Raw genomic sequence first — 475,276 nt, forward strand, 5'->3', positions numbered from 1 at the left:
TCAGTTGGGTGCTGGGGAAGGACAGCCCAGCACCTGATCTAGTTGAAGATGTCCCTGCTCATCGCAGGGGTTTGGACTAGATGACCTCTGAAGTTCCCTTCCAACCCAAACTATTGTATGATATTATTAGCACCGCATTTTCAACAGGGACAACCAGCCCACGGTGGCACAGCATGGCAAAGCAGAACAAGAGTTTCAAGAGCAGAGATGAGCAGCCCTGGAAACAGTACCATAAATGTCAAGGTCAGAATCCTCTGTACTAGAAAAACCCATAAACAGCACAGACATGCCCCGAGCACACAGTGGTGCTGGAGCCTGAGTCAGGGAGGGGGCAGCCTCAGGCTCTGCCACAGCAGCCAGGGCAGGGAGAGATGCAAGAAACAGCTTTCCCACAGGTTTGCATGAAGCCCCATCACTTATCCCCCACTATAGAGGTGAGAAGGCTTATCCCAGATTCCCATGGCAGGGCAAAAGGGGAGGGCAGGGTGCCTTGCTCAGCCACCACTGTCACACGAGCCAGTTATTTTCCACTGGCAGCATGCAGCTATGAAGCATCCTGCTTGGCAAGAAGGTGCCCTGGAAGCTCCCATGCTGTTTGCTTTGTTCCTCGGCAGAGGGATTGAGCTGTGATGAAGACCCCTTTGCCCAGAGGCTGCTGGGGACACAGGAGCCCTGGGAAGCCTGCCCTTCTCTGGGGCAGTGTAACCCCAATAATACAGCAACAGCAGGAAGCTCTGGCATCAGCCAGCCTGGCCCAGGTCACCTCAGGAGTCACAGCTGCAGTGGAGGAAGCACGCACATCATTAGGAGAAAATTAATTAGCCAGTTACCTTAATAACAGCCTCATGTCAGCAGGAAGCCTGATCTCCAGTGCAGTGTGGCATGAGCTGGGGGAGAGTCGCAACATCAAGAAGCCTGCTCAGCCCAGAGCAGGACCTTCCAGCTGTGAGGCAGCTGGTTTCATGGGCTGTGGGGCTTGGAGGATGCATCCTGCCCTGAGCAGCAGCAGTTTGGGTCATGCAGGGCAAGCACATGCCGTGGCCCTACCCTGAGTAGCCCTACAGGGCTTGGGACATGGCCCCAGACCTGAGCAGTGCTGAACCTTATGAGAGCTGCCCCATAGAGTGCGGTGGGGATGAAGGCAGCCAGAGGCTCCGCAAGGCTGCCCCAGGGAAACCCCTGCAACAAGAACTGTGTCTGCCCACCCAGAGGGTCTTGGTTGAAAGGAAGGAAGGAGAGGGGCCTCTGTGCTTTGGATCCTCCTGGCTCTCCTTTGCCCAGAGGAATGAAGCCAAGCAGTCAGGCCATGGAAGGGCAGCAGGGAGCCAAGATGCACTCTGCACCTGGAGCTGGGGGAAGAGCACATGCAGAAATGGCATTGAAGACTGATGGCATGACGTGATGGGGCTGGGCAGGGAGTGCAGGTTTGGGGCGACCCCACACAGACAGAGGTACTGCCCTGAGGAGAGAAGCGAACTGTGGCTCAGTTCTGGGTGCAGAAGATTTGGAGCTGCCCCAGCCAGGTGGGGTTGGGTCTCATAGAATCCCAGACTGGTTTGGGTTGGAAGGGACCTCAAAGCTCACCCAGCTCCAACCCCTGCCATGGGCAGGGACACCTCCCACTAGAGCAGGTTGCTCCAAGCCCTGTCCAACCTGGCCTTGAGCACTGCCAGGGATGGGGCAGCCACAGCTTCTCTGGGCACCCTGTGCCAGCGCCTCAACACCCTCACAGTGAAGAACTTTTTCTTACTATCTAATCTAAATCTCCCCTCTTTCAGTTTACGGCCATTCTCCCTTGTCCATCCACTCCCCTTGCCCTGGGCAAAAAAGGGGAACAAAAATCATTGCAAATCTGTTGCAGGGACGCAGACACTGCCTGCCTGTGTGAGCAGCCCCGACAGACAGGGCTTTATGTGCTCATGCCGCCCCTGGCCCCATGCCGTCCCCTCTGCTTGTGAGGCAGCTTGACACGGGAGGGGAGGCAGCAAAATACCCAGGACAGAGTTACTTGGGGTTTTATTTGTACGGCTGACGGTACTGGAGGAAGTGGATTTCCGCAGGCAGCAAAGAAAGGCTGCATTGAGAAGCTGAGGTGGGCAGAGCAGAAGGAATGGCAGCCCGAGCCCCTCTGCGGCCCCGCTGCAAACCTGGCTGGGGAGCGGAAGCAGGGACTGCTGGACCAAGATACAAAGAGGATCTGCATCAGGAGCAGGGCAGAGACCAGTTCATGGAGCTGGGATGAGCCTGATTGTGGATGGGTTTGTCCAGGGACTGTTGGCACTGGGGCCAACCTCCAGGTGAACCTTTCTTTCCCTTCCTCCATCACTGTCCTGCTGGATTCTCTGGTGTCTCAATATAACAGTTGGGGTTGCCATGGGGCATTTTTTATTGGTGGCATCTCTTCCATGTCATCTGTTTTCACAAAACATTTGCTCTCTAAACTGTGGGTGGGATTAGCTACAGGATCCAAAAGCCGTGAGGACAAGGGGCAGGCCAGCTGCATAGGTGCCATTTCCTGTGGCTGTGAGGGACTTTGGGATTGGGACACTAAGTGTGAAAGATTCCAGGAAAAACTCAGCACAATCTTAATTCTGTTACGTTCCAGCAGTTTTGTGTCTTGGACTTCGCAGTGAGACAGCTCCAAGGAGCCAGCTGGGGCAAGGGGCTCCCTGGGGGTACCCCAGTGTGCCAGGGGCAGAAACGCTGCTGACACAGCCAGCGCAGCCCTGGCCTCCTCCTCTTGAGGACAGAAACCCCAAGTTGTCATTCCTCTGCCAGCAAGTCATTCCTTTGCCAGTGGCTGCTCACGTCCCTGCACCCCATCACAGCACACCCATACACAGCAAACACAGCACTACCCGAGGCTTTGCCCACATAAACGGGGCTGGTTTGGAACTGTTTCCCTGTGCTCAAACCCAGCCAAACTGCATTCAGCATCAAAACCCGAATGTGTGCATGAGCACTGCTCTCACTGCTGGAGCTCGGCCCCGCAGGCACCTACACCGGGGTTTTACCAACACAGTTAATTATTAGAGACCAAAGTTTCTGTGTGTCACAGTTTCTGTGTGCCCCCCCCGTCTCTACTTACATCACCCTGCCAAAGTTTGGCTAAAGAGTTTTTTCTCAGCCGCAAAGAAGAGGAAGCACGTTTGCTTCCCGAGCCCCGGGCAAGCCCCTAGATGCCAGCCCAGACTCTTGTTACTGCTGGGGTCTGGTAGTGGGGCTGCCGGCAGCCCGGCTCGGGCCCGCTCCCAGCCATGCGGCAGGGCCCGGCGCCGTGCCGGTGAACGGGGCTGTCAGCGCCACGCTGCAGACTGCGCCTGCCCACGTGGGGACATGTTGCTCATGGCATGCTGCCGAAACACAGCGTGGGAAACGCTGCCCGGGCCGGGGGCCGGCTCCTGCTCCATCCCGGACACCGACATCGCTCTCCCGCAGCACGGCGGGGCGAGCGTCCGGTGCCTGCGGGGAGGCGGCAGCGCTCGGGCTTTGTCCGGGGTCCCCTCGATGGGAGCTCGGCAACTGCTTGTGGGGACCCATGAGCTGCAGGGCGGGACAGAGCGGGCTCGTAGGGATGGGGTCCGGTAGGAGAGTCCCTCCGGGATCGCCGCTCCCCACCCCGAGCATCCCTTCGGTTCCTCGCCGCGCCGAGGAGGTGATCGCGGGCCGGCCCCGCTGGCCCCCGGCGGAGCCGCGCTGCCGTGTACGGGCAGGGCCGGCCGGGCGGCCTCGCGTGGGGCTCGCCGGGCTCCCGGCCAGGCATCTCCGGGCCACCCTCCCTGCGCGCCGGCCGGAGCCGGGGCACTCGGGCCGAGTTTCGGGGCGCTGCTCCCCGGAGGTTCTCGTCCCCGAGGAGGGATCCCCAGACCCGTTTCCCGCCGCCCCACCGGCGGGCGGAGGAGCCCGGGGCCCGGCGCTGCCCCGACGGCTGCTCCCGGCGGCGCGCTCCCCGCCGCGGCGAGACTGGCGGGACCCCCCCGAGCCACCTCCCCGCGTCGCGGTACCCCCCGGGCTGCCGTCCGCAGTACCTGGCAGGGCGCAGAGCAGGCAGCAAGCAGCGGCGAGGCGGAGCAGGGCGCGCCGCGTCCCCTCCATGCTGGGCCGATCCGCGCTGGCTCCGCCGGCGGCACCGGGGCGGTGCCGAGGCGGGGCGGGGCGGGCGGCACGTGGTGCAGCCCCCGGCCCTGGAGGCGCGGGGCGGGGGCCGCCGCCGCCGCCCCCCGCACTCCCGGCCGGCCGGGGCCCGGCATCCCCGGGCCGGTTCCCTGCGTCTGTGTTTCGGGCAGAGCGCTCCGGGCCGGTCCCGGTTCGCTCCCTGGCACCCGCGGCCAGGTTTGGCACCGCCATCGGCATCTCCGGCCGGTCCCCGGCACCGCCGGTTCGGGCTGGGCGCTCTTGGTCCAGTCCCGCACTGGCTCCTGCATCCTCGGAGCAGTAACCCCTGGTTCGGGGAGCGCAGCCCCGGTCCCGTCCTTCCCTGTGCTGTGCATCCTTGGTCTGATTCTGAACCACCTCATCACTCCGTACTGGTTAAAGTAATTCGGGTCCATGCCCTCAACACCCCACAATCTGCCCCTGGCACCCCCAGTTGAGCCTGGCACCTCACTTCTGCTCCATACAGGGATGGTGACAGCATCCAAGCCCAACACAGGACATTGCCCTGGGGCCTCTGCACTGGTTTTGGGTATCCATGTACCCAAACAGCTGGGTGTAGCACTGCTCCAAGCACCCCTGGGTGCTGTCCTGATCATGGCTGAGCTGGGTGCCCAGCCAGGCACCCTGTGTTCTCTGGAAGGACCAAAAACCTCTTCGCAAATATCTTGTCATGGTGCTTCCTCCCCAGCCCAGCCTCATGTGGTGCAGATGGAGCAAGCCCTCCTGTCCCATCAACTCTCACAGAAACACACAGAGATTTGGGGCCCCTCTGACCTGCGAAGGTGCCCTTTGCCTTGAAGGTACAAAGAACACGGGGCCTTGGAGGCACCTATGGTTCTTGCTGCTTTGGCAGAGGTGGGTCTGTGGCTCCCCTTATCCATCCCAATACCCGTGTCTGCAGCACCACAGGACAGGGGAGGAAGATGGAAACATTTTTGTTCCTGCAGAAGTGTTGCCTTCCTTCTTCAATGTGCAATCTTCAGTAGCTCCTGCCCTCAGTTCAGGGGCAGCGAGGAGAACAGGGTTAACCTGATGCAGAACTGATCTCATCTTTTACCAGCTCATAAAAAACCCCAAGCATTAAATCTCTGCCCCTCATTGGAAATGTATTTCTAGCTGCTTGCTACTTACCACCACCAAAACTACATGTACCATTTTCTGGCATCCCATTAAGGCAGAAGTAATTGGGCTTGTACAAATTTCCCAGTTCTAAGGGGAATTATTTTAAGCGTATTTACAACTTCTTGGTAAGTTTTAAGTCTTCTGCTTCCCATAGTCACCACAGGGCTGCCCTGCAGAGCAAAAACCCCTTTGCGCCAGACAAGCTTGGGCTCTTGGTGCTGCAGTGTGCACCCCTAACCTAGCACCTCAGGGTGGTGGGAAGTGTGCCACGTGTCCCCTGCAAGGGACCAGGGTATTTCCAGACACCCATCCCTGGGGAGGACATGAGCCCCAGGGATGTTAGCACTGCTGGTTGTGACCACAGCTCATGAGCATGTCCAACGCCTGCAAGCTTCTGACTCACATCTCTTGTCTGGTCTCTCTCTGGAGACGCCAGAACCATATCCATCTCCTCTGGCTTACAGATAGTGGCTCTCAGTCGTCAAGGTTACCGGTCCGTCTGCTTTAATTAAGCATATAGACATGGCACGGGTGTCTTCAGCAGCTGGGGGACAAGGAGAGCAATGGGCTGGCATTTCCCCAAGGGTCTTGTGAGCAGCACGATAAACCTGAGCAGATGAGCCCCCCTGCAGGTCACTGCTATTACTTTAGCTGATCCCTGCGCTCATTAGGATTGCCGCTAACACACTAATGAGGAATCTCCCGCTCCCCATAGCACGGAGGGGGCGGTTGGAAGCAAGAGAAGTGACTGCATCAGCATGACAGTGTTTTTGTGGTGACACTGCTGCTCTGCCACCCTGGAGAAAGGAGCAGAACTAAGGGGCACTTTAACATCCCCCCTGTTGGTGCACAGCCTCTTTCTCATGGAACAGCAAAAATGCTCCCCTTAGACACCAGGCAGCAGCCCCCTGTGTCTGTGTGGGTTATGTAGGTGCTCTGACATGCTCAGGGGGTAGGTGCCCTGAGCTGTCCTTGAGGATGACTGAAAACACCCCTGGCAAACCCATGCAGTGCCTAGGCCAGACAGGTCTGGGTAGCAGCAAGAGTTGAAGACTTAGAGTAACTTCTGAAAGAAAGTTTTGTGCTCAAAACCATCGACTTCTGCCAGTCTCCACGCTCTTTTGCAGTGGGTTTATTTAGTTCCTGTCCTTTTATTTCTGGCCGGTGGCCAAAGCACACAGCAGGCCAGAGATGATAATGTTGATTGCGTTAATTTAATAGGAAGAAGCAGATCATAGAAAATAAATGAGTGGAAAATAGTGGCAGCAAAAGGGCTGAGGGGAAGTCAGGGTATAGGTAGGAGGGAGGGAAATCTTGGTCCTGGGAGAGATGTGTAAGCTCAATGCTCGGGCTGTGCCCCCAGCCCCCATAGTGAGCAGAGCAGTGGTGAGGCTTTGGTCCCATTGCCACTGTCACCTAGCACGGCCCCACACAACCTGAAGAGTGATCACCTCCTTTTTGCAGCATGGAGGTGAGTGGTGGCGGCAGCAGGAGCCCTCTGGTGAATCATCCCATTTCTTGTGCTTCAGCCCCTCTCTCCTCTGCCCTTTGCCATGGGGCACTAGGAGCAGCACTGTTACACATACAATCCTAGGATGGTTTGGACTGGGAGGGACCCTAAAGCTCATTTAGTTCTAAGCCCCTGCCATGGGCAGGAACACCTTCCACTAGAGCAGGTTGCTCAAAGCCCCATCCAACCTGGCTTTGAACACTGCCAAGGATGGGGTATCTTGGTCTGGCCTTACAAAGAGCTCAGTGGATCCTAGCCTGCCCCATGCCGCCCTGCAAACCTGCTTTTTTCAGGAGGTCTGGGCATGATTAGGGTTGGTATTGGGTTACATGGGCCAGTATATCACCCCTAGATGGCTGCTCTCATGCTCATGAAGCACTTTACTGCAGGACAGGGAGAGGGGCTGCTCTCAAAGGGAGACAACTCAGAACTCAGGGATTTTCAGTTCCCAAGGGAGCTGGTTGCCAACGGAGTGGAGCAGAAGAGCTGATCCAGAGTGAGTCATTCCCCCCTCCCCAAGGTTGAAACATTAAAAGTTTTTTTATGGGAAGCAAATTAAATCCCACAAGTCAGAGCCATGAAAAAAAGGAACTTATCACAGAGCAGGAGATGCTATGGGTGACTTGCAGGCAGGCAGAGGGAGCATTTGCCCAGCAGCCTGGGATATTACATCTCCTCTGTCTCTCCTCCAATGCAAAGAGCACTGCCATTCATCTATTTTTAATAACAATGACGCAGGCAGTAAACCTGACTTCAAGGCAGGGAGCTTGTCTTCTTCCCCCTGCGTATCTGTCCTGACTCATCTTCCGCTCCAAGAGCTCTTCACAGCTTTGTAACACAGCGAAGGAAGAAAGCAAGAACAAAACTGAAGGAGAAAAGGAGATCAGGCAGCAAAGCATTAGAGGCAGAGAACTGTTCTTGGAGAGGAACAACAAACACTGTGACTTCGCTGGCTCAGGGAGCCAGGGAAAATTAAGCGTCTGGGATACCTGAATGTATCAGGGGGCATGCTGATCCGAGAGCGGGGTCTCTCAGCTGAGCAGGGATCTGGTAGCAGCTGGATGCTTGTAGGTCTTGGAGCTCTGCAGAAAGCGCTCGAGGAAGCCGGGGGAGAGCTAAGGTGCTGGGATGGCCAAGCTGAAGAGCTCTGCTGTGGCAGAGGTCTCTGATTTCAGTGCTGTGAAAGGAATGGGTCTCTGCACCATTGTAGTTGCAGAGATAAGGGCAGCAAGTGTGAGGAATGTAACCAGAGAAGGGGAGGCTGCTGTGCTTTCATCCCAGACAGGAGCTGGGTTATGTGGGGAGCGAGGATGGTGCACCAGGCAAAGAAAGAACACTTTTGGGCCTTGCCATGGGGCAGGAGAGGTGGGACTGATGGTCGTTTGGGCTGATGGCCTCAATGTTTAATAGGACTGTGGTCTCTTTGGGTGTCCACCACAGTCCAGGCTAGTGCAAGTCTGTATTTCTGCACTCTGGTGAGTGTGATGCGGATATACCTTTGTCAGATGTTGAAGGTTTTCCCCTACAGAATTGGTATTTTGGATTCAGACAACCCCAAACCTGTGGGGCTGCTGAGAGGAGCCGTTCCCCAGGCCTGCCCTGAGCAGTGGGATCTCACCCTTTCCCCTCAGCTCTTGAGGGCTTGAGCATTGTCTGACGGGCTCTGCCAAGGCTGACACCACTCAGGCACAGTGACACGGCATCAGTCCTGGCTCACCATCCCAGTGCTTGCACAGCCTCATAGCTGGGAGCACCACAACATCTGTGCTGCTCCATGCCCATGGTGCCACCAGGAACCTGGCTATAGCCACGCCACAGCACCATTGCAGTGTGGACAGGCTCCAGACAGAAGCCAAGACAGCAGATGGCCATGGTGAGCAGGGAGGGGAGCACACTGGTGACAGCATGGCAGCTGCCAAGTTGGGAACTTCCATCTGCCCAGCACAAGCCCTCTCTGATTCATGAGGCAGGGTGCCTGGTGCTTGTCAGCCTCCTGCCTGGGCTCTGCCCAGCCTCCTGGAAGAGCAATGTGGAAGATGCTCTGGCAATCCCATGGTTGCCAGGTTCCATGCAGAGGCTCATGGTGCTGGGTTTGGGCTGACACAGCAGCATGGCTTTGTGCATGAGGGCATGCTGATTGCCTTGTCTACTTTGGTGGTGAGACAGAATTGAGTCCTCATCCAGAGCCCTCCTTGCTGTCAGGAGGATGGTCATGACATGACAAGGAGCACACAGTCCAAGGGCAGCCCCAGTTCTGCTTTCCCTGCTCAAAGTGGTGGGAAATGCCCTCTCGCCCATGAACAAAGCTCACATTGGTCTGCAGAGCGCACCTGCAAGTCTGGCTGAGGGAGGTGCAGCAGGAGGATGCACCTTCAGGGAGCCTGTGAAGATGCTTTCTGAAATCTAGGTTTGGTGTGTGACTGGAAGCCTAAAGGGATCATTTTCCATGGACAGGGGCTAGGAAAGGGACAATGTTGGCATTAGACAAGAGCAAATTCCAGGCATTCCCTCTGGGACTCACTCTTCCAGCTCCAGTGGCATGACTCCAGATCCCTGCTGGTGTGAATCAGGGCCGGATTTGACCAATCCTATCTAAAGAAGATGTTTTTCCTTGATGTGTTTCATTACATGAAGTGTGTAATGGGTTAAATTACTAAAATGCCCAGTCTCATCACAGTGCTGTGAAGTGAAACCACTCTCTTGGTCCCTTGGGAGGGGAGAGAGACAGTGCCCTTTGCCTGACATTAGTTTAATTTTGGAGCCCACAGAACCTCCCTGTTGAGGCAACACCTGCTCTGCTACAGGGGAGGCAAATCTGCGTGGCCACATTGCAGCAGATTCCCCCTTCCCAAGGAGAAGCCTTCCAGACTTGTCTCCTCTGGGGCATTTCCAAAGCCCAGAGGAAGGGAATTCCCCCCTCCTTCCTGCTCTCACCCAACTTGTCTCATGTCTATTTTTATCACCACCCTGTGAATTAACCCTTGGCTGCTCTTTTGCCAAACCGGTTACATTTGAAAGCCAAAATGGTCTGTCTGTGGAGGAGAGTCAGCCTGAGAGCAGCAAACCGCAAAGCCACGGAGCTGCTGTTTGGAGTGGCTGAGCTTTGCACGGGGCAGCCAGCCTGGGGGCAGCTGGGGAAGGGGAATACCCGCGGGGAGCAGAGCTCCCTGCAGTGTTTACAGGCAGTCTGACCCTTCTGGGATGCAAGAGAGAGATGGTTAGAGCAAAGTACACTGTGACATCTGCAAGACTTTGCCTTTAATGAGTCTCTTTGATGAGTCTTCATGAGGACGCATAGTTAATTTTCCTCTCTCCGGGAAGGCTCCAAAAGTCTTCTGCAGATTTCAAGGCCACAGATTTGCTGGGGTGCTTCTGCCGGCTGCCAGGAGGGACGTGGGACTTCCTGAGACAAAGGTTCTGCTCCTGAGGCACAAACACACATGGTCACCAGCAAACCCCATGTTTTTCTGCTTTCAAAACATAGGCCTTCGAGATAAAGCTGTAGGAGGGGTCATAAGACTATCTTATTTCCTTCTCAAAGCAGGGATCATCACTGACATACATCATGTGGTGTTGTATAAAATACAGTGAGAGTGTTTCCAACTGAGGTTTAACTTTACTGAATCATTCTGGCATGTTTTAACGATGTTCTTTTGTGTGAGCCCATGGGATAAATGCTTATTCATGGATATCACCAGTAAGACATCTGCAGGCCAAAAGCTGAGACAACATATATCTTGTTTGGGAAGCAGAGAAGAAGTGAAATATATGATGGGCAACCGGGGAAAGATAATTCATTTGTTTGAGTGCTGGGATTAGCTCCCAGCAAAAGAAGTAATAAAAACCTACCACCAGATGTCATCTTGAAGCTAGCGAATAACTTCCAAACCGGCAGGGACTAGGGATACGGGGGAATACAAGATGCAAGGACAAGGCACTGGGGTTTCTTTAAGGGGTACGAGGCCACAGGGATCACTGCACCCTGGCACAGAGAATGGGGACGGAGACGTTCCAGAGTTGGCTTTGCAAAGTCTTTCCAACTTGTTTAGATAAATCCCAGCAAAACATAAATGTAACTCTAAAAGGTAAGTTCTAAAAGATCAGTCTTGCTGACAAGCCCCATTCTGGAGCTCCAACCTGCTTGAGTGCCCAAGAGCAGAACACACTGGACCTGAATAGTTCCATCTGCTTCGTCACTGATTAAAATATGACAGCCATGATAATAATTTTTTAATGGCTTAATTACAGAAGCTTCACTGCACCCTGTGTTTAAGCCGTCATTAGAATAGATGTTTACATGTGGCTGGTGTTTAACATTTGGGAGTGTGGGAAAATTTCCTGTGAAGGAAATCCAGGCGGAAAATGAAGAAACCAGGACGATTCTTTTCCCCACACCAAGTACTTTTAATCTGTTACCTGTGCAGAAATGCTTACGTGTTTTGCAGTTAAATACACAGAGAAAGTTTCACTGTAGACCTGGGTGAAATTCTGAGACTAAATTCAATCAATAAACTGGAGAGTAGAGATTTTAATCCAGCCGTAAGGATTAGTACTCTATTCGGTACTATTTGCACAGTTGGTGCCAATGTTTCCAACATGAAACTCCCTCAAGTGAATTTTGGATTGAGCTGAAAAGATTATATGTAAACTTAATGGCAAAGGATAATGAGAAAACATATTACTAATGCTTTCTAATTACTCTTTTCTATTAGTAATGGCAAGGCTGGGTAATGCGTTCTTCCTGTCTGAGACCCTTTTGAGTTAACCACTCTGCGAGTTTTAACTGTTTGGGATTTGGTTATTCAATACAGGACTCTACAGCAAACGAACTTTGTTTTTTTGAAGGGTTTCAGTAAAAATAGCTCAGCTGTTGCCAAAGATGAGGTCAGGGAAAAAGATCAGTCCCTTGTCAATGTAAAACAAAACCAGTCCCCCCTCAGAACCATTTAATGAGATGTTCTAGTCCTGCCACGTGTTGGAATGGATACTTGAAGTTTGGCAGCGCGTCCTACCGGGAAGAAAGGTATCGTTTTCTATACCTGTTACAGGCTGCCTGCATGTGGGTAAGTTCTAATTTGACGAAGAACAGTTTGTCTGTGAAAAATCACAGACTTATTACAGCTTGGCAGCCAAAACCTCCGAATATTTGGGATGCATTAAGCAGGCTACAGGCAGGGACTCGCGGGGCTGAACAGGATGCTCTGTGCTCTGACTGACACCACGGCTGGGCTGCGGGCAGCTGGAAAAAAAAGGGAAAAGTTCCACTGCTGAACCTGGAGGGAGGAAGAGCCCGGAACAAGGGATGGATCCTGTGGGAAACATAGTCGGAGGCAGGTAATTAGGGGTAATAATAACCTCAGGGATGCCGTCACGGAGCCCAATTACGGTCACTATGTCTGTGTGGCTGTCGGATGCGGGACGAGGACTGGTGCCGGGGCTGCCCGGGTCTAAGGCGCTCCGCCGCCGGCTCCCCTCAGCGCCCCTGCCAGCCGTCGCCATGGCACCCGCGCGCGGCCTGTCGGGGCTCCGCACGCCCGTTGCGGTACCCGTCCCGCTGACAGCTTCGAGCCCACCGCTGCCTATAAACATACGGTGATTGGCTCTTCCGCCCGTCCGTCACTAGCGCACCGCACTCCTATTGGCTAAATCTCTTATTTATAACCCGCCCTCAAAAGCTGGCCAGTGAAACCGAGGCGCCCCTAGCAACGCCCCCCTCTCTTTCCTGCCACTGGCTCCGTCCCTTCTCTCGGGAGTTGTTGTTTCTCGTTTGATTGGTCAAACCGCCTGCCTCTCAAGTGGCTGTGACCAATTAGAAAAGGACGCTCATATTGGACTACCTGTGAGTTCCTCCTCCTAGCTTCCCTTTCTCCATTGGTCGAGCGACACTATCCATCTGGCTTCTCTGGGCGCCGATTGGCTGCTAGGGAGGGGCGGCTCCCGGGCGAGTGCCGCCCGGTGCTGTGGGCGGTTCGGCGGTGGTGCTCGGCGGGGGGGGAGGAGGCGGGGGCCGCGGCCGTAGGAGGGGGAGGAGCCGCGGCGATCGCGGCCCCGGTTGCCGCAGCTGGGCTCCCTCCTCACATGGGGCCCCCGCGCTTGCCGCAGCGGCGCGGCAGACCCTTGCCGGGCTGTTGAAGGGCCGGGAATTGGCTGCGGCTTGGGCCATGAGAGCCCCTGTCGCCCGCAGGCCGTGCTGGCGCCGCTGCTCAGGTAACGGCCGGCGCGCGGCCGCTGTGGTAGCGCGCGGCGAGTGTGTGTCCGTCCGTCCGTCCGTCCGTCTGTCTGTCTGTCTGTCCGCGTTCCGCCGGGGTCCCCGCTGAGGGGAAGGACCTCACGGGTTGGAGACACCCCCGGCGGAGGTGAGGGTCCGCTCCGGGTAACGGCAGCTTCCAGCGGAGGGGCCGGGGCAGCCGGTGGGGTCCCGCCGCCACCCGCCCCGGGCGCTGTGGTGAGGGGAGAGATGCGTTGCGGTGGGCAAGTGCGTGGGGCGGCCGCGTTCCCCCCCCGGGATGAGGGGGAGCGGGTCAGGCTCAGCGGGACTCCTGAGCTGCCGGCGCAGCAACCCGTGCCCTGATCCGGGGGCAAGGGTCTCTCTGCCTTAGCTTCGCCCAGCCGCAGGAGATGGTCATTTTGCCAAGAGGTGTGAAAGCTTGGCTCCTGTTTTGCTGTTTCAAGCTCTGCCCTGTAAGAAAGAGTACGTGAATCATGACTTAATGACAGGCTCTACTGTTCAGGTGTATGTGCATATATGTTTGCTTGATGGCCTTCAAATGAAAAGTGCTGTATAAATGCAGATGATCGCTTTTCATGTTGTATTCCTTTGAGGGTGGCAAATGCATTTGCTTTAAGTACGGAGGACTTTCCACTTAGGTATTCTGATAGGTGGTACCTTGATAGTTGAAAGCTGAAATTTCAAGAGTACTAATTTTATGTAAGTTTACACATTTCTGTTTGTTCCCCTAAAAAAGTCTTGCAGCTGATATGTAGGCTAATTTATGAGAAGCCTTTCTGCTTCAACTGAAATGATATATTTTTCAGCAGAGATCAGAGTTCTAGCCTGTTTTATTGTCTGCAGAATCAACAGGCTTTTACAGTTCCATGGACTTAATTAGGCAGTGGAATTTACAACCTAAGATAAGATTTTTTTATGAGAACCTCCACTATGCCCAGTGGACTAGTTATAAACCTTTCCATTTAGTCATCATCTTTGGAAATTATTGTTGCATACCGTATCCTGATAGGCCAATAAAAATGTCATTTTCTGACTCTTGCAGAAGTATACTGTACAGCTGTGTGATTCCATTGTCCATTTTTGTTTCTTCTCCTGTAAAACTTGCAGGTAGAACACAAATAGCTTGAACTGAAGGCAGAGGGATGTGTTCACTGTACCTGGTGGTGTGTGTGTGCTATCTCCTGTGTTTTCACTTGGAATTGTGCTGTTTCACTGGGGTGAGCAGCCGGCAACTGGAGCAGAGCAGGAGACAGGGATGGAGCAATCCTCACTTCACTTCTTAATATTTTAGGGTGGTGAGGCGCTGGAACAGGCTGTCCGGAGAAGTGATAAATGCTCCATCCCTGGCAGTGTTCAAGGCCAGGCTGGACAGAGCCTTGGGCGACACAGTCTAGTGCAAGGTGTCCCTGCCCTTGGCAGGGGATTGGAACTGGATGATCTTAAGGTCCTTTCCAACCCAAACCATTCTATGAGTCTATGATATTTTTGTGACTGTGGAAGCAGAAAGTTGATCCAGATGCTGTGTTGTGGTGGTATAGGCCTCCCATAACCTCATTGTACCCATCAGCTCTCTACACTTGCTTCTGCCATTAGAATTCTTTATGCAAATGATTTCACAGATTCATGAAAGAAATGCAGGGTTAAAGGAGAAGACTGTTGCTCAGTGTCTGCTGCAGAAAGGAATGAAGCCTGTGGTTCACTTGCATCATAGGTTCCCTTTCTGTATTCTTCCTGTAGCCGAGAACCATGCATTTGCACAATGGCAAAGCTTTTTATTGTATCCTTGCAGCATGGTATCTTGCAGCCTGGCACAACAATAAGAGCTCTTCTAGGCAAGCTCTAAAAGGGAAAATGTTCATAGTTTTTCTTTTTTAAAACCCTTTTCCTGCTTATTCCTTCATGTCTTCTCTTGAAGTTGTGTATTTATCCATAAGTACATCTAATAATTGGCAGCTCTATCACCCTGGCTCCATCTGTTGTCTGTTGCCCAGTCCTCTTTTTGACTTAGATAGTAAGCTGCTTTTCATATGGTCCTGTCACTTTTTCTTAAGTTGAGCACATTTCTGGTAGTGGCTAAGCTACTTTTTGATATGATTATCTGTCCCATTGCCTGCCCTGGGAACTGCGGTAGCTCTTGCAACCAGGAATGTAGTTGAGATGTACTTTTGAAGGCTGACTTTGTACACAAACTGAGTTCTATGTTTCCCCTTGTTACCCAGGGTGTTTCAGATTGATACATAAATAGCAGCAGACTTAAATGTCCCCACTACCTTAACAACAACAACAGATTTAGGAAGCCCTCTGCTCACTTCAAAAATTCACAAGTCAAGACTGTGGTTGGTTTGTGCAGCCAGTACCTGAAGTAAACCTGGTGTTTCACTGTAATGCAAAGCCAGTAGCATGGAGTGGTGTTGCAGGTGTATTTTAAGGGTAGGTTACAGAATGTGCTTTAAATATTTGTGGAGATGATGCTTTTAGCTGGAAAATACAGATATTGACTGCCTCGTGTGATGGTGTATAAATATAAGATTGTATCCAAGAGAGGTGAGTCAGGTATGAAATGCAGCCTGGTGGCTTCATCTCTCTTACAAGTGTTCTGGTTCTCTTTTCTTGCCTGTGCTGTGCTGGATTGTCTCACTGGCTGCATCAAAACAACTGAAAGTTGTTTCCTGTCTCTTGTGAAGCCTGCCCTGCTAATAGAGCTGTCAGCCCTCAGTCATAAACCTGGCAGAGAGGCTGAGGGGGAAATTCCTTGATTATTGAGATGTTACAATGCCTGGTGGTACTGGAAGGCTTTCATTCGCCTTGTTTTTCTCAAGAGCTAAGTAAACGTCAGCTTGTTGACACCTGGAAGGCATAAGCTGCTTCTCAGTGTCTTTACTGAGCTCTGTTTTGTTAGGCAAACATAATATATTTAAATTATCCATTTGAAGCAGCAGCTGTGTATTGTACATGATCTACTTGAGTGATTATCTAACTCTAGTGATGCTCTGTAACTAGGCTGGAGTCTGTCTGCACTGTGGCTTGGAGTGACTAAACCCAGGCCAGGAGAGGAAGGGATTTTTGCAAGGTCTTCTGTGGAGGTGTAGTTTTGTGTTATAATTGGACCCTGGCAACTGTTGGCAATTATACTGTGGGCATAAGGGTCAAGTGGGTTTCTGTTTGTGGGTTTTTAATATTCCTCCCCTCTTAGCTCCCCCAGTTATATTTGGTTTCTAAATACATGTCACAATTTATGCCTGTGCTTAATGCAAATGTTTTTAAACGTACAACCTTGGCCCTGAATCCTGAGCTCTACAGTAAGTTAATAGCTAGTCTCTCGTACTGGTTTCAAGCTTGGCTACAGTCACAAAATAAATGAACTGTTTGTTTCAGCTTAGCCTCTCCTGGAGGTTTGTTTGCATTATAAAACCACAGTGCAGTTCAGCAGACTTCTAGTTTCTGGAGTGGTGTAGTAGGGTTAATGCAGGTCTCTTCTGGGGAATGTCAGCCCTGGTTGTGGGAAGCTTGTTCTCTGACAGTACTGGCTAGAGCTAGGAATTATCTCCTACAGGGGAGACGAAATTAAAGCAAAATGTTACCTAAATGAAAATAGAAAATGTTGGGATTTTCATGTTCAAGCACAGTGTGGTAACTGAAGCTATAAACTGCACTTGAGACTTGTCCTGTAAAAGCAGTCAAAAAAACTTCAGCTTCAGGATGAGCTCGGCCAAACACAGTGCAAGCTCCGGTACTTATAGCTACCTTGTCTGTAAATATTTGGTACTATCTTTCTCCCATAGTCAAGTTACGGACAAACCAGGGAACTTCCCTCTGTTAGGAAAGGGGATGACAGCAGATGAGAATAAACTTGTGGAATGCCTGGTCTTTGTTACCTGTTTAGTTTGAGTTCTCGTGTTTCGTTCCCATTTTTTTTCTTTTTCCTGCAGGCAAATGACTTCAAAGTGAATTCAGTCTTTGGAAGATTTTGTTCTTTACATTCCCTTTAAGCTTTTCTAAAATTTGCACATTACTACAGTGAATTTTTCTCCCTCACCCCCCAAGCTGTTATTTTGTTGAGTGACACTTGCCAGCATAATTCCTTCCTGTTTCTGTAGTGCTGGGTTTTGAAGCTACAGCAGACTGTGAGCTTAAATAGTTAACTCTTGGCAAATTACTTATGTCAAAGCTTTGGCATCTTGTTCTTCAGAAAACCTTTTCAAATTAATACCATGCATCCACCAGATTTATGGCTTTCCAGGCTGAATGCCTAGCGACAGTCTTCTGTCTAAAAATGGTTGTTGTTGTTAAGGCCATCTTTTAGGAAATTGTGAGCTTGACATTTGAGTGCAAATATGCACGTATTTATAAAGATACTGGGGACAGAAAACGTCTTAGTAATGAATTGAAATGTTTATTTTGGAAAGATCTTGTCTTATGCCCTGAGTTATAAAGGGATGCTGCTAAAGTTGACAAGCCTTGTCCCTTTTTATGTCTATAAAATAGAAAATGTTAAGTACTGGCTAATATATGTCACCTGTTAGTTTTACGTTGTTACTGAGGGGTATAACTTGATGTGCTATTGTGGGGTTTCCATCTTCAAATGAAGTCTTATGCATTGGTTTTGAAAGCCAAACCTCTACATAGCCAAAGAAATGCTGACAGTATTTGTATTTATAGCACTTTCCATGATTAAAAAGTCAAGGCTTTCTTTTAGTGGAGAAACTGATCTTCATATAATGCTAACATGGATTTTTTTTTTCTTCAATTTCATTTACCAATAAATGAAAATGTGGTAGGGTATGCAATGTGCTGCAGTTGTGCTTTTCAGTAATGTAATAAATGGATGAGTAGGGCAGGTATGCATTTTAAGAGGTGTATTTCTAAGTTATTTCTGTCTTGGCGGGGTGGGGAGCATTTTTCTTGTATAAAGATGTCAGAAAAATTGTTCTGAAAGCTGAGAATTTATTGGGGGGTGGTTTTTTTTAAAGTGTTCAGTGTCTTTTTTTTTTTTTACCTGGCCTTTGAGCACAGCTGTGGAATTTTGAAGCTGAAGAAAACCCATCCAACAACCTCTTAGTTGGTTACAGGATTTGCAGAATAGTCTTGGATTCTGTTCAGAGCACTTTAATTAACCATACAAGGTAGTAAATTAAAGTACCTCAGACTGACTTGAAAGTCGATTAAACCTTGCTTGATTTCATGGAGAATGTGACCATTAGTTTAATTGGCCAGAATGACAGGAGCCCACTTGGAATGGTGCCCACTTAAATTCTTCCTCTCATTCTGTGTATGCAATCCTGGGCAGAATACTAGACAAATGGAGCTTTATCCTAGTAATTTCCAAGGATTTGTTGTAGCTGTCTGGAAAGACGGCAAGCTAGCAGGCAAAAATGAAGGAATGGGTTACTTGGGAATCCAGATGGCAAAACCTTTTGGGGTTTATGTTGTGCGAAGTACTTTGAATCTCTTCTTTCATTGTGGGATTTGTGCAGAGTTTTGCAAAGTTCACCATGTGATTTCAATCAACAGGATGTGTATGTGTGAGGGGGATTTTTTGTTTTGTTTTTGTTAAATAGATTCAGAGACTATGTTGAGAGCTGATCTTTTGTTAATGGTGTCTGGATGCTTAAGACAGACCTAGGCTTTTCCTCCTGTTTAAGATAACTTACCTAACTTGCTATCTTCCTCTGGTTAAGGCAGCAGCAGTCTTCCCTAATTTGTTTTTGCATATCTCTTGCTTGAACTTAAGAGTCCTGATTTACAAGTTGGTTTAGTTTGCTGGGCTGCAGTGTGGATGTGTTTCACTGGATTTAGCAGGGGTGTCTCCAAGCTCCAGGGGCCACATCATATGGCATTACTGTGGTACTGGAATGTCAGATTGCGCATTTCTGGGGCAAGTGCTTGCTCCCTTCCTTGGAAAGTGTCTAGCACATGGGGGTACTCTGGTGCAAATAAGTTCTAAAAAACTGTTTCTTTAATTACAGCAGCTTTTCTGGTCAGTCTCTGAAGATACTTCCGTCTCTTCTTCCAGAAAATGAATTATTAACACCAAGGTTTCCCATCAGTCCTCCTTCCATAGGCAGTTCTCTCTTTATCTCCTTGAAAAGTAGCCAAATTATAGTTTGGTCCTTTCAGATCAAAAGGAATTATTTAAGTGTGCCTTGGAAATTCCTGGGCATCTTCTCTGCAGTTGAGGAGGTTCTCCGAGCTATTTTTCTCATCTGGGGATATATAACAGGCTCTATCTTCCCATGGTGCTTCTGTACCATTTCCAGACCCTCAAGGCTCATGGGTTAAGAACATGAGGTCAGAAATTGGATCCTGATGATCTGTGTGGCAGTCGGCCACACCATAACATTAGGCTGTGTAGTACTATCATCTGAAACGTGCAGTAAGCTCACGCATGTGGGAGGCTGCACATAAAACTCTGTAGGAATACCATTATGTGGGGTTTGAGAGAGATTAAATTTTCTCAATCAGGTGCTGGTAAGGATCTCTTATACCCACTGACTCCTTTTTAGAGAGGTAAGTGTTAAGATGTTTGAAATAAACACCCTTGAAAAATACAGCTTTTTAGTGGTGGTGTTTTTTTTTCTTGGAGAGGACAAGCTCAAATTCCATGCAGTTCACCAGAGCTTATTTCTGAAGGCAGGGAAGGACTACGTGTTGTTCTGATGTGTTGGCACAGGGCATCTCTGAAAGATACGCAGCATACAACATGTGGGTATAGCAGTGCTGTTATATATTCAGAGGACAGCTGGTGTCCTTCTGGTTTTGAAATGCTCTTCAAATTTAGTATATTGTTCAGGTTCTGTACATCTGTGTAAACAGTAGAATCCCCTGCTCCCTGCTTTGTGATTATGTTGTCCACCATTTTTGTTCTAGATTTTATGGTTTCCTTCCCCTCCCTCCAGTTTTTCATTCCCTCTCAGAGGTAGGGAGGGGATAGAGAAATCTGGTTTCTGCTCACTTTGCTCAGGTTTTATAAGGGGCTCACCAGATTGCTGTAAATGAACAGCTAAGTGTGGAAAAGATGAATAACCTCCTAAGTATAAAGTTAATAATAATAGTAATAACAATAATGAAAGTAGGCTACCTGTAAAGTTTGCCAGTCCAGGCTGAATCGAATGGGCTCCAGAGTCGTACAGAGTACTTCATCAGTCTCTTAAAATGAAAAACAAAAAATTTCCTTACTTGTTGGGGTGGGCTTTTTACTTGGGATTTTTTTTTTTCCTTTCTTTCCTTTTTCTTCTCTCTTCTCCTGCTTGCCAAGTGTGGCTTGTTTCCTGTGTCTTGAGTTGAACTGAAATGAATATAGCTTTAAAATGGGTGGTTGTGGGGACAGTAGTTCTGGTAGTTTCTTATAAGAATACTTCGGGTTTGTAGCAGGATTGTTGATGTTTTTATAAATATGAGGGCTAGATCTTTAGTGGATGTAAACTTATGTTCATACCAGTTAAGAAATTAATCTTGGAACACTTACAGGTAGGAGCTTTAAAAACAAAGGTTTTAATGCTCCAGCTACTGTTATTAATAGCTAATAATTTTCCTTATGTTAACCGAAAGTTGATCTATTTTTTGTATAGTTAGGGATCACTTGTGCAGTCCCTAGTCATAAAATCATAGAACAGTTAGGGTTGGAAAGGACCTTAAGATCATCTGCTTCCAACCCTCCTGCCATGGGCAGGGACACCTTGGACTAAACCATGTCACTGAAGACTCCATCCAACCTGGCCTTGAGTACTGCCAGGGCTTCCTCGGGCAACCCTTTCCAATGCCTCATCACCCTCACAGTAAAGAACTTCTTCCTTACATCTAACCTGAACTTCCCCTGTTTAAGTTTGAGCCCAGTGTGAAACGCTTTCTTGGAATAGCGGTTGGTTGGTCACGAGCTGCTACTGAAGTAAATAGAACATTACATTTTGTGGGTTTCCTTCTGCTTAGTTACTTGCTTTAGCAACCAGAACTTAAGTAAAAAAGAAATGGGCAGGGGAAGGGAATGAAAGTTGTTAATTACCAGTGAAATTGTGAATTCCAGACCTATTCATCTTGTAGTAGGCAGAGCATAGGGTATTTCTGTGAATCTAAATGAAAATTGAATTGATTGTCTGTTTTTACTGATGATGCTTTGTGATTGGTTGTGGTGTTGTGGTTTCCTATCAAACTTGTTAGATAAGTTTACAATGACGGCAATCTCAATTTCTTGTATTTTAGGATCCAACAAGAGTAGAGGAGACAGCAAGTCACCTAAGATGTGAGAAGTCCTCCCTTAGCAAAATAAAACCTTGTTTTCAAAATGGACCGAAGTAAGCGGAATTCAATAGCAGGATTTCCACCACGCCTGGAGCGCACTGAAGACTTGGATGGTGGCACTGGAGGAGAAGGGACTGCATCCCAGATAGGAAGAGTTTGTACCTCTTCATACAGAGCCCTGATAAGTGCCTTTTCCAGACTTACGCGTCTTGATGACTTCACATGTGAGAAAATTGGCTCTGGTTTCTTCTCTGAGGTGTTCAAGGTATGTGTTTAGTTCTTTCCTCTTCATGTTGCTCAGTGTTTGGTGCTGAGAATGTCTGACAGTATCAGTGAAGTTCTTTTAATGGAAGACAACAATATTTGTGCTGCTGGGGATGAGTGATGAAGACCTTGCAGGCCTCAGATATTTTCTCTGTCACTCCTCCAGCTGTTTTTTATCACTTGTAATTTATTTGCAGAGTTGTAGGGGCTCTTTGGGAGAAACAGAAAAAGCTGAAAAAATTGATCCATCTTTTGGACTCTGCTATGTATTTTTGCCATCATGTAGTGTATTAAACACCAATGGCTACTGGTTCTCTCATATATAAGTATGAACGTCTTTAATGTAGTTAGTTTATTAGTTTTGTGGGATTGCACTTATTCCTTTGGCAGTCTTTGCCTCCCAGCACTAGATACATGTGTTAGGAGATCTACACCAAAATTGAAACAAACAAAAAAATGATTGCACAGAAATTACCATACAGCTCTTCTGTTTCCTTTGGTACTTGTCATTCCATGCTTCTAACTCAGTCAGAGATCGGTTTGAAGTTAAGTGGTCTGAATGAGAAAATCTGATGTTGTCAGTGACTTGCTGCTATGAATCTGGGAAGTGGGTAAGATCTCTGTGAAACGATACAGGTAACCCCAGTTTTGTAGTGCTGCTGCTATTTCTGTTGTTTTGACTGTTCTTGTAAGCTTTATAGTAGAGGAATAGGACATTGAGTTGACTTCCAGGCTTTCAGGCACTGCAAAAGTATTTTTTTTCTTGTTCTAGTTCCTGACTTTAAACAAAGTCACCTTCCAAATAGTTTCCATTTTCAAGAAATGCCAGAAAACTTTATCTCACAATATATTATGCCCATTCCATGCATTTCATGCGGTCTTTAAGCAGTTAAACAAAAGAAACCTCTTATTTCAGCTTTATTGCTGTGAATAGATGTGTGAATTAGAAAATGAAAGTTAATTTTATGTTGCTTTAATACTCATTAAAGTAATTTATATCTCCATATATGTAATGTTTTTTCTTATTTACCTGTTTGGAAAACTTTCTGTAATGCATTTTCTAGCAACTGATTTTGTTTCTAGACATTTCTTAATATTCTGTGTGTGACTGGAACTCATCTTTACAGCTTTTATGGTGAAGCTGCTGTGAAGTGTATAAAGGTACAAATAGAGTTAGGTAATCTTTAAGTAACTGGGGAGTAACAGACTTTGGTTTGTCTGTGTAAATTTTATAATTTGTATTTTGAAGTAGTTTTGTCTCAGGTTTCTATCAGTGTTGCAGATTAGACTTTGTCTTTCCCTGTTCTGTAAATCTGGGATTTAACCCTCTTTAATACCTGTATTTTGCAGTGCTTAGGTTATGAATTTATCATACAGTGGTATTGACAATCATGTTGGGACTTCAAAGAGTTTTGTAGTTGAGTAGCTACATACTTTGTGAACAGACAGAACAGGTGAATTAACTGTAATAATCTACCACACACTGGTGAGTAACATCATGGAGAAGTGCTCTGAGACAAGGTGCTTGCATATCTGGCAGAAAAGTATGGTATTAGTGATTGCTATGAAACAAAAATAGATGAGGGAAAAAGTGGCTAAAAGTAAAGGTAAATTTCCCAAATTCACAGTGATCTGTTAAGAATATCTTACTTTAAGAAAGGACTTGGTTTTGTCAGGTGGTGGCATACAGTGGTAAACAGCTGTTTGAGAACTTACATTGATTGAGAGGGATCCCTGATGCCTAGTTTATCTGTAAATCGATGGGTCCGGATGGAATGCACCCACGGGTGCTGAGGGAGCTGGCGGAGGTCATTGCTAGGCCACTTTCCATCATTTTTGGTAAGTCGTGGGAAATGGGCGAGGTGCCTGAGGATTGGCGGATGGCAAAGGTCACACCAATCTATAAGAAGGGCAAGAAGGAGGACCCGGGTAATTATAGACCGGTCAGCCTTACCTCCATCCCTGGAAAGATGATGGAACAACTTATTCTTGACTCCATCACTAGGCATATCAAGGATGAGGGGGTCATTAAGAACAGCCAACATGGTTTTATGAGGGGGAAGTCATGTATGACCAACCTTATAGCCTTCTATGAGGAAGTGACTAGGTGGAGGGATGATGGTAGAGCGGTAGATGTGGTTTTTCTTGATTTCAGTAAGGCATTTGATACTGTCTCCCACAGCATCCTCATAGATAAGCTGAGGAAGTGTGGGCTTGACGATCAAGTCGTGAGGTGGATCGAGAACTGGTTGAAAGGAAGAAGGCAGAGAGTTGTGGTCAATGGCGCAGAATCTAGCTGGAGGTCTGTGACTAGTGGAGTTCCTCAGGGGTCGGTGCTGGGACCGGTGCTGTTTAATATTTTCATCAATGACCTGGATGAGGGAACTGAGTGCACCCTCAGCAAGTTTGCTGATGACACAAAACTGGGAGGAGTGGCTGACACACCAGAGGACTGTGCTGCCATTCAGCGAGACCTGGACAGGCTGGAGAGTTGGGCGGGGAGAAACTTGATGAAATTTAACAAGGGCAAGTGTAGAGTCTTGCATCTGGGGAAGAACAACCCCATGTACCAGTACAGGTTGGGGGTTGACCTGCTGGAAAGTAGTGAAGGGGAAAGGGACCTGGGGGTCCTGGTGGATAGGAGGATGACCATGAGCCAGCAATGTGCTCTTGTGGCCAAGAAGGCAAATGGCATCTTAGGGTGCATTAGAAAGGGAGTGGTTAGTAGGTCAAGAGAGGTTCTCCTCCCCCTCTACTCAGCCTTGGTGAGGCCGCATCTGGAATATTGCGTCCAGTTCTGGGCCCCTCTGTTCAAGAAGGACAGGGAATTGCTTGAAGGAGTCCAGCGCAGAGCCACAAAGATGATTAAGGGAGTGGAACATCTCCCTTATGAGGAGAGGCTGAGGGAGCTGGGTCTCTTTAGCTTGGAGAAGAGGAGACTGAGGGGTGACCTCATCAATGTTTACAAATATGTGAAGGGTGGGTGTCAGGATGATGGAGCTAGGCTTTTTTCAGTGATATCCAGTGATAGGACAAGGGGCAATGGGTGTAAACTGGAGCATAGGAAGTTCCACGTTAACATCAGGAAGAACTTCTTTACTGTAAGAGTGACAGAGCACTGGAACAGGCTGCCCAGGGGGGTTGTGGAGTCTCCTACACTGGAGATATTCAAGGCCCGCCTGGACAAGTTCCTGTGTGATGTACTGTAGGTTACCCTGCTCTTGCAGGGGGGTTGGACTAGATGATCTTTTTAGGTCCCTTCCAACCCTTGGGATTCTGTGATTCTGTGATTCTTGTGCATACGTAAGTCTTCCAACTCTTTAAAAACCTTCCCCTGCTATTCCCCCATTCAGTCAGCTAAACTAGACATCACGTGGTGTCAGTCTCAGTCGGTGGCATTACTCTTAAGAGATGGTGGTAGTCTGAGTATCTAGTGTCTGTTTTCCCAGCAACAACCACAGACCTCCTGCAGGGAGACAATGAGTGATAAAGCCTTTTCTTTCACATCAGTTTCAAACAAGGTCTGGCTTCAGCTTTGGTGCAAAGGGTCGAGAATGCATTACGACCTTATCTTAGGTGCAGTTCCATACTCGTTTAATCAGGTTTCTGTTCTGCTAGTTTATCAGCCTGACCACCTCTGTCATTAATCCTACTGTGCTGATGATCAGATTTCTTGCAGGCACCTTGATGTGCTTCCAGGAAGGAGAGCCTCATGGTCTGACACAGGTAAAGTTCAGTTTGATCTGCAAGCTCCCAGCTAAATGATTGAACTTGGGAAAAAATCCAGAATAGTTTTAGACTTGCTGTGTAAGTAACTCTACAAAAGCAGTAAAGACTTCCCTTTAAATTAACAAAGGTGTGTTTAAAAAAATCCCCATGTCACCAGAGCGTTTTCAATCATGTATTTGTCTATTGTTTCAGAGTATCATACATTGGGTTTACTCAAGGGATTTAGCAAGAATGCTTGGTCTGTTTTGAGGGTTTGGGATTTTTGTTTTGCTATGTAACAGGCAATTGTTTTCAGTGATTTCTTCCCCTCCATCCTTTCTGTGGAAACTCCTTTTTAAATACGGTCTAGTACAGTGGGTAGAGGTTGATTCTCTTAACTTGGGAATAGGGATACGTAACAGCTTGGATGTGTCCCTCATAATACATATGATCATTAATATATACATCACTGCTGTTGTAATGGTGTCGTAATGATGGGGGAGATTAACTGTTGAAAGCTTCCCCATCCCCAGTAGCTAGATTGTTGAATTATGTGTACCAGAGAAGAATAACTTCTGTTTCTCAGGGACTATGCTCTGACAAAACTACCTAAAGCTAGTGCAGCCTTATAGAGATGATCTTTGGGACAGGCAGAGAACAGATTTGAAGACAGAATTCAAGTCAACAAGGCCACAGTCTTGACCACCTCTAACTATGCTTTTAACCTTGAAGGAGTCAAGAGTTCTATTATTCAGAATCAGTCATCAGGGGAAGAAGATCCATTTTTTGAAATACTCTACGCAGTGTGTCAGTATGGTTTGTGTCTCAAGCATACACCTGGGAAGGTTATTCATGTGAGCAGTGAGAAAGGTGTGTAATACCTTAAAAAAAATTGGTTAATGAAATAGTTGTTTTATGGTGGATGGGCAAAGATGAGCCTATGAATATAAGATGTATGTGGCATAATACAAAATACACTACCTTTTAGAGCTGAAATGCTAAGCAACTGAGCATGGGTGCCTCCAAAGAAAATGTTGAGATGGAAGTCAGCCGTCTCATTCCAGAATTACAGCTTACTGACAGCCCCGAGTGCTAAGCACTTAGTTTATGATCCCCTGTAACTTGAGATCCTTCCTGCAAGATTTCTGGCAACACAGTTTTCCTGGTTTCACAGCAGATTTTACATAGTAATCCCTAGTAGGTTGAATAATGCTGCTTTTCTCTTGCGTGTGTATATTGCCCCCTTCAAGAAGTTCAAAATCACTTTGAATTCTAATCCTGTCTCAGAAGTTCTTGTCCCTCCTTTACTCCCTGGTTTGATGTCAGGTAGGTTCCTCCAGAGTCCTGCTTGATAATCTCACCGGTTTACCTGTGAACCACTAGTTACTCTTTTGATTATGGAACTACTACACTATAGTAGCTCCTTCTATATCACATTTGTCAGGCTTATTTACGAAGATGTCTTGTAAAATGCATCAAAGCCATCTGAAAAACAAGATACAATGGGCTGATATCACATGGATACCCTTGAGAAGCAAATGCTGGAAATATGTCAGTGTACTCTCTAATGTATGGACTCCACAAACTACAAAACTAGTGCTACCCAGCTGCAAGGCTAAGTCTGAATACAAAGTGAGGTGGTGGTTCCAAAGATCCAGTATCCTCAGGATATTCACTCTGTATGTGTTTATGCGGTCAGGCCTGCTACTTGAATACCCTGGAATGATGGTACTCAGTCAATTAGTTTTTAGTCTTTATTTTGTATGGTCAAATTCATGTGCTCCAAATTTCAAAAGTGCTGGCTGATCAGGGAATGTGGCCTGTCTAAATACATACACTGTGCCTGGGGCTAGGATCCTGTTTCTTGTATTTATTTCACGTCTTCAAGGTGCCTTAAAGATAAGCAGCATCGTGCTGTCAAATGTGAAATGAGAAACAGGGCTGATGTGGAGTGGTGCTTAGGGGCAGAGTGAAGAGCACACATATAATTCTTTCTTGTTAAATACTTGTACCTAGGATAAAACTGGTAGTTCTGTACATCTGACTTACACTATCTACTGTAATTTATGGTTTGTGTCATGTATGACACCGTGTCTCTCAGGCACATTGTCATGCTGGTGGGCTTGATCTCTGAAACATCTGGCTTGTAGATCTGACAGGTAGTGCTGATCTGCCTTTCTCAAAGTGACTCATTGAGAGCTTTTTTTTCCTGTACTTTTTGACTTTATTACCACTCTGCTTGATTAACAGCTGGCTCTGTGTTTGTCTGTAATTTTGCAGACCTTGATGAGTCCAGTGCAGAAATGTTTGATGTCACCTTTTTCTTTTGGCCTCTGACCTAGGTTTGCGAGAACTTGCTAACTAAAATAAACAGTGTAGAGTGAGAACTGTACAAGAGTGAGGGACTAACTCATAGGATTTCAGACACAAAAATTATGACAATAGACAGGTCACTTGCCCCCCCCCCAAAAAAAAAAAAAAGTATCTGTCTCTGTTGGCATGAATATCTGTTTTCATGCTATACTTTGCCCCTTATGTCTCATGGGTAAACTGTATGTTTAGAAATAAAGGTATTATGGACTTCTTGAACAGTTAAGGCTTGGAAGAGTTGTTGAGTCATCTGCACAGACACCGGCACATATTCAAAGGTCATTATATTTTACTAGTAACTAGTATTTTGTCTACAGCATGCATTGCCACCACGTATAACACAAATATACCTCTCACCCACCCTGTAACAACAGGTTTTAATTCAGTTCTGAAGACCTCAAAGATAGTGTCATGGGTTCCAGTGCTCGGTGTGTGATCTCACTGTTGTATATTTGGACTTAACCTGAAGGACCTGCTGGTCTGCTCAGTTGTTCTCTGGATTGTTTTGGCTGGGGCAGCATCTTTTTAATGCCTCTTTCCTCCTTATAAAACTTGATGTATATTATCAAGTTAGGTTTTGAGCCTTTTGGTGTGTTAAATAGTCCCAATTTCTGTCTCTTTCCTGTTCCACCCCCACTTTGAGAATGACGTAGTTCTTGCAATATGTGTTTAAGTCTTCCCGGCATCATCTCCAACATCTTTCTCTTTTTAAAGTGGACATCTTAACTTGGAATGCCCTAGTTTTCTTCTTACAATGACATGTAAAAACTCTCCTTTTGCTTTGTGTCACACTCTAACACATACCACTTGTTATCATAGCACATTAGTACCATATGTTTAATGGGTGTGGATCTCCTGTAGCCTTCAGTCCTTATTTATGAATAAGTTTTTAATTTGGCTATATTAATTTTTGCTCAGATGGACCTAAGATATAAAGTGGCCTTCACTACTTAGTGAAATAACATGAAGAGGGTAATGCTACAAACTCAGAAGTTTCAAATTTTTCTGAGTGGCAACTTCCATCAGTGAGCTGGAATTGGATACAGAATATTGAGTAACAGGAGCCCTCAGTTCCTCTGGTAGAACTGTATCTTGAACTATCATTAGCCAGTCTTTAATCTACTTATAGTGGGTTGTGGCATGAAGTCAGATGTCTTATAAATGTCTGTGTTCATGTATGTGTATAGCTATTATAAAAAATCTACACAATTAAATATATAATTAAAAATTAATGTAAAGCTAGAAAGGGATGTTATAAAAACTACTCCAGTATCCTTAGCTGAGCCAGGCTCAAGTATGTGTGATTTCTTCTTGGAAGCTATTTTCAGCCTGTCTTTTAAACTTCCATTATAGGAGATTCTGCAACCTCCTTTGGTGTATTCAGACCGTATTTTATTATTTTTTAAATTATCCTTTTATAGCTAGAACTTCCCAGTTTGAGATGTTTCTACAGCTGGTTCTGTCTATTTGCTTATTGACTCTACTCTAGCAACTCATTACTGACAGCGGGTTCGGTTTTCCTGTGGCATTTAGTGATATATCATATCAACGGAGGCCTTCTTCCCTCCTTCCACACATTTGCAGATATTTTACTCTTGGAAGAAGATATTTGAGTAGTTTTATAAGTGAGCTTGCAGAGAAAGGAATGCCAGTTCAGATTAAAGGGAGAGGATGACTGCAAAAAGGACATGGAAAAGGTGCAGAAAAAGGGGTAAGAGAATCTGAATTCAAGGCAAGGGAGCTGCTTCCCCTACTCAGCAAAATCCCACTGGAGAAGGTGTTGGAAACCAGTGGATTAGAGTTTGCAGACAGTGCTTGCCAGGACTGGAATCTTTATTAACTTGGCTTTCGACAGATAAGCAGGCACTGCATTATTTGACCCGTCAATGTGTTTTAAATCTAAACATGATTCTGTGCATTATCACTAGTATTTGCAGGATGGCCAAGAATAAAACTGGTACAGAGCTTCGTCATGCAGGACAAGGCCCCAGCACACATCCAGGACTCTGCAAGCAAGTTCTCGTTTCCTCAGTGTCCACCTGTTTGCTGCATAAATGAGATGTCAGTCTTCAGAACTGTCAAACCAGTGTTTTCCCTCCCTGAATTCTTTTAAGGAAGAATGGATTAAATGTCAGCATAAATCAAGGAGATCCTGAGCATTCCAACTAGAGACAAACTTTTCTTAATCCTAATATACCCTTTCGATTATTATTTCAAAACTCTCAACATGGACTTTTTCCTATTTTCAGTGTTTGTTTCTTTGTTAATACGAAACTGAGAGATGAATTTGTCTCAGTACAACTCTGGCTTTAGCTTTTGAACAGCTTCATTACTTTGTCACCAGAGTGTAGGCCAACATTACATTCTTCAAGGTGACAGTAGTATCTCCATAAAATCACTTAATTGGGCAGAATGCTTGTGTGTTTAAGTAGAGGAAGATGGGAAGACTAATTGTGTTCAGGTGTTTTTCTCTGATAGCTGTTGTATATGAGATTTAGTGTTGCTGGAACCATAGCTTGGTTCTGGTGTGCATGTGAACTTTTATCATGTCTCCAGACTTACAATGTGGTAACAAGAGTTTTCCTCTTGTCATTAATGTACTGGAGATAATTGTGCTTATTTCCTCAAAACTGAATCTTTCCCATTAGGCATAATTGCTTTCTGCAAGCTTTGCTTGTGTTAAGCTTTGCCATTTTTCTTGCTGTTTAGGCCTTCCCACTACATTGTACATATTTGTGTTTTTCTTTGGTTTTGACTCCACAAATTTATAAAGCATAAGGTTGGAAAAGACTTCATGTTATCTTGCTCTTCGTTCTTTTGTCCCGGTGCAGAGATGTTCTTCATGGACATCTCCTTAACTTACTCTTTAAAGCTGATAGTAGAGACTACTGCAGTGGAAGATTACTCCCAGGTAGGTATGGAAGGTATTACTCCCAGGTATCTCAGAAGAGTCAGGTTTCTTGAGCAAGAGGGGAGTGGTTGCACCATAAACCACACTGGACTGAAAAACCTCGAGCAGTAGATTAGGCTGCTCTCACTTCCTGTGAAGATGACGTGCATGAACAGTCCCTCCATCTGGTTGAGCTGGGAGGGCAGAAGCACAGACCTCTTGGCAGAGGGATGGTAAAAATCTACCAAGGAAGTGAGAGAGCATGGAAGATTTGCTTTTCATCATCTATATATGCTTCAGTCATGCCTTCTCTACTTGGGATGATTGTCACTTTGTCTTGAGGAATGAAGTATTAACACTATTGATTCAGAAGTACAACAAAAATATCTTCTGCATAACTCATAAGGAAGTATTTCTGGTATTCAGGTTAAAAATATTCTGAAAGCAGCACTCAAGTAGAGGTCAGTTGATAATGTGAAAATTCACAGGAAACCTCAAATCTATCTCATGCTTTGTCTTCACTGTTTCACTTTCAGAGTTCTGTCATTTTCTAATGTGTGTAGTGTAAGGCTTGCTTTAGGAAAGGATTCTTCTTGATTGCTTCAGGAATAGGCAGCCTGATCAGGGGCCTGAACAAAAGTCGGTGTTCCTCAAACACTTTGTAAAACATTAGAGGTGAGATCACACAGTATCCTTGATACATGTGGGACTATTTGATAGGCTTAAAAGGTGTTGCCCTATGAAGTATTTGTAGCAAACTATCTAGATGTATGTATTAAATACTCTTTCAACATTAGGTATTTAACTTTTCTAATGCTGGAGAACTGTAACAATTGGTGTCAACATATGGAAAAAATAAGCTGTAAAAGTTAATTTAATAACTAGAAAAGTGATTCAGTGAATGACTTCAGTCTTAATGTGTGTGTAAAAAAAAAAAAAAAAAGTCATTGCAGTGCAGAAACAGGTTAACAGTGAGGAAACAGTTGTTCAAAGGGACCCTTCAACGTAATGAAAAAAAGGCAAAATAAGGCCCAATGGCAGAATCTGTAGTAAGAATTGTGCTTACTTTTAAGAATGAAATGGCTGTGGGAGCAGCCTCACCAACCAGAACTTATCTTCTCTCGCTCCTGTTGATTCATTGATGATATTTGTAGCCATCCTGGCTTTTTAGAGTGTTCCCGATTAAGCTTGGCAGGGTATTGCAAAACTACCAATAGTTGAAGGCCACCAATTTTGGAAACTAATGGTGTCTAGACAATTGGATTTTTAAACTTTTAATTCTCTCTCTTTTTTTTTTTTTTTTTTTACACTGAAGTGCTTAAGTTTTCTCTTTGAGATTGGTGTTACTACATCAGGCAAAATGAGTATTTCAGGCTCTGCTTGTGACATATAGTGGCAGAAGTCCTTATAGGTTGGAAAATGAGCAGGGAATGAGTAAGTGGATTATTCTACATATTGGTTCTGCAGATCTAGTATTTAGTCTTGTAGTCATGGGGCATACACCTCGTGAGTGAGAAAGGACACCCATTTGAGCAGTGCATGTCTTTCCTCACCCAGGTGTGGTGTGTTCCTGTTTCTCTTGGAGTGGAATAGAGCATGGCAGTTGTTACTGCCCTCCCTGTGCGATAATGATGCCTGTTAGAGATACAGACAGCAAATCTTGTCCACATGTGCCTTTTGGTCTCATTTCAGTAGGGTTCAGTTTTAAGCTGATAATCTTCCCCTTTTGACTAGTGGAGGAAACTTTCACCTCACAGAAGGAAGATATTTGAGGCTTAATGTCTCTTATGTGAAATTTTGGTTTTGAAACATGCTGCTAATTGTTTGTGTGTTAATACAGTCACTCTGTGCTTCATATAAACTGGCCAAGAAGGCTATAATGACTTAGAAATTTCATTTCAAACTCTTGAGTTTTATCAGCCTGATCCTTCTAATCAGTCTCTCTACTCCGATAATTGCCAGGGGTAGAAAGAAGCACCATTCTGGAACTGAGATGAGGCATAAATCCTGAGGATGCTGGTGCAGGTCAAAGTTAGAAGTCATGTAAGTCTGATTTGTCTCACACTGATGTGTGAAGTCTCAGGCTTTTGGAACCCTTCTACCAGCTTGCTAAGATGATTTGTATGGTAACCACTAAACCAGACATTTGTCTTCCTCTTGCTAATGACTTTCTGGTTATTGAGGTGTCAAGTCACTGTCATCCTACTCCTTGTTACTTAATTAGTGAATGTTTTTCTGGGACATAGGCTGTGGGGGGAAGTAGTAATAAATAGGCCTTACTTCAACAATCATTAAAACAGAAATTAAAAATGTCATCTGCGATGTTATTCCTTGTGGATTGCGTAACCAGGGCAAAATACTTCATCCCCACTTGTGTGAGTATCATTAGAATTCAGAATTACCTGTCCAACTTGCAGGGCAGTGTTAGTCTTACCTTTAGCAGAATTGAGAAGGCTTTGAAATACAAGGCAGCTTGCAGGGGTTATCCGAAATCAGTCCTGATTTTTGTTTTATCTATTTTCTGGTTAGAATTTGTAAGATGCGCATGTTATGATCACCTTACAACATCAGCTGAGGGAACACTGGGCGGGACTCAAAAGCTGTCACCAGGTAGCAGATGCAATGAAAGCCTTTTGCAGTGGTGCTGAAAAATTCTAAGAAATTCTTCAAAATCCTATTTCTGTAATCCTTTTCCTCCAGTCCTACTTGGCATCACTACAGCTACAAGCCTAAAACTGTACTGAGTAAAGCATATTACAAAATGGGACAGTTTTGCTTACACTTCATTTCTTATTTATGCTTTGGTCATCCAGCTTCTCTGCTGAAGAAGGAGGTCTTTGGAAAATACGGCAGAACTGTCATTATGCCCTGGAAGTGAAGGATTTGTTTCTTTAGTAAAAAGCCAGAACATAAATCACTGAAATAAACTTGATGTTAAAAGAATACTTGAAAATGACTGTAAATTAAAGTTGTCCATTTTGAAATGTATTTATTATCTATTTGGGAACTTGACCTCTTTAACTCTTGTTGAACAGCTGATACATTGAGTGTCTGAGGCAAGTCTTTGTTGTCCTCACAGCTAGAGAGAATGCTCACAAATTCTGTCAGCAGTAGGAAAGGCACTCTGATGCTGTAACAAGCGGGGCCTTGCAATAGGAGATAACCCACGGCTGGATTTTATGTTCAGAACAGTGACCGCTGTAGTTTTGGAGTCCTTTGGGCCTTTCGTTTTCCTCAGGAAGAAAAGTGCCAATCTGAGCATCATGGGGCAGTTTCCCAGGGGCAAAGCGAGTGGCGAGATTCACTTGGCACAGAAATGTTTGGGTGCTTTTTCTCTTGTTTTCCATAATAGTTTCTCAAGCACAGTTGAACGATCTGTTTAGTTTTCTGTTCTGGATGGAGATGTGCTGGGTTGGCAGCTCTGGGATTTTCTGTGTTTTGCCAGCTGGCAAACATGCACATTTGTGTAAGCTCATTCATAGCTGATACTGAGAGACAGGTGCTGATTTACTGTTCTTCAAATAACTGTGCTGGCATATGTCCAGTATTAACGTGACTGTGCCTAGAGAATAAGAGTGCATCACTTAGCATCATTGTGACAAATCAATCTCTCTGAACACTTATTTACTGATATTGGGAGGGGAAGTTAAATGTATTTCAGTGATGGATTTCATTGCCTGTGTTGGGAGAATATGTGTGTGATGGTAATACACATGTATGCATTGCTGACCAATATGAAATCTAGAAGTAAAAATTGCAAATCATTATTGATGGCAATAACAGGAAAGGGATGTTGTTTGCAGTCTCAGATTTATAAGGAATGCCTCATCATAGCCCCTTAATAACCATTGGTCATGATTGGAGAAAGGAACTCCAACACCTGTATGATAGGGCTTCTGCTAGTCTTTACTGCTGCAGCTGTTGGGAATTCTGTAATGCAAGTCATCCAAAACATCCTGCTCCCAGTAGCTGCTGTAGTCATATCCAAGTTGTAGGGACTCCCTTCTCCTGTTCACGTGAGCTTCCTGCGGCTGGGAGTCACTACAGTTGTTGACCTGTGATCTTGCTGTGCATGTCAGAGCCTGAGCATGCTTCTGGGCGGCAGCATGGCCCTTTGAGCTGGGCAGCAGCAGCAGGCACTGCCCTGCATGGGTGAGGCCTTCTGCTTGATGGCCTTGTTGAATTAGAAGCTGGGGAGAGGACAAAGCTATGACACGTCCGCTGGAGTAGTCGATACTGAGACAGCATTGCTTTTTTAACTAATCCGTAGCTGACAGTATGTCTGTCACTGACTTACTAATGACAGTGTGTAGCTTTCACATCAGCTGCCTGCAGCTGAGATCTGCAAAGCCAATTTTTGTGCTTCCTGGCCTTTACTGACAGTGAGGAACATGAGGATTTGCATGGTGTGTTTAATTAGTTACTTTTTTTTTTTGTTGGGAGAACTTAATTCCCAAGAAGAGAAGTTCTGTAAAGGCTTGGATAACAAGAAACTACTTGGAACTTTTGTTCTGGGCTATAGCCTGAAAGTTATTAAATGTAGCAGTTTATAAAAGCTTAAGTATCCTCAAGTAAGCAAAATGTAGTTCCTTCATACTCCCTGCACTCTTATTTGTGGTTGTGCTGTAACGGTGATTATATTGGCAATAGTTGTATGCCAGCAGGCTCTGTTCTGAAGCAGTGTGACTTCCTTACTCATGTATGGAAACATTTACTTGAAAAATTTTTAAAGGAAATGAAAGGAAATTATTTCTGCCCAAAATAAAGGTTTGGTAAATAGCAATGACGACATCACTGGTTCAGTGGGGGGACTGCATGCTCAGTACCAAACAGTTAATAAACTGTAAAAGACTGAAGGTGCAATTATATGTCAGGAAAACTCAGCCTGGAGGTTTTTTTGCTTCAAACGCATCTGCAGATTATGTAAATACCATCATCTCTTGTGCAAGATAAACCCACGGTCACACGGGAAATATTTAACCATAAGTATTAAAAATTAAACAGGAAAATAAGGACATAGATACAGTATCTGATTATGTATTATCTTTGGATGTTACACTAGTCATTTGCAGATGTCAAACTTCCAGTTTCCCTGGCAGGTAGATAGCAGTATCACCTCCATTTTATAGATAGAGTTAAAGAGGGAATGAAAGTAAGCGAAATAACATGCCCTGGGCTGTTAAGTGAACTGATGATAGCTCATGATGATAGCTAACATGAAAAAGGAAGAGTAAGCTCCCAGTTCTGTACTTCAAACTCAGTATTTCTTTTTCTTTCCTGACTACGGCAGGTGTAAAGTACGTAGAATCATAGAATAGTTAGGGTTGGAAAGGACCTCAAGATCATCTAGTTCCAACCCCCCTGCCATGGGCAGGGACACCTCACACTAAACCATGCCACCCAAGGCTTCATCCAACCTGGCCTTGAACACCGCCAGGGATGGAGCACTCACAACCTCCCTGGGCAACCCATTCCAGTGCCTCACCACCCTAACAGGAAAGAATTTCCTCTTTATATCCAATTTAAACTTCCCCTGTTTAAGTTTGAACCCGTTACCCCTTGTCCTGTCACTACAGTCCCTGCCGAAGAGTCCCTCCCCAGCATCCCTATAGGCCCCCTTCAGATACTGGAAGGCTGCTATTAGGTCCCCACGCAGCCTTCTCTTCTCCAGGCTGAACAGCCCCAACTTCCTCAGCCTGTCTTCATACGGGAGGTGCTCCAGTCCCCTGATCATCCTCGTGGTCCTCCTCTGGACTTGTTCCAACAGTTCCATGTCCTTTTTATGTTGAGGACACCAGAACTGCACACAATACTCCAGGTGAGGTCTCACAAGAGCAGAGTAGAGGGGCAGGATCACCTCCTTCGACCTGCTGGTCATGCTCCTTTTGATGCAGCCCAGGATACGGTTGGCTTTCTGGGCTGCGAGCGCACACTGAAGCCGGCCCATGTTCATTTTCTCATCGACCAGCACCCCCAAGTCCTTCTCTGCAGGGCTGCTCTGAATCTCTTCTTTGCCCAACCTGTAGCTGTGCCTGGGATTGCCCCGACCCAGGTGAGCTATGTACTGAGGTTGTGGTATAAAAATGCTCTTCTGCATTTTCTTCATAGTACTTAGGAGGTGGGTCCATGTTCCTTGTCCTGGATGGCAAAAGGAAATTTATATGGTTGCATTCTGCTGAACTGGCTACAAAATCAGTCAACTTCCCCACCCGGGCTGTGCATGTTTATATCTCATCTCAAACTGTGGAACAATAGTTCTCTGATTAATTTGTGCTTTCTCTCAAAATATGACTGTAGTCTCTTTTTGCCTTTATGATTTGATTGAGATCAAGTTAACAGCAGAGAGATATGCACAAATTCCTATCAATAACTGGTTTGTTTAGAATAAATGAATGCTGTATTTTGGGCCCTGCTTCTACATTACAGTGGCCAATGAAGAAAAACAAAGTACAAAAGAAAAATTGAGTGTTTTTTTGGCACACACAAATGGATTTACAAGGTATCAATGGTGCTGCTGTCTCAGTAATCATAAATTCACTTCAGTTTGGCAAAACAATTGGAGAACTTGTTTGGCTGTAGGTACAGAATATGCTGTAGTGATTGATCTTGTTGCTTTGCTGAGCTGATGATCCTGGAAGTTACTAGTTATCGAAGTAGCATCTTTGCTTGAGGACCAATACCAAGCCTTTGTACTAAAGGGAAAACAGCAAAGGCTCCAACTTTTTCTGTGCATTTCTCACAGCTGCTTTTAGTAACAGAAATTAGTGGTGTCACAATCACTGTCAGGCTTTTAAAAGGTTTTGGGTTTTGTTTTGTGCCTAGTTTCTGTGCATGTTCTGAACCTGTGCTAGAGCTCTTGTAACACACACTGACTAGTTTTGTTTGGCAAAGTTTTGTTACACTTGGCAGGCTTCTCTCTTGCTGCAAGAAGTTAGAATATAGCGACAGTATGTACTACTATGAAAACATCCAGAACCCAGTCTGACTCCTTAGCATCAACATAGCAGCTTAATATTATCTAGACTGTTGTATTTCTTTAAGCTTCTATATGTCACTGTAAATTTCCCTAGTGACACGAGATTTTTGACTTGATACACATAATCATGGTAGTGATATCTGTATCTGACTGGGTGCGTTTTAATGTTTAGAAAAACATTTGAGATTCCAGTTTTGCAGGCCGTACGAGCTGAGCTGAAGAACGGGTTTGTCTTCTCAGTTAAAGGGAGCTTTCTTCAATCAGACATACAGTTTAGGCATTCTAGTACATTCATCCTCAAGGCATCAATATATGTCCATATGAATGTGATGACTTGATGGCTTCACTGTGAGAGCTGGATAAAATACAGCTGACCCTACCATTTTTTCTAAGATTCCTTCTGCTGTCACAGCAAGGAAGGAGGCTGGGTTTGAGAGAGGTCTTGCATCAGGGCCAAATGCTGGTCCACTTCAGGACTTCTTCCCCATGATTTAGTAGGGGTCCTGTATGCAGTCTTTTCTCTTTAATAAATACTGGTTTTATAATCTCATGTGTCTATCTAGCTTTATGGTCAACTTGGTCAATCAAAGTTATACTATATAGCATAATTGGTGCAAATGGCCTAGAAAGGTAACTAAGGTAATGTTTTCATCTTTTGTCTTGCAAATCAGGTGAGAACTCAGACTATTATAGAAAATAGGTTGGTAGAAGTTGGCATAAGTAAGCAGTCATTTGATTCCTGTGTATGTCACTAGTATGAGTGCTGTAGGCTGAATGTGGAGGAAATAGTTGAATTGGTAAGGCTGGCAAAACAGTGTAAGTAAAAATCTATGCAGCATTTTTGTGGCTAATACAACGTGCTTAGAAATGGTCAGGGAAGGTCATATATTTGGACTAGCAAGGGATGCTTTTAAAATGGTTCTTTGGACACACGGCAGGAAAGATGAAGGTGAAATGGCCAGATGAAGACTGAGGTGTTTAAAATGATGCAGAGGTAGAGGAGCAGCATGATTTTATGGAGTAGGCTGTATAAGTAAAGATCTATAATTAAATATAATTATAAATTATATTTTATAATATTATAAATATAAATATTTAATAATAATAATAAAAGTAAGTAATTTAAATTAAATTAAATAATTTAAATAATTAAGTATTTAATATTTATAATATTATAAATAGAAATATAAATATATAAAATAAATATATTTATTTTATAATAAATATATTTATAAATAAATATAAAGATTTATTTATAAATTTATTATATATTTATTATATTTATAAATATAAATAAAATTATAATTATATAATATATTATATAAGTAAATATAATTAAGCAGTGAGGCTGGATACCAGAAGAGGGGAAGGTAAAAAATAAAAGTCGAAAGCAATTAATGCAGTTTTGGAAGACAATAGTGACAAAATACTTCCATCTATATAATGATGACTTGGAAAATAATGCCAATGAACTGAAAAGTTAGGAGCAAAGTTGAAAGCTGTATTGGTAGATTTATAACATCAATATTATACATCAGATGCTTATTCCAAGGCCACCTGGAAAGGTACAGTTAATCCAGGCAAAAAGTAGAAATAATGCAAATGTTTGGATTTTCAGAAAGCTCTGATATATTTATATGACTTAAATATTATTTAGATAATTATTTATTATTAAAACACCACCTAATAAATAAATCTGTTGCGAAGTAGCAAGTTAAAAATGAAATCCACCAATTTTTGCAGGGTATTCCTCGTGAACTTGTATAGCATTACTGTAGCAACTAGTTCTTCTGAATGTGAGCCCTGCTCAATCACTATTATGAGATTTACTTCAAATATATTCCTATTTCTGTACCTGGATCATGACTTCCTCTACGTCTCACTTGTTTCTAAAGGAAGGAGTAAGGTCTAGGATCAGCACATGATTTGGAGAGACAGCGCACAGGCAGGCCATGCAGCTTGCCACAGCCTGCCCAAAGTACTTACAAAGGACTTTGATCCTAGAAGAATCAGAATAAAAAGGGACAGTTTAACTGCCTGTCAGCAATAAAAGAGAGAGGCAATATCTGGTTACTGTGACCTCTTAGATGGAGACACACAGGTAAGCAGACTGAGAAGTCAGAAGTGTGGGGAAAGCAGCTGTAGATTGTCAGAGTATTTCTTTGCAGAGACATGATCATTCAGCTATCACTGAAAGGGTACTTGCTCTGATATGCGAAGAACCCTAATTAGTAATAATGTCAACAGCTTTAAAAGCTTTACAGCAATCTGCAAGTTGCATCACTGAAAGGTTTGAATTGCATGAGTGAATCCCTGTTTATGGTAGGCTATACAAGCATAGGCGTGAGGCAGACTGTCTTGTAAACAGATGTTAAACTGGATCAGCAATATTTCCAAAATATTTACTAGCTTTCTTTTTGGAGTGGTCAGGTTGTTGAAAAATCCCCTTCCTGCTTTCCTCCCACAGAGGTGGCCTGAAAGGAGAGCAAGGATTAAGACTGAAGTTTGGCAGAGTTTTGGCAAGGGGTTCCAAAATAGACCCAAATTTGCTAGGGTATGACTGACAGGTAAGTAGGCACAGAGGGTGGTGTAACTGATAGCTCCTTCTATCTTGTCTGTCTTGGAGCTTGTCCCAGACCTTAAAGATAGGACCTGTCTGTTCCCTGTTGGCAGCCTGTTCTTACCGCGCAAATATAGTTTGCCAGCAATGCTTCAGAGGAGAGAACACAATTGGCTTTATGTATACTGCAAGTGATTAGCAATGTTCCATAGTATATAAACTGGTATTTCATTTTTATTTGTAATACTGGGTTTTGTCCACTATGTTGTCCCACCTCCAATTCTGTTTATTCTTCCTCGCTTAAAGGGTAGCTAGCAAGAGAGGAAGAGTCCCTGTTTTCCCGCCTCTCCTTTGGTTTGATTAGGTAACTTTTCTGTCAGACTTGTCAGGAACATCCTGTAGTACATTAGAACAGTATACGGAAGTTCAGATAAAATTGCTGGTGTTACCTTACAGTGTCACTTTAAGTGAAACAAAGCATAGCGAGTATTGGGTGTTGTTTAGAGACTAGTTGTATGGCCAGAATATGCTATATGTGCTAGAAATCTGAGCTATTTCCAAGCATGGGAAAAATGATTTTATAAAACTTAACAACCCCCTCCGCAGATCTCGCCACAGAACCTTGTTCAGTCTGACAAGACTGAAAAGACTGCAGGATATCCTTCTGAAATTAAGGGTGAAAATTCTTGTCTTTGCAGAAATGGCTCAGTTTTCTCTGGACATAGAGTTAGTACAGTGGACAGTCGACCTTTGAGAAGCAGTTGCTAACCTCTTCCTCTTGCACATCAGACCTGAAAAACCAGGAAGCATGCAGAACACAGTGTCCCAAAACCTACCCACCCTCTTTTCTGAGGTTTCCACAGCAGAACAAGAGCAGTCGGAACAAGGAAAAGGCAAAGAGCCGGGAAGAACCTCTTATGATACAGATTCTACTGTTAGCTCAGAGTTGAGGCCATGATATTTTGGCATGGAACTGAGTGAATTACAGAAATGGGCATGAAATTGAGAGGTAGCTGGCAGTTAATGAGAAGGCAAATACTGTTTAAGACCACACTCCATCTGAGTTCCTGCTCACCTTCTACCACTATTCATTCCCTGTTGGCAGACCTTGAAGCTTCTGTGTTAGTGGAAGGCTGATTTCTGAGGAAGTTCTGTTGACAGCATCTCTCTGCCTGTAGGAGTTAAGTTTGTTCGAATTCTTTCCCATTCCCTGCAAAGCCCAAATTTCGTCACCACAAAATGCAAGATTCCTAAACCTTGTCCCAGAGTCAGTTTGCTGATTTAGCTGCCGTATATAGATTAAAGCTTTTAAATTTTTCTTTTTCTTTAACCTAAATTTGCATTGTTGGAAAAAACCTCCCTTTCATAGGTCTATGAAAGCATTTTTATTCTTTTTTCCTCCACCACAGCATTACTTCTGATAAAAGTAATGTATAACTAAAATAGGTTTTAAAAGCCTGTAAATAGCCATTGGCCTGTCCAACAGCTCCTTCATTCAAATTGGCTGGGTATGCAAAAGCTGCATAAAATAAAAAATTAATGAAGTGCACAGTAGAAACAAGAGACCTGACAAGTAACAATAAACCTCATCAACTTAACATGCACATCCTGCTTAAAACCAATAAGCATGCCAAGCAGGCTGGACAGGTTGTGTGCAGGAGGATTCTGGATTATCTTGTTATAATGGACTACATTGAACTGTAGTTCAACCAGTTTTATTTTGAAGCCAGTATTGCCACTGAAAGGAGTTGTCCCATGCTTATGAATTTGCTGTTTGTTTCTGCTTTCTGTTCCGCTTTCTATGTCCTTCTCCACCTCTTTTCTCTGATCCTTTCTTGCACTGGGATTATTGGGTGACTCTGGGTGAAGCATCTGAGGAACTCATGTGCATAGGCAGGGGGAGAAGCAGAAGGAAAACCATCTGTGGGCTATTATCCTACTTGCTCAGTCCCTCGATGTTGTTTACTACACTTAACTGCAATGTTTCCAGTGCTACCCTATACTTCAAACTAGGACAGAATAGGCAACTCAGAGACATTAAGCCAGGCACACATTTGAAACATGACACTCTTTCCGCCCAGTACATCCCTGAATTCCCTGTGCTTTGTCTCTAGGTGAGAACGTTTAGCCGAAATATACCCCTATTGCACGCATATGATGTGCATTCATAGCAACCCCTGCTGCAAAGCAGGGAGGTTACTAGGAGCAGTGTCCCCTAATCTAGGTTGTTAGTAAGACTCACCTCCAAAAAACATACCCAGCTTTCTTCTTGCACCTGCTTATCATGAGTTCAGCTGTTCTTTCTGTAGCACACATATCGCAGCTGAAGAAGCTTTTTATTGGAAAAGCAGAGTCTCCTGGAATAGAAGGAGGCAGGCTGCCATTGCTCAAAGTGTAGGTAGTTTATATGTACCTACAGCATAATGGAGATTTCTGTTTCAAATCAGAAAGCTAATGAGAGTCTCAAATTTTTGCATCACAGACTTTTCTAAACTAATATCCGTAAATATAAATGAATTCGCCATGGTGGCAGTTCAGTGCTTTGAGAAGTACACAGATAGGACCTGCTGCTACCAATGTAGGAAGAAAATAATGGGAGCACAATTTCCATGAATGCTACCAATATGCATGTGGGAATGCCCATCTGCAAGGAGGTTCAAATGACTGGCAAGTCTTAAACTACAGTGACAACTCCTTTCTAATTGTAGCACACATCTACACGATACTGGTCTGTTTGCTGATGACAGATGGATTAGTTTGAGCATATCAGGTTAGAGTGGCCACAATCATGTATTTCTGACTGGGAAAGGTAACTGAATGATGTGCTGGTTCTGTGCAGTTGCTACAGGAAATCCTGTTTTTTGTGCCAACACTGCAACCACTACTAACATCCTAGACTAGGTGATACTGTTTCTAGTAAACTCCCTGCTTTGCAGCAGGGGCTGCTATGAATGCTTTTTGTCCGCTGAATGTATCATCTGGTCCATCGTCTTCATTCAGAAATGAACACTGAACATCTCTAAAATATGCCCCTGTAGCTGCAACTGGCAGGTAGTCTCATAACATGATCTGTGGAACAATGACACCAAACGCTGCAGGGGGAAAGAAGAGGGGTATAGGTGGAATGAAGGTGAGTTTCATAGGTCTTGGAGTAGGAAACTTTCTCTCTCTGGACAGGTAAATGTCTTCCTTCACTTCTAGTAAGAGCTGTTTGTTGTGTTGTGTGTAGGTTTTGGTTTTTTCCTTCCCTCCACCTTCTCAAGCTTTCTGTCTTCACTGGTTGCAAGAGAAGAATAAAATACCTTTTTCCCACTTGGAGAGTATCCTTATAGAAAGTCATCTGTGTGATAAAGACTACAGAAATCAATATAAATCAAGTCATTTGTCATGAAGGATCTCTTAAGTTGTACTACAAAATTACTGTTTTTTCAATCTCATATTTCATATCCTTACCATTGTTTGTTTGCATCCCATAGGTAAGGCACAGAACTTCAGACCAGGTAATGGCTTTGAAGATGAATACACTGAACAGCAACAGGGCAAACATGCTGAAAGAGGTTCAACTTATGAATAGACTCTCACATCCGAACATCTTAAGGTACACTGGCTTTTTTTCTGAATCATGTAGAGATAGACTGTCTTTAAAGCTGTCCTATTTTGCATTCTTTCTTACTTATTTTTATTATGGCTGTATTTTTTGTGAATGTGTTAAGATCAGCTTCTAATTTAATAGAAGAAAGGGAGCAAGAAGAAAAGAGCAAATTGAAAATCCACATGATTTTGGTATCTGGAGTTTACCAGTAATGAGTAACCTATTTCAGAGAAAAACAAGTTTTCATGTTATGAATTTTTGATGAATCATTTCAATATAAGGAGTAAAATTTGGCTTCTCTTCTTGAATTTAAATGATTGCAAATTTAACACTACACAAATAATCTGTGTTTACTGATCTTGCAGATTAACAATGCAAAGTGCCATAGCTTCCTCATATCTCTTAAGTCTGTTTTCTAGTTTATAGCATTTTCTTATTATAGTATTGCAAGGTGTGGGATAAGAGGGACTCGAGAAGGTAGAGGTGAACTAACTTGATTTATCTGCTCTTGAAAGGAAAAAAGGTAGTTTTTGTTTGTCAGTAGATTACTGGATGCAAATCCAAATGTTTCAATTTGTATTTTATTATTCCTTTAATCTTTTCAGTCTTGGTTGCTTTCTTATTATCATGTGTCAAGCAATGAACTTCATTAGCTGAAGCCATAACATTAAGAAGTTAAGATGTGATGACAGTGCAGCAAATAACCGGCTCCATATTGATAGTCTCAGGCAGTACAGCTCTTTCGGAGAAGTTTTGGGGACACAGTGAACTTAAGTAACTGAATTTCTTCACCAGACTGTTAAATAGCACGGACATAGTACCGATTCCTGAAATCCTTTATAAACAACTTTTCTGATCCTTGAAATCTTGTCTCAGTCTTTGTTAGCTGATGTGTGACAATATTACCTTGTTTGTTTCCTGTAGTATTTATGAGGGGACCTATCAGAAGCATTTGGACGATTATCTGTAGGGAGCAATTCATCAACTCATGCCTATTTTCTTTTTTTTTTTTTTTCTTTTTTTTTCTCTTAAAGCCTGTGTATTTGGATAATTTTTACTCCTAGTAAACAGTATTAGTTTTAGAACAGTAAATTTATGCAAGTGTTGTAGTAGTCTGTCCCTAATCAAAATTCTTAGTCTCTTTTCTCCTTAACAAGGTGAGGTGAGATTCCCAGCAACTCCTCTGGCTCTTCAGATTGTTTTGGGTTTGCTGGTTTTGGTTGTTTTTTTTTTTTTTCCTAATGATGTCAGATATCTGGCATTTTAGGTTTCAGGATCGTCAATTGTTTCCTATAGCTATCCACTACTTCCTTTCTGTCAAGAATTCTTAGGTAAGCAGCATATGATCGTGGGGAACTGATACAGCCGCTTTTTTTAGTAAGGTCTGTGGAGAGAATAACTTCCGGGGACTGGCATTGTCAGAATCACGAAGTCAGTACATGACATCAGTTTCATTACCAACTTCGTGTGGTTTGTAAATCTTACTTAAAGAAAAACCATCTAGCTTTACAACTCTGTTCAAAGTAAAGTATTTCTTTTGGGCTGGGGTGAGGGAATATAGGAAAGGGATTGTTTGACAGGCAAAAGAATTCAGTCACAGCTTAATGTAACCCTGCCCTGCCTTGAATGGAGTTACACAGGTGTTGCTGAGAACAAAAGTTGTTGTGCTCAGTTCTGAGTTATTGCTGAAATTTAAATGTCTTATGATGTCCAAGAGATTATATCAATGATATACTGGCCCTCTCTGGCCTTCAAGTCTATGAATAATTTGAAGTCAGTGGTGTCGCACAGATGGTCCTGAAGAAAGAACAATAATGTGTTGATTTATGCAAGAAGCAAAAAAGGAATTCCATTTGGTTTCACAGTTATTACACAGGATTAATAGAGAAATCTTTTCTTTTCCCCCATGTGCTCAACTAAGCAGGTAAAAGTGAATACATAAGAAATAAACTACTTAAATAGAAATGGTTTATCTTCGCATAATTTGTTTTGAAGAATAAACTTGCTTTATGAGTTGTTTGATTTGAGGCCTCTTCAAAGAGAGTTGGTTCTCTGGTAAAAAGACTACTGCCTTTTTCTTATGTGTTAGGTAAGTACCCTTGCTGCAGGGAGCAAGGACATTCCTACAGAAAATGGAAATGAGAAAATCCTATTTAGTTTTAGTTTATTCTTTTACCAACTGATAATACACAGTAAAAACTATTATTTTTCTTCTGTAGCAGGTAACTTGGTGGTTTTGTGTGTTAGTTGTCCTTTTATTTCTTGTTTAAAATCACTCGGCTACAGTGTTCCTGGAAGAAGATTTTGCCCTTTTTAAATGCTACACACAGGCGAGTAACATTTAATATACAGGTGTATATACAGGTATATACATGTTATATGTGTGTGTATATATACTCCCCTGTTTATATATATGTGTGTGTGTATATATATACATCTGTGTACATGTGAATATATATATCTGTGTGTATATATACATGTATATCTCTGTGTTTGTATACATATACATACAAACATGCATACAAACCTCTATTTCTGTTTCAGAAGCCAGGTGCTTCTATTACTGTTGTAAGAGTTAGTTTAGGACTTATTTCCTATTTTAGAAAGACATTAAAAATAGTATTTGATAATAATTAGCTTTTATAGTATATTGGTGAGAGGTGAAAAAATCATGGTGTCAAATAAGAGCAGCTGCAGTAGTATTGCTGAAAGGAAAATGTTCTACCATAGCATGTCCCTGCTGAAACATTTTCTGGGATTATTTTTGAAAATTTTAAGCCTGTATTAGTATTTACAGGGAATGATCCTCTTCCAAGAAGTTTTAGCATGTAAGTTCTCCTTTCCAAGGACTATGAGCTACCTCAGTTGGCTGTTAAACGTTATCTTCTTCTCATTGTTTCTGTCCTTTGAAGTTCTTCCTCTATATTACCAAGCTGTTTTGTCACTAGCATCAAGATTATTTATCGATCAGTGGATCTCCTCCATGTGCCTTGAAAGTCTACTCTGATTTTATATAATATGTATGTATCTGTGCTTCTTCATCTTCTTGAAATTCTAGGACTAGCTACTGTTAACTTACACTGTGAACAAGTTCCTTTCCTTAGTACTGATCTGTTGTCTGCCGGATAGGATAGTACTGGATACTTAGGCTGAAATGTTGAGATCATGTTGTATAGTGGTTAATTGTAGCAGGTGCTCTGATACCGAATGGCTTGTAATTATTATGAAACTTCATAGGTACTGGCTTTATGGTACCCAAAATCTGCTCTTAACCTATTTCAACAAGTGCAGCTCAGTCAGTTAATGTTTTAGAAAGTGGATGTCAGATTCAGCAATGATGCTGAATTCTTTTAGTATACTAAAATCTTCCTTAATCTGTGTGTGTACTTATGTTTTTAAACATCCTGATGCTTTGGTACCTAAAATTTGCATTGAATCATTGGTTTTGTCCTAAAAGTCTGCCTTGGTTTATATGAGCTAAGTGATACGGAAGAGAGAAGAGATTCCTCTTCCTAGTAGTGTATTTGGGGGCCAAAGATCATCATCCTTTGGATGATTAAAAACCCCATCACTTTGCCAGTGCTCCAAAATACGTATCAACTTTTTGCAAGCTATCAATTCCAATGTACCCATGGTTAACTTCAGGATGTTATTGCAAAGGTTCTCACATCTTTGCCATTGATTGCACTGACTGAAAAAGAAATGTTGCTGACTATTTGAAACTGCTTTTGTTTCTCTGCCATCCATATCAACTCATTTTCACATTCAAATACAGGTGTCATTTGAGGTTTATATCCAGCCTGTAATCACCATTCCGGAACGTGAATTTGTCAGTAGCTACTGACTTTCTTCTGTTCTTTAGCTCAGTAGAGATTACCTAGAGGCAGGTCTGTTTTTTTCATGATACTTTTGTACTACTTTAGGTGATGGAGTTACGTCAAGGTGTTTCAGTTTCTCTGCTTCTAATGCTTGAAGTATCAATCTGGTTATTTAGGCTTTAAAATGACGTGTGTTTCTGGGTGTGGAGTGGAAATCTGACTTTAAATATCCCTACTCATTTCAGTGTTTCTGTGCTCAAGTTTTACTCTTGGCAGCTACATAGATCTGTCTTGATCAGAAGACTGATGTAAGTGAAGAGTTTAGTTTTCACTTGCCAAGTCCCCAGTAAGTATTCCATCCCCATACATCATAAGGATTCTAGTGGTCAAATATATGCATACATCTATTAAGAAAATAAGAAACTGCCCCTTATTAGAGGGATTATTTTAGTAAAAATGTGAAACCTCTATAGTCTCTTAAGTAGATGTTGGAACAGAAGATTCCAGCTCTTGCAGCTGCAATGGCATGATGGTAAATAGTAAGGGGATTTAGAGGTTTTTTGCTTGTCTTCCTCTGGTTCCTTTTTCAGTTAGCAGGTGTGATTCCAGAGGCAGAGTAGATGTTAACTGTAATGTAGTAACTTTTTGTTCAGTCTCTGTCTGATGATCGTAAGAAACTATGAAAGAGCTGGGTTTTTTTTTTGTTTTGTTTTGCTTTTTTTCCCAGGGACCAGCTTAGGGCTGTTTCAGGAATGAACAGGGCAAAATTGGATATAATTAGTTTGGATATAAGGAAGAAGTTCTTTACTGTAAGGGTGTGGTGAGGCACTGGAATGGGTTGCCCATGAAGTTGTGATTGCTCCATCCCTGGCAGTGTTCAAGGCCAGATTGGACAGAGCCTTGGGTGGCATGGTTTAGTGTGAGGTGTCCCTGCCCATGGCAGGGGGGTTGGAACTGGATGGGCTTAAGGTCCTTTCCAACCCTAACTATTCTATGATTCTAAAAGCAGACTAGTGGTGTTCCTGGAATGTTATGCTCCATTTCTACCATCAACTTCATCTCCTATCTCCATGTCACTCTGGCATACAAGCTAAACACGGAGAACTAGAAGGCTTTTCTCCCTCTGATCTACACTTCTCCTTGACCTGAGTGTGGGAGTGCTGGCTTTATCACGTCTCCCCTCAAAAAAGATGGTGAGGGCAGGAATGGAAAAGCAAGGTGGAGTTCTGGTTTGTGCCATGAGATGTTTACTGTAGCTGCTTTAGTACAGGTTGGGTGGTACAGGGCAAGACTGTAATTGCTGGGGTTAGGGAAAACAGGTTTGAAGCATTTCTTCACTTCCTTATTAGGTTAAGTCCCATTTAAAGTGCAGTGCTGTTCAAGGCTTGGGTTAGATCTAGTACCAGGGTTATGAAAGGTCTAGTGTATGCTTGTAACATTTACTGCTTTGCTGCTTGCCCGAACGTTGATGTGCTGCTGTAGTCACTGAATTTTACCCAAATCAAAGTAACAAAATGGGGCTGGAAAGGACTCAATAAATCTCTGTCCTTGTGTCCTAGGCTGGGAGCCTTAGGGCCGCAGTCTGGTAGACCTGATGCCTTTTCATTTGGGTAATGTCTTACAGGTGTGTTTTTCTCATTTTCACAGATTCTTCATCTCTTCTGCTGTCTCTTAAATTAGTGTATCTTTGATTTTGAGATAGAATTTCAGTCTTTAATATCACTACTGTTTGCATGAAAAAGTATTTCTTCATTTGATCTGTACCTTGGGGACTTCATTTAAAACATTCTGTACACAGAAAGCTTTAGCTCATGTCTTAAGTGCTCTCGTGGGAGCGCTTGGAGGTATCGCTGTGTGTTTGGCAGTGAGCGTGCAGGCAGATTGAGTCATGATTAAATCCACCTTCTTGTGTGCACACACACAAATAAGCAGTATTGCATGCACTTCTTTCAAGCAGAATTGGATTTCATCTCCTTTCAGACAAATTTGGCACCCTAGGAGCACAGTACTAGGTTGGTGGGTATTTTTGGTGCAGTTTTCTCCTTTTGAATCCTTTCTTTTTGTGAAATTACTTGTGATGGGCTTTGTTAGAATAGCTGGAAGGATGGCTTTTGTCTTTTTACATTCTTTGTCCTCTATTAAACAGTAATTTAACAAAAAAGAAAATTACTTTTAATTCTCTGTGTAGTGGGGTTCATCAAAAAGAAGTATTTTAGAAATGCTGTGCACAAGACAGCAGAAGAGAGGCTGTATGCGTTGTATGTGTTACAGAAAGGACAGATTAAACACTTGCCTAGCATCAAAACAGTAGAAAACTTAAAATCCATTTTTAATCTAGCATGGCGCCTAAAACATTGAGGGTCTTAGTGCAGACTTACTATTCTTACTCACCCTCATCCTTCTCTGTCAGTGCAGTGCCTTTTGACCTGCTCTTTGTGTTACTGAGCTCATTTGAGAGACTTTTGCATTGGTGTGTTTGGTTTGTTTCTTATGCTTAATCTTATAATCAAATTGCTGAATTTTCTCATACAAGCAGTAGATTTCAGAGGACCACAATTTATTATGTTTGACTGTAGCTGCCTCAGGTTTAGCCACGCAACAGGAACATGTCCCAGTGAAGTTCTTTTAATGGGAAGCATGTGTTCAATGTCTAGGTGTCCACAGTGGCTGTATAATCTGGATCTTTGATTTATCAAGGAGGCAAAGATTGCAGACTGAGGCTACAGCTCTTAGTCTCTCCTTTCCTGTCTAGAATTTTCTCCCTTGCAGTCTGACTGAAAAGCAGTTGGACTGAACTGAAAGCAGTTTGGGTAATTGCTGTTATGCACTAAGAAATATCCAGAGTACCTTCTCTAGCTCTTGTCTGGGAGGACAGGTATTCCAGACTGAAGAATAGCCTGGTTTATGGAAAGAGACTTCTAAACACCTGAACATTGCTGACATTACTTAGGAAGTATTTTGTGGTGGAAATGTGCTGCACTGTATTTACAAAGGTGGACTCAAATAACATCCTTCATATTTGCAGCTTCTGGGGAAGTCTTTCCAGCCACTAGTTATGATTTTTGGAAGTGCTTCAGCTTTCCTGATAAGGCCAGATATACTGTCTTGAAAATAAACTTCCTTAAATCTGCAAATGGTCTCCTGTTTTGTTGATGACTGGCTCACTGAAGCTTCTTCCAACTGGAAATGCTTATAGGAAGTGTAACCTTTGGCTGACAAGGCATTCTGCTGAAGTTCACCTACGAGCACATTTTGGCTCTGGAGTCAGTGTGTCTAGCCAACAGGAATCATCTCAGCTGTACTGGACCAGCAGGTCAGCTTCCTATCCACAGAACTTGGAATCTCATCTGGGGCAATCTCAGAAATTGAAATCTTATGTTAAAGTGTATTTCCTGGTAGCAGCTGTGTGTATTATCATTTAGTGGAAATGCTTTCCAACAGTGTTTTGCAGCAGTCCTTGGCTTAACCAGTGGCTTATTATTGCTTGATACAGCAGTGAGGTTTTCCAGGAATTTGGATCACTAGAGGTCTATTCTAGCAATCTATTTTCCAGAGTCTGAAAACTGAGATTCTTGACACAAAGTTTAAATTGTTTCAATATGTTGCTTGTAAACTCATTAATTCTGCCTTTATCAGTGTATCTGGTTTCTCTTTTCCTGGGTAATAACTTCTAAATATGTAGGGTTTCTAAATATATCTTTATGTCCAGCTTTTTTCCATGAGATCATGATATTGAGCTTTGTTTTTAATATCTGATTTAAAGTTAGAAGTGTATGTCTGCTTCCCTGTAGAAACCCTAAACCATTAAGAATTTTTGAACCCTTACTCTTGGTAACCTGAGCCAGTGTGTCTTTTCTGCCTGAAGCATAGGTAATTAATATGCTTCCATTGAGACTTCCCTTGACCAAAACAGGTTGACAGAAAAAGTTAAGTTCTAACCAATCTTTGAGTGACAGTGATGGTTTTCCATCTTGGTAAAAATGAGACATCAACATTTTGGCAAAATTAAATTTAAATTCATAATTGGATTAATATTTTAGAGTTAAGTCAAATACAGTGAATTCCTGATTTGAAAGTGATGTGATACATCTTTAAAAAGGGAGAGTTGATACAGAGATGAAAGCATTACTTTTAATTACTTAGCCTCAGTTTTTGCTTAATGAAAATACTGCAGTACTCGGTTAACCTTGTGCTTTAGCACGTTTCATAAAAGAGGAAATAATACTTTTTGAAAGCTAAGTGGAACTCGTATCTAAAGGAATAAAACCCCCTCTTTTTCCTCAGGCTTCCTTGTGAATAAAGCTATTAAGACCATGTGTGACCGCTCTGCAGACTTTTAGAATTCATTAGGGAAGGAACGGATTTCTGCTCTGGAGGAGTCTGGATTTCTTAGTCTTTGTCAACTTGTTTGCAGAATTGTTCATATGTGATTGCTGGATGAAGTGAAACTCGGAAACAGCAGTGTTTTGAGTAGATGTTATATCTAGAAAAATCTTTCTTCCCTTTTCCCTGGATACCTGGTCATGCCCTATTGCTCCTCATTAAACAAGAGGAATTGGGTTTTCACTGTCTCTCCAAGTAGTACTTGCGTATTTAATTTGGGGAATATTACTGGAGGTGAGAACAGGCAAGAGACGCTCAAGTACAAGTCCGGATTCTTTGGTTATAAAAACAGATTTCCACAGCTTGGCTTATGCAAAGGGCCTTACCTATGTTGTTGTTCTTTGGCTGCTTGTAATTTACCTGTCAGCCGTTAGACAAGAGAACAGTGAGGATCATTCATTTCTTCAAAAGCAGCTTAGCTGAACTAGTACTATATGTGTCTTGCATCAATTTGGGTTTAAATTCTGAAGTATTCAAGGATTTAAAAGGTCCTTTTCCTTCAAACTCTTCTCCACAAGATTCTCCTGTCACACTTAATGAAACCATTCATTTCTATCACTTGCTTGCAACATGGAAATCTGTGAACATTGTGGAAATGACAGTGTGGTTTTGCTTGAGACCAAAATCGAAATGATAAAACTGAGAATTGGTTCATCTGAAAAGACCCAATACTTGAACTGTGCTCTGAAGTGCGCAGAATTTTCAGTTTTACTGAAATCTTGCATGGGAGATGTTTACTGTTAATTTGCATTTTGTCACTGTTAAGGTCAGTTTATATGGTGGCAAAAATGAGCTTTCAGTTGTGCCTGAAATGAAATCAGATGTCTAGTGTGTTCTCCATCACTTTCCAGAAGCATCAAGGGTGGTAGTCATTGCTGTTAACAGCAGGAGTCTGAACCTTGTGTGGTGTAGGTAGCTTTTGTGGAGTGTGTGTATACTGGATACTGTTGAAACTGGCTTTGATTCCGATGTTGGAAATAAGGGGTTGGGGAGGGGAAGCATACTGCATGTATGTGCAATCATATTCTTGAGTGGTTAGGAATGGGTTGGGAAGAAACATATTTACGCTGAAGCAGCAAAATGCAAAGGGAAGTAATTTTCTATGCAGACCAACAGTGGATAACTTGTCTTAAACTTCCTTAAAACAGAACTCTGAGATTGTTCCTCTCTGTGTAAATCATCCTATGCTGGATTTTGCTTATCGTCAAATTAGTAACTTCCCTTCTTTAGTTTGAAATGTCTTCTGTCCTCTCTTGGAATTGCTAATTCAAATTATTTTGTAGTACAGACAAATGACTTGGTTTTGTGCTGGGATGTTTAAATAATCAGTCTTGAGGTATGCAGTATCTGTGGGGCTGATTTTAATTTTTCCTTCTTTCATGGCATATGCAGCACTACTTATTAGCTCAGTTTCTTTAAAGAAAAAACAAAGAGGGGGGGAAAAAAGCCCAAACCACTTTTCTTTTCTTGTTTCTTGTAGGTTTATGGGTGTCTGTGTGCATCAAGGACAGCTGCACGCACTTACTGAGGTAAGACTATTTCATGATATACTTTGAATATAAAACAGTTCTCAGGCTAGATTTTGCGACTGCTGTTCACCTTGAGTGATAGTTTCTGTTATGGTGACTTGTGAGTTAAGCACATGCTACTTGCTATGCAGTGGGAAGACTGCAGAATCAGGCCTCAGAACTGTACATTTGCTCATAGCCCTTGTATGTCTTGTCTCTTCAGAAGCACTTACTAGGGAAAAAAAAATCACATAGGAACATCAAATTTCACTGTTACTATTCTAAATGAGAGATCTGGATTACTGTTGAGCTGCCCCTAAACATGGTTGTTTCAGTGACATTGCATTGTATTTAAATCTTGTACTCCATTTGTGTGTATGTTTCACAGGTGAATCTGCAACATTTCAGCTGGGTGGTATTGGTGCATTCAATCCATACTACTTTCTTATTTGGAATAACATCAAGATTACAGCTTAATGTGCATCCCATAGAAAGGGATTATTTCATTGCCTATATATGCCGGCCAAGACCTGGGTATCAAATGAGAAACTAAAGTTTCTGTTCATGTGAATCTTCCCACCAAGTTTTACCGAGTTGTATGTTTAATCACCCTGTAAACTGCTCAGGAAAAAAAGAAGGAGTATGCTCTTGTTAGGAATAGCATTACTTGTTTTGAGTCAAAAATCAATAAAATGTTTTTTCTCCTGGTTTAGTTTGGGCACAGATTGAGGGGAAACTCACGGTTGGTAAAGTTAATGTTTCATTTTTACTTCTATTTTGTAGGAACTGATCAATTAAAAAATTAACCCTTTCCCACCCCCAAAGATAAGAATGTTATTAATTAGCAATTACAACAGGTTCCCAGTGTGCTTGCCAAAAACTACTATAAAATGAGAAGACTGGATAGTTTTATGCCAGTTAATCCGGATATGTGTGGCCATCACTTTCTGTAGCTCTCATATGCCACTCTGAGGCAAAGATGCACATATGTGGGTGGTGAAATTCTTCACCATCTGGGGTGCCAATTCTGCAGTTTTAGTTCTAGCTACTATTAGAGTGATGCACACTATTTCACAATGGCCATATTTCTAGTGTAAGAGCAAAAGTAAAGACTCTTTAGAAATTCCAAGTTACAGCACATATGAGGTATCCTTTGATACGAGAGGGACAGTTTATTCGATCCCCCTCCAGGCTCCCTCCCTGCTCCTGTGCTTGGGAGAGGGAATGATGAAGACATTCAGGCAGGCTTTGATAATGTTATTGCCTATTTCTTTTGGACCTCTGATCAGTTAAAGCAGGGAGGTTTCAGGCTTTTTCACTAAACATGTCCTGGAAGAGACATAACACGTCACTGTACGCAATCTTGGCAGATCTTCCTCAGCGTGGTTTTTGCGTTTGGTTTTTTGTTTGTTTGGTTGGGTGGGTGGTTTTTTTCTCCTTCATCCCAGTTTCTTGCCATTTTTTTTTTATGTCCCTCCCCACCCAGACAGCCAAGAAAACGAAACCAGCACAGATGCTTCCTTACGGAGAGCTAATTTTGTAGCTGCTTGCTTTGTTCAGCTATTTTTGAATTCTTGGCAAGAAAATAAGAAAGACTTCAAAGAATAACTTTTTATAGATATAATTCAGAGTAACAGAAGAGATTCCTGGAGCATCTTGAGACCAAAGAGGAAAAGCTTTAGAACGAAGAAGGTGGTTGCAAAATTTTGAGAAAGAGAATAGCTTTAATGGCATATTATAAAAGTGCATGTAGTGATCAGTGGACCAAGGCGGATATTTAATGCCTTCAATAGAAGAAAGCGTGACCAAAGGCCATCGTAAGTTGTTGTAAGGAATCCATACACCAGTTTGTGCAATACAGTGGTTGTTCTTTGATTTTACAGAGCTTTTCAAAGTTAAGAGCTGTGTATGTCCAAGTGGTGGAATTAGTTGTGTTTTCTGGCAACAGTAGTGGGATTTTTTTATCTTGAAGTGTGTGTAGAGTAATGGTTGAGTTCTGAAGACTTCTGGAGGTTGGAGAAGGGGGCTGAAATGGCTAGCTGAAGGAGTTAGTAAGACAGACATGGTGACTCACCAGTTCGAATATAGCCCAGGAGGATGAACAAATCAGCCACTGTCTCGTGGCTTTTTTCAGCTTGTGATCCAAAAAGTTGGTCTCCTAGCTTCAAGTGCTCAACATAACTGACACTATTAGACGCCAGAGAACTTCTGCTGGGATTTCACTTCTTTCGAGATGAAATTGGATTCAGAAGCCTCATTGCTCAATATGTGTCTGAGTCACTGCAACGAGATTCCTCTCTTGCGCTAGCCTGTGCTGGACCTGTTCTGTAAGGAGCTTAATTATCCCTTCTTGTGTTTTGAGAGTACAGTTGATGATATGCCAAAGTAAAAGGGATGTAGCATCACTTAGAGCTTATGTCTGAGGGTGCAGTAGAAAATCATGTTTATTTGTATGTCTTTGTTTCTGTGACAGAAGAATTTGAGAACTTGTGGCAAACGTTTGGTCAATTAAATGAGATGGCTTGTGCTATTAACAGGAGGGGCAACAATCACAAATGGTGTTAGAGGGGCCTTGAGGATTTTATAAGCCTGTTAAGGGGGCTGCGTTAGTAGTATACAGCACTTTGTTATTGGAAGACAGAGTCTGAAGTATTAGGGATTTCTTTTCTTGCATGTTTAAACGCACAGGAGGCTAAGCACAGATCATGCGGAACAGTTTTTTTTGCTTAAGGAAGGTGTTGATCATATGTAGGCCTTGGGTTTTTTCCTGTTGGCAGCATTTTACATGGGTTTAATTGTACTCTCTCAAGAGGCTTTTGTTTTTAAAGCTGTTTGGCAATAAGCAGTTTCCGTTTGTTTTGGTTTGGTGTTTTTTGAAAATAAGAATGGAATTGTTTCATTATGGACTGCACCAGGACTTTGGCCTTGTTCCGAGTCCACAGTCTTACCAGTTCTGAAAATCCAGTATTGTTTTTGAAGTTCTGCTCAAGCCAGAAGCTATGGCATCTGCCTTTTGAAGCTGGTCAGTATCTATCCTTAGAGTCACAGAATGGTTTAGGAGACAGGGACCTCTATCCTTGCAAGCACGTAGTTCAGAAACACTTAAGGAAAGTGAAGTAGATGCATTAATAGGTACCATTCAGATGATTTGGCAGTTATTAGTCTGCTTCACTAACTGAGCTGATGGGCACAGATTTGCTGTGGTCATTTTCTGTAAAACCAGGAACTGGGTATTCCTTTCCCAGTATTCAGCTCTAATCTGTAGCTGGTGGTTTGTTTCTGTAACTACAAGAAACTGTAGGGCTTTCTGCTGTACTTGCATGCCTCTCTAACCTAATTCCAGCCTCTCCTTCAAGCCTCTCTTTGTTTTCCAGCCACCTTCCTAATCTGACAACTCTCTATTCACTTTCATTTCTTAATTTCCTGGCACATAGCAGCATCCTCAGACTTAGAGAAACTTGCACAGTAGTACAGGCTCTGGTGTCAGGGTGAAATGCCGCTGAGCATTCAGAGACCACATCTAAGTTACTGCCAGGAGTTTAGCAGAGAGTATACACTCCAGGGGACATGAAGCTGTGAGCCAGTTAGCATGGGGCAGCTGTGGCTTAATAGCAATAGCATACAATCTTATCCCACACACACCACTGAATGGCTGCATGAGCAAATACCCATTTTAGATGGGAGGCAAACAGATTGATTTTTGTTGCAGGTTCTGCTGGCCTGTGCAATTACACTGAAGCAGATAATGTAGCATACAGTCTGGCATTTAAAAGCCATGTAATACCTTTTATTTGTTGAACTCCCTTAAGCAGGTTTATCTGAATTTCTAAGAGAGAGGTCAGACTAAAATCTTGTTAAAAGTAGATGTATCTATATGCACAGAACGAGTCATACAGTTGGGTAATTCCTCTTGAAGGAAATGAAACCCCTGACAGCTGTGTGTATAGGAGATGAAGATGGGAGAATTACTTGGTGTTGATTGGGATATCTTGAAATTGCAGTTGCTTCATAAACAATAGCTAATTATTACATCAAGTTTTATGGCTATTAATTCTTAGTGGATGATAGTAAAATAAGAGCACAAATGCTGCACTGTTACAGTCTGATTTACTTGCTCAGAGCAGGATCTGACATGCACTGAAATGTTCTCAGGCAGGGAGTAGGGTAGTGGCAGTACAATAGGAACACATGGCCTGTGATGGAGGGGTGGACAGTATTGATTTAGCCAGCAGCTGGATCTGCTTGACATGTCTCTCCTGCAGTCTTTCAGTCTTTCTTCTTGGTGTGTTCTACCTAGTCTATCTTTCTGATTGCATCCCAGCGGTGCAGTATTAGATATTTCATGGGTCTAAGAGCATATTTGGGCAGCCTTGGTTTTAAGATGCTGTATACATGGCATTGGAGAAATGGTGAGAGAACTCTAAGGGGTGAGCCAGCCTTTCTGTGCTCCTGGCTTCTCCAGGGGAGGAGGTGCATGCATCCCAAGCAGGGGCGAATGGAAGTGCATTGCAGTCTAAAATAGTGTGATGGTATATGCAGTAATGCATGGTGGCACTGTATAGTGAACACAGCAGAACCTAATGCAAAGGTATTAGGCACAAAGTGCTGTAAGAACAATCTTGACTGCTGCTTATTTTATTTTTTTCTTTTTAAGAATCCACAGAATTCCTTGAATTCCTGCATATTTTTAGTTCAATTACAATTTTTTTTTTTTTAATAGGTGTGTCATAAACCTCAGGAAAAAAATTACTATGGAAATCCTTCCAGACATGTTAATTTTTATCTTGGGCAAGATAATGGCTGTTGGATAATTTGGACATGTTGCACCATAATAGCTTACTGAATTGGACACTGCTGTTTTTACCAGTAACCACAATTCATTGTTTTGAGGCTAAAATGCTGTTATGTAGCAATTTGGAAAAGACTTTTCCCTCCACTTCTCCCCTTCTTATGCTTTCCCCTTCTTCCTTCTACTCCTGAAGCTCATCTTAATGAAAAGCCTGTGGCTTTTGAGGGGAGAGAGATTTCTTCAATAAGTTCCTCTGTGATAATGGAAAACTTTCTTTCTCTGCTGTTCCTCCCAAGAGTAACAATAAGGAAATTAACAGTATTACAGAAATTAAAGTAACAATTAAGGAAACTATAAATGCAGTTAGTGGAGTTTCAGCCCTTCAACATCCTTCCTTTTTAAGTAGGATTTAATTTTTTTTTTTTTTTTTAATTTGGAGATAGTACTGATTAGGAAGAAAAAATATTAAAAGCTTAAAATTATCAGAATTGTTACAGTTGTGCTGAAGGAAAAGTAAGTTCTTCAAGTGAGAAGGTCCTTCTGACATACAGCTTGCATAAGCAGAGCCTGTCATTTAATTAAAATACCTAAGTTTTATTTTATTTTCCTTCTTTCTCTTTTCCCTCCCCTCTGTTCTTAGGCACCTTTCTATGGAGGGCCTTTGACCCTAGAATGGAGAAAACCTGACAGACGTTGTTTAGACATCCTCTTCGAAATCTTTATGCTACAGCAAAACCTGTAGGCATACATTGCCTTCTAGATAGCAGTTGCACCCTTCTGAAAGTTTTAAAAAGCCTTGGAACATCATTCCTTCCTTGTTCCCTCCTCCTCCTATCTCCTGTAGTACTTGCTAATCCGTGCTGTTATTCTACCAGTGTGATTCATATTGTTTGAATAACTTCAGTTTTACTCATGTAGCACTGCAAATATTTAACTCTGCTTTGGTGATCACAATAGCCTGTCAACCCTAGGGAACTCTGTGTCCTTAGAGCTGTTGTTCCTATTATCAGTCATTCTGCAAATACTCCATACAGCAAAGGAATTGTTCCCAGTTAGGTACTGAGCAACCTTGTCTAGTGGAAGGTGTCCCTGCCTGTGCAGGGTGGCTGGAAATAGATGAGCATTAAGGTCCTTTCCAACCCAAGCTACTCAGTTATTACCTGTTTAACAGCTTGGGTTTAGCTCCTGGGTAAGATGGCTTAGGTGGTTGTCCCCCAAAAGAGTAGCTGCACTTGATTAAGCTATGCTTGGAGACAACTGAAGAGAAGATGAAAGTTGTATTAAAGGTGGCACCAAGTAAAAAATTAAAAGAAATAAAGGATCTCTCAACTTCATCCAGTTAGAAAGTGTTACTCATCTGCTGAATACTGCTGGCTTTCCAATTTCTGTGGGAAAAAAATATGGAGTTGTTAGGGAAGCCCTTTACTTCATGCAATATTAAAGGTTTAGGTACTACCTAATGTGTAAAGCCAAGCTGCACTGATTAGAGTCTTCTGCATCAGTTTGTATTCCGTATCTTGTACTGTTCGGTAGCTACCCTCATTGGAATCTTCCTTAGGCTCTTTGTACGGTGTTTGTGACTGCAGCACTGAGAAAAGAAAATCAAGAGGAGGAGCAAAAAATTGGAGGGGTGGGGAAATGTTTTAGAGATACATAGAGATGTTTCAGTCCTTTGTCTCTCCTCAGATTTGGTCTGTAATTCTGGTCCAATTTGGTCTCATTTGCGTACATAAAGTATCTTACTTGTGTGTATTAGATGTCTTGGGCAGTATGTCAAGTTATTTACTTTATGGACTTGCGGAACTGGCAACTGCTGTGACTTTCTGGGGGAATGAAGTGAGTGACTGAGCAAACCTGGATAGTTTTGTTGCAGCTTTGAGAATATTCCTGTTAGTTCTCCATGTCTTTGTTTTAGAGGAATAAGTCTTGATACAGAGCAGTGTAAAAAGATGGATTTTACTTTGAAGTAACTTTAAAAATAGATTAGCACCCTATGATGACAAAGGGTATCTTTCAGATTACTGTCAGCAGCCACCAGCTGGCATTTTCAAATGCCTCCTGGCTGTAGGATGCTGCAGAGGGCCTGCTGCTTAAACTCTGTAAGAACTCCAAGTATGTGTAAAATTCTGCAGATTAAATTGATCCTTATAATCTCTCAGCCAATGAATAGCATGACCTGTGGATTAATACTGTAATAAATCTCTACTTGTATGCTTTATTCTTTTTGTCCTTAGTTCAGATCTTTTTTGTAGCATTTGTTAGAGCTACAGCTTCATTTTGATATACCTCCCTGGCCATAGGAAGAAGAGTTCTTTCTATGGTGCTGTACTGATGCCAGTGCTGGAAAATGTAATGTGTAGAGGCAGTCTGGGCCTTTGCAGGTATAAACCCCAAGTATCAAAAGTATAAGTTCAGCCTTACCAAAAAGTATGTCAGGAGCCTCGGGTCCTCTACTAGACTGTGGTTACTTTATACCCCTTCTGGAATGGACTTGGGTATTAGAACTGAATATATTTCATTCCAGGTAGGTGTGCTTTGATGACAAGAATGGTGATATGGTATAAAGCTAGAGTACCTGTTGTTATTTGCTTGCCCAATTTTCTGCTTTTGTTGTAGGACTAGAAGTCCAGCCAGCACACATCTGTGTTATTTCCTCTGTTAATTTGGTTGTTTGGGTTCATTAGCTTTTCCCTTACAGGAGTCATTAAGAGTCAGGCCTTGCATATACTTGCTTTGGGATCAAGAGAAAACCATTTGTCTGGACCCCAGGGATTTGACCTCTAGAGAAGAGTTAATGGTCACCTTGTCTGATGCAGCAGTAGTTGCGCTCCCCCTTAATGACTAGGGACTGTGTGAGAAGTTTGCTGTAGGGCCTGAGCAGAAGAACAGGGGTCATGGAAACAGAAAGAGGGTTTAAAACAAAGGGAAATAACTCAGGTTTTAGGAAGACTAGGCTAGCCTGTAAAACAAAAGGTGAGAAATCATTCCATTTCATTGCAATAGTGTTTACCAGTACTAAAAGAGAATAAATGCATCACATGAGGTGTCTGTTAGGGCTGTTCACTGTTTGCATAGTGCTTTATGTTTCTGTTCTTGAAAAAAACACCACAGAAAAAATGCTGAGAGCTAATAATGCTTTGAAATATCTAGTTAATTCTATCATCCTTTTTTAAAATACATAAAACTGTGGAAGCTTTTTACTTTGGGGAATAGAGTTAAGGTGAACCTACAAGACGCAAAGCCTCTGTTACTGTGTGCCTGCTTTGGCGCATGTGAATATCAGCTCAATCTTTTGGGGTTAAAAACCCCGGCAAACTAAACATGTACAGAAAGACAAATCTGTTGTCTGAGCTTTCTACTTCATTGCGTGTGAACACAAGGGTTAAGTTGGGAAGAACTGAAAGTACCACCTTTGTTGTCACATACAACAGCTATTTTTCTGAAAGGAAATATAGGTAATAAGGACTTTTCTTAGAGCCAAAAAGTTATGAAGCTTCTGTTTATATTCTGAGATGAATGTGTTTGTAAGATGGCAAACCAAGTATCTAGCAATATCGTTTTGAAATTTTAAAGATCCTGAATCTATGAAATGAGAAGCCTCGGGATGTGCTTCAGCTTTCTTGTGTCAAAAGTATCATTTTTTAGCTTTTGCTTAAATTATTTCATATTTAAAAAAAGAAGTTACCTATAAATTTTACTATTAGGCACTTGTATGTGTCCATCTGAAATAAGTTATTTCAATGGTTTTGTCCAGGACCACATATAGAGCCTGTGCTTTTTCTTGTTCCTGTGTAGCTTGCAAAATGATTCCTAGTACATCTCTGATGGTTTTGAAATGCAGTTATAATTGTTTTTATAAGCTTGGTTCAGTGCAGACACTTCCCTTCATCTCTTCATTGTTCGTAATAGGATTTTAAAAATAGTTGTCAACACTTGGGCCATATTTGGGTTTAGTTTTGCTCTCTTCACGGCATATGGAGTGTTGGTTTCAGTTTTGCTGTAACAGTTTGCTCAGGTTCTCAATTTAATTTATAAAAAGTGGCTGAATGCACTCTCAGCAAATGTAGGTTGATGCTTGATGATCAGCTTTACCGCATCCTTTCTCTGTGCCATACAAGGCATCATGTTTCATCTTCAACTCTGTGTCCTTTTCTCTCGTGTATTCAGTCTCTTTAGAGGATTGCAGCATGTCTCTCTTCAACTTGAGAGATCCATGTATGAAAGGCTTAATATACCTGACATTACTCAGCCTGCAGAATTGAAGAGACCCATTCCTGTGCTATTGATCTGTGTCAAGAAGCATGGGTAGCTCTAGAAGCAACCATGTCCTGATGCAGTATTAACTGGAGAGTGCCAGACTAACCAACTGTATTGGTTTGAGATGAGGGGTGTCTGCTTAAAGGGAGAATGAAAAAGGGAGAGCCCCACATGGCAGGGGGGTTGGAACTAGATGATCTTGAGGTCCTCTCCAAACCTAACTATGCTATGATTCTATGATTCTAAAAACCTCAAACCAAACAAGCCATTTCCGGTAATGATTCAGTCTAGATTATCAACTGAGTGAGGGTCAGAAGAATGTGAGCACCGTCATGCTGTTTTATAAGCCAAATACATCCCATTTTTGTTGAAATAATGCTGTAGGCACTTGTAGTGAGCCTACATGGTTCATTATCCCAACAGCTGAAGACTTGAAGGCTCTGGTACCCGCCACTCTACCTTCGGTATCAGATACGAGTTAGGCTGATAAAAGGTAGAAGTAAACCTGTTTCATCTCTATGCAGCAGTGGATGCAACATTAAATCTAAACATGGTACATGTGAATTAGATTGCTCAAAGCAAGTGGCATTTAAAAAGCTTATAGAAAAGGGAGGGTCGTGATAGGATTTGGAAACTGTTACACTTGCTATAATTTTAAGCTTTCATTAATTATTTTGTAACAAGAAAGCAGTGTGTCTTAGTGAAGTTATTTCACAGAAGTTAAGACAAAGTACATACTATTTGCTTTGTTTATACTGTTTTCCTTGGGAACCAAATATTTTTGTAAATTAGTTAAAAGGAAAAAAGACTTTAGCCCCAAGCACAGCTTGATGTGCTGCACATACGAGAAAAAGTCCATTTAAAATCACACAAGGGGGCCTGGCTTTCAGTGTCAGGAGGCAGGAAATTTAGTGTTCTGGCTGAAATTCCATCTCCAGTTCATACTCTTGCAGGCTGATGTTGTGGCATATGTGGTGTGCTTGACCCTTTAGTTCTTTCTCCAGCAAAAATGATACAGGCCTCCGCAGGAGTCTGTCTGATTTGTAGCGTTGCAATTTTGAGTGCTTAAGTATCAAAAGTCAGGTTCTTGGAAAGCTTGTAAAGGACCTTATTTAAGTTAGGTGATCTTTCCATTATTTTTTTTTCCCCTACATCTGATGGCTATTTACTTTTTTACAAATGAAAGTGAACCATTCTTGTCTGAGTACAGTGATCAAAGACCTGGGGTTTCCCAGGAAAACATTAAACAATAGAGGATTTCTCTCTCTTTTTTTTTTTTTTAACTTAGTTTTTGGGTTGGTTATACCAAGTTAGCCCCATGGAATGCAGGGGCCCTTGTGGCATAGCTTCAGTTTGATAGGAAATTAAACGCTGCTGTACTTCATCCCGGCGCTTGTTCTGAGGACAGGAGGAAGCTTTAATGACAGAATTTGTGTGATTTCCTGTGGCTGTGTGCCTGATTCCCCCAAAATGCGTCTTCTTTTTTTAAGAGAGTGACTTCCTGTCGTGTATATTTGCAGAGATAGAATACTAAGTACAAGAGGTTCAAGTGGGTCCTTGAATTGATGGGATTTTAAACTTAACCCCAGGGGAAGTTCAGGTTAGATATAAGGAAGAAGTTCTTTACTGTGAGGGTGGTGAGGCACTGGAATGGGTTGCCCAGGGAAGTTGTGAATGCTCTATCCCTGGCGGTGTTCAAGGCCAGGTTGGACAGAGCCTTGGGTGACTTGGTCTAGGGTGAGATGTCCCTGCCTATGGCAGGGAGGTTGGAACTGGATGATCTTAAGGTCCTTTTCCATCCCAAACCATTCTGTGATTCTCAGAATGCTGTAGTAAAAAGTTCAGTTGTGGGAAAGAGAAAGCCAGCAAAAACTTTGGCTTATGGAGGATGCAAGTTGGCCTTACAGGTTCTCTTTCAGGAGAGAAGTACTGGCAGATCAGTTAAAGGAAAAACCTACTGTAGGCTGGTGGTGACCTGGTAAATTAAACACACTAGGGACAGTTCTACAGAGGAAGTCTCTCCTTATGCCAAAAGCAAGCAGGCAATGAGTGCATTGTGCAAGGAGTGCAGGCAATGAGAAGCAATGTGCAAGGAGTGCATTGTTCTGAAGGCACAGGGAAACTGCAAGATGCATTTGCAATATGTGGTTAGGGGAGGAGAGAAGGGCGAGTTCTCACAGAAAAGGAAGTTCAGATGTAGAAAGTACTATAATCGAGACCCTAAAGAAATACACATGTAAATAGAGAAGCTAAGGCTTTGAAAAGATGAGTCTAACTTCAGGCACACAGTCTATATTTATGCATACAGGTGCTAGATCAGAAGAGATGAGCAACCAGTTATTTCAGTGAGAACTTCTGAATGTTCAAGACTTTGACTTCTAGTCTGTTTTAAATGCCTATGTATGAACTGAAGAAGTCATGGCTAAACCTCTCTCTCTCTCCCCTCTTTGTCTTCCTCTCTATCCCCTCCCCTCTCTCTCTCCCTCCCCTCTCTCTCTCTCTCCCTCCCCTCTCTCTGTCTCTCTCTCCCTCCCCTCTCTCTCTCTCTCTCCCTCCCCTCTCTCTCTCTCTCTCTCCCTCCCCTCTCTCTCTCTCTCTCTCCCTCCCCTCTCTCTCTCTCTCCCTCCCCCTCTCTCTCTCTCCCTCCCCCTCTCTCTCTCTCCCTCCCCTCTCTCTCTCTCTCCCTCCCCCTCTCTCTCTCTCCCTCCCCTCTCTCTCTCTCTCCCTCCCCTCTCTCTCTCTCTCCCTCCCCTCTCTCTCTCTCTCCCTCCCCTCTCTCTCTCTCTCTCCCTCCCCTCTCTCTCTCTCTCCCTCCCCTCTCTCTCTCTCTCCCTCCCCTCTCTCTCTCTCTCCCTCCCCTCTCTCTCTCCCTCCCCTCTCTCTCTCCCTCCCCTCTCTCTTTCCCTCCCCTCTCTCTTTCCCTCCCCTCTCTCTTTCCCTCCCCTCTCTCTCTCTCTCCCTCCCCTCTCTCTCCCTCTCTCCCTCCCCTCTCTCTCCTCTCTCTTATCTACACAGGCTGTATGTTGTATTTAAGTTTTTCCTCCTCTTGTGGGAGGATGATTAACTTGTTTCACCACTTCAGAGCCTGTAATCGTGCACAGGGGACTTTTTTTATTATTTTAAATGAGCTGCATGTTGTGTTCTGAGGAAGGCTTGCTAAGTATCTTGCTGGTGGTAACCTCTTCCCCCTCCTTAGAATATCTCAAGGATAGAAGAAAGTAAGATAAGTGGCAGAGAAATGTTGACCTGCAAACAGCAAACACCATTGTCTCTTCCTTTCTCTCCCTCCTCTGCATGTGTGTGCCACACACATGCAGGTGGTGCCTATGTGTGTTGCATGGGGTTTTTTGGGGGTGGGATTTCTAGTGTCACTGTTCTGACACTCATTGTAAGCCAACTGGACCATTTGCCATTGTCTCAAGTGAAAAAGAAAAACGTTCTTGAACTGCAACCCCTGCAATTCTTGTGTGGTCGCTTTCTGATATCCTGGCAACATGTCTAGGTTAATAAGAGTGAGAAGATGCAAGCTTCTCAACTGTTTATGATGTGAGGGGGCGAGAGTGGAAGGAGAGACGACTACTGCCTGGAGGACTAGATTTTCTTGTTAGTTGTGTGTATGAAGAAATGCAGTCCAAATAAATACTGTGATGCTGGCCTGTTAGCTTTTTGTCTGGGATTTTTTTCATATATATTTTCCAGTCCATTCAGTTTGTAATGCTCTCGCTTCCCCTTCCCACTTCACCCCGGACCCCAGGAAACATACCTCTGAATTAACAAGTGGTTTGTAGTTTCACTTCCTCATTTCACTTTACTTGTCAGCCTTCCAAACCATTCAGAAACTGAGTTGTACAAGAAGATTGCTTTTATGTTTGCTTTTGTACACCACTATAAATAGGGGATCTTGGTGCATTCTGTAATGACCAATAAAGTGTTTGAGCACCCACAAATGTAAATGGACATTGCGGCCCAGCTGGAGTATTGAGGCTTGGAAAAGCACTCTGAAACAGCTCAAGCCCAGTATTCCTTGTGCAGAATTTAAGCCAAATTTGTACTACGAGAGGTGTTTTTGTGCTATAACTTTTGTGCTCAGGAGATCCTTGTGGCTCTTTTATGTCAAAAAAAGCAGCAAACGGGTTGTTTATCTGGAATTTTGCAGGCACATAATCTGTGGGCTGCTACTGCTGGTATCTTTGTGGGGAAGGTGAGAAAAGACCTTATTTAAATAAGAGGCTCCTGTCGGGGGCTAGAGCTAGCTTCTAGGCAGAATTGAGTGTATAGTATGTTTGAAATGCTGTCATTATGGGTAGAGCCGTCTGCTCTTAACAGAAGTGTTATTGTAGAGATGCTGTTTCTCATGCCTGTGTCAGCAACAAGGTACTTTCTCTTCTGTGCCTGTGTGCTAATTTATGCCGTTGCTAGCTTGCCATATCCCAGATTCTTATCTGCACTTAAACTGGGCTCTTATTTAGAATCCAAATGGTTATGACTTCAGATTATAAATGCAGGGGTTTTGTTAGGCCTTCTTTGCTTTCTGTTTTTTTCTACTAATATAATTACAGGAAAAAATGGTTATCAAGGTCAGTTTGTATAGATACATTGGGAGTGTTTTCCGGTTCTGACAAAATAAGCTTATTTCCTGAAATATTTCAAAGTTGAATGTGAGTGAGCATCCATAAACCTTACTTCATACATATGGGTTGCAATAGTGCATTGTTGCTAGGTGCCTGCAGTTGAAGCCTTCCTTCCAGTAATCTGTTTCTAGCAGCAGGCAAGCAAGCGAACATGAGATTTTTTTTGATTGAATGGAATGACAGGAAAGGGATAAATTCGTCATGCTGACCATAAGAGCTGTTGAATGTAGAGAACTAAAGGAAGACAGATCTTGCCATATTCTTTTCCATGCCAACACTTAAACGTTTGGAATGCAACAAATGGTTCTCATTACAGCTCCTTCCTGAGTTAGTGCATGTCAATTCTTGTTTGCCCTTATAAAATAAGCCATGCCTGTGCAGGCCTTTTTAGAAGGAGGAGCCAGTGAATCAATCAGTGCCACAACTGACATGGAAAAAGGAACAGAGGTAGATCTGTTGCGTTTCTTGGCATTTGATTCTGAGTTCTGATGAGTAACTAGGCTGTAACAATTGCATGAGGAAGCTTGCCCTCTCCTCTATGAATAGACGACACTTTGTAAAGATTATTTTAATCCTGTAATGGTTAACACCTTTAAAGAAAATACATCATTCTTTAGCAAAGAACTGAATAGTGTATACTGGTTGAGAAATTGACTTTAGGTTACAGAATTCCCCCGCCCTTTGGTTTTTATCAGCTGAGCAGCGGCCTTTAGAGGAAGACTTTTGGCTTTTCTTCTGTTCTTTCAATCAGACTGTTTTTCCCAGCCACTTGAGCCCTTCTGGTCCCTCATGGAAAAATCTGAGCTTTGTTCTGAAACGTGTCTGCTTCACCTGCATGTTCCGACTCTTTGGTGCTTGTGGGTTTTTCCTTGGCAACATTAGTTCACCTGCTGTTCAAAAGAATACTTGTGCAGCCCAAATTAAACATTCAACTTGTTCTGGTTTTAATGTTTTGATTTATTTAGTGCAATCACCGAGTTAGAAATGGAAGGTTACTGCTTAGAGATTCTTGGGTGAGGTAGGTTTGTGTGTTTTTAAACCATGGGAGGTTTTCTTTAACAAAGAGAAGTCTATGAAGTAGCTTAAAGTCCATTTAATCTGGTAGTCAGTCTTGGTGTATGAACATATACAGTATCTCATATTGTAGCTTTGAACATACTGATGCTCTCTTTCTTTTCCAGTTCCAAACAGTTGAAGCTAATGAAAAAAGTGAGGGAAATGAGGAAATTTCCAGTCCTCCCACTGTAGCTAATTATGTCACTTGTGGCAGAAGGGTACATCGCCTTGTTGTCTTGCAGCCAGAAGCCTTCAAAGTAGTTACTTAGTGCCGACTGTGACAGATGACTGTTGAACATATGAGAACTGAAGGGTGGGTTGTGTCCTCCTTGGAATGGGTGGTTTAAAACTTTTTTAACTTCTGCAGATAGCCGAGTGTAAAGATCTCAAGTTTATTCGGCATGAAAGTTACCTTCTTACTTCCAGCATTAGAAATGATACAAATATGCAAGCTCTATCTCTTTTGACACTGCTTCAATGCATGTTGCCAATGTCTGCAATGTTACTATTATTCTTTCCAAGTAGAGTCCAACTATGTATTCTGGCTTTTGTTCTGACATCTCTCTAACTTCTCCACATTGAAAGCACTACAGCCACAACTCTGGTTTCTTTTTTCTCCTGCTTCTCTGCCTGTTTTCTTCATTGGGCTTTTCCAGTATACTTGTTCGTTGCTATCTCAATGTTTGTCTTGTAGTGCTCTGGGTCCCCAGAGCTCTTTACTCACCTCATTTGGTCTCTCCACACCTACTTTTCTTAACCACTTAATGCATTGCCTTTGGCAACATTTGGGCAACTGTATAGGGGTGTCTTGTGGCTATTTGTTGCTTCTTAAATGGCAAACTGTGACATTTAAAGCTGAGAAAATAGTGGGCCAAGTTTTTTCTGGCTTTCCTGTGCAGTGGTGGCTTATTTATGTTAGACCTTCATATTGAAAGAGCATTTGTTTTCAAAATAGTATTGAAAACTCTTTGCAGTTCCTTTCAGTCTGCCCCCACAGAGTTGGCAATATTTGGAGTCTTTGTTGTTGAGCAATAACTGCTGGAATCACATCACGTGAATCTGATGAGCCTTTTCTTTAAAAGCTTCTAGTTCTCATATTAGTGTAATCAAACTTTTATTTTAAATTTGGAAGGCTAAAATGTGCCTGCTGAAGTTTAGTATTAATACCTTGAAATTAACCATATAATGCCATATGTAAGTACCATTATACCCTGAATTTCATTCCATTCCTCATTTCGTATGCTTGACTTTGATAACGTCTTGCAAGGAAGCAGTCCTATTGTGCTGTTCTTAGGTTAAAATTGCATTGTCCCCTGTGCCCTGACTCTTGTATGGGAAAGGGTTATATACTGCTGCTTTTGCGTTTTGTAGCATTAAGCTATTACATCAGAAGCCTCTTCAAGGCTCTTTGATCCAGAAAGCACCTACGCTTGGCTGAGCTTCTGGGTAACTTCTCCTTCAAAGAAGCTGCTGCCCTCTTGCCTTAGAAGGTTTGGGAGAGGTGTAAGAAGTAAGTTTGCTGATCTTTGCTTGTAGTAGCAAAAGCCTGAGCTCTTACCACAGATAAATTTTATAGGAGAGATTGTTTTTGTGGGCTAAAATACCAAGTCCTTTAAACCAGTGTCAAATTTACTGTGGTGAGTTGTAATAAATGCAAAAATCAACAACCTGAAGCGGTTACTTTCAGATTCTGGCAACCAGATAAACAGAGTGTGTTGGTGTCCTGTTACATGACAAAAAGCTAGCAGGAGGAATAATGGGTAGCTGTTTCACTGCAACCTGATGATACCGGGTTTGAAAAGGTCTGAACACTGCTCCATTTAGCTGTGAGGTCTCTTTATGAAATGTAGTGGCCTTTGCTTTCATTGTCATAGCCCGATCGGATCTCTGCTCCAATTGCTTGTACACTTATGCGATGGCTCTTGTAGCAGAATAATGCTTTGAGATGTGTCTGCTGCAGCCTTACGGTACCATCACTGAGATGCTTCAGGGACAAAACAAAATCCAGTATTCTCTTTGGGAGAGGTGCATGTACTATCCTTGAGGATATTCTTACCACACAGAGCTGGTTTGTGCTAGTAAGAGACTGAGAACAAGTATTTTTCTTTCAGTTGCACTGGCTGTTAGGAAATAATGTACGTGATTTTGTGTCTGTTGCAAAAAGGCATTGTTGAAGAACTCTGGAAAAAAAAATAGGCCATCGTGCTGTCTGTCTGCATTATCAGCCTGAATGACTGGAGGAACTGGATTATTTATGTGATACGAGGGAGCACTGAACTCTGTGTGCTTCTTGCCTTAGGAACAATTCAGTATTCTGCAGGCAAATACTAGCTGTTGGCCAGCTAAAGCCTGAGATCAATTGGAGTCTGAAAAGATGTCAGTAGGAAACTGTTCGTTCAGTTCTTCGCTTGGTGATTATCCTGCTGTGCTTCATAGAAATACACTAGAAATTAGAGCTAAAAACAGAACTCACATCTCCAACGAATGAGTCTGCTAGGTGGCAGTTTTGGATAGAAGGCAGTGTGTTTTGTGTTATGTGCTAGAGTCAGGTTTGAGCCTTGCCCTTGCAGCTCGTGCATGCTGTGTCCTACAGGTGTGTCAGTTTTCACCCAGCTCTTGCTAGAATCCAGTCCTTGCGGTCAAAATGTATGAGCCTACCCTGCAAGCCAATGTGACAGGAAGGGTGCTGAGGGAATAGATATATTAAATACACCTAACTAATATGGCAGCAGTGGATCAAATCAGTAGGCTGCTTTATTGAAAAGGAAAACAGAAGCTTAAAATAGTAGCTAGCTATTGTCATAGTTCAGTGTGTATGCCAATGCTGTCTTAGGGGTTGCTTGTTTTATTTATAAGCATTTCTGTAGCAATTACTGTCATGGTATGGCACAGTTTGACCCTAACCAAAGTGGAAAGCCAGGCCAGAAATTCCCTTCCCCCTTGCATTCTCTTGCCAATGAATTAAAGCTTGGTAGTGCGGTATGAATGGTCTGTTATTGCCCACTGAGAAAGGTGAAATGGTTTGAGATAATTGATGTGTCACTTTATAATCGGGTTATTGAGCTTTAGTGCCTTCTGTTCCAGGTTGGTCAATATTGTTCTGATTTGAACATAACTAGATGTAAAGTGCTGCTCGGTGTTCCAAGGAGGCTGAGAATATAGAAGTTATTGTAGAAATCTTATTCACCATTTTTTCCTTAGGCATGCTAGCATCGTGTGATTAAAAAAAAATAATTATATTGAGCAGTGTGTGTGAGGTCGAGTGCTCTATAAAGTCATGTAGCCCCCTTAGGGATTCAAATAAAAGCAAGGAGAGAGAAAGATCAAAGTTGGGAAAGCTCAAAGCAGCGTTGTTTCCAACCTTGAGTCACGTTGGCTGCAGCTCTGTCCAGTTGTTCTTGAAAATCTCCAAGGATGGAGATTGCATAAACTCAGAGTGACCTGTTCCGGAGCTGCTCTGCTCTCCTGACTCATGCTGCTAGCATAAGGGACAGGTTGTTGAGGAGAGAGAGAGAGAAAGGTCATGTCCTGGATTGCCACTGAAATGCACTGCTGTGCTTCAGCTGGGAAGAACCCAGCTCCCAAGGGATATGCCAAGTAGCTGAGGGGAGCAGTGAAGTCCCGCACCACTTTGTGGCAGTTAAACATTGGTTTGTGCCTCATTTCCCCAAACAACTTGGCCTCATTGCACAAGTTTCACAAGGAACTATTTATCTGCTGGAAAAGGTTTTCAAAATTAACAGGCGAGCTCAGAAAAAGATAGGGCCTATCTATATGTGCTCTCCTTACCATAGCATAGTCTGAGCACATCAGCTGCACCCATACTGTGTGTGGTTCATATTTGCTTGTGCTTCAGGCTCCGAGGCTCTGAGAAGCTCAACAAAATACAACAAAGTTCAAAGTTTCTGAGACACCAAGATCTGTAATTCTGATTTTTATTTTAATTTGATAATGGTGGCACGTGTTTTGTCTGGGTGAATGACACAGGAAAGCTCAAAGCCTCTAGAGAGAGAGAGTTGGGGAGCTGTCTGGCACAAAGGAGCACACTTGGCACAGCCTGCTGCGCTGTTTCATGCTTGGACCAGGCTTGGGACCAAATTATCCTGTCTGCTTTGCTGGGATTTTCTTGAGAGAAGTCACTGCATTGATGCCAGGTTTTCTTTCCAGAGTGAGCTTTTGCTTTGTTGCTGGTGGGGTATCAGGGAGTGAAACAAGAAGCTACTCAAGCACAGCGTAACTGCTCTTGTGATATGAAGGGTCTCTACATAAAGCGTAAGCCCTCTGTTGCTGTAATGATTATTTGAGCAGTGGAGCTGCTATGTCTTAAGCCTGGGTTATATTTCTTAGTATTATCTGGGTGCTGCTTTGTTGCACTGTCTTTTGTAAAATTTATCTCATACCTAATGTAGGTTCCTTTTCATGAGGACTACCATTTGATGGGGTTGATGCAGTGCTGAACACAGGGAATCAGGCTGCTGGTTAGGACTTGTAGATACAGCAGTGCAAAAATGTAATTTATTGCAACATGTGGCAGTGTTTTTCTTTGATGCTGCTTCCCTTTAGGGAATTGATATTTGGGAACTTGATCATGCTCTTACACCTGGATGCTTAGACCCTTCTTTGTTGACTCCTTCTGTATGAGAGTCAGCTCTTCATCCTTTTGACCTTATTTTACTCATGCTGAAATGAGAGGGTGATACTCTATTGTTGGTATTTGTGAAGGGTCCATATAAATACCAGTATTTAAATGCTGCAGAGCTAATGCAGTGGTGGCTGTGCATGCATCTTTAACATAAATGCTTTGGTACAGCCAGTGAAGGGAGACATTTTTAGACTCCCTTGACCTGCAGACTTTGTGCCTGCTTAGCCCTTGAGGAAAAAAAAAAGCTTTCAGTGTGTAGCTGATCTGAGGACACTTACGTAATGATGAATTTTACATTCCTGACAATATATGAAGTTAAATAATTACTAATGTTGCTTTGTCTTTTCAGTACATCAATTGTGGTAACCTGGAACAACTATTAGACAGTAACCAGCATCTGCCCTGGCCAATGAGGGTGAAACTGGCATATGACATTGCTATGGGAATCAGCTATCTTCACTATAAAGGCATTTTCCACCGAGACCTTACATCCAAGGTACTGTTTGTAAAATTAAGGGAACTTTTTAATGAAGTTATTAGAACTGGTTGTTTGGTTCTTTCTCTTGCAGTAGAGAACTGCAGTTTTATAAGGTGTGATCTAAGACATTTTGAGAAACAAATTGTCATAGAGTTTATAGGGTTCAAATTTTCCTCAAAGTGTGTTGATAGTTTGTGTGCAAACAACTATCCTGAAGGAAGGTCACTCTTTAAATGAGTTCAGATTAGGATTTCTCAGAAAGCAGCTGCAGAGTTTTTTAGTTCTGTATTATGGCTCAGTGAAGTATTTAAATCCCAGGATAATTAAGCATAACAATCTAACATTTGGAAAAGGTTAATCATACAAAGAACCCAAATTGAGGAGATTACCACAAATGCACTTTAAAATCTCCTTGTTGTTTTTGTTTCCTCATAAATTTCACAAATCATCTTCTGTAGGAAGAGGGACCTTTCATTTACTGATTCAGCATTGTGTTGCCCACAATCCTGGTTTAAATTTCCTTCTTTTTTTAAGTCAGTAAGATCAACACCATTTACCTGAAATTTTGAAAGTTCAAAATTTCCTTCAGAGTGTTTCAATGGCAGAGTTTTTAATGGACATAGATTTTTTTTTTTTTTTTGCACTGCTTTGGTGACAATTTGTCTGAATTTAGTTGGCTAAAGTAGCTCATTCAAGCTCAGCTAGAATATTGACAGAGGAGCACTAAGCTCCCGTGAACAAATTGCCCCAGTATTCACACTGGGTCTTGCCATCTGTTGCATCCTGAGCTGAGGGCTTTGCTGTCCTGTCTGTCCTGTTGTCTGGAGCTAATGAGCTAGCTTAAGCTCACTGGGGCCTTGTAGTGTGAAAGTACTCTAAAACTGTTCTTGGGAGAACTTCATAATGCCACTTCAGTCAATAGCATCTAGCAGAATGTTATCTTAGCCTAAAAGGAACTGTTTTTTAAGATTAGAAACAGCTTTTAAAAACAAAACCACAGCACCATGCTTTTGCAAATGTGACTACTAAACCTCCATCCAGTTTTAGGGGATTTTAAAGCTACCTCACTGCAGTGTTAAACAGATGAAGAATGTGCATTTAGCCAAGGGGAAAAATACCACAACTGGTAGGTCAAAGAAGTATTTCAGTGAAGTCATAAAATATTTCCTTGGGTTTCCTTTTTGAGTGAGAAATACTGAATTACTCAAGGAAAAATATCACATTTATGAAAAATGTCCAGACTTGAAGTCATGTCACTTTGACATGATACACTTAGAAAGCTCCATTTCAGTCACCTTGCAGCGTGCAGATAAGAGATGCGTAAAAATAACTGAAAAGGTAACTTGCTTTTCCCCTTCTTTTTACAGCTCAGAATGTATTTTAGCATAGAGTGAGGAAGTAGAGTTACTGCAGGGAACCAAAGTAACTAAGGAGAGCTCTGCCTGCAGCGTTTATTGTAACACGTGCTGTGGTGGCTAGTCATATGAAAATCAATTTCCTGAGGCCTCTGTGAATGCCTTTATTCAAAGCTCTACATAAATAATTTGTAATTCGCCGGAGCTGCCCTACCAATGCTTCAATATCTTCTATTGTTGAATGTCAGCTGTTTAGAAACGCACCCGCTGGAGGAGTGCCTGGTTTCACTGCAGTAGCAAACTCATCAGTGGCCACAGGAAGTAATAAGGATTATTTAAAACAACAAAGCAAACCCGAAGAATTTAGTAATGGCTATGTTATGTTTGCATGGTTCTTAGCACTAGAGGTATAGTATCTGCGTGGGATACATTGGAAGCTGTTGGGATAAAAGTTTAGGTCATCAGCTATAGTCTGCATTTTCCAGCTTCTCGGGCTGTATTTTTCAGTTTCTTTGGGATTTTTAGGGTTGGTTTGTTTTTTTGTTTTATTTTTTAAATCTTTTCAGGTGATGCATGCACTTGCTTGTTGTGTTTGGGAAGGGAAGTAGATGAAAAAGCCTGTCCTTAAACACCTGGGGACTTGTGAATTTTATTAGTATATTATTATACTGAGAAAATAGACTTTAAATCTGTTGGGCAAATGGCTCTTCTTTTGGGTAAATGTGTCCCCTGCTGGCTGGGTAAGTTTGCTTTGTTCCAAAGCAAGAAGATTAAGATAATAATCATAGCAAAAATCTGCCACCAAATCTTTTCAACTCTTGACTGTGGCTTTTGGCTACTGCCTGAGAAGATGGCTTGTGTTTAACCAGGTTTGTACTGGTGGTGGAATGAATTGTGTGAGAAAGCTGAAGGAAGATGTGATGAGCTCCTTCCTTGGGAGAGAACTTGTGATCTGGATTGAACTGTGTTATATTGTCCTTCTCTCTTTGGTAAACTTCAGTAATCGATGTGATGGCTTTATTAATCAAATGAAGGTGAAGACAAGGATTTAGTCTGCAAACATCAGAGCAGACACTGAGTTTGCAGGGTGAGAGAGTGAGGTATTTTTCTAGGAAACTTGTTGGCCCTGAATGAACTACAAACAGAATGAAACTGAGACTTTATGTGCAGGAATGTCTCCATTCTTTAACTATTACATTTATCACAATAACCCACTGCAAATTATCTCTTTAATATGAAATTTACTATAAAAATTATTTGGGATTCATTTAGACCTGTACTTCTGCCTTTTTGCTGTTTCTGATAATATCTAATTCCTGCAGCTTCTGGAGCAAGTGGCATGAATACATGAAGTTTATTCTGTCAGTTATGGCAGCAGAGTTGTTTTGCTCTGACAGTAACATTATATGTGTCTATGTACTGGATGTAGGAAATCTTAAAGGAGGAAAGATTCCTATCCACTGCGAATCTAAGAGTGAAAGATCTTAATGGTTTTGACAATTAGTATACAGTAGGGTGATCTCTCCTCCTAATTGCACTGTGTGAAGAGTAGCAAACCAGCACTGATACTGCGGAAAGCTACATGTGATAAGGGCAGAGAAGAGTAAATGTAGGTCATTATAGTCGATGTAGCAGCCCAGAGGGGATGTCGGCCCTGCCATCCCACTGGTGCCCTTCCTGCTGCCCTTCTGTCAAAAGGAGAGGCAGTGCTTGCTAGAAGAGAGTGTGCTGCCCAGACAGCCAGGACTTACCCATGTTGTGAGCAGCTCCATCCTTAGACTGCTGTAGCTGATGAGGCTGATCTGCTGTGATCAAGAGCAAAGCCTAACTTGAATCTGTCAGAAGGAAGAGCGGTCAGATTGGCTGTTTCCAGTCTGCTGATAGTAGGTGTGTGCGCAGGGTGACTTGTATGTTTTGTAAGCCAATAAATGTGTCCTCACTTTTGACTTGTTATAAAGAGGTTTACACAGCAATTAAGCCATAGATGGGTTGTGACAACCAGCCTCATTGGCTCATTCCCTGTTCTCTATCCATATCACTGCAAGCCTTGTGAATATTTTTTTTTATTTGGGGCTTGTTGTAATGTTCGCAAGGAGGATTTGCATCCTGGAATCATGAGTATTTTCTTCATCTTTCAGTGAGTCTCAAGGAGATCTGGTTATGAATTTTAACTCCAAAAGCCTTAGTCACAGAAGATGCAGTCATTAAAACAGAAATCATAATGTGAAGTGTTTGAAGTGTTTCAGCAGTAGCCTGTGGATTGTGATAAAGCTTTTCTTAATCTGACTTGTTTTGCAACTTTCTGCCTGTTGTTAGTGTTTGAGAAAGCACAGGGGAAAAGTGTCCTTGCAAAAAGAATAGAGCAAAATCCTTTTGTACTTCACCCCTCAAAGCAAGTATCTTACTACTACATGGCGAGGTCCTTCAACACCTTATTTACACTGTATTTGCATTGCATTCAAACCCTGCTCTAGAAGCAGTGTTGATTTCCTTGGCAGCTTACACTAGTGACTCTCGTAGTATCAGTTGATTTATTCTTACATTATCTCTGAAATAAGGGAGATGAATAAACTCAGCCTTATCAGAACAGATTAAAAGAAGAATACTGGTGAATATTTGGTATGTGTTTTAAGACTTTGTTTGGAGTATTTCATGTTTTACACATGTTTTAAGTTCAAGGCAATATGCTTACTGACCTCAGAGGCAGTTGGAAGCATTACAGCATTTATACAATAGTCAAGTTTGACCCCTGGAGGCAGAGAAAGCACAAGATTTGCAACAGTCTCGGGAAGATTTTGTTACTGACTTCCTTGTCACAGAATCCTCCTGTGATGCTGAGGAAGGCCAAAATCCAGATCCTGGGGCAACACTGCAATAACCTAAACCACAAGACAGAAGACCTTAATTTCCAGCCCAGGCTTTCTTCTTAATCTCTTCCCAGCCTTTCTGTCACCCTTCTGTTTCTGTGGTAAGAGTGGCTGGAGTCCTGACAATAGTGGTCCAAGGGTTTTATGTACACCCCCAATTCATTGTCAGTGTGAATGTGTGCACTAAAAGGCATAGCAGCCAGGTGAAAAACTATCTGTGTGATCATGTAATTAAGGACTTTAATATGTATGCATAAGGGGAAGAATGAAAGCTCTTACAGGAGGTTTTGTATACCACCTTTTATGCGGTATTTCTTTTTTGATGTAGTGTATGTTGTGCGCAACTTCCCACCAATTAAAAGTGATTCTGGAAAAAATGAATATCATTATGTACTTCATTTGCAGAGTTAGAAGCTTGAGATTCATGTCAGAGGTGTCTGCTGCTTTAGTTAATACAGTAACTACTACAGGAGGTGTTTTTAATTATTTTTTATTGCTACTTTTAATTACTACTAATAATCATCATGTGCTTTTGCTATGGAGCAGGAGTAAGGAGAGGAACAGGAGAGATGCCTTGGCAGTGAGAAGCAAACATCTAGGAGTCTGATCATATCCACTCTGTGACTATCTGATCCTTTCTGCTAGCATTCAATGCCAGCCTCTGCTCAGGCTTCTCATCCTTGTTCTAAGGCTTTTCTTTGCTCCCAGTTCCTCCTACCCCCAAACTTACTGTTCAGTCTCCTGGACTGGCTGACTGCAGTTACCCTCTTCCTATTGCTCTTGCTTGGAGCTTTATACAACCTGCCTTTCTGCATTCTGTTTTCTAATATGTTTAGTCATTTCTAGCTTTCTCTTTGTTCTGCTGCTCCAGGTTAGCTCTGTTTTACCACCACCACCTGTTTGCTATGCCTGTAGTTTTTACATCCTTGTAATACTCTTTGGGTTTTTTTTCCCCTTACCTCATGAACCTACCTCAAGACCCTGGTCTTGGCCCCTGCCAGCCCCTGGCTTGGACTCCTGCTCTGTCTGGTCACCTTACTCACTTTTCAAATTCCTCACACAGCATATGTCCTGTCTCAGTCTGCTTTTTGCAGAGGTGGCAAAAGTTTCATCTTATACAGAAGTTTAATCATGTTTTAAGTTGAGAACATGCCAAAGCTGGTATGACACTATAGGCTAATATGGGGGGGGGGGGTTGGCCTTTTTATTTTCATTATTTCAAAATTTGCTTGCAACACATACTCTGAGTTTGGTCTCCAGAGAGCTGAGTTGTCTTAACTGAATACCCCATTCCCTCAAAACCCGCTAGCAAAGCTATTGATTAAAAACAAATAGACAAACCCCCAAACAGATGCCTTTTAGTTTTGCAGAACCATGTACAACTGAAAGCAAGGTCTTGTGATGAATAGTTAGGTTGTTAACAGTTTTAGGGAACACTGAGAGCTCCATTGATGATAAAAATCTATGAAGAAATTCTAATCTTTGGGCATATATATATATTTGGCATATATATACACACACATGCATTCATGAATGTATTCCTGCCAACATCTGCTTTCACTTCACGGTAAATGTGTATTGTCTCACCCCTCTTTTCATTGAGAGAGGAGTAGTCTCAGTTACTAGGGGACAGTATCATGCATGTAAGCAATTAATGTGGATTAACTGATGTAACACAAATTCACTGCCTTTGGGCTTGAAAGTGACCTACCCTGACTACTTACCTAGTATGCTGTTTGCTTGTTTAATACAAAATAGAACAAAATAAACCCAAGCAGTGAACAGAACCCTTGTCTGATGAGTCTCAGACTTGCTGCTGTGGTTGTAAGGTCCCCTTTGTGCTAGAGTAAGCTCTCGTCTGGATATTTTGCACTGCAGGGGTGGGCTTGTGCTGAAAAAAAGTAGCTGTTACAGATGGTTATTTCTAATGATTGTCACAATACGAAACTTTTACTGGTACTTAGGGACCCAAATGGAGCCTGTCCCTTAAAACGGTTTTCATTTCAAAAGTGTATCTAGTATTGTAAACTTCCTGTTGTATACATTTAATTGTCAATAGTGTTTCTCCTAGGGGATAGCACTTTAAAACCAGCTGATACAACTCAATTGGCCTTTAAGTATTTTAATTCAGCAACACTCATCAGAGGGTTGCAAATGACAGTAGCATTCCTATATTTTCTGGAGTGCAATAAAATCTCTGAGGATTTTAGACTGGGTGTCATATTGTAAAATAAAACAATGGGGTTTCTTCATCTAAGCAACTTATTTTTAACTCCAAAAACTCTTGAGTCTATTTTCATTTTTGTTTATGTAAAAGGGAAAGTAGAATATTGCATTTGTCTTAGTAGGATTATGCTGTGCAAAGCAGATGTTAAGCTCCTGTAACACACAAAGGGGGCTTTATGTTCTTTCACATCTGTCTCTGCATAAACAGCTCTGTTAACTCTTTAGAGCTCATGTACAAAGCTCCTTGCTTCTATTAAGAGACTGCCTCAGGAAGGACTGATGGGTCCCCATTCCGGGGGGTAGGGTGGGGGTGGAAATTGTTGAGAACCCAACCGAATTCAAATACTCTTTGACTGTGGGAGCTGCCAAAAGAATGAATGTCCCTGTCTGTGGAGGTCCAAAGAGAAAGTTTGGGAAGGTTGTCATGTTTTATTGCCTTGCAGCTTATACAAATAGTGCAATAGTAAGTCGAAAGCATTTTCCTAAAGCCCATGCTGTAAAGCTGCTTGGCATTTCATCTCATAGGTAGTTCTCGAGAGGCTCTTTGCACCAGGTAGGAGTTTGAATTCTTGTGTCTCTGTGCCAAAATCCATCAATGAAACTTCTTCGTACCAAATTGATATATTTTCTTTTTTTTTTTTTTTGGTAGAAACTGGGAAGTATTGCTTTGGCAGAAGAAACAGTGCCGTATGCTCTATTGTACTTTTCCTACTAAGATATACACACCTTTACCTTCAATTTAAAAGCTCTTTTTTACTTTTAGTCACTAATGAAGCTTTGTCCCTTTTTCATCCTGATTTATCTTGTCAGTACAGTTTGGAGCTTAGGAATTGGAGAATCTCAGCACAGAATGAAGCATAGGTATCTGCAAAACTTTGTTCTGAATGAGCAATGCAGGCTTCAAAGGTGCCATCTGGCCACACTAGTATCCATAGAAGAGGTTTACTACAGATTTTGATAGGAATGGGCCTCCATCCTTTCTGGGTTCCAGGAAACTGGTGCTTAGTTGAATTAAATAAAACTTGTAAGAGCAAGTAGTGATAGGACAAGGGGCAATGGCTTTAAACTGACAAAGGGAAAATTAGATTAGATATAAGGAAGAAATTCTTTACTGTGAGGGTGGTGAGGCACTGGCACAGGTTGCCTAGACAAGCTGTGGCTGCCCCATCCCTGGCAGTGTTCAAGGCCAGGTTGGACGGAGCTTGGAGCAGCCTGCTCTAGTGGAAGGTGTCCCTGCCCATGGCAGGGGGGTTGAATGAACTTTAAGGTCCCTTCCAACCCAAACCAGTTCAGCTTTACTACAGTGAGTATATGTAGTGATACGGGCATTTTTTTGACTGGTGCATGTCACCTGCCTATGGCTGTTTTAAGTGTGAATAAAAAAGTCACTCTTGTATACATCCTAATGACTTTAATTCACACTCAGCACTTCTTCATGCACAGACAAAAGATAAGCTTCCACTAATGAGAGAGAATAGTTTAGCTTCCTTCTTCATGTTATTTAACATTGTGCAGCCCCCCATGGCAGAACAATTGATCAGTACTTTATAGCAGAAATGTTGTCCAATGTTTCCCCTATTTCCTTGTCATGGTGTGCCCTGCACCACCTCTGGACCCCACAGTGGTGGGGTGTCTACTCTGTTTGGTTTCTTGAATAGCCTACAACTGAAAGGGAGCCTAGCTTTGCTGCAGGCAGCTCCTGCTTATCCGAAAAGGAGCTCAGATCTGTCAGGTAGCATTACTTGGTAGCTAGATGGGATGTGCTATTGGTTTAATTTATGATTTATCCAGGAATAAGCTACTTGTATGATAGTTCAGTGCTGTACCTGAGAGCTGAGACTGCCTGGGGCTTGGTAGGGGGTGACATTGTTCATCTTCAATTAGTGATGTATTGCTCTCTAATGGGATGTGATTGTATAATGGTAAGAAGGTGAAGAAAAATTTGCTGTCAGGATGATGTTGTATTTAAGCTTCTTTTTGATGTCAAAGCAGACCATTAAATTATTGCAGATCTCAAGGTCAGTAGAAATATTTTGTTGAAAATGGTTCTTAGCCTGGATTTAAATGTTCCCCTGAAATTTGGACACCAGGGGTTGTTGGCAAATAAGCCTAATCCACAAACCCCAGAAGGTAGAATGAACTACTGCAGTCTTGCTGCTCAAAATGAACAAAATGTACATAGTTAAAGCTAACACAAGAGGGAAATCTAGATTATAAAGCTAGCTCTTTTATGAATCATAGAGGTTTACTTTAAAAAATGGTGAATTACAAATCATCTTTAACTCAAGAGAAATCTATGGCAGAAAACAACCAGGTAATTTGCTGCATAAAATAGTATCAGCATTCTTGTACACTGCAAAACCTCTGGTGTGGTCATGGACTTGTTTCTGTGTGGTACGCAGTGAAATTCCACTCATCTGAATCATTTGAGTAAGATTTTTTCAGAAAAGTTTTATCCTTCTCAGTTTTAAGTCCACTTACAGCAACAAAATGTTTAAACAGAGGCAAGCTGAATGAATGTGCTCTTTGATACAAGACAACAAAGCCCGTAACTGAGAAGCTTTGCTGCTCTTTGGGCAAGCCCAGTTGATTTAACTTGGTACATGCTTATGAATCCCCAAACTAACTGTACTTACTATACTTGAGTCATGATAAACAAATAAAACTTTGCTTCTGAGGAGCCTGGCATGTGTTTCAAGAGGCTGGCATGCATTTTCTATACATGATGGCAGGAATGGCTTGCTTAACCTTTTAATTGGCAGGAAGAAAACTCACTTCATGGCCTGAGCCACAATCATCTCTGAATAATGTAAACAGTGATGACCTGAACTTGATCTTTTAGACAAGGGACTCTCTTTTCTTGGTAGCTGCATTATGCAGACAAGCTAATGCTTTGGGGTCAGTGAGGGGCTTTTGTGTATCCAAGCACAATAAAGCTAGAAAGTGTTTCCTGCTGTTTAGCTAATTAATGCAGGGTACCACTCTGTAGGAGTCAGCAGTGGTTTTGCTGCCTGTCACTGCTATTGTACTGCCTGCAGAAGGATACAGAGCGAAGCATGTGGTAAGGGAATGAATTCTCTGTCCTGCTGCACCTATTGCAGGACAGAAAAAGAACTTGGGGAAGTCAGTTCACTGTTAACTTGGCTAGAAGGGAAAAAATGCAGTACTGGAATGGTCAAAGCATATTTCTCAGAGTTTAAAATAAGTAACAAAAATAAGTGGATAATACTCTGTGTGTGATGTGATGCTGCCAGAACAGAATTATATGTGTGTCCTTAAATTGCTCTCCTTCCTGACACTGGAGGGCACATCCGAATGGAAAAGATAGGCAGCTTTTCCCTACTAGACTTTTCCCCTAAATCATGTTTTATGATGTACCATAGAATAAAGGATTTTGAGACTTCAAATGCACGTATAATGTTGTCACATGTATTTTTCTGTTGAAAATCTACTGCAAAACAGTGAGTTCCTTTTCAGTAGCTAATGTAGAAAAATATACAAAGGCATTTAGAGCCTGCTCTGATCTTGTATTCTGGTCAGGTGAAGGCAAATTGTAAAGAGAAAATTGAAGGTGTCATAGTAAACTGCATGTATTGCATATTTGAGCAGTAAGAGAGCTAAATCATCTTAACTTTTGCTAGAACCTAACTGGGTACGTGCTGCCTGTGGCTGCCTGCTTTCTCAGCAAGTTTTTAAGTGGATTATTAACCAAGTGTAATGCTGTTTGCAGCATCTTAAGTTTGACAGACATGTGATTGTGCAGGGGGGAGGGTAGGGGAAAAGGGTGGTTGCTTTCAGACAAAAGCTTCTCATAGATGAATGTCTTCCAAACAATACCTTGCAGGTTTGTCCCAGATTAAAATAAATAAAACAAGTGGTATATGGGTTTCATGCCCAGACAATAACTCTTCTGGGTTTTTTTTTCCACAGAACTGCTTAATAAAACATGATGAGAATGGATACTCAGCAATAGTGGGAGACTTTGGTTTAGCAGAGAAAATTCCTGATCACAGGTACGTGAACAGTGAGATAAATGCAGTGAGAGTGGCAGTGTGATTGCAGGTCGGCAATGATAAGCTGGATTCCTGAGGCCATTATTGGATTGTGACGATTTTGTAATAAATGTTCATTCCAAACTACTTTAATTGGCTTCTTCCATTTTCATAAACAATATTCAGTGCCATTGCAATATTATTCTCTTTAACCTCTGGGTTAGTTGTTAAGATCTAGGTTTATAACAGAGATATTAAAATTACTGTCCAACAGCAGCTCACCATTTTGCTCTCCCTAGGATGAAATTATAATCTTACTCATGTGAGGAATGCACAGGTGACTGTCACAAGCTATTGTCACAATTGGAAATAGTCCTTTTGTCATCCCTCCATTAGGGAGATCAAGGACAAGGATTTCACTATTCTCTCTGTATATTGACTTGTGTATTTCAGGGTATTCTGGCTGTGAAATATGCTGTCAGATTTTCCCCAGTGTGTGCTTCTGTTTAAAATGAAAAGCCTTCTAGCTCTTTTGACTGCAAAGAAAACAATAAAAGTCAATCTCAGTTTTGCACTGTTTTTAAACTGCACATATCATCAAGCTGTGTCTTGGGAGGTCTGAGGGCTTGCGTTAACGTTGATGAAATACTGATCTAAAAGCTTAACAAAGTAGACATCTTAATTTCCAAACTACCGCTAAGTACAGCCAGTGTGTACCTTGTATACTCGTGTGGAATCTCTTCCCTTTAAAGTGCTGACAGCTTCAGTTGTATTTGTACAAATCCATCAGAAAATCAGGAAGGCACCCCAGGTACCTTAAGGTGTGTAACCAGTTTTGAGGTGCCCTGAAAACCAAGAGTACAGTACTAACTAGAGTTAAGGGAGCTTGAGACTAAAACAAATGACGTAATAGAATTGTTGTTAGCCACCACTTTGGTTTGATGTCAGTCTTACCTCTGTTTTCAAATGCAGTTTGTTGTTTCCAGTTTGCTGGCTAGCAAGCTGTGCTATTTTGAGGCCTTCAGAAGCCTTTCGTGTGGTTTTTAACTTCAGGGTCAGCTGGGTGGCAAGCTGGAGGCCTTTTTTAAGGCTATAGTATTAAGCCATACAGAAATACTGCAAATTTTTCAAATCTGCTCTATTCTGATTCCTTCTACTTCTTCCCTGTTAAAGGATTCATCTGGTCAATCTTCTTATAAAAAATACAGTTTGCAAGCAGGCTGTGCTGAATACTTTCAGAGCTGCTTATTGGTATACACGTAGGGATGTATACCTGCATGGCTTGCTGCATAAATGAAGAACTTGATATCTAGCCTGAAACTGGTTTCCACAAACCTTTCTATGTACAAATGAAGGAGCCATCTCTGCCAGGTGTTTGGAAACCAAGCTATTGAACAGCCATGACCTTAAAATAATTTGTTTTTTTAAAGTTGTTAGAAACTGAAAATGAAATATGAGCAACGGACTGAAGCTTTCTTTTTCTTTCACATATTCCTTCTGCTATTGCATGACTCCAGTAGGAAACCAGTGTACAGTATGTTGTAGAGCCCACTTGTACTGAATTCCCTCTAGTGAAAGCTTCTCAGATACTTGGAATTATGTGAAAGTTAGTAGCATACCTGAGCATTTAATTAATGGTGGTTCTCTGTCTCCTCCCTTTCTCCCCATCTATCCCATATTTATATAGTGAGAAGTTACCAGTGGTGGGTTCACCTTTCTGGATGGCACCAGAAGTTCTCAGAGATGAACCTTACAATGAAAAGGTAGGTACATGATATAAATGCACTTCAGTTGTCAGATGTTTCTCTTCAGTAGCCGTATACAAGATGTAAAGTTTCCATACTACTAAAATTATTTTAATTTGTGACATTTCTGTATTGAGGCCATTCAGACTAAGAGTGTAGTTGAATAGCTATTTTAAATTCATGGTGTGGATGCTTATATGGAAATAGAGTTACCTTTAGCATCATTCACTGTTACGCTACTTCTATTCTGAAACACCCCACATGTAGAAATATATGGTAATGGCTTGTTGACCTGACACAACAAGTCTTAATGAGAGATACAGTGAGGTTGCTTCCCTGACCATACATTAGTGAAATCTGGGTAGAAGTAAAAGGTCTGTGTGGAAACGTTTGTAATTATATTAATTAAAAAATAAATAAAAATTAATCAACCTTTCTCAAGGTAAGATACCTTTAAAAATGTTCTCCAAAGGTATTTCTAAATTTTCCTATTTGTGGCATTGGGAAATGGTTCTTTCAGAGGAGGATCAGATCACACTGGATTTTAGAAATAGCGTTTTCAATCAAGCTCTTCTTTACACAGGATTTTCTCACAGCTTATCTGTGTGAAAGCCCACATCCTGTACCTTTTTATAACTAGTACTCAATCTGTTTAATTGGTGGTACTTTTAATTTGCAGGAAAGCAGTGGCTAAATTAGTAATGAATGTAATAATTAGCATTTCAAAGCTTTTTTAACAGTTCCAGTTGACCTAAATTAATAATGTAGCACCCAAATCCATGGTGCCACATTCGTCACTAACCCTAGGGTGTGGAGGACTAAAGAGGAAGTGGGTCTCACACCTCATCAGCATAAAAGATGATACAAGCCTGCCTAATACATAAGGGATGAGGGATGTCTGCTTCTCCTCTGTAGACTTGTATTCCATGTTTTCTTGAATTTTATTACATGATAAATCAGGTGGATGGAAATCTGAGGAACTGTGCAGCTCCAAGGGTAGTCAGATAAGGGATTACTAAGCGTCATGGAAATTTCAATGGAAATTGATGCTGGTGTGCAGTGTTACTAGATATCTCAAGCTTTGGGGAAGACACTGTTTTGTCAGAGGTACTGAACTGTGAGAAGTTTTTCTTAAAACCAGCATTAATATTCTGGATAAGCTGTGATCCTGTGTATTCCAAACCCATCTTTCTAACCACAGTGATAAAGAGGCATGTCATGGTTTTGCTATGTTTTTAATTACTCCCATCTGTAAGACATGAAATGCGACTGCACTGTTCTTTATGCAAAGGATTATTTATGGTTTGGTGGGGTTTTTCCTTTTTCTTTTAATTTCTTGTAAGAGATATAACAGTTATTGCTGTTTGTGCAACAAGAATGCTTTACTATGAGCATGTGTTTCTTTGCATGGAAAATGTTCACTATAATGCAGTTACTTGGTGTTGTAAGGCTGTGGTGTTGGTTTAGTTGTTTCATGATAACCATTTGGGATAAAGAGAAATGCAGTGGCAGATAAGAATGCTGAGTATTCAGAGCTGAACCATGTGCCTATATTTTTTCCTCTCTCAGGCGGACGTGTTCTCCTATGGTATAATTCTGTGTGAGATTATAGCAAGAATACAGGCAGATCCAGACTATCTTCCTCGCACAGAGGTAAGTGGTTACGTTTATAACATCAGTGGGAGGTGGTAAGTATGCCATGATAATGGCTGGCCTTTAAAACTTCTGGCACTGCTGCCGAAGATACGATGAATAGGTGTTACATTAAAAATAGCCTATAAAAGGCTTTTGTTCTTCTGTGCTGTTATTGTAAGAAGCTTCAGTGAAGACACTCTCACAGAGACTTCGTCCAGCTGCAGTCCTCATGGGAAATCCTTTCTGTCCCTAACTGGCAGAACACTGAGAGCACTGCAGAGCAAACTCTTCCTTTTGTAGAGTGATAGCTCATGTAGACTTCTTGCCAGTTTTGGAGCAGAGCACTTCTGGCACACTGCATGCACTAAGCAGCCCCTCCTTGTGAAAGGGGCAGGAGCTGTGCTAGCAGCAGCTAAAATAAGCTCACCCTTATTTTTGCATAGACTGCTAAGCACCATGGATCTGAGCTAGAATCGACAAATCAGATGAGATATTTCTTACTTCACTTTTAGTTGAGTCCCATCTGCAGGGCAGCTTTTGGCCCTGTATGGGGGGGTCTTCCAAATTGTCTATCCCCCTCTGGTTCTGAAAATGCAAAATTGCTTAGGTCTTAAACTGCAGTAAATAACAGATCCTTTTGTTTCCCTGCCCTTCAGATTTTATCGTGCATTTAAGGAACTGGATAATTTGTATTACCAGTCTAACATCCACTGAAAAATTAACTATCTTAATTGATAAATTTTAATCATAGCAAAGCCTCTGGTTTTATAGCAGGCTTTTAATTTACATGGTGAAAGTCAGCAGGGTGAAACATCATAATGTCAAATGTTGCCAGTATGGATCTGGAAGCAGTATTTCAACTGCAATGGATTCGAGTTGAGTCCAGGAAGAAGAATGGGCTTTGAAGTCAGCTCATTCTCTAGCAGATACCTTGTATAATGTAATCCCCTTTGGGAATGCTGCAGTTTGGATTGTGCATGAAGTTTTCTCAAAATACTCTATATATGGCTGCTGAGAGATGGTGTTTGTGGTTATTCCTGATAACACTCTATATACGACCCACTGAAAAGAAGATGCTTTGGGCCAGATAGCAGACCTTATTTATACCTCTATGCTATGTTCTGGTTTATACAGAATTTTGGATTAGATTATGATGCCTTCCAGCACATGGTGGGAGACTGTCCTCCTGACTTCCTCCAGCTGGCCTTCAACTGCTGTAACGTGAGTATCTTCCTGGAAGGGGAGAGGCCAAAACTGCAGTTCTCTAAATCCCTCTGGTTTTTGAAGATAGAGCTTAAAGCATTTAGAAAAGAAACTTGAAGAGCCTACCTATAAAAGCAGCATACATAGTGATAACCCAGAAAGTCTCCTTCAGTTTTTATAACCCTTTCCTTGCAAAAAAGGTCTGTCTTGTGGTTTTGCAATTCTGTGTTCTGTCGTGCCAAACAAACAGGTCTGGCACACTGAACAGCTTCTTGCAGGCTGCTCAAGCTGATCATAACCAGTTGTGTGTTATTGACACTGGCTGGCCCTTGGGCTCACAAAAATCCATTTGTTATTGTGAACAGACCTATTGAGCCATGAAGAAAGAATTCTGAGTTGTTCTCACAAACAGAGGAGACAAATCACACACACAGGCACACAGACACACACACACACACACACACACAGACACACACACACACAGACACACAGAAGGTTGAGTTGGAAGGGACCTTAAAGATCATCTCATTCCAACCCCCCTGCTCTAGGCAGGGACACCTTCCACTAGACCGGGTTTCTCCAAGCCCTGTCCACCCTGGTCTTGAGCACTGTCAGGGATGGGGCAGCCACAGCCACTCTGGGCAGCAGGAGCCAGTGCATCACAGGGATCAAAGTCTTCCCAGTATCTAATCTAAATCTACCCTCTTTCAGTTTAAAGCCATTCATTCCCCTTTGTCCTATCCCTACATGCCCTTGCAAAAAAAGCCCTCTCCAGAATCAAGTCCAGGCACTAAATTACTTTTAAAGTCTATATGATGCCTTTTTGGAAAGTGTTCCGAAAAAGCAAACTTGGACCCAAATGACTGAATATCAGGAAGGCTATAGGCAATGTGCTGTATGGAGTAAATATTCTGCCCATTATTCAAGTAAAATTATGATATAGTGCACACCTTCATGGCTCCTCCTGTGAAAATTCCAAGGAGGTAGATCTCTTATGTATTATCACGTAACAGAGGTTGTTAATGCCTTTGTATAGTAAACCAGTTTCTATGAAGTAAGGGAACCTGAGCTTCCACCAGATTCAGCTGAGGGTGGGAATGTCCAGTTTGCACAACTCGAGGCAACTTCTAAAAATTTTACTGAACAAAACTATGACCAGGGCTCCGCAGTGAGGCCACACTGGAGCCAATACCTGCACTGTGTGCAAGTGTTTGTAAGAAAAGTCTCATCTCTCCATGCTCTTGATGCTTACTTTTGTCCTGAGCTCGCTCTTTACTTTGTATTAGTACAAATGCACATGCTCAGAGGAATGGTATAAAGGTAAGGATGTGAGCAGGTGGGGGTGCCTGCCACTCTTGACACAAGATAGCATAATTTAATTCTAAGAATATTTGTGGAACCTACTCTGGACAAACTACTTCACTCCTCTGATTTCACCTTCCTCACTCCTCCGATTTCACCTTAGTGCAGTGCAGCTTGCTTCACCGGGACAGTGGTACATGTGACTCATGTTTATGAAGTGTTTTGACTACGTAAGCACTAAAGGGTTTGGCTAGAAGTAGGATTTGACTTTGGAAATCTCAGCTCCCACCTGCAGAGTCCTGAAATCGTACTGCATCCATACACATGGTACATGATTCAAAGCAGATTTTCAGCACAGGTGAAATTCAGAGTAAATCTATTTATGAAGAAAGGCAAGTGACTGATCTTATATTCTCATGTAAGAATTTGGTGTGTTCAGAAAAAACATTTTTTTCTCTGACTGATTACTGTCAACTGCTGCTCCTGTATAATAAACATCCTTTCCCTGAACTGAAAGTGGAAATTACTGTCTTGTGATCAAGCCATTAATATGCTGATTTCAGTGTGGGGCATGCTATAACTCACTCACCGCTTACCTAGTAGGAAGAAAAAGGTAGTGAACTGATAAGGCTTTCTTATACCTGCCTAATTGTGCTTCAGTAATAGGTGATCTGTGTCATAATTTGCTTTTAGACATGGGTGTTTATATTGCTTTTTATTATTTAGGACAACAAAGTGTAAACGGTATAGCTCAGCTGATTAGCTGAACTAATGTACAAAGGGGTGGCCTAAGAAAACCAGTAAAAACTGACATGTACAAGTACTGGATTAAAATTTCTTCAGTTTACTGTTATAAAGTATTTGGGTGCATGCAGGGAAGTCTAAAACTTAAGGCTGCCAGTCAACTGTAAGCTTACTCGTGTGAACACGCATAAACTTGATAATGTAATATCCTGCAAAAAGCAGCATAAGCTGAGCTGTGGGCAGCTGCTGCCTTGAGGGAAAAACTTCTGTTCCATTTGAGCAGAATCTGGACTGCTCAGGGATGTAAGAGGCAAATGTTGCTTTAAGTTCCTTCTCCATTGCTTCTCTTGTCCTGGATCTTACCTAGACAAAAGAGCCAGAGAAGTCTTCTTACTTCCATAGCTTGCAACAGCTCCCTAAGCTTCCCAAATTAGTAAATTTGCCAGAGTACAGTGTGTGTGCTTTCATGTTGCCCCTGCCCTACTCTTTCAGTGAAATAAGGAAAGCAGAAAAAGATGGGGTTTTTTATGCCAGGAAATTCCAGCTGCTGCATTGAACAACTTTTTTGATGGTCCTGAGCTTTTCAAGTATGGTTTGTTTTTTATTACTGTGTATATGAATTCTTAGCCCTTTAGCCTGTGTTGCTAGAAGGTGTTCTGGCATTGCTGATCATACCACTTGTCTTCAGAAAGATCCATCTTTCTGATCCATGTAGGACTTGCAAAGCAGTATCAGGGAGGTCTTTAGGGTTTGCTGTGTACAAAGCACCACTGTTCCCTTTGTACCCGAGGTGAGATCTGTCTGGGCTTGTTTGCTCTGAAAAAGCTTTTGGAGGGCTGGAAACAGGAATCAGCTCATGCAGAATCTTTTTTAATAGTGTAATGACGTTAGCTTTCAGCTGCTGAATTACAAATTGCTACCTACAGTAGTTAAACCTGTAACATATATACAGGGTCAGTGTTCAAAATGAAGGACTACCTTCTAAGTTACTACTTACATTGAGCTGCTTGTCTTCTAGTATAATTTTAGGGTTGGATTAGTTTAGAGATCCATTCCTACTAGGCTGAATAAATAAATGAATACTGATAAATACAAATGGAATGCATATTGATGCTGGGGGGGGGTGGGGTGGGGTATTTTACTTTGGCAAAGATGGATTTTTTGCTATTGTATTACTTTCTGAAATGATATAAAGCAATCTTGCTCCCCACAAGACAGACCAGTACACCCAGTAAAGGTTCATTAACAGATGGAAAGATGCAACGTTTTAAACTTCAAAATCAGCAATGCTATTTAGGTAGGTTTTAATTAAAGCCACAAGGAGATGATGGAAGAATCACAAACTTTAATCCTTTTGATATAATGTTGATATATAATCTCTGACTGATAATTTGGGAGTCCAGAAAGAAATCCTTGAACTATGAAAGCTTTTTCAAACAAACAAACAAAACCCCCTTACAAGCCCTGAATCTAACAGCTTTTCACCTTTTCAGTTTAAAATGCATCTTCTTCATGGAGTGTTTACAACTTGATCACAAAATGACAGAGTTTAAACTAGGATAGAATACTACTTTCCCCCTGCTTTATTTATTTCTTTTGCAGTGACAATACACTTCTTAAAACAGTCTTGAATTTCCTCACTTCCTTCAGATTATCCCTCTGTCTGTCCCCTGTGTAAGTAAGAAGAGCTTGGACAAACCCACATGAACTCTCTTGATTTGTGTGCATTCACAGATGGATCCAAAGTTGCGTCCTTCATTCTCTGATATTGTCAAAACACTGGAGGGTATTTTAAACCGCCTGAGAAATGAGGACACGGAGAGAGAGAGAAAGTTTTTGAACCTTGACAACAGTGAAAGAAAACCCAAAGGTAAGTGTCTGTATTGTACAAACATTACTGCAGGCTGTGAACACTGGTTCATATTTGAAAACTGGGATTTCGGCTATATATGGCATTATTTACAGCTTGTGGATGATTTTACTCAAAGCCTGAAAATTATTCTGGAACAGTGCTATATTCTTTGCGCTGCAGAGTGTCTTTTAGGTAAAACAAACAGCTGTTTCTTAAAGTGCCTCAAAAGATTCTGCCCACAAGCTCTAGAGGGGAAGTTTAGAATTCATTTGGGAATGGTTTTGTAAGTTGGTAATAGTACATGAAAATTCATCAATTTTTGCTTTGCCCCTGCCATACTTAGTGCATATACATAATTTCTTTGGTGTATGTTGCATGTAATTCTTAGATGCTTCTTAACTTCAGGAGGAAAAGCAGAGAAGAGGCAAAGGTATTATAAAGTACCTAGACTGGGGAAAAGATGAATCCCAGATCTGCTTGGGAATTCTGGCCGTGAAGGGTTTTCTCTGAAGCTGCCTAGTGCCACCTGGTGCTGGGAGCAAACTGCAAGCAGTTCTTGGAGGCAGGCGCATGTTCTGACTTGGGCATCTTTTATGTTAGTAGACTTCTGGCACTGCAAATTTAGAGTACGATAAAAATAGTTTCTCATATTGTGTATGTATAAATATGCAATATATCTATACATAGCTGTCTATCTGTAATATGGTTATAGATTGAGGATAAGTTCTGTATTTCAGACTACATGGAGTGCATACATGTACTAATTCTCCCACACCTGGAAAGCATCTTAAAAAGGTGTGGGTTCAAAAGGAAATATTTTTCTTGTTGTTGTTGGGGTTTTTGGCTTGGGTTTTTTTTTTTTTCTTTTTCTTTTCCTGGCATTCTCCCTTTGTAATGCATGTTAAATGTGCATCATCTTGAAGAACTGTTACATGCTGTGCTTTGATTTACATAGTCTTTCCTAGGTGGAGTGAATACAGTCTAAACTGTGGCAGTATTTAAAGGGAAAAGTGAAAGTCTGTATGTGCTTATTCTGGAAATGGTAATCAAAAGGATATATCACTTCTTTCTATCAGCTTGTTATTGCTCTAGCACAGCTCTTTAAGAGACACTTGGAGAGCCAGTGGCAGATGCATGTTTCAAGAACCCAAGGAGTTAGCATCTTGTCCTAAACAATTACAGTTTTTCAATCCTATTTTAGTGACACATCATTTATTTTAGTCTCAGATTTTTCCCATCAGGGTGAAAAAGTCCCAGTTCCTTTGGCAACCGTGTTTTGTATTTGTTCTATTTCATGGTCAGTATCATTGACAGATCTTGGGCAACCTCTGCTGGAATCTGGGATGGTAAATCTAGAAACATGCAAGTTTTTCTTCTCCATGACCACCCTGTGCCGTCTGTGCTGTGTCAGTGTACTGGCAGCGAGGGGGTTTGAAGGGGCCCTGAAGTACAGGGTTTGGATAGAAGAGGGAAAGCCTTCCTCATTCCTACCAAACTTGTGTACAGTTTCCTTTTCTCTGTATTTTCTGAAGACGGTTATGTCTTGCCAAGTTAGTATTCCCCATAATGTGGGTAGCAGATTTGATCATAAAATGAAAAGAAGCAGTCCAGTTTTCAGCCAAGGTAAACAAGATGGCATTAAATGAATTTACATTTCCTCAAGTCTTCAAAATTACTTTTAATTAGCTTGATGCATGACTAAGGAGGAGAGAATATTTAAATGCAGTTTTGACTGCCTTGCATTTAAAAGCTATGGACAGGGCAAATCGCCATGTTTGAAACCAGTAATACATTGAGGAGGAGAGAATGTGCCTGTGTTTGTAAAGAATGAGCAGACGTGCTTATGGAAGATGCTTTGGAATATCAGAAATGCAGCTTCTTCTTTACAGCTGTCATGAAGGCTCTGTGAGGAAGCAGACATGCAGGTATATAGCTCCTTTAAGCTAAGAGTATTTCTCTTCTTCTACTCAGGGTCAATTGAGAAAGGATCAGGAGTAAAACGTTTGAGTTCCTTGGATGATAAGATCCCACCGAAGTCGCCCCGTCCACGTCGGAATATCTGGTTGTCACGCAGCCAGTCTGATATCTTCTCCCGCAAACCTTCCAGGAAGATCAATGTGCAGGACCCCTACTATACGCCTAACAAAGGGTTAGGCCGGAAAGTGAATCCCTTCAGTGCCCGGGAGGACCTCAAAGGGGGGAAGATCAAGTTCTTTGACATGCCAAGCAAGTCGGTGATTTCCCTTGTGTTTGACTTACATTCTCCAGAGGCAGGTGGGAGCTTGAAAGCCAGCCAGTCCCAGTTCCGGCAGGCCTATAGCACAGACTGGCAAGAAACCTCCCTTCTTCCTGGGAGGAGATGCAGATCACTTCCGCTCTCTCCTGAACTGCCACACAAGGAATATGGACTGTTTGGGGGACTGTCTTCAACCGTCAGCAGGTGTGACCCAATCCAGCTGGGTGCAGAGGTTCGGCAAAAACTCCTCAGCAGCAGTAAATACGGCGTGTCAGAGATTCCCCCCTTTCAAGCCAAGCCTCACAGGTCAGGATTTCTTCCTGTACCAGGACAAGACGAGGATATGGACTGTTCAGATGGGCCAGTGGCCCAGGAGGAAAATGGGTTTTGCCCTGTTGAGAACACATGTGGAGATCCAGCATGTAATCAGCCATTAGTGCTGGCCCAGCCTGAGCCGCTACCTTACAAAAAGCTCCCAATTGAGAATTCAGTGAACTCTGAGGGACGTGGCTCCTCACAAGTGTTTGCAGGTTGTGTCCCTTCTGAAGAGATGGAGGTTGAAGATGACCTGCTGAAAAATACTCTGCTAGAGACTACAAAGCCTCTCTTCAGTGTTAGTCCTACTGAACTGAAGAGAGAGGCATGGCCCTTCAGGGAGCAAGATGGGGACAGTCCTGCCCCATTGTCTCAGACGTCCTCCAACATCTCAGCAAGTGGCAGCACACAGTCAGCTTGTGATATATGAAGAGAGGGCTCAAACTGAACGTGTCCTTGAGGGAGCAGTTGTTCCCAGTCACTTAAACCTTTGTTTTTCTGTAGTGCTGGGCTTCACATTTGCAAGAGACTCAGCAGATGGTAGAAACTGGCTGTCAAACAGATAGCTGCAGATAGTGTCTGGAGAGACTGATTATTTTAACTTTATTTCAAATCGTGCTTATTCTCTTCCTTGATTTGCATTAGGAGGGAGAACTACTCCAGCCAGAATGGCCATGTGGGACCCACAGTCCTTCCAAGAGATAGCAGCCAGAGCAGGCACCATGTAAACAGTTTTACCTGAATTCCAGCATATGGAGCATTTCAAGGCCTTAAGCTCCATATTGGGTAGAAGTTTTTCCCTCTTCCTCTGACTGACCAGCTGCTCTTAGAGCAGATATCTGCCACTGCATACTTTGCATTAACATTCTGCAGCAGTGCATGTGAGTTGGAGCCTCTGTTTTAGAAACAGGCACAGATATCCTTAAGACCTATGCTGAGCAGATAAGGATGCTCTCTGGTCCCAGAGATGCTGTGAATGCTGTTGCAGTGTTAAACAAGCTCTTCTTTCAAAAGCAGCAAACCCAAAACCCCTCATGCTGGTTGCAGTCTGCAGGCTGAGTCACATAAGTACTTTGTGATCGATAAGAAGAATCTGTTCCCTGGCATTTCATTTTCCCTTGGGATTTGGTAGTGATGTGTATATGTCAGTGCAGGGAGGCAGGATGTGGTGAGCACCGCTGTCCTCCTTGTACAGCTCTTCACGTGCCTCAACCCAAATGTGGAGGAAGATTTGCCCAGGGCACAAGAGGAGAGCCATGTTCCAGGCATTGTCATTTCTGGCCTTCTGGGGAAACTGTCCCTGAAAGTAGCAGTTGTAAAGAGCTTTTGGGTGTGGGCTCTTGCCACTGAAGAGCTGAATGGACATCATGCTCTGTTTCTGCAGAATAGTTAAATAGAGTATCTGCATCACAGTTGACTTCTACCACTAAGCGGGAAGGGGTGCATTCACCTCCTTCTCTGGTATGACATCCCAACTCATTGATAACTATCACTGCAGTAATGAAGGCTCCTTATTTAAAACCAGACTTCTTGAAAGAGGACAGGAATCCCCTGCTCACAGGAAGCCAGCAGTGTTAACAGCTACACAAGTGCTCTTGGAGAGGATAGACAGTAAGCTCACAGGAGAGTTTTGAATTGTCAGACTGAAGAAAATTAGCTTGTCCCAACTGAACCTTTTTTAATCCTGCAGAAAGAAGCTGTTGTCTTCATTGGCTTCTCCTGACACTGAATAGGGTGATCTTTTTCTTTTCTAATTTTTTTCTTCTTCTCTCCACCAGCAGGTACATGTGAAAGAAGCAGCAGCACAAGCTTTAATGCTGCTTGCTGGAACCAGCATAAGCGATACCAGCTCTGAGACGCGATGTATGAGAAAGCTTGGTCTGTGATATTGTTTGTGCAGCATCCTGCCCTTTTATACTATCATTGTCCTAACAAGATGGGATTTGTAAATTATTATTTTTTTAACCTCTATTATTATCATTCCTAACTGAGGTATGCATTGCACGCCTGCTGAGCAGACGGTCATGCAGTGGAGCCCATAATTTCACCCAGGTAGCCTGTTACACTCTCTTCCTGCTCACTTGTAAGGATGGAAAATGTCAGCTAGCCTCTGATGGAAGCAAGACTCTACCTACTCTTCCTATCTTGAAGATGGAGAAAGCCTTAGTTCTTTATTGGCTGAGTTGCTTATCTTTCAGAGGTGCAAGTAACTATTCTGAGTTATGATTTCCTCTTGTGAAGTATGTGTTAACCTGAGCAGCAGTTATCCCTTGGCAGCAGCTGCGAAGAATTAAATGAGAACCAGTGTTGCAGAGTTACTCAGCACAGTCCATGCCAGATTAGGCAGCTGTGAGCAGTGTGAAGAAGAAAATGCCTGTGCTTTCCATCATCACCCCTTTTGGCCCACACCTCCCTGCCTCTTGAAGGTGCTCATCTGTAGAGTACTCTATCTTGTGTATCCTGTCTGCAGGGCTGGTGTCTGCAGAGTGCAGAACAGCTTGTATGGCTGGCACTGTGTGCATGTAACTTCCTTTGAGGATAGGGTCAGCAGAACTCAAATTGCCAGCTAGCAGCCTGCATGGTGCCTGCTTTTTATTTTAGTTTTTCTTTTTCCCCTCTATCTTTTATACAGTTGTAATCTTTCAGGAAGGAGACCATCAGCACCAGCTTCTGTTGTCACAAAATGCATTTTAGGTGTGTGACTTCAGACAAACAAGCAATAATAAGGAATAGTTTACTTCTGGATTACCAGGCTGCGAGGAAGCTGTCCAGCACGTTCCAACTGCCTGCGGCCTCATTGGAGAGCACACACACACTCCGGCTGCTCTGTGGCTTGTATTTGCCCTGGTTGTCAGCACTGACACCTCATCATGAAGCATGTTGCCCTCTCTGACACTGACTGCAAAGCCTATGCAGTCAGCCTTGGGGTACCTCTATGGCACCCATCACAGTGACCTCATCTCTTTTCTTACACCAGAGTCTCTTAAAATGTTTCTGGGCCCTGAACAGGTCTCTTACAAAGCAGCATGGCTAACACTTTATTTTCTTAAGTGTTCACTCTAAGTACAGCCAGCTGACATGTACAGGGCACATCTATCAACTTCTCTAGCTCTTTGTACTGAGGTGGCTGTCAGAAACACCACAGGATAGCAGCTCAGGCCTTTCCTGGATTCTTGGTCTGCATGGGGAAAGAGGCTTGTGTATGAAACTGGAGTAAAAGGCTATTTAGAACTAGCAAAGTGCTTGCTAAACCCCAGTGTTTCCAAGGGTCCGGATGCAGTTGGCACTCACTACATCTCACCCTTGGGTGGTATAAAGCTGAATCTAGGTTGCACCTAGTAACTACTTGTAAGTTTTCTGCCTGAGGGTGCTTTTCTACAGGGGGCCATTTTCTGACAGCTACTGCTGAACATGAATATAAACGTGGTCAGCAAACTGCTTGTTTTATAGTGATGTAACAAAGTTTTATTGTGATTGGATTTTATCATGATTTCTGACTTCCTTATGGGAGCAGTTCTTGCTCTTTTAAAACACTTTCTACACATTGCTAGGTTCCCTGAAGAGATCAAAGATGTTTTTAATTCACTTTAAATCTTTCTATGTTGAATTCATTTAAACGTCTGTTATAAGCTATTTTTGTGGTGGTTGCAGGTTGATCGAATGCAACTAAGAAAATGCATGTGAATTGCTGCCCCTCTAAAGCAGTGCAGACAAGGGGCTGTAGTAGACTTGTCGGAGAGGTATTGATGTATTATGTGTAACAGAACATTGGTATTTTTTGCCAGTACAACTAAAGAGACTTGAATAATTCCTGTTTGCACTTAATGCTATTGTTTATATTGCATGTCACTACATTTCTATGCAAAACAAATAACCTTTTTTTTTTGTTTTTGGGAGGAGGGGCAGCCAGATATTTGATTAAGTATAAAGACCTTTGCGAGATGATCTATTTTCGTATTTATGAAGGAGTTTTACGTCTTAATATTTTGCAGTCTGTAAATAGCTCAACTTGTAATTAAAGGCTTAGGAAGAAGTTTGTAGCCTGTGTATAATAGTAAGTTAACACTGCCAGAAAAAGAATCTTTGCAACACGACTTTTCTAATATTGCAGATATTTATGACTATGTAAAGAAAGCACGTCTTGTTTTTATGTTGATTGACCTTTTGACTTTTTGGAACTCTAGAAATGGTGTATGGTTCATTGGAACTGCAATAAGAAGTAACCAAAGATGAATCCAGTTAAATATTTTCGTAATTTTTTTCTTGGTCAGGTTTTGTAAACTTTCCCAACTTGCTTTCAAAATAAAAATGAAATCAAGGCCTGAGTCTTGTGATTGAGATGACAAGTCTAGGTTGAAGGAGCTGGTTTGAATACTTAAGCTATGAAGGACATTAATACCTGGCTTGAGATTGCATTTGCTATTGCTGAATTATAAAGGAAAACTCATCCTTAGTGTTGTTTCTCTCCTCCATCTTACTATAGTGTTACACTATTAAATCCATGAGACTCAAGGATTTCTTTTTTTCCTCTCCTCTGTGTCATAGCACTCCTCAGAGTGGGCCATAGCTTGTGACCTACAAGACAAGATGGATTTTGATAGCACTCAACCCGCAGGGAGCTTGCCATTGCTGCTGCTCTGTTCTAGCCCTAAATAGCTTCATCAGCACTGGTGAGCTGTGCCTTTTGTCCCACTGCATCTCCCCTTACTGAGAAGCTTGAAGACTGGCTGTGGCTTGGTTCTGCATGCAGTTACCCTGCACTAAAACTAGCTGGCCCATAGAAGCAAAGGTCTCATCTACATATGCTGTAACCAAGACTAAGGTGAAGTACAGCTATGAAGTAGAGTGGCTCTCCCAAGTGCATGTTCCAAACCAACCGTGTCTCTTTTTTTAAAAGACAACACTGCTTTTTCCTTCCTGAGTTGTGTAGAAGGATAGGAAATAATTACAAAGGCTATAGGGAGTTACCCTACCAGCAGTGACTGAAAGCAGTAACACCTGACTAAACACACATCTTTATGAATGCTCTGCCTGAAGAATGCCTGAAAAGCCTGCTTTCATCTGGCAGAAGCATCACATCTTTCTCCAGTGACTGTTTATAGCCTTTCTCACAAGCTGGTTGTATGAGTCAACAGCTGGGAGCTTTCAGCTGTGTTTTTGTAGGTAAGACTTTGACCTTTAGCACATGCTTATTTTGAAAAGGTCTATCCCACCCTAAGCCACTGGGTTAAGTGGCAGTGTGTATAAAGGGAGGAGGCTGGAGCTCTAACATGCCAAGTTTAAGTGGGAAGCTTTGGCCTCTGTCTCCTCTTGTTATCAAGTGATTACCCCCTTCATCTTCTGCAAGAAGTGAAACCCCTGGTAAGGTAGCTAGCAGATGGTCTTTCCAGAAGGGCAGCATTAGCTTGTTTTTACAAAACCCACTTTGAGTGCAGGACACTAAACTGAAACTCCCGGCCCTGGGTGCAGCTGAGGAGGTGTGCTTTTCCTCCTCCTCCTCATAGCCCAGCAGGCCACTAAGGAACAACAGGGGGAACTCCAAGTGAGAGCATTTTAATGGGTCAGAAGTTAAAACAAAAACAAGAGTAAGAAACTTGCTCCACTTCTTGATGAAACAAAGAACTTCAAAACTTGAAAGGGAGAAAAGCCCCCAGTTCAGTGAGGAGTCCTCTAGCTCTATCCACTGCCCCAGGCCACCTTCATCTTCTGGCTGTGAGCTTTGGAAGATTTGGAAAATGAGCTCTTCACTATTTGAAGGGGCACTGATTTCCCACTGAGGTACAGTTTATTGTGGCAGTCTGGCAACCAGGGCCCTGCACCAGTGTCTGTGTTTTTTTCTTTCTTGAGCATCCAGACATAAGCCATGATATAGCCAGTCATGAATGCATCGAAGCCAGCCCGGTGTGTGCCCCCCTGGGAAGGCAGACCATGGGTCTCCTTTTCCTTTTCTGCAGCACACGCTGCTTCGGTCTCAGGGATGTCAGAGTGATTCACTAAGCCAGTCCCAGTGGGAACGTCTGACTTCCCCTCCGCTTGGTCACTGTCAGAGGCATTTCCCTTGGCAGAAGGGCTCATAACAGCTGCTGCCTGGGCAGTAGTTCCTTCTGTGCTCTCCAGATCTTCTTCCCGTTGTGCACTGGTATCTGAGCTGACCTCCGCTTCCATGTCCGTGTTCTCCTCCAGTGGCCTGCCCTCGCAGTTGGGTGTGATCTCTGCCAGCCCTGTGGCAGCTGGAGGCTCACAGCAGCCCCGTTTTTGTGGTGGTCCCTCCTCCCCATTCTGAACTAGCTCCACGTCTTTCCCTGAGCTTTCCTGTTCCTTTGCAGGCTCTCCTATGTTCTTCCGACGCCTCCATTTCTGCTTCCGTTTCTTCCGCTTCTTCTCGCATATCTTGTCATCCTCATCAATTATGAGGTCTATGTTATGAGAATGTGGACACTTCACCCCTTTTGGACACCAGCCATAGGCCTAGGGAAAGAAAGAAAGAAGTCTGTAGCTACCAGTGTGCTAGTTAGAGCATCCTGTCACTGTAACATGGAGCAGAACTAACTATTCCCCTCTACTGAGGGCTTGTGAGGCTGTATCAGGAGTGCTGTGTTGTTACAGCTCCACAACACAAATGAAAGGCACTGACAAACTGCAGTGAGTGCAGCAGGCAGCTATCAACATGCAGCACATAATGTAGGCTAAGGAAAGTGGGTTTGTTCTACCTGGAGAAGACAAGAGTAAGGGAATGTGGATATCCAGCTATAGATGGAGGTTATAGAGAAGATGAAGCTAAACTCTTCGGAGAGGAGCACAGGGAGACCTGACACGGTAAGAGTCAGCGGAAATTCTGACTATGTATTTCAGTAAGTGGTCAAGCACTGGAACAGGGTCCTGGAGGGGGTTTGCATTCTCTGTCCTTAGACACTTTCAAAGTTCACTAAACAAAGCTCTGAGCAACATTAAGTTGGTGGTCAGGTAAGAAACTTCCAGAGATCTCCCCAACCTGTGGTGCTCTGTGACAGTAACATCTGGAAGAGCTCCTTTTCTCCTTGAAGCACCTGAAACCAGTTATGATCTGATCAGATGGGCTCTGTTTACTGCTGCAGCAGCACTAGGACTCAAGATGCTGTGGATAACACTGTGTCAGAAGCTGCACACAGGTAACCTTTTTTTTTATACCTAACTGGGGAGGGAAGAGATGGCATTTCTTTCTCAGAGGACAAACCGAACTAATTCAGAACTTACTGCCCTCCCAAGACAGCAATGGGTACCACTACTCATACCATCCCACTGTTTAGGGCCATATAATCTCTTTTCAATCTTTGTGTCTAATGCAGCCGTGTGGAATTCACTGCCTCTGAACAGAGCATGGTGTTGCCTTTTCCATCGTGAAGCCACCTGAAGCTTGCAAATCTTTCTTGTTCTGTGAAGCAAGAAGGGGAAGTTTGCAGGTGCCTTCCTGCCACTTCTTGCTCTTTCCCTGGACCCAGGAAAGAAGCAAGGATTCAAGTTACTTACTGAAAATTTCTCACAGACAGGCACCTTGTCTCCCCCTCCCACACTGTGGTTTTCTTCTTCCAGCGAGCAGTGGCGATAGTCAATGTAAATGGACATGTTGGCAGGGTAGTTGCAGAACTCAATGGTGAGGTACTGACTGCTGGAGTCCTTCAGCTTGCAGTTCTCTCGCTTGCTGCAACAAGAGTACACGGTTACTGCAGGTAACTCACTAAAAGTAGCTCAGTGTGGAGCTGGTGCAAACACCCTGCTTTCCATCAAATCTCAACTCCACCAGTTTTCTGCTCTTGAGCTCTAGCCCCAGCTTGACAGCTTGCTGGGAAGAAACACAGTCCTTGGCACACAGCTTTACTAAGTAGTTGTTTCCATACTTATTCAAGAGTTGGTTTCTCTTATGCCAATACACAGGCAGAGACACAGCATCTCTGGTGAAGCTATAGGAGGAGGACACACGGTTTGATTTTAAGTAGTAAGGACACTAAGATATGCATTAGTCTTCATAAACTTAATGGATAAAGAAAAAATGCCCCAAGCTGAAGTACCATGTAGAGCATCCAGGAGCCACCACCCAGAGAGGTCGAGCCTGAGCAATACAGACAAGAAGAAAACATTTTCCAGCTCATGAGAAAAAGAACTGTTTTTCTGTCCCAAGAGCTGGCTAAAAGGCACAAAAGGAAGGCTCCATGGAACCAGATCTGTGGGTTGAAATATTTAAGAGGTCAGTTTAAGAAGTATTTTTGTCTTGTCAAAACACAGCATTCTCATGTTTGAGAACAGCCATCTTGAATGTTTTCAGACCTGTCAAAGTGGCATTTCCTGACATAAAACAGTCACTAAAAATAGTATTCCTCCTCTACGGAGCGTGACTTCAGTTTAATGGAGATTCAAGGGGTTGTATTGCTGCCAGGGGCTTGTTTATATTGCATGGGGAGCACAAAATGAGGTATTAGACCAACACCTGAAGCAGAGAAACACGTGTACTGGAAAAAGAGAGCAACCCTCGCTTGGGAGGGAGATGACAGGGGTTGCAGATGGCTGCATGCAAGTGTGACATGCAGGAGGATATGTGACAGAGCAGGTCATCATCAGGAGGTACAAGGAGCACCTTTTAACAGCACCATCCCTTGCAAAACTGACTTACAGTTACCAGACCCTGCAGGCACAACCCTGTCTTCTCTTGCTCTCTAGCTGTGTTTCGAGGGTCTCTCTCCTGTATGTGTTCCTGCCACCGCTGGGCCAGAGCCGTGCAGTGAGTCAGTTAGTTTGCAGTTAGATCAGGGCACTGTGTGGTCAGTCTCCAGTTCTGAAATCCTCTTTCAGCAGCTACCCACTGAACAGACAAGGTGTATCACAAAAGGCACCCTTGTGCACTCAGCATCTGCCCTAGAAATGAGGAAAGCCCCTTTCTTCACACAATATAAAGACCCACCTCCCTTGCCTGGAAAAACTAAAAACCACACCAACTGTTGATGCTCCATTTGCCTTTCCTCACAACAAGCTTTAAATACCAGAGTCCCACTTACCACTTCTTGTAAGCATACTCCAAGTAGGATGCTACAAAGCGAGTCTCAAACTCTGAAGCGTATTTGGTGTCATATATTCCTGCTGGAAACATTTCTGAGAGGTCAGTGGTGAAGGTGCCGAGGCTGTCCGGGAGGTGAGCATAGAAGCACTGGTACAGGAACACCAGATCGATCAGGCCGTTATGGAGAACGAGAGGCTTCTTTGCTCGTATGAGCTCCAGGAAAAAAGTCCGAACGCTTTGGCTCTGGTTCTCATTGCCCTGCAAGAGCAAGGATTAGTCAATGAGCCTCGGAGCCTTGATTTGCCATTGCCCGGGGCAGTCCTCATCCTATTGCAACAGAGCCTACAGCCTTTGCTTGCTCTGACCAAACAGAGGCACAAATATTTGGAAGAGCAACTGCAGCAAGTGGCAGCCTGGATATAAACCAGCAGGGAGGTGAAGGGGACAATGGTGCACTCAGGACTCCAGCACAAGCCCATGTTCATTGGGCAGCTGTGTAAAGGAGATGCCAGCACCGGGGAATACCAGCGACCCCCCAAAAGACCGGCGCAAGCCAAGGCAGTGGAAGAGGAGTCACTTTGTACCTTGTCATTCCCCTTGTGGTAAGGGATCCCTTGGGAATACTGCTTGTTGAAGTCGAAGCCGTGCTGCACCAGGAACTGCACAGATTGCGGTTCCACGATGTAATCCTCCGTGCAGAGCAGCGTCAGGTTGTAGATCTGGCACAGATACGTGTTCTGGGGCTGCGGAGCAGAGCGTGCAAGGCCATGCAGGGCGACCCACCACAGCCAGCTGCCGAAGCGGCACTTCCGTGGAGCACGGGTAGGCAGAGCCCTGCCGCTCCCTCGGCGGGAGGGGACCGAGCACCTACCTTGTCCGGGAGCTGCTTGAAACACGCGACGCCGAGGGACAGGATGGAGCGTGTCCTGGCCGCGCTGCACACCGCCTTGTACCGCTCCTCGATGCACCTGGGCGGCAGGAGAGCGGGAGCTGCCGCCTCCGTCCCACCGCACACAGAAAAGCCCGCAAGGGGAAGGGAGCCGGGCAACCGGTGCCGGTAAGTCCGGCTGAGCCCCCCCCCCCCCAGCATGCCCGGTTACCCGGTTACTCACGGGTTCAGCAGCAACTTCCGGGCGCCGAGGCCGCTCAGCTCCTGCAGGGAGACAGCCGTCAGCGGCGCCGCCGCTCGCCCCCACCGCTACCGGCTACCGCGCCCCGCCTCACCGTGTCCACGGCCACGAAGGTGGCGGTGCGCAGCGCCAGCACCATGGAGGGCCACAGCTCCGTGAAGTTGTCGCTCTGCACGTCCACCACCGGCACCCGCCATCGCTGCGACATGGCCGCGCCCGGGACCTCCGCCGTGCGGCTGCCCGCGCCGCCGAGCTTGCCGCTCAGCGCCGTGCCCGGAGCTGCCTGCCCGGAGCTGCCTGCCCGCTTCTTGCCAGCCGCCAGAGCGGGGTTTTTGTCTCTTCTCCAAAACCCCTCTTCAGCCGAAATTTGCTGTTTAAGTGAACAGGCGTTTAGCTGCGGCAACCCCTTGGGGTCCTTCCCTGAGGCCGCTGGGACCGGCGAGAGAAGGAAGACGCCTCGTTTCTCCCCCGGAGCGCTGATTGGCTCCGGCGAGCGGGATGTCCCGCCCCTTCCCCCGGGCTGAGCGGGAGGGCGTGAATCAGCCCGCCCCGCGCTTCGCTCCTATTGGCTGAGGCGCGGAAAGTGGGCGGGGCGCTGGCAGGGAAACGTTTACCCGGGAAAGTCTCACGTGGCGCCGCCCGGGCTCCCGGTCCCGGCGGGCAGCGGCCGGACATGAGCCCGCTCCGGGCGGCGGCCGCTGCCGCCGGGGGGCTCCGGGGCAGCGGTCCGAGGGCGGCCCCGCCTGCGCGGAGGAGCAGGAAGGGCGCGGCACCGCGCAAAGGTGCCTGGTGGCGGGGGGGGCTCTGGGGGGACGCGGGGTGTCCTCAACGGGGAGCGGCGCCGCCCGCCCGGCAGCGGGTCCGTCGGGGTCCCGCAGCGGGCCCGGTGGTGCCGCAGTCGGGCCCCGCCGCCCTTCTGCATCCCCGCCCGAGCTTGACCCCGTGCCGCCCCCCGGCAGCGGCTCCAGCGGCCGCCCCGCCGGCCTCCCGGCATCTCTTCAGCGACCCGGCTGAGACTGAGACCCTGCGCAGGAATCTGCTGGCTTGGTACGACAGCTGCAAGCGGGACCTTCCCTGGAGGACACGGGTAAGGGGGGGCATCGGGAAACGGGGAGGTGTCGTGGGGAACCAGCTCCTCTGCCTTGAGGGGGTGTCGCTGAGGTGCCCACGGTGTAGCTCTGTGCAGTGCATCCTGAACTGCATGGAAGACGGTGCTGGAAATGAGATCATGCTCCCAGCTGGCCCCAGCAGTTCCGTAGCGGGTGGTTTGTAGCCAGACTCAGGATATAAAGAGTGAAGGAGGACACAGGGTGAGACCACAAGTCTCAAGCATAACCTGCAACCAGGAGTACTCTTCTGCAGTGACGTAGTCCAGTTGTCTTTCAGGCCCATGTTGTTCCTGCATCCATGGCACCTTGCTGCAAGGAAAAGGTTTTCCATGTATTTGCTGTCAGCCGGCCAATCATTCTTATTAGTGCTCAGCCTGGCACTGGTGGCTGGATGGTGATCAGGGTGCTGGGGGTGGGCATCAGCTCTACAGCAACATCTCTCTGGGGGTGCCAGGAACTGTGGGGCCCTTGTGTGGGATTTGCCTGTGACTGCTTCTGTGTAGAGGAGCTCGGATCTGGGACAGTTCCTCTGGTGGGGTTTTGAAGCTCTAAGATAAACTCTTGCTATGGAATCTTCCATGAGGGAGAAGATGCTTTGGCTGTCACTTGATCAGCCTGAGCTCAGAACCTCTGAGTGCCTGGGGGAGACGTTTCCTTGCAGATTCCCATGCGGTGTTCAAATGGCACCACAAGCAATTTCATTTTATACGCAGGTCCCCTCTGCAGTGGGACCCTGTGTCACCTTGTTTCTCATACTCTGTCTCCTTCCCCTTTCAGGCAGCAACTGAGCCAGATGCTGACAGACGGGCGTATGCAGGTGAGGAGCAGAGACTGCACCCTGGTGTGCGTGGGGTGCCCCGCTCCCTGTGGCCTCCTGACGTGGATGTGCAATGTGGCCTGGTGAGGAAATATGGCTTCAGTTCCCATCATTGGAACGAGCTGCCTGGAGTGGCCACAAGAGTCACTGACCCTCCTGGCAAGGTGCTGGAGGGTTGCAGAACCCACATGGGGCCTGAGGGAGCTCCTGTATGGCAGCCAGTGGGGAGGGTGAAGGGTGGGAAAGGGGCCCTGTGGGTTGGATGCTGGTGTAATGCTTGCAGTCAGTGCTAACATGGCAGTAGCAGATGTGTGTGGCATTGATGCCTCTGCTCTGATCCCTGCAGTGTGGGTGTCTGAGGTCATGCTCCAGCAGACGCAGGTGGCTACAGTGATCGACTACTACAACCGCTGGATGCAGGTAACTGCTCCCCTACAGAGTCCTGTGCCCGCAGGCTGCCCCTTTGTGCACTTACCCGCTTGCTGTGGCAGATCCCCGGCTGCAGAGCATGGCTCTGCTTGTCCCTGACTTGTCTCCCTATAATGCAGAAGTGGCCAACGCTGCAGGCTCTGGCGCAGGCATCCCTGGAGGTGAGCACTGCCAGGACCGGGTGTTCTCCATGCCCTTGTGGCTCTTCCTAACACTGCACTGTGTCTCCTGGAGCAGGAGGTGAACGAGCTGTGGGCTGGACTTGGCTACTACTCGAGAGGGAAGCGTCTGCAGGAGGCAGCGAGGAAGGTGCCCTGGTGCTGGGGTGGGGGGGGCATCTGTGGTCCCTGTATTGGTGCTGGCTCACAGCTGCCCTGTGTCACTGGGGCTGTGTGCGGCTGGCACAAGCCTACAGAGGCTGGGATCCTGTCTTACTGCAGGGAAAGGGGGTCGCACCCACACCCCCGGCTGCTCCCCTGACCTCGTGCCCTCTCTGCCAGGTGGTGTCTGAGCTGGCCGGTCGGATGCCCAGGACAGCTGAGGACCTGCAGAAGCTGCTGCCAGGAGTGGGCCGGTACACGGCAGCAGCCATCGCATCCATCTCGTACGGGCAGGTGAGAGCTGGACATCAGTGGACCCGTGTCCCCTCCCTGCCAGCCAGGCCCTGCTGCTGGGTCTCGCAAAGCAGGGGTTCCCCAGGGCCTTGTGTGCTCCCTCTGCCCCAGGAGCACCCCAGCTCCCTGCCTTGCCGGCATGGTAATCCCTGCTCATTGTCCCAGGCTGCTGGTGTTGTGGATGGGAACGTGATCCGGGTCCTGTGCAGGCTGCGGTGCATTGGTGCTGACTCCAGCAGCCCGGCTGTCATTGACCAGCTCTGGTAAGGGGAATGCTCCATCCCTGCTCCAAGCTTTGTCTGTGGTTGTTGGTGGCCGGGGGCAGGATCACTTGGGAGCCCTGGGCAGCTGAGCCTGCAAAGGGAGAGATCCATGGGGTGTGGGAGCTCTTGGGAAGCAGATGCTGCTGGGAATGGTGGAGAAAGGAGCTGTGTTGCTTGTGCCTGCCTGGGATAGAGCATCCCCCTGACAGGCAGGAGGCAGGCAAAGGTCTTGGGCCCTCTCCCTGCAGAGCCCCGCATTGCTCACTGCCGTTTCTTCCAGGGACATGGCCAATGCCCTGGTAGACAGGAGCCGCCCGGGGGATTTCAACCAAGCCCTGATGGAGCTGGGAGCAACTGTGTGTGTGCCCAGGGCCCCGCTGTGCGGGGAGTGCCCTGTGAAACAGCACTGCCGGGCACGGCTCAGGGCAAGTATGGCCGCAAAAGCAGGCCTTAAGGGGTCACCGTGCATGGGGACAGGGTGGGCTGGTGGACGAGCCTGTCCTTACCCCTGCCCCTTCCTCGCAGGTGGAGAAGGAGCTGGCCTCCGCCTCCCAGAAGCTGCTTGGAAAAGCCACCCCGGTGCCTGATGTTGAGGACTGTGGTAAGCGCCTGGGGAGACCCCTGATGTAGCTCCGGGGCTGAGCCCTGTGGCAAGCGTTACCTGCGTGTTTGCAGGTGCTGGGGGCTGCCCCCTGTGCCCCCCCGCCGCAGAGCCGTGGGACAGCAGCCTGGGGGTCACCAACTTCCCCCGGAAAGCAGCCAAGAAGCAGCCGCGGGTGGCGCGAGCGGCCACGTGCGTGCTGGAGCGGAGGGGCTGCCACGGGGCCCCCCAGTACCTCATCGTGCAGAGACCCAGCTCAGGTGAGGGGGCCGGGCGGCAGGGGGACGAAGGCCTCGCGCTGCCCCTTCCCACCTGCGTGGGGGGCAGAGCAGCCTGGGGGAGGGATGCACCAGTGACGTCCATGCTGCTGGGATGGGGAAAGGAGTCCCTGCAGGCTGTGCTGGGGCTCGGCGTCCCCACGTGTGCCCTTTGCCATCTCACATCCCTGCCGTGCACCCTCTGCAGGTCTCCTGGCCGGGCTGTGGGAGTTCCCAAGTCTCCCACTGGCTCAGGATCTGCGGGAGGAGAAGCAGAGGGAGGCACTGGCAGAGCACCTCCAGGCCTGGATAGGGCAGCCTGTGGTGGCTGGAGACCTGCAGCTCGTCGGAGAGGTGGGCCTGGAGCTGGATGGATGCAGTGCGAGTCCCCCGTGCTCAGCCGTGGGGGATTTAGCATGGGGGGGAGAGGGTCCCCCCCTTCCCTGTTGGCATTCCTCCTGAGTCCTGCCCCACTCCTCAGAGCCTTGGCAGACCTCGTGCACTTGTGGGGGAGCTGTGCAGTGCATCCTCTGCTGCCTGCTGCCCTTTGCGTACGTCTTCCCATCCCCTCACAGGTCGTCCACATCTTCTCTCACATCCACCAGACATACGTGGTCTACTCCTTGTCCCTGGATGGGGACGTGACCCTGGAGCCTGCCTCGTGCCCATCCCGCTGGGTGACAGAGGAGGAATTCCGTGCCTCAGCTGTCTCCACAGCTATGAAGAAGGTACTGGGGGTTCCCCGGGGCCTTTCCTCCCCTCCCTCAGCCTTCCTGTGCTCCTGGGAGAGCCTCTGGCATCCCCCCAGCCTCTGTGGGCAGCCTCAGCTCCAGGACCTGGCTGCTCGTCAGCTCTGGGCTCTCTTGTGCTTCCTTCAGGTCCTGAAAGCGTGTGAGAAGGGGAGCAGCCCCGGCCAGGTGAGCATTGCTGGAGGGTGCGGGGGGCCCCAGGAGCTGCTGTGGGTCAGGCTCTGCTGTGTGGTGCTGGGGTTTGTGCTGAGGCCGAGGAGCATCCCCATCCTGGGGCATTGCCCCGGGTGTCCCCAGTACCAGGGTCCCCTTGCTCCAGAGGGGATCCGTGGGGTTGGGTTGAGCCCTGCTGTGTTTCCACAGGGCTCCAAGCGGAAGCGAGGGGCAAAGGCACAGGGCACAGGCAGCCCCGGCCCTGGGACACAGCTCTCCCTCCGCGCCTTCCTCCGGCCACCAACTGCCCCGTGACGGCACCTTCAACATGAGAGCATGAGAGCCCCGTGCTGCCGTGAGCCCTGCCTGCGGTGTGGGGATGGCATTCCCGTGTTCCTGTGAGCCCAGTACCCAGCCCTGTCAGTGTCCTGTTCCATGCAGAATTCACCAGGCCCCCCTATGGGGAGTTGTGCCTTGATGTGGCCCCTATGGTCCTGGATGTGCCCGGAGCCCCGCTTGTCCCCCTGCTTTGGTTGGGGCCCTCCTGGGGTTATTTGGCTCCGTACAACCACTGCTCCAGCACTGTGGGCTCGTGGCAGCAGGGTTTCTCTCTGGCAGCAGGAAGGCTGTGGCCACATTGCTCCTGCAGCCCTGTCCCTGCCTGCACCTCACCCGCCAGGCAGGGGTTGTGGGTCCTGCTGTCCCCGGCCTCCCACAGCCCTTTTTATACGCTCGTTTTTACTGAACCTGAGCCGCAGGCTTTCTAATAATAAATCTAAAGCGTGTGTGGGTTTTGTAAGTGACTTTCTGCCTCTGTTGCGCTGTGCTAAGCTGAGGTGTGGGGCAGCCTGCGGTTGAGTGTGAGGATGGCCTGCAGGATCCCTGCATCTGGGCAGGGGACGGCAAGGGATTACTTCATTAATGCACCCACGAGTCCCTCAGCTGAGCATTAACTGCTGGTGACCCCAAATGCGGCACCCAGAGCACCTCTGCAGCGAGGGCAGGTGTCAGCCCTGGGCCCTGCACGGCTCCTGCCCTTCTCCATCAGGCTGTTCCTGTGCTCAGGCTGTGGCTTTTCTCTGTGATGCACAGGAGCATCCTTACAAGGGCACAAGCCTGGGGGGCTGGCAGGGATGGGCCTGTCCTGGGGGTGTCCAAGGGGCAAGTGGCCTTAATTTAGGGACTGCAGGACTGGGGAAAGCCTGATTTGGGGGGCACTCATCACATCTTAAATGGAAGGAGAGGAAAAACCAAAGCAGTGCTTACAAGTTAATTCTTTAATGGAGAGGAGCAAGAACCCATTGCTTGCCCTGTACAGGGGCTGGCCACGCTCTGGTGGCAACCACTGGTAAGTGGCAGTGTCCATGGCTCCTGCGTTATCTGCTCCCCTCTGGCAGCCCCTCATCCCCCTGTGGCAGGGGGAGCTGCTGTGCCAGCAGTGTTCACAGCCGTGCAGAACAAGGCTCATTAAGTTAACATGAAATGAAGGAAGAGCTCTTCACGTGAGGTCAATAAATCACTGGGAACCCAGGGAAGAGAGAACTCACCCTCCATCATGGGGGATGCTCAGAGTCCTGCTGGACATGGCCCTGAGCAATGTGCTCCCACATGGAGCTGGCTCTGGCTTGATCTGGAGCTGTCCCTTGGTCCCTGCCCCTGGTATCTCTACAGGGCTGTATTGCCCCAGGGTTGGACCAGAGAGGATGGGGAGCTGAGGGAGGAGGACCGCAGTGTTGCCACTACTGCTGCTGGTCCATATAGATCTGCACAGCTTTCCACAGTGCCCGTATATTGCCTTCCCCGAAGCCTGGTGCTCCCCGCCGGTCAATGAGCTCCAGGAAGAAAGTCTCTTCAGAGAAGATGGGATGGGTGAAGATCTGCATCAGATACTCCTGGGAAGGGCTCTCTGCAGCATCAGTGCCCTTGTCCCTGGGTGCTGTGGTGTCCAGCAGGATGCCCAGCTCTGACAGTGCGTGTGGGTCCTGCCCGGCCCCCTCGATCTCCTCTGCTTTGCCATCCTGGCTGTAGTAGGTGCCTGGGGGTGTGAAGAACCGCGCTCCCCGCTGCTGCAACGTCCTGGTCGTGGTAACAATATCAGTGGTGCGGAGGCCGACGTGCTGGATCCCGGCCCCACCGTGCTGCTCTAGGAAGGTGTCAACTTGGTTGGTGCCATCCTTGGAGAGGGACTCAGCGAGGACGAGCTTGCAGCTGTGTCCCGGGGTGCCCTGGGTGCTCTGCAGGGCAAGGAGCAGCATCCCTGTCCCCTGCCCCCCGAGCACATACCCCTTGTCCAGCCTCTCCTGCGGGTTCAGCAGGAAGCGCTGGAAGCCGAAGCAGCGCTGGTACCAGTCCAGAGCTGCTCGCGTACCGCCCCGCCGGCACACGTACGTGATGTGGTCGAAGTGGGTGATCTCGATCCCATCCCCTGTGGCTGAGGATGCTCCTCGGATGGGCTGGAAGCCGGGCAGGAAGGGTCCCCGGTAGCGGGATCGGTCCAGAAGGGTATGGCTGATGTTGCCCACAACGGACCTCACCACCCCATAGGTGACGGACCCGCCGTCATCCCTCACCTCGGTGGGAGGCACTGGCACAGAGCATCCCCGGCTCTGCAGCTGCCTGCAGAGCCCCGGCACATCGTCCACCTCGAAGCAGACATTGGAGGCTGTGCCCAAGGTGGGCCGGGGGTCCACGTCGTAAAGGAATTCAGTGGCAGGTGCTGGATTCAGGCGCTCATTGAGGAGGAAGACGGCGCATCCCCGGCACAGAGCCAGCTGCCGGACCCGCGGCGTCTCCCGCACGGCCACGGGCTGGAAGCGGAAGGTGTTGGCCAGGTCCTGGGCCCAGCCCTGCCTGTAGGGCACGTGGAGGGAGATGAAGAAGGGGCGGCTCAGCGAGGCTGCCATGGCTGGGCAGGCTGCAGGGAGGATGCATGGGGTCAGGGGGGTTTGTTGGTCATGGGAAGCAGCCATTCCCCACCTTGCACAGAGCCTGAATGCATCTGCATGCACCAATGCATGTAAATCCGCACCCCTTAAAGGAGTGTATTTTTAATAAGTGGGTCTCCCAAGCCAATGTGCACTGTGTAAGGGCACCCACCTTTAGACCAGCTGCAAAGAGCTGCCCAAAGATGCCAAACCATCCCACCACCCCTTTGCTATGCTGCCCCGTTGCACATCTGTGCCTGGATTCGCACAGGGGGAAAGCCCTGAGCCTTGGCTGCAGCCGTGCAGGTCCCTGCTGGAGCCCTTTGTCCCTCAAGGATGCTGCAAGGAGGCTGGGGGTAATCGGGGTGAAGGAGATGTGCTGCATGTGTAAGCAGGACTCCAGGGACACGGGTTGGGCAGGGAGAGAATGTTCTATTCCAGCAACAGCAACGTGGAGGATGGACTGGTAAACAGGGAGCTACACTCTGGTTACAGCCAAAGGGCCCTTGTGCCTGTAGTGCCCACAAATGGTGGGGGTGAGCAGCACTGATGTGCCCTCCCCTCCCCAACAAGGATAGTGTGGAGCTACTGTGCTTCCTGCAACAGGCTCGGGGCAGTGACCTCGCCTTAGGGTGCAGTGGGTGAAATAGGAGAGACGCTGCAGGAAGAGACCTCCCTCCCCACACACATACCCTTCACTGTGAAGAAGGGGAATGCTCTGTCCAAAACCCCACCCGGCATCACCTCCCTGCAGCATGCCACTGAGGCTTCCTCACCCCACCGAGGTGCGCTGGGGTGTATGGGGGGGGCGACTTAAATATCCCCTTCCACCGGCCCCCAAAGGCAGGGCACAGGGCTCTGCCACGCTGGGGCTGCAACCCTCAACTGCCACGGGGGAGGGGGGGCCAGCGGAGCCCCGGTGGGGTGCTCCACAGCACCACGGGGCGCAGGGTCCTTGCTGGGGCCGCTGCCCGGTGAGCACATGGCAGGGCCCGGACGGCGCTGCCTCCCTCCCGCTCTGCTCCCGCAACCACCGCCGCCTGCCCCGGCCCTTGCCCCGTCCCCCGCCACCCGCCCGCCCCGCGGGGCCCCGGCTCGCCCTCGGCCTGCGGCTCACCGGGGTCAAGGCTGCGGGCGAAGGGGATGCCGGGCAGCGCCGGCCGCGGGAGGCGGTTCAGTTCGCTCCTCCCCGGCATGCAACTGGCCGGGGGGGGACCGGGCAGGGAGCCGGCGGTGCCGGGGAGGGTGAAGGGGAACGGGCTCCCGGTGCAGGGAGGCGGCGGACGCGGTGTCGGCACGGCGTGGGCGCCGGGGGAGTGCGGCGGCGGGACATGAGGGTGCTGAGAGTGTGCGCAGCCTGCGTGCGGGGCAGGCACCAGGCTGATAACCACACGCACCGCGGCCACCGGCCCGGGGCTGAGCAAAGGGGGAGATGAGCCCCGTGGTGGCGTGGGGTCCCCTGGGACCGGAGCTGAAGTGGCTCATGGCTGTGCTGGGTCATTCCTGACAGCGGGAATCCTGCTGGGGCAGGACTTGCAGTGTGGGGTGTGTGCCCCTGCGCAGTGCTGGGGGCTTCACGGTGCGCAGGGCACCCGGCCTGGCCTCGGAGGAGCAGTGTGCGTGTGACGGGTGACAGGGTCTGACATCGCTCATGGGATGGGTCTGCTCCAGGTTGACCGTGCACCCTGAGCACTGCCCGTGGCCTCCTGTCCTTGCCGACATGCCTGAGCCCCTCCAGCCCCCGGCGGCAATTCCCTGCTGCTTATGGCTGTTTTCAGAAGGCTGTGTCCCCCCTCTATGTGTCTGGGCCGTGCTGCTGCCCCCGCTGTGTCTGCCGCTGTTCCGGCCTTATCGTGTTTTTGTGGAGAGCACAGGTACGATAAAACTGCTCAAATATTTGTGGAGACATCTGCGTGTGACCAGGGAGGAGAGCCCCTCCTGCTAGCCCGACGGGCAGGATCCACTGGTGCTGATTTCCCAAGGGAGTGCAGGCTTTTCACACCGCCGCAGCCCCCTCAGCCAGGGCTGGGCAGGAGGCATGAGCCTGGACGCTGGGGGCTTGCTGTGGGGCCAGGCACAGCGGGGTCTAAGCGCCGTTGTGGCACGGTGCAGCAGGACAGCATGGCCTTTGGGGGGGCACCCTGCATGGCAGGGAGCTGTGGCACCCCAGGGGTGCGGGTCCTGCAGCCCTTCACTGCAAGCGGTGCCCTTGGCAGTGCCCCCAGCGCTCCTGTGCCCGCGGGGGGGGGGTTCGAGTGGCCCTGACCATCTTTTCCCTGCGGCACTGCCTGGCACCCTCTGCTCCAGCCCAGCACCAGGCACCGCTTTGCCCCAGGGAGGCTGGGGCTGGCTGCAGCAGCAGGACCCCGAGGCTGCGTGGCACGGAGCGGGACAGTGCTCGCCTTGTTGCCGTCCCCCGAGGCAGGCGGCGGTGGCCGGGGCGCAGTCCCCGCTCCGGCCAAGCTCCTCTCCTCCCTCCTGGGCGGGGAGAGTGGACAAGAGATAAAAGGGAGACCAGGGCCGGGTGGGCATTGCCAGGAGCCGCTGGGGCCACCGGGAGGGAGGTCTGGCCGGAGGACAGCAGTGGGAAGTGCGGTACTGGGGGCTTGTTCTCATGGGGGAGAGGGCTGGGGGCTGGGGGTAGATGCATCCATCCATCCTGAGCAAACCCTGCAGCCCCCTGCTCCTGCTCCGGCCCCATGTCCTCCCCCTGCCCATTAAATGTGGATGCTGGAGGGATGCCCGTATTTCGGGGGGGGGGGGGGGGGGGCTGGGTTACGGGGGGCTGTGAGAGGAAGGGGCTTCAGGCAGATATTGGGGAGCAGGGGTTTAAAGGCTCTGTGCACCCCTCAAGTGCTTCATGGGGAGGCAAAGACTCTCAAGGTGACCTGAAGGTGAAACCATCCCAGTCCCAGTGACTCCCCACTGGTAGCCGAGGTGACAGGGGCTGCATCCCTGCCTGCCTCTGGGACAAAGACAGACCCCTGGCTGAGGTTGGGTTTGGGCTTTGGGGTCAGGGGGGTGGAGAAGACCTACGGGGGGAGCAGGACTTCATCCCCTAGTATGTGGAGCGATTCCCTTGCTGCTGGGGACGGATGGGGACACTCAGCTGTGGCAGTAGGTGCCCACTGGAGACTGCAGTGAGGGTGCTGTGCTTGTCAGGAGCTGGGCACCACGATTCCCTCACCCCATCCCCTTTTTGTTTTCTCCCGCAACGCGTGGTTCCCAGCTCCCAGTGCTGTGCTGGGACCAGTCCAACACTGCCCACCAGTCTCTGTCTGTCCTGGAGGGGGGTGCATGGGATTGCTGTGGGGCTGGGAGGACCCCATCATGTTGAGCCCTGGGGCAGAGGGGACACTAATGCCCTGTTCCCCCCTGCCAGGGGGTCCAGGGTCCGGGATGGGGCTGCTGGTGCTGGCCCTGGCTGCCTGGCTGGGGCTGGCCTCAGCCTCCGAAGGGGCAGACAACAGCAGCCGGCTCTGCCAGGAGGCACCGGCGTGGAGCATCAATGGCTTGAGCCCCATGGAGGAGACTATGGGGCAGGTGACAGTGGTGGCCCTGCTGAAGGCCAGCTGACACTTCTGCCTGCAGCAGGCCCGCAGGTGAGCCCTGCTCCCCTGCCCCAAACCCAGCCCTGCTGTACTGGGGGCCAGCATCACAGCCCCACACCCTGGCACCCCCATCCCATTGCCTCCATCCCCGCAGCCTCGGGGGCCTGCGGGACAAGCTGGCCCGGCAGGGCACGGTCGATGTCCGCTACATGATCGTCAATGAGAAGGCACCGCTCTCCCGCGCCATGTTCAGGGAGCTGGAGCGCCAGGCCCCCCCGGGCATCCCTGTCTTCCAGCCGGAGCCGGAGGACCCTGATGTCTGGCAGGTCCTTGGGGGTGACAAGGATGACTTCCTTGTCTATGACCGGTGAGTGTGCCCCGTCTCGGCTGGGGCTTTCCTGGTTATGGGGCTTTTGATGGGCTTCCAAAAGCTCCCCCCCTGGCTTGAGCTGGACCATGGTGTCTGCCCGCAGGTGCGGCCGCCTGGCTTTCCACATCCAGCTGCCCTACAGCTTCCTCCACTTCCCCTACGTGGAGTCGGCCATCCGCTTCACCCACGGCAAGGACTTCTGTGGCAACTGCTCCCTCTACGCCAACACCACCCAGCAGGTAAGGAGCAGGGATGCTCGCCGGAGCCAGCTCCCTTCTCTCCTCTGGCGCTGCACATCAACCTTATCTTCATGTCAGGGACAGCTCGGGGTTGGCAGCTGCACTCAGCCGTGGTTGAGAGGGAAGGTGATGAGAGGTCTGGAGTAAGGGCACTTAAATGGGTCAGAGCTTTCAAGTGGAGAAGGAGTGGACTAATGGGGTCATAGCCCAGGTCTGGAAGAGCTAACTAGGGTTGTGGCTGTTCTGATGTAAGAAAGGGGCAGGCCATGGACCAGAGCTGGCACGCTCAGGGCAAAGGAAAGGACATCGCTCTGGGCTCCGCAGGTGATTGCTCACTTCCCAGGAAAAAAAAATCCATCTGGAAATATTAAATGCAAAGTCCCTTTCCTGGCTCAGGAATTCCCTCGACCACAGACAACTTGAGCCAAGGGATGTAGGTACAGAGGCTTCTACTCTGTGTGCTCCAGCCTCTCCTGTCCTCCCTGGGTCAGGGCTGGAGAGCCTTTGCTCTGACCTGTGCAGCCTTCTGCATGATGGATGCTCCTCCACCTCCACACCAGCTCGGATTTGTGCTTGCAGGCTCACTGCAGGGCTCTGTGTGCACTCACACCCTGCGCTAGCCCTTGTGTTGCTCTCCTCAGGCTAACAGCACCACGGAGGCCCCTGCAACCCTGAGCCCGCTTCCCAAACAAAAGGGGAAGGAGACGGAGACCCCCGTCCGCCAGCAGAACCCCATCCATCCTCACCGTCACCACGGGGTCAGCGGCGAGAGAGCCACAGACCCAAGTGGGGACCACGAACGTGCCACCCATGCTCACCGCCACGATGGGGACCATGGCCAGCCCCATGGAGACCATGGCCAGCCCCATCACGAGGGGAAGAAGCAGAAGGAGGGAAATAAGCACTAAACCAGGGTGGGCAGCCTTGCAGAGCCCAGTAGTGTGCAGACCATGCCAGCTCGCTTCCCAGAGGCACAAAAGGACTTACTTTGGGCTGCTTGTCACTAGCAGCATTGGTGTAACCCCCTCCAGCATCCCATATGTGGGTCATTACTCCCATTCTGTGACCAGGGACGAAAATCCCCCTCCAACCCTGCGGGGTGCCGCGTGCTCAGCCCCAGGGCTCAGTTCTGATCCCTCCTCCACCGCTGCCTGCCTTCCCGTGCTTCATGAAGCCTGCTGTGCAAACCGGGGTGTCCCGGTCGCTGCTGGCTGACACTGCACGGGGCAGCAGGACAGGGGTGGAAGGGCCGGAGCTGGGGTGGGAGCAGCACTGCTGGAACACTCTGCTCATCCTTGGCACCCCTGGATGTCCTGGAGCGAGGGGAGAGAGAGCGTGTACCCCGCAGGATGTGATCCCAGGGGATGCGGGCACCAGTCGCAGGTCCCCATGGTCTAAACCCTGTACCCCTACAGCTGCCACTTTCTGGGGACCCCCCCCCCCCCAAGCCTTGCACACGGGTATGTGCAGTGGTGATGGGTGGCCGCAAGATGGTGGCCTTGTCCCCTCGTGGAGACCTAGGGGCTGTATCCAGGACCCACAGCCCTGGGAGGAGGGGGGAGGATGCTGGGGTCTCTGCTGTGGGAGATCGGAGGATGATGCGGGTACCCAGAGTGAATAAAGCCTCTGTGAAGTGAACCCTGCTCAGCCTGGTCTCTGGTGGGGCTCCTCCTCCAGCGATTGCAGGAAGCTCACCCAGCACAGGCTGGCTCTGGGCTTTTTGGTGGGCACAGGGCACACATCTTTGGGGGATGTGGACCCCATAGAGCTGGCAGTGATTTGCATTCCCTTGTGCAGATGTTGAAGATCAAAGAGGCCCCATCTCTTCATACCTTCTGGATACCTCCTCCTGCCAGGATGTGAGCCCGGGGCTTAGTGCCCCCCAGGGCAGGGCATTCACCTGCACTGCAAAGGGGGAAGTTTGGCCGGACACCTCAGTCCCCGGTTTGTAGGTGTGATGTTGGGGGCCTGCCCTGAGCTGCTGTTGTGGGGCCAAAGTTCCTACACATAGTCCAAAGTCATCTTGGGCATCTTGGCTCCAGTGCCCTGATCGGTCCCCACTGTGAGCGTATCATGGGGCTCCCCAGCCCTCAAGTTGGATGCACCCCTGGTAGGCACCCTGGGCTGCCCCATGCCTTCAACTCCAGCCCCATAGCACTTCACTCTAGCTCAGTCCATTATCCCACACAGCTCCACTCATACCTGCTGTGAACTCTCCATCTCTCAAGGCTCCACAGCCTTAGTGAGGAGCAGAGATGTCTTTTCTGCTCAGTGTTATGTGGTGCCATGTGTGGTGTGTGTCCTGCTGATGATGCTCTGAGCTGGATTTCTGCACCCCTGCACCCTGTCTCTGCAGGGAGTGCTCTGCCCAGTGACTGGGGCAAGAGCCAGGGTGAAGAGGAGCTGTTCCTCACTGGAATGAGAACAATGGGATCAGGTTGGTCATTCTCACCAGCTCAGGGGAGCCAGCCAGGCTCTCCCATGGGGTGCTGGCTGAGCCTCTGTTCCCCTTCTTCATCTCTCTTGCTCCCTCCCTCCTCCTCTCCCTTCCTCCTCTACCTGCTCCAGCAGCCACAAGGGCACCTCTGTCTGCCGCTCCTGCCATCAATATTGAGGTTATCTTTTTCTTCTGGCAGCTGCTGTAATTGAAACAAAGCAGGCCGGGCCTCACGGGCTCCGCTGCTCTCACTCATTTCGCGGGTGCTGCTGAGACAACCAATTCATCTTACCCATGCGCGGCTGGCCTCTTTTCCTCCAGAGCCAGGCAGAGCCCTCTCCCCTCCACGGCTGGTGGGAGCAGTCTGCTGTGTGCTGCTCTGCCCCAGCCTCCCGTCCATGGCTTGCAGCAGCTGGGTGCTGGCCACCAGCAGGAGATGCCACAGCGGGGAGAGGTGCGCGCTGGGAGGATGCTGATGACTTTTATCTCTTTCTTTTGCTTTCCGATGCTTCCTTTTGTTAAACTCCACATCCTTTCCTTGCACAGCTCCCAAAGGTTCCTGTCAAGGAGGTGACAGGTGATGAGTGGGACATACATAGATTTGCATTCCCTTGCTAATGACCAGATCTGCGATTAGCAGTGGCCCACATAGGGATAATGTCTGGTGCTGGGTGGGCAGCCCAGTGGTGCTTCATTGCCTCCCAGCAGATGAACTTCCAGCCCTGAAGGCTTGGGTTGGTATTCTGCTTTAGGTATTGAAACTGAAGCTTGGGGAAGTGCTGTGACACTGTTAGGGTGAAGTCCTGCATGTCTGAGTAATGGCAAAAGTTGAGGGTAAAGCTGATGCTGCTCCATATATTATTGTCCATAGGCCTGAAGGGTTTGTGGGTGCTGCATTTGGGGCCCCCGTGGCATCACTCTCCCCTGAAAGGAGACCTGGAGCTCTGCAAAACCTATGTCAGTGTCTGCACTCCTGTGATGCTTTGCTCTGAGTGGGGTGGAGGAAAGGTGTTTTGGGGGAGTTAAGAGGCTCTTCACATCCCCGATGTCTCAAGGAGTGGGTGCTGTTAGCAGGAGCCAGGGAGCCCCAAGGAGTGCTCAGCTGTTGGGGGGCTGGCTCAGCAGCAGGGATGCAGGGAAAGAAACTAGGGCTGACTTCAGGTCCTAGCAGTGCTTTTCCATAGTACCCTAGTGCCTGTGGTTGTGCCACCACCCCGGAGGAGGATGCACTGCGGTACCCGGGTGTCCATGGATGTACCATCACCCTGGAGGAGGATGCGCTGCGCTACCCTAGTACCCTATGCCTCCACCCTGGAGAAGGACAGATCCCAGTTCCACATCACATGCGTCCTTGGCCCTGTGTGCTGCTCCTGCCGAGGGCCAGGCAGATACTCTTGGGAGAGAAGGGAACAGCCAGTTCTAATGTCAACAGAGGCCTCTTGTACAGTGATGCTGTGTCAAGAAGAGGAATGGGTCCCTCCTCCTCCGCCCATTCATCTGGCAGCGGGGCTGGCGTGCCGCCAATCCAGGCTGCTTTGGAAACATCTCATTGAGGAGGCAGCTGAGCCTAGGAAAACAGAATGAAAATACACAGAGAGATCACTGTTGTTAGGCAAAATACATGAGAGTGGCTGCATTTCTGTCCCCCAAGTCCACCCCAGCCGGGCCCCTCTTGCTTCTGTGGGGTGAGGGTGAGCGCTGCTGCCTGGGAACGGCAGCCCTGTGTCTCCATCATGGGTTAGGGGCTGGGGAGTGAGGGCTGGAGAGATCGTCTCCAGCTTTGGCCAACTTGCTGACGTCCCTGGTGAGCAGTCCCAGGCTCATCCCGGAGTGGCGTCACCCGAGGAGATGGGACAGGGCAGAGAAACAGCTGCAGGAATGAGCCAGCCCCAGTGACTCGTGTGCCCTGCGTGTGTGGCCACCAGTGCTGGAGGCCGATGAGGACCGGGCTGAGGAAGTGCATCAGGTATTGGCCTGGTTCATTCCCATCTCCCTCCCCAGCATTAGTCATGGGCCCTTGCTGGCCATGAGGCCACCAGTGGGGCAGAGCCAGGTCCCCGGGTTTTCAAAGCCCCATTGCTTGGCATGTCCCATCTTTTCTCTGCTGGCAGAGCGAGAACAGAGTCACCCCAAAGCAGCCCCCAGGGACAGAGCGTGGAGGCACCTCTCTGCCTCTTGAGCAAAGGTGCATCCAGAAGGTTTGCTCTCCTTTGTTGTAACCTCTCTCCTCCCTCCAAAGGCCTCCAAGTCTCTGCCTGGCCGTTTTCTGACCTACAGGAGACCCATTCCAGCTCTTTCTCTCCTTCCTGGTGCATCCAGAGGGATCTGGGGGAGGCAGAGGTGGAGCCGCAGCCCCATGGCGTATCAGGGCTCTCATCCCCACGCAGGTGCTCTCAGTGCCTCCCTGGTGCAGCTTTGTGTGGCTTCACCTCCTCTCTTTGTGCACCCAGCACAGTCCAGCCATTGCTGAGCAAGGACAAGAGCCATTTCTCTGTGCTGCTTGTTTCTAGCCCCTACCTTTGCTCGCTGCCGATGTACGATGGCACAGAGGGCACAGTTTGCTTCTGTTATTTATGATGTTGATCTGAGGGTTGAAAGGAGCCCAGTGTGAGCAGAAAAAGCCCAACCAGCACCCCAGGACATACACGTCTCACCAGCCCAACATGCATAGATTTGCATCACGGACCTGAAGCCCAAGGCTGAGACTGGATCCTGCGCTGGTCCCTGCATTCATAGGAGCTTTCCTAAGCCCTTCTCCTCTTGTCCTCCTGCCACAAAAGCAGCTAGCAAGCTATCCCTTTTTTGCTGCCGTGTGAAGGGAGATTTGCTGTGTCTCTGTCTCTCCTCAAGTCGAGTGGGGTGCGATGCTTGGATTCCAGCTGAGCCACCACATCCTGCTCTTGTGTTGGGCGGCTTCAAGTGGCACAGCCTCGTACTGGAACTGCCAGTACCTTTGCTGAAATGTCACCGTCTGCTCCTGGCTCCTGCGCGCAGTGATGTGTGAGGACATGGTGCTGTGGAGGGGAGCTGGGGTAGGTGGGCTGTCAAAGGGAAGGTCGGTGTGGTGCAACCTCCCCTTGTCCCCCTGCGGACTGGTTAATGCTGAGGGTAGTGCTGGGGTCTGGCCTCACGAGTGGGTCTCCACGTGGGCTCTCCACACTGTAGGGAGTGAAAGGAGCATCTGTCAGGAGGAGGATGCCTGATCTTGTAAGGGAGCTGAAGGAAGAGGACAAACCCATGGAGCAGCCTCTGAGAGAGAGCACTGTAATGGCTACTGAAAAGATGCAAATCCTGAGCTGGGGGGCAGCTCCCTAGTTCCTGTGAGAGCCCTGGTAAAGCTATAAAAGAAAAGCCAAGTTAATGATGTTTGTTGGTTTTTGTTATTGAAGAGATCGCAGGCTGGAGTCTATTTTTCCTACATGGATGTACCCATGGAAAGGAGACCCATGGGGCCTACAAGGATGCTTGAGAGGGACTCTTCATCATGGACTGTAGTTATAGGACAAGGGGTAATGGGTTTAAACTGAAACAGGGAAAGTTCAGGTCAGATCTAGGGAAGAAGTTCTTTACTGTGAGGGTGGTGAGGCACTGGAATGGGCTGCCCAGGGAAGTTGTGAGTGCTCCATCCCTGGCGGTGTTCAAGGCCAGGTTGGACAGAGCCTTGGGTGCCAGGGTTTAGTGTGAGGTGTCCCTGCCCATGGCAGGGGGGTTGGAACTGGATGATCTTGAGGTCCTTTCCAACCCAAACCATTCTGTGATTCTATGATTTTGGAATTAAATTGGTGAAATGGATGACACGGAATGACCCAGACCAGGAGCTCCAGGTGTCTGCTGATGCTGAGAGTGGCCTGGGATGATGGCAGACATGACAGTGATGGTCCTGGTCCTAGCAGTGCCTGAGGAGCAGCAGCTCAGTAGGGCTGACAAACGGTGCAGACGACTGTAAAGACCCAGCAGTGCCGGGCATGAGGAGAAAACTTACAAATTGGGCTGAAATGATTCCACTTCTGTCAAAGCTGCTTTTTTGATTTCATAGGCTCACAGACTGGTTTGGCTTGGAAGGGACCTTCAAGCCCATCCAGTTCCAGCCCCCTGCCATGGGCAGGGGCACCTTCCACTAGAGCAGGTTGCTCCAAGCCCCATTATTTTCTTTACTTTCCCTAGCTACCCAGCCAATCAGCGTACAGTAATGAGGCCACACAGCCAATGAGCATCCAGTGATGTGGCCAACCAGCCAATCAGCCCTGTGGCACTGTAGCTTCCCAGTTAATCAACCATGCGGCCTTGCAACCTCCCAGCCAATCAACCATGGAGCCTTGTAATCTCCCAGCCAACCAACCATGTGTCCTTGTAATCTCCCAGCCAATCAACCATGTGGTTTTGTAACCTCCCAGCCAATCAGCCATGGGGGATTGTAGCCTCTCAACCAATCAGCTGTGCCTCGTGTGCCCATTGGAAGTGGCATGGGCCTCGGCAGGCAGGTCTGCTCACCCCAGCAGCTGGTGCCTGGGTTTCGTGCCTTCATCCGAGGCAGACTCCACCGCTCCCTTGTTCTGCCATTAATTACGCTCCATAGCTGAGATTTAGTAGCTTCTCTTTGAGCCTGGATTTGTCCAGCTTTCAGCCTCTTCTGATGTTTTTAGCTCACAGAATTTGTGTTTCATCTTCTCTCCATTACAGACCTTTTGTTTTTTCCTGAAAAAATGAAGCTGGTGCAGTGTGTTGTTTCCCACTGGTTTAGTTTCTCCCTCCTTTCCTAAAAGACCATTCTCCATACAGAACTACCTACATTTTAATTACCATTTGCAAAGTGTGTTAAATGTGGAGGGTAAAAGGCTGGGATGATGCAAAGGAGTTATTGTGTTATCTACTGTCAGTTCTCTGCACAGGGAAGGGGAGCAGAACCCTGCGTGATGGAGGGCGGTGGGATGAGCTCGATGCCTGGCCTGACTCCGACTTCCCACCTGGCTGGATGCTGCGACCAGCTCACATCTCTGAAGCCGGGGTATACCTGGTGCCAAAGGCTAACAGGAGCACTGTTTATGCCTTGCTTTGCCATCATTTATTCATACTCCTCTAGCCTGCAAAATGACTTCCCGGTTATTTTAGCATCACTAATTAAAGGGAGGGATCTTCAGCTGCTGGGAGGGGGGTAATGAGCGGGGGGCTGCTTTCTGCTGAGCTCAGCCCCGCAGCAGCCAGGCTGGCTGGGATGGACGCTGCCTTTGCATGGGGCTGAGTAACTTTCTGGAGCACTCCATGCTTTTAGGCTCTGTGGCAGGGAGGTGACTGCTCCTCCTGGAAGCCCAGGGTCCCTGCCCAACCGTTCCTCCATGCTTAATTGCTTGCCTGCACAGCAAATGCGTTTGCTGGAAGGGTGCAGAAATCTCCATGGCTCGGCAGAGGCTCAGCACTTCGATCAACTTATGGGGGCTGGAGGAAGGCAGCCCTGGCAAGCCAGAGATGTACTGACATGTGTGTGTGGGAGAGAGGGAACAACAGCTCCTGACAGCCACAACTCTCTGGTAAGATAAAAGGGACTGTCCAGATCTGCCTGATCCCAGCCTCATTCCTGGTACCCAGGCACCTCGCTCCATTTCATTCCCTTCTTCAGTGCTGTTCCCTTGTTCCTCCTTCCCCTCTGCTCCTGGGTGCCCCCTCTCCAGCTGTACAAAGGAGCTTCTCCCCTGGCAGTGGATGAAGGATAAAGCAGCTACAGCACCCTGAGCATCCTCTGCTTTAAACTCATTCATCCCAGAGCAGATACAGGGACATACAGGGACATACAGGCAAGCAGAGATGTTCCTATGTCAAAGTGAAGGTGAGAGCAGCCAATCCCACACTGTATCTATGAATTTAGCTTGTGCTTGGAGAGGGGAGATGGCACTTTTAGTCCTTGCATTTCTCTTTTGAGTACAATTTTGAGTCACACCTGAAGGAGGTCCCTGGGATTGTCAGTTGTGGAAAGTTTCATAAAATAACTGCCTGGCTAGCGAAAAGCAACTTTATTAGAGGCCCTGCTGAAAGAGGAGCACAGCAATAACTCAGCACTAATGAGTCAGTGGAGAATCCATGGGGGATTCAGACAGCTTGATGGCAAAAAGCTCCAGCTCAGGCTTGTGCTTTGTTGGAGACATTGCTGGGCACTGGAGAATCATGCTCTTTGTCTCTTCCTGGACACTAGATCCATAGGGATGCTAAGGAATAACTAGCCTAGGGAAAGATCCCTCTGCTCCTGAGTGCATTAAGGCAGCGGAGTTGTAGTCTGCATTACTCCCCATGTCCTTTCCCTCCTGCCTCTGCTCTGAATAGCACCATCAACACTGGAAAGGCTGAAAGAGCCATGCTTCCAATGAGTGCCTAGGACTGGAGCTTGGCTGCTGATAAGCCCGGTTTCGGCTGCTTCAGAGCAGCAAATCCTCTGGATGGCTGGAACAGGAGCTTGGTGGCTGCCTGCACTCTGCTACCTATCTCCTTTCCCATCGTTAGCTGGTCATAAAGCTTCTGCTGTGCTTCTATGTCTTCCTCTGTCATCAGAGGACTTCCTTGGTGGTCACTGAGTCTTGCAAAGCTCTACTGTCATCTCTGCAAGGCTCAGCCAGTGTTGGCACAACATTGACTGTTCAGAGGCAAAGCAACATCAAAGATGCATGGGAGCACCTGAGAGAGGGAACAATGCCCAGGGAAAGGCAGTCTTTCTGCTGAGGATGGGGTTTGGGCATGGTGGGGAGAGGAGAGCAGCTACACGAAGGTGTGCAGGTGGGAGCAGCCAAGGAGGGGGGATCCCCTTGGGGCACCTACCAGCACTTACCTTGTCTGCCACAGAGCAAAACACAGGTACCAGGAAACCCGCAGGGCATATCTCAGCAGCGCTCTTTTCCTCACCTTTTTTTAAGGCTCTTCAATTTAGTTTGTAGCAAGAGGAGTACATTTATTGTCCCACAGCTCCTGCAACTCAAAGCTGGGCTTCTGACTGAGCTGGCACCCAAAGAATTTCCCACGATATTGCACTGCAGTGCTGCCTAACTGCAGCATAGAGCCATGGGAGCTCCCTTTGGTCGGTAAGTTATCGAGCCAGGGACTCAAACCGAAATGCTTTCTGAGGCCAGCATGAGAATTCAGCACTGAATAATGCCAGCACTCAGGCCAGAAGAGCTGGAGCTGGTGGGTCACAGCATGGGCAGACCCTGACCAAACAGCCTTGAAGCCAGGAGGGATCCAGGGCTGCCAGTCGTAGAGGCTCAGCAAACGGCCAGGCTCAGGAAGGCGTGCGGTGAATTATTGATGTACCTGGTTCCAGGCTCTGAATGAGCAGCATCAGGGGCTGGGCGGGAGGCTGACATTTTGCATCCTTCCCCAGGGAGAAGAGGTCTGTCAGTGTTCTCTGGGAGGAGGAGAGCTCCCCCCCGCCTTGTGAAATTCAAGGCAGTAATGAAAAGCACGAGCAGGAATGGGGAGCAACAAATGTTCTGATGAAGAGGGAGAGGAAAAAGAGATTGATTTGTCTTTGAAATAACATACTAACTCCCCAGAGACAGGCTGGCCAGCCACTGCACTGACCTTGCTTTGATTTGAGTCTGGATTATATGTTTTATGCAGTGAAAAGTCAGCTCATTGGGAATGAATAACATCCCTGCCTGGGCTGAAGTCTAAAATCCTCTTTATTGGCATCGTCTGGGGATGACATAAGTAAGGACACTCAAGGTTGTCACTAGGTGAGCTCTGCAGACACTGGTGACAGAGGGACCATGCAAGCTGGGGTGCTGTGTCCCAGCTCCCATGCAGGCTCCCCCCTGCCTGAGCAGACCCGGCAGCTATGGGGAGATGCAGGTGCCGGCAGAAACTTCCGGGCAGTCAGGCTGCTGACACCGGAGCCTGCAGCCTCCATCATCGGGAGAGCTTAAGATCCTGTAGGACCGGTCTCTGCTGGGAAGATGAGCATTACTTTGGGGCAGGAGAGTGCTTCGGGATGGCCCCTTGAGGTCCCCCTGTGCAGCCAGGGAGGGGCAGAGGTGGATGAAGCCCTTCTCATCCCCGCAGGTCCCACCAGCACAGCAGCAGAGGTGATGGTGAGGGGCAAAGTGCTGCGCTGGCAAATGCTTCCTATGGCAACAATCCCTTACAGAGAGCAAAATGCCCTTCAGGGTTAAAGAAATAGGGATGTGATTCCTAGGGGAAACATAAACAAATCTGCGTGTAGCTGCTGCCTGAGGCCAGGCCCTGCTGCTGGTTAGCACTGATTACCTTGAACAAGAGCAGCTGCAGCAGTATGGAACACCTCAGCCTTCAAGGAAAACCTCTTCCTGACCTTCATCGATTAGCATGTGGTTTATTCTCTAAAATGGAGATCTCTCATTGCAGCAGCTCTGCCTGCTCTCACCGCCTGCCTGGGATCTGATTCCTTCCCTCCGGGTCCTGTTAGGGAGACCTTGGGCTTGGAGGTGCCTCGTGGCATAGCAAAGGTGCATAATTATTTCCTGTTCCCTAATTGCATCTCTCTGTTATTCCAGGAAATGTACTCTTGCTCTGTCAGTAAGAGTAAATAGGAGATCGCTGCAACAAGGGAGTAACCAGTAATGGTCTAGATGTGACTGAACTGCAGATAGAGAGGAATTGGTTCACAAAGCAGCGAGAATAACAGCAAGAAAACGAAACTGAGATCTGTGAGGTCAGCTCTCCCTCAGAGGTTTCTCACTTAAAATTGGGCAGGACAAAAGAATGGGAATGTATTTCTGTGCAAAATCCTGGGATGCTGTCCTGCTGGGCACAGCCCCAAAGCACCCAGCCCCTGGGTCAGCTCCCCGGGTTTTGGGCTGCCAAGTCAGGCAAGATGTGCTGAAAGACCTTGCTTTAGCGGAACCTCACCTAAGAGGACAGCAGAGCTGTCTGGAGGTCAGCACTTGCCTTGGGAGGCAGCTCCCAGGGGACGAGTGTGCCACAGGACCCGGTGTTCTCCCTGCACCCAAGGACGCTGCAGCGGAGCGTGGGATGAGCCTCTACTGCAGGGCTTCAAACGAACAAGCAAGCCCTGATGCTGCTGAAGGGTAGGGCTCTGCTGTCTGCTCCGCTACCCGGTGTAAATCCGTAGGTGATTTTGGGGTTAGGCTGGGCTTTGGGTCAGACCGGGCCTTGGGTCAGACCGGGTACCGCGGGGCTTGCAGCGAGAGCCGTGCCCAGCTCCTGTCCGACACCTCCGGTGGAGCGGGGCACATCCGGCCCCGCCGAGCCCCCTCACTCATCACAAGCTCGGCTGGCCTTGACACCCCGTTCCGCCAGCGCCGTGGGGATCTGCGGGCACCGGGCTTTCCCGTTCCCCGCCCTCCGAGCACCGGGGGCACAGCGTCCCCCTTGTGTCCCCCCTCTCGAATCGGACACCGCCAGCAGGGCACCGGGCCGGTCCCCCGGGGCTCCCCTTTGCCCCCCTGCCCCCGGCAGGTGCGGGTCGGAGAGGGGTCCGCCGGGAGCGGGGCGGGCAGGGGGCCGTGGGGCGGGCAGGGGGCCGCGGTGCGTCCCGCCCCGGCGGGGCCGGCTCCGGGCCGTCGGGACCACCCCCCGCAGTCTCCACCTCCGGTGCCCGCCCTCTCCCCCTCCTCCTCCCCGTCTCTCCTCCCCTCGCCCGGCTCAGTCGGTCGCAGCCATGGCGGAGGGAGGAGAGGGAGAGGAGCTGCTCCGCCCGCCGCTGCCCGCCGGCGCCCCGGGCCCCAAGCGCTTGTGCTCCCGGGCCTGCCCGGCGGGGGGCACCGGGGCCGTTCAGCCCCGTCCCGGGGCCGCAGGGGCCGGGGCGGGGCCCGGCGCGGGGGCCAGCGGGGCCCCTCCGGTTCTGGCCGGGTGCTGCCCCGCGGCGGCGGCGGGCACGGCGGGGGCGGTGGGGCCGGCGGCAGCGGCGGCGGGGCCGGGGGGCGGCGGCGGCGGCGAGGCGGGCAGCCTGCTGCAGCCCGAGTCGCTGCTGGACGCGGCGGCCAAGCGGGTGGCGGGGAGCTGGGCCTTCGAGCGGGTGGAGGGCCGCTTCCAGCGCATCCCCGAGCCCGTCCAGCGCCGCATCGTCTACTGGAGCTTCCCCCGCAGCGAGCGGCAGATCTGTATGTACTCCAGCTTCCAGCCCGGCCGCGCCGCCGCCGCCGCAGCATCCCCCGCCAGCGCCGCCGCGGGGGGACCCTCCGCCGCCGCTGCCCCCGCCGCGGCCGGTGAGGAGAGCCCGGCCGCCGGCCCGCCGCCGCCCGCCGCTGCCCCCGCCGCCGCGCCGCAGGGCGAGGGGCTGCCCTTCCGCCGCGGCATCCGCCTGCTGGAGACCGGCGCGGTGGACAACGTCCTGCAAGTGGGTGAGTGCCGCCGGGACGGGGCCCCGGGAGGCTTCTGTGTCCGCCTCCCCCCCCCCCCCCTTTCCCCTCCAAGCGCTTCAGCCTTTTGTCTGGCGCGGTTGTGGTTTGACAGGAAAATCCTGCCCCGGGGGCAGGGACCGCCTGGTGATCCGCTGGGAAGATGACGGCTGGCGGGTGGGAGGGAGGGCTGGGGGTAGCCCCCCCTCCTCATCCTCTCTCGGTTGGGTGCGTGTCCCCGGGTGTCACCGGTGACTGCCCGCAGCGCGGTCGCCGTCCATTCAGCCCGAGTGGGAAATAAAGACACGCCCCCCCCCCCGCCCCCGTTTCTCCCCAAGTGCCCGTCGGGGATTTGTGTGGAAGCCCCGCTCCGGTGTCCCCCTCACCCCGGAGCACCCGGACCGATGCTCCCATTGGGGTCCCGGCGCTTCCACCGGGAGATGGAGTTACCAACATAACGCATCTCCCCAACAGCTCCGAGCGTTTGTCTTTGTCTTCTCCATCACGGCTTTTTTTTTTCCCCTTGGAGAATCTCTAGGGGGGCATCTGTTCCCTGCTTTCCCTTTCCCAGCCCTCTGCCCGGACACCTTCAGAGGCACTGGTTGTTGGAGAAGGCAGGGGACAGTTGGGGTGATGAGTTGGGTGGACTGGTGGGTACCACTGGTGATGATCAGGGGCGGATGTGCGTGGCCTCTTTGCTCTCCTTTGGTGGCGAAGGGGCCGTGGGAATGGTGGTAGGAATAATGGCATCGTGTTTTCTCTCCATGGGCAGGTGGCTTTTGTGTGCACTGGCGGAGGGGGGTTGTTGGAGAGGAAATGTTCTTCCTCTTCCCCCATCCTTCTAGTCCCCATCTGAAATCCACCTTACATCCGTAAAGAGAAGCAAATCGTGGTGTTTTACGTATAATAATCCACTCGTGGTTGTTACTGGAAGTGATTGAAATGCGCCTTTCCATTAAAATGACATTCGGCTAGAATTTGTTTTGCAAATGTGAAATGTAAATTCATCTTGTGCCAGGGTATGGCGTGAATGAGTGAAGGGAGGGTGGTTTTTGTTGTAAGGAATGGTGAGTTGGGCTGTGTTTATTTAAAGAGCCCTTCTTCCTTTTGGGGACAAAAAAAAAACCCCTTGCTTTAAAAAAATCCGAATCCCATTTGGTACAGTTTACATCCAGAAGAGCTTTATCAAAACATTTTCCATTTGAGATGTGAAAATAGGAGACAGCAGAAGAATTCTCCTCCCACCTCTGAGGATATGCAGGGAAAATTCCTGTAGCACAAAAGGTTTTTCTCCGAGGATATGATTATACCCTTTTTTGGCTGAATTAATATTTTCTCAGGGCTGTGTTAAGATGATTAATTGTTCTGTTTAAAATACTTTAAACTTGAAACCAAATAATTCTTTTTTAGAAGGAGAGGAGTAGCTCTTCAGGAACTTTAAAATTAGGAGGGGAGGGAAAAGAATAGCTTGCTGTGGGCGATGCTTTATTGACCTGCCCACCGAGGTGTGGGTGCAGCGAGCAGCCGGCGTGGGAGATGGAGGCAGTGGTTGCCTAACCCCAGGGCTGGTTCTATACAAAGGAATTTTCCTGTTTTAATGAGCTTTTAAATTTCTTTACCTTTGAAACGTGGCTCTGACGAGGCTTTAGCCGATGCTGTGGAGGATCTGCGTGAGCACTGGGGTCAGGTGCGTGTGGGGCACACGGGGTATTCCCATCCCAAAGCGACATCCAGCGCTGCATCCAGCATCATGCGTGCCCCGTTTCCTTGCGCTCCCCCACTGCTGCTTTGGGCGAGCCAGAGGACGGTGAGGATGGTCCTGGCTCTGGTGTTTCATATCCCCTGACAAGTCTAAACCATCTCTCCAGCTTTGAAATCGGAGCTTGCTCCCATTGTCCTCAGAACCATCGTCTTTTTAGATGAAGCAGCATGTTCTGGAAGCGCTCGCTGCAAAGTCGCTGGGTGATTTATCCCTGTTTTTTACAGCCCAAGAGGGGCATGCGGGATGCTGGCTGTGGGAGTTTGCTTTAGGAGCAGGGGGGATTCAAGTCTTGGCTGTAGTGCAGGTCATCTTCGCATGGCAGCGGGTGGGTGATGCGGGGTCAGACACCTCAGGTTTTGTGCCTGGAGCAGCCTTGAGCTGGAGCAGGAAGATTTACATCAAACAAAAGGCTGTGAAGGGCTGAGTGTTTATCCGGGGAGGATGGAGGCATAGCTGAGATGTCCTCCGCCAACTTTCCACATCCATCCTGTGGATGCTGCTGGAAGGTGAGGTGGAAGAGCTCCAGCCACTGGAGACACAAACACTTTTGTGGCTGCGTGTGTGTGTTTGCAGTTAAGATAGGAACTTGGTTGTTGGCTTATATGGGAACCATTATGTCTTGGAAAAAAAATAAAACCCCAACCCTGGCTTGCTTGATGCTCGCCGGCGCTAAATCAAAACTACTGTTCCTCTCTAAGGATCCCTTTAATGGACACCGCCAGCTCCCGGCGTCACGACCTGAGGCTTGCACAGTTGAGATTTGCTGTTAATAAAGATCAGATGTTTGTACAGTTGTGTTTCTGACTCAGACCTGTGAAAGAAAAAAACCCAGAAGGATAGTACAGATGTGAAATTCCTGCTCTCTGTGGTTGGAAAAATCTCTTTGAAAAATTGAAAGCCAAGATCCAAGAGGAATGACCTTCTGGAGATGGAAGATGGTGTGGAGGGGTGAGGGTTGTACCCATGGGGATAAACTGCTTCGGGCTTCAGCTCCTTCGTGCTCACAAAGCTGGCAGGTCTGAGGAAAAACATATATGCCACATTATCAACCAATAATTCCTTCATGCTTAGTAAAACTTAAACGAGGCTTAAACCCTGATCTCACTGGAGTCATTAAATGGAATTTTTTTTTTCCCCTTGCTCAAAGAAAGATCTTGGATGTTGAACACAGGCATCTTTGTCTTCTTAAAAACTGCTTTATTATTATGTGTACAGATCCCGTCTTTGTGTGTGTGTGGTGTGTGGGTTTTTTTTCCCTTTTAATTTTTAGACAAATGACAAAAGCATGCAGGAAAGGAATGCAGAAATGCCAGGCTTAATATAAAGCATGCGACTGCACTGCATGCCGGGAATCCTAAAGGATACAAAACCTTTAACGACAGCGGTTAATTTTTAACAAGTTCGCTCGCATAAATATTTATGAACAAAAGTTTTTACACCATTATCTCTTGGGTTTTGGGAGAGAGAAAAGGCCTTTGGTGGATTTTGACAGTAGGCTGTGATCTGGCAGAACAAATTCACGCTTCTCGCCTGCGCTCCCTAGTATGGTATAATACGGCATAATGTGGTTTGGCCTCATCATCGCGGCTGCCAATGGGTGGGCGAGTGTCCGTGGCAGTTTGAGGTGGGAATTCTCCTTTCCCATTGCTTTCTGTGATTCCTTGTAAGAGGAAGCATCGAGCTTTGTGTTGTTCTTTGCGTTGTAACCAGCCTCTTAGGAACCTCCATGGTGTGTGTGCTCCTTCCCTGCAGATAAGCCTTTGTGCCCCAATGGGGAGGTATGCAGTCCAGCCATAAGTACATAGGCAGAATTTACTTTTGCTGTTAGAGCAACAATGAAGCAGGGCTTTAGAATGCAGAGGCTTTGTAAACACTTGGAGGGAGCCTGTGTTTTTCAGACCAGCAGTTAATTCTGAGTATTTTCTCTGATGCTGTGCAGGTCAGCCATGGATGTCCAGCTTTCCTAGTTGGACATCCAGGCACAAGGGATTTTCTGACCCTGCTTCAACAGCCTTCTGCCCGGGCAGAGGTTAAGCTAGGCCTGCTACCTGTAAATAATACCTACAAATGCGTTTTAAGTGCAAGAGTTTTGATTTGGAAGCTTTTTGCAACAGTATGGTTTTCAGCTTCTGTTGGTGGTGTATATTTGTAATGATGCCTATTGAAATGCAGCTTCAGGGGTAAAAATACCAATGGGTTCTTATGCTCTTAACGTGGTTGAAACTACTTTTGGCTCCCCCTTTTAGTTTCATTTAGATTTTATTTTAGTTTTTTCTAAAAATGCTTACTTTTAGGTGAGCATTTGGTTTCCCTCCCCTGTGCTGTGGTATGGGGCAGAGTCTAAATTTGTATCCAGTTGGTTTTAAAAGTCTATGTGGTGTGCTGCTTTATAGAGCTGTTTATTTGGGGGAAAACACTTTGATGGGGCTCTGAGGGCCGGTTGTGGTTGCTTTTGTTTTGTGTAAAGATCATTCTCTTCCTGGGTCTAGGTTTAAGGCTGTATCCAGCAAGAGCAGGTTTGAAAGGAATACCATGGGTCGCAAAATGTATTTATTTCATGTTGAAACCTGGTGTCCTGTGGCAGGGTGCTGCTGAGGGATTTAGTTCTTCTGTATACTCTCAGTTTTCAGGTGGGGTGGTTGTTGTACAACATGTCTCCAATTTGCTAATTAATTTTAACTTCATTTTTCTTTATGGGCAGAGCACTTTACCCTACCATATATATTAAAATACGTTAAACCACATAAAAGGGCCTGGCAGAGGTTCATTAGCCTTATCGTGATGGAAACTGAACACTTTAAATATGCATTAAACCCTTTACGCTTCTATTTTTTCTTTCCTTAACATAATTAAACCAGAGATCATCAGGCATTAAAACTTAGGATCTGTCTATTGCTGTTCCCTCATAGGTGAGATAGTTTTTGAGCGTGTTCTGGGACTGTATTACAGAACCTGCGATTGGAGGTGATGGAAACCACCAGGGTTTCTTGCTGGTAGTGCCGGGAGAGCTGACAGGGCTTTGACACCTGGAATTTTGCCCTGGTTTTTTTAAAGTGGATCTGTTTATTGGCTATGGGGTCTTTTTGAAGAGTCTAAACAGACCCTCTGAAGCTGGGACATCTCTTTTAATGAGGTGGGTAATTACTTCAAGCAAAACTCAGCTTAGAGGCTAGAGACCTGGGAAATAAAGCACAAGAGATGAAATCTTTAAGTTTGGCTTTAAGAGTAAGTAGGTTGGAAGTGTTTTTCAGTGTGACAAGTCCTGGTTTCTGGCTCGCGCAGGCAGTCGGAATTCGTTCTCTGCTTACCTGTGCTTTATAAAGCTTAGCCCAGGTAAGAAGCTGCTTTTCTCCACTTCCAGCTCGTGTGTCGTTCACAGCAGATTCTAATTTTGCCCACATCTAGGGGGAATCTTTTAGGAAACATGTAACTGTGCTAAAACCGCAATAACATAAACCACATGTGCCTGCGTGCTTTGTTTCTGAAGCTTTGTGCGAGGGAATGTGCTTCGCTGTTACTTGACGCTCGCTTTGATGTTCGATGTTTTATGATTAGTCCCTCTAACCTCAGATAGGACTTTTGGAAAGCTTAAATGAGTTTGTCTATGCAATAGCTCTGTAAAGTCACATTCAGCTGTGAATCATCTCTTGTGGTGTGTCAGCTTTTCGTTTTCCTTGGATACATATAGATTACGAAAAGAAAAAAACCTTTAGCTTTAGGGTGGGAGAAAGAATTTGTGGGCTGATGTGTTTCCTTGGCGCGTATGTGAGCCTAGCCCTGGAGGAGGACTTGGTCCATGGGGAGGTGACAAGCCTTTGGTGGTTTTGAGGTTATGTCCTGCTCCCCTTTCCCAGCAGGAGACCTGCTCCCATCTGGGGTTAGCCCATATGAATAGCATGGTCAACTTTGTGCTCGCATTCAGTTTTTAGGGGTTTTGCATTTAGGCGGCATGGGCAGCTCTGTGTTTAGTGGCCATGCGAGTTTCTCCATCACTGGAGTAGCCCCTGTAGGGATTTTGGGAGGAGCAGCATCTCTTCACTTTCTCAAGGCAGCCGAGCAGTGGGAGAAGGAGCCTTCATTTGCTCCCTGTCTTTTAGCAGTGCTTGTTTCTTCTGATGGGGTGGTGGATGAGGTTTGTTGGAGACCTGGGAAGGTGGGTGCTGGGTTCCCCTGCTGCTTTGCTCAGCAGGAGGCAGGTGATGGTTGAACCTGTGTTTCTCTATGGAGCTCCCTGTCTGTGGCTGATATTGGTGATTTTATTCTGCAAGTAGCTGGAGATACGGAATAGCTATCTTGAGGGTATTAAAATGAACTTACAGTATGTCCTGCCTTATATTTGATAATGTTTTGGGGAGGTTATGTCATGGGGCTGTCATACTCCTGGTTGTCTGGGAATGAGAGGAGGGGAGGAAAGCAGCTCCTCTCATAACTCGTTCCTGCCTCTACTTAGTTTTGGCTTTCCCTAGTATCGATAGAAATTGATGAAATTTCCGATGAAAATAAGAACTCAAAGGACACCAAACCTTAGCTACATTAATAAGTGTTGTAAGGCAAGTCTACCTTCTGGATGGAGCCGGGATGTGGGATAGTGGTGGGGAGTTCTCCCTGACTGCCTGCAGAGCTGGCAAAGCCTCAGAGATGCTTCCTCCATGCTTGGAAGAGCAGGACTGAGCCCCATTTTGTTTTTTTCCTGGTGTCCGTAAGAGAGGGTTTGATGTACGGACTTGAGCCCTGACTTGTGCCTTTGCAACAAGACTTGGGAAGGGGCCCGGTAACATCTCACAGAGAGACACAGGTTCTGCAAAACACTTCTTGGGGGATGTGTGTGGGAAAGCATCTTCATGGGTTCACAATGAAAGTCGCAGGAGTGAAAATTCAGATTTTAATGGCTTTTTTTTTTACCCTGATGTTTAAATATGAATAGATTGCACTTGGTGCAGGGAGTGTTTTATTAAATGCCGAGGAGTCACCTGTGCACACCACCACCGTGCAGCTCTCCAAATGGATTTTCTAGCTGCGTTTTAAGAGCATTTGCTTTTTTGTCTCAAGCTTACGGCTTAGGACTTTGTGCAGGATTGGGGTTAGGCCTTGTAAAATGGTGCATTTACAGTAATGCACAAATTAATAAAATCATGGGCTTTTTTTGTGTCACATCTTGCTTTCTAGGTGCACTTCTTTTTTTTTTTTTTCTCTGTAGAATTATTTAGGAAAAGACCTTGAAGATCATCGAGTCCAACCATTTGCATTAGCACTGCCGTGTGCATTAGCACTAAACCGTGTCACTGAGGGCCTCATCTACGTGGTTTTTTGAACACTTCCAGGGACGGTGATTCCACCACTGCCCTGGGCAGCCCGTTCCAATGCCTGACCACCGGGTCAAAATACCCATTAATATGCAGTGTAAACCTCCCCTGGCACAGACTGAGGCCGTTACCTCTTGTCCTGTCACTTGTTACTTGGGAGAGGAGACCAGCCACCTCCTCTCTCCATCCTCCTTTCAGGTAGTTGTAGAGAGGTCTCCGTTAAGCCTCCTTCACTGCTCTTCTCTGGACCTGCTCCAGCAACTCAGCATCTCTCTTGTAGTGAGGCTCTCGGAACTGGACGCAATCTTACTTCTCACATTAAAAACAAAGCCATGAATGCGCGCAGGAGGCAGATCTGCTGGGATGCCAGCTTGGAAAGGTTGCACGTGGATACGTTTGTCCAGCTTGTCATCTTACAAATGTCCTACTGCTGTCACCGCTGGGTTGAAATGGGAGAGGGGGGTCTGTGTCCCCCTTGGGTGCCTCCCTCATTGCTGGGTACCCGTAATGAGCTGCCTGCACCTATACCACCCAGCTCGTTTGACTGAGGGCTGCTAATCCTTACTGAGGTTCGTGCAGCAGGATGTGACATGGTATCTGCCTGGCTGCTGTCCTTGCACCTGGAGATGATGCCTGTGCCCTGCAGCTGCCGGCAGAGCGGGATTCCCCATGGAAATGCTGGAGACTTGGTGTCTGGGACCTTGGCAAGGTCAGGACAGGCTGTGCCTCCGCTCCGGATGCTGTCCAGTAGCCTTGGCCTCCATCCTTCAGCCGATGTTGGCATGTGGGTGACTGCTCAGGATGCCAGTAATAGCCAATACTCGGTGTTGGTGTTATGTGGTTGTTAAAGGCAGGGAGCTCCGGAGGTGCCACGTGCTGTGCCCTGGCTGCTCGGCTGCCTTGATGAAGATGAGTGCCCTGTCAAAGGGGTGGCAGAGCAACAAATGGGTTCCCGAGATAAATATAATTTGCATTAATGAACTGCAATGGCTTTGGATGCCAAATTAAAAGCAGTGCGTCTGGAGGATGACAAATAAATGTATTTTCTGCCTCACTTGCTGGTTCTCGTCTCTTTTGATTTTCTTTATCATCAGAAAGAGTTCTTTTAGGGTTTTTTTTAAGCCAGTTGTGTTTATTTTGGTAACAGTTCGTTGGCTGCTCTGTGTACAGAAGCTTTCTCTTGAAAGTACTGAAACTATATTAAAAGTGCTTTTGGCTGTCATCTTTTATTTTGCTTTGCCTTCGTTCTTCTCCCAAAGCTGGGTCGTTGCTGTATCAAATGCTCTGAAGCTGTCTGGTAGCATTTTCCCTGCGGTGCTCCGTATAAACTGGAAATAAAAAGGGAAGAAATTGCAGGATTTGGGTTTCTGCAGCTTTTTTTTCTCCCCTCTGTGTGTGTGTGTGTCCCATTGAAGTCTGAGCAGCTGCCTCCATCCGCACAGCCCGCTGATGGCATGCACAGATCTGTTTCTTGTGATTAAAAGGAGAAATAATACCCCAGTGTTTAGAGAGGGGCTGGGGGGTGTGCCTGTGTGTATGAGTAGTGCTTCTCCCCTCCTGCATGCTGCTGCCTGCTCCTGCCTGTTTGGCCCAAGGACCAAGTGAGCCAGCAGCCTGGCTGCGCCTCCCTGCATCCTTGTGGCTTTATATCCCTGCGAAGGAAGCATCCTGTGCCGTTTGTGGCGAGCTGCAGCATCCCCACCCGGGTGGGCTCCTCCATCCTGCACTGGCGACCTGCAGAGGCCCTGGGGTTTTTATTCTGTTCTAAGGATGTCGAAACATTTTGGTGGTGCTGCAGCCGCTCGCGACCGGTGTGGTTTGAAAAATACCCAGCAAGTGTCAAGCATCTGTCTGTGAAGGGGGAGGAAACTCCCCCCCCCCGTTATTATTTTCTCCCGATTGTCCTCGCTTGGTGTGGCTTTGGCTATTATGGGTGTGTAAAATAGAACTATATATGACCTTTTATCTTACAAGAAATAGGTTAAGCCATTTTTAAAGAAAGTGGTGGAGTCAGCAGTGCTGCTAAGGAGCTGCTTTCGCATGGTTGATAGGCTGTGAAGCTGTTCAATGGACTTTGGTTTCAGAGACAATATCTGTTTAAATTAATCTTTGTCAGATACATGCCACTGCAGACAATTCAAATTCCATTTGCTTTCTGATCTCATAACAAAAAAGCACCTTACACTGGTTCTTTTATTGTAAAATTAACTTTTGTCTGTGTGTCCTGGAAACAGGGGTGGCATAAAATCTAGTTAAAAGGCTCTGTTATAGGAGGATTCTGTTTCTTTGTACAAGGCAGACTTTTTTTTTTTCTCCCCCCGCTTCTTTCCCTTGCGTGCATTTAAAAAGAAGACCAGTGTTTGAGATAGATTAGGGAGAATGCCAGCAGATGGACCGATTCTGTTGTTGCTGCTGGCAACCATCTAAGCAGCCATTTTGAACAATGCTGATACCGGGGTACTGATAACACAAAGATGAGGATGGGATAAATATCCAGCTAGTCCCTTTCTCCCCGCCTGCTCCTCCTCCCTCCCTTTCACGCTGCCGCTGCAGCCCTGTTATTAGAGAACCCGATTGTTTCCAGAGAAATGCTTCATCCTCTTAGCTCGGCTGGTGGATGTCTGCTGTTGCTTATCGCCTTGGTTTTCCTCATGGTTGCTGGAGATACTGGCAGCTTGGCTTCTCCCAGGAGTGTGAACTGCATTGGGTCCAAAGGGGAATGGGATATTTGGGTACTTTGCAGGCTTGATGCTCTTTCCTCTACCCTAGTGAAGCATGAGGTGTTTGGTCCTTCCCATGTAAGTGGAGACAGTTTCCTTCTCTTCTTGTGCACATTTTAAGTGCTTAACATCAAAGTGCGATGGCATTTGGCAGATGACTTTAAAGTTTTAGGAGATGCACCATGACCTAAATGGGTTTGAGATTTCCTTTGTGCCAAAACGATTAGTGTGGGATTGTGATTCCAAATTAAGGGTATCCCTTTTGCACATATACTGGTCTCCACTTCTCCCACTGAGGTTGTCTGCTGGCTCTTGAGTATCAGGGTCAAGTTCATGTCCTGGACCTGCTGCTCTTGAGCTTCTTCAGATCTGTGTTCGTATCTGTTTGGACCGCTGCATTTTTAGCACTGGAATTAGTGGCCTTCTGTCTCTCTGTTCTGTTTCCCATCTCTAAGGAAATAACCATTTAATGGAGCAAGAAAACCCAAGCAAGCTTTACCTTTTCGTAGCAAATGACAAAAGGGATGTTTTGTGTTTTGCAGGAGAAGCTGGGCCCAAATGAATGTGGGGTTGTTCTTGGGAAACCTGCTGAGCTTTGCCCTGAGCTTTCTAGTGTAGCTCAGTCCTGAAAGTGTGATCCAGAGAGCTGGACGGGGGACATCACGTAGCCTTGGCCTTTTGGCACAAGAGCATCCATGAAGTGTGAAGTTGCTCAGTAGAGCTGCCAAGCATCTTGGATGGGAGAGGTGCCATTGGTGTCTGTGGTTTGGGATTGCTGTAGGAAGAGAAGGGGTGGGGGTTGGGAGACAATAGGTAGCCTTTGATTGCAGTTTGGTGTCCAAACATAGTGTGTAGGAATGACCTGTCCCCAGGTCCTCTCTAGGTAAGGCTGCCACGTTATGCGCTGCAACCCCTCTGCAGCGCTTCAGCCATCCGGGAGTGTGAAGTGAGCCAGGCAGCCAGAGCAGGCACGGTGATGGGAACGCCATGTAGTGTTGATACTGCTGCCTCTTGGTGAACTGCTCTGGATTAGGGATTTGCATCCGATTTCCAAATTGCAGGTCTTTAAAGTGTTCCTGGAGCTGTTGGGCCCCACGTGGGGAGCTGAAGGTGAGCAGCAATAAGCTGGTGTGTTCCTGCTGCCTTCCTTACATGGCTCTGCAGACCACAGGCTGAAAGTTTGACCTGCTCACATTGCAGCATTTCCGAGACCTTTATGTGTGAGGTGTTGCTCTTACTGCAGCTTTATTCCAGTTAAAACTTCTTTGGGGTTAAAAACTGCATGGATAAGTCTCAAAGAAATCTCTATAGAATAGAGTCATGGAACATATATCTAATTATACACAGTCGATGAAACTTTACTGTAAAGCAGCAGATGTAAGAATCAAAAAAAGGAGTTGGGCAAGCATTTTATGGTTTCCCTTTTTAATTTGTCCCCTCAGTCTGTTACATTTTGAGGTAAAGCTTGTATTTCTTTTTTCTTTTCCTGTTGGGAAGTATGCTCTTCTTCTTGAATCTCCCTTCTTCTAAGCCTGCCTTATTTGATACATAAGCTGTGCACTGGCCATATTTGACGTACTTGCTAAAGCAAGGGGCATCCAGCCTCAAAGTTAAAACATCAGGCTGTAAAATCCACTTTGGAAACATAAGGCTGCATTGGAAAGCTCTCTGAAGACTTGAACTGAGAGCCTGGGGGTCTCAGCAGGTTCTCAGTCCAAGTCTTGGCTGTCTCTAAGGTCAGCTGGCATCACTGAGAGAGGCCTCTAGCTCACTCAGAGGGCTCCAGTGCCTGGTATGGTCCCCAGCTGCCTCTTCTCATAATAGCTCCTGCTGTGTCGCTTGGCCTGTAGCATTAGAAAATACCTTCTGGAGACTAGAAGATGGGTGAGAAGAGAGTGCCTGTTTTAAGCAGATACCTTCTTTGAAAGGCGGTGAGTTGGAAGTGTGCTCTTCTGACCCCAGCTCATGATGAGGTTGGACCATAAAAGCTCCTGCAGGTTTCGCTGAGAGGAACCAATGTGTGATCAATTGTGATGGTGAACTCGGAGTCTTCTGGCGTGCTGCTTCTGTTCATTTGCTTCCCACTGTGGAAAATATTACTCACCAGCAACAGGCGCAAAGCAGGTGCTTGTGAGGATGACCAAGAATGAGCAGTGGGAGTGCTTTTAAACTTATGCCCTCTGAAATGATGCAGAGTGGAGCTTAGCCTAGTTGCTCTTTTCCAGAACCTCCTAGGTGGCATGGAAACGTCCTCTGCCTCCCCTTCCTAGAGCTCTCTGCATCTCTTAACTTCTCTTGAGTTTGACTCAGTCAGCTTTTGCTCTATGGACCTCATCCCACTACATAAAATTCAGGCTCTTTTAGCTAAACCCCCTTCAGATGTGCTAGATAGCAGATGGCTCTTTTGAGATGGAGGAGCATGTTCAGACAGGGGTTTGTGAGGTTGCTGGTTTCAGAGCCAGGACATAACACCTTGCTGTTAAAACCTGCCTGCAGCCCTCTATGATACAAGGAGAGTGGCTTCTGAAATCACCTCACCCAGTGAATGGCAAAGAGCACCACGTCCTTGCTTTCTTCTGCTTTATGGTCGGTGCGGATGGGGAGGTGATTGGCAAGGTCAGGCTGTTCCCATGCGGGTGAGGTGTTCTGGGAGCAAGTATTTGCTTTTTCATTTGGAAGTTACTGGTTACTTATGAAAAGATGGTTTCTGGTCACCTCTAACCACATAACTGGGGGCATATGGGAAGAGTGGGTACCTTCAGGTGCATCACTCTGCCCACTTTGAGTCACAGCCCTCGCACAGCACAAACATCTGTGTCCACATGCAGCACAGTGATGTGTTTTGAAAGATTCCCGTGCCTTGTGCCTTGCTTCAGCTGGAGGTTATTTGCTGGTGGCTCACGGTGGGCTGCCTTCCCCATGGGGAACCTGAGGGGCAACTGAAGTGTGTTATAACTGGTGCTGTGCTTGCTGGGAGAGGGAACAGAGGTAAACTTTGCTCTGTTGCCTTTCAGTCTGTGTTGTGATAAAAATCTGCTGTTAGTTAGGCTCTGGAAAACTGAAAACGTACAAAACCTGGCCAGGATGAAGATGAATGATTAGATGTTCCTAACCATGGCTCAGCTTCTCGACTTCCACTGTAAAAATGGGGTGGGTGATGTGGGGGAATGACTTCATGGGTGTTGTCCAAATTTGCTTGAAAGCACTCGTTTTCCAAGAAGAGTGAGCTTCAGGGAGCTGAGGGCTCTTCTAAAACCACCGATGCTCTGCTCTGTTCTGCACTTGAGCAATGCATGTGAAATAAGGCTTAGGTGGAAAGGACCAAGCTAAATGAAGCCAGTGCAGGGAATCAGAATTGTGTTTCACTGGGGACCTGCTCCTGGGTGGATGGAGAGTTCAGACATCACAGGTTCCCTCTGCTGCTGTTGTCACCCAGTGCTCCTAGTGCCAGCCTCTCCAGGGATTTGCAGAGGGGCTTAGCACGCATGGTTCCTCATGTGGGGACACTGTGTTTTGAAGAGCATCCTGAATGGGAGATTGATGCTTTCCTTCGGGATTCCTTTGCTCCCTGTGTTCCCTGTATCCAAAAGAGGCAGAAGCCAGTGGTGAGGCTTTCCGTTGCCTGCCTGCCTGGTTTTTGGCTTGTTTCTGATGACTCCTAGCTCAGCCCAGAGCCTGCAGTTCAAGTGCTGTGGGAAGGACTGGTGCCTAAGAGGGCATTTTTCCCTCCCCACCCATCGCCACCCCCACGCCCTGGTGAGCCACACGAAGGTTTCCTGGACTGTGAGGTTTGATGAACCATTAACCTAAAAATGCCCTGAGTAGCAAGAAAATGTTTCCAAGGTCTAAAACGTCTTGCAGAGCTTCAGAAGTGGGAATGGGAGCTGTGGTTTGCCTGAGCGGCCCTTCTTGCTCCTGGCTCTGCTGCGACCTGGCTTGGCTTTGTGGGTGCAAGGGTATGTTTGGGATCTTGCAGAGACGGGAAGGCAGCCCTCCAGGGCTGGGTCAGCCAGAGGGGCTGCCTTCCAAGCAGATGTCCTCTTGGCATGAGGCTTGGCGGGTTTAAGACAGGATGTCCCTGTGCTCTCGAGAGCTGAAAGCACTGAAATAAGTAACAGGCTGGGAATGTCTGAATCCAGCTATGAATTCCTGGGGAAGAGGATTTGGCAATGGCAGGCTGTATTGGCGGGCAGGCTCCATGTTGCTGGTGGAGGACCTTGATGTCCTGCAGGCTCTGCCAGGTGCTGAGCCCAGCATTAACCGGGCAGCATGGCTGCCTGAGTACCTTTACTGTTCAGGGCAGTGCAAAGTTCAGCTCCATTGCTTCTTGGTGTTTGTCCGTTGCTTCTCCTGTTATTGAATTAGAGGAGAAACAACTAACTAAAGGGTAGGAACTCTTCCTGGTGTCAGCCAGAGACTGTAACTTAGGGCTGTGGTTGTTAAACCATGGCTGTGATGCAGTGGTGGCATCTTGTGGCTGTGGGGATGCCCCTGAGAAGAACCTGGTGGATGTGATTCTGTGTGAAACTGGAAGATGGGGTTGTGGGTCCTGGGTGCAGAGACACCCAGGTAGGAGGAGACTGGTTTACTCTAGTGTGGGTTTAGTAGCTGTGACTCAGAGCCTGACCATCGTCAGTCCCAGCTGTCCCATTCCTGAGGGCTTTCCTAGAGTTGAGCCTGCGGCATGGGTGATGCTGCAACCCAGGAAGGAGCTGACAGCAGGATCCTCACCCTATTTTCATATATAGTAACAGCATCTCTAAAGGCTTAGAGGGCTTGGTTGGGAACAGAGTGGCTGGGTTCCCCTGTGTCCAGCCATGGTCAGCAGCAGATGCTTGGGAAGGAGATTAAGAAACAGAGCTGGAGCAGAGGGATGCTTCCCTGGTTATGAGTGGCCTCTCCAACCGAAGGCCTGCCATGGTCCTTGACTGAAATGTGGAAGCAGAAGGAGATGGTTTGTGACAGCAGCCTGGTCCCACATCTCCTGCAGCATTGGGATTATCCCCATGTCTCCTTGGGGCGTAGCATCCTTTCTGTGTTGGCAGCGGGATGGCCGCTCCCTGGCAGGGACCATGGCACTGCTCTGGGAGGCAGCAGTGACGTGGAGCTGGTGGGGCTGAAGAGGATTTTGGAGACACCAGCACTTCTCCACCCTGTTTTGACGCCATCCTGGAGCCTGTTTTGGGAGGTTTGGGCTGAGGGAGTGACAGGCTGAGGTTTGGGAGAGGGTGTGAGGCTTTTAAGAGCTGTGGATTTAACATGGTGAGAGAAATGTGTATTTGAAAAACATGCTGTAACGCTAGATTCTTCTCTTCCCCATCATGATCTTTTCATCAGTTTGGCTTTACTGAATATTTTAGTGCCTCTCTAATTGTAGGCCGAGTTAAATTCCCCATGGTAGTACTTGAACACGTTTAGCAGTCTGGAGGTGGTGGCGTCTCTCTGAAGGGCTGCCTCATCTTGGCATGTTTGGTGCGTTGCCTGGCCCTCTCTGAGGTGCCAAACATTATCCATTGAGGAATGACTCCTGGTGTAGGGATATTTGCTGGAAAGATGAAGTTCTCTTCATCTTCTGGCTGTGACTTTTTAACATGGGCCTTGTCTGCTGTGGGCTGCAATGGAAGAGTTTGTTGCCTGCAGTGAAAGAAGGTGCGTGCAGAGGATGCCCTGTGGACCATGCTGATTGCAGCCCCTGCTGCTTGGTGACTCGTGATGCCAGGCTTAGGAGATCTCTTTGCAACATAGGTTTTGGGCAGTGTTTTTGCATTTGGATCATGAAACTGTTATCAGGAAGCCAGGTCTTTCCTTGGAGCTCAGGAGAAAGTGTTATTATTTAAAAGGGTAACTTGGGGTGAGAGGGAAAGAAAGAGAAGTAGCCTAATCTTGCAATTTAAATATATTTAAAGATTCCCTCTGTTCAAGTTTGCTTCCTAGCCTTGATCAGAAGGAAATGCTGTTAGCTACAGAGTGGAATAAATCGAGGGCACCCTTATCTGTGCAAGATAAATTACTATTGTTTAGGAAAGACACTCCAGGGATTGAAGAATTTAATTAAATACACAGGGATTATGAATATGCATGTAAATTAGACAATCTAGATATGACATGGCTACAACTGCAGGGAATTGTTCGAACTTAAAAGTGTAATCATTCTTTTTATCGGGATGTGGGGAAGGGTAACAAATGAGAAGATTCCCTTTCCCATTTGCCTCCGCCTCGGCTGGTCTCGGGTCATTAAGCAGTGGGAATTACCCGCCTCGGATCAGCCCTGGACAAGCCCACAGAGATGATGTGCTGGAGCCTTTCTCCACCCTAATGAGCCGATGCAGGAGCCCATGGGAGAAATGGGGATTGCAGTGAGGGGCAGCCGCTACCCTGACCCAGATGAGGGGTTTGGGAAGGTGGGGAGATGCTGTTTGCCTTCTGTTGAGAGACGGGATGGGGGTGCTGCTGACAGAGTGCATGCTGGCTCCTGGTATCACCATCAGAAAAGAGGATCCTCCCCAAAGGATTTGGGAAGATACTTGCTGTGGTTTCAGAGCATCTCCCTAAAAATCACGGGGTTAAGGTGTGCAAGTGTTGACTGATCAGCTTTTCTGCCTCTTTCCAGTGCTTTTACAGGGGTGCCCCCGCCAATTTGATCTCTGCTGTTTAGGAAGTGGCTTGGAAATCACAAAATGTCTTTTTTTTTTTTTTTTTTTAGAGATTAAGCTCTAGGTCAGCATGAAAAAGAGGCAAAATGAAATGTTTCTTTTGAGCCAAGAATCCCAAGAAATTCAGACTGAAATGCGGGAATGTGCTTGTGCTGCCCTCCCAGTCAGGTCTGGCTCCTTGTAGCAGCCTGGTGCCTGTGCTGAGCCAAGGCAGGTTGTTCAAAGGACATTAACCGCAATATATGGTGCTGCCTTGAATGTGTTTAATTTGCAGCTCTTAAAGGTGGCATCTAATAACAATGCAGAGAAGTATTTTTCTTCCCACCCTGTGTTTCCTTTGTTTGACTTCACCTCCATACGCTCGGTTTCATTGTTCTGCTAAAATCAGATTTCCCTATAGCTTGAGTCCAAGACCTGCAACTGAAGAAATAGATTGCTACAAGCCCCCCATTCTGTGAATTTTGAATTCTTAAAATAGGCAGGGAAACGTGCACGTGATCTGACTTTGAACTTGACTAGTCATTAAAAAAGTAATTAAGGAGAGGCTGGATCTTGACTTGTTTTCCATTTTGTTGTTGTTTCCCTGCATCTTTGTGTTGTTTTCAGTTGGCTGGAGCTGTATAAGATGGATCTGTTCTGATGGGGGTCCCCATCAGCACCCCCATGGACCAGGGGCAGGAGCAGAGCTGAGCCTCTGGCTGGCATCGCTCGGGAGCATGGGTGGTGTGCAGGGCCAGGAGGTGATGCAGGGTCCCACGTCCACAGGGTATCAGCTTCTCCCACCTTCTCCACCCCCTGGAACGGAGGAGGGCTTATGATAATCGGGAGCTCAGTCCCATCCTGTTCAAGCCACATGGGAACAATGCCTATTTATCACTTTTCAAAGTGGATGATTTTCCACCCCCTGGCTCATGGGCTCTGATTAAAAAGACAACAAAGACAACAAAACCCCATGTCTGAAAATGTGAAATACCTAAAGCTTCCACACTGCACATTCTTTCCAAAAGCTTGGAAGACCTGCCTTTTTATTTTTGTCAAGGAAAATAAAATAGCCGGATAATATTTGTATGGGTGCACAAGTGCATGGAGACAGGTTTGAACCTTTGTAATAAAGTATTTCTAATAAAAATTTAATGTCCGCGAGACAGTGTTATGGCAGCTCATTACTATTAAAGGTCATTTGAAGAGTATTGATCCTAAATGTTACAGCCGAATGTAAACGTTGACTGTTACAGTTATTAATGTATATTTATGATCTATGGGATATGTGTAAAAGGAAAATGAGAATATAAACGGACTGGTGAGCTCATTTGTTTCAGGATTGCCAAAGGCTGAGTTCGCACAATTCACCTCGCTTTAAAGCGTATCTGTCTTCTTTGTGTTACATAGATTGAACCTTATTTGTTTTCATTTTATTTAACTGGCAAAATCTTTTAGTCCTGCCCTGGAAAATGAATCCTGCTTGTATTTCTAGTCATGCCTATGGCATGGCCTGAGCTCTGTATCTGCTCCTAAATGTATACCAGGGAGCAATATTTTCCATTCAGCTTCCATGCCGGCACAGGAGTACCAAGGACTGAACTTTGTGTGTGACCAGGTTGCCAGCATAAGTAGGAGCTCTGAGAAGCATGCATCGACCCTGAGTGTGATTAGAAGGTTGTGCCCCTGGAAATTAGTTGTGGGGTTTTCGTTGAATTAATAGAAACGTTAAGGTTGTGTGCTGAGGGAGGAGGTGGTGCTAGCTATTTTTGCTATGCCGTAACGCACCCATGTTTGCACATCTGAGGCAGAGGGGCTGTACCCACTGTGAATTTTAAGGCTCTTTGTATTAAAAAGACAAGAAAAAAAGAGAAAAAATAAAAAAGACAAGAAACCTATGGTGGCAGGAGGGAGATAAACGGTGCTTGTGATATTTCAAAGTCACATTAATCTTTTTTTCTCCCCCTCCCCCTTTTTTCCCCCCTTTTTCCTTTTAATGTATGACTTACTCTAGGGAAATTGTCTCCTCATGACTGCAGCGGATTAATGTGCACAGATCAGCTCCTGCATTATTTTCCTGTTTTGACAGAGTGGTGATTTTTATATGCACGTCCCTTTCTGCCAAGATTACAGCTCGTGTTCTTGGAGTTTGGAAGAGTTCCCTGCCAAGAAGTGGCAAGGAATGGGAAGCCGCCTTTCTGATGCGCAGTGCTAGCGAGAAACTCTCCGTGGGTGCAGAGGCTGTGGTTTTGGTGGTGAGGATGGGAGCCTACTGGTTGCTGAAGGCGAGTGTCAAGGGCCAAATCCTGGTGTAGGTGCTGGGGCTCGTGCCACAAGGCACTCTGCGTGGTGGCGTGGAGATCGTGATGTGGTGGTTATCCTCATGGTGAGGGTCTGGTGCTGGTAGCAAGGTGCGGGCATCCAGTAGCGCAGAGGAGCCGGCTTTGGATGGGTTTTGTTGCATTGAGAGTCTTTCAAAAGATCCTGCTGTTCTCCAAGCTTGTTGATGTCAGCTTATCTATTTTAAATTGCAGTTAAATAGATATTCTTCTGGTGAGCTTTAGTAAAGTTCCACTTAAACAAAAAGTGAGCCAGCTCTGGCCAACCTATGTGAACGGGACAGATTTGGCGTTTTCTTCTCTCCCCATGGCTCCCACAGTATCTCTAGGCACAAGCTTGACGTTGCATTTCTGATGATCATTGCATCCTGTTTTTAATGGTTTGTCTAGACAGTGCTGACATAACTATGAAAATAGTTTGGTGACCTAGTCTAGAATTAGTGTGCACAGAGAAACCAACCCTCGCTTCTGATGTTTGCAATCAGTTTGAATGACTATACTGTAGCGCAACTTAAGAGGGAGGCAGATTTGGAGTTGCTCCAAAGAGCAAGTCGTGAGCAAAACACATCCAAACAAACCCGTGCGGTAAACACGCAATGGGTAGGGAAAATGCTGAAATGCAGGTTAGCCAAGGTTTGCTTTGGAGATGCGTGGCTCGATTATGAGGTCTGGTGTAAGGCTGGAATTACCCCTTGGTTGGCCCAAAGTTTTTCCGGGAAGCTCGTAACCTAAACTCTAAACTTGGCCTGTGTGATGTCGTGCCCTGCATTTGGAAAAGCTTTGTCAGCGTAAAAATAATGTGTTCTTTGCAAATGTCAACCGTGTTGTTGACAGTGCCTTGGCTTAGGAGTTTGTAAACTTTGGGATTGGTGGTGGGTTCCGTTGGTTAGCTCGGAAATACCTGGCACGTCCATGCTGGTGACTCTCAGCAGTGTAACTGTACTAGAGTTTCACTCTGGTCCTGGAGCTGAGGCCAGTTCCTACAGCACTTGACTAGTGCCCTAAGGAGCATGTGATTTGCCTGCTTAGACTGCTAATCCCAGGTATTTTAGGGTAACGTAAGTCTCCTGAGCTGTGGGAGCAGTGGTGGATGTCTGTAGGACCAAGTCCCTCCCGTCACGGGGTTCACTGTTGTGGTAATGACTTGGGCACCTGGAAGAAAGGTGCATCTTGAAAGGAGGTCCTTGGTTGTAACATAGCAACAATGAAGGTTTGTGGCCCAGTCTGAACACCATTATGTAGGTTTGGTGGGGGTATGCAGAACTTTGGTTTTGGTGGGGGTATGCAGAGCTTTGGTTTTGGTGGGGGTATGCAGAGCTTTTGTTTTGGTGGGGGTATGCAGAGCTTTGGTTTTGGTGGGGGAATGCAGAGCTTTGGTTTTGGTGGGGATCTGCAGAGCGTGGACTTTGTTGGGTTTGGGTAGCCTTTGAGAGCTGGCTTGCTGCCATGGAGGAAATGGCAGTTCATCCCCACATTGCTGTTGTATAAACAGGGGAGAAAGGGCAAATATGAAATGTTGAACTCATTTGCAGGGAAATAAATGACACGTGAAAGGGAGCTGTCTGACAGAGCGGTTCAGTGGTTCATGCATTGCTAGGTAGCACATGGAGGCAGTTCCCAGATGCGTGAAACCCAGCCTCTGGTTTTTCTCTAGATCTCCCCATCTGTGTGGGGATGAAAGAGGTTTCCAGGCAGTGCAAGCAGAGGAGGAAAAGGGCAGGCAGGGTGTGCGCAGGGGTTTTGCTTGCTTTAGGGTGGAAGGAGAGGGATGGCAGCCAGGAACAGTGTTTCGTGCCAAGGCTCTTTGGGGGCTTGTGGGTTTGCAGGCATTTAGGATGGAAAAGTCCCTTTGCATGGCAATGCAGCTGTCCATCCTGTCAGCCTGAGGCTTTGCTTTGTTTGCCCAGCAATAGCTTTTATTCTTGGATTGCAATGTGGAAAGTACTGGAACTGCAAGTGTCTTGGTGGGGAGGAGTGGGAGCAGCATCCCATCAATGAGGCTGCCCTGGCAGTGTGTATAGGGTGAGGGCTGGGGACTGGTGTCCTATCTGCCTGGTGTGCATTGGAAACTCTCCTCTCTGTTGTGAGAAATCAAGGCAATGGTGTGCAAGACTGCTGTGCAAGGGCTTGGGCGCCTGATGATGGTGTGGTGACTTCCTGTGCCCTTGAGGCCTTGCCGAAACAGCGTTGGAATAACCAAGGGGAACCAGTCATGACATTTCCAGGCCGGTGGGGAGCCTGGCCCGCCTACCTGCTGCTGTTGGAGGAGGTGTTTCATGACTACCATTACTTATGTGCTTGCAGAGGGAGGAAACAAATCTTTACTGAGTTGGAAACCTTGTGAAAAGGTCACACTTCTGAAAAGCTGTGCATTTTAAGACTGCTCAGCTCTGCAAAGCTGCCTTTGAACTGGAAGAGTGGGAGTTTAACACCCTTGCGACAGCTCTAGGCGCATTAAACCCACAAAGCGGGAGCTGGAACCAGCCATGAAGTTAACTCTTGCTGGGTGCGTGGCCTTGGGAGGGGAGAGGAGCCCATCCCTGGTAGGTCTCCAGGGGGAAGCAGCATCGGTGTGAGCACAACCCTTGTATCAGGGATCAGTGTATCCACTTGGGAGGGAGGTGGTGCAATGAGGGGAAACTCCAGTTGTTGCTCAAATGTCGTGGTCATTAAAAGGTCGTATGAGGATGTAGTTCCCAGGGAAATGTGCTTCCCCAGAGCCAGTGGCAAAACTCAGCTTCTTAAATCACAAGATAGGGTAAATGCATTTGTTCTTGGATTCAGTCAATATAATGCGCTCAGTTAGTTCTTTTGTCTTGGAGACTGCCCTGGTCAGGCCAGAACAGCGTGCCTATGTTAGTAATTTACTTTACTGTGATAAAGATACATATTCCTGGCCCTTCTTGGGCTCTTTAGGTGCCTTGCTTCTTCCCTGTCCCTCTTAATTGCCGACTTCCCAGGGTACCAGTGTCATCTCTGCCTGTGTACTCTCTCCTCTGCTGTGGCAAGATGAAGGTTCGCTCACTCGGGTGAACATGGATAGTGAAATTGCTGTTTATCATCTGCCCTGCTATTAGCATAGGTAAAATCCCTTCATTACAGGCTATTAGTTTGAGATTGTAGGTGCTAATGGCCCCATTCAGGAGATACTAGGCACTTGCAAAATCTCACTGATGCCAGGAATTGATTGCTATCGATCAGTCCCAGAGCACCAGCAGGATGTTTTGAAGAGGCTTTAACACTGTACAGGGCAGTCGGTCCCTCCTTATCTTCCAGACCCTTTTGAAGCTTATAGATAAGGATCCCAGACCCTGTCTGCTGGCCAAGTCAGGATCCGGTCAGAAGTGCCCTCACCCTCTCAGCTGGAAGTTGTCCCCTGTGCCTGCCCTGGGAAGTGCAACAGTTATCATAGCCCACTGCTGCAGTGGATCTGGGCTGCGGTGGCATCTGGAGAACCTGGTCTTTTGTGGTTGTGCTGTAGCTGAAACTGGTCACTTGCTCCTCATTGCTCTAGGTAAACGCTTTGGGAATGTGATGTGGGTTCTCCTGATGTATGTTATTGTGCAACCCTCAGTCTATAACTGAGCTGGAATAAGGTGGCAATGAGCCTGCAGATGGCATGTGTTTCAGGAGCAGTATCTGTGGGCAGCAGGAGAACCTGATAGATCATCTGAGGAAAAACCCCCAAAGTGTGTTGTTGACTGTGGTCAGGCACAGAGGCTGAGTGCTCTTTTGGAAGTGCAGCATCCCATCTCGCCCATGTGGCTTTTACTAGTCCAAGAGAAACGTTGTTGGAATTCCCAGTGTGTGTAAAGCATTGCCTGATGCTGTGCCCTTGCGGTTTCTTCTCAGCTGGGATGTACCTTAAGGTCCTGAAGGAGAGGGACAGGATATGCTGCTCCCAATGTAGCTTGATGGCTTATGGTGCTCACCAGAGCTCAGGGCACTGGGGGAAGAAATCACATGGGAGGGTGTGAAGCACTTGGGAAGGAAGCGAAGGCTTGTTTAAAACCAAGAGGAAAGAAAAACAGGAGCATGGATGGATGGAACCCAAGCAAGTTTGACCTCTGCTAGTCTCTGCTCAACATCTGAACCACACTGGGTACCATGTCCAGAGGGACCTCCGACTCCTGCATTGTGAACTGACGTCACTGTAATTAAATCGTGTCTACCTGGCTGCGTTCCTGCTGCCGTAAGGGTTTATTCTGAAGAGTCAGCTGGGCTGCACAGGTGCTGGTCTCACTGCTCCTCGTGTCCAGCACAGGTTTTCCCATGACACGCTTTGATTCTCCCACCATTGGTAGTAGCTGTATCTTAGAATCATAGAATAGTTAGGGTTGGAAAGCACCTTAAGATCATCCAGCTCCAACCCCCTGCCATGGGCAGGGACACCTCACACTAAACCATCTCACCCAAGGCTCTGTCCAACCTGGCCTTGAACACTGCCAGGGATGGAGCATTCACAACTTCCCTGGGCAACCCATTCCAGTGCCTCACCACCCTCACAGTAAAGAACTTCCTCCTTATATCCAATTTAAACTTCCCCTGTTTAAGTTTGAACCCGTTACCCCTTGTCCTGTCACTACAGTCCCTGACGAAGAGTCCCTCCCCAGCATCCCTATAGGCCCCCTTCAGGTACTGGAAGGCTGCTATGAGGTCTCCACGCAGCCTTCTCTTCTCCAGGCTGAACAGCCCCAACTTCCTCAGCCTGTCTTCATATGGGAGGTGCTCCAGTCCCCTGATCATCCTCGTGGCCTCCTCTGGACTTGTTCCAGCAGTTCCATGTCCTTTTTATGTTGAGGACACCAGAACTGCACACAATACTCCAGGTGAGGTCTCACAAGAGCAGAGTAGAGGGGCAGGATCACCTCCTTCGACCTGCTGGTCACGCTCCTTTTGATGCAGCCCAGGATACGGTTGCTTTCTGGGCTGCGAGTGCACACTGAAGCTGGCTCATGTTCATTTTCTCATCAACCAGCACCCCCAAGTCCTTCTCCTTAGGGCTGCTCTGAATCTCTTCACTTTTTCCTGCATCCCAGTGAGTGAGATGGGAAGCATGTCTGGGGAAAGGTGGGGTGAAGTGCCTGGCTCTGGATACCTCAATAAACACCCATACTATGGCTGTAACATGCTTGTGTGTCCGCATGAGGTTGCAGGAGGGTGAACCACGGCAGGTGAAAACTCCCAGCAAGTTAATAAACCAATGGGACACTTTTCCAGGTGTGAGCTGGGGGCAGAACTCTTCCCAGTGATGAGTCACCTGTTTGGGGCCCGCTGGCACACGGACCCATGCCTCCAATCTGCAGCCCTCCCCTGTTCAGACACCATCGGCTGCAGAAAGTGCTGATGCAGCCCGCGGTGTCTGAAACGCGCCGTTGCCATCTGCCTCCCTGACGGAGCTGCAGCGGCTTCTTTTTTTAACCGGAGTTTGCTGAGTCTTGGCTAATTAACCGCCTTTGGAATTTGGAACGTAGGAAAACGCCTGCTAAGTTTGGGGGTGCTGGGGCACTGTGCAGTCACAGGTTTGTAGGGGGTATTTTAGTGTCTAATAGTGAAAACAGATAGGCAGTAGTCTGATAGGCTTGGCTTCGGAATCCTGAGTTCTGAATTTCTTGATGTTCTCAAGAAAAAAATATGTCAAGATACATCTGCACTGAAAGCTGGAGCACCTCCTGTATGAAGACAGGCGGAGACAGTTGGGGCTGTTCAGCCTGGAGAAGAGAAGGCTGCGTGGAGACCTCATAGCAGCCTTCCAGTACCTGAAGGGGGGCTATAGGGATGCTGGGGAGGGACTCTTCATCAGGGACTGTAGTGACAGGACAAGGGGTAACGGGTTAAAACTTAAACAGGGGAAGTTTAGATTGGATATAAGAAGTTCTTTCCTGTTAGGGTGGTGAGGCACCGGAATTGGTTGCCCAGGGAAGTTGTGAGTGCTCCATCCCTGGCAGTGTTCAAGGCCAGGTTGGACAGAGCCTTGGGTGAGATGGTTTAGTGTGAGGTGTCCCTGCTCATGGCAGGGGGTTGGAACTGGATGATCTTAAGGTGCTTTCCAACCGTAACTATTCTATGATTCTATGTATCCTGTGCTTGTTACCTTACCCTCTATAACAGTTCAGCATGTTTTTGTAGGGGAAGGAGCTGTAGGTCATGTCCTCTCACTGGTTTATGGGGTGGCGATGAGCTCAGGGAGTCACATAGTGTGCCAGTTTGGATCAGGCTGGCAGTGTGATGGGAATGGATTGGATGTGCGTGGGGATGTCCATGGTGCGTCCCAAGTAAGACCTGGAAGGCGACTGCCTCTGGCTTGCTTCTGTTTGCTGAGGAAAGAGATGGGACTTCGGGGGTGATCTGACTGCAGAGGGAGGGTGGATGAGCAGTTAAGACGGAGGGCTTTGTTGCTTGACTTTGGAATAGGACAAGATGAATCCCAACTGAGGTGGCTCAGGGTGGTTGAACTTGAAGAATTTTTCTGGCTGAATGATCCATGAGAGTTCAAGGACCTACGTCAGCTCCACTTTGTGATCCCTCTGTAGGAGTTACTGATCTGGAGTGTGACAGGGATGTTTCTAGACAGGATAGGAAGCTTACTCGCTGTGGGAAGGGAACATCATTGGCCGTGGTGTTGGCCCCAGGGTCAGGTGAACAGTATGTTCAAGTGCCTTTATTGTTTTGGAAGGAGATCAGTGTGTGAGGTCCGTCTGGCACTTTAAAGCAAGTACATTTATTTCAAAGTGAGGAGGGTTTTTTGATCTTTGGGATTGAATCACCAGCTTGGCCCTGTAATGATCCTTGCTGCTTTATCCCATTTCTCTGGACCTGCTGCTGCCAGTGAGCAGGAGGGCACAGAGGGAGGACGTGATTGAATTAGGTTTCTTTAGGTCTGAGCCTCCTGTCTCCTCTGGACATGCTGCCAAAAATTCATCCAGTCTAAACAGAGATCTTCAGCTCGTAAACTGGAGTGACAATTAGATGATGCCTGGGCAGCAAACCTATTAAGAGGCCAGGCAGAGCTGGTGTTTTGCCCTTGCTAACTGAGTAGCAGACTAGCTAGCTCAGACACAGCCCTTCTCTAAACAACTCTGGCATCCAGACGTTTCAGAGCAGCTAAAGTAAATAAGCCCTTCTCCATTTTATTTATTGGAAGAGGTCCTTGCTGTGCTGGGAAGAGGTATCCTGGAACAGGAGAAGGTGCTTTGCCCCACTTAAGGCTTAAGGGGGAGAGGAACACTTGGACTTCAAAGGGCTGCCCTTTGCCTTTCCTGACCCACATTTCTGAAGGCTTCTCTTTCTCTCCTTTTTAAAAAACCCTCCTCCTGGATTTCTTTGAGTAACTCATTGTTTGGGAATGGGCTCTTAATGTGTGTCCTTCTGTCTTCCAGCCTTTTGGTATTGATTGTTGAGCTCCCTGCTGAGCCTCCCTCTTGCATCATGATCCTGTAGTGCAAGAGGATCTGGTTTGATGTCCCTGCTTGCCTTGCATCTCGGGAGATTTGGGGAGTGGGAGAATCTGGACATTTGTTTTCCTTAGCCCTTGGTTGTTTGCTCCTGTGAATCATCTGCAGGGAGCATTATGAGGAATGGATTGGTGGAACCAGTGGAACTCTGTGCCCCGCTGCTCTGGGAGGGTGTCCTGCTGAAATTCACTGGGTCTTGGGGTGCTGTAGAAACCGTGCTTCTTTCTGACTTAATGCTATCTGATGTTCAGATGTGTATTACTAATTTTCAGCCACCAAAGATTTTGGGGGGGGACGGACTTTGCTCTCTGGGGTTGGGATGTTTGTGCTGTTGGGACTGATTTCTTCGCACAGCTGGAGCTTTGCCTCCTTGTCTGTGTCTAAGCTGCTTTTTTCCCTATCAGGTGAGTAAATAGGATGGGAGAGACAGCCTATTCCCCACAATTCATAATTGACGAGTTTCGCTCTGGGGTTCCATTCTGTGCCGTTGAACAAAGAAAAGGAGCCTATACAAGTGCTAAGTGAAAAACTCGTCTTCTGCTAATTTTGAGAACTTGCCTATAATTGTGTACCCCTGCTGTGGCATGTTGACTTGAACAAAACCTGCACCTGGCAGGAACATTATAAGGCAAGAAGTTGTAAATGCCTCCAACATCAATGTTCTGCAGTACCTTTTAGCTTGGCCCATCAGCTCTTGAGTGGCAGGAGGTATTGGAGGAATGCAGACGTGTTTTGCTGATGCTCTTGTGGCAGGGGCTTAGTATCCTCCCTTCACTTGTGGTTTTTTGTGGTTTATCTTTTCCAAATCATATTTCCCTTCCACCTTCCTTTTCCATCTTTGCCATCATTGTGCCCCTTTGCGTGTCCCACTAGCTGTGGCCTGAGGACCTGGATATTAAAGGATTACCCTAAAGGACCTGCAGAAGTAGTCAGGCAAAGAAAACCCAGCCTGTTTTCAGGCATCTCCACTGGGAAAATGCACAAAGATCTGCAAACAGAAAAGGGTTGAAGATGTCATGCTCTTGGCTCTTTAGCTTCCCAGTCAAGCTGGGTAGTGCAGAGAATAGTGCTATTGCAAAATTGGAAGGACATGGGCAGCGTAGCCCGAAGAGCACAGAAGATGAAGGTATTTGGCACACGTGAAGTGCAGCAAATCTTATTTCCTGAAATCATTGTTCTTTAACTAAATAGTGACTCCTAGGCCAATATATTCTTCAAGTTAGAAAAGCTCAGAGGATTACAAAGCCTCTAGTTTTAGGGAATATCTGAATGGAAGATCTCAGTTCTACAGCAGAACCTAAGCCCTGTTTTAGCTGATGCACCTGATTTCACCCCATGATGACTAGAAACCATCTATGCCAGTGGGACATTGCCTCTCCAGGGAGAGACCAAGGGCTACATGCTGGAAGGAGATAAGCTCTCCAGGGCAGTTTGTGAAGAGCCTCTACAGGTCATGATGAGGCTCATGGTGACCACTTTGGTGAGGCTGGTGGCAAAGCCCATAGTGTGGGAATGAAGTGGAAGACATTAGCTCCTCCTTTCCAGGCGCAGTGGTATCAGGTTGTTCCAGTTCTCAGGATGCCAAGAGCTTGGCTGTTGCAAAATTGGAAGGACATGGCCAGTGTACCCTGAAGGAGCACAGGCGATGTAATGGTTAATTCTGCTGTAAAAATCACATTCGTAGTCGCTTGGGAATTGTGCTGCAGAAGTGTCTCCAAAATAATAAATGGCTTTCATACTCAGAAAGAACAAGTGTTATAGATTACACTTCTCCCCCACTTTCTTCTTCTTGTCTAAACCAAATTCATATTGCAGAACTTTAAAAATATACAGTCTAATCTCCCTGAAACCTAAAACCATTGATCTTTCCTGTAGGGCTTCATGAATGTGTTTCATTTTTGCAGTGTAGCTGTCATCTTGAAGATCTGTGATTAAAGTAAAGTTTTTTCCCCTAAAAACCCGTTTTCATCATCTGGTGAGGCTGTGGTGAAGCGTTGAATTGGTGTAAGATTCATAGCGACTTTTGCATTAGGAAGCAGAAACTATTAGTGCTTCTTTGCCACCAAGAACCTACCTCACCATCAGTGTCCTTGGAAATGTTTAGGTTATGTGCCCATATGTTTTGGGGGGGGGCGGCGGGAAGGGATGGAAAAAGGATTGGTTGCATATAAATGATCTTGATCTTCTTTTTTTCTCTTTTTTTCCTAAAGCCCATCCAAATAAAATCAATTTTTGTATCTATTTTGAACTCTTCTCCTGCAAAAGTGTAGCTAGTGTGTTAGAATAGTCAGCTATTATCTTATTTCCCAGTGATTTAGTCCCTTTGAGGACAGGTCCTCAAACCAATTAGATGCTGGAATGAAAAACCCCAAGAGGAAGAAGCTTTGCTCACAAGGGATGCTAAACATTGGTAAAATATGTAGAGGTATACTGGCAAATGGGGAAGGATCCTTTTGCTTTCCAGGAAACTAAACAAAAGTGCATATCCTAACTGTGAGTGAGGGAAATGTGTTACTGCAGAGCTCTTGTTTCAAGCAATGCCTTTTGGTGATGCGCTCCACTCCATGGCTCCTGACACAACTGAAGCCAAGCTGTGGCTTGTTTCTGGGGTGGGAGCATCAGGGGCTGCCTGTGGGTGTCAGTGCCAGTGGGGCTGTGCAGCATGGGGATTTACAGCACCATGTCCTCATAGTGTCAGCCATAGAGGAATCTTCCCCCAAATGAAGTTGTTGCTTTGAAATCCTCTTGTCGTTTTGCAGGAAGGAGGTGGTATCCATCTGCTCAGTGTCATGAGCTGCTTTAGAGGCTTTACTGGGAGGTGCAGCCGAGGCCAAGGTTTGATGTGGTATCTCTCTGAATTCTGCCTTTTGACCATTTCATATGTACAACAGACTTGATCTTAAGTCTGAACGTTTGACACTCACCATCTGTCTAACATACAGCACGATCGAGTGAGGTGCCCTGGTTAATAACCAGTGGGGAAAAACACGGTGCTAAACTCACCCTTCCAGTCTCTTTGGAAGGAGGTGGGACATCTTATCCCAATATCAGGCATGCTCATGTTTGTGACTGCAGGGGCTTTCTTCTTGTCGGAGCCTGTGCTTTTAATCTGAGGACAGAAGTTTGTGAAACTACAGGTTTACTGAAGAAGAATTTTGCTTTATTGTACCCTCTGCTTCATCTTCAAGTAGATGCACAAATTACATGGATGTATTAGGATTTACAGCACAGGACTAGAGAAGGGCTATGCAGGGCACATAGGGCACTTGTTAAATTGATCATAGTGAACCGTAAACATCACCTTGCCTTCCAGGTATTTACATAAGTAGAAATCGAGTTAAATATTTGTATTGGACACTACCATTATGCCAGCTGATGTACGGGCTGGGGAAGAGGTGATCTCGCCTGCCAGTGTCATCTTGGCAACGTTAAGTGGGGGTGAATGTTCCTCCTGTTTATCCTCTAGGTCTTGGGGTAGGTTTCTTTTTTAAATGTTGTTGAATCAGCTGAAGTTGGGGTGTTTTGGGTTTTTGTCCTTTCAACTTTGAGATCAGTTATTTGTCCTGCAGATTAAAACCCAGCATTTAAAACCAGAGTGAATTTATGGAGTGTGGTGCATTTTAATTAGAGCATTTAATTAGGAGAGAATTCACAAGAGTGGGTCTTGTTTTAAAATGATCAAAGATGTTAAATGAAAACAAAAGGGAAAGAAATTATGGAGATGCATAAAAGACCATTTATTTTGGGTATCTTCTCTACCCATCAAAGGAGATCACTTTCTGTCTGTGCTTTTTGTTCCAAAAATAGCTAAGGTGCTGCCTGATTTCCGCAGGTCGATGTTGATCTCTCTTTGTAATTAACTACGAAAACGAATTGCACAGTTGGGAGAGGAGAGAAGCGAGTGTCAGCAGGTTGCTGAAGATAGCTCAGGTGTGTAAAATGGATACTCCATCTCGCCGCCGACCGCCCTGCGAATAGAGCAGTGCGTCTCTCGCTCGTTTTACACGTTGTGTCGTCTCCTCAGCCTCTTGCTGACTGTCATTTTGCATGTGTGGCAGATGAATCTCTTGAGACTTCCGCTCATTTCCTCTCTGAGCTGCGTTAACATCTCCTTGCTTCTGGTATCAAAGCATGAGCAGCCAACATGGACATCATATTTCTCTGAAGGGCATTGATGGAAGCAAGGAGATGGTTTTTCTGACAAATGTCTTGCTGTCTCCAAGCAGCAGATCATGCGAGGTATTGATGCCAGGGTGAAAGACCAGCCTGCAGGTCCGTTGAAGGGTTTGCTCTCCTGAATCCTCCTCAGGTACGCATCTTCCCAGAGATTTCTGTGGAAGATTGAAAACCAGCATCCCTTTGTGGACCTGAAATACAAATCTCTATTTTTAGTAGAGAGCAAGATCTGATGTCCTCAGGAAATGAAGTCACTGACTTCACTGCATCACCCGCTTCTGCCATGGAAACAGTTGGTGAATTAATGCAAGTTTTGCACAGGTTTAACAGCCTTCCTCCTCTTCAGAGCAAGGGGTGGGAGGAACATTTTCTATTAAACGCTGAATTGTTGTCTTAAGTTATTAATTCCTTGCATCCTAATGTATTTATCTCTAGCTGCAGTGAGGAGTGGAGAGCTTTGAAATCTAGCTAGCTCAAAGGATGCTTTCCTCACTAGGGAACAAAGAAGCATTGCTTTAGTAGGACACTACATGGGTTTAATGACTACTTTACATACAGTGTGCAGGCAGCATAGTGGAGCCTTGTAGCTGGTTTTGAGGGTGTTGTGTCCTTCAGGAGATGCCATGTGTGATATAGGTTCTGTCTAAATGGAGTGTGCAGCTCCTTGTGCTTCATCCAGGTGAGGTCAGGACTGCGCACCAATAGTCACCAAGCTGCCATGGCCACTTGGGTTATAGACAAGGTCAAGAGACACTAGGGTGGTGGCAGTGGAAGCTGTAGACCCTCTACAGCAACGTGCGTTCCTCATCTGTCTTTTCCAGGTGTTGTAGCAGGAAGGAGAACGTTTTGTCCTAAAAATCCAGCCTCCAGGACCAGGTTTTACCAGGAGCAGGATTAGATTTGGGATATTTGTGACTCTTAAGTGGTTTTTGCACTTGGTTCGTCTCTCTGCCAGCATTGCAGTGCACCTCCCTTGATAACCCTAGCCATCTAGGAGCGTATTGTGGGGCGTAGCATGTGCGAAGGGGTGCTAGTTTGGCCACATGGCTGTGAGTGCTGTCCCCTTTGGGACCTTCTCAGACTCTGTTGTATGGTTGGCCAGGCTTTCTAAAGCTGTTTCCATCTCAAGTTCCTTGGGCTTATTCTTGGCCAAGAAAACATCAAGTTGCTGAAATTATAAGCCAGGATCGTACTATTTATGTTGGAGGAACGGCGCGGTTTGCATAGATGGACTCTTTGCAAAATCAGCTTACGCTGGCTTTTAGCAGTTGAACAGCTGTAGCAAGTTAGAGATGTTGGAAGAGCATCCAGCTTGAGAGCAGTGTGCTCCTCTGTCATCACAGTAGGGTCTTGGTGAGTGGCAGACATCTCCGACCTGGTTTTCCAGGGTTTGAAGTGGGAATGGTTTGGGACTGGGGGATGGGTACCATGGTTGCTGGATTGTTTACTGCATCCCAGTTCCAGATCTGGCGGTGAATAGCAGGCAGGGCCCCACTGCCTCCATCCAGCTTGTGTTGAGCAATGCCGTGGCGCAGGCTTGACATTTCTGGCCTTGCTGGAGACTGAATCTCCTTGGAGTGGGTTTCTGAGCTCTGCTTTTCCCCTCTCCTCTGTTCTGTGTGAGCTGTGGGGTGGTTCTCAATGCCACCCCAGCCTTGTTCCTTGCCACAAGCCCCCTAAACCAGGAGCAAAGATGAGTTTCACCTTGGCAATCTCTGGGACCGAGTGGGAACTGGGAGGCCAGTTTGGATGTGGTCAGAGAGCCAGGGGAGATCAGGCTCCCTTCTGGTCTTGGCTGTAGTCTGAATAGGGCTTGATGCATTAGTCTTGTTTGCTGGCTGGGTCTGGAGGGTGTTTGGGGCATCCCTGTCTAGGCGTGTCATCTGGCAACATGTGGGAAGGTGATGGATTTCTTGGACCATGGGACAGCTGGAAAAAAGACAACTGTTGGGCAGATGTGTTCTCTTTGAAGTGGCCCGAAGGGTCTGTTGGCACTCAGAGAGGGAATTTCTGTCTTCAGTGCAGCTGCCTTGGCTATCTGGATATGAATGGTCCCAAAACCTCAATGAGTTCTTGCAGGGTGAGCTCAGGCTCCGGCACCCAGACCCTAAATGAGAACTGGCACTGGCAGAGGACCCAGCTCCCTCCCACCACTGGCATTTCCCATGGCCCAAGGGATGGAGGAGACAGTCTCCTTTCCATTCCAGCCTTGGAGTTACCTTGGACAAGACTGACCCTTCATATCCTAGTTTTCTGCTGGCACTTTTGTCCACCATTCGTGGATGTATAAGGGAATAATTTCTCATGCTTGATGACATGTTTTTTCCATGGAGGCCATTTCTCTGGCACCCTACCTGTGTTTGTAGGGAGCAGGCTGACCCGAGTCTGGAAATAAGCATTTTCAAGGCAGCGAGGGAAGGAAGATGTTGCAAATGTGATTAATGGCAGTGGGTGTGCAACTTAAAACTTCTTTTTGTTGTTATTTGATCTTTCTCCTGCAAACTCAGCAGCTGACTTCTGCAGAAGATAAACACATGGGGGGAGAATGGAGAGGGGCTCTTTGGTCTTCAAAAGCAATGAAGTGTTGAATGTCTGACTTGAGACATCTTGAAGAGGCCCAGACTTCAGCAGGGAGGTGTTCATCCTTTTCTATTGAGCAGGCCCCATTTAAGAGCTCTCAGATGGACAGCAGCAGTTGCAAGACACTTGGGCAAAGTATGGTCTCTTATGATGAGGGGTGCATGGAGCTGAGCTGGTTAAAGGCAGGTCACATCAGCGCTCCGTTCTGTTGTATAGTCTGTATTAGGTTGTGTTTTGCATTTATTGCTGTTGCTGTAAAATAGGTTGAAATACAGCTGATGTTGATCAGAAGTTTAGATCCCGGTGACCGTCGGGAGATGTCCTTGGTGCCACGAGGTCACTGAGAAGATGGCAATGCTGAGTCAATGGGTCGTGTTTTTCTGGCATGCAGGAAGCAGATGAGTCTGGCCACCAGCATTTCTGTAGCACTGAACCAGCGACGGTGAGCTCCCGAAGGGCTGCTGCTGGCGAGCCAGGGCTTGAGGTGTTCCTGGAGATGCTCTGGATGAAATTTGGCATTCCTCTGGAACGTGACCTATCTGCCACATGTGGAGGTAGCCAGCAAGAGTGCCCTCCAGGTCCATGCAATAAAAAGAGTCTTGAATTCAGTCAAAGCTGAGGAACTGGGCAAAGTTTAGAAACAGGCGCAGTGCAGACTCTTGTTCCTGGTCCAAGGAGCATGGTATCTGCTTCTGAAAACAGCCAGGGGCAAATTGTCTGGGATCCAAGTCAGAGGCAGAACAGCGGGGCCTCTCACCGTGCCAGTGAACTTCTGATATGCTTACTGGCTGAATCCCACACTTGGAAGGTAAATCCTGGGGGGAAATTGCATGTATTACCCAAACAAATGCTGTTTGAGAGGGATTCCTCTTCCCTGCTGTCAGCTGTCTGAAAGTTACGTGTCTTTTCCAGTATAGTCCTCCAAGATCTCTAATAGTCACTGGAGAGACTGGTGCTGCCTAGAGGTGATGTTGACCCAGTCCTTTGGGGTGCATAGATGACTTTCTTGCAGTTGATGGTTGAGAAGCTTTGTCTGCTGGCTTAGACCCTCATCCCGTAGGAGATGAATCCCACCATCAGCCATGCGAGTGGGAAACAGACTGCTCCATTTTGCAGTGGATTTAGCTAAATCAGCACAACATTCCCACAGATGTGAGCTCTTCCCGCTGGCTTGGTACCCTCACACCAGAAGAGATGTCCCTGCTGTGTAAGGACTGTGCAGGCCAGTTGAATCTGTGGCCCCTGTTTGAGTGTTGGTCTCAGGCTCTGTAACACACATGAGCATTAGCATGACAAACCTTGAAAGCATGCAGTATTATGGAGGTAGGAGAATGTGCTGGGAAATCTGGAGGAAGAAATGTGTGACTTACTCTTTATGAGCATTTTTAATCTCCTCACATCTGTTATTCTGCCTTCCGCCTTTTCTCCCCCCAAATTTGCACTTTGTCATTAAAACCAGGAAAGAAATATCCCAATATGCATATGACATTTACCAAAAGTGCTCTCTGTGCTCTCAAAATCCAGCAGTTTTGCTGCACGCCGTTCATCTGTAATCAATTAGAAGGTTTTCTGATCAACAGAAGCTGGAGGTTCTGCTCCCTGGAGCTTAGCACTCCGCATGAGGAGGTGGGATTGCCTGGCACTTAGTCTTCTTTCACCTGAAGAAGGAAATTGGAGCAGCAATGAATGGAACACAGTGAGGCAGAATGAGATCAAAAAGCTCCGAACACGCTTGTTAGCCCTGTTCCAGCCCCATCTCAGTGGTACTAAACCAGATGGTCCAGATGCAGCTTCCAGCTTAGGAAGTCCTGAAGTTGCTTCTTGCCAGAAGCAGGGGAAGAGCTCTCGCTGTGTCTTCCTAGAGGTTGTCAGTCTCTGTTAGACAAGACAGTGCTGAAAGCTGTGATCCAGAGCAGACTGGGCTTATTGGTTTTGAATCCTCTGAGATGTGCTAGGATTGAGACCTTGGGTACCTGAGTGAACCCAGCCCCATGTGGTGCTCATCTCTCCCTCCTGATACCAACCCCGTGTTGCCTGACTGTAAACCCAGGGAAGCAAAACTTTCTGGGGACAAATCCTTGTCTCCACACTGCCTGGAGCCTGCTCTGGTTCTTCTGCAGGGTGGGGACTTCCACAAAGGCGTTCATTTCCTGTTGCCCCATGGGCTTTACAGAAGGCAGAGACTTGGTGAAGGGGAGGAAGGAAGGGGAAATTGAAGCTAAATACTAGGAGGAAAAGAAAGCTCTCCAGTGGGGGATAAATGATATGAGTGTTGAGGGACTAGAACCTGCTGAGATGGCCAAAACTGGGACATGATCATGCAAGGAGGGATTGGTTCTGTATGTTCTTGGCCACCGAAACTGATCTTTTACCTCCACGCTCCTAGAAGAGCTGGCTCCATAGGAAACATGTCCAAGACTGGGTTCAGCTTCACAGCAATAGAGAGCAGCAGCAGCAGCCTGTCCAATGGCCTGGGCATGGGGATGTTTCCCTCCTTGGAGGGGGCAGGGGCATAAATACTACAACTAAAAGACAGAAGGGCTTTTGAGAGGGTAATAGAGTGTAAGATGGAGTATTAAGCCCATCTCCAACCATAATTAAACCTGCAGTTGGAGGGTCTGTCACATTGCTTCAGACCCTTGGAAAAGAAAATACCCAGTTGCTAGCTTCATTAGTAATTAAATGTCCAATTACTGTATGTAATGTTTCTGCTTTGCTGAACTCCACAACTGCATTCATAAACAGCCCTAAGGAAGGCCTCTAATCTGTGCCATTGTTCTTCAAGTGGTTTGCACATGCAGAAAGAGAAAAGAAAAATCAGGCAGACATTTATAATATGGAAAGGAAAGGGGGAAGGGGTGGGAAGAGGAGGAAATCAAATCAGCATCTTCCACCTCCCTCCCCCCTCCCCGAGGTAGGATCTCTGCCAAGCCCACAGAGAAGCCCTCAGGCCCCTCGAGCATGCAAATGTAATTTTCTATCCAGACAACACACTATTTTTTTTATATAAAATGAAGTCCACCCCCACCCCCAGAAAACCTCCTCAAATCCCTGAATGCACAACAGAAGCAAGAAGAAAATTACAATGAAAGGAGGAGAGATGGGAGGGGGAAGAAAAAAAAAAACCCCAAACTAAAAGCAGCAGCAGCCCACAAACAGAAGGAGAGATGGAGGGAGAATTGAGATGAATATGCAGTGTCCAGAGTTTAAATAGACATAAAAGATAATGAAGGTGAGGGGGGGGGAAAGGAGGGAGGGGAGATTGTAATCAAACAAAATGATTTTGGTCCTCTTCAATCATCCCTGGTTTGCAGGCTGTCATTTTATACAAATTAGAGCCGGGGTAATTTTATGAATATTCACTGGGACTGAAATCACGTTTATTAAAGGGAAGGCGCCCTTCTCGGGGCCCACTGAGCCGCTCGGCTTTTGTTCGCCTGGAACAACAGGAAAGCCACTTGAGCGATGGATGGAGACCGGATCTATGCCCCGCTCCCCTCCTTGCCTGCGGTGGGGCCGGGCTGGGGTCCTGGATGGATGCTGGAGGCAGTGAGGGGTGGGTTCCCATCCCTGTACATCCCCCCAGGGAGGGGTGACCTTCGCCTTTGGGGTGAGAAGCAGAAGACTGGGTGGAAATGCCCTTCGTGGGGATAAGAGCTGTAGCCTGGGAACTGGCTCTTTGCCTCGTCTGCTGGGGGTGAGGGGGGATACAAGTGCTGTAGCCTTTAATTTCCAGGCAAGCCCTTATTGAACCAGTAATAGCTTGAAACCATTCGGGATGAAATAATTGCCACATTTTTACTTCTTTTTTTTTTTTTTTCTCCCCTTCAAGCATGGCTGCTGAATTGAATTCTTCTTCCTGCTCCAGAGTCCAACCCAGGTCTGCGTTGCACATGTCTGGCACCATGCTGGGGACGGTTCCTCTCATACATAACCAATCAAAGATGTATTCAGGGCCGTTGTGAGGAAACCGGGGATGATTATAAGTCGAGAGATCCAAGCCTTTTGCTGACTGCTCACCCTTGCATATTATGAAATTTCTCTTAGAAGGGCAGACAAAGCCTTTTGAGCCCGTGTGTGGTGATGGCCTCGCTTGGATGTCTGGCTTTAACTGCTTCACAATGTCAGCCTCTCGTTTGGAAAAAAGGCCAACGTATCCTATTGTAGCATGTCAAGTACCCAAACGCTGCCATTCAGCAGCCTGGCAATGGCTGTAACCCATCCTCAGGTTGTCAGGGTAATGCAAGGAGATCGCTCTGCCGCTTGATAGCCGCCGGCAGGAGGAAGGCAAAGCTGACCTAAAGAAGAAACATTCATTTCAATATTTGATTGTGGTTTAGCCCAGTGGTGGGGTGGCTTGTCCCTTCCCCAGGACAGCAGGGGTACAAGCCAGATCGGGGTGACTGGGTGTCAGGTTTGGTTATGGTTGATGAAGCCACCTCTAATAAATTGCAGTGCTGTGCTGGGGTTGCCCAGGGATGGAGATGCGATGGCTGGGGGGCTTGGAACTGGTTTTGTGCTGCTGGCGTGAGCAGGTTCTCCATCAGGTGCTGGCAGTGCTGTGCATCTGTGTGCCAAACCCAGGTGAGAGCAGGAAATCACCTGGTGGGGACCAAACAACCAGCATTTTGTTTTCTTATTTTTAGATTTTATCTCTTTTTTTTTTGCCTTCTTTTGATCCAAAAAAGATGAACTCAAATCTGAGGCAACCAGCCCAGCCAATGCAGTGGTTATACAGGTAGTCAGCATCTAGCTTGAACCTTGAACAGTAAAAGCAGAACTTAACCTAATTAAAGGGACTATTTGGCTTTGGTTGTGTTTCTTTTGTGTTTTTCTTCCCCCCATCCCAAATGTGGGAATATCAGTGAGGCCAAGTGCAGAAAAGTGGTTGCACATGTAGTGGCAGAAGTTTCCTTCTGGAATCAGAGTGACTGTAGCGTCTGCCTGCGCTGCGGAGGGTCCTTTATTTTCCAGATGATAAACCAAGCTCAAAGGGCTGTCAGATATTCCCAGCATTTTCCCAGGGCTCAGCTGAGGCCACAGGGGTTTAGTCCAGAAGAACTGACTTTACAATGCCTTGTAGAGCAAGGCGTTGGGTTCTGCTCTTGGCTGTGGTGGTTTGTTGGGCTGGGAATCATCTCGGGTCCCTCTGCCTCCTGCTGGGCTAAGGAGAAGTTAGCTTTCCCTTGTCTGTCTGTGCTCCCCAAACCTTCCCATTGAAGATGCTGCCCCACCAGTTCCATGGCTATTCCTTAACCTAGTGCTGCTACTGATAGGGCCGGTCAGGTCATCACCATGAGAGAAGGCTCCTCATTGGAGCCACGACACTGTCTCTGGCTGCCCTGATTCAACAAAGCCTTGCGTACAAATAACCCTTCAAGGCTGTGATGTGGGAAGCAGCATGTGCTCTTCAGGGTTGTCAGGCCATGTGTTTCCTGGCTTAGAACCCTTGCTGGGGTCCCTGTCTATTGGGTGTTCGGAGGTGTCCTTGGCTTGCAGGCCTGATGTAGAGCTAGCCATTTGTTTTTTATCCAGTGTTTTCCTGTTCCGGCAACGTTTTGGCTTTGAAACTGAGCCCAGACCCCCAGAGAGAGACCCCCTGTTGAACTCCAAGGCACTGGGGGTCGTGCAGAGGGAGCTGGTTAGGATCAGAGGCTCCCTGTGGTGTCAAGGGCAGAAGAGGAAGAGCGGGCTGATGCCTTTAAGACATGGGATGAAATGGTTCCCTGCCTGCTGTTGTTGCCTTTGTTGCTTGGATTGGTGCGTGTGTGCTGGCCAGACCCAAAACTCGGATGAACTGAAGCAAATGCTCTCCCCTGTGTGATGGGGGTCCCCAGGGACCCATGAGTGGGTGTGAAACTGAGGTTCTTGTAAGGTGGAAGGATGTAAATGACAACCCTGTAGGCGGCCAGGCGGCAGCAGCTTCTCTGCTCTTAGATCTTGTTCTGTTTGGTGTGTGTTGCCTGGCTCCTCTTGGTCTTTCCCACCACAAATAACTTTGCCAGCCAGGCTGGACTGGTTTTCTTCTCATTTGGATTGAGGGACCTTAGAACTGCTGAAGCGTATTTGACCTTCTAGAGAATGTAATAAACCTTTTCTGACTGCCAGTATGTATCAGTGAGGACGCTTCAGCCTGGACCTGTAGGATCTTGATTGCTTTAGGGTCTTCTAAATTGGACGTACAAGGATTTCATGAGTTGGGGTAGAGGAGAAGGGGTTGTTTGTTAGGTCTCTGCTGGGAAGGCTTCTTCTGTCTCCATGCAGGGGAACAAAAATGTTGTTGAAATGTTCTTTCTTTATTTTATTTACTCTGAACTCAGCGCTTGCTTGTTGTCGTCCTGGTTTTTGAGCAAAGCTAATAACAAAAGTTCTCAAAGGGTTCAATATTTTGTTATGATACCAGAAATGACGAGTCTTTCCAGCAGAAAAGATCATCCCTTGTCTCGTTAAGTTTATGACTTCAAAAAACTCCTGCTGGCCATTTTCCATGGGGACCATTTTCCAAGAGGACTGTTTTCTGAGGCAGCTCCTCGGGTTTTGAATGGTTTCATTCCTCAGCGCTTCTTTTGAGTGGAAAGTTTAAAGATGCGTCATCTCGCTTGAGCAGGGTGATAAACTGTAAAGCAAATCTGAAGAGCCTTAGAAAAGGGCTGTACAAAATGCAGATGTAGGGGATTAGAAAACAGAACTGCACTACATCCAGTGATAAGTAAGGTTGAACTCAGCAATTTCTGAGCAGTTGCACCAGGGAGGAACAGAGGAGCAGGGAATGATTGATTTTTGGCTCCCGGTGGCAGGAGCAGAGGTGAAGTATCTAGCCTTGGTTTGTGCCTTGGGTGCTCCATGCTGCAGTGGTGGTCAGCAGCATTCTCCTGGAAGGGTGGGGGGCAGCAGGGAGGTGTATTTAATGTTTGTGTTGTATGCTCAAAAATGGTTGGCATTTCCATGGATGATATATGGCTGCTGGCAGTTATCTATTGCTGCAGTTTGGGAGCTACAAAGGGAGAGGAGGAACTTCGGAGCGATAATGATGCTTTCAGGTAAGGAAAACCCAACATGAAGCTATTGCGGAGCGTACCCAAGCTGTCAGTCTTGGAGGTCAGAGAACCCCAAGGCAATGTGACTTTGGTGCCTAAGGAAAATCAGCTCCTGCCTCCTGGAGCAGAAGAGGCAGAGGCAAGCCCTGGACCGTGGCTCTCACCTGTTCGTGCTCTGATTTATTCTCTCACATCTCTCTTTGGCCTAATCAAAGCTCAACATTTTGCAGTTTCCCCAGGGCTCAAGTTGCTCTCTCGTGGCTGGGAGCTCCGTACACCTTGAGTTTGCTGCTGGAGGGCCTGCCTTGCTTTTGCCACGCTGATCATCACCTATCTGAGCAGGCTTGCACGATTTTCGTTTTGCTCAGAAAGTAAGTATGCAAAAGCTCCTGTTGAATATTCAGCCCCTGCCTAGAGCTTAGGGTTTCCATTCCCAGTGAGATGACTTTTGTGCCTTCTCCTTTGGCTTGCTTGTCATACTGGAAAAGCAAAGCTGCTGTCAGTCCCTTGTGCACCAGGGTAAGATCTGTTGATGTATCCTGAGGCTAAAGTTACTTTCTGTTTCCGAGTAGTTCCCAGGGCACAGATTACAAGTGCTGTGATAAAAACACAGAGCTGGATCTCTTTCATAGAAAATCTTTATTTTTTTTCTCCTGTGATCACATCTTTCATCGCTTGCCTCTTACTAACCAGGGAGCTTGGAGAGTTGGGCAGGTTCCAGAGCTTCTGTCTACCCCAAAAGCTGCACAAATTCAGTCCAATGCTGTGTTTGCCATTGACCCACCCTCACCAGGCTTAAAGCTCTCCAACTCCCTTTAGCTAAGGGAGTAGCTGTGCAGGCTTGCTGTCTTGCTGGGGCTTGGTGGTGGACTAAAACAGCTTCCAGGTCTGCTTTTTGCTTGTGATGAGCCTGTATGTACATTGACTTCAGGCAAGATCAAAGCTGCGGCACTCTGGTCCACTTGAAGGCTTTCCCCTCCTGGCACCTCACACCACTCATTGCTGCCATAACAGGTGGTGAGAATGTGTCTTCAGTGCACAGAAGAGACAATGTGAACAAGCCCCAGGGGCAGCATAGCTTTGTGGAATAGATTCATTGGAGATGTAAAGCTGACGAAAGGGAATGTTATGCTCACTCTACCAAGGAAAGTGTCTTCCAGGTCTGGAGGAGTGGAGACTAGTCTCTTGAGTGACACATGGGTTATCCTCTTGCTTGGGATGCCTAGGGTGCAAAGTTCTCTGCATGCACCATCCTATTCCTGCCAGGTGCATCCTGGGAAGCCATGGATGTGGGTCTCCTTTCCATTGCCAGCTTCTTGTGGGAAGGCACGGATAATCCTGTAATACTGTTACATTGGATCTCTTTTGCCCTTTCTTTCTCCTAGTTTCCTTTCTGAAGGCTATCCAAAGACATGAATTTTGTGATGGACTGTGAAGGACTTGAGACTGAAAGGTGTAAAACGCACATCAACCACTCCATAAACGTCAGAGAGGCTGTGCAGGAGCACAGCTACTTGAGTTTAGCCAGTTCTGTATATCAAGTGATCCCTGCAGATTTATTAGATGTTTCAAAATGGATTTGAAATAACTGGATTTAGTGTTTCTGGCGATTCCTTGAACCATCTTGCTTTTCAGCCAACTTGCATAAATGTGCCAGTCATGGGCTGCGGTGTATCAGCCAACTTAGCAAATGGTTTTATTTATAGCTGAAAGAGTGAAGCCAAGGAGTATAAATCCTGAAAAAAAGTATAAACTGTATCGTGGAAATAATAAACTTCAAATTCATGGAATTTCTAATGTTCCACTGATGGCTAAAAAATCTGTTTAATGACCGCTGAGTGATACTTGGCCGCAAAGCAGAAACCCCAAAGTTGTCTTAACTCAACAGTGATATTTTTTAGTGTTTCTTTGTGTGCTGGCACTGAATCTCTTTGCTGAATGATAGAAAGTTGACCTTCTCCGCTGCATTTCTGCAGTGGCCAGATAAGATTTCAGATCACAGCTTTGCTTCTTCTGTTGATGATCTATGGCTGTAGCCCAAGACTCGCTGTTAGATGTCAGACTGTTTATCTGGAGGATCGGTTGCGTGCCTGGCTAACTTTGGGGGTGTGAAAGATGTTCAGTTCTGAACTGAACAGTGTCTGAAGCAAGTGAAGGGGAAAGAGGCTGGCGATGGGTTGTGGATCCTCTGCTTTCTGAGCATGGCTGGCCAGCTAAAGGAGATCTAGCCACATCTTAAGAGATACCCGGATGGATTGGACCTAGAGAGGTAAGAAGATCTGGACTGTCAAAGTGGCATTCTCCTCCTTTATCTCTCCATTGGAATCACTATAATAGTGTACTTTTAAGCTGATGACTGTTGTATTCTTTTTTGAAGTGATTCATTAAAGTTTAAGGACCAGATTGCACATCCTTTCCTCCTAGGTCAGTGTCAGGGCAAATGTGTTGCGGGAACCTTATTGCTACATGGATTATTTATGTGGGAATGTGTAGGATCTGTGCATGCATTTAACAGCTGCTGGTTGGCAAATTTGTGTGTAGGTGCATTGTCCTGGTTCGTGTTTGTCAGAGATCGTTCTCAACAGCCTGAGCTTGGGGTCCCTTTCCTGGGAGGAATGCAGGGAATGGTGACAGCAGAAACCATTGAGGCTTCATGGTCCCCACAGGGGTTGTGGGCGTTGTGACTGCAGTGAGCTTGGTGTGCTTGTGTAGCCATTCCTTCAGCTGGGCTGACCCGCACTGATGTAGTCCGTGGCAGCCATGGTGTGTGTTTGTGTCTTGTATCTGCAGGTGGTGGTCAAGTCTCCTGCCCGGTCATGGGGTCCCTGATGGTTGGGTGCTCCTGGCCCCAGACAAGAGCTCTCCCAGTGCACCATGGTCATCACTCTTGGTCACTCATCTGTTCTTGTGCTTTGTCAACCTGGACCAGCCTAGCATTTTGTGCATGTGGCTGCTACTTTCCATTCCAGAGATGGTCTCTAAAAACCTAGTTCTGTTTTATTTATTTAATTTTATTTCATTTATTTTAGGCCTGAGCTCAGCTAAGCAAGTTTGAAGTTTCTCTGAGTTCTGGTGATTGACATTGTGTTTGAACACCGCATTCAAAGCTAATACTTCTTGCAGATGCTGAGATAAGTATCTGTAAATCTTTGCATTTACCATTATCCCCCAATTTTCTTGTGCAGTGCCTGCTGTCACTGTATAAGGATATTTATCCTGCACATAATCTGATTGGAAAATAAGGCTTTGAAACGGAAAGGAAAATACACGCTTCAGGTGGTGTTAGAAATGTCAGTTGTGGATGCTTAAACAGTCCTGATTGCCTCCAGGCTTTGGGGCATTTGGGTTTTCAGCCCCCTATTGTTAGATCTAAAGCTGCTTATTGGAGTCCGAACAGGTTAGAAAGACATCTTGTTCTTCAGATCCTCAGAAGTCTGCCTCTCCCCCACTGCGGGGGATGGCCTTCTTACATCCCAGCCAGTCAAGTTTTAACCCTTGGCTTAGGCAGCGCAGGGCTGAACAAAGAACCGCTGCTTTCAGATGGAGCAGCATAAAAAGCTATTATTTCATAATAATACTCTGCTTTTCCCTTCCAAGGATTTCCTAAGGACTTTACAGATATTAAAGCCCGGGCAGTCACCTCTGTGACTGAGAGCTGGAGAAGTGGCTGTGTGTGGGCAGCTGAAGGGTTGAAGATAAGGTGTAATGTCTGTGCTGGGGTGGTTTCAAGCATAGAGGTCTCCTGTTTTAGGCATATATTAGGCCTATATTAGGCCAAATTGTAGCAGGACAACAAGGACATTTGAGGCCACAAGAGCCTCCTGATTTGCATTACTTTGTACCCATTTCTTAGGCTTGTTCCAGCTTCTTGGCCCTTGCCAGTCCTTGTTGTGTCTTGCATTGGGGCTGGTGGCTGTGGCATCAAGGATGCTTTTTGCACAGTCCAGATGAACTCTTTTCTTGCCATCCCTCAAGCAAGGAAGAGGGAAAGATTTTATGTTCACTTGGACACCAATATGAAGGTGGTAGAAATGCAGATGGTGTTTTCTGGGCTGGTTATACCCAGACCCCTACCTTTGCTACCATCACAGCATCAGATGGGTGATGGGGTGGATTGAGATATCTTTGTATGGAAGCAGGTGCTTGCAGCCCTACATCTCGGTGGTGGGAGAAGGGATGGGGGAACAGGAGGTCTTCCCTGTAATACCTGGTCCTGATATTGAGCAAGTTAGACCCCATCTCAGGTTAAAGAGATGAGAGGAGAACTCTTACTAGGAGATCAAGAGTCCTTGCTCTTTCATTCATCCTTTCCTGCCTTTGGGCCCCTCTAGGGCACAGACAGGAGCTGGTTTAGCTTGTGGGGTTTACATCTGCCAACCTTCAATTGCTACTTAAAATTGACACCTCCAGGGATGCTGTGGGCTCTCAGCTCAGCATCTGGCTCTTTCTGCCCAGCCTGAGGTTGGATGTTGCTGACAGTGAGTGGCAGTGGATGAGCGATGCTGAGGACCTGCTGCTCCCATGGGTGCGGGTACCACTGCAGAGGGAGCACATGGCACTGCCCTCTTTGCTCACCTATTATCCCTCTGAAAAACCTGCCTCTGGCCAGCATCACAAAGGTGTGGATAGATCAGATGCCATTTTCTCCCTCAGACAGTGGCAATAAGTCTCTTTCCTTTGTGGGGACAATTAGTTTCTTTCTTTTGCAAAGACTTTGGTTGGAATGAGCTGACCCCTCTTCATGGAAGGAGAGCCCTTGTCCCTTGTGTCCCTGGGAGAAGCCACAGCATGGACCGTTTATGGTTTTTCCTTTTAACACAGTGACTGCAGCTTTGTTTTCTACATTTAGTTTGCATCTAAGACCAGGACATGGCTCATGCTGTGTCCCTGATCCAGTGTTTAAAGCTTTGCTGTGATTTAAGTTTGGCCTGGGCCCTGCAGGGTTTAGCTTAATTTTTAAAGCTCTCAATGTGAATAATTCCTCGCTGAATGCAGATCGCGAGAGGGGATATTGATTTAAAGCTTTCAAGCTGGTGGTTATGGATTAAAAGGAAAAAAAAGAGGTGGGAAGGAGATTTACTGTAGTCAGAGCTGGTTGCCCAAGTGTTAGTCCCTTATAAACAGGCTTTTGCTGAGCTAGGTGTGAGAGCAGTGAGGGAGCCCAGTGAATTTTATCTTTAAATTGCTGGCTGCTGAGAATCAGCTGTGGGATGCACTCGATTGCAATTCCCCACCTCAGGGGAGCGTTTGCTGTAACTCCTTGGCCTGGACTTTGTGTGGGTACAGATGTTGCTGTGGGGTTGCAGCAGTTCCCTGGGCGTAGGGGATCGGGAGGAGGATATGCTGGGTTGGGGTGCTGCTGCTATACATCCACACACCGGGGTGTAGCTGGGGCAGCAAATCAGGAGCAATCAGCGGAACAGGGGTGTAGGGTCTTGGAAAGAAAATGACAGGAAAGGAAGCTTTGATAGAGAAGATGCTACAGGAGACTGAGAGAATTAAAGGCAGGGAGTACCTCCAGTTAGCAAGCAGGGCTCTGAGGTCACTAATGCTGGTTATTTGGATTTCAAAGAGGATCCTATTAGCTCCTGTGGCGGAGAATCATTAATCAGTGGGGCGGGAGGCAGGAGCTCAGGCTGGCCAGAGAAATCAGTTTCCAATGTCCTTGATGTCCTGCCGGGCTGGCGCTGCAGAGCATCCTGCACAATGATGGGTTTGTCTGAGACGAGACGCTTCCAGCCAGAGGCACTGGATGGGATGGGTAATGCTGAGCCTGTGATCAGTGGAAGGCTACAAGGACGCCGTGTCCATGCTGACCTCTATGCAAAATCCCGTCTTGGTGCTGCTGCCCTGGAGGTGTTGCTGAGCTGCTCTTCTTAATGAGTGCAAAACCCAAGTTACTTACCTTTGGCAAGCACCTTGTTAAAAGTTTCTTGTTGCTATCCTACAGACACTAAATGGAATTTGGAAGAGGATTTGGGGAAAAGCCAGTGTTTCCAGGTGTGACTGTGATCCCTCAGAAACACAATCTCTGGCCTGCCTTTTTGTTCCAGTCAGGTGCTCTCACATGTGCCCAGGAGCCATTTCCAAAGGAGCCTTTAAGCACAGGTCTGAAGTCGCACTGAGAGTTGGACTTGTAGAGCAGCCTTGTTCTCCAAGCCTGGTGCTAGACCAGCTTTGAAAACCTCTGAAAGAGGTCTGTGACAGTTTGGAAGAGCCATTTGCCATAGAAAAATGCCATTAATAATGCAGAAGGAGACTTGTGAGTTGTCAGAGATGGGGTCAGAGGAGGGTTGCTTGGATAAAATGTAGATGTGGACATCGTAGTTGAATCTGGGACAAAATTGGTTTGGCAGCTTTTCCCTAAGAAAAGTGGCCGAAGCTTCCTTGCTTTCAATGTTGAAATTTTTGCCAAAACCGGTTTATCTGGGATTTGATCTAACACTTCCTTTTTATTTAAGTCCTCCAAATGTCATTAGGAGGAAGGTATTTACCAACAATTGTTATATACACAGTCTTCTACATTTAGATTTAAATCCCTAGGGTGACCCATTCAGACTTTGTAGGGACTGATAAGCAGAGCTTTTAAAGAAAGGCCAATAAAAATGGTCTTGTGTACAAATAATGGCCATCACTCCAAGAAACTTGATTAAGATCAGCAAGATCAAGTCTCCGGCTGGACTGAGTATGCCTCAAATCCCCAATTGTCTGGCTTTTTGTCTGCAGGATGAATTTATAAGAAAAAGGAGAGCCCAGGCCTGCTATTTCAGCACCGCTGGAATTCATGAGTAGAGCTGGGTTTCAGAGACACCGCTGCCTTGTTTTGGCTAAGTCCTTAAAATGGAAAGCTGGAGATTAACATGGTAGGCCTGGGGTCATCTTGTTGCAGAATATATAGTCTCAGACACACAAGATCTTTTTCTTCAGACATCCCTTCTGGTCGTGACGTTTGAGCCTTTGCTTTGCTCCCTGGCTAAGAGCAGCGTTAATCATAGGACTGGAATTTGTGACTTAACCGAAGAGGCGTTTTAATGCTTTTCCTGTCATCGATCAGCGGGCTGGAAGCCACTGTCTCGGTAGCGTTGTCACATTGACCTTTGTGATGGTGCTTGATGGGTTCCCGTCCTCCTGAGTGCCTCCCAGCCCAGGAATGCCTTTCAGTGTGCCCGTCTTTTTCCTTTTGGAAGGGGTGATCTGAACTTGGACCCCTGAAATACAGAGAAGAGGCTTTTTGTGCAGGCTGCAAAGGGCTCTTCTGTCTGCAGCAGGGCATGGCAGAGGGACCTTCCTTCTGAATCTGTACTGCTTGAACAAAAAAAAGCCCTTGCATCAGAACTTGCTATTTATATTTCTAGCTCTGAGACTCCTCAGCTGCATTATTAATGAAACGTTTACCAATTAAGATAGATGAGTCTGCTCTTGAGGGTGTTTGCTAAAGTAAGGTGCCTTATTACCATATCTGATAGATATAGTGCCAGGTGCTGATTAAAACCTAGCTGACTCCCCAGGGACAGAAGTCTTGAGGAAATAAGGTGGGGAAAGTTGTCCTGTTTCCTGGCTTTCGCCATGGAGGGAGCAGGAAGAGCTCAGCATCCCTCCCCAAAGGCCCATCCCAGACCTTGTGAGCAGCATGAAACGGGCACGGGGAGGAAATTAATCAGCCTGGATCAGAAATTCCAATAGCTGGAGCGACGCAAGTGTGATTAATGCCTCCTGAACGCAAGAGGTGGAAAGATGCTAGTTCTGTGGCTCTCGCAAGGCTAGCAGTCTGTCAGGCGAGGAATTAGTTTCCTATGTTGACCCTACGGGTTTTGGAGGTCTGGAATTGATGCGTGCCTGTGTTACAGTGTTTCGGCAGCTCACTAAATTAGGTTTGCAGGCAAAATGATGCTGCGAGGTGCCGGCAGCGCACATATGAAACCAATTTCCCTTTGAAACAGCACTAAGGAGGGCGACCAGAGGAGAAACGAGATCATCTTTAGGCATCTCATGGCCTACAGGAGTTGAGAAGTGTGTATTCACTTTTCATACTTATTATAACATGAGAAAGGAACTATGTTGTAGGCTTTAATGATCCGCATGTGAAGAGCATCTTAAAATAGACTTCACATCTCCTTGGAACGTACATATGTGTTTATAATTTTATGGTTATAAAAATACATATTTACTGAATACATGGACTTTGTTTCTCCATCTGCTAAATATAGTCACGTATGAAAGTTATATAGAAAATGTAATTTTCCCCTAAATTATCCCGCTGTCAGTCTGCTTCAGTTTCAGCGTCGGCAGAGGCGAGGCGCGAGTTGAGATGGGTGCCGTTGCGCTGCCGAGCAGGTGTCTGGAAGCAGTTTGACTGAGGATGGGGATGACTGGAGGCGGGGTTGGTGGCACCAGCTATCATTAAGATTTGCCCAGCAGTTCACAAGACAAGACCCTGTTTTCAGTTTTGTTTGTAATTTTGTCAGGGTTTTAACCTCTCAATTTCCATGTTGGATGCCGGCCTCAAACTGTTTGATCTTAGGGGGGAGGAAAAGGAGTGTAAAATGGTCCTGCCATTTTTGGAGAGCAGGCTTGCGGAAGAATGTTGGGTTTGCCCTGCTGAAGAAGTCTGAGGAGCTTTTCTTGGAGCTTGCTGTGAAGCTCAATGCGAGAGGAAGGGGGAGGAGGTGCCCGTTTTGTGAGACGTCTTTGCCATCCCTCTGCAAACGTGGCCAAACCAATGGAAAGTTGGAATTTGCATGTGCTCAGCAGATACTTATTTGATTCCAGCATAATTACCCGAGTCCCTTCACAATGGACAAGGCTGCTTCCCACAGGGCTCCCTGGGGAAGCAAGGCTGGATGCCGGCCATCCTCAGCCAGTGACTCCCTACGTGCTAGCCTGGGGCAAGCGGCACCGGAGCAGGCTTTCCCTCTAATAGCTGCTTTGGGGAGCAGACACAGTGGGGAGCTTGTCCCTCATTTTGGCTGGGCAAGCAGGTGGGACTGGGGCTGGCAGGGAACATGGAAAAATAGAGATGCTCTTGGCAGAAAATGGGATAGTGACTGGAGGAGGGAGATCTTGCAGGGCTGGAGGAAAGCATGGGATGGTGTTGTGCAACAGGGACACATCAGGGCAGTTTGTCTCACTCTCGTATTTCCTAATTCTGCAGCTTGAGTCATGGCCCTTCGCCGGGTGCTGCGTCTCCAGCACGCAGTCCTTGCAGAGGTCTGCAGAAACGCTTGTGCCACGTTTGGGAGATCAGCAGATGGTTCCTCTAAAGAGAGCCTGAAATGTGACTGTTGCTAAAATCAGTTTTACAGTAACCGCAAGCACTTTGTGAAGAAAGGATGGTTCCTCCTGCAAGCTCAGGCTCAAAAGTCACTTTAATAACTTCTCTAGCGTCTGCGCTCGGGCCTGGCTGGAGAGCCTGGAGTCTGCCTCGTGACAAGTGTCATGACGCTGGTTTGTTTTTGTTCGTTTCTGGAGTGTTGTGCTCAGAAGGAAGCAGCCAGGCAGCCAGCAGAGCAGTCCCTGGGTAGGATCTGGGATTGGGGGACTCCACTCTTCCTGTTTCCACTCTGCCGGGCTTGGAGCAGGAATTTGGAGAGCCCTGAGAGACCAGACATCAGCAGTGTGTCTCTGGACAAGAGGCTGTTGAAGAGGATGCTGTCTCTTTGGTGTTTATTCCTGTCTGCTCATCCAGGGCCCCATCATTGATGGATGCGAGTGCTCCTGGTTCCCTTCCGCAGCAGTGTTCAGGTCAGTTGAGCTCTCTTGGACCTCCTGCTTCCCAACTCAGTGGTGTTCTACAGCAGTGTGGCAGGACGTGCTGCTGTCTGCAGTGATGTGGGAGGACACCACTGCAGATACGCTGAAGCTCCAGAAATGACCACAGTGACTCCAGCACACAAATAGAGGTTCCACATTTATACCCCTAAATGCCAAGGAGGAACCTGCTTCTTGGATTTGAACCAATGCTGCATCCAGCTGCCAAGGCAGCAATTTATAGCCATGGGGAGTGCAAAGGCAGAAATACATCAACTGTAAACAGTGTTAGTGAGATTTCCTTTCAGAACTACGGTTTGCTACTGAAGGAGCATCATGGTAAAGGGCTGCCTGCATGCTGCCTCGTGTGTGCTGTGGTGGGGTTGGATGCTTCTGGGAGGGTCTGTGCTTGAGACAAGTTTCTGGCCTGTGATTTACTGGGAGGCAGCAGGAGGCTCAGGTTTTGGGGGAAAGACTGCGTGAAATGGGGCTGCCTGGTGGTCTCCCAGCTCTCCCCCTGGGGAGCTGGGTGACTGGCGTGCTTGCCCATGTTTTCAGGGAAGATTCCTTGTGAGCATTTGAGGAACATTTGCTCTTAATTCACAATCAAATTCTTTCTTCTGTTGTACAAAAATGCAACCAATGAAAATAGACAAGCTCCCTGGGTCATTTCCAGATGCCCTCAGTGAGGCAGAAGTGTTTATTTTTTATGGGCCAATTTTTGTAGTCTACCAGAACGTCTTGTACTGTCTAATGCCACATGGAGCAATAGATCTGCAGAGTGCGTTTAATAAGAGCAATGTGCTCTCAGGGATACTCAAATCAGAGTTAGTTTCCTCGCGTGTATGTGCTTTATATTGTGTGTTATAAAACATCTGGGTCCAACACTGCAGTGAAGAAATCAAACGGCCAAGTCAACCTGAAAGTTGTACCAGGGCTCTGCCTGGAGAATCACCGTGTTCAGCCTTCTCTTCTGCTGCAGGGACCTTGAGCAGATGGCCTGGCTTTTTTATATTCCTTTTCCTCCTCCTCCTCAGGATCTGCAAGTCAGAAGTAAAAACCAGCTTTGAATTTTCAGCATGAGGAGCTGCAAGTCAAAAAGGGTCTCTCTGGCCGCGGTTCCCTGGCTGTGTGGGAGGTGAAGAGCCCTTGGCTCTCCTATCTCTGCATCCTCCTGCTGCGGTTCTTGGCTTTGCCTCCCAGGTCTGGACCGCCGGTTGCTGGTGGTGCTGGAGCAGCGGGTGGCTGGTGTAGGAGGACGTTGGTGGGAGCAGCTCCATTGCGGCATCCCAGCTGTCCTGCGTGCCTCCAGCCCAGGAGCCTGCGTTTCGGAGGTGTGCAGTGTGATGCTGCCTTCTCTGCTCTGCTCTGGGGCTTCTTGTGCTGTCCATCCGGTCTGTGGCCTGTTGGGGAGGTAGCTGAGCGTCCTGCCTCCAAGGTGAGCAATGATAGGTGTCTAGGGAAGAGCATACATGCAAGGAAAGCTTGCATAGATGCTTCCACAGAGTCCTTGCTGTGAGCTCCTGGCCATAATCCTGGTAGGGCTTTTCCATCAGCCCCATGAGGTGTGGGGTTGTTCCTCCTCAGAAGGACCCTTGTCTGCCCTCTCTGCTTTTCCTGGGTTCTCTGTGCATTTACCATGGGAAGGGAGAGTGATGGGACAGGCAATGGCTGGAGGACTGTGCTGCTCCAGTGGGTGTGCAGTAGTGGCATCACAAGCTGGGACATGGTCATTTGAGTGAATTTGCTTCATTTGTTTGACCTTAAACCCAGTATTTCCCTTCGGGATAAGTGGGCAAGGGAATGATCTTCAAGACTTAACCTTTCCAATAGGAAATCTGTTCAGCAGTGACTTTGATCAATGGCTGCTGTCCTTTGGAAATGTCCCTGGCATCTCCAAGGCCCTGGCTGGTGTGACTCTGTTAGAGGACTTGGCTGCAGAAATGGAAGAGGGTTGTAAGCAGCTCCATCTCGCTGAAGGAGCTGGCAAAAAAGCTGCTGTCAGGGAGCTGCGGTGCTTTCTCTGTCTTTGCTACATCAAGGAAAGCAAGACCAAGAGCTCAGCTTTAAGGGTTTCTGAAGTTACTCTTTGCAGACTGGGATAACGTCTCCCCCTTGGCTTGGAAAGGCAGCGGGTTGTGTTTTAGATGAAGCCTGTTCAGTGCTGCTGGCATTACACCATGTACAACAGGGAAAGCAGCTATCTCCCATTTTAAATAAGGATGGGAGATGCAGTGGAAATCAGCCCTGGAGCAGGCTGCTTGTTCTCAGCGTGGGCAGTTTGCCTGTGAAGCGTGTCAGCGTGGGTGCGGGAGCCAGGAGGGACTGAAGGGCTTGTGCCCAATGCTCATATAGGGTTTTTTCCTTGGTGCCACACCAGTAATTTGAATGATATCTGGATTACTTGCTGTAACTTGCTTGCGGATGCTGGAAAGTAGTGCTAAATCCTTCCCAATGTGGCTTTCTGAATGACCAAGTCACAAGGATCTGGGACCCTTTTCCTGGTCATGTTTGCTCTGTATACTCTCAAGCTGTCTGTGCATGTGGGGACGGGCTGTGTCCACAAAGACCTGAAGGGGTGTTTTATATTCTTGTATAAGCTGTGTGTGCTTCATGGGGATGCTGAGAGGAGCAAACTGTAAACGATGGGTTGACCAGAAAATGCATTTCTCCAGGATGCAACGTCTGGGTTCCCACATCCCATGGTTGATGCACTAGAAACCTTCTCTGTGCTGGTACCTCCCAACCGTGCTTTCCCCTTTCAGCAGGAGGAGGAGATAAATCGGGGTCCTGGTAGGGGAAGCAGAGGAACTTGCTGCAGAAACAGGTCCCTGTACCAGCACAGTGCAGCACCAGACTGCATTGCTTTGGTCTAAATAATAATGATACACAGGTGGCGTGATGGACCCTACGCCACAGTGCTCAAGCATGCAGGTAGGTGTGTGGTGATGGAGATGGGTTTTTTCTCACGCATGCAGTGGATAGAGAGGAGTCCTGCTGACTCCTCTGAAGGTGCAAGTCTTGGTGTGACTGCCCTGCCTGGGAAGTGAGCCCAGCCTTTGGTCAGATCCACTTGCCCTCACATCTGTATGGACTGGCTGCAGGAGCGAGGTGCTGCAGAGCATGGGCTGGTGTGCCAGTAAATGTCCTAGAAGACTTTGTTCCCCTTCCAGAGGAGCTTTATGTTCACTGTAGCAAGAAACCGGGCAATACATCCCCTGCTTGACCTCGGGTCACTTTTTGTACGGCTCTGGAGCTGTGTGCTGAAGCTAAAATTATCAGTGTGGACAGAAATCGCACGGGTCACGGTGAGTCCATGCTTTACCTTGCCGTGTAGGTGCAGTCAGGGGCTTTCTTCAGGAGCTGGATGGTTGAATAACACTTGAAGGAGAAAATATTTGTGCTGAGACCTGGTGCTGGGTCCCCTGTTCGGAACAAGCCTTGGAGTTGTCTTCAGTTTCTGTATGCCTGTCTGCAGAGCGAGAGTGATAATTAATGCAGGATTGCTCTCCTGGGTTCTGGCAAAGCCAATACTGGTTTTCTGAAGTCAGCTCAGACATACTGAAAGCGCAGTTTTAGGCAGGGCTGCGGGTCAAATGTTTCTTCATTTGGCTCCTGCTACTTTGTCAAATTTCACTTGAAGCTTTTCAGTCAGCATTGAAAGTGAGAGCATCCATCTGAGCTGGGGGAGTCCTGGACATCAGGTTATTACATGTTCCAGAAAATTTCCTCAGCTTGGCCTTGGAAGAGGAAGCTGGTCAGCATCAGATTTATGTATTTTTAATGCAGCTTTTCATTTTTTAACCTCTTTCAAACAGGCTCTTTTCCTCTGTAGATCTTTCCGCAGTGTTTTGCAACTGCAGCAGTCATTCCTAACGAGCCAGACTTCAGCCTGCTCCTTAAAATACCCCTGTGAGGCCCAAAAGGGGCATTATCCCAGCTTTGCAGCCAGGGAAACCAAAGCCTGAAGAGGATAAGAGCTTCATTTCAGAGGTGCCAGGCAGTCGCCCACTGTGAGCCGTGTGGAAGACCACAGGCGTTTGGAGAACTGGAGCTCCCGTCTCACTCAAGTGTTGTTCACCAGGAAAATGCTCATCTTGGAGAAGCACTGGGAGAGTTTGATAGAAGGGTCCGTGTCTGGGACTGACACAGACTGGGTGGGTTGCTGCCGTATCGCCTCCCCAGTGGTACAGAGCAAAGGCGAGAGGGATGCTCGGAGGCTCCCAGCCAGCAGGGATGGGAAGGAAGTGGGTGTTTTAGGAGGGAGCACTGGTTGTTTGACTGAGCTGAGACCGCACCATGGCTGGTGGCTTCACGTGTGTCTCTGGAGCAGGGGGGGGTGATGAGATACATACCATTTGCATGCCTGCGCTCTGACTTGATGTGGTCTTGCCGAGCAAATCAAAGCTTTTGCTTTGAAGGCAGCAGAGGGGGAAGGGGCTGTCTTTGTTCTGATCTTTGGAGAGCGCTGGAAATCCTTCAGCCCAGAAGACTACACCCTTCATTACCCTCTGGGTTATTGGCCCCAGATTGGAAGTATGGCTCTGTCATGTGAAGTATTTGATTATTTATACAGTTAATGTTTAACAGAGTTGGAGTATTAGAATTCAACAGGGACGAGCTTCCAACTTTGCATGGTTCAGGACTAATAAAACTACTCTGACCCAGCGTTGTCCTCTCACTGGAGGGGATTTTTTTCATTAGCTTTGGAGTGTTAAAAAGAGATCTCTTGTATCTGAGGCACGCTGATCTGTTGGCTTCAGACAAAGCGAACGTGCGAAAGTGTCAGCTTGAATATACAATCGGCGCAGATGCAGGGGGAAAAAAGTTACATGGTGAGTTTAATTGGTGTCTTCAGTGGCAGTAGCTGGGCTCAGCAGCATCTGCCTTGGAGACTGGGTGATGCCCACAGCCTGTTCTGGGTGAGGAGCAGAATGCAGGCTGGGCAAATGATGGACTGGAAAGTGAAGGGTAGGAAGAGGCTTGGCTGCCCAGCACTGGCTTTGCTGCTTGCACCAGCCTCCACTGTACTGTTTCGGCTGTCAGCTCACTGTAGGAGAGCCTGGAAAAGTCAGTGGTGACCCTTTGGTCATTGCATCTTCCAGGAGTGTTGAGCTGGGATAGCATTTCCCTAGTGTTAGGCATGGGAGTTACAAAGGTGTGCCTAGGGCAGACCCTGCGGCTGACATAGTCCGTGGTACAGTAGGAGAAGGGGACAGCGGTTGAGACTGGCTGAGCTTAACAGAGCCTGTGATGGGACTGATGCAGCAATGGGTTTGGTTTTAATTTCTTTTTAGTTTAGTTTACTCAGACTTATGGGTCTGGTGGTGTCTCCCCCAACACACTTCAGGCCCATTGCCAGATTCACCATCTCTTGATGGCACAGAACTCTCAAACCTGCACATACTACCAGATGATGAGAATGCTAGCGTGGGTTTTCATACCTTTGTTAAGGAGAAGGCTGATGAATAAGGGCTTTGCAGCATCCTAGAAGTCCTGCAGGGTGGAGTGGTTGCCACTGCCCTGGAGGTTTCCTCAGTGCTGTTATTCAGTGTTGCTCACTTAAAAATCAGGTTGATTTTTAGTAAACCACCAGGACTGAAGCTGTGACTGTGCGCTCACCACTTGCATTTTAGGTGTCCTGATTATCTCCTGATTTGCCACAGACAGAGTATCACTGGAACAGGTTGCTCAAGGAAGTTGTGGCTGTCCCATCCCTGGCAGTGTCCAAGGCCAGGTTGGACAGGGCTTGAAGCAACCTGGTCTAGCAGAAGGTGTCCCTGCCCATTGCAGGGGGTTGGAACTGGATGATCTTAAGGTCCCTTCCAACCCAAACCATTCTATGATTCTCTGTAATTTGCTTCTACTTCAGCCTGGTATGGTGATGCAACTGATAACTCGCGTTGTGCTGGTGACAGCCGTTTTCAGTCCTCTCCTATGACTAGATGAACAATGGGAGATGTATGAAAGCAAGGTTGTTGGTGTGGCTGTTGCATGGGTGGAAGATCCAATGAATGACAATTTGCCTTTGCAAAAGTACATCGTGAGTGTGATGGGAACTCTGCTTCTCATCGTACTTCCAACCACTTCTCCTCCCTGTAGATGATGCAGGAAATTGTACTGAAGAGTTTCACGCCTCCAGTTCCACCTGCAAGCATCACCTGCTTGTTGGCTGGATGGAATGAGACTCTGCTTTCAGCTCTCCTGAGAAGTGTTGGTCCCTCTATCTATGATGAGTTTGTCTCTAGGTTTAATGGAGTCGTTTCTCTAAACAGGGAACTGAATTGATTTTGGAAGAATACAGTATCTCTGCAAGATATCGGGGTCATGATCCATGGCAGCAGCCTGTAGACGGTTGTGTTCGTCACTAAGATGCACTTGGCTTTTATTTCAAGATCACTAGTTTTATTTACACTTCACCTGCTAGGTCCCAAATTTGGTGCTTCTTCCCCTCAAAAATAGCTGAGCCCTCAACCTGCCTGTGGGATTTCCATCTCCTGCAGAGGAAACCCACAGTGTGAAATTGGCTCCTAGGGGGAACAGCAAGTGGAAAGTGTAATCCAATGTAGAAGTATTTATTTCTTTAAAGACAAGTGGCAACCTCCTGTCCCTCCGCTGCCCCGTGTGCTCCTTTTCCAGTTCAGATTTTAATAAATTTCTTGTTTATCTTGAGGAAGCAAATTAATAAGTAATGGCAATTGCTCTTTAGAGCGAGAGGCTGCTAAAGGTTGCAGTCGTTTTCATTTGGAGTGTGTGTTGTTGCAGGGACTGTTCACTGTTGAGGCAGGCGCGTCCATGTCAGAGCCAGTAAAATATCACCATTCCCTGTGTGCACGCGCATTGGGTGTAAAGTCTTGCAAATAGGCATCCAAGCAAGGGCTGTGGGGGGGAACTGGTCTTGCTGGGAGCTTTGTGGTTCCTGTCTCCTTTAGCTCTGAGTAAGTCTGAAACGCAGCACAGCTGGACAGACACATCTTCCCTGGGCGATGCCCACATTGCTCTTCCAGAGAAGCATTGCCATTGAATGTGTGGTGCCGAGTGGGTCTCTTTTTATATGCCAGAAGCTGCTTCCTTCAGACACTCATCCAAGGTAATGCTGTGTTCAGTTTGGAGGTGGCCTGGCCCTGAGCATTGTACATACCCCTTCTGTGGGAATATGGAGGTGATGGCGGAGCTGGCTCTGTGTGCATCAGGGTGATGCTAGCACCACCGAACAACTAAACCTGAGCTGTGAGCCATGACAGGAACAGTCGGATCTGCTTAAAACAGTAGGAGCTTTGGAAAGGAAACTGAGTTTTGTTTCTGCAGCTTTCTGTGTGGTTTACAACTCATCCTTGCATCTTCTTGAAGTGCCTGTGATAGTGACTCTACAGCTTGGGGCTTTTCCACCACAAGTGGTTTGATGGATGTTGTTCATCATCATGCACTGTGGGTCAGCATCTTGGTGGGAGCTTGCAGGAGTCCAGCAGATGCTGAGATGTCAGCTCCTGAAGGAGAAAATGGCCTCTTTTATTTCCTGGCTGTTCCTCATCTGCAGACCTTGAGTGTGAGGGTACTTGATGCCTGGAGGTTTCCTACTTGGAGAGGCAGTGACAGAGGTGTGAGCTCCTTGCATCCCTTGTTCAGTGCTTCCCAGCCAGCTGTCCCACTTCACTCACATCTGCTGCCAGACCCCGCTGCCTTGGTTTCCTGGCTAGGTGAAGAGGGACCCTGCTCCTGGCTCAGCACAGGGAGGGGAAGGCAGTGGGTGCCACTCCTGGGGAAGATTCCCAGCTGGAATCTGGGAGGGAGACCCCCTCCCCAAAGCCAGGACATGTCACCCACAGTGTGCGGCTGCTCTCCCTTTTCAGAGGCGTCTGTGGACCCTCTTTGAAGGGGCAGGGGAAGATTTCCTTCCACTTCTTTCCAGTCTCTAAATGGGAGCACTGTGTAATACTTGGGCTATGAGCTAATTAGGGCGATTCTTAAAACCCTTTGCTGAGACTGTGGGTTAAAACCGCTCTCTCTCAAATTACCAGCTTCCCTTTTCAAAGGGAAGAGAGGAGTCAACTTCCCAGTCCTCATCTGGTTTTGCTTTGTTTCTGACCCGTTATGCTGAGCTCACTGCATTTTTGGTTGCTTCCAGTTCCAAATTGAGATAAATCTGCTGATAACCCTTGGGCGTGCGTGGAGTCCACTGCCAGGGAGCCCTGCCTGGCTCATTCCGCAAGGATCTGGGCAAACCAGGAGCTGCAGGGGTGGGATTTCGCTCCAGTGCAGCTTTCAAGTTGTATTTCAGGCAGCCAGCAGATAGCTAGCTGGGATATTGCAACCTCTTCCTCCTTTTCTTCTTTTTCCTCCTCATCCTCCTTTTTCTCCTCATCCTCCTTTTCCTCCTCATCCTCCTTTTTCTCCTCATCCTCCTTTTCCTTCTCCTCCTCCTTTTCCTTCTCCTCCTCCTTTTCCTTCTCCTCCTCCTTTTCCTTCTCCTCCTTTTCCTTCTCCTCCTTTTCTTTTTCCTCCCTTTCTCCTTTCCCCTTTCCCCTTCATCACTGACATAGGTCTGTGGTTAGAGGAGCTGGAGATTCTCTATCCACCACTAGAACATTATGCCACATAGTGGGAGAAAACTGCCTCTGAATGTCTTACGTCACGCTCTTCCCCTTTCCATTCAGTCCTGTGTATTTAGTGTTAACTGCACAATATAGGTTTCCGTTTGTTTTAATTGTGATGAATTCCAGGGAGAAGGAATGGATCGTTCCCTTGTTTTTCTTTCTACTGTAGCCCCAGCCATCCCGATGACAGATCTTGTCATTGCGCAGTGTCATTTTAGATGTTTGCGCTGCACCAAAAGCAAACGGAGGAGCCTGCAGTCTAGGCTGCGGGTTGAATAACAATGTTTTCCCAGAACAAAAAAATCTGTGAAGTTTTTAATCAGAAACATGAGTTTCACAGAGGCGGCCCAAGCACCGCTCCCGACACAGCAGAGCGATGGCTCATGTCTCCCTGGGTGTCAGCTTTTGTGGCCCTTCGTGTTTCTCACAGCAGCAAAGCCGTGGAGTCGTCTTGAGCTTGAAAAGCAGGAGGGGTTCTGTTTTCTCCTTTGTGGTGGGTCCTCTGGGACAGGTTTCCAGTTGCAGACTCCTCGCTACAGCAGAGGTTGGTGATGTGTGGCTAGGAGATAGTGGGGACAATGCATGTCTGGAAGAAGAAAAGGTGGTGCTGAGGGGCTTAAAATCACTGTGCGGGAATCTGCTTCTCATGAAATGCCTGCGTGCTAAAGATGGTGAAAACTGCTGATGCAGGAGAGCGCAGCATCTTTGTCAGGCATCTGTCTCCCAACCGCCTTCCTTTCAAGCAAGGAGGGCTGCTGGGGAAGTCTGTGCTCCGCAGACCTCCTGCTGCCTTCCTGACTTCTCAGAAGGGTCATGTGAAAACTAATGTGATCAAAAGGGGGGTTTAAGTGTTACTTAAAGCGTGACGACTCTTCTGCAGAGGGTTTTCGTCATGCAGAGTTGGGCGATTGGCTGCTCGTCAGCTGCGACCTCAAGTTTGCTGAGGGGTCTCACCAGAGAGCACATACTGGCAACTGAGAACTTGTATGTGGTTGCTTCACTTAAGCTGGTCTTGTCCCTCTTTGATTTACCCTGTAGTGCCTGAATGTGCTGCCTTGCTTGCCTTTGAAGTTTGTTGAGCTTCATGGGTGGTGGTGATGGTGTTATTGAGGATCCCTTTTGTGATGCTGTTTGTGGGGTTTGGGTCTATGGCCGTGCCCAGGAGATGTCAAGGAGTCCCGCTGCTCTGACACAGCCTTTGGGCTCCATGGAGCTGACTCTGTTGTTATCCAAGTGATTTTTTGTGTGCTGTGTAGTTTAGTGGGACTGGAGGACACCCAACAAAAGCCTGGTCCTTGTGGAAGAAGCAGAGAACTCATCCACCAGCAGGTTGAGTTGGGCTTGGGAGCTGCTGCAGTACACTTGGATGCTCTTCAGGTCTCTCCATAGTTGGAGTTGGTGCTTCTCAAATACCCTCAACACACTTCACACATACGAAGGATTAAAGCCTTGTGATCTCCCAGTGATGCGTGTAAGCACTGGCATCCCTCCTGTGAGGCACCAACAGGGAATGGGGGACTGTGATGTGCAGGTAGGACTCTCATAGGCAGAGCAGAGTCAGGATGGAGATGTGAGAAACACAGCATGATAGCAAGTGTTCCCCCCTCCAAAGTATGGTCCTGATGGAGCTCCCCATGGAACTTGCCCATTCCCAGCTCTGTGCAGATATCCCAGGGATGGGAATCATTTGCTTTCCTTTTCCTTCAACTCAATTTTTGCTGGATGTTGAACTTCAGCGTCAACCTTCCCAAGCGACACCATCCCTCATGTCCTCTTCTGGGGTAGCTCTAGTCAGGGTTGTCATCAGGGTAACCAGCCCAACTGCTAGCATGCAGCAGTTACTTGATTGACTCCCCGTCCTGGAATTACCTTCAGGAATAGTTAATCCACTCACAAAGTTTCCCAGAGTGATCCTGGAGTAAAATGTCCACAGAGGGGGCTGATCTGGGATACCAATTGCTGAATAATTTATTCTGCAATGAGTGGTTAATTTCCCTGTGTGGAGCTGCCCTAATAAGCTCCAAAATTTAAGCTTTATTGGTTTGGGAGCTGGGGGGGGGGAAGGAAACCACTAAGTTTTTGTGAAGCTGCTGAAGTGAGCTGAGCCCTTTAAGTAGAATAATATTTCTCCAGTATAAGAACCATTTGCCTGAGGTATCCTTACTGAAATTCAGTATTAAAAAAGAAGAATATATATGTATAGATTTGGGTTTATTATAAATGGGGGGCTGTAAAAGGTGGCAGGAGAAGAGGGTTGTCGTGGTGCCTAGGGTCTGTGTCCAACTCCTGAATGGGGATGGAGAGCAGGAATGGCAAACCAGTGACATCTCAGTGATTTTTCCACTCTGGGGGGGAGCAGCTTCAGTGCAGAGCCCTTTTGTTAAAAGCAAGGTTTTTGGAAGGAAGTTAATTGACCTTTTCAGCAGATCTGTTGCTGAGGCCATTGCCACCAACGCTATTGAAATGCTTTAAAAGTATAATGTTCATTTAACACCATTGCCAATAACTTAGGAAGTCAGACTTTATCCTCCCTTAAAAGAAAGAGCTATTCTTAGTGGAAAATACGTCTTTTTGGGGGAAGAATTTGGAGCAGGTTTTCGTACTGAATCTAGGCTGCCTCATTCCCTCGGAAGGCTTCTGAGGGCCAGGAAAATTATAACTAATAACTTCCCTATAAATTGTGGAGCTGCTATTTTAAGGTCTGGTGTCTCAGGGAGGATCGGGGTGGCGTCCTGCTTCCCTCCATTGCTGTGCGATGCCCTGGTTTGATTCTGGTCCTTGTTAAGCAGCTGGGTGACAGTCATGTCCCATGCAAAACCAAAATGCAGGAAGAAAACAAGGCAGGAGGCTCTCAGGCTTGGTTTTGCTTTTAATTTTCCATACCGGTGGACTGAGTTTGGGGTTTGGTTTGGAGGCAGCCTGCTCTGGAGGCAGTTCGAGTGGCAGAATATGCTTTGAATACAGTTTATCTTTGTGTATTTGGAGACAAAACCCAAAGCTGCTCCCCAGGCTGAGGCTAAGAGCTGGAAAAAGCTGCCTATGTGGAAGAGAGGCTACATCTTGGAAAAGCAGGTCAGCAAGGGGAGCCGATACATAGAGAAGGATGTCTATGGCTCTGGGGGACCAAAAGGTACACAGGAATGAGCCTTCAAGCCAGGAGCAATGGGGTAAGGGCTATGGCGTGGGAGGCACTTTGCTTTTAGGGTCAGGATTATGTTTTTGTGGGGCTAAGTTGTTGTGTGAGTTGCCACATAAAAAAGGTGACAGCGGGACCAGCACTGTTCCACTCTCTTTCAACTGCTGTGAAGATCAGTGATCCCATTGTGGTGACACTTGCATGCAGGGATAAGAGGCATTTCCTTATTAAAACCCTTTTATGTACTAGAAGCCCGCTTTTCAGCTGTTGGAAATCTGGGTGGCTCCATTGAAGTTGGAAGACGCTCATCCTCATGTGTGAGTTTTGGCATCTCCCATTGGTTTCCTTGAGGCAGCCGGGGTGGTGACAGCATGGGGCTGGGTCTGCTCTATGGCAGCCTCCACTGATGGGATGCACGAGCCCGGAAACTCCAGCAAAAGTGAATTTCCTCTCCATGGATATTTTCTTTCATGCTTGAAAACAACCCTGCATCTGCTAAGTACAAACACCTGACCTGTAACAAGGAACCATGTTGCTCCTTGTCCAGATATGACTGCTCATGAGCAGAGAGAGGAGGATGTTTTTGGGATGGTCACAGGGATGTGTTGCTTTTCCTCCCTTGATGTAGAGATGGTGTGTTCACTGCTACCAAAAAATATATTGCACATCCTCATCTTTCTAATTTTCTATGGTGTTAAGAAAGCTCTTTATATTCAAGCTTTCCATAAATATACTGCAGCAATATAAAGCAGAGACTTGACAGCATTTTGCCACCAGTTATTATGTGGGCAACACATGCTAGCAAAGATGCTGTGAACTCATTCGCTCTTCAAGCCCTTTCTGTTGCTTATGATGCCGCAGAAACGGCGTTTGGGTTGGTTTGTGTTAATCTGAACTGCTAGCAGAGGAATTCAGCTTGCATGGCTGCACCTTAGCGGAGGAAATCAGTCTGAGCTTTAAAACTGGTTGTATTTTTACTTCTTCCCCCAAACCATATGTCTTTGGAGCAAGGGTTGCACATCTGGGTAGATTAAAAACCCATTTGCTGCCGGAAGGATATGGAAGGTGATGCTGGAAAGGGTGGTCTTGGCTTTGGGGATGGCAACAGAGACACAAAACCCCTGGGTCTTCAGGTTTGGATGGGCAACAAAGAGCACTCTGGGCTGGGGGGAAAATGGGGAATGTTTTTTGGGAATGTCACAGATCAGGGCTACTCATTTGGCCTTGATCCAGCCACCCCCTGAGCTGAGTAGGGGGAGGTGAAAAAAACCCCCTCCATTTCAGGCTCCTAGATAAACAAACACCAGAAATCTCGTAAGGGTAATAATGGAAATCACTGGGAAATTGAGTTAATACAAGGGCATCTGTGTAAGTGAATGCTCGGGACAGGGAAACGGCTTTGTCATTTAACTCTAGTAGTGCTGGAGCAGATGGGAAGCGCGGTGCACTTCACGCATTAGCAGGCTCGGATAAAGAGCGAGGCAGAGGCTGGTGCTCTTGGCTGATTAGAGGTTAACAGGGATAGAAACCAGTGGATTGACTCTTCATTTGCAGGAGGTGTTGTGGGATCAGAGCAGATGGCAGAGAGAGCGTCCCTCCAGCTTACTCAGCTGCTCAGAGGAGCTTACTGCTCCCTCCAGCACAAACAGCCCCACTTGCATCTCCTCTGTTCACAGCTGCAGCTCATGCTTCTTCCCTGGCCTACCCAGAGAGACAATATTTCTCCTAAACCTGTGATGGTTGGTGTCTGAGGCTGTAGGTATGTGTGGGGACACTTGCAAGCATGGAGCATCCTTTCCTACTCAACCGTATCCCTTTGTTACAGCTCCTTCAGTGTCAGCTTAGCTGCAGGCGCAGCTCCTTCACAGGGGCTGTTAATGGTCTTTGGGGGCTATTAATGGTCTTTGTTAGCTCTGCAGAGCCAGAGGTGCTTTTTCAGGGTGGTAATGACTGGGCAAGGACAAGAGCATGGTGGGGACCAGGGAGGAGGGCTGTGAGGGGAAAGGGTACAACAGAATCACAGCAGTGTTCTGCTGGGGCAGCATCCTCCTGGCCAGCCATTGCCTGCCTTCTTCATCCCTGCCAAGGTCTCGTTCAACAGCAACACCTTTGCCTGTGGTCACAAAAAGAAATTGCTCTGGGGAGGAGGGAGGATGTAAATTCATAGCAGCTCTGCTCATGGACTCGCTGGAAGCCTGGATTCCCTATTTTGCAAGGGAGAAATGGCAATTGATTCAGCCTTACCCTCTTTCTTTTTGTCTGCCGGCGCTCTGAAAAGGCACATTTTATCTGTGTGTGACAACACCTGCCTAGGGTGCCTCTCATTGAGCCGCTCTGAATCAAAAGAGCAACAAGAAAAGTGGGTTTAATTGCACACATCTTCAGCAGAGTCTTTCTTGCACTGGCAGCACAAAAGGCCAGCCCTGAGCTGGTTGAATGGAGCCCAGGAGGGCTGGGGCGCTCCGTACTCTCCGTTACTATCGGAGGCAGATGATTCACTTTGCTGGAGCATTGTCATGTGCAAATGAGTTCATGAGCCCATCTCCTTTCCAACTGCAAGGTCAGGGACTGAGCAATTGTCAGCATCAGCCGGCTGGAGGAATTGATCTAGAAGCTGGAAAGCTTTGGGGGATGTTACTAACCTCAGCTTCCCACTGCATGAGCACACCGACACCTTCCTCCCACGAGTGTTGTCTACATTACAAATATTGACCGATTTTAAGTTCACGTTCAGAAAGCTGCTGTTTCGAGGCACGGAAATGTGACTGAGAATGGCTTATAAATAACACACAGTGCAGCAATTATTATTCATTGCTAGTTACGGCTTTCACACAGTGGAAAAACAAATGGTTTTTCCACTAGGAGCTGGAGCTGCAGTCCGCTTAATCACTAAAGAGCTTGGAATCGCTTTGGTTTAAAATACCTTTCCGCTGTGGTTTGGAAATTAGAAAAAAAGAGATATATTTGGGTCATGTTAACCTCGTGTATACGACTTGGGCTGAGTGAGAGCTTCAGTTTACCTCGTCTGCATCTGCTGTGCCCCATAAATATCCATGTATTTGTTCCTGTTTGGTTTTGCAGAGCTCCTGCCTGTCTGAAGGCATTGCTTCCCAAACACAGGTTTGAAATGGGGTCCTGGGAGCTCTGTACAGAGTACAGGAGCAGTGAGGAGCCAAGCTGCTGTCTGCTGCAGCCACTACTCTCAGCCTGAAGGCTGGTGCCTTCAGGAAGCTGCATGGATGGACTTCCCATCACACTGCTTCTAACAGAGGCTGCCCGAAACATCAGCCTCAGTTACTAGGAGGTCACTTGCGGGTTTTGACAGCCAGATGTGGGGGTGAGTTTCCTGTGTACAGTGTGGCTGCATCCACCAGCAGTCCTTGCTCAGGGGGGTGGATGTGGTGGCACGTTTCCCTTTGCAGAGCTGCTCGTTGCCCTGCTTCAGGGTTTACACAAATGCTGAGAAAAGCCTGCAGAGGAGCCACAGTGATGCGAAGAAGTGCTCCTCGCGTTACCTGTGTGTCACTGGTCCCCATCCTCTTGCGCAGTGCAGCAACCTCAGCAGGTCCCTGCTGGTCCAGGGTTAGGTCCTAGAGATGGCTGCTGTTGTGTGAAGGCTGCCTCCCTGCCAGGACTGCGTTAGCATCCCATGAAAGGCAAGCGAGTGCTGCGCCTGGGAAGAGCGAGCTCATTTTTCCGAGTGGCAAAACTTTGCGAATGACAACTGTGACTTCTTCCGGGCTGTGGTGTGAAATCCGGGGGATGGCTGTGAGCAGCAACTGCCAGAGGGAGCAGAGCTGAGCTCTCAAGTTCCTGGCTGGTGTAGTTGTGGGGTCCTCCTCTCCCTCCTCCTGCTCTCGCGGCTGTTGGAGGGCTCTCAGTGACACAGGTGTAGGAATGGAAGGGGTTACACCGGGGTTTTGCTTGTTTCTGGGGTTGAAATTCCTACCTGTGGCCTGCCTCTCTCCAGACTTGAACGCTGGCTTTACCTTTAGGGGTTTGCTGGAGGACTCGAGACTAGGGGCATCCACAGCTGGTCTAGTGGTGGGTTGGAGCTGCAGGACTGTATTTTCTCCCGATGGGTGGCTGATGGGTATCTGGGTTAAAAATGCCCAGCTGAAAGGTTCTGCCTGCTCTTACAGAACTGGGGGAGTTTGCAAAGCTCCTTTAGTTGACTAAGTTTAGAGATTAAAGAATTTTTACCTTGGTTGAACATACTTCTGTTGGGGTCTTAATGGTTGTAATAGCGAAGTCTCCTGCACTGGAGCCTCCTGCTAAAGGCCTGATCCTTCGTAGCTGTTTCAGAGTCCAGGGATCCATGCTCCTCCCAGCCTGGGAGGTTTGTCAGCTCAAAAGAGGAAAGTGTTGCCCAGCTGATGGGTTTGGAAGTGCCACCGGTGCAGAGCTCACAAACTTCCATAAGACATTCCTGGGGTCTGTTTTAATCTAAATCAGAGGCACTGTGGCACTAATGCAGGGAAGGTCCTTGCCTCCAGTGTTTTGTCCTCATTTGATGGGTAAGTGGGATTAAGAAATAGATGTGCTCATTGTGCCCTGTGTGCCCGTGAACATTCATTGCACCTTCCTGTGCTCTTTCTGGGGCAGATATGAAAACTCAGCTCCTTTCGCAGCTTGGATCCAAGAGACATCCACTGGGAAGCATCTGTGGTAAAAGTAGGGGAGGCTGTTCTGGGGCAGGGAGGAGATGATGTCGTTCCTGGGACAAAGCTAGGCTCCGATGGGGCGTAATTAGTCTGTAGTTACAAAGATGGTATTTAATTATTTCTTTTCCATGGTTTTCAAGCCCTGGCACTGTCACTTTGCTGGCAGCAAATCAAACACCAAGTTAGCTTATGTTAAGGAACAGAAGATGAAGTCCTAGATAAGCACTCGGCTGTGGGAACATCTTAAATTGAAACATGCAGGGGGGACATGGAGGAGTATGTTTTTGCTCTCGGTGCTATGCAGACCCCATGTCTGCAGCCAGGGCTGTGTTTGTGTTTGCTGGTGTGCTGGTATCACCAGTGCCATGTGCTTCTGGAACGCAAGATGAATGGAAGAGGAGGGTACAGAGACAGCTTTTACAGGGTATTCTTCTCCAGAGTGACCTGTAGCCTCCTAGTGACTGTAGCATCAGTTTTGTATGGACCAGGAGTGAGTGCTTCGATGGGTGAAGGAGTAACCACACTATAACCTTCTTTTTAACCACCACTCTTCTCTGGGATAGCGATATCCATCACTGCTGAGCTGGCGTGCTCAGTGCCCGTGGGTGCTGGAGTGCACTTGGCTGTAGAGCAGGGCGCAGCATGGCAGCTGCAGGCTGACCTCCCATTAATGTAAATATTGCCAAACAACGCGTCTCTTCCCACCGGCTTCTCTCTCTCCCCCTCTCACCATGTTTAATTTCTGACTAAGCTTTTGATAAATGTTTTGTATAGAGCTCCTAGTTTATCTTAAATAGACCTGCTGCCATCATGGCTAAAATCTAAACCAACACTTGACTTAGGGCTCAAGTGCCAGGTGAACTTGGCAGCTGCTGACACACTGAATGGCCCTGTTTGATGTGCGGACACTGGCTATGAGTTGTGACGCCAGGCTCTCACAGCACATGGGGGAGCACAGATTTTAGGGTGCCTTGAGAGCAGCCTGGGGGGTATCTGGACAAATCTCCTGTCTTGAGGGGCTGGATTCAGACCGTGGTTGATGCATTTTCAGAGTTAGACCTGTCTGAAACAGGTTGTTTGAGTTCCTCCAGCCATACACCAGTTAGCCCCAAGTGGGGTCTGGCCCATGATCCTGCTAAAGTAAGCGGTTCAAGGCAGTGTTTATAGCTAGTAATTTGTCCTAGAGAGTTTTATATATATGTGCGTATGTGCCTATGGGTGTACGTATGCGTATGTACATACATTCTTGCGCAGGAATGTGGTTTCCAATCCTTTTAACTTGCTCAGAAAGTAAACTGGGGAGAAGCTGGCAGTGAGTCGGAGCCGCCTGCCAAGCATCGCAGACCAGAGAAGTGGTAAAACATAAACACTTTGGAGTTTATCCTCAGGATTTATATAGTTTGGCTGCTGGGGCATGGACTTGTGTGGAAGGGGGGTGCTTGTCAGCCCCTGGCTATGCTGCTCCCGCGGCACTGAGCCCAGCATCGCCATAGCTGCACTTCCACTCCCAGCAGCGTGCGAGCGAGAGGGTAGCGCAGGGTTGTCCATCCCTTCCCCCTGCTCCACCATCCGCATGGGGTAGGTTTCGGGTGACGACAGCAGGACAGGTCTGCTTTCCCCCTCCCCTGCACTAAAGTAAAAGCAGACCTCCTTGATGCTTAATCAGATTTGAATGTGGTTTTTGGCGTGGCTTTAAAGAGACTGGCAGTGAATAGCTGGTTTTGATGCCATTTATTAAAAACCTCTGGTAAAATTTGTCTCGGAAAGCCTTTGTGAGAGCTGGCAAACGCACAAGGGTTTGATGCAGTTAATGTATTTTAATCTTCACACCCACCCCCCCTTCTTTTCTTTTGCTAATTGTAGGGCTCTCAGCTGTCTGACGCCTTCTCCGGGGGGGGGGGACGGCAGGCTCTGCAGGGACTTCTGCGTAAACATGGGCTTAATAAGGTTGCAGTGGCAGGGAAAAGTGAGCATCCTCTTTGGGGAGGAGGGCTGGGATGGGCAGAATGGAGTGCCGGGGCCCGGGTACCATGCCAGGTTCTGCCACAGGGGCATGAGGTGGCCTTGACCATGTTAATTAACCTCCTGGTGCAGCCTTCTTCTCCTCTGAGGAACAAGACAGATGGATGGGCAAAGCAAAAATGCCCCTTTTCCATGTAGCTGGGCAAGTGCAAAGTGTTGGTGTTAGACCTCCTCTGCAGCTGGCTCCTGGGAAGGGCTCCCCAGGCTTTCAGATTGAGGGTAATGGACATCCAGTCTTTTCTCATTGGCCTTATCCCTCGCTTACTTGGTGCATTCACCTTCCTTGGATCCAGAGGTCCTTACAAGCCTGTTTCATGTTTCTAACCCATATTTGGGATGTGTTGGGATTTCCTGTGGCTTGTGCCCAAAGGTGGTGCACCCCCTCATGGCACAGCGGGTGCTGTCAGGAGCACCATACCTTTGTGTGAGTGACTTGGGCTGTCCCTGCAGCCCAAAGCATGGATCACACCAACAAGCAGCTGGCTTCCTGGCAGCAGTATTTCGGGAAAAGCTCCCATGGGAGCAGCAACTATTGTGGAGCTCAAGGAACAAACAGTTTCCCCCACAGCCCATGTTTTAGGCTGCACATTGCTCCTGTTCCTGCTGCGTAGAAGAGCTCAGAGCTGTGGCCATGGCCTGGAGCGCTCTACCTGGTTGAGGGACCGAAGTTGGAGTTGGGTTGCATTTAATTTGTGGGGTTTTGTGTCTGCCTCAGCAAAGAAAAGAAAACCTGGCCTTTTTCTGCCAGCCCTCACTCACGTGAGTTGCAAATTGAGTGAGAGGGAGGCGTGGATGAAGATGAATCCCGGGAGAGAAGCAGTCTGAGAGACTCTTAAACAAATGGGAACTGAGCAGCTTTGCTCTTCCCCTGGGGGTTTGGCTGTTAAATAAACTCACCGAGGAGTCTGGCTGCATCTGTATGTTGGTGCAGAAGCGTGTTCATACGCGGGCTGGGTGTTGCTGGGTGTAAGCCACCAGGATGGCTTACACGTGTATGTGTTGGGTGGTGTGCTCCTTGACATAGAATCATAGAATAGTTAGGGTTGGAAAGGACCTCAAGATCATGTAGTTCCAACCCCCCTGCCATGGGCAGGGACATCTGACACTAAACCATCCCACACAAGGCTTCATCCAACCTGGCCTTGAACGCTGCCAGGGATGGAGCACTCACAACCTCCCTGGGCAACCCATTCCAGTGCCTCACCACCCTAACAGGAAAGAACTTCCTCCTTATATCCAATCTAAACTTCCCCTGTTTAAGTTTGAACCCGTTACCCCTTGTCCTGTCACTGCAGTCCCTGACGAAGAGTCCCTCCCCAGCATCCCTATAGGCCCCCTTCAGATACTGGAAGGCTGCTATGAGGTCTCCACGCAGCCTTCTCTTCTCCAGGCTGAACAGCCCCAACTTCCTCAGCCTGTCTTCATACGGGAGGTGCTCCAGTCCCCTGATCATCCTCGTGGCCTCCTCTGGACTTGTTCCAGCAGTTCCATGTCCTTTTTATGTTGAGGACACCAGAACTGCACACAATACTCCAGGTGAGGTCTCACAAGAGCAGAGTAGAGGGGCAGGATCACCTCCTTCGACCTGCTGGTCACGCTCCTTTTGATGCATCCCAGGATACGGTTGGTTTCTGGGCTGCGAGCGCACACTGCAGCCAGCTCATGTTCATTTTCTCATTGACCAGCACCCCCAAGTCCTTCTCTGCAGGGCCGCTCTGAATCTCTTCTTTGCCCAGTCTGTAGCCGTGCCTGGGATTGCTCCGACCCAGGTGTAGGACCTTGTACTTGTCGTGGTTGAACTTCATAAGGTTGGCATCAGCCCACCTCACAAGTGTGTCAAGGTCCCTCTGGATGGCATCCCTTCCCTCCAGCATATAACGATGCATGGGCAGCCTTGGCTGGCCTTGGTCTCCTGCCAGAGTTTGCATGGGTGGTAGTGCTCAGGGGGAAGCTAACGTGGCCTTTCCCTCTTCTCCTTTCCCTCTCTAGGCTTCCACCTCAGCGGGACGGTAACAGAGCCAGCGACTGCAACAGAACCAGAGGTGACCTACAAGGTGGCCATCAGCTTCGACCGCTGCAAAATCACCTCAGTGACATGCGGCTGCGGGAACAAGGACATTTTTTACTGTGCCCATGTCGTGGCGCTTTCACTGTACAGGATCCGCAAGCCGGACCAGGTCAAACTCCGTCTTCCCATCTCAGAGACCCTTTTCCAGATGAACAGGGACCAGCTCCAGAAGTTTGTTCAGTATTTGATCACGGCACATCACACCGAGGTGCTGCCCACTGCCCAGAAGTTGGCTGATGAGATCCTGTCATCCAACTCGGAGATCAACCAAGTGCATGGTAATTCCTCCCTCCTCCTTGGGTGGCTCGGCACTGATTCGCTCCGTGTTTGGGGCTGGGGTGATGGTTTAACACTAACAGTGGTGACCTTTGTTTTGCCATGTTTGCCTGTTGCTGCACAGAGGTGGCAGTGTCAAACTGGTGTTAATGTATGGGTGCTGCGACCACATTGGTGTTGGCCATGCATCTCCATTCTGCCTCTGTTCTTCTTTGTGGTTATCTGTCAAACACTGGCTTCAACAGGCAAGAAAAGGCAGAGCAGACAGGCTGGTGGTGCACAAGACAGCTCAGAGTAGGATGGAGAAGCCAAGGGCAGAGGAAGGAGGCACATTTAGTCCACAGCACAGAAGGATGTGGTACTGGAGGTGCAGTGGGGATGTGGCTCCTCCAGTGTGCAAGGACATGTCAGCCCAGCCCTGCACACATCTAAGTCAGATGCGGCTGAGCTGGTGGTAGATAAAGCTTTAATCTCCATGGGCATTAATTTGTCCATAATAAATGAGTGCCACTGTCCTGACCTGCTGTACAAAGGTGGCAGAGATGTGTGCTGGGGCTTTGTGTTTGAAAGACTTCTTCCCCCGGGAAGCACTGGCTGGGGGATGGTGCCCATCCCAGCCCTGCTTCAGTTGCCCAATGGCCCAGGAGGTGTCCCAGGCTCCCTGGGGCTCCCTTCATCAGCTCAAACCGGGCACCCTGTCTGTGTCTTTCAAGGAGCCCAGGAGCTGAGGTTGCCCGGGGTCTGCAACAATGAGCCGCTTCCCACTGCGCCTGTCCCACCAGCTGTGGAACGGAGATAGTAAGCACTTATCTGCCAAGGCAGGGCGTTGTGAGGATTAACACATGCCTCTTAAGTGCTCTGAAGATGAAAAGTCCCATATGCAGCCTAAAATAGGGTCTGAACTGGTTGAATCCACATGTAGAGGTGAGGCCAGGGGTCCACCTCCACCACAGGGGTGATGGCAGCTCTGATCTTGGATATTTTCCCCTCCCTCTATCTGGTCGTTCCTGCTCCTACCTTGTGAGAGGCTTTTGTCTCCCCGCTGGCCCACATCTGCTGCGTGTGTGGTTGTGTTCTAAATTACTGGCTTTTGGGGGCGGTTCCTCATTTTTTGTCATTAAAAAAGAATGAGGAGTTGTGGTACTGCGAGAATCTGGTGAGGTCTGTTCCCTCCCTGAGCTGATCCACTGAAGCTGAGGTTGGGCAAGATCCCTTCTTGGCCATTGTTTGAGGCTGCTTTCTCCTAAGCAGATTGAAGAAAAGCCTTTAAGGCTCTGAATATTTATTGCTCTGGAGTCAGCAAAAGGCTGGCGATTGGGTCTTACAAAGATACAGATGTTGGCTCCGGTTCAGTATCTGCCTCTTGTTTTTACAAGTGGCTTTAAAAAACACAGCAAAAATTCTCTGTCACATCACACTCATGCAAATTCACGCACTCCAGCGTGTGATTCTGAGTAAACGGAGACGCTGTTGACTTACCCAGCAGAAGGCAGCACCTATCCCACACCCATGTGCCTGCCTGGCTGGGGGCACAAGTGAGTAAATGCCTCTGCAAGCAGGGCAACAGCCTCGTCTCATCCTAGGGGAGGATCCAGATCAGCCTTAGGATGATGAAATGATCTTAAGGGGATCTAGGAATCATAGGTGTTGCACCCTGTGAAAAGGAAGGCTTAAGAACCCTTCACATTCACATTCAGAATGATGTTGTCCAGGACTTTGGCTCTCGATCCTGAACAGTGGTTTAAGCTTTGCCCTCCTTGTCCTGCTGATGAAGCACAGCTGCAGTGCAGCTACATCACAGAACTACTTGAGCAATGATCTCAGGGTGAGGAGTAAGCCCCAGGTGTGTGGGGCTGCATTTAAGAGAGCAGTTTTGGGGTTTCTGTTTAAAGGGATCCAGATTTTTCCCCCATGTTGCTCTTCCCAGTCGTGGTTCATGCAGGATTGCTGATCCTGGGATTTGAAATTCTTCAAGGTACACTTTGCATAGAGCTTTACGGACTTATGTGCGCATTTCTTGTCTGTGTCTAGTTCAGACCCTTGGGGTCACACCTTTGTTCACCTTGGGGTTGAAGTCCAAGTGGATTTTGGCTGGCCAGCCTCTGCAGCCCGAACAGTAACCCAGTGTGTGCATTGGACACCTGAGGTTTTTACCCTTGGAGCAAGAACAGCCTCTCCAGAAATCCTTTCATTTCCCCCACCCCCCCATTTCTTATGAGGAGAGGTCTGTTGAGCTTCAGATCAGCATCAGGTCTTCTCCACCTGCCTTTAGTCACCCAAAGAGCTGCTCCTTCCACGTCGATAGTGAGCATGTGTGACAAAAGAGCTGATTCTGCACCTCGGGAGTGCTCCAGGCTGGCTGGGGAATGCCCCTTGTGCAAGGAGATTGTCTGGATGTGTAAAATAAGGCTTTTCAGGGCTGCTCCTTCTCCCCCTGCAGAGCCTGAACGGCAAAGAAAATCACAGGCCATTGTCTGGCACGCTCGTCTCGGGGCGTCAGAGCTTTGTTCCTTGCAGGAGTCTGTAGCCGCGGGCTGTGCGCCGCATGCCGATCTTCCCGGCTGCCTTCCTAGAAGGAAATGCAAACTATCCAGTAATGATGGAGCCCTGGAGCGCAGCCAAGGCGCTCGCGTGTTCTCGAAGGATTCAATCCGAGCGCAGCGCTCTAGGTGTGCCTGCCGCTCTGCTCCCCACTTGACCTCTGCCTGCTTAAGTGGGTCACATTCCTGCTCTCATAGCCGGCTGCAAAGGGCAGCGTGCTCGCAGCGAGAGCGTCTCACGTGTCTGACACCTCCATGTCTGAAGTGGCAGCTGGAGTGAGGACACTGGGGTGGGTTTCAGTGCTGCTGCGTCCCCTCCCCGAGTGTGTCCCTGCTTGGGACTGTGCGGCACGGAGCAAGGCTGTCATTGCACCACTCAATGTGACTCGCAGCTGCTTGGCCTTTCGTGCTGGGGTCCTGCAGCTAGAGAGCTTGGATCCAACAGCCAGGCCTGCAATGGAGCGAGGAGCATCCCTTGGTAGCCACCGTGGTACCCTGCTCCCTCCACTCATCCAAGAGCATCAGCTCAGGGTTCGCATTGATCTGCCCTTGGGACAGCCTGGCCCCAGGGAAATGCAAGCTGAGAAGGTGGCTTGGGCCACCGGCCATGGTGGGGTGTGCTGGGGTGAGTGCAGCTTTGCCACTGGGGGGGTTCCGTGCTCTGCTACTATGAAACATGGGAAGAGTGTCTCTTTCTGAGGTGCAAATGAGGAGCAGAGAGTGGTTTCTTTGGTGCAGTAAAGTATTGCAGAGAGGGCCAGGAGGTACTGGAGAAGGCAAGGCTGTGAAAAAGAGCTGGAATGGGAATTGTAGGCAGAGAGGGGAATTTGGGGGCCAGAAGCAAGCAGCGTGGAGGAGGGGGAGCTCAGAAGCACCAATGAGTCCTGATAGCAACGCTGGGTTTGCTGCTCTCACTGCGTGTATCCAATACCCGTTAGCAGCGAGTTCTCAGTGTCCAAGCTATCCAGCAGACTTGGGAGGTTGCATTCACCTCCTTTTGTGTTGTGGCACAGCTTGTAGGGAATGATTTGAGTTTATTTTAAGAGGAAGACAGGATCAGTGTGGGGCGTGCAGAAGAAGCTGCTCTCAGGAACATCCTTTGAGCCTGTGACTGGGATGTGTTGGGACTTTGGAGGCAAATGGTAGATTATTCCTGAGGGCAGAAGCCGTCTGTGGCCAAGGAAGGAGAGGAGGCTGATGGAAGCCACTGCAGGGCCAGAGACAGTGGTCATTAAAATCTTTAATTAGAAGCTTAAAGACAGGAGCGGCGGCTCTGATGACCGTGGGCCCAGAAGATTTGGGGCTTAGAGGTATCCTTTTTGTATCCTTGGTGAAGCCTGTCCCTTCCTTCCATGGGTTAGGAACAGGAGGATTCGGCAGCCCTGGTGTTTGCAGCTTGGTAACTCGCCCTGCTTGAGCAGCATGGCAGGGAGAGCTGGTGCCCTCAGCCCGGGAGATGTGGTCGGGGCAGTCTGTCTGCCCCACGGAAATGCCGGTGGTCACGCAGTGTGTGTGACACTCAGCTGGTGCTGTCAGAAGGCTTGGGATACTCTTCTCAGGCAGAAGTGGGAAGAGCCACAAAACCTCTGCTGTTTGCAGTGCAAGAGCAGCTCCCTCCGAGGCCAAGCCAGTGGAGAGTCAGTGTGAGGCACCAAGGGGCCTCTGTGGTCCTGCAGGACCTTCCTCAGAGCTTCCTTGGAGGAGAGGGCTCTTGGTGGGAAAGGCTGCTCAGGATTTGTTATGGGAAAACCAGATCTTATGCAAAAGCCTTAAGGAGGCCTCTGCTTCCTCTTTTCACTTTTATCCCAGATGTATTCTTGACCACCACCTTAAGCTCTTCCTTCAGTTCCTGGACTAATACTGTCCATCACTTGTTGGTCCATCTTGTTATGCACAGCACGCTGGCTGTGTGGAAAGGCCCTGCCTACTTATCCTGTCACACTGTGCCAGGGCTGATGTTTGAGGAGTCCTCAGGCAGTCTTTAACTTTGAGATCATCCCACGACAGCATCTGGAGGGCAGCACCAGTAAATCTGTTTGAAGTTCTGCCTGCCCACTGGGGATGAGGAGGAGGTCAGGTTCCTGAGGGATTCTTGTTCCTGGGTGCTGAGCTGATGTGAATGTAAGGGAAAATAACACACCTGAGTGCTGGAAGTAAAGTCTCAGTTGGCAGCTCTTCCCCCTTGTCTTGCAGAGCTACTGGGATTACTGAATTACCCCAGACCATGCGTGTGATGCTTGACAAGTTGGCTTCGAGCTTGACAAGCTGGACCCAACACTGGTATCAGCTGGACCAGAGAACTCCTGGCCATCATGGGAGCTGGTCTGGCTTCATCTGCCCCATGGCTGTGAGATGGGTGTGAATCTTCAGGCCGCCCTGGAGGCTCCATCCAACCTGCCTCCCCTTGAGAACGAACCAGGAGCCTTGGCGGAGCTTGACTCCTGGCTTCGCTGCTATTTTTAATCCCTTGTTGTTAGAGTTCATTTCCTTTCTGGTGCCTGGTTATTTTCTCTCTGAGGTTTTCTGCTGTTTGTTTATTTGCTCGTGTCCTTCCCACCCCCTGCCCGGAGCTGTTCCTTCATGTCTGTTTTCTCTCTGGACGCCAGAGAGGCAGCCGGGAGGCATTCAGCAACACCACCACGTGCAGTCATGAGATGGCCCTTGTGAACTGCTACCACGACGGCCAGCCCTGCTTCAGGCGCTGTGGCTCAACCAGCTGGCAGAGCCCTCCCTGACACCAGCAACCATAGGACCAGCAGGGCCAGATGCTGAGCAACCAGTGTGTGCTGGGCACAGTCAGCAAGGTGGCCACCTGCATCCCTGGATTGCTTTTACCATCAGCTCCAGGCACTAGATAATTATTGTTTTCCCTTTGTGTCACCATTCCTGCTCCCGGTGAGATGCTCTGGGAGTGCTTCCCATACTGCCTGGCTGATGTATCTCCCCCCTTCTTGGTTTTGGGATCTTGCATTCAGGATGCGCCAATGCTTTAGCATGACCCATGAGGTCCCACCACTTCCTCAGCCCTGGAAACCTGCTGCTTTCCAGTCCAGGAGCACATTCTGCTTCCTTCATGGTGGGCAGCTAATTTCTAAGCAAAGCACTGGATTTTCCATGCCTGGCTTCATTCTGCTTTCTAATTTGTAGATTTTTCCAGTCCTTATTTCTCAGTCCTTGTATCCGCCTGGAGAAGTCTGGCTTGGCTGTCAAACAGTTAAATCCCGAGCCCACAGTGAGGGGGAGGCCTGCTTGGAGTGTGATGGATTGCATTTTTATCTCTGTTTCTCCAGCCAGTGTAAACGGGCTGGTGAAACACTCTTTCCACTCAAGATGTGCAATGGTGTTTCCTTAAATCTGAATCCGGCAGGACCAAGCTCCAACACATCTGAAACAGGGCTCTTTGGAGCAGGAATGCTGCTATATGAGAAATGTGTTACGCAGGCACTGGGCTGTTTTACATGCCGTTCCCTGCTCCTTTGGAGCCGAGACATGGAATCACTCATCGGCTGCGTCACGGCATGCTGCTGCCGAAGCCCCCACAGTGTGAACATTGGCAAGGGGAAGTGGACAAATCCTGCCATTAATATTTAAACCCAGCACAAATCCCGTTGTTTGCTCTTAAATGTTTATCCAGCTCCCCGGCGTAATTGGGCAGCCCGTTATCTGCTGGGTTGCGTTGCACATGTGGGAATCTGCTATTACAGCCCTCTCCCTGAATCTTTTATAGGAGAGCAGAATGCATTTACAAGCAAATTTAGGTTTTATTTGGAGGCGTGTTGCTAATTTGGCTGCGGCCCGAACCCCAACGTGCGAAGTGCTCAATGTGTTGCGTGGGATGAGGAGGTTTTATTTAGCTGCACGCTTCTTTCCTCCCTGCTTGGGCTTTCCATCATTCACGCTATGTGTGAGCGGCGAGCGCCGAGGGTAGCCCTGGGAACCCCAGAGAAACGCAGCCGCATTTTGCATCCTGCTGACTCCGACACCTTTATGTGTCACATCGGTCTCCACGAGGGACCAAGGATGGGCTGAGCTTCGGTGGGATGTGTCACCCTGGGCATCCACACCCTCCTGGTCCTTATACATGCAGGCAGGTGACCCTATAGAGGCAGCAAAGATGGTTTGCCTGGTCTGGATAGCTGCAGCTGGGAATGGTGGGCAGGAGGGTGGCGAGGAGGATATTAAGAGTGTGATCGTCTGGGATACCTCAGCGATGCGGCTGGATAAGCACTCGTGGTAGACAGATTACTCATTGGTTCCTGATAGGGGATAATCACTGGCTTGTCTGCTCTTTATATGTGAGATAAGGGTGGGGTTGGAGGAGGGAAGGAAAAGGCACAAAAAAGCTGATATGACCAGGATGGGCTATCCCTGACGTTGTGCTCCCTTGTGGCTTATGGAAGGGCTTTGCCACCAGCGCCAGGGGAGCAGGACCGGGGCACATGTGGGGATGTGAGGTGAAAGCCCTTGTGCTCATCCAGGGACTGTGATTTCCTTTCTGCTGCCTCAGCTCCCATCCCAATTATGTGGTTGTGTTGCCTATAAATTATTCTGCAGAGGGAGGAGCAGCATCCTGTCCCTTCAGCACGGTGCAGGCTGCGCCTGGAGCTTGCTGGAACCGCTCTTGGGCAGCGACTGTTAGCAGAAATTAGAGGAGTTTTGTAAAGGACATTACATACAAATAGCTGTATCTTAGCAGGTCAGGAGCATTCTCAGCCTTTGCCAGAGGAGCAAAACCCCTCGGGTTGATGTGCGCTCACTTACAAGCCGGGAAGAGACAGTTGCCCTGCTGAGCAGGCATCCTGGAGCTTGATTTCCATGAATTGCGTTTGAGCTCCTGGTTGCAGGGAGCTGGGTTGTGCGCAGCATCCAGAGCTTTCTCCAGATGGAAGCAATGTCTGCTCCCAAACCAGATCCCAGTTGAATGGGGAAGACATCATGAAGATTTAATTGGGAACGTGTCAGCTACAGCATCCCTTGGCTGTCTGTGCAGCACCTTGCTTTTCCTGTGCTGACCCCCTTCCTCTCTCTCGAGGAGATGAGAGAAGCAAACCAAAGTGGAGCGAAGCATCCTCAGCCATATCGGTCCCTCCTTGGCACTGGTTTTCCCTGAGGAGTTTCTGCGGAGCAGGACTCAAAAGCAGGGAGCCAAAAAGCTGAGCTTCTGTTCCCTTTTGCACTCCTGGCTGCTCGCTGGATCTGTGCTGCTGCCTGCCCCGTGAGCCCAAGAAGCTGGGGCAATGCTAGGAAGTAGGGCAGCGCCCGGGAGGGTAATGGGAATTGAAAGGGGCAAGGCGAGGGGAGGTGGATTCAAGCTGTTGTTTAAAGCACTTGTGGGGTTTCCTCTGCTGGTTTGTTTTTGTTCTCTGGAAGATGAAATGCAGGCTGTGTGTGAACGCAAGTGTGTGTCTGCCAAAGGCCCTGCTCGGGTTACAGTGTGCTCTTTGAAGGATTATTGATCCTTTGCTCTTTACAGCAGAGGGTCTCTCCCAGACAGGTACACTGATGCACAGGGATGTGTCCCCTGTCCTGAAGCAAATGGGGGGCAGGATGAGGTGTTTAACCCAGAGCTCTGGAGCCCCAGTGCAGTGGTGCCTTTGTTAGATTGGTCCTAACGTGGGGAAGGGCTTGCAGGAATTGGAGCTTTACTGATGCTTAAACAGTGATGTGAAGCAGGAGGAGATGCACCCTGGGCAATCCCTGGAGTCAGGGAGTGCTCTGGGCACTGCAGCTGCATTGCCTGCACCCCTGGGGCTTTGACCTGTGCTAGCTCAGCCTCACTTCACATGGGGTGCAGAGGGAGAGGGGCTGGCATTAACCCTGTGGTCAGGATCCTTCCTGATGGCTGAGCAGTGGAAGGAGAGCATGGTGCTGCCAGCTGGGGCTCACTGCCTGGGAGCCTGGTTGCTTTTCCCACACCTCAGCTGATAAAATAGAGGTGGGCCCATATACAATAGAGGTAGGTCCACTTCTTGCTGGTTGGACTGCTGCTCTAAACGCATTTGTCTCTTTTCTCCTCCCTCCCCATGCCCCCAGGCGCTCCCGACCCCACTGCCGGGGCCAGCATTGACGACGAGAACTGCTGGCACTTGGACGAGGAACAAGTCCGAGAGCAGGTGAAGCTGTTCCTATCTCAGGGAGGGTACTACGGCTCGGGGAAGCAGCTCAACTCCATGTTTGCCAAGGTGAGGAGGAGCCCGCTGCTCTCTCCCCTCTCCGCTCAGCGTGTCACGTAGCCGGCAGCTCGCCGGCTGCCCTGGCAGGGTGCCCGTCACAGCTGGGAATCTCTGCTCCAGTGCCTTCTTGCCTGGTCACGGAGCAGGCGGTTGTAATCCAGGCTTTGGGTCAGGCCTGGGTTGTCTCACCCGCTCTCCTGGCAGGTCCTTTGGGCTTGCCGTGATCCCTGTGTGAGGAAGGGTTTTTCCCCATCTCACCATCAGTATGGTGGAGGGAGGGCCAACCCCACAGAGCAAACCGAGACCATGCAGAGGTGGCACCAGGCTGCGGGCTCTTCGCTTTCTTTGCAGAAGGGCCTTGTTTTCACTTTCTTGATTGCTTGATCGTCTTCACAGCCTACGCTGTGGCTGCTACACAGCTGAATTCCAACCAGCCACATCACAGCCATTGCATGAGTATTATAATGTATGACTATACTTGGAACTGAATGATCTTAAGGTCCTTTCCAACCCAAACCATTCTATAATCATACATATACGTATATGTTGACAGTCTGGACCCCCATTCCGAGGGAACCGTGGGTTGCCAGCGAGGTGACGATGTCTTAAACACCTCTAAGGCATCATGGTTTGTCTCACAAAAGACCTTCACTCTTCCTTTCCAGGTCCGGGAGATGCTGCGCATGAGGGACTCCAATGGGGCCAGGATGCTGACGTTGATAACGGAGCAGTTCATGGCTGATCCTCGGCTCTCCCTCTGGAGGCAGCAGGGAACAGGCATAACGGAGAAGTGCCGACAGCTCTGGGATGAGCTGGGTAAGGGTCACCACCTTGCAGAGAGCAGCAGCAGGGTTGCCTGGGCTGCTGGGCCAGCAGACATCATCCCAGAGGCCTTGAGGCTCTTTTTTGGGGGGCAGAGGCCCTGAGAGATGGCGGGAGCTTTCTCTGTCCCCTGCTGGGAAAATACTTGTGGGACAGCTGGATCAGGCTCAAACTACACAGTTCAACATCTTAAACCAGCCCTCTCCTGCAAAGGGGTCAAGGATCATCATCCATGTGTAAAACATGGCTGGTCCCATACTTGCAGCAGCCTGATGCTTGGGTTGCTGCCCTGAAGCCTTGGCAAGGGAGGACACAGGGGCTGGTGAGCTCCAAAGGCTGGATGTAGCCTGGACATGGAAGTGCTATTCCTGGAGGAGGAAAGGCAGGTTTTCAAGTCTCATCCAGTCTAACAGATTTCTGCCTGCGCTGGTGCACGTTTCCAGGGTAAGGGGGTAGGATGGCCGGTGCTGGGCCTGGCTTGAAGGGAAATGCAGTTCTGGGTAGTTCTAGCTAAGCACCTTAGACACTGGCTCAGCTGGCTGACCCTGTGATATCATTAGAATGAAACATTTAGATGACCAGGGCCCAGGGGGGTTGGTTGTGTGGTGGAGTTAACCCAGCAGTTCTGCTAGCTTGGGCTAACACATCTTGTTATGGCTGTGACTTGTGCCATAGTGAATTTGAGCTTCTGTGCTGCCTGCTGGTAGGAGGTGGTGTGTAAGGACAAGGGCTCATGGGTTGGGACCAAAGGGATGCTGTAGAGCTGGAAGAAGTATGAAGGTGGTCCAGGGTCTTGAGCAGCTGAGTCTACAGCTGGGATCCCAGACCCTCCTACCAAGTGCCCAATGAATGCAGACGTAGCTGTGAGACTGGAGAGCCTGGCCAAACAATGCAGACAAGGGCCGGGCAGGGGTGGGATGTCTTGCTTCTGTGTGAAGTTCTCTGGATGGAAATAACCATACCAGCTCTGGAGAGCTCATCTGTGCTTGCTTGCCAAGAAGATATTTCCAGGATTTTGGGACGCTGCAGCTAGATGTTTGGATATGCGAGAATCCTGAAGACATGGCCAAATCCACCAAGCCAGACTTTCCACATGGAAGAAGGCAAACACATTGGTGAAATGTAGATGGATGGGTGTCAGGGCAGGCCTGGACACAAGAAACAGTTTGCCCAGATTATTTGGTCCGGTTTCAAACCCACCGTCCAAGCCGAGAGCCCTCCCTCCCTGCACACAGGAGGCAGGAGTGGTTGGGTTTCAGTCTCAACCATGCAGGGACCACGTTGATGTGCTTGGTTTTGGTTGACAGAGTGGGAGGAGGTGACAGCACGTCCCCGTCAGCAGATGGCAAGGTGGCCAAAGAACGTCAGGGCTCTACCAGGGCTGGATCAGTGTGACAGGAGGTGAAGCGTGGTGCCAGCCAATGCACGTCAGAGCAAGCAGCTCACCTGGCATAGGAAAGGCATGCAGGAAGGTCTGGGCATCTCTGTGCTGAAGAGAAGCCCCTGCAGAGGACACAGTGATGGTCCAAGAAGTGGCTCCAGGGCAGAATGTGCATGGACTATACTCAAAAGTAGGGATTATTCCCACCTCATTATACAGAAGCCTTCTGGATTTAGCCTTGGGCAGCATTTGCTGCAGGTGCAGATCATCCCTCTGAATCATCATTTGGGTTGGAAGGAACCTTCAAAGCTCATCTAGTCCACCCCCCCCCCACAATGAGCAGGAGCAGCTTCAACCAGATCAGGTTGCTCAGAACCACATCCAGCCCGGCCTTGAATGTCCCCAGGGATGGGGCATCCACCAGTGTTTTGCCACCCTCATTGTAAAGTATTTCATCCTTGTCCAGCCTGAATCTCCTCTTTTAGCTTAAACCCATCACTCTCATTGCATCGCAACAGGCTCAGTTAAAAAGTCTCTCCCCATTTTTCCAGTAGGCCCCCTTTAAGTACTGAAAGGCTGCAATAAGCTCTCCCCAGAGTCTTCATTTCTCCAGGCTGAACAACCCCAATTCTCTCTCAGCCTTTCCTCACAGGAGAGGTGCTCCATTCCTCTGATCATTTTCATGGCCTCCTCTGGACCCTCTCCAGCAGATCCATGTCTTTCCTGCACTGAGGGCTCCAGAGCCGGATGCAGGACTCCAGGTGGGGTCTCACCAGAGCAGAGTAGAGGGGCAGAATCACCTCCCTTGACTTGATGGATGCACAGAGCAACCAGACCTGCAGCGAGCTGGGGTGTGCACCAGTAATGGCCATTAGCAATGCAGAGAGATGTCCCAAGCCATCACTGGATGGGTAACAGTAGCTGGGGCACGTGGGGCAGTGAAGGCATGTTGTCCAACCGCCTGTGGGCTGCGGATGCCAAAGCTGCCCGGCGTTGCTGCTGCTGCCAAGGGGAGGGATTAGGGGCCTGTTGCTAGTTGCTGCGGGAAGCCCCGGCACAGCCCGTGTTCCCCTGCCACGTGGAAGAGAAAAATGGGCCTCACAGAAATGATTTTGGGCACGTGTTTAATAATTAATCATCGATTTTAGCAAAGGCTGCATCACAGACTTGCGTGGGATTGGGGGAAGATCAGCCCTAAAGAAGATTGTGGATTTATGCTGGGGAAAATGTAAAGGATTTTGCAGGATTTCAGAGTTTTAGAAGGGTGGGGGGGGGAGGGAAAGGAATTAAATCAATAAAAATGGCATCGTTTGCTTGCGCTTGTGCTGCCAACTGAGCATCTACTGCCCCGTCTGCTGGGGAGCCAGAGGAAAGACCTGCTGGATGGAGAGCTCTGCGGCGTGGGAGCATTTGCCCTGGCGCATTAGTACTTACGATTAAAGCCTAATTACAGAAAATAGACGAAAAACCAGCTGAAGTGCAGCCTGACCTTAATCTGCCCGCAGACGGGTTTATTTATCTCGGCCACTTGTTTACAGTGGGGAATTTCAGCAGATTAAGCCGGGGAGCGACCCTGTGGGAAACAGGAGAGTTTCTTTGATGGTTTGGAAACTCGGGCGCGGGATCGGGAGCGCCTGGCCTCTCCGGAGCTGGCAGCCGGGTCCGCTGGGCTGGGAAGGCTCCGACCTGCTCCCCCCTCTTGTCCCTGCACCCAGCCCCGTCATCAAAAAGCATTTTTGTTTAGAGGCTTAGCTTAATCGTGATCTGCCGCTTTGTTCCGTGCTTAACCTCCTGCCATCGGAAAGTTCAGATGAAGGTTTCGGCAGCATGTGAACAGACACAGCCTGACCCAGCCTGGCGTTCTGGCTCAGGACAGGAGTCGCTTGTGCTGTCAGCTGATGCCACTTGACCATAGGGCTCAGAAAACCCCTCTTTTCCATCTCTCGGATAACAACTGTGGCAGAGACAGATGCAAATCTCTCCTGCCTCCTCATCCCCACCTCCCCGCCACAGCTTCCCCTCGGCAGGAGAGCCCGGGGGCACAGTGTTCTGACAGGCAAGGGATGCCTCAGAGGGCTCCCAAAAATAGGCTGCAAAGTCATGAGGCTTCCGAGGATCATACCTTAGCCGAGCCGTAGGAGCCAACAATCCAGCGGGCGCATCCGATTCCTGCGGGTGGCAGTTTTATGCCCTCAGGGTGGCAGTGAGCAGGCGCCCACTGCTCAGCTGAGGGACAGTACCCACAGCCTCAAGGAAGACTCATTTTCTGGTGCTATGACCTAATCTAGTCAAAGGTGTCGTGTCCATGCAGCCTCTATGGAGCCTGCAGGAGCCTGGAGTGTGACATAGACCTGCACTGGGAAGAATGGGCCCTGAAAGCCCCTAAAGAGATAGGTCTTCTCTTGTGCTTGCATTAATCACTGGTACAGCAGCTCAGAAGTCTCATTCCTCCTTGTTCATCAGAAAGGAGTGGGGTTTCCGTGGGGTTTCCTGGAAGCAGCAGAGCTGAGATGTGGATGGAGCTGGACCATGCAAGGGCTGCTTTGTGTATTTGCTGATCTTCAGTTCCTATGATTGCTTTTCACGTTCCTGGGTGCAATGCTGCTGCCACCATCTGTGTTGTGACACCGCGATGTCTCTTCTGCCAAGCCAAGCCAAGCCATTCCAAGGAGCTGGAGCACAGCCTCTAAGCCTTAATGATTTGAACCAAAGATGTCCACAAATCGCAACCATCAGAGGACCCAGCAGATGCACCCCAAAAGCACCACCAAAGCTCCGCTGTAACCCAGAGGAAGCTGGATGAGGACATCACTGCCTGGTTCTGCCTGTGTCAGAGCTGCGGCCTCGCTCGGAGCTGTTTGGCTCAACTCATGGCTGTGCAGCTGGGAGCTGCCTCACAAAACAGTGAGCGAGGGAGGTGGTTTGGGCACGTGGAGGAATCCCATCGCCAGCAGCAGAGCCATACCGGGTCATGTTGTCCTGCTGCTGGCTGTCATTTTGGGATGGGAACATTGGCTCTGGGAGTGATGGAGAGGTGGGGGAGAGCAGCTGGCTGGGCGGGGAGGAGGAAGACGCTCCAGGTCTCCGCTGGGCCTATGGAGGAGAAGCAGGAGAGGGTGTTTCTGTGGTAGGCTAGGCTGGCCTGTGTGTGTGTGGCAGGCTCCAGCGTGGGCAGAGAGAGGAGCAGCGCAGGCTGCTCAGCCCAGGGGGATCCCTAGGAACATTGCGCAGCTATCCCACCCCCAGGGCAGGCACAAGGGAGGGGACGTGCTGTATGCTGGCAGCCTTGCGGGGAGGGTTGGGCAGAAACGCCATTAGCTAAAGGGCAATTCCTGATTTTGTACTTATTTAGGTTGTCACAGCCCTTTTCAGAGCAGTGGGTGACCCGGGAGAGTCAGCAAGGCTCAGCTCGCAGCACCAGCGTCAGCCCTGTCTTGTGAAAGGATGAGTTGGATCTTGATGACAACAGACGACCTTGGGCCTGGGTTTGCCTGTCACGCAGCAGACAGCATCGTCAGGGCTGTGAGGTCCCATGACAGGGGTGTCAGCATGGGTGTCCTGCTGATGGGCACCTCTGCTTGCGAGGTTGGAGGGCTCACGCCTTGGAGAGCTCTTGCCTGCATGACATCAAGCCAAGTTCCGGGTTCCTCTGCTGTTCCTCTGCAGGCTCTGGGGGTTATTTGGGATTAAAAAAAGGAAAAGGGAAGGAAAAAAAAAAGGAAGAAAATACACCAAATCTCCTTTTTAAATAGTTGAATGCAAATGGCCTGAAGAACAATGGCAGATGAAATAGCATTCGGAGTGGGCTTTAAAGCACTTGGAACGTGGGTAGGATCAAAATCAGGTTAGTCTTTGGAGATAGAGACTCTGCAGCTTGCCAGAGTGTTTTTAAGCATGCTTTGATGTGTAGTTCAAACACTAGATTTGTCCTGGCAGACAGAAGCACTCACAAATCCATACACAGCCGCTCTCTCCTTCCCTCCTCCCCACTGTCCCCCATCTCGGGAGATTATAATTTAGCTTCATTACGGAGGAGTTTTGCTGTATTTAAGAGCTGTGTAAATCCCCCTCCTGGGTCCGTGCATTGTGCTGAAATGAGTTTACGAACACCGACGAAACCTTGCGGGCTCTCGTGGCAGCAGAAGAGCTTTGCCCCGTGGGTTCGGTGGTGGCACCTCCTTGATTCCTTGGCTTTGTTTAGGGGCGCTGTGGGTGTGCGTGGTGTTAAACCCGCACTGCAAGCTGGAAGAGAAGTCCTGCTGGCTCCGGCAGCTGCGCAAGTGGGGCGAGATGGATGTGTGTCCCCTGGAAGACGGCAATTACGGTAACGAGCTTCCCAACATCACCAACGCGCTCACGCAGAGCTCCGGTCACAGCCAAGGTAAGTCCGGGCATGGAGTGGAAATACAGGCAGGAGTTAGGTCCGGGTCACAACTCACCCCAGAGTCAAGAGACCTCAATTCACCTGTGGGGATGTGTCCGGGAGTCATGGGAATACAAAACGTTTCTTGGACATGTTTGGGTCTTTGCTGCATCTTGGTGAAGCTGCCTCTATTTTGAGCATCAAATTAAGAGGCCATTTTAAAGCAGTTTGACTTTGGGGGAGTTTAGGTACCCCTATGGTCTGGTTTGGGTGTGCAGGTCTACAGAAAACCTGCACTGCTTGAGTTGGAGGAGAACTGAGCTTGGAAACCCTGGCTGTAATGTGGGAGTGAAGAGTTGGAGATGATGCACAGCCCCTTTCGCAGCCCTTGAGCCTTGCTTATGGGCTGTGATTCAGGTGGTAGATAAGCCGTTAGCCAGGAATGTTAAATACAGTTCATGTGCAGAGCTCAAAGGAAGCAATGTAGTTATGGGGTTGTTCCTTCGTGCCAAAGTATTTCCTCAACCCCTGACAAAGCATTGGATCCCTTTAAATTTAACCACTTGTCCACTTCACACAACAGGAAGAGGGAAATTAGTTGAAAGTTACTGCTCTTACTGCACCTCCATCTGCTGTGCTGGAATTACTCTCTGGTGTGTTACGTGTGGCGAAAGTGGGAAGGGGAGAGGATGGCAGCCATGCCATGAAGGAAACTTCACTCTCCTGGGTGGGATTAGCCCCACAGCAGGGGTTCAGGAGAGTGCATGCTGCCAACCCCCCCAGCCACAGCCAGGACCGCATGTCCCTGTGTGCCTCCCTGTGCGCATCCTTTGAAAGCAGCTTAAATTAAACCTGGCCTTGCTCCATGTCCTGTGCCAGCCCTGGGAATCCCCCCCTGGTGTTCCCAGCTCCACCAAGGATTCACTGTGGCATTCGGGGCAGGTTGCTGGGGCTGAGCAGGTCACTTTATTTAGACGAGCGGGGAGTTTCCAAACCATGGGCCGAGGACAGCCCTGTGTCCCTATGCTCCTGCATCTCCAAGCAGGGGACTGAGAGCAGGATGGATCCTGGAGGTGTCCCGGGGTTAATGTTTGTGTGCATGCAAATACTGCTGCAGATTGCTGCCAGCCTCTTTTATTGCTGAAGGAGAACAGCTGATTCCTGAGATCCTTCCTGGTAAAGTGAGCAAGCTTGGTTCTCTACATAGCAGCACCTGGTTAATTTCTCTCCACCTTGGGGTGCCTGCAGCATTCAGCCTAATTGTTTGTTGCCATCGTTTCCTTAGTGTGTTTATCCAGCCTCCCTGGATCAGCTTTGAGCAGTGCCTTTTGGTTTTCACTCTTGAATGCTTTTAACTTGGCCTGTCTTGTGGGTTTCAGGACCTAACATTCATCATTGCACCTCCTTTAGGGCTTCCAGTTTTGCAGCCTGCCGGCTGTGTTTGGCCTTCATGATCCGACGTGGCTGGAGCAATAGCAGGATTGCTCCAGACAGGCCTTTTCCTCCTGACAGACCACTTGTCTGATCTGTCTGGACAGTGTGAAATGCTTGTCCAGCATTTGATAGCTTCAAAAACATCAGTGAAGTTAGAGCAGCTCTGCAGAGGAGCAGACATCTGCTGCAGAGCAGCAGTGGGCTTTCAGACGATGCCATCTCCTCCCTTCCAGCCCTCTCACACAGCCCGCAGATGCTGCTAGAAGGTGATGGTTCCCCCCATTGCCAGGAGACAGATGAGACACACTCATGCAGTTCCCTTCATGGCTTCATGGAATCCCAGGCTGGTTTGTGTTGGAAGGGACCTTAAAGCTCACCTGGTTCCAACCCCCTGCCACGGGCAGGGACACCTTCCACTAGAGCAGGTTGCTTAAAGCCCCATCCAACCTGATCTGGGTCGCTGTGGTTCAGTGAAGCTGGGAGACTGTGCTGAAGCAGAAGAGTGATGCAAGGCAGTAGCACTGAGGAAGCCCAGTCCTGACTCTTGGCACTGAGTGTCACAGGGGTGGGAAGGCACTGCCACATTTCAAGGCGTCAGCCTCGTATGTGACTGGGGATTATCATTGGAAAGCAAACAGATGGGCAGTCCTGCCTCTTTTCGCACCTCTCTGATCAAGGCAGCTATTCTAGCAAGTTACTTTGCAGTGCTGTCTAAGCAGACAGCAGTCTCCATCAGATGGGATGGGCAGCAGAGATATCTAAAGGCAATCTGTCACAGTGCAGGAGCCAGAGCCCCTGTGCTCAGCTAGGAGTGTCTGGGGTGGGAGCCCATGGGGCTTTGTTCTCATTGTTGAGGCATTTCTGTGCCCAGGGGGTCATGTCTGGAGGCAGGAACAGGCAGCCCCTGCCCCACCAAGGCACTGATCGCTTTTCTCTTTGCAGACTCGTTGGCCAGACCCAGACGAACCGTGTTCACGCGGGCGATCGAGGGCTGTGACCTGCACTGGCAGGACAGCCACTTGCAGCGCATCATCAGCAGTGACTTCTACGTGTCTCCCTCCTACCAGCGGGAGGGCGAGAGCCTCCTCTTCAACTCCCAGGGGCAGCCGCTGTGGCTGGGTGAGCATCCAAACCTTGCGTGGCCTGGGTGGGTAGATGCTAGTGGAGAAGAGCCACCCAAAGCATCAAAAAAGCTTTGGTACCCTGGCTCTTTGCAAGCTTCTGCATCCTAGATTGAAATTACCTCCCTGGCCCTTAGCCTGAGGATAGGGTGAGCAGAAGAACTTGATGCTTTCCCACACCCCAGCCACAGTCCTTACAGCAAGTCCCACATCTTTACAGTCTGGATTCCCCTTGGGCAGCTTGGACCAGGTTCATCATGTTCTCTTTCATCCTCCCAATATTAGCTGTCCCCGTGCAAGCTCTCACTGTTTCCAGTGCAGCAGGACTGGACAATTAAGTCCTTGAAAGTTGTCTGGAGGGCACAGCTGTATCCTCTGGATTTTTAATTCCCTGCTCTCACTCTGTCTTTAGTCTTCCCTCAAAGGCAATTAGCAGAGAGTACAATTAAGCCTTGTATGAGTTTAAGGCACCCTGGACCAATTAAGCCCAGTACCCTCCTGTGTTGTAGACCTTTAGTCCATGTACCTCAAGCCACACAACTTCTGTACTGCAGAGTCATGACCCTGGGTAGATCTGCAGACCCTCAAGAGCTACATGGCTGGGAAGAGAACAAGTGAGACGAAGGGCTTGTGAGTGCTTGGTGTAGCTGTCAGCCCTCAAACTGACCCCAAAATGGGAAATTCAGGCCCCCCAGATCTCTATAAGGTTGGATGGCTCATCCCTACAGCCCAAGAGGTGAATATATGGGCATGGGGCTACTTAGAACCCATCACTGCACTGTCATCTGCTCCAGCAGCTAGGCTCTGCCATCACCCAGCCAAAAGGGGAGAGGGTATTTTAAGTCATCCAGAGATGTAGTTTCTGCAGCAGCTGGCACTAAGTTGCTAGTAAGGACAGGAGATAAGTTAAAAAGGACACATGCGAAGGCTGCTGGTAGCACCTCTGCCAGGTTAGCTGGAGCAGGAGAGGACACTTCTACTCTGGGAAGAGTTTTGTGTAGCTGCAGGCAGCAGGTTTCCTCCCTGCACAGCCATAGGTAGCAGTGGTAGGTCAGTGCTTCCATGGACTCCATCTAGCAGGGATGTGGAGGCCCCAGCTACCCTGTCCCTAGCATAATCTGGGTTCTGGCAAGCCTTTTGGCCCAGTTGGTTGGTACGTGTTAATTTTCTGATGTATTTGCTGGGATTTTGGGATTTTGGGCTCTGGCTTTCTTGGCCCCCCTTCAGGGACTCGGTGCTGGGAGAGAAGTGTGATTTGTCAGCAACTTCAGTGATGAATTCAGCGAGAAGCTGAATATTCCATCCGCTTAGCAAATGAATAGAGGGAGCAACAAGAAGCTCTTTTACAGATGTGTCTGTTCTGAAACCTCATCCTCGTGTATTTCTTGCGGGTGACCTTTGGGATGTGGAAACCCCATTTGTGGGGGTGGTTGTCTGCATTTCCAGAGCTTTCCGAGTTCTTCCAGGAATAGAAATTATCCCTTTACCATAATTTTAGATCTTCATGTTTGCCTTCCCCCGCTCCCTAACCCCCACCCTTGCTAGGACGTTTTGCAAGAAAATGGGATTTTCACTGCTTGTTATGCAGCATGTCATGTCATCTGCTCCTGCTAATTTCTCACTCAGTCATAATCCTCCTCACAGTTGCTTGATCTTTCAGGTGAGCAGTGAGCAGCGGGAGCAGATGAATTCCTAAGCAATTTGAGTCTTGGGGGGTGGTTCATGCAACTGTTCCTAATAATAAAACACCAGGTAGGAGGGCTGCAGAGGAGACGGGGTGTCTGCAGGGCGTGCTTCAGGGAGGTGTTAAGGAAGCAGTTCAAGACATCACCTCCAATCTGCCAGTGCCCCCAGCGCAGGGCTGGATGCACAGCCGTCACCTCTGCCCTGAGAGCTGGGAGAGGTGTTGGGTGAGAAGCCAGGAAGTGTTTGGGTGCAGAGCAGTGAGAGAAATCACCATAAGCCATGTGGATTTTAGGAGAAACGAACGGCAGGGTTGTCACAACCTGGGTTCGGAGCCGTCGTATTGCAGCAATAGTGTGTTGGAAATGCTTCCATTAGATAAGACTCGTGGAGGTGGGGATTTAGGCACTGACGTAGCTGCTGTGGGTTGAACGTGGTAGGAGTCCTGTTAGTATTCCTGGTAGGTATCCCTGCCAGGAGGAAGGAGAAAGGGATGAATTCAAGACAAGGAGCAGGAGTTTAGCAGGGGCTTGGGGAAGATCAGAAGAAGAAAATGCCCTGAAGCCCGATGCTGTCAGGTTTTCGCCCCTAATCAGTACCATCCTGTGAATTTCTGTGCTCTTGTGGCTCAGCCTTGCCCCTGTGTTTGTCCTTGCCTTGCAGAACACGTCCCGACTGCCTGCGCTCGGGTGGATGCCCTGCGCTCCCATGGCTATCCCAGAGAAGCTCTCCGACTAACTGTTGCCATAATCAACACCCTGCGACTGCAGCAGCAAAGGCAGCTGGAGATATATAAGCACCAGAAGAAAGGTATGAGTGGAGCTATGGGAGAAGTGTCTCACGAGGTCTGGCTGGAGTGTCTCAGCTGGTTGAAAATGTCTTCTCCACCTCAGAGAGAAGTGCTGCCCCATCCAGAGCAGCAGAGGTTGATGCTGGGCACTGCTGTGTGGCATTACTCACACCCTAGAAAGGCAAACTGATGCATCTGGTTGCTTGAGCTAAACTGTGTTGGTACCCACATGCTAAGGACAGAGGGGCCCATGTGCTGCCTTTAGGCTGCTGGAGTAGGCATATTCATGTTCCCACTGTCGCTGTGACTTGTCGCCTATAAGGATTGCACAGGCAAGTGATGCCTGCATTAAAGAGGAGCTGCTTGTCTGCAGAGCTGCAGTAACTGGCTGCGTGTGCTACCTCCACCTCGCATTTGCTGAATAAATTGTTCCAGGAGGCAAGCCCAGTGTTCCTCCTGTTGCAATTGCAGTTGGCAGGGAGCTGGGGTCAGTTACTGCAGTGCTGCTGGTGATCAGTGACTCCTGAACCTTGCCAGCTTGAGATCGTCAAAAGATTGAGCCTTCGAGACTCACTGGGAGTCCTTGTCATCTCCAGAGAGATTTCTGCTTGTGTTTCCAAAACATTCAGGCTACCATTGCAAAGGAGTCCATAAGTCTGACTTTATAAACTCCCCTTATGTCCTCCCGGAACAGAGAGCGAGCCATTGCACCTTAAGGGGACTTAGGAGCATGTTTTATTGTTGGGTGCCTGCTCCTTCTGATGTCTGGCCGTGTGCATGGTGGCTGCTCCTTGCCCTTGTGAACAACCATGCCAGAGTTGGCCCTGGAGGTCCCTGAGTCCAGGCTATGGGGTAAGGAAAGGCGGCTCTGGTCTCAGAGACTCCTGTGGGTGCAGAATCTGTCTTTAAATTCCTCACTCTTACAGTCTTTCTGTTCCATGTTTTGCAGAGCTGCTGCAGCGAGGAGCCACAACCATCACTAACTTGGAGGGCTGGGTAGGCCACCCTCTGAACCCCATCGGCTGCCTCTTTCTCACCCTGACCGAAGCTTGTAGATTAGAAGAGGAAAACTGCCTTGAAATTTCAGGTACTGAGCGCTCCTCCTGGCTCCTTCCTGGTGGCTGCTGCTGAACTGAGCCTGGGGGGCAGACCCTGGGGCAGGACTGGGGCTCAGGGCTCCTGGGCTCTGAGCCTCCCCTCTCTGTGCCTTTGCAGGAGCAGTGAGGACAAGAGCTGCAGTGCAGAGAGCAGGAGTTAGTGGCCCTGAGGGTTTGCAGCCAAAGCAGAGCAGGAGAGCAGCTTAGCAGAGCTGGCCCAAGGCATGCTGGCCCATGGGAAGGCTCTGGTGTCAGATCCTGTTGCACATCTCAGGTCTTCTGCATCTCCTAGTGAGAGCAGGAAGGAGGGTGAAGCCCACGTCTCCCACAGGGAGCTTTTATCCATCGTGGATGACTGAAGGCAGGCAGCAGAGAGGTGTGGGTCTTTGCTTCTGAAGTTGAGAGGTTTTTCTCTCTAACCCTGCTGCATCTCTTTCCCCTCTTCCAGATGCCGGGGACTCCAAACCGCCAGTGTATCAACATGTGCCCGTTGCGACCAGCAGCCAAGACAGTGGCGAGTCCTACCTGTCCCTGGCCTTAGAGGTGGCCCTGATGGGCATGGGTCAGCAGAGAGTGATGCCTGAAGGTCTCTACGCGCAGGACAAGGTGTGCCGCAATGAGGAGCAGATCATTGCCCGGCTGCAGGACCTGGAGCTGGACCCGGTGCTGGTGCAGACCCTGCGGAAGCAGTGCATCTTGCTGCTGGAAGGTGGGGGCTTGGTCCATCCAAATGGCTTCTGTGTCTTAACTGAGTATTGGTAACACCTCCAGGGTGCCCTTTCCAAGGTTTATACGTGGCTGACCCCATCCTGGCTTCTGTAGGTGAGGCGCTAAGTCTGTAGGATGGTTGCTCTGCCCCATCGTCTGGCAAAGCAAGGGTTTGCTGACATCCCTGGAGTGAGACCACCTCAGAGGCACTATGGAGAAGGGTGCTAAGCATGGGGCCTTGGTTTCTGCGGGATTTTGAGCTGAAAAGGTCTTTAGAAAAGGAAGGAGCAGCTCTTTGCCCTGGATCCAACTTGAGTAACGCACCAAGGAGCTGCTGAGCAGATCCTCAAAGCTTTGGAATGGTGCAAACCCCAGACGCAGATCCTGCTGTGCTAGTTATGGCTGATGGGCTCTGCTTCTGCCTAGGTGGTCCCTTCAGCGGCTTGGGAGAAGTCATCCACCGTGAGAGCGTCCCCATGCACACCTTTGCCAAATACCTGTTCTCTGCCCTGCTGCCCCACGATGCAGACCTGGCGTACAAGCTGGCTTTGCGGGCCATGAGGTTGGTGCATGTTTGATTCTGTCTCTGCCCCCCTTTTTGCCTCTCTCCTATGCTCTGATGGGAATCCAGGATGCTTTGCAACTGTAGAGCAGGGATGGAGTAGAGGAAGGCTTGGGGCTTGCCATCCTTGGGATTTTGAGTGTATAGGTCCACCTGGGCACAGCAGCAGTGCAGAGAGACTCCTGCTCTGCATTTGGGTGACTCCTGGTTTGCAAGCCCAATCCATAGGGATTTGCATGGGTCGCTGGTCCAGCTCTCTGCCCAACCTCTCGCCCCAGGCTGCTCCATCCTCTGCTGGAGCAGGTCCCAGGCACACAGGCTGTTATCCCAGGACAGACAGGCAGATGATTTGCCCCTGGCTCCAGGATGTCACAGAGGCAGGCACAGAGCACAGTCACACTCTCTTCTCCATTAAAGCCCAGCTTCATCTCTGGGCCTGGGGACACAGCCAATGCCAAGCGCTGCCCCACATGCCTCTCTGGCGTGTGACACACCTCAGACATCAGCCTGTGGACTGCAGTGTTTTGGCAGGGGCTGGATGGGTCTAGAACAGGCTGGAACGTCCCAAATGAATCAATGCTTTTGAAGGACCATCAACCCCAGAGCAGCCCTCTCCCTCCGACACCATTAAAAGTTCCAGCTCAGAGCATCATCTTTCTTGTGACATTTCCCTGGCAAAATGGGCCATCTCTCCCCAAGACTTAGGGAAAATTGGAAATGCCCTTGTCCTGGGAAGAGCTGCTCAGGAGGACAGCCAGACCTAACAAGTAGCCAAGGGCCTCTGCTGTGTCTGGGGCCATCAAACAGGAGTAGGACCGAGCGTCCATGGGGTGCACATTGTTCCCTTGTCATCTGTTAGAGCCTGTCCCCTGCTCACAGCCAGGACTCTCTATGTCGGGGTGTCTCTGACCTGGGCTGGGAAGGTTGGGCTTCTGCTGCCCCATGGGTGCCCCAAGCCTGCAATCAAGGACAGCAGAGGTGGCTGGATGCTCTCTATGTCCAAGGGAACAAATGTCCTCCTGCACACCTTGGCTGGCCATCAAGTTAGTGACACCAGCACCAATTCAGGGGTTTAAGAGCCGACATGGTTTTGTCACCATGGCCGGCAGTGTGAGACTCCTGCTCCCCTTCCTTAGACTTCCTTCTCCCCTGGGTTTTCCAGGCTTTTGGATATCCCCTGCAAGAGCAGGTAACCTAACCCATCTGCAGAGGCCCTGGGGGAATCTGCTGCTGCTTCTGATCATAACCGGGCATTTTAAGAAGAACCAGATGATAAAGGCAGGGGCTCTGCCGGGCACTCTGACATGAAAGGAGCGGGGAGGGAGGAGGGAATTTGCTTTCTGGTTGTTTTTTTTTTAAGGCTTGTGCTTTTCCTTACAAGTTTATAAATCACTTCACGGATCATTCTCTTCCTTTCAAGTCAGCCCGAGATTGATCCCTCTGCCCATGTGTTGAGCATGCAGCCTCGGGAGCTCCACACATGCACAGCAGCAGGATGCTTTCAAAGGCGTTGCTGCAGGCAGGCCCTGCCTCACCTCACCAGCTTCTTGGGGAGAAGGGGGTGATGCTGGGGCTGAGCTGGGGTCTGATGTTGCCTTCTCCTGTTTGCCCTTCAGGTTGCCCGTGCTGGAGACCACAGCCCCATCTGGCGATGTGACTCACCCCCATCACTTGGTCTCGGTGGTCCCCAGCAGATACCCACGCTGGTTCACCCTGGGACACCTGGAGTCGCAGCAGTGCGAGCTGGCCTCCACCATGCTCACGGCAGCCAAAGGTTGGTGGGGACCTCGAATCTGAACATGAACCTGGGATAGGGGTGATGGGACAACGCTGCACAAGGGCATCGAAGGGATTTTCCTGGAGAGAAGAGGGAGCTCCTGCTTCTGATCCCTCCAGTACTTGCAGAGTCCAGCTCAGTGCCCCTGGCACCGTCCCACGTAGAGCACAGTAAGCTGGCCTCGGAGCAGCCCACCAGAGTCTGGGATCCCCAGAAAGGGCCCCAAGGCTCATATTCTGGCAGGGTAGGACAGGAGGCTCTGCGGAGATGTAGGCAACCCTGCAGGGATGCCAACCCCAGTGCTGCGGATCCTGGGTTCTGTCCCTGGGTGGTGCTGGACCATGCCTGTCCTACAGCATGGTCAGCTGCCAGGTCAGCTAGTCCTGCCAGCCATGTTGTAGGTTCATGCCATGGTTTAGTTTGAAGCTGCTTATCCTTTTATCTCTGCTTTGTCTCTTTCTACCCTGTAGTAATGATCTTACACATATTGTAAGAGGGAGAATACCTCCCTGTGCACCAAACCATGTGTAGCTTTCGGCAGGGCTGGAGATGGGGACAGCTGTGCTGGGTGGGACACCTTGGTCCCAGGCATGAGGGACTCGTAAAACACCTCCTCACTGGTCTCTCAGGCCTCTTTGGTCACTGCCCAGGCACAATGATGAAGGCAAGCACAGGCTTTTCATTAAACATCCAGCCTCACTGCCTTAGCATCTTCTTCCTCTTTGCTGCTTTCCCAGGGCTGATGTCCTGATGGAGAGCTTGGTTATCCTTTAGTTTCTTCTCCCTTCCAGTGCCTAATGGGAAATGAGGTTTTTATGCCAGGGGTGTAGGGCTGTTGGATTGCATCTGTTTTTCACACCATCCCCTTCTCTAGGTGTCCCCCACCACAGCATGTCCCTGTGTCCTCAAGGCCTCTCTTGCCTATGCCCCTGCAAGCTTTTTTAGGGAGGCAAGTGGCTGCTGTGGGTGGCAGGAGATATCTTTAGCTGTTTGTCACCCAAGATGTCTCTGTGTACCCAGGTGCAGCCCTGGGTCCTTCACACTGTTGTGTGTTACTTGGTTTTCTTTGTGTAAGGTTCATCTGCTCAATTTAGAACTATGAGAGTAGAAACATGAACCTGGAACAAAGCAGAGAGACCTAATATGACCTGTTGGTATCTCTGGTCTGCGGCCATGCCAAAGGTCCCTTTCCGCACTCTGTGTCCCACAGGGTCTGACAGGAGTATTTCCCAGGCCAGATACAGCATCATGATACAAATATGCCTTGATGGGTCCCTCTTCCAAGATCCTGCCCATTTCCCAATGCCATCACATATCCTTGTAGCACCCATGGCTTCCAGTGAGAGGAGACCCACAGCATCACTGGGTGTTGTGCCAGGAACCCCCTTCTTTGGGGTTATCTCAGCCTCTCAGTTGTGAGAGCTGTGTGTCTGACCTGGGACATCCAGGACCAAGCCACAGTGTACCTGGGTGGCCCTGGCCCAGCCTCTGCTAGCTTTGCAGAGGGAAGGGACTTCCTGATGAAGACAGTGTGTGTACAGGAAGCAGCTTTTCTTCTTCTTTTTACTGTTTCTAAATGAAGAATGACCTTTCTGCAGCCATTCAGCACTGGGCATCTCCCCAAACCCCTCCTCTGTTGGGAAGAGTCTGCTTTACAGCTGTCAAACTTGAACCCAGGGTAGAACATCCAGGTGCCGGGAAATGCCTGCTAATGCTCCAGGATGTGTCTGGGATCACTCAGGCTTGTTTGTTCTCTCTGTGAGAGGATGTTCTTGAGCCGGGATGGGTGCTGTAGGATGTGTCACCTCCCGGGGAGGACACTTCATTTTGCTGTTGGACTGCAGGGCCTGATCCAGCATCCCTGTGCATCCCTCCGCATGGGTGTCCAGAGGGGCTGAAGGGGTTGTTTAACCACTCGGTGCAGGCAGGAGATGGGCCTTCAGGGGAAGCTGGGGGGAGGCTGAGCCCATCTGATTGTTCTTGCCTGCACCCAGGGGACATGCTGCGCCTACGCACGGTGCTGGAGGCCATCCAGAAGAACATCCACTCCTCCTCCTTGATCTTCAAGCTGGCTCAGGATGCGTTCAAGATCGCCACGCCAGCCGACAGCAACTCGGACACAACGCTGCTCAACGTGGCGCTGGAGCTGGGACTCCAGGTATGGCGTGGCACTGGGAATGCTGGTGGCCCTTCTGCCCCATGTGCTTTGGCAGTGGCACTGGTGATGGTCTTCCACCAAGCAGGGTGTCCCCTGTGGAAGGAGTAAATCCTTCCCTGAGCAGGGGAGCTCAGCCCTGGGAGGCCTCTGTGCCTGATGCAGTTTGGGTGGAGGCGAGGCAGCACTGGGGAGCCGGTAGCCAGGAGGGACAGAGGGATCTGTGGGGAGCACCACTGTGCTGGGTGCCCTATGGGGCAGCCAGTCACCCCGAATTCGCCTTGCAGGTGATGCGCATGACCCTGTCCACCCTCAACTGGCGGCGGCGGGAGATGGTGAGGTGGCTGGTGACGTGCGCTACCGAAGTGGGTGAGTGCCTTGCTGTGCTAGGGGAACCCAGCCTGCATGCGATGGGAGGGACCCTAGGGTCATTCATAGCCCTGCGCATCTGAGCTCTTCTGGGCCTCCCATTTATAGAATCACAGGACAGTTTGGGTTGGTAGGGACCTTAAAGCTCATCCAGTTCCAACCCCCTGCCATGGGCAGGGACACCTTCCACTAGAGCAGGTTGCTCCAAGCCCCTGTGTCCAACCTGGCCTTGAGCACTGCCAGGGATGGGGCAGCCACAGCTTCTGGGCACCCTGTGCCAGTGCCTCAGCACCCTGTGGATGCACCTCAGAGCTGGCAGGGATAGGGCTACAGCAGTGGCCAAGTATGGGTCTGGGACAGGTCCCCTGGACCTGGGTCAGGCCAGCGGTGTTTGCTGTGCCCTGCAGCATGGCAGTGAACGGTAACCTCTGCCTGTCCCCTTCTGCCCTGTTCCTGCTGGATCAGAGGCAGCAGCTCAGCACTGCCACAAGCTGGCTTTGCTATGGCTTTTGTCCTGGGACTTGGAGGAGCTCTGTGATCGGAGCCAGGCTCCAGGGCTGTGCCGTGACCCGTGTTTTCTTGCAGGGGTGAGGGCCCTGGTGAGCATCCTGCAGAGCTGGTACTCGCTGTTCACTCCCACGGAAGCCACCAGCATTGTGGCGGCCACAGTGATGTCCCACAACACCATCCTGCGCCTGAGCCTGGACTACCCGCAGCGGGAAGAGCTGGCCAGCTGCGCCCGCACCCTGGCCCTGCAGTGTGCCATGAAGGACCCCCAGAACTGCGCCCTGTCCGCCCTGACCCTCTGCGAGAAGGACCACATCGCCTTCGAGACCGCCTACCAGATCGTCATTGACGCTGCCTCCACCGGCATGACCTACACCCAGCTCTTCACCATCGCCCGCTACATGGAGCACCGGGGCTACCCGCTCCGGGCGTTCAAACTGGCCTCGTTGGCCATGACACATCTCAACCTGGCCTACAACCAGGACACGCACCCAGCCATCAACGACGTGCTCTGGGCCTGCGCCTTGAGCCACTCTCTAGGCAAAAACGAGCTGGCGGCCATCATCCCACTGGTGGTGAAGAGCGTGCACTGTGCCACGGTGCTCTCGGACATCCTTCGCCGCTGCACCATGACGGCCCCAGGGCTGGCCGGCATTCCCGGCCGCAGGAACTCGGGAAAGCTGATGTCCACCGACAAAGCCCCGCTGCGGCAGCTGCTGGACGCCACGATAAGCGCCTACATCAACACCACTCACTCTCGGCTCACCCACATCAGCCCACGGCACTACGGGGAGTTCATCGAGTTCCTCAGCAAGGCCAGGGAGACCTTCCTCCTGGCGCAGGACGGGCACATACAGTTTGCCCAGTTCATTGACAATCTCAAACAAATCTATAAAGGCAAGAAAAAACTGATGCTGCTGGTGCGGGAGCGGTTTGGGTGAGCCCTGGCCCCTGCCGAGCTCACTGGCAGGGTCCGGCCGCAGCAAGGGGACTCGGGAGAGAAGAAGGAAGGAAAGCAGAGATCACCTTCCCCCCATCGGCAGAGGCTGCTCTGTTCTGGTCTTTTTGTTTCTTTATTTTTTTGTTTGTTTGTTTGTTTTCTTTTGTTTGTTTTCTGTTTTTAATTTGATTTCCTTTCTTGGATTTAACCATTTCACACGCTGAGAGGATCCAGAGATTCCTTGGGCACAAACCAAAAGGCAACCACGGGGAAAAAGGATGGTTCACTCAGCCCCCTGCCCTCCCTTGCCAATACCAAAAGCTAACCTGGAAATCTAATACCTCTTTCCTGAAGGAAGCGGTCGCTGGAGGGATCTGAAGGTTGCAAAGTGCAGAAATCGTTAAATTTACATGGGGAATTCAAAATAAATAGGAAAAGAGAAAAAAATAAAGAAGAGCGAGCAAAGAAACCTGCGACACTAGAACCTCATGCGTCACCAAAAGCGATGGCTTTGCAGAGCGCTTCTCCCGCCCGCCCGAGACATGCAAACTCCTCTATTTGTGAAGATACTTCAATAAAACAAGTTAAAGTAACTGTTCTCAGGGATTGCTTACTAAAAGTAACACAAAAAAGAAAAAAAAAAAGCATTTATGATACTGTAAATACTATAGTATATGTGTCAATTATTAAATTGTAAAGTTATAATTATTTATAATTCTGTCTTTTATTTGGGGGATACTTGAAATTGTCATGGGCTGGGGCGATTATTTTTATTATTGCTATTATTATTATTGTTATTATTATTATTATAACTATTATTTAAAAAACCACACAAAACAAAAACCACAGACAAAAAGAGGAGGAGGCACGCGAACGTTTCTCAGGTCCCCACGGCATCGTCGGGAGCGAGAAGGATGTGGGGGGAGGCGAATGTCGACTCACAGCCCTGGGATGGACGGATGGACAGATGGATGGACAGAAGGAAGGAGGAGCAGCAGCCCAGCGCTTGAGGACAGCGAAGGAAGGGGCTCGGGGGACGCTCGCTCGGACACACATGGATGCTGGGGATGGAGGACACGAGCACATCACCTTGCACACACCGTCTCCCACGGGCGCAGGGGTGCGAGGTGCTTGGCCAGGCAGGTGGGCACCAGGGCTGCTGGCTCCTGGGGAAGGGAGCAGGGGCAAGCACTGTCTGGCTTCCCAGCTTCATGGTGCAGCCAATGCTTGGTCCTTCCTGGCTTCGCCCCGTGCCAGGGGCAGACTTTCCAATCCTGGGCTGGCAGCTCTTTGGTTTTGGTTCATTTCTTTGCCAGCGGGTCGGGAGGGCTGGGGGGGCCAGGGCCGGTCTGGATGGTGACTTGTAGTTAGAGAACGTGGGCTAGATATCTGCTGTCTGGTTTGACTTTTACTTTTTTGGCAAGTGACTTGTGTCCGCGCTCCGGCCAGGAAACCAATTGTACTCGGTCTGTGTCGCCACCAAACTAGCGGTCTTCAACCAGTCTGTTTCTCTCTTTTTTTCCTCCTTTCTTTTCTTTTACTTTTTTGTTTTGCGTGCGTGTATGTGTGTGTGCGACCTTCATCTGATGTTTAATAATAAAAGGGATGAACGTTACTGCCTGTATCTCTACTGCCTTTCTCTGAAGTTGGAGGGGTCACCACGCTTGCTGGGTGGCTGGGTGCCAGCAGGTCCCTGTCCAGCTTGGGACACTGCCCCATCCATGCCAGCTAGAGCAGTGTTGGTGCCCACATCTTGATCCGTTCTACAGACAGCCTGGACCACAGTGAGTGTGCGGCGGTGTGGGATGGGGTGGCATGGAATCATAGCTCAGGGTTCTTGGGTGCTGGCAGCAGGGTTGCTGCTTCCCGCAGGGTTTGCTGAGCCCCAGGCAGACTTTGCGCAAGGATCAGAGGAGATAGGGAGGGAAGAGATCTCCAGGACCAGTGGGATGGTCCCAGAGTCTCTGGGAGCTGGAGGAGGATTATGGCAGTGCTAGGGCCACAGTGTTTTTTGCTGCAATCCCAGCCAGTGTGGCAGGGTGCTGGTGGTGGTACTGTCTGTGGGCTCCTGCCATGTGGCTGGCTGTCCCCTAGGTCAGTCCTGAGGGGTCTCCCACCCACTAAATGATGCCCTGGTTTAATGCCACGTTGCCTATTCCAACACGAGCAGTACAGTGGCATTGCTTATGCCGAGCCTGTGGCAGGGGTGTGTTATGAGCCCCCAACTCCCAAGCTGTGACCCTGCCAGGCTCAGGCAGCTCCTCTCCCCTGGCAGAGCTGACTGCATCCATAGTGCCAAGAGATGCCTACTGTGCTCTGGGTTCATACCCTCTCTTGCCACCCCTTGGCACAACACTGCGCAGCCTGGCAAGGAGAGGCATGCCCCCTACTTTGCTATCATCCCAGTTTCCCATTCTGACCTGCAGGACAGGGCTCAGAGGCTCCCCCTGACCTCACATGCCCCACTGCCATCACTGCCCCTCTCCTCCAGGGCTGTCCAATTCCCATCCCCCCAGCCAGAGCCACACGGCTGCTGTGGAGAAGGTGCTGGTTTAATGCTGCAGCCCAGCCTGGAGCCAGCGCTGTGACAACACACTACTTGAGGTGACCGTGCCCAAACCAGAGTCCTGTCCCCAAGCCCCCAGGCTCAGCTGTGCTTGTTGATGTGGCGGGAATGAGCGTGCACAGCCTCCACAAAGGCACCCACATGCTCAGGGCTCATGTCAGGGTAGAGGCCATGGCCCAGGTTGGCAATGTAGCGTTGCGTCCCAAAACCCTCCAGCATCTTCTTCACCAGCTCACCAATCTTCTCCTGTAGGCACAGCAGGAAACCACTCATCAATCCCACCAGTCACCAGCCAGCCTGGGGGACTGCTGGGACACAAGCCAGCAATGCAGGTGGGGAAACTGAGACAGGAGGCCTTTAACACAGGCTAGAACTAGCCCAGTTGCTGGCAATGGCCACAGCTTACCTTGGGTGCATAGAGAGCACAGGGATCTAGGTTTCCTTGCAGGGTGACATCTTTCCCTATCTGTGCACTGCAGCAAAGAGGAAGCAGGTGAGTTGTTGCATGTGGTACAGAGACTGGCAGCAGCCAGGTCCCTGCAAGCCCCCACCTCAGCACATTTTAGGAGTCCTCAGTGCAGCCCCTGTTTGCTGTGAGCATCACATAGCATGGGGGCCGAACTATCCCCACTACTGGACCAGCAATCTCCAAGCCTGGGATGGCTCAGGTCAGAGGAGGAAGCGAGGGTACCCGGCCTAAGGTGCTGCCCAGGCACCTGAGTGCTTTGCCACAGTCTTACCGAGCTTCCTGGGGCCGGATGGTCCAGTCAAGACCGACCACCTCATAACCAGCATGGGCCAGGTCACGCAGTGCATAGTGTGCATCCTTTGCAAAGATGATCTGGAGAGGGAGGAGACGGGCAGTAACTCTGCTGTGGGTCAGATAGGTACCAAGGGTTGCACCATGTCCAGCAGCCCCCAGACGTCAGGGTCAATCCAAGCAGCCCCAACTCACCATGGGCACCAGGGGCAGCGCCTCCTCCTTCAGCTTGCTCTTGACACCCTGGGCGATGTCTCGGATGTAAGGCAGGGCAAAGTCCTGGAACTGCTCCGGGCCCAGGTGCCCCGCATGGGACTCAAATAGCTGGAGCGCCTGCCAGGAAAACGGGCATGGGAGAGCTGCACCTCAGCCCCTCCTCCTGCTCTCAGAAGCTGGACGGTCTCTGCTTCCTGTCCCCAGTCCCTGCCTTCCTGCCCGGCCCTGTCCCCGTGCCCTGGGACTCACCTGCGCTCCAGCAGCCACCTGCCCCACCAGGTAGTCAGTGACGACATCGGCCAGCAGCCGCAGCAGTCGGTGGCTTGCCTCAGGGTGCCGGTAGAGCCAGCTCTTGGCCTTGGCCATTGTAGTGGAGCCACCACCTTCAATCATGTAGGACATGAGCGTCCACTGTGGGAAGGAGTAAAGTGAGAACAGCGATGGAAGAAGACAGGAGGGGCTGGTCACAGTGCTGAAGGTAGGACCTGTGAGCACCCCAGAGCCTGGGGCACAGCTGCTCCTGCATTGACTGTCCCCTATGTACGCACCCCTATAGCAGCCACAGCTCTGGGGGTGTCATGGCTGGTGTCACCTCAGAAGAAAGAGCAGAGAAGCCCAGACAGGAAAGCCACATGGAGGAGCCACATCACTTACAGGCGCCCCAGAGAAGCCGATGAGGGGTACCCTGCCCTCTAGGCTGTGTCGTGTCAGCGTTATGGCCTGGAAGACATAACCCAGCTCTGCGGTCACGTCCACCTTCTGTCGCAGTTTCAGCAGATCCTCCACCTCCTTCAGGGGCTCTGTGAACGTGGGTCCTTTGCCAGGGACCATGACAACCTCCATGCCCAGTGCCTGGGGACGGCAAAGAATGGAAGAAGCAGGAATGGGGTGGCGCTGAATCCAGCCCCTTTCCCAGCCACTGCTCCCCACTACTAGCCATGGCTCTCACCTGGGGTACCACCAAGATGTCGGAGAAGATGATGGCAGCATCCAAGGGAAATCGTCTGAGTGGCTGTGGATGGGAAGAAGCAGCATTAGTGAGGGACTGAGATACCCTTCCCCATGGAAGACCTGGACAAGCACATGGGCAGCAGGGTCCTCAAGGGCTGCAAAACTTACTGGGGCCACCTGGGGTGACCAGACCCAAGGTTACTCCCCATCCCCTTCTGGGTGGTGAGAGGGGACACACAGAATCCCCAGAGGATGCTCACCTGCAGCGTCAGCTCACAGCACAGTTTGGGACTCCGGCAAGTGGCAAAGAAATCCTGCGCTGCCCGGGTCTCCCGAAACTCTGCAAAGGACCAGCAGGAGCATTATGGGGTGTGTGCTGGGCTACCCTTGCTGTGCCCCTGCATACACCTCCACCCACTCACCAGGCAGGTAGCGCCCAGCCTGCCGCATGCACCACACCGGGGTGTGCTCCGTCTCCTCCCCACGTGCAGCTCGCAGGAACGTGTCATTCTTGAGCTTGGGGAAACCCTTGGGGCTGTGGATGAAAGAGCAGATGTGGGCTGTCACCTACGAGGGGTCTAAGTGCCCTGCCAGGTCCTCACTGCCTGGCTGGTGACCGCACGAAAGGGCTTGTGCCCAGCAGTGACAAATGCTCCCCATCATGGTCCAGAGCCCTCTCCTGCTTGGGACTATGGGGGCCTCCACAGGGAGAGGCAGTACCCAGCCCAGGGGCCCATGAGATTAAGTTATCGTGGCCAGCAGCTGCTCCCGCCTGGAGAGATTTGGGTCCAGCCCTGCCACCCATGTCCCCAGCTCCTATCTGTGCTGTGCAGCCCATGGTGACAACCACGTGCCCCAGCCTTCCCCTGCAGTGCCTCCGCTGAGGGGGTGCTGGAGCCCGGCCTGCCATAGGGATGGGACCCCAGGAAACACGGGGGGCGGCCAGCACCATCCTGCTGTGACCAGCCAGGGACAAAGCGCCCAAAACATCCAGTGTGGGACCAGTCACTTCAGTGGCTGCGGGACCGGTGGCGCAGCTGACCCATCGCAGGGCAGGATCAGTGTTCCCAGTGCCTCACCAGTGACCCAGCTCCACAACAGCGTCCCCAGCACAGGACCCCAGTGCCACAGCACCCGTATCCCCAGTGCCACACGAGTGTCCCCAGCACAAGACCCCAGTGCCGCAGCACCGATATCCCCAGTGCCACACCAGTGTCCCCAGCACAAGACCCCAATGCCACAGCACCCGTATCCCCAGTGCCACACCAGTGTCCCCAGTACAGGACCCCAGTACCACAGCACCCATATCCCCAGTGCCACACCAGTGTCCCCAGTACAGGACCGAAATGCCACAGCACCCATATCCCCAGTGCCACACGAGTGTCCCCAGTACAGGACCCAAATGCCACAGCACCCATATCCCCAGTGCCACACCAGTGTCCCCAGTACAGGACCCAAATGCCACAGCACCCATGTCCCCAGTGCCACACCAGTGTCCCCAGTACAGGACCCAAATGCCACAGCACCCCTATCCCCAGTGCCACACCAGTGTCCCCAGTACACAACCCCAGTGCCAATCCCCAGTGCCACACCAGTGTCCCCAGTACAGGACCCCAGTGCCAATCCCCAGGGCCACACCAGTGTCCCCCGTGCAGGCCCCACTGCCTGCCCCCCTCACCTCACTAGAGGACCAGGGAGGGCGGCGGGGATGCGGCCCCGGGCTCCCCCCGCCCCGTCGCCCTCCCTGCTCCCGGTTACTCACAGGAGCCACTCGCCGTCCTCCATCCCGCCGCGCCGTCCCCAGCCCCTCCGCGGCCTCCTGACACCTCCCGCCCCCGCCCCGCCCCGCTGGCACCGCCATCTTGCCGTTAGTCCCGCCCCTCCGTACACCGCCATCTTGTCCCGCCCCCTCCGTACACCGCCATCCTGCCAGGCTTCCCGCTGCTCCGTACGCCGCCATCTTGCCCCGTTCCTTGCTCCTCCCTGCGCGACACGGGCGCTGCCATCTTGCCCTACGTCCGCCCCGGTGGGCGCCGCCATCTTGCCTTGTCGGCGGGCGGGGTTTGCCGTAAACCCGCGAGTAGCGACCCCACCGGTGCGGGGCTCGGTCGGTGCCGCGCCGTGCACGGGGCCCGGAGCGCGATGCGTGCGGGCGGGGAAGCGCCGCACCAGGTGCTGGGCCGGCTGCGGTTCCTGCTGCAGTGCAGCGAGTGCTTCCGCCGCGCCCGGGCGCTGCCCGCCGCGCTCTGCTACGTGCCGCGGGAGGTGCAGTACAAGATCTGCAAGGACCCCACCGCCGCCGCCGCCGCCGCCGCCCGCAGCCTGCTCAGCGTCTGGGACAGCCCGGGGCCGGCGCGGGGCGGCAAGCGGGCGGCGCGGGCCACCATCGAGGTGCGGAAGGGCGGCTGCCTCCGCGCCACCGGCGAGGAGTACTGCAACGGCGCCGGGCTCTGGGTCAAGCTCAGCAAGGTAACGGCGGGGTTGCGGGAGGCCCCCGCGGCCTGCGCTGCCTGCGGAGGGGCCGGTCCGCCCGCTGACGGGAGCCTCCCTTCCCCGCAGGAGCAGCTGGAGGAGTACCGGAGCGGCTGCGAGCTGGAGGAGGGCTGGGTGCTGGTGTGCAAGCACGCCGACGGCGGGGACCGGCTGGTGCCGGTGGAGTCCACGGAGCGGATCCAGCGGCAGCAGCAGCTCTTCGGGGTGGACTACAAGCCCGTCATTAGGTGCGGGGTCGGGGCCGTCGTGCCTGGCTGCCCCGGGTCCCTCTGCACGGCAGAGCGGGAGGTTCTTTCCCTCCGTTCACCCAGGCCCAGCTGCAGGGTGTCTCGGTATACAGCCGTTCCTGCCGTGCATTGAGGAGCCCCGGTCCGTTTGGCCACTTCTTCCGTGGAAATGAGGCCATAGGGATGACAGATGTGGAGTTAACTGGGTTTGGCTCGGTAACTGCTCATCACCCGCCGTTTGGGTTGGAAGTGGAGATGGTCGGAAAGGAAAAGGTGGTGGATGAGAATGGAGTGAGTGATGGAGAGTGGAGCGCGGTGGGGCTTTAAACTCAAGTCTTCCCCTTCCAGGTACTTCGCTCTCTTTCCCCTGGGATTTGCTCACTCCCCTCTTCTCTGGGTCGTTTCAGATGGGAGCAGGTGGTGGATCTGACGTATTCCCTGCGCCTTGGAGCGAAGCCCAAGCCCATGGAGCAGGATGAGGCCGCAGTAGAGAAGCTTCGGTATGAGCTGTGTCCCAGTTGTTTCTGTGGTTGGGTGCAAGGCAGTGTCTGTCCCTGGTTGCTCAGATAGCCATCTCCTGCAGACCTTGGCAGAGAGGGGGAAGACAGGCAGTGGGGAATGGCTCTGCTCGGCAAAGTTTTGTCCTAGATAAGCCTGTACAAACAGAAAACAGGGCTAGGCCGTGGAAAGCAGAAAATGGACCTGCCTTCACTGACCTGCTAGCCTGGCTGCCCCTGGTTCTCCTCCAGACCCATTAATCCCTTTTCCCTGGTAGGTTTGTGCCGCCAACATGGACTTATGAATGTGATGAAGACCTGGTGCATTTCCTGTATGATCACATTGGGAAGGAGGATGAGAACTTGGGCAGTGTCAAGCAGTATGTGGACAGCATTGATGTCTCATCCTACACGGTGAGTTAAAGGGACAAGGCTGTGGCAGCCCTGCTGTGCCACAAGGCTGGGTAGCATGGGTGGTACTTGATATGCTGAGCTGGGCTATGAGGATGCGGGATTGAAGCCTGGGGGGCATCATGCAGCATATTGTGTAATGCGGCCCCGGGAGGGCTGCGGTTTCAGAAGCAAACACTGATATTAGCTGCAAAGCTGATTTTAGGGAGGGTTTGATACTCTGCACTGCATGTGTGACCCCAGAGCACCTTGGAGAGTCAGGCCCACTGTCTTGTGCGCTCTGTATTCCCTGTGTCTAGCCACAGCCCAGCAAAGGGAACAGGCCAGTTTGATGCCCTCTGGCTCCAAGATTCATGACAAAAGTAATAATTTAGAGGAAGTTAATCCTGCCCCCATCTGATCTTCCTTTCATTTCCTGCCCCCTTCCAGGAGGACTTCAATGTGTCATGCTTGACCGACAGCCATGCGGACACGTACTGGGAGAGTGACGGGTCCCAGGGCCAGCACTGGGTGCGGCTCAACATGAAGAAAGGCACCATTGTCAAGTGAGGCACCTCTCCCCTGCGCGCTGGCTCATGGCTGGGGCGAGCCCTGCAGCCCCCTCAGCCTGCATGAGTCCATCATGGCCCAAGTTTGCCCTGCGCTCCCTGCCTCTCAGTCCTTGCTCTGGCTCTGAGCTTGAACAGGTCTTACCATTGTCACAGGTACCTGGGGGTCCCAGCACCAGCTGCTGTACTTGGTGACAAGTGTGACCAGCCAATGAGGGAGAGCAGTGATGGGTGTTCAGATGCAGCTGCCTTCTCCTCATTCCGTGCTTCCCTTTGCAGGAAGCTCCTGCTGACAGTGGATACCACTGATGAGAACTTCATGCCCAAGCGGGTTGCTGTGTATGGAGGCGAGGGGGACAATCTGAAGAAACTGAACGATGTCGGCATTGATGAGTGAGTGGCTGGAAGTGGAGAGTATAGTGTGGCCCTTGCAGGGGCTGGGAGATGCAGGACACCCCGACCCTAAGCAGTCATGCCAGCACCAGCCTGGCTTAAAAAGCCCGGGGCTTTGGGACAGGCGTTTTCTATCTCTGAGCTGCAAGTTCACTCTGCCTACAATAGCAGACAGCACAATCATCAGGGCTGTCCTGGTCCAATTATGGGAGCCATTGGGATCATGTCATCTGGACCTCGGGCACCAGCAGGTTCAGGCTGTGTTGTAGGCAACTGGGTTCGTGTTTCTGCCACAGACTCCCATTTCAAAACATACAAACCCTCTTCCCTTACAAGTGGCCTGTGGTTTTTGGCAGGATGGGTGAGGGAACAGCCCTGCAGCCCTCATCTGTGCTGTGTTTGCAGGAGCTACATTGGGGATGTGTGCATCCTTGAGGACATGACAACACACCTGCCTGTCATTGAGATCCGGATTGTGGAGTGCAGAGGTAGGGCTGGGTGTTAGTGGCCTCATCCATAATGTATGTGTAAGATACCGTGCATTAAGTTTGTTCCTGTGGCTTGTACTTGCCTCTGCGGGCTGTTTCAGATGAGATGCAGAAGAACCATGTGAAACTCCAGCGGGACCTGAAGGCTCGCAAGCTCTCAGCTTTCACCCTATCTTTCTCTGCCTTCAGTTCATTTTCCTTCTTTCTGTAAATGCCCCACCTCTTCACAGAGATATTTCAGACTCTCAGTGCTTAGCCCCAGAGCTGGTCGCATTCCTAGTGCTTTTACTTACAGAACTCCATGCTGGAAGGCTTGCTTTCTCATTGTCATAGTGTATCATCCGTGGTCTTCCTTGGCAGATGATGGGATTGATGTTCGCCTCCGAGGCATCAAAATCAAATCCTCCCGACAGAGGGACTTGGGGCTCAGTGCTGACATGTTTCAGCTGCCCAATTTAGTGCGCTACCCTCGCCTAGAAGGGACAGACCCTGACCTGCTGTACCGACGGGCTGTGCTCATTCAAAGGTACTGTATGGGGGGGGGCAGACAAGTGGGATAGTGTTGCCTGCAGGGATTGGTGCTGTCTCCATCACCACCGTGGCTAGAAACTGTAAAGCTGTGTGCTGCCCCTTGGGACGGGCATCCTGGGCCCTGGATTAAATAGCAAAGCCATTTGGGAACAAAGTGGACTCTCTGGGATAACTCCCCTATGCTTTCAGAGGAATTTTGCAGCTCAAGTTCAGCGTCTTGTGTGTTCCAAATGCAGTATGTCTGTGTGGTGTATGGGGCAGGTGTATGTAGAATCCCTTGCATAGGGTACAAGATGCTTACAGTGCCCAGAGAGTGGGAATTCAGTACTGAAGACTCTGTGGTAGAAAAGACTGTGTTGGGTTGGGTTTGGATCAGCTGTTCCTTTTCAGCTCGTGGCTGGTCTGCAATAGGCTTGTGCATATCTCCGTCCCTCCTGTGTTGCAGTATCTTCTTCTTTGGGATTTAGGTTCATCAAGCTCCTGGACAGTGTCCTGCATCACCTGGTGCCAGCCTGGGACCACACTGTCGGGACATTCAGCAAACTCAAGGTGAGTGATTTCCTCTGCGTCCTGTGAGGCCTCAGTCTGGCAGGGTGATTGTGCTTGGGCTGTGGGAAGAGGGGCAGTCAGTGCTTGTTGCCTTTAAAGCAGCTCCAGGGAGATGTGTGTCTGGGCTCAGTTCATTAAAGCTGTGAAAGGTGATATTGTTTAGAGGCTAGTTTCCTGCTAAAATGCTGATGTGGAAACATGCAGCTATGGGCTAACAAGTAGAATCAAACAAGAGCACTTCACCCTCAAAAGGATTTTGAGCAGCACTGGGCATGTGAGTTGGACACACATCCCCTCTGAGATCTCAGCCCAGGACACTCTGTTCCCGCACTTGCTGCCAGCAGCTTTGAGCTGGCTGTGTCCAAACACCAAGGCTTTCACCAGTAAATTCTTTCTGGCTTTAATAAGCTTTTGATTTCCATCTTTCTCATAAGACTGGGTTCATCCCTCCAGGCATCTGTTTTCCTTACATCCTTTCCCAGAATATATGCCAGACATTACTGGGATAGCCCCATTCTGTGTGTTTCCAGGCCTGATGTCAGAAAGGACTGTAATTCCTGTGCAGACTCAACACAGGATCCAAAGCATTTGATGATTCTTGTTTGTTTAGAGGAGCTTGCTTTGGTTACAAATAGGATGAATAGTAAGACAGATGTTCTGGTGAGAATGAGGGTGAAGGAATGTTCGTTCAAGCAACACTGGAGTGTGAGCAACAGATGATGACTAATGGAGAGAAGACTGAGCTTAGTATTTCCCTTAAGTCAGAAAGCAGAACCGTTCAGAGGCAGAAGAGGGGCAAATACTGTCGAGGAGAATGTGTCTGTGTGTGGAAGGCAGTGGCCCTGGGAAGGGGAGAGACCTGGCAGGGCAGTAGCTTCAATAGGAAGTAGGTGACACTGAGCACTTCTGATGTTTTGGACATACCTGTTGGCAGCATATCAAGCAGTTCTTGCTGCTGTCCAAGAGGCGCACAGCTCTCATTACCCAGTGTCTGAAGGACTCGGAGACCAGCAAGCCTAACTTCATGCCACGGCTCTATATTAACCGACGCCTGGCTATGGAGCACCGAGACAACCCTGCCCTGGACCCCAGCTGCAAGAACGCTGTCTTCACCCAGGTACCGTGCCTCCCGGGAGGGTCCCTGCTGCTCTGGAGAGTGTGGGGCATCCTAAACCTAAGATGAGCCATGTAGAGATAGGTGAAAGGGGACAACTTAGAGCTGGAGATACCTAGAGTCCTCAAGGCCTCTTCACGTGTTTCGTAGGGTCTACAATTACATGTGCTGATGATCCCATATCCAGGAATAACATCTAGGAGGGATTTGGGTCCTCTAAGTTGAAGTTTCTATCCTGGATGCTCTCTGTGGCATGTTGCTAATGCAGAACATAACCATCTCCTTACACTGAAAGGGCAGCAAATAATTCTTTTGTGGCAACAATAATGCAGCTGCATGCAGTTCTGTGTCATGGTTTTACAGCAATGCTGATTTTCCTATTGTAATTCTGCCCCCATCTCCAAAAGAGCTATTGCTCTGTGTGTGCATAAACAGCCTAGACTGCTGTGAGGCTTAATGTGTGTTTGATGTACCTCTGAGACCAAAAAGCTCCATACAGTGCTTAGCACTGTAATTATTGTTCCATTTCCAATAATGAAGGGCTCCTAGACCATTTAGAGATCAGCTTTGGTTACTATTTAAAGGTTTGGGGCAAACCAGATTTCTTGAATTTCCTGCCTTCAGCTGGCACCAGTTCCCCTGGAGAGGGGATACCAGCCTTGATCTCTGCTTGTTGCAGGTGTATGAAGGCCTGAAACCCTCAGACAAGTTTGAAAAGCCTCTAGATTATAGGTAAGCATGGGGGAGGGAGGGGATCATGCAGTGCTGGGAGCAATGTCCAGCAGGGTGTTTGGGAAACCTGTGTCCCCCCTGTGCTCTGGAGAAGGTTTGCAAAGGCAGGAGCCAGCTCAGCCATGGGATCATGGCCTATTTCCCAGGGTGTCACCTCCCTACTGAAGATGCAGCTATCTCTGGAGATTGAGATCTTGTCCTGTCCTAAGCTCAGACTGGTTCACTCTAGTCTCCTGCTGACCCTGCTGTGCCTGCTGCCTCCCCAGCATCTCCTTGGCTTTGAGCAGCTCCTCAGGCCATGCCTGGTTCTCCGCAGGTGGCCATTGCGTTATGACCAGTGGTGGGAGTGCAAATTCATCGCAGAGGGCATCATTGACCAAGGTAAGGGCTGTGTGAGGCAAGGGCTCCTCTGGAGCAGAGGCAGAGGTTGATGGGGTGACTTGCTGTAGGAGCTCATTTGCTCCCAATGTCACTGCCCATTGAGGAGAGAGGGAAGGCAGGTTGCCTTGTCCTGCCACCCCAGCTGTATCCTGGATGAGGAGAGCTGCTTGCTAGAATGGGGACCAGACCTCCATTAGTCAGTAACAGCACCTTTGACAATGCTCCCTCTGGCTCTCCTCCATAGGCCAGGCAGGGATATTACTTACCCTGTTTCCTCTGGTGCCGTAAGGCTCTGACAGGAGCTTTCTGCTCAGCAAGGGGCCGGGTTGGACCAGAATTCCTCATCTTTGTTCCATGACTCTGAGGATCAGCAAATGAGATGTTCATATCACTAAAAATGCCCTTCTTTTGGGGTTGCAGGTGGTGGTTTTCGGGACAGTCTGGCAGACATGTCGGAGGAGCTGTGTCCCAGCTCGGCAGACACCCCTGTGCCTTTGCCCTTCTTTGTGCGCACATCCAACCAGGTGCTGTGGATTGGGGTATTTGATGCAGATCTTTTTGTGCCTGGCAATGCAGTGCTGCCCCTGTCCCCCTGCATGCCAGGGAGGTACCTACTTTCGCTGATCTGAGGCTTTTCCTTGGGAAGGGTTGGGTAGACTGCTTTGTGACATCTCATTTTAGGATATGCTGACAGGGGCCTGGATACTTGTCTCTGACTAGGAATATTGCCAAGGAGGATGGAGGAGTTTAGCCCCCTTCTGTTGTGACAAGTGCCCAGAGGCAACACAGAAACTGAGTTTGTGGTGCTTCATGCAGTGCTGAGATTGTGACTTGGAGTTTTGCCTCTCCCTTCTGTAGGGTAACGGTACTGGAGAAGCCAGGGACATGTACGTCCCCAACCCCTCCTGTAAAGACTTCCCAAAGTATGAGTGGATCGGGCAGATCATGGGCGCAGCTCTGAGGGGCAAGGAGTTTCTGGTAAGCCTTCAGTCCCATCCCTGCATGGAGGTTTGCTGCAAAGGGAATTGTTATCGCCCTTCTGCAGCTTGTCCGACAGGAGCATGGGAGAGCTCTGTGATCACACTGGGAGAAAAGGTGTTTGGCAGGATCTGGAGCCAAGAGGTTAAGAAAGCTCACAGCCTGAGTTTTGGGAGATGCTGCTGGGGGCTTGGGAGAGGTGTCTGATCTCTGCTCAACTATGATGAGCTCTGCATGTGACAGGAGGATTAGGGAATCTCCTTTGGGTCTTCACCGTTGAGCCCTATATCCATTTTCGGGAATGTCTCCTATCACAGAGACTCAGCAAAATCCCTGTTCTTCTTCAGGTCCTGGCTCTTCCTGGCTTCGTATGGAAACAGCTAACAGGGGAGGAGGTCAGCTGGAGCAAAGACTTCCCTGCTGTGGATTCTGTGCTGGTGAGAGGCACTGGGAGGCTGTGCCTATCGTATTCCTTGTGGCACTCAGCAAGGTGGTGCTTTGTGTCACCGTCCTCATGTTGTACTTACTTCCTCCTGTTGCGTGCCAAAGAAACATGCACCAAAAGGGCACTCCTATCAGATGTATTTAATGCATCTGATAGCTAATATAGAGATGCTGACTACTGCTGCAAACATGGGATGTCCCAGGGCCTGCTAAGCAGCTCTAGGGCAGCATATCCCAAATTGTGCTCCTGTCAGAGTCACTGTAGCCCTTGTCTGGGAAGGGAGGAGATGGGGACTCGGGCACACCACTGCCCACTGGTCATCTCTCTAACAAGCGCTCATCTGGGGACTGGGCAGGTGAAACTCCTGGAGGTGATGGAAGTTATGGACAAAGACACCTTTGAGTTCAAATTTGGGAATGAGCTGACCTACACGACGGTGCTGAGTGACCAACGCATGGTGGAGCTGATCCCCAACGGCAGCAACACCGTGGTGCGCTATGAGGACCGCAAGGAGTTCATCCGCCTGGTGCAGAAGGCTCGACTGGAGGAGAGCAAGGAGCAGGTAACGCTGTGCTATAGCATCAGTGGTCACTGAGTTCTGAGAGACGCACACACAACCCCCTCTTCTGCTCCCCAGATCTGTTTTGAGTAAAAAGCATTGTAGCTAGTGATCCTGTGCTCATTAGTGCAATTGTAGGCAATTCTTTTTGTTGAGGTCCTGGAGTCCGTGGAGTTGTTGAGAAGCAAATGGGCTTGTGGCAGCACGGGAGACAGGGTTTTATTCCCAGTTCTGACATAGGCTTCCTGAATAAACTGGGATGCATCTCGGATCCTCTTCCCTTCTTCAGGTTCCTTGGAGCATTTGCTGTGAGCAGTCTCGTGCCTTGCATCCAGTCAAGTCCCTAGGCTCAACCGTGAGCCAGGGAAATGGACAAGACATGGTGCTTACCTGCCCTGTCTCCTTTTCAGATCATGGCCATGCAGGCTGGGCTGCTGAAGGTGGTGCCCCAAGCTGTTCTTGACCTCCTCACCTGGCAGGAGCTGGAAAAAAAAGTCTGTGGAGACCCTGAAGTCACAGTTGATGCCCTGAAGAAGCTCAGTAAGTGAAAGGCTCTACTGAAAACTCCCTGAAAACAAGATTGTCTTTTCGCTGAGCTGGGACAAGCAGAGGTGTGGGAGACTGATCTTAGCCCTTATTGCAAGTATGAATGTGGCCTTTTATACTTCTTGTCTTAAGCTGAGTGCTGATGAGGGCAGGGGTGTCCCTTGTCTCCATGCTGGGCCTCAGAGTCCAGGCTGGAGCATCCTTAGGCTGCCAGTATCAGCCTCTGTACAGTCGAGATGTGGACCTGGATACCCTTTGTGGGAGGAGCTTGACCTTGGGTCTACGTGTTCACACCCTGCAGGCATCTAGAAGTTTCTTCCTGTGCTGGCATAAGACCCCTGGGTGAGCAGGGGGAGCTGCTCTGGTTTATCCAGGAGGAGCTTGGATCTTTAATAAACTTCTGTATCCTTTCTGCCAGCCCGGTTTGAGGACTTTGAGCCGCTGGACACCCGTGTTCAGTACTTCTGGGAAGCACTCAACAACTTCACCAATGGTGAGTAATTTGCTCTGTCCCCATATATCTTGTGCCATGACAGCCCCTGCTTGCTGGCTGGGAACGAGGAGGACAAAGCCACCCTCATAGCTGCCTGGGGAACAGATGGGAGCCAGGGAGAACAAGCAGCTGGGCTGAAGGAACTGCTAGCACTGGGGATACTTGGAAGTGGCTGTACTCCATCCGCATCCCTCTAGGGTCTGCTGATGTCTTTGTTTTCCCTTCACAGAGGATCGCAGCCGCTTCCTCAGATTTGTCACTGGCAGAAGCCGCCTTCCAGCACGGATCTACATCTATCCAGACAAAATGGGGTGAGTCCATTCTTCTGTAGATTGCACGGCTGACAGATCCCACACCAGAGGGGTGTGTGGTCTGGCCTCCTCTGTGTTGCTGGCCTGCTGGTTCTGACCAGCTTATCACCTTCTTCCCAAGCTCTGAGACAACAGATGCTTTGCCGGAGTCATCCACCTGCTCCAGCACCCTCTTCTTGCCCAACTATGCCACGTAAGTTTTGGTGCTTCCCTACATCCAGGGGACTGTGTCTCTGGGCTCCTTTCTTAATCTTGAGGCTGACCCATAGAGTCCCATTGCTTTGCCACATTTATGTCCCTGTGCCTGTACCATCTAGCTGCTGTGATTTTTCTCTGTGAGTGGCTGATGAAGAGTAGCCTCCATCTCAGAAAGCATCTTGTCTTCCACTGACAAAGGACCAATGGCAACTCCTCCTTGTCTTTTCTTTCTTCCCCTTCCTCCTGCTATCCTTAGTGCCAAGGTATGTGAAGAGAAGTTGCGCTATGCTGCCTATAACTGCGTGGCCATTGACACAGATATGAGTCCGTGGGAAGAGTGATGTTGCAGCCTGACTGAGCAACATGGACAATTGTTCAACAAAAATGAGCAGTGGGAAGAGCTCCCTTGTCACCCCAGGATGTGTATATATAATAAACATACGGGCATGAAGCCTGACTTCCAGCAGCAGTAACCAGCACCTCTTTGGACATGGAGGTTTGGCTCTTCAGCAGAGTGGGAGCTAGCTTGGAGTGTAAATGATTACAGTAATGAAACCCTGGCCCAGCCCTCATGCATCAGGAAGGTCTGATAGGATTTTGTAATGAGCTTCTTCTCCACTTGTCCCCTTTGCTGCCACACAACTCTTGCTTCTCCCAGGCTGTGCTCTGCCCCAACCAGAAGTGGGGTAGAGCCACAAAGCTGCATGGCGGGTTATAGCACAGGACAGAGAAGTGTGAGCTGCCGCTGAGACGACAGGGATGCTCAGCGATGCTCAGTGTGTCCTAGCCTGATGTCTTAACTGCATTCCCTTGCCTCATTCCTGCTGTCACCTGAGGTCAATGGAAATGAGGTCATTCATCTAGGTACACAAGAAATGGGGCAGGCTGGTGGCAGATGCTGCAGGGGTGCCTCTGGCCACCAGGTGTCATGACGGACCTGTACAGCAGGACTGCGGCTGCTGTCTCCTAGGAAAGGGCTCCCATGCTTTTACATCGCACAAAATCACAGTTCTGTGACCACCCATGCTTCCCTGCACCCCTTGCATAGCAGCGACTGAAGGAAGTGGGAACTGCCTCCCTCCTGCTCCTAAACATTCAGTTCCACATCCAGCATGCTGGTGGCCTAGCAGCTGTTCTCCCAGGCGCTTTTGAGCCTTGGTTTCCCCTTAAAAGCCAGTGTTACAACTAATCTATTCTAATTCTCGTGGAGATGTGCAGGCAGGCCAAGCTCTGTCCCCATACAGCAGGGGCTAGTAGCAGGCACAGCAGTGCTGTGCTCTGCTCTCTGCCGTGGAGAGGTAGCTGAAGGCCTCAGGTGGACTGGGAAAGTCTTTGCTTTGGGGAAGCACACAGACTCTGGGTACCAAGGGTTGGAGCTCCTTGAGCAGATGGACACACACTGAGCGAGGAGTGGGCAATGAGAGCTTTACAATTTCCAAGACCATTAGAAATAGTCCTTGATCTTCCCAGCCCTGGGCAGGGCTAGCCATTGCCTAGCACTGTGAGCTACCAGATGTTGGTCCACTTCTATATACCCAGCTCCATCTTCAGCCTGGGTGGTCTGTTGGACCACCACTAGTAAAAGCCACGGAGTCACTGGGGCTTCACTGGGGTGCGGCTGATGCTGTGAGTTAAGATTTATCCTGTGTTAACGCCTCATGCCTTTTTCCTCCTCTGTTGAAGGAGTCTGTCATCCAGAAATTGCTTCCAGTTGTAAACAAAATCCTTCCCTTCACCAGTTTCCTTCTAAACTGTGGTATTCCCAGACCCTGCTGAGGGGGTTTGTGCTAAAGGGATGTTAGGAGCAGGAAAGAGCATATGCTACCATCTCCTATATTGGGGTGAGTAGAAGGAGCATAGGGTGATTGGGGAAGCTGTCCCTGGCAACAACTGCCTGCAGCAGAGCCTTCCACACTCAGCTGGGTGTATGTGAAGTCCCATCTGCTGGAGGAGGTGTTTTGTAAGTCCTAGAGTTATCTCAGAATGGAGCTTTGTGGCAGATTGCAGCATCTGGCATGAAGAGGAGCAGGGCTGGTGTGACACTTTGCCACGCTGGTTGGCTGAGTCACTTCCTAGGGTGTCTGTTTTAAATGGGCATGAGTGAGCTGGTAAAAGCTTGATCTGGTGGCTTGACCTCACACAGGAGTGTTGGTGATGGAGTCTTCAGCATTGAGCTGGGATTTGAAATAAGCCATCCTAGATCCTTTCTGGCCACTGACATTTGGGTAGAATCGAGCCTAGTTTTTCCAGCCTTGCCCACTTACCTCTAAAGGGAGATCAGCAGGAGGTCACATTATTTACTGAGCAGAACTAGAAGTAGCACGAAAAACTGACTCCTCTTTGGTGCTTCGTTGTGCTGGGCAGGGGGTGGTCAGTTGATGAATGGCTCAGGGTGGGATGGATAAAATGGCCCTAGTCTGCAGTGGAGGGTGAACTGATGTCACCTATGGGAATGGGCTTGCTAAAAGCCTGCTGGGGCTGCTTGGGGTGACCATCTGTAGTGGAACAGGCACCTCTGACTGAGACATCTCCAATAGGTGACCAATGCTCCCTGGCCTTGGTGGAAAGAACTGCAGCTGAAAGAGGGCAACAGGTAATTATGGAGATATCCAGAGCAGCTCGGCTCGCTTGGACTGCTCTGTTCCATCTTGTCTTCCATGTACACAGTCTCAGCCCGCCATGGCAAGGGAAGAGCTGCTGTGCACGGTGATGCTGAGAGCAGAGCCTGGCTGAAGCAGTGGGATCCTTCCATAGGATCACCGTGGCATGTCCAGCTTTGGAGATGCTCAAGACTTACTTGTCTTATGGCCCTGAGCAATCTGGTCTAACCTTCAGTCTCACCCTGTGGCTTCAAGACTAGGTCCTCTCTAACCTGAAGCACTTGATGACTGTGGAGTTACTTGCTCTAGCTTTTTCCACGTCTCTACTCTTCCTCCTGTAAGGTCTTTTATCCCCTGACCTCTCACATCTTTGGGTTTATTTCCTGCCACTAAGAAAAGAGTGCTGCCTAAGGCCTGGCTGGAGCTCTGGGGTGATGATTTAGCTGCTGACAGGGATTTCTAGCTAAAAAATACTTGCAGTAACAGGACTCTGGCCCTAGCAGGAAGGCTGCAGTTAGGAGGTCATCCAGGATGTTCTGGGTTTAACCCCTACAAACATATCAAGAAAAACGCTGGTTTACAAAAAAAACATTGTTTTACCATTTATTATGGGGATATATGTACGTGTTGGAGAATAGCAGCAGCCATCAAGTGCATGGTCAAAGGGTCTGGACAAATGTGGCTGCTGAGCAAGGACATCAAGATAACAGAATTCAACAGCTCATGCTGCTGTGTGGTGCGAAGGTGAGCTGGGAAGGGGGAGCTTGTGACCTTCCTGGGTCTCCTCCGTGCATTCCTCTGGCTCACCTGTGGTGTTTTAAAGCAATCACAAACTGAATTTCTGCTGTGACACCCCAGGGATTTGTGGAACGGGTCGGCCTGGCTCCACTCTGGCCAGTCTCGGGGGCCCAAAGCAGGTGTTAGTTCAGTGCTAGGGCAAGTTCCTCCTCCTCTGATCTCTAAAGCTGCGGGTGGGAGCTGCCTCCTACCATGTTTGACAAGGCACAAGTCAAGTGCCCCTGCCCAGCTTCCTGCTGCACGGAGGCTGGGGTGAGGGCGTCCTCTTGGCCTCAGGGAACCAGCAGCTCCGTGTCCCCACCTTGTCACCCAGTCTTAAGTCATTCGAGATCCGTTTCCAAGGCAGTGCCATTGTAAAGAAGGTGCTGGTGCCCCTATGCTGCTAAAGAGACATCTGTGGGGCCAGAGCTGCAGCTTTACACAGTGGGTAGGGACAAGCAGGGGCAGGGACTGATGTTGTGACGGCTCTGGGTAACCACTCACTCTCCTGACTTCAGCTTGAGGAATTGTCATAGAATAGCTGGAGGTGATTGATACCCCATGTGTAGTCTGGCTGCTCGTTATTCCACTAATACCCTGGAGTATGACAAGCTATGAATAGGTTGACAGGATCCATCTGTCCCTACCTCATGTAGGATCTAAAATAAAGTGAACTAACTACTGTGGGTCTTCCTCATGATTTGTCTGGTCTTCTGTTGGTGGTTCTTCCTCTGTTGGGTTAAACAGCAGTGGAGACCAGAGCCAGGAGAAGCCCTGTGGTACCCTTTGCATTCAGAGCAGTGTCAGGGAGGTGGCTCAGGGTATTGACCATCCCAACCCTTTGGAGCAGCTCTGCAAGCTGTTTGATAGGGTGACATGGCCACAGTGAGGAGCCAAGGCAGAAATCTGCACTTCTCTCACACTGTTGTTCAGGGCACTTTGCTCCTGGCAAAGCCAGGAGCACGACGCAAGGCCAGAGCGATGAGGCACAGTCGTGCCAGTCCCAACGGATAACGCTGTAGGGTGACAGATGTTGGGCCTCTCTTTGCACTGTGCCTTTGCAGGGATGGAGTTGGACTCTGACCTGCTGGGGAGCAGGGACCTTTGAGCTCTGCCAGCCTCCTTGCTTCCTGATCCCTAAGCGCAACCCTTTGTGCCCAGCCTGGAGCGGTTCAGGTATCAGGGTGGAGCTGAGCTGTTCTCTGCCACCACCTTGCTCTGGTATGGGACAGGCAGATATGACGTGGGGTGACACACTGCCAGCCTTTGCGGGTGGTTGGGTGCTGCTGGGTCATATCCGTGTTCCTGCTGCCACGAACTACTGCTGGCTGGGAGGCCTGGGCTTTGAAGCCCATCATCCCCCCCAGTGGGTGCTTTCAAACAGGAATATATTCCCCCAGCCAGCCAGGAGCCAGCTCTCCGCATAGCAGGATGCCAGCTCCCCTCTTTTCCCTGTCCACACCGAGGATGTAGCCCTGTGCCCTGACCTCACAGGGACGCCCTTGTAGGAGGTCTGCTTGTAGGGATGCGGGCAGTGACAGGGATGTTGGAGGCCAGAGCGGAGAGGATCCTAAGCCACAGTGCAAGGAGATGCAGGAGACCCGGGTCAACTCCGGTTGTGGACCACCGGGATGGGCATAACACCCAGAGGGGGCCATGACAGCGGCCCCAGGCCGCGCACAGCCCCCCGGACAGCGAGACGGGTGAAGAAGGGCTGGGCCGTGCCCGCGGCGGGGCGGCCCCGGAGGGAGGAGGGCGCGGCAGCACCGCCCGAGGCGAGCGGGCGCTGCCGGGGGCAAAGCGGCGGCGCGGCCCGGAGCGCGATGCGTGCGGGCGGGGAAGCGCCGCACCAGGTGCTGGGCCGGCTGCGGTTCCTGCTGCAGTGCAGCGAGTGCTTCCGCCGCGCCCGGGCGCTGCCCGCCGCGCTCTGCTACGTGCCGCGGGAGGTGCAGTACAAGATCTGCAAGGACCCCACCGCCGCCGCCGCCGCCCGCAGCCTGCTCAGCGTCTGGGACAGCCCGGGGCCGGCGCGGGGCGGCAAGCGGGCGGCGCGGGCCACCATCGAGGTGCGGAAGGGCGGCTGCCTCCGCGCCACCGGCGAGGAGTACTGCAACGGCGCCGGGCTCTGGGTCAAGCTCAGCAAGGTAACGGCGGGGTTGCGGGGCGAGCCCCGCGCCGTGCAGCCGGGAGCCCCCCGCGCGCACGTCGTGTCCCCGCGCTGGTGACAAGCCGGGCTGCGCTTTCAGGAGCAGCTGGAGGAGTACACGGGCGGCCATGACCTGGCGGAGGGCTGGGTCCTGGCGCAGAGGTTCGGGGAAAGAGGAGATAAGTTGGTCCCGATTGACTGCGTGGAGAAGATCCAGTGGCAGAAGCAAACGTTTGGGAATGACTACAAACCCGTGGTCAGGTACGGCCCCGGGCGGGGGGGGCTGGGGGTGCGTGTGGCTGGTACCCCTGGAAGATGTTCAAGGCCAGGTTGGATGAAGCGTTGTGTGGGATGGTTTAGTGTGAGGTGTCCCTGCCCATGGCAGGGGGGTTGGAACTGGATGATCTTGAGGTCCTTTCCAGCCCTAACTATTCTATGATTCTATGTGCGGCACATCCAGCACAGCCTCCTTGCTCCCTCCTGCGCAGGTGGGACACATCCCTGCCAGCCAAAGGTGTCCCCTCATAGGCTAATCCTGTTTGCCTGTGGCAACACCTGCACAGGATAAAAGTGATGCTGGGGGGTTCTGAGGCAATTGGGTTTGGGCTGAGCAGTGATGCAGCGGTAACACAGTGATGAGAAAGCTCATACTTGATTTTCGTGATGAAAGGCCATGTGTAGGGCTGGATTCCCCACTCTTCTCCGCCATCTAGGTGCTGGGACACTCTTTGTTGCTCCCATAGCTGTTTCTGCAGCCCCTGGCTGTCACCCCCACTCCCTCACTGCTGCTGCCTCCATTCCAGCTTAAAGCTTGGGTATGCTGAGCACTGACCCATCTTTCTCTCCCTTGTGTGACTCCTCACAGGTGCTGCTCCAGCTGGGAACAGGTGGTGGACCTGACCTACTCCATATGCCTGGGAGAGAAGCCCAGACTCTTGGAGCAGGATGAGGCTGCAGTGCAGAAGTTTCGGTACGAGTGCATCTCCTAGAGCAGTTCGGATACCTGAGGGGTGTCTGGCTGGGGCTGGACGTGCCTGTGGTGTCAGGACTGGCTTCAGGGTCAGGAGTGGAAAAGATGGGTGCCTTGAGATGCTTTTTACATTGATGCTGTTCGATACTGTTCAAGCAAATATGGCCTTTGCTCCATGGAGCATTGGAGCAACTGCATGGTGCTGTTCCCACTGGGCTGGGGTGGCCATAAACAGCCGGTGTGGTGGTGGTGGTGAGATACAGTCATGTTATCTGCCTGTGCTGGGCACAGCTGCCCAGCGCCATCCTGTTGTGATGACCATGAGATGCTGCAGCCAGTATGAGCTGGGGCACCTGCTGGTGAGCAGGTTTGGTTTGCATCCTTCCCGTGCCGTTAACACAGAGCCTTCTTGCAGGTCTGTTCCGCCGGGCTGGAGCTACGAGCATGACATGGAGCTGGGGCGCTTCCTATACGATCACAGTGAGAAGGAGCTGCAACGTGGGGACTGCATGACGGGGCACGTCAGCAAAATCGAGGTCTCCTCGCAGGTGGTGCGTAGTGAGGCTCCGCCATAGCCTAAAATCAGTGTCAGATACATGAGCATTGTCGCGGCTATGGGGAGGATCAGCCCTGAGAGGGGCAGGGAATTGTGATGGGCTCTAGTGAAGCTGATGGGAGTTGGGCATCTGGAGCAAAACACCAGTGTGTCTCTAGGGTCTGTGGCCATGCTCAGCTTGCTCTGAGCAGGAGTCACTGTCTACTCGCAGCCTCACAAACAGGAGCTGTCCCCTGACGCATCCGGGGGTGGCCGTGGCGTGCCCAAGGATGCTCAGCTCTCTGCTGCGCTCGCTGCACTCTTGCAGGGGGACTGCGGAGCGGCCATGCTGATGAACAACCTGACACAGAGCTTCTGGGAGAGCAACGGGCCCCCGGGGCAGCACTGGGTGTGGCTCAGCATGAAGACAGGCAGCATTGTCAAGTGAGCCCTCCGGGTGTCCCCTCCCTGCCAGCGGCTGTCCCAAGGAAGGGCAGGGTGCCAGGCAAAGCACCATCTTCCTCCTGAGTGCAGCTTCCCTCAGCCTTGGGGTTGAGGTGGAGGGAAGCTGCCACCAGATGAACCCCAGGAGGACACAGCCTTGCCCCCAGTCCTATCTCCGGGGGCATCTCTGTGGAGGGGAGGGCAACGCTGACCCTTGCTCTTCTCATCCCCAGGAAGCTGTGGCTGGTGCTGGATGGGAGAGAGAACTCGTACATACCCAGGCGGGTGGCTGTGTATGGAGGGCCACGGAACAGGCTGCAGCACATCAGAACTGTCCTAATCAATGAGTGAGTAAAAAGCAGCCTGGGTCCAGCTTAGGCCAAACTCCAGAGCTATCTCTGCACCCTGAGCAGATGCTAAGGAAAGGGGCTGGTGCTGAGTGACCTGCTGGTGATGGCTCTTTGCGGGTTTGGGCTCCCTGGGTGCAAGACTACATCTGTCCCCACAAGCATGGTGGCCCCTGCCTACATGTGCTAGCTTCATCTCCTTTCCTGGTCCTCATCCATGCAACTGGGTTGCAGTGTGCTTCTTCCTCCCTGGTGACTTTAGGAATCTTTCTGCCTCCTCCTCCTTATCTCTGTGGACTTGGGCTGCTGCCGTCACCTTTCTGAGCATCCCTGCTGTGTTGTAGCCGAGAGGGCCTGGGGTGCTTCACCTCTTCCTCTTCACTGTGTTTTTTCCCCACATGCCCCTAGGTCTTTGACAAGACCTTGCCAAAGGCTTTGGAAACACAAGCAGATCACTTACCAGATTGCTCATCTTCCCAAATCCCTGTTTCTTTCAAAACACATCACCCTTGCCTGACCAGCTCTGCCTGCAGGTCGGTTGTGCCCTTGCATGATGTGCCCAAGACCCCCTGGGAACAGTGATGCCCTCTCAGACATCTCACATTTCTGTTCTGCTTTGAATTTATGCTCTTGTCTGGCTCTTTGGGTGCTGCTTCCACCTTCTTCAGGATATCTCTGTGCCTCTGACAGCCTCTTCTCTCTGCTGAGTTCCCTTCTGCCACAGTGAGGTGAGGGGTCTTCTGCTCTGGGTAGCAGTGCATCTTTGGCTGCAGAGCTGGAGTGGCCTGTGCCTTGCTGGCCACCTCCTGTGCACTGTGGCTCTGCCACCTCTCTTCATTCTGTGTGCAGGAACAGCTTCCAGTGTGTCTGCATCCTCCGCAACATGAAGTTCCACCTGCCGGTGCTGGAGATCCGCTTCCTGGAATGCCGGGGTGAGCCTGTGCTGCTGGATTGGGGCTGCCAGCCCAGCCTGGCCCTAAACCTGCAGCCATCCCAGTACCTGCGGTTCTTCCTTCCACACTGGCTGCTTTTGGGGGTCCATTGGAGGAGAAGCTGGGGAATGAGCTTCATTTGGGATGCTGCAGGTGCTGGGGGCTCCTTACCCCCAGCTGCAGCATCTCCGCCATGCACTGTCCTTTCTTGGCAGACCAAGGGTACAACGTCCGCCTGCGAGGGATTAAGATGAAGTCCTTCTGGGAGTGGGACCTGATTCTGAACTCTGACATGTTCCAGCCGGCCAGGCTGGTGCGTTACCCTCTCCTGGAAGGGGTGGACACCAGTGTGCTGTACCGGCGGGCAGTGCTCATCCAGAGGTACCATCCCCAGGAGAGTGAGCCTGTGCCCTGAGATGAGCTGTGCCCTGGCCTCTAGCAGGGCTCCACACATGTGCCAAGCCCCTCACATCCTCGCACTGCTCCTCTCTGATCTCCAGGTTTGTCCAGATCCTGGACAGTGTCCTGTGTTACCTGGTCCCCCACTCCGAGGACGGCATTGGCACCTTCAGTGCACTCAGGGTGAGTGTTTGCTGGGCTCCCCTGGGATGGTACCAGTAGGGGCATCTTGTCATGGACTCCGCTGGTTTTGCTGGAGGCTGTGGCATATCCCCGTTGATCTGATGGGGACAGACCTGCGCAGGGCTCATGCTGAGAGCTACTACATTGAGCATTGCCAGTGAGATGGAGAAGCTGAGCATCCCCTGTTACACCAGAAACTGTGCTTGTGGAAAGAGGGCACACCATGGCAGGATCAGGCTTCCAACTGCCCTGGGTTCAGCAGCAGCAGTCATTTTTTCTCCTTAGTTGCTGGTGCAGGGCTGTGTTTTTGACTTTCGGCCTGGGAACAGTGCTGATAACACCGATGTTTTCAGTTGCTGCTCAGTAACATTTACTCCGATCAAGGACTTTTCAGTCTCATGCTCTGCCAGGGAGGAAGGGCATGGGAAGCTGGGAGGAAGCAGAGACAGGACACCTGACCCAAACTAGCCAAAGGGGTATTCCATACCACAGCACGTCATGCCCAGTATAGAAACTGGGTATCGGTTGGCAGGTGGTGAGCAATCGTATTGTGCATCGCTTGTGTTTATTTTCTTTTCCTTTTCCCCTTTTATATTCTCTCCCCTTGTTATTTCCCTTGTCACTACTGGTGGCAGCAGCAGTGGTTTGTGTTACACCTTAGTTACTGGGCTGTTCTTACATCAGCCCGTGGGAGTTACAATCTTTTGACTCTCTTCCCCATCCCTGCAGGAGCAGGGGGGAAGGAAAGGACGGAGTGAGCGAGCAGCTGCACGGTTCTGAGTTACCGGCTGGGCTTAAACCACAACAGTAACCATCTCAGCTTGTCCCTTGCTAGGACATGAAGCCATTCCTGCTGCTGTCGAAGCAGAGCACAGCCCTCATTGCCCACTGTCTGCAGTCCTCGGAGAGCAACCCCCCTGCCATCCTGCCAAAGCTGCGCATCAACAGGCTGCTGGCCCGGGAGCACCGCGCCAGCCCCGAGCTAGACCCCAGCTACAGGAACACTGTGTTCACCCAGGTACGGCAATACCATGCCCTATGTGGGTACCTGTAGCTCAGCATCACTTGTCCCTGCTGCATCTCATCCCTTTTCCTCTCTGCTCCTCTCCAGCTGTACGAAGGCCTCAGATCTTCCAAGCACAATCAGCCCCTGGACTACAGGTCAGTCTTCAGCATCACAGTTTTGGGGTGTCACCTCCCCAGAGCAAGGTGCAGGGAATGCCATGTGCTTCTTGCTTTCTCGGAGGAGGGATGTGCATGAGGCTGTTGCTTCCCCACAGATGGCCCAGAAACTACACCCAGTGGTGGGAGTGTGATTTCATCACTGAGGGCATTGTCGACAATGGTGAGAGCTCTCCCCTGCTGCTCCATAGCTCTCCCCAGGGCTTTCTCATGTTGGGGTGCAGCTCAGTGGGTTGCCCACTCAGGTGGGGTGTCCCCGCTGTCCCGGCTTCTCTATGGGAGGTAGCCATGCTCTGCGCACATGTAGTGGTCCCTGCATCTCTCGTACCCCACCAGCGTTGCACCCTTGGGACCAGCATCTGTCTGTGCTGTGTCAGGCACTAAGCAGCCTCTGCCCCCACTGCAGGTGGTGGTTTTCGGGACACCCTGTCAGACGTGTCGGAAGAGCTGTGCCCCAGCTCGGACAATGTCCCCGTGCCCCTGCCCTTCTTCATCCGCACCTCCAACCAGGTTTGGTACCCCATTGTCCACCTGTTCCAGCCCTGGGCGTACAGACAGCAGAGCCTGGGGGCTTTTGGGTATTAGCTCTGCCTTAATGCTTACAGGGCTATTGGCTTGGGGAGCTTTGCTTGTACCTGTGTGCTGGACAGGAGAGGCAGGCAGAGGGGTGATGGAGAGGGAGGCTGCAGGAGGGACCATGCTGGGCTGGTCACATCTGTGTCCACAGGTCCTGAGCTTCTCTCCTGCAGGGTAACAGCAGCAGTGACACCAGGGACATGTACGTCCCCAACCCCTCCTGCAAGGACTTTCCCAAGTATGTGTGGATCGGGCAGTTGATAGGAGCAGCCCTGAGGAGCAAGGAGTTCCTGGTGAGCACATCAGGTCCCCCCTGGCCAGCAAAGGGCCTTGGTGGGTGCTGCGGTGTCACCCCTCAGTGACGGAGGGGCACATGGGGGATGCATGTCTTTGCTACCTCTGGCAGATGCTGGCTCTGCCAGCGCTGGTGTGGAAGCAGTTGGCAGGGGAAGAGGTCGTCTGGAGCAAAGACTTTGCTGCTGTGGATGCGGAGCTGGTGAGTGGGGCTGGGGTCTGGCAGGGCAGTGCTGTGCACTCCTGTGGCTGCTCCGGCTCCATCGTGATGGCTTTCACCCTTTGGGGTTGCAGGTGAAGCTGCTGGAGATGATGGAGGGGATGGACAGGGAAGCCTTCGAGTTCATGTTTGGCAAAGAGCTGACCTACACAGTTGTGCGGAGTGACCAGCATGTGGTGGAGCTGATCCCCAATGGTAGCAACACCGTGGTGTGCTACGAGGACCGCAAGGAGTTCATCCGCCTGGTGCAGAAGGCTCGACTGGAGGAGAGCAAGGAGCAGGTAACGCTGTGGCCCAGGGCCAGCGTGGCTCCAAGGGAACCCTGTTTCTGGTACCTGTGGGGTTGGTGGCTGTGAAAGTGTGCCTCCAAAGCCAGCTCCAGCTGGGTGGTTCCTCCACGCATCCCATGCTCAGGATGCCCTGGGTATCTCCTCTGGGGTCCTGTGGTCCCTGACATCAGCACCCTGGGTGGCTGCCCTGGGCTCAGACCCATTGCAGTGACAAGGGGCTCTTCCTGTGTCCCCCCAAGATTGCAGCCATGCGTGCTGGGCTGCTCTGTGTGGTGCCACAGCCTGTGCTGGACCTGCTCACCTGGCAGCTGATGGAGAAGAAGGTCTGTGGGGACCCCAAGATCACTGTGTCTGATCTGCGGAGGTTTGGTAAGTGCTTGTCCTGCGCACTCATCCTGCCCCATGCTGAGTCCCTGGCTGGGGGGAACCTGGGGGAGGATGAGCCAGAGGGACCCTGGGTAGGGATGCAAACCCCACCGGTCCCCACTCTGGTCCATCTGGTCCTCAGCTGCTATGGGCAGAGGTGAGTGGTCACCCTGCAAACCGGGACCCCTGTTTCTCTGCCCTTCCTTACGCAGGGTGCCACTCCTGCTCAGGGGTGCTGACTGCTCACCAAGAGGGTCTCCTCCTCTCCTGCCTCTGCTCTGGGCTCTCACAGAAGGGCAGGATGGATGTGCCCCGTTCTTTTGCTTTGCTGGCAGTGTCTAATGGAGCTGTTGCACATTCTTTGTCGCAGTCACATTTGAGGACTTTGCTCCCGATGACACCCGTATGCAGAACTTCTGGGAGGCACTCAGCAACTTCACCAGCGGTGAGCAGCCCCAGTTCTTTCCCCACTCTTCCTGTGCAGGAGGGTGGGCATGGGGACAGGGTACCCACTGCCCTGTGCCGCGGGGATGCTCACCAGGTACTTCCCTGGGACTCAGCTGGGGTCATTCCACCTGGCCCCTCCTGGGATGCTGAGAGCATCCCTTGGCTTTGCCCCCTGCTCCCGGGATGACTGTGCAATGGCAAGGACTGGGACACTCCTGTACCTGTCCCTGAGCCCTGTCCTTCCCCCCAGAGGATCTCAGCCACTTCCTCAAGTTCGTCAGTGGCCGGAGCCGCCTCCCAGTTCAGATCACTGTCTACCCGGATAGGGCAAAGTGAGTCCATCCTGCCCGGGCTGGGGTCCCTGTGCCGTGCTGAGGCCTGAGCCTCTCTCCTTTCTCCCAAGCTTGAACACGGTGGATGTGATGCCACAGGCCTCCACGTGCTCCTGCATCTTCTTCTTGCCCAACTATTCCTCGTGAGTCTTGCTGGGGACAGGGATGCTCCCCCTTCCCTGGGGCTGGCACTGGGGTCCCATTCCAGGCTCTTCATGTCCTGTCCCGGGGGATGTCTGGGTAACATGGGGAGAGAAGCATGAGGTTCCTGGTGCCTTGTCATGGCCATGACCCCATGTCCCAACCCACCAGGGCCAAGACCTGTGAGGAGATGCTGCGGTACGCCGTGTACAACTGTGTGTCCATCGACACTGACAGGAACTGGGATGAATGATGTCCCCCCCACATCCCATGCCATGGGGCCCACATGTTCCGGAAACACTAGCATCAATAAAGCCGCAGGGCCGGATCCTGCTGTCCTGCCCCAGAGATGTGTTTGTGTCCATGCCTCTCGAGGGCTGGGACTGGAGTGCAAATGGCCAGTGCTGCAACTGGGGGTCCAGCAGAGCACTGTCTGCTGGGTGCTGTGCTGTGAGATGAAGGTGGGGACTATGGAGAGAGCCATCCCCTCCCCAGACACGGTGTGGGAGGGGAGTCTGGCTGCAAGCTGCCCCCCCAGTGCACCCTGCCAGCTGCCCCCCCTCTCCCTGCCTGCAGGCTTGCCCCCGGCCGCCTGGCGGCGCTGTGCCGCCGAGCCCCTCCTGCTGCCGGGCAGTGATCCATGACTCGGCGCTCCGCAGCCCAGGATCCGTCCCTCGGTGCCCCTCTCCCTGCCCTGGCCGGGAGGAGCCGATTGCGGCTGAGCCGAGGAGGCTGATCGAGACTATCGGCTCTCTATCGACGCACTCGGCTCTCCGCGCGCATGTGCAGTGTGCGCCGGCGCCGCCATTGCTGTGCTGTCAGTGAGGCGCTGTGAGCCGGCGGCCGCCCGAGCTGAGGTAACGGCGGGGCTGGGGGTCCCGGTGCCTCCCCGGGGGTCCGGGGGGCGCGGGGACCGGGGAGCCGGCGCACGGCTCCGGGGGCTGCTGCCGGCTACAGCTGGGCCGGGTCGAGCCGAGCCGGTCGGCCCTGTCCCGGCCCGGTTCTGCCAAGCTAAGCGGGGCCCTGCCTCGGTGCTCCCTCCGCAGCATGGAGTTCCAGGCCGTGGTGATGGCGGCGGGAGGCGGTTCCCGTATGACGGACCTGACCTCCAGCATCCCCAAGCCGCTGCTCCCCGTGGGCAACCGACCCCTGCTCTGGTACCCGCTGAACCTCCTGGAGCGCGCTGGCTTCGAAGGTGAGGCGCGGCGGTGTCTTGGTGTGGGAGTGCAGGCTGTATTGCTTACCCTTCTGCCCTCAGGCTGCCCGCGGTCACCTCTGTGTCGCTTCCCCTCTTTCACATGTGTTGTCGCAGGTCCCCCGTTGATGGCGGCAGGTTCTGTAGCAGGTCTCTGCACTGGGGTTGTGCTGTTGGCCCATGTCACATCCGTTCCTTCACGCTAGGTTGTGTGTGCCAGCGGCCCCTCCCCTCACCAAGGCGGTTGTTAATCGGGAGTCTCTCACTTGTTTCTTTCTCTGCATCATCAATAGAAGTAGTGTGAGAAGTGTGTCAGCTCTCCTGGGATGTCTCTTGGTTTGTTGTTTCAGTCTGGCCTGAAGTTCAGGGTTACTTGCTCTGTCTGAGGCATTTAGGCCATGTTGCAGCGTGGAGCCAGGCGCTGGCTTCTGGACAGGACAGTGAAAGTGGCAGAGTTGTCAGGCTCACCTGTGGGCCTAGTTTTACGGGAGGGCTGAAATGGTATTTAGCACATTCTGAAGTTCTTTACTGTTTTCTGGGGTTAGGTTTTTGTTTACCTTTTGAGTAGTGATCCTCTGTTTCTTATAAAACTTTTTCCTAACACCTTCCATGTTTCTGTGTTTTCACATTTATATTTGTCTTTTGCCTTTCTGCTTCCCTGGATTCACTTCTCCTGAGCGATTATTCTGTGCTCCCCACTGAGACTCTGGCCTTCTTCGTGACTGCTTCTTTTTTAATGTGAAGATGTAAAGACAGCTCATGGTTATCCTTGTAAGCCTGTTACTATTTCAGTGTGCAGAGCAGAAGAGCGAGCAAACTTAAGACTGTCTTTATTTTGTTTCGTTAAGAAATCCTTAATGAAACAAAATCCCTTTATTAAGAAATTCATTAAGAATTATTTTTCATCTGTTTTTTGAAATCTGCCTTTTGAATGTCCGCTTTCTTTGACTGTTCTTTTTTTTTTTTTTGGCTAGGATCATACTCTTATCCAGTGATATGAATCTATGGGTAGAGAAAAGCTTCTCTGTAACCAGTATTGTGTTTTGTGTGACTCTTTATCTATCAGAAATAACCATTCCCACTTGATGCTCTTGACCACTAGTAGGTGGTGTTACAGTCATTTCTCACACATGGCTTTTCAGCTTATCTATACATGAATATATGAATATATGAAGCTTCAGTAAGCAAGTTGCCACTTTTCTGTTCCTCTCCTGCCTCTGCCCCCTGACTAAGCTGTGTGTTTCTGTGTTAATAATCCACTGGCAAGAATTCTCTCCCTGGATCATGATTTTCATAAAGTATGACACGGGGCTTTAGTTCCTCATATTTGCTTATGTTAGTAAGTAGGTGTTCCAGAGGCTGATTCACTGCGTCCCTTTTGTCCTAATTGCAAGTGCTGCATCTCTCCTAATATTTAGGGGACCTTTGTCCAGCTCACTGGATTTATGCTGAACTGTGGGGACTTACAGCTTCCACGTGAGACCAGTTCTTTCTCCATCAGCTACTACTTTTCCTGATTCAATGTGTGCTTTCAATCCCTTTCTCTAGGTTCTTCAGCGCTGTTTTGAATCTGAGTTGGCATCCAGTATGGAGTGGGAGAGCAGCCCTCCCGTATCTCTGGTACCAAACAACCACACAATTCCTGATGTTTACAATTCCATCCTCTTTTCTATTAACAGATTCAGGATGAGTTCAGAATAAATTGGTACAGATTTATTCTTAGTGTGTTTTCATCTCACCACAGGAGCTTCTTAGGCTTAGGGCTGGAGTGTTTGCCCTAGTTCTGTGTTAAAATTCCATGTGGAATACTATGTTACAGTGTGGATTTGTTTTTGGGGTGTGGGATATGTTAATTTGAGGATTTGATTGTTGCTTTTCCTTGCAGTTCTTGAGGCCAGGGAAAGAGGTTTCTTGCTGTTTTGTTTTCTGTCTTTTCTTTGCAAAGCTTCTGTTTTCACATCCTTCACTTTGGAAGATACACTTTCATGCCACTGCTGGCATCATTGAAATATGCATTCACCTTTTTTCTTTTGTAGATGGAATGAGTTGCTCACATATTACTCTACTTCTTGCCAAGATGGTGCAAAGAAATAGTTTAACCATTGTATTGCATTACTGTGGTTGGTGGTGGGGGCTGCAGAGGATTATACAGGATCAGGGTGGGCAAAAGACAAAGCTCTAAAGCATTGGAGACATTAATGCAAGGTCTCCTTGGGCTGTTTGAGGACATATGGTTTGAAGCTGCTCATTAATGACAGAAGATGTTTCTATTCTGTCTTGCTAACTCATGCCACTCACACGCATGTGTCCCTTTCAGTAACAGGCTCCACCCCCACAAAGCAGGAGGGATTGTTTTCATATGCATTAGGACTTTAATTCTTTTCTTTAAAAGTTACTATTGCCAAGAGCTTGATTCATGTAGAACCTCATTATGCTTTCTGACAGTCCATCAGCCTTTGTGAATAAAAAGTGTATTCTATTTGTGGTGAATATTATTTTTTTTTCTGCTTGATCTCATTCCACTTTCCTCTATCCTAGAGGTCATTGTGATTACGAGGAAGGAAATCCAAAAGATGCTAAACTTGGACACAAAAATGAAGCTGGATTTCGTGTGCATCAGTGACAATATGGACATGGGTACAGCAGATTCACTTAGACATATTCACCAGAAAATCAAGGTATTACTGGAAGACATTTGTGTCTAACTTTATTTAATTTTTTTTTCATTGTGCTTTAAGAGCTGTCCCATGGAATGATATTGATGGTAATTGAATTTCCTGGTCTTTAGAAGAGCTAAATTTTGTAAAGGTCACCTCATGGGGGAATTCAAACAGACTCTGGCTAGAATTGGCAGCTAGGACAGCTGGAACAGATCCAGGCTGGGCACTGGCTGCTGCTTAGTGTTAGCTTTCTGGCAGGTTAGTTACAAGGTTGTATTTGTTTGTACAGTTTTTGATATGATGTGTGATAGCTGTTGTCCACAGGGTGCTTGGGGAAGTAGTTATGCACAAATGTTCATTGTCAGCTTAGCTTAAGCAAGACCCTCACATGTAAGGAAGTTTGTTCAGTTCTCAGCTCTGCCACAGGGTTGCCTGTGCTGTTAGCAAGTGACTTCCCTGTGCTTCAGTTTCCTGCTTTTCTTATACTGGCTTGTCCATAAGCTCTTTGATAAACGTTGCACAAATGTGATAAAGGGCTGCTGTTCTAATAAAAATGCCACTTCACAAAATTTAGATTTCTGGCTGCACAGTCAAAATATTCCCATGTAAGGCAGACATGCTGCTCTGAGCTCTTGCCATGATCTGGGAATGGAATTTCAGTTTTGTCCTTGTCATACACTTAATCTTTCTGATTTGTTCCCTGTCTGTTCAGGCCATCTTAGCCAAATTGGCCGTGTATGTAAAGGTTGCAACATAACATCAATGAACTGTGTCTTCTTGTCTTTAGGCTCTTTTTGAAGGTAATACGCAGTGTAACAGGCTGTGTACTCCCAAGAGAAAGACTCCAGTTTAGGCAAGATGTAATTTTACTGGCAAATACGGGTGTCTGGGTGAAACAACAAGAGAGATTCTGCAAGGGATTAATGCACAGACTAGAACAATTTAGAGGGTGAAGAATCACAGAATCCCAAGGGTTGGAAGGGACCTAAAAAGATCATCTAGTCCAACCCCCCTGCAAGAGCAGGGTAACCTACAGTACATCACACAGGAACTTGTCCAGGCGGGCCTTGAATATCTCCAGTGTAGGAGACTCCACAACCCCCCTGGGCAACCTGTTCCAGTGCTCTGTCACTCTTACAGTAAAGAAGTTCTTCCTGATGTTAACGTGGAACTTCCTATGTTCCAGTTTACACCCATTGCCCCTTGTCCTATCACTGGATATCACTGAAAAAAGCCTAGCTCCATCATCCTGACACCTACCCTTTACATATTTGTAAACATTGATGAGGTCACCCCTCAGTCTCCTCTTTTGCAAGCTAAAGAGACCCAGCTCCCTCAGCCTCTCCTCATAAGGGAGATGTTCCACTCCCTTAATCATCTTTGTGGCTCTGCGCTGGACTCCTTCAAGCAATTCCCTGTCCTTCTTGAACAGAGGGGCCCAGAACTGGACGCAATATTCCAGATGCGGCCTCACCAAGGCTGAGTAGAGGGGGAGGAGAACCTCTCTTGACCTACTAACCACTCCCTTTCTAATGCACCCTAAGATGCCATTTGCCTTCTTGGCCACAAGAGCACATTGCTGGCTCATGGTCATCCTCCTATCCACCAGGACCCCCAGGTCCCTTTCCCCTTCACTACTTTCCAGCAGGTCACCCCCCAACCTGTACTGGTACATGGGGTTGTTCTTCCCCAGATGCAAGACTCTACACTTGCCCTTGTTAAATTTCATCAAGTTTCTCCCCGCCCAACTCTCCAGCCTGTCCAGGTCTCGCTGAATGGCAGCACAGTCCTCTGGTGTGTCAGCCACTCCTCCCAGTTTTGTGTCATCAGCAAACTTGCTGAGGGTGCACTCAGTTCCCTCATCCAGGTCATTGATGAAAATATTAAACAGCACCGGTCCCAGCACCGACCCCTGAGGAACTCCACTAGTCACAGACCTCCAGCTAGATTCTGCGCCATTGACCACAACTCTCTGCCTTCTTCCTTTCAACCAGTTCTCGATCCACCTCACTACTTGATCGTCAAGCCCACACTTCTTTAGCTTATCTATGAGGATGCTGTGGGAGACAGTATCAAATGCCTTACTGAAATCAAGAAAAACTACATCTACCGCTCTACCATCATCCCTCCACCTAGTCACTTCAAGAGACATAAAAAGGAAAAGCAAATTCAACAGAATTAGTTTAACTTTTAGAATGTTTCTGTTGTGGAGAATCATGCTTTGTCATAACTCAGTCTGGCAGTATTTTTTAAATACTTTTATGCATTAAGGAAATATCTGTGTGCTTCAGATTGTGACCCTGACCTTACACTGGTATTGACCGATCAGAGCAAGCAGTCCCGCTCTCTGGGTATCCCTCTTTTTGTTAATCCAGGCAAGTTAGCTGAAGGGGGAGGCCTGGAAGGCAACAATAAAGCATGTGGGGTAAGAAAATAGACTGTGTCATCAGAGGCAGCAGTGTTGGATATTCTGTTTATTTTTCAGCAGAAAGGCTTAGGAAAGATGTGAGGTAGTCCTGAAATCCACACAGCTTTTTCAATCAACTGCTGTGCGTGAATGGCAGCAACTACTTCTGCCCTTTTTATTCCATGTCTTGCTTGTTTGGCTGGGGAGAACAAAGTGCTCTCTTATTTGAAAGAAGCCTGTGCTGAGTTCTTGAGCAGATTGCTGCACTGTGTATTTTGGAGTCATTCCTCTAGTAAATGCATACCACTGGTACACCTCTTACAGGGTATACCCTCTCCTGTGTGAGGTAGGTGAGAGCTACACAGCAGAGGTAGCTGAAAAGCTGCTGTTTGTTGGCTCTGCCTGTGGTGGAGTGGGAGAGGGATGTTGCTGAAGAATGAGTTTCCCTGGTGAAAACAACTGCTGCTTGTGGCCATAGTTTGCTGGCAGGCTTTTTGCAGCCCATGCCAGAAGTCTGATGAGAAGTTTAAACTGGTTGTTGAAATTTAGTTGTCGCAAATTGAGTTAACTGCCCACAAACAGAAGAGCAAGTATGCTCAATAAAAATGAGGTAACGTGGCACAGTATAGACAACTTGCCTGTGTGCAATGCAAGTGATAGGGAGCAAAGCCAAGATTATAAATGCACAGTAAGAAATACGTCTCAGGGTAGCTGAATTGCTGATCACAGATTGAGATGTGCATAAATGTTGGACCACTCTAAAGAAAACATAAAATCTCATGACTTGCTGCCTTGTCTAGCACTAAACTGAGGGAGTTCCACTAGTGCAGCATTGCTGTGTGCTGTCTCTGAAGTTGCAGGCCTTTGTGTTGCACCTTGGTTAATGAAGCTCAATACTTTAAAAATTAGATGATGAGATTAGATTTACAAAATGGCATTCAGCAGTAGCAGGAGAGTATGTATGTGCAAAGACTGTAAGGACCAAGGGAAGATAGTTTGAAGACAGCTTGCATTGCTGTTTTACCTCTTTTCCGTGGTAGCATTTTTGGGGGCAGGTAAGAGTGACTATTTTGGTTCACAGCAACAAGCAGCTGACTACCAGTCTTACTCTTTCCTCATGAGAGCAAAGGAAGCCTGTTCAAGTTTGTTTGCTGTTCACCCACTCTACACACAGAGGATTTCTTTGACGCCTTTACTCCAAGAGTTGGTATAGTAGATGTGTGCTCTTTGCTCTGCTGGAACTCTTCCTGTTATTTTTGGCTGTCTCAGCCTACACCTGATTGACAAGGTAGCAGCTTCATTAGGGTTTTTATGTTCATTACAAGTCTGAATGTATCTTTTTCTTGGATCCTTCACAAATAAAGATATTATGCTACACTTGTTTCCAAAAGGCACCTGCTTGAGAAGTAATAAACAACAGTGAACTTGGTCCTGTGAGTTCTGCTTTCTGGATTCCTAGGCCTGGGTGTCAGCTTGGCCTGTTTATTACCAGTAGCTCTTTATTGAACTACTGGATTGAATTGACTTGTGTAGCAGGTTGTTTTATTTGTTTGTATTTAAACATTCAGTGCTGGGGTCTGAGTAGCTGACACCATTAATCAGTCTTCACAACTCTACAGCTGAGGACTGAGGCATATCGAGGTGCAGTAATTTACCTTGGATTATTAGAGATTTGTAACTACTAGAAACTGGACAGCTGTCTCAAATCTCTTGGTTTTGTTCATGAGATCATAGTTCTATACTGTGTTGTGTGCATGTTGCATACTCTGTTTCCCCAACTTGAAAAAGCCAGCAGGACAAGAGATTAAACACAAGCTGAAGATCTTTTAAATGGAAACAGATGAAATAGAAACTTCAGTAGAGTTGCAGTCCAGTTTCTGAACCGTGAGTGTTGTGGGTTTTTCAGTGTTTGACTTTAAAAAGGTCTTAAATTTGGGAATGCATGGGTTTAAATATAAGTAAGTGAAAAATCATTTTGCAGCATATGAAATAGAAACCAGTAGAGATTTGTTTTGCCTTTTTTCTTTTTTTTTTTTTCCTTTATTGGGTAATAGTTATCAATGTTTTGCATGAAGTCCAGCTCTTAAAATAATGTCAAAAAGCAAGTATAGGAGTTACTAATATGTTTCTTAAATGATTTGTTTTGCACAGGGGTATGAAAACAATTAAAGGACTTTGTGACAACTGTTGATCGTATCCTTTAATTGCTCTCCTGTGGACAATCCCAACATTTCCCTAGAATCATAGAATAGTTAGGGTTGGAAAGGACCTCAAGATCATCCAGTTCCAACCCCCCTGCCATGGGCAGAGGCACCTCACACTAAACCATGCCACCCAAGACTCTGTCCAACCTGGCCTTGGACACTGCCAGGGATGGAGCATTCACAACCTCCCTGGGCAGCCCATTCCAGTGCCTCACCACCATTACAGTAAAGAACTTCTTCCTTATATCCAATCTAAACTTCCCCTGTTTAAGTTTTAATTCATTACCCCTTTTTTTATTACTACAGACTCTAATGAAGAGTCCCTCCCCAGCATCCCTGTAGCCCCCCTTCAGATACTGGAAGGCTGCTATGAGGTCTCCACACAGCCTTCTTTTCTCCAGGCTGAACAGCCCCAACTTTCTCAGCCTATTTTCATACAAGATGTGCTCCAGAATGCTGCTGTTTTCAGGATCTTGCTATAGTCTTGTGTGCTTTTATGGCAGTTCCCATGGCTAATGGCCATTCTTTTTTCTTATAGGCTAATATCACAGTCAGTTTTATTCTTTTGGGTCTGTGTTCCTAGTTTTCTGGTCATCTTTTGCAAGACTGATAATGAATGGCTTTTCAAAATATGAAAACCAAAGTGAAGCTGCAGAGCTTTCCTCATTTATATATAGGATTGGAAATGGTAGAACGCAGACTATGTTGACTCACGGTTGATGGTATGATAATGCTCTTGTTGAAACTGTGGCTTTACCACAATAGGGCTGATACCTGTGATCTGTGCTGTTGAGAAAGATCTCTTGTCCTCTTGTGACCTCACCCAAACACAGAAACAGGCCAGGCTTCCATTCCTATAAGTTTGGATTGATAACCTTTGCTGGTCATGAAGAGTGAAGAGAGCTTCCCTATTCCAGATGGCAAAAGCATGGCATGTAGAAGAATTTAATGTATTTTGGAAGATGACAGTCTGCTTCTGTGGCTGAGTAAATGAATTACAGGAACTTTATTTTATTTATTTATTTTAAATGCCTTCTGACTTCAATTTTCTTTCAATTATTCACATATGCAATTATACTAGAGTAATTCTGAAGTGATTTACATAGTGAAAGCTTCAGCACTTTTTGAGTTCCTGCCTCACCTGCAGCATGGAAATAATACAGGTCCAGCTTTGAAGGACTATAACAAGCCATGAATCAAGCAGTTACATCCTTAAGTTCCAAATCTGTAAAGTGGTATTCTTGTGCAGTTTATTCAATCCAGTGTCTTTATGTCAAACTGTTAAAATATTGCTATGTGTTCATGTCTGTTTTCAAGAATCACTGCCAAGAATTACTTTGAAACCTCAGAAAATTATTTTTATAGATTCAATGACAAAGTTGGCACTCTCTAAGTCTGTAACAGGTAAATACCACCTCATCCAATGCACATTAATGAAAGCAGATTGTGAGCTCTTTAGGGCAGAATCTATCTATCTCTTACGATCTCTTCCCTACTTCATCAATTACTTAGTGGCCACTGTTTCATCCATTACAAGCATGGGAGGTACATAGCCTTTGTGTGCTTTGCTAAGGAACCTGTAGAAGTTGTAAGGGAGAAGAAATAATTTACTTTAAGAGTCAGCTTCTCTAAAGGATAAACTCATTAGGGAAAAATGAGCAAACCATTTGGGTGTAAGGATGGCTTAATCTAGCCCCAGTCATGAACAACTGAATACCTCTTCCATAGACAAGAAAACACTAAACTTGCTCTGGATTTGTCTTTAATTTTCCTCACACCTGGTCTTCAAGATTAAGGGGTTTTTAAATGAGGTCAGTGTTTGGCATTGTTAGCAAAACAGTATGTTCAGCATGCTGCTGTAAAGTAAGGATGGTGTTACAGGTGTGACAGAGCAGGTGCTAAGGTGTAATTTGATAACTTCCATGTGCATGTTTTTATTTATTTCAATTAGAATCCAAAGCTTGCTGACGGCCCAGAGCAGTGGGAAAGGGGGTCATGTATAATTGCTTTCTCCTCAATAACTATCACAGTCCCTGTTTCTGCTTTTCACTCAAGTGGCGCTGGCTGGAGTGTTCAGCTGAGGTCAGTCTGAATGACAGGAAAACTAGTTGAAAGTCTTGGCAGTTTCGGTGGTGATACCTGATACACTTTCAAGCAGGAGAAAAGATGTGAGTGCTGCATGTTGTGGTAGGAGATGATGCAGTTTTGTTTTGTAGGCAGCTCCTCATTCAGTGGTGATTTCTGTTCCCCTATAATTGTGACTGCCTTTTAAAAGGTTAACTTATTTTGATGTCTCTTGAAATTTTATGTAGTTAAATTCCCTGGCTTCCTTAGGGAGGCTTTCCCTCTGTGTTAGTGGACACACGTTTTTCAAGTCATAATGTAACATCTATTGGTGCTTCTCAGTGGAGTTATTTCTTCCAGTATGTTGCTCTGTTACTTCTTCAGTCCAGATTTATGTCTTCATTTATTTGATGACTTCTGCCATTCTTAAAGGCCTTCTTTTGCAGTTTAGTAGACTTCCTTTGAACGATTCACAGGACTAGTATACAAAATATATGTGCCATAACCTGCCATGTTATAGCACAGTAACAGTGTCAAGACTTTGGTTGGTAACACAGAATTTGTGATTTAGAGGATTAGCAACAAGAAATTGTAATAGGACTAGGAATCCAATAGTAAATTGCAATGTCTCAGGATGTAGTAGTTGAAATAGGGTGATGGTGAGTAGCCACTGATGGAAGAAGGAAGGGTAAATGTGTGAGGCTAAAATGTATCAGGGAAAATATTTGTTATGGTAAAGATGAAAAATGAATACTGTTCTTTAAGGCAATGGGAAGATTTTTTTTTGCATAGAATACTGCACAAGTGTGGAACTCAAGTGCATCAAATGTGGAACAAGCACTAAAAAAGAAGACGAGATGTTCAGAGTGGAATGCCACTGGGTTTAAATTTGCTATGAGAAAACATAGGCTGAACATTGCAGAAAGGTTTTAATCGGAGCAGAATAGGATTGTGAAACAGTCTTGTAGAAGGAGTAATCGAGACAGAAATCCTCTAAGTTTATACTAGAGAGAGGCTAGTTTTTGTTGTGCCTTTTTTCTTTCTATTTTTTTGGGGGGTGGTGGTTGTTTTTAAATAAACTAAGTAAGGAGATACCTGGAATGGCAGGAGTCAGGAAAACCCTTTGAGAATTGCGTTCCTGTGACTTTCTGCTTGTACCATTCATCAGCCTGCTGCAGACATTTTTGTGGATTGTAGATTGTTGTTGACCTAAAAACAACAACAACAAGAAAAAAAAAGGGGTGTCAGTGTGCTTTACAAATGAGTTCCACTGAAATTTAGGCATCTCTCATGTTTGACCATTTTGTTCCCTCTGCCAGATTCTACCAGACCCCAGCAGCTGCTGTCTGGCGCCACCTCGCAGGCTGGGGCCTCTCCAGGCAGCAGGTTGGGAAACCTGGTTAAATCATGAATCCGTGTTTCAGGCAGAAGCAGGGGGTGGTGTGGGTGTGCCTGCATCAAGCATTTGTCATCACTGAATACTATAATTTCATCTTCTGTTAAGCATTTCTCCCCCTTGTGTCACTCAACTATACTCCAGCCAGTGATTAAAATGTGGAGTATGGCATTCCAGTGGAGTAGCAGCAATGGAACAATTTCACATTTTCCTTCCTTGATGAGCCCTTAGTTGTGTTAATGGAAGCCCTGACTAATATGGTGTGAATTAATCAGCATGTCTTCTGTTGCTATCACTGGTGAGTGCTTGCATGTGAAATGTTTCATCTCAGGTGGTCCACCTGGTTTTCTCAGTGTCAAAAAGGAAGATTTGAAAGTAATACAGCTCTTAAAAAGCAAAGTAAAACAAACCTTTAAAAGCTACCCAAAAGACGAAGAAAAACCAACTTTCTTTTGAACAAATAAACAAAGATTGAAACTCCAGATTCTCTTGGTATGTGCATCTTTGGGAGCCATGTTGTGGAAAGTGTGATGTCACGGTGGTGGTCTGTATGCTGCTGAGGGTCACTGATCCGTGGAGTCTTGGACGGCATGGCTAAGCGCTTCGCTTCCTCTGTTGAAAAATCTCCTTTCCAAACACATGATGTAAGTAAGCTGTAACGGCTGGGAGGTGGAATCTGAATCTTTCTGGTACAGCTGAGCAGAGTTTGGAGAGCATGGAAAGAAAAACTTCAGACCCCGTAATATACAGTTATGCATTATTTTTGTACTGTCCGTGGAAATAACAAAATAATAACAATTAATGCATTTGTAAGAGACAAGATCTCTATATAAGCAAGATTTAACTAAATATTCTGTTCATCGATTTTGAAACAGTAAAAAGAATTTCAGCAGTTTTTTCCAGCAGACCTGGCAGAAAATACTTTTTACTGGAGTGTCTAAAATGCAAATAAAACTTGCCCTCTTGACGGGTTTGCTGATTCTGCCTTTCACAATGTTAGTGCTGCATGGGAAAAGCAGATGTGTCAGATAGCAATTCACAGGGTATGTAGCATCTTGTTTCCTTCTCTACCTCTGATTGAAAGTTCCACCACTATGGCATTTGGCAGAATTGCATAGCCAGGTCCTGTTCCCAAAGCACAGCTGATTGTCTACTAGAAAGCAGCTACACTGGCAGGTGCTCAGGCTGGCGATGTTGCTGGAGGGATGACATCGCGCTGCCTGACTTTGTGTGCTTGATGAATGTGTTCAGGACTTTGCTCTGATCTTTGTTTTTCCTGGCAGGGTAAGAGTTAGAGAATTCAACAGTTGTTGGATTTTGTTTGTTTGTTTTAAAGTTACTCAGCTTTAGAAGAATGTAGGTAATTAAATTAATTATTTTGCTGCCAGGGTTCACTATGGATCAGGGCTAAAACACCAGAAGTTTGAATGAGGCAATTAGCTCTGAAGGTTAGGATCAAGAATGGTTATTAGGGTATTTGCTATCCTGCATGTTGTCAGCTAAACAGGTTGCCTTTGTTTATACATGAAGGCAAAACCATAGGTGCTTTACAAGGAGTCATTGACAGACCTGAGGTGCTGTCGGTTTTAATTGTTATATCTCTCTCTGTATGTCCTTATCCTTTTCATGCTCCTGGCAACTCGAGGCCTGTGCTCATCACATTAACCAATACCTCTTATTTCCATGTAGTTAATTGTCGGCATTTCTCCTGTATTACAGTATATGTTTTGATTTAGACCCTATGTGGTTTCTGATGAATTACACAAATTCGACCTATTCTAGTTGCAGATGTAGTAAGCTCTTCGCGTGTGTGTATAGCTGAAATAATTTGTTTAAAAGCAACCTGGTAAAAATCTTTTCCTGGTTTTATGAGCTACTGCTAGTATTCATTTTTGGGAAGTAAATAGAAGTTAGTGTTCATTTTTTGTAAATCATCCTTCATTTGCCATATTTAAAGTATATACAGTCGTCTTGTGTAAATAACTTACTGTGCTGTTTGCTGAGGGAAAACTACAGCTTTAGTAAAGGGAATCTCAAAAATAATTTTGCGCTTTTTGGTTTTTAACAGCATTTTCATGGACATGTGAAGCCAAAGAAGAGTCAAACATCCTTTACTATCAGCTCATTTTAACAGGCACATGAAGCTCATGTTAATGGTGTTCAAAAGTCGCTCTGTGATGGATGTTCAAAGAAATGAAGTCTGTGTGAATTGAATTTGTGCATTTCCAAAGAGAGAGTAAGATTTTAACATCAGACGGAGGGAAGTCAGTGTCTTCTAGCTGTCGTTTTTCCTTGATGCTGTTAGTGGAGAGGGCAAAGTAAGTCTTGAGCCACATATGAGCCTCGAAGATGCAACTGTCACCCATGCCTGGGTGAAGACTTTCAGGGCGGCATGAAGGCATCACTAATGTCCGTGCCACCCTGGACTCTGCAGAGCAGAGTGAGTTGTGTAGGGCTTTGTTTGGTGTTCCTTTATGATGTCCTTGTTTTGAATGTTAAATTGCCATCTGGTCTGATGTTTTCCTCATTTTTTGCTTGTAATTTCCAATGTCCTTGGCCTTTCCCCATGACACTCAAGGCCTCCCCTGGCTTCAGGTAGGGCGGTATCTGCAAGGAGGCAGTCACAGGATATTTGTACATTTTTTTTTTGTCTGTACATTCCTTCCTTGCTGTCTGCAGCCGTTTTACTCTGTTTCTAGCCTGGATGATTTCTACTTGTGTATTTTCCCCATCTTTGGATATTAACAGGCCTTGCCTCCTAGAAGGTCAGGGCTTTCCATGGCATTTGTGGGCTGTACAGCTGTCACACCCTCTTGCAGGTGGTTGTAGTGATAGGACAAGGGGTAATGGGTTTAAATGTAAACAGAGGAAGTTCGGGTTAGATATAAGGAAGAAGTTCTTTACTGTGAGGCTGGTGAAACACTGGGACAGGTTACCCAGAGAAGTGGTAAATGCTCCATCCCTGGCAGTGTTCAAGGCCAGGTTGGACAGAGCCTTGGGTGACATGGTTTAATGTGAGGTGTCCGTGCCCATGGCAGGGGCCTGGAACTGGATAGTCTTAAGGTCCTTTCCAACCCAAACCATTATATGATTCCTCAGTAAGTATCATCCCTTGAAAGAGAAAATGAAATTGTTCAGATCAGACGCAATTGCGCACATTAACCTAAATACATAGTTCCAGTTGTTGGGGAGTGTGGGAGGGAGTAGGTGCCAGACATCAACCTGGGGAGTTACGGTGCTAGAGAGGGTTTTTCCTGGTTTTTTGCAGCCTGGTACGGTACTGTAACTTTGATAATAGGGCCGTGATAACAGGCTATCCCAGAGGCTGTTGCTTTGCTCAGCACTGGTTTTCTGGCACTGTTTAATGGGGTGAAAACCACGGTGAAGATCAGTGGACTTAGGATGCCTGGAATTTAATTTAGCGTGTTTATCATGTTATATTAACTGGGAAACCCATATAGGTTATCTAGTTTTTCATCTTCCTCGAAGCAAATTTGGGCCTTCTTCTGTAGTCTAAATTCTGTTAGCTCCCTTGGGAGGATGGTGAAAATTCTGTATGTAGACAAATAGTGCTGTTTAAAACAGTGGAGGTCTTGAAGTTTTCATGATGTTTTTCTTACAGCAGTTGCTGCAGACAGGATATCACTGGAAAAAATGGAGAGGTGCTGGAGGTGTAAATAGTATTGCATGGAGGATAATATAGGAATCTATGCTTCAAAACAGTACTTTTATTTAATATAGCATGATTGTGTTTTACAGGGAGAAAAAACATTTGAACAAAGCTGATCAGGTCCCACAGAGGTGGACACTCACTTCAGTGCAGGTTGCACGAAGTAGCAGTGCCATTGGGCTGTGTTTCACAGAACCTGTGCTTCACAGAGCAGAATAGCATTTGGGTTTTTTGTTGGAAGAGTTGTTGAAACTTGAGAGTTGGGTAATGACTTGGTTTGACCATTTTGTTTTAAGATCATGTTGATAATAGCTGTGGGGTGGCAGAATGGACACATGAAGACGCATGCTGTATATGTCTTGGTTTTCATGTATAGTCTGGTCTGAGACTGCAAGGAGCCATTATGATCCTCTGGTCTCTAGGGGAATTTGCACATGGTAGTCAGGGCTGTTAGGCCCAAAACTTGTGGATAACTTAATATGTTTCTGAAAGATAACAAGGCTTTATTCATACATCCTAGTAGATTAAGTGTTTATTATATCCTTGGGTATTTTATTCCACATTATACCTCTTCTCCCTCTTAAACCACTTTGCTTTTTATTTCTATGCTGAATGCTGATTTCTAGCCACTGAATCCAGTTGTTTCTGCTTTTTGTTGTGTTGCTGAGAGATCTCCTGTTTAGGTAATTGTGGGCTGTGGGCGAAGGCCTTCTTTCCCTTCAATAAGTAGAGCTGGTTGAGCTCCATTAGGACTACTTTCTATTATTATTGTTTGTATGACTACAGCACCTGACTGCCTACGGCTCTATCTACATTAAGTGTTAAGCCTGGGCTTGAGCTCTGGGCTTTGGCAGCAAGCCTGCTGTACTGCTGCTGTTGAGATTGGAGCCCGACTGCGGCGTTCTCCTTTCTGTTCATGTGAGGCAGAGTCCAAGATCAGCTGAACAGCAGGTCTGGTAGTGCTGCTGTCCAGGTAGTCCGGGAAACCTGCCTTCCAGGAATAGGAGTGATGAGGAGAGCACCATTTGTTTCTTGAGTTCTCCTGCCTGCGAAGAAGGGATCTGTTTGTGCAGGCTCACGCTCTGTGAGCTGGTGAATTCAGAGTCTGGGTTATGGGGTGCTCCCTGAGCTTTAGCAGATATGGTTCTTGTGAATGGTGGTGCATGCTTTCTGGGTGCATTTAGATGGGGGAAAACCAGTCACTTCTCTGTCATGCTTGGGATCTGGATGTAAACATGAGATGATTCTTGACCTCAGACAAATAAGGGAGCCTAGGAGACAGGATAATATGGGTCAGTCTATCAATCTGGTGCCACATCATACTGATAGCCTGATAATTGTCAGTTTTCTGTAAGACTAGCAGATTTATTTTACATATATATGCATATATAAGACATCAGAGCCTAAATCTACTTCTATCCTTTAGAAGATACAAGCAGGTAATAGAGCTGGCATCCTTTACTGATATAAGGCAGAAGTAGATTTGGTAAACCCATGGAAAATAGAAAGGATAGACTGTGAAAAGAAGGGTAAATAACTCATTCTTGATGTGACAGGAAATTAAACCAGTGAAGAAAGATGATGTGGTTGGAGGAGGAAGCTGGGAAAATGATTTTTGGAGTACTTTGTAAGTAGGACAAAATTGCTTTAATTGGAGCCAGAGGAAAAGGTGGATTGCAAAGCTTATGTTCCAGACCAGAAGTTTTACACTTCAGTGTCATAATAGCAAGTCTCATAATATCAATGTCCTGCTTTCAAAACATTCTTAATAAGCTTCTGAACTTGTGTTCATCTCTAAACTCCTGCTTTTAGTTACTGATAACTGTAAATTACCCTTTTCCACCCCGCGTGTCAGTTTGAGCAATAGGTAAAGAGACTTCCTCCTGGGAGGAGACAGGATGCCTTCCAGGCTTGAATATCTTTCCTGTTCCTAGCTTATATGTATGTAAATTAAAAAATATTGATTTTGGATGCTAGCTCTTGAGATACAGAGATAACCTAAAATGGTGTTTTCATTGTGTGATCCCATCTGATACAACGCATAGAATGAGCCGTATGATGGGACTGGGGTTAAGTCTCCTCCCCAGCTTCTGGCATCTTTATTCCAGCTTTCTTTGAGAAGATAAACAGTGATGCTGACAGGTTACGTATGTGGAGGCATTCACATTGCCTTAAGATATCCTCACCTGATGAATTCAGGGCCATCCAAGAAATTAGAAGAGACTCCCTTGGCTCCTGCATGAGACTTTTCTGTTTTCCTCTTAGAATAAAGAAGCCTCTTGCACATTACCCAGTCTTTTAAAAAAAGAGTTTCTTCCATCTTTTAATGAGGCTGCTGCTGGATTTCAGATCGAGGGACATCCTGTGCTTTCACTGCCCTCTATCCTTAGGAGAGTTAAGAAAGGTGCTGGTCTACAGCAAACTTGCTGCTGCACGGTGACTGCACAGTAGGTAAATGCTTCATGTCTGCTAACAAAGTACTAAATCATGCTTTTCTTCTGAATCTTGCTATCAAGGACATTACAAAAGCAGAGTGGGAATTCCCAGCCAAAGGCGGCCATTTCAGTTGGTAGCTAACAAGATCCTACAGACATCAAAAATAAATGAGGTTCCCTGCTCCAGTTACAGCAACAGCCATAGAGCTTCAAAGAGGTCACAGGTGTGGAAACTGGAGGACTCTTAATGGAGACTAAGATAAAAAGGGATTCTCTAAAGCCTTGGATGTAAGTCTCTGATCTGAAGAGTGGTGAGTAATGCAGTTGCTGGGAGGTATCTTTGGCTTTGCCTGGAGCATGCTCATAAGCAATCAAAATGCTTGCCCACAGCCAAACTGTTCTTTCCCTTTCTACTCTTCTGAATAATAAAAGCATTACACACAAACCCCACTGTTAATGCAACATGTGGGTGAAGTTCCAGGCTATTGTGTATAAAACTCAGTCTTAATTCCAGCAGTAATTATAACTTGTTCCTCTCTCCCCTGTTGTATGGTGACACTGCAGGAAGTGATGCAAAATTCTCTGTTTCTGTGTGTGTGTAGCATAGGCTGGTGTAGGAACAAAGTCCACCTAATACCTAGATTTTTTTCCTTTTCTTTTCCTGTCAAAGTCTCAGCTGTAATACTGTGCAGTTGGAAACTTAGCATTTAACTTCAATGTTTTGTCTCTTTTCAGTTGTGCTAGGAGGTGGTTCTACTGCTCATAGATATTTTGCTGCTTTTCTGCTTATAATGCAATCTGACATTTGTTTCCCTCTTTCTCTTGGGGCTGATTTTGTTCAAATTAGAGATTTCCTTGCAACACATGTCTTCTCATTTTCTAGTCTGCAGTTTTTGGGGCCATCAGCAGTTTAGGATACAAGGTCCTGCCCTTGTCTGTACTTGATAGAAAAAGCATAGTGAACAGTACTAAAAATTCATAATTTGCTGCCAGCTATCTGTGGTAACCTTGATATCTCCTCTTTGAACAGAAGGGATCCAGCAGTTATTGCTGAATATAAAAGAGTTTTTAACATTGCCTTTGTATGCAGGGTGTGAGAAAGTCCAAGGCTTTTTATTTATGCTGGTATATTACAGCATATAATTGCATCCATCTTTTGATCTGTGGTATGAATTAGTTCCATTGAAAACATGTTTTCTATTTTTAAATCAGTTGTCTTGAACTGAGTTCTTGAAACATTCTGCTTTTTGGTCTTGTTTTTGTGTAGATTTTCCATATTGTGCTGGATTTAATATAATTGTTGACATGTTGGGTTTGAGTGCTTTTTATTTACAGTTGGGGTTTTTTTCCCTCTCTATTTTGTATAAAACTCTTGATGTTTTATGTTAGTGTTGTATTTATCCAGATTGAGTATGTAACTTATCTGATAATACATGAGCATGTCACAGTTTGGAAACGTTTGATGGTAAAATGCTGTTAGTCAGTGTTAGAAAGGGAGAGTGGAGATTTGGTGGCCTTAAGAGCTGTTTTTCCAAACTTGACTTTGACTGAACTGAAGTGTTCAGCAATGGCTCGACTGGCAACCCAAGGCTTCATCCATGGGCAGTAAGGACAAAGAAACACCTCCTAGAAACTCAGATTGTACGTGGCATGATCTCTGCAGGACTTTGTTTTTCTGCACTGGTCAGCAGCTGAGTCTAAAGCCTGAACCTGAGTGCATGAATTGCAGATCTGAGGTTCAGTGGGAGTGCTCAGGCCCAGGTGACTCTTTCAAGGAGCGTCATATTCTCTTTGTCTTTTCTGTGGCTCTTGTGATGCTCATAAAAAATGTGAGGTGTGCTGCCAGCAGGTGCCAGCTGCTGTCTCTATGCCTGTGTAGCACGGCAGCGTTTTCTTGTGTTCCCCAACCCAAAGTAATTTGCTGTTCTCTTTTATTATACTTTATGATGTTTTCGCCCTTTCTTGTACAGCAGTTTCTGTGGTAGAGCCCTATAGGGTCTGCGACAAGGGCTCCTCTGTGCCGTAAAAGTAATAAACAAAATACCCTATCACGTTTGGCAGAGCAAGGGAATGCCAGAAATTCCAAGCATTTGTTTCATGCCCCATCTATTGGCTGGTCCTCCTTGAGTTAAGACCCTTGCCTTGTCCTTCCCATGGTTGTAATGGTAAATGAGAGTGCATCTGGGCATGCATTTTTCTTCCTTTGCAGTGGCTCTGCTTGGGGTGTGTGCTTGCTGCGTTTTTTTAATCAGTTCATGTTGATTCTTATCGTCTGCTGTATAATAGTTTGGGGTTGATGTAATCATAGTTACATGTATTTCATTAAGAGATCTATGTGTGTGTACTTAGGTGTTTGCATAATTCATGAAGTCAAGTATGTTCACATACCCCTTGTTAGCACATGAGTGCGTGTAGTAAGTATGTACTTCTCTTCTTTGTATCAGTGGCTCACTGGGAAAGGTGCACTGTATTTATTTGGCCCATATATATGTAAAAAACCCCACAAGCTCTACCATTTATTTTCTTTCTTCTACACCCACCCTAAAAACGTAAAGAAAAACACACACTTCTGCTAGGGTTCTAGAATAGTTTATTTTTTCATTCAGCCATTAGTTTATTCGTTCAGGAGTTGTACACTGGAAAAAAAGTGCATCCATTAGACAGTGAGGGCTTTATTTATGAGGGGGGTGGTGTTTCAAAGGGGAGGCTGTCGAGTCCCAAAAGAGCCTTTCATGGTGTATTCTCAGCGTGCTTCTGAGGCCACTGCTCTGCTCATCAGGAGGAGAGGCAGAAATGTGGGCTTTACAGAGCAACTGTGTGTTTCACTAGTCCCTGCGCTCACTGACGTTTATTTACATATTGGGAGAGTAAATGGGTAGAACAGATGGCAACCAGACATTTGGTGGTTCTGTTCCCGTATGCTCCTCAGGGGTCTTGCATTCAGTTTTTGCAAAAAGCTTGTCCTATAGTGAGGAGAAAAAACCCAGGAGCCCATCCACAACTATGAAACACTCGTTGGGGTTTCGCTCTAGTGACAGATTAAGGCATTTAGTAAAATGTGAAATAATTACAAGGTTTGTTTTACAGCTCCAAATACTTGTTCATTAAGATAAGTCCATCGGTGTGTCTGTCTCTCTCTTTTTATTGTTATTTTACCACTGGAGTGAATGCGTTTAGATTAGAAACCAGCAATCTCTTCCTTCTACAAACTCAGTTTGAAAAGTACAGGTCGTTTTATATGGGTCATGGAGACCTTTTGGTCTTTCTGCAAATATTGTAACTCATTTGTGCTTTCATAGGAACAGAAGATCTTGAAAATTTGTCAGGAATTTCCAGGATATTTAATAGGTGTTTCTTCACTATTTACAGTTATGAAGCGGGAGATTTACTTCCTTACCAAGCTGAATTTTTTCTTACTTGCTTTGTACACATTGGAATGTTGGAGCAGGGCTGCTCCAGAGTGCTGGGCAGCTTGCTTCAGTGCTGTGGGTTGTTGTGTTGGGGTTTTTTTCCAATGTGTGTGCAAGTTGTTTTAGAGAAGGGATAATTAAAGCACTTCTCCTGGCCAAACCCATTATATAAAATACACATATTGAAAATATGCTAGAAAGGGCGCTACAAGTCAGGTTTTGAATGTGTAAAATCCTCAGAGCTTGACCTTTTGCACAGCATGCCAAATCAGCAGCTCTAACAGTTTGTGACAGGATGAATTCCAATGACTTATTGGTAAACACATGAAATTGCCCAGTATTTGAAGGAGACCTGTCAAATAATGTAAATACCAGACATCAGTTCCTCGCCTACAATGTGAAATCTCCTAGTATTAGATGAAGTCTGTAATGCAGACCTTTCCATAATAAAGCTCTCTCATAAAAGGTCAATGCTGAACTAATGTCCTTTAAACCAAGATAGTTTTCACAAATAAAAGTAGAATTACTGATCCTCCATGAGTTAACTCGGGTTTTGCCAACTACTTTTAGTGCCCTTCTTACCAAATAGTATCTCTTTAAAAGACAAAAGTAGGAAGCCGTGTCACACTCTGCAGGAGGTTTACCATAGTAAATAGTAGCACAGAAAGTGAGAATGGTAGATGTCAAGAAAGAAATACAATCTTCTTGAGATGTGCTTAGAAGGTTGATCATTAACAAAAAATAAAGTGGAAGCTTGCTACTTTTCTGTAGGCCATGCTGCACAAATATTATGTTAGGATTAGTTTAAATGAAGATAATTGCTCAACTGGTAGATTTTTGGCAGTATGTTCCACAACCCACGTGAAATACAGAAAATTGTTCCTAGGTAAGTGTTTTTGGTCGGAGTATATTGTAGTGTGCTTGGTTAATGAAGCTGCTGTGTCTCGCTCAACATGTGACAATGTTTCTGTGATATAGGCAGCAGTTCTCTTAAATACTTCATGAGGTACTTTGGAATCCTTTGAGATCAAAATTAAATACAAGCCTGTTATTAAATAGGACCTAACTTCCTCTTTATTTTTTTTATATGGGTATTGCTGGTTTTAGGAAATGTATTTCTAGACTGAGGCCACCATGGCAGTGCAATTACATCCTAGATAGTCTTTGCTTTTTTTCCTCCCGATAAAATAACATAGTTTAAATATCTTTTCCAGTGGTTTGTAGCCAGATGCAAAGTCAGCTAAAAAAGATTCCTTCAGAAAGGTTTCTTTTCTACATCATTATGTAACTAAAAGTAGCTGCTGTAAATACTGTAGCATTTTGTGGCAGTCTTGAAAGCCATGGCTTCTGTGTCCTGGCTCCTTCCTTTAGGAGCTGATGAGGGCAGTTTAGATGGTCACATATTCTTTATGGTCCAGAGCTGGATAAGCATTAACTAGCTAACTAATTCAGTAACAGCAGGACTCAAGTGAACTAGTAAAAACCAGTAACTGTTTGTGGCAAAGTATGGCAGACCCTGTGTATTTTAAAGAAAAATCTAAAACCAGCCATGCGTGTATTTGTTGTGTCCTCAAATGCTAATCCATATGTGGTCACTTGTATGTCTGAAGAGCTTGTTTTGTTTTGTTTTTCTTCTTTGACAGACTGATGTCTTGGTGTTGAGCTGCGATCTGATCACAGATGTTGATTTATATAAAGTTGTGGATCTCTTTCGGACTCATGATGCTACTGTCTCCATGTTGATGAAGAAAACTCATGAACCCACAGAAGTGGTACCTGGACAGAAAGGGAAAAAAAAGCCTGGTATGTAGATAGGGATACCTTTATTTATTTATCAATACATTCTAGAGATACCATTTGTACATATGTTTAGTTATTAGTCTCAGTGTGAAAGAAATAAAAAAGGTACAGATACTCTATTTTTCCTCAGATTCCCTGGTAGGGGTGTGACTTGGGTTTTTCCATCTGAGTATTAGGCTCGTGTAATCTTGCAGGCTGTGATCCAAAGCTCACAAGAGTTAAGGGAAAAGCTCCAGATGACTTCAGTGAGTTTTGGATCAAACCCTAGATTTTTGTTACATATGAGCATCAGAACCGTTAGGTTTTTCAAGAGCATTAAGCATCAGCCAGATTATGAGTGGGAATTTACCACTGACTGTGGGGACCAGTATTAAGTGGGTAAGAAATAATTCTAGAAATCTCCCATCTCATAGTATCTACTGAATTACTCTTCTGAGATCACATCCAGGAGCCTTTTGCTAGGCAAAACTCCCACTGATTCAAGGTCTTGGTTAGATGCTTATCTTGTCCCTTTTACCATAATATCTTAGTTAGTGCCTTGTAATCTTTAATGTATCTATTCTCACAACACTGCTGTAAGGCAGGGCAGGGCTATTATCCCTGTTTTACTTATGCTAAAAGTACTAAATACCATACAGTTGTTCCCATACCATACCTCTCATTTTCTTTTAATGATATCTGTTAAATTGCTGAGGCTTGATTATTGCCAGTTTAGTGGGTCCTGGTCTATGATTAAAGCTCAGAGGCATTACAGTAATACAAATAAGAAAGTGAAGCTTCAAACTGTTTGAGAGAGGAGTGAAATGCAGGCCAACTGTTGGACTATGTGTGTGTCTGAAAGTGGAGGAAGTGTGTTTTTAAAAGAAAGCTGCTTAGGCTCTGCATGAGAAGATTTTTCTGGAGCAAAGTGTAAGGTTAGTAGGGCTGAAAGCTTTCGGGACGAACTCTCAAACAGCTCTAAACCTCCTTGGTTTTGAACAGACAATCTAAGTGCTAGTGGCACGTAAAACCTTGTCAAGAGCACTACTACAGACACAGAGTTGAGCATTCATGAGTTATAAACTAATGGGTCTGTGGTTAAATATCATAGAGCTGCCCAGTACATGAGCTTTGAGCACACAGGCTGGGGGCAAGGAGGTCTAGGAGGTTAAACAATATCACACGAAGACTCTTTGAAAATATAAACACATCAGGTTGCACATGCATTCTTAATTTTCTTGGTTTTCATGTCTGTGTGCTTGATTTCATAGCATAACTCTTACTCCATGAGTTGTTAAAATTTGTGTATGATTTCTCAGATCTGCAGAAGACCAAACCTGAAAGCATTACAATTCCATTCTCTTGAAGTGTTTTGACACCACCAGTGTTATTCTGTGAGGCTTGATGCTAAGGTTTCACACTCAAAACTACTCAAGCTATCATGGAAAGTGCTAGTAAGTTGTTTTCTATGAGCTGCCTCAGATGAGACATGGACCCTACTAGACCTTTTCCAGACATTTGCTAAAAGTACGGGAGTGCTGAGACAGGAATTTTAGGTGGTTCTCCAGGTTCTGGTGATGGATGATACATTTTTAGGGAGCACCAGACCCTCCTGCCTTTTGTTCCTACTTGACTGAATGCATTCTGTTGCTGTCAACATAATCCTAGCTCATCTTTGTATCCTTTCCCGTGCTGGCTTCTTGTCACCACCAGCCTCCATTCTTGTTCTCTTTGCTTAGTTGTCTCCTTCAAGGATCCTTGTTAGGAGTCCAGCCTCTCTTTCTCATATGTTACACTTTTCCTTCAATACCATTCCCATCCCTGTTCCACTTCTTACTTCTCATCTCAACCTGCTTCATTTATCTGCCCACAGTCACCTTTTTTTCTTCTCATTCCTTTCTCTGTGGTCTTTTCATGAACATCCCCAATTTCCACCAGTTCTCAGAGACTGCTTTCTCTCTCTCCCAGCCCATCTTGCAGAGTCCTTGTTTTTATGCTTTTTTTTCCTTTTATCCTTTTGAGCTTATGAGTTTAATTTCCTTGTGAAAACAAGTTGTAAAGACACAACAGATCAAGCTCTTTCCCCTGGAGCAGTCATCACAGCATGGCCGTGGAGCCTCATGGCTTGTGTGCTTTGCTTGTACCACCTGATGGTACAGAAGACCTTAGATGAAGAACTGGAATAGCATAGGTTTTCAAGAGAAGGGCCACCTAAGCATTTAAGCTTAGGCTAAACATGTTGGGGTTTTTTTCTTTAACCTTAGAAGCAACTGAACTGTTTTTGCTGAAGTTTTCCAAGTGTTCTTCTTAAGGCAGGCACCTGGTGTTGGAAATTTCATCCCAAACAGTTAAATTTTGATGAAGCTTATAAGCAGCTCAAGACAAGATATTAATATGGAACGTGTTAGGCAGCTTTTAATAGCACGTGGTACTATTAGATGTAAATCGTGGCACATACATGCTTCAATGTACTTGCACTGTTCTACTCAAGTGTTGATATTAGAAAATAGATCCCTAGTCCTGACAAGTCACTGGATATATTTGTCACTTGCTTTATTGTTTCACTGTTCCTACAAACTCACTTCTTTTTGAGAAGGAGCAACAAGACATTTTGTTTACGTTGTGGAATCTGATACAAAGTTGTTGCTTTTGTAATATTATTTCACATTCAAGAACTTTAATGTAAGGAATAGTTTTTAAATGAGCATGGATTGCAGTGTTAAGCAGCTCAAAATTCATACAGATGCTTTCCTGAAATGTTTGACATACCTCAGGTGCAAATTACAGAGTGAAGTTCATTGTTTTTTATATTTAGGGGCTCATATATTGACAAAAATCATCTCATTGGCTCTTTTAATTGATCAATAAGAGAAATGGCAATAAAATAAATAAAGAGAAAAAGCAGGCTGCTAGTGAATGGTAGTAACCCAAATAAACAGAGAGCATCAGGAATTTGAACACCCAGAATGGAGCCATGTGCTTAAAGATGACCTGCAAGGGATTGAGTGGAAGAGGGTATCTGAACCTTTCTGATGTATAAAGAAAAGCAGAAAAGATGGGGATGGCGACTCTTTCCTGCTTGTTTTTCTTGTCTTGAAAGCAGCAGGCATGTCATCACTGGTGTTCCCTGTGTTTGCCAGAAGACCTCTTGGTGGTCTCGCAGGCTGCATTGTGTGAATTCTCTCCCTTTAATTGAAAGGGTGGGGATAGTGAACCTTTAACAGAGGTGTCTTTTTCCCAAGTGTCAATGAATTATGTTTGATTAAAAAGCATCTTAGAAAATCTGACTGAAAATTATTTCTCGTCACTGATTTGCTCAGCTTCCATTCTCTTGTGATGTCATGATTTCTTTAGGTCATTAGAACCCTTAAAATTGTTGGGGATGTAATTTCTAAGGTAACTAATAAATTGCAATAGCAGTGTCAAATCCTTATTTATCTGTTTTGAGGAGCGAAACACATCCTACATTCCATTTTTATATTTTAAATAAGTTTTTAGTTACCATCAGTGCAGCTTTAACATTTTTCTTATAGTTTCCTTGCAGGGATTTTGTAAACTAGTTATTTATTCATTCTTCCATTTACTTTTTTCCTCACTAAGTAATGCCAGTGTGCTTTGAAACAGCACACTTGTATCTCTGGGTAGTTGATTTTAGTAATAAGTTTTGTCTTTTCTAACTTACAAAAGGAATGCAATTTGTTGCCAGTGTACTGGGAAGAAACTGACCTGGCATCCACTACAGAAAAATATAGCACACTCACATGGTTTTGCTGTCTGTTTCTTACCTATCCACACAAGCAGGAGAAACCTGTTTGGTGGCAGTCATGTACCTGGTCCTGTTTTCATCAAGATTCCTTTTTCCCTTTTTCTTATTACAAAGAGCTTCCCTGTAACAGTGTAGGATGTTATATTACTGTATGAATAGTCAGGAGATGGGCAGCCATGAAGAGAACTTGGTTGCGTTTCTAGCCTGTCAGGAGACCTCACTTAGGTGGCAGTGGTGATGGTTGATTGGCCCCTACTCTCAAACTTTGTCTCCCTTCTCAAGTGTGAGAATCAGCACTGCTTTCAAGACTTATTTCTGGATTTTTAGAGCAAGCCAGCTTTACCCTAGTTGTACTTGTCATAGTGTTACATGTTCAGGCCTATGTTTATACTTGGCTATATGATTAATTTCTGAGAAGGGATGGGATTTCTGGAAAGGGTATGCTTGATCACTTGGATCAAAGACTGCCAATAGGAGAACTTTCAACAGCTGCATAGATTTGATTGTATTTTGATGCTGTTTATTGCTATGGTAACAGAAGGAACAGGTAAAAGTAAAATCAAGGATGGGGTTCATCTTGGGTATTTAACTATTTGTAGAGCATGCTGTTATGCCTATGTTGTTAAAAGTTTAGAGCTTGGGAGACGGAATATCTGCCAGTTTGGCCCAAAACAATAATATTTAGTGGAAGTGAGGAGGTTTTTGTTAGAAATGTACCATGGCATCTTGTAGAGCCTGTGTTCCTGTGAAGATCAGTGTGTGGTTGCCACCAGAATGATGGCTCACGCTACAGAGTGCAATACAGCTACCGCTGTATTCAGATGTTGTGGAAGACTGTTCAAAAACAAAAGCTTTACATTTCAGTAGACCAAAGTCTGTTGATGCGCACTCCGATTGCAGGAGATGGGAATTGCCACAATAATCTTATGTGACTGTTAGGTATTCTCTTGGCTGGCAGTTTTATAAATAGATACTTAAACTGTGTTAACCCACCCAGAAACATCAGTAGTAGGAGTCTTAGAATCTAGACTTTTATGTGTGTTTGTGTATGTGATTTAGGGTTCCTATTGCTATCAGTATTTATCTGAAATAGGAGATCAGTTACAAAGTAGTTATGTCTTAACTGAAATCACAATCCTTTCCAGACCACCTAATTCTAATGTGGAGTGATTTATGATGAGGAAGAAGCAGCTGGGTTTTTAAGAACTCTCTGCTTGCCTTGGGTTTGTTGTTGTGTAAATTCACGTAGCAGGGTTTTTTTTATTAATTTCTTTAAAAGAGAAGGAAAGCGTAGCTCAAGACAGAGCATTGCATGTCAGGACCTGTAGTTGGCATCTTCATAAAAGGGATGCATAAAGCTTTCAGGGCCAGTGTTTTGGATGTCATGATACATATCTGCTACCCTGGCTGGAAATAAGTTAATAAATATTGTGGATAACTTTTGCTAATTCATTGATTTGCTGGGTGAGTCTGAAACCTGGTATTTCATATTTTGGGGGTGGTTGGTGGTACGATTTGTCTTTCCAGCCTGCGTGAAGACAGGGCTATATAATGGTTGTGTTTGATTTTCTACTTCAGTGGAGCAGCGCGACTTCGTTGGAGTGGATGACACAGGAAAAAGATTGCTCTTCATGGCTAATGAAGCTGACTTGGATGAAGAACTTGTCATTAAAAGATCCATCCTTCAGAAGTAAGCTTATGAGTCCTTGTAATAGAAACTGAACTTGGGATCGGGGTACATAACAATGGGCTAGGTGTGAAGGTTAAAAACAAAGTAGGATGAGAAGGGAAGAGGAAAAAGCCTTTGCAATATTCAGGGAGCAGTATTTTATTATTCATTTTGTCAGTATAACCAGTTGATGGGCTTGTGTCATGCCTTTATTGTGAAGAATTCCAGGGAAAGAAAAGAAATGGGTGAAAAGTTAATTCTCCTTGAAATGAAGCCAGTATTGCCATAGTTCAAGTACAGTTTAGATATAGAGATTCAGAAGCAGTACACCTATGTCCATAAATTAAAAGCTATTCTCATTGTCTGAGTTCCAATGAGAATCTGTAATATGGATTTACAGAGTATCTCAGAGAGGCTTTCAGGATTTCATGACACTCTTCTGCATATGAGGCACAAAACCACAGCTGTCTTTCCAGGCCCAAAAAGATTCATTAGGGAATCCATGTTATATCCACCATTAAACTGCACTGGGGACTTGGATGAATCCGTTAAATATGCACTAGCTGAGCTTCCTGCACAGCACAATTCCTATCCATTAGTAGCAGAAGGAAAGATGGCTTGTTGCTCTTTATTCTCTTCTGTACAGTGATTTTAGTTTTCTCAGACACGTGTCTGACGTTCTGCAGAAGCTCTGCTGGCTCTTTGAGAAGCCAGGCTTTGTAGTCTGTCCCAGGATGACAGTCAGACCTTCATCTCTGGGAGATTAGGCACCTGTGGGGCAGCCATCTGAGACCTGAGAAATCCATCCATGTGGACCTTGTAAGTCAAGGATACGGACATCTGGGGCCTGCTTTCAGATAAATCTCTTCTGTGAAAATGCCTCTGGTGTGTGCTGTAGGCCACAGCTAGGAGTAATCTTTCCTTGAACATCCCACTACCAGATGTGAGGGAGGTGCTGTGTGCCCATGGAAAGGTGACTCCTCTTCTGCCCGAGTTTAAGGATTGCTCTAGAAGGAAGGTAGTCAAGAGTGAGCCCTGTTAACTGCATGTTTCCACTGGCTTTTTCCTGGGTTTTCCTTGGACATGGTAGGGACCAAGCTGCAGACAAGCCTCATGTACATACACAGCAGCTGATCCATCTAGTGTAGGAAATTCAGCACCATTGCATTCTGTGTTTTTGAGCGAACAAACACTAATCTATTTTGTGCTAGGGAGGAATATTTCATCGACTGTTAGTGGGTGGCTGGGGCATAACGACTTAAAAATCGCTGAAACATGTGTGATCTTAGTTGACCTCTGATTTTACAGGTTCATCTAACCAGAGGATTCTCATTCCTGTTACTCTATAGCTAAATTAATCAGGCTTTATCTTGCAGGCCAAACTTTGTCTTCAGGAACACCTGTTCAGTTATGTTGTCTTCAGCAGATCTTCTTGCACGTAACTGTTTGGGATTTGGTAAATGTGGTGTTGGGGACATACAGATGGGATAAAAATCTGTATGTCTCCCTGTTTTTCTTACATTTCCATATGCACAGCTATGAAAGCTAATGTAAAGTGTTAGATACCCTCCAGGAAAAGCCCACGGATGATAGGATAGTCTAGAAGCACAAAGAGGGAAGATCTGCTAAGTGTTAAAAAGAAGGGGAAAAAAAATAAGAAAAAGATGCTTTGAAGCATCATGCAGAAGCACTGGGCCAGTATCCATGTGGGTGAGCCTCTGCCATCTGAAACTGTCTGCATTGGATTTGTGCTCTCTGTTTCGCTGCTGCCATGCTGGAGAAACTCTGAGGGAAGCAAAACAGTACATGGAAGTTGTCAAATATTTTCAAATGCGGCAGTTCAGCATAGCAACAACTGTGGGAGCTCTAGGAAGACAAAGTGTTGGCAGCTGATGATGTTTTAACCACTGTGTTGTCTAGACCTGCTCAAGCCCTGACTTTCTCATGTGAGAAACAAAAGCGACGCTTGAAACAATCTTTGAAGTCTTTTTTTTCTTTATTCTAATACAAGATAGTAAAGCAAGGGGAGGTAAAAAAAAGAGCAAGCCCAGTCTCGTCTTCTTCATGGATCACTTGAAGTGACTGACTTTCAGCTACCATGTTGGTCCTTTCTTGATCTCTGGACTTTGTTTTGATGAAATAACAGACTTTGTGGCGGAATGGGAGAATTTCCAGTACACTCATTTGTTCCTCTCTAAAATACAATAGGCATCTTGAGGGTGTTGCTTTTGCTTGTTTTGCTTTTAATGGTCCTTTTGAAGGGCTATAGTGGTCTTGTTACATGAACTCCAGAACTCCTTTGGTGCTTGTTTTGCTCTTCAGAAGCTTTTCTTTTTCTGTTTTCCTTGTTTTCTTTTTTTCTCTCCCTTTTTAAAGATGGGGGTGAAAGGAGGGACAGGCAGGGAGTGGTGAAAGGAAGAGAGAAGATGGGCTTTTCTTTAAAGCTAGGAATCTTGTTGCTGGTAAAAATCTAGATCCCATACAGAAATGTTTCAAAGGACCTTTGGCTTCCCCTCCTCACAGGAGGGAAGTTGTGTTGACAAAACAGCCAAAGCTGTAGAAGGCTAATTTAAATCCTTGAAGAAAAACCTTTTTCCTGACCTTTGCCTTCTTCCTATCATTGGATTTCACGCTCTTCACTTTCCTGCCATAAAAGAGCAGCTGGTGGGGAGGGACAGGGGAAAGCACACATTCTCCTGAGTACCTGTTGAGTATTAAATATTTATTTGCTCTTGACTCAGGCATTTTTGTAGTAACGAAAGTGTTACAGACTGAAACATTTTAATAGGATTTCCAAGTTCCTGGTGTAACCTGTTATTCTTTTTCTCAGTTTGGTTAGGAGTTCTTTTCCAGATTTGTTGTTTTGATTTGGTTTGGGGGTTTGTGAGTCATGGATAGCCATTTTGGCTTGGAGAATGTCTCTCCGTGTTACACCACACACAGAAAGGAGCCTCGTTTTGCTCCTTTGCTTGCCAAAGCAAATCTGGCAAAGCTTCCCATTCAGCTGTTAAAATTATCCTTTTTTTTTTTTTCTCCTGTGCTGTTAATCACCCTGATGACAAGTCCCACAGGTAGCGTCCTCCCTCCAGTAAACAAGTGCAAACCAGTATCAAGTACATCCATCCAAGCACGTTTTGGTGTGCATCATGATGGGCCAGGAGACAAATTTATTGGTGGTGCCTAGAGAGACTAATGCTGCTGGCGAAAGCATTTTTAAGGAAATGGTTCCCTGTTTGGGTAATGAGAGCTTATAAAAAGCCATGAACAGCCTGTGCATGTCATTCACTTTGGCAAATAGCTGCAAGATGAGATACCAGAATGAAAGAAATACAGTTTGGGGAAGTTTCAGCGCCAGCTTAGGGCCCTTTGAAGAGAGAAAAATAAAGTTATGTGCTCATCCCTGGAGCCTGGTTTTGCCAGTGACATCTCTCTGACTTGGACCTTGACAGGATGAAGGAGTGAGGAAATGATGAGAATTCCATAGCTGCTGTCTTTGCTTTTGGAGGGGGCAAAGGTATTTGTTTTCAAAGCATGATTACAATGGACAGGGAGCTTTTTGCTCCACCTCTGATATTTATGGTCATGCAAAGTGAGACAGTAAAAGACACCTGTTGGAGCAGGTCTAAATTCAGAGCATTTCCTTTTAAGATCTTGTGGGCTGTGTAAGGGTGAGTTCAGCCTTCGTGGGTGTTCAGTCTGCACAGACGCAGGTGCAGGGCTTCTCCTAGAGAATATGTTAATAAATCACCGTGACAATCCCAGCTACTTATTACCTCATGTGCTTCAGACAGAAAGGAATACCTCATCTATAAATATATACAGGACTAGCGTTAGTAACCTTGGAGTAACAATACAGATCTGGTTTTAAGATATTTTAATAAAAAGAGGGGGGTAAAGTGGGGGAGTTTTTTCTTCCTTCTCTCCTTGCATCATGAGAGTAAAAATGAATGGTGTAGTATAATTTTAAACGTCAGCGTTGCCAAGTGGGTAGGTAATGGGAGTTCAGGAACAGCTTTGATACACTTGATTTCCTTTCTGTTGCCTTGGGATATTGCCCTTTTTTTTTTTTCTGCTGATAATTTGTTCTAAGTAACTGGATCATGTATAAACACACTGCAACTTCCTTAGCGTTTCTGTTCTCTGGAGCTGCCCTCCTTGGGAAACTGGCATCTCTGAAATGCTCTGCCACTCCTGTGGTGGTTCTCTTTATTTTAAAATCTACTTCCACAAGAAGACTTGAGAATAACACAGGTATAGGCAGATACTCCACTGTAAAAAGCATCCTAAAGTAGATCATGCATGGGCAGATGTCCTCTTCCACATCCAGCTGTACTGGTGAAGGGGGCCACCAACTCTAGCTTGGCCCCAGCTGCATGTATGAGCAAGTGCTTCATAAGCCATGTGTCTCAAAGTGAGTTGCATTACTTTTAATTGATTAAACAACAGGACTTTGAGAATTTGGGTCTTTTTATTTTGCACATTAGGGAGTTGTCCCTAATGAAGGTCCCTAAGGAAGGGATGCAATAACCCAATTCAGTAGGAAAATCCTGAGGAGCAATTCAGGGCAGACCAGGGAGCAAAAACTATTTGCTGGGCTCAGCTGTCTACAGGATGAATACTCATGTATTAGCTTGGGTTGCATTCCCCTGTTGGAAAAATCAGTGGGTTTCACTATTAGCAAACTTCTGTTACCAAGTTTCTTTTGCATTCAAGTGATATTTTGAGGAATACCGTAGAAAGATGTTGGATATAATCTCTCTTGCTGTAAAATGTGACTTTGAGAGAATGATGTGTAGATCTTCATGTCTTTCCTGTTAGTCCAGATCTGCTCTCTTCATAAATAAAAATGAATTGTTCTGACTGTTCTTTTTTGTTCTTTTGACAGTCAGGTTCTTTTTGGCTCCTCTGCCACACAAATAGAAATTGTATGTGTTGATTTAGGTAATAATGCTTTTGCAGATGCACAACCAGAAAAGAATCTGGTTCTGCTTCCCAGAACTGAATTGGTTTCACAGTACTAGTAGGAATTTAGAAAGTTGTAAAAAGTTATTTTATCCAGTAAAGCAAGCGGATCTGACTGAATCAAAACAGGGGAACTAGGTTGATTGAATAAGAGGGTGTGATTTTTACACACTAACTTCTCAGACTATAACCACACTTTAAAAATGTTGGTGTAGCTTTCATCATATTTCTTTACAAAAGAGGATTTTAGCAAAAGACATTGGCCTGTGAGTTGTTGTTTGAGTCATCAGTTGGGAGTAGATGTTCTGAAGATGCCCTTGGAGGCTTTACCTGCTTGTTTAGAAGTTTGCCAGTTCACTACAGGTAGCTGCTGTAACTAAAAGGCATTGATTCTTCCCAGAAAGTTTGCCCCTTTTATTATGCATTTAAACTTTGTTTAGCTTGCTCTGCTGGGGATGAGTGTAGCCTTCAGCTTCAGAAATGGATGAAACCAGTTACCGTTTTTAAAATGAATGTAGCCAAATCATAGAACGCCAGGTTGGAAGGCACCTCAAGGATCACATCTAAGGAAAACATTTTAATTTGGTGCTTTTATAGGTTATGATTGTACAATAAACGTGAACATCCTGTCAAAGCAGTTAGTGAGACATTGACTGGATCTTTTAAAGCACATACTGCTATTACTGATTTTAATGCTGTTGCTTCCATTGGATTTTATTGTGTATTCCTGGTGGTGTGTTATTTTATTCATTCATTGTGGGAGGTTAAAAGGAATGTATAGCATATCCAGGTCCTCTTTCTAAAAGAGAGGTCACACCATGTCTTGACAGCTTGTGCAGGTAAGAGGTCATGAATCTTAGAACCTGGAATATTAGCAGGAATTTCTAATGATTGTAGCTATAGAAAGACTTATTGGCAACAGATTTAATTTTACTGCAAGATTCTTGCCAGAGTTACGATATGCGTAAGACTAAAAGCAGAGAGTGTGAGGCTCAGCATTTGGTTTCTAATCATCAGTAAACGTATTATCATTACTCATCTGTCTGTCTGCTGTGGTCTCAGACCAGCACTTAGCCTGTGATTTGGTTTTACTTTTCAGAGGTTTCGAAGGAGGAAGGGATGACTGTATTGCTTGGCCACCCTCGAGTCCATGTGACTTGGTGAATGTAGTGCTCTGGATGAGTCATCAAGTTGGACACCACTGAAGTCAAATCTCATTGTTACTTTAAGCCAGGCTTGGGTCTTGAAAAGATGACAAATGGTCAGTTCAGTTTAGAAAGATGTCTTAATACTTTAATGCAGTTGCCACTGTGTATTTTTTAGCAATGCTGTGAGTTAGCTTATTTCAGAATTGATGGGAACCATAGCCATCACTGGTTGATTTTTGTGACATATTTACCCCAGTTGATCCAGATGTAGCCTGTATGGTCTAAGCATTCCTCTGGATGGCCTGGTTAGGGGAGAGACATAGAATGATCAATTGTTTGCTTTCCATGTATGTTTTCAGCCCTGGCGTGTGCTCGGTGTAGCTGCCTGCTGAAGTCTTCTAGTTTCAGGTTGTGTCCAGTGATCCCAGAATGACCAGTACAGGGCACAGACTCCTCATTGTGCGGTTGGGATGGTACAGAGGGGAAAAAAGCCAAAGGTCAGAGGAGTTATCCCTGCTTGTGCAAGCGCTGTCAGGCTCTCCCCTACCACATGTCCACCATGTGTTCCTCATCAGTGGGATGTGGAACTCCATGACGCAGAGCAGACTGGAATGCGGAGTTAGTTAACACCCGCCGTTGGGGAATTTATCAGCCAATGTGGAATATGGCAGGGGGAGGAAACGGTCTAGTTTAAAGCAAAGTAAGGGTGAAATGAGGCATGTGACTGTTCCTCTTCAGTTAAAAGGTCTGATTCTGCTTGGGGCTGAGGTCCTGGCTCATGAGCCCAGCCAAAGCTTGTGGTTCCCTTGCTGTTCTGTGTTATTTAAGGGTTTTTAATCCCTTAAATTGTCATGCTTCGCAGAAGATTTTTGCCGTGAGATGGAGGGAAATACCCTTAGGATTTTTGCAAGGAACCATTCATCTAGCTTGTTCTAAGAAACTCAGACTTTGAAGAGCCTTTGCTTCATCCAGTCATTGAGATCCCAAATCAGTAACTTGCAGGGATACATAAAAGTGATCGCATCTCCATTAAAATTACCTACACTTGGTATCAGTTCAACTGTAGTTGCATAATATTTTTAGTGATGATTTATTACACTGACTTCATGGCTACCGTGAGCTCAAACCTGGATGATTTGCTGTGATCTTTAGCACTGCTGAGAATACTGTGAAAACCGTAATGGAAAGAGTCAGAATATATAATTAGCTGATTGAAGGTATATGTGGGCCAGTGATCCTTACTGGGTTCGCATTCTACTTCACTCACAGCAAATATATATCTTTCAGAATGTTTCCATTCATTCAGAATACAATGCTGAATTCCCCCTTGAATAGCCATAGTGTGGTTCTCCCCAAACAGCATTGTGCTGGCAGTTTCTGGAATTACACAGGAAATGAAGAGCATAGCAAACTTTCCTTTCTCGTGCTAAGACATGCTTCCCGGGAGTTCTTCCAGTACATCGATTAAATAACAGAGATCTATTCCTAAGGGCAGCATGTCCTCTATGTTTCTGCTTTGAGAAATCCTAATTTTCCCTGGCTTTATATCCTTCCTTTCTTCATCAAATTTATTGCACCATTTCCCCACTAGAGAAGATTAGATAGAGACTCTTTTTACAAGCAGTAAAACTTCTTAGCCACGTCTTAGGTATTTTTCTATATACTCTCTCTTTCCCCAGTCACTGAATACAATATAATCTTTGAAGAACTAATAGGAAGTGGCTATTACACCTTGATATGTTAACTAGCAATGCAGAATGCTGTACCTTGCACTATCACTCATTCTGAGTATAACTTACATGTATCTGCATACCTGCAGCAATAGCTGTTGGTATTGGGTTGATCATCTTGAAATCCTTTAACCTTTTAAAAACCCATGTTGGGGGGTATTCATAATTCAGGGTAGTGGAAGTGCAACATCTTGAAAAATCTGGGTCAGTCAATAGAGAGACATTTAAAAAGGGAATAATTTAGGGTCTAGAGACAGAAAAAATTTGGCTGATAGACTTTAATTAAGTCTGAAGGTTGGAAGCAGACCAGTAAGAAAGCAAGGGAAATTTGAGTTAAAGCTCAACTTCTAGTTTTTCTGCATATAAATCCTCTAGCAGCTGCTGATATTTGCAATAGCACAAGAGACTGTCTTTCAGTATTCCCTTTGATTTCTTTTTTTTCCTCCCTTTGCTTTATTATTCCCAGGGTGTAGCATTAAATACCATTTTAGAGGCCATGTGTGTCCCTAACTTCCCTGTCCCATCCCTATGGTATGTGTTTGTACATGTATACATATATATTAATTATATAGCTTTGTTCACTAATGCATTGGTACAGCATTTTTGAACTAGGTTGGGTTTTTTTTCCCCCCAGATGATCTACATAATTTCTGAAAATACCTCTGAAATTCCCACTTCTGTGACTTTGAGCCGTAGCCAGGTAGAACAGTAATAACAGAATCATTGCCAGCGGTGCCATAAATTTCAACTAAAGTATCGGGCAAGAAGTCTGATTTCTGTTTGTACTGTTGTTAGAGATATTTATGCAGGGCAGGTCTTTCAGCAAGTGTGATTATTTTCAGAGAGGCCCTCTCTCCATTCTTGCATTCGAATGTGCTGGGGATGTGTGCAGGGAACAGCACCTGACGAACAGCAGCCAGACAGAAGGAATAAAATCCCCTGGGAATGAGACTTCTCTTTATGGCTGTTTTTCACTTCTAAGGCCACTTGAAAAATATTGTTCTTCAGGTAGATCTCCTTCGTAGATCCCTGGGTTAGTATTTGGGTGCCTGCCATTTTCCCAGACCAAGGAGCTACTGAAGGCTTAAGCTTTTCCAGTAGGAAAGTATGCGAGCACATACTTTGCAGTACCAGACGCTATTGAAAGAATAATGGACCCTTCCCACATTCAACTCCATTCTTCTTGCACTCGCTCCCAGACCTCTGGAGCCACTGTGCTAGCAAATGATTACATTCTGTTTCTTTTCCGTAACTCTTCCTAAACAAAATGTTAATTGAGACATTGATTTATACAATTTGGATTCCTTTGCTAAGTCAGTGCAGTTAAAAGTAGCCTCTGGCTATTGAGAGAATAGACCAGTCAGACAAATAAGTGGCTGCTGGTATGTTTTTTCTATACCTTACCCTTTCAGAAAATGGTACGTATTTCAGATTTAAGGACTATGTCTCTTGTGTGTGTTTGTTTCAATGATAATGTAGCTCTAGAATGCAGGATTTACATTATTATATGAAGTAAGCCATCTGAAAGAAACAAAAAAGTAGGCTTTGGCTTATTTTTTTGCTATGCCTTTGATGTTTGTCAACTGAAAAGAAGGGGTTGTGATATTAGGGATGTTATGTAGATTCTAGGCTTTTATATGTGACAAGGATAAACTTACACCTGGGCTAAAAGAATGACTTCTCATATTCTGGACAACTGTTGACTTGCAGGGTTTGCAGAAAAGTTCTGACCTTACTTCTCAGTAATTTATTCTTGTCTTTGGAAAAAAATAGAAATGTTGTAGAAAACCTTTAAAATAAGCAACCTTTGTGTTTACAGAGGAAGAGTTCTCTTGTCCTGCAAGTGATCTGCTGCTGGAAAGGGTAAAAGTTAACACATGAATTGATGTGCCATCACCTGTTTGCAGTAAGAATGTTTTATAATTAATATACAAAGAGAACTCACTTCTCTACTTGGCTACGGGGCCTTGGGAAGTCCACTTAATGTTTGTGTCTCATGCTTTCTTCGCTTTTTAAAACAAATGCAATTATTACTTTCCTGTCTCATGGGGGTATAACTCATGAATGTTTACATTGGTAGTGTAAATGTAAAATGCTGCTCTCACTACAGGGTATTAACTGTTGGATTTCCTACATTTAGAATCAGAACGGTACTTGTTAAAATGACCTGCAGGAAGCAGCTGATGTAGCGCTGCATACAGCATCAGCTGCAGATCATATTTAAACCTAGATTTTCAGTTTCAGCACTTGCATTTCTGCATGTTGGACATCAGTAGTATTAAATGCACTACTGTGTAGTTTATTGTGTGTTACATTGTTATGTGCTGTTATTCTTATCACTCCACTGTCTCTCATTTCTTTTCTATGTACTGATTCACCAGTTCTTGATACAAAAGCGCTGGACATACAGTGAAAAATGTTTCCTTTTACACTAACAAGCCAATACTCCTGAGTGTACATGATCACATTTGTAGATAGGTGATTGCTTGCATGCACATGAGCTGGCTTTACAAATGCTGGCATGAGTCTGGCACAACTCGTAGCAGTGCACCTGAGCTAACACACAAGTGCTGCCAGGGCCAGGCTGGGCTGGCAGCAGCGTACTTGGGCACGCATCACAGCTCCTGAGCAAGCCAGTGCTGTGGGGTTCAGGGCATGCTGGGGAAATACCAGAAGGACTCAGTGGGAGCCAGTTCTGGTGGAGGAACTGTAGAGTTGTCTGGGCTTTCTCAGGTCCATGTTACTCTGGGTAAAGGAGGAAAAGCAGTGTTTATGTTTCTTTAATCCTTGCATTTGTCTGTTGCTCCCCACTTCCAGTTTGGCTGCCTGATGGCAGCTTTTAAATTCTGAGATAAAAATTGCAGTTTTGTAATCCACATGAGATTATCAGTTATCAAAAAGCAAGTGCTCTGCTGTTACCTGATCATTTTGTTCTGACTTGCTGAGATTTTCACCAGTTACCTTTCTTATTTCTGAGAACTGTTCATTAATACAGTTATTTCACTGCTGAACGACTGTGTTTTTATGCACTGCTGTCACTTCCAGCTTCACTGCAGAAGGAGAGGTGATTCTCCATGCCAGAAGTAGAACTGTAGTGCTGTATGGTTTTTACTTCCAGAAATTCCTTCGGGGCTTCAGTTTGTATTTGATTTTTGGCTGGTTTGCAAGAATACATGATCCAATCGATCCAGTCACGTTTTTAATTGAAAGCATACATAGTTTGTATATGTTAAAAAAGGATCATTTGCATGGAAGGAAGAGCCCATGAAAGTATGTTTGAGAGTTCTTCCCGACACCTGGGCACAGAAAAAGTTTGGGGAATGATTTTGTGTGTATCCATTGTGTATTTGTTTCTTTTTCACCAATGTACGTCAGAGATGTGAATGCAAATAAAGCATGCTATGCGGGCTAATTAAATCAATGCCTCTGTGGAAGAACTTAGTTTCTGGAATTGCTCTTGTAAATCTGAGATGTAAACAAAAACCTAGTTATTTTTATATCGTTTCCCTTTGCCTCATGTACGTGATTCTGGAAGTTGAAGAGTTATATGTTTATGCCTCTTTTTATAGCAGAATATTTGCGTGGCTGAATTTTTATTGAAGCGTAATTCCTGGTTTCCTTAAAGCTGAGCAAGGCTACTGTACAGTGGGAGCACACATTAAGTTGAGTTGCTGTGAAAGGCTGTTCATTTTAAAGCTGTCAAAGCAGCAAAATTGTCCTGAAGTGTTTCTTCATTAAGAGTTGCTTGCTGCTTTTCTAAAAATGGCTTCTTCAGCCATGGAAAGTAAATGGGGAGCTTGCCATGGAAAGTAAATGGGGAGCTTGCCCTGAAAGAAGGATGTGCAAAGAGCAGCATTTAGGCCATGGGACCTTACTGTCCCTCTGCCTCCTACCCCTGCCTAAGTTGGGATGATGCAGGTACCATTGCATTTTGTTCTGTTTCATTTCACCTGTGTGCTGAGATCAGCAGCCTCCAGAGGCTCCTTTTATCTGAGGTCAGCTTTAGTTTGTTCTTTCCTGGTTGTTTGGAGCTTCCTCATAGACTATGAGCTCATTGTGCTGGTTGCTTTAAAATGTAGAACACAAAGATACTGTAGAACACAAAATGTAGAACACAAAGATACTGCCTGTAGAGTCTAAATAGGCTGTACAGTTATGGGTATGGCCCTTGCTTTCATTCAATGTGAAATCCATGTCTTCAGAATAAACCTATTTGCTAGTGAATTCCCATATAATAGTAAAATCTACTGTTTGTGAGGAGTATAGCTTCCATGGTGTGAATAATCAGACCCGCTTTTGTTGGAAGTGCGAAAACTCCCTTTCATTTTTAATAGCAAAGCATTTTGAAAGCAGAGCCCAGAAGCATGGGATTTGTAGAGGTAAACTGGTCTTTTAAGGCTTCCTGTTCATTTTGGATGTGCTTAATGCTGCTTACCTCTTTCTGATTTTTCTTTATTAACTGCAAAAGCATCCATTGTAGACTTGGCCCTGATACAGTCTAGAGGGCTAGCACAGGTTTTCAGAGTTACAGATTGTTTCCAATACATTTTTTCTTTATAAACTAAGGGCAGGACTGTACACGAAATCTCTGTTATTGTATTTGTTCTTTGTACTTGTGCACTTGTTGACTGTTTTACAAGCCAGTAACGTAGTAGCCACAGGCTAGGAAGCTTGCCCAGAAATCTGGCATATTTAATTAGTGCTAGTAAACAAGCAGAGTTTCAAATTTAATTTTTCCTTCTTTAATTCCTATAAACCTCAAGCCATTTAAAACTTAATTTTGACACTAGTTTCGTTTATGCAGTTGGATAATACTGAAACAGTCCACAACCACAGGAGGAGTAGTACCACTCTCTTCCAAGCAAGAAGGGAATAGTTGTTTTGTTTTAATACTACTTGAGGTTGCCGTAAAACTGTAAATGATAATCTTCAGGTCACCCGCTACCCATTTTCTTTTTCTTTCTGCTAGGCTAAGTGTTTCAAGATGGGGAAATGGTTCTACCATGGGTTTAGCCCTGTAAAGGAAAAGGACTGGGTTTGTTGCCATTCTGGTCTTTGTACAGAGGGCTGTTCTAAGAGCAAATTATGGAGGCATCTGAACTCTGTTATTTGCCATAGGCAGTTTATTGCGTGTAGGCTGTGAGGTTTAACTCACTACCCCAGGAGGCACAAGCAACACAGGGTTCAGTTGCCATCTTAGTTTTTCAATACCAATTCATGATCAGTGGTAGAACTGGTTCTATACTACTGCTTTCATTATTAGGGTTTTTCAGTCAGTAATAACCATCACAGGGAAGAAGGTTAATCTACTTTTTTAGAAATCAACTCTGTCCTCATTGCAGTGTACGTTTTCGTTCAGTTGGGCTTAATCATAGAATAGTTAGGGTTGGAAAGGACCTTAAGATCATCCAGTTCCAACCCCCCTGCCATGGGCAGGGACACCTCGCACTAAACCATGTCACCCAAGGCTCTGTCCAACCTGACACTGCCAGCGATGGAGCATTCACAACTTCCCTGGGCAACCCATTCCAGTGCCTCACCACCCTTACAGTAAAGAATTTCCTCCTTATATCCAATCTAAACTTCCCCTGTTTAAGTTTTAACCTGTTACCCTTTGTCCTGTCACTACAGACCCTAATGAAGAGTCCCTCCCCAGCATCCCTATAGGCCCCCTTCAGACACTAGAAGGCTGCTATGAGGTCTCCACGCAGCCTTCTCTTCTCCAGGCTGAACAGCCCCAACTTTCTCAGCCTTAATGCTGTTGTGCTCCAACTTTAGCATCCTCCTGAAAACATTTAGGTGTGAGCTCAGTTTCTTACAGCAATACGAAGCAGCAGCTTCTGTTATAGCTATTAACAGATCTGGAAATTTTAAATCATGAGTAATCCGGTCTGACCAAAACCTAATCCAGTGTGGTTGTAGCCACTGTAATTACTTGTTTAAAAAATGCAAATTTGGACTTTGGGTGGATGTTCAGCTCTTCTTGTGGTAATGATAGATTTTTCCTACTTTATTTTTTTGCCTTGATACTTGCGTTCATCATAAAATCATGGAATGGCTTGGGTTGGAAGGGACCTTAAAGATCATCCATTTCCAACCCCCGTGCCATGCATTCATCCCATGGTATTTCTAATGTTGTTTTTTAAAATGCCAGTTAGCCGTTAGAAGAATTAATCATAAAGTTCTTCTGGGTTGAAAAGACAAGAGATGTCTACAGGTGGCTTAAGTCTGACTTCAGTTCTCCTTTGGTTTTAAATTGTGCTGTTGCTCTGCAAAAAGAATGCTACATTTTCTAACTTCAAGGCTATGTTTTAATGTTCTTATTTGATACTGTGAAAATATTAGCTGATAAATAGTATAGGTTCTTTTAAACTAGAAAAGAAAACAAGTATCTCTATGTTTCTTGTGTGATGTTCCTATTATTTGTGGTATTTTTCACTGCAGAATCAGGCTATGCTCTAACGCTGATAATGTCCCAAGCTCTGACAGCTCTCTCTGAAATCTCATGGCTCAAGGTTGATGTTGCCTTAAATCCAGGCTAGCATGTGTCTGAGGATATATCTGGATCCATGAGCTGAGTCATGACTTCAGCGTAGCCAAGTGGAGAAATCCCTTCTGTTTTTCTTTAGGAAAATAGAATTCATCAAGTCTGGCTGCTGCTACCTCAGCATAGTTTCCCTAAAATGTATTTTTTCTTCTATGTACCCACTCAGAATTGCCAAGATGTGGAGCAGCCTGTATCCTGGCACTCACAGCCAGGTTCCCTCTGCAGTGGTGGCAGAGCCAAGTTCTGTGCCCACTTTAACTTCTGCCTGAGACAAATCTGTTTTCATTTTCTGATTAAGTACTTGACGCTTGCAGTTGGTGGGATCTTGTCAGGGTGAAGTATGTTGCCAGATGCCAGTGTCCAGGTTTTGGTGGAGTTGAGATGTGAATAGATATGACTGTAAAAGCTTATCATGAGTGAAGCAGAAGCAGTAGATTCCTGGGGGAAATCAAGAGGAAACATGGGTCAAAGCATCAGCTGAGGAAGCTACAGGCCCTTGAGAAGCAGGAGCTAAGTATAACTCACTTGCAGTAGATGAAGGAAATGAGCATTGCCTGATTTACTGCAGCAAACATCCTACGTGGGCTGGATTGGGGGGTAGGTTTTGGTAATTTAAACTGTAACACTTAAATTTTTCCCATCTTTGGATTCAAAGCTCATGTATTTGTACTTTCTATACTGCAAGTGTTGGGGGGAGCTAAATGCTGCCTTGTCTAGCACACAACATGTATTATTCTTTTCTCTTCTCTCCCTTCCTACTTTCTAACCCTGGTGACCTGCTATTGGGCTCTTGTCAGGTTGTTCTCCAGTCCCATAAAATTTAGCTGCTTTGAATGCAAGTATCTTCCAAAGCAAGACTCACAAACATATACCATCCGTCATAAGAGCCCTTTGCTCTTCAGGTGAAGAACCTGACAAAGTGAGTGATCAGGTATGGCCTATGCACAGTAACAGGTTTAAAGAGGGATTTTTAACATAAACTGGTGGTACAGCAGTAAGTGATTTTTCATGAGGTACCTGGAAGGCCACAATGGGAAACCCAAAGGTGTGTGACAGCCTCAGTTTGTCCTACTCCTGGGCCCTGTAAAGTAAAAAAGAAACACTTATAATGCTTATTTTGACTTTGTGGGGGTTTTTCTCCTGCTTTTTCTTGCAATTTAAGGCTGGGGGAGGGAGGATTTATCATAGAATCATAGAATGGTTAGGGTTGGAAGGGACCTCAAGATCATCTAGTTCCAACCCCCCTGCCATGGACAGGAACACCTCACACTAAACCATCCAACACAAGGCTTCATCCAACCTGGCCTTGGACACTGCCAGGGATGGAGCACTCACAACCTCCCTGGGCAACCCATTCCAGTGCCTCACCACCCTAACAGGAAAGAATTTCCTCCTTATATCCAATCTAAACTTCCCCTGTTTAAGTTTTAACCCGTTACCCCTTGTCCTGTCACTACAGTCCCTGATGAAGAGTCCCTCCCCAGCATCCCTATAGGCCCCCTTCAGGTACTGGAAGGCTGCTATGAGGTCCCCACACAGCCTTCTCTTCTCTAGGCTGAACAGCCCCAACTTTCTCAGCCTGTCTTCATACGGGAGGTGCTCCAGTCCCCTGATCATCCTCGTGGCCTGTGTGCTTTAGTAGTCCAGAGATACGCCATTACCTTAAATTCCTAGATTTTGCAGATTATAGATGCTAAATAAAACCCACCTCACCTGGGAGGTTCGGGAGGTCTTTGGAGCTTTATCAGGCAATGCTGTCATCAGCCAGCCACGATGCCAGGTACTGGTTTTGTTTGCTGTAGAGTCTAGGCCACAAAGAAACAGTGGCAGCCTTGCTGTGTTGAAGCTATATATTGCTAGTGACCTACAGCTCTGACCTAGTATTTAGTTTCGCTGTTTCCCATGCATTTACTGTAATTATTTGATTTAAGAAAATATATCATATGTCTACTGCATAGCCCTTTGGGAACTGGCATAGGAGGGATCAGCAGGAGCTGCTGCTCTTCGGTAGCCTCTGTACAATCCTCCAGCTTCAGATGTTTGCTTAAAACTTGTTCCTCTTATGTGTTGTCATTCTTTCAGCCCCAGTTATTTTAGGGAACAATTATTTACTAAGGTGAATTTCCAGGAAGCAAAATGAGCTGAAAATTGGAAGTGATTAGGGTTGCCAGGTGCAGACTTTGAGTTCTTTCTCCTTCTTTAGCAAAGAAAGCATTTCCCAAAGCTTGATTAAATCTCTTAAATCACAGTTTAGCCCAGCATAAGAAAAATAAGCTCCAGTACCAGATCTGAACCAAGTGACTAAGCCATGTCCTGTTGTGTTGGAATTGAATTGGTTATAGTGCACAATAATCTACTTTATTGTCATCCCAGCCTTAACTGTAGCATAAGATGATTACTTTGAATGTGTATAATAATAAGGCTTACACTTTGTATATACTGCTTTAAATATTTTGGCAGACCACAGAAAGAACCTTTACGTGCAAGGCTTGATTAATCCTTTTCCTCTGTGTATAGAACAAGTAGCTGCCAGAGCTCAAGGGTAAAACCTATTAATAATGTCTCTGGCAGTCCCCGCCCTCCTTCACAGTGTATTCTCTTCTATTCACACCGAACTCTGGACTTATTATCATTTTGGTCTCTCTCTTTTGCTTCCCCAGTTTCTACATGGCAGTTGGGGTATTCTAGCAAGTTTGAATCTAGTATGAAAGTGTCCAGTATGAAATATTTGCATGAGCTCTGTTTTTCCAGTGGCAGGGAAAGAGAAAAGAAGCAGAGGTGTTGTGGGGAGCCTGGCCCCAGTGTTATTTCCTACAGCTGTTAACATTCAGCATGGCAGAGAGAACACCCTTAGAAACCAAGTTTAAGGAAACACTTTCCCTAGCAGCTGTGTCTGGCATGCTCCCAGGGGGATGCACGTGCATCCAGCGATGTGGCCATCACCCTCCTGGGAGCACTCCTTGGGCTTGGGGTGGGTGAGGAATAACTGTTGTCTCATTTTCATATGGGGAAGCTGAAGCAAGGCAAAGGAAAACATTTTATATCAAGTCTTAAGGTGGGTTTGCTGTGCAGCCATCAGCGCCCTTGCTGTCCAGCAGCAGCATCAAGAGAGATGTTAATGTTAAAGTACGGTGTTGGTGCCAAGATAACAAGTCTTTCTACGGGAGGTCACACTGGCTTATTGTAAACCATTACTGACCTTGAACTAACATTAATCCTAAATTCTGACTGCTAACCTATACTTTTCATACTAGAGAAAATGATTTAATCTTTGGCTTTCAATAAAAGTTGGTCCCTTTACCAAGAAGTTTTCAGCATGTTTTCCTCAGAAGTAGGTTCAAAGCTTGTATTATAGTCCCATGAGTATATTAATATAATACAACAAAGACAAATGGCATGTGGTGAAGGTTTTGAATGAAAAATATTTATTATTCAGAAGGCTTTCAAGCAACTTAGGTCACTAGATCAGTAAAACATTTTCATGTGGAAAGTACTTCCCATTCCTGATGCGGCTTCTCTTTAGGAGCAGCAAGCATGAGGATGGATCGTGGATCCGTGGGTGGTCACCAGAGCTGCCTCTGGGCAGAGCTTGCCAGCTCCTCAAGGGATTAAAGTGCACCTTGCCGCCCTGTCTCTGTAAATAAGGTGGTAACAAAACTGCAGGAAGGGAAACAGTGAGGGGGTGCTTCTGAACTGGGGAACAGAGGTCATGGTCATGTTGTAAGACACCTTGCAGTAGCCTATGCTGTCTTGAAATCTTGGGCTATCGCTTTTCTGTGCCCCCTTTCCTCTCCATGCTAGCTCTCTCACATCACCGAGGTATCCCTCATAGCCAGAACTGAACCACCCAAGGAGCAGCACCCTCTAATTAAACGGTGCTCCCCCTCCTCTGGAGCCCTGCAGCAGAGGGTGCAGGGTAGAAAGGAGCAGGGGGTCCTGCAGGGGGGCCCCGGCCTGCACTGATACAGCTGCTGCAGATCAGCCCGGAGGTGGCAGCATTTCACTGGTGGGCAAAGGAGCCCTGGGATACAGTGGGGACATTCATTTGGCTGAGTGCTTTGGGATCTTTTTGACCAAAAGCACTGTGTAGAGAGAGAGAAAAAGAAAAAAAAAACCTTAAGGTCATAAGGTGTCTGGGATTTCTGAAGAGGCAACGTAACAGTGGTCTTTTATTATTAGTGAGCTTACAGCCAAGAGCTGTCCCGTAAATGAGCAATGCGATTTAGAGACTATTTTTTTTTCCTTTAAAAGCAGGAATGCTTGAGACATTAAAGGTGGTCTGGCAGCTTTTGCTGTGAGCCTTCTCTTCATGTTGATCTGTACACTGGCTCTGCATCAACGTGAGAGCACCACCTCCATGCAGGCAGTCAGGGGTCAGCACTGGGTGTTTGAACTGGATGGCACACTTCTTCACTCAAGAATACAGCTCACAGTGTGAGGAAGAATGCAGTAGACTGTTTGGCTACATGGAGTATGTGAGCTACAAGCAATTAATTAGAAAAGAAATGAGCGTGGACTGCATAGTTCACACTTAGTGTGCTGTTATTTACTTGTTTTTGAGGGATGGGGAGGAAGATTAACTAATACCTGGTAATTCAGGTGCATGTAATTCAGATATTGGTTCAGGAGCCAGGTTAATAACAGGTATGATTGGATTTTTATTGTGTTATTGCCCAGATTAGTGTTACAGTACAGACAGCCTCGGGTCCTTGAGCTTATTTAAAGACCTTCATATTTTCCGTCAACAGCTGTATGAAGTTAAAGGGAAAGAGGCCATGGGATTTCTCTTTCTCAGCTAGTTTATTTGTGAGGTGGTGAGGTTAATGTGGCAATATCCCATGCTTAGTAGAGAGGCTTTTTGGCTTTAAGCATTGTGTGTGCTCCCTTCAGATTTATGATTTTGACCCCAGCCTGGCATTATCACACTGTCAGTGGGAGTGCAGGACTGATTTGAACCTCCAGCTCTTGGTGGTAATCTCTTTTAATTAGTTTACAGTTGAAACAATTGTCCCTCTTTTTGCCTTTAAACAAGGGAAGTTTGCTCTGTCAGTGGTTGATTTCCCTGAGGGAGGAAATCCTGAGAGGGGTTATCAGGCAGAGAAAAGCTCCAGGCTCCACTTTCAAAGCACTGCCATGTATGAAGCATGCATCAATCCTGTTAGTACTGCTTATTATTTCACAATGGCGTGTCAGGAATTACGGGCACAGACCTTTCTAAGGACTCTTGCAGACCTTTATGCACTCTCATCCCAAGTCAGGATTTTGTGGAATTATGTGCTAATAAAAGCTAATTTTACACATTAAATTGCATTCTTTGAAACTGCTCTTTTAATTGCTGATCTTTCCCTGACTTCTCCACAGATCTCTCTGAGCCTCCTCATTGTCGACTTTCTGCCAGGGAGCCCTCCATGCCTCGTCATTAGGGCTAAAATCTGCCATCACTTAACATAACACACAGGGCTTACAACTGGGAGCAGCCCCCTCCCTTGCATGGGAGCACGGACAATAATAGACACTATAGTGGCAGCGCCAATGGGAGTTTTACCATGTATTTTAATGACTTGTGCTTGATTACATTTGCTAGATTGAACCGAAGTTCATTTAGTAATTGGTATGATTCTTAGAGAGCTCACATTTGACGTTCCTCGCTCATTAAAGAGCTCCAACAATGGCTGTTACAACTTTCATCTCAACGGTGACCCTCTCAGATACATATCCAGTCTTTCTTTTGATAAACCACCCATCCCTGCATTCATTAACACTTAACCATCTGCAGCCAGCCCCTCCTAGTACCTTCTCCCTTGCTTTGATGATATAATTAAAAGCCTCCTGTATTATCTCCCTCAGAGGGAAAAGTTTAGGTGCGTCAGCTCTCAGCACATGCATTGTTTGTTATTCGATTCTGTCTGTATCAGCTGTTCCTAGTGACAGACTCATTTTTCATATGTTGTAAAGATTAGCTGATGGAGTGGGAGATCAGAGGCATGAGAAGGGAGTGTGGCTTTCGATATTAGTAACCAGATGCTCATTTGAAATGGTGATGGAGTTTGCTGTTATCTGTTAGATTATTTGGTTCCTTTGCTTGTACCTGAAGATAAACTGGTTTAAGCATTAAGTCAATGAAAATTAGCATTGTCTTTAGTGGCTTGTTATGATAGAGTGCTCTTATCAGTCTGGTTTAGTGTGGCTATTCTCTCCTCCAGTCTGGTTTACAGAAATCACAGCTTTGTTTATGCATGTGCCCAAACTTGCCTGTTTGACCTTTGAAGCTGTGATTATAATATTAATCTATGGGACTATTCTGTTGCAAATCACTTAGGTGGTCTGTGCTTCAGAGGATTTTCATTGTGGGACCTCCCTCTTGTCTAGCATGATGTTCCGTTATTGTTAGTATATTCTACATTGAAAGCTAACTCAGGGTGGTGTTTCAGTACATCTTGTTGTCTGGCTGGGTTTTGTGGGGGGTTTTTTGTGTGTGATGGAGCTGCAGCGAGGATAGCACTGTGCTACTGTCTATCCGCTTGCACTGATTTTGTGTAACTGTTATAAAGTTGCTTAGCTACAGAAAAGCTTGGTGCAATACTTGCATGCAGATACAAACTTCAGCCTTCAAATCCTCAGTGTCCTGTGGTGTAGCTAAATAGCGTTATTCCAGTGCGCAGGTGGGGAGACTGGATGTGTGAAAGCCACACAGGCACTGGCAGCAGAACCAGCATTTATTGAGGAGTTCTTGTTTTACCCTCTTCTGCTTGATATGTGCCCCTTGCAGCCTTCCCCTGCCTTGTGTTTAAAGGGGATTGCGGTAGATCTTGGGTAGGGAGAGAAGAACCTGGCATTCTGGCACTAAAGAAACTGTGTCCTGTTTGTTATCTTCAACTTAAGAACTGGGTTTTTTCCTCCTATTTTCCCCTCTCCTTCCCATGTTGCATCCATTTTTTTTTTTTTACATATTTCTTGCCTTGTTCCATTGTTTTGTTCATTTTCCCAGCTTGCATCCTTGCTCCATTTCTTTCCATTTGTCCCTTTCACCCATTTGAATAAACTATTATATTCGTTATATAAATACAAGGGAGCTCTTTTCCTCAGAGAAGGTATGAAAATTCTCCCCCTCATAAATACACAAAATGTGGAAACCATCCTCAGGAGGCAGAGCAGGAGGGAGTCTGCTGACTTCCAACTGCAAGACCTCATTAAAATTAGTGGATTCCCTAACCTCTTTGCATAAGGAACATTGCTATTTGGGCTGACTTCCACAGTAACATCTGGGCCACTGATAGCATCAGTACTGGAGCACTGCTAGGTGAGCTCATGTTTTGTTAATGAAGTAATCTACTGAAAGTGCATAGATCATTTTTTAGTACCACATACTTTTCTGCAAAGTGTCGTGCTACTATTATAGGAGCTTTCCTTTGCAAGTGGGACTTCAGGAATTTGTTATAGTTAATGTACTTAGCTTGAACTGAATGGTATGCTTGAGAAATGCCACCTCAATTATAAAATGTTAAGACTTAAATACGTTGGTAGTTCAGTGCGTTAATTGAGAAATACACTGAAAAATGGAGGAAAACCAAAGGAGGAAAAAATGAAAACCGAGACAATTTCAGGTGTGGACTAAAATTTCTCTCCTTAATAGCCTCTGGACTGTGAGTGCAGGTAGAGCCCAGTGTAGTCCCTGACTATTGTGTTTTGTCTTCTTTAATATGCAAGCTAAATATTCTTAGCTTCTAAGCCATCTAAATATGGCTTTTCTGTCCTGAGAAGTAGTGGTGAGAGTTCAGACCACCAGAACACTCTCAAATGAGGCTACAGGTGTGTGGAAGGAAAAGTAATACTGGCATAAAATATCCATCTGCTTTAAGACAGGTTCCAAAAGAGGTTCTGCTATCGTAAGAGCAGAGAATCCATAAAGAGCATAGGAGTAATTGATGAGTCTTTATGATATACAGTTTGGTTCTTAAAGTATTGAAGCTGTTGGAGATCTCTGAGTTTCTGAAATATTAACCTGCCCCTGGTTTGAAAGCTAAGACTTCCCTGTTTGCTGTTGTTTGGCTAACGATGAGTGAGAGCTTTTCTGATCTTTTCTACCCCACTGGGCTGGATAGGCAGATGCTTTGTAGTTGAGCTGTGGCAGTCATTTGTAATGTGTACTGTAGGAAAGGTGAGCAGACCCCATCTCCTTCCCCTATTCCCCTCCAGGAAGTGTTGGAAAAAATACGGTAGTGTTGTTGTGTTTGCTAGCAGAACAAGCACAGCCTTGCATATTAAGGCAGGCACTTAGCCAAAAGCTTTGAATTATTGTACCCTGACATTACCCACTGTAACTTTTAGCACTCTGGGCCCATTACTTTGGCTTCCTGCCCAGTAATGTGCAATTTCCACTTACATGAGAAGATGTAGCAGGAGTAATGACTCCTTGGAGGAGGTGTTTTCTTTCACAGCAGATCAGCCCAGGGCCAGCAGGTGTAAGTTTATAGACACAGTCCAATAATGGCAGCCTGCGCTGTTCTCTTTATTCCAGCAGTAGATGTAAAGGAGCAAATCTGCCTTTGCACACTTTTCACTATCCACTGACCTAAGTGCAAAGGCAAACTCTTGTAAACGGCCATGCAAAGCTCCATGATTTTCCTTTTTTCTTTTCCAGGCACCCCAGAATGCACATCAGAACAGGGCTGATGGATGCCCATCTCTACTGTCTGAAGAAATACGTGGTAGACTTCCTTGTAGAAAACAGGTAAAAAACCCAAACAATACACAATTGTTTGCATTGACGTGTGGTTTGTACCAGAGCTTTTAAGGGAAGATTTGTTTTGTTAAACTGGATAGCATAAAATAGAAATGTGGAAGAAACCAGTTTTCAAAATGCTTTAACTGCACTAAAAGGAATACCAAGCATTATGTATGAGATTCTTATTCAGACCTTTTTTTTAAAGAAAGTATCTAATAACAGCATAAGTGATATTTTTGCCTCTTTTCTTTATCTCTTCTTTCCCTGATGTATTTGTGCTTTTTGGCTGCTCGTCTCACCAAGGCTCCCCCATTGTTAGGGCTGTGAATACATTTCTGACCTTTGATTTCCCCCACCACAGTCTGTTTTGGCCTTTGCAATCACCTCTTCTCTCCCCCTTCACATCCACCACCACTGCAGGTGGGCTATCTCTGTAGCATCCTATGTTTTTAGTTTGTGATGTTCCTCTGTCAAAACTCCGAGACCACCCACCGAGAGTAAGAAAAACATCCATTTATGGAAGTGGAGAAGGATCTTAGCTATAATATTTCATGAAACAGATGAAAAAAACCCCCGTGTTTATCTTTAAAAAACAAACAAATGAACCACCCCCCTCACAGTAAGCAGTTTTGGAATGATGTCCTATTCCTAGACTTTTTGCAGCACTCTCATGCCCATTGCATATATTGACTGCTCACTGAGTTCCCAAGAGTTTTTCTCTCCTTTTAAGATGAAAGATAAAGAGGCTAAGTGTTGTGTTCATAGTGCTTTTCCTTAGCAGATAAATTGACACGTGAAAAAGCACTGAGGAGGGGAGATTTGTGTTAGTCTCCACCATACACAAATACGGTGATACAGCTGGATAAATGATTAAAAGAGCTCTTCCAGAATGAGGTGCTGTGAGTGAGTTGAAATGTAGTGGAAAATCTGTGTTAACCCCCAGTGCAGTTTCTTAGCATGCACAAGAATAAAGCTTATCTGATACTTTGACTGGCACATGGGGACATTGTACAAGTCATTTTAGTTCCCATCTGTGCATGGGACCATGTGTGAAAGGTGAGAAAGTTTCAGGAGCAGCAGATTGTTCAAGTCTGGAATAAACCATTTATTCAGTGTATTTTAGGAAATCGGTGACGGTTGGGACCTCCTGTATTTCCTGTGGTAGCACGAGGCAGTGTTTACACCTTTTGTCATAACACAACATGGACTCATTTCTTGAAATCCTGCCCGTCTAGTTTTGCTGGGATTAGACATTTCTGGAATATTAGGTGTTTCACACATCCAGGGTTTTTTTCCATTGTATTTCATGCTGGTTTGAGTTTAGATCATTATGTCTGTGGGACAAGGACAGTCTTTGTCAAACATGCTGCAGTGTGTGACACAATGAGGCCTCTAAGTGTAGATAGCAGTAACTTCAGATTTCAAGGCTTTATGCTATTTCCATTGAAACTGATGATACCTTGGCTTTGCCAGTGGTGGGATTTCACCTTGCGTTAACCAAAGTCAGCAGAGTGAAGTCCTGCTCTGAACTCTCCCAGTTGTCCCTACAACAAGTCTACTGACCTTTTGCAAATACAACCGGTTGGTTTTCTTGTTTTCTATAGAGAGGTCATTCTCTGTCTTCACTGTTTCTTGAAACTGTGCTGCTTTTCTGTGACACATCCATGACCAGTACACAATTATAGCAGTTAGACAGCATTTTTTAAGATCTGATAGCAACATCTGGCTTAATAATGGCAAGTAGCTGCTTCATTCTCCTTAGTACACACATGCTGCTTATTGAGGCAATTGAGAGAGAGTCAATTGCAAGTAATGTGCTTAACTGGCAAATCTGAGGAATGGGACTTTTGCCATGAGGAATAACTTGGGCTTTCAGGCTTCTGGCATCAGTGGGCATTTGCAGCTTGTTTTTCTTCCCTGAGGAAGGGGAGGACAGTGCATATCCAAAGATCTTTCCATGTTTGGCAGCAATATGCCAGGACTTTTGAAAGACCCTGTGGAATATTTTTGCCTCAAAAGTACTGACATCTACATAATTGTTTGGGTTTAAGAATTCTTTTCAATACTTTGTTTTTTAGTCTAGAGAGAACCTAAAGTAAGATTTTGCCTCTCTGCAATTCCGCACCAGGACTGGAGAAGCTCAGATGCCTTGTTTAAGTTGTGTGTGTTTAAAACTAACAGCAGGGACTGAAGCGAACAGTGAAGCTCTTGTGTGGTGCCAGGAAGTACTGACACAGTGTACTTCCTCAATATTACAATATTTACATTGTGTTAATATTTTAGCAGCGGGGTTTGACGGCAGGCAGAACACCTTCTTTCATTGTTTGTAGCTCAGTGAAGCATTTACATTTTTTTCAGGTCTTATTTTGACATTCCAAAGCAGAAAAGATGTTGCCCAGCAGTAAAAAATTCACATCAACAGCTGGCAGCAGCTCGGTCTTTTTGTAGAGGAAAATTATGATTATTTTTCAGGTCAAAGAATTACATGAAAATTAATGTAATTGTGTTGCTTCAGATGGGATAAAACACCAGTGTAGTCCCTGCTTAGCTGCAAAGATGTGGCAAGAGCAAGCTCTTCCCAAGCGAAGGTAGTTTGTAGCTGCACCTGTAAGGGTAAATTACATTCCTCCACTTCATAGAACCATAGAATAGTTAGGGTTGGAAAGGACCTCAAGATCATCCAGTTCCAACCCCCCTGCCATGGGCAGGGATGATATATGCATTGTAGGTAAAGTCCAAAGGAATTAGCAACTAGTATGAAAACAGGGAAAAGAGTATGTGAAATTGCTAAAGCTTTGGTTTATCTAAGTGTATGAATCTTGCTTTAGGATTTGGGACAACTTTTGTTATATGACGCATCTGGAAAAAGGCTGAATTTGTTGTTCAGCTCCAGAATGAAGTCATGATACCAAGGTTTTATCACCAGCTTGGCCACTGTCTTGCTTTGTGGTACTAGACAGGTCCCTTAATTTTTCTATGCACTTGTTTCCTTTTCTGGGTGGGATTGTTTGGAGAATAATCAGTGTTTGGCAGCAGTGAGATTCTAATATGGGAGATATTAGGAAAGGTCAAAATACTGTTCAGTAGTCTGTAACTGAGTTTGTAGTCCTTTAATACACCTTAATGAACTAATTTAATAGGACTGTAGAGTAGATTCTCCTGTCTGAGGTTTTATTGCACTGTAGCAAACCAAACAAATTCTTGAGTTTTAAAAAGCAGAGATTGCTGGTGCCTTTTGCGTAAGTCAGAGGAAATGGTCTGCTTATGAGACCCCCCTCAAATATGTATGTCCAGACATACAAATATGTATGTCTTACCCTGTCCAGATGTACCAAGGTCAAACACTCATGGTTCCACAGTGCCTTGAGGAACAACTGAAGAAATTCTTGCCCCTGGCAGTTTGTTATTCCCTACAGCTGGTATTTATTCCTTGCCTTCTCTCCCCACTCCTGCATTACTGAGCAGGTTGATTATCTGAGTGCTCTTAATCAGCTCCAGTGACAGCCTCTGCCAGGGGTGCCAGTTTGGGCACTCAGAGCTCTGTGCAGAGATGGACATCTTCATCCCTGCATCCATAGTGTTAATGACTTTGGGGTCTGTTCCCACTAGCTTCACAAGAGGTCACAGACCATACTCTGCTACCAAACGGTTTTATCCCATCAGAACAGGGACCATGACTTCAATGTGACTAAGCAGCAGCTTGTCTGGGATGAATTTTCTGATGATTATAACTGTGTCTGGGGATTTTTGTGCAGAGACCTTTGGTTCTTCCCCAGGTTCCTTTCTGCATTGATGAAGTTAGAGTTACAGAGGTTGGTCTTGGTTTGGCAGATGTAAGGAAGTTCTTTACTGTGAGGGTGGTGAGGCACTGGAACAGGCTGCCCAAAGAAGTGGTAAATGCTCCACCCCTGGCAGTGTTCAAGGCTGGGTTGGACAGAGCCTTGGGTGATGTGGTCTAGGGTGAGGGAGGTTGGAACTGGATGAACTTAAGGTCCTTTCCAACCCAAACCATTCTATGATTCTCAGTTGTATCACATCTTTGCACAGGAGGGGGGGTGAGATCTCCCTGTATTCAGGCGAGAGCGTTTCTTTCCTAAACACTTCCTTTTCCAGAGTAAAGCTAACCTGAAGATCTTACAGGTGCTGCACTTTGTGGCATGGGGACGACAGGCATGTGTGTTTCAGGAGCTGCTCTGCCAGCACAGATAGGGATAGTTGGAGGTGAACACCTGCACCACATGATGAACCGCACACTATTGCTGTTCTTAGAGCAATCCTTACTCGAGCTGAGCCAGCAGGCTAGACAGCAGCAGAGGCTGGAGCTGGCTGGGGGCACGGCTCCACCCTGCAGCTGGCGGGCCTCACACCCCTGGGGCCTGGGGTGGCAGCCAGCACAGTAGCCAGTCCCCTTTTTTGGCACTCTCCTGAGTGCTAGGTTGGAATCCTGCCTCGCTGCTGCGTTCAGGGCAGATGGAAGAAGAGAGCCCTTATTCCCTTTCCCCTGTGAACTTCATCTGTAGGGGAGGGCAGGATCCAGGACTGTGCCTTGTGAGCCCGGCATGCTGCACAGGCATGCACTGGTATTTCTTTACTGTGTGCTGACAGTTGGCTTGCTAACAATCCCAGCAGAGCTGCTAGCAGAAGAAATGTCATCACAGTGCAATCGCATGGTAGTTTGTGTTCTGTTTTTTCTAGAGTGTTTCTAAAGCTCTAGCCTGGTGAAATAAGATACCTGATTTAGGGGAGAGCAATGGTGGGAGATAGATATAAAGCAGTCCCTTTCCCCTGTAATGTTTTAACAAGGAAAATTCAGTCTTGCTTTTGAAATTTAACTGTTGAAGATGTGTGTCTATATATCCTGTGTATATGCTTAGAAGTATGTGTAATATGCCCGTATAATATAGGTATGCGTGAATGGCATTGTGCCCACAGTCAGTTGTGCAGGCACAGATGACAACATTTGATATATGTGTAAGGATTTCACCCTTCTCACAGCTCAAGCCTGTAGATATGAGGAGGCTGCCTTTCACCTCTCATTGAGGTAGACCACAGTATCTGAAGCCAGATCAAGGCTGCCTAAAACAAAGCAGGATGTGGTCTTGCGTATTAAGTAACCTCCCAAAAATCACTTTTGTCAAATTTCGTCAGTGCAGAGCTTATCATGAACGTGCTCTTATGATCCTTAGTTACAGGTTGGACACACAAAAAGCCAAATTTAAAAATACTGACTTTGCAAGGTTAAGCACTTGGCACTAAGGAAATGCCACAGCTGAGGCTCCCTGTGCAACCTTTTGCTTCTGTATGCACCACTTAGTACGGCACAGGCTCCAGTTACAAGACTCCCAAGTTTGGTAGGTTGGTTTTTTTTCCTCTGTGACCATGGTTTCATCTGTTGCCTAAGATGCTCACCGAAGGAGACGCTGTTCAATGTTGTATGTAACTTCTGAAGTTCAGGTGAAGGCCACCACCCTTACTTGCTCGCTGTTTAAACCTTGTTCTGAAGATAAGGTAAATACTTTCCTTTTGGATTCTCGGTGCTCATCACTGATACTATAATGCTCTGCACACACTTCATTAACTATCCAGCACCCCTACAAGTGAAGCAGTGGTCTTTTCCCATTCTGAAAGTAGGAAACTAAGGCACACACGAGCTGAAGTTTGAAGCATCTTTGGCTTAGGTCTGCCATTTTTCGGACCTTAATGTTCATACAGAGACTCTTAACGCTGAAAGAATCTTTACCATTGATGACAGCTGTCCAGGGTGACACTAATCACATCAAAAGCACGCAATCAGTAGCAACTTGCAGAAAGATTCATGTTCTGCATTCAGAATCTGTAAACTTCTCTGACAGAAAGGGATTTAAAAAAATAAAATCTGATCTTTGGGCATCGTTCATTTGCCTTAAATATTAGAAGTTCTTTTCTCCTCTCTCAGCCCTCTTCCTTGTATATTTAACACACATGTTCTAACAAATGAGGTAGGCATTCTTTTTCCTCATAACACAACCTTGACGCATCCCCAAGGCAATAGTGGGTGAAGAACAGATTGAGATTGAGGAGAGAGGAAATGTAGGTGTGTTTTTAAGGATTGTGGCATCATGTGTATATATGAGGTCTTCATTAAGGTTGTATAAACAGCATAGTTTGAGCTTTTCTTAATTTGAGCGCCCAAACTGTTACTGTGATGCTCTTTTAAGACTGTTTATTTTTATATATGTGACACTTTTTGAATTAGTAAGGCTACTGTGACTCTTGCTAAGAGAGTAGCCATTATCAACATAGATTTATCACCTTTCAGGTCAGTCACCAGAAGGAGATGAGATGCTCTAAACTTGAAAGAATATCCAGCCCAGCCTCGGTAACCTTGGTCTGGAGCATACTCTGTTTTCTTTCAGAAAGAGAAAGAGAACAGAGTATGCCCAGTGTAGAAGGACACAAAAAACTGAGCTGCAAAACAGGTCTCTTCCAAGCCTGTGCAAACAGTGGGTTTTCAGGCTCAGCTTGATGTAGTATGGGCACTTTTTATGTTTACAAATGTAACGCCCTGACGGAAAGACAGCCTTGTGCCAAATTGCAAGCATGGAAGCATGTCAGCTTTTCAGCGGAGCAGTTTGGAATATTTTTTTTAACATGGACTAAACAAAGGGGTTTTTCCATAATTTCGTTCTTGAAAATAGTTGAGATTTTTGATGAAGCTTTCAAAAAAAGCAGATTCAGCTTGAGGCAAACACCTGGCACGGTGATTTCAGCCAAAACAGTTAAACTTTGGCAAAGTTTGCGAACAGATGAAGACAGAAGCTCACAATAGGAAATGTTGGGTGAATTATCTATAGATACCCCAATTCTACCACCTCTGAAAGTTAGTCATCTTGGGTTTTACGGAGGCAGATGCCACTGTGTGTTTGTTCAGATGTTATGGCTTCTCTGTTGTGTACCAGAGTGACAAGTGCATTTTCTAATGTAAGGAGGTCTTTGGACTTTGTTTCAAAAGACTATGTTCATCTATCTAAAGGTGATAGCACACGTCTTCCTAATACATTAGAACACTTCACAGACTTCTGTGTGTCCTCCCTTTTTCCCCCCTTCTTCTCCTAAAGGCACAGTAAAATTTTTATTGTGTTTAGTAATGTGTTTTGCAAATAACCATTTCATCCCAAATATAGTGTTTCTGAATTGCTGGGTGTAGAAAAAGCCACTATTTCCCTTGTACAGTCACCTGGGAAACAGGCAGCTCTGTTTGTGGCCAGGAGGGATGATGTGTGGTACTGGAAAGACAAGAATGATAAACAGCAGCACTGTGGTCTCTTCAAAAGGCTTGAGTAAGCATTCACAGTGCCTTGTCCTGGGAATGCTGAGTGCTGACATCTTGCTTGCCACCAGGGAAACCCACTTTCCCATCAGAGCCCTCCTCTCGGGGTGCCCCCTGTGAGAAGCCAAGCTGGACCTGAGGAAACAAATCAGCTCTTCTGCAGTTCCTCCAGTGCTGGAAAGCTGCCTTCCAGAATTTGCCAGTAGAGAAACTCTTCTCTGAACTGAGCAAATTTGCAGTAAGCTTTATGGCCAGAGTCAGTATGATTTGTTTGCAAAGTTAAACACTGGGGTTTGTTGATTCTTTTTTTGAACTGCTGAAGTAAATAAGAGCAAATTGTGTGAGGTCATAGTGCTCTGCCTTTCCAAACAGCTTCAGCTGCATTCCCAGAGCAGGCTTCCTTCTTTGCCGGGTCCGGAAAGTCTCTGCTGGGCCAGCACTAGGAGGGGAGGGGAAGGTTTGCTGTCTCAGTGCTGTGTGCTGAGATCTGTGGCCATAAGAGCTGCAGTGGAGCCACCCTTCTCCTTGCCAATAAATGGCAGGGGCAGTAGGAGATCTTTGAAAACTGGAGGTGCGAGTGACTGTCTCTGAAGCTCCTGCTTGGATGGCTGTGTGCTATGCTGTACACAAAGGCCCCTGCAGGTTTATATTAAGGTGCTGCCCAGACTAAACCAGTGCATTTTTTCTTTTCCCCTCTAAATGCCTTTTTATCATTCAGGCTGTCACCTGTGTTTCCTGGCAAGGCCTGCTGGCTGGGGGAGGTCTGGCAGAGCTGAACACCCAGCTTTGGTGGTCTTTGTGTGGCTGCCTGAAAGATGGCTTAAAACAGAACCTGCTCTGTGAATACCTGCAAGTTAACATGTGTCAGCCGTGTGGCTGGGAGGTTTCTCCTTTGCTGAAAAGAGAGATTTTATAATGAATACTTTCCTTGTGATTAAAATGGGTAAATAAACAAATAGCTCTTACAGGAAGTATACTGTGTGAAGACAGGGCAAATAGATTGTAGCTTTCCAAACAAGGAAAAGAAAAAGAAAAACAGCACACTAAACTCCTCCGTAGTGCATTTACTCTATTAGAATGTGAAATGGTAATTTATCTTTCCCGTTTCCTTTCCTTGTCAAACATATCCAGCTGTTGGGGCTTTCTCTGTTCCCTACTAGAAATGCCAAGACTTAAAATTTGTTGATCTCCTCCTCCAGGGTATCATTACCATTATCATCTTTCCATGGTACCAATCAAGCTCCAAAACCTCTGAGGGGAGAAAAACTAATGACTCAAACTAGATTTAAACTAATTACGATTTTCAGCACATCACTTCTGTTAACAAATACAGTTCCCTTTCTTGTTAGTGAACTACCTGGGAACAGGCATGTCTTCAGATGTCCTGAGCTGAAGCTGATTCACTTCATGAATAATGGCGCGTCTTCCTGTGAGACCATGATGTGCCGTCGTGGCCATGTGCCTGAGATACTCAAAGCATGTGCAGTATTCTATACATGTAAGCTTCTCCTCATGCAGATTTTTCTAGAGTAAATGTTCAAATTTGACTTTGTGATTTACAGCATCAGATAGCGACCATGTGAATTGCCTGTGAAAGTATGTAGAGAGGACATTCAGTTATAGGATCATAGAAGAATTTATGCTGGGGAGGGACCTCTTGCAGTCTGTAGTACAAACTCCTGCTTAAGTAAGTCTTAACTTTGGTGTTGCTCAAGGGATTTTTTTGTAGTTGACATTTTAAAATCCCCAAGGACGGAGACTGGGCCTTGTCCCAGGACTGTACCACTGACTGAAAAGTTGTTTTCTTTATGTCCCAACTGGAATTTCGCTTGTTGCAGCTTCTGTCCGTTGTCTCTTGCTCTTTGACTGTATACAACTTGGAAAAGTCTGGCTATCTTCTGTATCACTTCAGTTTTGGTAGTGGAAAACTGTTACCAGATTCCCCCTGCAGCCTTCTCTTCTCCAGGCTGAGCAAGCCCAGCTCCTCCTACGTCATGTGCTCCTGGCCCTCTTGGTGGCCTCGGCTGGGCTTGCTCTATCTGATAATAAACATTTATAATTGTTAACTATTTTTCCACTGTTTCCCTATTCCTTGGGTAGCCTTCAGTCGAATGGACTTCTGTCTTCCTATGAGGTGTGGGTTTTGAAGGAGGAATGATGATTATTTTATCCATCTATGTGAGCTTTTTGCTTTCTTTTCCCTTAAATCATTGCCACTCGGACAGTATCACCCCAAGTACTCTTTCATGAGTGCAGTAAATTTTCTTCCACACAGCACTACTTGCATGTAAGATAATACTTGGGGTGAAATTATTACCTTACCTTGCTAGACATCTCCCTGTGAGGATATGATCCTTGTATGGGATATCGTGGTATATGTGGAAAACATAATTCTCCTGTATTCTCTATTCAGATGATCTGACTGTACAACCTTTCAAGAGAATGTTTTCCTTTTTTCCCCTCTCCAGTTTCCTTCTACAATCTCTTTTCTCCCACATCACCCCAGCCACTGACTGACCCTCTGAATGGCCAAGTCCCTTTTACTTCCAAGTTGAATTTTTGGAAAAGAAAGAAAATAGTGGTTGTTCCCCTACTATTCCTCTTCTCATAGCTTTTGTATTCTAGCTAGTAGTCCCATGATAGAAGGGTTTGGCTGGAAGGGACCTTAAAGGAGCGCCTTCCACTAAACAGGTAGCTTAAAGCCCCACCCAACCTGGTCTTGAGCACTTCCAGAGTTAGGGCAGCCACAGCTTCTCCAGGCAAGCTGTTCCAGTTTCATTGTTCCTTAGCCAGTCAAGTGAAACATGAACAATAATAAAGATGTCTGTAGCACTGTTGCTGACTTTATTATTGCACTGAATTATCGTGATGGGAGACTTTTAACTTCCTGCATATAAAAGGGAAAATAAATGCTATTAATGATGATAGGGCACACATGCCTGCTTAGAGTAGGTAAGAGATACCTTCATTAAGTCAGTGAATCATCAGTCAATAACATTACTGGAAGTTCCATTTTGAATGTGGCAAGTAGCTAGATTATGAGGGTAAGAGCTGATCTTAGAACAGTCTTGAATAAAGGGGGAGCAGCTACAAATTTCTTCACTTAAAACAGGGATTTAACATTTTAAACAGCCACAGGGCAGTCTATGGGAAATGCTGGGTGCTGTCTAGTTAAGTTACCAGTTTTGAAGTAGTCTAAGGCCTGAAGTGGGGAGGATTTCCCCAAATCAAAGGTGCAGAGTTGAAGTGTAGCACACAGAGCATTTTACACCAAACTTCTCTGGGTGAATACCACCCAGAAAGAACATTAGGAATAAAAGCAGGCTCATGAAGAAGAAGAGATGGGATTCACTGGCCAAACAGCTTCAGCTTTAAGTTCTTCAGGAAGCAGTAAAGTGACCAAAAAAAAGGTTTAGTCTTATTATAGAACAGAAGATCACATTGCATATGCCACAGAAAGGAGAAGAGAAGAATTGTCCTACAGGGAGGGGTGGAGCAAGGATTAGTGAGGGTGTGAAAATGGGCCTTGCACAGGCAGAAGCAGGATTGAGCTACACACCAGAGCTTCCAGTTTATCTTCCAGACTGCTGAAAGAATGGGCATGTTGTGGAGCCAAACCAAGAATGGGTCCGTTTGATTGCAGAACACCACACACAGTATGTGCATGGAGAAACAGAGCCAGATGATGTGGACATCTGTGGTGCCTTCAATGTAGCCTCAGTGGAGCGGGGTGGAAGAGCTTACCCATGTGAAGCTTACCCATGTGAAGCTACAGCCATGTCTATGTTTTTTGACACTTACATGTTTTATGAAGCCAAGTCTGAAGTGTTTAAGTCTATCTATCAAGATACATACTGCTGCACCTTAAGTTTACATAGTTCATGAGTTTTGTGGATACATGTCATCTTTATCAAAAGCATCATATGCGTGTGTTTGTTTAGGCATATTATCAGAGTGCCTCTGTTAAGTGCACTTTTCAGAAAAAGAGCCTAATTTCAAAGGCATTTAGAAAGAAGTTGGTAATTCAGACACAGATGGCTGCAAAGGCGGAGGTGGGAGAGAATGGGGAAAGATGAGTTTTGGCAAGGAATTGCGCTTGGTGCAGGTGCGCTTGTTTTAGAAGAATGGGATGCTGTCTGGGAATGAATGAGATCCATTCCTCAGCAGCATGTGCAACCTGCCAAACACCCTGGGTGGCCTCCGACGGCCTCAGAGACTTTTGGTCAGAAAGAAGTTCTAAAAATGTCTAAACTTGCTGGCAATCCCATGCAAAAACTCTGCTAGTTGGGAGCTGTGGGGCGTTCCTGGCTGTTTGGCGAGTGGGCAGAGGTACGGTTGTTTAGGTGACCCAAGCTGAGTGCACACACGCTTTCAAAGGATTTGATGTGTAATTGAGGAGTTTTAATTTCTGTGGTCAATTTTTCAGAAAGCTGCCTTGTTTCCCAAAGGGTTTTTTGGCAGAAGTGGAAGTTAGATCCCTACTCCTTTAAGTGCATCCAGACTTGGTGGAACTTGAGAACGGCTTTTTATGTGGTTTACATCCATACCATCCCTTCCATACTTTGATCTGGATCCTCTCTGCATTATGGTGTCTATGACTGTCACTTGGCATATCTTCTTCTGCTTTCCCTCCATCATCCAGGATGCAGGGATTTTGGCGGCAATTCTGCAGTTTTGGGAAGTTATTCATAAACTTGAGCCTGTAAAGCAAAGCTCATACCAGCTTTTATACTGGCATGCTCTGCAATGGCTTTTGAAGTAGTCATACACACTGTTATGAATGTTGGGAGTACGTTGCTGTCAGACTTGAAGGTTTTGGTTAGAAAATAGTATGGAAAGATAAATGAAGCACAAACGCAGTCATGTGGAATTACCTCTTAGAATATTTCTCAAAGTTTCCTTGTCTTCTCCATAGACTTTTAGCTCCAAAGATAATAAGACACACTGACAATAAGTAATAAATAAGTAATTAATGTGACATTTAGAGGGATGAGAAATATATTTACTCTTTTTGTGACAGAAATTTTGAAAGTGGAACAGGGCAAATAGAATGTGGCAAGAAATAACATCTGTTTGATGCCATGATTGGTGTTGCTGGTTATTGAATTGGGTACAACTAATTGCCTGGTAATTTACTGGCTTGCCTTGTTACTTTGGAGTTTTCCTTTATTATAATTGGTCTTAGGCATGCCAAACAAAAGCAAAAAGATTTTTGCAAGGAATAAAGGCAGAAATAGCCTTCTTGCGGGGATGTGGCACACCCTATAAATTCATCATTTGATATTTTTTCCTTTTGAACCCAGTCCTCTGCTTTCTCCGCATTCTTAGCATGTCTCAGAAATTCCAGCTTTTTTAGCAGTGAATCAATGAGAAGAAGGGGAAAAGGCCTGTAATTGCTTTTTCCATTGTGCTTGTTAAAACCGCGTTGTGGGAAATGGACCCAAACACTGTCTTTTAAGTGGTGTTGAGTCTGAAGCAGGTGGTATTAACTCAGGACTGCATTAACTCTTTTCAAATCTCTTTCCTGTTTCCTTGAGGAAACATGCCTGGTGTATATATGTGGCAAGGGCTGTTTGCCTGCCTCTTGCATTGACATTTTAATTTGGTCCATGATATAAATATCATTTCCCTAATCCCCCTTGCCCTGACCCTGTTTTGTCTTTTCTTCAAAGTGAGTTGACTTTTTTTTTCCCTTTAAGGAGGGGGGAGGAGATGGGAACGGTGGCTGGCTGCTCTAGTTTGGAGCATTAAATGCTTGGGGAAAAAATCTCAGAGTAACTGTTGTTTCTTTCTTTGTATTCACATGGAAATTTTTAATCTCCATCAAAGGATCAGGAGAAAATAACGTTGAGATTCAACAAGAGAGCTCCCAGCTTACATGGAATTTTTAAATGTTATTTGGCTTTATCCTTTAAGCGATGAGAACCATGAACTATGTACCTACAGGGTTCAAAATTAACTTTTCTCTTTCTTCCAGCACACCCTCTTCCCCCCCCCCCCCCTTTACTTACATCTTTATTGTTCTGCATAAACATGCAACTTCTTCTGGCCAAAACTGTAAGTGCCTTAGGATTTGTTTAGTTGTATTTATGTATACATTTCTAACATTAATTATGTGCACCAGTCTGAAATACAGCCTCATATTTTCCTTTTGATGTGATCTGAAGAATCTCTGTTGAAGGCCATGGAGCTAAGATCAGAACCCAACCCACTGTATACTTGCATAGTTGTACAAGAGCTAACATTAGCCTGTTAGGGGGAAAGGAAAAAGGCAAAAGTAGGTTATAAAAGGGCTAATAATCATCTTGTTTGTAGGGGGGAAATCACAAACACTGTCTGCACCTGTAGATGTAGCTGATTGTGCTAATGATGATAGCAAGGGAGACCCCCTGCAACTAGCCCGTGGAGAGTAACTGCAGATTTCACAGGTGGGTGCTGACAGCAATGGTAGATTTCATGCTTCATCACAGATTAATAAAACAGGGAGGATGTTAAAATGCTAATACTCATTAATACCGTTTTATGGTGTTTAACATTAAACATGGAAAATGAAAGACAGCCGGTAAATGGAACTGACAGTTGTGTTCAGGGTGTCTGAAGCTGGTGAGAACTGGCTGCAGGGAATGCAAGCTGTGGATACTTACATTCCTGCTGTGGGTCAAGCCAGACAGCACCTCCTGGTACCTAGACTTTTGCAAGATCGCCTAAACTTAGACTTAAATAGACTCTTCTACTATAATAAAATATTTGATGAGACTTTTTCTTTACCAGTGTTGGTCAGAACCATGATTTTCTGTGTCAAATGAAAGACAGAGGCTCCAGCAATACTTACATCTAAGAGCAGAATTCACCCCCTTGAACTATAATTGCGAAATACATAACTTTTTTAAATGCAAGTGGTCAACATTTATTTTTTCCCCCAAAATGCTTCTTGTGTTTCATCTGTCTCCATTGTTCTTCATATCTTGCTGAAGTTTCAATAAGCTTCTCTTCATCCCAGAGGCAGTTGCTTTTCAGCAACAAGTTGGCCCTCTGTGTGCCATAACGTATATAATGTAATATAATATACATAGATACAAACTTAATTCTGCCATATCACAGACTGTTCTAGTTTAATTTGTAGTTAAAACTCCCCCAAAACTTCTGTGTAGCTGTGTTTAAATATGAAACTTAAGGATCTGGGGTATTTTCACCTTATGTTCTTCACAATTAAAACTTTTTCCTATAGCATGAATCTTATCTCTGCCCTGCAAAAATCCTAGGAACACTGGGAAGACACTGTAGTGCACAAGGACCAGGGATAAAGGGGTTCTAAAGGTACGATACTTACATCTCTCTGGCAAGGATAGTACTTGGTGAAATTACAGTTGTCTGACCAAGTATCCATTTTTGTACCTTAACATCTTAGATTTCAAATAAAATGGACCTAGGATACCTTAGGTTTACAATGCTGAGGTCTGAGGCTGCAGCCTGCAGCGCTGACTGCAAATGACTGATGTGTGCTCTGAGCTCTTCGGTACGTTTAATGTAAACTTTTCCAGGGGGTTCTTTTGCTTTTAAAAATTTCACCTTCTCTTGCATTCCCAGCTGTTTCTTGCACATGCACCATGAATTTCAACTGCCCTGTTGTCTTCATTTCCCCCCATGTATGCACTGTCTTTTCCCAACATCCCACTTTGTTGTGACCTGTATGGATGGCAGATTCCATCCCAGAGACATTTCTTCTTTTTACTTGCTTAAAATGTGATCAGGATCAACCCCTTTCAGAATTGCTGCGGTCTGTTGTTCTCGCGGGACTGAAGCCACATAAAGTGCTTCAGGGATTAGTCCCCCCCATTTCTCTTTTTAAGCAGCAATGTAACGGCACTGTCACTCCTTCATGGTTTAGTTGAAAACCTACTGCTTTTTGTCAAGGTATAAACAGGTATGTATAACTTCAAACATCGCATTTTAGGGAATGAAAATGGCTCGTCACTTGATCATGAAAAAGGCTCGTCACTTGGGCTAGAATTCGTGAAAGCACGTTTGTTTTGGTAAATGTTTCTCAAAGGCAGGGTTTTTATCCGCTCTACTGTCTGGATTTTGCTGTGAGGTATCAGAGCATGGGTATTCTGAGCTGGCTTAGAACTGGATTTCTGCCAAAATTCTGTGTGTCCTCCCCTCCTTCCAGCCACCCCTCCACTTTCTTTCTCCTGGGTCTAGTAGATTTTTCCTTATGTTGGTCTCAGTGGGTATTTCATTCTTACTTCTTAGTGCTAAAGAAAATAACAAGCTCAGAAACCAGGGGATGCCAAGTTTTAAAACCTGAAGAGAATAAAAAAAGGCTTTCTTCAGCATATACAGTCTTACACTTATTTCTCCTTAATGTAGGCACATGTAGTTGAGGATTGATTGTAAGAATTTTTAACACACTAAACTAGAAACCTTTCTGGTTTGTTTTCTCCTGAATCTAGGTTACAGGCCAGTTGGTTCTTCCAAACTCCTGCTGAATTTTTTTCTCTCCTGATGAAGGGTCTTCAGTCCTATCCCTCCTTTGATTTAAATTCCTTAGCTAGTCCCAGCCAGATGTTTGGTTTCCCCCGCTGTTGACAGTCAGATTATATTCTCACGCTCTCACTTCGTATATCCACATTTGCAAGATCTGTCACCAGAAATTCCCAAATTTTTGTCACCAAGTGCCTAACCACTTTTTTTTTTTAAATACTTTCCAAAGGCAAATTCCTCTGATGTCGCATATAAATTGTTTAAACAGCAAGCAAAGCAAACCTTCCTGGTTTTCCTTTTCCAGTAAGAAGGGTGTGTTTCTGAGCCACATCTTATGGATGACCTGGAGATTTACTCCACCTTTGCTGTAGGAATGTGGCTAGCACTTCAGAGAATTGCAGGAAAGCTTCAGGAGTTTGGCCAAGAAAGATTAAACCATCAAAAACCAGGCAAAACTTTGTCTTTTCCCCGTTCCACTGCTTTTATTTCCTACTGTGTTGTGTTGTCCACTGCATCAGACTATTTAAGACTGCCAAATACTTGGATATTTTATAGGTAATATATCTTATAAATGCCATGGCCAGCCTCTGAGGGAAACACAGGATTGTCGGTTTTGGATGGAGTATAAAACCCAAGCAGGAAATCACTGCTGAATGGCACAGCTGCAGGCAAACATTGTAAGCTAGTAAACTGCCCATCTGCAGAGCCACACGTGTGTCAGAGCGCGGGGCCAGGGCGGCCGTGGCAGAGCGCGCCTGTAAGCGGTTAGCAGGGAGAAATTTGGTGATTAACAAATGAAGTGTTTTGCTTCATTAGTTCCTGTAATAGGGCTATCTGAAGGTGATTATCATCTTATTTTCAAGAAGGAGGAGAGACTGAAGACTGGAGATTTTCCTTGTCTGTAATGAAAAATGAAAGCCGGATTTCAGATCTGGGATGGGTTAGATCATCCCGCTGAAGGAGGGTGGATGGGACACCACCTACAGTTGAGGACTGAAGGAAGCGTTTGTCAAGAAAAAGGAAAACACTGTATTTGGTCATAAGGCTGAACTGGCAATCACATCTGAATCTTCTCATCACATTTATAGGCAGGGAAGAGTGTTTTGGTCCTTAGATCTGCTTCACTATCATTGACCTGAAGAGAGGCCCAGGCAGGTTATAAGTTGCTTGTTTCTTAAAGTTTGAACTGTTTCAGATCCACTTTTGCTATAGATTTTCCCAACCAAAATCACTTTCAGGATACTCATTCTAGTACTTTCCTTTTTTAATTTAATCTACAGTTAGTTCCTAGTTTTGCTGTCTTCTGTTCTAAGTAATTCCTCTTTCTTTGTGGGTTATCATTTGTGGAGTTCCCCTAGCCAAGCTCTCCGTGTTAGTTCTCCCAATCCTTCCTCTGAAGTTTAGCACTTCCTCTTATACATGCCAAGTTTGAGTTCATTTTCCTCATGATTTTCCCAAGCACTACTTTAAATAATCCACAACTCAATAACTAAATGCAGATTGTTAAAATAATGAAACAACAACAATAAAGCTCTTTTAAGACCGCATCTCGTGCACTCCTGCTGTAAAAACTATTGATTTGTGGCCTTTTCCAAATACTTTATTGAAAAGTAAAATTATCTTCTAATAGTCAAAATTAAATTGCCAGGGTTACAATCCCATTGCACAGTAGACTTTCTACATTGATATTTGTGTACTGGGGAGATGTTTTTCTTGATTCATTGTTATATATAAAGCAATGCAAGAGGAAAGATAATCTAGTGATCCACGGTCCTTGTTTAAGGCATTTGTCGCTGCTTTGGTTTTTGCTCTGTAGGCACTTTATTCTCTTTTCCTGTCAATTGATGCTATTTTTTTAAGCCACATACAGTGGATTTCAGTTGTTATCATTATGATGTTGGTACTTTCTGCACACAAGCATGAATTGTAGGATGATGCCATATTAATTTATAGACATCTCTGTTAAAATAAAGGCAAATTAGTTCTGAAGATGAAATTTTTTCCTTATTTTGGATTTTCCTTTATATTTTAATGCATTAAGGAAGCATGTGACTAGTGGACACTGTCTTAGTGCCAGATGTCTTGGAGTACCCGGAATTCTGATTTGTCATCATGAAGAATGTGCAAAATGCCTGATAATGTTATGCAAGCACAATGAAGACATGCAAGTTTTAGTATTTACAGCCTTCATGTGTGCATCTTCTTCCCCAGATCAATCACATCTCTCCGGAGTGAGCTAATTCCACATCTGGTTAGGAAACAGTTCTCTTCTCCTACATCATTGCAGCAAGGACTAGACAACAGAGAAGAGGACCAGAAGAAAAAAGAACAAACATCCCTAGGTCAGTACAAGTATCAAAGATTGGATGGTTTTAAAGCCCATATGCTAATTACTGGGTAGAGTACTGAATGAGCCTGAAACACTAGTTTAAGGATTTGGGTTTTTTTCTGTTATACTTCATGACAGCAAAGATTCTTTTTTCAAACAATATCGTGCATTATATAAATATTTTTGTCCTGACCTTATTTTGCTATAAAGTGAAACCAGATCAGCTGGGTGCTCTGTATGTTCTCTCTGGAATACAGTAAAAGTAAATGCACATTTGAAAATGTATTTCTAGGAGCGAGTTCCTGAATTGGACAACAGACTAAGTCTTAACTGCCCTCCACTGGAAACTGGACAGGATCTCAGATCTTGGAACTTATTTTTAGCATTTCCACTGTCTCCTTGTGTGACCTTGGGCAAAACATTGCATCTGTCCTGATCCCTTGATTCGCACCTGCAGAATAAAAATAAGCACTTACTCACTCTATGTGTGATAAAATCTGTTAATGATTGCTAAGTATCTAGCCATTTAGATGATGCGAGGCAAAGATTTCCCTTCACCAACAGTATTTTAATAGTATTCCTCTTCAGAAAGCATTTCATTAAATCCTGTCTAACTTTATGCATGTGTGTGTTCTCCAGACATTTATAGTTTCATAAAGGAAGATAATAGCTTGCTGAAACCTGCTGCAGATAACTCTTGTTGGAATGATCATAGAGGAGATATGAATGAAACTCTCCATGAAGGAAAAGTGCGCTGCTACGTCCATATAATGAAAGAGGGACTGTGTTACCGAGTGAATACTCTTGGGTTGTATATTGAAGCTAACCGACAGGTGAGGAAAATACAGAACTGCCATGTGGGAATACTGCAGTAGTTTATGGGACATGTCAGCCTCCAGGAATGCCTCCTTGCGATACAGCTGAGGAATGTGTGGGAATTGAACCAACGCCATGTTATCTACGCACATCACCCTACTGGCTTCTGGATAGGGACATGAGGCCAGGAAACAGTTCTGTCACTAATTTACTCCATAGCTTTGATATAGCTAAGAAAGCCCCCACTTCACACACTCCTCTGGTTTTTTGGGGGTGGTAAGACCTGCAGCCAAAGAGCCAAGAATTGTGGAAAAATAAGGCTGGAAGTAGCTTTGGTAGCTCATCTAGTCAATGTCCTCCATGTCCTAAAGGCAAGATCAGTTCTAACTGGACTCTTCCTAACACTTGTTTTTCTCAGTGATTATGGCAAAGGTTACTAATGATTTGCAGGAAGACATAAACTACCCATACATTCAAATTGCCTTCCATTCTAAATTGCCTAATGCTTTCCATTCTGAAAGAATTATTTTATGAAGAGGTTTCCCTACAGTGGCACTCCAGGTAAACACAGAGGTGGGGTGCTGACCTGCTGCAGCTTTCACTTTGACACTACCAAAAATTCATAAAAGAAGAGATCACAGGGGGGAGGATTACAGAAACCCTGTGCTAGCTAATGAGCTGATGATTAAAAGCTTTTAATATGTTGGGGGGAGGGAGGGTTTTTGGGGTTATTTACTACACTGGCCGATGCAGTATACAAGTTCTCGTTTCACTGTGCTAGTGATGAACTTTGTTGCTTGAACTAGAGGACAGTTTCATCTAGTTTTGAAAATCAATAGGGAGTGCAATAGGGAAGGACTCAAGATCTCTGGAAGTGGGACTGGGAGAGCAATAAAGTTGTATTTGGGGTCCTGGAAGTGGTCACTGCCTTGCCTGTGCTCTCAGATTGAGCTGATTCCTTTTTAATAAAATGAATGGATGAATTTATGCAAATTAAATTGCAGCATGGCAGAGTGAGTTTACACACTGGAGCTCTTTCTCCTCGGTGCCTGCAGAGGAGCACAGAAATAAAGTGATAGGGACATGAGGAAGAGAGGAGGAGCACTGCTGTCAGATAGGGAAAACCTTCCCCGAGAATATTAGGAGCGAGTGTGCCCAAAGGGTTAAGGGAGAACACCGCTTGCTGGGGGAAGTGTGCGTATACATTTGGCAGCAGCCACTTCAGTAAAAAGTTATTGAGTTAAGCCAGTCAGACTCCATGTGGGTTTTTTTGTGTTGTTTTTTTCTTTTTCTTTTTTTTTTTCTTTTTAACCTAAATATTCTATATTTTGGTCAGTGCAGGAAATGTGTTTGCTCCTGGGTGGTACATAGAATTAGTGTTTTGAAATCACATTGGGGCCTTCAATGCTGGAAAGGATTCTCTTCGAATTTTTTGCTTTTCCAGGATGGTAAAATTTCTAAGGAAACTATGTGGAGGTAAAACATAAAATGGAGCTTAATGAGGGGTTGTGAGAAAGGAGTTCCTTATTTTCAGTGCCACTGCATTTTATTTCTCTTGCAGATTCTCCTAAAAGCTACACATTTAATTTTATCTGCTTTTTTTAACTTGTTTTGACCATCTTTAAGGAAGAGGTTTTTGTGTCTTGTTTGCTGTTACCGTGGTCTTCACAGACCAGATTCTGATTCCCTTGCTACAAAGCCAGGACCTATAACTTTGCTGTCCAAGAGGACAGACTAATGGAGGGAGCAGTAGCAGTCCAGCCCAGTAGCCGTGGGAAGGAATGGCATCCTAACCCATTGCCCTTCTGGTGAGGAAACACTTTGCTCACAGCATTTCACTTCCAGCTGGGTTTCTGGATGCCTGCAGCCTGTGTGTGGGCAGGTGGGTTCAGGAGGGAGTTATCTTCAATAGCAGGAAATAGTTTCTTTGTAAGATGAATTAAATCCAAACACATCTTAAACCTTCCCTTGACCCAGGCACTCCCTCTGACTCCTGCCCCCTATCTAACCTTCCTTTTCAGAGCAAAATGCTTGAGCTGGTAGCTTTCTTGGGTTACCCCTCAGGCTGCACAACTATTGACTGATTCTAATAAGGGCTTTGCTCTGGCCGGTAAAATCCTTTATTTATTTCACCACACCATCTTTCCACTGAGGAGGGCAAGAGGTTTTCCTCATTTCTTTCCCTTCCCAAAGAGCAACACTGGGTAGTAGGAATCTTTCCAACCTATGCTGTAGGTATGCTTTGGTGTGTATTCATCTCTGGATGTGTCTGTTGTGGCTGCCTAGCTTGTGTGTCAGGTGAGGACAACATCCCTTCGACAAGTAGCATCATCCAGGCAGATTGGATTAGTTTGTGGTGTTCTGGTAAGCTGGTGGTTTTCTGTAGCACCTACACCTTGGACTGAGAGATCTAACCTACTCTTGGTTTTTAAAGAACAAAGAAAACATAAGTCTAGTGGGAAGGACCATCTTCAAGATGTAAAGAGCTACAGATGTGGAAATGTCTGCTGGGGGCAACAGGCAGCTTCATATGATAGCGCAGAAGTGTGAGCTCATCTCACTCATCTGAATGTATATCAACTGTGAAAATTCTTATCATAGGAAAACCAGTGCTACTTATTCATTCTTGCGTGCTGGAAGAGAAATGGGCTGGTCATATTATGAATATCCAAATAATTTCCTGCAAATACCATCTCATTTGAGATGCTGAGATATTTTTTTCTCCTCTGATCCCAACTTCAGATCTGTGGGATCTCCTTCTTGATGTTCACTCCCTAGTCATCAACTCTTGTGATCCCAGCTTTCTAAGGAAGTTGTTTTACACAATCATACTGTATGGCAGCTTCTTCATAGCAGCTTTGGAAATTGCTGGCAAGTCTCAGCCAAATTAATCTCAGAGCAATAGAGATCTCCAAGATAAACTTTCCTAAGAGTTTTGTAAAAATAGGTGCCTAGGTAAAGAGAGACTTAATGAGTACCACTTCCTCCCCTCAGGCAAAGCCAGTTACACCATCACTGTGCTGAGACTCCAGTTGACATCCCAGATGGACAGTCAGTGCATGCATCCTGGCTCACCTTCTGTATCTGCTGTGTTTCTTTGACTGCCATCTCTGGCCTACCAAGGTGCATCATACATTGCATCACCATTGCAAGCAATGCTGTGCAGCAGTATATCTGTGTACTGCTGTGAGACTCCCACCTCCCCTGAAATCCCCACCCATACTGTCATCACCTCTTCTTTGGTGTGTGACCTTGGCCCCAGCCTGACGCCGGGAGATGCAGAGTGCCTCAGGCTGCTCTTTCACCCAGAAAAGGAGGAATGATGGAGTGATATCCCATCCTCCTACAACACTGGCTCCCCTTTCTTTTCAGGAGCCAGTTCAGAATTGCTCTCCATGGATTTGTTCTTGGCTACCTCATGTGCTGTGTCTCTCTCTATTACCATCGTGCTTTGTCTGCTTATCTAACACCTGCCTTCTTTCTTTCAAGAGCCTTTTCTTTTGCAACTTTTTACCATCTGGAATAGCCACTTGATCAGTTTCTGCTTAAACATCTGAAATACTATTTGTTGCCTATACCTCAGCATACTATCTTACTGAGTGGGCTGAACATAATCATCTTTCTGTGCCAGTTTCACTTGCTTCGCTCTTGTGCATTACTGAGCAGTGTAAAACAACGTTGATCTGCATTTGAAGTGGCAGATGATGGGCATTGTGATGTACAGGATGTCACTGTGTTCAGCTGGAGCCAGCCTGCTTGCTGCTGCTGATCCACTGCTTTCCCCAGGTGGGAAGCTGAGTTGAGACATGCAGTGTGCACTGCACTGGAAGTGTACCTGTCTCCTATACAAAAGGGCAAGATGATAAATCACGCTTATCTGACTGCAGATTTAAAATTCAGGAACCTATGTTTTCCTTTAAGTTAAAATGTTTATGGTAGATGCACTACTGTGATGGAAACCAAAGCCATCTTTGAGCTGTTTATGTAACATGAGGGTGCAGAACTGTGTGTTAACTTGTGATGTGGGTTTTTCCATCCAGGTTCCTAAGCTATTGCTTAATCTGGGTCTGGAAGAGCCGCTGGTTCATGGGTCAGCACAGATCACTGACAGAGGCATGGTAAGTGTTTCCTTTTCCGGTCTCTGATCTTTTAGTACAATCATTATGCCCTTTACTTTAAGAACTGCTTCCTAAAATTCAGTTCCACTGTTGGAAGTGAAGCTGAGTTTTGAAGTGTGGAATTACAGTGTAGGTGACACAGCCCAGAGTCTTGGTCTTTAAAAATGTTTGGTAAAAAGTCTATCTTGCTCCCAAGTCAATAGTCTCTTGTTTCCTAATGGCAGTTCACAGTAGTTGAGCAGTTTGCCTCCCAAAGGATGCCAAACTCAGAAGAGGCCAGTATTTTAGCTCTGCTTCTTGCTGAAGAATTTTGCTTGAATACCAGCTTCAAGCCTCCTTTTCACACGTCTCACTGGGCAAACCTTAGTGAAACCAGCAAAGTACTATTAGGACTGTTCTTACTATGCTTATTTTATTGCATGAGGCCTTCAGAGCAAGACTAGCCATTGGAGTTTTACCAAGCTAATAGACCTTGGGAAGACTGTCCAACTCTCTGAATGTGGGATGGGCCTCAAGTTTCTAGGTCTTTGCCAAGAATCCCTAAGGGTAGAGCAGGATACACTTTGATGATGAGTGCTTGAGACGTGCTGTTTGGAAGAGGTGTATGGAGAGCACATATCAGACATCTCTGGGTACTTTTGCTGATTTCCATTCTTTTCTTCCCTAGGTTGGATCAGACAGCATCATTGGGTCATCCACGCAAGTGGGGGAGAAGACATCCATTAAACACTCCATCATCGGCAGCATGTGTACCATAAAAGACAAAGTTAAGATAACAAATTGCATCATCATGAATTCTGTTACAATTGAGGAAGGGTATGTCACTTCTTTCTATCTCAGTCCCCTAAATTTGCAGTTTCTTTTTTAGGTGGGCTCTGAGTCAGTAGTTTTTGCCCTGTAAGCAATCCTCAGTCAGAACAGTTGATATCAGGGGGTGTGTTTCTAAAGACCGAGTCAGAAGTAAGTTTCTATAAATAGTTTACAAATGCAGAAGTCAAATTAATTAACGTGCTGCAGTCATGCAACATAAATTTCTTCTTTTTAGGAGAGATCCTATCATCTTCAGAATGTGCAAGTGAGTTAAGTGAATGTATGAGTCCATATTAGCTTGTGTGTCATCCTTCAAAGCTCTTTTTTAGTAGCTGTGTCTAAGAGTGTACCTGAAATATTTGAGTCACAAAGCATATTTTCAAGTGGTACACTTACCAATTACAAATATTCTTTGAACATTACAGCTTCACCCAAAATGTCATATTCTTTGGCCCTTTTTTGTCATCTTGCAGCTTTCCTTTACCACGACGTATGCTGAGTAATAGGATAAACTAATAAAGTTTTCAAAGAGAGTATGTGCCAGCTAGCAGAGGTTTCCCATGCATTAAAGATACTAAATAGGTAGCCTTGAGCTGTACATTTCCAAATGTGGGAAAAGTGGCCTATCTGTAATTGTTGATGTCTGCGTGCCCCCATCTTTCCATACATCCTGGCTTCCTGTGGATGTCAGTGGAAAGGAAACTGCTGATTGAGTCTGTGCAGGCCTCTATAAATTCCCTGCTCCTTCATGGCTTGAGGTTTGCTTAGGGCCTCAGGAAGAAGGCCAAACTCTTAAAAAATGCCAAGTTGGCTCTGAAAGTTGCCTATCTGAAAAACAAAAAACCCCAAAGGATGTGGGGTCTATGGAGGATACTACTGTTACATAAGTAAATTACAGGTAAGTATGGTACCTAACTGCCAAGTGTTTGTCTTTAATAGGAATCCACAGTAATTTCAAGCACATAATAAATCAGAATTCTGTTTGAGTTTAGAAAATAGCTGGTTTCCAGTTCAATCACAAATGGATCCAGTATGGCAGTATCACAGGCACTGCTGTCATTAGAAGTACCAGAACTGCTCTCGTTTGATCCTGAGACCCTCTGTCATTTTGATTAATGAATTGATGCCATACTCATAATTGTATGGTTTTGCGTATGAGGTGAGCGGCTCTACCATTAAATCACAGAGGCAGCTAAGTGTATAAATAGTGCTGGTTTTATGGAGAGTCCCAAATCAGCGTGATTGTGTTCACTGGTATACAGCAGTATAAATCGAGCTCAGAGTCATTATCTTAAGCATTCCACAGAATTCCACAAGCATCATAAAGGTGATATATTATTTTTTTAAAGAGGAAAAAACTAACTTTTGGGGTAACTTGTGAATTTCTGGAAAACTGTGTCATCTCTAGTCATTCTCAGTGAAAACAACATAGCCACTATTGAGTGAAAAACCTCACCAGGGGTGAGGTACCAGGGGTTTACCCCCTTCAGCTTCTCTGTGGTTACTGCACACTGATGCACTGAAGTCAAATTAGTAATTGCTCCTCTCCAGCCAGAATTAAGATCATAGAGCTTTATTTCAAAGCATACAGTAATTCATATTGTGTAGATCTGGACAGACACTGAGCTGATAAAGTATTTCTTATTGCATCATGGTAAGCCCTAAGATTAGAGGGGTATGAAGTCAGACATACACAGGTAGTGAGATAAAGAAGTACTCTAGCTGCTGAGTTTTGTTGAAAGAAATCTTGCTTGAAAGTTAGTGAAGAATTTCTATGTATTTTGACCCTCTTTCATAACTTTGATTAAATCTGATAGGTTTTTGTTCAAATGCTGGTGATTCTTACGCATGTTGATGGATCCATTTGCTACAGGTGGATAAATTATATGTGGTTTTGCTTTAAACTGCCCACAATGGACGACAGCTCTTTACAAACATCTCTTTTCCCAAGTGTCTCTAATATAAATAACTCAGGCTTTATCTAATCACCAACTTCAGAAAACGTCTTGGGTTTTAAAGTCAGTGTATGTTGGCTGATATGGGTCAAAATGAGCATAATAAAGTGCCTTGACAGATCTAATTCACTTTTTGTTGTATAGCAAATGTCCAGCAAGTAAGCCAATTTTAACACCATCTAAGGTATTGTATATTGGAAACTTATGGAATTGCACTGTGTCATTTAAAGAATATACATTTAAAGCTGACACGAGCAGCTTCACCAAACTAATGAACTATTAATGCCCTAGTCAAATGTGAGTGGTAAGTGAAGGCTAGTCCCAGTAGTGTTCATTGCAGTAACACTAACTTGAAGCAGGCTTAGAAGAGTGCAGTAGGGCGCGTATGAAAAAGACAAAGCTGTTTAGAGAAGAAAGAAAGATTGGGTGAATCATTTCTGAAAATCAGGAGAGTGGAAACAAACAAATGCAAAAATTGCTCTGCAATCTAAGTTTATTTATCAAGTGCTACGATTATACGTGGCACTGCCTTGGTAATTCCCTTGCCACTTACATCACCTCTAGCTTCTCTGGGCTGAATCTTGCTTGTCTTTTTGTGTGTTTGTTTGGTTTGCCCCATCTCAGCTGCAGAAGTGATCAGCAGCTTTGGTTCACTATGTCAATATAGAAAAACAAAGCAGAACAACAAAAAAACAGATTAAAAAGATTTATTTCATTATGGTCTTCCTGTAATGTGATTTGAGGATCCCATGACATCGTTCCTGAGCCTTCAAGAGCCACAAATTACATCTCCAAACCAGAAAAAGGTTTTGAATAGCCTCACCACATCAGATACCAGCTTCCAAAATGGAGAAGTAGATTCTTTCTGCGCAGATGGGAACACCACAAGGTGCTTAGAACAACACTAGGTTCCTATTGTTAGGCTGTGGTTGGCTCATAATTGGAGAAACAGAGGTTATGACCTAGATGATGATGACCTTTCCCAGCTGAATGGATCAAGGAACTGGGGTTAGCTTGGACAGTGCCATTGCATACTGTTTGCAAATTATGATCCATCCTCCAGCAATGGCTGGTGCATTTGATGCTCTGGATGACCAGTAGAAGGGTTTTTTTGTTTTCCCTGGTGTGTAGGGTCTCTGTTACATTATACATGTCTCCTGTGAAGTGAAGAGATTACAGAGGATTAAAGAAGTTAGTAACACGGGCGAAATAATTGCTAGTCCTTTCTTAATGTGTTTCCCACTGTGCAGCTAATTCTTCCATCAATGAGACAATAAAATAGCGAAGATTACATATGTGCTGAATGATGGACATACTTGACCAAGCTGGGAGGGATGTAATTTATACAACAGCCCAAGTGCTGAGAGATGCTGACTGCCCAGGTGACAGCCTGCAGCAGGGAAAGGGTTCTTGTTTCTCCCTGGATGACTCCCCAGAGCTCAGTGACAAATGACTGCACTGAGTTACATAGCTGGAGAAAATCTACTAATTGAGCTGAAGTTATAGGTCACTTAAAAACTCTGTATATCTCTGCTCCTGCAGTAGCTGTACGTCTTCTCAGTCTCTAGAGTAGCATGAGTCTGCCCCTTTTCTTTGTTCTGTTTGCATTAAGGGTGGTGCAGTACAACAGAGCCACTGGACTGAGTGTCATTGGTGCAGGAGTTCCCTCATTAAAGCTCGCTTGCAATCTGTAACACTGGCAGACTGACTGAAGTAGGGAGATCATGCCTTTTGCAAATGAAAAGTGGTATCTGATAGATTTACTCCCCCGTGACCAAGACTGGCAAACTGGTTACAACAGAGGAGGAGAAGGCTGAAGTACTCAACAACTTTTGCCTTAGTCTTCACTGGCCATCTCTCTTCCCACACTTCTTGAGTGGACGGATGGCAAGACAGGGACTAGGGGATCAGAGTTGCTCCTCACTGTGAAAGAAGATTAAGTTCGTGACTACCTACAGAACCTGAAAAGAAGTCTATGGGACCTTGTAAGATGCATCCTGGAGTCCTAAGGACAAGGGATAATGGTTTTAAACTAAACAAGGGTAGATTTCGGGTAGATTTAGACTAGATATAAGGAAGCTTCTGGCAGCAAGGGCATCTAATTGCTCAGATCATACAGGACCTTGTGCTGAAGTGCTCTGAGCATTACAAGTAATATCAACAGAAAAAGCATGTTGAAGTCTTTATTCCATCCCTGCAGATAAAGATTTTGAAATCTGTTGTTTGTTAGTAAAACTATCCCAGTGTATACACTTACTGAAAGGAGTTTAGTCATTTTGTCATGTGCATAGTATACCCTTTTTCCTTGGTTGTGGAAAATGAATGTTTCCCTGGGAAAGATTCAAGAGATGGAACTATAGTAGAGGAAGGATCTGGGGCTTCTTAGAGGTCATTGAAGAGGAAAGCGTGAAAAGCTCAGATAAATACTGAGTCCACAGTAACCCAAGCTTTGAAATGGTCTTGTTGACATGCTGGTAGTCAGTACGATAGGGGCTCTGTGCAGATTTAGTCTCCAAAATGAAGTATTTTGCTGCTTTTGTTCCTTCACGGAAATACAGGAAAGCCTTTTGTTTCAAATTATGTTTTAATGGAAATCATCAATAGGCTGCCATGGTTACCAGAGGGGTGACAGCAAAATGCAAACAGCCCAAGGTCTGCATCAAGATTTCACCTCCATGGCTAGGAAGTACCAGATCTACACAAAGTAACCAAGGGAGCTCAACCTGTCTCACCTATAATATTATCAGAAAAACTGCTCATTGGGAATGTTTGGGTTTGGATGATGGAAAAGACAGATGAAATGTCTGGTTATCCGCTTGGCACAGGCCAGAAAATTTTAGTCAGCACCTGCTGATGGTCTGCATTTGAAAGTTCAGGGTCAATTGACCACCTCATGTTCGTTTTAGTCCCTCTCTTTCTATTCGTAATATATAGACATGCACCTCTGTTCCTGAGTGTTTTACACTCTGTGGTCAGAGATGCTCTGTGTGGCGCAGGGGCTTGCCAGCACAGGTGTAGTTTGTGGGATGTAGAATCACAAGCTCTGACAGGCAGGTACTGCCTGCCTCTGGTATTTACATTGCTGACATTTAACAGTTCTCTGGCTGGAACTCTGCAAGGTTCCCCCTTGCAGGTACACCAGTGTCTTTATCCTGGTGTCCATCCTGTGTATATACTTTGATGCGATGTCTCAATAGATTATTCACTGTTGAACTCTCCAGGCTGTATCCCAAACTGGGAATAGCAGTGAGAGAAGGAGAGGAGGTCCTTCTAGGAAGGAGTCTGCAGCAGACAATTGCCAGATTGCCCAATGCAGTGGGCAGTCTCATTTCAGGATCTAAGGCCAGGATTGCAGATGTGACAGAGGTTATCATGTGTGTGTGTGTGCAGGGGCAGGAATTATTGAATGATAACCTTGTCTCCTTATTGTGTCTTTAAATCTTACAGCATGTTGTTGAAACTCCATAAAAACATGCTACCCAGGAAGAACTGCTGAAATTCCCCATATGACACACTGCTGTGGTTACCTTTTGGAAAGGGAAGGAGTTAAAAAGACAAGCGGATACTTTTCAGGTCAGGCTGCACATGATGGCAGAGCATGGCAACGTCAGGGAACTTGGAATGCACGGGAGGTGACACCAAGCACTGTGGGTTACAAAAGCTGTAGGGAGTTGATGTGGCTATTGAGGATAGAGGGAAAGTAAGATAAGTCGCATGGATGGGGTAAACCGTGGGGAGTTCTGACTCCCTAGGCAGAAAGAATAGGCTGGATTAAAAAGTTGTGGAGCAAGGACTGGCACCGAAAATGTTACATCAGCCAAAACTAGAATCTTCTGTGTTCAGTCATATAAAGACAAGTGAGCTATGTTTTGGATTTGTTAAAGGTGTTCTGGCTACCTGCATAAAGTAGATGGCACGTATGCTGTAATGTTCCTCAGTGAGGGGACTGGCGAGAGACCGCATGTGACTGGTTAAAGGCTACTCTGGGTTACCACATGTCTCCAATTTATTGCTACTTTCTATGAGAAAATGTACAAAGGAAGAAAACAACAAGCAAGCCTAGCTGGATTGACTACTAACTGCAGATTGATTGTGAAGTTTATTGGTTGTTTCCTCAATCGTGCCAAATCAGCACCTGATGTAGGAACAGTCAGCGGTTTGAAGCAAGTTTTAATTAAAACCAGGGTGGAATTGAGCATTTATAGGGGTTCAGTGCATAAGTAGTCTTTTTCCCCTTGGATAATGGCAGTACAAGGGAATAATCCTATTGCCAAGGCAACATTTGTTGAAATTGTAAAATATATTTTACAGTACATTCCCTCATGAGAAGGAATGAGATTAAGTTCTTTCCAGCACCATAGCTTGCAAAGCTGGAAATAAACATCTGCTTATGCTGGGATTCCCAAACATTTTGTATCTTGAACCTTTTTTTAAGATGGCTGTTGACTTCTGGACACTTTGTCTCCCACCACCAGTTGCCCCTGACCTATCTAACACTAGAAAGAAGAATGAGGTTAGAATAGGTTTAGCAAAAAGCACATGGGAAGTGAGAATTTGATTCTGAAAAAGCACATGCTCAGCTTAAATATATGGATAAAGTGTATATATGTATAAAGTATATCATGGATATGGATAAACAAGAATGTATGAAGAAAACTAGGCATAGTCCTTGACTGTAAAAAGGGCTCTTACTCCTCTTGATGATGTAGCAGTTACATCCTATCCTTTCTGTCACACCTCTCACTTTTAAATTGTAAACATTTTGGTAAGGAACCATAATTTTCATTGTACTGTTTAATTCAATGCACATGCTGTATAAGATACTGAAGAGAGACTACCCCGGCCGTCAGAGTTTGCTTCCAGGAAGATAAATGGAAGAAGAAAGGGCAGACTAGGAAACCAGTGAGCAGGAAGGGTTTAGCTACTTGCAGGGCTAGTTTTTAGTTACTTCAACTGAAGTCATATTCTACTGTATCTAATGTATTTAGGATATGTCTCATATAGTACCTGTTATCTTGTGAATGTCTGAACCATTATTACTAGCAGCTCCTCAAAAAACCCCAATGTTTTCTCCTGGCTAGCTTCCTGGTACATCAGTCTGTCTTAAATAAATCACCTGTTCTTTAATCTCAGATGCAGATGTTTCCCAGATAGTGCAGGGAGCTCTTCTCAATTTTCCAAACATCTTGTACATCAAATGTTGAACCTAAAACACAGGTCAGCTCTGAAAAGTGGCATTTTAAAACATCGCTCATTCTGCTCATCTGCTTCTTCAGGTGGCCAGTGGTATGTCTGACTTCGGGGCTATAAATAAGCTTCTGCCTCCTGGTAGCCACATGGGTCTAATCAAAGATTATGGAGTTTTTTCACAAGCAACTGATTGCTGTTGGGTTTTCCTGGGAATTCGGGTTTGAGTGTCTCTGGTGCTCTTGAAAATCTTCCCCAACCTGGCTATGGAAAAGGAAGAAATGATCACATTGTGCCAGGTTTGTTCCTGTAAGTTCCTAAGGGGGCTGTGAGATCGAACAAATTCCACTTGGCTCTAAGAAGCTGGGCTCAGTTTGTAAGTGACATTTAGAAAACCCTTTTCCTTGTCAACCTAGCAACATGTGGTACAGAAGCTGATTTAACCAATAATGTCCTACGGAGGGCTATAGGTCTTAACCCAGAATTGCCACTGGAAGACCCTAGAGAACGCGTCTTTCTGCTGTGTGTGCCAGTTACTCTTCTCAGCCTGACTATGCCAGCTAGCGAGAACTTAAAGCAAACCCAGAGATGGGAGTAAGTATATCATTTTTCTGCTTTACCTTCACATAGACAGTGATAGCTTTTCCCAGTCATCAGCTGAGTGTAAAACTGTGCACAACGTGGCCCTCCCACTCTGCAAGAGAGAATGCAGAGGGAGGTCAGTTTCCCCATGTGTGGGGTTTCCTGGTGTCAAACTCCTTGCAGCGTGTGTTTGCTGGAGTGTGCAGACCCGAGCTTGCAGCTACATAAAAGGCCACCAATTTGTTTGTTCCAAGATCAGCTGGATTTAACTGAAGTTTCAGAGGTGAGGCCCAGCCTTCCAGGCGACCTCCCCCAGCAGCCCAAGTTTCACTTAATAAAACACATTAAGGTAGGTTTGAGGCAATCCTGTAAGGTCAGTTGAACTTTCACTGGAAAATACGAGTGCTGGCAAGTATATGCAATATGTAATGCAAAATGTTTAGGGTGTGGGGAAGAAGCGTAAAGGAGCCATACCACAGTGATGAGCTTGGCTAGCAAAGAGACATGAAACAAGTTCCTTAGTGAAAACACCCTCAGAGAGGGGTGAAGAATTTAGGGGGGTTGGTAGAATGATTTTGTTACCCCCAAGGGGAAAAACAGGAGATCAAAGCCCAAATACACTTAAGAATGCTTGCTTTGAAATGTATCTATAAATTATAGCACGTACTGCTGGCACCTATTGTAATCTTTGGTATTTACTTGTGTATATCGTGAGATTCACCGTGCCCTGAGTTCATGCAGAGAACCATGTTGGTATAAAAATGTATTGGTGTGTAAAGCATGTTGGTGAAGGCAACATTTCAGGTTCTCAAGTTTCCTAGTAGTGTTTTTGGCTCTTCCCTGTTTTCCCATGGTCTTTGTGCCTCACTCCTGTGATCATGTGTCCCAGTCACAGACTTGCTAGCTAACGGGATTCCTTGAGGGGTTGCTCATAGGTTTTAGAGCTCTACCGCTCTCCTTGCCACCTCTCGGTGTTATTAACGTGCCTGTTGTAGCTGTTATCTTCTTGGTCAGGGCAGAATGGGATGTTGCTCCCAGGGGAATCCACAGCTGTTACCCCTCAGTCAGCAAAGTAGCTGCTGAGGCATGTCACCCTTTGCTTTTAACTCCTGAATCAGTCTCTCCATTCTGTAGCTCATCTGGAGGAGCAAGAGACTCGGCTTCTTGGCATGGCATAGCAGTACCAACAGGCTGTCCTAAGCTCTGTGCTCCAGGTTGTTTCTTTCTCGTGAGTGTATAGTTTTAAGCGTTGCATTTTAGACACCTCATTTGCTTTGCTGCCCAACAAAGATTATGTCGGGGTTTTGGCACAATTGGATTAAACTAGCAGACCTGGATAACTTCCACTGGCATTTCAGGAGATTTGCTGTAAGGCAAACCTGTGACATTCATACCTTCCTAAGCTTGCACAACTAGGGCGAGAGCTGCAGTTGAGGTCTTGACCTCAGTTACTTAAGCCCCTTTCTCCCAGGAGCGTTCATCACTTTAATCACAGAGTCCTAAATAATCAGTGGGTAGCCTGTAATTAGGGGGTTGTGTCTTGGACTCCTGCAGCCTGCTCCCGGTGTGCTGAGCGCTGCGTATTTTGATTTCCCGTTCCCGCAAAGGATGTTTGATCTCAGATTTACACTTTAGAAAATTAAGAAGGGTACAGCACCTCAGTCCCCTGGCAATCTTCCTGCTTTCAGTGGTAGGTGCCTTGCTTCTCCTAAGTATCGCAGTGCTGCGGCGATTGACACACTTGATTTAAGAGTTTGATTTATAGACCGATACGCAGGCTGAAAGTCAGCAGTTCCAGGGCTGCATAAATCAGCCTGTCTCTGGGACTAATACTTCCTTATTTATAATGTCGATAGGAGATGGAATTCTTTCTCAGTTCTTTACATTTCTTTCAGATGTAATCGACCACCCTGTCCTTTGGTTTAAAGCTATGTGACTTTGCCACAAACAGAGGGAGGGAGAAGTAAGCCGAGTCGAGGAATTGCTGTGCTATAAAAGCTCCATATTGTATGCTCTTGGACTTTGCTTTCTCCCAGCTTCCTTCAAGCCCACACAAGAGATGGACTTGAGGTTTTTTGGCTTTCTTCCCCTCCCCCCTCCCTCCCTCCATAGGCTGACCTTTTAGAAAAATAAATAAAAGATAAAGAAGGACCTGGAATGTTGCAGAATGTGTGTACATTTTGCTCTCTGTTGTTTTCTGCTGGGATTAGTTGTTTACAATGGGGGAAGAGAGGGAGGGCAGAGGAAGGGAGGTCTGTGGCCTTAACTGAAATTAGTGGCATTTCAGAGTGATCTTGTTAGGTGGTCTGCAGTTTAAAGACCTAAATCCTTGTAATCCCCCCATGCCTCCTTGGCCACTACTCCTTTTGCTCTTGTTCTCTCACTTCCAAGGAAAAAAACCCACCCCAAAGTCAGCCTCTCTGTAAGACACACGCACGTACGTGTGCACAGACACAGTCGTACACGCATGTGCTTCCATTCGCACGTTGTACCTGTATTACAAATTAATGTCTTAGCTACATCTGTTCCCACTACAGGACTGGGCTTGTAAAATGCTCTCTGCAGAATGCAGACGCGCACCGAATGTATTTTTATTTATTTTCTCAAAAACACCCAGCTGCCAGACTTTCAGTTTGTGATTACACTTACAACAAATTCAAATTGAAATTTCGGCCATAAATCAAATGCCCCAAATTAGTTCCTCTTGTGGGTTTGAACATGCTCTTTGGATTTTAAGGTCAGGAGATATCCGTTTTCACCGTGCTGAAAAGTTTAAAAATATACTACATTTTCGGGGGGGGGGGAGAAATATGGTTTGCATTATAAAGCAGTACATCAAATGTGTGTGTATGCACACACACGACAGTGTGGATGGAGCTGGATGCGGTTGGAGCACCTTTGAGGACTAATAGCACCTAATTGTTAAGCAAGGCAGGAGCCACGGTGGCTGTTTAGCCAAGGGGAATATAGCAGAGTGCCCCAAGATGTGATAGTAACCCTGTAAGAGAATAAAAGTTTATTCCTTACTCTTCAACTTAAAAAAATAGTAAAAATTAAATAAACACACAAAATACTTCTCTTGGCAGGCTTTTATAACATACTTCTTGAAAGAAAAAAAAGGCATTTACAAGTGGTTTCAAAATGGCTGTGTTACATCTGTCAGCGGGTGAAGGGAACACCCACAAATTGTGTTTTTATCTCTTGAAGTTTTGTTCCACTTGAGCAATAAAAGCCGGATTCGCTGCTGGTTTGTGTGATTGGGGTAATCTGAGCATCGAGTATGGTTTTAAAACCCCTGCAGTTGGTTGGGTTTATAAGTTTTAAGAAACTCCCGGGGTGGTGGAGTTCTTGGGTTTTGTTTTACCTTGGCACTAGGGAAGGGTTGGTTTGCAAACACCTGGCACAGACAAGTTCATCTTGGTTCCCTGGCCTGTCCCTCCCAGCAAATGGTTTGGCAGGAACCTCCCTTATCTTTGATGTTAATGTCATCAGCAGTTTCTTGGTTACAATGCTAGCTGAAAAACTATCCCCAAGTAGGCTCTGAACGCACATCTAGTATTCTCCAGCCTGAACTCCAGACCAACAGCTTAAATCTCCTCTCTGTTGGGGAATATCCTCCTGCATGAGGATAATGCTGAGAGGTGGAGTGCACTCACAGCTGCTCTCATGCTCAGAAGCCATGATAGATGGTGGGAACCTAAAAGTTTTCAGGGGAAAGCTCTCATCCGCCTGGCTCAGGAGGAGGTATTTTGGAGTGTGCATTTTGGATGGGAGCCATTTCAGTGGGAACTGAGCAACCTCTCCCATCGCCCTCGCTAGTCCTGCTGAAAGCCAAGTCAGGATGGCAGCAGTGGGTCTTCCTCCCTAAGAGGAAGACAGAGTTGCTCGCAGTGATTGCTCTTGCGCAAGACGATGGCCTGAGCTGCTGCGCGGGCACATGAAGCTATTGGAAAGGAAGCAGATCGTGACAGTGTGAGAGCAAAGGCAGGCAGGGGTCTGCTGTGTATCTTTGCCGCTTTTTATCTTATTAACATGTTAGTAAAAACCTTGCCAAGGCAACCTGAGCTGGTTACTTGTGGAATAATTGCTCACGTTGCCTCCTTATAGGTCAGAGGAGGGGGAGTTTAAGTGAGTTAAAAGAATAATTGTTCAGAGGGGACAGTCTGTTCAAGGGGGGTCGTAACTGCAAACCACTGTGACTGAGGTCCAGTTTTATTGCTTTTACCCGTGCAGAATTAATGCTGGTTTTGTGGGGCAGATGGTTTCTGCTCTGACTCACACAAGCAACAGAATTGTAATATGTTTAATGGCACATTCTGTACACTAGATAATAATGATGTGTGAGCAGGAAAATACTAGGAATTAATTTTAGGATCAGCAGTCTGGAGTGAGGAGTGATGTTTCTCTCTTCTCCTAAGGACCGTGGCTGGCTAGCTCTCCATTCAGTATAGGATGGAGGCTCAGGGCTTCGACCTGATACCAAAACTCCTCTATGCTGTTAGTTCAGACTCCAGGGTAACAATTCTGGCCATGGGGCAGCCTGATGGTGTGGTGCAGCTGTGCAATGAGTAGTGCAATGAGTAGTGGTGATTCTCGTGACCAAGGTGGGGAATGGTTGCAGGTCATTGAACTGTGGCACACACCATGCAGAAATTCATGACTGAGATCAGCTGTTCAACTGAGGATAGCAAGAATATTCACAATTATTGTAATTAATATTAGCAGAAATACTGGGGAGAAGATATGAAATGCCGTGCTTCACAGCAGGGTTAATATGGGGGAGCAGATGACCTGCGTCTCCCTGGAGTTACAGATCTTGCTTACACCTTCTTCCCAATCAGCTGGTATGTCAGACTTAGTATTTTTGGACACTTCTTAGCGTGGTGCCTTCAAATTTTGTGTCCTTCAATGACAGTTTGACCTCTTGCTTATCTTTGCACATGTGAAAATAAGGAAACAAATAATTTGCATCATAGCTTGTTTTTTCTCTGTAGCTTTGGAAGGAATTTAACTGTACTCGTGGTGCTGAGTGAAGAGCATTTCAGGACACATCACTGACACTAGTAAAGATTCACAACTTCCATTTTACTGCATTGGAGGGCTCAGACCAAACTCAATGAGCATCTCTCAACAGGGGAGTTACAAAGCCAGCACTTGGACTCTGAATTTCTTTCCTGTCTGGACAATCAGATCAGCAGATTTGAAAGCTGGTTATCACAGATTCAAACATATTTTGGAAGAAGGTGGCTTTTGGTAAAGTTCCATCCTCTGTAGCATTTCAGATGTCAAAGACTACGTGAGTGTGAAGATATCCAAGGCAGGTAGAGCAGGTCCAGTGTGGATTGCATTGGTTCAGTGCAGAGTAATCACGTTTGGGTGTTTGAATGCAACATGAACAAAGCCAACCAGCTGAGGTATTGAACTGTCCCTTCTCCCAACCCTTGCTTAGTGCCTGGCAAGCTGGAACATAGGCAACTTCTCAGAAAAATACAGGAGGAAGGACTGGGCTCCTCTTTTGAACTGGGGAGCTGAACAGAGAACCCACTGCTGTAGTTACCTATACTGTCTGTGGAAAACACAAGACCTGATCCAGGTCCCAAGCCAGCGTCTCATCCATGAGATCCTCTAGCAGTGTTTATTCCGTTAAGGAAATGCCGAGGAAAGCTGTTCTAACAGGAGGGAAAACTGGAAACCCTTTTTTGCAAACCCATTCTGACAGCTGGCATTTAATTTTTTCCAGCAACTGGGTGTGAGGATCAGGAAAAGAATAGCGGAGTTCCTGAAAAAAGAGAGAACTGAACCTGCTTACAGGATCATGTAACAGGCTCATTAGATATCCCAGTGGATACCTTTGTTTTGTACCTGTCATTTTAAATTATTTTCTTGCTTTACTTTGTGTTTATCTTGTAGGTGCTGTCTTCAGGGCAGTGTCATTTGTCATAACGCCATAATAGAGAAGGGTGCAGACATCAAAGACTGTTTGATTGGAAGCGATCAGAGGCTGGAAACCAAAGGTAAGCAATGGGGCTGTATTTACAGTGCATTTGTAGTCATTTTCAGAAGTTCTTCCTTGAGGCTTTACTCCTGCTTCTTCATGAAGTGCCAGTAAACAGTGGCAGTTCTCGAGTGTAGTGTCCTGTAATATTGGGATTTGCTTTTCATGGAAAGTACAGCTTCTAGGCATAAGAATAGTTCAGGGACTTGCTGCTCCGAAGTTGGCAGAAAAGGTCTGTTGTCGTTGCTAGAAAGAAAGATTGGGTGCTAAGACAGTCTTTTCCCAGAGACCACAATTAGATCAGCCTGGAGTTGTCCTCAGCAGAAGGAGCCGTTACTTGGACTAGTAATCTTCGTCAGTCAAATTACTGATTGCACAGACATCCTTCTCTGTAGGTGCTACCAGCCCACAGTGCCAGCGTGCTCCTATTCACCTTGCTCCAAGCAAGAACTCGAGATGGAATATCATTCTAGGAGCTGCTGTGCTCACTACTAAGTACGAGGGCAGCTATGTTCAGATCTGCTTTACTGCTATGAAATGCTATTTTGGGACTTCAGAGAGATTACAACTACGTGGCCCTCATTTGGGCAAATTTAAGCCATCCGCTGGAAGTGTGCGTGGGGAGGGCTCGGTGGTAACCGCCTGAGTGGAACTGTTGATTTCCTGCCCTAAGAGATAATGGGCAGGAAATGGCTGTCTCAGTGACTGCATCCCAAGCAGAGGGCTTTTAATGAATATTTATTGTTGGGGTTTGGCAGATCCCCACTCTAGGGTGTGGACTGAGGACAAAAGTGAGTTCCTTTTCAGGCTCCATGTGAAGTTATTTACTCAGATCAGGATTTGTTTGCTTGGTCTTTATGGATGGATTCTCAGTTGTAAGTGTTGTGGTACAGAGCAGGGTTTGCATTTAATGTAGTATAGAGTAGCCCACTGTCAGTTATGCATGTGACAAATTTTCCTTTAAATTGAAACTAAAAGTGAAAAAGACTCCTGAAAACAATGTATTGATTTTGCAGTTGCACGTCTCTGATACTGTAGGAAACACCCATTGAGTGTTCTGTGCACTGTGGTCTTGGTTCCTGTATGCCAGTCTTTGCCTACTCATGGCTTTGCCTGTCACATCAGTCTAAATCAGTGGCCTTTGCAGTGTTCGTTGCCCCCCTATCAGTGAAGATTTGCACTATTTATGATGCCTGAACATAGAATCATAGAATCAAAGGCCTTTAAGATCAGTGAGTCCAACCATTAACCTACTGCCACTCTACCAAGTCCACCACTAAACCATGTCCCTAAGCGCCACATCTGCATGAATCACTAGGACAGCTGAATCAGCTCATGTTTGGTTGTTAACCCGCAGGATGAACTGTGAGGAGATGGAGTGTAGCTTTAGCTATTTAGGAAGTAGGAATATGTGTGATTTCTTTCATAGATTATATCAAACAGAAATACCACCCTTTGACCTTGCTGACATCAGTAGTCTCTTCCAGGGTGCAGATCCTAGTCTGGTTGATTTTAGAATGGAAATCATTCGTCCTTCTTGATTGTCCTTGTCTGAATATTTTTCAGAGTCTGCAGATGCATTTGCAGGGAGAGTAACGAAGCTATAACCTGTGGTTTGTTTGCCTGTTTTTGTAGTCTACTGCCTGCTCACCTCTCCAAAGCTTAAACCCACTTCTTAATGAGTCTGTGGGCCCTCTAGTTAAACTGTTCAGAAACCTATGATTGACGTTAGCAAAGACACACTCAGGTAGATCATGAATACACCATTATACTGAGCAAGAAAAAATAATAAAGGCTCAGTTCATTTCCCTGCCTCAGTTTCCTAACCATTCTGGAATTTCTTTGGGCTGGGGGTCAGGTTCTCCTCGGTGGTCTGGGATCTGTCTGCGAAGTTCATGACTTACTTCCTGAACTGTGGAGTCTTTCCAGCCCAGCATGTCTCTTCTGACCTTGGCTGGTCCTGTAGTAAACTGGGCCCTCTCTTTTTCGCTGTGAAAGCATGCCATGACTTCCTTTCCCCTGCCCAAGACTTCCTGTATCTTGTGCCAAGCTTTTGGTGTGGCCCTGTAAGTCTGTTTCCATATTCCTCCTTTCATCAAGACTTTGGCTGTGTTGTTCTGTTTGGTAACTTTTCCTTCTTCAAACTCGAGCTTCCATGGCCAGGTTAGGAAAAAAAACCTCTTTCTCTTGGGTTGGAGCCACCTTTTGTTGCAAGCTGATCACACTTGAGCAGACGTAAGCGGTAGCAGCTGGCTGCTGACCCTAGTCTGAGAGTTACATGCTAGAAACCTCCTCAGCAAAGCTGTGTACACCTTCCCAGAAACATGAAAAAAATAGAAATACAGCAGTCCCTTATTCCAGAGCATCAGCCAGGATTCATCAAAGGTAGAAATATCCCTGAATCATCCTACACAGCCCCAGGCAAATCCCACAGTTGACTTTGCTGCAGAACTGGCTGTGTGTGCCCTGCTCTGCTGTACGAGTCCTGGCCACACTGCCCGGGGTACAGGAGCTCTTTGAGCCAGTGTTGCTCTGACCTCCTTTCATAAAATGAACTCCAGTCCCATGCAAGGAGGATGGCAGGAGAACAGCTACCACAAATGATACGCAAACGTAACTCAAACCAGCTCTCGTCCTTTTCCTTCTGTGGAAGAATATGGGCATATTTAGGGTGGTCCAAATGGTACAGCTGGGAGTAATGGGATTGAATTAAACACAATTTAGGTTGGCTATCTGGGACGTTTTCCTAACGATGTGGTCTGGTAGGCTGTGGGATAATCTCCCTGGGGACATGGTGAGAGACCTCATCACTTAATAATGGGGCTTGGCAAAGCTCAGAACACCTAACTAGAGGGAACACTCCAACACTGCTTACTGGGGTAGATCAGATGCAGCTTAGTATTTTCAACCTGAAAGGAAAGTTAGAGACACAGGAGGGTGCAGGTAACTGTCAGCCATGATGTCACAGTCTCACCTTAACTTAAGCCCCATCGCAGCACTGGCCAGAGATGGTACTTTTAAGTACCTCTGTTAAAGTCAAGGTATGGAGTTTTATTAAACTTCTGGATTTGCAAGCCGTGCCTCCTGAGAGTCATACTATTCTCATCCTACTGCTTTTATTACCATGCTTAGGAAACATCCACTTTCCTTCCTCTTTGATACTTTAATTTAAGGAATTTGCCAGCAGAGAATTAACAGATGGGCTTTGTGAAGCTACCTCACGCAGGTAGCAGTTTGAAAAACACTTTGGTATCTAAGAAAAAGGAGGTAATTATTAAAGGGGTAGGAAATGGCAAGCAGCAGTTCTGGAAGAACTTAATTGCACAGAGCATTCAATCACTGTTTTGAAGACAGTTATTAGAATCATGCTCCAGCCTTTTTGATGAACCTATTTTAAAAGAGGAGCTCAAAAGCAGCATTGAAGTAGGACTAGAGGGAGGGAGTGCTGGTGATGGGCCAGTCGAAGAGTCAGATGAGCCCTGGAGTCAGTAAGTACAGTTCCCATAGGAGTCTCTAAGCCAGATTCAGCAGGGAGTACATTTTACATCTGGTATAGGTTATCCGGGAAGAGGCATACACAGTAAAGGGCCTAACCTTTCTTCAAAGCAACACCAGGAACAGAGATGGTAAAGACACACACACACATAGGATAGAACTAGCAAAATTGACATAAAACTCACCGTGTTATCTCTCACCCTCATCTCTGTTGTTGTTGGGGCAGGGATGTTTTATGTGCATTGGGAATTGCAGAGCCAGTGTTGTTTAAGGACAGCTTGAGTCATTGCACATCGCCAAAGTGCATTACAGGAGTGTTGTTGCCACAAAGCATATGTTCAGAAAGGGAAAAAATACCAGCATTCAGGATGCTGATGTAATCTTAGCTTGGTATCCTGGTGCATACTTAATAGCAGCATTACCTCTGTGGTAAGGCTGTAGACTAGAACTTCAGTGTGCTTGTTCCTGTGCAGTTTTTGTGCCACCATATATTTTATTTTCCTTGATGCTTTGACACAGTCAACACCCAGCATGAGTAGTGCTTGCTGAATGGGGGGCTTTCCATATTCCTCATTTTCCTGTCTTGTTTCAGTTTGTGTCTCAAACCTTAATTACTGCACACTATGCAAGAGACAAGATCCTTCCTTTCTAAGGCTTTTCTGCAACATTTGTCATCTTAATACTTCACAACTGTTAACAGCTTCACATTTTACCTCCTCAGTTTGAACATGGTTGTTTTTTCCTCTGTTTTACAGGGACCTGAGAGGCAGGGAGATTCCAGTCATGTACCCATTCATTTGGACTGGCCAACTTAAGTGCTGAAGTTGCATGTTACATGTGGCATTTCCTAGCTATTACAGACTTGACATTCTAGCCTTAGCATTTTCTTTGTGAATGTTGGGAGGGAAGGTTCAGTCCACTGAAAAAAGAAACAAGAAAAGTTTTATTATGCAGGATTGGCCCTTGCACGGACCATTAGCAGTGTCAGAAACTTGAACTCCACTGTACTGCTTTTTGCTGCTTCAGCTGATGGGAACTGATAGTGATGGATCATCTTCATTAAAAGGAGCTGGATCTGCACTGGGACAAGAGAAACTCTTTGCAGGAGGTTTCACAGATGCCCATGGGCATCAGCAGCCCTCAGATCCACTCCTGGTACTGGGAGGAGAAGGCTGTAGTTATTGTAGACTTTACTGCTCCTGTTCCCAGCATTGGCATTGAGCCCCGACTGCATCTCATATGTCCGAAATGATCCTGACTTCACAGGTCCATGCTATGTCATTGTCCCAGGACCAGAGTCATCCCATTCCTAGGCTTCTCTTTGATTTTTCCTCTAGCCTTTCTCCCACAGAGAGCTTTATTTTTCCCTCTTACTTGGTTATTCCCAGCTATCCACCTGACTCCTCCTCTGGTCTGACCATAGCTGCTATTTCCAGTCCCCTTGCCTAACAGTCCCATGCTCCATTTCCCATCTGGCACTTGCTCCCTGACTGTTTTGAGTCAGACTGCATCCCATTCTGTACCACTGTCGTGCCCAGGCAGGATTGTTCTGAGCACAGGAGGGAAGCAGTTCTGTGCACTGCACTGGTCCATAGAGCAGGGATAAAAGTGTGGGGGAAGCCCTGCCTTCCTCCTGCACTTTCATGGTCGAGAGTGCTCACTGCAGACAGTCCCTGGAGCTTTTAGCTGCCCTCCTGAGAACACGTGCAAACTGATTTTTTTTTTTCCAGAGGCTTATCATATAGCCAGAACACTGTGGTTTCTCACAAGAACAGAAGGCGGCACATATCCAGTAAGGACTGGCTCCCATTTCCAATCATTTTCCAAGTCCTGTTCCAAGCTTGGAGTCCTAGGACTTCTCAATGAAACAGAGTAAGATTGTTTGATTTTAATGAGGGCCAAAGAGCACATTTTTTCTCTAATGTCATCCTCTGAGGGCAGGTACAGTTTATGAAACCTCTACATATGAATGGATGACTGCTTGTGAGGATGCTTCACCCCAGGCAAGATTTAGCAGGATAGGGGCAGGAAGTAACTGAGGGACTTGCTGGTGCTCTGCATTCAAGTAGGGTTGAGCATCTGCTCTTGCAAGATGCTGAGTACCTCCTGGTGAAGTCTTCAGGAACTGAAAACACTTAGCACGACACAAGGTCGGGATCAGAAAGCATGCTGCAGCACAGATGGGAGTTAGGAAAGCTCATGAAGAACAGACACAGACTAAACAGTGCACACATGTATACTGTGCACTGGGGTGCAAGATGAGCTGGAGATGATGTAGGAATGGTGTAAATTTATAGCAAAACTGATTTGCTCCCTGAAGCAGTTTAACTACGGAGTGTCTGTGACAAAGATATTGTTGGCAGTTAAAACAGGCATCTCTTAAGTAATTTGTCATTTTTGTCTCAGTGACCATGCAGGGACTGCATTTCTAACTGATCCTAATAAGCCTCTTTTCCAAGTTGTGTAAAAACGGTTTATGAGTTCTGCCTTAGCAGTGGCATTAAACTTCCCTATAATATCCATCCAGCAACGCTTCATCCTCCCCTGTGCCACTGGGGACTGTCACACTTGTGCACACTGTCATTCCTGGCCAGGGAAGTTCAAGCTTCCCGAGTGTGCGGGTTAAACGAGCTGCCACATTCGCAGCATGTCCATTGTGGAGTCTACCCATAAGGCAGCAGTTTGTAACCTTGTGGAAATATTTTTACATGCTCCACGCAGAGAAAATAACCACTTGTGCTCTGCTAGAGCCCAGCCACATGAAAGAGCCAGGAAGAACACCCCAAAGGACGCTGAGAAAGGAAAGGGACCTCTGCTTACATCCAGCGCAGCAGGCAGCAGTATCCAGGCAAATACGGCATCTTTGCCATCTTGGCAGGAAGTGTGAACAGTCTTTCAGACTGGCATTTCTGAGATCCCTGCTTACATTTGCTTTGAGGTGGTGGTAGTCCACGGGAGCACATTGGTCAGTACAATCCTGTCCCTTTCTTTAACACTTTGCTAGGACTCTGTACCAGTACTCCAAGTGTGTCCCCCCTCCCTGAGAAGCTTGCTATCAGGCACATCCCAAGCTCATGGTCTCCCATATCCTTTACTAACCTTTCTCATAGGTCCCTGACCAATCACTTTCCCATACACCTTTCACTCCCCATCCGTCTGCTCCAAGCCACAGTAAATTCATCTCTCTTCAGGCACTGAACTCAGTGTTGCCTCTTTTACACTCCCAAGACACGTCTGTTCCCCAGGCAGGTTTGAGGGCAAAGAGGTTAATACTGGTTGAACTGTGAGAAAAGACTCAGCTGAACCAGGTGAGCACTGGCACTGTGCACTGGATGGTTTCTGGGATGAGTTCTCTATTGCCTGCCTATTCCATGGGCTGGAGACCCAGCTATGGGCCAGAGCTGATCTATGTGAAGCTTCCAACAGCTCCATTCCCAATGCCCTTGGGTAAGTTGCGCATCCCACCCCTGGGAGCAGCAGGGGCACCCAGCTCATGGGCAGCATCGCTCCGGAGACCTTCCAGTACAGAGATGTGGCACTTTGGACAAATCTGTGAGGCGCTGACAGCCTTTAGGGGCACAGCATGGTCACCCCTGGTCTCCAGTGATCCTGTAAGTACAGCGTAGCTGTGGAGCGAGCAGGCCTTGACTGGAAAGCCCCACTGCTCTGTAAACACAAACAAATCAGCCCCCATCACCTGCTTCCCTTCTTTATCTCTACATGTAATTTAAAACACCCTCCAGCCTCCCAAAGTCAAGCTTCAGCTGCTTCCCATCCCCTTAAGCCCCTTTAGTTCCTTTCCCCCCACTCCCAACCTGGCTGCTTTTCCAGGGCCAACCATCACTGCAGAGACAAGTTGCTCTTCTCTCCCACTCTCTGATCCTTTCTGTCCTGGGTGAATGTGGTAGGAACCACCCACAGCGTGTTTTCGTGCATGTGTTTCTGCAGCCTCCCCTCCCCCCTGCCTCGTTTTTTAAGTTAAACTATCTCTTGCTTTAAAGAGAGCAAATACACAGCAGTGGCTTTCATCACTGCTGTATAATAGAGCAGTAATTCTGTGCCAGGGACTGTTTTCTATTTTATTTTAAAGGGTTTATAAAACAGTGTATGTAATTGAGTGAGTAAACTGAACGTTTTCTGGAGCCCCTGAGGGCTGGAACTTCGTGGTGGTCCTGGGCCTAGGCCCTAACCCTTTTTTTTTCCCCTCTCTCTCCTTTCCCCCCCCCCTTTCCCCTCCTTCCCCTCCTCCTTTACAACCCAGCGTTGCCACCAGCAGCAGCAGCAGCAATCTGTCTGGGGCTAATTGAGCAAACAACAAGGAGATGCTTTCACATGGCTTTTAAAGGAATGCTCCGGCATCCCCTTTCTGCGAGCAGCTTGGCAGGAACCTGCCAGGAAGGCTGGGGAGCGGGGGTCCCCGGGTGCTGGTGGGGTTTGTGCTGGCCTGTGCACAGTCATTTCCGCCCCTCTGTTTATTTGCATTACAATTTGGTTTTAGCCAAGCACCAAAAGCTGCACGCTGCTCCCCAGCTCGCCTTGTGCGTATGTTTTTAAGGGGCTAGTGTACAGTATGTGTAAACAAATGTCTTCCAAAGCAGGAACGCATCTCTAACGAGTGACAGGTTTTTGATTTAGACTCAGTAAAATCCCCATGGACACTGGGTTCAAGAGCCCAGGCTGGCTTCAGGCTGGGCTGCATCAGCAAGTTGAAGCAAAGTGCTAATCAGGAAGGTTGAATGTGTTGATCAGCTCTGGATTCGCTTAGCACCAGATGCTCCCAATCTGAGAAGATCTAGTTGAACATGATTTAAGGTTGTGGAGTCCAACTCTAAGGCTTTCTGAAAGTCCTTTCTCTAATCCTGCTTCTTTCTCTGTGGGCTGAATGCATCTGTAACCCTGCCAGTGTCAGATAAAAGGCAGCCTGGTAAGAAATCCCTAATGGGGAGCTAGGGAAGGAGAAGGGAGCTGAACAGCTAAGCATGTGAGGTACTTCTCCCTCCTCCCCCGGAGTTTCAGGCAGAGTTTCTGCATGAACTGAGCTTGCTGGTACCAGCCAGAGCCACTGGCAACTGGCAGCCATGGCTGATAATGAAACGCTATCTGCAGCTCGGCTCTCTGGCACACACAGTGGAGTCTGAATTCCCTTCCCTCGACAAGGAGGGCTTTGGGAAGGGAAGAGGGAAGCAGGGTGAATCCTTATCTGCCTATCGCATCCCCTCAGGGTGCGGAATCAAGCTTTGTTTCTAGCAAAACCATTCCTCTTTATCACTTAAACACTTTCTCGAAGATTTAAGGCAGGCACATTCATGTGTTTTCTTTTAGCCTGTGCAGGGAGAAATGAATTTGGTGATTTCATGGGAGTCTCTGAAGTAGCAGTGACATACCAGGCAGGCTGTGTGTGCCCACTTTGGGAAATCTGGTCAACATGGATCAAAACAAGCAGAGGGATGGAGATAAGGGAATGCATGCTTTGATTTCCTGTGTGCCTTTAAACTCTTTAAACTCACTGCTGCCTCAGTTTCCCCATCTGTAAAATAGGAGTGATGTAATTTGCCCACTCACAAGTAGTCTTTTGGACTCATCAGGTATAAAATGCAAGATACAAGTCAGCTGCAAGCATGTCAGTGCACAATACGAACAGATGGTTCTACCTCTGCAACAAAGTATGTGACAGGCCCATCCCAGCTCTGCACGTTTAGGACAGTGCAGGATGCTGTCTGAAACGAAGCAAGAAGCTCCTCATTAAAAAGTGTTGCTACAGATAACCTATATATAGACCCATAAATTGACATGGCTCTTTATAAGCCTAGATGAAGGCATGTTTAATCTGCAGAGGCATAACGTAATTACTCTCACTGGATGGTAGCCAGGGTCTTATTCACATCATAGAAATCAACATGATAGGTAGTCTGCTTGGAGGAGGTTCAGGAATGGAGTCACAGGAGTTGCTACAGGGCCTGTTTGAGATATATTGGGAAAGTTGTTGGGGGTGAGGAATGTTATAGCAAGAAGTGCTGCAGGTTGGATTTGAGGTACCTTGGCAAAGCTGTGTGGGGTCTAGGACGGGAGGAGAGAGGTGCTGAAGGCTGGACTTGGGGCTGTTGGCAGAGCTGTGCTGCAGAGGCTGTGTGGTGCTACCTACATCACACTTGCACCTGGCACTTGTACAGTCAGTCCCTCGTTTTCCTGAGCACTGCATCCACCTCTGCTCATCCTGCCCAGAGTGCTGGAGATGGGGCTTCACGTTCCAACTTCAGGATGTTAGCATGAGGCTCCAGGATTCATTGTCATTGGTCACTGAATACCCTGAGCAAAGAACTAAATGACTCAAACTGATGCTGAAGATGAGAAGCAGCTCCTTGATCCCTGTATTCTTGGCTTCATGAAGGGTCTCCGTAAGGAGGTTGTGTGGCTAACCCAGGCTGAGGAGACAGCAGGATCCATATGTTCATAGGATTGGAGTTGTATTGGGAAATTATCTTGCCACAGTCCAATATTCCTTGAAGTCTGTAGAGCAGGTTTTGATCAAACCCTTTCTGGAGCACTGGTTTGCATGGTGCAAAGGTAATGCCTTGAATTTTAAACCAAGAGAAGCATCGTGTTGGCTCAGCCAGCTTGGGGATTGCCAGGAATTTCTTCATTTAGCCAAAGGTGGCATGTTTGTTGTTTTGCAGCAGTCTTGCAAAATCCACTCCCCTGAGGGGAGGAGTTTTAGGTGGGTAAATAAAACACAACCAGTTCTTTCCATCATCCTTGGCTATCCACCCCCACTGCTGTGTAAGATGTGGGGGACAACACAGCCTCCATCAGTGTATCCCAGCACCTCCCGAGCCTTGAGCTTTATCCCAGGCTCCAGAGCCAATTGTTATTCCCAACGTGCAGAAGGGGAGATGGAAAGCCTGAGGGCATGGGTCAAACCACCTGAGCTCCACCTGAATAGGTGTCCAGCTCCCAGAGAGCAATTTAGATTCACCACCTCCCCCCATGGTACCCTGAGGACACCCACTTCGAGCACACCAGCTTTGTGTCATGCTCCGAGGCCACATGCTTGGGGAGGGAGGGTTTAGGCACTGGGCTTTCAGTTACGTGTTTTTATTATTTTGGCTTCAAATCCCTTATTTGCAGTCCTTCCCTGACAAGCTGCTTTTGCATTTTAAAGGGAAGGCTCTTTCAGTACAGTGCATTAACAGTGCTGGGGCAGGGACTGGCACATGAATGTGTCCGCTGGAGCTGTGCGGAGCTCCTGGGAACAGGCAAAGGAGTGACCTTGTGCAACTGGCCCCTCCAACATGTTTGCTGCACAAGGAGTCTGAGGAGGGCTGTCCACTGTTCCCCTTCGAGGTGATAACAGCGCTGAGAGACCTTGCTTCACACAGGTGCTTTTGCAGAGGCTCCATCCGGAGCCTAATCCAGGAGGGAGAAGTCAGATTTAAATTACAAAATAAATAAAAGTTCTTTCTTTTCAGATGCCAGGTTGAGATCTCAGGGGTTGCTGAGAGGATCTCACCTGGCTTCGGTGGTGGCCCCAGATGCTCAGCAGCCCCTTTCCTCCCCAGACTGCCTGCAGTCTGAGGGCACACGGCGCTCTTCAGGGCCGGGTGCATTACTGATCTCTATGTCACATCTCCACGTTGGATGTGGAGGGTTCTTCGACTCAACCAAGGATTACACCTGTCAGCAGCAGCTGTGACTTCCGTCGGGGCTCTCTTGTTTAGTAGTGACACATACATGTGAAAACTCATTAGGGAAACCTCCTGATGTTTAGTCAGTTGTTTAGGCTCTTGCCATGTGTGTGGGATTGATGCTGGAGTCCACAGAAAGGCAGCGAATCCGTGTTTGAGCTCCCCAGAATCTGCTTTTCTCATTTGTTTTATAGCTGCAGATTTGCAAAATGCGAGGTCTGAAGCACTGTGGCAAACTCAATTCCTCTTCTCTTCCTCCCTCTCTCTCTCTTTTCAGCCAAACATGTTAATGAAGTCATTGTGGGCACCGAACAGCTGATGGAGATATAACCGGAGTAGGTTTTAAAGATGATTTTATGGAAGCCAGCAGCAGAACCAGATGTTCAACCATCGTAAGATCATCCGAACACATCAGTACTGGCACGGTTTACCCTGTCATTGCTCCTTTCCTGTGCAGCTTTATATTTATGTCTTAATAAAGCAGTATTTGCAGAGCGGTGTGTCCGCCAGCCCTTCCCCCCTCATTGGGATGCACGCGGGTTTGTGCCGGGTAATATCGGTTCCTGCGCCCGCCGAACGCACTGTACTTTTCCAGCAGAAGGGACCACACAGACTGTGCCCACTCCAAAGAATGACTTAGCCGCCCTCCCTGCGATGTAAACCACGTCCCTGCAGCCCTGCACCACCATCCCCGAGCCTGGGAGAGCCCGCTCGGGATGCGGCTGGTGCATCTCATCAACGCAGCAGGCGGGCAGCGGAACACAGCCGTAATGAGGGCTGCTCTTTGCAGCCCGGTAGCTCTGCCAGCCTCCTCCTCCTCCTCTCTCTCGTGATGCTGCCCCATAGCACAGATGGGTTTAAGCTGCGCCTCTCCTGTACTGCAGTTGAGGAGTTTGGCACCCATTTCCATCAGGGCTGAGTTTGGGCTGTTACTTTGAAATCCTGCCCAAGAGCAAGTATGTGAGAGGGATGGAGGAGCGTGGAGGGGAAGTGGGGCTAAACCCTGGGTGCTATGCCTTATTTTGATGGTTCTTTCACTTGTCATTCCACCGTTCCTAATCCCAGGCAAGAGATTCCCTCCCCACATCTAGATGATCTGTGGATGACTCTACCTACGTCTGTGCGATGAGTCGAGCGTGCTAATGTGAAACGCATAGCCTTGTGGTCAGGGGTTGTGCCAGGATTGTAAAGCACCTGGATAGGATTGAAACACAAGCTGTTCTTTAACGTTTATAAATTGGACACAAGTTCCTACCTAAAAGCTGTTTATTAGAATCTGGTAGGATTCAACGGGACATTTATCTGCCCTTGGCAGTTTGACATCCAGAGGTGCTTACAGCAGCTGGCTGGGATGATATTTCATTAACCGAAGTGATAAATTTTAGATGTGTGCTTCGTGGGCACCAGCATCCCCTGAGGAAAATTACCTTTTCCTAGCTAATTTGACAGGAGAGGGATTATAATCCAGACATTCCCTGAGTTTCATAAACAAAATCCCTTCTCTAAGGGACCCGACTGGAATGGAAAGTGTGGGTAAGGATGAGCTTCGAGGCCTTTGACAAGCTGCAGAAAGAAGAAACGTGCTGCAGTTCAGCTCCAGCTTCGTGCTAGAGGTTTTTTGCCTCGCGTATGTGCGCAAACATGTTCCTAAGGTACGGAGCCTTTTTCATCCAAGGATTGCAGAGGCTTCACAAAGGTTAATTAAAGAGAGTTCTTGTCTCTGTGTGCGGCAAGGAGCGAGGCATCCATTTTGGGTGTGTAGAAACAGAAGCAGAGGGGAGCGTAATTACCTGGCTTTGCATTTAGCCAGAAAGCTGTGGCAAAGCCCAGAGAGGTCCGCAGGGACTTTGACTTAAACACAAAGCCTTCTCCCTTTCTGTTTTAAGGATACATTTTAGCTTCTGAAAAGTCCACATCCCCTTACTTAACAGCTACAGCTTTACCTCCTTGTGCCTTAATGATATGTTAAAGTCACAGTCCTTTTGTTTAGCTAATTTAAGAAGAGGGTGGGGGGCTCTTTACTGTGTCGGTTAGAATTTAGCATTAATTTAGTGTTCTCTGACACTTGAAAACCTGGCCGGGATTTGAGGCGTTTTCTTTTCCTTTTTGCCTTTTACGACCTGCAGGTGTTTGGGGTGAGATAAAAGTAGATCCCAAAGTGAGATTTCGCAGCACAAATTATCAAAGTGAAGATTCACTCTTGATGCATTCGACGTGTGTGGCAGTAATTATGAAAAATAGTTCGGGATAATAGGGCCTTCAGGAATCCCAAGGCGGGCACTGGGAGGTTAACCCTTCCTCATCTAACCTGGTCTCCACACCGCTGTCATCATCAGGTGAGCAGAAGATGGGTTGAGCCAGGCAACTTCAGTGATAAATGTTACTGCCTTCAAGAGAACCGGGGAGGCAACCGAGGGAATGAAGTTCTGTTCCCAGTTTTAGATGTGACGGTTGGTCCTGTGTCCTACAGACCTTCAGGAAGGTGTTGCTGGCTGGGCTGCTGATCAGCTTTGAAGAATGGGTCACCTCTCAGGTAGCAAGTAAGTCTCTTCACTGTGCTGCTCTATTGCACCCATGCAGCAGACTGTCACAGCCCATGCCCATCACAGTGCTATTAACACCAAGGTGGTTCTTTCTAGACAATGTTTCTCTGAGATGGAACTTCCCAGCTCTGTAGGTGCTGGTGCTTTTGGACAGGCTTGTCCTGAGCACTTCCTTGGCAGATGTACAACTGGGGTTGATTTGAGAAGGTTCTTGCAGTGGCATGCCACGTGCTGCATCTGCCTGTGGTGAAGCAGAGGCTTGCCATGATGCCCAGTGAGGTCCCCAGCCAGCAGCACCTCTGGCTCTTGGGTGTCACTGTGCAGTGCCCTGGGCAGCAGGTTGGTGTGGGTGCAGAGCCCAGCAGCAGTGTGTGCACACACTGCACCCTACTCCTTCCTGTGAGTCTTGCACCACTATTACACCATGATGGGGGCACCTGAAGCTTTGTCCCTTGCCCTGGCTCCTGTGAGAGGTGGGTGCCACCTGCGACAGCTCTGCAGCGATGTCCTTCCCGAGATGTGCATTGTCCTTCATGTGGGTCAGGGAAACAACATGCACAAATACAGGCTGGGTACAGAATGGGGTGGGAGCAGCCCTGAGAAGGACTTGGGGGTGTTCGTCAATGAGAAGCTCAACATGACCCAGCAGTGTGCACTTGCAGAAAGCCAGCCTTCTCCTGGACCGCATCACAAGGAGCATGACCAGCAGGTCAAGGGAGGGGATTCTCCCCATGTACTCCGCTCTCGTGAGACCCCACCTGGAGGCCACAAAGATGCTCCAAGGGCTGGAGCACCTCTGCCATGGAGACAAGCTGAGAGCTGGGCTTGTTCAGCCTGGAGAAGAGAAGGTTTTGGGGAGACCTTAGAGCAGCTTCCAGAGCCTAAAAGGCACTACAAGAAACCTGGGAAGGGACTTTTTACAAGGCCATGTAGTGACAGGACAAGGGGGAATGGCTTTGAGCTGACAGAGGAGAGATTTAGATTAGGTAATAGCAAAAAAGTATTCACTCTGAGGGTGATTACAGGAACAGGTTGCCCAGAGAAGCTGTGGCTGCCCCATCCTTGGCAGTGTTCAAGGCCAGGCTGGACAAGGCTTGGAGCAACCTGCTCTAGTGGAAGGTGTCCCTGCCCATGGCAGGGTGTTGGAACTGCATGAGCTTTGAGGTCCCTTCCAACCCAAACCAGTCTGGGATTCTGTATTTGCAGCCAAACCCATTTGCAAGACACAAGACTTGTGAAAAGCATTTGTTGGGTGGTTACAGATGCCAGAGCCATGCATCTCCTCCCCCAGCCATTCATGTTTGCTTTTGTAGGTGACAGTTGTGATCTTTTGGGAAGCAGCAGCAAATCTGATCCCTTCTGCAGCCAAACTGAAGTGGATGGCTCCCATCTTCCTGGCATCCTTGGAGCAGAGCCACATGAGGGGGATGCAAGCAGCCAGTCGTTCCGTGGGACAGTGGGCTGCCCACCTCAGTGGCGTTCAGATGCACACAAAAGCTTTGCACCAGGCTTTGATCTCACTTTTGGGACACTTGTTTGGTTTGTGGGCAGGAAGGAGAGAGGAGCATCAGGCTGAGCAGTTGTATGGCCTCAGGTCCACAGGTCTGGCTCTCCCATCATCTATCAAGTTGATGCTGTGTGTGCAGCCCTAGCAGCAGGGCTCTCCTGAACCCCTTGGAGCTGCGCATCATGAGGACTCACTAGCCTTTTACTGCTTCCAGTCTCCAAGGTTTATCCTGCAGAGCTGTGTTGCTCCTTCTGGCTTTCTTGCTGGCTTCTGCACCCTGCTTTCCTTCCTCTGGCTGCCTGGAAAGAGTGACCATCCCCATGCCCTGCCCGTCCTTTGGACTTTGCTCGTGGGACCTTCTTGTCCCAGGAGACCAGAACTTTCCGTACAAACCCTACAGGTCTAGGGAGCACCAGTGCTCTCAGGAGGTGCTTTGCTGCCTCCACACTGTCCCAGATCTGCAGTGAGGGCCAGTGGCTGCTCTGGTCCCTGCCCTGGTGTCTTGCCATGGGATGGGTTAGATCAAGCCCCAGTTGGGGCTCACAGAGAGCACATTGTGCATGGTGTAATCCAGAACCCAGCTACCACTGGTCCTGGGACATCACAGTGGCCACCAGTGCCACCCTCCTGTCACCCTGCCCATTCGTGTGGCCTCTGGTCACCTGTTTTAAAGCACTGAAGGCTGCAGCAGGCAATTGGAGCTGGGTCCCTTGGCCCTGCAGTCTGCCTGCCATGCCCCATCCCAGCCTCCCTGGTGCCATGGGGGCATGCAGGGCACAGGGTCCTTCTCACTGAGCAACCAATCTGGGGACAGGGAGATTCCCTCGCAGGGTCCAGCAGCCCCTCTGCACCTCTGCAGCCTCACTCGCTCCCAGCCGGGCAGCTGATGCCTGGATCCTGTCGTGTTTCACTCCATCTCCCGGGAGCCAAGGTCCACAGCCGTGCCTGTGCCTCCCAGACGGGCCGGCAGACGAGAACTTCCTTCCAGGCCCTATAGACAGACATTTTATATACGTTAAAATACGTGTGTATATAAATATGGAAAGCAAGAGCTTGGGAGAGCTTGAGTCTAAATAAACTTGTATGTTTAAGGCTTTTAAAATGCTAATGCTGAATTTCAGGGGAGGGGGGAACGCAAAGGGATTGTTGGACTGAGCACCAGGACAGCTGATGAGCTTGGATCGGTGCCTTTACAATTCACGGGAAAAATGGGATAGTTTTGGGAAGGAAAAAGGGATTTTCTTGTTTTTGTTTTTAGTAGAAAATAAAAGAAGCTGCCTTCTTATTTGCCTCCCTCCCCCAGCGCCGGAGCAGCGAGCGACTGGTGTTGTATGCATAAGCTATTCCTTTGTGCAACATCTAAATGGTTAATTGTGTTTGAGGAAGATGTACGGGCGAATGGAGGGACCACCCAGCAAGAGACAGACAAGAAAGAGCGATCTCTGAAATGTTTAACCAGAGAGAGAGCAAAGTTGTTTAAAAATATTTAATTTACAACATTCCACACTGCTGATTATAAATTGGCCGTCCAAAAACACTGCTGCGTGCGGGGAGGGATCCAGGCAGCATGAAACAAATTCTTGTGATTGTTTTTCCTATCTTCCTCCCTCTTTTCCCTGGGGAGTTTAACCCCGCGGCGGGATGTGGGTCACCCCAAGGCAGTGATGGACCGACCAAAGTCCCTCGGGAGCATGGTTTCTGGTGAACACCTGCACACAGGGGCTGGCACACACCCCCTGGCTGCACGCAGCCTGACAGTGCTGGAGAGCTGCAAGGGATGCTGAGGAATGACCGACTGGTGATGCCAGCGGCAGCGATGGGTGCGTTTGAGATGCCCCGCAGTCCCTTCCCTCTGATTCTCATCCCAGCACTGAGATTCTCCCAGAGCATCCAGCCATGCTTCCAAGCAAGGAATCCTCCAGTGATGGGTTGGGAGGCTCAGGGGGCCAAACCTGGCCAAGCTGCACTGCCCGTGAGAGGTCCCTCACCACCTCTCTGGGTTGGTGGTGCTCAGCCGCATTGTCCAGCCATTCCCAGCGGCTCCGGAAAGGAGCTGGAACCCGGGTCCTCGCAGGGTCATTGAGCAACAGCAGCGTCTCCCCCCGCATGGGCCTTTCTGCAAAGAGGGTGTTTGGTGCCAGATGCCGGGAAGAAGGGATTTGGCCGTGCTCTGCTCGCTGATCCGCAGTTGGCTTCGATGAGCCCAACCGCCCCGGCTCTGCTTCCCTCATGCAAGGGGCTGGAGCTGCTCTGCAAGGAGGGACGGTTCCCTCTGAGTGGTGTCCAGGCCGTCCCTCCATCACTTGGGATCTGCTTCCACGATGATCCCCTTCCCAACCTTCATAGCCCCTGTTCCCAACGTGGTGAGGAAGGTCTGGGAGAGCAGGCTCCTGGGCTCCTTACCACGCTGCTCCAGACCAAGCAGGCAAAGGATGCACACAGTGAGGGACAGCCCCCTTCTTCCCCAGCCGACATCAACCCTTACGGACATCACCCACGGGGTTGGAGAGCCACCATGCCCAGAGGGTACCGGGGAATAGGGGAGATGCACAGACCCTTGGCTGGTGATCCCATGCTGCAGAGGGGATCTGAGAGAAGCCATGATCCAAAAACAGTGCTGCTCTTGCTGCAGATCCCTCCTTGATCCTTGCAGATCCAGCGTTGGAGAGCGAGAGCCCAGGTCTTTCACACCCTTGCAGCCCCATAGCCCTGACCGTGCCCCCTGGGAGCCCTGCGGAGCCCCAGCCAGCAGGAAGGACAAGGCTCTGCCTGCTCCCGCTATCTCTCCCAGCAAGAAGGGGCACAGGGAGGGCCGCAGGGCTGTTTGCCGGGCTTCGCCACACGTTTCCTACCCCCTAATCACTGGGGAAGCCCCACGGGCCACCTGGGCGCTGCCTCGCACGCAGCGGAGCCCTGTGTCAGCCCGAGGAGCCGGGCTGGGTTTGGCTGCTTGCCCCCGTGGCGAGCTCGGCTCTCGGTGGCTGAACCGCTCCGGGCCCTGCCAGCCCCAGCCGGTGCCGGCAGCGAGAGCGGAGACAAAAGAGCTTGTGTCCTGCTGCCAGCAGCCGGCCCCGCCGCGCGGCCGCCCGCCCAATTAAACCGTGCCCGCTTCCCCTGCGGCCCCTGCACCGCGCACCGGCCCCGGGGACCCCCGCTCTGCGCGGCCTCCCTGCGCGCACCAGCGCTTCGGCACCAGGCTCCACGGGTACCCCATGAGGGCATCTCCAATGCCCCGCGGTGGGAGGGCTCACCCCGTCCCTAAGCTTTCCGGGCTCACGGCACCCATCGGGCAGTGGGGTGCTGAGCATCCCTCCCCATTCCTGCTCCCCACAAGGGCTGGGTCGGGATGGGAGCTGTCAGCAGCAGCCACTGCAGCAGCGGGAGCATCCCCACGCCCCGTCCCGACCCGCAGGGCCGGTGTCACATCCACTTAGCCGGCTCCGAAAATCCCTCGCCCTGACACCTTGTTAAATACCCACCAGGGGTCACAGTTCCTGGGTTTCTTTTTCCTGCTTTCCCTTTACCCCGCTGAGACGTTTCGGTTGGCAGGAGCTCCCCCCCCCCCCCCATTGGGTATCTTTCGGGGAACAAGAAACCTAGATCACTTACAAATTAATTTGGAGTTAAACCTACAGAAAATGAGAAACATGCTGCTTTGCAGGAGAGAGCGCTTGGCCAGCGATCAAGACAAATACATCCAAACCGCTCCATGCAGCGGCCGGGAATGGGGGGCTGCGAGCTCAAGGTAGCCGTCGGCTGCATCCGGGTGCGTTTTAATGGGGCCACGGCCTTTCCTCCCAATTAAAACCGGAGCAAACGAACAAAAGGGACAACCTGCTCCTTGGAGTACCGAGGGGGTGCAGGGGAGGAGGAGGTGTGAGGGGTAGTGATGCAGGACGGGGGTCAGTGTATCGGTGTACCCCAGTATCTTTGCTGATGGGATGGGGACTGGCTGCAGGCACCGCTTTGCCCCATGCATACGGATGCTTTCGCATCCATCGCCACATCCTCAGGGCCACAGCAAGGCTGCTTCCCAAGGGGACACAGTGCGATATAGGGGACCCCAAGCCCCCTGGCAGCCCAGGCGCTCCTGGAGGGTCTTGGATATGGGTCTGGCCACCGCTGTGCATTGTGTCTGCGCCGGGAGGGGGCCGTGTGGGGGATGCCGGAGCGGCGGAAGAGCAGTGATAAGATAAAAGGTCTGCTTTCCCATGCCGAGGAGCCGGGGGGTTGGATGCGGGGCGAGCGCCGAGGCCACCCAGGTTTCAAGCACTCGGCCTCGGCGCCTGACCCCGGCACATTCAGAGAGCACTTCCTAAATTTGTCTCCTGTGTTCCTGACTCACAAGCAATTTCCTCACCCATAAAACGGCGTCAGCATGAAAGGACTGCCCGGGACACCAATTACTTGTCACCGTTTTACCACCCCGCTGCTCACCGGTTCGTAGCCCCCGGCGGTGCTGGGACAGGATCTGATCCCTCCCCGTGGGGAGCCCTTCTGCCCTGCGCATCCAGGGGGATGGGGCAGTCGGGGTCCCCTTTGCCATGGGGGTGGTACCATGAGGCACAGGTCCCCGGTGCCTGGCACCTGGTGATGCTCCCAGGATGAACCTGAAGGGATCTCCCAACCCGATCTGCGTCAGGGAGACCTCGACCATCCCCAGGCCCTTCAGCCCCATGCTGGTGTTGTCCCCGTGCTGGCGCTGTCCCCATGGTATTAAAGATGCTCCTATTTGGCTGCAAGGCTCCATTATCACCACCGCGGTGCTGATTCACAGCCAGGGGCACAGAGTCACGCTGGCACGAGGCATTGGCATCCAGGCTCCTCCATGCCCTGCCTTGTCCCCTCTCCCTGTGCCTCTGTGCCACCTCATCTGTCCGTCCCCAGTGCCCAGCGCTGCCACATCCCCAACTGCTCCCATGCCCGGGGGATGCAGACGGGGACAGGCTGGTGCAGAGGGGCAGGGAGTTGTGGGAAGGGTCTGAGCACAGCCAGAACCCCTTGGAAGCTGTCACCGGCTCCCGGGAATGGGGATGCTCTGGCAGCTGTGGCTGCAGCCCGACCTTCCCCAGCAGCAGCAGCAGCAGCAGCAGCGGCAGCAGCAGTTGCCCACCCTCCCCTCAGCAAATCGCTTTCGGCTTCGTGCCGGCAGCGGGCGAGGTTTGCCCAGGGCCTGGCGAGCGCCACGGCGGCTGCTAAACGGGTTTTATGGTGGGATTTAGGGACTTTTCTGCCGGGTAATTGATTTGCCCTGGCAGTAAAAGATCAAGGCAGGGGCTCAGGCGGTGGCTCCCGGCATCTGCCCACCGGGCGGGCCAGGGCGCGGGCAGCTCAGGGCATGGCCGGGGCCAGCGGTCCCCAGTGCCACCGTGCAGGGTGTGGGGTGCCACGGCCCCGCAGCGATGGGGTGAGCCCTATGGTCCCGTCCAGGATCCCCCTTGCAGCCCCCTCCCTCCCCGCATCCTCGCATCCCCCTCCCCAACCCCACCACAAAACAGCCCCCAAAGGAGACAAAAGGGGCTGTTTGGGGACCTGCCACCTGCTAGTCCCCATCCTACAATACCGCAGTAAAGAGGCACCAAACAAAGGCCTTAAAATCCTAAAGGGGCCCATTCATTAGGGTGACAAAGGGGGAAAGAACTACATTATCATAATTAATCCCGGTGCTGGCGGTGGGTGGCAGGGCTCTCTGTCTTCCAAGGTGGTGTGGGGACGGCCGGTGTCACCACGTCCACATGCTATTGTGCGCTGTGGCCTTGCTGGGCTTAGGCGGGTTTTAAGCTCTGTAAACACTGCGGGGACCCCCCCCCCCCCCCCCCGGCGGTGCCGTCCTGCTCCCCGGCCCCTCCCCAGCCCTGTCTGTTTGTCTGCTGGCTGCAGACCCCCCCAGAATCCCAGCGCTGGGACGGGATGCATCCATCCTTGCCCCTCGCTGCACCTGCCCTAGGACTGCTGGGGCTGGGGAAGAGCCTGGACCCCCGGGTCCCACTGGTGATGCTGGGACAGGGGCTCGCTGGCCATGTTCCCCGTGCTGTGTCCCGAGGTGGGATGTGGCACGGACCCCTCTGCTCCTTTCCCAGGGCTTTCCCTGGCCTTGGAGATGGGGATTTGTCCCTTTCCTGCTATCTCAGTCCTACCTGAGGGGACCAGGTGGACTCCAACTTGAGGACCAGCCTCTATCCCCTCTTTTCAGCCTCCTGCTGTTGGGGAGGTGCGGGGAAACTGAGGCACAGTGCAGGACAGGGATGCGTGCGGGGTTTTATGGGGTATGTTAATATCCTCCCTGTAATCCGCTCTGCTGGATGCTGCCCTTCTGCATCCCTAGAGACACAGCGTCCCTTTGGGACACAGCACCTCTTGGGACACACCGGTGCTGGCCGAAGGAAACAACGGGGCACGATGGATGTATGAGACCACCCATCCATCCGGGGGGCCCTCTTGGCACCCGTATCTCTGCCGTCACCCCTATGGGGTCCCAGCACTGGGCGCAGCACAGCCCGGGGGTCCCCGGGAGCCCGCTGCTGGCGCAGGGCCGCAGCCGGGCGGGCTGTGCCGGCGCTTGGGAGAGCACCATCTGGTTTCCAACTAACGAGCGCCCGGCGCTGGCTCCCGGCAGAGGAGTTGCTGCTGCGGCGGCGGCTGTTTACAGCGTGCCGAGGCTCTGGCACGTCCCTGCCAAGTCCCCTCCGCTTTCCCCGCTGGCCGCAGGGCTCCGGGGCTGCATGGCGGCCCCGCGCAGCCCAGCTCCGCACCGCGGAGGATGCCGCTGCCGGCCGGGGCCCTTGTCCTGGGCTGCCCTTCCCCGAGGAGCGCCCGCTGCGGCGTGGATCCTGCCCGCGGGGATTTTCCCATCCTCTGCACTCGACGGGGCGGGACGCCCAGAGCGGGGACAGGGTGGACTCGCCAGCCGCGCCAGTCCCGCTCCGGGTGCTCGGTGGGTGCCGTGCGCTGGCTCCCGCCGCAGCCCATCGGCTCGCCCTGGCATCTCCCCATGGCAGGGGCAAGGCATGGCGCTGGGTGGCCCCGGTGTGGGGCAAAGCCCCTGGCTCCCGGCTCGCACCCTCAGCTCTCGCAGCCACCGGTGCCACAGAGACACTGCGCAGGGTGGGGGCTGCTCGGAGCCATTTGCCTTTAATTGAATTTATTTGTTACAACCCCAAACAATGTAAAGCAGGCTTCTCCCAGGCTCCAGCTGCCTGCCTGCCCATTAAAATACCATCTAGAACAGCAAATCCCCCCTCCCGCCTTGATATAAAACAGCCGGTCAGCAAGAAGCAGCGAGCAAAGCGTCCCTGCGTGCAAGCCGAGACCTTGCTCCCCATCCCACTGCCCCAAGGCCCACAGGGCTCCATGTCCCCTCCTGGGATGCTCCAGGGGAAATAAGTGCCCTGCAGGGAGACCCAAAGCTCACACCAGACCCACTATCCGGGAGCCCATCTCCGTGGCGTCAGGGCGGGGGCCCTGTCCTGCCCACAGGCGTTTTCCAGTTGTGATTTCAATCCCTGTTGGCGTGGCAGGATCTGGCCCTGTCGCTGGGGTGGTCACCCCCCCGCAGAGCGAGCAGGGGTGCCAGGCATGGTCCTGGCACAGCCAGTCGTGTGTGGTCCTCACAGGAGCTTGGTGCAGGCATGGGTGAGCCAGGATGGGGTCAGGGAAGCTGGTTCTGTAGCACCGGGAGCCCAGATCCCTGAGGAACCCTTGGTGCCCTGAGACGGGGCAGATCCAGCTCAGCCCTGGGCCCCGGCAGACATCAAGCATGTCTCCATTGACCATCCCACAACTTTTCCATGGGTATTGATACCATTTCCCAGTGTAGGGCACCAATGGGAGAACCCCAGGTGGAAGCCAATGGTGACAGATAGGAAGCAGATGCAGAAGGTGGGTCAGGGGAACCGGTGGCCCTGAAGGGGAGATGACAACTTAGTTTTCCAAGACGAAGGTCGCAAAAGGCAGCAGCTGCCCAGCGGTGGAGCGGGTCCACGGGGGAAGGGGAACGGTGGAGCTGTTAATAGCAATCAGGCAGCAGAAGTGCTGAATAGCCGTTTCCCTTCTGTATTTGGGGACACGCCAGACGCTACAGGCCTATCGCCGGACGAGGGAGAAACCCTTTACACGCCGCTGGGGCCTTGGAGAGCTTGGCAGCCACGGGTCAGGGGTGCAGAGGGGCTCCCCGAGGAACTCACCTCATTTATTGGGGTCTCTCCTATTTTGGGCCAGGAAAGAGGTGCCAGGATGAACATCACCATCAACGCTCCAGAGGACTGGGGTGGGCAGTGGGGATGGGGGTGCCTGTGGGGTGGGTGCTGCTCTATGTGGGTTTACTGACCTCCCTGGGTGTCCTCTGCAGCTCCTCAGGGCAATGTTCCCGGTGGGAACAGAACCAGGTCTGTCCAATAAAGACCTGAGGAGGGCATAAAATGAGCAAAGAAATAACCCTGATTACCCCACAAATCAGTGGTGGCATTTACCCCTTGCCCTTTTGCCCGTCCCCTGCCCCATGGATGGGGTTGCTGTGCCCCCTTGCCTCCAGCCCCGAGGGGTTGGGCTTGGGTCCCCATAGCAGGGGACAGGGCAGCACCCACCCAAAGGGTGTGCTGTCTTCCTGCTTCCCATCATGTCCATAGGGGAATATCTGGCTCTTGAGGAGGGCAACTGGCACTGGGGGTGTAGGGACACCCTGCCCTTGGAGGAAGGAGGGGTGTAGTTTGCTTTTGGGAAAAGGAATCCAGGGGGGGATACCTCGTCCTTTGGGAGAGGACGCCTGGTCCTCGAAGGAAGGATGGCTATCCATTGGGATGGCTACAGGGGAGATGTGCAGCCTCTGGGAAGGGGCTGCCTATCCCTTGGGGTGGCTATAGAGGGCTGCCCAGCCCCTGGGGGATGGACAGAGGTATCAGACTTTTGGAGGTGCTGTCTATCCCTTGGGAAGTTGTTATGGAAGATGCCTGGCCCTCAAGGGGATACCTGGCCCCTGGGGTGGCTGTGGGGCATCTGCCCAGCACTGGGGGGGCATAGAGGGGGAACGCCTGAACCATGGAGGGCAGCTATGGGGGATGCCCATGCTTGTGGAGGCACTACGGGCGCACACCCTGCCCTTGGGCCACCCTTGGGTGCCATGTCCGCCCCTTGGGGCATCTCCTTGCAGGGTATCCTGTGGCGGAAGGACGTTCATCCCCCAGGGGCGCCTGTGGGGGGATGCCCCTCGTATGGGGTTCTCACCCTCGGGGGGTGCTGCCCACCCTGGGGGGGGGGGGATGCCCTGCAGATGGGCTTTGCTGAGGGGGGGGGGGGGGTGACCTAGGGGGTGCGGGGTGGGGGGGGGGGGGGCATTTCCTGCGGTGCCGCCGCCGCGCTCCCCCCCGCGGCGGGGCCGTGCGGGGCTGGTGCGGAGGGGGGGGGGGGGGGGGGGCCGGTGGCGGTGGCGCGGGGGGGGGGGGGGGGGCTGCCGCCGTGTGTGGCCGCCGGCGGCGGGCGCGCCGTTGCCTAGCAGCGGCGATGGGCGCTGCCGCGGCGGCGGCGGCCAATGGGAGCGGCGGCGGCGGCGCGGCCCCGGCGCCCCCCGCCCCCGCCTCCCCTTTAGAGGCGCGGCGGGCGGCGGGCGGCACAGAGCGCTCCGCACCGGCACCGGCACCTCCGGCCCCGCCGCGCGCATGGGGGCCGCCGCGCTCGGCCCCACATAACGGGGGTTGCCCAGCCCCGCCAGTGGCCCCGCCATGCCGGCAGAGCCCCCCCGCGCCGCGCCGCCGCCGCCGCTCCGCGCCGCCCGCCGCAAGCCGCTGACCGAGGTAAGGGGCGGGCATCGCTTGGTACCGCGGGGGGCTGCGGTGCCGGCGGTGGGGGCGCGGAGCGGCTGCGGGTACCCCCGTGTGCCCCTCGGCTCGGGGACCGCCGGCGTCGCGGGTGCCGGAGGGCTCCCGGCCCCGCTCCGCGGCGCACGGAGCATCCCGCCCGGCCGCGGGGTCCCCTCCGCGGGCAGGGGTTGCCGATATCCCCCCAGCCTGATCCTCGCCCTCTCTCCAGGGCAGGGCCGTGGGCCAAAGGGCCCCGCTGTGGCTGCGGGCCCGCTTTCAGGCGCTGCTCTTCGCCCTGGGCTGCCGGATCCAGCGGCACTGCGGGAAGGTGCTCTTCGTGGGGCTGCTGGTGTTCGGGGCGCTGGCCGTGGGGCTGCGGGTGGCCTCCATCGAGACCGACATCGAGCACCTCTGGGTGGAAGGTAAGCGCGGCCCCGCGGGCTCGCCCGCCCGTGGGAGCGGTCCCGCTCCCGGTCGTGGCTTTGTCCCCTTGCGGGGCGCGGAGGTGCCGGGCCGGAGGCAGGTGACAGCGCGGGAGAGGGGCCGGGAGGAGGATGAGGATGGTGATGATGCCGCCGGGCGTGCCGCGAGTGGGCCCGGGGAGGACGCGGCCGTGGGTGCCCGTGAGCACCGGCCTCGTCTGCGCGGCCGCTCGGTGCGTGGGCAAGGGACCCTCACCCGTGTGTCCCCGCGGGGTCCCCGCTCCGGCGGACACGGCGCTTGGCGTCCCCACGCGTGGGCACCCCGTTCCCCGCGGGAGCAGCCTCCGGAGCCCTGCACCGGGGCAGAGCCCGAGCCGCGGGGCTGCCGGTCCCGGCTGAGGAACCCGTGCCCGGCGGGGCCGGGGGGAGCGGGCACGGTCGGGCAGGAGCAAATCCCCGTTTCCGAGTGGAAGCGGCTGATCCCCCCTCCTTTGTTATTAATAACTCCAGCGTGGGTTTTCTCTCCCTTCTCCCTGCAGCTCCGCTCCCCGGTGCTGCGATTTGCTCGCTGTGTTTTTCCTTCCCGCTTTGGGGGTCCCGTGAGGAAAGAGGGCGGGTGGGGAGGGGGCAGCACCCCGCATGGCCCCCCCCCTACATCCCTGCCCGGCCCTGCGGGGGGGGTCTCGCAGGCTGGGGTCCCCGCGGGGTGCTGTGCAGGGGCAGATGTTGCTCAGCGGAGGGGTGTCAGCCATCTTTGTGCGGGAGCGCTGCCTCCTCCCCCACGCCCCGCTCCCTGTGTGGTCCTCAGCTACTCTTGGATTCGGTTCAACAATAGAAGCAACTTTGCTCTCCCACCCCCTTTTTTTTTTTTCCCCTTAATTTAAAAAAACAGAGGAGCGCTGCGCTGCCTCGCTGCTCGCACACACGCACCCCTGCCCAGGAATGCCCGGCTCTCCCACCTGCTCCCCACTTCCCGAGGGTGCTTCTACGCCTGTGTGTGTCCCCCCCGCCCCAGATCTTGTCTCCATCACCCCTTTCCTCTGCAACACGTAGCAGAGAAACCCAGTGATACCTCCCGGTCCGGCCGGCGCCTGAGCGGTGGCTGCTGGAGGAGGGACGCGCTCCCGCCGCGGTTCCCTTGCTCCGGGTCGTGGCTCCGGCTCCATCGGGTTTTTATTGTGCTTTTGGGGTTGCAAGGAGTCAGTGTTCTGGGCAACCGCGGCCGGAGGCAGGGAAGCAGCTGTGCTTGTTCCTGTTTGGAGGGGGAATAGGACTTGTGGTGCATGGGGAGGGAAGCGGGATGGGGAAGGGGCCGAGCCTGGGGACGGCTGGAAGCGCCCAGAAACCCGGCTTTTCTTGCGCACACTTTCTGTGCCCACCGTGCTTCCCCTCAAGCGTGGGCGCAGCCAGGAGCGACTGTGCCTGCTGTTGGGGGTATTCCCCCCATGCCGTAGCGTGGCTGTAACGTAGGTGCTGGGGCTACTCTGAGGAGCTGGGTCTTTCCCATGACTGGGGCACTTTCTTTGGTGTCAGGGGGTGGATTTATTTTACCCTACAGCAAAACACCACTGACCTGGGGTGTCCTGCCCCTTCCTGCGTGATGGTGTGCTGAGGTCTGCGTGCGGCCCCTGCTCTGGATCTGTAGTGCCTGGGGTGCGGATGGTGTGTGATGCCAGGGGTGCTGCTCTGGGCACCCCTTTGGCCTTCCCAGCAGAGCATGCACTTGGGGCTGACCCCTCTGTGCCTTGCTCCTGGGTGGCACGGCCCCAGTGTGCTCAGGGAGGCTGTTGTCAGGCGTTGGCACTACCTGCGACCACCAAGGATGATGTGGCTTTAGTCCCGCAGGGTCCCTGACGGGCATGTGTGGTTGCGGATGTGGAAGGAAGGTTTGCAGTGGCTCTTTCAGTTTTGGGTATCAGCTGTGGGGCTGCCTCCCTTCCCCATAACCATCTGTGGGTCATTGCCTCTCTGCTGGCCTGTGCTGCTGCATTTTCTGGTAGAGCAAAACATTCCCTGATGTCTTTGGGTGTACCGAGCTCTCCCTGATCTCTGCACCCCGTCCTGCTGGTGTGGGGATGGGTGCTATCGGGGGCAGGAGGGCCTGGGCTGCCCCTTGGGAGCAGAGCACAATTTCCCAGGCTGTGTGGTTGGATCCGGAGCACTTGAAGCTGTCTTGGTACTTTCTCAGCCACCGCTTTCTGCTGTCCCTGGGTGTGCAGCAAGGAGGCTTGTGTGAGCGTCCCTCTGCAGTGCTGCTGGTACTGCCGTGTCAGGTCAAGGGAGTGCTGCTCCTGCAGAGCTGGTGCCCCATCAGCCTGGCCCTAAAGCTTTGGATCCCCAGGGTGCCAGGGGATGCCCATTCCTGCCCTCTCTGGGTATGTGTGAGGAGACGTTTACTGGAGCATGGTCCATCCCAACCTAAGGCAGTGCTGTAGGGTGTCCAAGCGACAGGGCCTATGTGCAGAGAGTCTTGGTCCTATCATCCTAGGCCAGTAGGTCTCAGCTCAGAGGCAGGGTGGTTGAGGATTTCAGGAAGCCTCTGATGCCCCCATGAAGCTGGCCTGTACCTGACCACTTGCCTTTGCCTAGCCAGGCTGAGGGATGTGGGTTGGTGATGCTCCAAACCCAAACCACCTCACCCGGGTGAGGTCCAAACCCTGCAGGAGCAGAGCATGACCCTGTGCAAGGTTGTCCCTGCTTCAGGCTGAGCTCAGCCCTCCAGGCTGGGAACCTGGTGGGAAAGGAGCTGCATCCCATGAGGGCACCATGCTGCTCTCCACCCCAACACAGGAACAGGATGAGCATCCCTGCTTTGGCCCCATCACTCTGACCCCAACCACAATGGGAAAGTGCAGGCTCCCCTGTCCCAACCCAGGGGCTGTCCTCAGCTCTGGGGGGATGCTTGCAGTGTCCTGGGGTGATGCCTGACCCGCATCCCTGTTGGGGAGATGGAAGGAGGCCATGTCACCCTATAAATTGGGCCCGCCTGTGGAAATGTTCAATTAGGCTCCTCCGAAGCAATTAGGCACTCGGAGGCTTTGAAACCCCGGCTAGCAGCGAGTGTTGAGTTACCTCTGGACACCTGGCAGCTGTTCCCGGCTCTCCCAGGGTGTCTGCAGGGCCAAGGGGCCAGGGTGGTGAGCTCCGGGCAGGCAGAGCCCTGGGTGGTGAATGGGCCTGCCTGATTTATAGCGCCCAGGGCTGGTTCAAAGGAAGGCCGGGTTAATTCCTAACCGGAACAGCCCAGCGCCCCGCGCAGCCGTCGCGCTCTCAAAGAGCTGATGAGTCTCCTCGGAGAAGACCCTGTTGCTTTGCTGGAGGGGTCAGGGACACCCCGAATGTTCCGGTGGGATGAAATGGGATGTGGGATATGGGGGTGAGGGGAACTTGACGCCTTGTTCCCAGCTTGGACCATGAAGCTGAGACACCCTCAACCCCCTTGGCAATAGTTTTTGGCCTTCCTTGACCTCAGCAACAGGACTTGACACAGGGTGCCCTCTCCCCAGCACCCAGGGCAGGGTTGGGGTGCAGCCTGGGACATCCCCTATAGCAAGGGCAAGTGGCAGAGGAGACCCTGGCTGGCTTTGTCTTTGCTAAATGAGGGCCACTGGGGATGGGAAAGCCACAACAGAAAGCTAAAGATGGGGATTCAGAGCCTTCCCTACCCTGCCTCTGCCCTGGGGAGACCCTCTGTGGCTCCCCTTCCTTGCCGTTGTCCCCACTGTGCATTGTAGGACCCACAGGGAAGTGTGGGCAGCAGCTGTGGGGGGAGCAGGGTGCCATGGCCATTCCTGGGTGGGCACGGCGAGAGGTGGGTGGTCCTGGCTGCTGGCGGGTGGGTTTTGCGGGGCGAGATGTTGGTGCTGGGGCTGAGAAAAGAGATGGCAAAGCCAGGCTGTGGGTCTGGTGCCGGTAGCATGGGGGCTCTGATGGCAGCTTGTGTCTGTGGCCGGGGCAGCAAGATTCCTGCCGGGATCTGGCCCGAGCCAGCCTTGAGACCAGGAGGCGGCTCCCAGGCTGCCACGTCCCCACTTGGTCCCCAGATAAGCGTCCTGTGGGTAGGGGGTCCCCGCTCCTCTAGCATCACAGTGACACAGGTATTGCCCCATGGGGAGGGAAGGGGCAGCCCGTGGGACCCTCCTGCCCGGCCTGGTAGGATTTTTCCTTTGGGATTCCACAGCCCTCTCCATTCGCAGCGTCTGGGCATCCTTGGGGTCTCTGTGCCCCCATCTTGGTGGGCTCGGGGGAGTGAGGGGCAGCGGGGGCACTGCTGCCATAGAGTAGCGAGGTCCCTGTTATCCCCCAAACCCGCCTGCCTGGCCCTGCCCTCTGCTCCAAAGCGCCTTTTCCCTCACAGCCCAGCTGGCTCAGAAAGGACCTTTCTTTCCATGGGGAGGGCTCAGTCCCCAGCCCGCCCAAAGATGGGGCACAGGCAGTTCGCCCTTATTTATTTATCTTCGGGAGGCGAGCGCGAAACCTCTGGCTTTTCCTTTTCCCTTCCTTGACAGCTCGGTCAGCTTTTTCGGGCTGGAAAATCTTGCTAATTAACCCGAAGAGACTGGGAGACTCTTTACAGATGGCTGTGGCTTATCTGCCCCTGTCCATTTTGCTTTGCTTTTCAACTTATATCCACGGGCTCTTTTTATTTCCTAGAAAGTGGGGTTTTTCTTTTTTCTTTTTTTTTTGCTTGCGTGCTTTTTGTGTTCCTATTTTATCTCTAAACTCGCCCATATTCCCCGACTTGGGGAGGGGGCTCTTTTTTCGCGTTTTAAATGTGATTTGGTGGCTGGGAGGGGGCAGCGGCAGGGCCCGAGAAGAGGGTTTTATTATCTGCCTCTCCCTCGGGCCTGGAAAAGTGGTCTGAGTTCAAAAAATTCATTTCTTGCCTGAATGAAGCCAGCAATGTGGAAAAATTTCACCATTCAGAGGGGGATGAATGTATGTTTCAACCACACATTAAGTGACATTAGCAAGCAGTGGAGTGCCTAATGTGGCCATTTTTCACAGCAGCCAACAGAGGGGGTGATTAGCATAATTAGTACAGGCAGCCCTATACATATGGAAATGGCAAATGCCTAAATGCCAACACCAGTGGAAATTTATGTCAATGCTGACAGGAGTCTTAGCGGTGAATAGTTCCCAACTGAATCCCCTCTCTCTCTCTTCCCCCCCCCCCCCCTTATTTTTACCCCCCCCTTCTTTTTCGGGGGTCGCTCTGTCCCCTCCCGGCTGCCCCCCTCCCCGCGCTGGGAACGGCCGCCCCGCGATTTGGGGTAATAAAGACATTAATTTAGCTTCGCCCTTAAACAAAAGGGGTTTGGCCGGGGCCGGCGGTTGCGAAGCTGGCCCCAAACGGGCCCTTTCAGCCCCTTTGCCGCTGGCTTTTTGAAGGCATCCCCCCCTCTTCTGCCGCCCCTCTTGACTTAACCGGGAGCCCCTTCGGTAGGGCCGGGTTTGGCTGGAGGCTCCGGGGCAGCGGTGAGAGACCTCGTTCATCCCTCACGGCTGCTGGGGACACCCATCTGCCACCCACCTACCCCCCTTCCGCAGGGCCAGCCCCACTCCGTGGGGTGAATGGGGCCGGGAGGACGTGTTTTGACAGGACGGGGCCGCGGGGCTTTTGGCGAGGCCGGCGGTAGCGGCCGGGACAGGTAAAAATGGCTCTTTCAGCGTGCCCTGGGCGAGACTTCCTCCGGAGCAGCATGGGTCCTTTCACTGCCTCCCTAATCCAGCTAATCCGCCCCAAAACACTTTGAAGGTGGCCTCTGGCTTGCGCGCAGCTCAGCACGGGGAAGCGGACGGCTGAGGGATGCTCGGGGCGGTGCCTCGGGAACCCTTCCCGCTGGGATGTGGGATGGCACAGGGGATGTGGGATGCTGCTGGCATCCCTCTGATGCCCTTGGGGGCTTTAATCGCGTAGGGGTGGGTGAATCTGCCTGTGGATGCACGCGGTCTGTGCTGCAGCGTGGCTCAACAGGCTGGTGTTTGTGCCCCCCTTGGTGCCCTTTGTTGCAGTGGGGAGGGTGCTGTAGAGGGGGCTCTCCATGGGGATGGCTTTTCCAGGGCATCTTGGCATGACTTTGCCTCTCTCTCAGCTGTGGGCTTTAGCAGGGATTTGTAGCCCTGGCATTGGGATGTTGTGCTGTGGAGATGGAGATGCCCCCCAGGGGCACCCCCCCAGCTCTTCCCCTAACTGAAGGGGCACATCTGGACATGGGGTCAGGCTGGCCCAGGGATAAAGGTGAAGCATCCCCCATGTGCCAGCTGAATGTGGGATTTACCACATCCTGTAGCACCGTTGCACCAGGCAGGAGGACAGGGCCTGACTTTTGAAGGCCAAGCAGGGTGTGCTCCCTCCCTGCCACTCTGTCCTTGGGTCCAGGTCACCCAAGCAATGGTGACTGCTGCTGGCAATGCCGAGGTCCCATCTGCAGAGCGGTGGCACTGGTGTTGACCACAGAGTCCACTCACCCTGGGGGCCACAGGGTGGTCCTTGTGGTCCTTGCAGCAGCATGTGTCTCTCTGGGTAACATCAGTGCCTCTCTGAGGCCCCCAGCACCTCCCATGGCTCTCCTTCACCTCCAGCCCATTTGCCAGGCAGGGATGGCTTGGTGTGGGGCTGGCAGCCTGCCCTGACCCACTGCCCTCCTGGTGCTGCCCACACACACTGCTCCAGACTCATGGGTGCTTGGAGACAGGGTTCCCATGGGGTTTGCCCACCTCCTGCCTGGGTAAGCATGGTGGGATGTCCCCTTGCTTCCATGCCAGGTGGGTGGGTGCATCAGCCCTGTGCTGGGGGCGTGCATGTGTGCCAGGGGCACCATGACCTGATTCTTCTGACTTGGAACCCTCTGAGCTGATATGGGGGGTGCTGGCAGCCCCTGGGGGAAAGTGGGGTTAGCTTGGGTCAGACCCTTTCCTGATAAGGAGGCAATGCAGAGGCTGGAGCTCTGTCTTGGCTGGGCTGCCCATAGCTGGAGGGTGTAGGGGGGGATGGCACTGGTCAGTCTTGGCACCCACCAGTGCAACTGAGGGCACAAGCTGGTCCCCCTGTGAGAGGGTGACCCGGCTGCAGTGCAGAGGCCGTGGCTGTGGGTGCTGTGCCAGGAGGGCTTGGGGAGCAGTGGCAGGAGGTGGCTCAGGCAGGGTGGCCGGGAAGGGGCAGGGAGGCTCCTGCTCTGCTCTGTAATTTTGTGGTGGATGCCGTAATTACGGGGACGGCTCCCCTGGTGTGGCCCATGGGGAGGAGGCAGCCCCACACCAGCCCCCATCCCCTCCCTGCCACCCGCTCTCCCCACTTGGGAAGAGTGGAAGCCAGCTCTACACCCCTGGTGTTTGGGGTGCGGGTGGGCATGGGGTCCCCTCCGCCCTGCAGCCCACACTGCTGCATGTGTAGACCCTGTGAACCCCCCCAGCCGGTGGTACCCAAAGCAGTGCCCACCCCAGGGAGGATGCTCAGGCTGCCCCCAGACCCACTGTGGGCTTTTGGGGGGATGTTGATGTCACTTTGCCCAGCGTAGGGATCGAGGGGGATGACTCCAAACCCCACTGGGGAGCAGAGCGGGCTTTAATAAGCAGGGCTGGGGCGTCTGATTGGAACCAGAGGGCCCTTTGCATGAAAAAGCCAAACGCTCCCTTTGTTAATTGGGATTACAAAAAAGAAGAATTTACATACAGTTCCTCATTACGGTGCCCATTGTTGGTATCGGGGCGGCCCCCTCCCCGGGCCGGGGGGCTGCGTGCGGCGTGGGGCGTCTCACCCCGCTCCCGGGCCGGCCGGCCGGCGGGTGCGCGCCCGTTTGAAGTGTCCTTGGCAGCCCTGTGTGCGCTGCCTTGTCTTTTCATGTTGCTCTTTGGTTAATTAGGGTGTTGGAATTTGAGGCTTCCTCACAGCCTTTGAAGCTTGCTGACGGCTCGCAGTGCCCTGTTCCAAATTAACACTAATTACAAGGGACGGCTTTTTATTTTCTCTCTTCTCTTTATTCCCCCCCCCCCTTAATTTTTCGGGGGGCTCCCCCTTACTCCACACTTACAGATGTGTGGCTCCTCCCGTGCTGGGTGGAGATACCCGTTGGGCACAGCAGGATGCGTCCCTTGGGAATGGCGGTGATGCTGAGCACCCCCCCCCCCCCCCCCGCCACATCCCACCACCCACCCGGGTTCAGCATGGGTGGCACGGCTGAGCTCAGAGCAGCTCGGTACACCTCCTGCCCGACCTCCCAGCCTGCTGGGAAGGGGATGGGTGTCCCATTCCCTGCCACCTCCCTGGGACACCCACCCTCCCTGTGTCCTCATCCCCTCGCCCCGGGCGCTGCTGTCCCCTCTGACACACACACAAAGGCCGTGTCCGTGTCCCGTCCCCCCCCCGGCCCTGGCACAACCTCTATCCCAACTGGCATCTGATGGACACCAGCTGCTCCCCAGCCCAGCCAGGAACAATAAAGACGCTTCCCCCTCCCCGTTCCCAAAAAGCAGGGAAAAAAACCCCACCAAAAAACACCAACCCATATAATAAGTCATTAAAAGGGAAGATTCTGCTCTTTATTTGTGGTCTCGCTCTGGCCTCCTCAGTGCTGGCGGGGGGCCAGGCCCGCCGGGGCTCCCGCCTCTTGCTGAGGGAGCGTCCCAGTGTGGATGAATCCTGACGCCCCCAGCACCCAGGGCAGGGCAGGAGCCGGCCTCCCTCCCTCCCGCCTGCAGCACTGCCTTGGGATGCTGTCCGACGCCAGGCACCCAAGGGTGTCCCTGGTGGGTGGCAGTGGGGTGGGGGTTACAGGAGAACATCCCCCTGCTCCAGGCAGGGGGCGAGAGCAGGGCGGTGGGTATTGAGTTTGATGGGGGGAGTCTTGGGATTGGGCTGTGTCGTGCCCCCTTTGCTGTGCCAGGAGGGATGGGAGCCCCTTGTTTGATGGGGGTGACTGTCCCTGGGATGCTGTTCCGCATGCAAAAGGCCACGCAGGGTCTGATCTCAGCCCCAGCCGTGCTGGCCGGGAGGAGATTTCTCTTCCATGCTGAGGCGGCTGCAGATGAAGTCTGTGGCTTCTCCCGGAAACCTCTGCCATGCTTGGAGCAATCCTGCTCCATCAGGGACAGATCCCAGAAGGGTCCTGTGAAGCTCCCCGGCACCGCATCCCTCCCCTGGCCCCAGACCTCTTCTGGGGCAGCCTGCACCTGCAGGGCTGGGGGTGCCCGCCTCTCCCTGCACCCATTCACTGGCCAAAACACTGCTCACCTTGGGGTACCAGAGAAGAGCTGGGCATGGATGTGGTGGGGTGTCCCCAGTACTGTTTGCTGCATTGAGGCTGGTTGTGTTGGGCATCTGCAGCATCCACCACAGTGCACAGGTGGGAGTGGGCAGGATGCTCCCCATCCGCTTCACCATCCGTCCATCTGTGGGGTTTTTCCAGGAAAACCCAAACCAATGAGCTGCTCTGGGGCTGGAAATACCTGTTTTGGTGGGAAGGGGGGTGCCTGGTCCACTGCAGGCTGGGGTGCTCCCTGCTTGGGTCCCCTGGGTGCAAGCACCCAGAGGATGCAGCAGTTGGGTAACCCCACGGCAAGAAGTCCCCCTGGGTTAATGTGCCACCATCTGATGCTGTGGGGGCTCGGTCCTGCCTGTCCCCTTCCATGGGCATCCTGATGGGCAGGACAGGTTGGTGGGATGGGGGCTCTGCTCACCTTGGCACTGACTGAGCACGTCGTGGTCCCCTCTGCAGCGGGCAGCCGGGTGAGCCAGGAGCTACGCTACACCAAGGAGAAGCTTGGCGAGGAGTCCGTCTACACGTCCCAGATGTTGATCCAGACCCCAAAGAGGGATGGGGAGAACATCCTGACGCAGGAGGCCCTGCAGCTCCACCTCGAGGCGGCTCTGGCCGCCAGCAAAGTCCAAGTCTCGCTGTACGGAAAGTGAGTCCGGCTCCGGACAGGGTGGGGACAGGGACCCCCTCTGCGTCCTGCGTGCCCCGCTGCCCCTTGCTGTGTCCTCTGTGGGGTGATGCCCGTCCTCAGTTCCACCTTCTGCCTTTCCAGATCGTGGGATTTGAACAAGATCTGCTACAAGTCGGGTGTCCCCATCATTGAGAACGGCATGATCGAGAGGGTGAGTGCTGGGCATGGTGTGGTCCCCCATGGAGCCCCCCATAGGGGTCAGTCCCTCAAGAAACGGGCTCTGGTGGGGATGGGATTACCAGCCCCATGTGCTGCAAAGGCACTGCCACCTCCATGTGGGAGGGTGCAGGTTTGGGCAGTGCAGCAGGGCTGGGAGGGTGGACCAGAAGGGTCCTGATCCATCCCTGCTGACCCCTTGCATCTCCTCCTCCTCCAGATGATAGAGAAGCTGTTTCCCTGCGTGATCCTGACGCCGCTGGACTGTTTTTGGGAAGGCTCCAAGCTGCAGGGAGGATCAGCCTACCTCCCGTGAGTGCTGGGGGCTGCCCTGGGGACTGTGGCTGGGACCAGGGCCTGGGGTGGCTTCCAAGGGGCTGTGCTTGACCTCTCCGTGCAGCTTAGCCCTGCTCCCCCAAGGTTCCTCAGTGCTGCTGCTTGTCCTGCTCATCCCCAGGATGGTCCTGCCACCATGGCTTGTCCTGCTGGATCAGCACCCCAGGGACAGGTCCTTGTCCTCATCAGCCTGGCAGGGCTGGAGCTGCAGCCCATAGGCAGGAGCTGCCCATCCATCCCGTGCCATGCCATGCCACCACAGCAGCCAGGGATGGGGATGCGGGGACAGAGGCTGTACCACAAGCATGTCCCTGGGTGCTGCTCCCCTCCAGAGCACATTTTGGGTGCCACAGTGGCGAGAAGGCACCCACACTCCTGTGCTGTGCCTAAGGGGATAGGGGACACAGCATGCCCAGGGTGGGTGGTGGGTGACTGCCGGCCAGCTCCCCTCACCGCGGTGGTGGGGCTGGGGACCCTGGGCTGGGCAGGGGGGAGCTCCCCCCCCACATTCCTTCTGTTTACGCGTGTGTTTGTCCGGGAGAGCCGGGGCGGCTTGTGCATTGTCAGCAAACGCAGCCCCGCGCTTTCTCATGCTAATGCTGCTCTGAAAGCTGCCCCTTGCCAAACAGATGAAATAGTGGCCTTATTCAGGCTGCTGCCGGACGGGAGGAGGGGGAAGGGGCCGCAGCATCCCCAGCCAGGACTGGGGGACCAGCTTTGCTCCCCCAAGACCTCCGGTTCTCCCCATCCCATCCTGGGGAGCAGCTGGGAGCGGGAGCAGCGGCCCTGGGGTGGCTGTGCTGATCGGGATGCTGCAGGTATCAGCGCCGGGGTGGGCAGCATCCTGGGGCAGGGGTACATGGCAGGCAGGGTGGCACCAGTGGCAGGCGCGGAGGCACCCGCAGCAGCGGTGGGACCCATCTCCCCTCGCAGCCGGGTGAGCGGGTTCCCCGGGCGGGCACCCTGGCTGAGCACCGGCCAGCCCATGGGGACCCGTCCCCCTTTTTAACGCCGAGGGGTGAGCGGGGCGGGAGCTGGGAGAACAAAGAGCAGCAATCTATGGAAAGACAAAAGGATTTGCCCTGGCTCAGTGAAGCAAGCGAAAGCAGATAAAAGGGGCTCTCTTTGGAAGCAGCAGCAGCTCCGGTTGGTATGTGGGAATCTCGAGCGGCCGGCTCCGGCCCAGCCAGCCTTCATGAATTATTAGGCTGCGTTTCTCCCCAGAGCCCACACTTGCTCGGGGCTTTTTCTTCCCCTCTTTGGAGTGCTGGGCTGGGTTACTGGCTTTTTTGTGTGTCCTTTCTGTCTTAAAAAAGAAGCTGAGTGAGGCTGGGAACTGGCCCCTGGCACCCTGGGCTGGGATGGAGGGAGCAGAGCATCCACAGGCAATGGAAAAGCCCTTTTTCCCGGGTATCCATGTTCCCGTGGGGTCCTGCTGGACCCCTGTGTCCTGTCCTGTGCGCCCAGAACCTCTGCTGAGCCCCAAACCGTCCAGCGTGGGGAGATGCAGTGGGAAGGGCTGAGGGGATGCAGGGAGCCCTTCCCTGCCTGCTCCCCTCTATCAAGATGTTAGCCCGCGGGCAGTAATCGGCCTGACTGCTCGCACAAAGCGGGGCCAGGCAGTGGGGCTGGCTCCCCCCGCTTTGTCCCAGCCTAACAGGATCAGGCATGCTACTTGACTCGGGGCACGGCCGCTGCGCCGCGCAGGGCACGGGGGATGCCGCAGGCGGCCCCAGGAGGGGGTAAGGGATGCGCTGGGGATTGATGCTGCTCCTCTGCATCCTTGCAGAAGCACCCCCGGGACCCACGGGATGGGGTGGCAGTGGTGGTGGTACCACATGTGGGTTTGAGCATCCTGCATCACTGCAGTCCTGCTCTCTCCCCCAGGGGCCGCCCAGACATCCAGTGGAGCAACCTGGACCCTCTGCAGCTGATGGAGGAGCTGGGGCAGTTCACATCCCTGGAAGGCTTCAAAGAGCTGCTGGACAAGGCAGAGGTGGGGCAGGCTTACATGGAGAGGCCCTGCCTGGACCCCCGCGATCCCCAGTGCCCCCCAAGTGCTCCTAACAAGCAGAGCCAGCAGGTGGGTTACAGCCCGTGGGGACCTGGAGGGATGCAGGGGTTTGCTGCTCTCCCACCTGCCTCCCTGCATTCCTGACACCTCCCCTGCATCCGCAGAGCCCTGACATCCCGGCCGAGCTCTCAGGGGGCTGCCACGGCTTCTCCAGGAAGTTCATGCGCTGGCAGCAGGAGCTGATTTTAGGTGGCACGACCAAAGACTCCCAGGGCAAGCTGCTACGGTGAGAGCCGCTGTGGTGCGGGTGTCCCCAAGGCATGGTGTAGGGTTCCAGCTGCAGCACTCACCCCTGGGACGGTTTGGGGCAGGGTTTCCTCATCCTCATCCTCATCCTCATGTGATGCCCACTGGAACCTGCCCTGGCTGCAAGAGGGGCTGTGGGGTTGTCTGGAAGAACATGTGATGCTGATGAGTGTATGGGGCTCGCGAGTGGGGCAGTGCTTTGGAGCAGGGTGGGGATGATGGGGGGCAGGATGCCTGGGTCCTCCCCTGGGTGACCATGGTGGGGCTGGGAGCCATGGGGTGGGGGATGGACCCATTCCTGCATCCCGGGGTGCTGCAGCCGGTCCCAGCGAGGTGCGTGCCTGTCCCCCAGCGCCGAGGCCCTGCAGACCATGTTCCTCCTCATGAGCCCCCGGCAGCTCTTTGAGCACTTCAAGGATGACTACGAGATCCATGACATCAGCTGGAGCGAAGAGAAGGCAGGCGCCATCCTGGAGGCCTGGCAGAGGAAATTCGTGGAGGTAGGCACTGGGAATGGCCCCCACATGGGGCTGGGCAGGGGTGAGCCTGTGTGTGGCATCCCCTTGTGTCCAGGCTGTCGTGTGGCCATGGGTCCTGGCACCACCCTCTTGTTGTCCAGTGGGTCTCTAGGGACACTCAATGGTGATGCTGATACCCCACGGGCTCTGGGGGGTGTAAAGGGGAGCTGGGGGGTCCTGACTCTTTTAATGGGGTGCACCTCTGGCAGCTGGCACAGGACTCCATCCCACCCAATGCCACGCAGAGCGTCCATGCTTTCTCCACCACCACGCTCAACGACATCATGAAGTCCTTCTCCGACGTCAGTGTCATCCGGGTGGCTGGGGGCTACCTCCTCATGGTGCGTACGTACGTCCCCTTCCCTGTCCCGCACCGTCCCTCCCTTGCCCCCCATCCCCACTAACCCACTGTGCTCTTCCAGCTGGCCTATGCCTGTGTCACCATGCTGCGGTGGGACTGCTCCAAGTCCCAAGGGGCTGTGGGTCTGGTTGGGGTCCTGCTTGTGGCTCTCTCCGTGGCCTCTGGCCTGGGGCTCTGCTCATTGCTGGGCATCTCCTTCAACGCAGCCACCACCCAGGTATGTGCTGGGGGAAGAGCCAAGGTACCACGGGGCTGGTGGGACTCTGGGAGCTGCGGGGTGGCCGGGTCCCCTCCTGGGTAGTGGCCATGTCCCCTCTCAGTGATACCAGCTACTCTCTGGCAGGTCCTGCCCTTCCTGGCCCTTGGCATCGGTGTGGATGACATGTTCCTCTTGGCTCACGCCTTCACGGAGACCAGCCAGCACATCCCCTTCAAGGTGAGCACGGAGCCCTGCCTGGGGGCCCCTGGCTCCCTCCCCTTTCCCCGCAGTCCCCATCACTCCCTCCCTCTGTCCCCACAGGAGCGAACGGGTGAGTGCCTGAAGCGCACAGGGACCAGCGTGGCTCTCACCTCAGTCAGCAACATGATTGCCTTCTTCATGGCAGCCCTGGTGCCCATCCCTGCCCTACGCGCCTTCTCCCTGCAGGTAGGGCCAGGGTCCCTCTCGAGGGTGCGGGCAGGAAGGGCTGGCCAAGCCCCCCTCTGACATGTCCCCTCACACCGCAGGCTGCGGTGGTTGTGGTGTTCAACTTCGCCATGGTGCTGTTTGTGTTCCCTGCCATCCTGAGCCTGGACCTGTACCGCCGGGAGAAACGCCGGCTCGACATCCTCTGCTGCTTCTACAGGTACCAGTGCCAGGCTGGCCACAGCGGGGCAGACCCTGTGTTCACCCCTGCTCCTCTCCTCCAGCATACCCTTCTACAGTCACAGAATCACAGAATGGTTTGGGTTGGAAAGGGCCTTAAGATCATCCAGTTCTAACCCCCCTGCCATGGGCAGGGACACCTCACACTAAACCAAGTTGCCCAGGGCTCTGTCCAGCCTGGCCTTGAACACTGCCAGGGATGGATGCCACTACCACTTCTTTGGGCAGCCTGTTCCAGCGCCTCCCCACCCTCACAGTGAAGAACTTCCTTATATCTAACCTGAACTTCCCCTGTTTAAGTTTTAACCCGTTACCCCTTGTCCTGTCCCTACAGTCCCTGACGAAGAGTCCCTCCCCAGCATCCCTATAGGCCCCCTTCAGGTACTGGAAGGCTGCTAAGAGGTCCCCACGCAGCCTTCTCTTCTCCAGGCTGAACAGCCCCAACTTTCTCAGCCTGTCAGATTTACTCCAATTACCCCCAATTTACTCATCCTGTTCTTCCCTCTCTCCTTTCCTCTGTCCCCACAGCCCTTGCTCCTCACGGGTCATCCAGATCCAACCCCAGGAGCTTGCTGACGCCAATGACAACCATGCCTGCCACCCCTCCCCTTACGGTCACCCCGGCGTCGCCACCAGCACCCAGATCACCACCACTGTGCAAGCCTTCACTCGCTGCGACCCCTCTGGCCACCACGTCGTCACCGTCCTGCCACCCACCTCGCAAGTGTGCACCTCACCCGCCGTCCTCCTGCCCCCCACCGACCCCATGGGCTCGCAGGTCTTTGCCCCGTCCAGCTCCACGCGGGACCTGCTGGCCCACATGGATGAGGCTAAGAGTGGAAGGGAATGTGTCCCGCTGCCCTTCTGCCGCTGGAGCCTCGCTGACTTCGCCAGGGAGAAGTATGCCCCGCTCCTACTGCGGACCCGGACCAAGGTGAGGTGGGGCTGGCCCCAAAGGTGCCACCCTGGGTGGGTTGGTGGCACAGGACCCTGCTTGACTCCCCCTTGCTGTCCCCACAGGCCGTGGTGGCGGTGCTGTTCCTGGCGCTGCTGGGGCTGAGCCTCTATGGCACCACCATGGTGCACGACGGGCTCTACCTGACGGACATCGTGCCGCGGGACACCAAGGCGCACGCCTTCATCTCGGCCCAGTTCAAGTACTTCTCCTTCTACAACATGTTCATCGTCACCAAGGGCGGCTTCCACTACCCCGGTGCCCAAGCCGCCCTGCTCAGCCTGCACCAGGCCTTCAGCACCGTCAAGTACGTGGTGCGGGAGGACAACAGCGACCTGCCCAAGATGTGGCTTCATTACTTCCAGGACTGGCTGAGAGGTGAGGGACATCCCTGTTCTCCATGACCACCCCCCTGCCCAAGGACCCTCCTGCCCACCTGCATGCTCCCTGCTGATCTGGGAATGTCTTCCCTGGGCAGGCTGGTCCCGCGGCGTTCCCAGGGTGACTCGCAGTGCCCTGGGGTTTCTGCATGCCCATCCCACTGGCACCACACTCCCTGGGGTACACGGGATGCTGTGCAGGGTGGTGTGCCCCAAGGGATGCTCACTTCCACACTGCATCCCCAGGGCTCCAGGCCACCTTCGACAGGGACTGGCAAGCCGGGCGCATCACCCACGATAGTTACCGCAATGGCTCTGAGGATGGGGCGCTGGCGTACAAGCTCCTAATCCAGACTGGCAACAAGAAGGAGCCCTTCAACTTCAATCAGGTGCGTAGGGACTGGGCTGGGGTGATTGGGCTGGGGACGATGCTGTGCCCACTGCTCAGCTCATTCCTACTCCTGCGCTCTCCTTGTAGCTGACCACGCGGCGGCTGGTGGATGAGAACGGCATCATCCCCCCTGACACCTTCTACATCTGCCTGACGGTGTGGGCCAGCAACGACCCCCTGGGCTTTGCTGCCTCCCAAGCCAACTTCTACCCACCGCCCCCCGAGTGGATCCATGACAAGTACGACACCACAGGCGAGAACCTGCGAAGTGAGTGAGCGTCCTGGGCTCCCCATGGCCCTTTCCTGCCTCCTGGCAAACCCCCTGCAGAGAGGACCCTCCTCCCTGCACCTCTCCTGCCTGCAAGCATTCCCCCCTGAAGAGAAACCCCCACATCCCTCGTCCCATCAGCATCCGCTGGTAGAGGAACTGTGCTACTTCCCTGTGCCCCACGCTTGTCCCCCTCCACCCGACTGTGCGTTCCCTGTACCCTTAGTATGCAGCAACGGATCCCTGCTTCAGTCCATGAGCATCTCACTGCAAAGAAGCCCTTCCACTCTGCCCCACAAACATTACCCTGTAGAGAAACCCCTTGCTCCCCATGACCCACTAACTCAGATGCATCCTGCTGGCAGAGAAACACCCTTGTCCTTGCTCCCTGTCCGCTCTGCACACACTTCCCAGCCCTGTGGTACCCAGACAGGCGTCAGGCTGCATTCAGCCCCATGCTGCCTGCACTCCTGTGCTGCCCATACCCTCACACTGCCCGTGCTGTCCTCCGCAGTCCCTGCAGCCCAGCCGCTGGAGTTCGCACAGTTCCCCTTCTACCTGAGCGGGCTGCGTCGCACGGCCGACTTCGTGGAGGCGATTGAGAGTGTCCGTGCCATCTGCCGAGAGGCTGCCCAGCGCCACGGGGTGCTGAGCTACCCCAGCGGGTACCCCTTCCTCTTCTGGGAGCAGTACATCGGCCTGCGCCACTGGTTCCTGCTGGCCATCAGCATCCTGCTGGCCTGCACCTTCCTTGTCTGCGCCCTGCTGCTGCTCAACCCCTGGACGGCTGGCATCATCGTGAGTACGCACCCTGATGCGTGGGGCGGGGGTGACCGGCCATGCTGCCCTCCTGATGGCAGGGACAGGGACATCCAGACCTGCTGCTATCCTGCTGGGTGGCACTAGGGACCTGCTTCATGGGGATGGGGTGGACAGGGACACCCTGGGTGAAAGGGACACCCATGTGGAGGAGACAGGGGTCTGGGGACCTCAGTGCTGAAGAGGGTGAGGGGAGCATCCATATGGGTGTGGCAGTGAGCGGGGGGCTCATATGGAGGCACATCAGGGACACCTCTGATGAAGGAAATGTGGGTAGTGGGCAGGAGTTCGGGAACATCCATGCAGAGGATGATGAACATCCCAAATAGGGGGAAAGGGGTCAGTGGGGTGAGGCAGCCCTATTGGGAGGGATAGGATTGGGTATGCTGGGAGCAGAAGGGCAGCCAGTCAGAGCCAGCCCTCACCGACCCCACCACCCCCTCCCAGGTCTCCATCCTGGCCATGATGGCAGTGGAGCTGTTCGGCATCATGGGCCTTATGGGCATCAAGCTGAGCGCCATCCCCGTGGTCATCCTCATCGCCTCGGTGGGCATCGGTGTGGAGTTCACCGTCCACGTGGCGCTGGTGAGCACAAGCAGGCCCCTGCCCGGTTCTCACTCTCTGGCACCCTCACCCCTTGGCCATGCGCTGATGGGGGGCCACATCACGTGTGGCACATGGGAACGAGCCCTGCGTCACATCCCCATCCCATGCAGGGCTTCCTGACGGCTGTGGGGAGCAGGAACGTGCGCTCGGCTGCAGCGCTGGAGCACACCTTCGCCCCTGTGATGGATGGAGCTGTCTCCACCCTCCTGGGTGTCCTCATGTTGGCTGGCTCCGAGTTTGACTTCATCATGAGGTGAGTGCCAGCGGGGATTAAACCAGCCCCTTCCTTGCTGCCTGCCAAGAGCTTTGGCAGCGGAGGCTGGTGAGCGTGGCAGGCCCCTGGCGGGTGGTGGGGATGTGGGGCAGCTGGTGCGGATGTGTCTTGCTGGGGGTACCTACCCCATCTTACATGGAGGCTGGGGAGGCATGGGGAGGTTACGGGGTGTGGTATAGGAAGCCGTGTTTGTGGGGGCATGGGGTTCATGGTGGCTGTGCCCACTTATTCCCTCTGCCTGTGCCCCCCCCCCCAGGTACTTCTTTGCCGTGCTCACCATCCTGACACTGCTGGGGCTGCTCAACGGGCTGGTGCTGCTGCCAGTCGTGCTCTCTGTCATTGGGCCACCCCCTGAGGTACAATGCCCCATCGCACCTCTCCCTGTCCCTCCCCAACCCTGTACCCACCTCTCTTCGTCCCCTACCACCCCTTACCCTGTCCCCTCTTCACCCTATACCCATCCTTGCTGTGTCCCAGCCTCACCTTGTAGCCACCTGAGCCCATCCCTCACCCTCATCCTGTACCATCCCTCACCCTCACCCTGTACCATCCCTCACCCTCACCCTGTACCATCCCTCACCCTGTACCATCCTTGCTTTATCCAATCTTTTCCTTGCCCCACATCCAGCTTGGCCCGTATCTGCTTGACCCCATTCCTGCCTCACCCCACACTCAACTCCCCCTCTCCCTCCCTGACCCATTTGAACCCATCCTTGCTTCACCCTGTATCTCTATCCCTCTACACACCCCTTATGCCATATCCCTGCCACCCCACAGCCCTCCATCCCTGTGTATTCTTTGTCCCTCTGACTCCATCCTCTCTCCCCCCAGGCATCCCTGGTGGATAACAGCCCCCGCCTGCCCCCGTCAGAGCCAGTGCCCCCATGCCTGGGCCCTGGGGGTCTCTATGTCCGCCGCGCCCCAGCCTGGCCTGCCACCTTCCCTGACCCCTCAGACACGGAGCACTACGCAGAGGCCATGGGGCCGGGGAGCCCACGGGGGCCCTTCATTGTGCCCCCAACCCCGGCACACATCCTGCTGGAGGCCGGCAAGGACCCCAGCTTCCCCCGCATCACTGTAAGTACCTCTGCCCACAATGGCATTACCATCCCCATGGGAGAGGGTCATGGATAGAGCCAGGGGGTGTGGGCTCGTGGATCCCCTGTAGTGCTGGTGGGATTGCCAGAGGGATGCTCAGCATGACTGGGGGTCCTCATGCTCCATGTCCCCCCATCCAGGTGCTGAAGCCCTATAAGGACAGCCCAGAAATCCAGGGAAAGAAGGAGGCTCCCGGCCCGCAGCCAGCACCCCCATTGTCCTTTGGGGAGCAGTGCCCTGTTCCACCCCGAGAGCACCCACAGCCCTGCCCGCCGGGTGCCCAGCCAGTGCCCCCCGGAGCCCTGCCTGCCTACAGCACCCATCTGCAGGGCCCCGCCGGCACCTACACCACTGTCACAGCCACCGCTTCGGTGACAGTGGCCCTGCACCCCACGCTGCCCGGCTCCTACCCCAGCTTCATCCCTGAGGGCTTCACCAGCAGCGAGCGGGACTGCCTGGAAGAGCCCAGTGTGCCCAGTACCAGCAGCACCACCATGCCCGACACCTTCGAGATGCAGAGCATGGGATGCCACGGGGCGGGCGCCCGGCGTTAGGTGAGCTGGGGACATGGGCACCCTACCCTAGGTGCATGCATGGGGATGCAGGGTGGGATTGCAGGGACCCGTCTGAGCCCCATCATTCTCTCTCCCCACAGGTTGCTCCCCAGGCCCAGGAGGGTGCAGAGCGGGGTCGCCCGCATCGTGCTGCTAATCACCGGAGTGGCGATGCCCCCGGTCTCGGAGGACCGTGCCCCCCAGCAAAAGGGGTCAGCAGGGCAGGCTGGCACTTCTATGCAAGCTGTGTGCAGGCCATGCTGTGCCCACGTGTCCCCAACCCGGGGCTGTGCCGATGGTGCCGCATCCCCTCACCCGGGGTTTGGGGTTACCCTGCCCTGGGCTTGTTGTGTCCGTCCCCCCCCAGAAATGGAAGCACTAACCCCCCCACTCTGTTTCTGGAGCTGCTGGCAGGGCAGGCTCCATGTCCTGCCAGCTCCCCCCCTGCGGGGTCACTGCCTGCTCCCTGTCACCTCCTCCTGGGACCCCTCACCCGGGCCACAAGCTGGGGTGCCCCGACAGGGTGCTCTGATGCCCTGGGGTGCTGTGGGCAAGGCCTGGGGCGGGCACCCCCCCCACCTTTATTTATTGCAAAGGGAAACTATCTATAGAGAGATATATATTTTTAAGCTTATTTTTAAAGATTTATTTCTCAGCCTATGGCCTCGCCCGGCTGCCCAGCGCAGGCAGAGAGGGGGGACACCCTTTGCCAGTGCAGTGGGAGCCCGGAGCTGGGGCACAGACCTGGTTCCTGCCCCCCAGCTCCACGGGGTGCTGGGTGGCCACAGGCAGCTCCCCCCCTCCCTCCAATTCTCGCTGCTCTGTGCCTCAGTTTCCCCACCAGCGATCGCAGGAGGGATGGAGATCGGGGATGTGCCTGATGCGGTTGCTCCCACTGCACAGGCAGGGGTTTTGGGGGGTGTCCTTGAGGGTGATCCTTGCTGTGCCAAGCCCCTGAGCTGTCCCACAGTCACAGCCCCTTGTGCCACACACAAGGCAGTGCACGCTCCCGTGGGTGCCCACACTGCCACCGGGCACATCCCACTGGAAAGCGCATTTCTCACCATGTCCCCATACCACGGGGCTGCCCCGAATGCCAGCCCCCTGTCCCCATCCCCATCCCTATCCCGGGCACTGTCCATGCCGTTACCCAGCACTTTAACTCCAGCGGTGTTTGCCGTGCCCATGGCCCTGGTGCCCCCCCAGCCCCAGACACTGGGGTGGCCCTTGGGACCCTGTCCCCGTGCCAGGCGTGGGCACGGCGGGCAGCCCCCCCCCCTTTCCCCAACACGCCATCTAAGTTATTTATATCAAAGAGAGCAAAGGTTTATTTTTGTAGTTTGTACAGGCGGTAGTGGGGACCGAAGGTTTATTTTTAAAGAGTAAATATATATATTATATATAAATTACCTGCTGTGTCCGGCCCTTCATCCTGGGGGGCACAGCTGGGGGAAGGGAGGGTGCTTGAGACAGATCCAGCTGTGTGTGCGCATGCAATGGGGTGTGCAATGGGGATGCAGGCAGTGTGGAGGGGGATGTGTGTGGCACATGTGGGGCTGGCAGTGTGGTGTGTGTGTCCAGGGCTACAAGGAGCTGGGGATGCTGGCAGGGCTTGGGGAGAGGGTCACTGGTGTTGGTGCTGGGTGGGTGCAGAGGTGCTGGGGTCTCCCCTCACTCTTAAGCCCCAGGTTCCCCATCTCGCTCAGTCCCTTCCCTACCGGTGCATGGAGGGGATGTTGCAGCCCTGCGAGGTGCTCGCTGCCCGCTGCAGCACAGCCCCGCTGCCGCAGGGGGGCAGCACAGCCCCGGGGAAGGGCCCAGCGCAGAGCCCGGTTAGGGGCAGCGTGGGGCTGGCGAAACGGGGGGCTCACCCTGTATCCCCATCCCACAAGGGACCCCTTCCTGCAGCCCCTCCCCCTGCGTTACTGGGGTGTATGGGGGTCCTCACACGCACGGCACAGCCCAGCTCCAAGCCCCCATTCCCTGCACCGCTTCTTGGGGTGAACCAGGAATCCTGCCCTGACCCTGGAGCTGTGGCATGGGGCAAAGAGCTTTATGGATGCTCTTGGCCACGGTGGCACCTCTGGCAGTGCCGAGCCCCGCACCCTGCCCCACTGCACAGGGGGGCACTGCCGCTGCCCAAGCCCCTACTTGGCGTGTGGGTCCAGGTGACGGTGGTGGTCGCGGGGCCGTGTGCCGCGCCGAGGCCGGCAGAGGTGCGAGGGCACCCCACTGCCCTTCTTCAGGGCATGGGACCGCCAGGCTGCAGCGATGCTCTCTGCCTATGGGGATGGGGACACGGATGGTGGCATCAGCATGGCCACAGTGTGGCCCCCCCCTCAAACCCAACCCTACAGCATCCTCCAGCTGCTGAGGTGAGCCAGGACACCGTGGGAGGAGGCAGAGGCTCACCGGGATGAGCAGATCCCGCTGGTTTTGGCTCTCCAGCGTTGCCAGCTCACTGGGTGCCAGCAGGGGCAGGCGCAGCTCCTGCACAGGCAGAGCAGCCACCTCAGACACTGGGCGCTCCAGGACAGCCTGCGAGACAGCAGAATGTAAGGGATGGGCTTGGTGATGTCCTGGGCACCTCTGGGTGCCTCTGCCTGATGGGGGCCACCATCCATGACCACCCCACTGTGCCCATGCATTGCACTCACCGAGCTGACGTGTGCCCACTCCCGCACAGCCTGCACCAGGTCCAGCTCGTCCACTGCCAGGCGGTCACTGCGCAGCACCCGCGCCAGCACCACATCAGAGAGCTCGTGGAAGCCCTGTGTCCGCACCACCGCCTGCCAGCACAGCGCAGCGCTGCTGGTACAGGGACCCCCCCACATCCCTCTCCCTGAGCCATCAAGCCCATCCTGGTGAATCCCTGCCTGGCACCCCAGCACTTCCCCAACCAGACATCCATCCCCTGGCATCCCAGTACCCACCATCCACCCTTTCCCTGGCACCCAGCATCTCCCTGAACACCATTTGCTCCCTTTCTTCTCCTGCCCAACCTCCCGTCAACTCATTCTTAGGGTCCTTGCATTCCTTCCTTATAGAATCACAGAATGGTTTGGGTTGGAGAGGACCTTAAGATCGTCCAATTCCAACGCCCCTGCCATGGGCAGGGACACCTCACACTAAACCCTGGCACCCAAGGCTCTGTCCAACCTGGCCTTGAACACTGCCAGGGATGGAGCATTCACAACCTCCCTGGGCAACCCATTCCAGTGCCTCACCACCCTCACAGTAAAGAATTTCCTCCTTAGATCCAATCTAAACTTCCCCTGTTTAAGTTTGAACCCGTTACCCCTTGTCCTGTCACTACAGTCCCTGATGAAGAGTCCCTCCCCAGCATCCCTATAGGCCCCCTTCAGGTACTGGAAGGCTGCTATGAGGCCTCCACGCAGCCTTCTCTTCTCCAGGCTGAACAGCCCCAACTTCCTCAGCCTGTCTTCATACGGGAGGTGCTCCAGTCCCCTGATCATCCTCGTGGCCTCCTCTGGACTTGCTCCATGCTGTGTTCCCCAGTGTTCCACATGCCCCCCAGTGCTCCCCATACCCCCCAGTGCTCCCCATGCCCTAGGGTACCCATGTCATGCTCCCCCATGCCTGCAGCCGTACCGCAGTGCAGCCCTCGATGAAGGCCAGGCAGTGCTGCTGGAGGTCTGTCTGCCCGTAGGTCACTGCAGCCTGTGGGACAACACAGACACTTGCAATGGGGTCTGCGGCAGGAGGGAACCCTCACCAAAGCCATCTTAGGGACCAGGGTGAGCTAAGCATCCATGTGTGGGGATGCCACAGTGCAGATGTGGAGGGAAAGGGCACCAAGTTCCCTGCTTTCCTGGCCTGCCCCACAGCAAAGAGTTTGGTGGCCCCATCACCTGACAGCCCTGCTGTCAGCAGGAAGCACCTGACTTTCCACTGCTGCTCAGGGCCATCACCCAGCCCTAGTGGGCAAGGAGCCCCAGCACTGCTATCACAAGGTCACACTGCAAGGACACGGGGCCGCACATCCCCAGTGCTCCTTGTGTGGGCACAGGGTCAGCTTAGAACCCCCACATATACCCCATGCCTTGGTATCAGCCCCAGCCTGCCCCACACATACCATCATCCCTCTGCAGCAGGAATTCGGGGCGCCCTCATACGCCCCCAGCCCTACACAGCAATGCTGGGCTCAGGGCTGGCACCAGGAGGACAAGTCCCTGTCCCCCTTCAGTGGCAGCCCCTGCGTGCAGGGTATATGGGACCAGCAAAGGCAGGGTGAGCATCGCCCCCCCCTCCACCGTGGTGTGGAACCGGGACTGACGCAAGCTGGGGAGGAAGGGAAGATGTTTTCTTCAGGTTTGTTTTGTTCTGGGGTTTTGGGGTTTTGTGTTTGTTTCCTCCAGGTCAGTTGTAGCTCTGTTTATGCCAGGGTGGTCTGGCACCACATCTGGCAGGAGCTTCTGTGCTCTGGGGCCAGCATCTCACCACAAGAGCATCACTTTGTCCTGTGGGCGATGGAACAAATCCCCTTACCCTGGGGAGCAGCTTTGGTCTCACCAAGCAGCATGGCAGGGCCATTGGGATCCCCCTAAAAGGTTATTTTTAGATGCCCTAAATCTCAGCAGGGTTTTGGGGCTGGCCTCAAAACCATGAGAGCTCCCAGAAACCCAGTGCATCCCAGTTTCATAGAGATGATGGCAAGGCACTGGGGATCCCCTGGCACTGGGGAGCTCTGGCCAGCTCTGCTCAGGGCAGGCTCTGGTGGCCCTGGCGGCCCTGGCAGCCCTGGTACGATGTGCCAGGGTAGGAAATCCTGCCCCACCATCCAGCCAAGAGCAGGAAGGTCAGGCCAATTCCTGTCCCAAAACAGGACAGGTTGTTTTTAACCCTCTGTGACCCCACTGGTGTCGCACTCACCTGCAGAGCCTCGCAGACCTGTTCCACATTCAGCGTGTCCTTGATGAACTTGATGCAGAGCTGGAAAGCAAATGGGGAGAGAATAGGAAGAGCGGAGACCCAGCCCTGCCAGCCCTCTCCTCGACTCTCCCCATAGCTCCCAGGACATGGGACAGGAGACATGGGGGGATAGCACCTCCAGCCCCCCAGGCAGTGATGGGCTGTGGGATGAGGGCTCACAGCACAGCCCGTGGGCAGCCAGCCTGGGCACTGATTCAGCCATAGGCTGAGCTTGATGCCATCAAAACCCAGCCAATCTCATAGCCCCAGGCGGGCCACCTAACCCTGGCCACTGTCCCCATCTGTGTCCTGCCATGGGAGACAGCCCTGGTGCTGGCTGGGTGACCTCGGCTTTGCCCAGCCCTGCTCTCTGCCTCTGTTTCAGTTTCCCTTCACCTGACTCTTCTGGGTAAGATATTATAAAGAAACTAACGAATGCAAAGTTATATTTATAATAAGCACCCAAAATAGAAAAAAAAAAAAGGATGTGCAATCATTCACACATTAAAAAAAGCAACCATCACATTCAAGATCCTGTCCTTTCTAAGTAGCATCTGCTGTGTGCATCTTCAGGGAAAATCCCACTAAGCAGTACATGGCATTGCAACAGCTATCTATCTATGTGTCTTACCACCAACCTAAGGGGTCAGAGCCCCTAGGAAACCAAAGGGGATGTGACACGCAGGGAGGAACCCTCAGCTGGAGCAGAAGGGCCCTGAGTCATTGGCAACAGGGACATGAGGTCACTCTGCAGCTGCGGACACAGTCAGGGGTTTCCCTTGGTCAGCCCCTTTCCTTCCCCCCATCCTCTATGGCTCACTGCAGGATATCCCGGGGTTGGACTAGATGATCTTTTTAGGTCCCTTCCAACCCTTGGGATTCTGTGATTCTGTGATTCTGTGATTCATTTGTCTGGGGCACAGCATCCCCCTTTCCTGCGACACCCTTTATGTCCCTTCAGCCAGCTGTTTGACAGCCCCGTGCCACATCTGGGCTGCGCTTGTCCTCATGGGGTGACGGGGCAGGTCTCGCCCCACCACCCCAGCACACAGCAGCCCACGGTGGCTCAGCTCCTGGGCACGGTGCGAAGAGAGGGGAAGTCCGGGTGTGAGACGGCGGGTCACGCGATCAGCCCAGCCGTAATCCAGGAATCATCCTGATGACGTGGCCCAGCCGCCCGCCCCAGCGCCAAGCTGCTCCAGCTCCTTCCCCTCCTCATCCGCCTCCCACCCCTCCTCTTTGCTCCCTGCTGCCTTCCCAAAACCTTCTCTCCTGAGCAGCACCTCCCTGGCAGCACCACGGCTGAGCGCTCTCCAGGAATGGGGCTTTCCCTACGGCATCATCCAGCCAGATGACCAAAGGGCACCCGTGGGTGATAGCATTGGGGCTTTCCTGCAAGATATGAGACTCCATAAGCTTCCCAGGGATTCCCCGGCCCCCGCAGGACTCCTGGCTGGTGAAGCATCCCCTCAAGGGGGATCCCACTGAAGAGACCCTCTGGGATCGAGAAGCAGGGTCAGAGCCTGCATTGGACCGTGGTGATCCATCCTCAGAACCACCTCCAGGCACCAGCCACTCAAGGACCATCTTGGGGTGCTCCTCAGCATGGGCGCACTCGGGGACCACCACCCCAGAGTAAGCAGTGCTGTACCTTGCATAGGTCCTGCAGACCATATTCCACTGATGAAGTCAGAACCTCCAGCGCCTGCAGGCAAGAGAGACCTTGTGAGCATCGGGTGCAGGAGCAGGCATGGCAGCCCAGTGGACAAGAGCACGTGTCCTCCTGTCTCTGTGGGAGCTCGCAGGTGGGGTATGGGACAGGAAGGGCTGCCCCATAGGGGCATATGAATGTGCCCTGCTCTGGTGTCCCCATTCCGATCATCCCGCTGTGCACAGCATCCCAAGGCTGGGGCAGACACATGTGGGACAAGATGCTGTGGACACCCCTGTGTGCTAGGCTGAGCCCTACACATTCATTGCACTGTTAACCAGCCATAAAGTGTCATACAGAGCATCCTCTCCACCTTCAAAACACCCCCCACCTCTGCATCCCCCTTGTCCCTCTCACGCCCATGGTCCCTGCCAGCCCCATCCCCACTCACGATGTGGCTGTTGAGGGTGACGCTGTTGGTGTAGAGGAACTCGATGACGGCCAGGAAGACCTCGGGCTGCACATTGCCCAGGATGAAGGGTCCCTGGGGTGGGATGCTGCTGGGGGAGTCCTCGCTGCCCGCCGGCCCCTGGCTGAGCATCCCTCGGAAAGCCTGGCAGCGGCACGCCAGCACACAGCGGTGCGCAAACACCTTCTGCTGCTCCCGGCCCACCACGAATGTCACGTCACTGCACGGAGAGGGGACCATGAGGGCTGGGGTGCCTGGGAGCTGGGTCACAGGATGCTCTGGAGCTGGGACAGGGCACATAGGGAGGGACTGGCTGGGTGGGCTTTTTTCTAGCAGAAGCACGGAGGGTCCTTGCTTGTGGCTCCTTATGGCCATCTGAAAGGTGGGGTGAGCAAGACAGGTCCTCTGGAAAGCACAGCCAGCCATAGGTACCGAGCACAGAAAGACGCGAGTGCTGGCACAGAGCAGGGCAGAGAAAGGCCAGGGACAGCTGGAGAAAGTGGCTGTCTCTTTTGGCACGGCAGAGCAGGAGAAAGCACGGCTGTCACTGGGCTCAGCCTCCTTGACTCACGGGAACTGAGTCATGGGCTCTTGGATGTGCAGCCTCTGGCATTGCTGGCAGTGGGGCTGGCACTGGCCTGTTGTGCACTCTGAGGCACAAGGTCTGCCCCGCTGCCCTTGTCCCACATATCCTCCCAGCACCATGGGAGTGTTCCCCTTCCGAGGAAAGGGAGGCTAGATGAGGGGAAAAGGGACCCTCTAGCCTATACGCACCATGCAGCCACGGCCCATCCATCCTCTCCTCCTCTGTTTCTCCATCCCAGCAGGACAACAGAATACATGCCACCCAAACTCTAGCTGCCACTTGGCCATGCGCAAACCCATGGCCCAAACCTCATGGCGTCCCACAAGGAGATGGATGTGCCCACCAGAGGGAAAGGCACTTATGTCATCCCACATGTCTACTGGGATGGGCATACCAGGCAGTGTGAGCTGAGCTCTCCATGATTGCTGCTGTAAGAGGGACTGAAATTAACTATTCCATGGCTGTGGTCCACAAAACAAGCAGGGGAAGCAGTCTGTGAGATGTGGGATGCAGGCTACAGTTACGGGATGCAAGGTCTGGGATGCAGGATGGAGGCTCATGCAGCAGGATGGGCGGAGGATGAAGGATGCAAAATGCAGAAAGAAGAATGAAGGCTGTGGGACGCAGGCTACAGGAGGAAGGATGTAGGATAAAGGTGACAGATGCAGAGCGCAGATTTCAGGTTGTAGGATGCAGAATGAAGGCTGCAGGGTGAAAAGTGTGGGCTGCAAGCAGTGGGCTGGGGATGACCAGGCACTGGCAGCCGCTTCCCCACTGCCTGGTGCTGTGGCTGGGGAGTTTTCACTGGAATTTCTCTTCTGGGTGGCCAAAACTTTCAGCAGGGACGGGGGGTTCCTCAGATAGCACTGACATTTGTGCCAGGCCTCAGCACAGGACCACAGGGCCAGCTCGCTGTCAGGCAGGACCTGCCGTGTAGGTGCCAGGTAGTGGAGGCAGCAGCTCTCCATCTCCACTCACCGCTGCGGGAGGAGGTAGCAGGGATGCCAAGCGCTGCCGCCTGCCTTCAGTGCTGCCGGAAGGCTGGAGATATCGAAGGAAAGCACTGAAGGAGCCAAGCACGGACAGCTGGCTGCCCCTGGGGAGCGGGGTGGCTGCAGCACCCTCACTGCTGGCAAGGGCAGAAGTCTCAGCACGGGATTTTGCCTGGGACATTGCCTTGCCATGCCGGCATCGCTCCCTGGGACGGAGAGGATCTGGGCACACTTGGGGTCCTCCCCCGCTCCGGAGAGATGGTGGCTGCCCCAGGGCCGAAGGTACCCAGCAGCCCTGGGCTCCTGCAAAAGCAGTACGGGCTCCCCATGTTGAAAGGAGGTCCTAACCCCCTAACCCCACCCACACACCCCCCCCCCCCCCCCGGCAAGGCTCAGATCCATGGGGAAGCAGCACGGAGCAAGCGCCGGGGGCTTCGGCACGGCTGGGGGGTGTGAGCCCCCCGAGCCCTCACCTGAACTGGGGGTTGTTGACCAGGGTGCGGAGGGCAGCGGTGAAGGCGGCCGCTTCGCCCTGCAGCAACCGCGCCGAGCAGGGACCAGCCATGGGCTGCCTTGGGGAGGAGGGCGGAGGAAGGCAGGAAGGCGGGAGGCAGGCGGGGGCCTGGCCGGCCCGGGGAGCCCGCAGGGAGGAGGCCGCCGCACGCCATGGCCCATTGCTGGGGAAACCTGGCACGGAGCAGAAGGGCTGCTGGGGAGGCAGCGGCAGGGAGAAAGGGGTGGCGAGTGGTGAAGCCCGTTCCTTGCTGCCGAGGCAGCGCCACGCGGGTGTCTGCCGGGCGGGACTGGATGGCTCGGTCCATGTGGCATCCCCCAAACGTGGCTCAGAGCAGGGCACCAGCGCCGGCCCTGTGTCGTCCCCCCCCACCCCCGCCTATCCAGTGGCTTTGCTGCAGAGAAGCCCCTGGATGGGGCAGACCGGGGTGAAGGGAGGCAGGCGGATGGGATTTTTGGGAAAGGGAAAACATGTGCAGGTTCAATGCGCAAAGATCACCACCACCTTTATATGCACAGCCCCCATGGAAAGCTGCTGGGCATGGCTGAGTGCCCTGCACTGGGAGATCTGGCCCCTGAACAGCAAAAGTAATCTTTCCTGCTGACGCTTCAGGTCAAAGCCCTGCAGCTCTCCTGTCTGCTTAGGACACACGAGCACAGGCAGAAAAAAGCATAACCAGCCTCACCCAAGCACTGCACCAGGGGATGCCCAGTCCCCTGTCTCCCAAGCCTGCCTGGAGCCAAGGAACATGATGAGGGGGGGTCCTGCAGAGGGACCCATCTTTGCCTGTCAGTGGTAGTGGAATGCAGAAGGAAGCACAGTGCCCACAGCGGCAGCCCAAAGAAGGGTCCAGCTGCCAGCGCTTGGCAGCGCTAGTCAGCGGCAGGCTATAAATACCTCCGATTGGAGATAGAAACACAAAAGCCATCTCGTCTTTCCTCAAACAGCTTGGCAGCCGGGCCAGACAAAGGCACATTGATGGGGTGGCGGTGGTGTACCAGCTGGGCTGGGCTCCCACAGTGGAGAGAAACCCCCTCAGGGCTGGGAATTCCCAGCAAACCTGCCCTCGGGCCAGGACTGTGCTCAATGGGTGCCCACCTGCCCATAGTACCCCTTGATACAGGGAGAAAAGGACCTAAACGATGCAAAGATCAAGCTGTTGGAGGGGCCAGCCCCAGTGCAGCCCATAGCTGGGGTGCAAAGCATCAATCACAGTGGCTATCCTCCACCCCTCCTTGCTCTTCCTTCACACATTTAACACAGGGAAACATTTTTGGGGCTGGCAGGGAGCAGCCAACGTTGGAATGCCCGGAGTGACTGCAGCTGTCCAGAGACCAGGAAACAAGGAGTTACAGGAGCCATGCCCCAGAGCAGCCCTGGAGAGCTGCAGTATCACGTAGCAACACACTGTAGGAACACAACAGGATTGTCCCTGCCAAGGTTGGTCCTGGACAGCCAGGAGCACAACATTGGCTGGAAACAAGTCCCCTGGGTTTACCCCTGCAGGGCAGGAGCAGGGCTAGTGGTAAGCGTGGGACAGGGAGGCTGGAGAAGGAGCTGCTCCCCTGTGCCAGGGGAAAGGCTGGGGATGGGAGAGCTGAGGGCTGGGCAAACCTGGGATGCAGTGGGTCAGTGGTGGCTGCTGGGGAGGGTGGTGCTGGAGAAGGGAAGGCAGCTGCCGTGGTCCCCCCAGTCCCTCGCCATGGGATTGCAGGGGTCAGAGATAAGCGAAGCCGAGATGGGATGAAGAACCTGTGGGACAACCTACCTCCTCCTGACACTCTCCTTTCCAGGCCACCCAGATGGCTGAGCAGCCCTCCGCAGAGGTGTCTGTGCCAGCCCAGGCAATGGCTGCAGACAACACCGAAGCCCACCCGCTCCGAACCACCCGGCGTGGGTCCCAGCCCCATGCACGGGGCACGGAGGAAGGCAAACCGCCGCTCCTGCTCTCCCGCCGCAGCTCCATCCTCAGCACGCTGCCGGCAGCCCTGGCCAGCCGCCGCAGCTCGCTGGGGGCAGCCCCGGGGGGCAGGCGCCCCTCCATCGGTCCCTGGCTGCTCCACAGCCGCGTGAGCTTCTCCGGGCTGCCCCTGTTCCAGCCCATCCTCAAGACCCGCCTGGGGAACACTTACAGGATAGGACCGGATGAAGGCTGCAAGTTCAATGCAGGGCGGGTGCAGCGGGTGCTGGAGGGAGCCTTGACGGGTGCCCTTGAGACCATGGTCTACACGCCCCAGGGCAGTGCGCTGCTAGCCCAGAACCTGGTTGAGATGCTGCAGAGCAGAGCAAAGGAGGTGGTGCCACCCCGGTACAAGCTGGTTTGCCACGTGCTGCTGGGGCAGCAGGCACAGCAGAGCCTGCTGGTGGCCAGCCGGGCACTGTGGGACCCCGAGAGTGACAGCTTTGCCTCCGCCACCTTCTCCAATGCTTCCCTCTTTGCTGTGGCCACAGTGCATGGGGTCTACTTTGAGTAGGGCCTGCCTCTCCCTCCACTCAGCACTGTAGTGCCGCTGAAATAAAGAGGTTTGCACCAGCTCTGGCTCATACCTGCAGTCTTTCATCATGGTGTGTGCCAGGATCGAGGGATGGGTGCACCTCAGTGCCCCAGTGCTCCCTCCAGTCCCCGGCCTGGGCTCACAGACACACCATAGCTTTCACTAGCACAGTTTACAAGCCCCAAGTTGCAGCAAAGGCAACCCAAAAGGCTGCATTACCCTGGGACCGGTGTCTGCCCAAGGCAATGCTACAGTGAGCAGCACAGGCAGCTTCCCCCAGCACAAGCCGCTCCCAGGCAGATCGATTACACAGTGATGGGGAAGGAGGTGACAGATTACCTTCGAAACAAGTTCATGGAGCACATTAAATTCCTCTTTTTTCCTGGCTCCAGTCCCAGCTCATATCCCATCACATGAGCTGTCACGGGGCAGGGACCCAGGCAACCCACCAACCCCTGGGCCTCAGCTCCTGCCTCCTGCCCCTCAGCAACAGCATGAGAGCAGGTGGGCTTGGTCCAAATGCAGTGGCAGTTGGGAATGAGACTTCAGCAGCAGCAAGGAGGCACCGAGGCAGTTCCAAAGCTCCACAGGCACCAGCAACAGCTAATTCTGCCCTTCCCACCATCCACAGGAACAGTGGAGGTACCACACAGGCTCCTCCCCTCCATCCTGTGTCCCTGGACCTTGTCCCCCCGCAGCAGCAAGAGGGGTCGAGCCTGGCAGGCAGAAACAGCCCCAGAACAAGGATGAAGATTAAGCCCTTTGGTGCCCAAGCTCCAAGCAAGTCAAACACAGTTTGCCCTTACACAAATAGATTTTTATTTAGGTGAGTCAAAGACAGGGGAGCTGCACATGGACAGTCCAACAGGAAAATAAATAACTCCATATAAATAAGATACATAAATAGTCCCACATGGCAGAGACTGCCTCAAAACAAGAAACTTCCCTGGGTCCCAGCAAGATGAGGGCTCCTCCAGGCAAGCCCTTGAATTCCATCCCCCCCCCCCTTATCAAAACATCAGGTTGTACCAGACAATTCGCAACTCAGGAGCAGACGGGGCACGCTGGGCCCACTTTCCTTAGTGTAGCAGTTGTGGAGTGGCACACACCAGCCCACACAGCCCCCGGGGCAGGGCAGGCAGCAACCTTCACCCCTGTCCACCCCTGGGAAGGGGTTTTTCCTACCCCACAGCAGCCAAAAAAGCCTTGAAGCCAAGGCTGTGCCAGTCCTCTCCAGGCCATGGAGACGGTCAGTGAACTGGTGCATCAGCCGGGGCAGGATGGAGCACCAGGGTATAGACAAGGCACAGCCAACCCCAAACCTGGCCGCAGGGCACTCACCCACCACCTCCCTCCCTGTGCCACCCCAGTCCACCCCACCGAGACCAGCACAACAAGAGCAGGAGCTACCAGTGAGAACACAGCGATTGCCCAGAGCCAGGGAGCAGCAAGGATGTCCAGACCTGCTGCTGTAACCACATCCACGTGTCTTTAGTCCAGAGTCCAGCTGAGCACCGCAATACAGGGTGCCCAGGCGGGCAGCCAGCACCACAACATCCCTCCCATCCCATGGGAGGGCAGGGGGAGACCTCTATGCCCAGCGAGGGCTCCCCCCAAGGTCCCACGCTAGGCTTCAGCACGTTCTTGGAGGAGCTTGAGGATGTATCTGAGGCGGTGGTGGAGCTCAGGAGAGCAGCCCAGCTCCTGGATGCTGCACAGCTTGTAGGTGTAGGAATTTCGCTCCCGGTTGATGTAGGTGACAAGGCAGGAGTGGTCAGGCTTGCTAATGATCACCTTGGTATGGTCATTGTAGAAGTTCACCTAGGAGACAGGTTGGACTTGGTTTAACCCATGCCTCCTGCGGCATGTCGGGAGCCAGGATGGAGACACGCTTCCTGCCTCAACCCGTTCCTCCTCCCCAACCTGCCCAGGAGCATCCCTGCTCCATGCCCTATGGCAGGAATGCGCCACAGCCCCAACATCAGGGCAGACACAAGTGGCCAACTGAAGCATCATGTCCCTCACAGGCTGCACAAGCTGTGACCAGCAGCTTTGGGCACTGGAGCAGCACGCTGCACCCACAGCGGGACTGTGCATGTGGGCTGTGGCAGACAAGATCTAACACATGCTACAAGTCCCCTCCTCCCGATGGGGGTCTGGGCATCTCCATTGTGCCCCACACGTACCTGGAGGGTGCCATTGCTGAAGAGCATGAGCAAGGCTTGGTCAGTCTTCACCCACTGCAGGAGGAGCAGGGCCGGCTGCCCAAGGTCATCTATGCTGGGCAAGTCACCCCCCTTAGAGAGAAGAGTCTTCATTAAGCCACTGGTCCCATACATGGGAACACCGTCACCAGCATACACAGCCAAACCCAGGCACCAGGAAGACAACTCACACCCACCTTCATGAGGTGCTGCTCCATGTAGGATGCAAAATAGCGCAAGACACTCATCTGCCCCTGCAGCTGCTCGGGGACAGCGGCCACAGAGAACACAAGGTGTTTGCTGCTGGTTGGGTTGTAATGCACAGTCCTGGGAAGGAGCAGACCATGATGAGCTTTCGGGCCACTCAGCACCAAACCCACCCTGGCACTGCCTCCCCTTGCCCCTTCCTACATCAGGGGCTTCCCCAGAGACACCATCCCCTTCCCCACCACTTACCTGTGGTTTGGGGAAAGAGTCATGTGCGTGCCATTGTTGAAGAGGACCCCAATGCTACGGTTGGAGAGCTGGTAGCCAAAGCCGTACTTGTTGGAGTAATCCACCCACTTGCTCACCCAGACAAAGTGCTCGTGGCGGGCCAGGGAAGCCGGGTTTTTCCCCGCTGGTGGAAAAGAGAAGGGATGAGCAGAGCAGGAAGCCACCCCCTGCCCACCTCTAACAGCACCCAAATAGCAACCAGGCCTTCATCCCGTGGGAAAGGGGATGCACAGCTCCCTGCCCCATCCCAGAGTGGACCAACCAGTTTACCTGGGGGCATGGAGGAGAGGCAGGTCCGCAGGAGCCGGACAGCCGACTCGATGATGGCAGAGGTAGTGATGCAGTCTTCAAAGGCTGCGGGCAGAAGATGACAGGCTGAGTCAGCCAGCCCCGCTATCAGCCAGGGCAGCACAGGAAGCCTGGGGCAGGCTGGGGTGGCCTGGGCAGGTATTGCTCACCCTCACAGCTGCTGGCCATCGTCCCTCGGATGGAGGGGGATGCAGACTTGTGAGATGTCTCCTCCACCACTGTCTCCACGGGGCTAGAGCTGGCACTGCGGCATGATACAGGGGCGGCCTGTGGAGAGACTTGGCTTTATCGCTGTCCCACTTGCTCCCCCCGCCCCAAAAGGAGGGTGTGCATGGGCTCAGGGGTGTTCTCACCTCATTCCCTTCCACAGTTTTATAGCTCATCTGCCGGCAGATCGAGGTCTTCATCAGCCCAGTGACCAGCTTGGAGATGTCATCCTTGTCTTCCAAAGAGCCCTTCTTGGCTGAGGAGAAAGGAAGTGATGAGCACAGGGGATGGGGACATCGTGGCCACCCCTCCCATTCGCTCAGCTCTCCCTCATCTGCCCATGGTGGTGAGCAGAGCATCAGGCAGCTGCCTCCCACTTTCACTTCCCAGTTCTCATGCAACAGAGGGCTTCCAGGAGGAACTGCCCCCATGGGTTTCAGCACCGCATCCGCTCTCCAAGCGCACACCCATGCCAGGCCACCGGTGCCAGAAAGGCAGGGGGGCAAGCACAGCATAAGGCTGGCCTCAGGCAGAGGGTCCACAGAGATGCATCAGCAGGGCTCTCCAGAACCCACTTCTCCCTGGAGGAAGGGTCACCCGGGCAAGCAAATGGACTCACCTTTGGGTTTCTTCTTCCCAAAGAGGGTCTTGGTGACTTTAGCAAAGAGACTCTTTGCTGGGTTGGGGGGATTCAGCTCTGGAGCCATCACACAGCTGCTGGGAGGGAGTTTCTCAGGCGTGTAGCCCTGCAGGGAGGTCAAGGCAGAGGTTTGGTTTCCATAGCCCACGTGCTTCAGGCACAGCAGCTGCCCTGGGCTGACCGCAGTCACTCACAACCCTCCTGACAGCCAGCTTGCATTTCCTCCAAGCCTTGGCCCCAGGAATGGCATCAGTGCAGGAAACAACCCATGCTGCAGGGACAAGGCAGTGGGAGCACACCAGATCCCTCGGTTCCCCCCGCTGGCATTTGGGCAGGACATCAGCTGCTTCCTTTGAAGGACTGAGACTTGGGCTCCAAGGACAGCACAACACAGCCCAGAAAGCCTCATCCCACTTGGAGAAGGGTCAGGACCAAACCCCAACACACTCACCTTGAAGAACTCATGGTCCAAGATCTCCTCAAGGGTGAGGCGGTCCTGAGGGTTGCGTCTGAGGATGCCGGCGATGAGGTGCTTGGCGGGCAGGGAGAGGAAGACAGGGAGGGTGTACTCCACTTGCTTGATACACCTGTACGTCTCCTTGAGATCAGAGGTCTCGAAGGGAGGGTTTCCACACAGCAGGGTGTACCTGGGAGGGGACACACGTGCCACTGTCACATCCCCACCGGGCTTGTGACTCAGCAGCACTTAAAGCAACGAAGTCATCAGCATTTGGCCACCACACCTGGCTGGGAGCACCACTTCCAGCCTGGGCTGCCCTGCTGACATCCGGCCATGCTTCCTCCTAGCAACTGTTTAGAGCAACAGGCAAGGAGCAGTGGGGAGGGAGAGGGGGCTGGCGGGCAAAGGTCACCTTCTGCCACCATCGCTCCCAGCCCTGCGTGGCTGATGGGGTGGAAAGCAGAGCAGGAAGCCTGTGGGCAGCAGCCAGGCAAGGGGCTGGATGCACTTAAGCGATCGCTCCCCAAACAAACAGGGCAGCAGCTGCCACCAGACACTGAGGTTTTCCATTGTTTACCAGGTTCACAGGGCAGTGCTTTGAACCGGAGCTGAGCACAGCACAAGAGCACCTGCCCTTTGCTACCCTGCGTGCACAGCCCCTGACAGGCATCCCGGCATGGCTGGCAGCACCCTCACCAGAGCAGGGCTGGGCAGGATCCAGCCACTCTCTACCCTCCCCTTGCCTTTTGTTGGGCAACCACTGCAAAGCCACAAGGCAGAGCACAAGGGGACTTCCTCACTGGGGCTGCTCCACAGCCCAGCTCTCCTCCCCTGCTTGGACCCTTCCCAATCCAGCAGCAGACTTACATGACACAGCCCAGAGACCATACATCTGACTCCGGCCCGTGGCCCTGCCGCAGCAGCACTTCTGGGGCCAGATAGTTTGGGGTCCCACATATTGTCCTATGGAGCAAAGCACCAGGTCAGTGCACCCCCTCACAGACACCCTTCTCTGCTCCAAGCCCTGGGATTTAGCTTGCAGACCGTCCCCCCCATTTCACTTTGCTTTGTGGCCCAAAGCTCCCTCCACCTACAAGCAGCCCCACACACAGACTCCCCCCCATCTCCAGCTCCCAGGAGCAGCTGGTCCTGGGGAGCCGTTGGGAAGAGCTTGTCCTAGAGCCGGGGAGGAACAGAGCCTTTGTGTCCCGGCCCTGCGCAGCCGGCAGGGCAGCCGGGCAGGCACAATAGCCATAGTCAGCACATTGTTCTCCCCGACGGCTGCAAGCTCCCTCCTGGAGGAGCCACAAAGCCCCCAGCCCCCTCGCCTTGCCTGCAGCTGGCGCAGGAATCGCTCCCCCACACCAAGAAGGGACCCTAAGGCTTCCCCTCCCCAGGCCAGGGAGGACCACTCATCCCTCCACCCTCCCAGGAAGCCATAGGAGGAAGGGGAAAAAACCTCAGAGAGCTTTGGAATAGGGAAGCCTTAAACTTACTTTTTCTTCTGGTCAGAGGTATCCTGGCAAGCAGCTAGCCCAAAGTCCCCCACTTTCAGCTCCATGTTCTCATTGATGAAGAAGTTACCTGCAATTCAAGGGTGATGTGTCACCACAAGTCCCTCTGGGGCACCTCGCTCCCCACATGGCACCCTGCCCCAACCACAGCACTCACCAAGCTTGAGGTCTCTGTGCAGGATGCCCTTGAGGTGCAGGTATTTTAAGCCCGAGATGATCTGTTTGAGGTAATAGCGCACTTCAGGCTCCAGCAGTGTGTGGCGGGCCTTCCAGATGTGGGCCAGGGACTGCAGAGGGAGAGAAGGCAGCTTGGTGATGGCAGGCAGGGAGAACAGCAGCCCTGCTGAGTAGGCATGGGGCAGGCAGGGTCAAATCCAGTTCTTCCAGAAGTTGCACATCCACAAACAATCCTTCCACAGCCATGACCTCAGCAAACTCCACATGCAGTTGAGGTTGCTCAGCAGAGCCAGGAGAACCACTGGGTTTATGGGGGCCCCACCAGGAGCTATGGGCTGCCAGCACGAGCAGGCAGCCTGAGTAGGACAGGCAGCCAACAGCATCCCTGATGCCATGCAAAACCACACGGCTTATGGCTGAGCTCAGAGGGTGTGTGACAGAGCAGGCAGCCCAGGAGAAGGGGAGTGCTAGCAAAGCACCTCAGATAAGGGCTGCTCCAACCAGCTACGGCTCTGTTTAGGAGATCCTTTGACAAGAAGGTCACACCAGCGCTCACCTTCCTACTGCAGTGCTCCAGGAATATGTAGATGCTCTCTGAGTCCTCAAAGTAATGGGAGAACTTGACAATGTGCTTGTGGTGCAAGTCCCGGTGCAGCTCAATCTCGTTGGTGATCTGAAAGGGAGCAGCAGTACCAGGTAAGCACAAGGCCCGCTCTGTGCCCCACCAGCCCATCACTTCACCAGCCCCACAGCACCCACCTTCTCCCGCTGGTGGGGTTTAGCCACCCGGCTGTGAGGAATGACCTTCACAGCATAGGTTTTGTTGCTAGAGAGATCTGTCATTTCATAGCATCGTGCAAAGCCACCCTGCAAGGGAAGAGGTGGTTATGGATGGGTGAGAGACAGCTCTTCGCCCCTGCCTGCTCACAAGCTGCCTCCTCCTCCTCCTCCATTCCCTTGCAGCACAGCCCGGCGTCACACGCTCCCTCCTGCTGTGTCGCCCACTAAGATCTGAACTGCGATGCTCTCAACCAGGAATTTTCCTCACCCAGTTCCTGTAAAACCTCCAGGGCCATTTTTCCCTCCCACCATGGCCGAGCTCCACATCTTCCCACATGACGGATCGAGCTGGAAAGTCCTGCGCGGGGCAGGAAGCCCGGGGACCGGAGGCCACCGAAAGGCAGCCCCATGGAGACAGGTTTTTCCTGCCGTGATGTCACCTCCAATCTGCACACTCAGCCGCCCGGGCCGGGCTGGGAACCGGCACCCGCCTCCCACACACAGCGCCGGCAGCGGGAACAAAAGTTGCGTGCGGCGGAGCGGAGCGGGCCGGCACCGCTGGGAACCGGGGCACCCGCGGCCCACGCAGGCCCCGCGGGGCGCCCCGAAACCGATGCGCCTCCGATAACCGGCGAGGCACGCAGCCAGCCCCGGTGATTCACCCCTTCCAGCGCTGCTGCGGGCCCACCGGCAGAGGCGGGGCCGGTGGAGGCGGCGGTGGCAGCCGAGGGGGCCGCAACCAGCACTGGACGACCCCGAGGCGGGGGTCGAGCAGCTGTGTAGCCCCCTCCCCGCACCGGTCCGCGGCTCCCAGCCCCGCACACCCTCCCCTTCCTCGCTCCCCTGTACCTTGCCCAGCAGGCGGCCCTTGCAGTAGGAGCGGCCGGAGATGGGGTCGGTGATGATGCGGGTGGTCTCGGCGGCGCGGGGCGGGGGTACCGGGGTGTGAGCAGGCGGTGGCGGGGGGCAGGCGGCGGGGAACGGGGGGAAGAGGCCGGCAGGCTCCATGGCTGAGGCTGCTCCGCCGCCGCCGGGACCCGCACACGTGGCCCCACCACCCCGCGCTGCTGGGGCTTCTGCCGCGCCGCGGGAATCCCGCCGGCTTTATCAATGGGGCGCTGACGTCACCCGCAGGAGCCCCGCCCCCGGGCGGCCCCGCTCGGTTCTTAAAGCGGCCGCAGCACCGAGAATGGTGAGCGGCGACATGAGAGGGGTGAAGGGGTTTTATGTACCCGTTGGGATCCTTTCGTCAGCCGTGAGCCCCGGGGGGGAACCCAGCCACGGCCCTGCTCTCTCCACTGCACAGAGTCCCCCCATACACTCAGAGCACTCTCAGCGGATGTGTTCCTCTCCTAGATACAGAGACCCCCATAGACAATGAACCCCTTCTTGGCACAGGGATCCCCTACAGACACACCAAGACCCTTCCTCAGCTCCCTCCCCTCTCTCCCAGGACACGCCGAGTCCCCTCCCCACACACGTCTGTAAATACACACTCACAGGACACCTCCCCTCGCAGGGATGGTCAGCCTGTGTCACACGAACCGCTGCGGACCCCACAGTTACACCCCACAGAAAGGCAAAAGCCAGGGTAGGATGCAAAGCCCATGTGTTCCCTGCGGACCCAGCCCCTCACCCCAACAAACCTGGATGCAGGCAGAACCTTTCACTCTGTGCCAGGGGCTGAGGAGAGGGGTCACAGTCCACCCCGGTGGGGTGCTGGGGACACAGGGGACAGTGGAAGATGCAGGTGAGCTCCCAGCCAGGCTGTCCCATGGTCAGGTGGCCCTTGGCCACACTTTGCCCTGGCTCTAGCCCAGCCCCAGCAGCCCTCAAAGAACCCTGAAGGGTTGGTTCCCCACAGCTGCCAGTCCAAGACTGGGAACCTGCAGGACCGTCCCAGTAGGGACCTCCATCCTGGCTCCTTGGTGCCTGGGCACCAAGTCCTGGTGGCTCTGGTGTTGCGGGGTGGCCTGGCTGGGCTGGCCGAGGTGACAGTGTTGCCTGGGCAGTGTGCCATAGCAGTGCTGCTCTCTCATGGCCATAAGCAGGACAAGTCAGTGTCACCAGAAACAGGTCATAGCAGGATGAGGATCATCTCTCCCCATGGTGGCTGCAAACCCACAGCCCCTCATGAGCCTGGAGCAGCAGCATTGCTAAAGCCCTTCAAAAGCAGATCCCACTGCTCATACTGCCCACAGGGTGACTGTGAGCACATCCCTTGCTCTGTGCCTCAGTTTCCCCCACTGCAGCTCAAGGCTCTTGTCACTGATGCTCAAAGTGCTCCTGAATATGCAGAGAGTTTTGCATGAATACCCATAGCCAAACAGCCCCGTTCTCCACAGCACACCACACTGTAGCACAGAGGAATGAGCCCCCTGTTTTGTGCTGCAGAAAAGCTGAGCAAACGTGCAAGACACAGCGAAAACAACCCCGATCTCTCTGCTTTTCTCCTCGGGTTTCCAGCTTTCGCAGGGGAAGCACCTGCAAACCCAGCACCCGGCAGCGAACACGGCTCGGGGGGGGCTGCTGCTCCCTGGGGAAAGCTGCCTGTTTCCACCCGGGACTCAGGGCTCCCGGGGCACAGGCAGCGTCATGAGGCAGCGTTGGCTTTCCGATGGAGCAGCATCCTGGGCGGAGCCGAGTCAGGAGCACAGTCTGGAAGCAGCCCATGGATGGAGAGACCGGGGGACCTGCCCCGGGCTTGTCCCCGGACCCCTGCAGAGGCACAGCAGGGACCAGCGAGGGCTGAGAGCTGCCGGCTCCGCTCCTGCTCTGCCTGGCTCCAGCAGAGAGCTTAGGCTGGGTTTGGGGCATAGATGGAACCCGCAACCTGAGTCCCACCAAGGCGTCACCTCTCCAAGAAAGATGGAGCCCGGGAGCAGCCCCCATCCATCTGCAACTGGGGGCTGTGGAGATGCAGAGCACGGGAAATGGGGTTTTCCCATCATAGAGCCGGGGCAGTGGAAGGGAGTGTGGTTTGACATCGACAACCTGCCCAGCCTGGGCAAGGGAAGGCTGCCTGCTGCTCTTTAAATGGAATTGCAGGAAAAGAGACCCAGGGTCTTTGGGAAGCGTACAGTGCAATCAGGACAGGCACCTGATGCAAGTTGCACCAAGGGAAATCCCATCTAGATACCAGGAAACTTCTTTACCCCCTGTGAGGATGGCAAAATGTTACAGGAGCCCAGAGAGGCTGTGGCATCTCTGTCCTCCACTGTACTCAGGCCTGGCCTGGTCTCAATGTCCCCCCACCCTCACAGTGTTCAGGGATGCTCAGCAGCATCAGGAGCAGTGATGCTGAACCCAGTTGCCAAGTTGGCTTTGTTGCAGGGATGCTTCTCAGGGCGGTTGCGTGGCATTGCTGTGGGCTCTGCATACAGTGCCCAGGCAGCGCAATGGGGTGTGGGTGAGCTCTCTGGCACTGGGGTGACAGCCCTGACCCCCTCAGGAATTGGATTTTCCTCTCACCCTGTGTGCTCCTGCAAAGCATGGGGCTGCAGACACCAAGGAAGAGGAGGAGGAGGAGGGAAAGGGTGGCTGGTCCCTCGGGTGACTGGGGAAGGAAGCACCAGCTCCAACTCCAGCAGAGCAAACCTGCCCCAGGGGCTGGCTCAGGATGTGCAGAGGGGAAGCTGCAAATCTGGGTAAAGCTGCTTGGAGGGAGAGATGAAAGGACCCGGATCCCTCAGGATTAAGGAAGCACTTGGATCTAGGGTGGTCTGTAAAATGCCAGTGCTGGGAGGTACCCCTTGGGAGGCAGCATCCAGCCCAGGGAGCTCTCTGAAATCCTCTGCAACGGGGCCCTTGGCTCAGCTCCTGCCCCAGAGCACGGGGAGCAGGGGAGGCTTTGCCCCAAGCAGGGTGTCAGCAGGCTCCAGCCCGTGGGTGCCAGCCGGGGGCTGTGTGACCGTGTCCAAGGCACCACGGAAGCAATTCTTTCGCCCCAGACCAGTTGCTGCAGGCACCTCCCTTCCCTCATGGGCCTGAAACGGCGATTTCCTGCGTCCCACCCCAGCAGCCTGCCGGGATACAGCCAGCCCTGCTTCCCTCCCTGCTCCCTCCCATCCCATCCCTCCTCCCAGCTGAAATCCCTGGCACAGGATTCGTTGCTGCAGCATTTGCTGCACAGCATGAGGGGCTGGCACCCCAAACCTCACTCACAAGACAATGCCCACAGCAGGACAGGGCAGGTCCGGCTGCCAGAACACCCCCCGTGGGATTTGTGGGTCTGGGGCAGATACAAGCAGGACGATGGGTCTGTGCTCAGGCCAGGTCCCATTTCACCCATCTCCCACAAATACTGAAGCAAAGCGCTGTTGGTGTCACACCATGTGCCTCAGTTCACCTAGTTCGCACTGTGGTGAGCACACAGGCATTTTCAAGGCGGGCAAAACCAGCTCCCCTCTCCAGCACTGCTTCTTCTGTGGGCTGAGGTCTCATGTCTGATTCTGCTCCTCCTTCATGGCTTGGGACTTACATGAGATGGAAGGAAGTCATAAGGGGTCCAGTGATGGAAAGAGGAGTTGCCTCTTTGCCCCCATCCTGCAAGCTTGTCCACCCTGTATTCCCTCCTCAGTGGGGCTGGGAGTCACACTGTGCACAGAGATGGGGACCAGCCAGGCAGAGCCCTCTCCCCATCCCAGGATGGGGGCAACCCAGCAGACCCCATCCTGGCTCCTCTCCAGGATCCTGGGGGACTGATGCTGGAGAATGGGGGGCTCTGGAGAGACATACAGCTGTGGGTGAGCCAGAGCGGGCTGGAGACTGGGGAAAGCTGGGAAGGGACATTGCTTCGGGGGGATGGAGACGAGAGGGTTGGGGAAGGAATGGGGTGCTGTGGTTTATGGAGGGAGGCAGAGGAAGTGGGGGCACCAGGCATATTGGCTGTAGGGGGTATATTGTAAGCGTATTTCGGGGGGTTCCCCTGCCCACTGCGGCTGGAGGGTCCATGGCGGGTGGGTGCCTGGGGCTCGGGGAGCCCGTGGCCCGCGGGGGAGGGCAGCGGGCCAGGTCCGGGGCGGGCTGCGGCGGGGCCGCCCCGAGGCGAGGCGGAGCCGACGGCCGCGCCCGGCGGGGAGCGCGGCGGGGACGGAGCGGCCCCGGAGGATGGGGCGTGCGGAGGCAGGTGAGGCCGGGCCGGGCTCCCCGGGGCGGGGGGCAGAGCGCAGCCCCGGGGGTCGCTCGCTGCCCCCTGGGAGCCGCGGGACGTCGGGTGTGAGACAGCCCCGGGCTGGCGGGGAGCGGCGGCGGGGACCCGGGTGCCTTCCATGGGCTGGGGCCGGGGGGGGGGAAGCGGGTTCAATCCGGTGTGGGCTGGAGCGAGGGGAGCGGGAGAGCCGGTTCCGCAGCGGGGTCACCCGTCCGTCCGCTCTGCTGTCCCCGCAGGTGCTGGGCTGGGGACCGTGTCGCTGTGGGGCAGCCTCCTGCTCGCTGCCGGCCTTACCCTCGAGCCGGCAGCGCAAAGCTGCAACTGCACGGAGCCCATGGACTTCCAGGCGTTCCGGGAAGCTCCGCTCACCGAGAGCTGCTGCCTCAACTTCACCAGCTCCAACATCACCCACCTGGACTGGGGAGCACTGGTAGGGGTGCGGGGGCTGCGGGAGCTCTACCTCTCGCACTGCAGCATCACGGATATCAGCAATGCACAAGGAGTTCCCCCTGCCTTGGAGATCTTGCACTTAAGTCACAACCTGCTGGAAAGACTCCCTGGAAGCTTTCTGGAAGATGCCCCTAATTTGAGGGTCCTTTATCTGGACAGCAACCAGCTCCAGGAGCTGCCCAGGTCCTTCCTGAAAGCATCCACCCAGGTCCAGGAGGTCTATCTGGGCTTCAATGCCCTGACCTTCCTTCCCACCAGCCTCCTGAAGCCATCTCTGCTCCATCTCCAGCTCTCCAACAATAGCTGGGACTGCAGCTGTGCTTTGCTCAGCACCCTGGAGGGCTGGCCCAGCCTGGCTGTGGAGGTTATCTGCCACACACCAGAGCACTACCATGGTGTGGACCTCCAGAGCATCCCCCGGGATGAGCTGTGCCGCTCACTCAGCCTCACTGCCCTCTTCATCTGCCTGCCCCCTCTCCTTATCCTCGCCATCGTCACCTGGTGCTTCTGCAGGCGGAAGAGAAAGACCAACTACAGCTTTCAGAGCAGGTCCCAGAGCCACCTGGCCACAGCAGAGAGGGGCAACGCAGCGGTGCCTGCAGAGCCCCACCACTATGTCCCTTATGATCTGCCTGCTGCCCCCTCTGAGACTGAGAAGAAGGTGCTGCTGGGGAGCCAAGTCATGCTCCAGCCTTCTGTGGATGCACTGGACAGCAGCAGGGACCTCTATGAGGAGGTGGAGATCCGGGTGGGATCCCCCAGCAGGTCCCAGATGCCAACCTATGAAGAGCAGCAGGTTATGGGGCTGGGCAGGCAGCGGGACACCCCATCCCCGAGGGCAGAGGAGCTGGGGGGCAGCGAGCCAGAGGTGGACACCGTCAGCGTGAGTGAGGTCCTGAAGGACTCTGCTGACCGGGAGAAGATCTACATGAGTCAGTCAACCAACTATTACAACCTGGTACCCGGCATCGAGCTGGAGGATTCGGACAACGTGGAGTATGAGAACATCGACCTGCACTGATGATGGCACTCGAGCTGTGTCTGGGACACAGCAGGATGGAAGAGGACAGGCAGTGGTGAAAGCCAGCATAGCAGAAGAGCCACGAGCTGTCCTGCCATGGCTTACAGTGGCTGCTTGCAAAGCTGCACTCCAAATCCCCATCCCTTCCCCTGTGCTACCATGTGCACCCCTCGCTTGCCATGTGCTACAGCTCAGCAAGGGGTGCGAGGACACAGGGCAGGCTGGTGGTGTTTGGGGGTGCATGGGCTGGCAGTGCCCAAGGAAGGATGTAGAGAGGAGGTGGGGGCTGGTTTTGGGGCCGAGCTGCCAATACTGTGTGTGCTAGACCCACTGACTGGGGCCTCCATCCTCTCTTGCTGGATCTGGCATGGACTTACGGCTCCCCAGCCTGCAGAGAACAGTATCTGGGGATGTGAAATGGGGCTGACTGTGCCTACATGGTCTGTGCGGAGTGTCATGCATGGTTGGGTGCCCTGGCATGGCAGAGAGAGCCTGGGGTTGCCTTGCCTGCTGCACACCCCACATCCTGCAGTGTCCCATGGGGGCTAGAAGCAGCCGGTGCGTGTGTGCTGCTGCATGCATGGGTGTGCATGCAGGGACTGTGCACAGTTGGCTGTGAGCGGGTGTGCAGGGTGCACATGCACACAGGAAGCACTGGAGGGGGCCCCTTGCAGCATCCCCTGCTCAATGTGCTCCCAAGCCCTGTAGGATGCAGCTCTCAGTAAGAAATAAATCATTTTACTCCTGGCAGTGCGGCTCCATCCCTGTGTTTGTGTGGTTTGGGGTGGTGGGGAGCCATCTGATGGGGGGGAGTGCAGGGATGGGGGGCTTTGCGCCCACATCATCTACCCTCCCATGCTCTGTGTGATGCTCCAGTGTGGGTCTCATTCAGATGCCCCGGGGCCACTTTGCAAACAGAGCTGGACCCTGGCCGAGGGCGAGCAGAGCCTCTGCCTTGCACCGTGATTTACAGCCAGCTGGGGAAGGTGTCAGCCTGCTGTTAACGCTGCAGTTCCTGGCCAGAGCAGGGACTTGCGGGGCTCCTGGGGACGGGGCAAAGGCTGGGGATGCTGTAAATCATCCCTCTGCACAGGCACTCCCCAGCAGGTCCCACCCATGGGTGCCCCAGCCCTTCCCTGGGGATGGGGGGTGCAGGCGCCCTTGAGCCCCGTCCCTGCTGCCCAGGCTGGAAGCCCCAGCAGCCACCCTGCACCGCACTGGAGCAAGCCTGGGCCCGGGGCGGGCGCTGTGCCCGGGCAGGAAGGGAGGGAGCCGGGCAGGGCAGGACGCGGCGCTCCGGCCGGCAAAGGAAGCGGCGCTTCCTGCAGCGCACAGCGCGGCCGCCGGCAGCCCGCGGTGGGGCGAGCCGCAGGCGCGGGCAGCGCTCAGCACCAGTGTGGGCTGGGGATGAGGATGCGACGGCTTCCCTGCGTGCCTCGCTGGCACTTATGGATGGTTACTGATGGTTTGTATCCCGCTGGAACTGTTCCCTTCCCACCCCTTCCCCAGCCCTGGGAAAGTGGCCCAGTGCCAGCCTTTAGTATCCCTCCATCACCCCCTGTCACGTCCTGCAGCCACAGCATCCCTGTGTGCCCTGCCTTGTGCCGTTCCCAAGGGACTTGGAGGGACCAGGAGGTTCCTCAATGCCATGCAGGACAGGCAGGACTCAGCCAGCCCTCCCCAGGGCTGCAGCCTGGCCCATGGCCACAGGCGCTGCCTGTAGCTGGCAGCAAAGACTCGGGCAGTGATGGGCACATTTTTCACCCATGCTTCAGACGCATCCCGCAGCCCTCCCTGGGTGCTGGCTCTGCCTGCACATCCCGCGGTCCCATTCCCAGGGCAATGCAACCCCTGGTCCTTTCCTCTTGCCATGGAGCCTAAATTCAGCTGCCATGGCTGCAAAGGGGAATGACCTAAACAACACCACCGAGTCCTGCTCAGCCCTGTCTCTGATGCCCCCAGCTCCCACTGCAATCTCCAGCCATGGCCAGCATCAGGGAGGTGTGACCAGCCTGGAGTTCCCTGTTCCCTGCCTCTGACAACCCCAATCCATCATGGGGAGGGCTCAGCTGTGTGGGCCCATGCTGGGGTATTTAGGGGAAGAGGCACCAACACTGGGTGCAGGCAGGTGTGGAAAGAGCAGGGTTGCTGTCGGGTGAACCTGCTGATGGGCCATAGAACTTGGGGTGGGAGCAAGTGCATGTGCCCAGGCCCTGCAGCCTGGACAGTGTTGGGAGCCCCAGGTCTCCTCAGTTTAGCCAGCAGCCACTGAGGGAAGGTGCGAGGTGCAGGGCTGAGCCACGATGACCATCTCCTACACACTGAAAGTTGCCAACTCCCGCTTTGGAGGTTTCTCCAAGCTGCTCTTCCGCTGGAAGGGCAGCATCTACAAGCTGCTGTACAAGGAGTTCATCGTCTTCGTGGTGCTGTACGCCATGCTCAGCATCATCTACCGGTGAGCAGGGTCGGGGTGTTGGTTGTGTCTGCTCCATGCTGACCCATTGGGGTGTGCAGAGGTGCCCCACTGGTCATGGACTGGGGTCCCTGCAGGGAGGGGAAAAGCCCAAGGGATGTCCCCAGGGAAGTTGGGGTTGGGCAGGGGAGGGCAAGCAGAATGGGAATCAGGCAATGGTTTCTCATAGAGGTCCAAGGCAGAGCCCCAGCCCCACCACTCGTGCCTGACCCCACTGCATGTCTCTGACCACACTGCATGTCCCTGACCCTGCTCCATGTCCCTGACCCACTGTAACTCTGTTGCAGGCAGCTGCTGACCGAGGAGCAGAAGCGCCTCTTTACCAAAGTGGCTCAATATTGCAATCGCTCCACGGACCTCATCCCCATGTCTTTCGTCCTAGGTATGAGTCCCTCCCCTGAGCACAGGAGTTGGGCTCCCCTGCTCCCCCTTGGTGCTGGTGGCTTAAGACACATCCTAACCCCACACCAAAACATCCCTTGGACACCATTGGTTGGGGGATGTTGGGGTCTGGCACCCCAGGGATGGCACTTGGCTTCCAGACCCACCAACCACAGCTCCCTGGCCCAGGGAGGCCAGTGGGAGGCTGTGATTTCCCCTGGCATGCCCTGCACCCTCCTCCCCCTGCCCAGGAAAGGGGCACCTTATCTACAACACATAGAATCATAGAATGGTTTGGGTCGGAAAGGACCTTAAGATCATCCAGTTCCAATGCCCCTGCCATGGGCAGGGACACCTCGCACTAGCCCATGTCACCCAAGGCTCTGTCCAACCTGGCCTTGAACACTGCCCTGGCCTTGAACACATGCCCTGAGCCACCTGCACCCAGGATAGGGAAGAGCCAGGGACATCCCCACCTCCATCCATGGGAAGGGCAGCCCAGTGGGAAGTATGCTGTGCGCTTTATCTCCTGGCCACAGATAAATCTATCACTCCTGGAAACGTGGCAGCTCTCGTGGCACGGGCTCATCCTCACCTTGTCCCATTGCCCGGCCGCTCTGAGCCCCTGTCTGTCGGTGCAGGTTTTTATGTGACCCTGATCGTGAACCGGTGGTGGGCCCAGTACACCAGCATCCCCCTGCCCGACCAGCTCATGTGCGTCATCTCCAGCAACGTCCACGGCACGGACGAGAGGGGCCGGATCCTGCGGCGCACCCTCATCCGCTATGCCAACCTGTCCGCAGTGCTCATCCTGCGCTCTGTCAGCACCAGGGTGCTCAAGCGCTTCCCCACCATGGGCCATGTGGTGGAAGCGGGTGAGGACTTAAACCCTGGGGGTAATGGTTTGTAATGTGGGGTGAGGGTTGGGGTCCACAGACGTGTCCCTGTCACCAGGAGGGTGAGCTGGGGATCCTTAGCAGCATCCCTGTCCTAAACAGTCCCACACACAGGGTGGCACCCCTGCATGGATACTCAGTGCCAAAGAGCCTCATGTCCCCTCTGCCTAGAGCCTATCTCCTGGTGCTTTAGTTTCACCTGGAAAAGCCTGTGTTCCCGTTGGGGACAGTCCCCAAAAGGGCTCTCCGCTGTCGACATGGGAGCCTCTTCTCTGCCACAGGCTTCATGACACAGGATGAGAGCAAGAAGTTCGAGAGCCTCCACTCCGACTTCAACAAGTACTGGATCCCTTGCGTGTGGTTCACCAACCTGGCTGCCCAGGCCAGGCAGGATGGCCGCATCCGCGATGACGTGGCCCTCCGCCTGCTCATGGATGTGAGTTGGCACCAGGGATGCGGGAAGGACCAGGTTCTGTGGAGGGCTCACACAAAGCCCTGGTCGCCCGTCCTTGTCCTCTCTGCCCAGGAGCTGAATCTCTACCGGGCCAAGTGCAGCATGTTGTTCCATTACGACTGGATCAGCATCCCCTTGGTGTACACACAGGTGGGTACCCACGCACCCCATGGGCATCAGGAGCTCAGATCCCAGCTCCTTCCACCCCACAATGGCAGAGGAGCCCCACAGACTCCTCCCTCCACTCTGATGGGGAGCACTTTACTCTCTTATTGAATTGGGTGGCACAGCCACTGGTTCACAGCCCTGAGGGATGTGCAGGAGCCCAGTTTTTGCCTTAAGCCCATGAGAGCATCAGTGACCGGCTGAGCTCTCGTATCCTCACTTCTCCTGTGCCAAGCATCCCTGCTGGCTGCCACCCTCACCGTGGCTGACCCTTGCTCCCTGCAGGTGGTCACCATCGCTGTCTATTCCTTCTTTGCCTTCTGCCTCATCGGGCGGCAGTTCCTGGAGCCACTAGAGCCAGGGCAGGAGGGGGACCTGGACATGTACATCCCCCTCTCCACCCTCCTCCAGTTCTTCTTCTATGCTGGCTGGCTGAAGGTGAGACATGGACAGGCTTTGCTTTACGGGTTGGGGTGGCCCTGAGCACCCCATGTCATCGCTGGCTACCCCTGGGGACACATCCTTTGTCCCAGCCATCACACTGGGGCACCATGGAGCTCCAGATCTGCACATTTCATGTGCCCCATGGGTGGATCAAGGGATGGAGAGCACCATGGGAAGGTGTCCCTGTCCTTGATGCCCTCACCCCCTTGCTCCTCAGGTTGCAGAGCAGATCATTAACCCCTTTGGAGAAGACGATGACGACTTTGAGACCAACAAGCTGATAGACAGGAACCTGCAGGTGGGTCCCGCCCCAGCTTATGCTGTGTGTGGCTGCTGAAATCAGGGCAAAGGAAGCTCCCTGTGCACAGGGACAGCTTCTGGCCACACACGTCCTTGTCCAAAGTAGATCCCCACGCAGGGAAGCAGGACTGCACCTTGTCCTTCCATCCCTGTCCCTCTGTGTATCTACTCCCCACGGCTGAATCAGCACCCCCAAGGGACACTCAGCAGCCTGGCACTGCTGCTCAGCCCCTCACTTCTGAAAACAGCATTCAGAAGAGGAAAACCCCAAATGCAGCCAAGAGATGGGCCCGGAGCCTCTCTTACCCCTTGCAGAGCCCAGCCCTACCGCTGCCAGCTTGGCACCAGGAACAGCATCTGCATCCCTCATGTCCTCGCAAAGCCACCCCTGTCCCATGCTTTTGCTGTGCCCAGGTGTCCCTGCTCTCGGTGGATGACATGTACCAGAACCTGCCCCCAGCCGTGAAGGACAAATACTGGAATGAATCCACAGCTCAGCCCCCCTACACCACAGCCACAGCTGCTGAGACCTTGAAGCCCTCCTTCCTGGGCTCCACCTTCGACATGCGGTGAGTGAATGGGGATGGAGAAGAAGGGGGAGTGCTTCAGTGTGGCAACGGCACAAACAGGTTGTCCCCCCCAGGCCCTGTTATAGAGATCAAACAGCAAATCCCCCCTGGATTGCCCAGCCCCTGCAGGATGCATTGGGTGATGGATGTGCTGGTGGGGCAGGGATGTGGCCTCCTGGGGCTGCTCCCTGCATTGGGGTGGAGGCAGCAAGTGGTGCTGCGGCGGATGGCAGCCTGTCCCCGTCACCCCGCAGCATGTGTGAGGACACGGAGCAGAGCCAGCCCATGGAGGCCTCGCCGGCTGTGCCGCGCACCCAGACACCTCTGCTCAGCCGCTTCTTCACTGCTGCATCCCCCGCCATCAGCATCAAACACTTGGGCCGGGGTCCCCAAGGTCACCCCCACCTGCAGCAGCCCCGGGCGGATGGTGGCTTCCCCTCCCTGCATCCCAGCCATGATGGGGACCCTGAGGCTGTGACCTGCATCGAGGAGGAGATGGAGGATGAGAGCTGGGTCAGTGAACCCCCCATGGCTGGTGGCCACCTGGAGGGGAACAGGCCACTGGAAGCCTCTGAAATACAGAGGAAGGAGCTGCCACTGGTCCAGGTGAAGGCACCGTCCAGTGATGACATTGGGGCTGATGAACAAGAGGCCTGGGAGCACTAAGGCTGCCCCAAAAGCATCCCTTTTCCTGAGGCAGAATAGCTGCCCCCACCCCAAGGTACTCCTCAGACAGCCCCTTCAGATTCCCTGTCCAGAAGCAGGACATTGCTGCCCAGCCCTGAGACAAGATGTGTCCCCAGGTTGATGGGGAATTCCTGGTGGGTCTGGGATAACAGCCTCAACACTTGGTGTTAGCCCCAAAACTGCAGGATTCAGCCCATCTGAGTGATGATGCTCCTGGCTTGCTGGCCAGGCTCACTCCCTGCTCCCATGGCAGGGGATGGGGACAACCCACACCCCAGGCAAGGGATGGGATGAGGGCAATTAGTCTTGTGGAAAACCAACACCGTGATGGGTATGTCCCCTAACTAATAAAGTTACTGCCAGTCTCAGCTTTGAGTTTCTTCCTTGTTGGTAGGAGTCACCCCCAGCCGTGAGACAGCAGGGACACCGCATTTATCCACAAAGTGGGTGAACTGGATTTTATCCATTCTATTTTTGTATTTAATGTGCTTGTATTTATGCATTCTTCTGGGGCAAAAAAGGCACAGCCCCAGCGACTGACAGCAGTGATGGTGGCGGGGTATTAGACCAAGTGATACCGTCAGAAAAACCCCAGACTGATGCTTTCAGCCCCTGTAGGATTCCTGCGCTCAGAAACGTGTTTCTCCTGAGAATATCAGCAGAGCTGTTAAAGACTTCCCTTTCCTGTAAGCCTCCCTTTCCAAAAGCCACTTTTCCTTTAAAGCTCCCATTTTCCCACAGCAAACCAGCCTCAATGCTCTTTTGCTACCCTCCAGGCTACTGCAGGATTCGTTGAAGGGTAACCACGAGGTTATTTTCTGGGTCAGACCATGTCCTGTGAAAATACCCCCAAGTTAATACTGCGTGGAGCTGAGCGAGCCACTCAGCAGCAAGGAGCAGCACTCAGGATGATGAGTGACCTCACTTGGGTTATGCTGCTGGTTGCTCATTGCATAATTCAGAAGTGGGCAAGGTCCTCAGATCAGGCTTTGTCACCTCATAAACCCAGCCAGACTAAAGCTGTGCTTAACCCCAGCCCATCTCTTCCTGGCTCAGTGCACGGCAGGGTTGCCTCCTCCAGGTGGGTAAATCCCTGTGCACATCCATGGGGCTACACCAAGGCCAGACCAGAAGCCATACATCCTGTAGTCAAGCCACATAGCCTGTAGCACCATGGGAGCCAGCTGCCACCATCCCATTCCCGTGTCACACCTACAGCACGGCTGGAGCAGGCAATAGGTGCTGCTTTCATTCCCACAGGTTCCTGCCCTTGGCAGCTGTGTTTTTCAGAGCAATAACTTCATAAGCAGCGTGCACTGATGAATTAGTCATAATCCTGCTCATCAGGAGACAGGTTTACAGCTCCTGCACTGACACGGAATTGGCACTCGCTCCGTAAGCATCAGTTTCTCCATGTGTACAAAGTCCTGCAGAAACACCATGAATCCTGTTTGCATTCTATGGAGGGAAGAAACAGCAGCCGTGACACATCCCCCTTAGGCACCCTTTATCACCTCTGCCCCACCTCTCTGGAAAGCAGGCGTTGCTGGAGAGCAGGGAAAAGTTTACCCCAGATCACTATGGAGAAGGAATGTGGTTGTGCAAACTTCCCACCCAGCCCACGTCCCGCTGCCAGCACTCCAAAGGCATTGCTGGGCATGGCTCTGCTGTCAGTGCCCACACCGGCACAGATCCAAGCCACATGTGCCCACCATGGCATAACCACGCTGCTGCAGCCACCCAGGAAACAGGTACTGTCTGCTGGTGTGGTTGGTGTGCGTCTCCATCTTCAGCCCAGACCCACCCTCGGCTTCCTGCCAGCAAGGCAGGATGAACCCATGCTGCTAGGGACACCCCAGCCCGCCAGCACCTCCTGCTGCCACACACAGCAGCTGGGGCAGAAAGCCACAGGTAAAACTTACAAAAAATAGCAAACACAAGCTCTTTGTGGGGCAGACAGTCTGCATTTTAAGGCATTAGAGACATGGGCTCTCCATGGGGGAGAGTGCTGGCTCTTGCACTTGGGCCACAACGACCCCATACAATGCTCCAGGTTTGGGAGAACAGTGGCTGAGAAGCTGCCTGGTAGGAAAAGACCTGGGGGTGCTGTTGATGGCTGCTGAACATGAGCCAGCTTGTGCCCCAGCAGCCAAGAAGTCCAACAGCATCCTGCCCTGTATCAGCAACAGTGTGGCCAGCAGGGTCAAGGCTGTGATCATCTCCCTTTACTCTGCATTAGTGAGGCTGCACCTTGAATCCTGTGTTCAGTTCTGGGCCCCTCATTGCAAGAGACATTGAGGTGCTGGAGCGGGTCTAGAGAAAGGCCACAAAGCTGGTGAAGGGTCTGGAGCACGTCTGACAAGGAACAACTGAGGGAACTGGGGTTGTTTAGTCTGGAAAAGGCTCAGGGGGAACCATATCACTCTCTACAGCTACTTGAAAGGAGGATGGAGGGGAGGTGGCTGGTCTCTTCTCCCAAGTAACAAGCAATAGGATGAGGTAACAGCCTCAGGTTGCACCAGGGAAGATTTAGAATGGACATTAGGAACAATTTCTTCCCCAAAAGAGCAACCAGGCACTGCAACAGGCTGCCCAGCGAGGTGGTGGAATCACCATCCCTGTAAGTGTTCAAAAACCGTGTAGATGAGGTCCTCAGTGACATGGTTTAGCAGTGGACCTGGCAATCCTGAGGTAATCAATGGACTTGATCTTAAAGGTCTTTCCCAACCTAGTTGATTCTATGATTTCAGAGCTGAAAATGGTGAAGCTGGGGCTGCAGGCAGCCTGCTTTACACGGTAACATTAATTATGTTATATAATTAAGGTTTCTGTAATATACAAGCAGTGTGAAGCATGCAACGTGCACACTCAGCAGGCGTAAGATGTGTGAGCCTGGCCTTTCCCTGCAGCCCCAGGATCAGCCTTTTAGATGGGCTCCCAACTTCACCCTGATACCTGCTGTCCTGGGTTCAGCAGTAGCAGTCATTTTTCTCCTTAGTAGCTAGTGCAGTGCTATGTTTTCATTTTTTGGCCTGGGAGCAGTGCTGATAACGCCGATGTTTTCAGTTGCTGCTCAAATGTTTGGTCTGGCCAAGGACTTTCTGAGCCTCATGCTCTGTCACGGAGGAGGGGAGGCCGGGAGGAAGCAGAGACAGGACACCTGACCCAAACTGACCAAAGAGGTATTCCATACCACAGCACAGCATGCCCAGGATGTAACGGGGAGTGACGCAGAAGGGCTGGGAGGACTGGAGGGTTGGACAAGGTATCGGTTGGTTCTCGGCTGGGGGGAGTGGGGTGAGTTATTGGTCGGCTGGTGTTGAGGTGTTGTATTTTTTCCTCTTGTTATTTCCTTTATCATTACTATCATTGGTGGTAGCAGTAGGGATTTGTGTTATACCTTAGTTACTAAACTGTTCTTATCTCAACCCATGGGAGTTGCATTCATTTCGATTCTCCTCTCCGTCCCTCCAGGAGCAGGGGGAGGGCAAGAAGGGGGGGGAGTAAGTGAACGAGGTTTGTGGTTGGGTTTAAACCACGACACCTACACACATCATTTCACAATTAGAAGCAGGACTCCATCGTGCAAGCTTTCATTAAAAACATCAATTCCAAGGAATGACACGAAAGGCACTAAAACATCCAGAAAAGCTTTTGCTCATCACTGCTTTTCAACCCCAGCACAAGTGACAGGGCAGAAAGCTGGAGGTTGTACCCAGCTTTCGAAAGGGACAGACCATGGCGAGAGCCTGACCCTTCTGCTTGAAGGAGTTTCTCTTGCACTGCAATGAGACCAAGAAGGTCAGGGAAAGGCCAGTTGGTCACTGAGCAGTGCAGCAAGTGTGGTTAAAAGACCCTCCCCTCCTGAGTCAGCAGGGCCTGTTCCCCCACTGACCCCACTCCAAAACCCCAAGCATGGCATGTGCTGACCTACGCAACAGGAAAATGGGGGGATACATGTGCCCAGCCAGGCTCTGGCAGCACCCCATGGACATTTACACCTTCCTCCTGCTTGCAGATTTCCAGTAATGGAAATCCTCTATTTGTCCGAGTCTGACAGCTCTCCCACACCCACTTGGTCCATGAAGTCACTGTCCTAGAACCCAGGGAAATGTTTCAGTTGAGAGCATACAGGGTCAGAGCTCGCCTGAAGACACACAGGCACTCAGGGATTCCAGGAGATCCTTCTTCTTTCCATTTTACAGGCAGGAGGAGCTACGCAAGCCCCCTCCACCCTGCCCTAACAAATGAGCACACAACCCTTTACTGTAGGGCAGACTCCTGGTTTTATTCGTTCTCTCAGCAGAACAGTTTTTATTCATTTGCCTTTTCTGGCCTTGATCTTCCTCAAGTAGAACTCCAGTTCCTTGCCCTCCAACACGTAGCCATCAGCTCGGCCACACTGTCCAGGTCTGGAGGCAATGCAGGCTGCAAGGGAAGTCATCAGTTAAGTTTAACACTTCACCACCCCAGCAGATACACCAGCTGCAGGAAGCACTGCATTCAGTCTCTGTGCAAAAGCAGGGACCAGAAAGTTACCAGTAATGGATACACCAGTTCCTGTACCCCTAAGGTACCAACCGCGCTCCTGAACCTGCTCTGCTGGGCAGAGTTCCTAATGAAGTCCTCTTCAGATCTCCAAACTGTCATCGCTCAAATTCAGTAGCAGAACTGGACAACGGTCTCATCACCAGAAGACTTCAGAACACAGAACTATTTCTGTCTGAACTCAAACCTGGTCAAAGCTGTTCTGTGACTGCAGGACATTCTTCCGACAGTGCAGCCTGTAGGTCTTTTTACTTGTTTTGCAAGCCTCAAGCCCCATTATTTTTCTCAAAGGCCAACTAGGAGCCTGGCTGGGAATGTTGCCATTCAAGCTCCAGAAACAGATTTCCCCTTCTTGACAAAAAATCAACGTGTCTCCAGAAAAGGTACAAGAAAAGTTAAGACCCAAAAGATACTCCTGAAGATAAAGGGAACACCCTGCTGCCTTAACCCTGCAGTCAGCTTTATCACCGCAAGTAGAACTTTAAATGATCCAAAGATGAGGAATAAGACCTGCTCTGGTACCCCAATTCCCCTACCCCCATCCACATCAAGCTGCCAGGGACTCACCCAGCAGTTTTCCTTGCTGGAACTGCTCCTCAAGAATACTTGCAATCTTGGCATTCTTCTTTCGCTCATCGTATTTTTTCTGGATCTTCTTTGAGCGCTTCTTGTTCAAGATTTCCTCCTCTTCAGGAGTCTAAAAACAAGACCATAAGCAAAGACAAGGTTAAACATATGGCCAACTTCTGCTAATGCAGGTGGTCCCCACAAATACGAAGGAGACCCTTGTATTCTCAGCCTGTACTGTTCCACAAGTCATACCTGCCAGAGGCACAAATAGCTCACCCTCACAGAACCAGGTGCTGTGTTTCTTTTGAGGCTAAGAAATGCAATGTTGCTCACTAGAGTCACTGCTGACAAGAAGGCACAGCACCCTAGGGAAGGGTGCTCTTACGACTAAATGGAATTGCAAAGGTTTTCTTGATGAATTAATCCTCCAAGAAAAGGGAATGCTCTTTCCCTCTCCAGACATAATGGGAGCACTTGGGTGCGGTGAGTCCGGGCAGACAGGTTATGAGCTATCCCACTGCTGCTGAACTGCTCAGTGCTCAGGTAAGAAGTGCTTTGCTCTAAATGCAAGGAGACAGCCATAAGCTGAGGGCTACACATAGAGGTTTGAGCAACTTCTGTAAGTCTGGGATTTAGATCTTCAACAAATTACAATGAGTCTGGACAGTTTAAAGACAGTTAAAACAGTGCAGAAGTTCAGTTAGCAATCCACAAGCTTCTCAGCAAAGCCATCATTTCCCAGCACAATGACCTGACCTGCAAAGTCTTCCTCAGCATCATAAAGTGTCATCGCTCTCCCTTCAGTAGCAGAACTGGACAAGGGTATCATCATTAGAAGACCAAAGAGATTGACAGGCAGGTCCTTGTGCACAAACGGGTGCAATGCCTGAGAGAGTTCTGTGGTACTGGGCACTCCATGAACTGGGAATGGATGGGAATATAGCCCAGATAACCAATGCTGCCACTGATGGGTACCCAATCCTTGTCTGTTAGGCACTGCCTGCTCACCACAGCTAACTGCCTCTTCCCAGGCAGACTCCAGTCTGCAAGGAGGCCAAATGACCATCCAGACATACCAGTTTAGCACCCTTCTTGCGTCCAAGGGGCAAGGCATAGTGGGCTTCATACCACTGCCGGTATGGGGTGCTGTCAACCAGCACAATGCAGTTCTTCACCAGGGTCTTTGTCCGCACCAGTTCGTTGTTGGAAGCATTGTAGACGACATCGATGATTCTGGTTTTGCGAGTGCAGCCTTTCAAAAGAAGAGTATGAATTCAAACCTACAGGGATCAGACAACTGAGAATACAGTCCACAGGATCTCACACTCATCACCCCATCAAACATCCCCCAACTTCCCTGGCACTGAATTAAATTTGACTAATTAAAATGCATCTATTTTTCATCAGTCCAACTTCCCGTTGTTGCTAGGACAACGCCTGGAAACCTATTAATCCCAGGATGAAACACCGGCATCTGTAGCCTTGCTGGAGCTCATCTCAAATAAAACTAAGCACTGCTAAAAACTAAATTTCTGGACTGGAAAATGCCTCAGCAGAGGCCAACTAACCACACACATGGTTCAAACCTGTTTGTCCTTACTAGAATTACTGAATTAAGCTGTGTTGAATGGAATTGCTCTGCAACACATACTAGAAACTGTTTTTATAGGATGAGGGTTTGGGTAAATTGAGAGGGGAAACTGGTGTTTTCACCCTTTAAGGCCCACTTGAAGCATTCATTCTTAGCTACTAGATTTGAAGAAGTTGCCTGCCTGGGAGATACAACCCTGCACATGCGCAAAGGTCAGGCACAAGGTGGGTTCTTTCCTGTTCACTCATGTACCTCATCCTTGTTCTGCAAGGAACACTCACGTCTCTTTGCTTCTGCTGTACTGCCTATGAGCAACAGCACTTTTCACTGTTCAGACAATGCTCCGTGCTGACCAAGAAAAAACCATGTCCTTTCACCCTTACACCACCCTTCTTCCTGCTGGTTTGACCATCATACTGAGTAATGCTGAACAGGCCAGGCTCAAGTTGTATAGTTTCAGTCTGCAATTAAAGAAAACCCACCTTGCATCAAACTTACCTTACAGCAGACACCCCCCCCCTTGCTTCACTGCTTCCCACTTCTGCTTAGTAAAGCAAGATTGTGAATTAAACTGCATGTGCTGATGTAATATTGTTCCAGGGGAAACCCTTCCAAGAAAAAATCCTCAACGCCTTACTCTGTTTGTACATGATCACCTAACTTCTAGTAAGTGCTCATCAATAAACAAAAAGAAAGTTGCATTTATGAAGAACTACTTGTATTTAGGCGTTTTGATCCTCTGGCCAGTAAAAAGGTAATGCAAGCATGTCACTCAGTGTAACTATGACACTCCTATCACGGTGAATTTAGAAGACATCCAAGTCTCCTAAGGCCACATAAGGTCAAAGTTATCATCACTATGCATGCTCTTTCAGACCCAGCACTGCAAGCTCCATGATCTTCAAACCCAGCCTAAAAATCCATGCTTACACTATTGTCCCTCTATTCTGCAGCAGTACCAGAAACCAGCACAGCTGTAGTAGACTTTTCCTTTCCAACACATCAGGTTCATGATGTACTTACATTCCGATCCCCAGGAGAAGTTGCCAACATCCAACCGTAGGGCACGGTACTTCTTATTTCCACCACGAACTCTCACTGTATGAATCCGGCGTGGACCAATCTACAGTGGGGAAACAAACACCAGGGTGGTGCTGGTGCTGGAACGCTGCACAGCTCACACAAGAGCCCAGCCAACTCCTAACCCCAAAGGCAATGTGGTCAGTGTAACTATGACAAACCCCAGCACTGGCAGACACAGTAAATGACCAAAACGGTCTGTTGCATCTACCTAAGGTGAAAGCTTCATCACTCCAATTGCCTCTTCCTGCAAAAAAGTACTGCTGCTTTTCACTGGCATAGGGGAAAATACCACCTTTTAAAGGAGTGACGGACATTTAACCAGTCACAAAACACAGTGTATACTTAAGCCGCTAACAGCACACAACCAGCAACCCGAGTCTGAAAGCACAACTACTGATCATCCTCCCCTAACCACCTACCTTCGTGTTGGCAGGAGGTCGCCCCAACTCATACTTCCTCTTCTTGTGGTAGGGCTTCCTCTTGCCCCCAGTCTTGCGACGCTTATGCCAGTTGTCCCTGGAGATACCTGAATGGAGAGCAGCACGGTCAGAAGATGATGGCAAGGAGCCCACCTGGCCACGGCAGGGCACGGTTCTGAGTCCTCAGCTCTCCAAGGTTGGTATCCGCACAGTGCACTCGGCCTTATGCAGCAGTTAGAGAAGCTTCATCATTGATACTCAGATCCTCCCTCCCAGCAGGGCTGTACAAAGCAGACTGGCTCCAGCATGTCTGATGAGTGTCCCCTTTGGAAAGCAGCCTCCAAACCTACCCTGTCTGCTGGGCACGCTATGCAAAGCATCCCATCCCAAGCTGCCAGGCACACTATAGCAAACATTCCATGCTATCCACTAGGTCTGGCGTACCCTTTATGGGAAGCAACCCCCATCCCACCTGTACACTGAGCCCGAACAAGAGATGCTCCATCTCAAGCCTGTATCTCCAGGCAGTATCTCCCCAGAGAACCCCACCTCCCAGGTCCCCTACAAAGCCCTGCCAACTTGCGAAGCCCTTCCCAAGGTCACCCCACAGCCCTCCTCCGTTCCCCCCCAGGAAGCCACCCCACCTCATCCGCAGGATTCACTGCGGAGGACGCACACACCGACCTCAGCGCTTAGGACCTGCAGGGATCCAAAGCGAAACCGTCAGCCCGCCCCCCCTCCGCCCCAGTCGCCATGTTGGGCCTAGGCACCCTCCTGCCGTCAGCGGCTCGGCGCCGTCGCGGCCGCCAACGATGAGGGGCGCGGCAGGGTGGCGGCACCCGCCGCTGTCACCCGGTAGGGGACAGGGGCGGGCAGCGGCGGCGCGGCGAGCAGATGGCGGCGGATGGCGGGCGGGCGCGGCAGCGGCCTCTACTCACCCATGGTGCGGCACCGGCGCAAAGAGGAGGGGCGGTGCCTCCGGGGGCGGTTTGGCGGGGCGAGCTCTCGCGAGGCACTTGCGTCACGGCGCCGCCAGCGTCGGGAGCGCGCCGTTGCCTAGCGACGCGGCGGGGATGGGGAGGGGGCGATGGCGAGGCCCAGCCTCAGCCCGTGTCAGCGCTGGGGCACCGGCGGCAACGCGGGATCCAGCCTCGGACCGGGAGGGACAGAGCGGAGCGTGGTCGGGGGCTCGACTGCCGCAGGTCCACCCCTCCTGCCCCGCGGGGCACCTCACGAACGGCTCCGGCCCGGCCGGAGGAGCAGCACCACAGAGTCCCCCGGGCTGCGGCTGCGCTCGGCAGAGCAGGCGGCGGCGCCTCATCATCATGCGGGTCATGGAGTCACAGAGTGGTTTGGGTTGGAAGGGACCTCAAAGCTCCCCCAGCTCCAAACCCCTGCCATGGGCAGGGACACTTCCGCTAGAGCAGGTTGCTCCAAGCCCCTGTGTCCAACCTGGCCTTGAACACTGCCAGGGATGGGGCAGCCACAGCTCCTCTGGGCACCCTGTGCCAGCGCCTCAGCACCCTCACAGGGAAGAACTTCTGCCGAAGAGCTCATCTCCGTCTCCCCTCTGTCAGCTCAAAGCCATTTCCCCTTGTCCTGTCACTATGTGTCCCTGTAAAAAGACCCTCTCCAGATTTCTTTTATCCCTCTTTAGTACTGGAAGGCTGCTCTAATGTCTCCCTGGAGCCTTCTCCAGGCTGAACAAGCCCAGCTCCCTCAGCCTCTCTCCATAGCAGAGATGCTCCAGTCCTCTGGACTCGCTCAAACGGGTCCACATCCTTCCCATATTGATGCCGCAGAGCTGCACACAGTACTGCACGTGGGGCCTCATGACAGCGGAGCAGAGGGGAAAAGTCCCCTCCCTCAACCTGCTGCTCACGCTCCTGATGCGGCGCAGCTCAGGGTTAGTGTCTGCGCTGTGAGCTCACACATGCTCATGTTTGAGCTTGTCCTCCTCCGGAGGGCCGCCCTGAGTCCGTTCTCCGCCCCATTGCATTACTATTCAGCTTGATTTGCAAACCCAGGGTGCACTGCGGGTCAGCCCCGCGAGCACGGTCGTTCTTTCCGCCCCCCCGCCGGGCCGCCGCGGTCCGGGCGCAGGACCGAGCAGTGTACGCCGCCGGAGAGGACCGGGCCGGGCCGCAGCGGCGGGTATCGGGCAGGAGTTGTTGGGTCGCTGTGTGCTGCAGAGCGACAGCCGCGGGAGGCTGCGTGTGCGCGGTGGGCTTAGAGCATACTCTGGTTTCTCTTCAGATCGTATAAATCTTTCGCCTTTTACTAAAGATTTCCGTGGAGAGGAACAAGCACGAGTGTCGAGGAATTTTTTGAGGCTCCGCTTCGGCGGAGCTGACCCTATCCTGGTTAAAGACAGAACGAGCGCGTTACACAGTAACTGTGTGATCAGCGCACGGAATGCTACAGTTTCCCAGCCGGTGTCGCAGTGGTGTGAACTGCGGGAAAGCTCACGGGAAGGGCGCTGGTCGAGGAGCGGCTGGCGGTTGTTTTGATGTACATCGCTTATCGTGCTTGGGTTTCGTTTCTCTGTATTGTTTTCCTTGCAACTGGTTACATCGTTCTCAGCTCGTTTGAATTATTGCGCTTACATCTCAACCCATAACTTTCGCACTTCTACCCTTCCTGTTCTTCCCCGCACCATGCGGGGTGGGAGGGACCAAACAAGTGGGTTGTGTGGTGGGTGCTCGGTACCGGCCGGGGTAACCCCGCACGGGGAGACACACGCTCTGATCGGTGCGCGGATGAGAGGGGGGATCGGGATAGGCGGAGCTGAGCTCGGCCCCGTCTGCCTGCCCAAAACCGCCTCATTGAACAACCTGCTCTAGTGGATGGTGTCCCTGCCCATGGCAGGGGGCTGGAACTGGATGAGCTTTAGGGTCCCCCGCAACCCAACCCAGTCTGTGAGCCTCTGATTCACTATCATGCGCCTCATCAGCATTCCGTTAATTTGCATACCCAGAGCGCACCGCGGCAGCGCGGCGCTGCCCGGCGCCGCCGGTGTCCGCTGCTGCGGCCGGTCCGAGCTGTTCGGGTCTGCACGGCTCCGGTGGTCGCAGCGGGGTCACGCCAGCAGCCACAGCTCCGGGAAGGGGCAGGTATCGCCCTGAGCTATGTGTCGCGGGGCAGGCGGGCGGTGTGGCGGGGCAGAAGGACAAGGCATACTCTGGTTTCTCTTCAGATCGTATAAATCTTTCGCCTTTTACTAAAGATTTCCGTGGAGAGGAACAAGCACGAGTGTCGAGGAATTTTTTGAGGCTCCGCTTCGGCGGAGCTGACCCTATCCTGGTTAAAAAAAAAGAACTAAAGCGTTTCTGCCGCTAGCCGCACGGTGTTACCCAGCGCACCCCACTGCCCCCCTAGGGCTCCCCGATCCGCCCGCAGCAGCTCCGCAGCGCAGGATGTGCCGCTGGCCCCCCACTTTCCGTGAAGCGCTATTAGCGGTTGGTGCCTCTTCCAGCCCTACCCGGCACCGGGACCCGCCGTACCCCGAGCGGCCGCTCGGTAACGGAGCCGATCTCACACCCCCAGCATGGCAATAGGGGTGGTGCGAGTCCCGGGGCACGCCGGGAGCTGTAGGCAGCGCAGAGCACGCTGGGAGATGTAGTCCTTCCGCCAGCGTCTCCCGGTAGGCCCCGCGGCACGGCGGCGCGCGGGGTTTAAATCGGCGGCGGTTGGGCTGAGCTGGGTCTCACTGCGGGGCCGGGTAGCTCCGCCGCCGAGGAGCAGCTCGCTCTCGCCGTGCCCGCACCATGGACTCTCGCTTCTGCAGCCGCGTCTGTCCCGGACTCATCATCAACATCCAGCGGAGCAATGGTGAGGGCGGGCAGGGCAGCGGGTTGTCTGCGCGGCGGTACGGGGCGGCTGGGCCGGGACTCACAGCCTGCTTCTTCCAGGCCAGATCCACGAGGCGAAGGTGAAGACCGTGAGAGTGGATAGGACCTCCGTGTCCGTGGAGTGGACGGAGGGTGGCACCGTCAAGGGCAAAGAGGTGAGGGCGGCCCTGCCCCGGGTGGTCCCGGCGTACTCCGAGCACGGGAAACGAGTCTGGTGGAGCCCGGCTGGGCGCACAGCCGGCAGGCCCGCAGCGCTGCCCCGGCTCGGCCTGCGGGCGAGCAGCGGTTGTTGGGCCTCGGTGGTGGGCTATGGGGTACCCCCAAAGTCCCCGTTTCCCTGCAGGCTGCCTGCGGCCTTTCTGCCTTTAGCAATGACCCTCGGGCTTTCCTCAAGGCTTAACGTGCAATGTTGAGAGGGCTGAGTTTGGTTTCCTGACTCCCTGCATGGGTGTACGTAAACATGGTGTGAGGTGGCATGGGGGTGAGGGGCGAGTCTGGAGCATTTGAGGTTGATGTAGCTGAAATCCTGACACTTAGCACGATCTCCTTTGGTAATGGAGCAAACATGCTTGTCCTGCTGGTCTGTCTGGAAACATATATAGCCTGGTATTTAGTTGCTATTGGCTGGTTATTTGAAGCTGGTTCTTATGCTATTTATGTACCTGCTGTATTCAAATATGCAAAACATGCAGATTTGGATATAATTGCTGGGTAGATTGCATACATGTGTTATGATAGAAAATCTTCGTGAAGATGCTTCAAAATACAGTATTTCTTTATATGCTTGCATAAGTAAGTGTATATGCATTTATACGTCATGCTGTGCACATGTGTGTTTCTGAGCTAATTCATGTTCCAATTAGTTACTTACCAATTCCGTATAAATTGGACTTTATAGATCATTTATGTTAGGATGTGGTATCTCCACACTTTACTAAGTTCACCTGCTTGTTTTTGCTCTTCTTATGGACTCTTTCTTAAGCAATTTGGAAGTCAAGTGAGAACTCAAGGACTTCCTGAAGCGGTGCTTGTGCTGCTTTGCTAGTAAATTCTAGCACAAGCTGCTCTGATGCCAGAGTCTTTGTGCACTGGTGATTTCAGCCCCTGCAGCTTGGTTAGCTTTGAAAAATGGAACGTTGAGAGCTGCTGTCTCTTGTGCCAGAGCCTGCCCTTGGCTGCCTGCCTGTTGTTGCTCCCCCTTCTTGCACCAGACCAGGACTGTGACCACGGGAAGGTCAGGCAGGCAGCAGTGGCTGGCCCCAGGTGAAATTACTCACAATACCAAGTGAAAATGCAGGTGAATTGATTTGTGGATTAAATGCTGAATCCTCCATTTCCCGAAGTCTTTGAAGTTTATTTCAGTAAGTACAATCACAGTAAATGCTTAATGCTCTCTTAGTGCTGAAGCCACAGAGTGGCTGAGATTTACTAAGATTAGCAGTAAGAGATTAAAGTAGCTGGTGCTAAATATGCTTTGCCTGTGTCTTCAGAAGTGCTCTAGTGTACCTGCAGAACTGCATGGTGTTTGGCAGATGAGGGTAAATGGCTTAGGGGGCACATTTCTTCCTGCATATTTGATGTAGGAGACTACTCAGAACATGAACTGCTGTCTTGCCCTTCTGGTCAATCTTAACTTAGCATTTGGCAGCAGTGGGTCAGGTTTGTTTGCATGTACTGAAAGTAGAGGTTAAAAAGAAAATAAACATGCTGTAAGTGGTAGCAGCAATATTCTGCTCTCTAAAATTCTGCTTTTGCTCTTGTAGATTGATATTAAAGATGTGATAACAATAAATCCTGAGTTATCAGAACTACCCGCTGCTGATCTGAAAGAGAACTTTCCTTTCCAAGAGAACGTAAGTGTACAGGTAAGTGCTTTAAAGGGATCTGGTCTCTCCTAAGGTACTAATGTGTCAACAGCATAGGCCTTGTTATAAATAATATCCAGTCTTAAAGTTTGAGATCTCTAGCTTGTCTTTTCTATCTCATAGTTAGACTTTGGTCAGAAATTCTTGTATCGGTGTCGTCTTGAAGTGCTGTGCTAGGGATTTGCAGCTTACTTAGGTAACTTACAGCACTCATTGTTTTTTCAGAAACAGAAGCGTAGATCAACCCTTTCAAAAATCCCTGCTCCACGGGAAGGTGAGGAAATATTCTTTTCTGTGCTATACCCCTGTAAAACAGTGATGTGTTTTCATTGTAGCCCTAATAATCTTCTTCAGTAGCATCGTAAGGCAGCTCGTTCAGACAATGCTAACAACGCGCATAATATTTCATACTGACATTTTGGGGTGCAGAAACTTTGCTAACGGATTGCTGTCCTGATCCTGTGAGCTGGGGCTTGTTGACGTGCTGCCCTTTTCTGCAGTATTGCTGTAGTTATTCCTTGATGCTGCTTCTAAATGTCACTAGGCAGTTCCTGTGGCAGTGAGTATAGGAATTTTGTATGGAGCTTTTGCAAATGCCACGAACAACAAAAAGTAAGTGGCACTTGTTTAAGATTAAAAGTGTCAAAATGAGAGTGGAAAGGGCAAGAAAGAAATAGCAGTGACAAACAGATGTATCCTCTTCAAACAGTCCCCCTAGATAATAACTAGAGCTTTATCCTTGGAGATGTTTTGGACCAGGCAGCCAAAGTGCCAGCTGGTGTGCTGCAGCTCAGTGATTGTATGTCAGTGCAATGTTTTTGAGCAAAGCCAGAAGAGAAGATAGAGATGTCAGAGTGTTAGATCGATACGAGGCTTTTCTTGAGGTGTCAGGAATTGAACTCTCATGTCTTCTGCTTTCTTTTAGTTTATTAGTTGATTCTTTTAGCTTTTTGAATTGCAAGTGGCAGCATTACAGATCTATTTGTAATAAACTTGTGTGATGCTGAGGTTGAATGATTGGTGACTTGAAGATTCTCTTCAAGGGCATAGCTAGCTGAAGCTTGTGCTTTCCCATGCAACTGAGCTGTAAACAAAACAGCTGGGTTTGTCTGGCCTTGCTTGTGTGTGACGCAAGACAGGGAGGCCAGTACCAGAAGACAACACTACAAATCCCCTTGTATCAGAGAGGCAGTAGTCCAAAAAGCTTAATATGTCAAAAGTTGTTCTGTGCTAGAACATCCTGATCTTCCTCAAACCCAGAGAGTTCTGTGAAATCCATAAAAGTTGTGAACTGGCAAGCAGAATGTGATGGTCATGACTGCCTCTAGACAGGTCAGTTAATGGAGTTGGGTAGCTAGCTGGAAAAAGGCTTGTGTTAATTGAGCCACTGATAAATGGAAAAATGTCCTCACAGAGGTCATGGCTTTTCTGAAGTATAGACTCTAGTTTCAGAACTGAAATAGCTGTTGCCTTTCCTACAGGCTCACTCTTGTCCCTGAAGACCTGCTCAGAGTACAAGAGAGAAGCAATGTTTTCAGTATCCCTCAAATAGTGTTATCTGTTACTATAACTAGCTAAACCTCATGAGTGTCAATGAAAGTCCATCTGGTTGCAAGCTGCACTGTGCCAATTAGAAAGCTAACACCAGCTACAGGTTTTGGTTCTTGGTCCAAACAAACTAAACAAGATCCAGGAGGTGTCTGTTTCCATCTCGTTCAGGGAAGTGAGAAGCAGAAGCAGTGCTTTCAGGATGAATTAAGAAACAGTGCCTTAGTCCTCTGAATCAATGAGAATTTTGGAGGATACTGCGTATCACCTCATATAAGAATCATTTGAATCAAACCCATTTGACTGCAGCAATCCTCTAGTCAGTATGCATGCCCAGGAGTGCTAGCATTACAGAAAATGTGCTGCTGAGTTTGTGATGAGATCAGGTCTGGGCATGTGTGACAAACAAATGGAATAAAATGCCACCTCTGAGTGTAATGCAACTGATGCTTTTTGTTCCTAAAGTTGCAGCAGCGACACCTAATGTCTCTACACCTGAGCAGAGGACTCCAGGTAAAGAGTTAATATAGCAGCACTGAATTTTGGTTATAGATATGGTTCCTGGGAATTTGATCCAGAATTGAAATAAGACCTTGGTCTGAAATCGGGTACCCTTTGAAATCATAGTGATTAATTCTGGATCAGTTCTTGTGCCTGCATATTAAACAGAAGTTTGCATATCACACTTCTGTTTATTCATATCAGGTTTGCTGTTGTTACAAATCTGTTGAGGTGTATGCTCCAAACCCCCCCCTAGGAAGCTTTGTGATGATGGACTTTCTCTCTGAAAGAAATAACCTTGGCATGTAACAATGGAGCATCCCTACAAAAGGACCTTGTCCAAAGATTTGCTGTTGTGATATACAGTCTTTTAGCTGCATTTACCAAGCTCCCCTCCACTGTGCACCACACACCCTGTCTGAGTGTGGGTGCTGGGATGATGAGCATGATGCTGCCCATGACTGCTGCCAGGTTGCAGTACTACTGTCACCATCAAATAGCTAATTCACACAGCCCTGCAAGTGTGAAGCTTCAGAAGATTTCACAAACTTGTAACTTTCTCCATCCTAGGTATTATGGTTCAGGATCTTCCATGTTAGTGAATCCTTAGTGGTATTTGAAAGAAGTTCAATGGAACTGCAAATCTGGAATGAACTGCTTGCTTTCCTGTAGTGGTGTATTTCACAATCACTTTTCACCCCCTGCATTTTCACTGATGAACTTAGCTAATGCCTCAGAGATCTGGAAAATATCCTTTTAGCCACACTTTATTCTCTTTTGTTCTGCACTTTGTGAGCATTTGAATACTTGCAAATGTCTGAGTGTTTGAGGCATGATGCTGACCTTGAATTTGTGTTTTCAAAGCTGCGCGTGGCCGTTCCAGGATGTCTGTTATTGCAGAATCACAGTGCAGCCTCCAGGAAAATGAGATGGGGGTAGATCCCTGCACTTCTCTACAAACCAGAAACAATCCATCTGTTCCTGGTGAGTGGAGAAAGAGCCCAGTGAATTCTTACCATGAGGCAACATGGGTTGTATGCATTTAAATAGGTCAACTGCAAATCCCAAGCGAATGAGCAACTTCTACTCCTTTATATAAAGCAAGAGAGGCCTTGGAGGTCTCTCTGAATGTAAATATTCAGGGCTCCTGCCCTGAGGGGCTTTATTAAGCACATAGCTACAGTTGTGGATGTGGGATCTGCTTAACAGCATAAAGTAGCATTCACAGCACCAGAGTGGGAAAGGAAGTGCCTTAATACTGCTGACAACATGCTCTGTAACTATACTGGTTGTAGTTTTACCAATGTTGGTTGATTAAAGCAAGAACTTGAGCCTACTTAAATTACTAAATTGCAGCTATTTATCTTTACCAGACCTATGCAATGAACAGCTGAGAGCATGCCTTGTTGTATTAAGTTCTGCTTACAAGACATTGAAATAAGAGACCTGGTACTAAGTTCTTGTCTAGTTAGTGTGGCCTTGATTTGTAGCTTTGAATAAAAGTTGGTGGTCAACAAATAATTACAAAAAAAAAACAAAACACTTGCACACTTGTCACAGGTTTTTAGCCAGTTCTCTCTCCTGATCCATAACCAGAGTTGAGGAATGCCTATGATCCACAAGGCTTTACTAGTTATAAAACTGCTCTTGATCTTAGGGATCTAATTACTGGGTTTGGTCTGGCTTCTTTCTGCAGCTGGCAGAATCAGGACTAGCAAGCTGAACTGTGTTCCAGAAGCCTCAGTGACAAATCTCAATGGAAGTACAGAGGATCACTTGCTTCCTGGCAGAATCTCTTCAGTGAGCCCAGGTACCATAGAGCTGTGGTTAAGAACTGCCTCACCAGTCAGTGATGCATTGCTATGAGATTGCTGCTCTGTATTCTCCAAGGCTAAAGCTTGAAAAAGGTGGCTTTGGCAGTAAGACTGAGTATCTTCAGTATTTTTTGCTACAGATGTGTAATTCTATTACAGTGGTATCACCTTAGAAATGCTGCCTTTACTGTAGAGTGGCAGTGGGACTTCCTGAGCAGTTTGTGGTGGGTAGATCTGGTTGGGAAGAGGAAATACTTCAAGATGAATGACATCCTTCTGAAGATAATTGTTTCCTGTACAAGCTAGTCTGGCAGCAACCTGGAGAAGTTGAAATACTTGTGTTGTGCTTAAAACCTAGTGTGGAAATTTAATCCAAGGAAATACTTTTATCTAGTTCGGAGAAGATCCAACATTGTGAAAGAGATGGAGAAAATGAAAAACAAGAGGGAAGAGAAGAGAGCTCAAATCAGTGAAATCAGGACCAAGCGTGCACAGGTGGAGTACTCTACAATACACCTGTAATGAGACATTGCTTAAGGACAGTATATCACAATGTTTGAAACTGAACCATATTTTGGACAGGCTTTGTTCATATGAAGCTGTACATAAGGATGGATTGATTATAGTTCTGGAAGGTTCTTAATATTGAGAAATATTTCTAATTGCATACACCTGATGTTTTATCATGCTCTGGGTTTTTTTTTGCTGTTACATGTTAATTACCTACACATCCATGTTTTTTCAATGCAGGAATTTGACAGCAGCTGTCCAAACTGGGAGTTTGCAAAGATGATCAAGGAATTCAGAGCAACTTTAGACTGCCAGCCAATCTGTATAACCGATCCTGTAAGTAAATACTGAAGCTACAGCTTGTGGACAGACTATTTTGCACTGAAGATGTTAGTATATGAGCAATTCAGCGCATCACTGTACCTTGAAAATCCTCTGAGCATACTGTGATCTTGAGGTACCTGGTGGTATATGTGAGGGTATTTACCTTCCCTTTTTAGGTCTAAGCTGCCTTGCACTAGTTTGCATGTGTTATTAGTAGAGAGCTTGCGCTTCAACAATTATCATTATTTGCATTGTAACATCAGTACTTTTCAGAGCTTGTAAACAGCAGAGCGTATTACATAACTTGGCTTGTTGCAGGTATAACTTAAAATGGATTATTGCCCTGGAAATGTTATTGTATGTAAGTCATACATATTAAGTAATTTTAAACTAGGTCAGAAAGTGGAGGAGCAAAAGTAGAGGTCAAGAACTAAAACAAAACAATCCCATAAAGCTAGGCTCACTTTATCTTCAGCGATTACAAATGTAGCCTTGTTTAACAAGGCTTTTGCCAGACAAGGACTACTTGTTCGCAGGTGTTAGTCGGTGAAAAATGGTAGTGCTTCAGTTCAAATGAAAAAGTAGGCATTGATTAGCTTAGAACACTGGGTGGTTTGTGTGCCTGCATCCTATGGGGCTGACAACCAGCTGCTGGTGTAAGCATCACCACATGATAGAAGAAGAGTTTGTCATCTGCTTTCTGCCTCACACAGTGGAATATGCACTTTCCCAAACTTGCCTGATGTGTAACTCTGCTGGACAAATTGCTAAACTCACTGCATCAGAAAAATACTCCAAGTCAAAAAACACCCCTGGGGTAAATTAAGGTAATAATAATTTGACTATAGTAACAGTATTGATATGGCAGTTTTTACTGGAAAGCTGGCCAACGGCTGAAATTTCTACTAATTCTGATACAGGATATTTTGGGCACTTTCTATAGCATGGCAGCATTTCCACCTGATATGCTGGAGCATGCTACGTAAAGCTGTTGTTTGTAGTGCTGCTTTTGCACTGAGCAGATTTTTAAGACTTCCATCCTGTACGAGTCAGTTTGACAAGTAGTGGAGGCAACTCTGATCAGCATATAGAAAAGTAGATGTCAGGGAGCATCAGACCATGGATATGGGTCTAACTGGGAATTAATTACTTCTCTTTTAGATAGAAGAGCATAGGATTTGTGTCTGTGTGAGGAAGCGCCCTCTCAATAAGCAAGGTGAGTGTACTGACAAAGCTGTGCCTTGGAGCAGCTTGGCATTGCTTACTCTTCTTAAAACTGAGGGTCTTTTCTGTCCACAGAGCTGCAAAAAAAGGAATGTGATGTCATTACTGTTCCAAGCAAGTGTGTCCTGCTGGTGCATGAGCCAAAGCAGAAAGTGGACCTAACAAAATACCTTGACACCCAGGCATTTAGATTTGACTTTTCATTTGATGAATCCTCTTCTAATGAAATGGTATACAGGTAATGCTTTCTTCTCATTGGGAATAACCTTGAAGCTTAAAGCATGGAGCTGTGGATAGATGGCATCCTGGCTTAAAGAAACTGCAACCTGAAATAAGTATTAAAATCATTTTTGGAGGAAACCAAAGGACTGAAAAGTCTAAAGCTTATTTTTGGCATGGTCTTGCTGATTTCCAAAAGATTTGCTTTTATTTGCTCTTTTTTCCTTTCTTTTTAGGAAAACTGATGAAGCAGGGTGTGAAATGTTTGTCTGAACTATCTTTTACCTTCTCAATATCCAGGTTCACTGCTAGACCTCTTGTGGAGACTATCTTTGAGGGTGGGAAGGCAACATGCTTTGCTTATGGCCAGACAGGCAGTGGCAAGACACATGTAAGTTCTTCTCCAAGGTCTCAAATTCTCTAGCTTTATCTGAAGCATTGCAAAGCTCCTTGATGATAATAATGGGTAGGATTGTGTAATGAGTTTGGACCTTGGGCTTTTTTTTTGCCTTAAAGCTAATACTTTGTCAGCTCTTAATCTTCTTTTTTGGTAGCTTTACGTATTACTGGGGTTCCTTTGAGGTTGTGAGGAAAATCATACTGAAATCCCCCCATAGCTGGCTTTTTAAAGACTTAGGCTGTCTTAACATGTTAGTCATGGCTATCCCTTGCTGTTGCTGCTGAACTCCAGTTTGCAAAGTGGGCTGTTAGCCTACCTCTGAGACAAAGCCTGTTTTCTGTACTGTGTTTGAGAGTTTGGAGGCATTCCAAAGACTTTAGCAATTGTAAAAGAATAAGCTTCTTGTTGCACATAACATTTAAGTGATCTGGTATTGTTGTGAAGTAGGAAAATTAGTGTGTTCACTTTCTAACCGCTCCTTCCAGTCCACCAGTTGCAGCTTCAGACAACCTGAAGATTGTGTTTACTGCCTCAAAGATGATCTGCTCTGATTTAAACAACTGAGTTGTCTTTTTAACCGCCTTCTGGAAACTGTAGGGAAGGAAAGTGGGAAACTCCTTCCTCACAGCATGACAGTGGAGTCCAATCTGCTGTCTTGTTCTGCAAGAGGCCTTTACCCCAGACCACAGTGATCTGGACTAAGCTAGGCTAGCCTGTCAGTTTGAGTAATCAGTTGCTGTCTTTCCAGTGTTAGAGCCAAGTTTTAGGCTAGGATCTCCTATCATTAGTGATATGCTGGAGCTGTAGATCTCTTCCAGTAACCCAGAAGGAAATTTGGCATTTTATAGAAGTTTGGACATAGGCTGCCTCCATCGCACTTGAATTGGGCGAACATACTTGTCTGAGAATTGTTACAGGAATACAAGTGTGAGGGACTAAAATTGCAGGCAGTGAAGTCCCTTTCCCTAGGGTGCAGAAGTAGTGCAAGGACAATAGCTGTAGCATGAGACTGGAATGCTGCCTGTTAAACTCTGGTGAACTGACTTTATCGTGGGATTGCCTCATCCCTGGCAGTGTTCAAGGCCAGGTTGGACTGGGGGCCTTGAGCAACCTGATGTCTAGTGGGAAGGTGTCCTTGCCCATGGCAGAGGGCTGGAACTAGATGAGCTTTAATGTCCCTTCCAACCCAAACCATTCTGTGATTATGGCTGAGTCATGTTTTAAAAACTGAGGCATTTTTACAAAAATGGTAGAGTCAGGACAGCACCAACTGAAAAAGCTGGGATTAAAGGTACCTTGGTCAAAGAAGTTAGGCATTGTCTGCTCTGGAAGTTTGATGCATTTTTGGTACCAGGTGAGCTTTTGGAAGTAGCAATGAAAACTTTATTCAACTTATGCCCTAAGATGAGGCTTTATTTCCTCTGACCAGAGGCAATTGGGTTGCATTGTCAAGGCCATGCATTTCTTCTTGCAGAAACAAGTGCTTTGTGCTGCACTGCAGACCCTTGCAGGTATTCAGCTGTTGCTTTGCATAGCCCAGAGCTGCTTTGTGAACTGATAGGGAACTTCCTAGTATGTTCTTGGCAATACAATCAGGTAGCCTGACTTGTTTGTACCACACATTACCTCTGGCCTTTTCTGTTTACAGACTATGGGCGGAGACTTCTCGGGGAGAACACAGAATGCCTCAAAGGGCATATATGCTTTTGCGTGTAAGTTGATTCTTTAGATATGAAAATCAAATTAGTGATTGTTTTTCTTAGATAAGATCTGGCTGTGTATGGCTATTTAAAATGTTTCCAGTAGAAGGTACCTAAAGCATTTGTGTTGTCAGTAATAAATAATGGTATTTGTGGCAGGAGGTACGATTTAATTTCACAAAATATTTTCCATTCAGCCTGGAAGCTTCTAGATCCACACTTAACTCACAGGAAGATACTTGCTTTTGAGGCAAAGAGTTGCCAGTTTTCTACGCTGGCATTTGCTGGGCTGAACCATTTGATTTTGATTCTTCTGCTGTGCTTTTGTCTTAAACTCAGGATGGTGTTTGGCAATACCCAACTCGAATGCAACACAACCCTACCTATTTCTAATATAAAGCTTCTTATAGAGAAAGCATATAAATGTTCTGCTTCTTCCTGTAAGCATTAGATGCGAAAAACCTACCACATACAAAATCATTCCAGAAAACAGATGCTTTAGAAGCCCCTTGACCTAGAAAGCACCATGACCTCCTCTACCTCCCCTTTAGAAAGGCATATTGTGAAACTAACCTGTGTGTGGCAAGACAGCTGAAACAAGAGCAACTGTTTATTACTCTATGAAAACCAGTTACAACTGTCCCTGAAATAAAGTCTTTTTTTTTTAGCTCAGTTGTGAAAAGCTGCACTGGATCCAGCCAAAGGGTCAAGTAATCTGGTGTAGTGTCTCTAAACAGCAGCAATGCGGGTGTTCAGGGATGCATGAAACACAAGACTTTTTCAAGCCTGTCCAAAACAATAGCAGATCCCAGTGTTGCCCTACAGCAGTGAGGATTGCTGTGTACAGGGGACATTAGCAATAAAAGCTTCTGTATCCCCGTGTGTTTGCAGTCCCTGGAGGTGGATGCTGCTGATACTGCTCTCCAGATGTTGGCACAGCACTAACTGTTTCACTAGCATTTGTTAAGTATCATTCAGCTGCATGACACTGCTTTATGGCTGTGCAGTGTTTGAATGTAGATCAAGTAGGTAACTAGAATGTCTTTTAAACTAGTTAACTGAACTTCTGCCTTTCCTCACTAGCACAAGATGTCTTCCTGCTCCTAAACCAGCCCAGGTACAGGAGTCAGGAACTGGAAGTCTATGTGACTTTCTTTGAAATATACAATGGAAAGGTAAGATTCCTATTTTTTTTAATCTTGACCTGACTTCCTTGGCTGAATGTCTCATAAGTAGTCAAGTGAAACTCCCTAGTTTCGATAGTTCTATATAATCAATTGTTTATGGTGTCTTTGGAATTGAATTGGAAGGCTCTGTTAAAGGTACTGGTTTCATATAGCTTTATATAAAAGATGACACAAAATTTTTATTCAGACTTGCCTCAATCTTGTTACCCTGTAGGTGTTTGACCTCTTGAACAAGAAGACAAAGCTTCGAGTCCTGGAGGATGGCAAGCAGCAGGTCCAGGTTGTTGGTCTCCAAGAAAGACAAGTCAACTGTGCTGAGGATGTCATCAGAATGATTGAGATGGGCACTGCCTGCAGGTTTGGTGCCTTAAAACCAATGAAAATAGTCATATCCTGTTGTATCTGCATGTCTAGAAAAATGTCTGTAGCTAGTGCTTAGAGACTTAAATAGAAGCTTGTTGTTCCCAACAACAGGCAAGCACTGAGCATCACTTTTGCATGAATCCAGGAAGGTGGCTAGCAGGGCTAGGTTTAGCCCTCCTTCCATGGAGAAGGTCAGAGTTCCTGGTTCCTATGTCCTCATGCAACTCCCAGAAGAGCAAAACTGTTCACATGAGGAGATGGGTGCCCCGGTGCCACAGCTAAGCTGAGCTTTCTAGAAGTATCAGCTAGTTTACAGGAACTCAAGTAGCTCCCTGTGGGCTTCTGAGATCAAGGAAGGGCAGCTGGCATCAACCTACAGTTGAAAAAATGCTTTAGCTTAGCTGCAGGCCAGATGACCTATTCCAACGGCAACAAAAGTGCTGCATGTTGTTCAGGGATCTTGTCTAAAGAATCTTTGAGAGCAGGTGCCAAGGGACAGCTGCAGGCTTGGTTCATCATCCTGGCAGGAAGGCTGTGGTAAGGGCAGCTCTAGCATTGTACTGGTGTCTATAATCGGGAGCTATAATCACAGAATTATAGAATGGTTTGGGTTGGGAAGGACTTAAGATCATGCAGTTCCAACCCCCCTGCCATAATCTGTATCTTGAGTCTCAGTGAAGTGTTAACAGCTGTGGAAACATTACTAGGCAAATGACAACCCCTTGGCTTTTGTATTACACTGCATGTGCAGATACGCACATCCTGAAAGCTCACTCAGTGCTCTGCTGTGCATGCTTTTTTGGCTGACAGTTCAATCAAGAAGGGTTTAACATTACAGACTCCTGCCTCACTTTAGGACAATCTCCCTCCCTTTCCCCCAGCAGCAGGGACACAGGTGGGACAGTGAACCTGCCAGCCTTCTTGGGGATTAAATGACAGCGAAGGTGTCAGGGAGATTTATGGTAACTTCTAAGCCTCCAGTCTCTATCTTGTAGAGATGGGGCTTGGGCAGCTGCACAGCACAGGTAAAGTGCCAAGCCCGCTTGGCTGGAGAAGGGGATTTACTATGACTGTAATGTGCTATCACAACTAATGCTGTTTAGTGGGGAGCTTGGCTGAGCTTACTGTGTAATGGCAAATGCATTAGGAAAATGACATGTGGCCTGCCCTGAGGCAGAGAGCTGCTGTGCTGAAGGCATGTCTTCCAGCTCCAAATGTAAGGCATTAGCAGTGAGGAGGGCTGGCTGAGTTGAGCCAGGCAGCTTAAATAGCCTTCAATCTCTACAACTGGGATTGCAGGTTCATATTTCTCACAGCAGTCCTTCTGTGCTCTTCTATCAGAAGTAATTCCATAATTCATCCAAACTTGAAGTACCAACGTGTGAGATAAAGCTTAGGAGGTTAAACGACTGAATGGTTGCAGGTCTTGGCTAGCACTGTCAGGACCTGTTGCATCTTCTGGCACACAGTTCTAATGCTTGTTTGTATCTTTGCTGTAGGACATCTGGGCAGACATTTGCAAACGCCAGCTCTTCCCGGTCGCATGCCTGCTTCCAAATCCTGCTACGCCGAAGAGGGAAACTGCTTGGCAAATTTTCCTTAGTGGATCTGGCAGGGAACGAGAGGGGTGCTGACACATCTAGTGCTGATCGGCAGACACGAATGGAAGGTGCAGAGATCAATAAGAGCTTGCTGGCTTTGAAGGTAAGCTTATAGCTCAGGGAGCAAGTAGTGCTAATGACTTAGGTTCAGCTCTGGGCTTCTGTTATGCTCCTTTCCAGTGCCAAGGGAAAAGAACAGCCCCAAAAATCCTAGTTTATTATGTCAAGAACCCTGAAAAGGGCGTATAATTCCATTTAGAGTGTTTCCAGTAAAGCAGTGCAGCCTTGTCAGGCCAGACACTGTTACAACTGTTCCAAGCTTCATTCAAGCCATCTTTTTTACATATAGGATGGATATACTAGCTGTCCTGTGACAGTCAAAGACCTGGAGTATATTTAAAGATATAAAGTAAATATAATATAAAGATATTTAAAGCAATAAAGATGACCATTCTCCAGCCTGCTGGATTTACCAGCAACTTGTGGCTGATAGTTTGCAGAGCTCGTTGAGAAGAGGTGCAGATATTGCATTCACAAGACTTGCCTTTTATTAGGAATGTATCCGAGCTTTAGGGCAGAACAAATCTCACACCCCCTTCCGGGAGAGCAAGCTGACCCAGGTGCTGAGAGACTCTTTCATAGGAACAAACTCAAGAACCTGTATGGTGAGTATGTGCATGGCACACACACTGCTTATGGGTTCTGCAGTTTTACTGGATGGAGAGCTGTGTGCCCCTCTAGAATGAGGGGGCTTTAAAGGCAGAAAGCTTCACTTCTCTGGCAAAAAAGTCATACAGTTTCCTCCTCTGCTCACCTGTGGTGACTGAGATACAGCAGTGAGCTATGCCTAGCCCTGGTAGAAGCCGGGCTGAAGAAGTCACTTTCATACAGTGAATGTACAGTAGAGCCTGGCATGCTCTCAAAGGGCTCTGCTTCCTGTGGGGGTGCAGCACTGTGGGTATACACAAAGCCAGTGGAAAGCTGGATGCAGGGCCACTGCATGTCCCACAGAACTATAAAGTAAAATGCCCTTAAGAGAAGGGCTCAACTCTGCCCTAATGTGTCCCAGATGCCTGGTGAGATCTGTAGGACCGTTAGCATGAGTGGAAGTCAGATGTGAAAGTCACTGAGGTCTTTTGTTCTGTTTGCAGATAGCAATGATTTCTCCAGGCATGAATTCATGTGAATACACCTTGAACACACTGAGATATGCTGACAGGTAATGGCCCTTAAGATTTGGGGATTTTATTCTTGTCACAGAGGGTGCTTTGGTTGTTTTTAATCAGACCTTTGGAAGCTCAGGTTCTCTTGTATTGCTTGTAATGGTGATTTGGAGCTTTGTTGTTAGGAGCAAATCATCTTAGAGCTGTCTTATGAAACTCACCCGGTTGCTCTCTGTGTGAGACATAAGAGATTGTATAAGACCATGACTAATGTTTCCTTTCCTCAGAGGAGGAGTCTGTTGTACTGGACTTGACTGCCCTGGTTTTTGTAGGGAGTTTACCATGTCCCAATTACCTCCATGCCCTTTACTTTCTGGATTACTTTAGGTCCCATCTCTAAGTGTGTGCTAAGAATGTGTTCCTTACAGAGCCCTACCGGTGGCACAAAACACTTTGTTCTTGATGAGCTTTAGTATGAGCTAATAAGGTATGGTACCTTGGAGACTTTGGGTGAAATCTGAAGGACCTGAGAACTCAAATGCCTCTAAGCAGATGGTGGGAGTGTGTTTGGAGTGCCCCACAGCTGATCTTGGCTACCTACAGGGTAAGGTAGATTGGCAGGGACCAAGCCCCAGGTTTCCTTGGGTGTCTTGCTGGTAGCTGGAACACCTGTGTCAGAGCAGTGGGTGCCTCCTGGTTTCTGCTTTACATGCCTCTACACCCCTCCAGTGAGGTGACAAGCAAAGATAACACTTGACTGTTGTGCAAGCATCATTTTGTTAATATATGACATCTCAGGCTTGGTAGCTTGCCTTCATTTAGTTCACAAACTGTTGCTGGTTCCTTCCTGGAAAGCATTCCACCCTCTGAAAGGGTGTATGGTAATGCTTGTCATACGCATTCAGGAACATTGTGAATCTTGACAGTGGACAGTTATTCCTGCTCACCTGAAAGTACAGGACAAAGCGCAACATCTGACTTAGAATCATAGAATAGTTAGGGTTGGAAAGGACCTTAAGACCATCCAGTTCCAACCCCCCTGCCATGGGCAGGGACACCTCACACTAAACCATGCCACCCAAGGCTTCGTCCAACCTGGCCTTGAACACTGCCAGGGATGGAGCACTCACAACCTCCCTGGGCAACCCATTCCAGTGCCTCACCACCCTAACAGGAAAGAATTTCCTCCTTAGATCCAATCTAAACTCCCCCTGTTTAAGTTTTAACCCTTACCCCTTGTCCTGTCACTATAGTCCCTAATGAAGAGTCCCTGCCCAGCATCCCTAGAGGACCCCTTCAGATACTGGAAGGCTGACTGTCTATGTCAGCAACAAAGATGTTGGAACTAGATGATCTTGAGGTCCTTTCCAACGCTAAGTATTCTATGATTCTATCTTGAATAAGACCGGTCCCAACACTGATCCACTTGTTACTGGTCTCCAGCCGGACACATTGATCACAACTCTTTGTGTGTGGCCATCCAGCCAGTTCTTTATCCACCGAGTGATCCATCCATCAAATTGATGTCTCTCTAATTTAGAGACAAGGATGTTGTGTGGGACTTGGCATGCTTCAGTAAGATTCTAGCCTTAAGCTGGCCCATTGTGTTCTTTGCCAGTGTACAGAGCGAGTTGAAGCTCCAAGAAGAGAGGGTATTAGGCTGAAACTGACTGGAAATATGAATTTGAACACTAGTAACTGGAATGAAATGCCCAGCTTGTGTACCAAGTTATCACCTATGACTTTCATCCTTCTGTATCTATTCTGGCACAATGGGTATCTGGGCAAAAATCAACCTTAACCTTTTCCTTCTATACTAACTTCTCTAAGCTGGTCATGCTAAACCAAGCTGACATGTGGAAAACAGCTTCTGTGAAAGGCTTTGCTGCAATTAGCATTGTGTATTTGGATGTTTCTCTCCAGGAGAGGTCCTGGAGACAAACATCTCAGCTTTCCTTCCCACAGCCCTCTGAGATTTCTGCCCATGGTAGTTGTTCTGGGTGGGGTAATGTGGAACTTAAGTGCAGCTGAATGTTTCTTGCTGAGCACTGACTGTAGTAGCTGCTCTGTGATGCTGTAGACCAGAAACTGCTGGAAGAACAGTTCGAGTGACGAATCTTTTTGTTGCAGGGTGAAAGAGCTAAGCGTTCATAATGGAGGTGGTGAAACACAGAATCAGATGGAGATTGAGGAAATGGAAGGCTTGAGTCCTCAATACAATGTATGTGTGTGCAGTGGGTTGTACAGATCTTTAAACTGGGAACAATTTGCTGTTCTTACTTGGACTGCTTCTTGCAGCTCTGCAAGGATGAGGAGGAAGAGCTCTCTCCCCACATGTTCAGCTTTCGTGAGGCTATGACTCAAATTAGTGAACGGGAAGAGAAGGTTGTAGAGCAGCTTAAAGAACTGAAACAGGTATGTGGAAGAGGCAAGCCTGGCCTAGGCTGCCTTCTGCATGTTGATTGCAGCTTGCTTGTCTGAGCCAAGTGCTGCTGGGAGGCTGTGGGCTGTAATGCAGACTTGTTACTTTTTCCTCACTTTTTCCTGTGTTTCCTGCCCAACTGGTTAAACTGGGGCATTTCAGTGCTTGTGACCACCTGGACCCCCTACCCCTCCAACTAGCAACCTCTACTTGCTGCTAGTGAGCACTGACTGGTACTGGTTGGTAGAAGCTCAGCTTTGTTGACTGATGTGCCAGGTTTGAGGAAACAAATTGAATTTCCAGGAAGTCAATTTCGTATTGTTATCCTTGTAAATAGAGACTGGCAACTGAACTTGACTACCTCTTGGGAATCACAGAGCAGCCAGACTACGATCTTGAGACCTTTGTGAGCACAGCTAAGTACTTTGTAGAGGAGAGCTCAAGAAACTTCCTGAGTGTTGGAGGTATGTTAATGCTTGTCTCTGACTAGCACTGTCACTGCACCAGCACACCTGTGGGGGTTTGAGCACCCAGTCCTTCTGCTTATGTTATGATTCCGATCACTTTCCTTGGTGATCATATAGACAGATCTGAAATATCCTTTTGTCTGCACTTTCCGAAGTAAAACTTTGGCTAGAAACTTCCACTTATACTGCCATATAACACTGCCTTCCCTTGAGCAGAACACAATAGCCACAAAAAGCAGATGAGCTGAAGTCCATTTGCCTAGGTTGGTTATACAGTTTACCTTTTGCCTTAGCCAAAACCCAAACTTTGAGAAATAGGTCTTGGTACCATATTCTAGAGATTCATACAGGTGTACCCTCTCTTTCCATTCCTGTTTTCATGAATATCAGGCCTTGATACCCATCCACTTACATCAATCTGCCAGGCATATACTGAGATGCCACATCTGCCAGCACCTCAGTTTGGCATGCATTTGCCTTGCCATAGGGCATTAATAAAAGTGCCACGAAATCCCTCCACTGTTCAGTACTGACCCAGTTTGGGGACTTCCCACCTCAGCACAGGAGGCTGTCAACTGCCTGTTTCCTTAGCCCTGCTCACATTCCTTGGAGCAGGGGTGGAAGGCAGGCAGCAAGGCAGATGCATGGGCTTGGTTGACACATGGTAACAGGGGTGGGTACTTAGACTGCCTGGCTGGGACAGGGGAAGCTATGCTGGTAATTGCTACCTTTCTGCCACTACTGCAGTAACTTGTCCTGTAACTGTACCACTCCAGCCAGGGCAGCTGGCATAGTCTGTGCCTCAAAAACAGGCCTATGAGGGTTGTAGTTTTTTAAATGAGGCTAAAAATTGTGGCATCAAAGTGAACTGTCAGTCTGAAATAGTGACTTATTTTTTAAGCAGCCCTGACTGTCTTCCCATCTCAAATGTAGCCCCGTAGCTGTATCTCTCCATTCACCATCTAGAGCGGTGACAAGATAGCAGGAGTAAATGCCCTGCTGCCCTCTCTGCCTTATAGGCTGAGGAAATCTGGCTCTCTGGGATGGTTGGGTTGGTGGCATCTAGTTTGAACTGCAAACTGCAGGCTTGCAACTACTGATGAGGAGAAATGAGCAAGCACAACTGAAGAGCTTTGTGGGACCAGGCAGGATCTGATGTTGGCTGAGCAGTTATTGCCCAGTCCACTTCCCTCTGTGGCCCTGGCAGAGCCCTGCTGAGGGGGACAGCTGGCCCAGGGAGCTCAGCTTCTAGGTCAGTCACCTTGTCACTCCTATCTTCTTTACAGAAACTCTGGATGCCCTGGGGGCTGCCATGCAACTGGAGGAGCAAGCCAGCAAGCAGATGAGGCGGAAGAGGCCTTAGTAAATACAGCAAAACATGGTTCACAAGCAGGTCTTTGTATGTTGTGCATGTTTGTTTGGTTTGTGTCATTCCTATTTTCAGTGTGGTAGAGTGTTTGCAGGTCACATGTGCCTGCGGGTAGAGAACACAGCAGCCTCTCCCTCTTCACGGTCTGGTATCAGGGTGCTTAGTAGAGTGCTAGAACCACCCCTGCAAGGCCTGGGGAGGGGGGCTGAGAGTCTGCTAGATGTCTCTCTTTTGGCCCTTTGCTAGTGACAGTGGTCTCCTCCGATAGAACTAGATACATGTGTATAGTTTTCTAGTGTACATAACCTTTCCAGATGTGCTTGAAACATTGCAAAACTGTTGCAAGTCTGGCTTTTTTTGAAAGAAAATTGACTTGTATGTAATTATACAACACTGGTATTTTAATAAGTTTGATAAATAAATGTTCCTGGATTTAATTATCTTCTATCTTATAAAATATATTTCTTGCTGATTCTGGTGCAGTCTAACAGTCCCTGAAGACTTGCAGGTGGTGGAGAGAGGCTGGTTTCATGGGTGAAGTTCTTTTTTAAGTCTTTACACCTGTTTAAAAATCACTCAAAATAAAAATCCCTCAAAATTGTCTTGCAATTTTGAGATCTTGCTGGCTGGAACTTGCTGAGCAAGGGAGAAGCTGGTTTAGAGGGTACCTACCCTGAGTAAAGCTCAGCATGTAGTAAGGGGATCAGCTCTCTTGACATCAGGTAAGTACTCCCTTATACCACTGGAGTTTACTTAGGATTTGAAGATAGCCCCAGGATCTTACGTCACATAATTCCCCATGGCTAACATACTGCAAGCAACAGCTTACCATTACTCTCTCCCTACATCCCCCAACCTCATCTGCTCCCTAAGCTACCTTCTCCCCCTGAAAGTACAGGATGTCATTTAAGTGATTAGGCCCCCAGCAGCTCTGCACACACCTTCTGAGGACTGTATCCTTGCCATGGCTCTAAGGGATATCTATCACAATGGAGGCCAGTTCTTCTGCCTGGAGTGGATCCATTTTTGTGTACCAGGTCTCAGGACTGTCCTGGAAAAGGCAGCAGAAGAGTTACGATGTTAATGGGATGTGGCCAAGCAGCAGTGACAAGCAGTTAGAGAAGGGATACTTTAACCCAGACAGGATCAGCCTCAGCTGGGGCACTTTTGTGATCAAATGTTTAGGGTTGAACCCTCGGAGCTGTCAAAATTGATGTGTACATGGGTGCTGACTGCATCCTACTAAGATGGCATAGCCACAGACTACCAGGGCTTTAGTTTTGACTAAAGCAAGGCCATCTTGTTCCAGTTTAGGTGTTACTAGTTGCTTGGATTATTCAGCCTTTCCCAGTGCTGTCTTGGGATGTGTAAGGATGGGCCTGGGTGCAAGGAGCAAATGTTGCTCCTGGTTTGCTTCACCTTCCTTCCCTGGTCCCAAGATTGGTTACTGATCTCCATAGCCAGGAGGAGTTCAAGTCATTTCACAGAAGATCTGAGAATCCCTCCTTGCTCTGTCTTTGAAGATCAATTATCTTCTGAACACTGAGACTGAAAGTGAATGCTTCTCAAAGGGGGTCTTAGTTCTGGGCTCTCATGCAAGACTGTATTTCTTGTGAAAAGTCCCATCTACTAACAGGCTTTTTCCCTGTGAAATCCAGACCCTACATCCCTGCAAAACAGACCAAGGTCCTGGGGCCACTAATAAACCCCATAAGGGAGACATGTTTACCATGAAGTGCTGGAACAGTGTGTCCCCTAGTGCATTCTTCACACACTCCTCCAAGAAGGGAAACATGTGGACAAAATACTGCAATAGAACAGACAGTTGATGTGTAGGGAGAAGGGATGCGAGTGTGGGTATAGAGGGTAGAGCTGTAGCGATGATGTAGCTTCAGCTAACCTGTGTCCCATTCCAGTGAGTCCCTGACCACATCCTTTACTGCTGGTGCTATTACAAGTGGTATTTCATGAATGCAGCAAGAGAAACTTGTAGGTGCTCAAGCTTCACTTTGTTCCCCAATGCCAGTTCCCACCTTCACTGGCGGAGGATGTTTGAAAGTATTATACCATGTTCAAGCGTGGTAGTTGCTAGGAAGTTCATCCTGCTGTGCAGTTTGTGTCTGCTTGCACCAGGAAGCTGAGCAGCCTGGTTTCAGCCATTGCTTATTCAGCCTTTCCTAGCTACAGACCATGCGGTCCTTCCCTGCCACTGTTACACAGGCAGAGCTGTGCTGAGGCAGGCCAGCACCAGCAGGGAAAAATAGCCTTTTTCCAGGCAAACTGTCTTGGTTAGCCTCTTATCTCTGTGTGCTTGTGACCCACAGCAAGCCTGGGGCTAGAACAGAGGTGTGAGGGCCAGATTTGGCTTCCCAGTATTCTGTGTGCAGTGAGTGGCAGGAGTAGAAATACAGCTCTTCTCTGAAGGAAGTGTCACTTCTGCCTTTGTGAATAAGCCTTCCTGCTATGCTTAGGCAAAAACCCCAACTAACCAACGAGAAACCCCAAAACAGTGTAGGGAGCCTTCCTCCTCAGGTGCTCTGGGAGCAGACCCATAGCAGACTATGATGTCCCACCATGCTCACCTCCAGGGAGATGCTGGCATATCTCTGGCTGGCCACATGATCCAGGTTCCCCACAGCAACCATCAGGCCGTGTACCACCTTCATCTGGATGAGCTCCTCAGCCACTTCTGCTGACTCCTTGGCTAAGACACTGCAATGAAATAGACCATCAGCCCTCACTTTGTGGTTGGGAACAAGCACACAACAAATTGAAGCTGGGCCTCTTGGGGTGACCTCAATGGTAAATGGTGTGTTCTTGCCCTACCCCAGTGACACCAACAGACAGGAGAGTCAAAATAAACAAGAAATGTTTGGCTGTGTGTGGCACAGTGATCATTTAACACATGGGCTTGCAGAGATATTATTGTTTAATGATTGGCAGGAGCTTCCAGGTGTGTATTAAAGCCCAGCAAGGTTCTTGTGTAACCATAACGAACTAAGACTTAAACGCCACCAACATCACATCCATGAGCACATCCCTGGAAGACAGTCCTATATGTCTTCCTACCCACCAAAAATTTTCTGTCATCTGCTTTTGCACGAAAAGTGTTCCGATAGCACTATCTTGTGGACACTGCAGGAAAATCATACTGAACTGACCGAATGTCATTAGTCTGTAGTCAGTCATACGCACTATATTCTTCCACTGGGTGACCGATGTCCTTTTCTACCCAAAGGGAGCCTCTTCTCTAAGGTATCTATAGTGCTCCAGTAGTTTTTAAGTCCGCATTTCTTACCCCACGATTTTTGCAGCAGCAGCCTGCTGAGTATACACCAGCTTGGGTTCTTTCAGGCCAAGTGTGGCTGTGTCTGCACGAGGAACATTAGGAAGGTAAGAATGCTGCTTTTGAAACACTTCTAAGACATTTGAAGGGAGGGGAGGTGGAGTTACACTGGTAACATGAAAGGAGCATGTAGTTTTTCCAGGAAACGCACCAGAGGGACACTCTGTGGATACAATATCATATGTAACACCCTGCAAGGCTGGGTGCATGATGCCCGCAGCACTAAGAGCCTCCCCCCTACAAGTCAGGGGGATGGCTGAGCCCTGCGGAAGGAGTTGAGGACCCCAGCGGAAGCGCCGCGCTGGGCGCCCTGGCAGGCTGCATCCTGCTGTGTACCTGCGGCGGTCTCGCTGCAGAAGGTGAGCTCTTTCCTGCAGGACGGTGTCAGGAACGCCACGAGGCCCTCTAGCAGCGCTGGGCGGACCTGATGGGCCATGAGGACCTTCAGCAGCTGGATGGCTGGAGGAGAGGGCAAAGGCAGTGATCATGGTAAAGCAGGAAATAACCACCCCGAGGTCGGATGGTTGCTAAACCATGAGGGTCTAACAGTTACGAAATATTCCATCTGTCTTTAACCGAAATAGGGTCAGCTCCGCCGAAGCGGAGCCTCAAAAAATTCCTCGACACTCGTGCTTGTTCCTCTCCACGGAAATCTTTAGTAAAAGGCGAAAGATTTATACGGTCTGAAGAGAAACCAGAGTACGCTCTGCTGTCGTCCCCCGCCACCACCGCCCGCCTGCCCCGCCACCCAGAGCTTAGGGCGACACCCGATCGCCTGCTCCTGGCCCCGCGGTGCCCCGCAACCCAGCCCCGCCGCCGCCACCCGAGCCGCGCAGACCCAAACAGCTCGGACCGGCGATGGCACCGGCCGCAGCAGCGGACACCGGGCAGCACCGCGCTGTCGCGGTGCGCTCTGGGTATGCAAAGTAACGGCGTGCTGATGAGGCGCATGACAATGAAGCGGCGGGCGGGCGCAGATGAGGCGTGGGGTCAGCCCGCAGCCTGTCCCACAGCGAGACCTCGCTTCTCTCCCCGCCGAGCCGCATGTCGGCCCGGTTGGACCACACCAGCATGCAGCCGAAGGCCGACGCTCTTCGCAACCCCCCAGCCAGGCTTTTGTTATTGGTCTGTCTTTAACCAGGATAGGGTCAGCTCCACCGAAGTGGAGCCTCAAAAAATTCCTCGACACTCGTGCTTGTTCCTCTCCACGGAAATCTTTAGTAAAAGGCGAAAGATTTATACGATCTGAAGAGAAACCAGAGTATGGTTGCATTCTTCCCCTGCAGCCTTCCCACCCCCGGCTGCTGCCCCGCAGGACACGGCGACTCCCCCCTCCGAGCTACGCTTCCCACCCAACCAGCACCGGCTCGCCGCAGCTACCGACACCCTCGGCTCGGCCCAAGCCCGCCGGCCACGCCGGTTCCGGGCGGCGGCAACAGGCGGGCGGCACGGCGCTGCCCCGCACTGCACCCTGGGTATGCTAATGAGGCTATGCTAATGAAGAACATGCTAATGAGGAGCCTGCTCCCTGCATCGCGGCAGCGCTGGGCGGGGCCTTGCCGGTACCGGGTGGGCCGGACCGGGGCGCGGCGATGGCGAGGGGCAGGCGGGACCCTGAGCGGAAGCGGGGCGGGACTATGCGCTGCCCGGCTGGGGTCGCGTCGTCCCCGCGGACAGCGCCGCGCAGAGGCGAACAGGCGGCACCGGGAGAGGCGGCGGAGCGGAGCGGAGCGGCGGTGCGGGACGGCCCTGAGCGGCGGGGCGGGGGCAGGTCCCCACGTAACCGCTTCTCTCGGAGCACGACCTGCCGGAGGCAGCGGCCTCTCTGCATCGCCGGGTCCGAGGGCAGGGACCGACCGACCGTTCGCTCGTCCTCTGGGCAGACGTAGGGTGCCCTGCGCAGGGTGGGTGATGAAGCGGCCGCCGGCGGCGGGGGAAAGGGCGGCGCAGATGCCCGAGCAGCGGGTTGAGCGCTGCGGGCAGCCGGGCCGGGCCTAGCCCCATTGGGTTCCCGGAGCCAGGCTGGCCCTCGCTGACCCGCCCCAAAGCGGCTCGTTTATCTACTCCGCGGTCATTGCACTACTGCAACTCCCACCTTTCCCAGTTTCTTTCCCCATAGTAGGACGAGCTCTGTCTTTAACCAGAATAGGGTCAGCTCCGCCGAAGCGGAGCCTCAAAAAATTCCTCGACACTCGTGCTTGTTCCTCTCCACGGAAATCTTTAGTAAAAGGCGAAAGATTTATGCGGTCTGAAGAGAAACCAGAGTATGCCCTCGAGTCCCCGCGCACACGCAGCCTCCCCCGGTTGTCACTCTGTAGGACACGGCGACCCCGCCACTCCCGCTCTGTCCCCGCAGCTATGGCTCGTCGCCCCCCTTACGGCGTACACGGGCAATGCCCCGCACCCGGACAGCGGCGGCCCCGCGGGAACGGACAACTTCAACGGGGCCGGGGCGCCGGTCCGCAGTGCACCCTGGGTATGCAAATGACAGCATTGCTAAGGAGCCGCATGCTAATGAGGCACCCGAGTCGCCGAGGGAGGCTGCACCCCCTTGCGGGGTGATCCGCCCGTCTGGTCCCGCTGCCACACGGGCAGAGGCATCCCATCCCCTGCCCAAGCCGCTCTTACGCACACCCACAGCCTCCCCCAGGCACCCTCAGCCCCTGCCCAGGGCAGCTAGACGGGTCTTACCTTCGTGCTGGACCTGCAGGTGTGTGGAGCGCAGCACACCCAGCACCGGCTCCACCACGGCTGTGGGCGCCTCTCCCACCACGTCCTGCGGGGGAAAGGGGAGAGTGACAAGGACAGTCTTCACACCATACTCCAGGCTGTCCTCTTCCAGCTCTGATGCCAAGGAGGCTGTCCCAGCTCCTGCCAGGGCAGGAAGGACAGATAGGGAAGCTAACGCTGCCCTTAGCCATGACCTACCTGCATGACACGCAGTGTCTGCAGAGCCAGCTGCTGGGCTCGGGGGGAGGCACATGGCAGCACAGCAATGAGGCCTTTGTAGACTTGGTTCTGGTACTTGGGATTGCTGTGGCCCAAAGAGTCCAGCAGAATCTGCGTGTCTTCTTGAGCCTCTGCTGAGTTGGAAGTGGCCAAGAACTTGGCAAGGGATTGCACTCCTGTGCAAAGAGAGACACCAGCTCATGTGCCTGCATGAGCCTGGATCACCCAGCTCAGCTGTTCCACTGCCACCCCAGAGGGAACCCAGCACCACATCCCACTCAAAATATGCCTTGAAGAAGAGAAGCCAAGAAAAAGTTCTTTGGAAAACCAGTTGGCAAAATTCTAACTGGAGTATGTGGCCAAGGCGCTTCCACAGGCATTTACATGAGCAGAGTCTGGCACTGCTAGGGATCCCTCTGATGATCCTGCAGCTTTGTCTTTCTGTGATGGCAGGTATCACTTCATGGCCTCCGACAATGGAATCTGAGCTACAGAATGGCTAACAGGGTTTGGCTTCTGCTGCCCAGGAAAAATTGAAACAAAACAGGAAGAAACCTGTTGTAATGTTCTTTCAAAATCATAGGACCAACTTGGTTGGAAAAGACCTTTAAGATCATCAAGCCCAACTTCCACCCTAGGACTGCCAAGTCCACCACTAAACCATGTCAATAAGGGCTTCATCTACGTGGTTTGTGAACAGTTCCAGGGATGGTGATTCCAACACTGCCCTGGGCAGCCTGTTCCAATGCCTAACCACCCTTTCAATGAAGAAATTGTTCCTAATATCCAGTCTAAACCTCCCCTGGTGCAGCTTGAGACTGTTACCTCTTGTCCTATCACTTGTTACTTGGGAGAAGAGACCAGCCAGCTCCACTCTATCCTCCTTTCAGGTAGCTGTAGAGAGAGATAAGGTCCCTCCTGAACCTTCTCTTCTCTAAACTAAACAACCCCTGTTCTCTCAGCCGTTCCTTGTCAGATGTGCTCCAGACCTTTCACCAGCTTTGTTGCCCTTCTCTGGTCCTGATCCAGCAGCTCAATATCTCTCTTGTACTGAAGGGCCCAGAGCTGAACACAGTGTTTGAGGTACAGCCTCACCAGTGCTGATGATCACTCACCAGGGGGATGATCACTTCCCTAGTCCTGCTTACCACACTACTGCTGATATAGGCCAGGATGCCGTTGGCCTGCTTGGCGGCCTGGGCACAAGCTGGCTCATGTTCAGCCAGCCAAGGTACAAACTGCAAAACCCTCCCACCCCAAGAGGAAAGTTTGCAGTAGGTGAATGCTGCAGGTAAGAAAGGAAACTGTTTTGTGGGTTTTAACTGAAGCAGTTGCAACCAGGAGGACAGCAATATCACATCAAAAGAAGTAAGTGTAAAGAAAGCAAGCTCAGTACAAACAGAGAGGGAATGAAATGCAACTGCTCAACAGCCAAAACTCTGAACTCCTTCTAGCAGAACACTGGGGCATCTGCCATCAGCAGGGGGAGGGAAGGGAATGGCTCAGCACCTCCAGCAGCCCCAGAGGCTAGAGGTCATGGGATAACATCTTTGTCTGAACTAGGAACAAGCACATATGGACACACTGCCTACCATAGCTTTCACAGATGAGCTCCTTATACTTCCTGCCAGCATCTGCAATGAGCTGCAGCAGCTTTACAGACTCCCTCTTGTCCTCTTCTTTGTGGTAGTTCAGCCCTAGTATTTCCAGGAGAATCAAGACATCTCCGATCTCCAGGAATTCGATAAGGTATCTGTGTCTGCAAGGATAGGGGGAACAAAGCTAAAAGCATCACCTACTTCCTCTGTCACTGCATCATGCTCCCAGGAACCATCACCTCCTGTTTTTGAGTGTGGGTGCCCTGTCAGGGAACACCAGGAGGCTTAGCCTGGAACGCAGAGGCAGATGCCTTCCAACAGGATGCTTTGCTGCCAGGAGGTTACCAGCTCCTGTTTTACCCTGTGCTCATTTCAGAACCACAGGCAGAGAAGGCTCCATCTCTGCACTCAGACTCTCACCACACTCATTCTACATTGTGTCAATGACCCGATGGCTCTGGAGATGTGCATAAGCAGTGGATTTGGTTTAGAGAGCATTCAAAATTCCTACCAGAAGCCTCACTGAGGATTGCCTTGCCTTGCCTGAAGTTCTTACACAGCTCTCACAAAACATGTCCAACGACTTGTTGCTTTATCTGCTCACGCTTGTGTGCCTTCCCCATGCACCTCTCATACAGTGACATTCCATACTCACCCACTTGCAGCAGATAGGAAGATGCCAATGGACCTGAGCAGCTTTCTGAGGCATGTGCTGTACGTGTAGCTGTTTGGCAGGGTTAAGGAGAGATATGCAGACCACTGTGGTATCCCACAGGCCTTCTTTGGTGGTGTGGAGGTCTGAACTGCCTACTCTCTCATGTGAGAGTGCATGGACCTTCACCCCATCCCAATATGAGAAAACCCACTAATTCTAGGTCTGTGAGAGACAGGTTACATGGCTCTCCCTTTAGTTCCATCTTTAGATAGACAGGGATATTTAACCCTGCAGAACACAGCTGGATATGGATGTCTCCATACAGAAGCTTACCCTTTAAACAATTTTTTGGTGAAGAACTTTCCCCTTCTCTCCATCCCACTGCCACCTCCAAGGAAGCAGATACGTCATCCTGAGCCATGCTGCTAGGCGAGCCAGAAACAAGCTGGCTCCCTGGGAGAACTCCAGCTCCAGTTCTGGTTCTGTCTTGCTGTCGTTGCTTTTAATGAAATTGTCCAGTATGTGGCTCCGTGCAACTTTGTGGGCACTATCCCATTCCTGCAAGAAAACCATGAGCCTCCTGGTGGCTTCCTGCTCTTTGACAGAAGTCATGATCTCTTCTGCCTAGAGAAAAGCCAGAAGTTAAAAAAGGGCTTAGGAGATAGAAGAAGTCTGTACTAAGGAGTTTCTACCAAAATCAGATTAAAAATCTCTGGCAAATAATATAGAATCATTTAGGTTTAAAGCACTTACTAACCATTAATTTAATCTCATTATCTTTAATACTAATTTCATAGATAGAAAACCTGAGGCAAAAGGAGAGTTCTGGTGTGTCTGAAGCTGCATAATGAATTTGCAACAGACTTGAGATTATTTTCCAGGGCAGGTGGCTTCACCACAGGAGCTCTCTTCTCTGCTCTGTTAATAAAGTCATTTTGATGTTACCCATTACCCCAGCCTTGGTTTCTCACTAGCCTCATGATATGAAAACTGCATCCCATATCTGACCTGCCACAGAATAACTAGGGTGAAATGAGATCACAAATAGGTATGGATTTATGGGGAGTGACAGGGTCAAGGGGGCTGTAAATGCCTGTTAGTACAGCAGCCAGCATGCCCTCATTTGTGTGATGCAGTGACAGCCATTTGGACTGGGTCCACATCCACTCCAGGAAGATGTGCTTGGTCTTGTCAGTGGGAGAGTACTTTGGGACCCTTTGGCATGACAGATATTTGCTCTGTTTTTTACTTAGCTAATTGCTATGGCATGTTTTTAAACAATCTAAGAAAACCTAAAATTATAAGAACTATAGACAAGAAGACAGAAAGTCCAGGAGCATCCTTCGCCTGCACTTCCTTCCATCCCTTCATATAGGTGTTAAATAAAGCAATCCATAATTTGCCCAAATTCTTTGGTACACTTTTCGCTCAGTATGGAATATCCCCTAGTCCATCTTGACAATTGTGAAGGTACACTTTGTAGGGGAATGAAACATTAGAGGATTAAGTTCTCCATTGAGGTAGATGAGAATTCCACTGATGTTTATGTGTTTGGCCTCAAGAGACTGACCAACCTCAAGAAGCACTGCAGTTAAACACCAGTGTCCACGTACACAAACAGGTGCAGAAAGAGGGATGAGGTCACAGACATCTACATTAACACAGGTATGTTGTCCTCCATCAAGGCGTAGCAGCATGCTTGAGGATGAGAAAGGAATTCATACCCTACCTAATACCATTCTTGAACTTCGTATGTAAGAAAAGCACCATTTTAGGTTCTATGTAAAGTGTGGTTTAGGAGGAAAAAAAGTTAAAATGACACAAAATCTTCAGGTTTCAGAATAAGAAGTTTCTTTCAATGTAATATAAGTTACCAAGATTAGCAGTTTCCTATCCACAAAGTTCTTAAGCTTCTTTTCCCTAGAATCTGGACCAAAATTCCAGATCAGTTCCAGAATATCCCTAAGCTGCTCAAAAGTAACTTTCTATTCCTATCACCTAGAGCAGACTGAAAGCAATGACCAAGAGGTGAACATGAACCTCAGTACCTGAAAACAGTACCTGAAAACAAACAAACAAACAACGTCTTCAAAAAGCTGTCTAAGAAACAATGTTTGAGAACTAAGACAAGATGAAATCTCATTTGGGAATTAACGGTCTGTGCTCTGTAAGGAGCCTGTGTCCTTGGCAGGGCATTTTCAGGATCTCCTTTGCAGGGAAGCAGGTTTAAAATAAATCCATTTTCCCAAAATAGTTGTGATTGAAAATGTTATTAGCCATAACAAATGTTAGTGCTGACAGGAGAATGGCCTGTTAGGGGCCTCTGGTGAAACAGTCAAGTGAAAGTCATATTTCACATTACTGCGAGCATTTTCCTGTGATTTACAGAATATTTGTGAAACATTACTTGCAAGGCATATGATTGATATTGAGAGAACAGCTAGTGTGTAGGGGGAACTTGTATTTCACAGCGCTGTTTGCATGAAATTTACAGTCCCATAAAGTGCTCCTCTGTCCTCAACAGAGATCTAGTTAAAAGAACTTTACAGTCTGAAACATCCCAAAATTGATTCTAAATTAACGTTTCCATATTTATGTTGAAGATGCTGGTGGTGTAATGCTACCCTATTTTTATTATAAAGCTGCAGTAAGCCCTCCACTATTCAGAAATACCAGCACCAGCCTCTAGACGTGAGGATTTTAGGGATACACAGGGCTTGCCTATGAATCAACGGCCAAAAAAAAAAAAGAGAAAAAAAAAAAGCTGGAAACAATAACATGAGGCTTCTGAGGATACAGTGGTATCAGTCCCTGGTTGCTATAATAACAGCATCTGCTGACAGAGTAGTCTTTAAGCCAACATTACAAAGTACCCTGAAAACATACATGAATATTTTTATGATGACTATTTTACATATGGGAACATACAGATGGATACATATGGGAAGTTAAATGACTTGCCTGAGTCGTTTGTCACTGCTAGCATCAGCATGTAACTGGCTTCAAACTCTGCTCTCAACAGTGCTGGGCTGCCACCCCAGTCCACTGGACCTAATAACCAAAACAAGGCTGGGTCAGGGCAGAGCTTTATTGCTGCCAAGAAAAGGACAAGTGATTTAGCAACTGGCTTTAGCAATTCAGCAGTTCTTTACATCCAGAGTGCTGCTAAATCATCAGATTGAGATCAAAAGACAGTGGTGTTGCATCACCCTCAGTGGGAGTGTGAGGTGCCAGGGACTGACAGCCTTGAACTCATGGAAGGACAGAGTGATGGTGATTTGGCACTACCTTTGCATCTTGCAACACTAAGATTTTGCCCAGCCTCAAGCAAAACTTTGAGCTTGTATTTCCCTAGCAGGTTTCACCCCCTCCTGCCACACCTCAAGTCCCCCACAACCCTCCTCATACACAATGCACCTTCCTCAGTACACCCCAATGCCTTCCACCCAACCCCTATCCACCACAGTCCCACTGGCCCCTCTCTCACTACATGTCCTGCCTCCCAGCACCACTGTTAACCCCAGCTACCACCCCAAACCTAACCCCTGCACTCCCCTCACCCCCAGCCAGGCCCTGCGCTGACTCCTGCACAGATCCCTGCCCTAATCCACTGCAGCCTCAACATTCCCCATTCCAGGCTTGAGCCAGCCCAACTACACCCCAAAACCACCTCAGCCCCTACAGTCCCTCACACGCTCCCTGTCCCCATGGGCTCCCCCAGACCCAAACGCCCAGCTCAGGACCAACGACCCCCTCAAACCCCCACTCCCAGCCTATCCCCCAGCCCCTCTGACCATGTCCCGACCTCCAGGCCCTACAGTCCCGCTCATCCCGACCCTTCCAGGCCCTACACCCCCCAACGGCAGCGCTCCCCTCAGCCCCTCACTCCCCCTCACCTTCCCTGAGGAGGCGGATACCCGCCGAATGACTGACACCTCACCCGAGCCAATCACTATCCGCTTTTATCCCTTCTGCCCAATGGGAGGGCGAGGTTACACCACAGTGGGCGGGGCTTCCCCTCCGGGTGCTAAGGGCGCGTTGCTAAGGAAATGGGAGGCGGGGAGGGGACGGGACGGAGTGTGAGGCGGGGTGCGCGCTTCGCCTTCCCATTGGCTGCGGGGCGGGGCTGGGGGCGGGGCTTCCTGTGCGGGACAACGGAAGCGCCGGTGGGTGGGGAGGTGGGAGTTAGTGGGCACGGGCGCCGGCAGGATGGAGGACGCGGTGGTGGAGCTGGCGCCGGGGGACGACTGCGGTGAGGGGGACAGCGGGCCGGGGGGGGCTCCGAGGGGAAAGGGGAGGCGGGGGGGACCGGGGGGACCGCAGTGACAGGAGGGTCGGGGGCACCCTAAAGGGTGGAGAGGCGGGGGTCGGGCCTGGGGGGCTCCTGAGGGTGGGCGAGGGGACCAGGCGACCAGGCCGCGGGGGTTCCTGAGGGGGGACGCTGGGGATCGGACCTGTGGGACCTGTACGGGAGGGGCGGGAGCCGTGGGACACTTGCGTCTGGTCGTTTGTGGAGGGCAGTGCAGGACACGTTCCCTCTGATGCCTCCCCAGCTCCTAGGAGGTGTGAGGAGGGGTCTCTGCCCCCCGTAGCGATCTGCGCACTGCTGGTTGTTCATCAGTGGAGAGCGTTGGGAAGCTGCGGGGATTGAAACTGTGCTGCGAGTCCATGTAGTGAAACTGGGATGGGGCAGTGTGCATAACTGACTGAGAAATCAAGCTAATACCCAGTTCACCGTTACATTTAAACTTTATTAAGCAAGTTGGCGTAAGTGCTGATTCTGGTAGATGGGAGGACAGTCATTTGAAATCTTGTGATTTGTTTCAGAAAGCAATACCAAGAGAGGGCATGCAGATGGTCAGCCTGTGGTGATCCTTCTGGGTTGGGCAGGCTGCCAGGACAGATACCTGGCCAAATACAGTGCAATCTACAGCCAGAAGGTGAGTACCTGATTCATATTTTTATGACAGTCATGCAGCTCTCTGACAAACTGCCTCTTTTTGTGCATGTTGGTAAAATCACTCTAAAGCCTCTCTTAGTCTGAAGAGTCATTGGGAGCAAGTGGCAAGTTCTGTTGTCATTGGAAACTCCTTGTCTCTTTGAGCCCAGGCAGCACTACCTAACAGTGGCTGATGTAATCTCTGTGTGTGCAGCTGAGACAAAATTACTGCCTCGGAGAAACTTGTGTGAATCACTGGAGGTCTTTGAGGCTTTTGAAGTTATTCAGGAATGATATGAACTATGTTAGCTTTCCAAACAGGTAAACATGTGGGGAAAGATTATGGGTTTATGGCTTCCTAATCGATCACAGCACATACTTGGTGAGGCCAGGCTGAGGATTGACAGAGCCCATCAGCGTCCGTCATTTGTTTGGCTTTTCCTTCCTATGAGGGTGATTCATCTAAATATTGTAATGCAAATTCATTTCATCCTGTCTCTGAAACAGGCATCCTATAATAATCATACCTGCTTATTGGGAGTCCTTTTGTTTGAGCTAGAGAGGTCTGTCTAATTGCTAGTTCCCTAAGTTATAATATTTTCTAATACTGTATTTTACTGGAGTGACCCCAGCTTGTAGATCCAGTATTTATCCAGATCTGTTTCAGCTATAGGTGGTAAAGTTTGTACATTAACAAGATTATTGTTAATGTGTAATCTAGTGCAAGAGTCAGTAATTGCCTTGTTCTAGTGAAGAATTAATCGTGAAGTGAATGTTGTGACTAAGAAATGCTGCTGAGCAGATGAGGAGCTTGTTACATGGCAGCATGACTTTTTAAAAAATACTTTTCTGTCAGAAAGATGACACAAATGGGAAAGGAAAGAAAGGGGTTTCTTAGCTCCCTAGCAGCAAAGTGGCTGCAACCATGGTAGGACTGTACAGAAGACTTTAAGAACTTGATATCCCCTTCTTTGTTGTTCACTGCCTATGGAGCTCTGGGCCGGAGGGCTAACCTGGTGGCTTTGGCTTATGTTTGTCAGTGTGTTATGTCAGTGAGTTTAGGTGGTAGAAAAGACCTAAAGCATTTATAAACGTAGTGCCATCTGCTTTATTTAGAAACTCCTCCAAGATCCTGTTTCCCAATCTACACCTAAATGTAAGGCCTTAACTGTAAAGGCAGTTGGTCAGGCGTTCTGAATCTCTGAACCACTGCTCTTCATTTGTACAGCTGGAGCACTTCAAAAAGGCTTATGGAAATCATGTCAGTGTTTGTTGTGGGTGAGTCTTGGAGACAGCTGCAAACAAGTACTGCCCAAAGACAGGAAGAAGTTCCTTCTCCTTCTTGCATTTGTTTCAATATCACGAAATAGATGTGTACCAGAGCAGGCCCCTCTTACCCAAATGGCTCATACTTATGGTTTGTGAATTGGAGAGATGGTTTTTTCTTCCTGGGCGAAGACTAACACTTGTAAAAGCTTGGGTGGCAGTGTCCGCAGGGGCTGTGCCAGTTAACACAAGATCTAAAGGATTTAAAACATTATAAAATCCAGGCCTCTGATACCACATAAACCTTTTCATAATACTGTGTGCTGTTATGATTATTATAATCCTGTTCATATTGGTGCATTGCTACAGATACTGAAGACTTTCTTCTGGCCCTGTAGTTTCTGTTGGAAACCTGTCCCAAATTTTCGTGTTCTTTGTGTTGATGCTTGCCTACTCCATGTAATTTGCAGCACAGCCTAAATGTGTGTGGGATCTCTTTCTGTTCTTCTTAGGGGTGCACTGTCATCCGCTACACAGCTCCATGGAGGATGGTATTCTTCTCTGAGACCTGTGGCATCAGGTCCCTCCAGACCCCAGCCAAGCGACTTCTGGAGCTACTCTTTGAATACAGCATTGAGAACAGACCGGTTCTTTTCCATGTTTTCAGCAATGGTGGAGTCATGCTGTACCGCTACATCATGGAAATGCTCCACTCTCACAAGCAATTTAAAGACCTCAGAGTAGCAGGCACTATTTTTGATAGTGCCCCTGGCAGAAGAAACCTGAGAGGAGCCCTTCGTGCCTTTGCAACAATCCTGGTGTCCAGGAATGTGCTGCTCAAGTATTTCCTCTTGTTTGCTTTTGCTACCACAGCTGCTGTGCTGCGAATCTTGCTGTACCCATTGACCCGCTTCATCCACGAGAGCCATTATGACGCCCTGCTGAAAGCACCCTCACGGTGGCCTGAGCTTTACCTCTATTCCCAAGCCGACGCCATCATCAAGGCCAGCGAAGTGAAGTCCATGGCTGATGCCCGTCAGCGGCTTGGTGTCTCCGTGAAGGCTGTGGACTTCGCATATTCAGCTCATGTTAGCCACATGCGGGCATATCCCACCTATTACAGCAGCCTTTGTACAGCTTTCCTGTCTGACTGTCTTGAGGGCTCACCTCAATAGAACCATAATGACCACCAGTGTTTGCCTCTTTGCTCAGTTTATATGGGAAACTTCATCCCCTTTGCCTTTACGTGTTTGGAGGGAGGGAAGTTGAGACTTATTAGCTGTTTGGGTTGTTTTTTTCTCTCCACCATATACAAGTTTGAAAGCTTCCATGCTACAGCAGAAGGTAGATAAGGATTAATTTAAAGTACTGAAGGTGAAATCCTAGGATGGTTGATGTTGATGCGCTTTGATGATGACACCAGGGTGTCACAGGCCAGAATTTCACACAGGTGGTTATTTGTTTCTTCCTGTTCTCCTGTTGTTCTCTGCTTTCCACGTTGTGTCCTTGTTCACTCATGTTCAATATGCATGGTCTGTTGCCTTGTGCTGATTTTACATGTCTTTAGCTGTTTTTTTCTTCTGAGCCATTTCTTTCATCTCACAGTGAGCAAACAGAAGCAGCTGTGCAGGATTTGCCTGTTCTCTTGGTGCATCCCATCTCTTGTTATGTTGCTTGCTGGAGATCAGGCCCAGAAACCAAGTGTAAGACCTGGATGAGGTGTGTGCAGGGCAGTGTGGCCGTACGATCATCTGGTTCCACTAAATAGCTGAGATAGAGCATTCAAAGCTTTGATCCTTGTTGAGAGCTCAAATGTTTGTGATAACTTTTGTGGTTTTCAACTAAAACATCCAAGTTAACCTTTTCGAATGTGTCTTGTGTTTGTTTCTCTTCTTTCCTGTCTTCTGTGTGTTCTTCTGAGTAGTTTTGCTTCCTAGGAGAACTGCTGATTTATTATTGTGGGTCTTTGAGCAGCCTATAGTGTGCTTTGGGAAATGCAGGGAAACTGGCAGAGCTGTAACCCTAAAGACCACAGAAACAGAAAGGTGAAACTACAGAGAAAAATGAAACTGTCTCTTGGAGCAATGATTTATGCTGGCTGTGTCTTAAGTCACTTCCAGCCCACAAATGACCGCGACATTCAATGTTTTTCCCCATAATGTTCTCTTCAGATGATCAGTTTTTGCTGTCCGTGCAGCATGTACTAGTAATACAAGAAATTAATTCCACCTAGTGAAAAAGTTGCTCATTGCAACTCATGGCTCTTCAGCCATGTTTGGTTTTGGGGTTTGTTGTTTCTTTGTGGGAGAAACGGGGATAAAGACAGAAGAGAGCCTGCTAATATGTTTACTTCATGTCACAGCATTGCCAGTTAATCAACCTTGTGGTGGACAGGATTAGCCAACTTTAAATTCCTAGTCCAAGATTGCCAGGAACAGGCTGTGGAGGGCTGTGATACAGGCTTGTTTGAGCAAGGGGCTGCCCTCGTAAAGAAGGAACATAAAAAGCACGAGGGTTTTCATGGCTGTTTGCTGCCTGTGGGCTGCTATGCTTGTCTTGCCCATCCTTGGGATGCTGGCATCCACAATTATAAAGCACTTGCTGTTCTGAATCGAAATGCAGAGAGGGAGCTCTCTGTGGAAGTACACCAGGGTGGGGTGTGGACGGCAGCCAGCAGAACTGTTTTTAGCAGGCTAGTGTGGCAGCACTTGTTTAATACTAGAGTACTGTACTTGTTTAATTACTAGAGTAATGCCATGTTGGGCATGGCTGTAAAGGATGTACAGGGATGTGTAGGTGATAATTAAGTGAAAAGGTGTTGATAGCCTGTTTTACCTTCAGCTTTTTTTAAATGAAGAACTGGCTCCAGGTACAGGAGTCCTTGTTGCTCAGGGTTGTCTTCTGTGATCCCAGTTTCAGCTGCCACTGTGAAGATGAGCTGTGATTGCCCTGGGTAAGATAGATAGATAGCTTCCAGCCTGCTGCTTCTCCGAACCCCCTGGAGTTTGGGTCTGTAAAATCCAGGCATGGTCCCCTGTACCCAGAAAGCTCATCAGAGATCTCCCAGCTTTTTAAAGCAGGCCCTTGGTTTGTGCTGGCTGTGCTGTGATTCCTGAGTTGGGCTCTGCTTGCCTTCCCAGGGATCTGGGCTGTGTCTGCTAAGCATCCAGCCCGTTTGTGGCACTGGGAAAACTCTTAGGGAGCAGAGGTGATAAAAGGTTATTTAAGTAGCACTTGCCCTCATGCTGGTTTCTATGGGTTCAGTATTTACAGAACAGTTAAACACTCCATAACATACGCCTCTGGATTAATGCATTTGTGCTGGGCTGGGAATCTGCTGTTCCTGTTTATTGCTGTGGGTGTTGGAACTTCTCCTGTTTAAGGACTTGGGCTGTTGCAGAGCGTGGCTGGCAGGAGCTGGAGCTAAACCCTCTGTCCCTGTGTGAGGTTCCCTCTGGGAAGAGCCTCACCAGTGTCAGCTCCACATTCACCTCCCCACCATGGGATTGCTGCTTCCCTAATTCAGTACAGCTTTGCTCCAGCTCCCCACTTTCCATGGCAGCAGGCAGGGAGCAGGTGCTGGAGCTCTGCAGTTGGAGGTCCCCTGGGCTTTACAGGCAGGAACTTGCTCATGGGCATTTCCACTGCTCAAAACTGACTTGGAGTTCAGGGCTAGTCAGTGCACACACCTCTGTAAGAGCAGGGGCTTCTCCAGCAAGCCAGTGATTTACAGAGGCACCATCAGCATCAATCTTCCGGGTGGGTTTCATTTTGTGTGTCCCAGCCAGTTTTAATTATGCTTATGAGCCGTGTGTTAAATGTACTGTCTGATACATCACCTTCTTCTTGCCTATACAGTATGTATGTTCACCCTCCCCTTTCTGCCCTCTTTATTTCTGTTGCTTGTTATTTAAAACAGAAGGTTAATAACTTGGAGCCTGAAGGCACACGGCCAAGAACTGATCCAAGCACTACTGGATTTAAAAAATCCAGCTTCAAATGTTTAATCCTTGCTAAACTGTCACAGTTTGGTGCAGCCTGGGTTCCTAAAGAGCTTCAGCCCGAACACTGAAAGCCAAAGGTTGGGATATCCTGGTAAATCCAAGTAAATATCTGAGAGGAGCTATGGGAGGGTATTTATTTCAGATGTGGTCTTTGGGAGGAAAAATGCAGCATCCCTGGGCTTGCCTGGTGGGATGGGAGCAGGATATGGCACAAGCGATCTCTGCTGGGGGCTGCCTGTGTAGCCAGGGTGGCCCATGGCACTGGGAGAGGCTGTGGTGGGGACTGGTGCAGAGCAGGGGCATGATTCAGCCTAGCCAGGGGTCGAGTTTTGGAGCAGGAGGGAGCATCTTGCAGCACATCTAATTCAGAGCAGCCCCTTGAGCAAAGACTGACCTGTGCCTAATAAAGGTGTTGTTTTAAACCAAGTCTGCTGTTGCCTTTTGTGTGTTGGGGCAGGAAACTGTGACCGGGCTGAGCTCCCATCTTTGTCCATGTTGGGATGTCGTGGATGTATGGGCAAAGCTCTGCCACTGATGGAGAAGTGTGAATGGCCTGAATGGAGCCAAGCAACCCAGCTCCGTCTGCTGCTTGCCAGAAAGAGAAGGGGGGAGGCGTGAGCCTGGTTTCCATCCCCATGGAGGTGATGGAGGCCATTGCTGGTAGCGGGTGGCCACAGCAGCCCTCAGGCTGGGGTGTTGGGTCCGGGCAGAGCAGCATTCCACGAGGTGGCAGCAGCCGCTCTCCTTCCTACGTGGGGAGATTGCCACCTGCGGAGACCCCAACCTGTGTGTGTGCCCGGGAGCACCTCCTGCGAGAGAGGCCCCTCGTGAGGCAAGGGAAAAGGCCAGCAAGAGCAAACTCTGATGGCGAGGAGCGGAAAGGGTGAGCTAATACAGACCAGCAACAGGCCCTGGAGCTGCACCCCATGGGGAGTCATACTAGATCCTGTTTCTTAGCTTCAACTGAACATAAACTGGAATCCTGATGTCAGGAAGAGCGTTACTGCTCTTCCCACATCAGGAGGTCAGGTTGCACCTTCCCTCTCCATGGCACAGAGAGAGCTAGCTATTCTTTAAAGTAAATCCATGCGATATTGTGGTTACAGACCATGGTCCAGCTTCTGGAGACCCCACAAATTGGGACTGTGGAGCTCCCTTGGGTTCCCTGTAGCCCCCAAGCCCTGGCGAGGGAGCTGAGCTTAGCACTGCTCTCTAGAAAGGCTGGTAGTACCCTATAGCACACAGGGCTGCGGCTTGGGGGGCAGTTAGGAAACACAAGGGCACAAATGGGGGCCACAGGCACTATCTGAACCCCCAAGTGCAGCCCCTAGGCACCGCTCCTGCACCCAGCACAGGGCAGGGTCTCACCAGGCAGTGGCTCACCCTGCCCACACAGCATTCCCCCGTCCCATTGCCCTTGAACTTGAGCCCACGACCCCTCATCTCTACATCCTCACATGGCTGGAAGCCCACCCCAGCACCGCTGGCCAGAGATGGGCGGCCCAGGCAGGGCCGGGGTGGGCAGCGGTGTGCACAGCATCCTTGGTCACCCTCCCAAACCTATGGGGGCTGGAGCAGGGAGAGCTTGGG

At 49.1% G+C, this 475,276-nt stretch overlaps 21 protein-coding genes and 10 non-coding genes across 50 annotated transcripts in view; 15 read left to right on the forward strand and 16 right to left on the reverse strand.

The window, feature by feature from the left end:
* The window catches only part of LOC136011546 (uncharacterized), a 15,235-nt gene extending 11,099 nt beyond the window's left edge, over positions 1 to 4,136 (reverse strand). For both annotated transcript variants that reach the window (XM_065673479.1, XM_065673480.1), the window contains exon 1: positions 4,029 to 4,136. In XM_065673479.1, the coding sequence (XP_065529551.1) occupies positions 4,029 to 4,095 (67 nt within the window). In that variant the 5' untranslated portion in view covers positions 4,096 to 4,136. The remainder of the gene's footprint in view (positions 1 to 4,028) is intronic.
* An 8,678-nt stretch (positions 4,137 to 12,814) lies between these two features.
* Positions 12,815 to 98,970, forward strand: TESK2 (testis associated actin remodelling kinase 2). Its single transcript, XM_065673486.1, has 11 exons — positions 12,815 to 12,994; positions 21,213 to 21,516; positions 43,496 to 43,617; positions 53,293 to 53,341; positions 73,045 to 73,191; positions 83,552 to 83,634; positions 85,301 to 85,376; positions 86,928 to 87,011; positions 88,128 to 88,214; positions 91,977 to 92,112; positions 94,066 to 98,970. Exons 2-11 carry the CDS (start codon positions 21,295 to 21,297, stop codon positions 95,073 to 95,075), a joined length of 2,016 nt encoding a protein of 671 aa, XP_065529558.1. The 5' UTR covers positions 12,815 to 12,994; positions 21,213 to 21,294; the 3' UTR covers positions 95,076 to 98,970.
* A 1,212-nt stretch (positions 98,971 to 100,182) lies between these two features.
* TOE1 (target of EGR1, exonuclease) lies at positions 100,183 to 105,231 on the reverse strand. Its single transcript, XM_065673487.1, has 7 exons — positions 104,898 to 105,231; positions 104,786 to 104,826; positions 104,545 to 104,641; positions 104,258 to 104,416; positions 103,672 to 103,931; positions 102,152 to 102,323; positions 100,183 to 101,113 (listed from the first exon to the last, which is right to left on the reverse strand). The coding sequence occupies exons 1-7, from the start codon at positions 105,009 to 105,011 to the stop codon at positions 100,322 to 100,324; spliced, it is 1,635 nt and encodes a 544-aa protein (XP_065529559.1). The 5' UTR covers positions 105,012 to 105,231; the 3' UTR covers positions 100,183 to 100,321.
* MUTYH (mutY DNA glycosylase) lies at positions 104,779 to 110,598 on the forward strand. Of its 4 annotated transcripts, none has more exons than XM_065673488.1 (15): positions 104,779 to 105,585; positions 105,763 to 105,890; positions 106,690 to 106,729; positions 107,076 to 107,149; positions 107,221 to 107,319; positions 107,396 to 107,467; positions 107,659 to 107,772; positions 107,938 to 108,035; positions 108,316 to 108,460; positions 108,561 to 108,636; positions 108,711 to 108,896; positions 109,102 to 109,247; positions 109,469 to 109,621; positions 109,772 to 109,810; positions 110,006 to 110,598. In XM_065673488.1, the coding sequence occupies exons 1-15, from the start codon at positions 105,477 to 105,479 to the stop codon at positions 110,108 to 110,110; spliced, it is 1,584 nt and encodes a 527-aa protein (XP_065529560.1). In that variant the 5' UTR covers positions 104,779 to 105,476; the 3' UTR covers positions 110,111 to 110,598. The 4 variants fall into 4 exon arrangements, with proteins under 4 accessions (XP_065529560.1, XP_065529561.1, XP_065529563.1 ...); XM_065673489.1 differs by having other exon boundaries at positions 109,499 to 109,621; XM_065673490.1 differs by having other exon boundaries at positions 104,780 to 105,585; positions 107,278 to 107,319.
* Positions 110,599 to 111,057: 459 nt separating this feature from the next.
* On the reverse strand, positions 111,058 to 113,902 carry HPDL (4-hydroxyphenylpyruvate dioxygenase like). The gene is made up of 2 exons (XM_065673496.1): positions 113,837 to 113,902; positions 111,058 to 112,709 (listed from the first exon to the last, which is right to left on the reverse strand). The coding sequence occupies exon 2, from the start codon at positions 112,696 to 112,698 to the stop codon at positions 111,535 to 111,537; it is 1,164 nt and encodes a 387-aa protein (XP_065529568.1). The 5' UTR covers positions 112,699 to 112,709; positions 113,837 to 113,902; the 3' UTR covers positions 111,058 to 111,534.
* Positions 113,903 to 115,262: 1,360 nt separating this feature from the next.
* LOC136010845 (selenoprotein Pb-like) lies at positions 115,263 to 118,517 on the forward strand. 2 transcript variants are annotated; one of them, XM_065672577.1, is made up of 5 exons: positions 115,263 to 115,309; positions 116,102 to 116,321; positions 116,425 to 116,637; positions 116,744 to 116,879; positions 117,521 to 118,517. In XM_065672577.1, exons 2-5 carry the CDS (start codon positions 116,119 to 116,121, stop codon positions 117,785 to 117,787), a joined length of 819 nt encoding a protein of 272 aa, XP_065528649.1. In that variant the 5' UTR covers positions 115,263 to 115,309; positions 116,102 to 116,118; the 3' UTR covers positions 117,788 to 118,517. The 2 variants fall into 2 exon arrangements, with proteins under 2 accessions (XP_065528649.1, XP_065528648.1); XM_065672576.1 differs by having other exon boundaries at positions 115,264 to 115,314.
* A 10,436-nt stretch (positions 118,518 to 128,953) lies between these two features.
* On the forward strand, positions 128,954 to 230,179 carry ZSWIM5 (zinc finger SWIM-type containing 5). The gene is made up of 14 exons (XM_065673481.1): positions 128,954 to 129,635; positions 199,788 to 200,144; positions 208,716 to 208,864; positions 209,521 to 209,671; positions 215,260 to 215,439; positions 217,798 to 217,974; positions 220,323 to 220,469; positions 221,399 to 221,536; positions 221,995 to 222,255; positions 222,681 to 222,816; positions 224,433 to 224,590; positions 226,588 to 226,751; positions 227,036 to 227,117; positions 227,703 to 230,179. Exons 1-14 carry the CDS (start codon positions 128,954 to 128,956, stop codon positions 228,563 to 228,565), a joined length of 3,645 nt encoding a protein of 1,214 aa, XP_065529553.1. The 3' UTR covers positions 228,566 to 230,179.
* A 919-nt stretch (positions 230,180 to 231,098) lies between these two features.
* UROD (uroporphyrinogen decarboxylase) lies at positions 231,099 to 235,078 on the reverse strand. Its single transcript, XM_065673495.1, is given in 12 exon segments — positions 231,099 to 231,376; positions 231,537 to 231,603; positions 231,871 to 231,971; positions 232,086 to 232,223; positions 232,356 to 232,517; positions 232,761 to 232,958; positions 233,056 to 233,118; positions 233,318 to 233,397; positions 233,480 to 233,592; positions 234,820 to 234,899; positions 234,901 to 234,987; positions 234,989 to 235,078. Coding segments are annotated over 12 exon segments (1,329 nt in total). The 5' UTR covers positions 235,064 to 235,078; the 3' UTR covers positions 231,099 to 231,211.
* Positions 235,045 to 245,414, forward strand: HECTD3 (HECT domain E3 ubiquitin protein ligase 3). 2 transcript variants are annotated; one of them, XM_065673484.1, is made up of 21 exons: positions 235,048 to 235,526; positions 235,617 to 235,777; positions 236,185 to 236,277; positions 236,553 to 236,688; positions 237,115 to 237,230; positions 237,513 to 237,626; positions 238,032 to 238,114; positions 238,475 to 238,640; positions 239,113 to 239,194; positions 240,129 to 240,311; positions 240,988 to 241,040; positions 241,357 to 241,421; positions 241,842 to 241,945; positions 242,280 to 242,399; positions 242,747 to 242,836; positions 243,200 to 243,406; positions 243,814 to 243,943; positions 244,368 to 244,442; positions 244,672 to 244,753; positions 244,875 to 244,946; positions 245,208 to 245,414. In XM_065673484.1, the coding sequence occupies exons 1-21, from the start codon at positions 235,200 to 235,202 to the stop codon at positions 245,290 to 245,292; spliced, it is 2,544 nt and encodes an 847-aa protein (XP_065529556.1). In that variant the 5' UTR covers positions 235,048 to 235,199; the 3' UTR covers positions 245,293 to 245,414. The 2 variants fall into 2 exon arrangements, with proteins under 2 accessions (XP_065529555.1, XP_065529556.1); XM_065673483.1 differs by having other exon boundaries at positions 235,045 to 235,777.
* A 4,676-nt stretch (positions 245,415 to 250,090) lies between these two features.
* LOC136011549 (E3 ubiquitin-protein ligase HECTD3-like) lies at positions 250,091 to 258,480 on the forward strand. The gene is made up of 21 exons (XM_065673485.1): positions 250,091 to 250,472; positions 250,575 to 250,735; positions 251,340 to 251,444; positions 251,860 to 251,995; positions 252,308 to 252,423; positions 252,657 to 252,770; positions 253,620 to 253,702; positions 253,918 to 254,083; positions 254,203 to 254,284; positions 255,120 to 255,302; positions 255,396 to 255,445; positions 255,565 to 255,629; positions 255,873 to 255,976; positions 256,216 to 256,335; positions 256,449 to 256,538; positions 256,631 to 256,837; positions 257,086 to 257,215; positions 257,583 to 257,657; positions 257,910 to 257,991; positions 258,063 to 258,134; positions 258,304 to 258,480. The coding sequence occupies exons 1-21, from the start codon at positions 250,152 to 250,154 to the stop codon at positions 258,383 to 258,385; spliced, it is 2,544 nt and encodes an 847-aa protein (XP_065529557.1). The 5' UTR covers positions 250,091 to 250,151; the 3' UTR covers positions 258,386 to 258,480.
* A 407-nt stretch (positions 258,481 to 258,887) lies between these two features.
* Positions 258,888 to 359,155, forward strand: EIF2B3 (eukaryotic translation initiation factor 2B subunit gamma). 2 transcript variants are annotated; one of them, XM_065673492.1, is made up of 12 exons: positions 258,888 to 258,989; positions 259,179 to 259,327; positions 261,866 to 262,005; positions 281,217 to 281,376; positions 286,697 to 286,808; positions 309,816 to 309,905; positions 327,904 to 328,034; positions 328,661 to 328,854; positions 332,878 to 332,955; positions 333,623 to 333,771; positions 347,400 to 347,503; positions 358,939 to 359,155. In XM_065673492.1, exons 2-12 carry the CDS (start codon positions 259,180 to 259,182, stop codon positions 358,989 to 358,991), a joined length of 1,359 nt encoding a protein of 452 aa, XP_065529564.1. In that variant the 5' UTR covers positions 258,888 to 258,989; position 259,179; the 3' UTR covers positions 358,992 to 359,155. The 2 variants fall into 2 exon arrangements, with proteins under 2 accessions (XP_065529564.1, XP_065529565.1); XM_065673493.1 differs by lacking the exon at positions 258,888 to 258,989 and having other exon boundaries at positions 258,999 to 259,327.
* Positions 359,156 to 372,206: 13,051 nt separating this feature from the next.
* Positions 372,207 to 394,182, forward strand: PTCH2 (patched 2). Its single transcript, XM_065673497.1, is given in 27 exon segments — positions 372,207 to 372,276; positions 372,279 to 372,335; positions 372,338 to 372,393; positions 372,395 to 372,496; positions 372,732 to 372,924; positions 382,641 to 382,830; positions 382,954 to 383,023; positions 383,249 to 383,340; positions 385,252 to 385,447; positions 385,543 to 385,664; positions 386,037 to 386,184; positions 386,412 to 386,543; positions 386,625 to 386,780; positions 386,907 to 386,999; positions 387,084 to 387,209; positions 387,290 to 387,408; positions 387,957 to 388,362; positions 388,449 to 388,761; positions 389,010 to 389,152; positions 389,242 to 389,422; positions 389,937 to 390,220; positions 390,689 to 390,826; positions 390,958 to 391,100; positions 391,378 to 391,477; positions 391,953 to 392,198; positions 392,360 to 392,773; positions 392,875 to 394,182. Coding segments are annotated over 26 exon segments (4,290 nt in total). The 3' UTR covers positions 392,875 to 394,182.
* BTBD19 (BTB domain containing 19) lies at positions 394,056 to 403,926 on the reverse strand. 7 transcript variants are annotated; one of them, XM_065673499.1, is made up of 9 exons: positions 401,877 to 402,107; positions 401,390 to 401,537; positions 399,808 to 400,045; positions 399,357 to 399,410; positions 397,667 to 397,726; positions 396,386 to 396,454; positions 395,431 to 395,562; positions 395,186 to 395,311; positions 394,056 to 395,055 (listed from the first exon to the last, which is right to left on the reverse strand). In XM_065673499.1, exons 1-9 carry the CDS (start codon positions 402,076 to 402,078, stop codon positions 394,921 to 394,923), a joined length of 1,164 nt encoding a protein of 387 aa, XP_065529571.1. In that variant the 5' UTR covers positions 402,079 to 402,107; the 3' UTR covers positions 394,056 to 394,920. The 7 variants fall into 7 exon arrangements, with proteins under 7 accessions (XP_065529571.1, XP_065529577.1, XP_065529570.1 ...); XM_065673505.1 differs by lacking the exon at positions 401,390 to 401,537 and having other exon boundaries at positions 394,057 to 395,055; positions 401,877 to 402,103; XM_065673498.1 differs by having other exon boundaries at positions 394,918 to 395,055; positions 395,186 to 395,562; positions 401,877 to 402,110.
* Positions 403,349 to 404,451, forward strand: DYNLT4 (dynein light chain Tctex-type 4). Of its 2 annotated transcripts, none has more exons than XM_065673507.1 (2): positions 403,349 to 403,442; positions 403,711 to 404,451. In XM_065673507.1, the coding sequence occupies exon 2, from the start codon at positions 403,720 to 403,722 to the stop codon at positions 404,389 to 404,391; it is 672 nt and encodes a 223-aa protein (XP_065529579.1). In that variant the 5' UTR covers positions 403,349 to 403,442; positions 403,711 to 403,719; the 3' UTR covers positions 404,392 to 404,451. The 2 variants fall into 2 exon arrangements, with proteins under 2 accessions (XP_065529579.1, XP_065529578.1); XM_065673506.1 differs by lacking the exon at positions 403,349 to 403,442 and adding an exon at positions 403,462 to 403,545.
* A 756-nt stretch (positions 404,452 to 405,207) lies between these two features.
* Positions 405,208 to 412,291, reverse strand: PLK3 (polo like kinase 3). Its single transcript, XM_065673508.1, has 15 exons — positions 412,048 to 412,291; positions 411,178 to 411,285; positions 410,975 to 411,091; positions 410,399 to 410,528; positions 410,224 to 410,311; positions 409,595 to 409,690; positions 408,719 to 408,914; positions 408,247 to 408,373; positions 407,774 to 407,883; positions 407,570 to 407,687; positions 407,382 to 407,465; positions 407,073 to 407,235; positions 406,814 to 406,943; positions 406,599 to 406,709; positions 405,208 to 406,233 (listed from the first exon to the last, which is right to left on the reverse strand). Exons 1-15 carry the CDS (start codon positions 412,204 to 412,206, stop codon positions 406,039 to 406,041), a joined length of 1,932 nt encoding a protein of 643 aa, XP_065529580.1. The 5' UTR covers positions 412,207 to 412,291; the 3' UTR covers positions 405,208 to 406,038.
* Positions 412,292 to 416,263: 3,972 nt separating this feature from the next.
* LOC136010846 (uncharacterized) lies at positions 416,264 to 418,564 on the forward strand. Its single transcript, XM_065672578.1, has 2 exons — positions 416,264 to 416,326; positions 416,587 to 418,564. The coding sequence occupies exons 1-2, from the start codon at positions 416,308 to 416,310 to the stop codon at positions 417,819 to 417,821; spliced, it is 1,254 nt and encodes a 417-aa protein (XP_065528650.1). The 5' UTR covers positions 416,264 to 416,307; the 3' UTR covers positions 417,822 to 418,564.
* A 1,560-nt stretch (positions 418,565 to 420,124) lies between these two features.
* BEST4 (bestrophin 4) lies at positions 420,125 to 423,507 on the forward strand. The gene is made up of 8 exons (XM_065672579.1): positions 420,125 to 420,276; positions 420,582 to 420,676; positions 421,317 to 421,550; positions 421,853 to 422,007; positions 422,098 to 422,175; positions 422,476 to 422,628; positions 422,852 to 422,932; positions 423,349 to 423,507. Exons 1-8 carry the CDS (start codon positions 420,125 to 420,127, stop codon positions 423,505 to 423,507), a joined length of 1,107 nt encoding a protein of 368 aa, XP_065528651.1.
* A 4,390-nt stretch (positions 423,508 to 427,897) lies between these two features.
* Positions 427,898 to 428,027, reverse strand: LOC136012421 (small nucleolar RNA SNORA35). The gene has a single exon (XR_010611720.1). It is a non-coding gene; the product is annotated as a small nucleolar RNA SNORA35 (small nucleolar RNA).
* Positions 428,028 to 428,452: 425 nt separating this feature from the next.
* On the reverse strand, positions 428,453 to 433,452 carry RPS8 (ribosomal protein S8). Its single transcript, XM_065673509.1, has 6 exons — positions 433,340 to 433,452; positions 432,402 to 432,508; positions 431,923 to 432,022; positions 430,385 to 430,560; positions 429,306 to 429,435; positions 428,453 to 428,618 (listed from the first exon to the last, which is right to left on the reverse strand). The coding sequence occupies exons 1-6, from the start codon at positions 433,341 to 433,343 to the stop codon at positions 428,509 to 428,511; spliced, it is 627 nt and encodes a 208-aa protein (XP_065529581.1). The 5' UTR covers positions 433,344 to 433,452; the 3' UTR covers positions 428,453 to 428,508.
* Positions 428,816 to 428,887, reverse strand: LOC136012407 (small nucleolar RNA SNORD38). Its single transcript, XR_010611706.1, has one exon. It is a non-coding gene; the product is annotated as a small nucleolar RNA SNORD38 (small nucleolar RNA).
* Positions 430,074 to 430,146, reverse strand: LOC136012405 (small nucleolar RNA SNORD38). Its single transcript, XR_010611704.1, has one exon. It is a non-coding gene; the product is annotated as a small nucleolar RNA SNORD38 (small nucleolar RNA).
* On the reverse strand, positions 432,115 to 432,218 carry LOC136012409 (small nucleolar RNA SNORD46). The gene has a single exon (XR_010611708.1). It is a non-coding gene; the product is annotated as a small nucleolar RNA SNORD46 (small nucleolar RNA).
* LOC136012403 (small nucleolar RNA SNORD55/SNORD39) lies at positions 432,578 to 432,662 on the reverse strand. The gene has a single exon (XR_010611702.1). It is a non-coding gene; the product is annotated as a small nucleolar RNA SNORD55/SNORD39 (small nucleolar RNA).
* A 1,185-nt stretch (positions 433,453 to 434,637) lies between the features above and the next one.
* Positions 434,638 to 434,752, forward strand: LOC136012473 (U5 spliceosomal RNA). The gene has a single exon (XR_010611774.1). It is a non-coding gene; the product is annotated as a U5 spliceosomal RNA (small nuclear RNA).
* An 825-nt stretch (positions 434,753 to 435,577) lies between these two features.
* On the forward strand, positions 435,578 to 435,692 carry LOC136012474 (U5 spliceosomal RNA). Its single transcript, XR_010611775.1, has one exon. It is a non-coding gene; the product is annotated as a U5 spliceosomal RNA (small nuclear RNA).
* A 350-nt stretch (positions 435,693 to 436,042) lies between these two features.
* Positions 436,043 to 455,366, forward strand: KIF2C (kinesin family member 2C). 2 transcript variants are annotated; one of them, XM_065673510.1, is made up of 22 exons: positions 436,043 to 436,232; positions 436,313 to 436,407; positions 438,016 to 438,117; positions 438,343 to 438,391; positions 440,131 to 440,178; positions 441,031 to 441,150; positions 441,863 to 441,976; positions 442,375 to 442,475; positions 442,731 to 442,826; positions 443,976 to 444,030; positions 444,114 to 444,276; positions 444,558 to 444,648; positions 446,306 to 446,369; positions 447,441 to 447,532; positions 447,759 to 447,901; positions 449,407 to 449,611; positions 450,063 to 450,173; positions 450,660 to 450,727; positions 452,802 to 452,892; positions 452,970 to 453,086; positions 453,431 to 453,557; positions 454,847 to 455,366. In XM_065673510.1, the coding sequence occupies exons 1-22, from the start codon at positions 436,169 to 436,171 to the stop codon at positions 454,921 to 454,923; spliced, it is 2,193 nt and encodes a 730-aa protein (XP_065529582.1). In that variant the 5' UTR covers positions 436,043 to 436,168; the 3' UTR covers positions 454,924 to 455,366. The 2 variants fall into 2 exon arrangements, with proteins under 2 accessions (XP_065529582.1, XP_065529583.1); XM_065673511.1 differs by lacking the exon at positions 440,131 to 440,178.
* Positions 450,719 to 467,432, reverse strand: ARMH1 (armadillo like helical domain containing 1). Of its 5 annotated transcripts, none has more exons than XM_065673513.1 (13): positions 467,374 to 467,432; positions 466,435 to 466,528; positions 463,884 to 464,097; positions 463,478 to 463,546; positions 462,817 to 462,983; positions 461,204 to 461,400; positions 460,967 to 461,051; positions 458,612 to 458,734; positions 458,228 to 458,438; positions 457,512 to 457,641; positions 456,659 to 456,736; positions 455,871 to 455,980; positions 450,719 to 450,903 (listed from the first exon to the last, which is right to left on the reverse strand). In XM_065673513.1, the coding sequence occupies exons 3-12, from the start codon at positions 464,087 to 464,089 to the stop codon at positions 455,900 to 455,902; spliced, it is 1,347 nt and encodes a 448-aa protein (XP_065529585.1). In that variant the 5' UTR covers positions 464,090 to 464,097; positions 466,435 to 466,528; positions 467,374 to 467,432; the 3' UTR covers positions 450,719 to 450,903; positions 455,871 to 455,899. The 5 variants fall into 5 exon arrangements, with proteins under 5 accessions (XP_065529585.1, XP_065529586.1, XP_065529588.1 ...); XM_065673514.1 differs by lacking the exon at positions 450,719 to 450,903 and adding an exon at positions 450,947 to 451,618; XM_065673516.1 differs by lacking the exon at positions 450,719 to 450,903 and adding an exon at positions 455,308 to 455,490 and having other exon boundaries at positions 458,228 to 458,300.
* On the reverse strand, positions 458,864 to 458,978 carry LOC136012476 (U5 spliceosomal RNA). Its single transcript, XR_010611778.1, has one exon. It is a non-coding gene; the product is annotated as a U5 spliceosomal RNA (small nuclear RNA).
* Positions 459,426 to 459,540, reverse strand: LOC136012472 (U5 spliceosomal RNA). Its single transcript, XR_010611773.1, has one exon. It is a non-coding gene; the product is annotated as a U5 spliceosomal RNA (small nuclear RNA).
* LOC136012475 (U5 spliceosomal RNA) lies at positions 460,429 to 460,543 on the reverse strand. The gene has a single exon (XR_010611777.1). It is a non-coding gene; the product is annotated as a U5 spliceosomal RNA (small nuclear RNA).
* Positions 467,433 to 467,661: 229 nt separating the features above from the next.
* On the forward strand, positions 467,662 to 474,112 carry TMEM53 (transmembrane protein 53). Its single transcript, XM_065673518.1, has 3 exons — positions 467,662 to 467,729; positions 468,305 to 468,417; positions 470,195 to 474,112. The coding sequence occupies exons 1-3, from the start codon at positions 467,687 to 467,689 to the stop codon at positions 470,855 to 470,857; spliced, it is 819 nt and encodes a 272-aa protein (XP_065529590.1). The 5' UTR covers positions 467,662 to 467,686; the 3' UTR covers positions 470,858 to 474,112.
* The last annotated feature ends 1,164 nt before the right edge of the window (positions 474,113 to 475,276 follow it).

The sequence above is a fragment of the Lathamus discolor genome, chromosome 3, assembly GCF_037157495.1.
Source record: "Lathamus discolor isolate bLatDis1 chromosome 3, bLatDis1.hap1, whole genome shotgun sequence".
Taxonomy (NCBI): Eukaryota; Metazoa; Chordata; class Aves; order Psittaciformes; family Psittacidae; genus Lathamus; species Lathamus discolor.

Coding starts and splice junctions, on each gene's coding strand:
- MUTYH (XM_065673488.1), top strand. CDS start 105,477: ATGAGCCCGCTCCGGGCGGCGGCCGCTGCCGCCGGGGGGCTCCGGGGC. Junction 109,248..109,468: donor ACCTGCAGCTCGTCGGAGAG/GTGGGCCTGGAG, acceptor ATCCCCTCACAG/GTCGTCCACATCTTCTCTCA. Junction 109,622..109,771: donor TCTCCACAGCTATGAAGAAG/GTACTGGGGGTT, acceptor TGCTTCCTTCAG/GTCCTGAAAGCGTGTGAGAA.
- TESK2 (XM_065673486.1), top strand. CDS start 21,295: ATGGACCGAAGTAAGCGGAATTCAATAGCAGGATTTCCACCACGCCTG. Junction 53,342..73,044: donor AGCTGCACGCACTTACTGAG/GTAAGACTATTT, acceptor TTGTCTTTTCAG/TACATCAATTGTGGTAACCT. Junction 92,113..94,065: donor CAGTGAAAGAAAACCCAAAG/GTAAGTGTCTGT, acceptor TCTTCTACTCAG/GGTCAATTGAGAAAGGATCA.
- ARMH1 (XM_065673513.1), bottom strand. CDS start 464,089: ATGACTTCTGTCAAAGAGCAGGAAGCCACCAGGAGGCTCATGGTTTTC. Junction 461,052..461,203: donor AGACACTGCGTGTCATGCAG/GTAGGTCATGGC, acceptor TTTCCCCCGCAG/GACGTGGTGGGAGAGGCGCC. Junction 458,439..458,611: donor CTGCAGCGAGACCGCCGCAG/GTACACAGCAGG, acceptor TTGTATCCACAG/AGTGTCCCTCTGGTGCGTTT.
- KIF2C (XM_065673510.1), top strand. CDS start 436,169: ATGGACTCTCGCTTCTGCAGCCGCGTCTGTCCCGGACTCATCATCAAC. Junction 441,151..441,862: donor AAACAATCCATCTGTTCCTG/GTGAGTGGAGAA, acceptor TTCTTTCTGCAG/CTGGCAGAATCAGGACTAGC. Junction 447,533..447,758: donor TTGAAATATACAATGGAAAG/GTAAGATTCCTA, acceptor GTTACCCTGTAG/GTGTTTGACCTCTTGAACAA.
- ZSWIM5 (XM_065673481.1), top strand. CDS start 128,954: ATGGCGGAGGGAGGAGAGGGAGAGGAGCTGCTCCGCCCGCCGCTGCCC. Junction 220,470..221,398: donor ATATAAGCACCAGAAGAAAG/GTATGAGTGGAG, acceptor CATGTTTTGCAG/AGCTGCTGCAGCGAGGAGCC. Junction 222,817..224,432: donor CTGGCTTTGCGGGCCATGAG/GTTGGTGCATGT, acceptor TTTGCCCTTCAG/GTTGCCCGTGCTGGAGACCA.
- PLK3 (XM_065673508.1), bottom strand. CDS start 412,206: ATGGAGCCTGCCGGCCTCTTCCCCCCGTTCCCCGCCGCCTGCCCCCCG. Junction 406,944..407,072: donor ACTCTTTCCCCAAACCACAG/GTAAGTGGTGGG, acceptor GCTCCTTCCCAG/GACTGTGCATTACAACCCAA. Junction 406,710..406,813: donor TGGAGCAGCACCTCATGAAG/GTGGGTGTGAGT, acceptor CTTCTCTCTAAG/GGGGGTGACTTGCCCAGCAT.
- HECTD3 (XM_065673483.1), top strand. CDS start 235,200: ATGCGTGCGGGCGGGGAAGCGCCGCACCAGGTGCTGGGCCGGCTGCGG. Junction 235,778..236,184: donor GACTACAAGCCCGTCATTAG/GTGCGGGGTCGG, acceptor GGGTCGTTTCAG/ATGGGAGCAGGTGGTGGATC. Junction 239,195..240,128: donor GGACATTCAGCAAACTCAAG/GTGAGTGATTTC, acceptor ACCTGTTGGCAG/CATATCAAGCAGTTCTTGCT.
- BEST4 (XM_065672579.1), top strand. CDS start 420,125: ATGACCATCTCCTACACACTGAAAGTTGCCAACTCCCGCTTTGGAGGT. Junction 421,551..421,852: donor GGGCCATGTGGTGGAAGCGG/GTGAGGACTTAA, acceptor TCTCTGCCACAG/GCTTCATGACACAGGATGAG. Junction 422,008..422,097: donor CCCTCCGCCTGCTCATGGAT/GTGAGTTGGCAC, acceptor CTCTCTGCCCAG/GAGCTGAATCTCTACCGGGC.
- TMEM53 (XM_065673518.1), top strand. CDS start 467,687: ATGGAGGACGCGGTGGTGGAGCTGGCGCCGGGGGACGACTGCG. Junction 467,730..468,304: donor GGCGCCGGGGGACGACTGCG/GTGAGGGGGACA, acceptor GATTTGTTTCAG/AAAGCAATACCAAGAGAGGG. Junction 468,418..470,194: donor GTGCAATCTACAGCCAGAAG/GTGAGTACCTGA, acceptor TGTTCTTCTTAG/GGGTGCACTGTCATCCGCTA.
- TOE1 (XM_065673487.1), bottom strand. CDS start 105,011: ATGTCGCAGCGATGGCGGGTGCCGGTGGTGGACGTGCAGAGCGACAAC. Junction 104,827..104,897: donor CCTTCGTGGCCGTGGACACG/GTGAGGCGGGGC, acceptor GTCTCCCTGCAG/GAGCTGAGCGGCCTCGGCGC. Junction 102,324..103,671: donor GAGTATGCTTACAAGAAGTG/GTAAGTGGGACT, acceptor CTCTTGTTGCAG/CAAGCGAGAGAACTGCAAGC.
- BTBD19 (XM_065673498.1), bottom strand. CDS start 402,078: ATGGGCCATGGCGTGCGGCGGCCTCCTCCCTGCGGGCTCCCCGGGCCG. Junction 396,455..397,666: donor AGGTCTGCGAGGCTCTGCAG/GTGAGTGCGACA, acceptor GTTGTCCCACAG/GCTGCAGTGACCTACGGGCA. Junction 395,563..396,385: donor TCATCGAGGGCTGCACTGCG/GTACGGCTGCAG, acceptor CTGTGCTGGCAG/GCGGTGGTGCGGACACAGGG.
- HPDL (XM_065673496.1), bottom strand. CDS start 112,698: ATGGCAGCCTCGCTGAGCCGCCCCTTCTTCATCTCCCTCCACGTGCCC.
- LOC136011549 (XM_065673485.1), top strand. CDS start 250,152: ATGCGTGCGGGCGGGGAAGCGCCGCACCAGGTGCTGGGCCGGCTGCGG. Junction 252,771..253,619: donor AGAACTGTCCTAATCAATGA/GTGAGTAAAAAG, acceptor TTCTGTGTGCAG/GAACAGCTTCCAGTGTGTCT. Junction 256,539..256,630: donor CTGCTGTGGATGCGGAGCTG/GTGAGTGGGGCT, acceptor TTGGGGTTGCAG/GTGAAGCTGCTGGAGATGAT.
- EIF2B3 (XM_065673492.1), top strand. CDS start 259,180: ATGGAGTTCCAGGCCGTGGTGATGGCGGCGGGAGGCGGTTCCCGTATG. Junction 262,006..281,216: donor ATATTCACCAGAAAATCAAG/GTATTACTGGAA, acceptor CTTCTTTGACAG/ACTGATGTCTTGGTGTTGAG. Junction 286,809..309,815: donor AAAAGATCCATCCTTCAGAA/GTAAGCTTATGA, acceptor TTTCTTTTCCAG/GCACCCCAGAATGCACATCA.
- RPS8 (XM_065673509.1), bottom strand. Junction 432,023..432,401: donor GACCTCCTGCCAACACGAAG/GTAGGTGGTTAG, acceptor TCCCCACTGTAG/ATTGGTCCACGCCGGATTCA. Junction 430,561..431,922: donor CTTCTCCTGGGGATCGGAAT/GTAAGTACATCA, acceptor TTCTTTTGAAAG/GCTGCACTCGCAAAACCAGA.